This window comes from Cervus elaphus, chromosome 3 (assembly GCF_910594005.1).
Source record: "Cervus elaphus chromosome 3, mCerEla1.1, whole genome shotgun sequence".
Classification (NCBI taxonomy): Eukaryota; Metazoa; Chordata; class Mammalia; order Artiodactyla; family Cervidae; genus Cervus; species Cervus elaphus.
Window position 1 is genome coordinate 38,227,852 of NC_057817.1, and position 576,716 is coordinate 38,804,567.

Below are 576,716 nucleotides of genomic sequence, written 5' to 3' on the forward strand. Positions count from 1 at the left end.
TTTGGGATGGATTTTCTTATGTTTACAGCCCAAAGCACTGTAAGTGATAAAGGAATTCAGCAAGTCCAAAATAATATTCAATACAAAAACTCAAGGGCAAACATGAAAGTATAAGCTCCTCTCCTGGGGCTGACAGACTTCCTAAAATGAGAATATTTAGGTTGAGTTTGAGACAACTGAAATATGTGTAGAGCCAGAAGAGATTCTTGCTCAGGAAAAATATATGGCAATTTACAAATCACTTGCATAATCATTTGCACCCAACTTCTTGAAATAAGCAAAAGAAGAAAATATCCATAAAACAGGTTGAATTCCCAGTTCTATGTAATTATATACCCCAGATGGCACAAGCCAGTGCCCTGAATAGACTCTCAGCATATACTTGGTGATGATTGATTTCTCACTTCAAAATCTCCTTTGTTTTTTGAAGTGAGGTTAAAAATATTTTTGCTATCTATATATGATAAAAAGAAATATTCACTTTTATGTTATTGGATATAAAGAAAGCAAAGCAAGCATTCTCACCCAAGATAAATCATAGGGCAGAGAGAATACTTTGCTTTTTAAGATTATTCCCAGCGTACAGCAGAATTTTAAGAGTATAAAAGAAAAGTGTGGATAAAATAGCCAATTTGATGTTTGAAAGAAAAAGGAACTTTAAACATAAAAAATAATGAATCTTTTTGCATAATCTCAAGGTGCATCACTTTACCAACAAAGGTCCATAGGGCTTTCCTCATAGCTCAGTCGGTAAAGAATCTGTCTGCAATGCAGAAGAACCCAGTTTGATTCCTGGGTTGGGAAGATCCACTGGAGAAGGGATAGGCTACACACTCCAGTACTCTTAGGCTTTCCTTGTGACTCAGCTGGTAAAGAATCTGCCTGCAGTGCAGGAGACCTGGGTTTGATCCCTCAGTTGGGAAGATCCCCCAGAGAAGGGAAAGGCTGCCCACTCCAGTATTCTGACCTGGAGAATTCCAAGGACTGTATGTCCATGAGGTTGCAAAGAGTAGGACATGACTGAGCGACTTTCACTTTCACTTTTGGTTTTTCTAATAGTCGTGTATGGATGTGAAAGTTGGACCATAAAGAAGGCTGAACACCAAAGAATTGATGCTTTGGAACTCTGGTCCTGGAGAACACTCTTGAGAGTCTCTTGGACAGCCAGGAGATCAAACTAGTCAATCCTGACAGATATCAACACTGAATATTCATTGGAAAGACTGATGCTGAAGCTGAAGTTCCAATACTTTGGCCACCTGATGTGAGGAGCCAAGTCATTGGAAAGGACTCTGATGCTGTGAAACATTGCAGGCAAGAAAAGGGGCGGGCAAGAGGAGAAGAGGACAACAGAGAATGAGATGGTTGGATGGCATCACTGACTCAATGGACATGAGTTTGAGCAAACTCCAGGAGATAGTGATGGACAGGGAAGCCTGGAATGCTGCAGTTATAAGGGGTTGCAGAGGGTTGGATATGACTTGGTGACTGAACAACAACCACGAGGTGTTATATGGGGCTTCCCAGGTGAGGCTAGTGGTAAAGAATCCACCTGCCAGTGTAGCAGACATAAGAGACTGGAATCAGATCCCTGGGTTGGGAAGATCCCCTGGAGGAGGGCATGGCAACCCACTCCAGTGTTCTTGTCTGGAGAATCCCATGGACAGAGTAACCTGGTGGACTACAGCCCACAGAGTCTCAACGAGTCAGACATGGCTGAAGCGACCCTACATGTACGCACACAAAGTGCTACAGTCTGAAAGGTGTGGTGAGGACAATTAGATGAACTTTTCCTTAAAATATAAAGAGAAATACAGACCTAAGTCTCCTGGACAGGCATATTCTCAGGGCTCAAAATGAAGAAAAGCATTTAGCTGGAAGTTACTCAAAGCACACACATCATAAAAAGAGATATCACTCCCAACAACAAAGAAAAGCATCTTACAAATGAATGAAGTCGAACTGTAGCAGTTTTATCTTTAGACTTCATAAAATCAATGAAGAAGGGCTTTGAAATTTCATAAGGATGTCACTGATCCTGGGGGGAAGAAAAGCTGACTTTAAGAAATGATTGCAATGCAAAGATCAAAACAGGAGGTTTCATAGGTTTTGAGGAATAAATAGTGGTAAGTTACCTGTAAACTGATGTTTTTAGGGAGGGAGCTGCTTGCCAATATCAAGGTCTGGCCACCAAGGTGGCCTCATCATCCACTTCATATCATGATCTTTGCATGGCTCCTTACTGCTCAGGAGCAACATCCTCTAATGATGCATAAATGGTAAGTTTTGGAAAATCTTGCTGTATACATGAGCACCAGAAGACATGACTTTACTACTCTGGTTTTTAGACTGAACAGAATTATTAATCAAAGAAATTAAACATGCTATAAGACAAAGCGTATTCATGGCTTGAAGGACCCAGGCTTTAGCCCTCACATTTGCTAGAATTAAGCCCACTGATGAAAATGTTTCAGTGGTGTACCTGTTGGGCACTGCTCCTCTCCATTTCCCCCGTTTCTTGCCAAAGGAAAATGCCCAAATACTGCTACCTCTCATTTGGACAATAAAGGGAAATGTCCATGTACCTAATCGATTTGTATTTTGCACGTGCATCAGTTGCGGGCCCATGGAAAACATCTGTTCTATTGGAAAGTATGAGTGGTGTCCTCCTAGAAATTGTGAACTGGGCAAGACTAGGAAATTGTATAATGACTCTGAAAACACAGGGTGCCCATAATGCACTTGTAAAATAATGGTTTTCCTCATTATTCTTCCCAGTTCCCCTTCCCTCCCTACTTACCATTGTTTTCCTCTCCTCCCCCGCCTTCTCTTTTCTTCCTAAAACAGCAGTGTTGCTGAATACTAATGAGGCAATTCTTGGCCCTACCCTGTTCATTTATTTTCAGGCAATTAATTCAACTTTCTAACATACAGCCAGAATGTTATGCAGGCAATTTGAGGGTCTGCTTAATTTCTCAGGACCCTGTGGTTACCAGCCAGCAAAGCTCATTGTGAAGATGACTAATCCAGCTGGTAGGCGACTTTGATTTCCATTGGTAATACCATCCCTTCATTAAAGCCACTGAGTCCTTGAGCTTGGCAAGCTTCCCTAGTTGCATCCTTCATTTTCTGATTACAAATGGTTTGCAGCTTCTATGTTTGCCTCAAGAGCTCATTTTCCTCCCTGAAGGACGCTGGGCCCGATGGCATCATTAGCAGATTTTCAATATAAAATTTCACACAGCTGTGATAGCCCTGCCTGGTTCTCTGATGTTACGTATTTGTGACTACAGCAAACCAATGCATTCACTCATCTACCCTGAAAGTGTAAAGAACACAGCATAATAGGTATTTGGGGAGGCTGAAAGAAGGCAGAAATGTAAAAGGGAAAAGACACGATTCCAGCTCTCAAGAATTTGCTGTGAACTTCTTGAATCAGTGACCTATCCTGCCCATTACTAGGCATACAATAGGTGCTCATTAAATGTGTTACTTTCCCTTGGGAATGAATGAATAAGATTGTGAGATGGGAGAAAATAGAACACATACCTGTGAAATATCTTAGAGAGTAATTATGCAATAATGTATGATTTGTGGCAAGAATATATATCTTTAAAACTTTTGCTGAGGGCAATTAAATGGTTGTATGGGGTAGTCAGGAACTCTTAAAGAATTTGGCAAAGATCAGCTGGGAAGAAAAGAATCTTTAAGGAGAAGAAATAAGTTGAGAAGATATAGTTGAGAATCAAATGAAGTAAAATTTGAAGGACTTTAAAGACTTTAGAAGCTAAAAAAACAGGGCTTGGAGACTACGTTTGGATCCCATTTTAGCCTTGACTTGATGTTAGATCTCAGGAAACAATTACTTCTTTGGGCCACAGTTTTCTCATTTGTAAAGTGGGAGTAAATCTACATCAGAGAATTGCTGTCAGGAGTAAATACAGTATGAGGTATAGAATATGATAAATAATAAAGAGTAAATACCAGGCTTATTAGTTTTGAATGAAAGGAGAGTTCCAAGGCATGAGGATGGAAAAATTGTATGTAGGATAGTCAATGATTTTAAGGCACTGGGAACAGATATAATAAAAAATGGGAAACCATGAAAGATTTCTTATCAGAGGAAATATAATATTTAAAGATGATATTACCAAAAAAAAAAAACAAACTACTTGCTATAGGCAAGCAAACTAGCTAGTAGGACATAGTGATTAATTGGTGAAAAGGGGAAAGCGTGGTGGCTAAAAATATAAGAGAAGGTAAATATAAAAGATATTACATAGGAAAAATTGGCAGAACTTTGTCCTTGATTAGAAATGTGATGCTATAGAATGTAAGCAGAAGATAAGTCAAAGATAGGGAGATAATGATAGTCAAGGATCAGAAGAAAGGTGATTCCACTGATGTTAATGGATTAGTAAATAGTTTTTATTTAGGGGCAAAATAAGACAAATGGAAGGAATGTCTGACTCTTTGTGACCCTATGGACTGTACCCCGCCAGGCTTCTCTGTCCATGGGATTTTCCATGCAACGATCCTGGAGTGGATTGCCGTTTACTTCTCCACGGGATCTTCCTGACCCAGGGATCTAACCCACATCTTTTTCATCTCCTGCATTTGACTGCTGGGTTGGGTACTTTACCACTAGTGCCACCTGGGAAGCACAAGGATATATGAGATAAGGTGAAATTCAGCTGCCTATATCTCTATGGATTTATTTTCCTTTTAAATTTGCACATTATGCAATTCACTCTTTTTGGTATACAGATCTATGAGTTTGGACAAGTACACAGAGTCATGTATATACAACCACCTCAGCCTCACCCTTCAAAATGTTCTCATCCTGCCTCATGCAGTCAACACCTCTAACCAGTGCTAACCTTTGGAAAAAATTGATTGATTCTTTGTCCATATAGTTGTGACTTTTCAAAATGGCAATATACAGTAGATAGTGCTTTGAATCTGTCTTTTACTCTCATGTATGAGGCATTTGAGATTCACCCATCTTGTCATAACATCAGTTCATTCCTTAATATTAGTGAATAGTTTGTTTATCCATTTGAATTGAGAGATTTAGGGGTTGTTTCCAGGTTTACATTTTTGTAAATGAAGTATTATAAATATATGCATATAAGTTTTACTGTATGACCATAGTATTCTTTTTTCCTGGGTAAATATCTAGGAATGGAATTTCTGGGTCATATTGTAAGTGAATGTTTAACTTTATACGAAAACATCAAACTGTAAAACAGCTATCTCATTTTGCATTTCCTCCAGCAATATATGAGACTTTCAATTGCTTTTCAACTTGGCAGCATTTGGAATTGTCTGTTTCATTTCTGTTAGTCATTCAAATAGACATGTGGTAGTATCTATTTAACTGTGGTTTTAATTTGTATGTTGAACATCTTTTCATGAGCTTAATTACCATCCTTGTATCTTCTTTAGTAAAGTGTCTTTAAATCTTTTCCATTTTTCTATAAGATTGTTTTCTTAATGCTGAGTTTTGAGAGTTCTTTATATAATCTGCCAATAAATCAATTGTCAGATACATGAATTGCTAAGTCAGCCTGTGGCTTGTCTTTTCATTCCCACAACAGTGTCTTTCTCAGAACCAGAGTTTTAAATTTGATGATGGCCAGTTTATTATTATTTTTTCCTTTGTGGATCATGACTTAGAGTCATATCTAAAAGCTCTTTGCATATTTGTTTAATATTTTTATTGGACATATTGAGATGATCATGTGGCTTTTCTTTACACTATAGCCTGCCTATAGGACTGTAGCCTACCATGCTCCTCCATCCGTGGGGTTTTCCAGGCAAGGGTACTGGAGTGGTTGCCATTTCCTTCTCTAAGGGATCTTCCCCACCCAGGGATCGAACCTGAGTCTTCCACATTGTAGGCAGCCGCTTTACCTTCTGAGCCACCAGGGAAGCCCTTTAAACTATTAATATCCTAAATTTCATTGATTTTTGAATGTAGAATCAGGCTTGCATTCTTAGCATAAACCCTAAATTGCTGTCACATATTACCCTTTTTACATATTGGTGGATTCAAGTTTTATAGCATTTTGATAAAGATTTTTGCCTGTTTTCATGAGAAATATTGATTGGTAATATTCTTACTTTTTATGTTTTTGTCTTTTTTTTTTTAATCAGAGTAATGCTGGTCTCGTGAGATTAATAAGTATTTCCTTCTCTCCTATTTTCTGGGAAAGAGTGTGTAAAATTTACATGAATTCTTGTTTAAATGTTCAGTAAAAGTTTCCAGTAAAACCATCTGGGCATGGGGTTTTCTTTGTTGTAAAGCTTTTTACTACAAAATCAATTGCTTTAATAAATTGAGGACTATTCAAGGTACCTATTACTTCTTGGGTGAGTTTTGATAGTTTTCAAGTAGTTCATCCACTATAAGTTGTTGAATTTATGGGCATAGAGTTATTCATAATATTCCCAGCTTATCCTTTTCTATTGTTTTATTTGTAAAGATATATTCTCTTTAATTCCTGATATTGGTAGTTTATGTATTGTCTTTTTCTTCACCATTTCAGGTAGGAGTTAATGAATTTTGTTTTTCTTTTCAAAGAACCACTCTTTTTGTTTTCATTCATCTCTTTATTGTTTTTCTGTTTTTAGTTTTCTTTTTCCCCCTTTTAAGTTTATTATTTCCTTTTTCTTGTTGACTTTTGGTTGACTCTTGTTCTTTTTCTAATTTATTAAGAAATAAGTTTAGATGGTTGATTTGGGAACTTTCTTTTTTCAGTATAAGCCTTTTATGTTCTATGAAAGTGCAGCAGAGAATATCTGAGTTTTCACTGGTAGTATCTAGTAAAAACTAAGCATTTGGATATGTATTTCATTTAATTTGAATAGAGTTTCTTTCAGTCAATGGGTAACAGTGTTACCCATAGCTTCAGTTACACACAGCAGCAAAGAGCCATGTAAATGCTGCTAATAAAATTTTTGAGTATTGAATAAAAAAAAGAAAGAGACAAGTGAAATGAATCTCAGCCACCCAAGGTCTGTCCACTAGGCACGAAAGCAGGTACCTAAGGGCGTTTTCAGAATCAATGAAACTTCAGGTTGAAAAACTTAAAAGTGCATACATGAAACATAAAAAATGATACACTTCATCCTGACTCTAGAATCAACAAGAATTTAATAAAGTTAATCAAATAATTGTAGTTCAATTGCACATAAATTTGAATTGTTTTCCCATTAAAGAGTTCCTGTCTGTAAATTATTGCAGAGAGAGCCATTTTCAAGTTAATGTTTCAACCGCTAGAAAATACAAAGGGCATTTTCATTAATTAGACGCAGCTCTCTTTCCTTCTAGTTTATCATTACCTTTGCTGGATGGAATCAGTTTAGTAGTTAAATTTATTGACATGTGTGATTCAATGACACTATTTGTTTAGAGTTCATCATATACCTGGTGGAATAAACTCATTAAGTATAAATGAATAGTTATGTAGTCATCATCTAAAATGAGTCAGTGCTGTTCTCTAGAGTCATTATAATGAATGGAACACAGCTGGAATAAATGTCTCTGTGAAGGTTACAGGATTTATTCTGAAATATTTAAGGCTCTAATTTCTTCCTATTTTTTGAAAATCTCTTGTTTAGGAAAAATGACATGATCTTCCTTTGAGGAAGATTGTTACATGCATTTACTTGCTATTTTATCAAAGCTATATACATTCTATTGTGGCATCTTAGGAGCTATGGGAATATGGAAAAGCCAGGATTATGCTGGCTGTTTTGGTTTGTAAGTTTTCTGTATTCAGGAAAGGATCTGGAGAAGAATGACCATTGTAGGTTCTGATGGCTGCTAAGTAGTTCACCTTGTTAAGATACAAGATCCTCCAATCTCATCCTCTCCGTGATTTCTCAATGTTTCCTTAAGAATGGGGAATGGAATGCCACATAGAAGAGTGAATCTCACCATTTTGGTTTTGAGATTTACTTTCCAGATTGGAACTTGGTGCTACAATTCCTTTTAGTGTTTAAGGGAAAAAGTAAGTATGATCTGAAAATGTAACCATGGGTGAAGAGATTCACTAGAATAGTGTTACAAAGCAGTGCTTTAGAATTATGCAAATGCATACAGTATTCCAGAAACTTGCTTTTAATCAATAGTACCCAATATGTCATTATGACATGCATACTATATACCAACTAATGTTCAAAATCAGAGAATACAATCAGTAATTAAAGGAATTATATTTCATCAATGCACAAAACAATTCCATTTTCTATGGTATGATAGCAGATTAGCCTATTTCACTGTTATCACCACCATGGAAATGTCAGGAGAGAGACAAGAGTGAAACAACTGATTTAACATTACTTTGTTATGTTATGAAGCTCAACCTTGCAGGTTAAGCTGCTGGGTGTGAGTGATGAAATGATGTGGCTTGAAGGAACTCCTGGGATGCAAGATCACTTTTCATCACTGTCCCCTTCCCCATCTTTCAAACTATCTGACAAGTTTGCTAGGACATTCTTTTTAGAATACAGTGATAATCAGATATATTGGGTATGATGGGTAAATGGTCACAGTGTGAAACTTCTTTTAGGTAATGTTTCTCTTCATATTATGAAAAAACATGGATATTGTATAAGACAAGTGAATGGCTTCTGCTTTTTGAATCCTTGTTAATAAATATTAAATATTATTTATTCAAGTGGTAATATTTTATTAGGCATAAAAATTAAGCATTAAACTTTCAGGAAATTAAATGTAAAAGATTATGTGTGTCAATGAAAAAAGATCAGAGGAAGGGGGGGAGGCAAGGTGTATATTCTATAAAAAGTATTTTCTTTTATAAAAACACCACTGTGTACTGTTGCATGTATTCACTCTCACTGGTGCCTATATCATTTGTCCTTCCCTCTTTCCATACTCTTCTTCTGTATGGTTTTCCCCCTCCTTGCATAGGTGCCCCATCACCTGGCCTGCTTCCTGTTGTCAAATATAGCTGCAGATACAAATATAGCTGCCTCTGTCCTCTCCTGGGACTTCCATGGTGCTCTAGTCTTCCCTGCAGGGATGGAAACTGCACCAGTTATCACTCTAAGTATTCATGTATTTGATAAGACGTGGTCTTAGTGAGTTGAGTACTGAGTTTATTGCCTAAAACATCAAACCAGAAAATAAGAGAAGTTCTTTACACATAGTCAGGTACACAGAGGAGAGAACAATTCATTACTCCTCATTCATTCATTCATTCATTTGTTCATTCAATAAATGTGTTTTTTAGTGTGCTTAGCAAATGAAGGTACTGGGGGTATAAAGGAGAATAAGGTTATACAGGAGATTAGATAAGTTTTGCATTTCATTTTTCTTTGAGTAATTAGCAGAAACTTACAAACAAACAAATTGAAGGTGGAATGAATGAATAACCTGGATTAGTAAGTGTGGCTTTCAAAATGACATGTAAATCCATGGCTGATTCATGTCAATGTATGGCAAAAACCACTACAATATTGTAATGTAATTAGCCTCCAACTAATAACAATAAATGAAAAAAAAAATGAAATGTCTGCTACAGTCTCTTCACAGCATTCCTTCAGAAAGTGCAGGGGAAGAGTGTGGAGCAGGGCCCAAGCCCTCAAGCTCCTGAGTCGCGGCAGCCTCCACACCCTCACAGGTCATTCACTATCTGTGGGAAGGCACCATTCCAGAGTGGTTTTCTCTGTTTCATTCACTTAGGTTGCCTAAGTGCCTGAAACAGTGGGTGTTTCATGAAATGTGCAAGGAACATTGGAAGAATGCACTGAATTTTGGTTGTAAATTCACCCCTCTTCCTCCACGTCTTCATCTATAAAAGAAGGTTCCACCTAATAGAGTCTGAGCTTTAAATGAGAATGTAAAACTTAGAAAAGTGTCTGGCACAGAGTAAGAGCTCAATAACTGTTAACCCTCAGCTCTTCAATAACTCTTCAATAGCCTCTTCACTATGTTCATGCACATACTTCCTGCTAAGCACCGCGTTGATGAGTGAATACATGTAAGTGAAACAAATGAGTGTGCACAGTCCTTGTCTTACAGGAGTGAGGGGCACAGACAGCAAACACACTGTGCACACCTATAGTGTCAAACTGAGATGAGTGCCAGGAAGGGAAAGAACATTGGGCTAATAGGAATGATGATGTAACTCGGATTATGAGTTGAGGGAGATGTCCCTGAAGACTGACATTTTAATTGCTACCTGATGGTTGAGAAGAAATAACCCAGAGTAGCTGAGAGGCAGGCTCCACAGAAAAAAAGGAATAAGAATGTAGGGGTGCAGAACCCAAAGCAGCAAAGTGATCTGTGCATTTAAGAAGAAATGGTGCTGAGCATCTGGACTGCCTGTCTCCAGACTTCTCTATGATAAAGAGAAAGACTCGTTTATTATTAAGATCACTGCTGTTTTTGTTTTATTGTTCTTATAAGCTGCCAAACTATAATCATATTTCCTCTAGATGCCTTTCTCCCTACACTATCAGTTTTTTAATATCTCTAAATTCTGAATTCCTCTTACAATTAATGACATCTTACAATAATTATTTTTTGTTAGTGTTATTTTTCTTAGTGGAGTATATCATTATGTAACATATTTTAATTGATAGCAGCTTATATTTAATGAAATAAGGTGACATGTTGTAACTTATAATACCAAACATTGTAAAACATGCGAAGATAAAAATAACTTTTATATAAAGAAAGTAAATATTTAAATAAGCTTAATTAAAAATGTATTAGTGGCATAAAACTTCTTAGCTCTTATTATATATTTAGAGGAAACAATGGTTGGATGTCTCATTATTTAAAAATTTTGGTTTATTTATAAGTTATTATCATTTCTAAATTCAGTTTATTTAAGTACTTGGTATTATGTCATAATTGAGAAAGATACTTCAGAAAGATATGTACATCTAAACTAAAGAAATTCAAGAAAAGCTACACTTACTAAATCACAATATTCATTATTTAATCCCAACCAACAGTAAAGCCAACATTTTTGCTTAAACCCAACTCATAAATTTTCATCTTCCCTTATGTCAATCAGTTGTTTTTGCAAACTAAACAGAAGATGCTGAATTTTTACATTGGCCTAAACTCAATGTAATTCATTCTATTTAGAAGATTTTTAATCTTAAAAATTTGTTTGCAAGAGTTTTAAATATGCATATGTGCAAATTTTCATAGAAGACACACTTACATCATTATTGTCAACAAAAACACAATTTATATTTCCTAATATCTATTTTCAACATGCCAGCTTCATATGTCTTTTTTGAAAAGCAGTTATATTTCTAATTTGTTCATTGCCTTCTCGTCAGATTTGGTGAGATTGTCATAGTTTTCCCCTTATAATATGGCTAAGAGTTTTTATCAGATGCTAAGGGGAGGATTGGATTAGCTCTGCTCTTTTCTTGTTCATTTGTGCCGCATTTTTAATCCTTTATCCAATATGAGTGTATACATGTGTACCTGTGTGTGCACAGGTACCTGCCCAATTCTTGTTCAGGAATCCCTTAAAACCACTTGTCCACTTTGTGAAGTTAATTTCAATTTGTTGTTCAGTTGCTAAGTTGTGTCTGACTCTTTTCAGCCCCATGGACCGCATCACTAGGCTTCCCTGTCCTTCATTTTCTCTCAGAGTTCCCTCAAATTCATGTCCACTGAGTTGGTGATGCTATCCAAATATCTCATCCTCTGCTTCCCCCTTCTCCTTTTGCCTTCAGCCTTTCCCAGCATCAGGGTCTTTTTCAATGAGTCAGCTCTTCTCATCAAATGGCCAAAGTATTGGAATTTCAGCTTCAGCTTCAGTCCTTCCAGTGAATACTCAGGGTTGATTTCCTTTAGTATTGACTGGATTGATCTCCTTGCTGTTCAAGGGACTCTCAAGAGTCTTCTCCAACACCACAATTCCAAAGCATCAATTCTTCAGTGCTCAGTCTTCTTTATGGTCCAACTCTTATATCCATACATGACTACTGGAGAAACAACAATAGCCATGACTATATGGATGTTTGTTGGCAAAGTGATATGTCTACTTTTTAATACTCCATCTAGACTTGTCATAGCTTTCCTTCCAAGGAGCAAGCATCTTTTAATTTCAAGACTGCAGTTACCGTCTACAGTGATTTTGGAGCCCAAGAAAATAAAATCCGCCACTACTTCCACTTTTCACCCTTCTATTTGCCATGAAGTGATGGGACCAGCTACAATGATCTTAGGTTTTTAAATGTTGAATATCAAGCCCACTTTTTCACTCTCCTCTTTCACCCTCATCCAGAGGCTCTTTAGTTCCTCTACACTTTCTGCCACTGGAGTGCATGAGTAAACTCTGGGAAATAGTGAAGGAAAGGGAAACCTGGCATGCCACAATCCATGGGGTTGCAGAGTCTGACATGACTTAGTGAGTGAATAACAATGATCTACATATCTGAGGCTTCTGAAATTTCTCCTGGCAATCTTGATTCCAGCTTGTGATTCATCCAGCCCAGCATTTCACATGATGTACTCCTCATTTAATTTAAATAAGCAGGGAGACAATATACAGTCTTGATGCATTCCTACTCAATTTTGAACTAGTCAGTTGTTTCATGTCCAGTTCTAACTGTTGTTTCTTGACCTGCATACAAGTTTCTCAGGAGACAGGTAAGGTGGTATGGTACTCTCATCTCTTTAAAAAATTTTCCACAGTTTGTTGTGCTCCACACAGTCAAAGGCTTTAGTGTAGTCAATGAAGCAGAAGTGGATGTTTTTCTGGAATTTCCTTGCTTTTTCTATGATCCAAAGGATGTTGGCAATTTGATCTCTGGTTTCTCTGGTCTTTCTAAATCCAGTTTGTACATCTGAACGTTCTCGGTTCAAGTACTGTTGAAGCCTAGCTTGAAGAATTTTGAGCATTACCTTGCTAGAATGTGAAATGAGCACAATTTTGCAGTAATTTGAACATTCTGTGACATTGCCCTTTTTTGGGATTGGAATGAAAACTGAGCTTTTCCAATCCTGTCTGCAGAGTTTTCCAAATTTGCTGGCATATTGAGTGCAGCACTTTAACAGTATGATTTTTTAGGATTTGAAATAGCTCAACTGGAATTCTCTCACCTCCATTAGCTTTGTTCATAGTAATGCTTTCTAAGGCCCACTTGACTTCACACAGGATGTCTGACTCTAGGAGAGTAACCACACCATTATGGTTATCTGCTTCATTTAGACCTTATTTGTATAAATCTTCTGTGTATTCTTGCCACCTCTTAATCTCTTCTGCTTCTGTTAGGTCCCTACAGTTTCTGTCCTTTATTGTGCCCATCCTTATGTGGAAATTTCCCTTGATACCTCCAATTTTCTGGACAAGATCTCTAGTCTTTCCCATTCTATGGTTTTCCTCTATTTCTTTGCACTGTTCATTTAAGAAGGCCTTCTTATCCCTCCTTGCTATTCTCTGGGACTTTGCATTTAGTTGGGTATATCTTTCCCTTTCTTCCTTGCCTTTTGCTCCTCTTCTTTCCTCAGCTATTTATAAAGCCTCCTCAGACAACCACTTTGCCTTCTTGTATTTCTTTTTCTTGGGGATGGTTTTGGTCACTGCCTCCTATATAATGTTATGAACCTCTGCCCATAATTCTTCAGGTACTATATCTACTAGATCTAAATCCCTTGAATCTATTCACCTCCACTGTATAACCATAAAGAGTTTGATTTAGATCATACCTGAAGGGTCTAGTTTTTTCCCTACTTACTTCAACTTAAGCCTGAATTTTGCAATAAGGGGCTAATGATCTGAGCCACAGTCTTCTCCAGGTCTTGTTTTTGCTGAGTGTACAAAGCTTATCCATCTTCGGCTGCAAAGAACATAATTGATCTGATTTCGCTATTGACCATCTGGTGATGTCCATGTGTAGAGCCATGTCTGAGGCTGTTGGAAATGCATGGTCGCTATGACCAGCGTGTTCTCTTGACAAAACTCTGTTAGACTTTGTCCTACTTCATTTTGTACTTCAAGTCCAAACTTGTCTGTTACTCTATGTATCTCTTGACTTCCTACTTTTGCATTTCAATCCCCTATGATGGAAAGGGAATCTTTTTTTTTTTTTTTTTTGGTGTTAGTTCTAGAAGGTGTTGTATAGAACCGGTCAACTTTAGCTTCTTTGGCATTAATGGTTGGGGCATAGACTTGAGTTACTCTGAAGTTCAGTGATTTGCCTTGGAAACAAACTGAGATCATTCTGTCATTTTTGAAGTTACACCCAAGTACTGCATTTCAGGCTCTTTTGCTGACCATGAGGGCTAGTCCATTTCTTCTAAGGAATTCTTGTTGACAGTAGTAGATATAATGGTCATCTTTTAAAATTTGCCTATTCCTGTCTGTTTTAGTTCACTGATTCCTAAGATGTCAATGTTCACTCTTGCCATCTCCTGCTTGACCATGTCCAATTTACCTTGATTCAGGGACCTAACATTCCAAATTCCTTTGCAATATTGTTCTTACAACGTAGGACTTTACTTTCACCACAGACATCCACAACTGAGTGTCTTTTCCACTTTTCCCCAGTCCTCCACTCTTCCTTAATAGTGCATTGGACACCTTCCAACCTGAGGGGCTCATCTTCTGAGGTCATATCTTTTTGTCTTTTCATAGTGTTCATGGGGTTCTTGTATCAAGAATATTGGAGTGGGTTTCCATTTCCTCCTCTGGTGGACCACAATTTGTCAGAACTCTTCTCTATGTCCCATCCATCTTGGCACAACCTGGCTCATAGCTTCATTGAGTTATGCAAGGTTATGCATAACTGTCCAAGTTATGCAACCTTCATCATGACAAGGCTGTGACATGAGGGGGATGAGCAATTTCACAACACTTGTTGAAAGATGAATATTAAAGGTTAACTTTTCTGATAATGCAAGTTTTTCATTATTATACTCAACCATATGGTAGAAAAAAAGAAACAAAACAGAAAAAAAAAGTAACAGGAAATCTTTCTTGCATTTTATCATTTAAAAATGTACAATAGATTTTATGTTCTGTTCCTTTACTACTTAAATATTTTTAATTAAAATTTTTAAATGTTTTCTTTTTTGTTTATTGGCATATGATTACAATGTTGTGTTAATTTCTGCTATACAACCGTCAATCAGGTATGTGTATACATACATCACCTTCCTCCCACCCCCCCATCCCACCCATCTAGATAATCACAGAGCACTAAGCTGAGCTCCCTGGGCTCTACAGAAACTTCCTACTAGCTATCTATTTTACACATCATAGTGTACATGTTTCAATACTAGTCTCTCAATTCATCTCACCCTCTCCTTCCTCCCTTGTGCCCACCTGTCCATTCGCTACATCTATGTTTCTATTCTTGTCCTGCAGAAAGGTTCATCTGTACAATTTTTCTAGATTCCATATTTATGCATTAATGCTTAATATTTGTCTTTCTATTTCTGACTGACTTCACTCTGTATGACAAACTCTATGTCCGTCCACATTACTGTTATAAATGACCCAATTCTGTTCCTTTTTATGGCTGATTAATATTTCACTGTATATCCATTTATCTGTTGATGGACTTTTAGGTTGCTTCCATATCCTGGTTATTGTAAATAGTACTTGAGGGACTAACACACACACATACCATCATATATACTTATGTATACATATACACATCACATCTTCTGCATCCATTGATAGACACTTAGGTTGCTTCCATATCTTAGCAATTGTAAATAACACTATGAACTTGGGGTGCATGTATCTTTTTGAATTAGTTTTTTTGTTTGTTTTTTTTCAGATATATACTCAGAAGTGAAATTGCTGGGTCATGTGGTAGTTCTGGTTTTAGTTTTTAAAGAAACCTCTGTACTATTTTCCACAGTGACTGCACCGATATACATTCCCACCAAGACTGTACAAGGATTCCTTGTATACAAATACAAGGTTTTCTTCGTATCCTTATCAACATTTATTGTAGACTTTTTTTTATAACAGCCATTCTGATAGGTATGAGGTCATATCTCATTGTGATTTTGATTTGCATTTCCCCAGTGATTAGTGATATTGATCATTTTTCCATGTGCCTGTTGGCTATCTGCAATGGTTGTGAAAAAATGTCCATTGAGTTCTTCTGCCTGTTTTTTATTGAATTGTTTCATTGCTTGTTTGCATTTTTTTGATGTTGAATTGTATAAGCTATTTATATATGTTGGATATTAAACCTTTATCAGTCACACTATTTGCAAATATTTTCTCCCATTCAATAGAATATCTTTTTGTTTTGCCTTTGGTTTCCTTGGCTGTGAAAATGCTTCTAAGTTTATTTAGATCCCATTTGCTTATTTTGGCTTCTATTTCTTTTGCTTTTCAAGAAGAACCCAGAAAAATGATTTCTGAGATTTATGTGAAAGAGTGTTCTGCCTATGTTTTCCTCTAGGGTTTTATAGCATCTAGTATTACATTTAGATTTTTAATCCATTTTGAGTTTACTTTTGAATATGGTGTTAGAGAATTTTCTAATTTTATTCCTTTATATTCAAGAAGTCATAAGATCTCTTAATCTATGCCACTTCAAGGTATCTTTCATAAATCATCTGTATGGTTGCAGTGGAATTTAAGCCGTTGTGACATACACTTAATACTACAAGGCCATCTTAAAATTCCATATCATCTTTATTGATTCAGAATCGCATCAAATATCTAATTTAGATTTAGTTGTCTTCTAATTTGTGAATTAGTGTGTGCATGGTTCATTCTCTTAAAAAATAATGATACTTAAAAATTGGTGATATCTGTATATCATTAAAAAGTCTAAAAAAAGTTTCTACAGAGAATTCTCATCCACCCTGATTCCTATGAACCAAAATTCATACCCCAAGGTAACCCTTGCTGCCAACGGGCATGTATTCTGTATCAGCTAGCTGAGAAGGGAATGGCAAACCACGTCAGCATTCTTGCCTAGAGAACCCCATGAACAATATGAAAAGGCAAAAAGACGTGACATTGAAAGATGAACTCCCTAGGTTAGCAGGTGTCCAATATCCTACTGAGGAAGAATGGAGAAATAGATCCAGAAAGAATGAACAGGCTGATAGAAAGCAGAAATGTTGCCCAGTTGTGGATGTGACTGGTGATGAAAATAAGTCCGATGCTGTAAAGAACAGTATTGCATAGGAACCTGGAATGTTAGGTCCATGAATCAAGGTAAACTAGATGTGATCAAACAGGAGATGGCAAGAGTGAACATCAATATTTTAGGAATCAGAACTAAAATGAAATGTTCAAAATACGGCACAATTGCACTCACCTCACACACTAGTGAAGTAATGCTTGAAATTCTCCAAGCTAGGCTTCAACAGTACATGAACCGAGAACTTCCAGATGTACAAGCTGGATTTAGAAAAGCCAGAGGAACAAGAGACCAAATTGCTGACATCCACTGGATCATAGAAAAACAAGAGAAATCCAGAAAGATATCTACTTCTGCTTCATTAACTACACTAAATCCTTTGACTATGTGGGTAACAACAAACTGTGAAAAATTCTTAAAGAGATGCAAATACCAGACCACCTTAACTGCTTCCTGAGAAATCTTTATTCAGGTCAAGAAGCAACAGTTAGAACTGGACATAGAACAAAGGACTGGTTCCAAATTGGAAAAGGAGTATGTCATGGCTGTATATTGTCACCTTGCTTATTTAACCTATATCCAGAGTACATCATGCAAAATGCAGGACTAGATGAAGCATAAGCTGAAATCAAGATTACTGGGAGAAAAATCAGTAACCTCAGATATGCAGATGATACCACCCTTATGGCAGAAAGTGAAGAGGAACTAAAGAGTCTCTTGATGAAAGTGAAAAAGCAGAGTGAAAAAGCTGGCTTAAAACTCAACATTCAGAAAACTAAGATCATGACATCTGGTCTCATCACTTCATGGCAAATAGATGGGGAAACAATGGAAACAGTGAGAGACTTTATTTTCTTGGGTTCCAAAATCACTGCAAAGACTGCAGCCATGAAATTAAAAGATGCTTGCTCCTTGGAAGAAAAGCTATGACCAACCTAGACAGCATATTGAAAAGCAGAGGCATTACTTTGTCGACAAAAATCCATACGGTCAAAGGTATGGTTTTTCCAGTAGTTATGTATGGATGTGAGAGTTGGACAATAAAGAAAACAGCACCAAAGAATTGGTGCTTTTGAACTGTGGTGTTGGAGAAGACTCTTGAGAGTCCCTTGGACTGCAAGGAGATCAAATCAGTTAATCCCAAAGGAGATCAGTCCTGAATATCATTGGAAGGACTGATGCTGAAGCTGAAGCTCCAATACTTCAGCCACCTGATGCAGAGAACTGACTCATTGGGAAAGACCCTGATGCTGGGAAATATTGAAGGCAGGAGAAGGGGATGACAGAGGATGAGATGGTTGGATGGCATCCCTGACTCGATGGACATGAGTTTGAGTAATCTCCAGGAGTTGTTGATGGACAGGGAACCCTTGTGTGCTGCAGTCCATGGGTTCGCAGAGTCAGAGACGACTGAGCAACTGAGCTGACTGAACTAAAATGGATGGGAATGGGCAAATTTAATTCAGATGACCATTATATCTACTACTGTGGGCAAGAATCCCTTAGAAGAAATGGAATAGTCCTTATAGTCAACAAAAGAGACCAAAATGCAGTACTTGGGTACAATCTCAAAAACAACAGAATGACCCCAGTTTGTTCCAAACCCAGTCACTTAGAATAATATTTATCGTTTGGTGAGCCAGTTGGTCAGTTTTGCGGTCTAAGATGGTCTCGGTCATGCATCTGTGGTTGGGGTTGGGCATGGTCAGGCCATGACTGTGCTTTGATGACCATGGCTGGGACCAGTAAGATGATGCAAACCCCAGGGTAGCCTTTCCCTACTCAGCAGGCTAACCCAGGCTCGTTCTCATGGTGGCCGTGCAAGGGTCAGAGAAAGGGCAGAAAAACAAACGGCATCATGAGGCCTAGGTTCTAAACTGACAAAGCACCACTCCTGCCACATTCTAACATTTAGGGCTAGCCCAGAATCGAGGGTTGAGGAAACAGATTCCACCTCTTGATGGGAGGAGTTGTAAATAGCCTGTATAGGCACAGATAGAGGGAAGGGAAAGGATTAGAGGCACTTTAGCTGTCAATACACGGCACCTTCAAACTATATGTTATGATACATATATATATATACACACACATATTTATGTATGTGAGAATTTTCTTTTTGTCTTTTTTTTTTTGCTTTAAATATTAACAAATAAGCATTTATAAGCACCTGATACTAGGCAGTATTTTAGGCATTTAGCATATTTAGTATTTTAGTCATTCATCTAACCCTTCTGAAAACTGGGAGATAGTACTTAATTCTTGTTCCCATTTGCCAATTGAAGATACAGAAACATTAAGTAACTTAACTTGGGGTCATCCAATTAGTAGGAGTTGGAGTCAGAATTCATTCAAGCAGACTAGCATGAGAACTTGCATTCTTACCACTGTGGTACTCTGCTTTCCATGGACCTGATAACATATATTCTATTCATTACCTTGCTTTATTCATTTAGAACTAGATTTTTAAGATTGTTACTTAAAAAATAGTACATATAGGATTTTCTCATTATTTTCAGTGAGTATACATGTTTGATTGTATAGGTGTACATAAATTATATAACTAAGCCCTTACTTCAGTTTGCCCCAAATCTTTTCTGTTACAAGCAATATCTCATTAAATATCTCAGTATATTGGTTTATTAGATGAATCTGGAGGGTCAATTTTACTGCTGAAGACACAATAATCTGAATATTTACATCTTGAATACCACAGTTTATAATTTAAAAGCAAAACTACTGCAACTATAAAAGAAAAATTAACAGAAATATGATGACAATAGAAGATCTTACACAGTGTTCTCAGTGGTTTTCAGATAAAATGCTCAGTGGATAACTAGGGCATGGATGAGCTGAATAATAACTAAACTTGATACTCATCAAACTTAAATTGATACTCATCAAGCTTTATACTACACAGGCAGAAAAAGCATTTTTTTTCAAGTACCTATGTGATGAAATACTAGACAACATTCTGAGCTGTATTCTATTAAAACTGGAAAAGAATACTGAAAGCATAAACAGAGAAAAACCCAAATCACTTGGGAAATATTATTCTAAAAAATTCTTGGGTAAAGAAGGATCCCCAAACTGCTAAAATACAGAATATCTGGGGAAATAATCATGAGATACATCCAAGGAAGAAAATTTACAGCATTTAAAGAGGAAAAATTGCAATGACAAGTTACTGCTTAACTCAAGAAATTATAAAAAGAAAAATATACCTATGTAGAACAAGTAGACAGAGAAGGCAATGGCACCCCACTCCAGTACTCTCGCCTGGAAAATCCCATGGACGGAGGAGCCCGGTGGGCTGCAGTCCATGGGGTCGCTAAGAGTCGGACACGACTGAGCAACTTCACTTTCACTTTTCACTTTCATGCATTGGAGAAGGAAATGGCAACCCACTCCAGCGTTCTTGCCTGGAGAATCCCAGGGACGGGGGACCCTGGTGGGCTGCCATTTATGGGGTTGCACAGGGTCGGACATGACTGGAGTGACTTAGCAGCAGAACAAGTAGAATAATCAATGAGCATAAAAGCATAAATGAATGAATTAATAAATAAAGAGCCCTAGTACTGAAAAACAAATGTAAGAATCAGCTGTTTGAATAAAATGGTTCTTTGGAGAACCATAAAGAGGATAACCATAAAACAATAAGGGAGATAAGATACTAACAAATCCACCCAAGTGAAAAGAGAAAAAGCAAATAAAAAAGTAAACATTAGAAATTAGAAATAATTGCAGATATCAGTATTAAATTTGTTATAAAGATATATTTTGATTGCATTTATGATAATATATTTTGAAAACTTAGAGGAAATATCTAGGAAGATATAAACAGCAGAATTTAACAATACCACAAGACAGCTTACTAGAGTGATTCAGAAGATCCTTGTGTAAAATGTGCTGGGTACAGTTTCAAAGTGAAGTCTTTTCAAGGTACAGATTATTCTTATGTTGTTGTATATCCTCCACTCTAAGAATCAAGCTTCTCACAATTTCATGGAATTGAAATCATGCAAATAGTATAGCATATAACTGCTACATTTGATGCTGTATTATTTCAATTCTTTAAAAACTTCTACTAAATTAATAATATACTCTACAATGGGTAAATTCATAGAAGTTGAATATGCTAAACAGAGACAAATGTCTTCAAATAATCCTGTCCCCTTCCCCCCTCAATATGCACTATAAAGTTAGCTGTCCAAAAAAAATTTACAAATAGTTGTTTCATAAGTATGCATAAGTTTCAAACTTATGCATAAGTTTCATAAGTATTCATAAGTATGCAACTTTCTTCCAATAGACTGGAAATCTTAGGTGAAGGATGTGCCTTCTGCTCCTATTTTCATGCACCCTAGTGTTAAAAACTAAAATTTGAACCAATACAAGATGATATGTGCTTGTGAGATAATGAGCATCAAAAACAGTGTAGCACAGGAATTTTAGTCCAAAAAAACTTAGTTTTGAATTCTATCTCTGCCACTTTTTATATCTGTGGGGTTAGGACAAATTACTTAACCTCTAAGCTTTAGTTATTCTGTCAGCCTCAAAGCCCATTAACAATTCCTGGGGAATAAAAACAGAATCTGGGTAGCAAATTGATATCTAAACGTTTATTCTTTTTGTGCTTAGTCTAGTTTCATTTATTCTAAAGGGAACACATGTAGAGGACTCATGCTGGGTGCATCACACCTGACCTGAGTTCCTAGTGCAAAGTTGATGTACCCACACCCCTTCTCAGCAGCCGGCAAGCAGACTCTGCACCCTAGCCCTGGGAGGCTCAGCACAGCTGCGCATGCCCAGAGAGAACTCCACCTCTTCTCCCACTAATGAGATCCTTATAAAGCAGCCCTGCCCACCTCCTGGACCCAAATGTGTGAGCTTGTGTCTCTTCATTCTCTGATCAAAGAATACATTTTTCTTTTGCTTCAGAATCCTAAAAAGGATTTTTGTTGGGGACCAACTGGGGAGGATTGGTAACAAATTTATCTATAAAATGTGTATGATAATAAGCTAGAGAGAAAATGGGGACTGAATTATATAAATGAAAAATAGCACAGTATTGAGCACATAGTAATAGCTCAATAAATGATCAGGAGGATGGTGACAGGCTGTATTTATGATGTCGAGTTTGTATCCCCCTCAATGGGAGTAGTTTATCAGTTGTACTTTAAGTAGTGGTTTAGCACATAGCAGGTATGAAATAAATACCTGTTGAATGAATGAAAAATAAACTTATAGTATTTGCCAGACATGATTTGTTTAGTCTGTCTTAAAATAACTCAATGGTATTTTCATTATTGCAACACAAAGCAAGATTTTATTTCTTCTATTGTTAATAAAAGATTGGTTTAAAGGACTTGATAAGTACACATTTATTTCTTATATGTGCCATACCTTTAGTTCTTCTGGCAGTTTTTCTCATTTGCTGTCAAAAAACATATGTGTTGGGGAAATTTTTCTATCAGCATTTTGTAGTAAAAAAAGAAGCTGAATGAAATACAATGGAGACTGACAGAAGAAAAAGTATAGCCCAGCATCTGGGTAGCGTGATTAATTTTTTTAACACAAATTTGTTCATTTAGTGTGTGCCTACATTTGTCTTTCATCATTCCATTCTAATAATGAGTTTCAAAGATGAAAATAATTATCTCACAAAAAATATACTTCAGTGCTGGGGCTACATTAGTTTAAAGAGGCATGAGCCATCATTTGCTTGCACTTGTCATCAAATTCCTTCAATTTAATGGTCATTTAAGAAGTCATCCCCCCTCCTTCATTTGGGATGGATGTGAATGTGCCTATCCAGGGAGAGCACCAATCAATTTAGTAGTTAATGATTATTGTTTCCATTTCAGAGTATTTACATTTTCCTCCAGCTTCTCCTAGTGTAGTATTGTACGATTTATGGGGGAAGTCATTACTCTCTCTGCATCTGTGAGCATTTCTTTGCTTATTCTTCATGAAAACATTTAGTTAGAATTTAACAGAGAAACAACAACAACAACGAGAAATGTCTTTCCCCACCTCAGTGAACACAAAAAATTAATCATCTCAGAGAGTCTGCATTAGACCCAACACTGCATAATGCAAATATGACACAACGTCTATCTTTACATTTATTTGCAAATGTGTACAGATATGCTTCATATAAATTAATCCTCCATTTCATTATAGGAAAAGAATTACGTCTGTGGTCAAAAAGAGTGGTGGGGGGGAGAGTTAATCTGATTTAGCACAGCATGTGAAAAATTAATTGAAAGTCAGAACTCCATAGTGTTTATTATAAAGTAATTTCACACCAGCTCAGGATTAGCATGGTAACGGGTGACAATAGGTCATGACTGCATTAATTGAAAGCACACTTTATGAAGGGGAGGAAGAAAGAGAAGGAGAGAAGAAGAAAGAGAAAAAGAATATTAATTTAGTGGCACAGGATGAATTACATGTAGGTGGTGGTATGGGATGAAGGGCTAGGGATGGAACCTCACTGAAAAAGATAGCCTTTTGCAAAATCAGATGTCTCTTTGGGTAGCCCATGAAACTTTGAGACATTTGAGATCCCCAAAGACTGAAATGCTTTCCAGTTACAGCACCTTTTAACTGCTGTCTTCTAACTGGAAACACTGGTGTACACTCTGGTAGTGATGCTGAAACCAGTGGAGAAGGGAAAACCCCAGCAGGTGGTTTAAGTTCTCCTCAACTTTTGTTCTTTGAGAACTCAGCTTGACTCAGAAACTCGTCTCTCACCTGGACAGATTAGTGCAATAGTATTAGTGGTAAAGTGAAGGCATCTTTGGTTCACCAACCGTAATAAAGCCAAAGGTTAATTAAGCCAATACTGGAGGACAGGCAACAGAAAAGTAACCTGTCATTTTGCCATTATGCTGATTGAGTGGCCAAGTCAGGCTCAGCCTTCTAGATGAGAGCAGGAGTCGCCGCCTCCATCTCCAGCACACTTTGCCAGCCCCACTGATGGGCTGGGGTGGGCAACCTGGACTGCAGCCCGCATTTCAGGGGCTGAAATGGGGAGCTTTGGTATTGGTGGAATGGGGTGAGGTATTAAAGAAGTTTCAAGACTAGGAGAATAGGCACAGACACAGGTCACACGTGGCATATATTGTAATTGAGAACTCTGCATTATTAACTGTAGCCATTGTCCAGGGCTGGGCTCATTAACTATTCAAATAAGCATTTCCATTAGAGCAAACAAACAGGAGAGGTGGAACAGTGTGACACCTGTGTAATCAGCCAGGAACTGACTCAAAGCCATTAAGTTCACAGAAATGGATGGGAAAGAATCTAGCTTGCTCTGTAGCTGCATGGTAGGGTGAGTGGTGTGTATGGAAGCCCAGTGTATGGACAGAAGGTGGTGGCGGGAGCAAGAGGAAATCAGTGACTTTTATTTATAAAGAGAAGAAATCATTTTCTAGATTTATGCAATTCTATGGTATGAGCTGATGAGTGTGACCTTTCTGCCTGCCCTTTCTTGTGGAAAGTTTGCAACCCAGGCTGACACAAGCTGTTGTAATATGTTAATTTTGACCCAGGACTGCTACAAATACTAAGCATGATCTCTTAGACATTTTTACTAAAAAATATAGTCATTTTAGAGATAGCTTTAAACACGAAGTATCCCCATGAAATGTACTAACCTTTCTAATGAAGGTCAAAGTTAACTAAAAACAAAAAGCAAAATGAGGGGGGAAAAGTGGTGTAAAGACATGGGAACACTATGAAGGTTGTTAACTGGGAGGTTAGCTTTCAAGCATAGTCCTTTTTCCTTCATTCTTTCACAAAGGAAGCTTTGATCCTTGGATGATCATGGTGGGAGATCAGCTGGAAATCATCTGAAAAAATTGAGTGGAGATAAATTCAGAGAGGTGGGATGAGCTTGAAATCTCCTGTCAAGGACTAACGTGTAATATTAGAGGCTGGAAGGAAATGGGAAAGCAAAGAGTGTTCTGTGATGCTGGGCCAATATCCACTTATTCCAGGGCTGCCCACACATCCAAGGGCTGACCACTATGGGTCAAAACACCAATGCCAACTCCATCAACTAACAATAAGAGACAGTGACATAGGTGCTCCTGGGGCAATACTGCAGTGATCTGGGAAAACAGGTCATGGCTACTCAGCTCCTATGAATTATTGCTACACAGAAGTATGAGCCAACTGTGCCTGTATCTTCTGACTTTTCAAGAAGAGACAAGAAAAGAAATTTTATATGAAAATTTCCAAGTGTGTACAACTACTTAAAATGTTTGAAATTACTGTGTGGACCTAACAAAGACTGTCAGCAAGACACAGCTTTAAGCTCACAGTTGGCCACTCTGGGGCAGAGAGTTTGCTACCAACCCTCCTATTCTTTGAAATCTATTTGCTGGAAGACAGATGTCTCTCCTTAAGTGTGTGTGCTTATAGAAATACTGTTTATTGTTATATATCATTATGTTTTTAAATATAAGGTTAAATGAGTTTTTCCTTTTCCAATCATTGACTCTCAAGGTTCAGTGACTCTCAATTTTTCTCAGGTAAAATAAAAGGCAAAATGTGGAATATGGGTTCTGTGACACACAAAATTGAAATGTTGAGGTTCACTTCATGAAACTCTGGTGTTGTATCTTTTGTTCATTCTTAAAGACAAAGAGCAACTCTTTTTGTGGTAGAGAAGGAATCTTAACATGGGCTCAGCTGGGCTCTAAGCTAACACAGCACACATCATGTTGAATGTAAATATGGATTGTGTACTTCTTTTTTTGGAGGGAGAGTCCATAGCTTTCACTGGATCTCAAAGTAAAGTAAAAGTGTTAGCCACTCAGTAGTGTCTGACTCTTTGTGACCCCATGAACTGTAGACCACCAGGTTTCTCAAAATGAAAGCATGTGCCCTTATAAGTATTTTTACACAACCCAATTTTTCAAAGCATTCTTACTTTTATTGGCCTTAAACTGGAAATAGCCCAAGTGTCCATTAAAAATAAATGGATAGATACTTTGTGATATATCCATTCAATGAAATACTACTCAGCAACTTAAAGTAATGAATTAATGGACTTCCCTGCTGGTCCAGTGGTTGGAAGTCTGCCTGCCAAGGCAGAGGATATCAGTTCAACCCCTGACTGGGAAGGATTCCATATGCCTTGGGGCAACTAAGCCAGCATGCTAAAATTCCTGAGCCTGAGTGCCTAGAGCCCGTCCTCCGCAACGAGAGGTCACCGCAGTAAGAAGTCCGTACACCACAACCAAGAGTGGCCCCAGCCTGCTGCAACTGGAGAAAGTCCATGCACAGCAATGAAGACCCAGCACAGCTCTCCCCCCAAAATAATAACAAAATAAAGAATTAAAATCATGAACTAGTGAAACATGTAACAAAATAGTTCATCTCAGGATAATTATGCTGAATGAAAGAGACTAGACCAAAAGGAATACATACTTGCATAATTCTTTATACCTAGAAAATGCAAGCTAATGTGACAAAGAGCAGATTAGTGATCGTTGGGGAAGGAGGGCAGTTCTGGGAAGGAGGGAACTAATACAAGGGCCATATGAAAACTTGTGGAATTTATGAGTCTGTTTACTCTCTTGATTGTGGTACGGTTTCATGGGTGCATATATATGTCAAAACTTGACAAATTACATACTATAAACTGAATATCTTCAGATTTTTGTCAATTATACTTCAATTAAGATGTTAAAAAAATAAAGGAAAATGGAAATATATTACAAAGCAATAATGACACAGTTCTTCTTGAATATACCTGAACTAAAGAAAATACAATAGGAATTTATTCAGGTAGAAGGAAAGTATCCTAGATGGAACAGACAGATATAAGAAAGAACAAAGAATGATAAAAAGTTTAAGTATGTCAATAAGTCTAAATGCATAATGATAGGTTGAAACAGTGAAAAACAATGGCTATTAAAATGTATATGATAATACCTATAAACTAATAACTATGAAAGATGTGTAAATGGAGTTAAACTGTTCTAATTTCCTCCCATGTTTTGGAAGTGATAAGTTATATTAGACTTTAATAAGTTAATATGCTCATGTAATCTCCAGGATCACATGGAATAAAATAGTAAACATAATATTCCAATGAAAAAAAATTATTCCAATGAGGACAAGAAAAAAGAGAAAATGGGACATAACACAAGTGGAACAAATAGAAAACAAGTAACAAGATGATAGATTTAATACAATATATTAATAGTTCAGTTCAGTTCAGTTGCTCAGTCATGTCCAGCTCTTTTGACCCCATAGACTGCAACGTGCCAGGCTTCCCTGTCCATCACCAACTCCTGGAGCTTATTCAAACTCAAATCCATCCAACCATCTCATTCTCTGTCGTCCCCTTCTCCTCCTGCCTTCAATCTTTCCCAGCATCAGGGTCTTTTGCAATGAGTCAGTTTGCTTCACATTAGGTGCCTAAACTATTGGAGTTTCAGCCTCAGCATCAATCCTTCCAATGAATATTCAGGACTGATTTCCTTTGGGATGGACTGGTTGGATCTCCTTGCAGTCCAAGAGATTCTCAAGCATCTTCTCCAACACCACAGTTTAAAGCATCAGTTCTTCAGCACTCAGCTTTCTTTATAGTCCATCTCTCACATCCATACATGATTACCGGAAAAACCATAGCTTTGACTAGACGCACCTCTGTTGGCAAAGTAGTGTCTTTACTTTTTAATATGCCGTCTAGGTTGGTCATAGCTTTTCTTCCAAGGAGCAAGCATTTTTTAATTTCATGGCTGCACTCATCATCTGCAGTGATTTTGGAGCGCAAGAAAATAAGGTCTCTCACTATTTCCATTGTTTCCCCATCTATTTGCCATAAAGTGTTGGGACCGGATGCCATGATCTTAGTTTTCTGAATGTTGAGTTTTAAGCCAACTTTTTCACTCTCCTCTTAATATATCAGTAATTATATTTAATTACTAGGGCTAAATATTTTTATTAAAAATAAAGATAACAGTTGATATTATAGACTAGATAAGCTAATAGTCTTCCCTGGATAAACAAATGGCTCAGTGGTAAAGAATCTGCCTGCAAAGCAAGAGGCCCCGGTTTGATCCCTGGTTCTGGAAGGTCCCCTGGAGGAGGGCATGACAATCCACTCCAGTATTCTTGCCTGGAGAATTCCATGGACAGAGGAGCCTGGCAGGCTGTAGTCCATAGGGTTGCACAGAGTTGGGCATGGCTGAAGCGATAAGCAACAGATAAACAAAATCAAGCTATAGGCTGTTTGGTGTAGATTAGGTAAAGACTGAAAGTAAAGAAATGAAAAACTAGAAGTTTACATACACTAACCAAAGCAGACTAGTATCATTATAGTGATAACAGATAAATTAAACTTTAAGGTAGGATGAAATATTAAAGAGGGAAAAAAAAGTGTCATTTTACCCCAAAATATCACAATTCTAAATAATATAATAATATAGCCTCAAGATTTATGAAACAAGAATTAATAAAACTAGAAATAGAAAAAGCTGCAGGAACCATCATGGAGGGAAATTTTAGCATACTTCTCTCTCTCTTAGTTATTAATAGAATACACAGCAAAATTATTAATAAAGACAAGAAACAGCAAGAATGTGGAGAAATTTTAACCTTTATACACTGCTGGTTGAAATGTAAAATTGTGAAAACACTTTAAGAAACAACCTGAAAAAAAAAAAAAAGAAAGAAAACACTTGCAATTCCTCAAAAGTTTATGTGTAGACTACCAAATGTCCCAGCAATTTTATTCCTAGGTATATGATCAAAAGAAACAAAAATATACTCACAGAAAACTTGTATATGATTGTTCATACCAGCATTAATCACAATGGCCCTAAATTGGAAACAACTCAAATGTCCATCAAATGATGAAAGGGTGCATAAAATGTGATATATCACACATGAGGTGTTATTTGGCCATAAAAAAGGAATGAAGTTTTAATACATTCTACAAGAAGAAATAATCCTTTATTTGTTAAATAAACTGAATCTATAAATAAAGCCTTCCCATGATGAGAACTCCAAGCCAAAATTCATTAGTTGTTGAATTCTGTCAAACGTTTGAAAAAGAGATACTGTCAGTTTTAGAGAAATATTCCAGGAAACAAAAAAGTGGCAACCTTTAACTCTTTTTATCAAGGCAACATAACTTTCATACCAAATTCTCTAAATAACATTGTTACCCTTAAATAACTTTAAGAAGGGTCAATAATAGAACAATTTTTTAAATGTATATAGATATTAAAAAGTTGTAAAATATTACAAAACCAAGTCTAGAAATGCTGATATTCAAGACCAAGTTGAGATTATTTCAGAAATGAAAGTTTCCTTTGATGTTTGAAACTTATTTTATATAACATGTTAATATAACAAAGAGAAAGAACACACTATTTCAATATATGCAGAAAATGCATTTGATAAAATTGAACATCTATCTATAAAAACTGTTAATAGAGAGTACTGTTCAAGATGGTACTGTAGGAAGATCCTGAACTCACTTTCTCCCATAGACACCTCAAATCTATAGTTACATACAGAACAATTCCTCTGAAAAGACCTGAAAGCTAGCTAACAGCTTCTCCACAACAAAGGATAGAAGGGTTATGCTGAGATGAGTAGGAGAATCAGAGTCGTGGTCTTACCAAAAACCCCACTCCTGAAACTGTGAAATCCAGTTGTGAAAAATCTCACAAATATTGAACTTCTCCCTGAGAAATAAGGGGTTTGAGCTTCACATTAGGCATCTCGACACTTGGAACTTGGTTCAGAGAGATGAATCCCCACAATGTCTCACGGTTTTGCTAAAGCTAGAAGGTACACTTCAGTCTTGTGGTCTCCTGGTGTCTCTCTAAACCACGCAGCCCACGGGGGAGATGCCCTTTGAGTGCCTGTCTCTCATGGTCCGAGGGGCCCCATGGGACTGAGACAATTGGACAGTTTTTGGAAGGTCACCATCCCCCGGGAACTGCACAAATAAAAGACTAAAAGACACTCGGACTTCCTGGGAAAACAGTCTGTTTATTTGTACTGGAGCTTCAGCTTGAAGGGCAAACTTCGCATTTGCCATACCTCTAGAGGTTATGGAGGTGCTCAGAGGGAATGTAGGCTGAGGACATTGTCTTTGCACTCTCCCTTAGCCTCAAAGCTCACCGGTATCTCCCAGAAAGGAGTTTCTACACTTCTGGAGGGCCAATTCTTGCAATTGCCACCAACAGGTCACCTCCAGATTTATCTGGAAGCCAGCAGGATTTATGATTGCAGTCACACAGCACTGTGTATATTTGCACACTTTAAAAGAAGCTGCCTGAGGTTCTGGCTTTCAATTAGCCTGAATATAAGTGCTGACTGAGATTCCTCCTTTTGGAACATTGACAGGTCTTAGCACACCGTCAACAATGGGGAGCTCTCAATGCTTAGAGAGCTTAGACAATGACAAAAGTTTGAGAATCAGCAAGGAGCTAGGGTGAGGTTGAAAAATAAGATGGATCTCCTACACAAGGCCACAAGGTCTGGGAAAGGTAGCTGCTTCACTTAGTACATGGAAACAAACACAGAGTTTCAAGGTAATGGAAGAAACAGAGGAGTGTTTTCCAAACAAAAGAACAAGAAAAACATTTAACGAAATGGAGATAAACAATATACCTGATAAAGAGTTCAAAGCAGTAGGTATAAAGGCACTTCCTGAACTCAGGAGAAAAATGGATGAACAAAGAACTTTGACAAAGACATAGAAAATATAGGAGAGTATCAAATAGAAGTTATAGTGTTGAAGAATGAAATAACTGAACTGCAAAAGACCCTAAGTGGGTTTAACAGAAGACTAGATGAAGTAAGAAAATGGATGAGTGATATGGAGGACAGGGCAGTGGAACTCATTCAAACAAAACAGCAAAAAGAATTTTAAAAATTCTTTAAAATTTTAAAAATTTTTAAAAATTCTAAAATTTCCCATAGGTCCCTTAAGATTAGCTTAAAGTCCCTAGCTTAAGGGATCTATGAGGAAGCAAGTAAAATAATAATCATATCATAGGGGATTTAGAAGTAGAAGAGAGAGAAAAGGGCAAAAAAATTATTTGAAAAAAAATAATGGAAAGTTATTCCACATTCATTGATCAGAAGAATTAATTCTGTTAAAATGCTTGTATTTTACAACTTACAGATTTAATGCAGATCCTATCAAAATTCCAATGCCATTTTTCACAGAAATAGGAAAAGCAACGAAATTCCAGAAAAACATCTACTTCTGCTGCATTGGCTACACTAAAGCCTTTGACTCTGTGGATCACAACAAACTAGAAAATTCTTAGAGATGGTAAGACCAAACCACCTTACCTGCCTCCTGAAAAACCTGTGTGCAGGTCAAGAAGCAAGAGTTAGAACCAGACATGAAACAACAGACTGGTTCTAAATTGAGAAAGAAGTACATCAAGGCTGTATATTGTCACGCTGCTTATTTAACTTATATGCAGAGTACATCATGTGAAATGCTGGGCTGGATGAAGCACAAACTGGAATCAAGATTGCTGGGAGGAATATCAATAACCTCAAATACTCAGATGATGACTGCCTTAATGGTAGAAGGCAAAGAGGAACTAAAAATCCTCCTGATGAAGGTGAAAGAAGACAGTGAAAAAGCTGGCTTAAAGCTCAACATTCAAAAAACCAAGATCATGGCATCTGGTCCCATTACTTCATGGGGAAACAATCGAAACAGTGCCAGATTTTATTTTCTTGTGCTCCAAAATCACTATACACTCTCTCAGTTCAGTTATGTCTGACTCCTTGTGACCTTATGGACTGTAGCCCACCAGATTCCTCTGTCCACAGGATATTTCAGACAAGAATACTGGAGTGGGTTGCCATTTCCTCCTCCAGGGGATCTTCTCAACACAAAGATCAAGCCTCCATCTCTGACCTCTCCAACATTGCAGGCAAATTATTTACTGCTGAGCCATCAGGTAAGCCCCAACTGACTATGCATGAATTTATTTCTGGGCTTTCTATTTTGTTCCATTGATCTATGTGCCTTTTTGTTACAATAACATACTATTTTGATTACTGCAGTTTTGTAATATAGTTTAAAATCATGGAGCATGATGCCTCCAGCTTGTTCTTTCTCAAGATTATTTTGGATATTATGGATATTCTATGTTGCTCAGTCTCTCAGTCATGTCCAACTCTTTCCGACTCCATGGACTGCAGCACGCAAGGCTTCCCTGTCCTTCACCATCTCCCAGAGCTTTCTCAAACTCATGTCCATTGAATCGGTGATGGCATCCAACTATTTCAACCTCTGTCATCCCCTTCTCCTCCTGCCTTCAATCTTTACTAGCATAAGGATCTTTTCTAGTTAGTCAGTTCTTCACATCAGGTGGCCAAAGTATTGGAGCTTCAGCTTCAGCATCAGTCCTTCCAATGAACACTCAGGATTGGTTTCCTTTAGGATTGACTGGTTAGATCTCCTTGCAGTCCAAGAGACTCTCAAGAGTCTTCTCCAACACCACAGTTCAAAAGTATCAGTTCTTCAGTGCTCAGCCTTCTTTATGGTCCAACTCTCACATCCATCCATGAGTACTGGAAAAACCATAGCTTCGACTAGATGGACATTTGTTGCCAAAGTAATGTCTGCTTTTGAATACGCTGTCTAGGTGTGTCATAGCTTTTCTTCCAAGGAGCAGCCATATTTTAATTTTGTAGCTGCAGTCATTGTCCATAGGGATTTTGGAGCCCAAGATAATACAGCCTATTACAGTTTCCATTTTTCTGCATCTCTTTGCTGTGAGGTAGGAGATGGGACCACGTGCCATAATCTTAGTTTTTTGAATGTTAGTTTTAAAGCCTCTTTTTCACTCTCCTCTTTCAACTTCATCAAGAGGCTCTTTAGTTTCTGTTCACCTTCTGCCATTAGCTTGTTGTCATCTGCTATTTGAGGTTATTGATATTTTCCCCACCAATCTTGATTCCAGCTTGAGCCTTATCCAGCCCAGCATTTCACATGATGTACTCTGTACAGAAGTTAAATAAGCAAAAGTGGACACTTACAAATCTTTTTCATAGAACACAGCACTTTTACTTGTGTTTTAACTAAAACACATATCACAAGGTGGAAAAAAATATATACAGTCGTGATATTCTCTGTGTATGTGTGCTAAGTTGCTTTAGTCGTGTCCAACTCTGTGACCCCATGGATTGTAGCCTGCCAGGCTCCCCTGTCCTTGGGATTCTCCAGGCAAGAATACTGGAGTGAGTTGCCATTTTCTCCTCCAGTGGATCTTCCCAACCCAGGGATCAAACCCATGTCTCATTCCCTGTGTATAATAGTAAATCTTTCTTTAAAATGCAATAGCTCAAGTGTTTTAATTTAACCATTTCTTATTTGTTATTGTTTGGCTTGTGGACATAGTAACTTTTTCTTGGCTATAAGACTGATAAAAGTGTTTTATATTTATTATTTTATCCAGTCTTCAATACCATGCACTCAAGTAGAAAGAAAAGGAAGACAAATTACTTCTTTCCATCACCCATCCTTCTCACCTCTAAAAATAAATAATCACAAAGCTGTCTTTTCACTATGGCCAATTTCATTTTGTGATTTAGAAATTATCTTCCTGAGGATGTGTGTGAGATTCATTCACTAACTCATGCATTCATTTTTTAACTCATCAAGCATACACTGAGTACTTCCAGAAGCTATGTGAGACAATAGATCATAAAATCAGTCAGTGATGGTTCGTGGGATGGTGCCTTCACTAGTTATGGGTAATCTTTTGTTACTGAAACAAAAGACAAAGCTCATAGCTAATAATATATCTAGGAATTTGATTGGTAACAATAGCTTCAGCTCTGAGAAAAATTTCAATTATGAGATTGATGTGTCTACAACTAGAGCAGGCTTTTCCACATAACTCTCTGACATGTTATTATTTTTCATTTCAAAATTCCCTGAAAAACCTGACAGAAGTGAAGACCACTGAGTTAGATTGAGCTTGACTTCATGGGAAGGGAGCATCTGTGAGCTGAATTCTCTTCTGGGATAATGAAATTTCATGTGAGGCATTTGGGGTTCTGGGATTCAAAAAGGTTATCAGCCAAGCATTTATAATAAAAGTCCTCCTGCTCTTCTCTTACATGCACTGGGAAGATGGGAGTGTTATCAGTTTGACATTTCTGTCAGAACTGGTATTTGAACCACGGGATGATTCTGACAAATGCCACTGATGTCATTGGCTCAGTTTTAATTATACCTGAGTGAAGTTTTCAATGGCAGCAAGCAGAAAACTTAATTAGTTGGAGTCAGAGAATGAGCTGGATGGAGGATTCCCAAACAACGTATGGCTTTTGGTGGAGAAAGGACCATGTTGAAAACCACCACCCTGGGCAGGGAGCTGTTCTGGCTGGAAAGTTTTCAAAGATTCTAAAGATTATAGACCCATCTAAACTGCTTTTGAGAGCGCTTATGCTTATTACATTTATATATTTGTTTCTCAAGTTATTCAGTAGTATATGACAATATGTGAAATAAACAAATCCAAAAAGAAAAAAATTCAGGCTTGTTTAAGAAATAACTCTATAATTTATTTCCATGAGGGATGGTAAAAGGAATGCTAAGTCGCTTCAGTCATGTCTGACTTTTTGTGACCCCATGGACTGTAGCCCCTCAGGCCTCTCTGTCCATAGCATTCTCCAAGCAAAAATACTGGAGTGGGTTGTCGTTTCCTCCTCCACGGGATCTTCCTGACCCAGGGACTGAACCCCTGCATCTCCTGCGACCCCTGCATTGCAGGCAGATTCTTTACCACTGAGCCACTGGGGGAAGCCCAGGAAAAGCAATATCGATAGATAGATAGATGCTCTGTTCAAGAATGGAATTAATCCCTCTATCACATCTCATATGCTCAATGTTTGCTTTCAACCTGTAAATGTTTCTATACTTTTTATTTTACAATCTTACGGAACTATGCAGAAATAACCTGTGATGTCAAACTGCTAATATGCAGCAATTAAATATTAACATAATTCTTACTTGCTGATTGGAGAAAAGTTTCCTTTCATTTAAGGAGTAATTTCAGAATTGCTGTTCTGTACAGTATTACCGAGATCCCACTTGAGGCTACCACAACTTCTCATAACTCAGAACCAGCTTACTCTACTTTTTAAATTAATTGTGGTTTTGAGATGAATCATTTGTCTTCACTTACACAGGCTAAGCAGGCAGAAGGAGTTATGCTGAATATTGAGTTTTGTCAAACATTAAGGATGTTATTGTGCTTCATTTTATAAATAAAATATGGCAATGCTAGAAGAGACTGACTGCACTTTTGTCTTGATGACTCAGCCAAGACTCAGGCCCTTCTACTCTTCTCAGCTGTCTAGTTTGATTTCTCTGCCTCATTGCTGCCTGTAAATCCAGTGACATCTCAGGAAGAGAACGTTACTGGACATGGATTGAATACTTGGGTGAAAATAACCACCTATGGGGAATTTGACTTTTGAAGGAAGGCAGGACAGTGTTGGGATTTGGAGTTTTTCAAGAGGGTTCCTGTGGGAATAGCTGTAATTTCTCTCTTTCAGGAATACTAAAATGCTAGTACTTGGCCTAAGTTAGCTTTATGACGCAATGGAGTTATTCGCTTAAGAACAATATCTGAGTGGATCCTGACCTCCACATTCTTAGCAACTTTGAAAAAGAACAAATCTTAGGTTTGGTTATTTAGTCAAGAAATATTAATTTCCAGGAGTAAAATTACTGCTGAGTTACATCTCTTAATACTTTGCAACTTCTGAATTAATTTTAAGCATCATGGTTTTTTCATGTGCATGCTGTGTTGGAATGCAGCAGTCTATTTGAAGGCTGATCTGGTTAGGAGGTACTTAATTCTGATTATCTTTTGAGTTTTCAAGGAACATGCTCCTATACCTTGACTTTCTGGAGTCTGATGATCCAAAGTATGAAATAAAGTTGATGGAGTCCTTTTTCATTGTCCCTCTGAAAATGGAATGGAATTAAAATTGGTACTTAAAATTAAATGAGGTGAGGTTTCACGTATCAAGTAAATATAAAGTATTTAAAAGAAAATGCTACAGATGACAGAAAAGCACAAAAATTGTTCCTGACATGAATAATTCACCAATTCTTGGCTGGTATAAGTCACCTACTAATGTGCATTACTTGCCATTTAATAGTGGCTGTATCTGAAGAAATATGGAAATTGGAATATTTTAATAACTTTCTATATGAAAGATGATGAGACTGCCTAAATGATTAAGAGGAAGATATGTTATAATGAACTAAAGCCACTCGAGTGTAAGGTAATTTTAATTCAAATCTCCATCTGCTTATGTATAATTAAGACTCATTTAACAAGTTAATGCCTAACAGAGAGAACTGATAAGTTTGGTATTAAAGATCTTAAAAGAAGTAAATTAAACTGTCGGGTTGAACTGGTCTTTAGTTTTAATTTCTTACACCTTGATATGAATTTCAGGGTCCATTTCTTTATCTTCACTGTTCATTTAAGTATGAAGTCAAAGACAAAAGGGGAGGGGAAATGGAATTATCCCTTTTATATTTTAATTTTGAAGATCCTATCCTGTCTAAGGTGTGACAGCATCTTGACTGATATGAATATTTATACACTTCATATTGCTCATTGTATAGCATCCATATGCCATTAAGATGGTGATTTCAAAGCAACAAAAATATTTATGCACAGTTGAGATTGGCAGCAAGGTTAAATAACCTCAGAAAATAAGAGGAAAAAAGTGCCAAAGGGACTATTTTGATCTCTAGTGAATTTCATGAGGTTGCTGACTGCTCACTTCCAACTTGAATATTTTCTACAGTTACTGCCAAAGAAGGTCCAGGCATCATAAATATGGTGTCAACCTTTTTGTCTTCTAGCATAAAAATTTAATTCCAGGTATATGACTTCTCATTTAGGAGGAAGATGAACGGATCTCCTATTTACATGCTTCTTAACACTTTCAGGACTAAATTCAAACAGTGGACTCAAGGATTCACGCAGTCTTCTTAGCAGGCTCCTCACCGAGAAGTCATGGGTTTTTAACAATGCCTGTGTAATGCCGGTGCCGCTAGGGACTATAGAGTGAAATCTCAGTCTTCTGACTTATTGTCAGTCATCACATATGGCTCTTGTCAGATCACCTAGATTGACAATTTAAGTCATGAAAGTGAAGTGTTGGTCTCTCACTCTTTGTGGACCTATGGGCTGCAGCCTGCCAGTCTCCTCTATCCTCGCGATTCTCCAGGCAAGAATGCTGGAGTGGGTTGCCATTTCATCCTCCAAGGGATCTTCCCAATTCAGGGACTGAACCCAGGTCTCCTGCATTGCTGACAGATTCTTTACCATCTGAGCCACCAGGGAAGCCATAAGTTCCACAAATTAAATCACCGAAGATTTTTTGAGTCCTCTTAAGAAATTTATAGCTCTAATTACCTCCAAATATGCATTACTAATTCATTTCTTATAACTTAAAGCTAGAAAGTATTCTATTGTTTGGTTCTTTTATTTTATTGATGCTATGAGGTCAAGCAATTTGCTCAAGTTCACAAAGTGTGTAGGAAGCTAGGTCTAGAATTCTGAGTAATAGTTTAACACTCTTTGTATCATATCACTCTGTCTCTTAGATATATAAAATATACAGTTTTTCACACACAATTTATACAAACATGTATCTTTCCATATTTATTTATTTACACAATTTAAATATCCATATATGAACAATGACTCATTATGTCTTCTACCACTTAGAAATATATCTCAGAAGGAAAGTAAGTACTTGCTGGAACTTTCAACATTTCCTATGTAAGGAAAGCAAGACCCATATTTGAAAGAATCTGGTTGCTCCCAGGAAGTGCACACTATTTCTCCCAAAGAGTGTTTACAAAGCAGTGTCTTCAGCAAGTTTTCATCCACCAAATTGTTAATAATTTGATTAGCCACTTAACGTGTTTATGTTCAATACACCTGTTCACCTCTGAACCCCTCGGCAGTAGTAGGCCTCCCTTGGCGTGTGTCGTCACTGCAACTGGGGATATTCCTTAGAGGCAGTGAGGTCCCAAGCTGAATATTTCTTTTCCTGCAAGTAGTTATTCTCATGCATCATTTTTGAGAATAAAATTGTTAAAAACACTCCACAGGTCATTTTAAGAATTTGATTCAAAAGTATTTTAAATAATTGTATTCTTTAATCCAGCAGGCTTACTCCTGATTATTTATCCCAAAGAAATAACCCGATATGTACATAGACTACATACATAAAATATACAGAGTACAGACATGCATGGAATACATACATTGATGTATGAACAAGTGTGCTTACTGCATCATTATTTATTATACCAGCAGCAAATAGTAAGAGAAAGGGAGAAAGCAATTGTTAAATATGTTATGGTTTAGTCATATAACGGATACTCTAAACACTGAAAGTGCTGCATATAAACATTATTATTATAGGTGGTTATTTTAAATATGAGCTTACCAGGTGGTGCTAGTGATAAATAACCTCCCTGCCAATATAAGAGACTAAAATGACACGGGTTCAATCCCTGGGTCAGGAAAATCCCCTGGAGGAGGGCATGCAACCCACTCCAGAATTTTTGCCTGGACAATTCCATGGACAGAAGAAGCTGGTGGGATACAGTCCATAGGCTACAAAGAGTTGGACACAACTGAAGCGACTTAATAAACACGCACATTTTAAACATATTGTTAAATCAAACAATCAGGGCATGAACATTTGCATCACCTGATCTGATTTTGTAAAAAATAATTATATATATTTATGTAGAGAGGTTTAGAAGGGCATTGTTTTTGGTGGGTTCTTTTGTTTGCAGTGACAGCAAACTTCTTTAGGTTAACATAATGATGACCCATCACATCACATGCACCCATCATGTGTATGATCACACATGAAAATAGGATATATAGGAATCTCAATCACATAGTCAGACTTCATGTTAAACAGAAGAAATTTTATTACCACTTATTACTAAAAAGCATAAACTGCAATAGTCAAGCTTTATGGAAACAGAAACTGGATAGCCACTCATAAGATTGTCCTACTTTGAGAATGCATGCCTCCTTACTCTAGTTCTTCACCATTATGGAGACTCTGTTTCTCTCTGAGCGTCTATTTTCTTGAGAATCAGTTAGTAAGTAACCAGTGACCTCCCTAAGCTCCAGTTGAAATTTGATTGATCCACTTGATCAATACTACTATTTTGAAAATGTTTATAATCTAAGTCACTTCTTAGATAACTGCCTCAAATTTGGATATTTTGGGTTAGATGTCCACCTACTATTCCAATCGGCAGTGGTTAGGAGTGGGTTTTCATGGTACCAGGAGGGGACCTATAAAGGACTATTATAACTCAATGGTGAAAAATAATTTAAATGGGCAAAGAACTTTAATAAGCACTTTTCTAGAAGAAGTTATAGGAAGGACTGACAAGTACATGATAAAGTGATCAACATAACTAATCATGAGATAAATGCAAATCAAAATCACAATGAGATATCACCTCACATATGTTAGAATGGCTAATTATAAAAAAAAGTGCTGGCAAAGAATGTGGGCAAATGGAATCCTCCTACTGTTGGTGGGAACAGAAATTGTTGCAGCCACTATGCAAAGCAGTAGAGGTTCTTAAAAAATTAAAAAATATGACTACCACATGATACTGCAATCTCATTTTTGAGTATATAGCTGAAGGAAACAAAAATCACTATCCCAAAGAGATATCTTCACACCATGTTTATTGCAGTATTAGTCATAGTAGCCAAAACACGGAAATGACCTAAGGATCCATTGACATATGAATGGGTGAAGAGTTGGCATGAATAATTAATACTGTAATGAAATAAATTCTGCCCCATTTTAAAAATTATCAAGTATTAGTAATTATGAGGAATACTGAGAATTCTTACATACTGCTAGTGGTAATATAAACTTATAAAACACTTGGATTGAATTTGCATCTTTTACATCTCCTGCATTGGCAGGTGGGTTCTTTATCACTAGCGTCACCTGGGAAGACCCATGCATAATCTAAGACCCAGTAATTCAGCTTCTAGGTATATGCCCAATGAAAATGTGTGCACCACATATAGAAGAATGTTTAAAGTATGAAATGTAATAATCAATCATTGAAAACAACCCAAATGCTCATCAGCTATACAATAGATGTATAAATTGTGGTCATCTCACAACAATACTGCACAGTGATAAAAATAAACAAACTACATGTACATGTAACACCTCAAGAAAAAAAAATCATTAAATAAAAGAAGTCAGACCCAAAGAATATATACGGTAGAATCCCATTTTTACAAACTTTAAAATAGGCAAATTTTATGTCATGTTAGAAGTCTGAATAGGGTTTACAATTGGAAAGGATGTAGGGGTAATACTTAGGAGGTGGATTATGTAAGGTAAAAAATGTTTTATTTCAAGACCTGGATACTGGTTATACAATGTCCATTTTGTGAAAATTTAGACTTTTTTGTGTTTCTCTACTTTGATACAAAATTTAAAATATAAACCTTTAGTAAATAATTTTTAAAATTATTTAATATGGTCAACAAAAAGTCAGAATGCAGTGCAATCTAAAAAATGACACAACGATCTCTGTGCATTTCCAAGGCAAACCATTCGATATCACAGTAAAACAAGTCTATGCCCCAAACACTAATGTTGAAAAATTTGAAGTTGAATGGTTCTATAATGACCTACAAGATCTTCCAGAACTAATACCAAAAAAATTATGTCCTTATCATCAAAGGGGACTGGAATGCAAAAGTAGGAAGTCAAGAGATACCTGAAGTAACAGGCAAATTTGGGGCTGGAGTACAAAATGAGGCAGGGCAAAGGTTAACAGAGTTTTGCCAAAAGAACACACTGGTTAGAGCAAACAGTCTCTTCCAACAACACAGGAGAAGACTCTACACATGGACATCACCAAAAATATAAAAATCAGATTGGTTATATTCATTGCAGCCAAAGATGGAGAAGCTCTATACAGTCAGCAAACACAAGACCAGGAGCTGATTGTTGCTCAGATCATGAACTCCTTATTGCAAAATTCAGACTTAAATTGAAGAAAGTATGGAAAACCACTAGACCATTTAGGTCTAATGAATGGTAAACTAGACCTAAATCAAATCCCTTATGATTATATAGTGGAAGCAAACAAATAGATCAAGGGAATAGAGAGACAGAGTGCCTAAAGAATTATGGACAGAGGCTCATGACATTGGACAGGAGGTGGTGATCAAGACCATCCCCAAGAAAAAAGAATTGCAAAAAGGCAAAATGGTTGTCTGAGGAGGCTTTACAAACAGCTGATAAAAGAAAAGAAGCTAAAGGCAAAGGAGAAAAGGAAAGATATATATTCATATGAATGCAGAGTTCCAAAGAATAACATGGGGAGAAGAAGTCTTTCTAAGTGGTCAGTGAAAAGAAATGGGGGAAAATAATAGAATGGGAAAGACTAGATAAGTCTTCAAGAAAATTAGAGATACCAAGGGAACATTTCATGCAAAGATGGGCACAGTAAAGGACAGAAACAGTATGGACCTAACAGATGCAGGAGACATTAAGAAGAGGTGGCAAGAATACACAGAAGAACTATACAAAAAAGATCTTAATGACCCAGATAACCATGATGGTGTAATCACTCACCTAGAGCCAGACATTCTGGAATGTGAAATCAAGTGGGTCTTAGAAAGCATCATCATGAACAAAGCTAGTGGAGGTAATGGTATTCCAGTTGAGCTATTTCAAATCCTAAAAGATGATGCTGTTAAAGTGCTGCACTCAATATGTCAGCAAATTTGGAAAACTCAGCAGTGACCATAGGACTGGAAAAGGTCAGTTTTCATTCCAATCCCAAAGAAAGGCAATGCCAACGAAAGTTCAAACTATTGCACAATTGCACTCATCTCACACGCTAGCAAAGGAATGCTCAAAATTCTCCAAACTAGGCTTCAACAGTACATGAACTGAGAACTTTCAGATATACAAGTTGAATTTAGAAAAGCCAGAGGAACTAGGGATCAAATTGCCAACATCCATTGGATCATAGAAAAAACAAGAGAGTTCTAGTAAGACATCTACTTCTGCTTTATTGACTATGCCAAAGTATAGTCATTTGACTGTGTGGGTCACAACAAACTGTTGAAAATTCTTGAAGAGTCGGGAATACCAGACCACCTTACTTGTTCCCTGAGAAATCTGTATGCAGGTCAAGAAGCAACAGTTAGAACTGGACATGGAACAACTGACTGGTTCAAAAATGGGAAAGGAGTACATTAAGGCTGTACATTGTCACCTTGCTTATTTAACTTCTATGTAGACTACATCAGGTGAAATGCTGGGCTGGATGAAGCACAAGCTGGAATCAAGAATGCAGGTAGAAATAGTAATAATTTCAGATATGCAGATGACACCACCGTTATGACAGAAAGTGAAGGGGAACTAAAAAGCCTCTTGATGAAAGTGAAAGAGGAAGGTGAAAAAGCTGGCTTAAAACTCAACATTCAAAAAACTAAGATTATGGGATCTGGCCCCATCATTTCATGGCAAATAGTTGGAGAAACAATGGACTCAGTGCCAGACTTTACTTTCCTGGGCTTCAAAATCACTGCAGATGGTGACTGCAGCCATGAAATTAAAAGATGCTTGCTGCTTGGAAGAAAAGCTATGAAAAAACCTAGACAACATATTAAAAAGCAGAGACATTACTTTGCCAACAAAGGTCTGTATAGTCAAAGCTAGAGTTTTCCAGTAGTCCTGTATGGATGTGAGAGTTGGACCATAAAGAAAGCTGAGCACTGAAGAATTGATGCTTTTGAACTGTCATGTTGGAGAAGACTCTTGAGAGTCCCTTGGGCTGCAAGGAGATCCAACCAGTCCATCCTAAAGGAAATCAACCCTGAAAATTCTTTGGAAGGACTGATGCTGAAGCTGAATCTCCAATATTTTAGCCACCTAATGTGAAGAACTGACTCATTGAAAAATACCCTGATGCTGGGAAAGATTGAAGGCAGGTGAAAGGGATGACAGAGGATGAAACGGTTGGATGGCATTACCGACTGAATGGACATGAGTTTGAGTAAGCTCCAGCATTTGGTGATGGGTAGAGAAGCCTGGTGTGCTGTAGTCCATGGGGTCACAAAGAGTTGGACACAAGTGAGTGACTGAACTGAACTGAACTGAATTTTTAAAAACTTACTTAGATGGGAACAATGGATGCTCTAAGTATTCTGAAGCTTAGCTTATCCAGTATAAATGCATTGTAAGACTGACAGTGATTATTTTTGATAGCCCATTGATGAGTACTTTGTGAAAATGGGCCTTTCTCTAGTGTTTTTCCTTTTATAATTTCTGTAGTGCTGTCAACAGCAGTTACCTCTTGCCATATACTTCATATGGGATACTACTAAGCAATTATCAATTAATTCCTTAATGTGGGATAATAATAAGCAATTATCAATTACTTACTTATTAATGATAAGTAATCATATTTCCTTATTGGACAAGTATAGTAATCTAGCAATTAATCTGGTTTCAGTTGAAACCAAATAATGATTTTTAACAAGCACTTAATGCTAAGAAACTATAGGTGACATATTGCATGTCATTACCAAGGTCTCATTTTCCATTTTCAAGGAGGCTATGACTTTGTTCACACACAGAGGAGAGTAACTCTATTCTAGAATATTATTTGGGGTTTGTTTACTGGAACAATATCTGGTAGCAAAAACAGTATTAGTTAGTTAAAGTAGGAGAATAGAAATTACCTAAAATAAGAGAGCTTAATAAAAAGAATTAATCAAGGGATATGAAAATATATGAATGAGACAACTCATAAATTAGAAACAGTGGATAGCCATGACTATTTCTGGGCAAGTGTTCCATGACATTCAGGGTCCAGGGTCGCTTGGAATCTGGAATCTTGATTGGCCTTGTCTGGTGGGAGACGTGGCCATGGAGGAGATGCAATTTCCGCCAGAGATGTTGTCTGAGCGGAGAAGGAGGAGCCAGAGGAGGTGGAGGGTGGGGCTGGTGAGGGTTGAATTTCAGCGCCCTCCATTTGTTCTGTAAGCTTCTGGGAGGGATTTAGCTAATGTGTTCACGTGTTTGTGTAAAACTTGTAAAATTAAAATTACAACTGTAATCAGTTAAGACTGGTGCTTTTTTTCTTTTTTTTTCCACTCAGCTTCTCCTGTCATATTTCCCTTCCTGTCAGGTGGTGATGCAATAGCCACGGACATTTCGGGGCTCAGGCGGGAGAGAAGATGAGTTGACAATATGCCGATTTTTGGCTTACTGGGATATGTTTTTGTGTTTCACAGTTACTTATGTGTATAATTAGGTTATTTTTAGCCATCTTGGCATAGGAATACTTTGTCGAAATACCCTCTATCCTGTGACTCACTGTGAGACATTATAGGAAAGTGAAGGGTCAGAACGCTACTGTGCTATGTGTGTCCTTACTGCCTAGCAGCGAAAATATGTAAGTGCTGAGTGAGAAACAAGCTTTAGAATATATAGTTAGAAGCGAATCTAGGTTCAAATTGTAAAAATATTTTTCAGCTTATATAAAAAAGAAAAGAAGCTTTCCTTAAATTCACAACAATCCTTAAAGTTTAGATGACATTAGCAATAATGAGTTAAGAAAATGAAATATATTAAACTATCAGTAATAAAGTAATTTTGACCAACTATGATAAAGGAAAAGTTATCTTTTTATTCTTATTGTACAGATAATCACAAAATAAACTGTCATACAAAGAGGAAATTGAAAAGTAGGCAGCCAAAAACATAGGAGGAATAGATATTAAACCTGTTTGATAGATAGCAATTAATTAAAAATTTTGTGATATGATATTTAAATTTTTCAAATTTGTACTTATTTGCATTTTCTTTTCATATTCTGAAAATATATTCATTGTGTGTCTAATTTTGAGTTCATAATTTAAAAATTTATTTTTCCAATTAGAACGTTTGAGTGTTTAAACCACAGGCCCCACAAAACCTGGAATATTCCCTTAAAGGAGGAAAATGCTGCATCTTTTCCTTCCTCTTGTGCTTTATTCTCTGTCATTGCCTCTACTGATTGAGACCGGTTGACATGAGAGCTTCAGGACATACAGCCCATGAGAAAGTGAAGAGGAGGGGAAGGAAAACAGGGCCAAAATGTCACAATAAGAAAGTGGGGGGGGGGAAGGGGTCTTTCATACTCTGCTAATAGCAGTTAAAATAAAAATTGTGCCACCTTTGTAGAGAGGTAGTATTTATAATTGCAGTCTTAGTAATTCCACTTCTAGAAAGTTATCATGAAATGATATATTTATGTTTATTAATTAAGGAATTGATTGCAATAGTTAAAATTAGAGATAATCAAAGAACATAAATGGGTGACAGATTAATCTATTTGTGGTACATCAATACAATGCAATATTTTTCTCTTTAAAAAGAAGGATAATCAAGAGGAGACTCTTTATAGACCAATAGGGAATGATACTAAGTGAAAAAGACCTGTTCAGGTATGCTGTCATTGATGTAAACAATCCTCATGGTTCAGACGGTAAAGAATCTGCCTACAATGCAAGAGACCCCAGTTCTGTCCCTGGGTCAGAAAGGTACCCTGGAGAAGGGAATGGCTACCCACTCCAGTCTTCTTGCCTGGAGAATTCTATGGATATGTGAGCCTGGCGGGCTACAGTTAATGGGGTCTTGAAGATTAAGGCACAAATGAGCAACTAACACTTTTATTTTTCACAGTCCTTCAACTGAAATTCTAAAATTCATAAATTCCTGAAAACAGAACTTTTTTTCCATAAATAATTGCATTGCAACATTGAACTGAACTTGAGATGAGAAAATGGAGGTTAAAGAAGATACATAACTTGCTCATCATAATCGATGAGCATTATCCTTAGGGTGAACTGTTACTTGAGTCTCAAGGCTATGAGACCAGGGAAGACTTCTCAAAGGTGGCATTAACCCTTAACTTTCCAGTCCCTTAACTTTCCTGTATTTCTCACTCTACACTGACTGCTCTATAAAGTTAGATTACTTTTCACATGCTCACATTTCATCTTCTTAAGTCAAGAAGTTTACTAATGATCCATGTAAAGTATTTAACACAGTGAACATCGTAGGCTCCAAATATGTTTCCTTCTCTTGACTGTTTTGTTCCATTTCTATTGTTTTGTGTTCTCCATCTGATTGATTTTCTGATTAACATTCTGTTTCAATAATGAAATAGGGCTAAATTAAGTGGTTAAAAGTAGAAATCTATACTGTACTCACTGATCCTACCATAATGGGAACATCAGGGTAGGGCTAGTTTCTGGGAATATTTGGTTACACTTTGCTTCACAGAGTATTTCACAGATTTTCCAAGACGTGTTGAGAAGTTGCATCTCATCTAATCTATTCTTATCACCATCAAAGAGGTAAAGTTGAGTAAATGTATGGCTTATTAAATTGCTTATTCAAACATATTTGAGGATTGAATATCTCACTGAAAATCATTTGTATCAAAATACCAGGCTTTTAAGTATCTGTGACAGTTCTATAAATGGATATTCAAGAGGTTCTTTACAAGTGTCACTTTTTTGATCATGAACATGGCAGGCAGCACAATGGAAAAAGGTGATAATAAATCTGAGGCAAGATGTAGTTATATACTGGCTCTAGAGAAACAATCATAGGCTCATTGATTAAAATCAAAATCTACTACTGTACTCCTCCCCCTAGACAGTGTGTGTGTGTGTGTGTAAGAGAGAGAGAGAGAGAGAGTTGCTCAGTCATATCCAACTCTTGGTGATCCCATGGACAGTAGCTCACCAGACTCCTTTGACCATAGAATTCTCCAGGCAAGAATACTGGAGTGGATTGACTTTACAGTCTGAGCCACCAGAGAATCCCTAGGCAACATATAATTCAAAAAATAGAACAAAATGAAGAAAGTCAATGAAACCATGTAGCTTAGATTGGGACTTGAATCCAGTCTTTTAATTGAGATCACACATCTGGTCCCAGGACATAGTGAAGCTTGGGTTCTTTATGTCTTCTTAATGCAGAAAGAAGTCAGTGTGAGACAAAGTGATATGTAAGAAGTAGATTTATTTAGAAAGATACACATTCTATAGGCAGAATGTGTTTGGCTCAAAAGTTGAGAATGGCCTTGGAGAAACACACTACACAAAGTGTGGACCATCTGAGAAGGTGAGAGGTCCTGAAATATGGGGTGGTTAGTTTTTATGGACTGGATAATTTCATAGGCTAACAAGTTGGAGGATTATTCCAACCATTTCAGGAAAGGGGCAAGGATTTCCAAGAATTGGTCCACTGCCCATTTCTTGACCTCTGATAGTCAGTCTCAGAACTGTTTTGGCATGGTGTGTGTTTCATTTATCATGGTCTAATATATTACAATGAGCATTTAATGAGGCTCAAGGTCTACTGGAAGTCAAATCTTCCATCATCTTGAACCTAGTTGGTTCTAGTCAATTAATGATGTATACTCAAGGGCTGTGTCATTCTTTTAGAGGCTGTGTCCTGCCTCTTCCCTCCTGTTTCTTCAGCATGTTTGATGACAGAGAAAATGGTGGCAGAGTCTGCACTTCTGTTTAAAACAGAAGAAGGAGCTTAGTGAACAATTTGCTGTTAACTCTCATGCCCATTCTTAATCAACTTGGATGCTGTAAGTAGTAGAAGGATGTGAAATTGGGGGGCAGACCATCATGAGTCTAAATACAGAATCTATGGCCTAGTAGCTCTGGAACTTATGGCAGATGACTAAAATTATAAAAAGAAGAACTGGAGCTCAGATCATCAGCTCCTTATTGCAAAATTCAGGCTCAAATTGAAGAAAGTAGGGAAAACCAATAGGCCATTCAAATATGACCTAAATCAAATACCTTATGATAATACAGTGGAAATGATGAATAGATTCAAGGGATTATAGCTGGCAGACAGAATGCCTGAAAAACTATGGATGGAGGTTCATAACATTGTACAGGAGGTGGTGACCAAAATTTTTCCCAAGAAAAAGAAATGTAAGAAGACAAAGTGGTTTTCTAAGGAGGGCTTACAAAGAGCTGAGAAAAAAAGATAAGTGAAAGGCAAAGGAGAAAGGGAAAGGTACACTCAACTGAATACAGAGGTTCAGAGAATAGCAAGGAGAGATAAGAAAGCCTTCCTCAGTGATCAATGCAAAGAAATAAAGGAAAACAAGAGGATGGAAAGACTAGAGATCTCTTCAGCAAAATTGGAGATGCCAAGGGAATATTTCATGCAATGATGGGCACAATAAAGAAGAGAAATGGTAAGGACCTAACAGAAGCAGAAGATATTAAAAGAGGCGGCAAGAATACACAAGAACTGTACTAAATGAACTTAATGACCTAGGTAACTATAATGGTGTGGTCACTCACCTAGATCCAAATATCTTACAGTGTGAAGGCAAGTGGCCCTTAGGAAGCATCACTATGAACAAAGCTAGTGGCTGTGACAGAATTCCTGTTGAGCTATTTCAAATTCTAAAAAAAATGATGCTGTTAAAGTGCTGCACTCAATATGCCAGAAAATTTGGTAAACCCATCAGTGGCCACAGGACTGGAAAAGTTCAGTTTTCATTCTAATTCCAAAGATAGACTTCAAATTACAGAACAATTGAACTTGTTTCATATGCTAGGAAGATTAAACTCAAAATCCTTCAAGCTAAGCTTCAGCAGTACATGAATGGAGAAATTCCAGACGTACAAGCTGGATTTAGAAAAGGCAGAGGAACCAGAGATCAAATTGCCAACATCAGCTGGATCATAGAAAAAGAAAAAAAAAATCTGCTTCATCAACTATGCTATAGCCTTTGACTGTGTGGATCATAATAAACTGTGGAAAATTCTTAAAGAGATGGGAATATCTGACCTCCTAACCTGTCTCCTAAGAAATCTGTATGCAGGACAAGAAGCAACAGTTAGAACAAGATGTGGAACAATGGACTGGTTTAAAACTGGAAAAGGAGTACATCAAGATTGTATATCATCACCCTGCTTATTTAACTTATTTGCGGAATACATCATGCAAAATGCCAGGCTGGATGACTCACAAACTGGTATCAAGATTCCCAGGAGAAATAGCAACAATGTCAAATATGCAGATAATACCACTTTAATGACAGAAAGTGAAGAGGAATTAAGAGCCTCTTGATGAAAGTGAAATAGGAGAGTGTAAAAAGCTGGTTTAAGCTACAACATTCAAACAACAAAGATCATGGCAGCTGGTCCAATCATTTTGTGGCAAAAAAATGGGGAAAAAGTGGAAAGAGTGGCACATCTTATTTTCTTAGGCTCCAAAGTCACTGAAGGTGGTGACTGCAGCCACGAAATTAAAAGATGGTTGCTCCTTGGCATAAAAGCTATGACAAAGCTAGACAGCATATTAAAAAGCAAAGTTATCACTTTTTCCAGTGATCATGTACAGATGTGAGAGTGAAAACATAAAGAAGGTTCAGCGCTGAAGAATTGATGCTTTTGAATTGTTGTACTGGAGAAGACTCTTGAAAGTCCCTTGGACTGCAAGGAGATCAAACCAGTCTATCCTAAAGGAAGTCAGTCCTGAATATTCACTGGAAGGACTGATGCTGAAGCTGAAGATTCAATACTTTGGCCACCTGATATGAAGAGCCAACTCTTTGGAGAAGACCCTGGTGTGGGGAAAGATTAAGGGCAAGAGGAGAAAGAGGTGACAGAGGATGAGATGGTTGGATGGCATCACCTACTCAGTGGACATGAGTTTGAGCAAACTCAGGGAGATAATGTAGGACAGAGCCTGGTCTGTTGCAATTCATGGGGTCACAAAGAGTCGGACTCGACTAAAATACTGAACAACAAAAACTCATCAGAAAATAAAAATAAGCTCTAATATCTATTGAGTGCCCACTCTGTGCCAATACTCATCTAGCTTCTTTATATGTATTAGCTCAATTGATTCCCAATTTATGAAAAAGGCTATAATTGTCTCCCTCTCATGAGCAGCAGCAAGCATAACCAACTTTCTTAAGAATACAAACCTAGCAAATGGCAGAGCTGGGAGGTTGGATACTAGATAATAAGTGGGACCCTAATTTATAATTAGCCAGTGAACTCAGGAGCAGTACTTGTTGAACACAACACAGTTGACTAGGGCATGTAAAACGTACAAGACACTCAAAATCCTGAGCAGCTGTTTTTTGGTAAAACAGAAGAAATTCCAGAAGGATATACATGGCAATGATTACTAACTGCACAACAAACCTGAATCATGAGAAAGACATTATGGAAAAAATATTAGACACTATTGGGTGGAAAGCCAAGGGAGTGATAAGACGGTACCTTCTATGAGTGTTCAGAAATGAGTGGCTGTTAGCAAGATTAGGGAAAATCCCCTGGAGAGATGGGAAAATGTTGATAAAGAGAAAGGAGAGGGTTTATTTGACATGCAGAACACCACATGCAGAGTGGCCTTGAAAAATGACAGTGGCATGTTAGACAAACTGTGGGAGTCCTGTCTGACTAAAGCAGAAGCAGAGTGGGACATTAGAAGTAACACAAAAATCCCCAAATAATCAGATTTATGGGACCATTAACTCAGTTCTACAAGGAGACTCCTTATAAACCTGTTTCAGCATTAACCAGTCCTGTTGAAAAAGGTAGCATACTTGAGTAGAAATGGAAAAAAAAAAAGAATAAAAAAAAAATCTCGAAATATTCACTTATTAATAAGAACTGTCTTGGTCAATTGTTTTGTCAGTGGTTTCCTGTTGTCACTATTCATTGAAATTCTGAAGCCATTTCATGCATATTTACAGAAGCAAATGGTTTGTTTTATCTACTAGATTTTAAATCTTTTTAATATAGTTCCAAATATTTACATTTTGGAAAATAATGATGAGAAACTGGAAAGAGAACATAGACTTCAGGTAAGTGGAAAATAATTTTCTGGGATTTTTTTTTTTATGTTATTTTTTAAGAAGTGAATTTGTCAGTGAACCTATTTCAGTATTCAATTCATTGAAAATTAATAGAAATTAATAATTATTATGGTGTTATTATGAATTATATCGTATCAAAATTCTCCAAGTCAGGCTGCAGCAATATGTGAACCATGAACTTCCGTGTTTAACCTGGTTTTAGAAAAGGCAGAGGAACCAGAGATCAAATTGCCAACATCCACTGGATCATCGAAAAAGCAAGAGAGTTCCAGAAAAACACCTACCTCTGCTTTATTGACTATGCCAAAGCCTTTGACTGTGTGGATCACAATAAACTGTGGAAAATTCTGAAAGAGATGGGAATACCAGACCACCTGTCCTGCCTCTTGAGAAACCTGTATGCAGATCAGGAAGTGACAGTTAGAATTGGACATGGAACAACAGATTGGTTCCAAATAAGAAAAGGAGTATGTCAAGGCTGTATATTGTCACCCTGTTTATTTAACTTATATGCAGAGTACATCATGAGAAACTCTGGGCTGGATGAAGTACAGGCTGGAATCAAGATTGCTGGGAGAAATATCAATAACCTCAGATATGCAGATGACACCACCCTTATGGCAGAAAGTGAAGAAGAACTAAAGAGCCTCTTGATGAAAGTGAAAGAGGAGAGTGAAAAAGTTGGCTTAAAGCTCAACATCCAGAAAACTAAGATCATGGCATCAGGACCCACCACTTCATGGCAAATAGATGGGGAAACAATGGAAACAGTGGCTGACTTTATTTTTCTGGGCTCCAAAATCACTGCAGATGGTGATTGCAGCCATGAAATTAAAAGACGCTTACTCCTTGGAAGGAAAGTTATGACCAACCTAGACAGAATATTAAAAAGCAGAGACATTACTTTGCCAACAAAGGTCCATGTTTGACTATGTCAAACATAGTCAAGACTATGATTTTTCCAGTAGTCATGTATGAATGTGAGAGTTGGACTATAAAGAAAGCTGAGCACCAAAGAATTGATGCTTTTGAACTGTGGTGTTGGAGAAGACTCTTGAGAGTCCCTTGGACTGCAAGGAGATCCAACCAGTCCATCCTAAAGGAGATCAGTCCTGAGTGCTCTTTGGAAGGACTGATATTGAAGCTGAAACTCCAATACTTTGGCCACCTGATGTGAAGAGCTGACTCATTTGAAAAGACCCTGCTACTGGGAAAGATTGAAGGCAGGAGGAGAAGGGGATGACAGAGGATGAGACGGTTGGATGGCATCATCAACTCAATGGACATGGGTCTGGTGGACTCTGGGAGTTGGTGATGGACAGGGAGGCCTGGCCTGCTGTGGTTCATGGGGTCACAAAGAGTCGGACACGACTGAGTGACTGAACTGAACTGAAACTGAAACCCATGATTATTCATACAAATAACAATAATGGAAATCAACTAAATAGTAGAGTACAAATCAATAGAAAATAAAATTTCATTAAACTTTAATTAAAGTTGAAAGAATACTTATATGAAGGTGCATCTTCCCAAGTGGTGCAGTTGGTAAAGAATCCGCTTGCCAATTCAGGGGACATAAGTGATGTAAGTTTGATCCCTGAGTTGGGAAGATCCCCTGGAGTAGGAAATGGCAACCCACTCTAGTATTCTTTCCTGGAAAATTCCATGTACAGAGGAGCCTGACAGGCTACAGTCCATGGGGTTGCAAAAGTTGGACACAACTTAGTGACTAAACGACCACCACTCCGTAAGACACAGATTTTTTGAGGTCTGAGTTAGAAATTCTTTCTGGAGAGAAGTGTGAGATCAGATAGAAAAAAAGTTGAGGTTAAATTATAAAGTCCTTGATGAATATCTCAGGCATTCAGATTTTATCCTTTGCTCAGGAAAAGGTTTCTGAAGGTATTCGAGCAAAGTGAGGAAAGTAATATTTAGGAGGCCCAGTGTTGCTGCCTCAAGTTAGGGAGGCTGGGAAAGGTGTCCAGGGAGAACAAATCCAGATCTGTCGAGGTAATTAGGCAGGAGATGGAGACAGTGTATACCAAAAGATGACTGGGTAAGGGTATGGAAGACAACCTGACATATTTTGAAAAGAAAAGTCACACTGCTTTGTCACTTACCAGATAAAAGAGAAATTCGAGAAGACTCAGGTGATAAGTCTGTCAGAGCAGCAAATAGTGGCACCATCACAAAATAATTTGAAGTAGAGAGTAACAACTCATTGGAGGCATAAAAATATGTTTAGATGGAAGATTTAGACACAGTAGCAAGACATGGATTAAATCAGTATGTAGTTGTGGAAAGGTTATGTTAGAGGAAGCCATGTTGGGTGCTCCTAAAGGGACAGTCTGCACAAAATAACGTGGCAACAATAGCCTTCTTCATGACACACGGTGAAGGAACGCCATTATTTCCCCCTCCTTAGGTCATTCACATATGGATCCTAACACCAATTTCTGTCAATAAAAAATATGGAATTTCAAAGGTAAGCCCAAGTAAAGTATTTTTTCCTCGTCACAGTCACATACGTCTTTTGAACTAAAATAAAATATTTCACATATAGTCAATTGTTTTTCTTTGTTGAGCAGCAGGTTTATTATTTTATTCATTTACTAGAAAAAAAACATGCTTAGCACAAAGATATGTTATGTAGAAAGATAAAACATAACACTTCTCAGATTTTCACTGATTTTTTAAAAAGACATTTCTCAATTTGTAGAATTGTATAAACACAGACATGAAAAACACTAACATCACAGTTTTAAAAAATTGGCAAGCACACTTGGCCTTAATAAAAATAAAATTAAGCTGGTAACTTTGGATTGGAAACACTGCATTCTGTTAGATGTGTACATATTTCTTCTGGAAAATATCTACATGTTGGTTCCAAATGCATTTATCTATAGGAGTAATTTGAATTCAATGAATATTTAAACCCAGGTGTATCAAGAGGATAAACAGTAACCATAGGCATTAGATCAGGAAAAAACTGAGTTTTTAAGATAGAGAGGCATTCTTATTTAAAACCATCTGATCAAAATTTAGCTCTAGGTGCACTCATAGTAGTTCTATTGATTGGATTAAAGTTAGCAGTGATGAAATTTTCAGTTGACTTAAGTTGCTATTACTATCACTATCTTAAAATTTTTGAGACCAGCTTTTTATTATATGTAAATAAGATTTATTTCTTTTCATCTATGTAATAGCCCTTTAAAAGGTAAGAACTTAGACTGGTAGATGAGTAAGGAAAACACTAACAAAAGGACCAATAAGTGAGATAAGTGAATAAAATAATTTAACTCAACTAACATTCATTATTGTTTAAATGACATCCTATGAGAGATTTACAAAGAAGGTGACTCAAGGGCCAGACTCCATGAACTTTATATTTCTGTGCAGGGAGACAATAAGTTCTGTGTATGTGATCCAAATAATGGAAGGATAAAATCTTCAAGGTAAAATAAACTGCAGGTACATCAGAGTGTATGTGAAAATGCAGAGAAAACCCAGTGTCATCCAAACAGGCTCCAAAGAGAAAATGTACATGTGATTACTCTCCAAGAGAGGTGTAGGATTTGGCACAGAAACTCCAGATGGGTAAATAACATTAGATAACTTCAGCGAAAATGGACAGGTTGCTCAGAAGCCAGAAAAACTCAGAGAAAACCTAGAGGAGGCACCGGAGGCAAGGTGGGCAAGTTAGTGGAGAACCTTGAAAATAAGGCTGGGGCATCAGAGTTTGATTTAAGAGCTAGTAAGGAGCCATTATGGGTTTTTAAACAGGAAAGTAGCTTCAAAGATGTTTAGATGTTGTGTCTCTGTTATGTTAAAACAATCTCTTGGGTTGAATGAAAATTTGATCAAATTCACACACACATTGATCTGGTCTTTCACTTTGAAGCCATTGTGATTGATATATGATATAGTTGATGTTTATATGATGAAAAGCTAGACTCAAATATCCTATCTGATAATCTAATAATCTCACTTTTTAATAAGGCATGTGTAATTGAGTAGGCTGAAAATTATTGAAAAGAGAGTTCCCAAGAATTTCTTTCCAAAGGATGAACTAAACAAATGCCCATGGTGCTGTGGGCTGAACTGCCTCTCCCCCTGACAAATCCATATGTTGAAGCTCTAAGTCCTAATGTGATGGTAGCTGAAAATGGGGCTTTTGGGAGGTAATTAGGTTTAAATGAGGTCATGAGGAGGAGACCCTCATGACGGGATTAGTGTCCTTAAAAGAAGTTACACCAAACAGCTTCCTCTCTTTCTCTACCCTGTGAGGACAAAGCAAGGAGGCCATTTACAAAACAGGAAGAGAGCCCTCATCAGGAGCTGAATTGGTTGGTGCCTTGATGTTGGACTTCCAGCCTCAAGAACTGTGAGAAATTCCTGTTGTTTAAGCCACACAGCCTATATGTTATGGCAGTTTGGGCTGACTAACAGTGTCCTTACAAACAGTCTCAGCTATTTACTGATCCTCTGTCTCCATATCATCCCTTAAATTGCTCTTGGCTTTTCTTTATGTGGGTAGCAGTCAAGGAGAGCATGAACTCATGATTATTGAATGCTTAGACAGCAACTCTTAGATGCTCTACATAACTTAATCTTGGTAAGAATATGTGACACAATGATCTATGGGAAGTATTTCAGGACAATTTATTGGAAAATGGGATAGAAAATGTACACATTTTATAATTCACAATTAGGAGTCTTCTAAAGAGTATACATATATAACTAATGTATATCTGGTAACCACAGGGAACAATGGAAATAAAGCACTCCTTGATAGCTTTTCTCAGGGATAATCAATAATTTATTTCTCTTTTATTGTCACAATTACCACAACTATCTAACTACATAAACAGTGTCACTACATACCACAGGAAGATTGTCCACCTACACTTTACTGAGACAAAGATAATGGCCATTTATGTGTTAAATGTACAACAGGATGTTAAAAAGAGGTGATTTTTATGTGTAAAACAAGATGTGGCACATGATTTATCATCAGGTTTGATTTCATATGTATTAGGTCAAGAAGCAAGCATAGAAATGTTTTGGCATTGAGTTGTTATTAAAGTTGAAAATAAGTAAACTAGAGAAATAAATCCAGATCTATAGTAGGTACATTAAAATAGGAAGTTAATTGGCTCCTCAGTATTTTTGTGCAAGTTTTTTTGTTTTCTTTCCTTTTGCTTGTTTTTATATATAAATGAGTAATATGAATATATCACAAGTCAAAGAAAAAAATCTCAGCCAAAAAGAAGTACCGATATATGAAAAACAAATGAAAAATTAGCAGGTATTTTTGCTTACAAAAAATTTAAACTATAAAGAGTCACAAAATATATATAAAAATGCCACATTGAACGAGGCAAGCATCGTCTACCCAAACTGGTAGCACCCTCTGAAAATCAGCTGCATTCCATCCATTGGGTCATACTGTGGTGACAGACAAAAAGGCATTAGGAACTTGTGTACCATCAGGGGACTTGGCCCCATGGGTCATCAATTCTTGGATTGTCATCCAGTTGTCCAAAATTTTCTTGTTTCTCTTCTTCATCATCTTTTTGTGACTCAGTTCAATGATGTTGACCTCCTTCTTGCCCTCACTGCCGCTCTGGGGACTCTCCTTGAGACACTCCAGCCGGCTCCGCATCATGAACTCTCGGCGGCGCCGCTGCTCCTTGGCCCGGACCAGGTGTTGCTTCCTCTCCTCTTTGCTCCAGTAGCGCCCCATCTTCATCTCGCTCATGGTGTCATCGTCCGTGGTCATGCCACTCCGTTCCTCCTTGATCTTTAAGGCACGCTCCTTTAGAATGCGGTCCCGCACGGGTCTCTTGGTGATGTACCGCGTCCCGTCGCTCCTGATTTTCACCTTCCATTCCATCTTGGGTTCTGAGCACTTCTGAGACTCCTTGCACACGCTCACCAAGCTGAGCTGACTCTGGGCGTACTCGACTGCGGACTTCTGTTGAATTAACTGCATGTAGCTTTGATAATGCCTGGCGTGTGCTGGGATGTTTGCATATCTATAGGAGGAGCTGTGGTAAGGGGAGAGATAAGGGATGTGTTCACTGCTGGTTTTCTCTGGATCAGAAAGCTTGCTGCTTTCTGAAGTCTTCTCTTTGCCTTCAATGACACAGCCTTGTTCAGAGGTTTTGGCTTTGGTGCAGGTTGACTCTTTAGTGCTCTGTCCGGAAGAGGACTGGTTGGCTGCCATTGTGCTTCTCAGGTTTTTCTTATTGGTGAGGCTGATCACTCTTGGAAGGGAACTGTCAGGGGAACGGTCCACAGTGAGTGGAGTGCTTCTGCAACTTTCAGCTGTGTTGTAAGCACTGGAACTGTCTTTGTCTGACTTTTCTGGGTGCTCAAGGATGTCATCTAGTTTTCCCCTCTGGGTGTCTATGCTGGTGTTATAACTTCGGAATCCTCCATCATGCAATGCCCAGATATCTCCATACTGGTCTGTCACTTTCTGGAGCCTGTGAGCCTGCATGATAGTTTGGCACTCAAGTTCAATGTTTCTCAGTTCTTCATTAAGCAACTGCAGTTCGTGCTCCACTCCCTCTCGTCCTCCCTGATTACATTCTATTGTGCTGCTTGAGTAATACAGGTCATACTCCCCATGCTTCCTTATCTTGCATTTGAGCTCCAAGAGTTGCCGAAATCTTTCACACTCCTCATCTTGGTTGCCAATACAGTCTGAGTCAATGTATTCACCAGACACAAAACTCTCATTGCACTGAAGTTCAACGCTTCCCAGAGTGTCTTGGCTCTGCCCCAGCTCTCTTTTGCTTTTCAGAGATGTGCCATTGGGATCCTCGGTTGCATTCTCCTGCTCTGAGCTCTCGTCATTCCGCAAGCTTTCATCTGTGCGCCCCACTCCACTGTCCTTCTCATGGTTGTTGGATGAGGATGTTGCCGTATCTGTTGTGCCTTCTTCTTCTTCTTGTTTTTTTGGCTAGGAAAATAAAGTTAAGAGAAGAAAGAAAGTTAATTGTTTTGAAAATCAGTCATTGAAAACTTGTTTGAAAAATCAATGCTTCTTGGCAAAAGTTCAGCTCCTAGAAAGCTATCCTAATTTTAGTATCCATAACAGTTTTACAAATAAAGGCAATTGGCTGATGGCAGTGGGTTTTTTTTTTTTTTGGCTCTAAAATAAAGAAAACAAAAGCTGCTTGAATATGGCTATGCTACTCTCTTGAAGATAAATAAAACAGAACACATTAAAATAATTAAATTAAAATTCAATGAGTGATTTAAAATAAGTGATTCTTGTCTTAGGCTCTCTTTTAGTTGAGAAACTGGAGTGAAGTTGTATAAATGAGGTGACTTTATGAGTTTCTGAGGTGATAACATACAAAAGGATGATTCAGACAGAATCCCAAAAGTCTTCAGCAATGAAGGTCTGGAGTTCAGAAGCCACATCACTTGTTACTATTTCTTTTTTTCATGAACTTTTCTCAAGTTCAAAAGAAACTTCATTGGATCTAGTAATACACTGATGATAATAAATGAAATATCACAAAATTTCAGGAGTAAGTACAGGAGCCCAAGACCTTTTGTCCATAGATAAGGAAACAGTCCCAGATCGATGTAACTTCTTAGGCAGGAAGTCTAGGAGGCCAGTGCCATCCTCCATAGACAGGATTTCTTTACATCCAAGGTGCTATATTCTTGCATACATGTACTTTGACTTCAAGGCATCTCCATATCATGTTGCTCAAAAGCAACAGTAATGTCTTAGGACTCATTGGGTTACTTTAAAAGATTTTTCTACTCTTAGCCAGTGATATCCTTCAGAAGTGAGTTTTATATTACTGAGAGTAAAATGATGGTTCCCCTCAAATCTGAGCAGCACTGATTTCCAGACAAGGGCATAATGCCAAACAACAGATATGTATGTAAATATATATGTGAATTTCACTCCCTGGTAATTTTTGGCTTTTCGTGCAGAACAATTAACTGTCACTGTCCTAGGAAGATGCATATCTAGTTGTTTCTCTGTGAACAGCGTAAAGTTACTCTTTATTCTATCACTTCTCTTATAAAAGTCTACAAATACAATTTCTAGATTGCTTTCTCCTTGTGTCTAAGTTTACTCACTTTTATACATATATACATTTTCCCCTTTAGCAGGAATTATATAATTAGATATAATTAAGCCTGTTAGTGTCAAAGAAAGAAAGGATAGGTGATAAAAACTAAAACAGGTTTGAAAGTGTCAGATCATTGTTGTTTTCGTCCAATCAAGTAATGGCAAAAAAAATATAATGAACTGGAGGGAGAACATGACCATGTATCATGTTAATTTTAGGATTCTCAATCTTTCCATAAAATATTTTTCCTCATTTGTTGAGAACATACTATGATTGATTTAAAATGTCTTATTGATAAAAAAGAATGTTATACATAAGGCAGTAGTGGTAAAGAACCCGCTTGCCAGTGCAGGTAGATGTAAGAGATGTGGGTTCGATCCATGGGTCAGGAAGTTTCCCTGGAGGAGGGCACGTCCATCCACTTCAGTATTCTTGTCTGGAGAATCCCAGGGACAGAGGAGCCTGGCAGGCTTCAGTCCATAGGGTTGCACAGAGTAAGATACAACTGAAATGACTTAGTGAGCTACATAAGTGCATACATAAGTACATACATTAGTTACATAAGTAATTGTAACCAATAATGGAAAACTTGATACATCTCTATATTCCTTGCTATAAGGTGACACTGACATCAAATGTGGTGTCACTTGCACGCTGCGCCGTAAAACCCCCAGGCAAAAATATTGGCGTGCTTTGCCATTTCTTTCTCTAGTGAATCTTCCCGACCCAGGGATCGACCCTGGGTCTCCCACATTGCAGGCAGACTCTTTACCATCTGAACCACCAGGGAATCCCTATAAAATCCCCAGAGGGTATTACTGATATTGGACAGTGTTGTTTGTATACCACAATACTTATATTTATATTTTCTCCTGTCTAAGAGTAAGCTGAAAAATACAAGAAGGTGATATTTTCTTATGGAGTATAAATGATAGACAAATTTGTTGACAAAATGTGTGCCAGCAGCAGTCACAGGACCAAGGAAAGCATGTAAGGTGAAACTTTCAGATGGATGTATATTTTAGCTTTTATATATGGATATGCAATTTTTAATCGCATTTCTCTTTCTTTTATTACTGGTTTACAAGGACATGTGAAAATAAAAAGAGTTTTCTATTCTGAAAACTAAAATTCCTGGTTTCTGATATAATGCTACTCTATAATTTATCATTTCCCTATGGAATCATCATAGTGACAGGCAATGTTTCTACCAAGACATTTCTAATGTAGTATTATTGTTTATAAGGGCAAAAGACTTTTAAAGGTTTCTGTATTTCTCATCATTTTTCAGTCTCATGGTGAAGAAAAATTTCTACACAGTAAAAATCTAACCTCAGGGACATCTTGTGTTACCTCAGAAGACCTAGCATTTGTATTACGTCTGATGAGTAGGCAGCATCTGACACCGTATCACTTCACCTGGACAGGATTTCTCCCTTCTTTCTTTATTCCAACATCCTCCTGTCAATTCTGTATCAGGTCACATTTTGTATCTAAGAGAGAAAAAGCCTGGAGCAAGGACTTTCTTGCTCATAACCAGCAGCTGCCACCAAAAAAATATCTTTATTTGTGGCCAGTGTTGAAGTCACACAGAAAAATTTCAATCTGTCCTCCTTATATTGAAAAGCAGTCACTACAGTAGCGGCATTGCTTTTGAGCATGAACTACTGTTTGTGAAGTGGCCACTGAACACCCATGGTGAGCACATATGGTTCTGTCAACTGTAGTTTGCAACCTAATTATTAATATATGCACTGATATTAGTGATTGTGCACACACGCACACACACACACACACACACACACCTCTGTTATGGGATGCCAGCATGTCACTGTATCTCATCATTCAGCTTGGTAAAGTGATAGGATGTTTGTGTTTTATGTTCTAAGCCTAACTGTCAGGACTTTTAAAAATAATTATCTTTTAGGGTTAGTTAACAATTAATGTTGAGAACAGGATGATAATTAAACAATCAGAAAGTTGAGAGCAGAGTGTTAATACAGTTATATCAGGGAAATGAATGACATGAATCTGACAAAAAATCTAGGCTATATTGATCTTAATTTTATCTAGTAAAAAATAATGACAACAAAAATGAAAAGATTCCTAAGGCTCAGTTTGCCACAAACCACACTTTGATCATTCATCAGTTGTGAATTACTTAAAGGAAGGGATTTTGCTCATTTTGTTTGTATTCTCAGGATCAAATGTGGTACTTGAAATATATCAGGGGCTCAGAATTTTTTGTTGAATGAATATGTGACCTTAAGACAAAATTATGTCAATAATCTCAAGTCTAACTACTCGTAATTCAGTGTAATCATGATACCAAATACCCAAATAAGATCAATGGCTTAATCATATCATCTTCCTCAAGTAGATATTCAAATATCTACACTGATATTTCAAAACTAAAAAAAAAATACTTTTCGGGGAGGAGGGGTTACCTCATGAGATATAGTTTATCTCCGGCTGGTGTACTGAGAGGCAAAATATACTTTTACTATTAAATTTCTGAATTACATTGAACGGTACCTGAGTCAGCACCTGAATACTACTGTGCCCTCCATAATGGTCCCTAAGCTTCCCAAACTAAAAATATTCTTAATAGAAAAAATTGTATTTATTTCCTCTGCTTCATTTGAGATGATCTTTTGCCTTCAGAAATTACCATCACAGAGATATTCACTAAAACTCTTTGATTTTTTAAAAAAATTTCATTTAAGATTATGCATTTAAGGAAGAATAGCATCCTTTCCAATGATGGAGTTCAGATCGCGGTCCTACCTGCTCCACCTCATCGGCAGTGCGCTGCATTGCTTCATTATGCTGTTCTTCCAACATCGCCAAGTTTAACTCCTCTAAGAATTCATTCCTTTCATCTTCCAGCCAGCCTTCATCCACCTACATAAGAATACATTAGTACATTTTATTCTGTTAGTGAGGACTCATGCTAAAATAGGGTAAACTTAAATGGTGACGCCTGACTAGTTCCTTTTATCATAATGATTCTCTTCAAAATACCAGCCTCCTATAGTTCACCTCTCAGAAGGAAGAAAAGGTGATAAAAAAAAAAAATTGGGCTCATATGCTTTTTATCTTTTCCTAAAACAGAACTACAGATTTTCTCTCATAACTGAGTAGATCTCACAGCACAGAACATTACCGTCTTTCAAAATGTATGAAAAGCATGCTGCATAATCCACATCTGTCACGCTCATTACCTCCGACAGTCCCCGTGCTAAAGAACTGCAGTGGTACTAATAGGGCTGAGACAATAGGGCCTTTTTCCTTAACAACAACCCCAAAGCAACTCCATACCAAATGCACCTCTCAATACACACACACACACACACACACACACACTTGCTACCCTCACTCTGTTTTTGATTTTGAGGTGGATGACTTTCAAGTTAACAAGATGACTCCTTGCCACAAATACACACATTTATTTTATCTGAAAAAAAGGAAAATTCCAAGGTATTCTCAAAAACAAAGTGGTTCTATGGTATAACTATTGTGATTCATTTCTCAGACCCAATTTCAGGGAAAAAGACCTTAAATGTTGCACATAAGGGTGAGGGAGCAGTGGAAGCATGCAGGGTTTTGTCTGTGGGTGCTGAAGGCAGATATTCTTGTGGGAGTCTTACACAAACTAAACCAAGCAAATCCTTTTGGCTTCTTAATACAAAGGGAAGTGGAAAACTCATGGTTATCTTGTTAATATGATAAGTGTTGACAGTCAATACAGATAATTTGCCTCAAAGTGGGGTTTTGGAGCTGGATTACATAAATTAGCTGTCTGTACTGATTGAATTAACTGGATAATTGTCAAAGTTCTTCTTTACTCTGTGTTACAGTGGAACAGCAGTTTTCTAGTGAGTCAAAATCAACAAGAGTGGGAGATGCTTTCACTATCAGACTAATGCTTAAGCACCAAACAAACACATAAAACAAACTTGTCTTTAAGAGAGCTGAACTTCTAAAACTTAAACACAAATAAACCTGTGTGCATGCTCAGTCGTGTCCAGCTCTTTGTGACCCCCACAGACTGTAGCCTGCCAGGCTTCTCTACCCATGGGATTTTCCAGGCAAGAATACTGGAGTGGGTTGCCATGCCCTCCTGCAAGGGATCTCCCTGACCCAAGGATCGAGCCCATGTCTCCTGCATTGGTAGGTGGATTTTTTAATTTATCACTGAGTCACCTGGGAATCCCTGAGAAAACATTAAATTGTATCAGAAGAGGCATTAGTGTATATGCATCATAGTCATTAAAAGAAGGCAATCATAGGTTTCTTTTTTATTTACTGAAGGCTACCTAGACCTTAAATTATCTCAAACTTGACTGGGCCAAAAGCATCAATGCATTTATTCATCCTCATTTATTTCAACTTGGCCTGAATAACTTGACCAAGTTCCACCCCAGTGACTTTGATATGCAGATGAGCTATGAAAATTAAGCTGACTAAAAATTTAAATTCAGTCCAATTCATAATTGTTCAAGTTTCATATTTTTAATCCCTTTTAAGTTTCATGAAGTTGCAAATGCCAGACTCCAAAAGAAATTACTTAAAGCTAGAACTGTTTATTTTTTATAAGCATACCAAGGAATGTTTCTTTAATCAGGTCAAAATAAAATATTTGCCTACATTGATACCGTGAATGATAGAACAGAATCTTTTGAAATTGAAATGAAGGGGTGGGGAAGACAAAGAGAACAAATGATAGAAATTAACAGTTCCCTATAAGCCTTTTCTTGTTAGCTAACCCCACAGATCCCTGAGTTGCCATGGGTGGTAAGTGTCCGTCTGCTTTGATAAGGCGTCCCTTTAGGCTGGAGGAATACACAACACACTAAGTCAGGAGAGATTCTTCTGGCTCATCTCCCTTCCCTGTCACATTGACAGACTGACATAAATACGGCAGTCTGAGTCCAGTGCTCTGGCAGACTGACTTTTCCCTGGAGCTGAGCATAGTCATGATTATACAGGGGGATCTGTCTGCACTCGTGGTATCTCAAAGAAAGGAACAACCTGCACTATCTCAAAAGTTCTCTATAGTTCTTACAAGAGCCTATTCTCACCCAGTGTCCCAAGGGGAATAGGACAAAATAGCAATATCTTTAATGGTCTAAGGAAGAAAATGGGCAGAAAATGAAAGTAAGTTGACAGGGAATGAAAGAAATGAGTTATTTAAAAATATTGCATGGTTGCACAATACTGCCCCCAGCAACTCTGTAGATCATTTCTGAGAGTATTTGAAACATTTTTTTTTTAAGGGTAGAAAAACGACACATAAACTTCCATACTCTCTCTAAATAAAACTTACCCACAAAAATGCAATAATGAAATACATTGAAACTGACGGGAAAATATGGTGATGTAAATACAAGTTTTGTTTTGTGTTGCTTTTGCTACTTTATAGCATGTAATGCTTAAATTACATTTTAAAGTATAGTGTTACAATGCATTTTCTTTCCTTATTTTACTAGAAATCTGGTTTTCTAAAGGCAATCAGTTCATTCCAATGTCATTATCTTTAGGATCAGTGGCATTATCTTCAGGATCAAAGGGCTAAGGAAGATCCTACTTTTGTCAGACAGGATGGTATCCTTCAGAGTCAGATGACCATCTTTTATCAATTGTGGAAAGTATTGTTTGAAAATTCATCCTCCAACATTAACTCTTGGGTTAGGAGTGTAGTCAGTTATTCAAAACCACCACTGGTTCTACTGAGAATATTTAAGCTATCGAAGATGAACAGGATCTGGTCTTCTGCTACTAACTTCTCTTCTTTCCACAGTACATTATAACAGTTATATGGCATAGTAAAGGAAATGCTTTAATTCTAAATTAATGAGGTTGTCTAGCAGTTACATGGAAAAGGCAGGGAAACCACATGATAAAGTCAAAATTTCTTTTCTACAAAGGGTGACTATTGAGCTCTTTTCAATTTACCATTAATTTCACTAATATGTATTTAGCCTCTCTATTCTTTTTCGAGAAAATGGGGTCATTGAGATTAACTGGTTTGCCAAATTTCCAAGTAATTAGTGCAATTTCATATGTATTTTAATAATTCACTCTCACATAGGCAGCCCAGCCAGTTGCAGCCTGTCCAACCCCACTCCCAAGACCTCAGGTGTGCAACTTCAGTCTGCCCTGGGCTATGGCAGGCTTTATGGGAACCATTTAGAATGGTCAAGGGCATAAAGGAAATATATGCGGAAAGGGTGATCTTTTATAACCACTATATTCGAGTCAGGATTCAGTCTGACACTGAAATACACTTACTCAATATAATTTATAGATAGGATGTAGTTACTGAGTCTGAAAAATATCAGATCAATAACCTAAAAGACAAATGGTGATATAACCAACTTCACTCAAACTACTGACAGAAAGATAGAATGGTGACAATGTAAGGTCCTTCCTGCATTGTGGTGGGGGATAAAAGGACATAAAAAGAAGTACCCATAGTACTTTTCGTCCACCATTGCCTCTCCTTTACTTTCATGACATCTCCCTCTGTAAAGATATAAAAAAAATTCCTTAGAAGCTCTCAGTTTTTGGTTTTGTCCAGACAGATGAGTCTGTCATGCTAAACTTGGAAAAAATTCATCTACTATACATGGAACCACATCGTGCTACCTAAGGTATTTTATTTGATAAAGGCACTCTAAAAAGATTTGAGTTGATAGCTAGATATGCTAATGTTTCTCTCATTAGAGATTCTTTTAAGATACCTTAATATGCCAATTAAGTATTTTTAGATGACAACCTAAAGCAGGGATGCACACAGAATTAAATATCATGTAAGGTCAATCATTTTTCATTTATGAATTAATTTTAAATAAGTGGCAAGTGGAAGGAGAGAGTAATTATACAATTTCGTGTTTCTTTTAAAAAATAAGTTGTTTAGCTGCCTTTATGTGGAGCAATATTAAGGAGTCTTTACTTATAATTGTTTTGATAAGGTTGGCAAATTGGAAATGACTGGATTCTGTTTTGTATGCCTGGTTTTACAAATAACTGTGGCACTGATCTGATGTGGAATAGCAGACGATGAACCTAAGGTTCAGCCCAAGGCTTTTGCTCTGTGTTCTGACCTGACTCTCTGGCCTGGCAACCAGCAGCAGGATTCTCCGGCACTCATCGCTAGACAGCTGGGCCACCGCCGCCTCGCGATCCTGGACGTCTTCCCCATTTATCTAGAAAACAAATGAAAGTGGCGCATTAGTTTCCATTTCCACAATGCTGCACACAATAAATGGCAAATATCAGCTCATTTATGGTAAATGTATGGACAATGAAGCTCACACAATGGGCTCGTCTTCAGCCCCTCGGTGGTAAGTGCCTTCACTCAATTGCGCGCTTACTGTAAGAGGCATATCGATCCCTGAAGGATGGCGGACATCAGAGGAAGCAGTTATGTTCATAAATGTCCAACCTGCGCCCTGGCAACATACATCTAGCAACACAATTAACCAGCCCCTGACAGGTGACGTTCATCTTTCTCCGCTCAGAGTAATGGAAGTGTCACTCTGAGATAATGGTGCTGGGGAAAGCAGGCCCAGCAATACCACAACTGAAATCCGTCATCCTGCGCGCTCGCTGTGAGCCAATTAGAGAGCCGCCGTGTTATCTCTCACCGGGTGATGCTCCCGGGCCGCTGCTGCTTGCATTTTCATTTAATCATCTCATATTTGCATGTGGGTCTGACTCAGTTGCCCCAAATCACTCTCTGGATATCTTTTGATGCTTAACGAATCAAACGAGAACAAGCTCATCGGTAATATCCTCGTCTACTCCAGCGTCTTTCTCAGAATTATCTGCTTCGCTAAAACAACAAAGCTAATGAAATAAGGTTCAGCTCTTAAATATACTTAAATTTAGAAAAAAGTAAATGTTTTGTTTAATAGGAATGCTTATGAAAGAAGCCAAGCTTGAGTAAATTTTTTTATTAAAAACAATAGATTCTAGTAGTGTTTGAAATGTACCATTTTTTTCCTAAGTGCTACAGAGAAAATAAGGTTCCTAAAATTTGCATTTTAAACTACATTTTCATGTTCAAAGGTATTTAGCTCTTATTGATGTATTTTTTCTTTGCCCTTTATAAATTTATTTTACTTTATAATCATTCCATTCCATAGAGACAATGAGATTTTTGACCCATAACACATAATCAAAGAAAGTGGAAAGAAATTTCAATTGAAGAGGTCACGTAATTCTGTCTAAAATAAGTATTAATTATGTCAATAAATTAAACAAAATGTGGCTGCACTGACCACTATTTTCAATAATTAATCTAACATCTTTCATTGAGAATTTCTTCTTAAAAGCATGAAGTGGACTCCTGAGGTTTTCTCCTTGTGGGTCTCTGGGATTCTGGCTGACTCATGAAGACAGACATAATTATTTGAAGACAAGCTCAGGAATCTCATCTGTGCACCACAATCAATGATCCTTATAGACTCATATTTAGTATGAAGGAAGCAGACAATAATAGTCAAAGAAGGGAAAAATCACACAACCACATGCTATATTTTCTTACTGTAATCAAATGAATAGCTCCTCAGTTTTTCACTTGTGTGTGTGGACAGGAAATTCAGCTTTTATAATTTTCAAATCTATTTTCTTTTCTTTTTTCAATTTCCAAATAAAATTTATCAAATTAGAAAAAACAAAAACAAAACTTTGATTCCAAACTGGGGACTAATGACCCAGAGGATATGTTGTAGTTTTCTTTTTTCTTGTAAATATATATATGAAAAGCTATTTCTGTATTGGGTCCAAGGCCTTTTTTCCTTTAAATAAACATAAATTGGTAATGGAGGATTACTACCCCCCATTCCTCGTGTGTAGTTTAAAAATAATAATATGAAAAGTTTTACTTTCTTTGAGTTTTGAGGACTTGCACCCCTTTTATAGTAATTCTTATAGTGTATCTGTGATGCATCTATGTGTCTATCTTTCTTCTTTTGCATCTAGTCTTCTTCTTCCCTCCTTTGTAAGCGCATTGATCCTAAGGAGAATGAGTTGGATGATCTCACACAATTTATCTTAAACTTTTATTAAAAATTTGAAATGCAGTTCTCACTTTTTCTCACTTCCAAATTCTTCATGTAAATTTTACTTACCATTAATCTAAATACTCTTCATTCATGTTAATGTTGCTATTATGTTTTTCTCTATTAAACTGCAGATAATAGTGTCTCTTTCAGAGGGATGTTACAGGATTAAATGGGTTAATATATGTAAAAGGTTTAAATAAGTGCTGTATACAGAAAATGTACAACGTTGGTATATATTACTATTAATGCTATTGTTGCTATTATTATTACTATGATTATTTATATTTTAGTCCCTCAGAAATATTCTTTTCTTCTAAATAAAGCAAATATATTAAAACTCATGCATAACAATGAAATCCACAATAGTGAACATGGTTCTAGCTTAAGAGATATCTATCTCATATGTATTTTTAATTCTTAGAGGGTCATCAAGAAACACTATGGCTGAGTTTGATTTCCTTTATAGTTGGTATTCTTCTATCTCCTCTGTGAACTCATAACGACCAGAGCTATGATCTTCAGTTTGGGCATTGTGTCCTTATTTTGGGAGGACAGATCATATGTTGTAGAAACAGTTTATATCCAGAATCATAGGTGGAGTGAAATAAGTTTGCCACAGAAAACCAGCATTAACAGGCAATTTTTATTTCTTTTTTAAAATAAAGGTCACCTTAGCCACCTGGTTAGTAGATTCCATTGTACTTGGAACATTAGTTTGATACTCAGATATTGAGACAAAAAATGCAGCCATAGGTTTCATCAAAGATTCTTCTCATGGAATGAAAAGACTTGAGGAATGGAAACAGAGCTTTCCACCTTCATTTGCTTTGTTTCATGAATGATGGCTCATAGCTGAAGGATTGCTTGTGGGAAAACATCTTCCTATGCCTGAAAACACCACACAGAAAGGGTGAAGGGGCCAGAAACGAAGGGAGGACATAGATGAGGAGTGGAGTCACCACAATTTACTGAAAGACTTCCATTTCAAGACAATAGAGGGGAAAAGAGAGAGGAAGAAGGCAATATGTGACTTTGTTATAAATTTTTTTAAAAACCTGCTAGATAATACATCTGTCTCATTTTCTGTGCATGGGCATATGTAAACATTAGTTTCAAAATGGATATTATCTTGGCTTAGAAGAGATTTGTGGCAATTACAAAGAGAAATCAGCCGAAATCCCACTTTAGGCTGATCTCCTGTACATGCCTACGAGTGTGTGTGTGTGTGTGTATGTGTGGCCTCTCAGGTTGCACTAGTAGTAAAGAACCTCCCTACCAGTGCAGGAGATGTAAGAGATGAGTGTTCAATCCCTGGGTCAGGAAGATCCCCTGGAGGAGGATGTGGCAACCCACTCCACTATTCTTGCCTGTTGAACCCCATGGACAAAGGAGCCTGACAGGCTATAGTCTATAGGGCAGCAAAGAGTCAGACATGACTGAAGTGACTTAGTATGTGAATATGTGTAAAAACTTAGAAGTCTAGAAGTGCCTCAATATAGCTTCTTTTTTGTTTAAATATGACAATTTTTAGGTTTTTCGTGTCAGTGTACCATGGGCAGGTAGGCAGCTAAAGCTCTTGACATTCAACCAACTATAGGTGGTAGAATTTCTTATTTGAAAACCCAAAAAATCTTAGGCAAAAAGGAAAGATTTATGTCGAATGTATTGATATTTTACTGTGAAAAAGAAGGCAAAGGAAGCATAGAGATACAGAAGTGAAACAAAGAGAAATAGAAGGAAAATAGTTATCCAAAAAGAGCAAGTAAGAGTAGGAAGACATGCTAAGGACCAGTTTAGGGCAGAGAAAGAAAGACCTGATTAGAGGTTCTAATTAGAGGAACTAATCAGGTTCCACTGTTTTGAGCTTTTGCAGGGTTTTGTCAGGGAATAATCCTTACAAACATGACTGGCTTTTCTGGCCAAGATTAGAATGATATATACTTACAAGGAATTCTATATGCTTACTATGCCAAAGAGAACGTGAGACGAGAGCACCCTTTCCTTTAGATAGCCAATCATGTATGTGTCTTTAGTTTTTCTCTGTGGCTCAACACTACAATTTTGTTAAAGGACTTCCCCATATTAATTCCTGGGAACACATCTAATACAACCAGTTTGTAGCAATAGCACAGCAAATAGACTGTCAAGCACTTAAAAAAACACACACACAAGAGAGCTAGAATGTGTCCTCATGAAGCTGGGTCATAGTTTCTCTTCTGTATGATCCCTACCTTCTGTCAAGATTGTGTGAATACCCATGTGTGTGTGTGATGCCACTGAGGAAGGTCCTCTAACACATCCACGGAGCACTACAGTTAGAAAATTTTAGCTACACAATGAGGGCAGAGCCATAGAAGTACTATACTTAGGTCATTGTGAACAGGAAATTAAAATCACAATTGCTTTAACAAAACTCATTCAAATCAAAGCCAGCCAGGAAAGCTAAAGGATGAGAAGATATCCTCTCTTTCTCCTCCTCTCATCTCCCTGGGAAAGGAGTCATTAATTGTTCATTACAATGTATCCCATAATCTCCTTACCAGCCACACAGGAGCTATTTGTCTATGAGTACAATTTTGTCACGGTTTTCTTTAATATAATTTTACTATCACTCTTAAGACTCTTTGTTTCCTGTGTGTGCAGATAGAATTGAATTCTAGGCTTTTTAATGTGACAGGTATTTATTCATTAGATGTGACATATTTGTCACTGAATATAAACTAATCAGGCAAACCACAGCACTTTATCAATCCTGCTGCTGTTTCAATGAACCAGCTCCATTACAGAATGCCTTATTATCCAGAAAATTTTTTATCTGATAACTTTAACTGCCCACAACATAGCCAAAAATAAGGAAGTGTTGGAACATATGGTATGCAACTATGGAAACACATGTACTCTACATCTGTTGAACTCTACCTGCAGAACTAACAGATGCCATTTTACTAATTATATTTGTGTACTGTGTATCTAACTGTATTTTACTAACTGCATTTGGGATGTGGTGAGCTAGAAACTAGCAAGGGACTCAGTGGGGCTGCAGTATTGAATATGGGGTGTGATGAGTAGAAGGTGAGAGGAAAAAGTGACAGCTGGAAACAGCATGAGGAAAATGAAAAAACACAGACCCAACACAACAGAAAAAGTAGCCAACTAGGGTCATTTAATATCAGGGCACACAATCTTCCAGACCTTTCAGTCACCGAGCATTTTACTCCATTATAGCATTGGGTGGTGACTGCTGGGTATGATGTGACCCTCAGCATCAAAGGAAGGTTACGTTCTTTTCAGTTTACTTAATTGAAGATATTAACAAGGTAAACAACACATTTAAAATGATTCATAAGTCATATACTAATGAAATATTTTTTGAAGCTTCGTTATCCGGATGACACAGTAAAATAATGTGCTTTTTATTTACGAGGATACATAATTAAAACTTTACTCCTCCATCTATCCTGTCACTCTCTCTACTGAATATCTGTGTTTCATCCCCTGATTTATTTGTATGTGTGAAAGAGATACTGAAAATAGAGTAGCAGACAAGGCTAAATCTTAACTTCTTGATTAACTTCTCCTGCCCCTGAATTATCCAGTGATAGACGTATCCCATTTTGTTTAACCAGAAAGGCGCTCACTAGAGTTGAAGTTTCCTGAGAACTAGTGGGATGATGAATATTCCCCAGTTCTTTCCTAATTGGAGCTTTAGTAGAGGGTCCCTGATGAAAAAGGAGTTCTGTGGCCTCTCACTTGAGAAGGGAAGGAGTATGGAGAAGCGGTGTGATTTGGTGAGTGTCCCCCTGAAGAAAGGAAAGGAAACAGCCGAAGGCTGAGTAGGACAGCCCTCTGGTGTGGCACAACTTTCTCACAACGATGTCACATTGTACTACCATCATCTGTGTATGCAGCTGTCTTCCTAATGACCCAGGGAGTGCCCCAAAGGCTGCCATGACAGCTTGTTTAGTTTAAAGCCCTGGTTCCAGGTAGAGTGTTGAATCCAAATGCATTGAATCAAAAGAAATATTTTTCAGGGGTTCATATCTAAGAAGGAGAAATGGGAATGATAGAGATAACAACTAAAAGTTTTACAGAATATATCAACAGGTTGTAACTTCTTCAATGTGTCATTTGAGTTCTCGTTTTACAGGTGTGATCGGCTTCCCTCGTTGCTCAGATGATGAAGAATCTACCTGCAATGCAGGAGACCAGGGTTCTATCCCTGGGTCAGGAAGATCTCCTGGAGAAAGAAATGGTTACCTACTCGTCCCTAGAGGAGGAAATGGCAACTCACTCCAGTATTCTTGCCTGAAAAATTCCATGGACAGAGGAGCCTGACAGGCTGCAGTCCACAGGGTCGCAAAGAGTGAGACACAACTGTGTAACCGAACTGAACAGGAACCCACTGCAGTATTCTTGCCTGGAGAATTCTATGGACAGAGGAGCCTGGTGGGCTACTGTCCATGGGGTTGCAGTATCGAACATGATGGAGCAACTAACACTTTCATTTTTTTTCTTTCTTCTGCAGCGAAATTCAAAGCCCTCTGTTCTTATTTTTTGGGTTAAATTGGATACAAGAGCTGGGTTGCTGTGTGTCTTCCTGCAGTCACTCTTTATGGGAAAGGACTCAGAAGTGACAAAGTGGGTCAAGGAAGATTTATGATAGAAACTTTGGCTTTCAGGGTTTTTCCTGATTTGGCTTGGAACTCTTTCCAGTCTACACACCTCCCATAAGATGCTTACCATCTCTGATGTTAAACTGAAATTCAGTCCATCTCTATGTTTTCACATGTCCATCCTCCACATGTCCTCAGCAACTCATTTGTGAATAATTAAGACTTCATATTTCTAAACTTTCATCATAATGGAACACTGGGATCACTGTTTACCTAATTTATTGTGGAAAAGGCAGCAATAAATGCTGCTGATGCCAGTAACAACAGCAGTTCATGCTTATTACACAGCATACACTTATTTCTGGCCATGCACTTATTACTCACTAGGCACATCATATGCTTAATCACATCTAACCTTTGCCACAATATATTTTACTGTTATCATCCTTTAAGAGGAGGAAACAGTCTTACAATGAGAAATTAAGTAAAGCGTCTAAGTAAGTGATGGAGCTGGAAGCTGAAGTTGAGGTATCTGAGTCCAGAGATTATGTCTTACTAATTATTAGCTAATAATTCTTAATAAATGGCACTATCCATTTTTTTCAAAAAAAGGTTTGAATGATAGCTTTTAGTTTTGTAGATGTTACTAACCAGAAACAAAGGGAAATTATTTTCTCTAACATTTTTCAAGGTGTGAAATAAAATGAAAGCTGTTGGACAGATAGAAGGAAACTAGAGAAAATAACTGCACCACGTACTTGCAAAATACGATCCCCTTCTCGAATTCGGCCGTCTTTGGCAGCAATGCTGTTTGGATCTACCTGTAAGGGCGAGGACACAGTGTCAGCTGGATATGCAATACCGTCCCCAGAAACTTAAAATTTTTTAAAAATATAGTTCATGTTTTTCTATTGAGTGATAGAGGGCATGCCAGATTTCTCTCTGTCAACTGATTCTAAAAATGTTAATGAGCTATTTTAGAATTAATCATAATAAAATTAAGGAGAACAAAGTCCAATTTGATCTGTAGACCACTTTTCTCTCCCTCCCTCTCTTTCTTTCTTTCTTCCTTTTATCCTTTCTCCCTTTTTAATTTAATTTTATTTTTTTACATCTGTTCACTCATTTCTGTATCCCAACTGTCAGATGTTGTTTTCAGCTGACATGATCCTCAGATGAGGTTAATACCAGAATTCTCTGGACCCAGGAAATGTACTTTCTGCTAGGGTGATTTTTAAATCCTGCCTTAGCTGTCTGAGAAAACCTGATAGCTATATTCTTAAGCCCATACTTATTAAAGGGATTTCTGTGTTATGATCACATTAATTTATAAAGGGATTTATAATCTATGTAGCTCAAAAAGTGAAAAAAAAATCCTACCCATGCAGATTATTACTAGACACTACTTTACACGTAGGGTGAAGTATATTAACTATCACTTATTTTAGAATAAATAGATATTTAAAGCTCTTTTAAGAGCTTATCAACACTTTAATTGGCCAAACTTGAGTGATGACTTACTGTTCACTTTAGGTAATTTCATCTAGCACACACTTCACATGAAGGCTTCCAACCATTTATTGGAGCTTATTCCAGCAAAGCCTGTTTTTTTTTTTTTTTCCTTTAAGCAAAGTATTTCAAGTGTAACATAAGGTTGATCCATCCTACCCAGATGTTAGATATTACTTTCTAATTAGGTAGTGCCACCCAATAAATGAGTTTTAAGTGATCAGTCAAGAACAAAAGACACTACAATTACATGTTTGATGTACAGGGAAACATTTTTTCCAAGTACATATGTTCTGTTCCTGTGGCTTTTCTTACTATTCCCGAAACAAAAAGTTCCAAAGCTGACATGTTTAAATAGTAAACAGAGACTTACCTGAAGGAAATGATGGTTAATTAATTAATTGTATCCTGTTTAGAAACCATTCACAATCTAAAACCTTGTCTTTAGAACTATAATCAAACTAATATTAAAATTCTGCATTTGTACTTCCATACATACTACAAAAGATAATTCTGCACATGTTGCCTTATACTTCCTTACCATAATCAGAGGGTTTTCATAGTCGTTTATTTAAAAGAGGTATATATGCAAGTCAAATATTCTCTGGAGATTTTTTTCATGGTAAGAACCAGTCAGTAGATTTTTCGGTAAAGTGATAAAGATTAACATTTATATTTATAGAGTTTCATAATTTTCTAAGTGCATTATCTTTTCCTAGTCTAAAAACCTCTATAAAAGCAATACTAAAAGCATTGTACTGAACTTCTAGTTAAAGAAGCTGAAGCTTAGTAAGTTATGTAATGTTTTCAAGGTCATGGCCAAGAAAATTTGAAATAGCACAGGAGAGCAATTAGTATTTAGTTTGTCTAACCTCTGGGTTCATGCACATACATATAACATGCATGATTTCACATACATATGTGTGTACACACACATATATATGCAGGAATTAGATAACATATATACATATATACACATATGTGCTCACATGTACATATGTAATTTTAAATCATATGTACATACCTTACTACTTCTCATAAAATGATTCTTTTGGGAGTTTCAAAAATCATCTATAATAATAAACTCTGCTTCACTTTTTTTCAAAATAATTAACACTTAAGGTATTTCACATTTAAGTACCTCACTTTTTCAATTGAGGTATAGTTCATTTTATTCTTTTTCATATTCTTTTCCATTGTAACTTATTATAGGATATTGAATATAGTTCCCTGAGTCAATACCTCACTTTTTGAAAGTGATTATGTGGTTGAATAAAAGAAACTAATGGATGCACTTCTTGGATATGATATGCAAATTTATCAATCTTCAGCAGAGTAAAATATTAGAGTTTTAGTAAATATTTAGATTTTAGATTTAAAATATTAGATGTGAATATTAGATTTAAAACAATTAGTTAATGCGATTGCTAACAAGTCAGATAAAAGACACAGCAGGAATGGAAGGACAAATGTTTGCTAATCAAAAACTTTGCCTGACTTCCTGCATACTTATGGGACTTTATTCAATTTAGACAATGTTACCATTTTTGCACTCTTTCTTACTGGAATTCTGCGGTGAAAGCACCCACATTAAATAAGCTGATAATAACTGCATTACTTGGGCAACATAATTTACTTCTTTAATTGAAAATGACAAGTATTGGAACATGGCCAGTTCTTCACATTTAAGCCTCCCAAGGATTTTCTCATCGTGAGTCATTTCACTCCATTGCTCGCCGTCTGCCTCCCCTAATCTCTCTTCCATGGCATTTCTTACCTCGCTGACATAAATGCCGGTGTCTTCTTCATCATCCGTTCGGTAACAGACTGTCAGACCCAGCTTCTCTTGACTGCTAACACGACACAACTCGACCTCCTGGGAGAAAAACACAGAGCCCGACATTTATCTCAGGGAGAAATCCCACAGCAGGATGCAGAAATCCCTGATATTCTCTGGGTCATCCTGGGATGTTTTCATAACTGTTACCTAACATTTGAATTAACCTATGTTACCAAAATCCTCAAAATTCACTCCCAACATATACATTTGTATGATCAGGTCAACATTTTAAATTTTCATTATAAAGGTGGAGATGTGCATTTTTTGCATTAAATCATAAAATTTAAAAAACTCACAAATGATGTTCAAATAAAATATGTATAAATCAATAATGTGGAATCAAGAAAATACTTGAGAATGTCAATACAGGTAGCAAAATGTTTATAAAACTATTCAGAGTTCCTGTTTTTATTTTAATAAAACAAAATAAAATTAAAATAAAAAAGATGAACTGGACTCTGCATCAATTCTTCTTTTGAGTTCTATATATGATGATAATCAGAGTTTTGTGTAGCTAGGCCAAGGTTTTCTATTATCTTGTAGCAACTCTCAGCCTTGGAAAGAAATGGGTTCATCCAGGCTGCAGCAAGAGACATCAACAGTCATATGGGCAGAGGCAATGATTCAAAATGCAGCAGTAAATGAACAAGGAATCACATTTACTGAAACACATGGCTAAGGGGCTTGAAATGTCAGTCCTTAGGTAATGTATATTGAATCTATTTCCTGATTTATGTTCGGTAAAATAATAATAAATTTCAGTGTATTTCATTTTTATATAATGAAATAGACTTGTACTGCCCTCAGAAGCAGATGACTTTAGAATAAATTGCATAATTCCAAACAGTAAAACACCAATTGGTGCTCTTATCATGGAGAATGTGTTCCTATTGGATGGAGCATATAATGCCCTTTAGTAAAGGGCCTTTCAGATGAGGAAGGGCTAATCAGATGAGGAAGATCAGAATAAATTTAAACTGGAAATGACCAAATGACCAAATCTAGACCAAGTTTCTAAAACTCAGGTTTTGTGGGAGTTATGAATTTGTCTGTCTTGCTTAATACTCTTTTTCTCTAGGGCCTAGAACAGGTACAGTCTTAGTGTGGGAACTCAGTCCATGCTGGTTGACAGATAATGGCTTTTATTTCAAAACATGTCTGAGTGTTTGTTGTTTTTTGTAAATCAATAATCAATATTTCCTCTTTAATTGGAGATAGATTTTGTGTGCATGGAGTGTGTGTATGTGTGTATGTGAATGAAGGGAATAAAGTTTAATATAGTATCCATCATCTCAAGTAGTTACCAGGACTAAATGAAGAGATACTCACTCAATTTCAAACTAGAGGATATTTCCAGTACACTCTGCTACATTTGAAGAAGTTTCTTCCATTTTAACTTTGTATTTCAGCAAAGGACTTGTCATTGGAAAATAACCATTTATTTTAATGACTTACTACAAACCATATGTTTATACTTGCCATAGGTAAATCCTTAACAAGGACAGACTGTCATAAGCTCCAGTGACCAACAATTTCACAGCTAACAGCAAATAAAAGAAAATTGAAACCTTGCATCTTGAGACATGTACTGCAAATTGGTAAAGTACATGAAACCATGACCAATGCTGACTTTCCAGCTGGTGGACAAAGATACTCTAAATTACACTACAGGGCTTAGAAAGGGCATGGCATATGCTGAACAGCAACAACAAAAAACTCTTTTCACCTAGAGGAAAAATAGGAAACAGTGACATGTTTTATCACCAGAAGCAAAAAGTATACACTCATGAAGGGCATTTTCAAAACTGGCAACAATTAATGCCTCCAGAGGGAAAGAATACCTGACTAAAACTGTAACATTATGAAGGAATTACAGCAACAAAAGAGCTCCAATTACAGCAATGAAGTATATTCAGTTAAGGAGTAAAGAAGTTTGTGATTCCTAAGAGGCCTACAAGGAAATCTAAACATCCCATAAAGAACTTATGGGATGAGAGTGGGAACTTAAAATTAAAGCAAACGAGGAGCTGAAATCCATTGACTTTCCATGTCCTTCCAATAGCACGAAAGAAACACTCCACATTGCGGGAAGTCATCTCCAGAGGGAAGTGTTCCTTTCCTGAGTGTTTTCTTTGCACTCTCAATGGTGTATATTGCTTTGTAAAATCAATCGTTTTGATTGCTTGGTGTAAATTGTTTTGGTGTTTGTTTAAAAGATGCATATCTAAATATCCTATAATAAATGAAACAAATCTATTAAAACAAAAAGGGCAGAATCACCAATAAATTATCAATATTGCGAACTGTTTAATAAGAATCACAAGGAAACGGAGATCTGAGAACCTGAGGTCATATTGAACCTAAGCAAAATTGTGAAGCCGGTCTCAAAGCTACCCACAGCACCTTTGTTTTCAATAGCATCTCCTCCCCTGCCCTTTTAAGATACTGGACACCCTGCATCTATTTCTTTAGCTTCCTGGAGTTCCTAAGGTCTGCCTACCTAGAAAGCCATTGGTGTTCAGGTCTGTCATCCTAATTATCTCCTAGCAAAATCTGGCCCTTGGTATCATCTTCCATTATCTCACAAGTAGCTCTCGAGAGATAAAGAAAACTGATAATAAATATTTCCTAAGGGGATAATTATTTATAATTTTTTAAAATGTTGTCCCATCCAGTGTTTGGTTCACACCAATAAAAACAACATACAATTCTTATTACAAGCCTTAATTCAAAGGACTGAACTTATGGAAGTAAGATTCCAGGCTCTGAAGAAGACTCAAGTGAGATTTCCTGCAGCCCACAAACCACCTAACACCAGCTTCAAGAGTAGACTTGCAATTCTTTCTTTGGTTGAGAATGTTTTGGGTATTACATATTTCATATTGGTATACAGAAGCATACACTTTAGAATCAAAGTTTCTTTAAGTCTATGACCAAATAATTTATAAGCAGCTACCTGTAGACCATTTTGTTTGTATGAGGCAAAGGTGGCTTTGTAAAGGCTGCTTATCTGAAAGGAATCCTCCAGCCCAGGGTTCATTTAGTATTCTCTTCACAGTGCGCACAAGCCTCTGACTTCTGAAAAAACAACCTCCTGGTAATAGAGCATGTTTTCCCTAACAACTTTCATATCTTTCCCTCTGTCACAAGGAAGCTGTTTGATGAAAAACATAAAAGTGAAATGCTCTCTCTGTACATTTTCTCTGCAAAGACAGTTCTTGGGCATCTACAAATCAAAGCCAAGCCCTCCTGGATGGCACTGCTAACCATCCATAAGGCATTTGTGACTAGAGTGGAAGAATCTCTTCACACACCTGGTGAAACCACATTAATTTTGGCTTAAATGTGCTTTAAGATCTTAGGTTCCGGGAATATGTATAATCCCTTAAGAAATCATGCCATAATATCTAATCCTGTGAGAAACTGATTATGGAGGTTGAGGGTGGAGTAAGAGATCAAAGTTAGTAGAGTGTACTGTGAAACATCCTTCGAATCGTAGAAAGAATGGGATTTTTACATACATTGGTTGCACTACAGTGCTGTGAAAATTTTATATTTTAATGATTCAGTCTCAGGTGGAACAAGGAAGTTAAAAAATATAAACACGCTTTTGCTTTTCAGGTGGAATTCTCTTGTTGGAAGATCTGAGGCTTCAGGCTGCCTGCAATGTCCGTTTATTGGAGTGTAATTGCCTTACAATGTTGTGTTAGTTTCTGCTATACAACAATGTGAATTTAAGCAAATTGTTTCTACACTCCAGAGAGCCTGAGGCCCATGGCATGAGTGAGAAAATTCAAAGGCAATCCGTACTACAGGGCTTCCTCTGAGGCTCAGCGGTAAAGAATCCACCTACAGTGCTGGAGCTGCATGAGACATGGGTTCGATCCCTGGGTCAGGAAGATCGCCTGGAGGAGGGCACAGCTACCCTCTCTAGTCTTCTTGCCTGGAGAACCCCGCGGACAGAGGAGTCTGGCAGGCTGCAGCCCATAGGCTCACAGAGTTGGACATGACTGAAACGACTTAGCACATCATGGCAATCAGTACTACACAAGCCAGAATGAAAACCAGGGCTAGACAGGATGGTCACCGATACCTACTGACAATCCAGAGATGAGGTCTAGGGTGTCCATATTTGTATTTTAATTTTATTTCCTTTTTATTTATAAGACAACATGTGCTGTGTTGTGTTTAGTCGCTCAGTCATGTCCAACTCTTTCCGACCCCATGGACTGTAGCCCGCAAGGCTCCTCTGTCCATGGGGCATTCTCCAGGCAAGAACACTGGAGTGGGTTGCCATGCCCTCCTCCAGGTGATCTTCCCAACCCAGGGATAGAACCCAGGTCTCCCTCAATGCAGGCAGATTCTTTACCATCTGAACCACCAGGGAAGCCCAAGAATACTGGAGTGGGTAGCCTATCCCTTCTTCAGGGGAACATCCTGACCAACGAATTGAACCAGGGCCTCCTGCATTGCTGGCAGATTTTTTACCAGCTGAGTCACTTGGGAAGCCCCATAAGAAAACATATCCACTATTTTATCAGCTTAGCTTTAATCATATATAGCTATCTTAAATTTTGCAATGTTGATTACTAACTAGTGAAGTACCACACTTAGTTGTCCCAACAAGATCTTTATTGAAAATGAATTAAGTGGGAAATATGAAAACTTTAACCTCTACATCCATGAGAAGCTTAGATACTCTACTATGGAAAAATCATTTCGATTCACTATCTCCTGGATAGTGAAAATCAGGTATAGAGTTCAAAAAGAAACAAACAAAAAACTTCTTGAAATACTTAAAATTGCTGTCACATTTCAGGTTCGGACACCTCAACTCCAAACATTCATAACAAATTACTGCAACTAGTAACTAAATCACATTTTGTAGAGACATTAAGATAAAAGTGAAACACATGGTCTTGTCTTTACATTGACACTTCTTATCTCACCACTGAGATGAAGTGAATGGTTGGTGAGGACTCAACCACTTTCCCTTCTTAAAGATATCGTTGCAAAATAGGTAGTATTTAGCCCCCAGTTTCCTGTTCTTAGAGACTTTCTCTTTCTGGATCTTTTGAGAAATAAAGGTGCCACATTTTCCTTGATCCAGACTATCTCCTTCTCGTGGTCTCTGAATCACCTTGTTAACTGCTAAGTCACCTCAGTCGTGTCCGACTCCGTGTGACCCCATAGATGGCAGCCCACCAGGGTCTCCCGTCCCCGGGATTCTCCAGGTAAGAATATTGCAGTGGGTTGCCATTTTCTTCTCCAATGCATGAAAGTGAAAAGTGAAAGTGAAGTTGCTCAGTTGTGTCCAACTCTTAGCGACCCCATGGACTGCAGCCTACCAGGCTCCTCCGTCCATGGGATTCTCCAGGCAAGAGTACTGGGAGTGGGGTGCCATTGCCTTCTCCACTGAATCACCTTAGGAAGTCTTAAATTACCCATTTGGAATAAATTTTACACCTTAACAAAGAAAAAGATGTTAATTTTGTTTATACTTTTAACTGAAGGAGGGAATGGATTCATGAGGCTAGTAATTGAGCCCATGTCATGAAATCTGGACCAGGAATAGAAATGAGAAAGTTAACATCAAGGTGAGTGTGAGAAGTGGCTTGTATCATTCTGCTGTGTCAGTTATAGAGTCAGGCCAGCTTCAGGCACACCTGCCCTTTAATGGGCTTTCACTCAGCCCTGCTCTGTCTACATCAAAGAACAAAGACAGGGGAGGAAATCACAGAAACATGCTGGTCACATCAGACATGTTTTTTCCCTTATTTTGAGCTTGTGTCTTTTGAGAAAGCTGCACTTGTTTTTAGATATTAGGATCATATAGTCTACCTTTGTAACCCTGGGATTTTCAGAATTGACACTTGAGATTTGAACAAAACATTAAATGATCATTTATTAGCTTATAAATGGCAGCAATGCTAAATATCCATAGTCATTTTTTGTCTATGTTTTGTGATTTGTATGTTAGCTCTTGGTGGGTCTTCATCAAAATAATTCAACATATCATAGCAATCTATGGAAAAAACTACTGCAAAATGTTATCTCCATAGTTGCTTTACTTCTAAAATATCTACTTTAGCATTTCATGCTCTGATCAACTCAGATACTCTTCCATTCCCATTCCAGCATTTGTGCTCTATCAGGGGATCTTGAACTAGTTGACTTTTCACTATCAATAATTCCCTTATGCCCTCTCCTCTCTCCTTGTCCAGCTTGAAACTGCAGCTAGTAATGATACTCTTTTAAAATTCCACATCCCCCTCTTTGTTCTCTGCCTTCACCGTATCACCCAGCAAAGGCCAATCACTGTTAAGCCCAACTATTCACTCCCTTGGGTTTTCACCTAAATGGTTGCAGTATGGTCCTGGAGGAAAAGGCACAGTCATGCAGGCCACGTGGACAGCTTTCACTGTAAATTCATTCCCACAAACCTCAAATGGACCATCAACACTGGTCGACAATCCCACATGCTTCCCTTGTGAAGCTGCTCTTCTTTCTTCATAAATTTTCTAATAAAATATGCCCACTCTCAGCTGATGGCTTCCCCTCATACTTCACAGGATACTAAGAGATTCTTATTACTTCAACTTTGCACTCTCCCAGATGAGTATTTTGCATCCCCTTTCTCTACAACTCTGCCATGGTGTCTTCTCTCTCTCAACGCATAGTTAATCACTCGATTTCACACATTATGGGGAAAAAAATAAGCCATGAGATGGAAACTGCTACATCTTCTCTCCACTCAGCATATTAATCTAAATTCATCTGTATCCACCCTGTAGAGTAGAAACTCCACAACAATGGTGATCCACTCTAGGTTGAGGGCTGCTGACAGAATCAAATAAAAAAACACGGAAGACATAATAGAATAGACTTGGTGTTCACTAAGCCTGAATTACCAGGCAGAGAACTTTGACTATGTAAAGGCACAGAGATAGGGAAAGCATGACATGTGAGATGAGCTTTAAGTAGCTAATGTGTGTGAAGCTAAGGGTTGAAGATTGGAGTGGGTGAGAGTTCATGGTGAAAAATAAAACTGGAAAAGCAGCAAGATCATGGAAAAATGACTACACTATATTAAGTAACTAGATCTGCAAAAAAGTAAAGAAGACTAACTGAAAAGGAACATAGTCTGATAGGCAGTTTAGAAAATGGCATCAGCAGTAGCATGGCCCATGAGTTGTATGGGTTAAGAGACGAGAATGCAAGTGGGGAATTGTTATCAACAATTGATGTTGATCAACACATGAAGGAGAAGGTAAGGGTTTGAATGTATCAGTCCTTAAACACTGTTATTATTATTGTTATTTTATTGATAAGGAAAATGAAGCATCAGTTCAGTTCAGTTGCTCAGTCATGTCTGACTCTTTGCGACCCCATGAATCGCAGCACGCCAGGCCTCCCTGTCCATCACCAACTTCTGGAGTTTACTCAAACCCATGTCCATTGAGTCGGTGATGCCATCCAACCATCTCATCCTCTGTCATCGCCTTCTCCTGCCCTCAATCTTTCCCAGCATCAGGGTCTTTCAAATGAGTCAGCTCTCCACATCAGGTAGCCAAAGTATTGGAGTTTCAGCTTCAGCATCAGTCCTTCCAATGAACACCCAGGACTGATCTCCTTTAGGATGGACTTGTTGGATCTCCTTGCAGTCCAAGGGACTCTCAAGAGTCTTGTCCAACACCATGGTTCAAAAGCATCAATTCTTCTGTGCTCAGTTTTCTTCACAGTCCAACTCTCACATCCGTACAAGACCACTGGAAAAACCACAGCCTTGACCAGACAGAACTTTGTTGGCAAAGAAATGTCTCTGCTTTTCAATATGCTATCTAGGTTGGTTCTAACTTTCCTTCCAAGGAGTAAGCGTCTTTAAATTTCATGGCTGCAATCACCATCTGCAGTGATTTTGGAGCCCCCCAAAATAAAGTGAGCCACTGTCTCCCCATCTATTTGCCATGAAGTGATGGGACTGGATGCCATGATCTTAGTTTTCTGAATGTTGAGTTTAAGTCAACTTTTTCACTCTCCTCTTTCACTTTCATCAAGAGGCTCTTTAGTTCCTCTTCACTTTCTGCCATAAGGGTGGTGTCACCTACATAACTGAGGTTATTGATATTTCTCTCAGCAATCTTGATTCCAGCTTGTGCTTCAAGCAGTCCAGCGTTTCTCATGATGTACTCTGCATATAAGTTAAATAAGCAGGGTGAAAATGTATAGCCTTGAAGTACCCCTTTTCCTATTTGGAACCAGTCTATTGTTCCATGTCCAGTTCTAACTGTTGCTTCCTGACCTGCCTACAGGTTTCTTAAGAGGCAGGTCAGGTGGTCTGGTATATCCATCTCTTTCAGAATTTTCCACAGTTTATTGTGATCCACACAGTCAAAAGCTTTGGCATAGTCATTAAAGCAGAAATTGATGTTTTTTTGGAACTCTCTTGCTTTTTCGATGATCCAGTGGATGTTGGCAATTTGATCTCTGGTTCCTCTGCCTTTTCTAAAACCAGCTTGAACATCTGGAAGTTCACAGGTCACATATTGCTGAAGCCTGGCTTGGAGAAATTTGAGCATTACTTTACTAACGTGTGAGATGAGTGCAATTGTGTGGTAGTTTGAGCATTTTGGGGATTGCCTTTCTTTGGGATTGGAATGAAAACTGACCTTTTCCAGTACTGTGGCCACTGCTGAGTTTTCCACATTTGCTGACATATTGAGTGCAGCACTTTCACAGCATCATCTTTCAGGATTTGAAATAGCTCAACTGGAATTCCATCACCTCCACTAGCTTTGTTCGTAGTGACGCTTTCTAAGGCCCACTTGACTTCACATTCCAGGATGTCTGGCTCTAGGTGAGTGATCACACTATCGTGTAAATGAAGCATAGAGATAAGTAACCTGCCCAGAGACACATAGTTAAGTCAGAGGCAGAGCTGAAATTCATCCTTACTGAAGGAGTCATCTTCAGGTTTCAACAGCTCCTTCTTCTGTTTCCATATATAACTCTTTCTCATTTTTCTGTTTTCAGCTTCAATAATATCCTGGGTAGTGTCCCTCTTCATCACTCTTTCTAAAGCAGGGTCTTTCAAATTCTCTACAGAAATTTCACCGATGCTTAGAAACTTCTTGACAACTATGATTATTTATTCCTTTTTATTAGCAAATTTGTATTTTATTACATTTCTTACTTTTTATTGTCTGTTCCCTTTACTATCGTATAAGCAGGTATTTTATATAGTGTTTTTCATATCCCACAAGCCTTAGATACGAATCAAACTCTTGAGGACGGTGCCATGCCATCTTCTTTGCAATCCTAATGCCAGCAAAATCTGGAGACTTATGAGAAGTCCCATAAAGAAGGCATCTTTTGGATGAGGTAACTACTATAGTGAAGTTGGATATAGACCGTAATTGCTTTGGCATATTTGTATCTCAGTATAATTATATTTGATTAAGTAGAGTATATTCAAAAAGCTGTTCAAACAATAAATGTGACTTATTCTGTTATAATCTCTGCCAACAAAATAATCAGAGTGAGCTGGGAAAATAAAGCAAAATTAACTATAAAGTACTAATTCTAAGAATTTCTCTAGCACACTTAGTGTGTATTCACTTTATTCACCTGATATTTTTTTAACACCTGCTATATACCAATGCCCTCATTTAGGACTGGAAACTTTTATATATCAAACATTGTGATAAATGTTTTGGGAATAATGTCACATTTAGTTTTATAAAACTATGACAGGCTAATATGGTGCATCATAGTTATTTATGATCCAACCAGCATTCAATTACTTTCTTTTTGGAAACATTAACCTATATTTCTTGTGCAGAATTGCACCTTCTTCTTTCTTTGTCTACTTGTTTGTTCGATGCTGATTTCAGCTTTGGGAGCAGTCATGTGATCCAGATATCAGTCAATGAGTGTATTTTATTCATTAACTGTAATGATCATTTTAAGAATGGATATTTGATAGAGTTTAATTAAGGCCATCAATATCAGGCCTGAGACTTTTGCTGAAACTGTTGAGAAAAGAACATTTGTCTTTCCTGTTGTACTTGAGCCTGTAGGACTATAGGAGTAGCTCAGATCTTCGTTTTCCCACAATATGTAGACCCTAGGAATAAATTCAGCAAAGAGGAGGTAAAAGCCAAAAGATAGGGAAAGAGTGAAATTTAGTGACATAATTCGAGCCCCTGGATCAGGTTATGCTTGAAACAGGATCTTCTGGAATTTTCAACTCAAAAAGTTAATACATCTCTTTTTTTCCCCTTAAGTATCTGTTTTGGGTCATCTGTTTTTTGGATCAGAGTCCCAGTTAATATTAGAAGATGTTACAAATTTCATTTTACATATAAAATGATTCAGGATCAGTATTTAGTAACTTACCTAAGGTTACTTAGTAGCTATTTATCTGAATCAGAAATTGAACATAGGTTTTTTTCCTTTTACTCTGAAGCTTGTTTTTTCATTCAATACACTCTTCTAGTTCAATGATGATTTAAAAGCTCATTGTCTAGACTGAGGTTTAAATACATAACTCACAAAAGTGCAAAGACATACATGGTAAAAGATAGATGAGATGAGGCAAGGGTCAAGAGATGAACCAAAAGAGGGAAAGTTCCAGAGAGAAGCTACCTTCATGCAGAGGGTGAGAAGTTCAGTGCAGCTATTGCAAAGGGTGCTGAGGGGAATATGAAGAGAAGATGCCACAGAGTTAAGTTAGGGCCAAATTCTAAAAGGTCTCATGACAAAAGTACTGGGAAGAAAAGGGGGAGGGAGGCCAATATGCAAAATTTAGGGTGTTTCATCTTCTATAAACTACAAAGAATTATGAAACTAAGACTATTGAAACAAAGGATTTGGTTTTTTAGCATTCAGCTGAGGCAGATGCATAAATTTCTTCTATTTTATTTTCAAAACAGATTAAGTTTTGAGAAAATTAATATAATCATAATTTATTTCACAGGATTATTTGGAAGGAAATTGTAGACACAACTTAACTTATCCTCCAACTTTTATTAATAGAAATGACTTCCCCACATTCACCAGATAATTTAGTTGCAGAGCTAAGATAGAAGCCAAGTCTCCTAACTTTTATTCAATCACTCTTAATAACTGTTATCATGTTGGTTCTTATATTATTTGTCAAGTAATTCTCATCTGGGATGGTAAGTTGGGGTGTGCATGGAGGAGAGTGTGCTGGGATGGGAAAATCATTGCAAGAAATGAGAGAAGCTGATGGAAGTGGGTTATGAAGGTTAAATTTGTGGAAGCAGGAACAAGATTGACCTTGTGATGTTAGCTGTAAGGTAAACTGAATCATTGCTGGGCTAGATGAATCACTAGTTGGAATCAAGTTTGTTGAGAGAAATTTCAACAACCTCAGATATGCTGATGATACCATTCAAATGACAGAAAGTAAAGAGGAACTAAAGGGTTTCTTGATGAGGGTGAAAGAGAAGAGTGAAAAAGCTGCCTTGAAACAACATGAAAAAAGGATCATGGCAGCTGGTCCCATCACTTAATGGCAAATCGAAGGGGAAAATTGAAAACAGTGACAGATTTTATTTTCTTGGGCTCCAAGATCACTGTGAACTGTGACTGCAGCCAAGAAATTGAAAAGACGCTTGCTCCTTGGAAGGAAAGCTATGACAAACCTAGACAGTGTATTAAAATACAGAGACATCACTTTGCTGACAAAGATCCATATAGTCAAAGCTATGGTTTTTCCAGCGGTCATGTATGGATGCGAGTTGGACCATAAAGAAGGCTGAGCGCTGAAAAACTGATGCGTTCGAATCGTGTTGTTGGAGAAGACTTGTGAGAGTCCCTTGGACTGCAAGGAGATCAAACCAGTCAGACCTAAAGGAGATCAACCTTGAATGTTCATTTAGGGTTGGAAAAGGACTGATGCTGAAACTAAAGCTCCAATACTTTGGCTATCTTACGCGAAGAGCTGCTTCATTGAAAAGACCCTGACACCAGGAAAGATAGAAGACAAAAAGAGAAGGGGGCAGCAGAAGACAAGATGGTTAGACAGTATCACTGACTCAATGGACACAAATTTGAACAAACTCTGGGAAATAATGGATGACAGAGAAGCCTGGTGTGCTGCAGTCCATGAGGCTGCAAAGAGTCAGAGATGGCTTAGTGACTAAACAACAACAACAAACTGGATCAGTGTGCTAGCAGAGAAGGGCTTGAGTTGACTGTTTTTTTAGAAGTATTCTTTCAACCCTTTGTGTCTACAGCAGATTTAAAAAGAAGAAATAGCACACTAAAATTTCATACACAAGGGTTGCTCATTCTCTGAAAGCCTCAAAATACCTATTGCCATTTTCATAGTATGTGTTTCACCTGGCCCTGCTGTCTTAAGTGTATCTCTACTCTTGGCAATCGTAAACTATCTTCTCTTTGAATTGCTGAAACTAGCTTTTTCAAAAGGAAGTGTTAACAGCATTTCTTTGATATTAACCATGTGCATTCTGAAAACTAAATAGTTGAAAAGGTCAGGATGACCCTTTGTGTCATGATAGTCCCTCATTCAATGACTGTGCTTCTTGGTAACATTTACCATCATGCTTTCAATCTGTCTGTGTTTTAAGTAAAGGAGATCTGAGATGCTGTTTTAGGGTAAAAAAGAAATCATTTTGAAGAGGTAGGCATTTACTTGAGAAAGACAAAATATCTTTTACCTAAATATAAGACAACTATAGCTGTTTCTGGGTAGTAAGGTGAGCATATTAAAGGAATAAAAGTATAATCTACACATTCACAAAATGATCCTAAGGAGAACCGAAAAATGAACTGAGTAAACAGGGACTGAAATAGGTTATAAATTCAACATTGGATGACTAACAGGTATCAGTGCTTTGTCTAAGAGAAAACAGTGTCATTTGCGAGCCAAAGTATTGGAAGCCCTGTTGAATATTTAGTACAAGAATTGAGATATTGCCTATCCCTTGACAAGTATATATGGCTAAGAACAAAGTGGCAGAATGAAGAACTAGAGGGCTATGGTCTAAGAAAACCCAAGAAGGCATACATTTGGCTTTGGTGAGTAGGGCTAAAATGCCATTCCAAACGGCACAGGGTTTAGTAGTGGCAGTAGATTTATTGTGAGCTTGACTGCATGTGTGCTAAGTCACTTGAGTCGTGTCCAACTCTTTGCGACATTATGGACTGTAGCCCTCCAAGTTCCTCTGTCTGTGGGATTCTCCAGGCAAAATACTTGAGTGGGTTGCCAACCCTCCTCCAAGGGATGCTCCCATCCCAGGGATTGAACCCACAACTCTTGTGTCTCCTGCATTGGCAGGGGAGTTCTTTACCACTGGTGACACCTGGGAAGCTCCATTGTGAACTTGAGCTTAAAGGAAATAATCCGGGGCATGATGGCAAAAACTACTTTTTTGAACTTGAATGGAGATATTAATCTAAATTTATCAGATAATATTCCATTTTTCATTCTCCATTTTGGGACAATATGCTGATATGCAATATAACTTTTTTTTACTAGCAATAGTGCAAACCCACTATTTTCTTCAAGGTAGGGAAATAAATTGCAAAACTTATAAAAAAATGATGAATATTTTACATTGTAAAACATAGAATAAATTTGTGTTCCTGGAAGTGGATCAAAGGAAAAAGTCTTTTATATTGTTATATTTTTATATCTAATGTTTGAGACCTTGATTGAAAATATGATAAAATAATTAATTAAATTCTCTTCTAACTAAGAAAATCCAAAATATCCTTTGCCTTATGATCACTCAAGAATATGGTACTTTATTCAAACATCTGATGATCAGTAAGCAGCTTGTTCCACAAGATTAATTACAAAAAGATGTTTGGTGTCCCACATCTCCAGATTAGCATAACAGTGTATAATAATAAAAAATTTCTGTTTAAATATATAGTGATTAATTGTAGATAATAGGTTGATCCTGATTTTAGCATTTATTTCATATTTGATAGGTTCTATGGTTTGCCATTGGCCATTATCCCAAAGTGTTCAAAGAATTTATCTGTTAGCACAGATTCTAGATTTTTCCTTTCCTATCCCTTCTTTTTGGAACCAGATCTCCTAGTGATTTTTTTAAGGCCAGTCTGTTATGATACATGAAATGCACTGTATCTTTATTGTCCTGGCAATAAAACTCTAATAACATGCATTAAAACCAATTAGTAGACCCGAATATCTTCTGATTTAATGAATGAGAAAGGGAGAATGTACATTTATCTATTGAGGATATTATACATTGAGTTCCAGACTGGGAGACGCCCGTGTCTATGTTGACACAACAGAAATTCATCAGTCCTTCTCAGAATTTCTCTTTATTTGAAAAGCATTCAGGAACTTTTCTAGCATATGTTATTAAGGAAACATAAAAGGAAGATTAACAAAGCAGATGAAGAGGGGAAATAAATAAAGACAAGATGAACTTTATTTCCATCAACTGGTTATTGGAGCAGGAAATACAGGCTTTTCTAATGAGGCACTGGGCTATGACAGTGAATTTTTGTCTAAGCTATTTTATAGTGGGTGTGAGGGAGCTTTTCTTGTGGTCATCAAAACAGGAAAATACACAAGACTTTTAAACCCGTCAAGATACCATGAAAGTTATAATGATTGTTCCCGAATTATTTTTTCCTGTTTGGTAAAGTAGAACTTTCATATAATCAAATGTGTTTACATTACCTCCATAGATATTTCTGATCTAACTGAGGAAATTAAACCCTAAAAAGAGATCTGTTACAAAATATAACAAAAGGTTTAAAATGTAGAAGTTAAAGCTTTGCATTTTTACTCAACATTTTTACTTTTTCTCCAAAAGCTCAAGATAACTCGGTGAGTTTTTTAAAAAATATTTTTCTTAAATCAAGAGGTAAGGTATGCATTCTGAAACACCCATTCTTAGAAAGAACTTCCCTGGTGGCTCATATTGTAAAGAATATGCCTGTAATGTGAGAGTCCTGGGTTCAATTCCTGGGTCAGGAAGATACCCTGGAGAAGGGAATGGCAACCCACTCCAGTATTCTGGCCTAGAGAATTCCATGAACACAGGCTACAGTTTGTGGAGTCGCAAAGACTCAGACATGATTGAATGACTAACACTTTCATTCTTGGAAAGGAGAAAGTTCATTTGGGAGGGATGTACATTTTAAACATTAGAGAAGCTTTCCCAAAATGTACATAACATTATTTGCAGGTATAATTTCATGTATACATATTTTCTAAGTTTGGTCATTCTATGCCTGTATGATTCATGTTAACAATGAACTGTAATGTTTATCACATATTATCCTATGATCTATTTTTTAGATGCAAAATAAATAATGGTATGGACTTTTCTGAGCTTATAAAGTTTCATAAGAATGCATATAGTCTCACACATATGTATCAATTTTTATTGTGGACGGTATAATTTCCCCCAATGACTCATACATAGTGTATACTTATATATTTATGTAACCATGATGCCAGTTTGTGGAATTTAGAGCAGTAGTATTTTATCATATTGGATAGACATTTAAATAAATAATGATGAGATCAATTTAAATTATTTATTTATTTTACATATTTATTTATTAAAATATTTTACATTATTTGACCAAATGCTTTACGAATTTCTTTTCCTTTGGGATTCTGAAAATAGACATGTTCTCTGTTGTTAATGAGATCAGTCTGGATATGTTGACCACTTGAAAATTAATTTGCATCATTGCATTATGTATTCTGCAGCCTGATTTGATAACTACATAAAAAAACATGAGTCATCAACATTAATCTGAAGTGTATCAGCATCTGTTCACTATCACATAATTTACAACAGTAAAGTATCATAAATGTCCTCTATGTATGCAATATGATACTTCTTAAATAAGTAAGGGCATATCTGAATAATAGGATAGTAAGACTCTGGAGAACTTTTGTAACATGGGAAATGATCATTACAAACACTAAATAATAAAGCAGGACACAAATTTACATAACACATAATCATCCCCCTTCTGTTTTTCGTTTTTTAGTCTTGTAGTCAAAGAAAAATTTCTGGAAGAAATGTGAGTAGTTAACTCTAGTTACTATTATTATGATCATGATTCTTTTATTTTTAATATATCCTTGCATTTCCAACTATATTTTCTATGAATATGCACTTAGAAAAATAAACACTATTTTAAAAAACTAATATTAATCATTGAAAACAAATGGGTGCTCAGTACATCACAGAAGCCCACAGATCTCTATTCTTTCCCTTCTATACAACTGTTATTTACTAGAAAACACTAAATTAAAAAGCAAGGAAAAAAATGGATTTTGATCAATTCAGTGGAGTAAGAAGAAACTAAACACAAACAACAAAAAAATACTTCCTGTGGGTAAGAAGCTCAAATGGCTTATCTCCATCAAAAGAAGACACAGACACTAAACCTTGGTTGTTTTTTTAACGCCGTGAATTCAGTTAAGCTTTTCAATTATGGAGTGTTAGATCCTGAAGTTGTGTTCCTCATAGGGCCAAATCCACATAAATATGTCAGATTTACTGACTCTCCACAATTCTGATCTTCTTCCCAGCTTGCTTAATGGCATTATCATTGTGCCAATCAGCCCGGTTTAGGTCTTCAGAGTAATATTGTATTCTCCAACTTTGCTCTTTTACAGACAATTGACCATTGCCTATAAAATGATTCTCCTTTTCTTTCTATTCCTTCTGTTGTTACTCTAGTTCAGTCTTGTATTTTTTTATTCTTTGCCTCTTCTATCCCCTTGAATCCATCTGGAAGATTACAGCTTGATTAATCTTACTAACATGTCCTTAATACATTATTTCATGCTCAAAAGTATTAATGGCTCCCCCTAATTACTGAATTAAGTCCAAAGTCCTCAGAATGACTCTCCAGACCTTCTGTAATCTGATACCAAACAACATTTCCCCCAATATCTCTTATTCTTCTGCTCAAAGATCTGATAACCTGGCCAAACTGCAGTAGGAATAATTTCCCAGATCTGTCAGACTCCTTAGCAAAATGTATGCCACTTCATTCAGTAGCCGGATTAAAATTCTGCCTATATTTAAGATCTAGTAAACTATGAACTCTAAAGGGTGGCTGTGCTGTGCTTATTCGCTCAGTCATGTCGAAATCTGTGATCCCATGGACTGCAGCCCGCCAGGCTCCTCTGTCCTTGGGGATTTTCCAGGCATGAATACTGGAGTGGGTTGTATGCCCTCCTTCAGGGGATTTTCCCAACCTAGGGGTAGAACCCAGGTCTCCCACATTGCAGGTGGATTCTTTACCATCTGAGCCACCAGGGAAATCTTTGAGGGTGGAGGAAATGTATTCAGCTTTGTATCTCAGTGTTGATAGTAGGAACTTGCAAGTATTAAGTGATTGTGCTTGTTTGCTAAATAAATGCGTCCATTTCAAACCAAACCTCTATCACAGTCTCTTTATCACCCAGAAGTACTCTTTATCCCTCTGAGTACACAGAGGTTTCTGCAGTTCTGTTTAAATATAAATCACACTCCACCTTACGTGTTGTCATGGAAGACTGGAACATTTCCAGTTTATAGGCCTATAATGTTTTCACATTAGGATTTGCTTGCATCTGGCCATGTCTAGAAGACTGGTATAGATGGACTGCTGGGATCTATTTATAAGAGGGCTTAAGAATCCTCCTGTGAAAAAGAATATAAAGAGTCAAAAGAAGAGGACTTGAAAAATAGGACTTTTATGTTTGGTAGTTATGTTGTGCTAGGTACTTTGAAGAGCCTTCCTGCTGAAAACAACTAATGATGCTGACATACTTATTTTATTTATTTTTAATGTATTACTAGGATGACAAAATAACAGTAAATATTCAGAGGACAAAACAAGTGAGTGAAGCTGAGAATTTGGAAAAGAATAATCAGGAAGCTGATTTTATCCTTCAGAGTATGTACTGATTTAAGTGAACCTAGGACTCAAAGTCCACCATTTTACAGAGCACAAAGACTAACAGACAATGCCCAGAGCCTATCCAAGACAAAGAGTCTAACAGGAAGCTGGGAGGCCCAAGAGCTATTGACTGAGTTTAATGGTGAACAAGAAACACAATACCTCTCTCCCAGGGCATTGCACAGAAAATTGTCTATCATGAATTTTGGCCTTGAGTGAAAGGGAGAAAAGTCTCACCTGAGAATAAGCAATAGCAAACTGGTCCCCACAGTATCTTTATTGTGCACTGCATTTGTATTCTCTCTATTGTGTATCAGTAAAAATATGGTGGAATGGTACTCTTGTGCCAAACAAAACATCTGCTGACCTAGAGTTCTATACCCAGGGAATATGTTTTTTACAAGGGTAAAATAAAACAATTTTGCAAGTAGCAGACTCTCACTAAGGGAAGCTAAAAGATATAAACACTTTACGTTTAGAAGGAAAACTCAGACAGTCTGAGATGTAAAAAGAAATGAAGAATAAAGAAATCTAAACAAATATAAAGTGTATATAACAACCTATTCTATACAATGGTTTAAGGGGTTAAATAAAGGCCAGGAAAAATTAAAATGCTTATAAAGGTAGCATGTAAGTCAGAAAGGGTGTGGTCTGTTTAAGTGTTCTTGAGTCCTTATATTCCTGTTAAGGATGAAAGTAATTATATTGTTTAATACACTAAGTTTTATAAGATAAGCACTTAAAAAATAGAAATAGTTTCTGTCACCATATTGTAACCCAGCAGAGTAAAAAAAATGGAATTAAAAAATAGACAATTTACTTAAAAGAAAGGCTAGGAAAAGAAACAGAAAAGAGAAAACAAAGTACAACATAAGATAATATAATTATGCCCAAATTTATAAATAATTATGTGTAAGCAGACAAAATCATGTAGTTAAAAGGCAAAAAATAACAAAATATAAGTGCAAACACACCACTGTTACTTTTGTTAGCACAAAAGAACAACAATCCAGCTATATACAGCGATCTTGCCGTTTGTCTGGGCCAGTCAGAAATGGATGGAGGGAAAGAAAACAGCCCCAGAACTTTAGGTCCAGCAGTGGATACGATCCTCACAGCTGAAGAAGAAGAAAGGAAAACACCAGATCCGATGGGACAGTTACTCGGCAGTTTGAGAGAGCATCTATGACATACTGTAAGAATTCCCAGAAGCTTCTGGAAGGATTTTGATGTGTGACTTGAAGAACCCAAAAAACTAGAGGAAAGAGTATAGCCAGAAAAATACTGTTTTATTAGTTTTTTTCCTACACACAGGCATTTTCTAAAGAAAGTAGACTTAAGATGAGTAATAGATATTAATGTTCAATTAAAATGAATAGTAGTTACTAATTTACTGAGGGCAGAGATTATATATTTTATCATATTATTTTCCATGACATAAAAAATTCACGAAGGAATGCAAAAAATCCAACAGTACTCCTAATAAAACAACTTTTAAGTGTATATGATACTAGGTATTAGGGATGCCTTATTAAGGGATACCAGCTTCCCAGGTTGCACTAGTGGTAAATAACCCATCTGCCAATGCATGAGACATAAGAGATATAGGTTCGATCCCTGGGTTGGGAAGATCCTCTGGAGGAGGGCATGGCAACCCACTCCAGTATTCTTGCCTGGAGAATTCCATGGACAGAGGAGCCTTGCAGGCTACAGTCTATAGGGTCGCAGAGTCGGACACGACGGAAGTGGCTTCACACGCACACATTAAGGATACCGTTTTTAAAAACAAAAGAAGGCACAAGACTATTTTCAGAAGAAAGTGCCATTCTATTAGTCTCCAAATACCCTGTTGCTGCTGCTGCTGCTGCTAAGTCGCTTCAGCCGTGTCCGACTCTGTGCGACCCCATAGACGGCAGCCCACCAGGTTCCCCCGTCCCTGGGATTCTCCAGGCAAGAACACTGGAGTGGGTTGCCATAGGTGTATCCAAATTTAACTTAGAATCTAATCTAGGAGAAGCAAGCGGGTCTGGGAAGGAGCCTGTGCAAGTGTGTCCATGAATCTATAAAGAGAATAAGAAACGCGTAATATTAACATATAGAGACAATAAATTATGTACAGATGGAAATCCAGACACACACTCTCTTTCTCTCTCTCTCTCTCTCTCTCACACACGCACACATCCCTCTGGAATCTATAGTAGCCCTAAAAGGCTCTGTCTTTTCCAGCTTGGTGATGCCAGTAGATCCAGTGCCCCAGGTAGTCACTCCTTTGAATGTTCCTGGCTAAAATGCAGGAATTCTGCAAATTACTTCTATAATGGGCAATGGAGAGGAAAAACTATGAAATTCAACATAGTAAAAGCCAATTCGAATACTGTAAAATGTTTTCTAATAATGGAGTCTGTTAGGTCTTGGAGTAATCTCAGCAGAAAATATAAAGCCTGTATCATAGGAAGGACTTAAAAGTATCAAGGAAAATTTTGATTTCAACTGTTTAAACTGGGCAAACATCTGCAGCAGAGGAAAGAGAACCTTCAGAACAGTATCAGGGTTATGACAATTGTTGAAAACTCACCTGTGAAAGAGAAAACTTTGCAATTCACCACTGAGTATTGGAAGGACAAGGGCATTACAGTTTCAAAAAATCATTATTTGCTTTCTTGGGAAAAAAGTCAGTTTAATCTTCACATATGGTTTCCGGAAGTAAACAATGTGAAATAGGATGATCTGGTAAGTGGGAAACAGTGGGCACTTACATAGTTAGAGTTTTCCTAACTGTTGCTAGCATCCCATTTAAAGAAAAAGTTCACTTTAAGAATTTCGACTTCGACTGTGTACTTCGACTGTGAATGCAAGTTTTATTAATGACCACACCATGGGTAAACCAAAGTCTTGCTCTTGCTCTATTCCAATTCTGGCTCTTTCCTTCCTAGATTTTGGAGCCATGTGTTCATGTACATAGATAATCACAATCCCATTAGCAAAGAGGAAAGAAAGAAAAAGTTTATTGTACGGAATGGACTTCTCATCAGCTGGGGTGGTCCTCTGAGACTTTCATTTCTTTTCTTCGTAAAGGCAGAAAATGAAGTTTAAGTGCCTTCCTGTGTATTTAATTTAAAAATGCCAGCCACTCTATTGTTCAGACCTAAGTCCTTTTAATCAAAAAACCGCTTCTTATTCCTTAGATACATTCCATGCATGAGGTAATGAGTGTTTCAGGATCATAGAAAGACGCTTCATTGTAATCCCCTGGGCTTTTCTATTTCACAGAATTTACTAAGTATTTTGCCATATACCTACAGAGAATTGGTCAGGTTCATGCTTTCCCTTTGAAAGCTATTGAAACTCTTCAGTTGTGAAAACAGCCTAATGAAAGTGGCCTCTTTATCCTCCTCCCGCACTTGCAGACTACTCTGGAATGAATATCTCACATAGGTAGGCATGGCCTCATTTTGGCCATGCGTTTGGCAGGTATTTGGGTGGAAATAGAAAAGTCTTGGAGCGAGACAGACCAGTCTAGAGGTAAACAGGCTGCTAGTGCTGGCGGCTGTGCTGTGACAGAGAAGACTGCGTTCCCCGCCGTGGTCTCACTTATCAGTTTTGACAGGTGACTGTCTTGACTTCCCGGGACATTTATCAAAAAGGACAAATCATGCTGAATGTCAGGTTTTCTACAATGACTTTAGTTAGCAGTTGACTCTAAAGAAAATAAGGCTCATAACCAACTTTCACACAGGGAAAAGAGGAGTCTAAATAATTTTGTTTAATTTTAAAAAGGCCAACTCTTGGTTTCTTTGAATTTATACGCTACCATTCTCACCACTTTAGTTCAAGTCCTTTTCTTTTCACACCTGGACTATAAACATTTGCCTCTCTTATTTGGGTTTTGTTCCTTCAAATCTGTCCTCCACACTCCTACAAAAATGGATCAATCTGGGAAACCAATCTGACTCCCTCAGGCCTCTTGTAACATGGAAGTGTCTTCCCATTGCCCGTAGTATAAAGTCCAATTTCCCAGTTATGACATAAGGGGTGCTTCCTTATCTGGCCTCTGCATAACTGTCCAGGCTTATGCTGTGTCTTTCTTCACTTCTCAAAACTTACTCTCCAGTTAGACTGAATGATGTGCAGTCCCTTGAACCTGCTGTGTTTGTTGCCCTTACATGTTCGTACTTGCTCTTGCCTTAAACACTGGCTTGTTCAAAACTCTTCTCAGGTACCGTTTCCTCTGTGACCAAATAGTCACTGGTTTCTCTGCACCACTTCTGTATTTTATTGTTATGCATGTATCACTGTGCTATAATTATATATATATATATAATATATATATATCTTCCTATATATGCTTCCAATATATGCTATATATACGCTTATATATGTGCTATAATTATATATATATATTTATATATATATATATCTTCCTATTTCTGTAATATATATATTTCTGTAATATATATATATTTATATATATATTTCTGTAATATATATAATTATATATATAAATATTTCTGTAATATGTATATATAATTATATACATATGTAATATATATATATCTTCCTATTTCTGTAAGCAGCTTTTGGCAGGAAAGAACTCTCTGCAGGAAGCCCCTTGTCTTGTCACTAACCTCAAACTAGGCACCCCCTGGCCCTACTCATCCCTGGCCAATCACACCTTTCAAATCTTTTAGGGCTGGTGCACTAGGATGACCCAGAGGGATGGGATGGGGAGGGGGGTTCAGGATGGGGAACACATGTAAATCCATGACTGATTCATATCAATGTATGGCACAACCCACTATAATACTGTATAGTAATTAGCCTCCAACTAATATAAATAAATGAAAAAAAATCTTTTGATCACACAATACTTTGCTGAATTTGTTGGTTTATCCATAGATCAAGGAGTAGAAATGAAGAATAAGTAACTAATAGATGGTCAGATCTCTTCCCAAGCTTCCCCTTCAGTAATCTTGAGAACAAGCTGTGAATAAGATAGAATCTAAAGAAAAATCACAAGAAGTCAACAAGCCTGCACCAAGGTTTGCACACAGCAGGGGATGGTGATGTCTTTGATCCCCCCATCTCAGTGATTAACTGAGATTAGTTCCTTTTTTCCCTTTAAACATTTTCATGGCTGAGCAGGACCTTCAGAAGTTGTTTTTGGGAGGCACTGAGTCAATCACCTCCCCAGATTGCTAACATTCTGATTAAAAGTAACTTTCTATCAGCATTTGTCTCTCCCTCATGTATTGGTTTTTGAGTGTTGAGTGGCTGAATCTGGTTTCTAAACTGTGAGCTTCTTGATGGAAGACAATATCTCATTTCTTTTTGGCTTACCAATGCTCAGCATGGAATCTGAGATATCACATTGATCAAAAATATTGATTTACTTCTGAACTTATCTGAGTCACCATATTTATCAGAAGCTTAAAGGAAAACATCTTTATATCACAGAAGTGAAAGTCAGTATAAAATCCTTGGATCTAAAAGCAAAATTTAATGGCATATGAAAAATAAAATGTAAAAACCCCATGTTTAATCATGTATTATGGGAATACCATGACCTGTGTTTGCATGCAGAAGGACTGAGGCCATACGGTGCAATTTTATTTTATTTCCTGATTTTTCCAGGTTTACCGGGATATTGTGCCACTAAGTCACTTTAGTTGTGTCTGACTGTTTGCGACACTATGGTTTGTAGCCTGTTGGGCTTCTCTGTGCATGGGAATTCTTCAGGTAAGAGTATTGGAATGGGCTGCCATGCCCTCCTCTAGGAGAGTTTCCCGACCCAGGGATCAGACCCAGGTTTCCTGCAGCTCCTGCACTGTAGGTGGACTCTTTACTGCTTACTGAGATATTGTTGACATATAACTTGTATAAATTTAAGGTGTACAATGTGATGATTTGATATATGTATATATTATGAGATAACTACCACTATAAAGATACTTAACACCATCATTCCTCCGCATAATTTACCTTTTTTGTGGGGAGAACATATAATATCTACTCTCTTAACAACTAACAATGGTTGTAGATAATTATCAACACATTAGATTCCCAGAACTTCATTTTATAGCTGGAAGTTTCTACCCCTTGACCAACATCTCCTTTTATCCCCCACCTCCCAGCTGCTGGCAGCTACCATTCTACTCTATTTCTTTGAGTTTGGCTTATTTAGATTACACACATAAGTGAGAACACAATGTTTGACTTTCTCTGTCTGACTTATTTCACTTTGCATAATACCATTACGGTCGGAGCTTCCTAGGTGACAATAGCGGTAATGAATCCACCTGCCAATGCAGAAGGCCTAAGAGATGGCAAAATTTCCTTATTTTTGTGGCTGAAAAATATTTCCTTGTATGTATACACATTTCCTCAATCCATTCATTATTTGATGGGCACTTAGTTTATCTTCATGTTTGGCTATTGTAAATAATGGTGCAATGAACATGAGGCTGTATACATATATATATATATGTATATATACTTTACACGTATATATATATATACACATATCTTTGGATATATATTCAAAAATAGAATTGCTGGATCATACGGCAGTTAAATTTAAACTTTCTGAGGAACCTCCATACTGTTTTCAAGGCTGCTAACCAATTTACGTTACTACCAACAGTTATTAAGGTGCAATTTCAAATCATTGACTACAATGTGTATGAAGTTGAAAACTAAGGACTGAGATGAGCTTCTGATGTTGGACTTTTGTGAATTTTTTAAAAACCAAGGGAACACTTAAGTAATTTAGTAAATGCAGACAAAATTCTCTTTAATTTGCAGTAATTTGTTTACTAACAATATCTAACATTGTGCTAGGCCTTTCCATATTATACCACATTGTAATAATTACCAAGTCTTCAAATTTGTTTCTGGTATATATGTTTCAGATCTATCCCTGACTTTCACTTCCCACTGCTACTGTTACTACTAGTGCTACCCTTGGGCCTGCATGCATGCTAAATTGCTCAGTCATGTCTGACTCTTTGAAACCCTATGGCCTGTAGCCCACCAGGCTCCTCTGTCCATGGGATTCTCCAGGCAAAAATACTGGAGTGCATTGCCACGCCCTTCTCCAGGGGATATTCCCAACCCAGAGACAGAACCCACATCTCTTATGTCTCCCGCATTGGCAGGCGGGTTCTTTACAACTAGTGCCACCTGGGAAGCCCAGTGTTGTCCTTATTCTAGTCTAAAAAGAAAACTAATACTTCATTTATTTTACTTTTAAAATACACACACACACACAAAAATCATCTGACAGATACCTATTGAACAGATAACTGATTATGAGAGACATACAGCACAATTTATAATAGCCAGGATATGAAAACAAGCTAAATGTCCAGCAACAAAGGAATGTAAATAAAGAAGATGTGGCAGATATAAACAGTAGAATATTATTCAGCCATAAAATGGAATGGAATCCTGCTACTTTCAGAGACATGGATAGACCTAAAGGCTGTCATACAGAGAGAAGTGAGAAAGATGAAAACAAATATATAATTTGTTTATATATGTTATCTAGAAAAATGGTACAGATGAACTTATATGCAAAGCAGAAATAGACATAGATGTAGAGAACAAACATGGATGCCAAGCAAGGAAGGAGCTGGGGGGATGAGTTGGGAGACTGGGTTTGACACATATACACCACTATGTATAAAAAAAGATAACTAATGGGAACCTGTTGAATAGCACAGAGAACTCCACTCAATAGTCTACCATACACTGATGCTAGCATAGCCTAGCATCTCCTTTCCTGCTGCAAGACCACAGAATATATAAGAAAAGTATATATTGAAAAGATTCACAATAATGCTTTAAAACAAGAAAGGCATTTTGGAAACTGTGAGAACTCTCTAAAAGAGGAAAACCAGAAGGGTTCACCTTAAAGCCTAAAGCTCAAAAACGAGAGAATGAGTGCCAAGGGTGTGATTTTTAAAGCAGTCCTGAACCAGCTAGACAAGGCAGGGAGCCTCCAGACACACAGGAGGGTGGTGGTGCACTGCACACAGCAGGTTCCTCCAGCCCCACTCTCCCTGCCAGCTTAGAACACCAAAAGCCACAGGGCAGCTTGCTTAACCCTCCCCAGATCCCCAAGCAGTAAGGTTGGTGTAGCTCCAAACCTAGATATATAAACCCAGTTAAGTCCAGGTGGAACTGTTCTTGGTTTAGGAGGAAAGGCAGTGTGGTATTATGGAAACAAAGGAAGAAGAACATCTCAAGAAGATGCACATGGCCAGTAGCACTAAATTTGCAGCTGAAAGATTAGGGAAGTAGAAGGTATACCTGGATTTGGTCATTCTGCTATTACTAGTCATCTTCAAATCACATTTAATGGAATGATAAATAAGTGACTTTTGGATGTGTTTGGGCCTGCTATGACATTCAGAACAGTTCTCCTTGTGTGCAGTTTACAACTCATGTTTCAAGGGCTTGTACACAGATCCTATCCTCCATAAGATGTGGAGTTTCTTTTCTTATTGTTCATTTTCTCCTCCTTTCTTAAATATTCTCCACTCAAGGTGATGAAATTGAGACTTGCAATGGTTAAATGATAGAAAATATATATAAATATACACAAACAAAATATTTAAATATATACTCCAGTCATTGTACTATGAGTTCTCATACATTATCCCATTTAATATTAAGAAATATTTACTACTAATATTCTCTTCTTTGCAAAGATAAGGAACCTAAAGCATCAAGAGGTCACACAAGTACTAAGCAGTGGAGTTTGACTTGAATATACTTCAAGTTGATTCCTAATGTATCCAAATATAATTTTTCCTCCAGTCAGAATGATACAATTAGATCTTCACTTTGTGGATAATAACATTTTGAAGAATTTTCTTGCAAATGAAAGCATAGGTTATTTATAGGGGACAAAAATGATGATTTAATGAAGGTAATTTATTTTATATAGTTGGAATATAAGCAAAATAAATTGGGTGTCAAAAATCTAGAATCTTTTTTATGTGATTCATCTGATATTTTTAAGATACTGATCACCTTCATTATTATATTACATGCTTACTATAGTTCTGCACGTGTTCAAGACCGATAAGAAAAGTGACAAGAAATGACCATAAAAATAACTTCTCCATACCTGAGAGAACTCCCTAAGAGAACGTTTGGGTTTCTCTGCTTTTGACAGACATAAAGAATAGAACCTACATATGGAATGATCAGTCTGGTATTGAGTTGTAATAATGTTAACATATTTCCTCCTCTGAGAATCAGAGCATAAAACTAAACTAACTCAATATACACATGTACTGCCACCTCTATGAATTACTATGGATCTTACAGTTTATTTATCCTATATTTGGTATTATTGCATGAGACTGCATTACTAAAAATATTTAAAGTGGATAAATCCCAAAGTACATCACTGGAAATTTTTGGACCTGTAAATTAGTATAGACCTGGAGTAATGAGATTGCATTATGAAAAATATTTAATTTTTAATATTTAAAATTATTTAATTAAATTATATAAAATAATATTTATTTTAATTATATTATATTCAATATTTGGAGAGGTAAATTAATATAGATTGGGAGTAATGAGATTGCATTACTAAAAATATTTAAACAGGATAAATCCCAAAGTACATCACTGGAAATTTTTGGACCTGTAAATTAATATAAGACCAGGAGCTGACTGTGGCTCAGCTTATGAACTCCTTATTGCCAAATTCAGACTTAAATTGAAGAAAGTAGGGAAAACCACTAGACCACTCAGCTATGACTTATCAAATCCCTTATGATTGTACAGTGTAAGTGATAAATAGATTCAAGGGATTAGATCTGATAGAGTGCCAGAAGAACTGTGAACAGACATTCATGACATTGTACAAGAGGCAGTGATCAAGACCATCTCCAAGAAAAAGAAATGCAAAAAGGCAAAATGGTTGTCTGAGAAGGCCTTACAAATAGCTGACAAAAGAAGAGACGCGAAAGGCAAAGGAAAGATATACCCATTTGAATGCAGAGTTTTAAAGAATAGCAAGGAGAGATAAGAAAGCCTTCCTCATGATCAATGCAAAGAAATAGAGAAAAACAATAGAATGGGAAAGACTAGAGATCTCTTCAAGAAAATGAGAGATACCAAAGGAAAGTTTCATGCAAAGATGGGCACAATAAAGGACAGAAGTGGTATGGACCTAACAGAAGCAGAAGATATTAAGAAGAGGTGGCAAGAATACACAGAAGAACTGTACAAAAATGATCTTCACGACCCAGATAATCATGATGGTGTGATCACTCACCTAGAGCCAGACATCCTGGAATGTCAAGTGGGCCTTAGAAATAATCATTAAGAACAAAACTAGTGGAGGTGATGGAATTCCAGGAGAGCTATTGCAAATCAAAAAAGATGATGCTGTGAAAATGCTACACTTAATGTGGGAGCAAATTTGGAAAACTCAGCAGTGGCCACAGGACTGGAAAAGGTCAGTTTTCATTCCAATCCCAAAGAAAGGCAATGCCAAAGAATGTTCAGTTGTACAATTGCCCTTATCTCACACACTAGCAACATAATGCTCAAAATTCTCCAAGCCAGACTTCAACAGTATGTGAAACGGGAACTTCCAAACGTTTGAGCTGGATTTAGAAAAGGCAGAGGAACCAGAGATCAAATTGCCAACATCTGCTGGATCATCAAAAAAGCAAGAGGGTTCCAGAAAAACATCTACTTCTGCTGTATTGACTATGCCAAAGTCTTTGACTGTGTGGATCACAACAAACTGTGGAAAATTCTTCAAGAGATCGGAATACCAGACCACCTGATCTGCCTCTTGAGAAATCTGTATGCAGGTCAAGAAGCAACAGTTAGAACTGGATGTGGAACAACAGACTGGTTCCAAATTGGGAAAGGAGTACGTCAAGGCTGTATATTGTCACCCTGCTTATTTAACTTATATGCAGAGTACATCATGCAAAATGCTGAGCTGGATGAAGCACAAGCTGGAATCAACATTGTTGGGAGAAATATCAATAACCTCAGATATGCAGATGACACCACCCTGATGGCAGAAAGCGAAGAAGAACTAAAGAGCCTCTTGATGAAGGTGAAAGAGGAGAGTGAAAAAGTTGGCTTAAAACTCAAGAAAACTAAGATCATGACATCCAGTCCCATCACTTCATGGCAAATAGATGGGGAAACAATGGAAACAGTGAGAGACTTTTTTTGGGGGGGGGGGGGTGTTTCAAAATCACTGCAGATAGTGACTGCAGCCATGGAATTAAAAGATGCTTGCTCCATGGAAGAAAAGCTATGACCAACCTAGACAGCATATTAAACAGCAGAGACATTACTTTGCCAACAAAGGTCTGTCTAGTAAAAGCTATGGGGTTTTCCAGTAGTCATGTATGGATGTGAGAGTTGGACTATAAAGAAAGCTGAGTGCCAAAGAATTGATGCTTTTCAACTGTGGTGTTGGAAGACTCTTGAGAGTCCATTGGATGGCAAGGAGATCGAACCAGTCCATCCTAAAGGAAATCAGTCCTGAATATTCATTGGAAGGACTGATGCTGAAGCTGAAACTCCAATACTTTGGCCACCTGATGCAAATAACTGACTCATTGGAAAAGACCCTGATGCTGGGAAAGATTGAAGGGAAGAAAAGGGGACGACACAGGATGAGATATTTGGGTGGCATCACCGTTGGGTTGGACATAAGTTTGAGTAAGCTCCAGGAGTTGGTGATTGACAGGAAAGTCTGGCTTGCTGCAGTCCATGTGGTCACAAAGAGTCAGACATGACTGAGTGACTGAAATGAATGAATGAAATTAATATAGAAGAAAGTCAGTTATAGGAACTCTGATGGTCATCTGGGATATCTGAAGAAGAAAAACGAAAGTTTTGAGCCCCTTTCACTTTCATTTTGGAGGAGAAGGTTTTATTACTTTCTGTGCATATCAGATGGAAGTGATTAAATCATTTCTAAAACTACAATAGTAGTGTATTCACTTAGAGAATCACAGCTTTCTTATTATCTCCCAGCTAAATTCTCTTGTGTTCTTTTTGTTAAAGAACTCAATGAAGAGCTATAAAACTTTGAAAGAATTCAAAACTTCTGAACTTTAGAAGAATTTAAAGCTTTCACTTGAAGGGATCCACAATTGCCTTTATTTGGTAGGTGCATGCATGCATGCTTAGTCACTTCAGTCATGTCCAGCTCTTTGAGACCTTATTGACTGTAGCCTTTCAGGCTCTTCTGTCCATGGGATTCTCCAGGCAAGAATACTGGAGTGGGTCGCCATGCCCTCCTCCAGGGTATCTTCCTGACCCAGGGGTCGAACTCACGTCTCTTATGTCTCCTGCATTGGGAGGTGTGTTCTTTACCACTAGTGCCACCTGGGAAGCACTATTTTAGTAGATATTCATGTACAAATGAATGGAAGAAAACATTCTTTAAGGATTATGAACTCCATGGCTGCAAAAATGTGTAACAGCTGTTTGTGGCTCCTCTAGTTACTTATTCCTTCCCTGGTGGCTCAGACAGTAAATAAAATGCCTACAATGCAAAAGACTTGGGTTTGATCCCTGGGTTGGGAAGATTCCCTGGAGAAGGGAATGGCAATCCACTCCAGTATTCTTGCCTGGAGAATTCCGTGGACAAGGGACTGCCCTTGCAGTCACAAAGAACTGGACACAACAGAGTGACTAACACCTTCTCTTTCACTAGTCACTTATAAACATCCCCTCAAAACATACTATCCTTCCAACAGTTATTTAGGAGCTTTAGCACTCTCTCAGAAGATAAATTACAGGTGATCACCTTTTAGGATGAGTTAGTTTTGGTTTGTTTATAAAAGGAAAGTGAAATGTTATATAGTCTTGAAAATTACACACTCCAGAAAAGAATACATACTCAATTACATGCCAAAGGGAATATGAATAGTGAAACACAACAATTAATATCTATTGCTTTCATTATAATATTTTTTTCAAAGGAATCCAGATTGGAAAAGAAGAAGCAAGCTCTCACTGTGTGCAGATGACATGAGCCTCTACATAGAAAATCCTAAACAGGCCATCAGAAAATTACTAGAGCTAATCAATGAATATAGTAAAGTTGCAGGATATAAAATTAATAGAAAGAAATCCCTTGCATTCCTATAAACTAACAATGAAAAATCAGAAAGAGAATTTAAGGAAATAATCCCATTCACCATTGCAATGGAAAGAATACAATACTTAGGAATAAATTTACCTAAATAAACAAAAGACCTATATACAGAAAATTGCAAAACACTGATGAAAGAAATCAAAGATGACATAAATAGATGAAGAAATAGTGAAAATGAGTATACTAACCAAGGCAATCTATAGATTCAGTGCAATTCCTATAAAACTACCAATGATATTTTTCACAAAACTAGAACAAATAGTTTCACAATTTGTATGGAAATAAAAAAGACCCTGAATAGTCAAGACAATCTTGAGAAAGAAGAATGGAACTGGAAAAATCAACCCTTCCTGACTTCAGACTATACTACAAAAGCTACAGTCATCAAGACAATATGGTACCAGCACAAAGACAGAAATATAGATCAATGAAATAAAATAGAAAGTCCAGAGATAAATCCATACCCCTATGGACACCTATCTTTGACAAAGGACACCTTATCTTTGATAAAATATTCAATGGAGAAAAGATATCTCTTCAACAATAGTGCTGGGAAAACTGGTCAACTACACGTAAAAGAACTAATCTAGAACTTTTCCTAACACCATACACAAAAATAAACTCAAAATGGATTAAAGACCTAAATATAATACCAGAAACTATAAAATTCTTAGAGAAAAACATAGGCAGAACACTCTCCAACATAAATCACAGCAAGACCCTCTATGACCCACCTGCCAGAGTAATGGAAATAAAAAGAAAAATAAACAAATGGGACCTAATTAAACTTAGAAGCTTTTGCACAATAAAGGTAACTATAAGCAAGGTGAAAAGACAGCCCTCAGAATAGGAGAAAATAATAGCAAATGAAAAACTGACAGAGAAATAATCTCCAAAATATACAAACAGCTCATGAAGCTCAATACCAGGAAAATGAACAACCCAATCAAAAAGTGGGCAAAAGGCCTAAACAGACATTTGTCCAAAGAAGACATACAGATGGTTAATAAACACACAAAAAGATGCTCAACATCACTCATTATTAGAGAAATGCAAATCAAAACCACAATGAGTATCATCTCATACTGGTCAGAATGGCCATCATCAAAAAGTCTATAAACAATAAATGCTGGAGAAAGTGTGGAAGACACTGTTGGAGGGAATGCAAACTGGTACAGCCACTATGGAGAACAGTGTGGAGATTCCCTAAAGAAATGGGAATAGAACTGCCATATGACCCAGCAATCCCACTGCTTAGCGTACACCCCAAGGAAACCAGAATTAAAAGAGACTTGTACCCCAAGGTCCATTGCAGCACTATTTTCAATAGCTAGCACATAGAAGCAACCTAGATGTCCATCAGCAGATGCATGGATAAAGAAGTTGTGGTAGATATGCACAATGGAATATTTCTCAACTATAAAAAGGAACACAATTGAGTCAGTTATAATAAGGTGGATGAACCTGGACCAATTATATAAATTGAAGTAAGTCAGAAAGTGAAAGCAAATATTATATATTAATGCATATATATGGAATTTAGAAAGACAGTAATGACAACCCTACATGCAGGGCAGCAAAGGGAACACAGATATAAAGAACAGACTTTTGGACTCAGTGGGAAAAGGCAAGGGTGGGATGATTTGAGAGAATAGTATTCAAACATGTACATTATCATATGTAAAATAAATGACTGGTGCAAGTTTGACACATGAAGCAGAGCACCCAAAGCTGGGGCTCCAAGACAACCCAGAAGGATAGGGTGGGGAGGGAGATGGGAGAGGGGTGGGAGATGCTGGGGACACATGTGTACTTGTGGCCAATTCATGTTAATGTATAGCAAAAACCATCACAATATTGTAATTATCCTCCAAATTAATAAATTAATTAATTGAAAAAAATAAAAAATATAAGAAAGAAAAAGAGGAAATTTTTTATCCAGCATCTGCTAATAACTAGCTGTGCTAGTTGAATTTTTAACCTTCAAGGCCTTTAGTTTTCTCTGTTAAGTCAGTCAGTTATGCTTCAGCAGCGTTCATAAAGTTCAAATTCCACCATGTCAAAGTTCTCTTAATTTTAATTCTCTTATATCCAAACACTATTTAACTATTCTTTATCCAAATGTGTCTACTTCTATTTTAAAGTTTTGCCTCTATCTCTTGTTATGACTTGATTACTAATGTTAGGTAGGAAGTTAGGCATGAGCAATGGAAGGGTGGCCTAGCTGAAAAGGATGCAAGCTGATCTCTAAAACCCACCCCAGACATACTCAGGAGAGGTCACAGATAGGCTACAAAAATAGCCACAGAGACTTTTCCAACTCCTGTGCATGTGGCCTAGGCACATAGTGAATGCAAATCAACTACAGGTGCTCCTCCAACTCAGGTACTTGAGCTCTTGATGCACAGCTGTGTCCTCAAGTGACCTTAGGCAGTTGGGAACCCATTAAGGGTTTGTAAATATTCTTACATTCAACATAAAGTCAGTGAATAATCAATTCACAAAGGAAGACAGTAAACAGGAAGAACACATATAATAAAATGACAGTAAGTCTTTACCTATTAATCATTATTCTAAATGTGGATGGATTAAATTCTCCAATCAAAAAGCACAGAGTGACTGGACAGATTAAAAAAAAAAAAAGAGACAAACAAGACCCAACTATATGCTGCACACTTTGAGACTCACTTTGACCTTACGACACATGTACGCTCAAAGTGAGTGGACAGAAAAGATACTTTGTGCAAGTAGAAACCAAATGAGAGCAAGGAGAGCTATATTTATACCAGAAAAAAAAATAGATTGTAAGTCAAAAGTCATAACAATATAAAAGCAGGTCATTATACAATGATAAAGGAGTCAATTTGTCAAGAGGATATAACAATTGTAAAAGTATACACATGTAGAATCAGAGTACCTATATATATTAAGCAAACACTAGAAGAAGTGAAGAGAAAAATAGAGAACAATACAACAATGATAGAGAGATTCAACACCCTACTTTCAATAACGGATAGATCATCAATAAGAAATCAATAACGAAGCACTGAAAATCAGTAAGGATATACTGAAAATCAACACAGAAATATTGGACTTGAAATACAATTGACCCTTGTACAACAGAGTTTTGAACTACACGGGTGACTTTATATGTGGATTTTAAAAAAATGAATGCATATCGCAATGCTCCACAATCCATGGTTGGTTAAATCTATGGTTGTGGAACCATGGACATAGAGGGCTAACTGTAAACTTACATACTTTTTAATATATTTGATTGCAAGGGACAGTTGCCCACCCCCCCAAACTCTCTCATTGTTCAAGGGGCAACTGTATATGTTAGACCAAATGAACCTGATGAATAAAGAACATTCAATCTAGCAGCAGCATCAGAATACATTTCTTCTAAAGCACACACAGAACATTGTCCAAAGCAGATCATATGTCAAATCACAAACCAAGCTTGGAAAATTCAGAAAACTGACATCATATCAAGTATCATTTCTGACCACATGGTGTAAAATTAGAAATCAATAATAGGAGGAAAGCTGGAAAATTTACAGATACGTGGAAACTAAAGAATACACGGGTGAACAACCAATAATAATAATAAAAAAGAGATAAATCAAAAAGTTTCTTGAAACCAAAATGGTAACATAACATGCCCAACCTTAAACGATGCAGCAAAAGCAGTCCTAAGAGGAAAGTTAGAGTGATAAATATCGACATTAAGGGGAAAAAAAAAACCACTTAAAAAACCACTTAATTTTACACTTCAAGAAACCAGCAAAAGAAGAAGAAGCTAAGCCTGAAGTTAGCAGAAGGAAGACTAGAGCTGGAATAGATAAAATACAGTCAAGAAAAATAAGAAATGATCAGTGAAAGTAGGAGATGGTCTTGGTGTTTTTTTTAAGAAGATAAAAAATGGAAAAATCTTTAGCTAGACCTAAGAATAAAAGGAAGGAAAACTCAAATCAATAAAGTCAGAAAAGAAAGAGGATACATTATAACTGAGATCACAAAAATACCAAGCACCATAAGAGACTACCATGAACAATTACACTCCACAAGCTGGATAGTCTTGAAAACATGAATAAGTTCCTAGAAACCAACCGTCTACCAAGACTTAATCATACAAACCAAAATGTAGGAGATTGAATAAGTAATCAAAAACTTCCCAATAAAGAAAAGCCCAGGACCAGACAGTTCTTCTAGTGAATTTTACCAAACATTCAAAGAAAAATTAATGTCAGTATTTCTCAAATTCTTCCAAAAAGTTGAAGAGGAGAGAACACTCATTTTACAAGGTCAGAATTACTCTGATACCAGAACCAGATAAAATCATTAAAAAACAAGAAAACTATAAGCAAATATACCTGATGAAGGTAGGCACAAAAATTTTCAACAAAATACTAGTAAACCAAATTCAACAGCACATTAAAAGAAACATATACCATGATCAAGTGGGATTTATCTTTGGGATACAAGAATGGTTCAACATACTCAAATCTGTGATATACCATATTAATAGAATGAAAGATAAAAACCATATGATCATCTCAATATATGCAGAAAAAGTATTAAACAAAATTTAACTTCCTTTCATGATTAAAAATTCTCAACCAATTGAGTTTAGAAGGAATGTACCTCAACATATGCATGCGTGTGTGCTAACTCACTTCAGTCATGTCCAACTCTTTGCAATCCTATGGACTGTAGCCCACCAGGCTCCTCTGTCCTTGGGATTTTCCTGGCAAAAATATTTTCATGAGGATTGCCATGCTCTCCTCCATGGGAGTCTTCCCGACCCAGAGATCAAACCCACGTCTCTTGTGTCCCCTGCATTGGCAGGTGGGTTCTTTACCACTAGCAACACCTGGGAAGTCTATACCTCAACATAATACAGGCCAAATATGACCAGCCGATAGCTAAAATATTTAGTGGTGAAGGGTTGAAAGTTATTCTTATAAAATCAGGAGCAAGATAAAGGTGCATTCTGTCATTCCTACTTAATATAGCCCTGGTGATCCTAGCAAGAGTAATTAGGCAAAAAGGAGAAATAAAAAGCATCTCACTCAGGAAGAAAAAGGCAAAGTTGTCTCTGTTTGTAGAAGGCATAATCTTATGTATAGAAAATCCTAAAGATCCCATATAAAACCATTAGAATTAATCAGTGAATTCAGTAAAATTGCCAGATACAAAATCAACACAGAGTAATCAGTTCCATTTCTACACGTTAACAATGAAATAACTGAAAAAGAAATAAAGCAATCTTATTCACAATAACATCAAAACAAACAAAATTCTTAGGAGTAAATTTGACCAAGAAGATGAAAAATCTTTACACTGAAAACTACAAGACTGTCATGAAGAAAACTGAAAAAGACACAAATAAGTGGAAAAATATCCCTTGACCCCAGATCACAAGAGTTAATATTGTTGCATCCATATTATCCAAAACCATATATAAATTGAATGCAATCCCTGTCAAAATTCCAATGATATTTTTCACAGAAGTAGAAAAAATTTTAAAATCTGTATGGATCTAGAAAAGACCCCAAATAGCCAAATCAATCTTGAGAAAAAAGAACAAAGCTGGAGGCATCACATTTCCTAATTTCAAATGATATTACAAAGTTATAGTCATCAGAATAGTATGGTGCTGCCATAAAAACAGACACATTGACCAGTGGAACAGAGTGAAGAGCCTAGAAATAAACCCAAGCATATATGGTCAACTATTATTTGACACGGAAGCCAAGAATAATCAATAGGAAAGAGATAGCCTCTTCAATAAGTGGTACTGGGAAAACTGGGTAGTCACATGCAAAAGAATGAAATTGGAACCCTATCTTCTACCACTTACAAAAAGTAAACTTGAAATGGATTAAAGACTTGAATATAAGACCTGAAACCATAAAACACCTAGAAGAAAACATGAAGATAAATCTCCCTGACATTGGTCTTGGCAACTATATTTTAGATACAACACCAAAAGTAAAAGCTACAGAAATAATAAGTGAGACTACACCAAACTAAAAAGCTTCAGTGCAGTAAAGAAACAATCAACAGAATAAAGAGGCAATGTACAAAAAGGGAGAAGATATCTAAAAATCACACATCATATAAAGGATTAGTATCCAAAATACATTCAAAACTCATACAATTCAACAGCAAAGACAACAACAATAAAACAACATTCAAACCCTTATTAAAAATGCGGGTAGATCTTCCCTGAATGTCCAGTGGTTAAGACTCTGTGCTTCCAGTGCAAGGAACTTGGGTTTGATTCCTGGTGGGGGAAGATACCACATGCCGTGTGGTGTGGCCAAAAAAATAATAAGGGTAGAAGACTTGAATAGACATTTTCCTGAAGAAGAGATACAAATGGCCAACAGGTACATGAAAAGATGCTCAACTTCACTAGTCATCGGGTAAACAAAATCAAAACCACAATGAAATATCACTTCATACCTGTTAGAATGACTGTCATCAAAAAGACAGATAACAAATGTGTTAGTGGGGATGTGGAGAAAAGGGAACCCTAGTGCATTGTCAATAGGAATGTAAATTGGTTAGCCACTATGAAAAACAATATGGAGTTTCTTCATAAAAATTTAAAAAAGAACAACCAATGATCCAGCAATCCTCTTTCTGGGAATATACCCAAAAGAAACAAAAATAAGATATCAAAGCAGTATCAGCACCCCATGTTCATTGCACCTTTCTTTATTCAGAATAGCTAAGACATGGAAAGTATATGTGTCCATAAATCCATAAATGAATAAATAAAATGTGGTATATATCATACGTACATATGATACACATGAAATATTATTCAGCAATTAGAAGGAAACCCTGCCTTTAGCAACTACATTGATGGACCTTGAGAATATCACGCTAAGTGAAATAAGTCAGACAGATAAGACTTAAACTGTGTTCTCATTTATGTTTGGAGTTTAAAAAGGCCAAACTCAAAACCAGAATGTAGAATGGTGGTTGCCAGGGGCTGGAGGTTGTGTGATATAAGATGTAAAATGAATACCTTCTAGAGATCTAACTTACAACATGCTGACTATAGTTAAGAGCACTGTATTATAACATAAAAGTTGCTAAGGGAGTAGATCTTAAATGCTCTTACCACACATGCAAAAATGGTAATCATGTGAGGGGATGGGTGCATTAACTAATCTTATTGTGGCAATCATTTTGCAATATATGCATGAATCAGTCATCATGTTCTTTATCTTTATACAATGTTATATATCAATTATATTTTAATTATATTTATATATATTTGATTTAAATATATAACAAACATATTTCAATAATGATATTTAAATGTTTATTTTGGACTACAAATACATAGATCAGATTTACCATAATTCTTGGTTCATGTGTATTATACATGCAAGGTTCTCCATTACCCATACTATTGAATAAGTTAGATTGCTTAATACATAGTGAATACTGATGGATGCACCATGTAACTGAACCAGAGCATCACTGATAGCTTACATCTTAGGGAAGAAAAGCAGAACAATCATGCCAATACAAAACACATTCTCTTAATGATTCCAACACTTTTTTCAGAGATGATAAATTGGTGGAAGAAAATCCAAACTACAATTACTTTCTAATTAAAATTTTTCTAAAGAATAACACTGTATTAAAAAAAAAGCCATTTGTTTCTAGTGCTGCATCTGCCACTTTGAATTGGCAAATGTACATGAGTTAACATTCTAAACCCTAAAGCCAGAGACAATATGGAGAGGTGTACTGCTTGCTACAAGTGGTACTATAGACCAGACTATTGTACAGTCTATACAGACCAGAACAACTACTCATAGAAAATGTGTAGCCTTACGTGTATGTGTTCTCTTTATAAAAACTCATAAAGTGTGGGTTGATATGTCTGAAATATTAAAATATTTATAAAATGTTTAAGGATTTGACTATGCATTTATCTCACTTTGCTTAAGTGTATTTCAAGGAAGTAGATGCTGACAATTCATTCCCTAACCAACACTGGTGGCCCCATAGATCTCACATGTGAGGATGCTATTATTGAAAAGGTAATAAGTCCCTTCAAGAGACAGACCTAGAATTGGGACCAAACTCCTAGTTTGAATTCCTTCCACTTGATTATATTGCTCTTAAAAGGAACATTAAAATCCTTTCTTTGTCCCTATGTAAACTTCTTTGAAAGCAGAAGTCATCTGAAAATATTATTTGATATGCAAATATTCACCTTAAACACAACCTTTCACAGACACCTTTCACTAATGCAAGAAAATCATCTGAATGTGTATCATTGAGCATCTTCAAACAAAAACTGAATATCAGCATTTTGATAAAATTCATACACACAGTATAAGGAATCTTCATTTTATATTTAGATTCTTATTCAAAGAAATGTGCCCTTGGTTACACTGTTTAATAACCAATTTGGAAGGTTCAATTTGCTTTTCATTGTTTTCTTAGGAAATTAGGTTTAGTGTTTTCATAATCAGTGAGGCAAAAGACAAATTTTCCTCATATTTGTTTTATGAAATTACATGACCAAATTAACAGCCCAACTAATTTCATTTCTTTCAGTAAGAAATCTAAAAGAATTACAGTAACTTTGATGACTATTTTCAACTTTGTGTCATTTTCTTTCTAGTCATTCATTAAGGAAGACTTTTTTTTTTTTAATAGAGACTTATGACTTAGGAAAATTGTTCAATTTAATAAGCATTGGTATTCAAATTGGGAAATTCTGAGTCACCTCTGCTTGTAATATTAGGACAATATAGAATGGGATTACAAAGTTTCAGCCTCCATTAAGGCTCAACAAGTATAAAAACTAGGAAAACCATACAATGTATTGTGCAACAGGACATTTCTGAAAGTGGAAGAGGATGCCATTCATAATTAAATTTGAACAGTAGTCATACATGCAGAGAGTTCAGGGCAAACCAGGACATCTGATTATCCTAATAGAAACTGAACCCTAGTCCATTCTTTACCTATGTAAATTAGCATGTCTATTTGCTAGGGTCCTCCAACTTATAAGTTTGGGGTAAAACATGCACATTTTCTTTGTTAGAAAGGCAATCAGAAAAATCCAAATTTCTTTCTTTTACAACCTCGCACAAGTGTATGTTAACTGTTTATTCTAATAACCAGATTGTTAGTTGAATTATTAAGAGGAAAAAAAGACTTTCACACTTTATTACAAAATTCTCTTCTTTGCCTTCATTTTGTTGTTGACGTTCAGTCGCTAAGTAAAAGTTGCTCAGTCATGTTCAACTCTTTGCAACCCCATGGACTATACAGTCCATGGAATTCTCCAGACTAGAATACTGGAGTGGGTAGCCTTTCCCTTCTCCAGGCAATCTTCCCAACCCAGGGATCGAGCCCAAGTTTCCCACATTGCAGGTGATTCTTTGCCAGCTGAGCCACAGGGAAGCCCGTTTCATTGCTAAGTTGTGTCCAACTCCATGGGCTGCATGAATTGGCTCAAACTCATGTCCACAAAGTCATACTATCCAACCATCTCATCATCTGTCGCCCCCTTCTCCTTCTGCCCTCAATCTTTTCCAGCATCAGGGCCTTTTCCAATGAGTCGGCCCTTTGCATCAGGTGGCAAAACTATTAGAGCTTCAGCTGTAGCATCAGTCCTTCTATTGAATATTCAGGGTAGATTTCCTTTAGGATTGACTGGTTTGATCTCTTTGCAGATCAAATCAATCCTTTAGGATTGACTGGTTTGATCTTTCCTTCATTTAACCCTTTGAATTTGTATTCAGGACTCATAGAATAACACCAGCACCAATGGTCAATACTTTGCTCACTCATCAAATGCTGCTGGGTGGCCTCCATGTACCAGGGCATGTGCTAGACCTTCCAGGTGATGTAAAGATAATTAGGAGTGGTCACTTCTATTAAAAATAAAAACCATTTAGAAGAAAAATATAAGTACAAAAATCACTAAAGCCTAGGGAATCTTGACAAAAATATTTATGGAATATCTAAGGGGAGTTCACTGATGGGAAAATGATAGTGAGAAAGGTGTTTCAGGAGTGAAAAGGCCCATAGTAAAGACACAGATAAAGAAAAGCACATTACTAGAGCCTGGAAAAATAGAGCAAGGACAGAGTACAAAGAATCTTCAATGCCACATAAGGTATGTTAGAGTTAATTCAAGGAACAAAGTCTTACAAGATGACAAACAGGGGAGTGATCCAGTAAGAAGTGCATTTAAGAAGGGCTAGTCTGGCAGTGGGGAATGGGATGGACTACAGACTATGGACTGGCCCCAGGAGATCATGAAGGAGTCTGGAGAGGAATGTCTTAGACAAAGGAGGAAGCAGTCATGCCATAGGACATATAATCCCCAATATATGACAACTGGCTGGTTTGGCAGCCACGATTAGGATTTTAATGTGTTATAACTGATATGGTGAACGGAAGTGAAAATGGTGGTGTCATTACTAGATACTTGACTGAACCAAAGCCTGACTGACAGAACAGCATTTTATCTTAAATGTTCAGATTAATAAAAATATATTCACACTTCATCTAGATTAGTTTTCAATTCAATACAATTCCCCAAAGAATGAACTTATTAACATGATTTTTAAATGGATGATTTTATTGCTCAAGAGGTAAGTGGTATGAAGTTATTTTAGATATTTTATTAATAATTTTTAAATGGAACTAACAAGTAGAAAGAAATAGATTGGTGAACTATAAAGCACCCACTGAATTTAAAAATTCTGAAGATTCTATACTTTCACACTCACACTATTTTCTCTTTTCCCCTGATGTCTACCACAACATATGGATAATATATAGTCTCTTTATGAGTTATGTTTTATACCCAAACACACTCCTGCTATCACTTGTTCAAAATTCATAATACATTTCTCAGAAACTGTAAGAGTCACAGCTGTTCACTTGGGAAGGCTAGGCTCTCAGTTCTCTGTCCACTGTGGAGTTTTACAAGCTTGCTGAAATATCCCTTGATGAAGAACTTACAAACTGGATATAGAAGTGGATTAGAGAACATGTCAAATATGAGATTCTATAAGTTTATAAGATGATGACTAGAAGAAATGCATTTTCATGGTGTCAAAAATCTGTTTCATTACATAGTTCTTTTTGTTTCTCCCTGTTTCAGCCCTTTCCTTAGAAAGGTTTAACTGAAACAAAAATGGCACTAAGATTAGAATCCCTGACATAAAGAACAAATACCTTTATTTATGATAGCCAAGATATGAAAACAAACTATTTACCAATACATGAACAGATAACGAAGGTGTAGTATATATATGTATATATGCACACACATATATATGTATATGCATACAATGAACTATCATTCAGCCATGAGAAAGATGGAAATTCTTTTATTTGTGACATAGATAGATTTGGGTATTATGCTAAGTTAAATTAACTAGATAGTGAAAAATAAATATGCATGGTATCACTCATATGGAATCGAAACAAAATAAAGTCAAACACAGAAATGGAGAGTAGAAAAAATGGTTGCCAGGGGCTAGGGGGTGAGGTCTGAGAAGGCAACGGCAACCCACTCCAGTACTCTTGCCTGGAAAATCCCAGGGACAGGGGAGCCTGGTGGGCTGCCATCTATCGGGTCGCACAGAGTCAGACACGACTGAAGCGACTTAGCAGCAGCGGCAGCAGCAGGGGGTGAGGTAAATAGGGAGAGGTCAGTAAAACAGTACAAATTTATAAAGAAAAAAGAACAAATACCTATTAAAAAGGGAGAGGATATCTGTTATAACTGCATGGTGGTCTCAAGCTCCTTTCCAATTCCCTTGTACAAAAGGTGGAAAGGGACTGCACTGCTCAAAGGTTGGTTCGTGGAGACAGCAATAAGAACCCTCATATATTCCTTTGTCAAATATTGAGTAACGAATTTGAGACAGGTGATATGATGCAATGATGAACAGGCAGATAAGGCTTCTGCCCTCACAGCCTAGAAAGGAGACATATAGCTCTTACACATGCACACTAGGGACATTTTTCTGAAAGCTGGCTCACAAATCATGAATCTGCCCAAAAAGATATGATTAAAATCTCACTAATGCTTATTCTCTTGTTAGCTATTTTTTTGAATGAACATGTCCTTGATACAAAATTCTCTTTTCTTTAACTATGTAAAAGAGAGGTTATATACTTAAATTCTCACAAATATCCCGCACATATTCACAGGGATCCAGACCTGGGAAATAAATTTTGCAAAATGACACTTCTCAGCATAGCACAAGGGTTTACTTACGCTTTGCATAAGAATTGCTAAGAGGAACTTAATTAATATGCTTAATGCTCTTTCTTGTTTATAGCCCAAGTTGGATTTTCAGTTAACATTATATAGAACTGTGACATGTACTTCTCTTCTCTCTTTACCACCTGTCCAAGCAAATTTCTAAATGCCCTTTGATAGTAATGACAATGTACACACAAGGGCAACTCTATGAGTACTTAGGCTGCTGGATATGTTTCTTCAGCTTGATTTTAGGGTGAGGAATAACAACAATTTCAAGTAGCATTTCTAAGTGATGAAAATCACCAGGCTTAGAAATGTTTCTAAAATTACCTGCTTGTTGTGTCTAACATGATCTTTTATACTTCAAAATGTTGCACTTATTAATTTTCTGACTTTCCTCTCTCAACATTGAATTTTGAGAGTTGATTGCAAATGCTGCAGAAAATTCAGCATCTTCTCTGCTCTCCTGCAATAGCAAACATATCTCTATTAGGAGTTGGACAAAAGAGCTCTATATTTCTCAAAGCCTTTCCTTTTAAATTATTTCTGGTAGAGGCTGGATGTGAGATGTGCCTGTGACTTGCTAAAGGCTATTTATGATTTATTTCAACCTTTAGCTGGCTCTATGAAAGAAAAAAAATGAACAAAGTTGAAAATACAGAAAAAGAGTGCTTAATCCTCAGTGTTATTTCAGTGGAAGTCAGCACCCTGACTCTTATGAGGGCTGCATTGTGTAAATTTTTATATTTTTATTTTTCTTTCAAAGTTAAAATTAAAATCTTTTATCATTTTTAATTAGAAAACAATACTATTGTTTTTGAAAAAGATCAGATTTCAAGCTGTGAGTCTTTTAATACAGACTGGTCTGCTGAGACTTTTCTGAAGCACTGGGGGGAAATTTAAAACCCAGTCAAATAATTTTCCTGGGCAAAGTGGTGATAGGTCATGGTGAGATATGGGTGTCATTAAAATTTCATAAGGTCCCTATCACAGCAGAGTCACTGTAGCATTGAGACATTGACTATAGTATCTCCAAAGAAGTGTTTGCTGTCTATCATGGCTCTGAGGGGAGCAGTTACCATCTTTCTATGCAGTAATCTGCATGTTCAAGAGTCCCTAAATATGTATTTACAAGATAATCAGGTCTGTTTTGGCCTATTGGGTCAAAAATTCACACACTAAAAGTCCCTAAATATGTATTCACAAGATAGATCAGCTTTGGCTCACTGAGTCGATAGTAAGTTGGCCTTTTAAAAAGGGGCCTAAATATTAAGAGTTGCATAGTTTGCTTTCAGCAAGTTCAGAAATGCAGTTCTGTATGCTTTGTCTTTTAAGAGTAGATTTATTATGCTAGTTTCAGTGGATGCCAGAAGCTGTGTTTCACTCTGGCCTATGATATTTCGCTTTTAGAAAGTCAGAAGAAGACCTGCAGAACACAGACACACAGGCAGAGCCTCAGGGCAGGATGAATCCTGCCCTTCCAGACCATATCTTACCACCGCCTCTGTCATCAGCCAGGTCCCATTCCTGCTTTATCCTCCCACTGCTAGGCTGGAGACTACTTGCCCACCTTCAAGCTCATTCTAGCAGCAGAGGGATCCTGTGAGTAGCGCAGAACCTGGCCCTGCTCTCCTCCAGCAACTTCGCATCTCATCGTAAAAGCCAAAGGTCCCTCAAGATGCGCCCCTGCTCATTCCGAGTTTGCCTCCTCCTGCTGCCTGTCTGTCCCCCTTGCCCGGTCCCCGGCGCACACGGGCCTCTGCTGTACCTGGGCACATCCCCGAGGGGTCCTGCTTTGGGCCCTTCGTATCCATGCTTGCCCTCTGCTTTACCTGGAAGGCTGCTCTCTCAGAATCCACATGGCTGGTTCTCTTCAGGTCTTTTAAGAGAGCAGCCCTACAAGTGCTCGGGCCTGGTGCACTGGGAAGACCCAGAGGAATCGGGTGGAGAGGGAGGTGGAGGGGGGATCGAGATGGGGAATACATGTAAATCCATGGCTGATTCATGTCAATGTATGACAAAACCCACTACAATATTGTAAAGTAATTAGCCTTCAACTAATAAAAATAAGTGGAAAAAAAAAAAGAGAGAGAGAGAGCAGCCCTCCCTGACCACCTGTATAAGAGAGCAACACCTCATCCCAACACCATGCATTTCCTCCCTCTGTTACACACACTGCATGGTCTCCACTAGGACTTAATCACCACCTGATACAATGCATCTTCACTTGTTTTCTGCCGTTCTCTGTCCCCTAAAGGTTAAGCTCCACTGGAGTAAAGGCTTTATCAATCTAAATAAAAACCTAGATAAAAACCTGGCAATTTTTTTAACTTCTCATTAAATATCTATGGTACAACTGAACAAAAGCAGATGAAAAGGAGTCAATTCCCCAATTGCCTATCAATGTGTTCTCATTTCTAAGCTGAAGAGGAATGCGTATCTCTTTCTGAGATGAAGTCCTCTGTTTGGCCAATCAGACCTCAGGTTCCCATAATACTCTTTGAGTGGCATAAAACTGGTCCTTCTTGAAGGCCCATGGCATTCACTGCATCCCCCCAACGTCTGGGTTATAACAGAGTTCCTGGAGGAGCTGGGGTCATCTGAGCTAGTCCCAGAAACACTTGACCAGTCTGCTTCTAAGTGTGATAGTGTGTAAAGGCAGCATTTCTAAATCTCCCCCCACTTAATGTGGTGAGCACAATCAACTCTGGTGATAGCAGTGGGCTTACTAGGTCTCCCAGTCCCATCTGATGCAATCAAGAGGGATGGTTGTGTGACACTCTGCCATGTTAGTGTAACAGACTGAGGTGTACTTAGTAGAATCACTATCTTCTAAAGTTGGTGCATTATCCTTGGGTCTTCCCCAGTGCCTCCACTCCCCCATTAGCCATGCAGATATTCTCAAATGTACCCTTCCTCATGACTGAAGCCTGTCACAGTAACTTATTCCTTATTTAAATTTCACAAGAACATTCTTTATTTCAATAACTCAGAAAGGTGCCTGCGGCAAGAGAATTACAGCTGACAGACAAGTAATGACTAGGATTCTGTGATTAGTTCAGATTACAGGCTACAGAAGACCTGTCTGAGTATTTACCACTGTCATCACACGGATGCTGGCCGCTATTAGGAGTTGACATCGGTTGGAAAAGAGGATGTGGTTCAGCTAGAGTAAGCACTAGAAAATCTGCCTGTATTGTAATAGTCAATGACATGCTAATTAATGAAAATAATTTTTACTGTGACTCTGCTTAGCGTAAGCAAGTCTCTCTCCCACACCCTTCCCTAGCACACAGATGTATTTTAATAAAGCTTTAAGGCACAAACTAAATAAAAAGTTGAAGTGATCTAGATAATTCCATTCCCCAAATCCAAAGCAATTAATTAACTGAAAAGAAGACTCGTTTAATCTTGAATTATTTGGATAAGTGACTCAACTTTGTAATTTATTTTGCATGAATAGGCAAAACTTAATGTATATTTCAGTGTATATCAGTACTTAAGAGGATTTATAAAATTTTTCAATCAAATTAATGGAGAGGAGGGGATAAGTAATTCACATGAACAAAAATGACAAAACCATTTACTCAGATATTGGATATCATTGCACACTCTTCCAAATTCTGGCTGAAAAGAAATAATGATTTCTGTAATCCCCAGCAATGACTTTTGGAGGGAGATTTCAAATAAATGTCTATTTGCTTCAGGTGAGCTTCACTGAATTGGCCTTATTTAATTTCAGATCCTCCTAAGGGAAGAGATTTCAGGATTTCCTGGTTGTAAAATGGAAGAGAACATTTTGCTGAACTTGTATGACATTATCTAAAGCATTAAAAGGGCAGATAATCATGACTTTTTTGCCTGTTTACCAAAGCTTCTTTATGTCCTCAATCTACTTTATTTCCAAATGTCAGAGTAGTCTGAAACCTTTCAAAGATTTATAGACTGCAGAAACAGAGGAAATATTAGGATGAATCCTTTAACTTTTGTGAAAACTTTTAAGTAATTAATAGACGGGCTTTTGAAATTATTTCATATCACAGTACACATACTCTAACATGTACTATATGAGGGTTAAACATGGTTTAATAACAAAGGACATGAGGTCATCTCTCTTTCTAGAAAGTCAGGGAAAATGTTCTTTAAAGTACTTGAGTCATAAATAAAAAGAATATTGAGTTTGTGAAGGGGAATATAAATAATATAAAATTTAGTTTATCAATTAAAATAAAAATACTACAGAATGAATAAAAATAGTAAACACAGTCTTGGTTTTAAACATAATTCCCTTTCCAAACTCTACTTGAAATTCTCTTATATTACATAAAGGAGAAAAAAATGTAGCTTCCACAATACTATTTATACAAAACAACAAAAATGTGAGCAAATTATTTTCAAGTTTATATTATCAAAATGTTTTCCATACACTTAAACTACTAGATACCAAATAGCTGAAACAAATATTTAAAAGCTCTTAGCTTAGATATATAATAGATAAAATATGTCTCATAGTAATAAATTAATTTTTCTTTGTTATGCAAAACCCCTCAACCATGACTTCATGGAGAAGTGTGAATTGGTGTGAAAATGCTCTTACCTCATATTCAAAGTCCTCTGTTCTGTCTGCATCAGCGGGTAAGCTGGAAAGATACTCATTGTCCTCATAAAATTCATGCTCCATTGGATGGAGAGAATGGCAGCTGTGGGGAATGTAGCAATATGATAGAAATGGATCAAAAGGGTTGTTCTCAAGATTAAAAAATGACATTAGAATTTCACTTTAGTTTTCTCTGCTCGCCAATAAGACCTATAGTGATCTAGCCTTTAAATGAACTACAGCTCAGAAAGAACAATTGCTTTTCTTCTTCCCTTATATGAAATCCATCAATTTGATTTTCTGAGAGAATACCAAGATAATGGCTCATTGTCAGAGCTTCATTTTGTGAAGGGGCAGATGTGTGCTCTATCCTGGCAGTGGTGCTATATTGATACTCTGGCTGCCTTCCATTCCATCCAGTGGACTTGATACATGCATAGGTATGTGGCTTTTGAGACTGCAGTCTACCCAAAGGTGGGTATTTTGTAGCAAAGTACTACCAATTTCATAATTACAGGCTCAAACTGTTTCTGAAATTTGATTTTCAAAGCTCATAGAGTCAGTCTTCTGAAGGTATGGGTTCTGTATTTTTATTCAATTAAACATGGATCAAAAAATCAAATCTGAAGTTGGCTGAATCCTTGGATGAAGAATCCACAGATGTGGGAATGAAGTGGGAAGTGTATTTTTCAGTCTGTAAATTGTACTCAATTGCCTCCATTTCTTGAGACTTTCTTCCTCATTCTCCCTCATAACCCACATACACAAACATTAAAGAATGTTCACGGTGATAACTCACTGGAAACTCCTATAAACCATAGAGTTTCATAATCCTTTTAGAAAACATCTGGGGACAGAGAGAACTAATAAAGTAAAGGAAATGAAGGGGTTCCAGGACACTGTGTGTGACTTTTATGTATCCATTAACTTTTGGGAAATGTTTTAAATAATTCATAGAAGTGCTTTCAAATTATTATATGCCATGATGTATGATGTATACATTATACAATATGAAAGCTGTGTGTGTGTGTGTGTGTGTGTGTGTGTGTGCTCAGTTGCTTGGTTGTGTCCTACTTTTTGTAATCGTTTGGACTTTAGCACACCAGGCTCCTCTGCCCATGGAATTTTCTAGGCAAGAATACTGGAATGAGGTGTCACTTCCTCACCCAAGGGATCTTCCAGACCCAGGGATAGAGCCCACATCTTTTGCGTCTCCCGCATTGGCAGATGTGTTCTTTACCACTAGCACCACCTGGGAAGCCCAATGTGAAAGCTAAGCACAGTTTAGCAGCAAAGGGCATGAGGTCCTCTATGAGCATTTCTAAGTCAGTGAAATTAACCAAGTGGGCTTCAGGAAAGGCCTCTAAGCCCATTTTGAACATTATAACAAAAATGAACTTAGTAGTATAAATTAGTCCCCTCTAGCTGAAAGGCCAGAGAGATCCATCCTGGTACCTCACAGGATCAGTGTAAATACTCTACCAGCCTCTTCTTACTGTTCTCTAATTTGGGCCCAAATAGCAAAAGCAGTGCAGGCAGCATCTCGCTTGCTGGTCTGAGAGCTTAAACCTGGACTGGTTTTGAGAAGCCCATTCCCGCTGCTTAAACATCATAACCTGCTGTTTGGAGCAGCTGATATGTTTTCCTGGTCCTTGAATTATCAAAAAAGGAGGCCTGCTGTGAAGGACACCTTACTGATACTTTAGTAAGCATTTACTGCGTATCTACAAGATGCCAGGCCCTATGCCAATTGCTGGAAATTGGTTGGGCACAAACTCCAATTCTTGTCCTATTAATTGGGTAGAGCAGCAAAGTGGGGATTTTAATACAGTGTGATAATTAAGGGGAAAATAGAGAAGCTATGAGAGCACCTATCAGTGGGGTCAAATGCCTTAGGTTCAGAAGCCTGACCCCATCACTTCCTTTTGTGTGATCTTGCCAAATTCCTTAACATTTTTTTCTTCATCTGTGACATGGGCATGGTAATAATATAATGTGCTCACTCAGGAGATTTTTATGAGGAATATTACCTAAAACATGTTAAGTTAGCTAATAAATGTTAACTATTAGTCATTCAAGAAAGTATTTATTGGATGGCTGCTCTGCATCAGGTTGTACAAATGAATATTATTTGTTCTTTGGTTTGTGTGTTTTTCATTTCCCTTCTAGAATATAAGCTCCAGGAGGTAGTGGCTTTGTTTTTGTTACCAGTTTTCTGCCCAGTACCGAGTTCTATGGCCTGACACAAGGGGCTGTTTAATAAGTAAGGGATACATGACTAGAATCGTAGGTCAGACAGACGGAGGCTCTGCCCACCTAGAAACATAAGGTTTCAAGGCGTGGTGCACATGGTACACATTAAAATTGCTTAGGGAGATTTCTGAAAAATTCGAATGCCTATATTTTGGCCTGAGGTAGGATTGATCCGGGCACTGCATTTATTCTGCTTTTCAAAGCTCCCAAGTGACTTTAATGCACACATGTGAATCACTAAGATGGACTTAATAGAAGACCCTAAAGGGCAGGCAGGTGTCATGACCAGGTCTACACTTTACTAAATGGAACACGGATTGCAGCAGGCAATGAAAACGCAGGCTCCAGAGACTTCTGCTCCTATATAACAAGCTCTCAATCATTTTTGACTATTTGCTTAAAAACTCACAGAACAAAATGTGTGGGGCCAAACAGACTTCCAAAACTGCACAGGTAGGATTATTTGAGTCAAATGTCTGTAACAGTCTTTAACTCAGGTAAAAACTAGGAAGAAATATTCGTTTAATAGTTCTTTATTTTGTAGCTCTATATACTTCCTCTCAGACAGCCAGGACCTTTGGTTTACATCTCAATATATTGGGTAATTGCTTCCTGCAGAGAATTGCACCTTAATAAAGTGAATTTCCTAGCTTCTCCTTTAAAGAAGAGAAACACAAAAGAGAGAAAGAGAGAGAGGCAACCCACCAAGGAGAACAGAGTGCCAACATGCCCCGTCTAGGTCTATCTTAATAAGGTTTTTGGCAACTTCAGTGAGAAAATCCATTTCCCTGACCAGTGCTTGTGAGCTGTGAGAGGTTTGTGATGACTGAAAATACGAATATGAACTAATCAGAGCCAGACTTTGTCACTGCATCTCAGCAAGTAGGATTCCGGAGCTGAAACAATCATGTGGGTCAGGAAAGAGAGGAGCAGGAAAACTGAGAACTAACTGTATGGAGACACAGTCACAGAGATTTTCCAAACAGGACTGAGAGCTTGTCTCTGTAACTGTCAACTGGCTACAGGGCCTGATTCTTTCCAACATCTACTTTCAGAGACAAATGACAACAAATGAGGCTCCAGCATAAATGACAGAAAAATACCTGTCTGAGAGCAGGAATGGACAGATGTCGGGCACTGGAGGGGTGGGTGGCCTAAGTTTGGCCAGGGCCATTATATGTTCAAAGGTGATGTCCGTCTGAGTGCTGGCATTCATGAGTCGCACTTCTGGGGCTGTCCCATAGGCTGGTTTACTGAGAGGCGTTCGCCTTAGCACCTGGACCACAATAGGTTCCTTGGCATTTCGAAAAGCTTCCACTGCCTCTTCATGGGTAGCCTTTGAGAGATCCTTCCCATTGACCTGCAAAGATAAAAGGGCATTGCTTATCTCAGAGGAAAGAACAGAGAGACTGTCATGATAGATTAATAAAAGGTGGGCAGGGGAGGTTTAAACAAGTTCTGCTATGATTTTTGTGAAGGAATATTTAATCAGACATTGACATTTATTGAACTATTCACCAACAGGAGAAAGTGATGGAAACTAGGAAAACAGTTATTTCTTATATCTTTAAAAAGCACACCATCAGAATTATTAGTAAAGATTTCAAACCTTAAGCAACACATAAGCCTCAGAAAACGATTAAAATCTTCAGCTAGGTAGAAATGGTAAGTATGTCTTTTAAAAAAATGATCTATCAATCTTTTGGTGGAATTTTCAATATTTAATTAGTCTTGTGCTTGTTTGGTCTCTAAGCCATGTCTGACTCTTGCAACCCTGTGGACTGTAGCCTGACAAGCTCTTCTGTCCATGGGATTTCCCAAGCAAGAATACTGGAGTGGGTTGCCATTTTCTTCTCCAGGGGATCATCTGACCCAGGGATCGAACCCACATCTGTTGCATTGGCAGGCAGATTCTTTACCAGTAGCCACCAGGGAAGCCCTTAATTAGTTTTACTGACTTGAAATATAATTTCTGTCAGATTTATTTTATATTCATCATTTTTATCCAAGACCATGTTATTGCTCATGTGCATGTTATCCTAAGTCCTTGACATTCACAGTATAGTCTGCGGACCAGCAGCATAAGAGATTAGAAATGCAGAATCCCTGGCTATACCCCAGACCTGCTAAATGAGAACCGGCATTTTAACAAGATTCCAGCTGACTTACATGCACAAGAAAGGAGCACCGCTCTGAAACACCTCTGAGAGAGTATGCCATGTCCCTTTGCCGCCTCACCTGTTTTCATCTATACCATTTTATGACTCTCCAATGTAGCCTGGACGTAACAGAGGAAGAGGGGATGTTTGCCTTTTCCTTCCATCACTGCTTCTCAGTTGGGCCAACCATTGGTGTTTGGATGATAAAAAATTTTCTTTTAGTGACACTCTCCCACGCCTGCTTTTTAAGGGCCAATGATGTTTCCTCACCTTTGTGGCACCCAAAACACCCACAGGCTTTTCTGATTACCCTCTTGAGAGGTAGTACAGAAACTGCTCTCAAATTGTCATCAATTTATTCCCCTAACATGGGTTCTAATAACACAGCCTCTTAGTGGAAGTTGTGTTTTCATAAACAGCTATAGAATCATAAAAGAAAGTAAAAAAACTCGCACCCCAAATGAACCAATAATGTTGGCTTTTGCAAACAGGAAGAGATACTTGGGAGTACAGTACTGTGCTCAAAACCCCTGAAATTATACCATTTCTAGACAACTAAACCACCCATCTGCTGGTGAGGCTCTAATAACTGCTATGCACCAGCAAATCTTTAGAGATCCCTGGAAGCCTTCAAAAGACACAAAAGGAATCACTGAGTTGGAGCTAGTGAGAGACTGCTGACATTCAAATGAGCACACTTTCTCCCCCTAAGTAGAGAAAGAATATGTGCATGCTCAGAGCAAATGTGGGGCATTTTGGGGTAAATGATACAGTGCCAGGTGAAAATTGTCATGTCATGTAGAGATAGGCTTAATGACCTGGCTGTGCCAATTTACTCAACTGACCCTGAAAGAGTTAATGTGCCTTCAGAAATTGAGCAATTCAACTTTCCTCACCAGCACCGTATGAAACAGTACAGTTTCTGAGTAACTAGTAAGAAACTTCAGTTGGAGATTTGGGTGTTTACCTACCAATGTGCATAGTCATTAATTTTCTCCATGAATTAGAACACTACCACTGAGTTTTCACTGGTATAACTCTGGAATGGCTTGATGACTTTGCACATATGGGGCAACGTGAACACAGTACAACTACTAGCTGGTACTCATTCTTTTAGCACCTTCAGATGACAGGCACTCTGGAGAGGCCGCTACTCCTAAAGACCTGTAGTCAGCACATGGTAAGAGAAGTTCCAGGGTGGAAAAGTACAAACTGAAATCTGGCTGCTTGTGTTGAAGAGCATCATCCTCTGTCTCTTCTTATGGTCAGTGTTTACTAACTCCAGAATTATGGAAGATGATCCAGTGGTAGATAGACTGTTCCATCATAATCTATGTGGTATGGAAGAATTCCCCTTTTATCCACACATTTCCTGCTTCATGGTGTCCCTTCAACTGAGTGAATATTCAGTTGTTCAAGATTTCATACCTTTTTACCTCTCTGAAAAGAACTCTTGGTCATAATCTATTATCAGCTATTTAAAACCTACTGGAGCAATGTCAATGATGCTATCTTTTCCTATAAGCATTGTATCTAGAGTAACTCCTAACAATGGCAGAATGAAAGTGTTCTTTTTGAAGGAACTTTTAACATTATCTGAAGGTAAATGGAAAATAATTTATGGCCCTGGTTTCTTCCAATCATACATGAAATCCTGCGTGTGTGTGTGCTAAGTCATTTCAGTCGCGTCCAACTCTTTGTGACGCTATGGACCATAGCCTGCCAAGTTCCTCTGTCCCTGGGATTCTCCAGGCAAGAATACCGGTGTGGGTTGCCATGCCCTCCTCCAGAGGACCTTCCTAACCCAGGGATTGAACCCTCATCCCTTGCGCCTCCTGCATTGGCAGTAGGTTCTTTGCCACTAGCACCACCTGGGAAGCTGACATGAAATCCTACTAACGCACAAATTGTATGTCATTAAATAGTGAAGAAATGCCATTATTCTATTTCTTCCCCAAGGTGGCTCAGTACCCTGCCTACAATCTAGTCTTGAGACTCCTTTGTTTCTTACTTGTTTTAGTGATCTTCAAAGAAAGAATAATTTTTAAAAAGTTCCTTAATGATAATGATTATTTATCTTATGCCCCTATGAGTGAAGTAAGGCCATTTTTGGAAAGTTCAGAAAAGTATAAAAAAATTTGCAGAAACAAAAAATTACTGGAGAGTATTTTAGACTGTGAAATTATTAGTTCTTATCATAATACTTAGTATATGCAGACAATATTAGCATTCATACAGCAAGATCAATACCTATTGATTCTAAGAACTGTATATTCATTCATTTACAAGCATGGCATTTATATCCAAAATTAATTTTTTGCTTTAAGGACAATTGAATACAATCTTAAAAAAGGACAGTCAATATAATCTCAAATATCTTACTTCCCTATTGGGAATGCTCTTTTCTTCTAGTTATCATGCAGCTGACCCCTATTTTCATAAGTTATTTAATATCTCTCAAAGTAAAGAAGTCTATGACCTTTAAAGGCTCAGTATACTGCCCCATGTGATCCCTTAGAAAATGTGAGCACTGATGATACAAAATGCTCTTTTTTTCACATCGCTTGAAGTTCATCAACATACTGTTAGCCTACCAAAAGGTCACCATAAGTTATGCCTTTTACAATAGAAAAAAGAAGAGTTTAATTGGGATTTTCTGGCAGTTGCTTTACTCAGTTATTAGTTACAGCTAGGGAGAAGAATAATTTTGAAACAATATCTGAAATTTTAATCCTATAGAAAGTTTTGAAGTAAATTAGCAAATAAATTAATAGCAAAACTGCGTTTTTCCATGTGGTTAGATCCTAAACCAACAAGATATTTGGTATTACCTAGTGCCATATCGTTATCCTTTTATTTCTTTTCCATCATATTCTTTCCTTCCCTCCTTCACTCCCTCCCTTCACTATTCCTTCCCTCTTCCTCTCTCTCTACTTCAATCTTGGTTTTGTATGGACAATATATGTGAAATAAAATTGAAGAAGGAAAAGTCAGCTATTAATGGCATTCCAGTTAATATAGATAGTTAAGAGTGCTGATCCAAACTGTTATAGGTGCCTAATCAATGGAAGGAAGCAAAAGTGCTAGAAGCTGATTTTCAGGGGAAAAACTGGGTGAAGAGTGTTGGGAGCAAAATTGATGGGAGGAAAGGTAAGTTGAAAATTAAGATATACACACATATTACAGGGTGTGGGTTTGAAGTGTACATGCAGAAGACTGATGATTCGATTTAAGCAAGGTGTAGATGAAGAGACCTTTTTCTAAGGTGGTTGCTAATGAAATGAATGAGAGGTTAGAGCGTCCTAATAAACATGAGAAATATATGAGGTAATTCCTTTTATTACTATGACATCTGGCTGTTTGATAACTGTGGACAAAACTGATTTGTTTCTAAAGCTACCTAGCAACTAGAGTAAAACTGAAAAGACTCATGTAACTGCTCTTTGATAAGACGCTCACAGCCCCAGCGTGGAGCAACTGGACTCTGGAATGGTGATTAAGTCACCTGATTTGAGATAAATGAGAAACCAGGCACCTTATTGATAAAGACAATTATCAGAATTGGTAACAGCATAAAAGAGGAAAGGAAGATGCTAATGATAGAAGTTTTGGGAGAAACAGAGATGTGGTTACCCTCAAGAAGAAAAATAGATTTGGGATTGGAAGCAAGTATAAAGAGGAGCCTTAATCATGCCAAACTTGCAACAGTTCTACCGGATGTTAAGTGACTAAAAGAAATCCTAACCATGGGAAACCATTTCCAGAGGTCTTTCTCTTTCCTGCACTTACTTTATCAGTTTAGTTGATACGTTGAAGATATATACACATTTTTACAGATATGAACAAATAAATGTCTTGCTTCTAAAAGATTATTTTCCATTATATTGATAGAGGGAAGTGAATAGGAGACAAGTAGTCACTTTTCAGCAAGCAATGCAAAAGAAGTGAGAATCCATTTGTTGTGGCAGATGGGCTAATTAATCCATAAGCAACTTGTGAATGTTAAGTAAAGAATATAGCTTTTCATATGTAAACCAGATCACGCTATCATTTGGTGAAGCTTCTGTTTAACTAAAAATCAATCTACTCTTTTGGATAAACTGCAAAATCTGGGCCACTTGTCAACAACCTCTCCAGAGTGACTGGTGGCCTCAGCTTGTATGTGAGCTCTTCTGCTTTGATTATTCCTCCAAATCCAGCCACATGAACAATTTTCTTGAGTGTCAGAAAACAAACAGGCTTTTCTTTTTTCTAAAGCGCAAACAAGGGCATGAGTGACCAAATCACACTGGTGTGATTTCATTTCCAACGTAGGCTGTTTGGGACGATGAGGGTTTCCAAACCTCTGTGCCTCTTTCAGAAACTAAGGGCTTTTAAGTATCTCTGCCTTTCATGAGATCATACTTATAAGAATACTCAGTAGAAGAGGTGCAGAATACCAAAGATTATGTACAATTTCAAGTGTAGAATAAGCAAGCATAAAACATTTAAATACTGTTTTTTAATGTTTATGAAATTTAATTTATTTTTTCATTTATTCATTCATTTATTTTCAGCATTATGGAGATACAGATAACAACATTATAAGATATTTAACATGTACATGGTACTAATTTGATATATATATGTATTATGAAAGGATTCCAAATAGCTAATTAACACATTTATCACTTCAATTAATTAATTGTTTTATTTAGGTGAGAACATTTATGTTCTATTTGCTTAGCAAATTTTGATTATATAATACAGTGTTATCAACTACAGTCACTATTTTTACTTTAGATCCTCAGACCTGAGTGTTGTAATTATGGATGGGCATGGCAGCTTACAAGAACTCTTACCCTCACGAATAACTATGAAATTAATTTTGATTAGAATTCCTATGTGATTGCTGATCAAATTCTCTGATAATTATGGGGGTATTATAGAAACAGAGCCTAATAACATTTTATTTAAGAAAAAAGCAATATTTAAATTGCTGCTAAAATGTTTGGTATGAAAGGAATTTAAAATAATCCGAACTCTATATTCATTAAAACACTTGTCATATACAATCTGTAAATCAGTTTTAAGGAATTTAAGCATATCACCTTTTTCTAAACTTGGTATGTTTGCTTCTAGATGGACATCTGTTATGTAAATTGAGAACAGCATAGCATAAGAAATATTTATAGCAAAAAGACCTCACAGAAAAGGAATTGTGCAACATGTTATGAAGAAAATCTTGTGAGATTGACTAAACTTAATTTTGAAACATTTAAAAAATATTGTCAATGAACAAAACATTGGTAGGCCTGTGATAATCGTATTTTAGAAAGTGAGAAGGTAAAAAATGTTATGTTGCATTAAATCAAAAGTCTGTGTAGTTCAGTGTTCTTTTGACAGTGCTGTTGTCAGATCTGGGGAAGAGAATAAGGTAATTATCACACAGGTTCTAACGAGCAGACTTATTCAGAAGTGACCCTGGGGCTCCTTGTCTTGCCTGGACTGCAGGGTGGTAGCTTCATTTTGCTGGTGTGTGAGGTCTTGCAGCTTCCCTTGAGCTCCAAAGGCTCCCCAGTGCTGAGTAGCTGGCTTTCCCAGAAAATGGAGGTAACTACTTTTAACTCAGACAGCCTAAATCTCCTGTGTTTCCCTCCTGACCATGTGACCCTAAGGAAGCCGCAGCAGGGTGGGGTCTCTCCACTGGAACACGGACCCGCTGTATGTCCAATAGTTCCAGGTCCCCGCGTGCTGCTGCCCCCTGACTTGTATGTTCCCCAGTAGAGACTGTGTTGTGCTTCCTGGGCTATGCTTGGTCGCTCAGTCGTGTCCGACTCTTTGCCACCCACGGACTGCAGTCCACCAGGCTTCTCTGTCCTTGGGGATTCTCCAGGCAGGAATATTGGAGTGGGCTGCCAGGCCCTCCTCCAGGGGATCTTCCCAACCCAGGGATCAAACCCCCCAAGTTTCCTGCATGGCAGGTGAATTCTTTACTGACTGAGCTACCAGGTAATCAATAGAGACTGCAGTCTAACCTGTAACTTGTGACAGTGTGGAATTTGCCCTATCAACCGTGTGTGACACACATTTACAACACAAAGAACTGAATTTATTCAAAATGCTTCTACATGTAACATTGTGAATTGCAGACTCCCATTAACCCAAGGAGATATTTTAGAAGCCTAATAATATATTTAGTTAACTGATTGTGACGCTGAGGTCACTACTACAGGACGCTGTTTCCCAGCTCCTTTCGTGGTACATTTTGATGACAAAGTGTTCCCAAATGCAAGCAAGACTCATCTCCAACTTTTCTTATTAAGATATTGCAGACCCAGGACTTCCCTAGTGGTGCACTGGATGGGAATCCGCCTGCCAATGCAGGGGACATGGATTAGATCCCTGGTCTGGGAATATCCCACATGCTGTGCGGTAACTAAAGCCCGTGCGCCACGACTGCTGAGCTGATGCTCTAGAGATGGTGAGCAGCAACTCTGGAGCCTTTGCGCCTGGAGTCTGTGCTCCTCAACAAGAGAAGTCACCGCAATGAAAACCACCTGCTTGCTACAACTTGAGAAAGCGCTCACGCAGCACTAAAGACCCAGAACAACTGAAAACACGTTTAAAAAATGTTATAGACCCATTATTTATGGATTTTCCAGAACTGTTCTTGAACCAATTTGTATTTTTGGTTATAGGAAATCTTGGGGATGCAATTTTAATAATTGCCTTTCTCCCTATTATCTTTTCTCTGTCGTAATTTTTGTATTCCTTCTTTGGTATTTTCTGCTTCTTTCTCTCTTTTCATTGCCACACTTTCCCATTTGGCTGGGATTTAGCAAATTTGAAGAGTGGTTATCTATGTAAATTATTCCAATTATTAAAGGAACAGGTTATGATAGTTTTGATTCTTACTGAGGGAAATACAATGTGTGCAACATAGCTTTATTTCCCTCCTTATAAATAAATTTATCTTCCCTCCCCTTAATGAAAGAAATGGAAACTCCTCCTCTTTGGCACATGAGCTGGTGTTTCTTGCTTTGTGCCTGAGATCCACAGTGTACTCTTTTCTACCCAGCTCTGTATCTGCTGGGATGCTGTCAACTGTATTCCATGTCACTGGGCTCCCTTGCTTTATGTCTTTTGCTTGCTTTGGCCAGTGGTAAGAGAGCTAATGTTCTGTCTTTATCCAGGGCCTCCCTTCCTGGCTTTCAGGATGCCAGCTCTGGCCAGGGTCGGTTCACACCCTGGCTTACCTTCCTCCTTCAGGTCTGTGAATAGTAAGGATTTCTCTTTCTATTGTGTTCATTCCCTTAACTCTGCTCATACCTCTGTGAGTGTTCCTTCATCCAACTTTCTTCAATGAAACCCTTTGAGTGTGCTCTCTGTTTCTTTCTTATTAATATAACTAGGCACAGAACTCCTTTGATTTAAAAAAAGAAAAACAATAACAAAATAATGGTTGAAGGGGTGGGGTGGGGAGGGAGACAGGAGGAAATTTCAAAAGGGAGGGGATATATGTATACTTATGGCTGATTCATGTTGAGGTTTGACAGAAAACAGCAAAATTTTGTGACACAGTTATCTTCAATAAAAATAAATTAATTTTAAAAAAGCTAAAACTTACCACCTTGGCCCACTATTGATGATATTAATCTTTATGACTTGATGAGGGAGAGAGTGAGAACACTTGAGGGATGGGGTGGGGAAGACAGGAGAGACAGAATGAATCTAAAGCACATGTAAAATGTTAATGTTAAATATGTTAAATGTTTATTAAAAATGTTAAATAAAATTCTAGATGTAGGTATTTGAGAATTCCTTGTACTATTCTTATAACTCTTTGATGAGTCTGAAATTATGTCAAAATAAAATGTCTCAAGATATTGTTATATTTGTTATTAGTTACAAATGCATTTATGCTATAATCATTTAGAGTTAGCAAATAATTATAAGCAATTGATGAATTATAAGCTCCCTACAAAGTGTTTCTGTATTTGCTTATCTTTAAGAGGAACAAATTCTTAGTCTGAACTGAATGTCTTTTTTCTTGTGCACATACCACACACACACACACACACACACACACACACACACACACATCCCTACAGCAAAAAACACAGATTGCTATCACCAACTTTATCATTGTCATAACAATTCATCTACTGAGTATCACCTGAAATCCTGTTCTCCTCCAAGCTGAGCTATTTAAAAAGATGGATGACTGCCTTCTGGCTAATTGTAGGAGTTCTTTCATTACTATAAAAGACTTTTTATATCTCAAGTGACTCTATAAGCAGTGAATAATGACTTGAAGTCTTTGGAGAAGAGTCCACTGATGAAATGGTAGGATAACAACTACTTATTGACCTTTTACTTCCTAAGATAATACTAAGCTGATGTAGTTGATTATTAATAAACCTATCCATTGAGTTTTGACACATCAGATCCAAATATGTTAAACTTAAAGAGAAATTCTGATGGAGACATAAAATTTCCTGCAGCAAGCCTAAGGGTGTAAAGACATAAGGCATACATAGGGCAAAAGCTGTTAAAATGAACTCAAACTGTTTCATTGGGAACAAACTTCATTGTAATTAAATGACCCAGATTTTCTTTAAAAATTACTATACACAGCATAAGCAACTGAGGATTCGACAGAACTATACATTTTTCATACTCACTGAGCAAGCGGAAATGTGCTCTCAGCCCTTGGACGAGATCTCGTGATACCATTTTCATGATGAGAACATATATGAATATTAAGAACATAACTTTGGGTCTCAGCCACACTAGCATAGTGTCATAGAAGTGTTAAAAATAACTTTCTGTTAAATTAAAGCAATGCTAGTGTTACACATAGTTACTAATGAGGGACAAGATAGTGACTTATTTGTAATAGGACACTGATGACAACATCAAAGATGCTGAGGACATCTTCACCAGAAGTCCACTGTCCCTTTTCTATAAGCATATCAAAATATGCTTAGCTATTTAAATGCTTCTGTGCAACAAACGCTGAATGACAAGAAGCTGATGTTTTGTCTAGTACTGTTGTTTAAGGGCCACAAACATGTTTGGTACGTACTTGACACTCAATAAATATATTAAATAATTTGTTATGTATTTATCAGGACACATGTTAAAACAACCTGGAGAAGGAAATGGCAACCCACTCCAGTATTCTTGCCTGGAGAATCCCATGGACAGAGGAGACTGGCAGGCTACAGCCACAGACACAACTGAGTGACTAAACCACCACCGCCATGTTAAAACAAATGTCACTGGGCTTGTCACTAAAGTTACCTGTGATTATGTGCAAACTGCATGCCTTTCATTGCCCAGCTCTATTTTGTAGCCCAGTTATCCATATTATTCCTTTTACTTGGGCTTCCCTGGTGGCTCAGACGGTAAAGCGTCTGCCTACAGTGCAGGAGACCCGGGTTCGATCCCTGGGTCGGGAAGATCCTCTGGAGAAGGAAATGGCAACCCACTCCAGTACTCTTGCCTGGAAAATCCCATGGATGGAGGAGCGTGGTAGGCTACAGTCCACGGGGTCGCAGAGAGTCAGACACGACTGAGCGACTTCACTTTTCACCATAAAAACGGATTTGAGTGGCAAAGAAAAGGCATTAAGTGCTCTGCTCGAGAGCCCCGCCCAGCATTCAGTGTTTCAGCAAAAAGAAGAAGGATGTGGGAATCATTCAGGACTGGGGTCTATACACAGTTCTCAATATCAGTTGTGGGGCTTTAAGCTATCTAAATTCTCTGAGCCTCAGTTAATTCGTCTGGAACAGGAGCTAGTAACACCCACTCACAGCGCTGTGGACAGGATCACAGAAATAATACAGCTCAGGCAGCTGACATGCTATGATGTTGACTCATGATTCCTTGATTCCCTCCCTTCCTTCCTGGGGAACTCCTGAGTGACAGAGACCAGGTGATTCTCTGGGGATACAAGAAAATACCTGTGCTTACACTCCTGGCAGCAACAACGACAATAGCAGTTAGCACTGAGTGAGCGTTCTTTACAAAATGCCACAAGCTGAGCCAAGCCCTTGGTCTCTGTTAGCAAAGTCACATCCAAGAACAATCAGGTGAGGTAAGAATTTTATCCCCATTTGAAAGCTGTGGAAGCCGAGGATCAGAAGGCATAAGGAAAAGCACTTGCTCTCACAATCTGCTAGGGAAAAACAACAGCTACATCTGTAATTGTAAGCGAACTTGTAAAGAGCTGAAATGAAGGTGCTAGTAGAGCTCTATGGAAGCATCAAGGGCCAACCATATCTGGCAATATTGTGATTTGACTCCAGGACTTGACATCTGAGGCGGTCTTAAAGAGGTAGTGTTTCATTAGCAGCAAAGATGGGAGTAGGAAGAGAATCCAGGGCAAAGGAATAAAAGAGCAAGATTTCTGGGAACCAGTAGGAGATCTGGTGTAACAGATTTCAAAGGGATTTGGGTAAGTACAGAAAAAAGACACTGGAAAGGAGGCTTTCACAAGATTCCTATGTTTTAAATGGGCCGTGGCAAGGTATTTGTTTTAAACACCTTGCATCTGAAATATAGCATGGTCTCATTTAGGATTTGAAGATAACTCCAAAGTCTGCCGTGAGAAATAACTAAAGCAGGGAAGGCATTTAGGAAGATCAGTTCTGTTCAGTTGCTCAGTCATGTCTGACTCTTTGTGACCCCATGGACTGCAGCATGCCAGGCCTCCCTGTCCATCATCAACTTCCAGAGTTGACTTAAACTCATGTCCATCAAGTCAGTGATGCCATCCAACCACCTCATCCTCTGTTGTCCCCTTCTCCTCCCACCTTCAATCTTTCCCAGCATCAGGGTCTTTTCAAACGACCCAGTTCTTCACATCAGGAGGCCAAATATTGGAGTTTCAGCTTCAACATCAGTCCTTCCAATGAATACTTAGGACTGATTTCCCATACTTAGGATGGACTGGTTGGATCTCCTTGCAGTCCAAGGGACTCTCAAGAGTCTTCTCCAACACCACAGTTCAAAAGCATCAATTCTTCGGTGCTCAACTTTCTTTATAGACCAACTCTCACATCCATACATGACTACTAGAAAAACCATAGCCTACTAGATGGACCTTTGTTGGCAAAGTAATGTCTTTGCTTTTTAATATGCTATCTAGGTTGGTCATAACTTTTTTCCCAAGGGGTAAGCGTCTTTTAATTTCATGGCTGCAGTCACCATCTGCAGTGATTTTGGAGCCCAAGAAAATAAAGTATATAACTGTTTCCACTGTTTCCCCATCTATTTGCCATGAAGTGACGAGACCGGATGCCATGATCTTAGTTTTCTGAATGTTGAGCTTTAAGCCAACTTTTTCACTCTCCTCTTTCACTTTCATCAAGAGGCTTTTCAGTTCCTCTTCACTCTCTGCCATAAGGGTGGTGTCATCTGCATATCTGAGGTTATTGATATTTCTCCCAGCAATCTTGATTCCAGCTTGTGCTTCATCCAGCCCAGCGTTTCTCATGATATACTCTGCATATAAGCTAAATAAGCAGGGTGACAATATACAGCTTTGACATACTCCTTTCCTGATTTGGAACCAGTCTGTTGTTCCATGTCCAGTTCTAACTGTTGCTTCCTGACCTGCATGCAGATTTCTCAAGAGGCAGGTCAGGTGGTCTGGTATTCCGATCTCGAAGAATTTTCCACAGTTTGTGGTGATCCACACAGTCAAAGGCTTTGGCATAGTCAATAAAGCAAAAATAGATGTTTTTCTGGAACTCTTGCTTTTTTGATAATCCAACAAATGTTGGCAATTTGATCTCTGGTTCCTCTGCCTTTTCTAAAACCAGCTTGAATGTCTGGAAGTTCATGGTTCATGTACTGTTGAAGACTGGCTTGGAGAATTTTGAGTATTACTTTACTAGCATGTGAGATGAGTGCAATTGTGTGGTAGTTTGAGCATTCTTTGGGATTGCCTTTCTTTGGGATTGGAATGAAAACTGACCTTTTCCAGTCCTGTGGCCACTGCTGAGTTTTCCACATTTGCTGGCATACTGAGTGCAGCACTTTCACAGCATCATCTTTCAGGATTTGAAATAGCTCAACTGGAATTCCATCACCTCCACCAGCTTTGTTCATAGAGACACTTCCTAAGGCCCACTTGACTTCGTGTTCCAGGATGTCTGGCTCTAGGTGAGTGATTATCTGGTATTGTGAAGATCTTTTTTAGGAAGATACATGGAGAGAATGACCAGTGCCTGTATCTGATGGGGACAGCAAGGATGGTCCAAATGGAGGAGGCAGGAGAGGGCTGTACAATGGCATTATGACACTCTCGTTCATACACGGTTCAATAGGACTGTCCGATTGGCAGATTTTCTACAACAGCCTAGCCACAATTTCTAGTGCAATTGATTAAATCCTCCCTGTACACAAATACAAGCTGTAGAATCTGATTTTAAGTATAAAGGCTTTCTTGACATATAAAAATAGTGATGTTATGTATAAAATAGATAACTAATGAGAACCGACTGTATAGCTCAAGGACCCTACTCAGCGTGCTCTCGTGACCTAAGTGGGGAAGTAATGTGAAAAGGGAGATGTGTGTATACATACAGCCGATTCTACTGTTTTCCTGTGCAGTAGAAATGAACAGAACATTGTAAAGTAATTTTAATTAATTTTTAAAAATATTTTTAAAAATAAAGTATAAAGGCATTCTAAGTGGATGTTGCCCATCTCCTATAGACTTATATTTTCAGTGATTATTTTAGAAATCAAAAACTACTTCTTCCAATGTTTTGAAACTGCATCTCTGGTTAGTATTCACCTAGGAAATAGGGTAACTGTCTCAACACTGTACATACTCACTTTCTCTCTCTCTCTCTCTCTCTCCCTCTTTCTCTCTCTCTCACACACGTACACAAACACTCATAAAACTCACACAAACTTGCACACACACAAATACTTTTATACCTTTCTAGGGCCCTCCACCTGAGTCATTTATAGCTTTGTGTGAGTTATAAACTTAGATATTTCACCCAAGTGGATATAGGAGTTTTAGAACATAGGGATTAACACAAGAACGTAGAACTTGTATGATATATAACTGCCTCTTCACTACCAACATCTCTAACCTAGTGCTTCGAATATGAAAGTTATTTCATATGAGTTTGAAAGGACAGGACAAAAATCTGAACAAACAGTCATCACCTTTGGAGAAGTGGAAGGTTTAAATCATTTTCAACAATCAATTCTGCCATTTGAATTCATTCTGACACTTGTTGAACTCAATCGATGACACGAAACTACAGTAAAAAGGCCAAGCCCACAGGGAAATTCACATGCTTTTATGCCCACAAGTAAAACCAACTGAATTTGTGCCCATAACCTTCTTAACACCATGCTTCCAAATTCCTCAAATTCATGAACTGTGAAAAGCATTATATTGGTCTGTATTTAATAAAAAAATAATAGCTGCCTGAGCCAAAAGATGAAGTAAATGCATTTAAAATAGCAACTGATGTACTTTTATATAAAATAGCTGAAATTTTCCTCAGTGATTTCTTAACTTGGTTGTCTCTACATGTACATTGAAATGGGTAATAAAGGTAATAACAGTAATAAAAATTGGTTGAGTGCTTACTATGTGCCACACACTCCACTCAGTACTATCTACTCCTAGAGGTGAAGGAATTATAAAACTCATCCTCTAGATAAAGAAATTAAATCTTAAGAGTTTAAGCAATTTGCTCATGATCACATAGATACTGAGTGAAAAAAAAAAAACAAAGTTTTTCTTAAAATTTCTATTATTATTACACATAAATAGAGGTATAGAGCTCTAAAAACTGAATAAGAGGATTGGTGGGTTTATGTTTTCTATTTTCTTTTAGTAAGTAATTCATCAGACTACAATTAAGTAATCAACTGTAAGTAGTAATGGCAGGAAAAGAAGGGGACAACAGAGGATGAAATGGTTGGATGGCATCACTGACTCAATAGACGTGAGGTTGAACAAGCTCTGGGAGTTGGTGATGGACAGGGAGGCCTAGCGTGCTGCAGTCCATGGGGTCGCAAAGAGTCGGACATGACTGAACAACTGAACAAAACTGAATTGAACTGTAGGTAGTCAGGGGCATGGATAATTGTCTCAATTTCTGTCCCCAGGACAAGAAAATTTCAGTTGAAAAGTGAAAAAAATGTTTCTGTAAAATGAATAAGTTAGACAAGATGATAAAGATCTTCACAGTTCTAAGAAAATCTATAAAAGTATACATAAGCATGAATATGCACTATTCTCACACAATCCTGCAGTCATTTAAAACTTTAGTAAAAAGAACCCTCCACCTCTTTGTTTTCTATAAGTGAATCAAGTAAAACTCAGACATGAAGGTGGCTCCAGGACCTGTCAATCTGCCATTGAACTTTTCCGTGAGATGCCTAGTTCAAAGTCTGGCCTTGCTCACGTGTGACCCAGTTTTGTTACCGCCTCACAGTGGTTCAGTGGCCCACAGTGGTGTGATGGATGAGGTTCCCAGAGAAGAGACCATCTGTGTTCTCTTGTGTTTTCACCTTGGTGGACACATTACAATGAGTGGTTCAAACAGAGAGAACTTCTCCAAAACAGTAGCTGGACTATATGCAAAACTGCAGCTAACTCAAGGTTTTGGCATGCTCTGTCGGCATGCATGTTAAATTAGACAACAGTACTTGGGGGCACTTTTTGAAAACTGTGTTTTACACGGCCCTGTGACTCCTTCAGGAAATGAATGAGACTGAAGACCAAAGGGAGAGTAACCACAGATGGAGTCATTATATTCTTAAATTCAACCTGCCACAAACATGTTTCTACACTAATACTGTTGATTTTATTTTGCTTTGTTTGGAAGACGGGGGGAGGGGGCATATATTTTTGTAATTTTAGTTCCTGTAAACAATTAACATATGTACAATTTTAAAATAATTTTCAGCAGATAAAACAATCCTGCCAAGGCGCTCCATTGTTCCATGTCTGCACAAATTACCTTGCATCTCTGATGATTTTATGTACGTTTAATCACAAAAGATTAATTACATGGCATACGGAAACCGGTGAAACACTGAAGAGATAACTTCAATTTAAGTGCACATGCAACCAACTTGTGGCTTTTTAAAACAATTTTAATTAAAAGTACTAGAAGAATCATCAGGCTGAAAATATTAGGAGCTCTGGGATGGATGAGCTTAGCATAGCTAATTAATTGTATATTTAATCAAAGCAGCCTTTGGCTGTAATTAATAATCTATTTTCCTCTGGTAATAAATATTGTAGTTCTATAAAAACAGAATTTATAATTTCCAGAATGCCATATGCACAGAAGAGCGGGACAGAAAACAAGTATTTCTACAGCAGCTTTCTAGCTTGATTTTGTTTATTTAGAGAGGATGCTGTCTATATCTCTTTCATTCGTTTTAAATGTCATCTCACAGTGGCAGCTTACAAATAGCTATCCCAGAGTGACTTGGACATTTCAAAGGTGTAAAGAATAATCCAAAAGGAGTGACTAGGAGAATGCTAAATGAAGTCTGATTTTTCTTGCACCACGAAGATCTCATATTTGCAAGAACTTGAAGTAGTTACCTTTAATATGACTGCTAGGATGGTGAGACTCAGCATTAAACAGCATTCCCTTCATTTCTTTTCAAATGGCAGGGTGAGATTCAGAAATTTCTACCACCTGCATCCCAGTAAAACACTCAAATCACAGAGAGAAAACACACTTTCCTTATAATATCTTTTAATCTGAGCGCCAAAGAGACACACACACACATATCCACACACACACACACACTCATGGCTCCTCTTCAATATTCCTTGCCAAGCATAGTATATTTTTTGTTCTTATGACCCTTTCATTAATTTGGGGGAGAGAAACTCTCTAATTGGAGGTAGTCACATGCTTTTTATATGATCTAAGATTCTTTTTCTTCTTCAAGCAAGATATAAATTCCAAGAGTTTTGCACAAGTAAGGAGATAACATAAAAATTAATCTTAGATGATGGGTTTTTTCTATCTTTTAAAGATGTTTTAATATGTGAAAATTAACTGTTGGTTTGCCATTATTGTTTCATATTTTTAATATTTTTATCACAGCATGTAGGAGTTGTGGGTTGTTGAATAAATAAATCTTTAACTTAAAAAGCATCTTTTAAAATCATGGAAAACACATATTTTTATATGCATCTGATACAATTGCTTGATACACTAATCAATTCATTACATAGATTTCATTTTTCTGAGGGTAATGTGGTCTTCCTATGAATATGTATGAATGAAACATATATGAGTTAGGTGACCAAAATTATATCAAGTGAAAATATTTTTAGTCAGTCTATACTGGGTAAATGTCTAGGAATCAGACAAAGAGAATAAAGCACAAAGGTAAAAATGTGCCACTCTCCTGCAGGCAGCCATTACTAACATATGATCAAAAGTGGCTCTTATTAAGTACATGAAAATGTCTTCAGGGCCTAATCAGTTTATAATATAACATGCAATTTCTAATGAGAACAAAAGTGCTAAAGACAATTTTTAAACTGCACAAGATAGCCTTTTCCTTTTAGAATTGTGACTAGTTGGTGGCTCCTAACACAGGCTCTCCCAATGTCACACTAAAATTATCTATGAAGGCACAAAGGAAGACAGTTCACTTGGACAATGAAAGGCAGAATTATTCACAAGTATTTTATTTGCCCCAGTTTTGACAGAATTCTTCACTGCTGATTAAACCAAACTAAAAATTGAGACAACCTTCTCCGAGGATTTACAGGGCATTGGGATGACTTGGGCATGTGGTATATGTATGTGTGTGCTTGTGTGTGTGTGTGTATGTGTGTGTGTGTATGTGAGTGTGGGTATGGATTATGAGTTACTCACTGGATATCAGAAAAGTAAAGTGGTGAATGTGCTGCCTGTCTGGAAGGAAATCTCAAAGACTCCAACAGCACCCATGCTCACCCTGGGATATTCTGTGCTCCTCACCATACAAAACCCTACTCTACCTTGTCCTGCTGGAACCCTCAGAAGATGATTCTGATAACTCAGACCTGAAAGTAGTACTCTTGGGGTTGAGAAGATGGATCTTGAGAAATGCGATTCCAACAAGAGGTGGTTGTTGTTTAGTTGCCGAGTCATGTCTGACTCTTGTGAGATGGTGGACTGCAGCCCACCAGGCTCTTCTGTCCACGGGACTTCCCAGGCAAGAATACTAGGTAGCCATTTCCTTCTCCATCCACCAAGAGGTAGATGGTAGGGATTTCTCGAAATGTGTGGGGAGACTTACAAAACAAAAGTTCCAAGTAGAGGGTCTCAGAGAACAGACAATCTTAAAGACAGGGTCCTCAGGTGAACACACATGATGATGCTTCTGTGGAGGATTAACATCTTTTTTTAAGACGGTGTAATGTTGCCATATTTGAAAGTATTTTTCATTTTAAGTATTTTCCTCATAAGTTATCATTTACTTTACTTTTCTTTAAACTTTCTTATATGAGAAGGGAGGATGGGAAGAGAAGAAAGGAAAGAGTGAGAGCAAGATAGAAAATGAGAGAGGCCTGAGTCATACTTATCCTTTTTTTTTTTTAAGTCCAATACTGAACATGATATCCTTGGAGACAAGAAAAAGTACCATTTCCCTAACTGTAACCCTAACCCTAACACAGAGAAAGTACTACTTTGAGGGTGTAGGATGCTTAAATAGTACATGACAAGTTATTCATGAATATGCATTATAATGCAAAAAGGCAAAGTAAAGTAAAAGGAAAAATCATGATTGTCTGGCCCTAGCTTGATCCCAAGCTTTGTCCCTTGGCAGCTGTGTGACTTCGGGTTGATCATTTGACTCTTGCACACTTTGGTTTCTTCATCTATATAACTGGGGATAATAATGCTGATCTCTAAAAGTTGTTATGACAAAATAATGAGAAAATAATAAAATATAGCCAATATGCAAGATAGAGTTAGAATTCAATAAAATATGGAAAATATTTATTATTTTGTTATTTGTATGGCATTCAAAAGGGTTCTCTATCCAGTGTTTATCAGAGAGTGATAATGATAGGAGGTTTAGACATGTTGACAAAGCATGCAAATGAGATTTTCAGATGGCAAACATTTTAAAAAGTAAAATGTTATACACAAAGAGCATTGGATTAGTGGTTAGATGACTTGAATTCTATACCATTTGCTACCAAAGTAGACTTGGAAAGTTACATAAGCCTTCAAAACCTCAGTTCATTGTTAAGTTTCAAATATATGTGAAGTCAGTACAGTTGAGGGAATTTAGGGCTTGATGTTTGCAATCTATTTAGCAGTTTATGAGTTAATTTCCTCACCAATATGCATCTCACTGTTCACAGGAGATTTAAGGATTATGTACATCTTAAGTAGGAGGTAGATATTGGTTTAGTTGATTTTTACCAAGGTCATACAACAAGTTGTAAAGCCTAGGCTGACTCTCAGCATTCTTGTTATGCCACCATCGGGTCTCTCTCTTTTGTTCTCAACCTGTTGCCTAGATTAGTTCATCAATCGCTGTGAAGGATATAGGAAATGGTTGCTAATTTAAATCTAAATATTATGTTCTCAACAAAACTGCTTATCAAAGAAGGCAATGAAAACAAGAAGAGATTACTGATTTCCTAATTCTGACAAGTATTTCTGAGTTTACTAGAAACCAAAGCACAGAACTATTGGCTGAACTGGGACCTTGCGAAATACTTAGTTTGGTAACTTTTAGAAAGCTGAAGATCACGGTCAATTGATGTCACTATGACATTTTTACCAATTTCCTAGACTTACTAAATGACAGATTCACAAAGTTAAGAGATCTGTTTAGAAGAAAAACCTCAGTAACATGGCCAAAACTTATGATGTCTACGTCTTTCAAAATAGAGTAAAAGAACAAAATTTAAAGAATGGCAAGCTGACTTGCTCTTGTTGCTTAAATCAAATAGCGTGTAAATTGCTGAGACTCCAAACATGGAGGTATGTTCCATTTACATCTACTGCCCCATTACCTTGCAATTACTCTAACACAAGAAGCATGAGGCAAGCAGCTGGTGGAAATTATTTCTGAGGTGACTGAACTGCTGAATAGCAGAATCGCCTGTAGGCTGATCTTTCTCGATGGTAGTGATGTCAGGCTTGAGAGTTCTCCACTGGGGAAGACGGTCTTGCATCTTGAAGCTGAGAAGCAGCATCCTGGCCTCTACTCACTAGATGCTAGTATTACTGCCCGCTTCACCCGCAACTCCCCCATACACACACCGCCACCTGTGACACCCGAAAATGTCTCCTAGAAGGCAAGATCATGCCCAGTTGTAAGTTCATTTTAATGGCATTTTACTCCATGAAGGTTGAAGAATGCTGGGTCTAATAGACACATTCTTATTTATTATAAGAATATTGAAACACTGCATAACACAGAAGTTGAGGAGAGAAATTAACCTCTATTTCATGGATTTTTAAAATTTTATAATTATATATAGTCATATTTTAAGGGGAAAAATTGACCTGGAAAATATCTGAGTGAAATACCGACCAATAGTACTTATAAAAAGAGCCCTGGGACTTCCATGGTGATCCAGTGATTAAGACGCTGTCCTTCCACTGCAGGGAGTGATGATTCGATCCTTGGGTCCTGAAACACCACATGCCACGCCATGTGGCCAGAAAAAGGCTCTAATTATGTTTTGTTTTGTTTTTTTCTGTCAGTCGAGAAAAGTTAAATGTGATTGTGTGATTGTCAGGGTTCTTTCATTGTGGTGTTCTTCTGGTATAGAGACCCAGAAGGTATCACTTGTCCATCAGTTACTATATATGGGATTCCTTGAGCTGTCATTAAAGTGGTAAGATCATGCTTTGTTGGTGATGGCCATATGACAAGGATGAGATGAGAAAGATCCCTGGATTCCAGGTGACCTGCAATATTTATTCCAACAAATACTGTGTTTCAGTCATTTTTCATTACAGATTTTATTTTTTATACTTTATTCAATTTAAAACTTCCTCTAAACATTTTTCCACATTCTCTTCTAGTACTGAGGCCCATATATCTTGTAATATGCACCCTAATAAGTAATAGCCTATGCATTATTAATATGAATTTAAAAATTGTTTGAGATCCCATGTACTGTTTTTAGAAATGCTCTGCTCCACGTCAATTATCTCAACATTTCATGGAATTGCTGACTTGGGACAGGACTTTGGATGCTGGATAAAGAACTGTGGAGAGGATAATGCAATGTACCTTTGCAGGACTGAAAGGCTGTGAAACACCATAAGATTAATAATAACTGGTAACAATTACTATGAAAATAGGAAAATAATAGTTAACTACTTAGAGTTCTTGACGTCACTACATACTGTTATTTAGGATTCTGATAGAAAGAAACATAGCAGACTCATTTTTTATCCATTCGTTCATTAATATATAATGCATTTCTTTCTAGATTTAAAAAGACTGCACACATATGTGTTTTCTAAAAGGCTATAAAAGTCAATGACTATGTTTACCCAACAAGGAACTACATTTTTCAACTTTAGAAGTCCAGTAGGGGAAAGCACTCACCTCTCAGCTAGTAGACATTTTCCATATTTCCTCATTAGGGTAGTTGAGCATGATATAGAAAAGGGTGATCAAGTGTGACAAAATTTGTGCTCTGTCTACATTAGTTGCTTCCACTATAATTTTAATTGCTAGATATCAGAGCTTTAAATATTTCTACCGTTGAGTAGATATCAAGAGACAAGCCTTATGAATTAAAGAATCTTGTTGGTATATAACCAAACATGTAAATGGATATTTTACATAATTAGCTAAATTTTGGAAAACAGCATATTTTTAAAGCTTACAATATTAAACATTTTAATACATACAGTTGAGCTTCCCTGCTCATATTATGTCAAGTTTTAGGCCTATTTAGAGTTGGTTACAGTGACTAGAGGGCAAATGATGTTACTAAAACTCAAAGCTAACAATTATAATTTAAAATATAATTAGATGTGTGTAATGTTATGCTCCTGTCACAGCACTGGGAATACTAATTAAAATGAAAAATTAGAAAATAATTTTCTTGAATCTAAGATTAGTTTCCTCTTCCTGTTTTTGCCTCAATTTTCATTCATGAATGGAAAAAAAAAAAGGAAAGAAATTACTGAGCACCAGCAACATGTTAGACAGATTTAGGCAGTGAGGTAATATAAATGAACAAGTCAAATGAAATCCCTGACCTCATGGAGTCGACATTTTAATGAAGCAAACATACAATAAATATATTAAATACTTAAATATATTAAGTACTATGAAAAGATAATTATCTGTTATTTGCTATGGAGAAAATAGAGCAGCATGAAGAGAACTGATAGTGCAAGAGGTGAGTTGTAATTTTTCCTTTTTGGCCCCTGTAGTTCTCATTGAGAAGGTGCAGACATTTGAGCAAAGACCTAATTAAAAGAAAAAGGAATGCTCATGTGTCTATATTATCGCCTTACTTACTTAACTTATATGCAGAGTACATTGTATGAAATGCCAAGCATGATGAAACACAAATTGGAATCAAGATTGCCGGGAGAAATATCAGTAATCTCATATACGCAGATGACACCACTCTTTAAAAAAAATAAAGGAACTAAAGAGCCTCTTTAGGCTCTTAGGTAAGTAGATAGGGAAACAATGGAGACAGTGAGAGACTTCATTTTCTTGGGCTCCAAAATCACTGTGGATGGTGACTGCAGTCATGAAATTAAAAGACGCTTGCTCCTTGGAAGAAAAGTTGTGACCAACCTAGACAGCATATTAAAAAGCACAGACATTACTTTGCCAACAAAGGTCCGTCTAATCAAAGCTATGGTTTTTCCAGTAGTCATGTATGCATGTGAGGATTGGACTATAACGAAAGCTGAGCACCGAAGAATTGATGCTTTTGTACTGTGGTGTTGGAGAAGACTCTTGAGAATTCCTTGGACTGCAAGGAGATCAAACCAGTCAGTCAATCCTAAAGGAAATCAGTCCTGCATATTCATTGGAAGGGCTGATGCTGAAGCTGAAATGCCAATACTTTGGTCACCTGATGCGAAGAACTGACTCATTTCAAAAGACCCTGATGCTGGGAAAGATTGCAGGTAGGAGGAGAAGGGGACGACAGAGGATGAGATGGTTGGATGGCATCACTGACTCAATGGACATGAGTTTGAGCAAGCTCTGGGAGTTGGTGACGGACAGGGAAGCCTGGTGTGCTGCAGTCCATGGGATCGCAAAGAGTCGGACACGACTGAGCAGCTGAACTGAACTGAACTGATGTGTCTATATGAAGGAATTCAAGGAGTAAAACAGCCATTCCAAAGGCCCAGAGGAAGCAGCATTCTGTGTATTTGTGGGCAGGAGGGAGGAAAGGAGCCTAGAGAGGATTGAGTAGGAGGAGGGTGATGGCTGAACTCACAGTAACTGGACACATTACTAGTTCACTGTACAAACTCATTTTTGACTCTTGGCTATCCTTCCCAAAAAGCTTTTCCCACTTTCCTTACTTTGGTTTCTTTTCCCTATTTTCATTCTCCACTTTCCCATCTTAGTCAATCTGCCACCTTCATTTTCTGTCATAGCCCATATTCTCCCAATTATCGCCTTTTCAGTGTGTTGCCATTTCTCTTGTAATCTCCTGGTTGACTAACCACACAAATAAGGCCTCATTTATTGATCTCCTACTCTATGTCCAGCATGATACATTAGATACAGCCTTGTTGAGTTCAATTTTTACAATTATTCTTTGAGATTACTGCACCTGATAGTTACATCCATCTGCTCAGGTTGCACAATAAAGATTCATAAGCAATGGGATTTGAACCTCAGTTGAGTTTATGCTCAACTTTCAAATTGAGATATGCAGAGTACATCATGAGAAACACTGGGCTGGAAGAAGCACAAGCTGGAATCAAGATTGCCGGGAGAAATATCAATAACCTCAGATATGCAGATGAAACCACCCTTATAGCAGAAAGTGAAGAAGAACTAAAAAGCCTCTTGATGAAAGTGAAAGAGGAGAGTGAAAAAGTTGGCTTAAAACTCAACATTCAGCAAACTAAGATCATGGCATCCAGTCCCATCACTTCATGGCATATAGATGGAGAGACAGTGGAAACAGTGTCAGACTTTATTTTTTTGGACTCCAAGATCACTGCAGATGGTGATTGCAGCCATGAAATTAAAAGACGCTTACTCCTTGGAAGGAAAGTTATGACCAACCTAGATAGCATATTAAAAAGCAAAGATGTTACTTTGTCCACAAAGGTCCATCTAGTCAAGGCTATGGTTTTTCCAGTGGTCATGTATGGATGTGAGAGTTGGACTGTGAAGCAAGTTGAGCACCAAAAAATTGATGCTTTTGAACTGTGGTGTTGGAAAAGACTCTTGAGAGTCCATTGGACTGCAAGGAGATCCAACCAGTCCATCCTAAAGGAGATCAGTCCTGGGTGTTCATTGGAAGGACTGATGCTGAAGCTGAAACTCCAGTACTTGGGCCACCTCATGCGAAGAGTTGACTCATTGGAAAAGACCCTGATGCTGGGAGGGATTGGGGATAGGAGGAAAAGGGGACGACAGAGGATGAGATGGCTGGATGGCATCACCGACTCGAAGAACATGAGTTTGAGCAAGCTCCAGGAGTTGGTGACGAACAGGGAAGCCTGGTGTGCTGCAGTCCATGGGATTGCAAAGAGTCGGACATGACTGAGCGACTGAACTGAACTGAAGTGAACTGAGTTTATGTTAAGTCTGAAATTTTCATCCACTGATAACTATGTTGTTCCCTGGTTTTTCTATCCCCAACTCAATTCAAGAAGTATTTCAAACAGTGGATTTAACAGAATAGGAGTCTTATAAAATTTATTTTTCAGTGTTACAAGTGGCCTTGGAAGTCCTACTATCTAACCTCCCTTCAGTTATTTGAATTTCTTTTACAGCATCTATGCCAAGCGGTCATCTAGGCTGCATATGAAAACTTCTGGCAACAAAGTATCCAGGTTTTTTAAAAATAGCACTATACTATAACATAGGTCCATGCTATTCCATTGCTTTGCCTATAATAAACTGGAAACTATTGGCTGTGATTTTTCACGTATTAATATCAAAGTTACTGTTACCTTTTAGTTTTCTATACTTTCTTCTAAATGGCATTTCATTTTAGTTTATCTCATTAACAGTTAAATTTGAAAAAATATTTTAGGTATATTCTGGTTAAATTTTGTTTTTGAGGGTAAGTTGTAGCAAAGGTAGACAGAGACTGTTAAACTGCCTTTCCTCTAATTCTATTTCAGAACAAACACAAATAGCAACATAGGAAACAGGTGGCAGTACAAACAGTAATACTTCCAGTGAGCCCTGGCATTCTGGGAATTTCCTGGCATGTCATTTCCGCACTGGAATTAACACACAGGAATAGTCAATCTCTAGGATCTAGTCATCTCAGGATAATAAGGAGTACAGGCTGTCTCATCCGTGTTGTGCCAAAGACAGGATAACGCAAGTGTTGCCTGCCCAGAGATGTGCTTCCTGTTTCCCCAGTAGCCTCCTCTGCTGTGATGCCTGAAATTCCTCATTTTTCCCTATCCTCCCCACCCCCAACTCCAGTTGAAAAATAACAACATGTATTTTGTCTGGGAATGGTAACAGATTAACATACACTGCAGTTTACTATAGATGAATTAAACAGGCTGACTTGTGTCAACACTAAGAAACTTAAAGAAATCTGTGTGCAGAGCAAATATATTTTTTCTAGGAAGCGGTTGGGATTGGAGAGGGGAGATAATTTTTGTGGCTTGAGATTGATGATTAAGGAGTCAGGCTAGAGAGTACTGAAGGGACCAGGTTCATAGGCCAGAAGGAGGTTGCCATCTAAAAACAAAAAAATCAACAGGTGGACTGGTATGTAGGCACACCTGATCTACTGCATGCTTTTTTTTCTGGTGTTTGTCACCCTGTGATGGATTTCAGACTGAAATGCCTATGGTTCTGCCAAAGAATATTTGGACCAGAAATTTCACCTAGTTAAGGAAACAGAATCATAAGGTTTAAGTGTGTAGTGCAAAGTCACATAGTTTGTAGCAGATCTGGAGAACTGAAATCTATCTGGTCTTTGGATTCCTTGGCTTGGTCAGGGTTATATTAGGTAAGATGAAAATAAGGCAAATAATAGTTTTAATAGCTCACATTCATTCAGCACTTACTAGTTACCAAATGCTAAATATTTTCCTCACATGCATTTAGCATATAATCTATTCAATATCAAAACTACAATGAGATATCACCTCAAACCAGTCAGAATGGACATCATCAGAAAATCTACAAACAATAAAAGTTGGAGAAGGTGTGGAGGAAAGGGACCCCTCCTACACTGTTGGTGGGATTGTAAATTGGTATAGCCACTATCGAGAATAGCATGGTTCCTTAAAAAACCAAATGTTTCTACATTTGCTTCTTTTTCTCCCCCTTCTCTATAAGGATGTTGTTTAAAAAAACTAATGCACATTTAATATAATCCTACTCCTGGGCATATGTCTAGAGAAAATCATTGTTTGAAAGTATACATGCACCCCAGTATTCATTGCTGCATTGTTTACAATAGTCAGGGTACGAAAACAACCTAAATGTCTATTGACAGATGAATGGATAAAGAAGAAGAGGAACATATACACAATGGAATATTAGCCTTTAAAAAGAATGAAATAATGCCATTTACAGCAACATGGATGTCCCTGGAGATTATCAAACTAAGCAAAGTCAGTCAGAGAGGAGCAAATACATGATATCGCTTACATGGAGAATCTAAAAAAGTGACACAAGAGAACTTACTTTGATACAAATGGACTTATTTACAAAACGGAAGCAGAATCACAGATTTACAGAATGAATTTATAGTCACCAAAGAGGAAAGGTGGCGGGGAGGCGGGCATAAATTGGGAGTCCGGAATTGATATATACACACCACCATATTTAAAATAGATAACCAACAAGGACCTACTGTATAGCACAGGGAACTCTGCTCAATATTCTGCAATAACCTAAAGGGGGAAAGAATTTGAAAAAGAATAGGTATATGCATATGGACAACTGAATCATTTTGCTATATACTGAAACTAACACAATGTTGTAAATCAACTGTCCTCTGATACAAAAGAAAAATTTAAAAAAACTCATTGTGGTAGAATGATGCCTCTATTATACTATTTGAATGGATGAGAAACAAGTGTAGTGATTTTAAGTGGCTGATCTCAGGTCACACAGCTAGTTCATGAAGAGTCAGGTTTTGAACCCAAATTCTTAATTACTGTACTGAAATGAGAAAAAAACCACTGATATTGACATTATTGAGTCAATTGGTGGTAGTGGGAAGAAGCTAGCATATAAATGACCTTTCCGGTTCTGCAATTTTGATTAAGGTGAGTTCCGGTTCAGAAGTTCATGTGGGGACTTCCCTGGGGCTCAGCAGTAAAGAAGCTGCCTGCTGATGCAGGAGACACATGCTCGATTCCTGGTCCAAGAAGATCCCACATGTCATGGAACAACTAAACCCACGCACCACAACTATTGATCCTGGGCTCTAGAGCGCCGGAGCCGCAAGTTCTGACCTCATATGCCGACAGCTACTGAATTCCTCTCACTCGAGAGCCAGTGCCCCGCAACAAGGGAAGCCACCGCCTTGAAAAGTCAGAAACCTGTGCACCACATCTAGAGAAAAGCCCCTACTCTCTACAACTAAAGGGAAGCCTGTACAGCAATGAAGATCCAGCACAGCCAAAAATAAACAAATATAAATATAAATAAATTTATTTTTTAAAAATTTCACATGGATTTGCTTTGATTTCTAAGGATTTGAGTATTTCCAAATACGTCTTCTCAATTTCACATTATGATAGAGCAAGAAAGCCCAGCTGTGAGAAATAGCACTCCCTCAATTTTGCTATAGGACAACTTATAAGTTATTTGTATACTATAGATCATTCTTCTCTTTGTTTTACAAATAAGCTTTTGAACTATTTTGATAGGCCTAACAGGAAGAGCATGATCTTACGCATAAATTGTTAATATATTTGTATTTATTTAGCTACTTAAAAAAAGTATTTTTTCAGCATGGGACACAGAATAAAACTTAACAGATAAAAAAATTGCACAAAAAAATTAGATGAAAATAATACAAGTTCAAATGACAAATGAAGAGGATTTTATTCACATAACTGGACTCTGAATAAGCCACAAAGAATTCCTACTTGATAGGTTGTTTATTTTTTTTCCTTTGAGAGGGCTTGCCAGAGCAAAGGTTAGACACTTTAATAAGCTGCCCGAGAACCTTTGAGAGAGAGAAAACAAGTAGTAGCTAGATATCGTAATTTAGGGATCTCAAAGAAAATCGTTAATTGTCACTGTGATGCTCCAACTGAACTCATAGAGTCAATTTAGTCTGAGTTCTTGCAAGATCTGGGAGGATCATTAAAGAAGCTTAAGGCTAAGCACAGATAACAGGAATATTTTAATATTCCTGGTGCTTTTACAAAAGAACAGGGTATCATACATAAATTGTACACGCAGATCTGAAGCTTTAGATGGGGTAACTCCAGCCACCCTCTCGTCTCCCCTCCCTAAATGCCTCCACCACAACAAAGAATGATATTTAGGATGCTGTTTTCCAGAAGTCCTCAGTTCAGTTCAGTTCAGTCGCTCAGTCATATCTGACTCTTTGTGATCCCATGGACTGCAGTACACCAGGCCTCCCTGTCCATCACCAACTCCCGGAGTTTACTCAAACTCATGTCCATTGAGTTGGTGATGCCATCCAACCATCTCATTCTCTGTCATCCCCTTCTCCTCCCACCTTCAATCTTTCCCAGGATCAGGGTCTTTTCAAATGAGTCACCATAAAAGTCTAAAGAAATCTCAAATGAAACATATAGTGTTTTTAACTTTTTTTTTTTGAGATTCTTCCCTTTGAAGGCTTGTTTAAGCTTATTGACAGAATGAAAATAAACTGCTACTTTTTGAAAAATTTTAAAAAAGGAAATTTTAAAATAAAGGAAAACCGTAATCCTTGGTTATGAAGGACATGTACTATCTTTTCTTTGACAAAGAGGTTAAAATACAAAATGTTGAAAATATTTAAAATCTCAGCTGAAATACAGGCTATCCTTTAGGTTCTACATATCTTGTACCTTCTGAAACATGGCACTTCATTACATGACAACTCCTCAAATGTTTAACAGTTGACCTTTGAACAACTGTATGGGTTAATCTGCATATAGCTTATAGTTGGTCTTCCATTTTTACGGTTCCTCTGACTCTGCAGATTCCATCCAGCATGGATTGTGTAGTACTGCACAATTATTTATCTATTATTGAAGAATATCTGTGTATAAGCAGATCCTTGCAGTCAAACCCTCATTGTCCAAGCGTCAACTGTATATATATGACATCGGGATTAATTTCACAAAATGTTAAATATTTTTCCATTTCTATAAACAGAAATAATTGTACAAATTTGAAAAGTTCTTAAAACTCTTAAACAGAGTTGATCCCTGTCTAAACTTTCCCCATCCCCTATATGTAGTCTCACTGCCAGAAGTCCAATTTATTTGCACTATCCCTTGTTCATCTCTTACTGTACGCTAGGTACTCTCCATTTCCTATTTTGGCTAGAATTTTTCTTCTGCATCTGTCATCAAAACTTTCTGATCTGGGACACAAAGATGCAGTAGAAAACATCCTGACCTTGGCTTTGTAAGAGGAACTTAAAAACTCACCTCTTCTACTTAGTTAATTTTGGTAATTCTCTAACCACTCTGAGACTCAGCTTCTTCATCTATAAAATGGAAAATACTATTAGTCTGACAGAACTGCTATGAGAAATAAATAACTCAACATATGTGAAAGCAATTTGACTCTGAACATTACTAGTTACCGATAGGATTGATTGCCCACCCAGAAGTCATTTCCTTCTTCCTTTTCATAGAACCCCAGGTCCCATGATGGAGGCTAAATATTTCAGATACTTATTTTCCAGCTTCTTGAAATGTTAAGAGAGAGGCATACAATCATACACTGGTCTAAATTATTTCTGGGGAATCTACTAGGGTATTTCTTGGATTTTTCTTCTTGAGAAAAGAGAAAGATGGCAAGGAAAAACATCTACCTTCCTAGCTTAAGTCTGGCTGTGTGAGGATGTGATCCTTGGAACTATAGAGCCCATTTGTGACAAAGGCTAAGATAAAGACAGGGAAGCCAATCACCGATCCTGGCTGTGAATGACTATTTCTGAAATGTTTTGATGTGATCAAATTAAGTTGAGCTCCTATGTTTAATCCACCTTTAGTGAAGTATCAAGTTACTTATAGCCAAATAATTATGAGACTAATAAAAGTTTTTAGTTTTATATCTATAGATATAAAAAATTTTTATAACGAATTCATTCTTAACCTGGTAAATTGACCCTTCTTATCCATGAACAACTAGTAAATGGCTAATCTAAGTAGGGCAATGTAGAAGGTCTAAAATATGGTTTATGCCCCAGAGAGGCTCTTAATTTGCTTGGAGAGATAGGGCATGTACATTTAAAAAGGTAAATAAAAAACTGCTACACCAGTGATGCAAACAATCAGTGCTATGGAAATTTAAGTCTCAAAAGATTACTGATGACCAGTTTGTGGAAGCCCTGGGGTAGATATATTTGGGTACATGTGCTTGGCAGCATTTTTTCAACACCACATACATCTTCATATGCTGCTCACCTTCATTCACATGGAGAACAAAATGGAGATGATTCTGAAATATGATCTATTAGAAAAATACTGTCTGTATTCTAAGATTTTGTTTTGATTTTTATATTTTATTTGCCTGACATCATGAGTCTTCTCAGTCTTTCAAACACAATAACTATTTTGTCATGTTTTGAAATCTCTTATCTTCTCTATTCTACATCCTGTTGAAATTTTATCTGGACCCCATTCTACAGCATATCAGGAGCGCCCACCTAGAGCTCTCACTAGAGATGATCAGAGTGTCTTTTCCTATTTCTTTCCTTTATCTTGCTCTACGCTAACAATCTGAAAAGAATATCTTCCAGGGGAAGAGTTCAGAAATTATAAAATGTTTATGTAACAGCTTCTATTTGTTAATTGAGCCTGACATTGGCAAACACTTAGATGCAGTGATGCTTTTTGCTAGTTTTTATTATCTTCATTAAAAACTACATTGTACAGAGGTACACAGTAGAAACCTTCCCACAGAGCATCTAGTATAAGAAATAAAACCTACTTCTAACAACTTTATATCTTCATAGCATGTTATGTTCTGATATACAATTCATTAATAAAATAAATCTCAAAAAGATCAAAATCTCAGCAAGATCTCTTACTCCACTGAAAATCTATATTCTTAGTACAATAGGCATACATAAAACAAAGGGCTGGGAGTAAATTTTACATCAGAATTCCAAATCTCAGTTCTAATGTGACTATGAAAAATATTTCCACCATCTGGAGACTTAGCTGTGAGCTAATGCCAGCCACATACCTCTTATGAACAGAATCAAAGCTGGGATGGGGTTGATAAACTAGCCTCACCTCGGAAGGACATCAAGGCCACTGAGGCAATAAATAGGCCAGCTGCTCTCTCAACAGGTGGCTGGTGAAGGAGATAGTTGTTGTGAGTGCAGAAGAAACTGCTGACATATTCAAAACCATGCCCTTGAACTTCTAATCACAATAGATAATTTAGAGAAGAAAAGTTCCTGTACCAAAATATCATGAGCATGAAACATACAGACTTGAAATACACAAAGAATTTCATGGTCCCAAGAGCTGAACCATTTTGGTTCATGGAAATTACTTTTCACTTGATCTCATTTTACAAAGTTATGGATCAGTGTGATATCCACCCACATTTAACAGAAAAGTTATTCAGAGCAGATAAACAGTCAGATGGATGAAATGAATGGTTTTAAGGATAGAAAAATTATTTTAATATGTGTGTATGTTAATTAATATCCACATTTCTCATAATTTCTCATTTTCATTCACGTAAAATTGTTATTGATATCTTGAAGAAAGGGACATATCTGTGTCTCTTTTTCTCTAAAGAGATCTATGCAAATGGGTGTTCCAGAATTTATTTTGTCAAGACTTTCTTACATTTAACTACCTTTCCAGAGAGGAAGCACTTTTGTCTGTGTCCAGCAGAAACTCACATGTAGGGAGGCTCTGGACAGACATTGATAAGATAATGTCAGTGATCATGATTCTCACACAACTTAGGGACCTGCTACTTCAATTGAAACTATTTCTTCCTGCTCATTCTTCAGTGAAAATGGTGAGCAGCTGGTTAAGCTCTTTCATAAAATAATCTCATGCACATGAAAAGTTAATCAATCTCTCAGCCATATAAGAGTTTCGAAGTGATAATGGAGCCAAGTCAAAAATGGATAGATACATATTATCATAGTACTGTCATAACTATATTCACTGATCTATGAGACTGTACAAAAAGAAAAGAAAAAAAAATATTGTGTCATCTACTTTAGTTTCCTGAGAAATCAATTTTTCCCTAATCTCAAGTGGAAGTCAGCCTTTCCTTCTGTGGGTCAGTTGAAAACATACTACGTTCAAGTAAGGACATGATCAGATTCTTTCCATCTGCCAGTGTCCTCACTGCACCTCATTAGTAAAAGTCATTTCTTATTCTAAAATCCTCCTCTCATTTGTGAAGTTAAATATTTGAGTGATTTTCATCACAGAAACAAAGCAATCTTTTTTTTTAATGACTTTCTTTTATTTGGGGAAGGGAGAAAGGGATTACTTTGGTCCTTATGTCTTAACTTATTAGAAACTTAACTCATTAGAAACTAAAAATACTAGTATTTTCCCTTAGAATTCTGACTTGGGACATCCTTACTAATAGTTAAGACTTGGCACTAAAGAGTGTTTCTGACACAATATGGTTTTAATAAAAAGTTTATCAACCTTTAGCATTGCTCCATCAGTTTTTACTAGGAGAGCTCCCTAGGATGTCATCAACAGTAAGACTGTACATGTGTGTGTTCCCTATATAAGAGACCAAACTTATTACACAACATTTTACCTTTTTTGACCCAATCATTATTGGGTCATTGTTTTTACAGTTGTACTTGTTCCTTCACATAAAAGGTTTTCAATAAGACTGTAGCAAACATGAGGGAAAGTTTGTGTCTTGTTAGACTAGTTTATGTTTTCATATAAACTCTCAACAGCTTTGAAAATGCATTAACATATCATTAAAGGAATAGTCTCTGGAGTTTTAGATATTGTAAAGAGTAAGAACCAGCAAATAACAGTATAACTGAAATAAGCTAGAGTATGTGTAGAGCTCTTTAAATTAACATACTTATTAGTGTAATATCATTCTTAAGCACCTGGGGATGAAATATGTTATTTGGGGGTATAAAACCAGAGGCCAATAAAAAAGACCAGAGCAGCCAGGTTTGTCCTCTTATTTATAATCATGTAGGTTAATTTGCTTGCTGATAAGCAAGAGAATAAAATAAAATAAACTTAATCTTATGCTCACAATGGAGGGCCAGCAAGTCACTAAGTCAAAGGTTTAGGGAAAAAGCCTCTCTTACTTGAAAAACACAGGAGAAATTCAAAGATAAGCATTTTTCAATCGAAATTATTACCATGAATATGGGAAAGTCCCTGGTGGCTTTTCATGATGTCACATTTATCTCTAATATTTTTTATTTGGCTGTTTTTTGCAGAATTGGTATATTTAGCAACTAACCATAATTTATAATTATATTCATTTTCTATATCATGCCAATTCTGAACCAGTATGAAATATGTTTACATTTATGTTGTTCTGCAGCATAAGTATCTGATGCCTAAAAACTTTTAAACAATAATTATAAATAAAAGCAATTAAAATTCAAAACAAATGCCACAACCAAGACCACTTCCATACTTTTCACCATACTCTTCAGCTATTCTTAACAGACATGTGCCAACATCTCTTCTAGACAATTTCACCTTCAATGCTGCTGAGAATCTGCCCACTAATGACCATAATGAAACATGCTTTGTGTGAGAGCCTGTTCATTTATTTTCATTCCCGTGAGTGCCTTCAGAGACCAGACTTGCAATCACGGCTACTTACTATTTAATTCCCAGCCAAATTTATGGTCAAATTGAAAAATGGAGGCAGGCAGCCTGATGCAGGATGCTTTTGTCTGAAGTGTCCTCCTGGAATCATTATACTTGCATTAATCTTTAATCTGCAATTAAACAATCAGTTCTATGTAAAAGATAGCTGCAAACAGATCTCCTGCATGTGTCCTAGACAATATATCTTAATGGGAGGTGTGGGGGTAGGGTGAGAATATGGTGCAATTAGGACTAAATTCGTCACTGATCCTGATTCAGTAGGAGGTTATTTATGGAGCTCAAAGTTCCTCATGCAAAATGACTTTTGTGTATTCAGACATTCAGCAAATAACCTCCATGTCTTGCAGTATGGAATAGGGGAGGGGGTTGCAGGGTAACAAAACACAAATGCAAGAATGAGGATGAGGGAAGGAAATTTGGCCGGAGACATATCTTAGCAGAAATTGTAATCTGCCTTGTATCTTCAGCTTCTCCATTAAGAGGCTTGCTTCCCAGCTTCCACAAAGGCTTAATTGGAGATGGAGGCTGCCAGGCAGGCCTGGGCACCATTAGCAAGCAGTTGAGGACACTAGAGCTCAGGCATGTTAATTTCTCTTTACTATCAGAGCTGTTATTAAGGTACCACCTTCTTGTAAGTGTGAAATATCCGAATAAGAGGAGCTGTTTATAAATAAAACAAATAGAACTCTCAGAGCACACAAGAGGCTTCAAGGTGTTCCTGAAGGGGAATAGTCCGAAGGGGAGGCAGTATAGATGTTTCTGCCTGGGGAAAACAAATGTTAGAAGAGGACCAAGTGGGTGACATAATAAAGTAAAAGTGTCATCTGTTTCATTTGAGTGGTCCCCTAGTTCATTTTTTATAATGAATGGTGCTTAACTACTAGTTCATTTTGGGTCTCACCTACCAAAATAAAAATGAGATTTGAACCTCCTAATTTTAATTTATAATTGTAATTCTATTCCTGGGTTGCTATGCTGTTTCTTTAGCAATGCATACATACTATAAAGGGCTTCCCAGCTCGTGCTAGTGGTAAAGAACCTGTCTACCAGTGCAGAAGTTGTAAAGAGATGTGAGTTCGATCCCTGGGTCGGGAGGATCCCCTGGAAATAGGCAGGCAACCCACTCAAGAAACCCAAATATTCTTACCTGGAGAATCCCATGGACAGAGGAGCCTGGCAGAGCTAAGGCTATTTAATACTTTAAGTCTATTTGATATGACTGAAGTGACTTAGCACGCACAAATGCACATAATATGAAAATGAATGCTTTCCATCAGTTTTGTAAAGAACAACAGCTATTACAAATTTAAAGTCAACCTTGGCTGAGTAATATTCCATGGTGTATATGTACCACAGCTTCCTTATCCATTCATCTGCTGATGGGCATCCAGGTTGCTTCCATGTCCTGGCTATTATAAACAGTGCTGCGATGAACATTGGGGTGCACGTGTCTCTTTCAGATCTGGTTTCCTTGAACCAGTCCTAATGAGATGGATGAAGCTGGAGCCCATTATACAGAGTGAAGTAAGCCAGAAAGATAAAGAACATTACAGCATACTAACACATATATATGGAATTTAGAAAGGTGATAACGATAACCCTATATGCAAAACAGAAAAAGAGACACAGAAATACAGAACAGACTTTTGAACTCTGTGGGAGAAGGTGAGGGTGGGATATTTCAAAAGAACAGCATGTATACTATCTATGGTGAAACAGATCACCAGCCCAGGTGGGATGCATGAGACAAGTGCTCCGGCCTGGTGCACTGGGAAGACCCAGAGGAATCGGGTGGAGAGGGAGGTGGGAGGGGGGATCGGGATTGGGAATACATGTAAATCCATGGCTGATTCATATCAATGTATGACAAACCCACTGGAAAAAAAAATAATAATAATAAAAAAATATATAAAAAAAAATAATAAAGTCAACCTTGGAAAGAGAAATAAATCAGGCATAGGAATTATGTTGGACCAACCCCTAAAGAGACTGACATCATTTTACAACTGCATTTCTACGGTTAATTTTTATTTCACTATCTTGTTTCCTTCCTCATGTACAATGTTTTCATGATCATAATAATCATAGAAAAATATTAGATTTATAGGGAATACTAAAGGACTATTTCTGAGGTACTTTGGAATCTCAAAAGCCTATCAACCATAATTGGTATTTGGCCAACTCTGTGCACACAGGCATGGGGGTATATGCAGGGGATTGCAGGCGCTAAGGCAAATCTTTGGAAACTTGAAACACAATATCCTCAAGGAGCTGAAATTCTCTGTGCATGAAAGTATAGCTTAAAATACCAAGTAGCATGCAGCAAATAAATAGTAGGCCTAGAGGCCAAATGAAGAAAACAGAGGGAGAAGAGAGCAAAGGAAATAAGGATAAAGGACTCTATTTGATTCAAGACAATAGGTAGGAACTCCAAGTTTCTAATGCATCTCAAACATTATAGGCATAGGAGAAGAATCATACTTTCCATGATACTGTGTTTGAAAAAAATAACCGAAATTTGAACTGTGAATACTATGCTGTCAATCTGCTTTTCAAGGTAGTTTTAGATTCAGAAGATCACAGGTCAAAATGCATTATTGTTTTTAATCAAAAGATAGAAGTTACTCTCAGTACATGAATGTTCTCATGAAAATTTCCTACAGTACCATTTAGAACTGCAAAGGATTTGCTTTTCTACACCACTTATAGCCTAGCCATCAAGTACTCTAGATAAACATAATTAAACACACAAAAGTAATAGACATGTATTGATTCCATCTAGTAAACCATTAAGAGAATCCTAAGCTAATATTCTGCTAAACATTTGGTAATTTATTTTATTCCACAATATCACAGGTTGCAAGTTCTAGGTTCTATTAGGAAAAGAGAGCTGAGACCATAATCCCCAAAAGAAAGAGAAAACTGGCATCTAGTCCTCATTTCTCTGTAATTTTTTAAAGGACACAAGAACACAGCTATTATTATTATCTGGATAATTCTGTTTCATTCGGTTGTATTCTTTGAGCATCTACTGTGTTTCCAGATTCAGTGCTGGGCACTGAGGGTTCAAAGGGATGAGAGCCTAGAAATTTCTTTTAAGCAGAAGGAGGAGATATAGAAACATGGTACTGAAGAGGATATGAGTGCATCCCATACAAAATGGGAATTCCAGGTATCTGTGTGCAATAGTTGGCTGAATATTTCCACTTGCATTTTCCAGTCTGGACACAAAATCTGTCACAAAATGTTTCTTGCAGTTTTTTCAGATCATAATTGTCACTAGTCAGGTGTACATCCTTGGATTTCATTCTGTCACACTTACCTTTCATATCTAATTAGTTCCTATACTGGCTTTATTCTTCCTTCATCATGTTTCTTACATTTTTTCTCTTTCTGTCCTCACCGATGCTGCCCTATCCAGGCCCCAATCACCTCAGTTTAGAATTACATATATAATCTTCCACCTGACATCCCAAGTGCGTGCATGCTAAGTTGCTTCTGTTGTGTCCAACTCTTTGCACCCTATGGACCTTAGTCCACCAGGCTCCTCTCTCCATGGGATTTCCCAGGCAAGAGTATTGGAGTGGGTTGCCAAGCCCAGATCTTCCCAATCTGCATCTCCTGCATTTCCAACATTGCAGGCAGATTCTTTACCTCTGAGCCACCTGGGAAGCTCGACATCCTAGGTAAATATCTAATAAAAATGTCATGCCACTTTGTTATGTGGTCATCCTGCTTAAAACTTTGAGTGCCTGCTGCCACCCAACCCCACTTTTTTTCTTTTTTAACAACTATTAGCAGAGCACATAAGAACACAGATCCTCAAACAAGGCTTCCCGTGTTTGAACCCTGGCTCCACCCTTTATAACATGTGAGACCTTGAGCAGGTTAGGTAATCCCTATGCACCTCATTTAACTCTATTAGAAGATAAGAATAAAGATAACAATTGTACTTTGCTTCATTGGGTTGGTGTATAGTTTAAATGAATTAACTTGTTAAGCACTTATATCTAGACATGTTATATAGTAATTGCTTTAAAAGTCATTAAAATATTAAAAAATTTAACCTTTCGTGAGACACCTTCTCTCGATCTCAGCTTCTTATTTGTTTGGTTGATCACTGATTTCTCTGATTTGTTAAAATAGAAGTAAGGTGTCAGCACCTGGCACATAGTAGGTGCTCAGTGAGTGGTGTCTTTTACTGGTTGTGACTCAAGGCCTTTAGCCTAGCATTGAAGACTTGACATAAACTGTTTTAATTCATCATTCTTATGTCTGCGGGCATGAAATCTCTACTTTCACCGCATGTCCCTTTCTCCCCTCCACACGCCATGGCCCCTCTGAGTTGTTTCTTTCATTCCTCTGTTTCCACAGCCTAAATAGCCTTTTCCTTTTGCATTCATCCAAATTCTACCTGTTGTTAAAATATCCCTTCAAGGCTTACTGATCACTGAAATTTTCTCTAGATGTTCTGATTCTCAAAGACTGTCTCTTCTTAAAATTACAATCCTGTTTTGGTCACTTTGAAGGACCTTATTATATTAATATATAATAGAATAATTTATAAACTTATATTGATATAATATACTATTAATATATTAATATAATTTATAATTATAACTTATAAATTTATAATTTTTTAGGTGCACTAGGTGCAATAACTAATAACTTTATAATTATAATAACTTATAAACTTTATAACATTTATAAACTTGACCATGTAGTAGGCTGAACCCTATCAAAGTATCAGCATAGATACCTGAGTTCACTCCCTTGAATACAGGAGCCAGAGACAAAGGTCAGTTGCTAGACGTGGGCACAGTGGGTCAGCTGGGGTGGGTATACAGGTGCCTGGCCTAGAGAGTGTGAGAACATACCTACAGATGTTAGCAGGAAAGCAAGCCTCAATCAAGGTGAAAGATCAGAATGTATGTGGTTTCTGCAGGGCTGACGGGCAGAGGTTGCTGAATTTGGGCAGGAACATTCAGCATGTCCTTGGGAGGTACAGTGAAGTCGCAGGGCCCTTTCTGAAAACCTGGGAGCTCATTCCTGCCGTTGTGGAGAAAACTCTCTGAGTCAACACCTAGACACAGCTCTGTAAGATCTCCCGAGTGGCATCATCTACATTTACTACACTCGCATTGTTAGCCCTTATGACGAGGACAGTGTCTTACTCCTTTTGAATTCTTCCATCTCCCCATCATAATTTCTGACCCATTCTTTAACAAATACTTGTGGTATTCAGTTATCAAAAGTTTGAATCATATAGAATTAGCAATATGTGACTTTTTTATCCCCAAAATATAGTTGGACATACAGTTGGACAAATGTCAAATATGGACATTTCATATGGTTCTATTGAATATATTTTTAGTGTTTTCCAGGTAGCTTTACTGAAAGAAAAATAAACAAACAAACCCAGAACTTTGTCATAACGTTTAAGGCTGAAAAATAATAATAAATTTTCCCCCTTTCTTCAAATATTAGCTGTTCTGAGAGTCTTCTAAAATCAGAATTTTTTTGAAATCAAAGAAGTAATGGTTAGTATAATCTCTGTCTTCTAAGTGTAGTGATGAACTATATGTGCATTCTATTCAATTATTGGTTGCTCAGTGATATCAAGCTTGCTTAGATACATTGCAAAATACTATTATGTAAAAAGTATCTTAAAATCAACTTTTTGGTTGTTCTTAGTAGAGAAGCCACTTTAGTTTGGATCAGAGCAAGTTCTCTGCTGTCAACTTCCTGGGTGCAAACCCTGCTCCTCTAGTTAGCAGTGTGATGACTATGAGCAAGTTATTTAACTAGTCTATGCTTCTGCTTCCTCACTGTTAAAATGGAAGTAATATTACTACAATCTCATACAACTGTCAGGAAGACCAAATGAATTAATACACTTAAAACTCTTAGAATGACACCAGTACTTAGTAAAAACTCAATAAATCTTAGCTAATGTTAAAAAGGGTACCTAGAGACTATCATACTAAGTGGAGTTAAGTCAGATAGAGAGAGACAAATATATGATATTGCTTATATATGCATCTAAATAATGATACAAATGATCTCCTTTATAGAACAGAAATAGACTCACAGACATAAGAAAAAAAAACCTTATGGTTACCAACGGGGAAGTGGGGGAAGGATAAATTAGGAGTTTGGGATTAAAATATACGTGCTGCTATATATAAAATAAATAACCAACAAAGACCTTCTGTATAGCAGAGGAAGCTATATTTGATATCTTGTAATAACCTGTAATGTAAAAAAAGTATATATATATATATATATATATATATATATATGTGTATAACTGAATCACTTGAGTCACTTTGCTATACACCTGAAGCTAACACAACATTGTAATTCAACCATATTTCAATAAAAAAATTTTTTAAAGGGAGACAGTGAGCTTAGAATACTTCTTTTTAAAACATTTTCAAAGAAAGTGAATTACTTTTTAATATTCCTGAGGAGATAAGATGTGTCTTAGTAAAGATATCTATCCATGAAAGTATATCTACATCCTTGTCATAGCTGATCAACAAAGAGCACTACATGATATGAAATATCTTAAAGAAAGTTGGGTCTTTTTAATAAGTTTCACAGAATAACAGTTATTAAATATGTGGGCATTTTATTACTTGAACTGACATATTGATGATATCACTTGTTATCTATCAATTATATTAACATTTATTAGAAATACAGTTAACTATGCTTAAGAAGACCTCAAGTATTAAAGTGTAGCCTTGAGAAAAAACAAATTGACCTCCATAAAGAAATTTTTATAAAAGTAGAACATTCTATGTTAAATGAAGTATTTTCTTGGTATATTTTATCAACGACTTATAATCATCACTCTCTAACAACCATAATAATATTATTATGACTGATACAGAATATCATAAGGGCTAAATCAATTTCAACCTGCATTCTTTAATCCATACAACTATCTCTGATTTCTGTATAAAAGTCATCAATTCATAATCAAGAACATCACCAAAAGCCTATTTAAATTCATCAAATATTTATTAAATACCTACTATCTACAGGGCAATGATTCAAAAGCAAACCAACAAACAAGTCCTCCTTTTTGCCAAAGTAAAGAATAAATTATTTTTTTAAAACTAAATTTAGCTACCTTAGTATATTTACAGATATGCATCAGAACTAATTTACTCTAGAAACTATTTCACAATTCTCCTTGACATCACCTGTTAGATATGACAGTAAATAGTTGAATCAAATAAAACAATGAGCATATTTAAACAGCTTCAGTAGGAGTGAGATGAAAAAGAGAATGAAATTGGTTTAAGTTACTGTTATCTTTGGCAATTTTTCACATTTTAATTACATTTAAATTGTTTAATACAGGCTGCCATGGAGTATACTTTGTCACTAAGAAAGTTTCTCTGTCACTGTAGCTCTGCATGTGTGACTATTTGGGGGAGCAGAGGGGTCATTTAAAGTCACTACTGTCACTGAAAACAGTATTCAGAGCATATGATTAGGTCAACCAGGAGTGTTGTTAAGAAGGGAATTTGCGTGTTGTTGGAGCTAGCTGAGTTAATCTCTGTGTACACGTATTCTTATATTTGTGCATTTTCCTTTATCTTCCCAGCTTCTAGCTGAGGTGGCTGGTTATCTGCCATAAAGTCATGCTGCTCCAGTGTGGGACTGTGGCTGGGGGGGCCCTGATCCAGGGGCTGTGTTCTGACTCTCCCCTGCTGCTGTCCAGGGGTGCCCACGTGGCTTGGTCTTGCCACAGCAACTGCAGAAGTGATCTGTAGCATTTCTGGTCAGGGCTTTTCAGAAGCAGGGAAGGGGTTTTCTACTCGCTGCCTTTTCCCTTTCTGCTGGCTGGGAGTGGAGGATTCTGATAACAGAGACACAGAATGGAAGGAGCCGGGGTCCCTGAATTCCAGGCAGGAAGGTCCTGTCAATATGAGAGTGTAATCAGTCCCAAGTTAACTTTCCTTCTCTCCTGCAGAGGAACCTTATCACAATAATTCTGACCTTTCTTATCACCATTATCACAAATTTATTAAGAATGAGGGTGATTTATTTATGTCACTTGAAGAAATGTTGTTGATAGAGATCTCAACTATAGCCAAAAATCTAAAAACAATTTGGAAATTTCCTAGCAAATTCATCTAAATAAAACTCAGAAATAAGTCTATAAAGGCCTTTGAGGATTTAAATAGATATTAAAATAAATATAAAAAACTCTTAGTGCCAAATGATAGGGCTTAAAACAAGGGGGAATCTATAAAATCTAATTCTGAGTCTACTCTTATTTTAACAAGTCCTTAATAGTTTAGCAAGTTTTTTTTTTTTTTTAAATCTGATTTTTCAACCTGTGGCACACAAGTATTAGCAGACACCCTAATATCAGTAAGAAATGGACCTGAATTGATTACTGTGCAAGAAAAAGGAAAAAAAAAAAAGACTCCAACTCAGGCAGAAAATTTTCAAAAACTATGACAGTATACTTAGTAAAGGGAACACAATGATACAAATCGCTATGTTTAACTTATCTGTTTATTTTCACTTATAGCCAGGTTGGAATTTAGAAAATAATTATGCACATACAGAGTAAGATGAACATATATTAAGTCAACAAGCAACAAGGTAAATTGATACTCTTTGATTTTATACATTTGGTTAATATTAAACTATCTAAGTCTTTAATTATATGTGTTTTATAAGTTACCAACTGTTTTTAGCATAACTTTCTCCAAAGGCATTAACCTTTAGCTGGCTTTTCAGGCAAAACAAGGTTACTTAAAGTCGGTTTTCTAAACCATGCCTCAAATTCTAATGAGAAATGCTTCTTCACCTAGCATCCTTTTGCTGCAACATTTGGGAAACTAGTACCACAAAGTAACTGAAGAAAGGATAGCTATGCCTGGGGGGAAATCTGGATGATTTGAATTAACAAATCTTGAAGGCAAAAACCAAAAGTTAGCAAAAAGAGGTTTACTAGGTTGTTTATGATAGAACTGATTCTGATTATTTCTAATTAACCACTGTCGATGAGTGGAAGAGATGACGGAATATATTCAGTTTGTATACTATGCATTTATGAAAAGGTTACATTCTAATAAATGTATGTTACATTTGTGTGTAGGGGGAATACCTTAAAAGTTGAAAACCTAATCATAATGCCTACAACTCAAAAGGAAGCAGCAGGAGAAGAATTTACTCCAGAAAGTGTGGCTATTATTTAAGAATATATATTTGCAGTGGATAAATAGGAGTGAGCAAAGAAGATACCTTTTCAGTAAAAGAAATTAACACTTCGTCTTTTTAGTGATTTCCCTTTTAAAGTTCAATCAAGAATGTCTGTCTTTGATGTTAAATTAGTTCGTACTCAACTGTTCCGGGCTTCATGTATAGAGGGCAACAACAGTTCAGAGTCTTTTAAACAGAAAATGTTCCCTCTTTTCCTATGGGTGAAAGTTTCCTTATGCCCACATATGTCCATGAAAAATTTTTCTGAATATTTTCTATGATTCAATCGTTCTATCCAAAGAATAGATAATTAAGTTGGGAGGTCTTTATAAATATTCTTGGACTCATTTGTACTTATCACATTTCTGGAAATGAGCTGCAATTTCCCTGAAATTGTCCCTTCCTTCTGTGTAGTCTCATGGTGTTTTGCTGGTACTTTGACTACAGCATCCCTCATATTAGGTTGCAAAAATGTATATGCCATTTCTTCCTCCATAAATGAAAACACTACTTCTATTTTTCTATCAATGAAATGCAAGGCCTGGCACTTAGATGTTTAATATATGTTTGTGAGTGAATGTTAGAATATCAAAGGTTACAGAAGCTATTGTTACTTAAGCAATTTAAAAGGGCAAAGTGAGAATAGCAACTAATTTACTGACAAAAAAGAGGACATATGATATCACTGACTTCTCATTTTATATTACTTTGATTTGGCCAGCAAGTGCTGAGTCCGTGGGGTGTTCTGCATTGTGAGTTGGAAGTCATCAGTTATCACCAGGCAGGAGATCCAATCAATGGACGAAGATATGGCTGATAAATACTCTGGGTCACAGTCTTATATTTCTGGTGTGTGGTAACCTAAGAGTAGGTACGTTCAGCCTGGAAATCTCTGCTATGTTCTGGGCAAACAATTATGTCGCCTCAAAGTGACAAATATATCCAATTACTTCTCTGAAAAAGTTTACAACCCGGAGAGCCCCTCACCTTCTACCTCATATACTCAACACCTCCTTTTCTGTTGTCCTATTAAATAGACTAAGAATAAAGTGAGTTAAAACAGCAATTTTGTAGCACTGAGGCAGACCACACAGTGAATCACCCCTTAACACCATTATATAAAGGACACATGAGATATTAATTTCAACTGTAACAGTTTTTGAAAGTGTATTTTTATTACAAATATATTCCCTTCAAACCCTAAAAAACCTCATTAGATTTGAGGTCAATAACATTAAAAAAAAAAAATGTGTTGGGTCAACTTTTCTGCGCAGTTATGAAGCAAAGAATGAAGACTTCCCACTCACCGAACTCTCATTCCAACTACTACTGCCCTTTTATGTCACTGAAGGACAAAAATAATATTTGTGGTTAGGTATGACACTCTCCCATCAGGAACAAAGCTATTTTGTGCTGTAATGCAAATGACTGCATTCATCAAAGGAGCTTTGTTAGTTATTCATTGTGTTCCTTATCATTCCTTTCCCAAACCCCAGTGATGCTGAGGCAGGCACAGAGGTACGTCAAAAGCAGCATCCGCCACTGTCAAAGGTATCCTTATCAGGCGAGGCAGGGTGCTCGGCGAATGACCTGCCAAGTCACTGCAGCCTCCTGTCTTCAGATGCCTTTGTGCATAGTGGGATTCTTTGTCCTTATTCTATGATCTGCTTTTCTTAGCATGGTTCATGGTGCGACCCCTACAAACACATCTGGAAAAACACACTGGAAAGAGAAAGGATTTGTGAAAACCCCAGGCTCTCATTCTTTTTTTCTTCTTTTTGGATGAAATGGATTACTCTGTCCAGCCTTCCCACATGGACAAGCTTAGTTGCTTTCTCTCGCTCTCTCTTTTATTTTTTAAACACAAACAATAATTTAAAGATGCCATAAGACTCAGAGAAGCCTAGGAGGAGTGGAGAGAAGGAAAGCCCAAAGGGATATTGACAAGTTGAGGAAGGGTCATCTAATGTCTCCGACAGAGGCAGGCACAGGGGGCTCTTTCTCATTACATCTAACGCAGCTTAACTGAGTTCAACACGGCCGCCTCTATCCTCTGGGGGAAGGTTTTCTTTTTGGACGGGCACTAGAGATTAATCCGTCTGTAATTTCTCCTGCTTTTCTAACTGTCAGGGGATTTGTGTTGGAGATAATGGTGGTATTAATGCCTAACCTAGGTGTAGAAATTGCCTTAATATAACAGGGATCATGAGGAGCACACCAATAATTGCCCCTGAGTGATAGCCCTTAAAGTAAATGGCAATATAGGAGGGCCCACATCCAGCGGTCTTTAATGAAGTTTGGGGCTTTTCTGATGAGATTCTCTACACAATAGGCAGAGAATCAAGGATGCCTCATGAGTTTTAACCTCTAGCCTGGATTTAATATGGCCTTATTAAAGATCCTGGCCAGGGCATTCTGGCATGAAATGTAATAAAACAAGACACAAAATGTGCTGTAATTAAAGCAGTTTGGATAGTATTATCAGATACTTAATAATTAAGGATTTTATCAGACAGTTGTGCTGGACAATGAAACAAACAATACGCTGATAATGAACTGATAAGGACATTGAAACCAGGGCTATTTTTTTAAAAGAACACTAAAACATCTGTGCATGTGTTTTTTAAAAACACTGTGGCTGCATTGAAGGATCACTGGTGAGATTCTATAAATTAACAGTTTGCAAGAAACTGAAATCGTCTTAAACACATATTTCTCACTTCCTTCTCTTCTTCATCCTCAACTCTGCAGTGAGCTGGAGGCAGGGAGAGAGATCAGTTAGTGCTACAAAGGATGTAAAGTGCGACTATGGCAGCAGGCTAAAGAGAGGGGTAGGATAGGGACTGCGTTAAGGAGAAATAGCTGCCAAAATACAAAACGAGTCTCTAAGTGATGCTATTATCATATTAATCTAAGAGTAAGCAAATGAGAGTATTTGCAATCTTCTTCAACACAGAAGCTTTCCATTTCTGTTTGTTAACATAAAATCTCTTCATAGCTTCTCTTTGGCCAACCAAATTTTTAGAAACATGCACATTTTCTTAAGTTTCTTGGTTTAGAAAAAATTAGAAAAAAAAAGAGAAAGAACTTTAGTTTTTTTAGGTGTAGTGAGATAGAAGTGGAATCTCAGTGGTTAGTCATTGATGTGCTCGGATGTCTTAACTTAACCTTCTCTCTCTCTCTCTCCTACATTGATCCATTATATGGTTCGCTCCTCACCCAAAAACACAGAAGCAAACCATGTAGGTAGATGTTTATAGGTCACTCTCAAGCCTTTAAAGAAAAGGAAGGATTAATTTGGGGGCATGACAGTTATCCATTCACACTTGCTCACTATCTTAATGGACAAGAGGTAAAAGAAATGCCATAATTTTCATTCACCCATTTAACAATGAAATTCAACTCATGTGGTTCTATATAAGCTATAGTTATCACACAATATTTTCATTATCACATGCTGTCTTTACTTTTTCAAAGAGTGATGAGTGAATTCACCAGATGAGTTAGCGAGAAAAATATGGAAGTTAGTATTTGGTTGTTCTAATTGACAAATTATCATTTGTAAACTCTACAGCAAAATATGTTTTTAATTCAGAAGAGAAAAAGTAACAATACATACCTAAAAAACCTTAGTGAAAAAAATCTCCTTGAAAATTATAATTTCAGAATGCATCTTAATTGTGTTTATGATTTTCTAAGTCTTCTGATCCCAGGTCTGGACTGGCACCTCCCCAGACACTGCTGACTGAACGAGTGACTCCAGTGAATGACAGCATGATGGGAATGGTGAGTAGGCATAGGTGACCATTCTGTCTGCTTCACTTGCACTCTTCTGTTTTATAGAATTGATCCATATATGAAAGCCAAATTCTATTTTTTCTGGAAGCCAGTGCAGTGGAAGCCCAGAACTGGGCTTATTCTCTCTCGGCCTTCAGCTGAACCTCTGGAGAGAGTCAGCTGCATTACCGTTGAATGAGTTTTGCTCTTGTGTTCATTCACGAATATGCTGACTTGACTATACTAATTGAAGTGGTTGGTGTTACGGAGTGTGGAGGACAAAGCAGCCACTTCTGAAAGTAACTGAATTCTGCTTCCACAATATCCCTGGAGATGCAAAACCGACCTCCACGATAGATTCACTATAAAAGCTCCGAGAGCCTGGGTTGTCTCTGTGCCTTCTCCAGGTTAGCTGAGCTCCCAGAATCTGCCTTAGATCTGGCCAGACTGAAGCTTTGCAAATGGCTAATGTGTATCTTGGACTTCCCTGGTGGCTCAGAGGGTAAAGCGTCTGCCCACAATGCGGGAGACCTGGGTTCGATCCCTGGGTCAGGAAGATCCCCTGGAGAAGGAAATGGCAACCCACTCCAGTACTCTTGCCTGAAAAATCCCGTGGACAGAGAAGCCTGGTAGGCTACAGTCCATGGGATCCCAAAGAGTTGGACACAACTGAGCAACTTCACTTTCAACATGTATCTTACTGACACAAGAGCTTTAAGTACTGGAGGAAAAGCATATGGCCCTCCACCTTATCAGAGATGTGTCTAAGTTCAGGAGCTTTCTGATGATCAATTCCACAGGAATAGGAAACAGAAATTTAATGTCAAATGAGTGTGACTTACCTACAATTTCTTTCTTTTTTTTTTTTAACCTACAATTTCTGTTTAAACATAAATATATCACAGTGCACCCTTCTAGCTGATTTATCAAGGGAGTCACATGTTGGATATAAATGTAGTGATGACCATATAATATTCTAATTCTATTGCTCTTTACATCTTTTGTATGGACTGTGCCTTCCAAGGTACTGTGGGTTCTCATTTGTTTATTTAAAGATAATGTGGTTTATATCCACAATGAATGAGATATTGTAGTAGGTATTGTGAAAGGAACAAAGAAACTATGACAGGTCCCTTCTTTCAAGAAAATATAAGGATGAGCCCCCCAAATCTGAGTAACTCCAAAACAGGTCAGAATGGGAAGAACATCATTATTGACCATGAAAAGTATAGTTGAGGAGCTCAAGGAAGACTTCAGAGCTGGGGAGGCAATGCTAAGGTAGAAAAATTCACCTAGCAGAGAATGTGGAATGGGAAAGGTGCAAAATAAATTCATAAGTAGGCCAGCTACCTAGTTTGGCACTGAATATTAGGGACAATTGGGAAATATTGCTTAAGAGAAGAGTGGGTTTGATCATAGCACTGAGTCTTAAAACACTTGCTGATCATACCTGGTTTTGTAATTTTATAGACAAGTGGGAGAAGCTACTAAAGATTTTTTGAGCAAGGAAATGATATAGTAAGACATTCCTTAAGCATTTGTATTTGGCAGTGGGGTGACAAAGAAACCACCAACTACACCTCTAATGCTAGAAGTGAACTCAGGAGACATGACCCCATCTTGACTGCAAGGAAACCAGAAGGTGCCCAGCCCAGGATCTGGAAGTGGACAGACACTGAAGTACCTCCATACCTAGCCAATTTCTCTTGCTAATATCACTGTTGAATTACTGTAATTCTTGTGGTTTCTTATTTTGTAAGGCCATTTTCTAAAAGAAAAATTGACAGAATTACTGACACGTAAGTGTGTTCATCACTCTATTGAAAAGAACTCCCTCAAAAATTTGCTTATTTTTACTTGATTAAGCAGAGTTTGACAATCAATACCGATGTCCTTTTCTCACAGTTGGCCTGGAATTGAGGCAGGGGTATGTATATCCTTAAATATAGTCCAAGAATCTTCTGAAGGAATAACTGATGACTTTCTTTTTTACCTGAATAGCTTCATTTGTTTTACCCAGGTAGAAAGATTAGCAGCATCTTGTGACTAATGATCAATGACTTCCAAACCATGTCAATACCTTTTTAGTGTTAAAGCATAATGAAAACTTAATGAAGTCTTCCTGGTACATTAACTTTCTATGAGAAAATATACATAAGAAATGCACGCTCAGCAGTCAAGAGACTCTATGTGAGTTTTATAGGTATTTTTGACTTAACAATTTTGTTCCACAAACACTGAGTAACTATTTTGTTAAAAGTTCTGTATTAAGCAACTCTGTGAGATACAAAAATGATATATGAGTTGGATAGTTCCCTCAAGGACCTTTCAGAATAGAAGTTAATTTACTTGCTTTTAATTCTAAACAGATTTGAAAATCTAGTAGAAGGCTGCCTACTGGCTGGCAGAAAAGACTGACATTGTATAGTCATATAAGACTGAACACAATCAGTGCCATTATCCAAATCTAACCCTTGGGAGCACAGTATGACATTTTAACGAACATCTACGATGTGCAAAGGGCTGGTGGCTCAGTGGTAAAGAATCCGCCTGACAATGCAGGAGACATGGGTTCGATCCCTGAGTCAGGAAGATCCTCTGGAGAAGGAAATGGCAACCTACTCCACTATTCTAGCCTGGGAAATCCCATGGACAGAGGAGTCTGACAGGCTGTAGTCCATGGAGTTGCAAAAGATTTGACACGACTGAGCGACTAAGTAACAACAATCTTTTCACACTGGCTGCTCACAACCTCACTAAGAGCAAAGCACTTTTCTGTGGGATTTGGAGTGGGGTATAGGAATGAAGCAAATATGAAAAAGGTTTTGCTCTGGAGAACAAAGACAGGAATTTAAAAAACTCAATTAAAATACAAAGCACCTGATGAAAGTTCCCTAAGAAAGGCTCAGGTAGTATTATGGATTTTTGGAGGAAAATCCATTGATCCTATTCAGTATTCTGAGATCTCGAAAAGCAAGTGGCATTTAAATTGAGTCTTGAGTGTGACATAGGATTTTTAAAGCTAAGGAAGTAAGGGAAGGACATTTCAGTCGCATTCCCCAATTCATTTATATGGGTAGAATCTAGCTACTATGCATCTATGTTAGATGTTCTGAGAGGTAGTTATCACCTGGGATAACACGTGAAGGCATGGTTGTCAGGAGCCTCCTGTCTTCTCTCTTTAGGGAGGTTTGCCCATGTAACTTAGTGGTTGCTTTTGCTCTCGCTTTTGTGTTTGGCATTAGTTTGGTTGACATCCACTGTCTCCCTGAAGCCATTGTTCAAATCGGGGTCTCTTCAATGCTAGGGCCCAAGAAAGGTCCCCCTTTACTACACAAGAAGCTCTGCAGAACATAACCCAGGGTAACGGAGGCTACCCAGCTGTCCTGAGGAAAGCACATGAGTTAAACATACTAGAGACCCCTGTAGATGAAGGAATCAAATGGAACAAACTGAACTCTCAAGATCTACTTTGTTGTTCCTCAGTCCAGCAGCAAGAAGGTAGTGTCTGCTCCTGACAGACAGACATATCTCCATGACTCCGTTCATCTAGGGTTATGTGTGCATTTTGCAGCAAGATGGAACTCGACTCTTCTCACTCAAAAAGGCAGAGCAGAATGCAAAGGAATAATACTGCCATTATAGGATAATACTTCTCTCCCTCTTTCCCTTTTTCTCCATCCACCCACCCACCCTCCTACATACCCACATACACACACACAAATATGGTTTGTGAACATTAAGTACCTTTATGCAATTATTAGTAACATGTTACACAGAAAATACTACACAATTTCCAAGATACATTGAATATTTCAAAAATGTATTTAAGTAGGCTCTAAGAGGGCTTCCCAGGTGGCACAGTGGGTAAAGAATCCGCCTACCAATGCAAGAGATGCAGGTATGATGCCTGGGTCAGGAAGAATCTCCTGGAGTAGGAAATGGAACCCATTCCATTACCCCTTCCTGGAAAATCCCATGGACAGAGGAGCCTGGTGGGCTACAGTCCATGGGGTCACAAAGAGTCGGGCATGACTGAGCATGCATACACAGGGGCTCTAAGAAGATTCATGCAGACAACTTGCTTAAATTTTTTCTCAATTAAAATCCAAGTGAATTCATCTGTAAACAACTTACTTTCTCCAGACTTGCCTTGTTCAAACTGAACAAGAAAAATGTTTTCACTTAGGAAATGCCTGTCCATTAAACTTCATTTCCAGTGTGTTAAAATATATGTATTAGAAAGTTTGAAGCCAGTTAAACATGTTTGTTTTCATTCACTGAAAAATTAAATTCTTGAAAGACTGCATAGTTAATGTGCAATGTTATAAAAAGTAACATGTGTATATACTTTAACCTATTTCTAATACCTATCTAAATATTTGAAAAAGAGGATACTTATTCAATTTGGGAATAAACTCTTTGTCAATGTGGCAACCAATATATAAATAAAAATGCAGCAGCAAAAACATGTGTTGTGCAGGCTATGTTTATGATATCCTGACAGAAAATGTATAAATAGGGAAAATCTACCACTTATTCACGAGAGCCTAATAAAGCAGAACTAAGATCTGGCACACACTATCTGTCAGGTTGGGAAGGCTGGCCAGCTCTCAGTTTCATGCAGAATAGCCTTGTTCAAGTCTCATCTCTTGGAACAAAGCTCCTTTTTCCCCCTTCAGTCAAAACAGTAAACCTGTAATTGTTCAAGAAGTTTTCATTTTTCTTAAGCTAATGTTAATTTAATGGGCATTCTTTTTCTACACCCCAACTGTAGGTAACGAGGGCGCTGTGCTATCTTCAGAATCAATCTGTACCATGCATTGTGGCTCGTGAAGTGCACTTGATTGATGTTTATTGCAAGGGAAAATGATTTATAATGTCTAATAAGCATTCACAATTTACAGCCTTGTTGTTCATAAGAGCTTCCTGAAATAGCAGAATCTTTGGGCACATAAGTCTGTTCATAAAGGCTATTAAACACATTGCATCTCTTTAGCCAGGGAACCTGATTCAGCTACAGACAGGATGAGGGATCCAGCACCAGCTATTTGCTTCTTTATTTAAGTCTGGTAAGGGCTATTTGAAAGGTTGCAATGTGTAGGAAGGATTAAATATGGCTCAGATTTTTAGACAGAGGCATGCTTCCAATTTCTGAATGTTCATTTCTATTTCTGCGGGCTGCATTACTGTGTTGGCCAAAAGAGGCATATGGAGTTTCAACGACTCTCTAAGATGCACATTTTAAACTTGCCTATGAAAAGACATTTTAAAATTTGTTTCATTAGCCTGAATCATATGCCAGGTGTCAAGACTCTCCTCTAGTAATTTCTCAAGTTGTTTTGAAATGTTAACATGAAAAATCAGAATAAAAAAGCTCCAGGATATACTAAAGAGAAAAAAAATAATAAATACAAACATATCATTCATTTAGACTTGGACTGTGCTGACATGATTTGGGGCAATCAGATATTTAACATATTGAAGTCAGTGAGTGAAGCTACAATATTTGTCTGAATTTTTGATACACACTATTCTATAGACTCTTTGAATGCCGGTCCCATGCCCAGTCCTCACTTATTCCAAAAGATCTGTTCTGCCTTCTATATTTCTTTTCAGGACCACTGCCCTCTTCCCAGTTCCTCCAAAGTGAAACATCAGAAACTTCTCTGTGTCCGTTTTCTCTCTAACCTCCTCCATCAGACTCAGTAACCAAATCATGAGGCTCTGGCCTGGTTGCTTCTTGCGGTCACTCTTCCCAAGTCAGCCCCTCCTCTGGGTTCTCTGGATATTTCTGTTAACCTCTGGTCTTCCTCACTTGCTTTCCTCACCATTCCCACCTGTAGTAGCCTCAGGGCCACCCTGGGGCTCACAGTGCTCAGCCCATCCTCCTCAATTTCTCAGACTCAGCCAGGCAACTCTGTTTTATATATTGAAGCTCCCTATTTCATTTGGACAACAAACAAACCAAAAGATTTGATTTCTAAAATCAAAATGAAAATCACACCCATCTTGCAAATAGTAACTTCCACTCACTTTAGCAAGCATAGATCTGATCTTTCTCAAAAAAACAACATTGTTTGAAGGTTTCCAACTGCATGTAAAAGAAAACACTCTTCTCAGCTTGGCACTCAATATCCCAACATCTGCCCCTGCCTTTTTGGGGCACTTGCTCTTCTTTCCCAAAGTCCCCAGTGTTCCACCCCAGCATAGCCTAGATTCCCCAAATCCTGATCCTTCACTCTCTTTGTCCCTGTGGCCAGAATGCTGACCTCCATCTGTCTGATGTTCCAGGAACAGCTTGAATCACATGTTCTTCATAAGGTTTCTGTGTATGGCTCCCTTAGTTACAATTCTTCTTTTCCTGGTCATCAGTTGCATTTTGTGTCACTACCACGACATCTTAAGGATGTGACGATCCTGGAAGTTTCAGATCTTATCTCATTCACCCCTGCAGCTACCACTGTGCTAGCAGCCATGCACCAAGGATGCACTTAAAGTCGGTATTGTGTCTCATCAGATGGTCAGTGTTAACCTCTAGGTTAATTTACTACTCATGTTACCAAAAAGTCACTAATGCACTTAATTATTTCTAAGCGCTAAATTTTAAAGACATAAATTAAATTATCTTAATTTAATTGAAAACAAACGCCATGTTTCTGACATCAGTACAATGAAAGTAAGCATGGATGAAAAAAGTCTTGGTTCTCTAGAAATTGTAGTCATACTCATATGATTAAAATGGGGACAATATGCAGCCATTTTGTTTTACTACAGCTAAAAAGAGGCAGGGGTGAGGGGCCAGTAAGAGACCATTCTTGGCTTCACGACGAGAACATTTCTCTCCTATAAAGCTTGAGGGAATTTAAATGTTTATTTCAGTATTCCATAGGAAGCTTGAAGAAAATAATCTTTAAAATCCAAGCACATTTTCTTGTATGGAAGTTAAGTTTGTGCATTTTACTGCACTTCTATTCCACTTCAAAAGGCATCAGTAGCAAAACACATTTGAGAAAAATTTAACCAGTATTTTATAGATAGGCTATTTTTTTCTGAAAACCATACTTTCAGCTGTACAACTTGAGCCTAAGTTAATTATAATAAAGGGTGCAGCATAATTCAATTATGTAGTGTTTATATCATATTCAAATTAATCAATTTCCACACTTCTTGGAGAGTCTATCTTTTGCCTAGCAGAGGCTTAGGTGCCACGGGAACAATAAAGTACTAAAACATACAGGAAAACAATATTTTCACATGTGAATAATTAGACATGGATCCATAAAGATTATGAGACAATATATAGTACAATCAGATGCCAAAGGGCTTAGCAGATAAAGGCTCATCTACATTCAAAGAAGACAACGACTCCTCCAGGCTGATCTCTCTCTGGAATGAGCATCACTGACAGCCACACAATGGATGAATGTTTGGCTCTGCCTTCTCCTTTGGCTGCACATTCAATTAGTATCAAGGAGTAATAATTCTTAATTCATTCTTTAAAATGTCTCTCTGTAAAGCAACTGCGTGTGTGTGTGTGTGTGTGTGTGTGTGTGTGTGTATGTGTGCTCAACCACGCAGTCGTGTCCAATTATGTTGCAGCCCCATAGACTGTGACCTGTCAGACTCCTCTGTCCATGAGATTTCCAGGCAAGAATACTGGAGTGTGTTGCCATTTCCTATTCTGAGGGATTTTCCCAACCCAGAGATCAAACCCATGTCTCTTGTCTCCTGCATTGGCAGGAGGATTCTTTACCACTGGACTACCTGGGAAACCCTATATAAAGCAATTATACTCCAATAAAAATTAATTAAAAAGTCTCTCACTCTTCCATTTTTATCTTGGTTCCCACTGTCCCACTGCATGAACCTCTTATCTCACTTCCTATCTGTCTTCTCATATTTACCTGCTCCCCTCCTGCTCAATGATCCCTGGATCACCTGCTTATTGCCTAGTTGAAAGTGAAAGTGAAGTCGCTCAGTCCTGCCTGACTCTTTGCAACCCCATGGACTGTAGCCCACCAGGCTCCTCAGTCCATGGGATTCTCCAGGCAAGAATACTGGAGTGGGTTGCCATTTCCTTCTCCAGGGGATCTTCCCAACCCAGGGATCGAACCCAGGTCTCCCGCATTGCAGGCAGACACTTTAACTTCTGAGCCACCAGGGAAGCCCTAGCTAATCCAGAGCAAAATGACAGTCACAGTATTCAAAAGGCCCTTAGCACCTTTAGCAATGTGCCCTCATTCATTCATTCTCTCATTCATTTCATCAATCAACACATTTTTTTTTTAACAGTTATTATGTACCAGGCACTATTCTAGGTGCTAAAAGAAAGTATTAGTTGCTCAGTTGTGTCCAACTCTTTGGGATCCCATGGATTGTAGCCTCCCAGGCTCCTCTGTCCTTGGGATTCTCCAGGCAAGAATAGTGGAGTGGGTTGCCATTTCCTTCTCCAGGGGATCTTCCAGACTCAGGGATCAAATGTGGGTCTCCTGCATTGCAGATGGATTCTTTACCATCTGAGCTACCAGGGGAGCCCCATGGTAGGTGCTGAGGATATTATTTTTATTAAAACATTTATTTTATTAATATAGAAAGGACCCAGAAATTGGATCTCTTACTGGGAGTGTAATCTTGATTTATTCTTTCATTTTTCCTTATCTCAGCAGGATTCCTTACTTACAGAATGGGGAAATAATCCTGCCTGCTCTACTTGGACCCCAGAATTACTTGAGAAACTTAAATATAAGATAGGGCATTGAAAATGTTTTGTAATCTCTAAAATAATAAACCTCCCTAATCCCATTAATTTCTTTATACATTTTGGAGTTATTCTGAAAAGAAATACAGTCAACTAACTGTAAGTCGATAGAAACTGGTTCCAGTTGAAGTGACTGTGGAAGGCTTTCTGGATTCAGTGTTCTCTGAGCCATGTGTAACTAGTGTGATGGGACTGTGTCCTGCGGAGAGTGGGGGATCTGTCACAAAAGACGTCTGAGCAAAGGAACCTGAAGGACAATGTATGGGCACCAGATGGACATGACTTGAAGTACAGAGACCAGGATCAAGGAGATAGATTAGGAGTGGAGAGAAGCAAGGCTTACTAAGTCCAGAAGATTGGCAGTAAAGGAAATGAGGAGTAGAGGTAACAAGTATGGTAGAGGAAGATCACGGAATTTGGCAATTTGAATATGTTGTCTGTGAGAACAGGATGAGACACGGGTAGATAATGACTTACAGCTTAGTGAGTGAAAGGCTTCTGATACCCTCACCAGGGAAAAATCATATGCATTCAAAGGAGATGGGTTTGCTACTAAGAGACAAGTCCTATTGCACAAACTTCGGAGTAAATATTGAGAATAAAACAATTCTTGCATAATAGGAAATGTTATTACAGTCAAAATGAACTGATGAGAGCCCTGAAGAAATGCTTCACAAGAATTCCTCAGATCAATGTACATGACTGATGGGCAGAATCCTACAACTGGGGAAGATTGTGAAAGGAGGCTCAGTGCACTGCATCCCTAATTATACTATTATTTATTTTGTCACTTTATCATTTTATTTTTGCTGTTACAGTTGAAAAGGAATTGTTTTTCCTAGAATGCACCAATACATGGCAATTTTTTTTTTAGGTCTAGAAATGCAGCTCTTTTCATTTGGATTAAAATGAATTTATTCTTCACTCCTACTGCTAATGTACAGTGACCCAGATTTCAGGCTTTTAAGATCTGTAAGTTATAAAATATCAAGACTGTTCATTTTTTCTGTGAAATTTTACTACTAAGAATCTGTGAGGGGTTTCTTTCAGTGTTCCAATTTCTAAGACACCTTTTTGTAGGTTATTCCATAGGATTATATTCATATTTCATATTCATATTCATGTAAAATATGACTCATATTTTACATGCTTGTTTTCAGAGCTTATATTTTACTTCAGTTTTTAAAGAAGCATTACATATTTTAACAAAATATCCCCCAAAAGAAATTGACAGATTAAAAAAAAATGCTAGGATAGGATAAAAATTGAACTGAACTTTAAAGTTATAAAACCTTAAAATCTATTGCACTGGATATGCTTACTTAAGAAGTTTTAGACCTGTACTATCCAGTGCAGTAGTCACTAACCACACGTGGCTACTGAAATTTAAATTAACTAAGATTAATAAAACTGGAAATTTATTTCCTCTGTTACACTAGCTGAGTTTTAACCAACCGATACCCACCTATAGTTAGTGGCTTCATACTACTCAACAACAAAATATAGAATACGTCCATTAGCACTGAAATTTTTACTGGACAAGGCTAACTGAGATCATTTTTTACATAAGTGAAAGGATCTGACTTCAGTCTGATTAGTTCCATTTGCCCCAAAGTTGGTCCAAGTATTTGCACAGCACATGATCAAGAGCATTGCTAAAAATGTAAACCAGTTAGACCACACTCAATTTAATAGCTGTTCACAGGTATATTCTATGAACAACAGAATAGCTCCCACCATCCCTGTGGCCAGAGTCAATATGGGAGGATGTTTTTTACTTTCCTGACTCTCCTTGGACCATATTATCCATAGTACTTAACTATATCGAGGGGGATACCTTGATCCCTGGACAGTGAGGTTCTCTTAAGGGAAATCCATAATAATTTACTTGGTTCTATTATTATTTTGTCAAATCTATTTCATTTTAATTTTATTGTAAAAATGTGAATTTCTCCTGTCACTTAAGAAATATGTTCACACTGTTTCTTCCAAGATAAACATGGGAACATGAGGAGAAACGAGGTGTAGAGGCCAAAGTCTGGTAACTTCTGGTGGGCCGCTTTCCCTCCCCTCAACACATTAGATGTTGTAATTAAACAAATGTTTTGCGAGCACTGCAGAAATACCTTGCTGTTCTGCAATTCGCTGAGAACAAAGATAACATTCAATATATCCAAAAAAACCTAGGAAGATTGAGCCTTCCAAAATTACTGTGGTTTTGGCTTAAGTTTACAGTAACGGTAAATTTAATTATTGGCTATCATAGAATGTAAAATGAGCCATTATAATAGCTTATCCGAGGGGGTAGGGGTGGGATCTGTCATGGAAGGCGTCTGATTTAATTGATTCTACTACTGTGAAGTCACCAAAATGACTCCTCACTATAAACAATGTAGCAGCTATTAATTCATCTTACAAATACCTAATATTTCAGAGGGATGTTGAATTTTAAAGCGTGCTGAGAATGTGCTCTTATAAATAGGAGACTCTGTTTAGTAAACCTAACTAATTAAAGCACTTAATAAATGGGGGGAAACCTACTACTTTAAATCTCTGGTTGGTACTAAAGAATTTTCATTTGCTCTTTCAGAGAAGTAATCAATTGAAGGGCACATTCTTCTTCTCTTTGTTCTTTCCCATCAATTTTAATGGGTACAGAACATCAGTCACACAAAATGTAATGGGACAAGAAGATGGATGAGTACATTTGAAGCCACTAGTCACAGGACAGAAAACATCCTGATGAGGTGACTGTGGCAGCCCAGAGTTCAACAATATGGGCTGGGCAATATTTAGTAAGTGAAACTACATCACTCCATGATCTGGTATTAGCACTCAGCAAAATCAATCTCCAGACACAATTTATCACATTTCTACAGGTCAGACTTTCAAAGTCACATTCTCAAAATATGACTTTGAAATGTACATTTTCAACGGCACTCTTAATTCCAGAAAATGATTTAATATAACAACAAAGTGGATAAAGAGGAGAAGGACACTCTAACCTTAAGCAACCTGACCTTGTCTTCTAAGTGATTAAAATTCCTTTGGAAGGGGGATTTTATTATAGCCTAGAAATGATGTCCATATATTACAAGATGAATTGGTATATGCAGTGGATGCTTGCTGAGCACTGAGATTCCGCCTTCAGGGCCAAGGCACTCACTTGCTTAGCCCCAGGGGCCAGTGGGTGCTACTGCCTCGTGGCTTTGTCCTGCTCCGAGCACTGAGCTCGGCCAAAGGGAATTAGTGACCTTGTGCAAAGCAAGCCTGCTCACTAGGAGCCGCCAGCCTCCAAAGAGGAGATGATGCAGGAGTGCAGAGCCAGGTTACTCTGCCTCACTTGGGAACAACTCTGAAGGGTCATCCCAGCTTCACAGTGACCACTTTCATTATCTGTGTCACAATCTCCTTTTCCTTTTGCCCGGTCCCTCTGCCTTCACTCCCACACAAGTGCTGTTCCTGGGAAAGCTCTGAAGCATCTCATGTACAACCCTTTGCCTCAGAGCCTGTTTCCCAGGCCATGTAACCTGACAGCAAATATAATCAAAGAAGTATTTTTCTTTGTAGCAAATTAAGATAATTTAAATACTGGCTGAAGGAAATAACCACAGGTGTTCATCTTCACAATTGGTAAGTACCGTATTGTTACTCTGCTAGGATTTATACAGACCAAAAGATGTTTTTTTATATAACTTAAAAAAGCTAAAGCATATGACATTTAATAATTTAAATGCAGCTTGATTCTAGCATCCTTCTCTGTATCTTTAACTAATCCAGTAACTAATCAAAGTGTATTAAAATACACTCAGGGGCTGAGGTACCATTTGCTAGTCCTGACAGCTTCCTTTCTGAGGGATTTAGGCATCATATATGTGACCACCCATTGGTTCCCACTTGCGGATACTAGGATGTTATTAATAAAATGTATGTAGATATTTCTCTAAGGTCCTGTTAGACATTTGTCTCTTAAGCACTGTCTAAAGGCAACACTTTATAACAAGGTATCTAAAATTCAAACTAAATCCATTTGAAAAATATCAACAGAAGATTCAACATCTCAAATTAATAAGTGTTTTTCCCCTCTCTCAGGATTTTCTGTGATCTATGAAACATAGATAATACTGGCTGGAAAGCTGTGAATACTTCAAAACCATCAAAGCAAACTTCAAAGTGAGAGGCCAGTTTTAAAATGATTTTCTGGTTGCTGTGGAAGGTGAGAACCAGGTATTTATGGCGAGGGGAAGAAGAGGGAAGCTCTAGGGAGCAGTCATTAGGACACTGGTAAAAGTGTTGCTGGGTAGCTCAATGATGCCAGTGGTCAGTTCAGCAGTCACAGATGAGGTGTCAGTTACTCAGCCAGAAAACGATAATTCATCAAGGAGATCATCTCATAATATGATCGCTGGGGAGGCTATTTATGTATAGCCTTTGCTTTAAATGCTTTTATCACTGTTGTTTTTAATCAGTTATGAAATCACAGTTTCACTTTCCTGAGATCTAAGACAGCTACTTTGCTTTCAAGAGACTGAAATGACAGTATGAAAAATTTGTAAGGCCATTTCTTTCTAAATTAATATTTAACTTGGTCTTAACAACTTTTTAGAATACTTAGTATCTGGATCCCACACATCTGAAAAAGAATTTGCAGTCATAGGCTCCACTGAAATATATCTGAGAATAATCTACTGTGGAGATAAGCATCATAGAAATGAATCTGTGATGTTTATGCATCTGCTAAGGTACTGGTTTTTACTGGTGATGTTTTATTTCAGAAGGTGAAAATGGAAAAGACTAAATTCAGCCATCTAATCTATGTCAGTTCAGGAAGAGATACTTTCAGACACTTTTTAGTTTAAATTTCACATCCAGTGAAATATGACTATATTGACTAGAGTATTGTCACTGACTCATTCTCTCAACTCTATCAACTGCATTAAATGTATGGTGCAATTCCAAAAAACTTAAAAATTTTTAAATCAATTTTTGAAAATTATTGAAGTTTGAGAGTGATTTATCATTCTTATATTTAGTTCTTAAAATGGTCACCATAAACAAGACAGTTAAAATCTCTTTTTTTGCCCCCCTCCTCAGATTGTCCTAGAATCTGGATAAGACTCTGGTCTGACCTAGAATATGCTGGGCATCTCTGTCATAGTTCAGAACTGATTTTGTGGCAAAAGGAAATTAATTCTGATTAAAAGCGACAATTTTTTCAAATTTGAATCTTAACTTCTGCCCTCTTCATCTATCTCAAGTTATCTGTGGGTCGCTGAGTTAGTTTCTCGCAAAGCTTCACTGATATTGGGTAAATGAAGGGCGTTATCTTTGCTCTCACTATGTTCCTCATTGCTCAGAGAATATCCTCATTTTCATAAGTAGTCATGCATAATAAGGGGCTTCCCTGGTGGCTCAGTGGTAAAGAAGCTGCCTGCCAATGTAAGAGGCACAAGAGACACAGGTTCAATCCCTGGGTCAGGAAGATCACCAGGAGTAGGAAATGGCAATCCACTCCAGTATTCTTGCCTGGAAAATTCCATGGACAGAGGAGCCTGGGAGGCTACAGTCTATGGGATTGCAGAGTGGGACATGACTGAATGACTAAACACAGGACAACACTGCTGGTGGCTCAGTGGTAAAGAATCTGCCTGCCAATGCAGGAGGCACAAGAGATGTGGGTTCAATCCCTGGGTCAGGAAGACTCCCTGGAGAAAAATGGCAAGCCACTCTGGTATTCCTACCTGGGAAATCCCATGGATAGAGGAGCCTGGTGGACTATAGTCTATGAGGTTGCAAAGAGTTGGACATGACTTAGTGACTAAACAACAACAAAATAAATAGGGTTTATATAAATATGGTTTTGATATATTGAAAAAAATCTATTTTTAGAATATTATTGAATTGGACTAGGTTTTATTTAGAGCTTAAACCTTTAAAATTTGCTTTCATGTTTTATGAGGGTCTACTCTTTGCTTTACATGACCTTAATGGGATAGTTGCACTTGGACAAATTCTCTTATTGGTGCTAGAGTAACTATGAAGCCAAAGACTACATCATAAGAAAAAATTCAGGCATTTTCCAGTGCATTTTATAATTACCACTTTGAATCCTTTTATAGTTAGGAGGGACATATAGAAAGTGAATACTGTAATAATTTAGCCACAGTTTACTATTTCAGTGATGGATATAAATCATGTAAAATAAAAAGAAGTATGTATTAAGCCATTTTACACAAAATAACATGGAAGGCAGCAGATGAAGAAATATGACAGTTACTAAATCAATAATCAATCTCATCGCACACAAACACTATTTTGCTTTATACAATGTATATGATGTATATATATATATAATATTTTAGACACTTTATTTTTTATCTATAATACAGTAAATCTTCATCACTATAACATCTCATGATACCTTGTTCCTCTCTATCTATGTCTCTCATGGAAATAATATTGTACCTTGCATTATAGTAGGCTCCTCTGTCCATGAAATTCTCTAGTCCAGAATACTGGAGTGGGTAGCCATTCCCTTCTCCAGGGGATCTTCCTCACCTAGGGATCAAACCCAGGCAGCCGCATTGCAGGTGAATTCTTCACCACCTGAACCACCAGGGAAGCCCAGTCACTGGTGAACAAGTGTGTATCACTGGAGACTGCAGGACACTAAACGTCTTGCGGGCCGGGATCCCATCTTATTCTGCTTTTTTATCGCCTTTAGCATATTGCCTTGGACACAGAATTCGTTTAGACTTTTGCCATTCATCCTTTACTCAGGAAATATGTGTGTGGGTACTGAGTTAGATTGAAAGTGAGGTTTATGCCCTCCAGAGATTTAGAGACCAGTGAAAATCATAAACAAGTAAACTGAGAAATGATAGCATTTGGTACATGTCATGACAAAGGTAAGCACTGGGTACTCTGGAAGGAGAAAAGAGGGGCCTTCTTAAGTTCAGGGACTCCAGGGAGATTTCCTGGAAAAGGTGATACCTAACCCAAGCTTTGAGGAAGCCTACAACTTAGTAAGCTGAAGGACAATGGGGAAACTCTCCAGGAAGAACAACAGTAAGGTATATTGGCCAGTTTGACAGTTGAGGAATAAAAACTATATCATTATCCATTATGACTGGCAATTTTGAGAAAAGGACGGGATATGCTGAATCCACCTTGTTAATCAGTTCCTCAGTTTGGGAAGAGGTCAGGGAGTAGGGTGCAGTGCAGGGGGAAAGAAGGGCTGATAGTGTGTTTTGTTTGTTTTGTTTTTGTTTTTTAGAAAAGCAATGACCACTTTTCCTCAGTTTTAAGATGTGAGTTCTCCCCAATATCTTCTTGTTTCTGAAATGAGGATTTAGCTTGCAATCAATATGTATATTAAAGGTGATAGCTTGTCAACCCTGCATGCCCCCAGTTCTCCTTAAATTTGATAATGAGCCTTGAGAGTAACAATATTATAAAATAGATATCTTCAAAATAAAAAAAAATACACAATTTTGTAGTTTCTTGAATCATCTTATTTTGAAAAAGACCTCAGTGAATTCTGGAGACAATAGTAAAATCAGGTTTCTTTTGTGAATGCAGTTGTAGCTATGTCCCCACTCCTGTTCTGTGACTTGACTTGTTTTAAATACGTTCTCTGAGCCAGGCACTGTGTGATACGGGAAAAATGCAGAGATGCAGAAAAACTAAACACAAATACAGAAGCATCTTTCAAATTTTGGAAGAACTTTGAGAAGAGCAATCTACCCTGTCTTGTGTTCAGAGAAGACTTCCCAAATGATAAGCCTGGAATTGAGTAACAAATGATTAGAATTTTTATGTGTACAGAGTATAGAAAACACACTAGGCAAAAAGGGACATTTCATTGAAAGGCAAACAAATGAGAAAAGCCATGTTGCTTTCAAATAGGAAATTATAGTTTGGTTCGGTGAAAATTTGGGCTGTTGGGAATGTATGAAGAAAGATAGGAGACTGTGAAGGATTGTTCATGCTTGGCACAGATTTATGGGAAAGTTCTGGAAAGGCTTTCAAGCCCTAAAAAGCGAGTGTCAAATCACTTTCCCATGCTGATGGGCTTCATAGTTGAGACAGTTTGATTTAAGCTGTTAAAACAGATGGACCTGCTTCTTTTCCTTATACTGAAAAGGGCATCTCTGTACAACTTTCTGAGGAGAAATATAAATAGCATCTATTATCTCCCTTTCTTCATCCTTTCCTCCCCCCTGCCATTTCTTCTTCTTTCTTTCTTTATCAGACATTTGTTGAGGACCTACTATGTACCAGGAGCTCAGTATTTACAGACCACTTCCGTGGATAAAGGGCTTCCCTTGTGACTCAGTTGGTAAAGAGTCCTCCTGCAATGTGGGAGACCTGGGTTCGATCCCTGGGTTGGGAAGATCCCCAGGAGAAAGGAAAGGCTACCCACTCCAGTATTTCGGCCTGACTTTCACTTTCACTTTTCAATGGATAAATATGGAAAGCTCAAAGGGTAAAGGATATTTGATATTTATAATAAAATGAACACGGACTTTGGCATTACACAAATCCTGATTTGAATTTCAGCTATTCTACTCGTTGACAATATGAATTTGTCACATGATTACGTTGGGCCTCAGCTTTCTCATTTGAAAAATGGGGACAATATTACCTAACTCACAAGGTCACTAAAACCTGGACACCAACATACTACATAGACTGACTGGATATACAATAATTATGCTGAATTTAAAAATGATCCTAGGTTCCTAATCTAAGTCATTCTAAATAAGAACCACCATTAGTTAGGCTGCTATATGAAGACCCTTTGATTATCCTTACCCGCATAGAGCTGTCTGTTTTCTGTACTGTCGCCTGTGTTAAGGTTGTACATTTCCACATTTGTCATCTAATTGCTTTGTAATAGAAAGAGAAGAGGGCAGCAGGGATGCGGTGGTTAGATAGCGTCACTGACTCAATGGACGTGAATGTGAGCAGACTCTGGGCGGTAGTGAAGGACAGAGGAGCCTGGTGTGCTGCAGTCCATGGGTCACAAAGAGTAGGACACAACTTAGTGACTGAATGACAACAATACAACAATGACAACAATACACCTTGAAGACTGGCTTCTTAGATAATGCTTATTTTGTATTCTCTGTTGCTGTCTAGCACCATACTGAGCACAAAGCAAGTACAGAGCAATTATTTGTGGTTATTCAATGAGAAACACTCTTTCCCAAGCTTTTCTTTACTTCAAAAACATTAGTATCTGAATTATACCATAATTCAATTATAGAAAAATAATAATATCACTGATTAAAAGAGTGGTCCTTAATCTGTGGATTTATTATTTTTAAAACCTACTTAGCAATTCTTTTTTTTCATATGCACTTGAAAATAATTTAAATTTTTTTAAATTTTAATTTTAAAATTAAGGTATATGGCACAGACCTTTAAGATGTTTGGAAGTAAAAGCTTAGATCAGAAAAATCTAATTTCCACTGAGATGGAACCAGAGATCAAATTGCCATCTGCTGGATCATAGAAAAAGCAGGGGAATTAAAAAGAAAAATCTACTTCTGCTTCATTGACTATACTAAAGCCTATGACTGTGTGGGTCATGACAAACTATGGAAAATTCTTAAAGATGGGAGTACCAGACCACCTTACCTGTTTCCTGAGAAACCTGTATGCAGGACAAGAAGCAACAGTTAGAACCAGATATGGAACAATAGACTGGTTCAAAATTAGGAAAGGAACCAAAGAGCCTCTTGATGAGGGTGAAAGAGGAAAGTGAAAAGGTTGGCTTAAAACTCAACATTCAGAAAACTAAGATCATGGCATCCAACATCCAGTCCCATCACTTCATGGTAAATAGATGGGGAAAAAGTGGAACCCTTGACAGATTTTATTTTCTTGGGCTCCAAAATCATTGCAGCTAGTGACTGCAGCCATGGAATTAAAAGACACTTGCTTCTTGGAAGAAAAGTTATCACAAACTTAGATAACACATTAAAAAGCAGATACATCACCTTGCCAACAAAGGTCCTTATAGCCAGAGCTATGGTTTTTCCTGTAGTCATGTACAGATATGAGAGTTGGACCATAAAGCAGGCTGAGCACTGAAGAATTGATGCTTTTGAACTGTGGTGCTGGAGAAGACTCTTGAGAGTCCCTTGGACAGCAAGGAGCTCAAACCAGACAATCCTAAAAGAAATCAACCCTGAATATTCACTAGAAGGAGTGATGCTGAATTGAATAAATCAATACTTTGAGTTACTTTCGATAATATAATACTTTGAGCACCTGATGGAAAGAGCTGACTCATTAGATGATTTCCCATCATCCTGATGCTGGGAAAGATTGAGGAGAGGAGAACTGGGCAACAGAGATGAGATGGTTGGATGACATCATCAGCTGAATGGCCATGAATTTGAGCAAGCTCTAGGAGATAGAGAAGGACAGGGAAAAGTGGCATGCTCCAGTTCATGGGGTTGCAAAGAGTCAGACACAACTTAGCGACTGAACAACAACAGAGATGAGAGCAAGTTTACAAAAATAGCCTACAGTATTTCTAAAAAGTTGCAGAAAGGAGAAATAGGTGGTGTTCTTCACTAGGACTCAAACAACCATGAAGTAAGATTTACAGCTTGTTACAAAATGGCACAAATTAGCAATTGGATGTTATATGTTGAAACACAGGAGAATATGGGGCTGCTCCCTTTTAAACTTTTTGTTGAAGGAAACAATGAACTATTTATAATAATCTTTCAAACCTGTTATTCCACATTGGGAGTGAAATAATTAGGAGAGAAGAAATGAATACAACTAGAAGTGAGGCAGAACTATGACAGGTTATATAGATGACTTCAGGAAATTTTGCATTGCATATGAAAATCACAGTTGCACTTAAATTACCTACAATTCTAAATTTGAAAACAAAATTACCACCCAATGGTACCTGAATCCTCATGAATCACAAGAATTCATCTGTTAAGAATAACACTTGGGATAAGCCTACCTAAGGAAGCAAAAGACTTGTACTCAGAAAACGAAGATACTGATAAAAGAAAGAAGACACAAACAGATGGAGAGATAAACCACATTCTTGGACTATACTACTCAAAGGAATCTACATATTCAGTGTAATCACTATCAAATTATCAATGGCATTTTTCACACAATTAGAACAAAAAATTTTACAATTTGTATGAAAACATAAAAGAACTTGACTAGCCAAAGCAGTCTTAAGAAAGAAAAAGGGAGCTGGAGGAATCAGGCTCCCTGACTTGAGACTACACTGCAAAACTACAGTAATCAAATCAGTGACACAGATCAATGGAACAGGATCGAAAGACCAGAGATGAAGCCGCACACCTATGGTCTCCTACTCTATGACAAGGGAGGCAAGAATATACAATGGAAAAAAGATAGTTCCTTCAATAACTGGTGCTAGGAAAACTGGACAGGTACATATAAAAGAATGAAATCAGAACACTCCCTAACACCACACAAAAATAAACTCAAAATGGATTAAAGACTTAAGTGCAATGCCAGCCACTATAAAACTCTTAGAGAAAAACATAGGCAGAACACTCTTTGACATAATTCACAGCAGGATCTTTTTTGATCCACCTCCTAGAGTAGTGAAAATAAAAATAAAAATAAACAAATGGAATCTAATTAAACTTGAAAGCTTTTGCAAAGCAAAGGAAACCATAAACAAAACAAAAAGGAAGCCATCAGAATATGAGAAAATATTTGCAACCAAGCAACTGGCAAGGGATTAATCTCTAAAATATACAAAGAGCTCACACAACTCAATATAAACAATAACCCCCCCCAAAAAAAATGGGGCAGAAAATCTAACTAGACATTTCTCCAAAGAAGACGTACACATGGCCAAAAAGCACACAAAAAGATATCTGCTCAACATCACTAACTGCAAATCAAAACTATGATGAGGTATCACCCTATACCAATCAGAATGGCCATCATCAAAAGATCTATAAGCAATAAATGCTTGAGTGCATGAGAGTAAAAGGGAACCCTCCTATACTATTGGTAAGAATGTAAATTGGTATGGTCACTATGGAGAACAGTATGGAGGTTCCTTAAAAATTTAAAAATAGAGCTACCATATGACTCAGCAACCTCAGTCCTGGGCATATGCCCAGAGAAAACCATAATTTGAAAAGGTACATGTACTCCAGCATTCATTGCAGCACTATTTACAATAGCCAGGACATGGAAGTAAACTAATGTCCATTGACAGAGGAATGGATACAGAAGATTTGTTATAAATATACAGTGGAATATTACTCAGCCAAAAGTGAATGAAATAATACCATTTATAGCAATATGGACGGGCCAAGAGATTATCATACTTAGTGAAATGTCAGACACAGAAAGACAAATATTGTATAATATTGCTTATATGAAGAATCTTTTAAAAGCATACAAATTAACTTATTTACAAAATAGAAATAGAGTCACAGATGTAGAAAACAAACATGATTACTGGGGATAAAATGGGAGGTGATAAATAGGGAGACTGGGATTGACGTTTACACACTACTATATATAAAATAGATAACTAACAAGAATCTGACATATAGCACAGGGAACTCTACTCAATATTCTGTAATGGCCTATGTGGGGAAAGAATATAAGAAAAGAGTGGATATATGGATATGTATAACTGAGTCACTTTGCCACACACCCAAAATTAACATAAAATTGTAAATCAACTATACTCTATAAAAATTTTAAGAAAAGAATAATACCTAAAATTCTGATGGTGTATACTCAAGATGGACTAACAGAAAACAGTGATTGAGACAGAGCCTGTTCTGGGCAAACTGCTCACCTTTCCTTCACGAATTATAAACTTTTCAAGAACAGAATCCTTCATAGATCCATAGTTTAGGGCCTCTTGTTGAGTATCTAGTGATTTAATTTTTTTTTCATCTTTCTTAATCATTTAATAAAAAATAATTGAATCACTAGGTACTCAAGAAGAGGCCCTACACTATGGATTTTTTTTCCCTTAATCATTGAATGGGTTTCCCTGGTGGCTCAATGATAAAGAATGACCTTGCAATGCAGGAGACATGGGTTTGATCCCTGAATCAGGAAGATGCCCTGGAGAAGGAAATGGCAACCTACTCCAGTATTTTTACCTGGGAAATCCCATGGATAGAGACGCTCAGTGGGCTACAGTCCATTGGCTCACAAGAGTCAGACACAACTGAGTGACTAAACCACCAACACAACCAATCATTTAATAGTATTGACTGAATACCTAATAAATGGCTTGTGAAAATTCATTATGTAAAAATCTATCCATATAAAATGAATATACAAAACAGTGATAGCCTGTTGTGCAAGGAATTTTCACTATCATTCTTCAGAAATAGTCCTCTTGAAAAATTCCAAAATCCACTTTCTGAATTTTGTCCACATTTCTGTATTAAGATGCTCTGTAATGGTCACCACTGACCTCTCTCCAGGTTAGGTTCTCCAGGAAGCTAACAAGGAACAGAATTTAGTAGGAAAGGTGCTTTCTAAGGAGCATTCCTTTTATGGAAGGGAAGAGGAGACGGAAGCAGAATTGGGCAGAAGGAGAACCAAACTAGGGTGCAGGCTCAACATCAGCTGCAGGGAGCTCTGGAACTAGAGTTGCCTTTCAGAGGGTTCCAGTTCAGGCTGAGATGCCCAGGCTCGTGTACACTTGCATCCATCTGTCATTGGATGGGTTGAGTCCTGAGAGAGGAATAACCTTGGCTGAGGGCCTCTCTGCAGATAAGATAGTCCCTGAGGGGCTGACAGCACTTTTAGCAGCTGGGACAGCAAGTCCTTCCTGAAGAGGCACCCAGGTAGCACACCAAGTATTTTCAAATCCAAAGACACTGCAGTTCTTAACCAGTTTGACAATGTTGACCGCTCTTTTTAAAATACCCTCTCTGCTTGGCTTCTCCCACAACTTTCTGCTGGTCTTCATTCTCATGCTATAGTGATTTCACTTCATCACCTTTTCTTTCTTCTCCTTTTTGTGTTCCTCAAATTTATGTTCTTGGTTCACAACTCTCCTCACTGTTCAGTTTTTCTCCTCACTTTTCACATCTTTTTGGGTGATATCATCCACCAAACACATATATACCAAGTTTTACTTTGAATATTCACTGTCTGCAAGCATTTCTTGGACGGCTCATGGTGAAATCAATGGCCTTCTCTCCTCTTCCCAGAACTTACTTACTTCTCTTATTTATTCTTTCTATAAATTTCAGAAGACTTCCCTGGTCTCACAAGCCAGAAATCTAATGAATTTACCTCCTCAGTGCCTCATTCCTGTCCTTGTTTTTTAAATGATTTCTTGCAGTATCGAACTCTTCACTGCTGCTGCTGCTAAGTCGCTTCAGTCGTGTCCGACTCTGTGCAGCCCCATAGACGGCAGCCCACCAGGCTCCCCCATCCCTGAGATTCTCCAGGCAAAAACACTGGAGTGGGTGCCCATTTCCTTCTCCAATGCATGAAAGTGAAAAGTGAAAGTGAAGTCGCCCAGTCGTGTCCGACTCCTCGCCACCCCATGGACTGCAGCCCACCAGGCTCCTCCGTCCATGGGATTTTCAAGGCAAGAGTCCTGGAGTGGGTTGCCATTGCCTTCTCCGATCGAACTCTTTGCAACAACCTCCAAATCAGTCTCAATTGTAGTCTTGCTGCAGTAGTCAAGCCCAGTGTCCCCAGATACACACCACAGCCAAGTCTACACTCTTAACTCCTATCAGGGTGAATTCTCCCTCTTTAAAAACAAACCAACAGACAAAATCCTGGGACACGGGCTACTCTCCAAAATCTGATCTGGCCCACATCTCAGGCCATGGTCTGAAGCCTGCCACTTGAGGTTTAAGTAACACTCGTCCCTTGTAGCTCCCCTCCTCCAGGTCCATTCACACCCAGCACTTGTTTGCCACCTCCATGGACTTCTTTACCCTTCCATTTCTTTGCTTTCCTCTCCCTTATCATCCCCCTCTTCCAAACCTCCAATCCTCCCTGTCGAGTCCCTGTGTACTCCTCTAGAAGTCTGCCAACATCTCTCTTAATTCAACATCTTCACTTATCACACTACGTGAAAATTCTCTGCTTATGTGTTTTTCTTCTACTACCATAGTGCATGCTTCTCAAAAGCAAGGACTGCCACATCTGTCGTTGAATCCCGACATGGAAAAGATGAGGACTAGGCACATATCAGGCAATCAAAGCTTACTGAAAATAGTTTATTGAACTGAACAGCTAGAGTTTAAGGCAGCTGCTGAGTAGTTGACAAAGGTAAGACATTATTGGGATGTGTCCTCGTTTATTCCTCTGACTGTAAAGAACAGACGCATTTGAGAAAATTAAAATAAATGGAGAATCTGTTATAGAAATGTCCTGAAACTGGGGAAATTAGGCCACTCTGAAGACCTGCTGTTTATTCTTTTCTCTTTCTCATGAGTCATGTGCTTTATTTCTCAGGTTTTTCTGATTCTGTCAGCATATTTGGTCTTTGTAGATCTGGTGAAACACAGACCCTCAAGCTCATCAATCTACTTAAGCCCTCCTCTCTTTCTATTTCTCCTTCTGCATTCTAATCCCTTTAATAATGGCCTGTTTCCCAAAATAAATTTCTGAGACTGAAAAAAGTAATTGACCTAATTGTACCCCCAAATTCATGTACTAGGTGACTGTTCCTGGCTTAGTCAGCTGCTAAGTGTGGGGCAGAGGGGAAGAAAGAGTGATGTGGTCCTTCACCAGAGGCTGTTGATGGGGAGAGGCTGAGTCATTCAGGGCAGCATGGTGGAACTCAGTGAGTGTCTGCTGGCAGCGTGGGGGTTAAAGGACAGTCAAGCCTCTAACCTGCATTCCAGGAACACACAAGTCAGTTACACACACTTGGCTATAATACCAGACAGAAGAACTTATAAAAAAGAAAGAAACTCAAAATAGTGCAAGCAAAATGCTATGAGAGTTCCAAGGTGGAAAGATATAGATTAAAATAAAAATAATAACCACAAAAAGCTCTCTGCCCAAAGAGATATTAAAGCCAAAGGGGCAGGATGTGAATAGCTAGTGATGAAAGAAGATAGATAGTGGTGGGATGGAGGGGGCATCCATCGAGGCTGAAAGAAGAGAACTCAGTTACAAGGGTCTAAGTCTGGATATCAACTTGGAGAGAAAAGTAAAATCATTGGTCTAGATAGATTATAAATTGCATTGGGGGGGAAGATCAGTGAAAGACAAAGCCAGAAAGGAACCTAGTGCCAACTTAGGAGGTCCTTGAATGTATTGGAATGAGAAGAGTTACTGCATTGTATATTAATTGGGAGCCACTGAATACTTTCTAGAAATATGGCTTTAGCAACACAATCAGAGTAGACTGACACATTGACAAATTCTAAGTGGAAAGTTGTTACCCTGACATCACAGACAGTTAACAAAAGGAACTGTGATTGTGGGAAGGCAGGGATTGATGCAGCAGAATGTGTAGAAATAAAATAAACAGAAGTTCATTGTGGATGAGGAAGTGCCTATTTTAATTCAGTATTTTTGAGTTTCACTGATAGCAAGAAGTATGGTGAGACCTTCACTAGCGCTGAGGACTATGGGGGAAAGGATGGTATTTGGGTAAAGAGGTTGACATTACAAGTTGGGTTTATATGGTATGAAACAAAATAAATTTGTGAGGAATAGGGGACAGTCACTAGAGAAGGGAGATTACACAAGATTGAAGAACTCACTGTAGAACAAATGAGACAAACATATTTAAAAATCAGGGGATGCTATCCTATAACTTCTTGTTGGGATTTTGTGAGGATTAAGTGAGACAGTGCTTAGGGAAACAGCGCCCAGCACAGTGCCTAGAATAAAGCAAGTGCCCACTGTTAGCTGCGGTCAGTACTGTAGCTGTTGTTACTATCAATGCAGGTTCTGTTTCAGCTTAGGAGCGTAATTCATGGGTGCATGGAGGAGGCCTTCTAGTTGTGCCAAACTAGTCCATATCTGCTCACATTTTCACATTATTCAATACCAATAAACATTCCATTGATCATTTGCATTATTTAATCAATCAAAAAGTTACATTCAATTTATGTATGAAAAGTTAAACTAAGAACTCAACAAAGTTAGGTATTACCATAAAATCTCCCTCAGAAATAAATCTGTTTTTAGGTCATAAATGTCTAACAAGCTACTGTAGCTCTCTTGGTCCACCTGGCCATTCAAACAGATTAATACAAAACAGGCAATTTAATCTGTGTCAATAGAATGGCATTGTGCAAATTGGCCACTTATTAATTCTTAATAGGTTAATAAATAACCTACTTTGAATAAATCACTGCAGATAACAATTGTGTCCCTGACACATATAAAGTTAATAGATGTATGAAAATTGCTTGGTGTGAAGGTTACTAGATCTACACAAACCCTAGATTCTTGCATCTGTTTTCATACTGAAGCTGGACTGGCCCAACTTCAGATGAAAATAATTTTCTTGAGGCAACATTTCCTTTCTTCCATCTGCTGAAAGTCCTAGCTCTTCTGTATGAACAAAAAACATTAACCGAATTTAAACTTGACCACACTTCACACCTATGTACATTATTCTGATTATTTCACTAGACACCTCAGTGAGAACATTTATTTTTGTTTACTGTGGTTACAAATCTGAAACTGAATTCTATGTGGCCCATGTTATCAGACAGCAAAATCTAGAATTATAGAGAGAAAATGGGAAAAAGTTCATTGTCATAATGACTCTATTACAGAGAAATAATCGTTTTGGTCATGTATGTAGTATTCATCGCTAGTCTTAAATTTTCACACCCCTGATAAACTTTAATTTGCCTTAGCTTTTAAGAAATAAAATAACAAAATGAACAACAAATCAGGTGATTTAAGAATTACAAGTCTATAAATGATTTGGACCATCAGGTGTTGATGTTTGTGTGAGCTAATTTGCTTTTAATATACCAGTTAGAAATACGCAGGTTTCCAATCCCCAGTCACTTTTGTAAATAGTATCCTCTGTTCTGGGGGCAGCCATGTGTACCCTCGTGAACACCTGGTTATGAACATATTCACTCTCACGTGTGCTCTGGGCTGCCACTACTCCAAATAAAAATAGAAACTAGTTTGCAGCACCACATGGGGCTCCAGTGTATTATATGAGCCTATCACTGGTTTCCTTTGATATCTTATCTATTCCATTAACTCAGTAAAATAGAGCACAAAGCTAGGGACAAACTGTAGGAGGGCTCCCCTTGGAAAACACACACAAGATCTTTAAGCTGGAGTTTTAACTTATTTAATAAAAGCCCGTTAAATGGAAGCTAATACTTCATTTTCACCCTCTTTATTAAAGATCGTAAGTACTGCAACTCAGGAGAAGAGAAAATAAAATAAATATATGAAGGAATACAGGTAGAGGCAATAGAAAGTATGACTTGTCTATTTTCTCAAGATTTAGGAAGCACTTAAAAGCAAAACTCACAGACAAGCACTTTAAAATCCTATAACAAAGCCTCCTTAACAAACACAGTCATCCTTTCTGGATGCAGAAATCTGGCTTGATTTCTTAGCAGAAGATAAACAGCTTAACCCAGGCATAATCAGGTAGGATGCCACCTACCTCTTCCTTCACATTATACTTTTATGTCAATATAGTAATTCAGAAAAATAATAGATTGATTAATCCACTCCCCTGCTCCTCCACCACCTAAAGAAAAACAATAGTAGAACTCAAACTCCAACAAACCAAACTAAAGGGAAGTGTTCCACCTAGAGACTGTTTTCATGAGTTGAAGCAAATGAAAGCTTATCTAGGAATGAAGATGATTTTAGCCTGGGTTTGCAAGTTTATAGTTAAAAAAAAACCAAAAACCGAAGCAAAAGGTATTGCCCCTGGTGTAATTAACAATGTTAATCTTCTTTTTCCTCTCTACGGTGATAAAGGAGTCATTTTTATATTTAATTAATGCAGAGGATCATTTTGGAAACTGGCTAATGAGCCTCTGATCACATTACCATGAAAATGTGCATTAACATTGCAACTGAGGAGGCTGTTTCATGTGTAGCAAATCCACTTTGTAATTAGCCCACTGTGAAATGAATCACGTCAGGGGCAAGTCTGAGGGAACCAGTAGGCAGTGGGCACTTGGCTACTGCTGTGCCCATAGACCGCCAACATCCCAAACATTGTCTTTCATCAGCAATATCATCTAAAAACAAAAGTAGTAGCATGTCACATCTGGGACAAACCAGAAGGGAGAAATAAACTTTATTTTGCCAGACAAGAAATTTGGACTTCATATACCCCCAGAGAATCCTGCCTAAATAAAATGGTGAATTAATAGAACTCTGTGAAAACTCTGAAGGCTTGAATATCATTTTCTTATTTTTATTCTAAAAAGCCCTCAGATATACATTAAAGAGACATCTGAAAAGGGACACAGCTTTTCCCTTTTTATTACAATACAAATATTGTAATAAGCTTTTGAAATTAATTTTCAGGGCTAAAACAGACACAAAATAATAAAAAGAATCCAAGTACAAGTGATAAGAAAATTCCTTTATCTCCTTTTTTTAAGCCAAGACAGAGCAAGTACTTTTTTCATAAAATACAAATATACCAGGTCTTCCTCTTAAACCAAAGCACAAATTCCAAATTAATCAAATAATTCCTCTGACTAACAAGATTTGGCAAGAAACTTTTCCTGTCTATTCAAAATAACTGAGCTCACAGACCTATTAAATCCCAATATTTATGCAGACAATGATACATTTGATTTTCAAATGTCAACGTTATTCCAAAATGAAAGAGGGGTTTCAAAATATTACAGACATGGATCTCAGTGTTACTCCTTTTACTTGATTGACATCTTGGCAGTAGATACAAAAAAATGTTAAAAAGAATCCCACAGGAAGTCATCTGAAGGGGGAGTGGCAAGGAAGCTGAAAACTGCCACCCCAAACCAAAATAAAAAGCCCCCAGCTCGCAAGGCTGCCCTTAATTCTGAAATCTACAGAAAGAAAAAATAAAGCTAGCCATAGTTCCTTGACCATTTTTCAGACAAACACAAAGCCTGGCTGTTTAGTTGCTGGTAACAGACCCTGCACTCACCTGGGAAACTTCATAGAGCAGTTTGTAGTGTTCCTCTCTTTTCTGAAAAGTGCACAAATTGCAGCCCATTCTAAGAAGCAGAGAGAGCGAGCAAATCTTCTAATTTCCCCAGAACTGAGAGGCAAGTGAACTGAAAGGGAATCACCCTCCAGACTTGACTACTGTGTCTCATCAGTCACTTCAGTTCAGAAACACAGACAGACCGCTGTGAGCTGGAAGCACAAGCCAGGGTGGTGTGTGGCAGCATGCTCTTCTTCGCTTGCTCTAAGTATCTTGCACTCACGGATACACACACAGAGTTTCCAGTCAGTTCATGGCAACACTCCCCCTGTCTCTGCATCACTGCACATGACTACACAGATTCCAGCTCATGAATATTAATAGTGCCTCATTGATTATTTATGACAGAACATGTTAGCAGGGAGGGGTGTCATAGCTGCTGCTGATGACAGATGAATATTCACTAATTAAGAAGCAAATGTAGTGTGGTTAAACAAAATTCACTTGTGTCAATACCACCTCTGTTTATTAAGGATAGAGGGGTTGAGCTTAGGGCATTTCAAAGAACATACACTTAATTTCTCCATTGGCGTAAGCTTTTAATATGGGAATAAGAAATTCAGAAACAGAAATATTATACTTAATTCACATCTTCACGTTTTGCCACAATTAGAAAAAATATTTTTAGCATTATTAAGTGTAAGGGAAGATGAATAGGAGCAATTATTTAAATTTATAAAATAAACATAGAGGCAAAGGAAAATTTGGGGAATGATGTGGGCGAGGAATAGAATATGGGGGTGTCATTCAGAATCTTAATTCTAATCCTACAAAAATAACTGAATAGTTCACATGTAAAGCCATTACTTAAGAGGGAGGAAATAAGGCATATTTTCTTAGTCTAAATAAAGAACATTTAAGCAAGTATTAGTAGATATACTTGTACAGATAATAAATATCCTAATTAGATATAGGGTATATCCATTGACTATAAATTTGCAGCCTTATAATACATGCAGATCTATATTTAAAAATTAGATAAATACAATGCCCTTTCTGAGAAAAATTTCAAATGCATATAGTATTTATGCTAATTTTATTAAAGTCATATATAATATTTCAGAAAGCTGACACTGGTAATATTTAAATTCTAATGTAATGCACAATGACTCCATTTATGATTCTATATTTAGAGTTCATAAAATACAAAGGTGAACACCGAAATAAAAACTAAGCTTAGATGCTTAGATAATAGAAGTAATGCATTTAATTTCACACACTCACAATATATATGTGGCATTGCAAGCTGGCCTTTTTTTTTCCCTTAAAGATATACTACAAATAGCTAAAGCAGATAATAATAATAAAAGAAAATTCCTTTTGTTTCTATACTGAGTTATCCACAACCTCTGCTAATTAAGAAGTATGTCCTTGTACCAGCACATCTTTAAACTGGACAGGATAGCAGGTGGGTTTCAAAGCAAAAATAATTACTTGGAAACTGATGACTCTGGTTAGGAATTACATTGGATCCTGAAGACTTTTAATTGCTCAACTCTTACGGATAGCTACTTTTGGGGGTCCAATTTCCTAAAAGTGCTTTGTCAAATGTTTAGAATCGATAACAGGAAATGATTCTAATGAGTACTAATTGTTAACAAATTGGCTTTGTAACTAGCAACACCTCAACACCAGCAAGGAGCCAGGAGATGAGCAATCATCTGCTGCTTATCAGTCATTTCCCTTGGGATGTAATAATCCGATTTTCTGGGCCTAATTTCACCTAACAGCCTGGATGAAAGCCAAGCTAAGAGAACCACACGAAGCAGCATCATAATTGAGGACCTGCTTGTGAACAAAGTTTACCAGGACTTCCTGTAAATTAGAAACCACTTGTAGGAAATATTAATTATTTTGATTCCTTGAAAAGGATGTATAATCAAGGAAGTATTTGAGGGAAACCTTTATGAAAGTCAACAGTGGTCACAAACACATGCAACCTCCTTAGGTGCAGTTGTAAAATATATATGTTAGATGCTTTTTAAAGTTTAATATTCTTTGAGTCTCTATACCACTTCCCATGAAGTATTCTTATTCAAGAGATTACATGCTCAAAGCAAATGTTGACTATTTTTTGAAGAATTCTATACTGCCAAGTTGAGATAAAACTAATGACTCTCAGATTTTTAAATTCCTTCCTTTGAAAAGTCAAATCAAGGAATTAGAATGCAATAAGGCAAGGATGGTTCACTCATCTATGAATGAAAATGTTTTTTTTCCTCTACTGATAAAAGTTTTTATTGTGCAAAAGGTTTTGAAAGCTAAGTAGAAAACAATTGTTGAAGCTTACTGGACCTTTCTTATAATATTTTGTAGTTGGTTTGTAAAGAAAATTGAAACAATCACAGCCTTAAAAAATATTTTCTTCATCATAGAAAAGTAAAGAATGAACAATGAAGTAAGAAATTTCAAATTAGAGTTATTCTTTCAGCAATTTTTCTTGACTGTTTTCTTTATTCATTTCTATTTCTGTTATTTAATATCTTTCTCAGGAAGCAAGTGTAGCTTCTTCCTTCACTTATCAAATAATGCTCTTGACTCTGGTACCTTCGAAGAGTCTATCTTTTGCTCCTAATAGGTTCTTCTTCCAAAATTGAAAGGCGATTTATAAAAAAGGAGAGCTATGATTCTAAAATTCTCTAAATTTCAATAGAGAATGAGTGTTAGATTTTTTTCCAATGACTGAACTGTGAAATCTCGTATTAGAGTATAAGTTTGAAGCAGACAGTGACAAGTGAGTTAATCCAAACAATGCTTTAACAAGGCGAATGGATTAGAAAGTATCTGTCTTGGACAGTAATAATATGGGATATTATGGGTTAAAATAAGCAGAGAATAGATATTTAATAACATATGGTAATATATAATATAATAATAGTATATAATACTTATTATTATTAATAATAATTTAACTTCTCAAATATTATTAAAAGATTCATCAAAGTATAAAAAATATGTTGAGTATATATTTCAAGATATAGTTATTTATTTTAATTGCCTTTAATGTATGTTAGTTTACTCCCCTCAAATGCAGTGATATTCAAAATAAGAGTCATTTTCATCAAGATCTGGGCTGATATACCAGAGGGCTAGGTGAGAAGTAACTGAAAAGAAGGAATCCAGCATTTCTCTTGCTTTTCCTATATAACCCATGTGAGTGTGTGTTAGTTGCTCAGTCGTGTCCAACTCTTTGTGACTCCATGGACTGTAGCCAGCCAGTATTCTCTGTCCATGGAATTCTCCAGGCTAGAATACCAGAGTGGGTTGCCATTCCATTCTTCAGGGGATTTTCCTGACCCAGGGATGGAACCTGGGCTTCCTCCTTTGCAGGTGGATTCTTTACCGTCTGGGTCACCAAACTGTACTACTTGACTAAATAGTACACGAAAGAAATAATTTTCATTATAGAATTATGCCAGTGAACACCAAGGAATGATAGAACATGCCCACGCCATGTAGCCCTTAATTATTTAATGGACCTAGTACTAAGAATTAATGGCTGCTGACATGACACACTCATGCATACACATAGGAAATAACTAGATATTGTATACCTAGTTAGAAAGAAGTTAGAATACCTAGAAGAAAATGACACCTTTCCAAAAGCAAGTTTTTCCCAAAGTGAGCAAATCACACGGAATGTAGAAGACCAAGAATTATGTTAAATTATGCCACAGGGATGCACTCATCCAAATTCAGATTGTGGGTAACAACGTAAATATATATTTCAGTTTCTGAGAGAGAGAGGTGGGGAGGAAGAGTAGGGAGATACGATAGCTATGAAGTTTATAAAGACACTTAAACACACTTTATAAACCGACATTACTAAACTATATTTTGTATATGCAAATAATTTGGGTGATAAAATGATAAATAGAAGTAAGAAAAGGATTACCAAAAAAAGTCAAGAGGGTGGTTACTCTTTAGGGGGAGAAAGGGGACTGTGTTTAGGAGGTGATATCAGAAAGTCTCAGCATGGCTAACAAAGTTCTAACTCCTAATCTGGGTAGTTTATTAGGTGGTTGCATTATAATTTATTTAATAGAGCTTTGTTTTATGTGCTTCCTCTATTTTTGCTACATTCACAAGAAGACATTTTTAAAACTACTTATCAAAGAGGCTGCACCTAGGTCCCATCCCTGGTGGTCAATGCAGTACACAGTTGCAGTCCCAAATAAGAGAGAAAGGGACAGTCTAAATATCACTGTTTTGAGTCACCATGTCCTTGAGTCTATGGCAGCTGCCATCAGTTGCAGATGAGTTTCTCTATTACCTTTGCAAAGACTGGTATTGTTTCTCCTATGCAGGTGTGGATGTTCAGCAGGTAAGTCCACTCTCAGACCCTCTCTCTATCCTTGCCACAGTCATGTGTGGATCTTCTAACTCTGCTGACTGTCTTGACACCTAGTGTACAAATTTCCTTCTTAGTCTCAATCTTGCATTTATTTTCGGGATATATTTGGGCACTTTTGAGTAGATATTTACCTGCATAACATTTTCTAAAGTTTAATATCTTATATTTAATCATAAAGACAAAGAATCTGAGGCTCAGGGAGACAGGGGCTTGCTCAAGGTCAAACCGAGTAAAGAGATCTGAACTCAGTTCTCCAATTACAAATTCTGTGGTTGAACTTGATACCTAATTTGCTGAGCTCTCTCTCTTGTAGAGGAAGCTAGAGCTACATCAATATGCCTTCATATGATCCTGATGACAGGAAATGAAGGTTAGCCCTTGAAAGTGCTGAAGTAAAGGTGGAAGGGAGAGACAGAAAAGGAGAGAATGAATACACCTTTAAAAGATAGATACAGCTTGAAATAATGAAAGTGAATTGCAGTTAAAAAATGTAAACTTCATCAAACAACTGAAAAAATTTTAACATGTCACAGCTAAGTACCTTCAAATAGCTAAAACTCCTCTACAACCAGTCATTGGCTGTGTTCCCTAGGTGCACAGGAGAAAGGGCAACTCATCCTGGGATTTCCCTGGCTTTTAGCTCGAGGTTCCCTATCTTATAAGGACTATAGTCCTCAGCAAATTGGTCTCTGGAGTGCACACCTCTTTTTTTTTCAGGCTTCAGCAAAGCTCAACAGCTATATATAAGTCCCCATCTCTTCCTACCATTGCCTCAGACTTTACCTCATAGTGCTTATTCTTCAGAAGCACAAATCAAGCTATTGTGGTTCAGTTTAAATGCTCTGTCCTCCCTGGACTCTTGGAATTGAAGTAGTGATCTCTTCAACTTGCGAAATCTCAGTTCATCTTATCCATAGTCATCTCAAGACACACAACACTTCCTTACAGGATTTCTGTATACATGCCTTACCCCTCCTATTGGACTATGAGATACGTGAGGGCAACAGTAACAGAAGACCTGGGCAACCTGAGATGAGTTGGTTAATTGATCTTTGACTTTCTCAAAAGATCAAGAGTAGCCTGGGTGTCTTTCACACTGCAGGTCTGCAATAGAGGCAGAGTGAATGAATGGCTGTGATTGGGATATAGGAAGAGACCTGATTCTGGCAAAGTGACATACATTTGTGTTTCTGTCTCTATACCTAATTGCCAGGTGACATTTTTCCCCATTAGGGCTTATTCAAGGACGGTAAGCCAAAGGATTGAAGAATCATAAGCATAAGATAGATTTAATCTGGTTTAATTCTATAAACATAAATTTGAGGATCCATGAAATGAAATTTTCTGTGCCAGGTACACAAATAAATAAAGTATGACCACATGTGTTTTATCAGTTACCTCATATATATATTGGAGAGGGGAAGGCCACCCACTCCAGTATTCTGGCCTGGAGAATTCCATGGACTGTATAGTCCATGATGTCTCCAAGAGTTGGACACAACTGAGCAACTTTGACTTCCACTTCATATATACATTTTTTTATATATACACATACTATGTATGCATTCCAAGTTATACTCTGTTTCACATATTATTTACATATTCATTTATTTATCCCCCAAGTATTTATTGGGTACTTATCTTACATCTGATGGTATAAGAATGCCATATGTTTAAAATCACATATCATCTCATTTGATGTTTATAATTTTTCTGAAGTAAGTGTTTCATATATTGTCCCTTATTTATTAAGAAAGAAATTATTAGATGTTGAAATTCCTAAAGCTGGGAAACCTAGAGCCTTTGTCTTTTGGCTCTGAAACAGTGTTTTTCTGCCATAACACTATACAATATTAACTAACATGAATTTACAAAAATGCTTCTGTTAAGAGAGCGTACATGACATGCATTTGCTTAGTTACACTCCCAAGGACCAACATGTAACTAAGCATACTCTTCACAATTTGTTCACTAGCTGATCATCTTCATTTTGCATCTATTGGGTTGGACAAAAAGTCTTTCTGTAATAGCATATGGAGAAACCTGAATGAACTTTTTGGCCAACCCAATACAATCATTGCTTGTGGAACTAACAGTGCTTCATCAATTTATGAACTCCTCCAAGAACTGGCAAGTTATTAGACTAGACTCCAATGGAAAGGAAGGGTGTGCGATTCCGAAGAATAGTTCCATTTGAAATTTGTTACTGTCACCTGTGTCATTTTATGCAACTTACATACTCAAATGATACTTACCTTGCAGACTGATTGTGAGGATGGAATGGGATAAAATACATGAGGAGGGATTCATAAACTGTGAAGTAGTTGGTCCTTGTTAGGGCAATGGCAGTTCTATATGAGTCTGTCCTGGGTCAAGACCCAGCTTCCCTAATTTCTATCCATGTGATGTTGGCAAGTTATCATTTTTTAACCTTCTCTGATTCTTCCATTTTCATCTCTAAAGCAAGGATAATAATAGCATCTACCAAACAATTATTGCAAGGGTTAAAGTTATCGTGATGATAATATATGTCTAATATATCTGACACCTAGGATGTAGCCCCATCCCTATTGGTTACTGGTAATCAAGTAGTGTAGTTATGAAAATAATGATCTGTTTCCAATATTCAGGTTATCTGTTTAGTTCTAACTTTTCTGTCATAATAAATCTCTATTATATTATTTCAAACTTATTTCATGGAAACATAGTCATCCTTCTGTCCACTTGTTTGCTATTGTACAGTTACAAACTGGTCATTCAACAACTTCTGAAAGGTTGTTTGTTTTTCAGCTTCTTGTGTAACAGTGGTAAAGAATCTGCCTGCCAGTGCAGGAGATGCAAGAGACTAAGGTCCCACTCTTGGGTCAGGAAGATGCCCTGGAGAAGGGCACAGCAACCCATTCCAGTATTCTTGCCTGAAGAATTCCATGGACAGATGAGCCTGGAGGGCTACAGCCCATAAGGTCACAAAGAGTCAAGACATGACTGAAGCAATTTAGCACAAAGATTTCTTTTTCTGTGTAAATAATGTAACATAATACCTTTAGAGTAATAACCCTGATGTTGTGTTTATTTCTCTTAATGCATAATGTGTAAGTAACATGGATATAAGTGTATAAGAAATGGATGATCACATCTGAAGCAAGATTCATACAACTATGAAATAGGTAGTTCTTTGAGGAATTTAACAGCTACTAATCTAGCCCAATGTAATATTGGCTTTCTTGGTTTGATCATCTATAGACCAATTGACTATGTACACTGCAGGGTATCATATCTTGGTAATGTCACACTGTCTAACAACTTCATATATAGTATGTAGGGCTTCCCAGAATACTACCATCACCATTTCTTAGTTCTACAAAAGTAACCAAGTAAATGGCCAGCAAATTCTTTTATCTTCCAGTATTTTTTGAACACCATGGAGAATGCTGATAATTCTTAAACATTTTTGAAAATAAGACAACACTTATTTAGCATTTTTGGTATACTAGTTGTCATTCTGACACAATATGTTATTGATTTGTTTTAATCCTCATATCAACTCTCATAGGTGAGTACTATGACTATCTCCTCTTGACATGGGTAGAAAATGGGTCATATTAGTAGTAAATGGAGGAGCTAGGACTCAAAGCCAAATAGTGTGGGTTCACTGCTTAACCAATATTTTATACTGCCTGTTACTCAGAAATAGTCATTATTATGCAAATTCCTAGATGGCTAGAAGAAGTCATCCTAGTGATGCTTGTAGCACATTGAGCTGTAAGAATTTCCCCAAGGACTAGGAGTATAGTCTAAAATTAACTCCTAAGTTCCAAGTTTTATGCTAAAGCATGGATGCATAAAATAGATTGAATACATCAAAGAAATTTCATAACCTTACTCCATTCCACTGTTGACGGGGGATTCCTACACTAAACATGTACCAACAAACATAGAATACTCTTTTTTCTTAATATGTATGATAGTAGGAAATACATGTATTGATAGTAGTGCAGTCATATCTCTATGTTCGAAAATAATTATCAACAGTTACTTCAAAAAATAAATAAGGTTGCAAAGAGTCAAACACGACTGAAGCAACTTATCACACACACGTATAAGCTTGTTTTCTGTGTCCATGGATCTACTGTTTCGTATGTAAGGTAATTTGCACCATCTTTTTCTTTTTAGTTCCACATATAAGCAATTGTCATTGCAGTTGTTCAGTCACTCAGTTGTGTTCGACTCTGTGACCCCGTGGACTGCAGCACACTAGGCTTCCCTGTCCTTCACCATCTACCAAAGTTTGCTCAAACTCATGTCCATTGACTCGATGATGTCATCCAACAGTTTTGTCCTCTGTCATCCCCTTCTCCTCCTGCTTTCAATCTTTCCCAGCATCAGGGTCTTTTCCAATGAGCCACCATTTTGCATCAAGTGGCCAAAGTATTGGAACTTCAGTTTCAGCATCAGTCCTTTCAATGAATAGTCAGGGTTGGTTTCATTTAGGATGGACTGGTTTGATCTCCTTGCAGTCCAAGGGACTCTCAAGAGTCTTCTCCAATACTACAGTTCAAAAGTATCAATCCTTTGGTGCTTGGCCTTCTTAATGGTCCAGCTCTCTCATCCATACATGACTACTGGAAAAACCTCTCCCAATTTGGAACCAGTCTGTTCTTCCATGTCTGGTTCTAACTGCTGTTTCCTGACCCGTGTACAGGTTTCTCAGGAGACAGGTAAGGTGGTCTGGTATTCCCATCTCTTTAAGAATTTTTGACAGTTTGTTGTGATCCACGCAGTCAAAGGCTTTAGAATTGTCAATGAAGCAGAAGTAGATATTTTTCTGGAGTTCTCTTGCTTTTTGTATGATCTAGCAGATGTTGACAATTTGATCTCTAATTCCTCTGCCTTTTCTAAATCCAGCTTCTACATCTGGAAGTCCCCAGTTCACGTAGAAGACTAGACTGAAGACTAGACTAGACCAGATTGAAGGATTTTGAGCATTTCTGTGCTAGCATGTGAAATGAGTGCAATTGTGCAGTTGTTTGAACATTCTTTGGTATAGCCCTTCTTTGGGATTGGAATGAAAACTGACCTTTTCCAGTTCTGTGGCCACTGCTGAGTTTTCCAAATTTGCTAGCATATTGACTGCAACACTTTCACAGCATCATCTTTTAAGATTTGAAATAGCTCAGCTGGAATTTCCTCATCTCCAATAGCTTTGTTCACAGTACTGTATCCTAGGGCCCACTTGACTTCGCACTCCGGGATGTCTGGCTCTAGGTGAGTGATCACACCATAATGGTTATCTGGGTCATTAAGATCTTTTCTGTATAGTTCCTCTGTGTATTCTTGCCACCTCTTCTTAATATCTTCTGCTTCTGTTAGGTGCATATCATTTCTGTCCTTTATTGTACCCATCTTTGCATGAAATGTTCCCTTGGTATTTCTAATTTTCTTGAAGAGATCTCTAGTCTTTCCTATGCTACTGTTTTCCTCTATTTCTTTGCATTGATCACTGAGGAAGGCTCTCTTATCTCTCCTTGCTATTCTTTGGAACTTGGGCTTCAGATGGGTATACTTTCCTTTTCTTCTATACTTTTCACTTCCCTCTTTTCTCAGCTATTTGTAAGGTCTCCTCAGACAACCATTTTGCCTGTTTGCATTTCTTTCCCCTATGATATTTTTGTTTCTCTGATTGAAGGACTTGTATGATAATTTCTAGGTTCATGCATGTTGCTGTAAATTGTATTATTTCATTAATTTTTATGGCTGAGTAATATTCCATTGTGTGTGTGCATATATAATATATATATGACATCTTCTTTCCATTCATCTATCAACCAACATTTAGGTTGTTTCCATGTCCTGGATATTGTAAACAGTACTGCTATGAACATTGGAGTGCATGTCTCTTTTTAATTATGGTTTTCTCTGGATATGTGCCCAGGAATGAGATTGCAGGGTCGTATGGTAACTCTACTTTTAGTTTTTTTGAGAAGTTCCCATACTGTTCTCCATAGTAGCTACACCAACTTACATTCCCACCAACAGTGTTGGAGCATTTCCTTCTCTCTGAACCCTTTGCAGCATTTATTATTTGTAGACTTTCTGATGATGGACATTCTGACTAGGATTAGATGATACCTCACTATAGTTTTGATTTGCATTTCTCTGATAATTAGTGATATTAAGGATCTTTTCATATGCCTTATGGCCATCTACATGTCTTCACTGGAAAAATGTATAAGATCTTCTGCCCATTTTTTGATTTTTTTAAAAAAATTGAGCTCTCACCAATTCCCTGGTCCCTAACCTACAGATCAGATGGGTTCCCTGATAACTCAGTTGTTAAAAAATCCACTTGCAGTTTAGGAGACCCTGTTTCAATTACTTGTTTGGGAAGATCCACTGGAGAAGGGATAGGCTACCCACTCCAGTATTGTTGGGCTTCCTTTGTGCCTCAATAAAGAATCCACCTGCAATGTGGGAGACCTGGGTTGGGAAGATCCCCTGGAGAAAGGAAAGGCTCTCCACTCAAGTATTTTGGCCTGGAGAATTTCATGGACTGTATAGTCCTTGGGGTCACAAAGAGTCTAACAGGACTGAGTGACTTTCACTTTCACTTTCAACCTACAGATCAGATGCGTTTCCCACGTGGCACAGTGGTAAAGAATCTGCCTGCCAATGTAGGAGTTGCAGGAGATTCAGATTCAATCCCTGGTTTGGGAAGATGCCTTAAAGGAAGAAATGGCAACCCACTCCAGTATTCTTGCCTGGAGAATCCCATGGACAGTGGAGTCTGGTTGGCTACAGTCCATGGGATAGCAAAAGAATCAACAGGACTGAATGACTAAGCTTGTATCCCAGCAACCTACATATCTTTCTCTCTCCCTCTTCTTACCTCCCCTTATCCAACAAGCACAGACATACACAATAGACAATATAGAACGGAATATTCCTGCTCTAGGGGCAGAGAATACAATTCTGTCAATACCACTCTATGTCTTTTTGCTATCTATCTCTTTTTTGACTTGAATCTACACTCTACTTTTCTATCTAGTACTCAAGGCTATGGTTTTTCCAGTGGTCATGTATGGATGTTAGAGTTGGACTGTGAAGAAAGCTGAGCGCTGAAAAATTGATGCTTTTGAACTGTGGTGTTGGAGAAGACTCTTGAGAGTCTCTTGGACTGCAAGGAGATCCAACCAGTCCATCCTAAAGGAGATCAGTCCTGGGTGTTCATTGGAAGGACTGGTGCTGAAGCTAAAACTCCAGCACTTTGGCCACCTCACGCGAAGAGTTGACTCACTGGAAAAGACCCTGATGCTGGGAGGGATTGGGGGCAGGAAGAGAAGGGGACGACCGAGGATGAGATGGCTGGATGGCATCACCGACTCAATGGGCATGGGTTTGGGTAGACTGCAGGAGTTGGTGATGGACAGGGAGGCCTGGCGTGCTGCGATTCATGGGGTTGCAAGGAGTCGGACACGACTGAGGGACTGAACTGAACTGAACTGAACTGAACTGTGATATGTGATCACTCCTCTCTCATCTTTGGATTCTGTCACCTCTTCAATAATAATAATATTCAAGATATACAAAGGTCCTGAATCTCATGGAACAAACTTGATAATGATAAGAAGCAATAAATAAATTAAACAGATAACTATCCTATAAAATATCCAGGCAAGTAAAGGGATTAACGCAGAGTGGTGTGATGGTGAGTAACTGGGTTCTTCTTCTTAGATACTCTGTTCTGTTGCTCAGTCATGTTCGACTCTGTGACCCCACAGACTGTAGCCCACAGGCATCTCTGTCCATGGGATTTCCCAGGCAAGAATACTGGAGCGGTTGCCATTTCCCCCTCCAGGGAGTCTCCTCAACCCAGGGATCCAACTTATATCTCACGCATTGGCAGGCAGATTCTTCACCATTAGTGCCATCTGGGAAGCCTTGGACACTCTAGAGTCTGGAATGGCTTTTTTTTATTCCCTGCCTGCTTATATATTTGCATACAGGTAATCATGTAAGGCCTTCCCAGGTGGTATTAGTGGTAAAGAACCCACCTGCTGATGCAACAGACACAAGAGATGTGGGTCGGATCCCTAGGTTGGGAAGATCCTCTAGAGTAGGAAATGGCAACTTGCTCCAATATTCTTACCTGGAAAATCCCATGGACTCAGGAGCCTGGTGGGCTACAGTCCAAGGGGTTGCAAAGAGTCAGACATGACTGAACACACAGTCCATAGTCCAGCCCAATCAAGTTAATATAAATAAGAAAAATAAGACAGATAAGGGGATAGCAAGTAAAGAGGCTGTTTTAATAGAGTTTTCAGGGTGTGAAATCATTGAGTCTTTGTTACTAATTTTAAAAAGTAACTAACATTTCCAAAGCACCTACTACAGCAAATGTGCTTTAAGTCTCATACAAATTTTATGAGATATACATGGTTATTTTTTAACATAAAAACCTCAGGCTCGAATATTATGTGATTTGATCAAAGTCACACAGCTGGTAAGTGGCAAAGCTGAGATTTAAATCCAGATGGTCTTAACTCTAAGACTCTGCCTTTTCCAATAAGATATATTACTTCCCTCAGGAAGAAAGGCAATAGAACCCACTTCATATAGCACAGCATCTTTGATGAATGTGCTATGAATGAAGGGTTGTTGGAGGGTTGGGCTTCAATCAGAGCATTGCCTCCTTTTGCAATTCACCGGACATGTCCTACCTATAGGCTATACTGACTATACTGAGGAGCAAATTCTTATTAGACTTGTGACAAGGCTGGGTTTTAGCTTCTGAAATCAGATATGTGGTTAAACATGAAGAATTTCCCAACCCCTAATGGGACAGTGAGTGACCCAAATTTTAGATATTGGTGCCAGGCAAAGGGAATTAAGTGACTATTTATTGGATTCTTTGTTAACAAGATGATTTTTCATCACGCACCATATCCATCTACTCTTCTGAAAGATATGATTCTTCTTTGATGTTCAGTATCTCTAGATACCAAGTTCAACCAATCTGAAGCTTAGTTGCTTCATATTTAAAATCTATTTCAAATAGTAAAAAGATTATTGAGGTTATAAAGCCAGTGGAATCAGAGGAGTGTTAATGAAGGTTATACCTTGGAAATTGTGGTTTTGGACTGGGATTCTTAAAAATTGTTTTTGTTCTTAATCCAGCTATGGTGAGCCTCTGTCTAGGCTGAAGCAGACCTAGAAGTCTAGTGATTAAATCCATTGGGAACGGACCACATGTATCCACCACTTGCGTGCAAGCAAAACTCACCAGTATGGTGCAGTCACAGGTGAATACAACCTAGATCCCAGAGGCATTACAACCTGGATCCCAGATTCATTACTTGAATAAAAACATTCAGATAAGCTTACAGACCCATATGCAACGCTGTTTGAAGGAGAGATGCAGCTTTACTTCACTAAACCTCTAAAGATTTGAAAACTGTTTGCTAACTCCAAATAGCTTAGCATGACTATGACTCAAAGACAACACTTCTGAGTTTATCTACTTAAACAAATGCAGTTAGCATGAAAAAGCTCAACTTATCATGACACTAAAAGTCATGATGGCTTCTAATGACCTCTTAAGCAATTTTGTGTAAAGAAATAGAACATTACCTTGAATAATTGAATGACTATTCAGAAATATCAATATAAAAGTTGTCAAGTTTTCCAATAAGTCATCAATTTTTGTCAGGTCATTTGCTTAACCATAAAGATAAGGTATACACACACACACACACACACACACACACACACACACACACATATATGTATGTATGTATATATATTTTATTGGGGGGTGGGAAGAAGAGAGAATAAATCCAAAATAAGGAGAGTTTTATATAAGCAGACTAAATACAGGCACAGTATGATTATAGAGCACTAATTACTGCTTGGAGCAAAACATTGCCCATTTTAGAAGTAGTGATGTTCAGAATGGCTTTGCATCTTAATTACATTAAGACAGCAACTTTGTACCAAAGTTTGTACAAACTTTGTACCAAAACAAACAAAGCATAAGTAGGTTGAACTCATTCCTAATCAAGTGATAAATTATTTTTTAATAAAGGAGAGTAGGGCCTGAAGGCAACCAGACACAGAATGGAATGGCTTTAGTATGGAATAGAAATGTCCATAGTATGATGGAAACAGAGTAATAGAACAATATGGGCTTCAAAAGCAAAACATCATGGGTTTAAGGCTCAGCTCTACAAATTGAGCTGCAGTACCATGCCTAACTTTCTGAATCTCAGTTTCCATTTTGGAAGCAGAGTTAATGGCTTCTGCCTCATGACAAATGCATATTGATGGTATTACATGAAAAACATGTTTCTCATGTAAGACCATCTATTCCTATCCCAACTCCTAACAGTCTTACTGCTTTCTGAATGACTTAGATGGATTATAATGACTAACTTGTTCAAAATCTTAACAACTAAGAATGTTAATATCAACTTTTTAGCTAATGGAGTTAGACAGGGTCTTATGGCAAATTAAAATGAAATCTTATGATTTGGGGAGAGACTCAGTGTTACGAAACTGATATTAGAAGTTAGGCAACTATTTCATAGCAGTATATCTCTTAAGAATACAGTACCATGTACAACAGATCAGAGGTATAGGATTATATACATTCAGTTAAATTTTGGGAACATTTTGTAGTATAGTGAAGCTTAAGGATTTATCTAATTTAAATTACCGCCACAGAGTGCCAAAAAGAAACAAACAAACAAAAAAACCCACAGTTGAGTCTATGCTGCTAAGTTTTAATGAACAAAGAGGAGTTGTTGGACAAATGAAGTCAGAAATGGTTTAGGAAAACCAGAATAAGCATACATAAAAAGAGGGAAGCTATGGCAGACAGGAGCTCAGCTACTCATGACTTGAATAAATGTCATACTGACAAAAGAAGTTCCCACACTGTGTGTACTATGTAAGCACATATGCACAGAGAATGAGATGCACATGTAGATTTTGTGTGCATGTATATGTTCATAAAACTCTGGACACTAGTAATGATTTCCAATGGAGTTTATTACTGGAAATGTATTATAATAATGATAACCAACAAAAGTTCATTATTGTGCCAGACAATCTGCTAGGTATCTGTGACACATTGCTCCTTTGACTGGGAATTTATTTCATAATTTTTGATATGTAATGGCAGATATACAATATTCTCTTCTAATATTAATCAGTAAAGTAAAAATTAGTTATATTTGTGTTGCTTTTTCTTCTTTTTTTGCTTCAATGATAAATCTGTTTAACTATTTCCATTAGTGTAAATAGTATAAATAGGTGTAAATGGTGTACATATCAGTAAGAATAAAATTACAAATAAAAGCAAAATGGATAACTTTGTCAGCCTCAAGAAAGACCAAGATAATGAGCCAAGAGATTCTAATTAAAAACCATCAGTTAAATTCATTTGTTCATTCAACAAGTATTTATTGATACACACGGGTACACTGCTAACCTTAAATAATTAAATAAATAAATCATTAAAACAGAATTCTCAGTAGAGATATAGTATACTAGTCACAGTGGGGTATTAGCTTGTTGAAAGATCTATTTTATATATCATTTACTTATAAGTATATGATGCATGTATTTGGACTTCATTGTTGGTAATATTTTTACTATTTCTCAGAAAAACTTCGTAAGGTAGGATATATTTAGCCAGGAGAGATGGAGGAGCTGGAGAAAAATTGTCAGTGAAAAGAATAGTGAACATATGAATAAGAAAGCGTAGGAATATTAAAGGAATGATGTAATTTACTCTGCAGGGTAAATTGTGGAATCAATCCTCACAGAAGAGATGAACTTGTCTATTGGGTGAAGAGTCTTGAGGGTCTGTGTTTATTCTTTCTGCAGTGGGTAATGAAGAGCTACTGAAGATTTTTGTGTAAGGGTGACAATGTATAGGCCATTATTTCAATTTCTCAAGAGTTTTGAACTGGAAGAAACAAAGAAGAATCTAATAACAGTATTAATAATAAAAATAAATCTTTTACAATAGCGTGTAAATGGTCATTAAAGGGGGAATGGAAAAGAAGTGTATACTGAGCAAATGAGAGAAATGCTAAGAAATAGGAAGAAGCTGTTTTGCCAAGTAATTGGCAAGGGATAGGAAGTGTAAGTGTTACTCAGGCATGTCCAACTCTTTGAGAGCTCATGGACTGTAGCCTGCCAGGCTCCTCTGCCCACTGATTTCCCAGGCAAGAATATGGGAGTGGGTAGCCACTCCCTTTTCCAGGGGATCTTCCCAACTCAGGGATTGAACCTGGGTCTCCTGCATTGCAAGCAGATTCTTTACTGTCTGAGTCACCATGGAAGCCCCCAAGAGATAGGAAGGAAATAATAATTAGAACATTTGTAAGACTGGCTGTCTGATTTCAAAGCTGTGTCATTAATAGAGATAAGGGCTCCAGGAAGAAGAGTTACTGTGGAAATAGATTGGGATTGGGTATGACAGTATTGAGATACTTCTTCAAATAAGATGTCCTCTATGGAGTTTGAAATTTTAGTTAGAAAGGGCAAATAGAATGATAAGGATGTGAAGGTCACCAAGATATATTTGAAAATAGTGCATTGGCAAAATATCACAGAAAAAGATACAGAAAAATAGAGTTCAGAACTGAACCTCTAGAGAAGAAAGAGTCAAGAAAGTCAAGAATCCACCCCATTTCAAAAATGAGGGGCTCATTAGCAGGGTCAAGTATGGCTGAGGATTCCAGGTAGTGGCGTGGTGTGGGGAGTGGTAGGTTGGAATGTACCAGCCATTCTTGAGAGGCTGCGTAGGGGAAGACAGCGAGGTCTACGGAGAGCTGAACGAGGGATGGGCCAAGTGACCAGGCGTTGACAGTGGATGAAGACTATTCTTTCAAGAAGTGTATAATGGAGAGAAGAGGACGCTGAAATGACATCGTAGGAGATGATAGGATCAAGAAAGGATTTGTTTGCTTGCTTGTTTTAAAAGAGGAATGCATGGAAGAAAGAAGAGACGGATGGTGCTGAAGAGAGATGGAGCAGGAAAGTAGAGGAAGTCAGAGTAAATAGGATGAGAGGCGTGGTAAAGGCAATTGGTACTGATTGGAGGGAGATTTTTTCCCTCAGGCGGAAGACAGAGATGAGTAAAGACTGGATGATTTAGAAGTGTGGGAAGGACAGAGAGCTGAATGGGCTCACAGCAGACGCCCTTGCATTTGGTGATTTGGGAAGTGAGATTACAGTTTTCTTGAGCTTAACAAATGACCATGAAGGGACTTGAACTTTCAATCTTCTGATCCAGAATCAGATGCCTTATCCATTAGGCCACACAGCCAATCAGTAACTTAAAGAATGCTACTTGACAAAATCAGGAGATGCTCCACAAATAGCAATAATTTTACCTACTTCAATGCTGAAGAAAACTGTTTCCACAGGGATGACATGGAAATTGCCCTCTTAGAAGTGAGAATTTGCTTTGCTTTTGTCATGGTAAAACTTATATCAAGCCTATGTAGAACAGCTGAGGTTCCAAGCAATGATCTAAAATTGTGATGGATGTAGAGAAACACTAAATATTACCAAGAAGGAGTCCTCATGTGGTGGATGCATCTGACAGCTTGCTAGTTTGATTTAAAATTACAATTTGAACAGATATAAACTCTTATTTCTTGATATTCATTAACCGCAAGTCATAAAAGTGCCATTAATTCTGCAGTAGTCACCAAAATGCTTTGTAATGATCTCACATTAATGCACCCCGCTCCTGTAAAACCCCCATGACAGCAAAGGTTTACTCTGTAATACTAGTTGAATTTTCAGAAGCTTAAAATTCCTGCCAATGCACCTGCTTTCCAGAAGATCATTAGGTAGAAATCCCAAGGCAGCACAATCAACCTGGCTTCAGTTACCTCACCGTCTGCTAGAGAAGAAAATTAATGTTATTCCATGAATCACCCTCCCAAGATTGGCTAGTGTATAGTTACTGAGCCAGCTGTCTGAGGGGTGCTTAGGTCTGTTCTAAGCTGACCTGGTTCATCGTCTGTGTGGATCCCAAGTCCCAGCATAGCAGACTCACATACCGACTGCAGCCTGCACCAGCTGGTCCACTATCGTACAGGTCCTAAACAGGATTACTGCACATGGAGACATTAGTTTGGCAGCGAACACTGGAGTCTAACCACAGCTTTATGGCAACTCTCACACAAGCCATCCTACTTCTTAAAAAAGCATATCACCAAAACACCAAATATAAACACCAGCGTTCAGGACAAGACAAGAAGAAAAGAAAGGCACTTATGACAGAGTTATTGCCCAAGCCCATTTAACAAAGGATTTCTTTTTTATTCTCATTTCCTATGGAAAAGAGTACAAATTAGCATAGAAAATCCTGTTTTATCTCTGAATGGAGTTACAAAGCAGCCTAATCGGAAATCTGCTTTTCTTCCGGCTACAAGAAATCAAGCAGGGCACCCCATCAAATTGCAAGGGGAGATTTGTCACATGTGACTGGTTCCCAGGCTGCGAGTTGTCAGCCAGATGCTGATCTGGGCTAGCAGTCACCCCGCCACTGACACCTACACCGGCAATGGTCACCCGTCTATTCTCCAGCCAAGCCCTTTTCCTCTGGTTGCTGCTGTATCCACTCAGGGAAGCAGCAATAGATCAATGCTTTCTTCATATATCAGAGCTGTCCTCCAAGGAGGACTGCAGTGAAATTGCTTTGTTTTACATAACAGCCAACTCTGAAATTTCATGGTGGAAAAGTAGCCACAGGCAAAATGTAGAGAATCTTTATAGAATCCTCGGTTTAACCATTTTAAATAGGACGAAGTCATGACTATTTATAGAGATGCAGCTTACTTTTGGATTTGCATGAAACATGATCACAGAATTTTTAAAAAGTCAGGGATGTTTTACTAGGAATAAAATTCCTTAAGGCCAGTTTTCAAGTCAGTCATCCATATGTAGCAACTACGGTTACTTCCTTGTTTTGATGCAAGCTACAATGCCTTTGTTAGTGTTTGACGGGATTGGGAATACATGTAAACCATGGCTGATTCATATCAATGTATGACAAAACCCACTGGAAAAAAAAATAATAATAATAATAAAAAAATAAAAAAAAAAAAGAAAGTGTATATCACAGTACCTTTCTCCCACCTACGCTTTCCTGATAATATATAAGCAGAAATGACACCAATGATTCAATTAGGACGACATTCCACTTTCATTACTGTTCCATAGAATGAAAGTAATGTTTCCAAGTTTTTCAATTTAGATTTTAAAGCATGTTTCTATTTTTAAAAAGTTAATACATGCAAATATCAATGTACTTTTATTGTTTGTCAATGTCAGTTATAAATTCAAATAAATGATAATCTGCTGCAGCATGATGCTCCCAGAAGCAGGGAAAAATAACCCTATTAGAACCGTATAAATTCTACTTTGGCATTCAATGCTTCAGTCAATTCAGTTGCTCAATCATGTCCGACTCTTTGCGACCCCATGAACCGCAGCATACCAGGCCTCCCTGTCCATCACAAAATCCCGGCATTCACCCAAATTCATGTCCATTGAGTCGGTGATGCCATCCAACCATCTCATCCTCTGTCATCCCCTTCTCCTCCTGCCCTCAATCTTTCCCAGCATCAGGGTCTTTTCAAATGAGTCAGCTTTTCACATCAGGTGGCCAAAGTATTGGAGTTGCAGCTTTAGCATCAGTCCTTCCAATGAACACTCAGGACTGATCTCCTTTAGGATGGACTGGTTGGATCTCCTTGCAGTCCAAGGGACTCTCAAGAGTCTTCTCCAACACCACAGTTCAAAAGCATCAATTCTTCGCTCAGCTTTCTTCACAGTCCAACTCTCACATCCACACATAACCACTGAAAAAACCATAGCCTTGACTAGATGGACCTTTGTTGACAAAGTAATGCCTCTGCTTTTTAATATGCTGTCTAGGTTGGTCATAACTTACCTTCCAAGGAGTAAGCATCTTTTAATTTCATGGCTGCAATCACCGTCTGCAGTGATTTGGAGCCCCAAAAAATAAAGTCAGCCATTGTTTCCCCATCTATTTGCCATGAAGTGATGGGACCAGATGCCATGATCTTAGTTTTCTGAATGTTGAGCTTTAAGCCAAACTTTTTCACTCTCCTCTTTCACTTTCATCAAGAGGCTCTTTAGTTCCTCTTCACTTTCTGCCATAAGGGTGGTGTCATCTGCATATCTGAGGTTATTGATATTTCTCCCAGCAATCTTGATTCCAGCTTGTGCTTCTTCCAGCCCAGCATTTCTCATGATGTACTCTGCATATAAGTTAAATAAGCAGGGTAACAATATACAGCCTTAACGTACTCCTTTTCCTATTTGGAACGAGCCTGTTGTTCCATGTCCAGTTCTAACTTTTGCTTCCTGACCTGCATACAGGTTTCTCAAGAGGCAGGTCAGGTGGTCTGGTATTCCCATCTCTTTCAGAATTTTCCACAGTTTATTGTGATCCACACAGTCAAAGGATTTGGCATAGTCAATAAAACAGAAATAGATTTTTTTCTGGAATTCTCTTGCTTTTTCAATGATCCAGCGGATGTTGGCAATTTGATCTCTGGTTCCTCTGCCTTTTCTAAAACCAGCTTGAACATCTGGAATTTCACAGTTCATGTATTGCTGAAGCCTGGCTTGGAGAATTTTAAGCATTACTCTACTAGCATGAGAGATGAGTGCACTTGTGCAGTAGTTTGAGCATTCTTTGGCATTGCCTTTCTTTGGGATTGGAATGAAAACTGACCTTTTCCAGTCCTGTGGCCACTGCTGTGTTTTCCAAATTTGCTGACATATTGAATGCAGCACTTTCATGGCATCATCTTTGAGGATTTGAAATAGCTCAACTGAAATTCCATCACTTCCACTAGCTTTGTTCATTGTGATGTTTCCTAAAGCCCCCTTGACTTCACATTCCAGGATGTCTGGCTATAGGTGAGTGATCATACCATCGTGATTATCTGGGTTGTGAAGATCTTTCTTGTACAGTTCTTCTGTGTATTCTTGTCACCTCTTCTTAATATCTTCTGCTTCTGTTAGGTCCATACCATTTCTGTCTTTTATTGTGCCCATCTTTGCATGAAATGTTCCCTTAGTATCTCTAATTTTCTTGAAGAGATCTCTAGTCTTTCTCATTCCATTGTTTTCCTCTATTTCTTTGCATTGATCGCTGAGGAAGGCTTTCTTATCTCTCCTTGCTATTCAATGCTTAATTTTTTAATAAAAATACACAATCTGTAATTATACAAGTTATAGGTTGCATACATAAGATAAAGGCTGCTAATTATCTGTTGCAAGATGGATAATTAGGAAATTAAACAATTAAGTTTTGTGTTACTTAGCTATCAAGGGAGTTAACATGCATGTTGGACTAAGCTTGTCATTATATATATATACTATAAACATATACACTCATATGGACTTCCTTGGTGACTCAGTGGTAAAGAATCCGCCTGCCAAAGCAAGAGATCCCTGGGTTGGGAAGATCCCCTGAAGGAGGGCATGACAACCCATTCTAGTATTCTTGCCTGGAGAATTCTATGGACAGAGGAGCCTGAAGGACTGTAGTCCATAGGGTCACAAAGAGTCAGATACAACTGAAGCAACTTAGCACATATGCATGCATACACCCATATACATATGTATATGCATTTTTATGTATTTTATGCATAAAATTTTATACACACACATATAAACGTTATCTGAAAGTGTGGCTAGTCTTAAGACTCACACAATGTGCCACTTAACTTCAGCCTTTAACTTCCTCCACTCACCCTACAAACACTGTACAGTCCTGCCATTCTACAACATTCTCCTGCAACTTTATCCCTGTGTGTGTTTGATGATGTTATTTCTTCTATGGTGAGTACAGTTACTCATCTAAGAATTCAAATTTTACCCCTTCTGTGAGTTTTTCCTTCTTTCTGAAGTTGAACACAATGCCTCTATCTCTATATCTCCACACCACGTTATAATTATCACTATTCTAGGAGTTCTAACATTGCCTCCTTACTTGCCTGCTGGGTTGTTATATTTTGGAGGACATCATCATCTCTCCTTTTCTGGCATCTTGAATACTGTCTGGCATGTAACTGATACACAGCATGTTCTAATGCATGATTGAATGAAGTGTATGAAACTAAAACAGTGACTGTATTGAAGAAGAACGTCATAACTATTAGCCTTGTCACTGGTTTGCCAGTTGCTTTCCATGAAAGTAGCTGATGTTTTTCAGTTTGTGTTGACAATGACACTTACCAAATTTCCTGTGGCTAAAATGGCATTGCCTATAAAATAACCATTAATTTAACATCAGCTTTTTAGTGCAGGGAAGAAAGGAAATACTATAATGTTCAAGGAACGTATGAATTACAAGCTTCTTTATCATTTTTAAAAATATTAAAACATTTTGAAAATATGTTTCCTTAGAATTAAGAAAATACAACAATTTCCTTTCCAAGTAAGAATATTTGGAACTTGTCCTTGGTCAGGCTACAACATTCATCTTTCATATTCTATCTCTGAAAGTGATAAAGAAGTTGCCTCCTCAGTTGTTTTTTTCAAACAACAAAACAAGTCTATCAGGCAGGAAGTCAAATTCAAGAATCTTTTGGAACATACTCTTTAGATGCTGAATGTTTGCCCTCCCCACCCCAAATTCACATGTTGAAACCTAAGCCCAGTGTGTTGGAATTTGACAATGCAGACCTTTGGGAGATGATTAGATCATAAGGCTGAACTCTCATGAGAGGGATTAGTGCCTTGTAAAAGAGATCCCAGAGACCTACTCTGCCATGTGAGGACACAGGGAGAAGACAGCTTCTATGAACCAGGAAGTGGGCTTTACCAGACACCAGATCTGTCAGGACCTTGATCTCTGACTCCCTAGCCTCTAGAACTGTGAGAAATACATTTCTGTTGTTTAAGCCACTTAGTCAGTAGTATCCTGTTACAGCATTTCAGAAAAGACTAAGAAAGATGCTTTTATCAGTAAGTTTAAATGCCAAGGCATGTGATGCTTTTAGGTAAGGGTAATATGGTAGTGTTTTGGGAAAAGTTTGCATATATTTGGACTCAACTTCTAGAGCACCCTGCTACAATATAAAAGAGCAGGCCTAATCCAACACATACATTCAGACCAACTAGAACATTTACCTAGGGAAGAATATTCATTCCAGGCATTGTAATGCTCTCTAGTTGCTAAATCTGTCCAAGTTTCTAGCTGTATATAAAAATACATGTTGATAAAAGTAAAATAAAAACAAAAAAATGCTTTTTATCAGAAAGTACCTCTTTTGCCATTCTTGTTCTTCAGAAAGAAAAAAAAAATCTTATTTTTGGCAGAAGAAAAATTCATTTCTAAAATAAAAATTTAGTTACCAAACTTTAAACTATTGAGATATGTAAGTATGTGAAGGAAATAGGAACAATTATGAAAAAATGTAGTATACTTGCTCAAATTTTTATTTTGAATCATCTTTTCCAATTTATACTATGTTTAAAGTCTCAAATTTTAATGGCTCAGTTTAGGAAAAATATATTTGTCAATCTCAGAGAAAATATTTTGGCCTTCATCATCAGTTACACAGTTTTAAAGTCTTAGCAGAAAACTGAAATATGGCTTTGCTTCTATGTCCTGTTCATGCAAGCCAGACTTCATTTCTTTCAATCTATTTAAAATTTAAAATGAATATAAAGTATACGCATTATATTTGCAAGCATGAAAGCAGACAAAACTTAGAATAATTCCATTTCAAGAGTCAAGATCTTGATTATCTAACTAAATAGGCAGATAGTAAAATGTGACATATTCAGCACATTCCTCCCATGATAAATGACCCTTTGTAAAACTGAAAGACATACTGTAACTCAACGTTAAGGTTGCTATGGTAAAGCATGCCTTCTGGACACAATTCCTCATTTCCAAATAATTGTGTTTTATCTACCACAAGGTAACCAATTTCTCCCTTTAAATACATTAAAAAAAAACATTTCTATACTTAATTATATTTTCCCAAAGTTGAAATTTCACCAGAAATGTTAGATGCTTTACAACAAAGGATGTTACCTTTTACAAATTTGATGGTGTCAATATTTTCCTATACACAGACTGAGATATTCATTTACTAAACTTTTATTTATATGTGGGCAGTTTGTACTGCTGGACTCTAGGAAGAAAAGACAAAGTTCCAAACCTGTAACTACATTTTACAGTTATATATATATATATACATAGACAGAAAGTCCCATTGACTTTTCCATCTAAATATCTCTCAGTTCTACTCTCATGTTGACATTTTTTTACAGCAATCAACTAAGGCGAAGTTATCATCTAAAGTGTACAAAAGTGGTACCAATACATACGCCTTGCCTTCTAAAATAGTTCATACAACACATTTTCCATAGTTCACCTGTGCTGTTTTGTGCTTAGTCGCTCAGTCATGTCCAGCTCTTTGTGACCCCACTGACTGTAGCCCACCAGGGTCCTCTGTCCATGGGGATTCTCCAGGCAAGGATACTGGAGTTGTTTGCCATGTCCTCCTCCAAGGGACCTTGCCAACCCAGTGATCAAACCCAGGTCTCCCACAGTGCAGGTGGATTCTTTACCATCTGAGCCAGCAGGGAAGCCTATCTGTAGTACAGATATGTTTTAAAATACAAACTGGATTAGACCACACCCTTACCTTAAGTCTTCAATAAATTCCTGGTGACTTAATGCTGAATACCTAAATCCATAGCAGTGTTTTGCAAGGCCAGATACGATTAACTCTGTGCTTTTCCAGAGTCAGTTCTTGCTACTTTCATCAGTCACAGTTTCACTCAAGTCTTCAAGTGTGCCCTTTCATATTCCTCGCTACCTCAGGACCTCTGACTATGCTAGTCCTTCTGAATGGAAACCCTTTTATCTGTCCCATAAATACCTACTCATCTCACATGACTTCTTCTGGGACACTTTTCCTTAGGTTCAGAGTGAGATTATTTGTCAGTTAGATCTCACCATAGCATTCTGTATTTTCCATCACAGAAGTGATCACAGTTTTAATTACTCTTGTGGAAATTTGATTAATACTTATCGTCTTAACTAAGCTCTTACTTATAGATTTTTAGGTTTCTGACATTATGTTTTGATATTTCATGGTAAAAAAAAGAGAATTTAGCTCTTTACTCCCCTTCTAACTTTTTAATATTGTTATACCACATTCTTTGTTTATATCAATATTCAGTCATTACATCACATATACAACACAGTCGAGCCATGTGGTATATTCTGATTACATTTATTTTATTACACAATGTCTTCTTTTTCCTCTTTTTTGTTTACTCAATATGCATCTATGTTATCTCTACAACAGAGGCTGCTAGTTGCTCACCTAAAGTAACACATTCCTTCTTCCAAAGTAAAAGAACTCCCAATTTCTAACTTGGTACATGATCCCTCAAAACTCATTTCTCAAATGTAGCCATGTTTCCCATAAATGCAATGTAAGTGATATGTCATGAGGCAACTCCCAAGAACCTTCCTAATATCACTTCTGGCTCATACCCTTCATTCATTTTTCTTCATCATCCCTTGCTCCTTTCTGTTGCCCTTCCAGCAGAAATAAACTGAACGTGATGAATGCAGATGAAGCAGTCATTTTGACCATGACATGACCTTGGGAATGAAAGCCAGGTATGCCCATATATGTGGTTCAAGGGGGCCTGATGTGACTACTACTTACACTTAAAATTGTATTTTTGTATACACAGATATGGTGGGAAATATCTATAGGAATTATTAGATTTTCAGTGAGGAAACTATAACCCTAGAGACATTAATTAAAGTTGATCTAATGCAATCTCTTTATTTTAGAGCTAACCTCTCCCCCACAAGAGAGATAACTTGTCTTAACCTAAGATTACAGAGAAATGAATAGCAGATATTGGACTACCCAGAGATCTTAAGCTCTTGGCCTTCTTCTCAACTTCTTTGTCTCCTGTTAATAAACAGAGTTCCTCTGAGCTATTATAACCTAGGAGAAAAGCTGCTGATCACATTAAAAGCTGAAATTAATAGGGAAAGAAAGTGAAACAAGAAGGACATAGCTACTCTATTTTATTTACCTATAGGGCCTTGTAAAGACTTAGCTAGGTTTAGATGAAATGTCTTTTGATGTCTTTTACTTGAAATAGCATTCCTGCTTCAATTAATCAATGCCCAATGAAGCAATAACCCAGTAGAATAAAATAAGCCAGAATCAGCTTATCCTCCAGGTTCTTTAACATGCTAAAAAGTCAACCCCAAGATGCAATGTCTCTGCTTTGGCTAATGAGTGCCCAGTAGATGAAGAATCCTGTATCAATTGATGTTTTGCTTTCAGCCAGTGAGAGAAGTCTGTCTGACCAATGCTATTTCTAACTCGCAGGTGTGAGGCTTACTGATCTAACCCATGACGAAGTGTAGAGAAACACCAGGGGAGGTACTGAATATCTAATGTGGCACATGGGGATGCTGCCTTTCTATTCCTCTTCACATTCCTGTCTTAAATGGGAAGATGAAGGAAGGCTAGAAAGGATGTGCTACAGATAGAATATCTGTACTTACATCAGGGGTAACACTGGTTTTTTTTGTTCTCATATTCTAGCCATTAGTTTGGAAGAGCCTAGGCTTACCTTGTATGACATTTCCAATCAAATGTGGTCAGCCCTTTCCCAGGTAGCTTCTATATGGGCAACAGTGAAAGAGACACTTTCTCTTGTTATCATTAAAACCTGACAACAGCCTTTTCATCTTTAAAGAGAAGGAAATAAATGCCAAGAGAGATTCAACAGTCAGAGTCATTAAACCAAACATGATTCCAAATTAAATTAGTCTTCCTTTACATCTCACAGCAGCATTCTTCCTCCTATGTAGGGTACCAAAGAGAATATACTCCCTGACATCTTAAATGCCAAAGAAAAGTCTGTATCACTAAAATTATGAACATGTCAACATTTGAGCATTTCACTTCAGGTTAGGTCAAAAATACATCAGAAGGCTCAACAGTAAAGCGGTGTAGCACTAGATATGTTAATTTTGGTACTGCCTGTGATAAAGAACTCCACGTAGTGGCTTGTATTTAAAGGCTGAGTTATTATGCAAAAGCATCAGAATAACCATTTCCATTTTTTTAATTATGTGTGTATGTATTTTCCAGCATTTGAGAATACAGAGGGTTTTTAGGAAGTCTTAGGTTTATGGTTTTCAAACGAAAACACTAAAAAAGGCTGCACATTATTCTGCCCAAAAATCATGGGAAAAAAAAGAGTTTTAATTCTTCCGAAAGAAAAAAACATTTTTACAGTGTTTCATTTTCATTAAAGTGGACAGTTTTATACTGTTAGGCGTTGAACTGTGTCCCTCCAAAAGGTATGCTGAAGTCCAGCTCCCAGTATCTCAGATCATGACCTTATTTGGACACAGTCATTGAAGATGTAACAGGGTCAGATAGAGTGGAGGGGCCAAATATAACGGATGTCCTAAGAAGAAAATGGTCATGTAAAGATACAGGGAGAAAGCTTGCGAAGAGAAGGTAGAGACTGGAATTATGTTGCTACAGCTAAGGAACTACCTGACTCTACCAGAGCTAGAAGAGGCAATGAAGTTTCCTTCTTGGGGACTTCAGTAAGAATATGGCCCAGCTGACACCCTGACTCCAGACTTCCAGCCTCCCAAACAAGGAGACAACACATTTCCATTACTTTAAACCACCTAATTTGTGGAATTTTTGAAGACAGTCCCACAAAATAATTAATAAAACATATGTTAATACTAGTTGTCTCTGAGTTTAATTGAGAATATTGAAAAATATCCTTTTAAGCATTTGAATCTTGTTGAGAATACCAAGAAATATTTTACATGTTGGTATTTCTGAATCCTTATTTATAAAGTGGTAATAAGGGTCTTGCACCAAAAAATTGATGCTTTTGAACTGTGGTGTTGGAGAAAACTCTTGAGAGTCCCTTGGACTGCAAGGAGATCCAACCAGTCCATCCTAAAGGAGATCAGTCCTGGGTGTTCATTAGAAGGACTGATGCTGAAGCTGAAACTCCAATACTTTGGCTACCTGATGCGAAGAGTTGACTCATTGGAAAAGACCCTGATGCTGGGAGGGATTGGATGTGGGAGGAGAAGGGGATGACCGAGGATGAGATGGCTGGATGGCATCACCGACTCGATGGACGTGAGTTTGAGTAAACTCCAGGAGTTGGTGATGGACAGGGAGGCCTGGCATGCTGCGATTCATGGGGTCGCAAAGAGTTGGACATGACTGAGCAATTGAACTGAACTGAATAAGGGTCTTCCCAGGTGGCTCAGTGGTAAAGAATTCACCTGCCAATGCAGTAGACCCAGGAGATGTGGGTTCAATCCCTATGTCAGGAAGATCCCCTGGAGGAAGAAATGGCAACCGACTCCAGTATTCTTGACTGAAAAAAACCATGGATAGAGAACGTGGCAGACTACAGTCCCTAAAATCAGAAATGACCTCATCTAAACAAATTTCTACAGTAAGGGGAATAAATGCCTCTAAGAATAATGGATGGAGTACTTCCTTTCAGTGCTCCCAGAGCAGCCTATGAAGCCCTGTCTACTTCTCTTTTTCCCCAATGGACTGAGAAGTACTTGAGGATAGAGTTCCTTTATTTTTGTAACTTCTGCACTCAGCAGGGTGCCTTAGGACCTATAAAGATTCAACAAATGTAGTAAATAAATGAATAAAAGAATTTAAAAGATAGCATAGATTTTAACCTTTTTTTAAAACAAATAAAAGGTATTTAAAATGTATTTCCTAAAACAAAAGCATGGTAAATCTCTTTACGTAAAGGCTATAGACAATTTATTTTAAATATTGTTAACTTTAACTTTTATTATATTTGTTTTTAGTTTTTATTAATTTACAATGTTGTGTTAGTTTCTGCCCTCCAGCAAAGTGAATCAGTTCTACATATAAATATATCTACTATTTTTAGATTCTCTTCCCACATAGGTCATTTCAGAATATTGATCAGAGTTCCCTGGGTTATACAGTGGGTCCTTGTTGTTGTTTTTTTCCCCTTTATTTTTATTTTTTTAGTTTTTAAAATGTTGTGTTGGTTTCTGCCATACAACAATGCGAATCAGCCATAATTATACATACATTCCCTCCCTCCCAAGCCTTTCTTGCATCCTCCCTATCCAATCCCTCCAGGTCATCAGAGAGTGCCGGACTGGGTTCCCTGTGCTACACAGCATCTTCTCACCAGCTATCCATTTTACACCTGATAGTGTATATATGTTGATGCTACTTTCTCCATTCATCCCAATGTCTCCCTCCCTCACTGTGTCTACAAGTCCATTCTATACATCTGTACCTTCCTCCATTCTTTGCCTGCAAATGTGTTCATCAATACCATTTTTCTAGATCCCATGTATATGTGTTAATATATTTGTTTTCCTCTTTCTGACTTACTTCAGTCTGTATAACAGACCCTAGGTTCATCTGCCTCACTATAATTGACTAAAATTTGTTCTTTTTTATGGATGAGTAAAATCCCTTTGTACATATGTATAACATCTTCTTTATCAATTTTTCTATCAATGGACATCTAGGTTACTTCGATGTCCTGGCTATTGTAAATTGTGCTTCAGTGAACATTGGGGTATATTTGTATTTTAAAATTGTGGTTTTCTTAGGGTATATGCCTAGTAGTGGAGTTGCTGGGTCACATGGTAGATTTAGTTCTAGTTCTTTAAGAAATCCCCATACTGTTCTCCATAATGGCTATATCAGTTTATATTCCTACCAACTGGTTATCTATTTTAAATACTGGAGTATGTACATATCAATCCCAAACTCCAAATCTAAGCCTCTCCACCATGTTGCCCCTTCGGTAACTGTAAGTTTGTTTTCTAAGTCTGTGAGTCAGTTTCTGTCTTCTAAATAAGTTCATTTGTATCATTTTTTTAGATTCCACATGTAAGCAATATTCTATGATATTTGTCTCTCTCTTCCTTACTTCAGTGGCAATCTCTAGGTCATCCATGTCCTTGCAAATGGCATTATTTTATTCTTTTCTATGGCTGATTAATATTCCATTGCATATATGTACCAATTCTTATCTCTGTTCTTACATCTAGAAATATAATCAACCCTCTCTTTTAAAAGAAAAACTATTTGGAGTAAAAAGTTATTCCATAATATAGTTTTACTTTTGATACCATGGATTCTATTCATATGCTTTGAATTCTATTCATATAGCTTGGACCATCTGCAGAAGTTTCTCAAATAAATATACCAGAAGTTTTCATTTTTGAATTAAGTGAGCATTAATAATAGAAATTTATATTCTTCAGTCCCCCCAAAAATATTAAGAGTGAAAAATATGGAGGGAGAGGAGGGAAGAAAGTTCAAGAGTGAGAAAGAAAGAAGAAAAAGAGACAAGCTAGCAGTAAATTTGCTCAATAGAGCTTTGAAAATTCAACAAGATGCCATATTGTTTACTGGGAAAAATGTATGAAAATATTATTTAAAAAAATCTTCAGTAAACTTCAGGTTTTCAATTAAGAGGGACCTTATAATCTTTCAGTTTCATGTGCTCATATTCAGCACAGCTCTTTAGAGAACTACTCTTTCTTAGGAAAAAATACCATTTTCACTTTCAAAGACTTCACCTCTTATGTTGACAAAGATGATGTTTTAATCAGCTTCCATACTTCCACTTTGACAAAACTTGAACGCTGTAAACTTACAGAATGATAGCAGTAATTCACTGGGAACAGCTTAAAATAAAAACCTATTGTGCTGAAAAGAAAGCAATTTACAAACATCTCTATGTTTCAGAATGCTTCTAAGTTGAAAACAATTAGCTTTTCATATGTGCAAATCTGTATCTTCCAAATGTCTTCATGAAGGTGAAATATCCCTTTCTTCATAGAATACAAAATGCTTAATTTTTCACTTCTACTCATTTCATGGTCTCAGTTCATCATACTTTCTTATTTATAATATCCATTTACTGAAATTATCCCTGGCATTTTTTCCAGTTGATAAATACTGTCAAGGTAATTATTAAGTGTATATTTCTCTACTCAGCTAACTGACCTCATTATTAAACCTCACACTCTAAAAACTAATTGTATGTAAAGTCAACGGCCTGCATGTTTAAGAATTTTAATTACTTTTCTAAGATCACTTTATATTCTACACCATAGCAGCCAGGTAACACAGCTCTACAATGATAAGCAGTTTAATTAGAAAGCTAAGATAAGAAAAATGCCTCTTACATTACCAAATTTGTTCATGCCAGTCACGTGATAACTTGCACTTGTCTTTTCTTGCAGAATTTTAAAATGTGAAATGCTAATATTAGGTGAACTTTACTTCCTAATAGTCTAGCAAAGTCTTTGTTAATATGTCATTGGTTCTTTCTCTTTTGCACATATAAACACTACAGTTGTAATTAGGTTGCAAAACTGAACCTGCCTTTAATCTCTGTGCCAGGCCAAACAAACGAGTTCTTTCTCACACTCGTAACCTGGCACAAGAATCACAAGTAGACGCAAATGTAAGCTGTGTGCTGCCAATAGCGTGCCTGCCCTTTCCACAAACTGTCTCAGGGGACAGCCATTGATTTCCTAGTTATTATGAACATGAAATTATTGAATGACAGATGATAGAGTGTTAGGTCCTACAAGTATTTTCCCAAATGGGTTATCCAGCCAGGGTTGCCATGGTAACTCTGCTGTTTGACAGACCTTCCCACAAAGAACCCTTTGCTCAGAATTCAGCATCAAATAGCTCTCTGCTTACTACAAGCTCATGTTAAATCACAGAACTTGGAAGTCTTCATATAAAGAAAAGAAGGGTTTTCTTGCTGGGTGAGTCCACTCTGGTCCAAAGCACTAACCTGAAACCACACCGAGTTATTAACTCAGGTTTGGTTTTATTTTCCCCCAAGTGAAAGACAAGTTTGCCAAGAGCTGGACCCTGTACTATTAACAAAAGCAGTGCTAATTCATAGAAGATAAATGAATAGTTCTGAGAGTTCAGGGTCCATGAGGAATATAAGTTCTGCATGGCAACACACAACTCATTAGACGGAAAGATGCTCACAAATCAGGCACTTTTGCAACATCTAAAGGCTGCAGCATTTCTTGTCAGTGCAATATTCACACTGTGAAGACAAAGTAGGGATTGCATTTTTCTTTTATTTATTTATTTTTTGCTGTCATGCATACAAAAATAATATAAAACCTTCTTCTAATAAAAATAGTCTTTCTAAATAAAATATTTTTAAAGGTAATTTTTCTAGTTGACAAGTTTCGGCTCTATACTCAGCAGATTGGCAATGAGAGGTTTATATACACCGGTGCTTTTAAGATGAGCTACCCTGGATGGGTGTAAAACCATAATTTCATATCAAAACAACAAATTGAGGACATCATAATAGCTTGGTCAAGATGAAGGGAGCGAACCGGCTGCCACAAGTAAGCTTTGATTTTTTTTTCTTTTCAACTGCTCCATTTCCTCATTTTCTTTTCTTCTTGCTAAATATAGCTTTGCTGTTGAAAGATATACTGGAAAACCAGAACTTTAGTTTTCTTACTCAGGAATACTTTGTTAGTCTTATCTAATACTTGTACTTTAGTTTTTCTGAAGAATGTATCATTGTTCAAAAGGAACAGAAGTTAGATTGAATTATGCATCCGTTCAATGTTTTATAGGTGAAATTCAACAGGAATGGACAACAAAGATCACATTCTTCATATGTAGTAACAACTCATCTTCAAGTTCCTATCCAAATTCTCCAGAGATACCTAACTCTAGTTTTTTCAGTTTATTAGCTTAATGAGATAGATCCAAGACAAAAATAATTTTAATTTATCTTAAACTAAAAATAATACCCCACATTCAACATTTTCTCTTATGTGGAAGAGGGAGTTATATGGTTCTAATCATTCTGTATCAATTAGTTTTAACCAAATTTAACTATTAGTCTACAGTAAAGATTTAAGATGAAGTAGAAGTCTAGACAAACCACAATTTAGGCAAAGTTTTTGCTAATAAAAATTTCAGCTAACTTGAATCATAGGAAATTCAGTTTTACTTTGTACATGCTGATAGCAGGCACATCTCTCTCTCTACAGATTTCTACCTAGAGCTCCAAATCTATATAGCCAATGGTTTACTGGATGTTTCTCTTGGGATTTCTATTTGGATGACCAGAAAGCTACATCAAATTTAATATGTTCCATTTTGAGCTCATTGAATTAACTGAATTTCTCCTGCTTGCCCTTACCGTTTTCCCAAACCAATAGCTGTCTTCTATATTAAAAATGGTAGGTTTATAATACAATGACTATTGTGTTTTGTTTCATTTTATTTGGTTTAGTTTATCTGAAAATTATGATAACTCTCAGAAGATGGATAAAAAGTTTTTTCTGTGTTGAGCTGGTGGGGTTTGGGCTGGTAGGGAACCAATAGATTTCCCCCAAGATTGAAAAGGGCTTCCCACGTGGCTCAGTGAGTAAAGATCTGCCTGCAATGCAGGAGACACTGGAGCTGTGGGTTCAATTCCTGGGTTGGGAAGATCCCTGGAGGAGGACACAGCAACCTACTCCAGTATTCTTGCCTGGAGAATCCCACGGACAGAGGAGCCTGGCGGGCTATAGTCCATGGGGGTCACAAAGAGTTGGACATGACTGAAGTGACTGCATACAGCACAACACAAGATTGAAAAACCAGTGTGCAGCAGTATAGGCAAAGTCTTTAGGAAATGGAGATAAATATAAGAAGAAATGTGTAGAGGTCTGCGATATAGGAATGAGATGAACAGGGATGCCTGGTTTTCACTATAAACTTTGTCATATATTTCAATATTTTGACCATAAATGTGTACTTTGAGAAAAAAATTAAAAACAGACTTTGGACAGCAAGAAGATCAAACCAGTCAATCATAAAGGAAATCAACCCAGAATATTCATTGGAAGGACTAATGCTGAAGCTGACACTCCAATACTTTGGCCACCTGATGCAGAGATGATTCATTGGAAAAGACCCTGATGCTGGGAAAGATTGAAGGCAGTAGGAGAAGGGGATGATTGAGGATGAGATGGTTGAATGGTATCACTGACTTGATGGACATGAGTTTGAGCAGACTCCCGGAGATAGTGAAGACAGGGAAGTTTGGCATGCTGCAGTTCATGGGGTCACAAAGAGTTGGACAGGACTTAGTGACTGAACAAAACAACAGCAAATCTTTTTCAAATCTAAAAAAAAAGAAGTAACACTATTCACCTAATTGCCCATCTTAAAAACTGAGGTGTTATCTCTGTTACCTCACCTTGCCTCATTCTCTACATTCAGTTACCAAGTGCTGTTCATATCACTTAATTAAAATATCAAATAATTAAAAGAATATTGCTCAATTCTTTTCTCCTAGCCCAAATCTTTCATGATCTTTCCTAGATAATGGTGGATGATGATATACTCTATCCCACTACCCAATACAGACTCTATAAGGCAACCAAGTTAATGTTTATAAAACATGAATCTGGTCAGGTCACTACTTCTCTGCTTTAAGCCCTTTAATGCTTTTCCACTGCCTTCAAGATACAGCTCAAGCATCTTAAATAGCATGTAAGGCCTTTCATAACCTAAACTTCACCAACGTTAGAGTCTTCCTCTTGGCCACTTCAAGATGCGTTTTCTCTAAACTCCAGTAAGACTGAACTACTTTTTAGGTTCCTGATTAGTGCATGGGTTCTTTTGCCTCCACGTGTTTTCATATACAGGGCTTCTCAGGTGGCTCAGCGGTTTAAAAAAAAAAAAAAAAAATCTGTCTGCCAAGCAGGAGACATGGGTTCAGTCCCTGGGTTGGGAAGATTCCCTGAGAAGGAAATGGCAACGCACCCCAGTATTCTTGCCTGGGAAATACCATGGATAGAGAAGCCTGGTGGGGCCCAGTCCATTGGGTTGCAAAGAGTTGGATATGACTTAGCGAATGAACAGCAGCAATAGTATTTTCACATATTGTACTATTTCTGGTGTAGGATATTTTAAAGTATTAATGTTGAGTTCTTTGCATACTCAACCCCTGGTACCTCTTTGTTGCCTCCAACTTTCAATTAATGTGAAGAATTTTCCTTTATTTATTCTGAGAAGGAATGATTCGATAGAGCAGAAAGTTGAAAAAAATTTAAAGGATACATTCTTGGCATTTACGTTTCAAGAGTTAAATCCTGGGGAGGTGACAGACAGTAAACAGAGGGAAAAAATCAGAAGCTAGACAATGTATTTTGAGAGAATTAATTGAAGAGTAGCAGAGAAGTAAGTGAAAGAGTTAAACCTGAAATGGCCTATCACATTGAATGAAGATGTTAACAACAGTGTCTCACCTAAACTGTCAATTGAAAACAAGGGTGGAATGAGCAGTTAGCAGATGAAAAGTGGATAGAAGAACATACAGAAGATCAGATCAGATACCATTTTCCTTTTCTTTCAGTTTAATTGACATATGATTGACAAATATAATTGTAAGATATTTAAAGTGTACATGATGATTTAAGTATGCATACATCATGAGAGGATTCCCCCATCAAGTTAATTAACACATCTATCACCTCACATATGTAACATTTAGAAATTTTAAAAGAAATTTTTAAAGCTTTATTCTCAAAACATTTCAGTTATATTACTACATTATAACCTATACTCCCATGCTATACATTAGATCCTCAGACCTTATTCATCTTAGAATACATAAGATATTGACCCTGCCTTCAAAGTGCTTAGTATTTTCTATTTGTTTTGCTTATACAAAATAGAAAATAATCTTTTCATCTCTGATTAATCACTGGTGGTCAAAATCATTGGCAATTCTAATTTTTGAGAGTATTAGTACTCAACAAATTCAAATAATTTTGATGCTCCAGGGTGAGAGGAATGGGAAGGAGTTAGGACTATAGTAGTATGCCCACTATTTATAAGCAATTAAGTCTTATGCCTACCCGCTAGGCATAAGACTTAAATGCTGACCTCAAGGAGTGTAGAGAATTTTTTACATGAGAGAGAAAGGAGACTCCGTCAGTGAAGGGCACAGAATGTGCAAGAGCCCTGAGGAATTAAAAGCTTCAAAAAGTGAAGAGTGTGAACTGTTTCTGGCTGAAGCATAGTTTGAGAAGATCTTCAGGAGATGAGATTTAAGATGAAAATCAGAGACAAAATCATTTTACGATATTGTATAGACTTTGGAGAAGTCCCTGGAAAATGAAATGGCAATCCACTTCAGAATTCTTGCCTGGAGAATTCCATGGACAGAGGAAACTTATAGTTCATGGGGTTGCAAAGAGTCGGACACAGCTGAGCGACTAACACACAGACTTTAGACTTCATCTTGCAGATAACATAGTCGGTATGAAGGCTTGGGTTTACACTGGTGAGGAGAAACCCTGGCAACACTGGAAGGATTGGAGGACATAATCCATAAGGAAGCTGTTATAAGCTAGATAAGGTAGATGAGGTATGAGGAGAGCCTGTCTAACAGTGGGGAGTGACAGTGACCAAAAGAGGATGGCTTCAAGAAACCCTGTGAAGGCAATCCTCTGTCTCAGTGAAGAAAGCTGAGGCAAAGGAGAAAGAGGGTGATGGATGGGATGGCTAATGGACAGTGAAGACATATGTATATGTGTGTGTGTGTGTGTGTGTATAAAGAGAGCATTTTGTAAGTTACACATTCATCATAAAACTATTCAGTTTAGCACATGTAAGGGCAAGTGAAAGAAACAACTGAAACATGCTTATTATAGACATTCGAGAAACTGATGCTATTACCATGAGCTACTGGAGAGAAACTTTCCATTTCAAATGGAAATTTCAAATTCCATTTCAGAACAGATTCCCTCAGTTCTCAGTAAATATACATGAAATGTTTCCTGAATGAGGGAAATTCTATATTCACTTGTTTGGCTATAGACATGCAAAGTGTTAAGTTGATGTCAGTCTATGGTTTCATCAATACTTGAAATTCACCTAGCAAGAAGATCCAAGGAATTATAAGGACAAACTTATCATTTACATAGAAACTTTGAATTGCCAGTAAGTGGTAATACACACGAAACACATTATGACTAACTATCTTTCTCAAATGTATACATTTAAGTCCTTAGGAATGATTTTTAAATGCTTATATCCTAAATAGATGCGAAAGTCAACTCTATTATACAATCCAGAATCTCAAAAAAATAAAAAATAAAATATAAAAGACTAATTACAGTAAGGCTCAGATCCATCTCAAAAATACAGAAGATATAGATGTAAGAAAATCAAAGGAGGCACAATTTTAACCAAGAAGCCATACTTCCTCAGAACTATTTTAGCTCCTTGGACACTTTTATTAAAAAATGCTTTTACACTACTTGTAAAGCAACATATGTTCCTAAAAGACACTTTTATAGAACAGGTCTTAATGAAATTATTTTTCAGTGAGACTTAGATTCTACTGTAAGAAATAGTAAAATGATGCACGAAGGCAGTTTTATGAAGTTATCTTCCCCTGGCTACATCCCTCCCTCACCCGGGACCCCTTCCTCTGGTTGAAAGCTGTAAACATTTTAGGGCTGTATGACAATCCCAAGATGAAAACAGAACATATATAGTATATTCTCAAACAAAGAAAAATAAACCACGAAGTCCTAATTTCTGAAGTATCCCTTCTGCCTAAAATGCACCCTTGACAGTCCCTGGAATGTGTTGCAAATCACTTAACACAAATTATTCAGATTCAGATAAACCTGGAGTCCCAGCAGAAGAGTATTAGTCAACCATTTCACATGGAGGCCAATTACATGTTTTCTATATCATTCCCTGACTACCCGCTAACATATTGCTAACATTAGCCTATCCAAAATGCCTTCCTGGGACTTAAGTTCCAACAGTGTCTATTACAAAATTCATCTATGGTTTCTGTCAGATTTAACTTAAATGCACAACAGGAGGGAAAAAGCTGCCAGAAAACAGCAGATTCAGGAGATACAGAAACAAAGAACATGTATTTGTGTATTGCTCCGAGGCGTGCAACCAGAACCTGTTATCTGATCACCGTTTCATAACTGAAGGCTGCTCCAATTTCCTTCAGAGAAGTTGCACAAAGCCCAAATTGACAAGAGGACACCATTTTACATATGAAGCTGGCACAGGGGGCCAGGGGCCTTCTTTCCCTCTGCCCTGCTTCACCTTTCACTTTTTGCTAAAGGAGTAGAAGCGTCTACCTAAGATGAATAACTGGATTTTACCCTAAACCTGAAAGGTCCACAGAACAATTAACAAAGAAATGCAAGAGGGAAATTATTGATTTTTTTCTGTCTTCTATTGATTTCAATATCATATATCACCATGGGTTGGAATAATTTTAAAACCCATAGATTTGTAAAAATTTAAGCATGTAGTATTGAAAAAAACAAGGACGACAACTGCCAAAAGTTGGCAAAATAGGCAAAAAAAAAAATAATAAGAAACACGATAAAGGGACTCAATTTACCATTTTAATTTTAATTTTCTTTTATCATCCTTATGTGAGACTGTATTTTTATGACATGTTATAGTCATAAAAAAATTGTTTTTTTAATGACTATTTTTTTCTTTCTTCTTTCTACATATCTTGGTATGTAAATCAAAATACGTTATTGTGTAATAAAAACAATTCATAAATTTTAATGAATCAAAATGTCAGCATTCTTGTATATACCAATATATATTATATGCTTAGTCAATTCAGTCACGTCTGACTCTTTGCAACACTTTGGACTTTAGCCCATCAAGCTCCTTTACCCATGGGATTCTCTAGGCAAGAATACTGGAGTGGGTTGCCATTTCCTACTCCAGGGGATCGTCTCAACCCAGGGATCAAACTTGTATGTCCTGTGTCTCCTGTATTGAAGGCAGATTCTTTACCTGCTGAGCTATCAGGAAAGCCCAATATGTATTAAGCATATATTATATATATTATGTAATATTACATACACTATATATATTATTTTTATACCTTTTATATGCATTTATTATATATAATGTACTATTATATACACTATATATATTATATACATATGCACATATATATTATTTTTATACCTTTTTCATTTTCTACTTTTTCCTAAGACCCAATGACCCAAATCCTTAAAAAATGCAAGTAAGGAAAAATACTGAAAGAGCCTGTCTTTGCAAGTGTTTATTTTATAGCTGAGAATGTTTTATGGATACATTTGTGCAGATGAGATGAAAATAGTCTCTTTGAGTTTAGCCTAATAAAATTACCTTAGAATTAAAAGATTAAAGGAAGATTCTCAAACTAGTTAAGTCAACTCTCGTGGAACCAAAAAATATTATTGTCAGACACGGTTGTAATTTCTGGAATAAATACTTTCATATTGTGATTTATTGATATGAAATAAATGGGGAGAAAACTCTATATCTTTGAGTTTCTGCCCCCTGGGGAATTGATTACACTCCAATTTCAATAAAAAATTAAAATAGTATATTTGTCATTGTTTAGTCGCTAAGTCACATCTGACTCTTTTGTAGCCCCATGGACTGTAGCCTGCCAGGCTCCTTTGTCCATGGGATTTCCTAGGAAATAATATTGGAGTGGGTTCCTTCTCCAGGTGATCCTCCCTAGCCAAGAATTGAATCCATGTCTCCTGCATTTGTAGGTGATTCTTTACCACTGAGCCACCAGGGAAGCCCAAAATAATATATAACATTTGATATTTGACAAAAGCACAAAAATTTACTAACTAAAGTTACACAAAAGTTACAGTGAATAGTATTTGTAAGTTAGCATAATTCTTAATTCAAATTAAAACAGCTCAAGACATTATGCATCTTTCTTTATGATTTGATCTGTTCATTTCTTCTGCACATGTTGGCATATGATTTTCTTAGAAAAAGGACAACAGATCTAGGTTCTTTCTATTTCTCTCCCTTGACTTCCTCCCCAAATTGAACTTGTTATTTTTCTCCAGTCACTGACTGCATATACCCTTTATCCCACTGTCCTACCCTTTATGACACCTTTAGCAAATCCTATAGTTTCCCAGTCATCTTCTGTTATCAAAGCATCTATATAGCCTAATTTAAAACGCTAGTCTCACGACTGCTTACCTCATTCTTTCTCAATGCCAGCCAGACACTGGACCTGGGAGGATCTGGTTTGGGAAGAGATGGGGTTTGCCAATGTGAGTGTATTTTAAAATTTAGTTTGCCAATGTTCTCCATATTAAGAACAGAGGAATAATAATAGAAATCAAAATTCACAGATCATATCTTATGTACCAGGTTCTTTGCTAGAGGCATTATATTTATACCTCCTCTCTTTATATCATCTGTGAGGCACAGACAAGGTTAATAACATGCCCAGGGTCACCCAACTACTTGGCAGCTGAGTTAGGATTTGAATTTGAGTACTTATGGCTCTAAAGTGTTTTTAACCATGTACCTCTTTTCTTTATGTGACAATTTTGTATACCTTTTACCATAAGATACAGACCAAAGGGGCAAAATGACTTATATTTATGTAAGAGAGGAGTAAATAGAGAAGGCAATGGCACCCCACTCCAGGACTCTTGCCTGGAAAATCCCACGGACGGAGGAGCCTGGTGGGCTACAGTCCATGGGGTCACTAAGAGTCGGGCACAACTGAGCGACTTCACTTTCACTTTTCACTTTCCACTTTCATGCATTGGAGAAGGAACTGGCAACCCACTCCAGTGTTCTTGCCTGGAGAATCCCAGGGACGGGGGAGCCTGGTGGGCTTCTGTCTATGGGGTCACACAGAGTTGGACACGACTGAAGCGACTTAGCAGCAGCAGCAGCAGAGGAGTAAAAAGAGAATACAAGTGGCTTATAAAATAAACTACCACTTTTTAATAATAATCTAAATTATGTAAGGACATAGAGATCAATATACTATAGAACAGCACACTTTTAAAATATTCAACAGTTAGAGTTGTTTTGATTTTTAAGAGCAGGAGTAACCTGGCAAACAAAATGTGGGTTCTTCAAGTGTCTTTGGAACTTTCTCAAAATTGAATCTAAAAAGTACTGAATTTTTTAAAAGCACTGAATTATAAAGTAATTAAATACAGAATTTTCCCCCTAGCTTGACTTGCCAATCCTATTAGACCAAAGTCTAATTAAGAGCAGAAAAGTGGTTATTTTATCTACCAAATGAAAATAATTTAGTGCAAGTTAATAGGGGCTGGCTTATTACTGATTGGCCATTTTGATTTCAGCTTGTTATAAGAGTAGAAATTGCTTTCAAAGATATACTCATTTTGCCAGTCATTTTTATAAGCATGGGACAAGGAAAGAATCCTTTGTTGTGCCTATTTGGGGACTGAAAATAGGATGTAGATATAGTAGAGTGCAGAGCTAAATGCACCCTTAGAAATCACAACTCTGTCTAAGGCAAAGGAAGAAGAAAGATTATAAAATGGCTCCGATATTTTATTAGTGTGCTATTTTAACATACAGTTATTTAATTAACAAAATCAAATATGAGAGTGACTCAACAGTAGAACTTACAACAAAAAGAAACTTTAAAACAAGCATTCATTCTTTGCTTACTGGTAGGATATATATACCTCCCAAATAACACATGTCACTTTAAAACTGCATCATGTGAGCAAAAGAATAAAACCTAATTATCATAAAACCTATATTTGTGAAGTTTTGTTTATATTACACTGTGTAATGATTTTAATTAGTATGGGTCATAAAATAACATTAGTTAAGATGGACCCTAAAATATACTCTCAAATACTTGACCTACTCACTGAGCACTCCGTTTTGTAACTTTCTTAAATTATGGCCTAGATCCTCTGGCATAGCATATAAATAGACAATGGAAAATGCCATGGACATAAAGAACTTTTTCAGTTACTTGTAAAAGCAAGCTGGGAAGTAGATCTTCCCCAGGACAGCTTTCTGATGACACTGTAGCCCTGCCAGCTCCATGACTAACCTCACAAGACACTTTGGGCCAGAAAACGGCCAGCTATGTTGTTCATGAATTCTTGACCCACGAATATTGAAAGATAATAAATGTTCGTTGTTTTTACTTGCTAAGATTTGGGGTATTTTTTTTTTTTACAAAGCAATTAAAAAAACTAATAGATTTTGATACCTGGAAGTAGAAAGCTGTGATGAACAACAACAAAACGCTCAAATGTGGAGGTGGCGCTGAGACCAGGCAGTGGGCTTTCGGGAGGGTGTGGGTAAGAGCCGGGGCTTCCCAGGTTGTTCAGTGGAAAAGACTCCACCTGCCAATGCAGGAGACTCAAGATAAATGGGTTTGATCTCTGGGTTGGGAAGATTCCCTGGAATAGGAAATGGCAACACCCTCCAGTATTCTTGCCTGGAAAATTCCATGGAAAGAGGAGCCTGGTATGCTACAGTCCATGGGGCCACAAAGAGGCCGACATGATTGAGCGACTGAGCACACGCCTGACTGAGAGTTCAAAGTGCCTTAAAGAAATTCTCTCAATGGTCTTTGATAAGACTGTATGGGAGGATTTGTAGGAAAATGAGGTAAATGTTATTGGAAATTGGAGAAAAGGAGATCCTTGTTATGTAGTGACAGAAAAGTGTAGCAATCCTACCTTCAGTAACTTGGAAATAAATGTTATCTAATAAACTCAATGGTCTAGTTAAAGGCATTTCCTAGCAAAATGGGGAAGTTGCTTTCTGGTTTCTTATCTCTGCTTACAGTAAAATGCAAGAGTATAAAGATTTACCAGAGGGTGAACTGTTAAAAGAAGGAGGGAATTGATAATTTTGAGAATTCTTATTGCAGCCTTGAAATTAAAAGACACTTGCTCCTTGGAAGAAAAACTATGACCACCCTAGACAGCATATTAAAATGCACAGACATTACTCTGCTGACAAAGGTCCATCTAGTCAAAGCTATGGTTTTTCCAGTAGTCATGTATGGATGTGAGAGTTGGACCAAAAAGAGAGCTGAACACTGAAGAACTGATGCTTTTGAGCTGTGGTACTGGAGAAGACTCTTGAGAGTCCCTTGGACTGCAAGGATATCAAATCAGTCAATCCTGAAGGAAATCAGTCCTGACTACTCATTGGAAGGACAGATGCTGAAGCTCCAGTACTTTGGTCACCTGATGTGAAGAGCTGACTCATTGGAAAAGATCCTGATGCTGGGAAAGATTGAAGGCAGGAGGAGAAGAGGATGACAGAGGATGAGATGGTTGGATGGCATCACCGACTCGATGGACATGAGCTTGAGCAAGCTCCAGGAGTTGGTGATGGACAGGGAGGCCTGGCATGCTGCAGTCCATGGGGTCGCAAAGAGTTGGACACGACTGAGCAACTGAACTGACTGACTGACCATATGGTATATGACACTAAAATTAAAAGAAGTCTACTGAGAAAAGGTGAAATCCAGGATACTGCCAAGAAAACTTGGTCCAAAGATGAAGCAAAGGGTATGCCTGTGATACATCACATCAGTGTACTATTCAGTCAAGCAAAAGGCCTCTAAAGAGAGCAGGGATGTGCCCACTCTTCCAACTGAACAATAAGGCTTCTGGAAAGATTAAGGGTTCTGTTGTTCCTCAGTGTTCACAAATTAGAGGAGAGTTTATCTCAAAGATTTTTTTGATTGTGGCCTTTGTCTAACAAAGTAGACACTAAGAAGATTCACAGAAGATATACAAAGTTTTTACATAATTATATATTTGCATATATCCTCAGGTTAGATTGAAAGGGACAGAAATAAAACAAAATGAAATATGAATTTTTGATCTCCAAAGTTCTAATTGGTGGAAGCAGGTGAAGAAAACTGTAGTATGGATGCAACTATGATCTAACTTGCATGGAAAATGATGACTCAGAGCCAGAAAGTGGAGGTGATAGCTATAAAGAATCATTCCTAGATCTTGGGACTTAATCACGGAACTTTGGAATTTGGAAGTTATGGACCAGTGACTCCTTTATGCTTCCCACTTTTCCCCATTTTTTGAACAGGAATGTCTATATCAGTTATCTAATACTTGTGATACCACTCTATGTTGGATGTGTGGGGAGCAGATAATTTGCCTTTCTAGTTTCATAGATCTACATACTAAGAGGACTTGCACTCAATAAGCTGTGTTTAAGGATTTATGGTAGAGGAGATGCATCCATATTAGACTTGATTTAGATGATGAGATTCTGAATGGCTTTGAAAGACTTGGGGACTTTGAGAGAGGTGAGTATATTTTGCTTGTGGGAGTAATGTGAATAAACTTACATCCAGAAAGTGGACTTGGGTGGTTACAAACATTCCTTGGGGGAGGTGGAATGTATTTTATCTCCGCTTGGGTGTGGGCTGGATGTACTAATTCACTTATAATGGGTAGAATATGGCAGAACTGATGCTATACCACTCAAATTAGGTCATAAAAGACTATGGATTCTGATTTGGGCGTGTCTCTCTCTGTCTCTCTCTCTTAGGTCACTTCCTCTGCGAGAAGTCAGCAGCTACATCATGAAGTCACTCAGGCAACCTGTAGTGAAGCTCACTGGTGAAGAAGTTAAATGCTTGGTCATCAGTCAGTGAGGAACTAAGGACTGCCAACAACAATGTGAGTGACACTGTAAGCAAAAATCTCTCTAGTTAAGCCTCCAGGTGAGACTATAGCCTTGGCCAACAACTTGACTGCAATCTCAAGAGACCTCAAGCCAGAATCAGTCAGCCATAATGGTGCCAGGTTCCTGACCTACAGAAACAGTGAGACAATAACGCTTGCAGTTGTAAGCTGTTACCTTTTGGATCAATTCATTATTTAATAATAATAAGCAATACACTTGCTGAGTATTGAGTGCAGCACTTTACCAGCATCATCTTTTAGGATTTGAAATAGCTCTGTTGGAATTCCATCACCTCCATTAGCTTTGTTCACAATAATGCTTCCTAAGGCCCACTTGACTTCCTACTCCAGGATGTCTAGCTCTAGACGAGAAAACACCATTGTGGTTATCTGGGTCATTAAGATCTTTTTTGTACAGTTCTGTGTATTCTTGCCACCTCTTCTTAATATACTGCTTCTGTCGTTCCTTACCAAAGTTCCTTACCTTTCTGTCCTTTATTGTGCCCATCTTTGCATGAAATGTTCCCTTGGTATCTCTAATTTTCTTGAAGAGATCTCTAGTTTTTCCCATTCTATTATTTTCCTCTATTTCTTTGCATTGTTCACTTAAGGCTTTCTTATTTCTCCTTGTTCTTCTTTGGAACTTTGCATTCAATTGGGTCTGTCTTTTCCGTTCTCCTTTTCCTTCTCTTCTTTTTTCAGCTATTTGTAAGACCTCTTCAGACAACCATTTTGCCTCATTGCATTTCTTTTTCTTGGGGATGGTTTTGGTCACTGGCTCCTGTGCAATGTTATGAACCTCCATCCATAGTTCTGGAACTCTATCAGATCTAATCCCTTGGATCTGTTTGTCACTTCTATAATTGCATGATCATAAGGGATTTGATTTAGGTCGAACCTGAATGGCCTAGTGGTTTTCCCTATATTTTTCAATTTAAGTCTGATTTCTGCAATAAAGACCTCCTGACATGAAGTGCAGTCATCTCCTGGTCTTGTTTTTGCTAATTGCATACAGCTTTTCCATTGTTGGCTGCAAAGAATATAATCAATGACCCTTGGAATCCCACTTTTCTTTTTTAAATATGAGTAGGCATACCACTATTCAATTTTCCAAATATGTACTTAATACAACTGATTGGTTTACATAGCAGCTAAAAATAGCCATGACAGTGAAGTAAGCCATTTAAATAAATCTAATATGTTCATGCACTTATCTAACAATTAATAACTTCAGACCAATTTTAGTGTTCAAAAGTAAATAACTGTTACATAACCATTACTTGGGCTTCCCAGGTGGCACAGGGGTAAAGAATCTGCCTGCCAATACAAGGAAATGCAGGAGATTTGGGTTCTATCCTTGAATTGGGAAGATCCCCTGGAGTAGGAAATGGCAACCTGCTCCAGTGTTATTGCCTGGAAAATTCCAAGGACAGAGGAGCCTGACTGGCTACCTACCACGGGGCTGCAAAGAGTCAGACATGACTGAGCATAGGAGCAACCATTACTTATGCTAGGTTCTTTATACAACTACAAGAGTCTAGCAAGATTTTAAAAAGAGGGGAAAATTCTACTTACTATGTGGTGCACGCATTCTCAGTCATGTCCAACTCTTTGCAACCCTATGGACTGTAGCCCTCTAGGCTCCCCTGTCCACAGGCTTCTCCAGTCAAGAATACTAGAGTGGGTTGTCATTTCCTCCTCCAGGGGATCTTCCCAACCGAGGGATAGAACCTGTGTCTCCTGCAAGGTCAGAAGGATTCTTTACTACTGAGTCACCTGGGAAGCCACACTTACTCTATGGTATATCCTATCAGTTAGGATAAGCACTCAGTGAAGAAATCAAAAAGCAGAGCTGAAAGGATTCAGTGATTTCATTCCCCAGTTACTTGAGGTAGTGAAACTACTATCCTAGTATTATCACAGTAAATATATGATGCCTAGGGCACTGCAGGCACTCAATACATCTTTCTGAGTGAATAAATGAATTTTGAAGGAATGCATACAGCATATGCTATTAGAATTCAATGACTAAGTGCATTGCCTTGATTTTGTTTACAGGCTAACTCTAAACTTAAAGGGATTCTTCTACACAATCTGGACTATCTTATCATGTGAATTGGTATTAAAGCCACAGCTAATAATAAAATATTCTTTGCAATTCCTGTAGCTCCATTAGGAACTTTACTGAAAGAAATGGCTGGTAAAGGATAGGGTTCCAGTGTTCCTGGATTTTCTGACCATGTACCATTACTCGTACAACTATTTAGTAGGTGATAGATCCCTTTCTTGATGATTTCTAGGATGACCAGGATTTACACAAGGGGAGAACATTCTGGAAGGAATAATGTTGTGAGCATAGATCCAATGAGAGAAACACACAGAATATTTTGGGAATAAGGAGGCTTTCAGTACAATGTATTTCAAATAGCTTTTTGCAAATCACTGGCAAGTTGTGCCATCTAGTTAGTGCCATATAATCAGTCTTTCAAATAAAATATTGAAATGGAATGGAATAAAGAATCAAAGAGCAAAGAGAAAATAGAAGTAGGTCTTGTTTGAATAATATTTAAGCTGTGGATGTATGCTGTATCTTTGTATACTGAGTCTCTTCCTTCTTTGGGTCATGATCAAAATAGTTTGAAAACCACTGTTCTAGGGGAGTGTCAGCAGAAGCCACTGGAGGATCATGAATTATGGAACCAAACCTTTTATTTTACTCTTTAATCAAAGCAAATCCTTCAGGACACATTCATGATTTAATTTATTCTCAGGTGTTAAAGTCTCTGGAATTCTGATATTAGTACATTTGTATGACCTAATTTTAACAAGAAGTACAAAATATAGCTTTCTTTATGTTAGTGGATCAATAACATACAGCTAAACTATAATTTTCCTGCTTTTTTCATTTTACATATTCTCTCTAAAGCCCTGTGCTACTAGAAAATATATAATGTGATTTGAAACAAACATCACTTCAGGGCTTCCTCATCTTCATCACTTGTTGGTTTTTGACCTTGACACTTATTCAATTAGAAATGACTGGCTCATCATGCACTCCTTTGCTAAAGTCAGACTTTTCACACCAGGGAGAAAGCTATTCAGTTAGTAAAGATTTTTCAGTGAACCAAGGGCTGAAAAGACAAAAAAAAAAATCTTATAATGTTAAGAGCTTATAAACTAGTGTTAGGGGGAGGGGTCTATTTCCCAGACTCTACCTTTTCCCCAGTATTATGACACTCAATGTGTTGACGCTATCGAGAGGGTCCACAAATAATTTGCAGTCAAATAAATTGCTTCAAAATGTCCCTGACTGTGAGGTTATTTAATCTGTTTCTTGATGTGTGCCTCTAGTACATAAGGTGGCTCAAGCTCTTCCTAGTTACCACGTCAATTCTCCCTTGGCCTTAGAATACAGGTGAGCAAAATGTCCATGTCACACATTGGCCATACAGTAAGCTGGGAAACAGAAGGACTTGCTAATATTGTCAAGTACCATTCACAAATTTATGCCTGTGGAGTTGTTCCCCCTGGAAGGGAATCAAATAACTCATGCCTTTTGAAAATTGCTTATGACAGCTTTTCAGTCTGCTTCAGGCTGGCTCTCGGTGATGATTTGTATTTTCATATACTGCTCATACATTAAAAAATTTACACCTGTCAGGTATTGACAGAGTGCCTCCATCCCTAACCATTTGGGGGGGGGGGGGGGCGGCGCGTTGCTTTGCTTCCAGACATTATCCAAATAAGTTTCTATCAAGAGTGAGGGTGACATAATAGGGAAAATCATAAGAAATATGAAGTATATAAGTATGGAATTCTAATAAGAAACCAAGTCTTTGGGCTTTTTGAAGGGATGAAAATTGCAATAGTCCTAGAACATTTGAAATTGTACATCCAGTTATGGGCTGATAGTGGGAAGTGACCATAATTTTAGCTACTACAATGTAGAATTTGAAAAGTTTGTTCCTGAGCCCAATTAGAAGGATGTGTGTGGTCTGAGCCCCTTGAACCATCACTTTGGAAATATTAAAAAAAAATTTCCCTTTTTTGGCTCAAAAATTCTTCACAATCCCCAGACTACTTCCCGGTGGCACAGATGGTAAAGAATCTGCCTACAGTACAGGAGACCCGGGTTCAATCCCTGAGTCAGGAAGATCCCCTGGAGAAGAGAATGGCAACTGACTCCAGTATTCTTGCCTGGGGAATCCCATGGATGGAGGAGCCTGGTCGGTTACAACCCGTAGGGTCACAAAGAGTCCAACATGGCTTAGCAACTAACACCTTCACTTTTACTTCACCTGGCAAAAATATGTATTTTTCTTAGACAGTGTAGGGAACAATTCTTCGAGAAAGTATCTTTTGGCTACTTCTTTCCACTTAAAGGGTCACAAGGGTTGTTTGGGAGTGAGGGAAAAAAAAACCATGATAAACAAGCAGCTCAAATAACTTGGAAAACAAAACAGTGTAGCTAAAGCATCAATGCAAATATCCCAGTCTGCATGCAATGAAGCAAAAATTAATATTCATTTTAACATAAAAAGTTACTTTTTATACTCATGAGATTATAAATAATACTACAGCATCTCTTCTGAACAGCAATACTAATTATTCCTGCCCTGAAAGTCTAATAAGTGGCCAGATTATCAGTGTAAAAATTCACAGTTTGTCCACTGTAAATTTTTTTTTGACAGTTTAAATTTTTATTTTAGTTCTTTCGTACTAATAAAGATTGACATCATTCATCATAGTATATTTTCTCATACATCCATTTTCCCCCCATCGTATTTCATTCCCCCACTTCCAAGACTGTACCACTTTCTATTGGCCATCTATTTCTTTTTCTCTACCCTCATTTCTCTCAACTCAATGTCCTCCAGGATTTTTCATCTCCCATAAAACATACTCCAGCAGAAAAGTGACTGTAATACAATAAGCATATTACCACCTCCATTCCAAAGTCATTTCACATCTCATTTTTGACTACAGAATTCCTTGAAGAAGATAAAGTTTTTGCTAAGATGCTTTGTCTACAGTGGCATCTTAAAATTGCTACCGACTGTATGAACATTTTTGGGATGCTTCGAGGAGGCCCCGCATGGCCAGCTACAGCTATCAGAAATTGGAGGCCATGGCCAATAAACACAAGAAAAAATGCTCAACATCACTCATTATTCAGTTCAGTTCAGTTGCTCAGTCATGTCTGACTCTTTGCAACCCCATGAATTGCAGCACGCCAGGCCTCCCTGTCCATCACCAGCTCCCAGAGTTTACTCAGACTCATGTCCATCGAGTCGGTGATGCCATCCAGCCATCTCATCCTCTGTCGTCCCCTTCTCCTTCTGCCCCCAATCCCTCCCAGCATCAGGGTCTTTTCCAATGAATCAACTGTTCACATGGAGTGTCCACTGTAAATTAACATTAACAATGTCACTGTCCTCAACTATAAAAAGGGCTTTAATCTCAGTCATCCAAGACTTACCACTCTTTCTTCTAACATATGAAGTGTTAAATTATTGGCTTATAGCTATTCATTTATCTTATCTGAAGAGTAATCTGTCATTTCCAGCATTATCAAACATAGGGTACTACTGAAATCTCACAGTGCATGAGACTGGATTATCTGTCCTCTCGTGTAATACCAAATATCATGATCACACACAGTGTTTTGCAGAAAGTGACAAAACCCAGAAGAACCCCGAAATAGAAATGTCTGACCCCACTTTCAGGTGGATGTCAGTTTCTGTCTGACTTCCTTGTGGCCAGCAGAGGAAGCAACGGCAAAGGAGGACCTGATGGTCAACGATTGTCAGGTAATAGTCCATATGCATGGAGTAGTGTATGGAAACTTGGCCCATGTGACATAACAGAAATAAAGTATCTCATTTGGCATTCAAATCGCTTTATTTCCAAAATAAAATGGAGAGATTGAGAGGATTATACTTAATAATCTCTAAATTTCTTACAAATTAAGAAAGTAAAGTCACTCAGTCGTGTCCGACTCTTTGCGACCCCATGGACTGTAGCCTACCAGGCTCCTCTGTCCATGGGATTTTCCAGGCAAGAGTGCTGGAGTGGGTTGCCATTTCCTTCTCCAGGGGATCTTCCCGACCCAGGGATAGAACCCGGGTCTCCAGCATTACAGACAGAGGCTTTACCATATGAGACACCAGGGAAGCTCACAAATGAAGAAAAGCTGATTAAAATAAAAAGCATAAGTGAGGTAGAGAAGACCGCTGGGCCAGGAACAGTAGATGTGGGTTTAAATCTCCCTTAGCCATTAACTAGCCATGGAGCTTGGCCAGCTCACCTTGACTCTTAGTATCTCAGATGGGAAAAATTAAGAGGTGACACTAAATATTTTCTAAGTTCCCTTTCATTTAAAAATTCTAGATTATCACAGAGGTGTTGTTGTATTTGTTTATATATTTAACCATTATCTTTTGCTCCAAATTAGGACTTAATTTTGTTACATTTAAAATCCCAGAGAAAGTCTTTAAAAGATTTCTTTAATAAAACAAGATGTATCTTCAGTCTTTTAAATTTTCATTTAGATTCTGTTTGTAATTAGATGATGCTTCACTTAGGAGTGTTTTAATTATCTCATTTATATTATTATTTATATCAAATCATAGACCCTTCAAGTACACTGCATTTTAGACTTCAGAATTTTAAAAGTGGCGAAAATTCTTAGTATAAACAAACACTTATTCTTCCTCTATTTTTCATATAATTTTAAATATCTCCAGAGATATTTAACAATCCAACCATAACTGTCTATGGCTATGAATGTGCAATTATCTCAGCCATCTTAGCCAACTTTATGACAAGTTTAATCAGTGTCACTAACAAGCTATACCAAATCAGTCCTGCTTACCACACAGATGACCATACAGAGAGAAAAGTGCAATTAGCACAAGGAGGAGAAATAATATACAAAACTGTTCTTGCCCTTTAAATGAAAGCTACACCTGTTCATCTTCTCAGGTCAAAAACTTTGTAGATACCTTGACTTTTTCCTCTCGCTCATAACAACATCCAATCTGTCTGAAATTCCATTTGCTCTGTCTCATAAATAAACCCAGCATCTGCACTTCTCACCTCCATCACTGGCAGTTGGTAAGTTCTCACCTAGACCCTTGCAACAGTTTCCTAAATGTCCTCCTGCTTCCACCTTTTCCTGGAATCCATTCTCAAAAGAGCAGAGTGGTAAAAGCTGAAGCAGATACACAGCAGGACTGCCCCAAATCTCCAATAGTTTTCATCCCTTGACAATGGCCTACCCTTCACCATTTGGTCCCTGTGACTTCTCTGTTGTTGTTGTTGTTGGTCTCTAAGTTGTGTCCAACTCTTTGCAACCCCACAGATTACACCATGCCAGGTTTCCCTGTCTGTCACTATCTTCTCTGACTTCCTTTTTAATGTATTTCCCCTGTTCAGTATGCTCTAGACCATTATTCTTTGAATATGCCAAGTCTAAGCCCAGTTTCAGAGAAGGCAATGGCACCCCACTCCAGGACTCTTGCCTGGAAAATCCCATGGATGGAGGAGCCAGTAGGCTGCGGTCCATCGGGTCGCTAAGAGTCAGACACGACTGAGTGACTTCACTTTCATTTTTCACTTTCACGCATTGGAGAAGGAAATGGCAACCCACTCCAGTGTTCTTGCCTGGAGAATCCCAGGGACGGGGGAGCCTGGTGGGCTGCCGTCTATGGGGTCGCACAGAGTCGGACACGACTGAAGCGACTTAGCAGCAGCAGCAGCATGCCCAGTTTGCTTTGCACTAATAGTTCCTCTGCATGGAATATCCTTCCCCCAGACATATGCATGGGTGGGCCACTTGCTGCCTTCACTCCTGGCTCAAATGTTACCTTCTTGTTTAATTGACCTCTCTTTTAAACATACAATCCCTCTCCAAACTTTCTATCCTTTGTTTTGACTTTTGTCATCACATTTCTTATTTTCTACTATAGAAGATTATTTTGTTCATGGTCTGTCTCCCCCTGTGAAAATATGCTTTTTATCTTTTAAATGCTGTAAGATAAATTTTATATTCTAGTCTGGCATCAAACAGGTACTACTGAATGAATCAATGTAAGATGAATAATGATGTCTAAAGCGGTCAGGTATATGTTGCATGATGAGAACAGCCCCCAGGCAGGATTTTAGGTGCTTAGATACATCACATCACCTTTAGTCTTCCTGAAACTTTTGGAGTTGAGTATTGCTATTACTTCTAGTATTGAGTTTGATATATGATTTTAATTCATATTTGACAACTTAGCAGTCCCTGTTCTCTTTACTTTTATTATAAAATATTTTAGATGCTATGGAAAAGGCCTCCCCCAAGCCAAGAAATAAGAGACAACAGTTATAATAAACAGTAGCTACTAGTAGGATGAACTGTCTTTAGAAATAGTCTACTCCAAGTGCACAGGGCAGAAAGGCCTCCTCCAAGACCAATTTTACACATTAGAAAAGATAATTTTAACAACTAAAAATTATCCAGTAGTATTAAATTCCCTCTGAAGACAGTATTAATTTCACCTACATTGAGTCTAAAAATAAGAAGTATCCAAAAGAAAGTTTTTAGTAATGTTAAATCTAGTCTCATTGAAGGGATAAAAACACTGTCAGAAGCATGTTACTTCCGGGATTAAATTGTTTATTCAGGTGTGAGTGGCACAGGAAATGCTTACCGTGTCATTCCACAGCTTGGAAAAAATATTCCTTAATACAGTCCTCAACATGAAACTGATATTAATAACTTAAAATTTGGATTCTTCCATCAGTTTGAAACACTGTTTATTAAGAGATCCTCCCAGGAAGTACTTGATAACCAGAAATTGAATACTTTATTTCATGAAAAGGTTTTTCCATGCATCTTCAATACTCTTCAGAAAATAAAGTTATACCTTGGTGTATATATCAGTTTTGTTTTTTTTTTTTTTGGTTTGTTTAAGGCTGAGCTAGCATTAATCAGCTCAAAGTATCCCAATATGTTTTAAGCAAAAGTGAAAATCTATGAGGAGATATTTACCTATTATAACATAATAAATATTATAAACATGTAAAAAGTAACAGCAAATACTGATAAAAGAACAGTTAATCTACGTGAAGAGAGAAAATTTTACAGAGAGGGATTATTTGAGCTGATCTTGAAAGAGAAGGAATTTTGCTAGATCCTTTTGGGCTCCAGTGTTTTCTTAAATATGTACCTTTGCTAATCACAAAAACTCTGTGTGACTTGATGCTTATGAATGCATTCTGAACAGTCATAAATATTTCAGTTGGTGCTTTAATCATAAAATATAAAGTGTTTATTTCTATCAGCTAACTAGTTTAAAATGCTCAACTGATCACATTGCTTTTCAGATCCCATTTTTCTGCCCTTTTCCCCCATAGTGCTTCCACAGAACAGCTTTGCTGGAGTCACTTCCTTGGCAGAAGGGGAGAAAATTTCTGGAGTATCCACATGGCAAAAGCTGAATAAACATTGTGTTCCAAATTTCCCAGCTAGGTGCCAAAAGTCCTCATTTGGTGCTCTAAAGAGCAGAAGGGCACAGAAGGTTCTGTTTGGTTGGCCTTGCACATCTGAGGACTGGAAGGCATAATCAGGTGCCTGAGGAGTCAAATTTGAGGCTAATGCATTAGACTCAATGAGTTACAATATCACAATATTAAAAAGGAATTCACTTAGGTTGCATTTAAGTGAATATATTGTGCTCTTTTATTATCTTTCTGCGGGGAACCCCAATGAGGAGCGATGTGAAGAAAAGGTTATAAATCTTTTGTGGTTGTTTACAAAATGACAACTGATAAAACAAGATGAATTTCATTCAATATCAGTACAAATGCATTTGTGAGCAAAGGAATTGTGTACTTTTAATATTCTTTAGTGTTAGCCTTTTCTAAACATGCTCTTATGACATAAAGCTATAAATGAAGATATGAATTAAAAAGCCAATTGTAGGAAACATTTGTTGTTGCTGTTGTTCAGTCACCAAATTGTTCCTGACTCTTTGTGACCCCATGGACTACAGCACTCCAGGCTTCCCTATCCTTCACCATTTCCTGGATTTCACTCAAGTTCAAGTCTATTGAATCAGTAGAAAACATTGCTTTATTTAAAAAAACAAACAAACACACACACACACACAGTATATGTGTACCTAAACTTTCCCATCTTTTGGCCCAGTCTTAAAAAACTCTGCCAAATAGTACAATAGAAAAAGTACACCTTTGTAAAATAAAGAGACCCTGATACTCTCTATATGAAGTTACCAAGTAATTTAGAGTCTCACTATTTTTTGCATAAGAGCTAAGCCTAACTTGTAAGATAGGTGCCCAAGAAGAATCAAGGTTTTGGTGGGAATATATGCCGGCCTTTAGTGACTATTTGACAAATGAATGAAAGAAACTTCTGTTTCAGCAAAACTCAATGAGCTACTCTTTCTTGAATTTGCAATTCATTATTTCAGTTGCCCACTTGCTTCTGCCATTCTTTAGTTCAGTGCAGAGTGGATTAGAGTACAGACTAGGGAGGATCTACCACTAACTAGCTGTGTGATCATGATCAGGTTGCTTAACTTTTCTGGGTCTTAAATTGTATCACTTGTGAAAAACTGATAGCTATATTCAGTGAGTGAGTACATGTAAAGCATTGAGAATTGTTTGGACATCTGGTTTATTTTTAAATGGTTTTAAAAAAAGTAAAGATAAGGATTCTGAAATTAGGTTTAAAATAAATAAGAATCCAGCTATACACTGTTTAAAAGATATACACTTAAAGACTCAATTACATAAAAGTGTGATTGAAAAGGAAATAAAGAGATATGTGTGAAATAAAAAACTGAAAGCTAACTGATATAACAATATTGATTGCAAACAAAATAGACTTTAAAGTAAAAGATAAGCAAAAAAGAGCTATCTGATGTATAAATGAAATGAACAGTGTGAGAGTAAAAGGTAACCATATTGATCACATGTGTACTTAACTGCATCTAAGGGCATTGCCAGGAAGAATGAATAAATGCACAATCATGTAAAATTTTATCATAGCATTCTAAGGAACTTTCTGTGAAAACACAAAAAGGTAGTGTGACTAATACAAAGTAGATTTATATAGTTAACAACCTTAATCTACCCTGTGTGCTGTGGGGAAAGAGCAGATTAGCCAAGATGGTGTATTCAGACTCTCTCGCCCCACACTTTGTAAATAATTATGTAACAGCTAAGATTATTTTAGCACTGCTAAATGCTAAACACATTGAGCACATGTGTGCCATGCGGTACTCACTTGGTCACAGGCGACTTTGCGCAGGAAGCCTGTAGGAGCTTCACCGTGGAAGCTCTGGCCGCTGCTGCATTGGGGCTACACTGGAGCGGCATCACGGTTACGTTACGTGAGGTTACACTATGGCTGCCGCCACAGCTGCTGCGTCAGTCAGGAGCGAGGCCGTGTTATGGCCGCCATGCCAGCCGGGAGGGAAAACGCGTCTGCAGTCCCCACAGCTCCTCGCGTCTCCTTCCAGCCTTTTCGCTCACACTTTGCCCATCCTGGGTTCAGCGAGCCGTGTGGACAGTGCGGACAGGATCAGCAAGCCATGCGCTCAACTGTTCAGTCGTGTCCGATTCTTTGTGGCCCCGTGGACCGTAGCCGGCCAGGCTCCTCTGTCCATGGGATTTCCCAGGCAAGAAGACTGGAGTGGGTTGCCACTTTCTTCTCCAGATCTACCATATGTGTTTATTAGTGCTGTGTAAGTATGTATGTGTATATGTATGAAAATACATGTGTACTATATACATATATATTATATTCACATGCATATGTTTATGCTCCCATGTACATGAGTGAGAGGGGGGAAAAGAATAAACTTGTACCACCAAATTATGGAAATGTTATTTTAAAACTTGCTAAAAAATCACAAATATTGGGTAATTAAGGAAATATCAATAAATATAGAATAATGAACAGAGCACACACCATGTTTTTTTGACAAAAATGCAAATTTGAATAGATGAGGGTACAATTCATAAATATGATATAGACATTAAAAACATACCTCTAAAAAATTCATGATGAAGAAACAATGATCTTCCCAACCCAGGGATTGAACCCAGGTCTCTCTCACTGCAGGCAGATTCTTTACCAGCTGAGCCACCAGGGAAGTCCACAAAAATTATGGATATTTGCTTGTCATAGCACTGATGATTCTGTATATTGAAACATGTGGTATGCAGATAATGTAGTAAATAAAAGAAAATATATAGTCTAAAAGGCATATGTGGAAATCAGGGAAAAAAGAAGGGAAAATTAACATGTGTAGTATTTAACTTATGAATTAAGGACAACACTAAACCTCAAAAAAGTAGAATTAGGGGAAAAAATAAGAGTAGAAATTACTGAAATAGAAAACAAAAAAAGATTACCAGTATTCAATAAAAATAATATATAGAGACTACCAAAGAAGACAAACTGTTGACAGTATTGGACTAGTAAAAAAGAAAAAAAATATATGTAGAATGGTGGAAAGGAAGATAAGGACATTTCTATATGTAGTTAATATAGTAGTTATTTTACAAATACCAGTTCAGTATAGACACTGTAAATAGTGGACGTTTTCTTGAAAAAAGGAAAATATAAGTCCCTTAGATTAGCTTAACAGCAAATAGAAATTTGACTATGACTAAAAAAATGAAAAAATCAAATCAGTAGGGAGGAAAAACCCCTCAAAAATCACCAGCCTCAGTTTTAATTAAGAATTGTTTTCTTCATCTCTAACATATTAGTACAAAAAATGGGTAAATAGTCTAGTACAACCTGATTCTAAAAATGAGTGTGGACATGCATAAAAAGCTGTACATTATGAACAAGCAATATTTACCCTTGGAATGCAAAACTGATTTGACCTTAGAATGATCTTTTAACAGAATATCCTCTATTAGTAAGTTAATATTGTAAAACCACATGCTAATTTCAATGGATAGTAAAATTCTTTAAATTTTATAAAGTCAACATTTATTTACTTTGAAAATCTTTTGATAAAGGAAAAAATATGAGTTCCTCAGCTGTGAAAATATATAGCACATCTTAGAATCAGTATTGAAAACAAAGCTTTTTCTTTAAAATCAAGAATAAGAGAGGGAAGTTTGTCATTACTTTTTGTAATTGTAATGTATTTAAGACTGCTCTAGAAGCCTTAGCCAGTACAGTAAAAAAGGAAAACAAAATACATGAAGTTAAAGAACTGGAAAGGGAGAAACAAAACCTCAACATGTGCAGACAGTATAATAATTGTATTTAAAAAAAAGTCCAAAAGAGCTTATAAATTCACAGATTATTAAAAGATTTCAGCAAATTCATTGTACATAAAATGAATTCATGAAAATTATGCAGTGACTTGTGTTTGAATTCTGGTTTCTATAGGTACATTCTAATTTACTCATGTGATTTCTGAGTATTTAACATAAACTCTTTGATCATGGATTCCTAACCTGAAATACCAATATAATTCTACTTTCCTGAAGATAAAATGAAGCACTGCTTATAGTATCTAGAAACATTATTTTTCCTTCCCTATAAAGTTCATATCATAGGCCACAATGAAGGAAGAAATTAGATTACCCTTTTCATATGACATGTTAATAATTGTCTAATTATAAAAAAATAATGTTTGCAGAAAATTTTCTCCTAATAGAAAGTGAATACAATATGGGTAATACTTTTTAGCAAGAGACATTGATCCTTAAAAATGGTTAGCTGGCTTTCTTCAAAGTCAAAAAAGAAAGTTACCTGAGAGATTGGTTCTGTAAATTGGATCTGGAGTAATCTCTCTCAGTTATACAAATATACACTGGCTGATTTCTATGTCCCAGAAAAATACTCAGAAAAATGGGGGCTTTACATTCTGGACAAGAGGAGCCTCTTGCCCTCACCTGTATTGCCAGTCACAGGAGGGAAAATGAGAAATTACAGAAGCACCTGGATGCAATAGGTGAAGATCTCACCTTCTTTTTTAAAGATTAATATTAAAATTTTTTGAATGGATTGAGATAATGCAACTGAAATCTGCAGAAAATAAAGATGCCAAAGGTCTGTAAGGAAAACTTACAGGTAATGAAAGAGAGAAGGCTGGACTGGGCCCTGGGCTCAACTTTAGGGCGGTTTTGCATTTTCTTTGAATAATAATTATAACACCCAGCAGGTGGCGCCAGTGGTAAATAACCCGCCTGCCAATGCAGGAGACACAAGAGAGGTGGGTTCCATCCCTGGGTCAGGAAGATCCCCTGAAGAAAATGGCAACCCACTCTTCTTGCCTGGAGAATCCCATGGATAGAGGAGCCTGGCGGGCTACAGGCCACAGAGTCTCAAAGAGTCAGACACGACTGAAGTGACTTAGCACACTGCCTCTTGTGTGTGTGTGTGTGTGTGAGCAATAACTCACTGTGCTCAGTCATGTCCAACTCTTTTCATCCCTATGGACTGTAGTCCACCAGGCTCCTATAAACCTCACTAAATACTTGCCCTTGAAAAATTCAATGAGGAAGGTATGATATTCTAGCAGTCTCGTGTAGCATGAGTCTGTCTCTGGGCTCTGATGGCGTGCTTGAGGGGAAATGGTTGAATTAGAAGCGGAAACTCGAGTGAAAAGTCTTGGATGGACTGGAGCTATTTTTTCAAGGGAAAACACACACACACACACACACACACACACATTTACACAGGAATGGGAACCAGTAAGAACGCATCACAGCTGTGGGCAGGCAGACATCAAAACTGCAGACTGTGCAGGTCCTGTTTTCAACAGCGACACCTTGTGTCAGACAGAAGTAAAAGCAGTCAATGGTGAGGATGGATCGGACTCTTCAGATCTCTCTTCATTCCTTCACCTTCATTTTAAAAGTAGGATTGGGTTTTTATTTTTCTTCCACAGGAGAGAGAGAAAGAGAGAAACTGTGAGACTCCTGTTTATTAGATCAGGAGGTAAATTAAGTGCTTACTGCGAATATTGGAATATTACATTAGAGTATGGGAAAAACAGGACACTATTTTTTCCCCTACACTAGACTGTGTACACCTTTCTTCTGTTGTCATAGCAAGCACAAAACCAGATTGTCGGACTCAGTGCCAATTGTGGTAAAAGCTTCTCTCTCAATGGCCTGATAGCAATCATTCCTTCTGTCTCATGAATGTGCTCTGGAAATTTTTTCTTGTTTATTTGTTTTCAATAACTAAATAAAAGATTTTGTATTATGATTTAATTTAGTTTGAAGGTTCCCCAAATATTCTTGAAAACAGACCAGACATTTACATTAAATTTACATTACATTTATTTACATTAAAAATAGTAAACTCTTTGGCTTTTTCAATAGTGATAATGAAGTGGAACACACATATTCACACAATTACATCCTTCCAAAATATTTTATATCAATAACAGCAAATTCTCATCTCTTTAGTGAAAGTGTTCATGAAAGACAAATTGGAAGCAGAAAAGGCACTGATAAGACACTATGGAGGTTTACAGAGGCTTGGTTAAAAATAAACTTTTTTTTTTTTTAACCAATAAATTCAAGATTCAGATCTTAAGCAACAATGGCCTTGAGTCTTCCTTGAGACTCATATGTAAGGGCAAAGTTGTACATAGGAACATAGAGGTGATTTGGTGTATGTACCCTTCGGCCTCCTGTAATCTTGCTGAGCTGAACTTGCATGCCCTCTAACCTGGGGAGAAATGAAGCTCAAGCATAGGTCTAAATCACCTTTCCTAGCACCGTTCATGCCCCATGTCACCCCACCTTCATCTGACTGCATTCTGACCCACTCAGACACACTTCAAATCATTCAGACTTGTGCTAGGGCAATTTGAAAAGAAATATTTAATTCAAAGCAATTTATAATTTCCTAATATCACTGTATATTGTGTAAATATGATACATATAGTAATAATTGCAATATAAAATTATAGTAAATATTAAGGTAATTCACTTATGGAAGTAAAAACTGAAAGAGCTTATTGTCTTGTGCAGATGTTTAAAATTAACCTTTCTTTGTCTATCCTTTCTTCTCTATCAAACTCAGTAATACTCATTTTATTGCTAAAGTCTTACTAAGGAAACAGGTTACCTTCAAAAGGAAACATTATCGTATATTCCATTAAACACAGCAAAACTTAAAATTTCATATAAAAATAGGTTATCCAATTACATGGTAAATGTGTCATTTGTTCATTGTCCAGTACACAATATATTTACAGGAAAATTACCAGGAACTTTTCAGCTGTATCAGATCTCAACCTTATATTTAGATGCAGTCATATATTACTGCTGATAATGTGATGTCAGTGAATAGATTGGAATTTTTCACTGTCCTTTATCAAGATAAATTGTTCTGTCAATAGCAAATGGCTGGCAAGTATTAACACTCTGCACACTATATGACTTTTCATTCCCTGCAAAAATTGTATTTAATGCTTTTGCACAAAATCTATGGCCGTGACTATCCTTATTACCTATTTAACTACCTTTTAAAAGGAGGATTTATTTCAGCAAATTAGGACCTGGGAAACAAGATGGTATCATGCATCATAAACTTTAAGTCAATACAAGGCAGGACACTTGCAGTTTGAATGGGAAAATACCTTGCTCTCATCTCTTGGTCATCCAATGGTATTAGCAATCTGCGTTGGGAGCAGCTGCTCAAAGCAGAACTTTATCTTGGCCTCCTTCCATCTACACTGCCACAGTGTCCCACAGTAGCAATTTGCTCATTGGCCTATTACTTTCAATAGGTATTCCAGTAATTGGCTATTTCACACTTGTAAGGCTTGAACCGGCAGAGAGCAAAGGCCAGGCAACCAGCCTGTCAGGGTCTAGCAAGCTGGTCGTTCATCAATTATAATCAGCTTTTACAAGAGTGAGTGAATCCTCAGAAAGCTTGTTTGCTCTGATCAGTTTTGCTACTAGTATAATTTGACCACAAACAGAGCTGCCCTTATCTGAAGAATGTAAAAGTTGTCTTACAGTGACAAGCATGTTTGTTTATTCAGACCCCTGGAAAGACTGATTTGGGCTAAAAGGGGGAAGGGGAAGTTTTGATAATTCTGGTTCCTTCTGTTTCTGCAGCCAGTTACTGAGCATCACACAATACACTTTCCTTTGCCAAAAAATAAACATTCAGGGGGTATCAACATAATTTATTTTTTAATGAGAGGTTATTCAAGAAGGCTTCATCAAGTTATGAATCTAAGAATTAGATTTCTCAAAAATGAGGTCCACTCTGGCCAAAGAGGTTGGGAGTTTTTGCAACCAGATTATTTTCAAAACACCTGTTTAAATGCTATTAAGAAACACACTGCAGTAGCAGAAATGGTGTGTGCTTATTGCATACTTAAGTTCTCAGTGACCTGATTTAACATGATCTAGGAGAAACTAGAAAAATAGTTTGCCAGAAACTTAGGGTCCATACAAATAAATCAGCATGGGTCTCACTCACAGTTAAAAATAGCAATTTTTCTCTTAGCTAATCCCAATATCTTCTGTCATTTCTTGTATCACTGAGTTCTAAGAGAATAGAATCATCTGCCACAGATCTTTTTCAAACAAAAAATATGTGAAAAAGAAACAAAATGTAGCACATTTAAAATTCTGATTGGCTTCAACTGCCCTCACAATTTTAGGGCCTAGGCATTTGTGTCATTGCTAATTTATATAATTAACCCTAGGGGGCTAGGAAAACTTCATTTGTATAAAGGGTACCATTTAAAAGTGCTTCTTAACAGCCAGGATTTATATTTTTCTCCCTACTGGTATCTCTTTTGCAAAAAGAAAAAGCCAATGCCTACTTGGAAAGCATGTGTATAATATTTCTAATGGAAAAAAACTGCTGTTTATTACCATGTCTACTATTTGCCATCGATTTAGCACCTATAATTCCTGCACAACAATCCCATGCTCTCTTTTTCCAAAGGCCCATTTGGTCTGTTGACCAGCTGCTGACAACACGATCTGTCAACAGCAACTGCCTTGAGTGCAAATAAAATATACAATCAAAAATTTGAACTAGTTTGTAAAGATTTTTAAAAATTCCAACTTAAAAAAATAAAGGGTAGGTGATTTAGAAAGCTGTTAGAGATGCTCAAAAATCAACTCTAAATTTTGAAAAGACATGACTAAAGCTCTTCATAAATCTACCTTCAAAGAGTTATGCACTCTTCCTAGTTGAATAAATGAAGTGACACTGATGCATATCTAATTGTAATACATCACAGGATAATCTGTCAAGTCCCCAGTGCTCAGGCCCTGTCACCCCTCTTCATCCATTATTTATCTACAACCTTCATTGCCAGTGAAATCCCTGTGAAGTGAGTAGCATGAAATACTACATACTTAGCAAAAACTTTTGGAAAGCATATAGCAGATAATGATCATTCAACACTGCGTAAATTGTTTCTGAGGGGAAAAAAACAAAGCATTTAAAAATAACCAGGATTTTCCCACATGAAATCAGACATTTCATTTACCCAGACAATATATTGGATTTTCCAAACTAACAAAATTCACACTTAGGTGAAACCATAAGGCCCCGAATGCCTTTTCTTTGCCATAGCGCAACCAAATCTCCATTATCTTCCTTGTACCATGACAGGGACTGGGGAGACCTTAAACAATGCAAGATTGAGATTATACAATGTCTACTTTAATAATAAGCAAGCAGATTAAGGGCACAATGTAATAATTTTTTTTTCTTTCCCCCTCTTTTTCTTTTTGTTAAATTGCCAAGAAACTGGATGAATGAGATGTACCTCCTTCCCATTTCTTGGTGTGGAATACCTGCCTCTGGCAGTTACTAGAAGCTAGTCTTGCTCTTCTGCCAGCTTTTTCTACCAGCTTGGTACACACCCCTTAGTTGGGAATGAGGACTTAGGAAAGCGTCCCAAACAAATATATCCCGGCTTTACAATCAGGATCACATGTTGCTGCTTTTGTTTTTTCTCATTTTAAGGAATCACTGTCATAATTCACAATATAACCATAATTTTTTCAAACATGCTCTTAAACAATGAAAAGAAAAATACACATTTTAAATCATTTGAAGAGTTCAGCCAGGTACTCTGATTTACTCATGAGGGGGTGATAAGACCAAAAAGTTACTTCAAGCATTTAGTAGTAGAAAATTAAGGTTCCTGTAAATTAGGTGGCTCTATTTCTCTCCCAGTCCAGTTACTAGCTTTATTATTTGTCAATAAAATACCAAATAAAAAACTAGTCTCCAGATAAGGCAGTTGTTGCCATCTGGAGCTTGTGATACTTTATATTCTCAAACTGTGATGTGGAAGTTGCTGATAATGCCTTTACATCACTAACTGGTGCCCCGAGGCCCAAATCTTATACACTTTCCTCTGGAAAGAAAAATCATAATAAAAGAACAAAACATACGCACCATATACAAGGTAAGATTAGGCAAGTTGCTGTTTTATGGCCTTGTAACATTTGAACTAGAGTTTTGAAACATCCTTTGTGATTAATAAAAGTCACAATTAATGTAGGAATATGATAGCTGGAAGCAATTCTAGTTTGATGCAACAACTAAGCTGCTTGCCACAGCCTCACACAATTCCCCTTAAGCAGAACTGGCTTGTCCTATAACAGCTGCTTCCCATCACTTCCCTGGACAGAAGGGCAGCAGATTACATGCCTTTGCTATAGAGACCCATGCATCTCCTTGACAATGTGCAGGAAATCACACCATGTGGAAAAGACAAGTTTGCTTCTTTCTTTTGAAGATGTATGCTAAACTTATGGGATCATTAGGTGATCTGTGAAATAACAGATTTTCCTTCTTTCTTTTAAAACTTTACTTGCCCTAAAGAAAAAAACAATTAGCCTTTATGTTATATAGCTGTTAGGATATAAACTCAAGTTTGAGGCTATAAATTCATGAAGGGTATAAACTCAAGTTTGTCTCATTTGGTTTGAGGTTCTCATGTTTGAAGAGGTATTATCATCATCATTATTTTAAATCAGAAGCTGCTTTCAGTCTTAGAAATCCAGACTCTCTCCTCTGAATCCAAATAAATTCTTCAAAATTGAAAAGACTAAAAACTTGCAGGTGAAGTAATTTTAAGTTTATTCTTACTTTGCAGGCACTGCAGAGAGTCTTGGTTCTATTTATTATAGCAGTACTAACAATTCATTTAGGATGATGGTGTGACAGGAAAATAAAACTTCTTCTGATTGAATTTCAAGGACTCTTCTGTTTAACTAGCTTCAAGAGTCCTTTTTTGATCATAATAAAATTATTTGCCATATGGTTCAGATGCTTGTGATCCCCTCTCAATGAGAGGATTATGCATGAGATAAAACGCGTACTGTAGATGCAGCCAAGCTCACAGCTGGCTCTGATAATGCCAACAAATGGCTTCATCCATCTCAATGTCACGTAGGAGCTGGTGCGATGCGAGTCAGCCTGGAGTACAATTAAAATCTATATCATCTGTGAGAAAGGTGATGGAGGTGCTGACATCAGAGCTGTACCAGATCCATCCTCTTTCCCAGAGCAGCAGAAGATACGTGCTGGCCCCTTCACCCTGCCACGCTAATGATGCTCCCTGTTCAGCCCTTCCTCTGCACATTAAAGGTACTAAATCAAGGGGCCTCCTATTTAAAAGCTTCACCTTTATCTGACATTCAGTAACAAGATGTACAGTTTCTAAACTAAAAGTTGTGTATTCCTTGCCTCCCTTCTTTTCCTGATGAGATAATGCCATTTATGTCCATCAGTGAAATATAAATAGAAAAGTTTATGATCCATATGGCCTCAAATTGTAGCAATATGCAGAAATTTCCCTGTTTTAGTTCCACAATGTTCAACTACACTAATAAAATCAGGTTTGAACACCCATTTGTTCCAGAAAGCCAAATTTTATCGCTAAAACATCCATAACTCATAACAAGCAAGCTCAATACCAATTCACAGACAAGTTGCCTTTTCTGCATGTTTTGAGTAAAAATGAAAAGTGAAGTTTGTGCAGAAATTTTACTGTTTTGTGCTATTATATTAGAAAGGAACCTTGTCAATATATTTTATTAGCATGTCCAATGACTTTCTATTAAAATTAAATGGAATAGCATCTAAATTTCCGAATGAGGTTACTGAAAGCGACTTATATGATTTGTTCATTATTTATACAATTTTCTTATGTACTTTCTTCCTTCTTGGATTCTTAAAAGACAAAATTAACAAACCATACAGTAGTATGTAAGTCTGTAAACTAGCATGTAAATTTTTCATGTAACTGAAAGAGGAAAGAATCCACATCTGACAAAATACCTTATACTTTATTATTATTTTTTATTTTATATTGGAGTGTAGCCGATTAGTAGTCTTGTGATAATTTCAGGTGGACGTCAAAGGGACTCAGCCAAAATACTCTATACTTTAGAGTCAAAGAAAAACCTGTATCAGATGCTTAAGTCCTTAACATATAAATATACGCAGTTGTATTATATATCTACATATCTGTAGATATATGTTATATACATAATTATGTACATAAATAAATAATTATTTGAAACAATCCACAGGTTTTCTATTTTGTTGCTTTGCTTTCCTGACCCTAAAGTTAAGTAGAAAACCTTGTGTAACACAGGGGAGATAATCATCAATGGACATGAAACACTTCAGATGTTGGTGTTCGTATACTCTCCCTATCTTTGATGGTCTAGTATATGCATAAAGATAATTTTTAGTCAAGCCTATTTCAAGCAGTCTACTAGTGTGACAATTATGCTTTTACTCTATTCAGTTTATGAAAAATATATAAAGTCAATTTTCATTAATTTTTTTAACCAAATAAGCTATATAACTATGTGATGTCTTAGGACAGTTTCTATAGAATTCTTTGTAGTCACCCTACACTAGTTTTCAATTTTTTTCAATTTGGCTGTACGTTAGTATCACTTGTGGTGTTTTTAAAAGTAAAGATGCCTACGACTTACTCCCAGTATGCTGGAATTGCATCTCAGATACTAAGGGCTCGATTTCTGCATAATAAGTTTCCACTCTAAGGTTCCTCACATGCTAACTAATGCACCAAGAAAAATGGAGGCCTGTATCTAGACATTGTCTAAAAAGTATTTTAGATGTATGATTTAGCAACTATATGAAATATATAGCAACATTAGAATAATTATTATTTACAGACTTTTCTTGCTTTAAGCAAAATACATCAATAACATTTCTAATATAAATTTATCCAATCCTGTAAATATTTATTATAATGTTATGATATGTTTAGCTCTATGCAAGGTATTGTAGGGGAATGTGAAGAAGCATAAGACATAGTTTTTATGTCCACTGAGTTAATCTCAGTAGAAAAAAGACATATATCATATTAAGTAATAATCAAATACTATAATTGTCATATTGAATGATGCTTACAATGAGTACCAAAAGGCAGCTGACCTAGAAAGTACCAGTGTGCAGGTGTGTGTTGATTATTCTTCATGGAAATTTTATCAAATATCCCTTTAGTAAAATCCACTGCTGCTTCTTAGAAATTATTATTATTTTTTAATTGTCACACTAAACTTCTTGGAGAAACCTGTCACACAAAGCAATACCTTATCTACTGTACTTTAACTGCTGGTCTTAAGTTGCAATAGGTTCCAGCCTGATAGAGCTTTGGTTTATTAACTGCAAGTGAGAGCTGCCTATAACTGATTGCCTTTTTGAAGAGAGAACTAAAAGGTTATTAATATTAGGAATGGGAGGGTATTTATTCATTTTTGATATAAATGTATTCATTTGAATATGGAAGTGTCCCACTTCTAACCTCAAGTATATATTTAATAGATTTCTAGTCTTCCAATTTCATTTCCAAACTCTTCTCCACCATAAAACAGTTAACCAGGTCCTTCCTTCAAAGACTTAAAAGAATACTAGAAACTTGGTGATTGAAAATGCCTTTGAAGAAAGTATCAGAAACATTATTCTATATAAGAAATGTAAGGCTCAAAGATATCAACAGACGCTGTCACCTAGTTATCAATAAAATATAAAAAATGATTAGAGAGGGACAGAGAGGTCTTAGGTAATATCACTGTGACCATCATTTAGTTCAATTCTCTAAACTTTTTCAGAAAAATCAATCACAGAGCCTCCATTATTAAATTCAATAATTAAAGGCATAGTTATTTGAGAAATACTTAAGTAATGAAACCCAGAAGAAAAACTCTCTAGTGAGTGACTATTTGTAAAAGAAAAAATTATAACCTCACTTTGACATGTGCTCACAATCCTTAAATTACCATAAAACTAGAAGATAAAAATATCTACACAAAATATGCTAATCTATGGATCTGTGCTTTAGAGCCAAAGAGAAACATAAAAAACATGTAACATAGAAATAAAACTTAACAAAGAAAAACTTTAGAGAGTCCATAAATAAGAACATGCAGGTTCCACATGTGGGTGACCTACAGCAGCCAGGGCAGAAGAGCCTTTCTGTGAGGAAGATTAGTTCAAGGTGGGCATCTGTGATATCAGACAGACCGGAATTCTGCCAGTCTCTGCCATACATTGTGGGGAGCGGGGCCGCTGAACAAGTCAGTCACCCTCTCCCAGTTTTAGTTTTCTCATCTGCACAATGGAGAAGATCGAGTGTGTATGAGGATGGAGTATATGGGGACTGTCTGGGATAATACCTGGCACATTGTAAAACCTAAATAAAAGAGTAATAATAATGATGTTCAATAGGAAGAATAATTAGAAAAATTATTGATTACACCCTGGAATATAGTATTTAATCAGAAGACTCTCTTCCTATGCTGAGCGACTGTATATGAGTTCCAGCAATTCTGTATATAATTCTTCTATTGAGCATATGTAACTAGATGGAAGTGGCTGCTGGTAAATAGCTAGTGTATAAATGGTGTGCAAATGGCTACAATTCAGAGGCTTCACTTTGTTCCTGTTTGTGCTATACTCTACGCTCTTCACACTTTCAACATCAAATCCTACTAATGGAGCAAGCTCCTCCAAGGCATTATGACAGATCAGTAAATTCACATTGCTCAGAACAAAAGTTTTTCAGACAGATTCCTAGTGTTTAACATCTTCCCTTCCTCCTGATTGTCCCTGAGGCATGAGTCAGGGTAAGGGCATTTATCCTTGGTGGGAACAAAAGACATCAAACACTTCTTTTTGGGTTTCATGTAGCCTGTAACTAAGGAGGAACTAGAGAGGGTATTCTCCCCTTAGAGGGTGGCTCAGTGGAATGCAGACTGTTAGAAAACTGAGGGAAATTCCAAGAGCAACTCAGAAACTGACCCCATGTCTAACGGCTGGGTCCTGCAGCATTCTATGGTTTTATGGCTGTTCAGTTCAGTTCAGTTCATTTCAATCGCTCAGTCGTGTCCAACTCTTTGCAACCCCATGAACCGCAGCACGCCAGGCCTCCCTGTCCATCACCAACTCCCGGAGTTTACCCAAACTCATGTCCATTGAGTCAGTGATGCCATCTAACCATTTCATCCTCTGTCATCACCGTCTCCTCCTGCCTTCAATCTTTCTCAACATCAGGGTCTTTTCAAATGAGTCAGCTCTTCACATGAGGTGGCCAAAAATATTGGAGTTTCAGCTTCAACATCAGTCCTTCCAATGAACACCCAAGGACTGATTTCCTTTAGGATGGACTGGTTGGATCTCCTTGCAGTCTAAGGGACTCTCAAGAGTCTTCTCCAACACCAAAACAATCAGCTAAGGCTAACACAGCCACCAAAGACTGGACTCCACATACTGTCTCACAGAATTTAGAAGATTCCCAGCATTGTTGCAGGCCTCCGCAGCATTACTAAACACCATGAGCTGAGGACTAAGGCCTATGAATGTGCTCATTGACAGTATGATCAATTTACAAGGACAACACTATTTACATACTTTCAAAACTTGAGGTTCATGTCCATTTCACTCACCTTTGTATTCCTAGATTCTAGAAAAGTTAGAGATCAGGTAAAGTAGATGCTAACTTGTCAAATTAATGATTAATGAATATAACTCCATCTTGGTAAAGAGAACAAAGAATGGGCTTTAGATTTAAGACTCGTGCAGATTTAAACTCATAGATTCAACCTTTTATGGGTTCAGTTTTCTTTTATGGATGATCTGTACAATAATATAAGCTAGCTTGTTGGGTTGTTGGGATGAATAAAATGGTTTGTTCACAGTAAGTGAACCAGAGCACACAGTAAGAGTTCTAAACACCTTGTTATTAATAAGGTGTTGTGTGTGTGTGTGTGTGTGTGTGTGTGTGAGGGAAAAGGCAATGAAAGAAAAGCTAATGTAAATCTTTCTAGATTTGAAGTCAGAATAAAGGAAATTACCTTCTAGGATTCTGTTTTTCATCTGCATAAAACATAAAAAAACTCTTCAAACAAACATTTTCCAAAGAATCCTGAACTGCTTGAGAGTTTATCTCTAACACCAATTCTCTAAGGTAACCTGTGGATTTGCCAATTAAGTATTAAATTAAATCCTGTTAAGTATTTGAGCTGAATTTTAAAATCATTCAACAACATTATTTCCTAACAAAAGAATAATGGGATATTAGTTTGGAACATTTTCCTGCATAGTCTCCCACTTGCTACTCATTCTTCTCTTTAGTTGTTCAAAGATAAAACTGACTAAATGAATGTGTCAGAGCCAACTCTCTACCAGATGAAGTCAGTTCTAAAAGGTCATAATAAAATTAGTAAAGGCAGATGGAAAATGTGCAGATAACAGCTGGTAGCCACCAAAGTGTGCACACTGGTACAATTGTGATAGTAGACACTGCTCTTTCGTCTCTTTTCTTTCTCTACATGCATTCTTTAATTCCCAGGGACACAATTATCTTGGTGGTTGAAATTCAATAGTATACATTACAGATTGAGAGGAAGACATCATTAGGTTCTTAGCCAATATAGAATTCTACTTGTCGATACAGACTATCAATGAGTAAGCATGAATGGAATCCTGGCTTGTTAAAAATAGTTTTGGGGACTTGGATATAGATCCTAAAAGCTTAACCACCCAACACTGTTATTAGCCAACAAATCTTTTAAAATCAATTCTTCCCACTAATGTTAAAGAAGAGAAAATACAAATTATATTTTAAAAAACAGAGAAAAGTTTTATGTCCTCTTATAATCAGCTTTCTGCCATTCAGTTTCCATAAACTCAAGTTTTTAAACAATTTAAAAAATATTCCTGTGATGCTTCAGTTGGATTCTGTTTAATTTAATCAGCATTTAGTGTTTCAAAATATAAAATATAAATTCTAAGCATGTTTAACATGTTTATTCTTTCACCTTGTTTTTATATACATGTTAATAGTTAAATCCATAGCTGTATCAGAGATATTGGCCAGAGCAACTCAAAGACAGTAATTATTTTAGTGAACTCAATTCTCAGGATAAAATAGAAAAAAAAGAAAAGAAATATTTGAGTTTTTACGTGTAATTTTCCCCCTCACATTTATATTTTTAAAAGTTCGTGGAGACAAGAATCCAGTTGTAAAGACATGGTGGATGGCTGTTGTTGCACTGAATAATGGGATGCATATAATGCAGGCATTCATTTATTAAGCACCAAATAACTACTCACTCCTGGTGTTTTTCTCCCCTCTTGGAGAACTATAAATTAAACAAAAATTTAATTCTATGAACAAGCTCCAGAAAACTTGGAGGCACTAATATTCTTTGATCACCTTCTTCTATTTCCGTTTTTCATTTTGTAGGACCCAGCTGTCTGCTTACAAGATGACAAAGATTTTGTTTAATACTGTATCAATGTTCTTGGTTTACCATTGACAGATTTGAAAAGGTTGTTGAAAACTGAATGCATATATGCAAATGTTTTGTTATTAAATGGAAACATTCCAAGAACTCAAATGATCCATGTGAAATTTTAATTATAACTTAACAGCTGCTTGAGCTAATTGAAGGATATCAGAAAGGTGATTTCCTTCTCATTGTAATTAAAGAGTTAAGCCTAATTTGCTGTTGTCAGAACAAGACTAAATACCAATCTGGTCTGCCTAATTATGTTAAAAGGTAAACAGATAACTGGTAGAAAAGGGTAGGGCCCACTCTAGACAAAGACAACAGGTTCAAAATGTGACATCACCACCCATTCCTATTGAAATGTGAGCAATGACCTTTAAGCAAAGTAGCAACTGTTCTCAACTTCTGCTCTGAAGGCTGCAATGTCATCCTGCAGCATCATCTGTTCATTCCCTCTCACAGCCAATTTTATTTTCCTTCAATTTCTCAATCTTTTCCGCAAGGGCCCTCAGTGATCTTGTCCCTTATAAGAGAAGAAAACGGAGGTGGAGAAAAGGCAAGAAAATCTTCCAAGCAAACAATTGGTGGCAAAACAAGACTCTTGCTATGGTGCTTTGTCCCACAACTCTGTGTTTTGCATCAATGACACGGAATTTATCTAGTTTTCAATTTACTACATTACAGTAATAAATAGGGGAATACAACTTGAAGCCTTTTAATGCTATCACTTGCCCCTTTATTCTTGAAGATCCAGAAAGCTGTTTTTGAAATATTGTGTTTAACCAGAGTGCTATGGAAGAGTGTCCTTTATGTGCAACATCATCCTTTAATATCCTAACTGAAAGGAGTTAAAGTTCTTAGTAAGTAGTGTAAGGATTTTTTGTGGTCTTGCTGTTCACTCACTAAGTCATGTCCAACTCTGTGTATCCCATTGATTGCCGCATGCCAGGCTCCTCTGTCCTCTACTATCTCCTGGACTTTAGGTGCAAAATAATCACTTTAAGCCTGATATTTTGTACTATTTATAAAACCCTGCCTCACTTTCTGAGTAGGTTTCTGGATATTAAAATACGGAGGTAGAATTCAGCTGCCAAGAGTTCTGGCAATCCTGATGCTTCCTGGATGATTCTTCTTGTTCTTTTTTTATGAATTCATTTTCTATCAGCCCATAACATAAGGGTAGCCAGTATTTGTTTCTGTTATTTTTTTTTTTTTTTTCACTTTCTTCAAAAGAAGACTCTTAGGTAAACACATTTGTAGTGGAGTAGGGGACTGCAGGAGAAGGGGCTTATTTAATCATTTTCAGATCTTTCTCGATGGGCACATGTCTCCTGTCCCCTGATTCAAATACATATTGCAAGTGAGGCAAAACTGCAAAGAGAGAACCACTGTCAGATTGAACCACTGCCCCTGTGTGTGATCCATGTGTTAGCTCTCAGGCCTGTCAGAGGAGTTTATGTAGTTTATATATAGAGGCCCAATGCTCTACAATTCTTTATCAGAGCAATAATTACTTTGCTTAGAACAGTAACACACATTATTAAAGTTTGGACTCACTTTTCTGATCTATGCTGAATCCCATAGTGTTATTATCTGATTATACATTCACTGCTCAAATTACTCAAATTCAACCTGTTTAACTTCTTCCCCTGAAAACTAGATCCCTTGCTAATATGACCCATATCTCCAATATTACCTTTCCAGCTACAGTGTCTCTATCTAAAATTATTCAACCTACATAACACTGACACTAATCTTCCATAAAGCATCGCTTAGCAGGTAATGCCATCCTACTGCTCAAAACCATTTAACACTGGGAATTTCCTATAATGCTTAAATTCCTTAGGCTGACATTAAAAGCTCTCATAATTTTACCCTAAACTCTTCCACTTGTAATAATTTTAGGCATCACAAAACGACTCTAAATAGTTGAAGCAGAAAAGGCATTTGTTAGAAGAATCATTGGGTTGCTCAAAGAATAGTTGAGCAGGTATAAGAACTTGGCTCAAAAAAATGGAAATAAAGAAGAGAGGCCAGACAGCGCAAACCAGCTCAAAATTGTGCCGTCAAACTATTCTGGTGAGGACACTGATCCACCACTGATGTCGTAGCTTGCCACTCCTGGCACCAACACTGCTGATGTCAACACGATACACTGCCATTCATGCCATGGCAAATGGATATAGCTGCGTCCAGTTCCAGAATGGATACCTCATTATGAAGACACCCTGTTTCTGATTCCATGTTCCAAACAAGCCTTCTGGCTGACCAAACCTATGTCTATGCACTATCTTTTGGTATAAGGGTGAGGAGCAAGCAGTGAGACTTCCCAAGTTATAGAGTGAGAAGTAAGTTAGCTTCCTACCAATACTCATATGGAAAGAATTATTCAACCAGGAACAAGAATTCAGATGGCAAAGAGAACAAAAAATAAACAAAGGTAAAGGCCTCAGGTGAAACAACAGGGAGGGAACACAGCCCCACTCATCAACAGAAAATTGGATTAAAGATGGCCCCAGGCATCAGAACAAGACCCAGTTTCCCCCTCAGTCAGTCTCTCCTACTAGGAAGCTTCCATAAGCTTCTTATCCTTATCCATCAGAGGGCCAACAGAATGAAAACCATAATCACAGTAAACTAATCAAACTGATCACCGGGATCACAGCCTTGTCTAACTCAGTGAAACTGAGCCACGACCTGTAGGGCCACCCGAGATGGACGGGTCATGGTGGAGAGTTCTCACAAAATGTGGTCCACTGGAGAAGGGAATGGCAAACCACTTCAGTATTCTTGCCTGAGGACCCCATGAACTGTATGAAAAGGCAAAAAGATAGGGCACTGAGAGATGAACTCGCCGGGTCGGTAGGTGCCCAATATGCTACTAGAGATGAGTGGAGAAATAACTCCAGAAAGAATGAAGAGATGGAGCCAAAGCAAAAACAACACCCAGTTGTGGATGTGACTGGTGATGGGAGTAAAGTCTGATGCTGTAAAGAATAATATTGCATAGGAACCTGGAATGTTAGGTACATGAATCAAGGCAAATTGGAAGTGGTCAAACAAGAGATGGCAAGAGTGAACATTGACATTTTAGGAAACAGTGAACTAAAATGGACTGCAATGGGTGGATTTAACAGAGATGACCATTATATCTACTACTGTGGGCAAAAATCTCTTAAAAGAAATGGAGTAGCCATCACAGTAAACAAAAGAGTCTGAAATGCAGTACTTGGATGAAATCTCAAAAACAACAGAATGACCTCTGTTCATTTTCAAGGCAAACCATTCAATATCACAGTAATCCAAGTCTGTGCCCTGGCCAGTAACGCTGAAGAAGCTGAAGTTGAACAGTTCTATGAAGACCTACAAGACCTTCTAGAACTAATACGCCAAAAAGATATCCTTTTCATTATAGGGGACTGGAACGCAAAAGTAGTGATTCAAGAGATACCTGGAGTAACAGGCGAATTTGGCCTAGGAATACAAAATGAAGCAGGTCAAAGGCCAACAAAGATTCACCAAGAGAACACACTGGTCCTAGCAAACATCCTCATCCAACAACACAAGAGAAGACTCTGCACATGGACATCACCACATGGTCAATACCAAAATCATATTGATTATATTATTTGCATCCAAAGATGAAGAAGCTCTATACAGTGAACAAAAGCAAGACCAGGAGATGACTGTGGCTCAGATCATGAACTCCTTATTGCCAAATTCAGACTGAAATGAAAGAAAGTAGGGAAAAACACTAGACCATCAGGTATGACCTAAATCAAATCCCTTATGATTATAAACTGGAAGTGACAAATAGATTCAAGGGATTAAATCTGATACACAGAGTGCCTGAAGAACTATGGACAGAAGTTTGTGATATTGGACAGGAGGCAGTGATCAAGACTATCCCCAAGAAAAAGAAATGCAAAAATGCTGTCTGAGGAGGTCTTACAATAGCTGAGAAAAGAAGAGAAGCTAAAGGCAAAGGAGAAAAGAAAAGATATACCCATCTGAATGCAGAGCTCCAAAGAATAGCAGAGAGATGATAAAGCCTTCCTCAGTGATCAATGCAAAAAAATAGAGGAAAACAATAGAATGGGAAAGATTAGCGATCTCTTAAAGAAAAATTAAAGATACCAAGGGAACATTGCATGCAAAGATGGGTACAATAAAGGACAGGAATGGTATGGATGTAACAGAAGCAGAAAATATTAAGAAGAGGTGGCAAGAATACAAAGAAGACCCATACAAAAAAAAAAAAATCATCTTGACCCAGATAACCATGATGGTGTGATCACTCACCTAGAGCCAGACATCCTAGAATATGAAGTCAAGTGGGCCTTAGGAAGCATCACTTATGAACAAAGATAGTGCAGGTGATGGAATTCCAGTTGAGCTATTTCAAATCCTAAAAGATGATGCTGTGAAAGTGCTGCACTCAATATGCCAGCAAATTTGGAAAACTCAGCAGTGGCCACAGGACTGGCAAAAGTCAGTTTTCATTCCAATCCCAAAGTAAGGCAATGCCAAAGAATGTTCAAACTACTGCACAATTGCACTCATCTCACACACTAGCAAAGTGATGTTAAAAATTCTCCAAGCCAGGTTTCATCAGCATGTGAACCATGAACTTCCAGATGTTCAAGCTGGATTTAGAAAAGGCAGAGGAACCAGAGATCAAATTGCCAACATCTATTGGATCAACAACAAAGCACGAGAGTTCTTAAAGAGATGGAAATAACAGACCACCAACCTGCCTCCTGAGATGTCTGTATGCAGGTCAAGAAACAACAGTTAGAACTGGACATGGAACAACAGACTGGTTCCAAATCAGGAAGGGAGTACGTCAAGGCTGTATATTGTCACTTGGCTTATTTAACTTATATGCAGAGTACATCATGTGAAATGCCAGGATGGATGAAGCACAAGCTGGAGTCAAGATTGCTGGGAGAAATATCAATAGTCACAGATATGAAGATGACACCACCCTTATGGCAGAAATTGAAGAAGAACTGAAGAGCCTCTTGATGAAAGTGAAAGAGGAGAGTGAAAAAGTTGGCTTAAAGCTCAACATTCAGAAAACTAAGATCATGGCATCCTGCCCCATCACTTCATGGAACATAGATTGGGAAATAATGGAAACAGTGAAAGACTATTTTGGCGGGGGGGGGCACAGATGGTGATTGCAGCCATGAAACTAAAAGACGCTTGCTCCTTGGAAGAAAAGCTATGACCAAACTAGACAGCATATTAAAAGCAGAAACATTATTTTGCCCACAAAAGTCTGTCTTCGCAAAGTTATAGTTTTTCCAGTAGTCATGTATGGATGTGAGAGTTGGACCATAAAGAAAGCTGAGTGTCGAAGAATTGATGCCTTTGAACTGTGGTGTTGGAGAAGACTCTTGAGAGTCCCTTGGACTGCAAGGAGATCCAACCAGTCCATCCTAATGGAAATCAGTCCTGAATATTCACTGGAAGGACTGATGCTGAAGCTGAAACTCCAATACTTTGGTCACCTGATGCGAAGAACTGACTCATTGGGAAAGATCCTAATGCTGGGAAAGATTGAAGGCAGGAGGAGAAGAGGATGACAGAGGATGAGATGGTTAGATGACATCACCAACTCAATGGACTTAAGTTTGAGTAAGCTCTGGGGATGGTAATGGACAGGGAACCTGGCATGCTGCAGTCCATGGGGTCACAAAGAGTCGGACATGACTTAGCGCCTGAACTGAACAGGTGCTAAGACAGAACAAGAGTTTTTTTGGGTGTCTAATGTCCTAACCAAACCATCCATTCACTAATCTATGTTAAATTAGGTCCTATTTCTCCTCACTTTCACAAATCATTGAATTAGTTATGATTCTGCATATTAAGACATCTAGCATAACACCAAAAAATAGTAGTTCCTAATTCATGAATAAATACTACTTCCAGCTGAAATGCTTTTCCTCTACCTTGACATCTACCCAACCTAAGGATACACTTGAATTCCATCTTGTCAATGGAGTTATTAGAACACTCAACTCATTGTTAGCTGTCTTCTAAATTCCTCCTCTATTTAATCTATATCATTCATTTTGGTGTTTATCATTCATATTGTCACACTGTTCACATCTGTTCACGTGTGTAGTTTTATATCCACAGATTTCAACATTCATGATGGCAAGATTGATTGTTTGAAGCAACTCTGGCACAGATCATCATATTTTGGGGATAGGAGCACATAATAAATGCCTACTGTTTGTCTATCTGCCCCTGAAGTAGGTTTTTAGTTAAATTTTTAATCACCCACCTCCACATAGTTCCTCATTCTATAACAGGGAAAATGTAGAAAAAAATTGGGTTAATAAGTCAACTGATTTTGTGTTAATTGAGGCATTATCATAATCAGCTGCTAGAATTTTTCGTTTTTATATAATTAACTCTGTACCACTTAACAAAAATTCCATAAGGCATAATGGGAAAGAATTGAGAACAATAAGTTTATCCAGGGCAGAAATGCCATGATAAATAATAAGAATTCAAGGTCTCTTATCCTGAATAGAATAGGAATTGCCAGTCATTCATATAAATCACCCACCACCCCTCTGCCACTAGCTCTTACCATTAGCTTCTGACATGACTTGTCTAAATCAACAAATGCACTTTCTTGACACTGTCCTTTTGCAGAATTTTGCTCCCCCTTATCTTCGTTCTTTTCATAGCCATGCTTCTCAGAAGTGGAGCCCATGCTCACTGTCTTTGTACCCTCAAACCTATGGACGTCAGTAACACTACTCCATTTAATCTGCTAACACTGACTTCCCCATGTATTTTTCTTTTGCTCACCTTAGTGCGCTTTTTTCAGAATTTCCCATAAGGTGACCTTTAGGCGTAATCAAATACAATGGCCATTCCCACTGTTTTGAAACAAGTCTCCTCCTTAGCTTTATATTGTTTCTTTCCCAGGTCTCTATTCAACTCTATTTCTTAAAATAAGCATTTTTTAAAGAGATTTCCTCTACTTCAATCTACCTCTAAGAAAGGATGTTCTCTACCCTGTCCATGAGCTCCTCAGAAACTATTAAGTATTATAAACAAGTTAATGTACTGTACACCTTAAACTTTCACAATGTTCTTAGCCCATTATATCTCAATAAAGCTGGAACAATGAAATACAAATATTGATGTTTCCCAAATTATTGCCCTTCACCTTAGTCCCCTCTTACTTTTCCATCTAATTATATGTCAAATCCTGCACTCAATTCCGGCTTCTTTATGAGAAGCTAGTTTACCTACAAGGCCTACTGCTACCTAACACAGAGCAAGCACTCCTTACCTGTTTTGTTTTGTTAATATGAAATTGACCACAACCATTCTCTGGAATTTCTGGTACAATGCCATGTGTTAGAGTGACTATCACGTATAGGGCAATGACTCAAAACTCTATCTTTAGCCTGGATTTCTCTCTAGAGCTCATGTCATATAATCAACTGATTTTTGGTTAAAAACTTAACATCCTTCTGACAACCAGAATCTTGTCTAAGATTCAAAACTGCAGAAGAAATGCACCTATTTCACCTCCTTTAGACTGGACTTTTGTCAAATACTGAATCCTTTCCAGAATCAGAAGGAAGCTTTGACAGTCCCCAAATCATGGTTGTGATGCACAGATGCTGCCGGTTATGTCACAAAGGAAGGGATGAAGGTGGTACCACTGTTTCTACCCAAACAATAAGGACAAATTTAGACCCAGGTTAGGGCTGGCTTCATTTCTTCTGCTCCCTCATTTGTAAAGCATATATAATAATAACATATCTAACGTGACTGGGGAAATACATTCCAAAAATGTATGCAAAGTTCTAAGCTATTAATATTGCATTTTAAAAAGGTATTACTATTTCCTACATTCTTTGTGGAAAACTATGTTTTAGATGCAGATAATCTCCTTTTAGGGGATACTTATTAAGTAAGAAATCAGGTATTTATGCTCAAATTAAACTAAAATTTAATTTGCATTTGCTCCAGAATCTTATCATTTTGTCATTGTGTAGCATTTTTTCTAATTAAATTGATCAAATGTATAAGTTTATATAAATAATAAGGTTATTTTGAACCCTTGAGAATATCTTTAATTTATTTTGAGCACTTTAAGGACTTCTTCTTTGCCTAGCTTTCCAATCAAGATACATTATGAACAATTGTTACTCTGTGCTATCTTGTCTAGGCACTAAAGTCACAGCAATTGAAGGTTTGCTGAATTGCTTCAGTTGTCCAGACTATTAGGAACTAGCAGTAATTATATCAGTAAACCTTGGAGCACTCCTGATGACCTAAATATACTGCAGAGTGCTTTCTGTGGATTTTCCATCTCATCCCATAGACTGCTAAAAAGACATGCAATTAGAGGTCAAGGTCTAATAAAATTAATAATTTTACTACTCCACAAAGGATGTTCTTAAGTGAAACTGGCATTTTATTTATTTACATACTTAGTTTTAGCTTTCACTGCAAGGCTGTGGCAGTAGGGACGCAATGACTATCGACTATTCGCACAGTTTGGTGCCACTTCCTTGACCTGTTTTAACTCACAGTGGTTTCATCCACCATTGCTTCTGCATAATCAGCACAATGTCAGTACAATTAAAAAGGTAAATCATGTCTGAATATCATTAGGGAAATGTCTGATCCTGCAGGCCACCTGTAAGGGACTCAGGGATCCTCAACGCTTGGCCAACACTTTTAGAACTACTGTTCTACGGCACAGAACAGTCAAGGTGTCAATACCATCCACTCTGTAAATCCCAAACCAGTGGGACTAAACAGTGATGTCCCTGACCTTTATTAAATCAGGAAAAATCTGCCAAAACTTTATCTTGATTTTCATTTCAAAGTTTAGGCCTATACCACAAAGTGTCTTTTATAGAGTGTTTCAAATAAAATTAGGCAATATATTTAAGAGCTAAAACTACTTAGAAGAAAACTGGAATATATCTTTGTGACCTTGAGTTAGGTAATAGTTTCTTAGAAATGAATGTACTTTCTCCAAGGAAAACATAAAAATGGCAAATAGACATATAAAAATGCTCAACATCATTGGTCAGTAGATAAATACAAATCAAAACTACGAGATACCACTTCATATTCACAAGGAAGGCAATAAGCTCAAAGACACACAAAAACAAGTATTGGCAGGATGTAGGGAAATTGAGATCCTCATACATTGTTGGTATGAATGTAAAATGGTACAGCTGCGATGGAAAACAAGTTAGCAGTTGCTCAAAAGGTTAAATATAGAGTTCCCATCTGATCCAAAATTCCACTGCTAGGTAAATACCAAAGAAAAATGAAATCAAACGTCCATATAGAACCATTTGCACAAATATTCACTGTAGCATAATTCATCATAGCCAAAAAGTAGGAACAACCCAAATGTTCATCAACTGATAAGTGGATAAAAAACATGTGCTATATTCATACAATGGAATACTATTTGGCAATTTAAAAAATAAAGTACTGATATGTGCAAGAAAATAGATGAATCTTAAAAAGTATGCCAAGTAAAGAAACCCACATGCAAACAACCACATACTGTGTGAGTTTTGTGATTCCACTGGCATGAGATGTACAGAATAGGAAAATCTATGGAGACAGAAAGTATGTTGGTAGGAGGATATTGGAGGGAAGTGGGAGTGACTGCTAACAGTGTGGGGTTTCTTTTAGGAAAACAAAAATGTTCTATAGCTAGTTTCCATAGATTATTGAACAATCCTTTCAGTCAGTTCTGTTCAGTCGCTCAGTCGTGTCCGACTCCTTGCGACCCCATGAATTGCAGCACGCCAGGCCTCCCTGTCACCACCAACTCCCAAAGTTTCCTCAAACCCATGTCCATCGAGTTGGTGATGCCATCCAGCCATCTCATCCTCTGTCATCCCCTTCTCCTCTTGCCCCCAATCCTTCCCAGCATCAGGGTCTTTTCCAATGAGTCAATTCTTCACGTGAGGTGGCACAATCCTTTACATATACCAAAAAACATTGAATTGTATGCTTAAAAAAAAATTATTCAGGCAGGAGCCATCAAGATTTTGGTTAGTGACTATGTATGTGTGTTAGTGACTCAGTCATATCTGACAATTTGTGACCTCATGGACTGTAGCCCACCTGTTTCCTCTGTCCATGGAATTCTCCAGGCCAGAATACTGGAGTGGGTTGCCATTTCCTTCTCCAGGGGATCTTCCCAACCCAGGGATCAAACCCAGGTCTCCTGCATTGCAGGTGGATACTTTACTGTCTGAGCTACTAGAGAAGCCCAGTAGACTATACCAATGTTTATCAAACTAATATAAGAATATTTATATATCAGTACTTACTGAATTAGAAACTAAAATTTGGGCTGCTAAGAAACTGTATAAACAAATCCTCAGAAGTAGCTGAACTGTAGAACTGAAAATAAATAAATTTTAATTCATTTTCATTCATAAATGACATATAGTCTTCAGATCACTTTTTCAGGAGATGGGGTCAGGATCTGCTATAACTAGGTAACGCTGGCTAAGCTAACTTTCTGTACTTGTTTCTTCATCTGTATAATTGGAAATTTTCCATATTGAAGATTTAATGTAGAAATAGTAATTTTTAGCACAATGTTTTTTTCTAATAATACACATGTAATGATATATTTTTAGAACTCTAAACGTTTGGTATCATTGGCACACCTTTTCACAACAAAATTCATATATATGACATATAATCCAATTAAAAACTATGGATCATGCCCAGAGATCTCTTTTTCAGTTTTAGTATCTGGACCGCTTTTTAAAACAATTTTAGGAAAAATTCTAATACCAACATTTTGGGCAAAAGGAAGAAAGGTATACTTATTTCCAGACTGTTTCATGGCTAAAGAAACTCTCTAAAATTCTTTTTATGACTCATATTTCCCTATCATGACAAAAGTAAATTTAAAGCAACTGAGAAGATAAACAACTCCTCAAAAAAAGTTGGGGAGGGAAAACTAATTTGGGACTATGTTAGCAAAAAATTCATTTGTCATGAATGCTTTGAGGTATCTTGGAAAATGACTAGAACCTCGTTGCATACTGTGTGTCTAGAAAGACCAACAACTGTTTTCTTCCTCTTCCTTAGTCAAACTCTGCCTCCTACTGCCTCAGTTCCTATCCACTGAAGGCTATTAGCAATATTAACTCTCCTTGGTAGCCAAGTAGGTGCCCAGCAGAAAGGCACAGGGATGGATAGGGGGCAGAGAAAGAGGAGGAAGACTCACCGACCAGGAGAGGGAGGATGGGGAGTGAATTTGTGAGAACTAATTTGTCTAGTACTCAGTAACAAAAGGACCACGTCTGTGTCGTGCATTAATGAAGCATCAATCACTGGATAACTGCTTGACTCACATAATGAGAACATTCTCTGGCCAGCCCTGTGTTCTGTAGAGACAGCTGGGGAGATAATAACCCAAATGGAATTTTTATTTTAATGCAACTCCCATCCTTTAAACACAAAAACAAAACAGATTAAAGTTGGTAAAAATGAACAGCCTTTCATAAAAGCTTAGTGTGGTAATGTGTTTATTCCAGCAGTGATGCCTGAAGAGCCTGAAATGTCTCCACTTGGTTGTTGGGATTCTCCAGTTTAATGGCCCTTTTCTTTTTAATTCATTATGAGTTGCTTTAGTCTCTCCAGTCATTGAGTCTGGTTGCATTTCAGTCAAGTTCCTCCTCCCACTCCCCACCCCTTTATAAGGAGGCTTTGAAAAATTGTACTTTATTACAGATTAAATTTATTTTAAAATCAAAATTATACCCACATTGATATTTACATGAAATACTTAAAATATATATTTATACCTACATTACATACACAATTGTTGAAAAATAGGTTAATTACTACAAAAATTCACAGAAAACAGATCAGCATCATTGGAACAGAAATTTAGGTCATATGTTGGAGGAAAAAAGTCCCCCATCTCTTATTTATTTTTCCACTCTAAAAAACAAAATCTAAGCAAAAATGTAGACTCTTTACTTGTTAGACTACAGCAACTTCTCTCCTAAGGACATTTTACAGATAAATTTGAAAATTGACATGAATAAAAAGAAAAATGGCTTCCCAGGTAGCTCAGTGGTAAAGAATCCGCCTGCCAATGCAGGAGATGCATGAGACGCACTTTCGATCTTTGGATTGGGAAGATGCCCTGGAGTAGGAAATGGTAACCCATTCCAGTATTCTTACCTGGAAAATTCCATGGACAGAGGAGCCTGGAGGGCTACAGTCTATGGGGTAGCAAAGAGTTGGACACAACTGAGCACTCACAAACAGAAAAATAGCTTTTGACATTTAATGATTTTTCTAAGAAATAATCAGCAACTAGAAAATCCACCTGAATTTTTCTAAATGTAGGTCATGAGGCACAGTGAAATCAGTGCATTAGGGCACTCGATATGTTGTCACTAGAGAAATAATGAACTCTCCATGAAAGAGATTTCTAAAGGACAATTTAAGAAGGGGCCGAGAGGAAATAGGAAAAATAGTAAGCCTAACAATGACAAACAGAAGGAAAAAAATTAATGAGGTCAAGTTGAAAATATAATTTAAGATAAAAAGCCTCATTGAACTCTTCCGGCCGTTCTACTATAACAGAATGATATAATCAGCTTCCTTGATCTCTAGGATAGATTCCAACTCACGGAAGCTGCTTTAGCATGAAGAAACCACATATAAAATGCTTCTGTTAATGAGTAGACATACACTATCTTATATTTGTGTATGTTAGAATAGAAATAATTAAATTTTACAATAATAACATTTTAAAATTTATTTTCAGATCTATATACTGTAAAGCTGCCAGAAATCCTTGATTTCTTCATGTAACTTGATTCTAATGTTTTAATTAACTTTTTTTTAAACCTGATCAAATCTTTGTTAATCAAAGAACTATGAGACTAATGATTAACTTGATTAATAAGAGTGATAGCAATTCTAATAATCGGTCTATATTTTCACCACAAGTTTCTAATTTTGCTTTGGTTTCAACACTGAAATCCCTTGCTCCTTGAAATAGAAATAAAATCCACCTCCACCCCCTCGCCCCACAAACCAAGATTCTGAGTCAACTTTTTCCATAAAAAACCACTAGCATGCAGATACTTGTGTATTTCCATAAGCAAAGAAGGATAATGGTAAATTTAATTTTCTGTAGCCCATACTGTGGTGCTGGAGAAAATGCTTGAGAGTCCCTTGAATTGCAAGGATATCAAACTAGTCAATCCTAAAGGAAATCAATCCTGAATATTCATTAGAAGGACTGATGCTGAAACTAAAGCTCCAATATTTTGGCCATCTGATGCAAAGGGCTGACTCATTGGAAAGCCACAGATGCTGGGAAAGACTAAGGGCAGAAGGAAAAGGAGTCACAAAGGATGAGATAGTTGGATGGTATCACTGACTCAATGAACATGAATTTGAGCAAACTCCGGAAGATAGTGAAGGACAAGGAAGACTGGCATGCTGTAGTCCATGGGGCTGCAAAGATCCAGACGTGACTTAGTGACTGAACACCAACAACAAGCTCGTATTGGGCTTCCCTGGTGGCTTTGTGGTAAAGAATCCACCTGCAATGCAGGAGATGCATGTTCAGTCCCTGGGTTGGGAAGATTCCCTGGAGGAGAGCATGGCAATCCACTCCAGTATTCTTGCCTGGAGAATCCCATGGACAGAGAACCCTGGCGGACTACAGTCCATAGGGTCACAAATGTCAGATGTGAGTGAAGCGACTGAGTACACACACAGCTCATATTAAAAAATGTGTTTTCTTATTTTAAAATATAAAATTACACTGTAATATTAACATGCTTTTTCCAACTCTGTACCTCTTCATCTCTTTTCAAGAATCACTTTATATAGAGGCCTAATTTGGTCAGACTTCTCCATAAAGCAGCTGGGAATTGGATCAGAAGTCTTTTAACCCAGCCTCCAGTATGGCCGCAAAGAGTTGGACACGACTGAGTGATTGAACAACAAGCAACATGGCCCCCAATGATCCCTGTCGCCAGGTATGAGTCCTATGTAACCTCCTCCTGTACTGTACCAGGGTTGTCTGTGTTAACCACAGAATATGGCAGAAGTGATGATATATGTTTTCTGAGGTGAGTTTATGAATATACCATAGCTCTTGTTTGTCTACTCTCTCTCTTTCTCTCTCTCGGATCATTTACTCTCGAAGAAGGCTGTTTCCATGTGATGAGCAGTCCTAGAGGAAAGGACCTTGAGGCCTCTGACCAACAGCCACGAAGGAACTGAAGTGAGGTAGAAAGCAGATTCTCTAGACCTAGTCAACCCTTTAGATGACCACAGCCTTGGCTGACATCATGGTGGCAACCTCATGAGAGACCCTGAATCGCAATTCCCCACCTAAACTGCTCTCAGACTCTTGATCCTAAGGAACTGTGTGAGATAAATAAGTCCTTGTTATTTTGAATTTGTTATGAAGTGACTGATAATTAACACAGTACCTACTAGTGTTCTGCAACCGAGTAGGTACAGTGATAAAGAGAGTGATACATTTCTACTGCCTATAGATATTCTCTCCGTCTAGTGTAGGAGAATTGGTCCAATGTGGTTGTAGACCCAGGATATGGATAATTCCCTGCTTTTCCTAATGCACATCTATGCCTGCATGCTTGAGTGTGTGCTAAGTTGCTTCAGTCATGTCCACTCTTTGCAACCCCATGGACTGTAGCCCATCATGCTCTTTTCTGTCCATGGAATTTCCCAGGCAAGAATACTGGAAGTGGGTTGCAATTTCTTTCTCCAGGGGATCTTCCCCATCCAGGGCTCAAACCTGCATCCTCTGAGCCTCCTGCTTTGGCAGGTGGATTCTTTACCACTGTGCCACTTGGGAAGTCCATGCCTGTATAAGTTACATAATTAAAACATGAAGTTAAAAAAAAAAAGAGACTGATTTATTGTGCACATGGCATTTTTACTGCCTATACTTTATAAATAATCCTTTGAATAATATTCAAAATGGAAAATTAAGGCTATGAGAGTTTCACTAACATTTTCATTCTGTTAAAATAAGTTCATAATGCTAACCTACATGCATTGTTTGCAGACTTCATGATTTTGAGATTTATAAGAATTTGAATAGTTGGCACTAATGAACACTAGATGCATAAGTGAGTGATCTAATTTACTGTACTACTAGGTTATATTTTAATATTAGAGAGGAATGTGAAAACAAATGATCAGAACAAATAGCTATCAGTCCTGTATAAATAACAAAATTACATGCTGTAGCCACATATCTAGACATTGGTATATTCTCTAAGAAAACAAGTTTATAGAAAACACTTCATCTCAGTCATGTTAGTAAAAAATTAAATTCATTAGAAAGAGAATGGATCCTGAGGCCTCAACTAAGTTATCTATGTTGGTAACCCAGCATCCATTATAGTCTCGATTTTGTCTATTCCAGGAGAGGACAGGGCAAAGATGATTTAATTCTATTGGATTCCAAGGGATGACTTCATTTTCATCGTGGCAGGTGACAAAGGAAGCTGAATCCTGGGATCAAGTTCATCTGATAGGTTTTCATGTAAAGACATGACTCACACAAAGAGCAGAAAGTATAAAAACTGAGGTGATATGATAATTATTGTATGATAAACTAGACAGACTACAGAAATACTCTGAGCTTCCTCTGAAGAATCCACCTAAATTATCAAATCTAAATCCAGGGGCAAAGCGCCATAGTTCCTCTAGCCTGCCCACCCTTGGAATTCTGACTGCTGCATGTCATCCCTAAATTCACAAGTTACTGCAGAGAACTAAGACAGGCCCAAATTGGAGACCCCCATAGTTCTCAGCATCAAGTAGTCCATTCACCTACCCATTGTTGGTCACATTGTCCTTCTTCTTTAAGGGACACAGCTCTGACTTGGACTGCCTCTACTTGGGGTACTGATTAAGAAACTGAAAAGACTTGGCAGGGATAGAGAAGCAGAGTAGTAATTGCATTTCTCCAGTACAGAAGTGAGTACAAGTTCTCAAATTCTCCCAGTCAGATTCACACGTATAAGAGAGAGAATGTTTGGACATATCAGTCACATGACAAATGAGTTCAGCTTCTTCTCTTGGCTGCCCCTTCCCTGTATGTAGCCTTATTTCCAGGGAAGTCATGCCAGGCTGGTCTTCATGTGAAGCTGGCCACTGACTGGACCAGGTGTAGAGTGGTGTGGTATTAGACTCATGGATAACCAATCGCTGAGCTGGCCAGTAAGCTATAATGGTCACTAGAAGAGGAGTATAAGAACACTACTTGACTTCATGCAGAATAATACCTTTTTTTTTTTTTCCACAAGTGCTGACACATGTATAAGAGTATTATTCTTTCCCAAAGCTTCTATTTTTCAACTTTCTTCCTTCTCTCTGTATCTTATATGCCAAGATGAACCAGCCTTTAGTTGACATATACATTATTCTAGGGCATAATATATAGAATCAGACATATTATTGGCCATACTTGTTGAATAACATGAGCAATAAATTTTGTTTTTCATAGACAGACAATAAATATTTCTCAGTGAGAACTGTTAACTGAGGAGAAATATCTCCTTAATTTGGATACACATATTTAAACCTTTGAAAGAACTAACCTTTTTTTCTAAAAGAATACTTTTTATATGCCTTATCCTATAACTAGTTTTGTGTAGATCAGCATGCCATTTCTGAAAAGAAAGCTTACTCCAATTAATATTTTAATAAACCATGCACTAGCTTTTTTAGTTAAAATTATCTGGATAAATGAACATAAGCATAAAACTATATTAATAGGAGCAAAAATTAGATACCCAGGAAAGCTACCACATTAGGTTGGTTAGAATATCAAGAGTCATGTTCATCTGTGTCCTGCTCCAGTAAAATTCATATATTTACACCTTGGACACATTAACTTTGTGTATTTTCCTACCACTGAACAAAGAAAGATCTAAGTAATATTAGCCTTTTCATTCTCACTATAGTCATCTAGTGAAAAAAATAATATTCTGGGCAAACATTATAAATGTGTTTTCCTGTGTACTACAGAATGTTTGCATATCTTAAAATCTTCAGCACTTTCTTTCAATAGCAAAACAAATCAGGTCAGACATCATTAATTAGCTTTTTGAAAACTCAGTAATTAATCTAGGTAAGAGTTACTGTTCCTTTTAACAGATGATTTTAATATGAGGAGAACAACATTTGGGACACACAATAACATAAAATGGTAGTGAATAGGCACAGTGATTATTATGATGGTTCTGTCTTGAACACCTTCTTTGTCAATATACAAAGTTGCTTTAGATGTGTAAATGAATCCTCTGCTGTCACCATTGAATAAACAATAGATTTTTACACAAAATACCTTTATGTTTCATACCTTTGTATTTTCATTTTTACCTAACAATTTTTTTTTTTTCAAGAATGCTCTATCAAGGTCATTAGTGCTCATTTTATCTTAAAATGTGAGGATAAGAATTCCAAAGCACATCAAAACCACGGTGCTGATTTTCCAAGGAAAGACTGTTACACTGACACAGGTTTGAAAGAGTCACATACACGGACTTTTAAATATGTGGTAGTTTGAGAAAAATCTCATTAAAATGGTGGTTTCTATTAGGGATGCTGACAAATTTAACTGATCTGGAACACAAGGTTACAGTTTCAGTGACAAGTAAATTAAAGGAAAATCAGATATTCTCTAATCAATGATTTATCTTTTTGCCTCTTTTTTAACCAAGAAATTAAATCCAGCCGCTGTTAGTCTAGTTATCTATGATGCGCAAGGCAGACATGATCCATTGTGGGCCCACTGTGAGTGACAGCGTGAACGACAGCCTTTGCCAGTCAAAGCCGTGATAAGGACTGGGTTCTGAGAGAAGCTCCTATTTGAGAGCCATCTGCATTGTCCCAGCCATCACTTCTGGCAGGAAGACTGATTCCAAGATAAGAAGGTGATGGTGCTGAGCTTATTTCAGAGAAGGATCTCAGCAAACTAGTCAATGCCATCTGCATTTAGAACAACACTCATCAATTTGGCTTCTTTCTTTCTTCCTTTCTTTCTTCACTCTTCACTGAATACTTCCAAAGCTTCATTACATTTTGTGTGCTGCCAAAGACAGACTCTCCGTATTCAAGAGCAAACAAAACCAACCCAAACAAAACCGTGGAAAAGATCTGAGAATAATGAGAAGGCAGCAGCAAGTGGGCCTGTGAAAGATTCTATTCTGATGGGCTAAGTTTGGTGAGATGCTAGCAAAGGCTGTGTTATAGCCTCCCAGAGATTCAAATGCTAATTCAGAGGCAAAGGTTTACCAGAGTCTTCCAGAGAAAAGGACGGCCTTTGCCCAAGAGGTGTGCATAAATGAAAACAATAACAAAAACACTATCGCTAGAAGGTTAGACATGAAGTTATGCAATAGGGTACTTGTCAGCAACTTAAAAGCCCAGTGGAATAGAAAGAGGAAAATTTCACTTCAGACTAGGTTGTGGAATGTTTAATTGTTCAAATTCTCAGTCAGTTTGCTAATTTCCACTTCCAGACCATTTCTTTATCTGCCTCTTACAAAACTTGCTATTCTTCCCTCACCACCTCTTTGGAGGCTTGTCACTCATTTCTTGGTCATTTCCCTTGAATTTAGCTGTGGGCCCTGTCTTCCTTGTCATACAAACTTTACCTAGTCTTGATAATGTGATCAGCAATCAGACTTATCTATCCAACTTAATAGACCCTCAAGTTCTTGGCCTCCTTATCTCAGATGATCTTGCCCTTCACAGTACCTCAGTATACTTTCTCTGGATCATACCCAAGATTTCATCAACAGAATCTGCACTGTCTCCAAATCTGAAATGCAAACATTCCACCCTGGAATCAAAGTTTCCTATCCTTCTATCTCCCCTATTCAAATAATACCCTCTTTACAACAACATTATGGTCCCCAGGGTACTAGACCCAAATTTTCATCTTCTCTCACCTTCCCCTAGTTTCATTCTCCAACTTACAGCTGGTTTATTATTATAATCATACCTTCACCTACATGTTTTCTCTCCTTGATTGTACTTTCTTTTCAAAACTCAAATTCCAGAAGCTCACAACCATCTGCTTTCTTAACATTCCTTCCTATTGAGTCACTGAATGTAGCTGAAGAAAATTATATAACCAGGACTTCTGTTTACTTTAACGTCATTGCCTCACATCTCAAATGGACTCAATACCATTCAACAGTTCGTCCATTTTTATCAATTAAGTTCACTTTCCAATATCTGAGATGACAATTTTGTATATTATCCTCTCTCTTTTCCAACTCCACTCTGATTCACAGCTAATGGCCCCACCTCTTATTTTATTGTGGGAAAAAAAAAAAAAAAAGAATTACCACAGCCAAGTTCCTGATCTGCAAACTCACTGACAAAATGTTTTCACATATTGAGATAAAGGGATACATAAGTTAACTTGAATTTGATGCTAACTAGAACAGTCTTTAGGGCCTATCAAACATACATTGTACATCTGCTTTAATTATTAAAGAAACAGGCATGCTGACCAGAGGTAAAGAAAGTCCATGTTAACAATTAAGATTAAATGCTCCCTTCGTGGGATGCAATGTTGGTTCTCCTTCGATAAGATTTCCTTCCCAGGTTCCACGGCCATAATGATTCACTATGTATGTGCTTGTATTTTTTTTTTCCCCAAACCTTGATGAACTGTGTCTCTGACTCGTTTAATGTTCTTTGTTCTGACTGTGCTGAAAACCATGCTTCTCCAGAGCAGTTCCTCAAAGTAATCTGGAAAGCTGGGCTTTGGGTTGCTGGACAATATTGTTTTGAATTTTTTTTTCCACTCCCAGATGGACCAAATACTCCTTGATTTTTCTTTTTCCAATTATAAGAATAGGAACTAAAACAAATGGACGTTTACGCCAACATATTTAACACTGTACTAAAAGCTTACATGTAAGAGATTTTAATTCTCTCATCAACTTTATAAAATAGGTACAATTAGGGCAAACCAGAGGAAATTGGCTGCTGTTATTATTTTTACCATATATGATGTATACACTTGCAATCTTATATGACTTAACATGGAACAACAGACTGGTTCAAAATTGGGAAAGGAGTATGTCAAGGCTGTATATATATTGTCACCCTGCTTATTTAACTTAAATGCAGAGTACATCATGCAAAATGCTGAGCTGGATAAATCACAGCTTGAATCAAGATTTCCTGGAGAAATATCAACAACCTCAGATAGGCAAGAATACTAGAGTGGGTAGCTGTTCCCTTCTCCAGGGGATCTTCCCAACCCAGAGACGCAACACAGTTCTCCTGCATTGCAGGAGGATTCTTTACCATCTAAACTACCAGGGAAGCCCAAGAATACCTATCCCTTCTCCAGGGAATCTTCCCAAACCAGGGATTGAACCAGGATCTCCTGCACTGCAGGTAGATTCTTTAACAGCTAAGCTACCAGGAAGGTACAAAAAGGGAGTAAAAAAGCTGGCTTAAAACTCAGCATTCAAAAAACTAAGATCATGAAACCTGGTCCCTTCATGGCAAATAGATGGGGAAAAAGGAAAGCAGTGACAGAGTTTATTTTCTTGCACTCCAAAATCACTGCAGCCATGAAATTAAAAGATGTTTGCTCCTTGGAAGAAAAGCTATGACAAACCTAGACAGGGCAGTAAAAAGCAAAGACATCTACTGACAAAGGTCTGTAGTCAAAGTTATGGTTTTTCCAGTAGTCATATATGGGTGTGAGAGTTGGACCAGAAAGAAGGCTGAGTGTGAAAGAATTGATGCTTTCGAACTGTGGTGCTGGAGAAGAGTCCTTGAGTCCTTTGGGTGACAAGGTGATCAAACCAGTCATCCCTAAAGGATATCAACCCTGACTATTCATTGGAAGGACTGATGCTGAAGTTAAAGCTCCAACAGTTTGGCCATCTGATGGGAAAAGCCAATACACTGGAAAAGACCCTGATGCTGGGAAAGATTGAGGGCAAGAGGAGAAGTGGAGCACAGAAGATGAGATAGTTGGATGGCATCACTGACTCAGTGGACATGGTGAAGGTGAAGGTGAAGTTGCTCAGTCGTGTCTGACTCTTTGCAACTCCATGGACTGTAGCCTACCAGGCTCCTCCATCCATGGAATTTTCCAGGCAAGAGTACTGGAATGGGTTGCCATTTCTTTCTCCAGGGAATCTTCCTGACCCAGGGATCAAACCCGGGTCTCCCGCATTGCAGGCAGATGCTTTACCATCTGAGCCACGAGGGAAGCCTCAATGGACATGAGTTTGAGCAAATTCAGGGAGATAGTGAAGGACAGGGAAGCTTGGTGTGCTGCAGTTCATGGGGTTGCAAAGAGTCAGACATGACTTGGTGACTAAACAACAAAAAATGATTTAAGCTAATTTTAATATCTTATTTTACAGATGAGGATACTGACGTACAGAGAAATGAAATTGATTACCAAAGGCCTGTGTCACACCCATGTCTGTATGGCTCAAGAATTGAAAAGACAGCACTAAGAATGGTATCTTGGCAACACTTGAAATGTCAAGAGAATCCTTTTTCCTTATAATAGGGAAGTTACATCAATAATAACTCTTGAGTTCTGCAAACATTAGGTTATCAATTGTTCAAGTTGTTCAGATTTTACCAGATAATATTTACTTTTTCATACTGATAATATTCACTATGCTAACTTAGAAGCATAAAAGAAAAATAGTTTTTAAAAAAATACATAATAAACTTAAATTGTTCATTTTTACTGAAAATCACATAACAAAGTATCTTTAAATGGTCTATCTTATCTCCTCAGGAAACCTGAAAAAGCACATTATTTCTCTGTATGCTATATTCTAGGATTAATCAAAGTTCTGGCCTCCAGGTAAAGATTGGCCAATTGCTATCAGGAGAGAATTGGGTATAAAAGATTATAGGGGAGTATCTTTAGGAGTCAGGTCTGAGCAATTTGAGTAAAAGTGGTATTTGACTTAAGTGATAGTTTAATCTGATAAAATATTTTCTTTGCATGATGATTTTATTTTATATTTTCTCGTAAGTTTAATGGGGTTGAATTTGTATAAGGAATGCCAGATGAAGCAACATTTCCTTAAAGAAACTAGACAAGAAATTTAATCAGCAATTAAGAATCTCATTTTGCCTGTTCTTAGTAGTCATTATTTTAACATTATTCCAAGATGATATTAGCTAACATTACATTACTACACACACTCACACCAAAAATGACAACAGATACATTTATTGTCATGAACATGATGCTGAACTGACTTTTAAAAATATGACTAGGGGATTGATTAAAAGTGACTAAGATGGCTGAATTAAGTCCACTAGCTACCATAGGATTTGTCAACACATGCTCTGACCGATATATACTCTGATGAACTTTTCTTTTTCACAACATAAAGTGGGAAAAACACGTTACTGTATTAGCATACATGAAGTACTAGCACAGAACGTGTAGGTATTAACATTGGCTTTAGCCAAGTAAGAGTGCACTGAAGACATAGTCCTCTCTTAAATACAATTCCACGTGCTTTGGAATAAATAGGCAGAACATAGGTAACTAGAATTGCTTCAAGGGAGGCTTCCTTCTCTGATTCCTCCAAAATGAATGAACATAAACCTATACTACCAAATAAGTAGCAGAGGGTGCTATCAAGAATGTGCAGTAGATTCCATATATTTACTTGAGATGAATACCTTGAAAGGTGAAATGGAGGTGAGGAGCAAGTTCAATACTTAAGAGGATAACAATTATCTCAAGTTCATCAACATGGTTCCGTTCTGCTTACTGTGTCCAAATTTGCTTGAGCTGCAACCATCAGTGAACTTTCCATGAATGTTGCTCCCTGGCATACTGTTGATAATACTCTTTACCTTCTGGTTAAACAAAGAATAAAAGCCTCACTTCCAGTGCCGAAAGAAAATTCACTTGGCTCTACCTAAATGCTCCCCATGATGGTCTCCTATCTCCCCGGGTCTCATAAAACTCAAGATTTGCTTTCAATGCCAGGCATATTTTACCCTTCCCTGAAGGGAAGATAGCTATAAGGAAATATAAGTCCATCAGTGAAAGAAGGCCCACTCTTCATGCTGGCAGGCTCTCATAAACATCTTGGACATAAGTTTTCAGAGGAGATCCAGATATAAGCAGAATTTTGAAGCTAACCTTTTAAAACAAACGAGCTATGTTATAACAAACTCCCCAATCCTTAGTTCTGTATTTTTAAATCTTGTTTGTGTCTATATCAAATAATATTTTTCTGAACACATTTCAGCTAGTATACAACCATCAAATGTCAAGTAACATAAAGCAATCTTACTCTACATTTTGTACAATACTAGTGGCTCTGATAAAAGGTTAAAAACAACCATATTTATCATTGGAAATTAGATTTTGCTTTTAGATTTACTTCCCATTGTTCTTTTTAAATGCATAGTTAATACAGTTGGATAAACCTTCTTCCTGTCCTCTGAGCCAGATTAAATTCATTTTGGATTTATAATGATATTTATTAGATTTTTTTCATATTTGCCTCATATAGTATAGTTTTTTAAATATCAGCCATGCCTCAGTATAGACAGAAAAAAATGTATTTTATTTCAGTAATCTTAAAGAAATACAACTGAATGCATAACTATGTATGAAGAAGGATATGTAAGGTAGCATAAATATACATATACATCATATATATGCATGTATTTTTATCTATTATATTCATATATATATATATATATATATATATATGAATGTGAGGGCTTTCCAGGTGACTCAGTGGTAAAGAATCCACCTGCAATGCAGGAGATGCAGGTTTGATCCCTGGGTTGGAAGATCCCCAGAGAAGGAAATGGCAACCCAATTCTGTTTTCCTTGGGAAATCCCATGGACAAAGAAGCCTGGAGGCTTATAGTCCATGGGGTTGCAAAAGAGTCAGATAGGACTGAGCGACTAAATAACAATAGCATGTATATAAAGAGAGCAGTTTAACATTATTTTATGATCCCAATTATATGCCATGTGATTTTAATTTTCAATAATGATACTTTTGAGAGGTAGTAGTTATGAAAAAATTTTGAATTGTGTACCCACAGAGAACTAAAAGACAGTGGCCATTTCAATCTTGAAACCCTGGCCTTATCCACTGGTTCACAGAAGGGCTGAGAACTTACAGGCTTTTCAGTGTTTACCTTTCTCCTTCCCAAGCTGCACAAAAGTTTTATTCAAATTGAACAGACATCTCAGTTTGATTGATATTCACAGCTACAACCACTTTCCCAAAATTAAAGCAGTGGAATTCAAGGAACACACTTTACAGTGATAAGGGTTGCCCTTTACATTTCAAAAGATGTGCTACAATTTGGGTGTCTCAGGCACAGAGGTAGAAGATTTAGCAAAGAACATCAAAAGTGCAGAGAGGAGCCTGGACTTTACACTATGGATTAACTGCAAAAGAAGAGTCCCTTAGGAAACAAGCTGCAGAATGATGTGTGCAAGCTTCTTGCCAGTCAATACCAGCTGGAGGAAAGCAGGGGTCTAAGGAACAGAGAGAAATTTAAAAATGGTCTGAACAATGCAAGAGCAATACTACACCTACCACCCCGATTTAGCAAAGTAGAATATGTACTGAATTTGGAAAGGAAAATGCCATCTCTTTAACAGAAGAAAAGCAGGAAATATAAAAATAAAATGGGATTTCATCTTCGAGAGAAATAGAAATTATAAACAACCATATTCCCTTGCAGAGAAACTGATTGAAAAGATGGGAAAATAATCAATTCAGACACTCACGACCAAATAAGACATCAGTCTTATTTGTTTCATTTACACACTTATAATCAGAATTTAATTAAAACATTAAAATTATTTGCCCATGTATTTTATGAGGGCCTGAATATCCTAAATTGTATATCATAATAGTGCAATTCATTTTAAAAATTCATAATTTATTATTTCTTTTAAAATTTCAATTACAGTCTGCTTTTGTGAGGAACTCTTTGCATTCTCGTTTCAGCTCTAGGCAGGGAGGTGTATTGCCTTGTTTGGTACATCTGGTTAGGGCTGTTTTGGTTTCATGAAAGAAAATATACTGGGTAATAGATAATTGAATCAGAATTACATTTGACTCTAATCACAGGTGATCAGAACCTTCTGATGCCCTTGCCTTGCTGAGGATCGGGTCTGCTGATCCTGGACCTACTTGCTTTTTAATCCTTTGCTGCTCAGTCTTGCAGTTTGACCTTATTTCAGCCAGTTGCCTAACTTCTGCATTGAACAATATATATATATATTTTTCAACTTGTGGAGCATTTTAAATGGGGAGTGGTGGTTGTGATGTCAATTTAGTGGATCATAACCAGAAAATGAAATTGAATAGACTAGATAGAAAATATAAAAGTTCATCAACTATAATAACAGCAAAATATGGCTAGGTAAGCTGTGTCTATGCCATGAGGTAAATGTATTACTGTTAGTCATGGTCTAAAATCTTTGAAAATCACAACTGTAGAACATTTATCCATGAAACCAGAATGTCAAAAATACCCCCAACAGAATTATCTTAGGAAGCTTTTTCAATTTATCTGATAGCATAATTATTATATTCAATTTCTCTAACACACACTTTGAAACTGCTTATTTTTTATCATACTGTATGCCCCATATTAGGAATGATTACATTTACTAAAATGCATTTTTTGGATCACTTAGACATTTTATATTCACAGTACCTAAACTCCAAAAACAACATTAACTGAGACAGATCAATCATTAGACTCTCAAGCAAATGATCTTCGGCAGAAGCTCTAACTTCGCAGTCTTGAGCATGCTCATTAGCTAACCTTAGCTAATTTCTCTAGTAAGGGACCTCTCTAGTAAGGCTCAGTACAGTAGTCAACCTTCTCCCTGTTGAAATGAGTTTGTTGAGATAATTTACTAAGTTCTGATCTCCTCTTCCTATCTCATTTCCTCAGAGACTTTATTCTTATATACCTTTAAAATCTATTATTATACTGTTCTTAATGTTTCCATTACAGAAAATACTACATATATCATAATCACTGATGCATACCAACTTATTTTGGTTCCTTTTCAGAAAAATCTCCAAACTGCGCCATGCTAAACACATTGGTACTTCATAAAAATGTTCATTTCTAACATAAGGTTTTCTAATTTATGAAAGTAAGGATTAAATGTTACTGAACCATCATATAATGATATGGTATATTTCTTTATTTTTAAGATTAGATAATAATTTTGCACTGAAATATTTAAGACTACTATATAGTAGAAAAATAAAAGTAATAATCATGCTATAGTACTTGAAATATTATTTCACAAATATTAACAAAGTACATTCAAATATCCCCACAGCTGATCCTCACCTTAAAGAGAGATACTTTCTCTACTATATTAAATTCTAAAATAGGGACACTGGAGAAGAGTATCTTGACCAGTCCAGTACAATAGAAATACCATGAACATACATGAGAACTACATTATAAAACTTTAAATGTTAAATTTTCTAGTTTCCACACTAAATAAAATATATTGCTAGATTTAACACCAACATGGAGTTAATTCTAACAATATATTTTATTTAACTCAAAAGACTCGTGTCTGACTCTGTGATCCCAAGAATTTTCTAGGCCAGAATCCTGGAGTGGGTAGCCTTTCCCTTCTCCAGGAGATCTTCCCAACCCAGGGATTGAATCCAGGTCTCCCATATTGCAGGTGGATTCTTTACCAGTTGAGCCATAAGGGAAGCTGAAGAATACTGGAGTGGGTAGCCTATCCCTTTTCCAGTGGATCTTCCCAAACCAGGAATCAAATCAGGGTCTCTTGCATTGCAGGCAGAGTCTTTACCCACTGCGCTATCAGGGAAGTCCAACAATATATTTTATTTAACTCAAAATATTGTCATATCAGCATGTAATCAGTATAAAAATTAATGAGTTTATGAAACCCAGCAAATCTCTATTCAGACATGTACTAATTTAATTAGTCTAACAGAGGGGAGAGACAAGATAGTGAAGTAGGTGGACATGGAATAGATCTCTCTCCACAGGATACACCTTCAGATGCAGAAGATCTTGCAGAGCTCCTGCTGACAGCTGGCCGGAGTTCCTGACCACTGGAGAGGAATGTACAGATTCATGCAAAACTCAGTAGAACAAAGGAAGGAAAGGAAAAAGAGGAGGAAATTTAGTGGGACCAGACCTGCACCAGGGGGCTGGGGGAGCTACGGCAGGGGTGAATCCCCACATCAGGGCAATAGATTAGGACAGAGGGGAAAGAAGAATTTGAGGCTGTTGAAGAGTGAAGCAGCTGATCAGAGACAGTCTAAATGGAGGGAAAACCACACAGACAATCTGTGTCACAGCTCTATGTACCCTGGACAGGAACGCAAGTCCATAGGAATGTGCGGCAGCTAGGAGTTGGAGCATAGGGATTGGAGAACAATCCCAGGGCGAGGACTGCTATTGACCCTGGGGAGATGGCCCATTGGGACGGGAGGGAGGCGATCACAGTGGGGAATGCCTTTAGAGGAAAGCCAGAAAGCATAGAGGCAGGGTGCTACTGCTAAGTCATGGGCAGGGGTGGCGTCGTCACTGAAGCCTCTCTCCCCCTGTATGCTGGGGCCAGCAGCTGACTAATAAAGGCCTCAGAGAGGGTGGCCCTTTGAGTGCCTGATGCACTGAGCAATAGAGAAGGATCAGAAAAGGAGATCCTTTGAACGCCAGCTGCCAGAGCCTAGAAAAAGATTCTAATAGCTCCAGATCTCCTGCGTCTGTGGCTGCCAGCTTCCCCGTGCACTTGGCGCCACGAGGGTCTCTGCGATCCAAGAACCTCTGCCACCTCCATGCGCAGTGCTCACGGGCACAGACCCCAGTCCTCCAGGGAAGCCTCGGGAAAACTCTGAGGACGACCCCTACGCAGAGGTGGGGATAAGCTACAGTTGAGCTCCATGGGTGGAGGGGCTAAGGAAGAGTTTGGAAAAACTTTCCACCATCTGTGCAAACTACAGATTAAATCCACATGATGTACCAGGTAGACTCTCTGTCTATGGGATATATAAAAGGACAATGAGAGCCCACCCCCGCCCCCCGCGCCGCCCCGATACACACACACACACACACACACACACACACACACACACACACGCACACCCCGAGCTCTGGCAACTATGGACATGGAGGCAAGAACGCACAGGAGTAGGGCCGGATTAGAGTCTGAGCAGGTCCTTTCAGCAGGTCCAAGGACCACCCTACTTCCCAGTATTAGAGGGGCTCCTAGTAAGGCGGAGGTGGGTTATGAATCACACTGGGGGAAAGGACTCTTAACAGCTGACACCAGAGAAAAACATTTACTTGTATTTTTTATATTTTGATTTGTTCTGTAAGTGATTCTAGTATTTTCTCTTTTTCTTTTTTCTCTTTCTCTGTTGCTGTGGTTGTTGCCTATATCATTGCTATATATATTTACGCCTTTGAGATTTTTTTAAATCAAACTTTTTATTTCCTTTAAATACTTCTACCTCTACATTGGATTTTTGCAGTTCTCTGGACTTTTTCTTTGCTTGTTTGTTTCCTTTTATGTTTATTTTGATTTTCTTCTTGTTCTTTTCTTGGTATGGCTATTCGTTAAGATATAAAAATCTTTTTATATACTTTTATTCAACTTTGCTTCTCTATTTTTTCTTTCATTTTTTTCACAATTTTTGTTAGTTTATTTTGTTTTCTTTGCTTGATTCCTCAATTGGCTCTCTGCTTTGGTCTTATTCTCTCTTTTGGTGTTTTTTTTTTTTTTTAATTGGTGGATATTATTTTTGGTTTCCTATACTTGCAGGGTCACTCCCTTATACCTTGTTTTCATAGGATTTTTTGGTTTTGGTTTTGTTTGTGTGTGTGTGTCTGTTCTTTTGTTTTATTTCTATTTGTCTTATTTTGCATTTAGCATTTATCTGGGGTTCATTTGTTTTTCTAATTTTTTTGTTTGTTTTTTGTATGTTCATTTTAATTCCCTTTATTGCCATAACAAATGGCTTGTGAGATTTTGATTCCCCAATGAAAGATTGGGCCTGAGTCTCTGGGGTGGGAGTACTGAGTCCAGGACACTAGACTTCCAGAGAACTCTTGAGCCCAGGGAGTGTTAATTAGTGAGAACCCCCATGAAGGCCTCTGCTTGTATCTAAGACCTGGCGCCATCCAACTTCTGACAGCATACAACATGGGATATCTCACCCAAACAACAAGCAAGCTAAGAACACAAACCAAATCATCAGCAGATGGGCTTCCCTCAGACACCCTGAAGCATCACCTCACACAGTCCTGCACATCAGAGGGAGGAAAAAAGAAAAAACCTCACCTCCTCCCACCAGCATGCAGGCACAAGTCCCTCTCAGTTTGAAGCCTACAGAAACCACTGGACCAACCTCATCCACTGAGACAAAGACCAAAACCAAAAGAAAATATGACCCTATAGCCTGGGGAAAGGAGACCTCAAACACAGTAAGATAGGTAAAATGAAAAGACAGAGAAATATTGTGCAAATGAAGGAACAAGTTGAAAACTCACAAGACCAAATAAACAAAGAGGAAATAGGCAAACTACCTGAAAAAGAACTCATAATAATGTAGCAAAGATGATCCAAAATCTTGAAAATAGAACGGAGAAAATGCAAGAATCATTCAACACATTTTAACACAGACTGAGAAGAAAAAAAGAATAAGCAAACAAATGAGCTACACAATTACTGAAATTAAAAACACTCTAGAAGGAATCAGTAGCAGAATAACTGAGGCAGAATGGATAAGTGAGCTGGATGATAGAATAGTGGGAATAACTGCTGAAGAGCAGAATAAGGACAAAAGAATGAAAAGAATTGAGGATAGTCTCAGAGACTTCTGGGACAATATTAAATGCACCAGGATTTGAATTCTAGGTGTCCCAGAAGAAGAAGAGAGAAAAAAAAAAAAAAAAGGATCTGAGAAAATCTTTGAGGAGATTATGGTCAAAAACTTCCCTAAATTGGGAAAGAAAATAGTCAAGTCCAAGAAGCACAGAGAGTCCCACACAGGATTAATCCAAGGAGAAACATAATAAGACACATATTAATCAAACTGACAAAAATCAAACACAAAGAAAAAACATTAAAAGCAGCAAGAGGAAAGCAAGTAACATACCAGGGAAACCTCATATGGTTAACAGCTTATCTTTCAACAGAAACTCTGCAGGCCAGAGGGAATGACAGGATATATTTAAAGTAATGAAAGGAAAAATCTACAACCAAGGTTAGTCTACCCAGAGAGGATCTCATTCAAAACTGATGGAGAAATCAAAAGATTTATAGACAAAAGTTAAGAGAATTTAACATCACCAAACCAGCTTTACAACAAATCCTAAAGGGGCTTCTATAGGCAAGAAACACAAAAGAAGGAAAATACCTACAAAAACAACAATTAAGAAAATGCCAATAGGAGCATATGTATCAGTAATTACTTTAAATGTAATTGGATTAAACATTTCAACCAAAAGACACAAAAAGGTTGAATGGATATGAAAACAAGACTTGTACATATGTTGGTTACAAGAGATCCACATCAGACAGAGAGACACACACAGGCTGCAAGTGAGAGGATGGAAAAAGATATTCCATGCTGATGGAAATCAAAATAAAGCAGGGGCAGCAATTCTTATATCAGACAAAACAGACCTTAAAATAAAGAACATTATAAGAGATCAGGAAAGACACTATATAATAATCAAGGGTTCAATCCAAAAAGAAAACATAGCAATTGTAAATATTCATGCACCCGACACAGGAGCACCTCAAAACATAAGGCAAACATTAACAGACATAAAAGGAGAAATTGACAGTAACATAATAATACCCCACTTAAACCAATGACCAGATCATCAAAACAGGAAATTAATAAGGACACAAGCCTTAAAAGATACATTATAATAGATGGACCTAATTGATATCTTCAGGTCATTCCATCCAAATGCAGAACAATACATTTTCTTCTCAAGTGCATATGGAACATTATCCAGGACAGATCAAATCCTGGGTCACAAATCAAGACTTGGAAAATTTAAGAGAATTGAAATCATATCCAGCATCTTTTCTGACAACAACTATATGAGAGTAGGTATCTATTACAGAAAAAAATAATCTGCTAAAACACAAACACATGGGGATTAAACAATGTTTCTAAATAACCAACAGGTTACTGAAGAAATAAAGTGGGAAATTAAAATAAAAAATACCTAAAAACCAATGACAATGAAACACAATGCAGCAAAAGCAGTTCTAAGAGGGAAGTTTATAGCAATACAATCCTACCTCAAGAAACAAACAAATAAAAATCAAATAAACAACCTAACCTTATACCTAAATCAACTGCAAAAAAGAACTAAAAAACCCCAAAGTTAGCAGAAGGAAAGAAATCATAAAGATCAGAGCAGAAACAAATGAAAAAGAAGTGAAGTGATCATTTAGCAAAGATCAATAAAACTAAAAGCTAGTTCCCTGAGTTGACAAACCATTAGCCGGACTCATATAGAAAAAAAATGAGATGTCTCAAATCAACAAAATTAGAAATGAAAAAGGAGAGGTTACAGACAGTGCCTAAATATGAAGGATCATAAGGGAATACTATGGGCACCTAAATGCCAATAAAATGGACAACCTGGAAGAAATGGACAGATTCTTAGAAAACTTTAACCTTCCAAGTCTGAGCCAGGAAGAAATGGAAGTTGTGAACTAGCCAATCATAAGCACTGAAATTGAAGCTGTAATAAAAAATCTCCCAAAATACAAAAGCCCAGGGCCAGATGGCTTCACAGGAAAATTCTATCAAATGTTCAGAGAATAGCTAATGCCCATACTTCTCAAACTCTTCCAAAAATGCAGAAGAAGGAACACTTCCCAACTCATTTTACGAGGTCACCACTACCCTAATAACCAAAATCAGACAAAGACATCACACACACACACACACACACACACACACACACACACAAGAAAATTAGGAGAAGGAAATGGCAACCCATATCAGTATTCTTGCCTGAAGAATCCCATGGACAGAGGAAGCTGGCAAGCTTACAGTCTATAGGGTCACAGAGTTGGACACAACTGAAGTGACTGAGCATGCACACAAGGAGCTCTAAGATGGTTCAGAATGTTGCATGATGACTACTTCTAGGGTCTTTTTTGTTGCTTTTTTAAAAAATTAATATTCTTCAGATTATTAACAACAAAAAAAGAAAATTAAAGGCAATATCACTGATGAATATAGATCCAAAAATCCTAAACAAAATTCTAGCAAACAGAATCCAACAACACATTAAAAGGATCATAACCCCTGACCAAGCCAGGTTTATCCAAGGGATGGAAGGATTCTCTGGGCTTCCCTGGCAGCTCAGCTGGTAAAGAATCCACCTGTAATGCATGAGATCCTGGTTTGATTCCTGGAACAGGAAGATCCCTTGGAGAAGGGATAGGCTACTCATTCCAGTATTCTTGGACTTCCTTGGTGGCTCAATGAATCTGCCTGCAATGCGGGAGACAGGGGTTTGATCCCTGGGTTGGGAAGATCCCCTGGAGGAGGGCATGGCATCTCACTCCAGTATTCTTGCCTGGAGAATCCCTATGGACAGAGGAGCCTGGTGGGCTACAGTTCATGTGGTCGCAAAAAGTTGGACATGACTGAGTGACTAAATACAGCACAGCACAAACAAGGATTCTTCAATGTATGCAAATCAATAAATGTGATAAACCATATTAACAAATTAAAGGATAAAAATCATATGATAATCTCCATAGATGCAGAAGTAGCTTTTGATAAAATTCAGCACCCATTTATGATAAAAACTCTCCAGAAAATTGGCATAGAAGGAATCTCTCTCAACACAATAAAGGCTGTATGTGATAAATCACAGCAAGCATTATTCTCAATGGTGAAAACCTGAAAGCATTTCTTCTAAGATCAGGAACAAAACAAGTGTGTGCACTCTTGCAATTATTATTCAACACATTTTGGAAGTCCTAGCCATAGCAATCAGAATAAAAAGAAATAAAAGGAATCCAGATTGGAAAAGCAGATGACATGACACTATACACAGAAAAACCTAAAGATACTATCAGAAAATTACTAGAGCTAATTAGTGAATTTACTAAATTTGCAGGATACAAAGTCAATACACAGAAATCCCATGCATTCCTATACAGTAGCAATCAATAATCAGAAAGAGAAATTAAAGAATCAATCCCATTCACCACCTAAATGAAAAGAATAAAATACCAATGAATAGACCTACTTAAGGAGACAAAAGAGCTATAATGAGAACACTACATGACACTGATGAAAGAAATCAAAGATAACATAAACCAATGGAGAGATATACCATGTTCTTGGATCAGAAGAATCTGTATTGTGAAAATGACTATACTACCCAAAGAAATCTACAGATTCAATGCAATCCCTATCAAATTACCAATGGTATTTTTCACAGAACTAGAACAAAAGTTTTCATAATTCATATGGAAACATAAAAGACCCTAAATAGCCAAAATAACCTTGAGAAAGAATAATGGAGTTCTAAGAATCAACTATCCTGACTTCAGACTATACTACAAAGCTACAGTCATCAAGACATAATGGAGTTCTAAGAATCAACTATCCTGACTTCAGACTATGCTACAAAGCTACAGTCATCAAGACAATATGGTACTGGTACATAAACAGAAATATAGACCAACAAAACAAAATAGAAAGCCCAGAGATAAACCCAGGCACAAATGGGCACCTTATCTTTGACAAGGGAGACAAGAATATACAATGGAGAAAAGACAGTCCCTTCAATAAGTGGTGCTGGGAAAATTGGACAGGTACATGTGAAAAAAATTAAATTAGAACATTTTCTAACACCATACACAAAGATAAATTCAAAATAGATAAAAGGCCTAAATGTAAGGCCAAAAACTATAAAATTCTTCGAGGAAAACATAGGTGGTACACTCTTTGACATAAATCACAGCAAGATCCTCTATGACCTTATGTCCTAGAATAAAAGAAATAAAAACAAAAATAAGCAAATTGGACCTAATAAAATTTTAAACATTTTGCACAGCAAAGGAAGCCATAAACAAGGTGAAAAGGCAATCCTCAAAATGAGAGAAAATAGTAGCAAATGAAATACTGACAAAGGATTAATCTCCAAAACATATAAGCAGCTCATGTAGCTCAATATCAGAAAAGCAAACAACTCTATCAAAAAATGGGCAGAAGATCAAACAGACATTTCTTCAAAGAAGACATGCAGATGGCTAAAAATCACATGAAAAAATGCTCAACATCACTTATTATTAGAGAAATGCAAAACTACAATGAGGAATCACACCAGTCAGAATGGCCATCATCAAAAGTTCTACAAGCAAATGCTGGAGAGGATGTGGAGAAAATGTAACCCTCTTGCACTGTTGGTGGGAATGTAAATTGATATAGCCACTATGGAGACCAGTATGGAGGTTTCTTTAAAAACTAGGGATAAAACTACCATGTGACACAGAAATCCCACTACTGGGCATATGCTCTAAGAAAACCATAACTGAAAAAGACACATGTACCCCAGTATTCATTGCAGTAATCTTTACAACAGCCAGGACATGGAAGCAACCTAGATATCCATCAACAGATGAATGGATAAAGAAGTTGTGGCACATATATACAGTGGAATATTGCTCAGCCATAAAATGAATGAATTTGAGTCAATTCTAGTGAGGCTGATAAATCTAAAGTCTTTTATACAGAGTGAAGAAAGTCAGAAAGAGAAAAACAAATATTGTGTATTAACACATATATATGGAATCTAGAAAAATGGTACTGATGAACCTATTTGCAGGGCAAGAATAGAGACTCAAACATGAATAAAAGATTTATGGACAAAGTGGGGACAGGAGAGGATGGGACGAATCGAGAGAATAGCATTGAAATATATACATTACCATATGTGAAGTAGATAGCTGATGGGAAGTTGCTATATAACACATGGAGCTCAAACTGGTGCTGTGACCACCGAGAGGGGCAGGATGCAGTGAGAGGTGGGAAGGAGGGAACATATGTATATATCCCTAGGACTGATTCTCATTGTTTTAGGGCAGAAATCAGCACAACATTATAAAGCAATTATCCTCAAATCAGAAATAAATAAATATTTAAAAGATTAGTCAAGCAACCATGCATAGCTAGTGACTACTATACTATAGAAGCTACAGATCTATAAGGTGACTATGTGTTTTGATTTACAGGAATATTTACCATAAAGTTCTTATAAACCAGTTATTCTTAATGGATGCATCTATGTAAATTGGTGGCTGGATTACAGTAATCTGTGTCTACAACAGAAACATAATAATACCTTTCTGAATCATAAGACAAACAATGTACCTGATGGATACATTATTTCTCAATTAAAATGCATTCTTCATATAATTTATAACATTTCTATTTTTTCATAATTTACAAAAAGCAAGACCATCTAGTTATTTTAGTAGCCTAGCAAGCTGAACAACTACAGAGTAAAGAGTAACCTCTTTCCTGAATTTCAAATATGGCCTAATTGTTTTAAAAAATTGTTTTACATATAAATTTGCATAGTGTTTTTGTAAAACATATGTATAAAGTGAGATATAAATAGCATGATTAAGGAAATATATAAGAATTTGCTGATACTTGCAAAATCTCATGCAGAAGAATAAAAGAAGAAAAAATTAGATCATTTTTATTTAGAGACAAATTTTATTTAAACAATCTTTCTATGTTATAGTATATTATGACAGAGTTTTATAAACAGCTGTAATGAAAAATCTTTTTTCATACATTAGTGAAAGTGTTATCGTTAAATAAATAATTCATGGAAGTTTAATTATAAGGATATGGATATCTAAAATAGCTAAATACTTAGAATTCAAAAAAATAAATCTAAGCAGCTTTGTTTGTAAACAGTCATACGGCTAAATTTTTGGACACTGTGTTAATAACATGCTTTCTGTTTGAAGTTAATAACATACTATAACAAAATAACTCAAGTTAAGCTTCATTTCCCTGGTAGCTCAGTCAGTAAAGAATCTGCCCGCAGTGCAGGAGACCGGGGTTCAATCCCTGGGTTGGGAAGATCCCCTTGAGAAGGAAATGGCAAACCACACCAGTATCCTTGCCTGGAAAATCCCATGGACACAGAAGTCTGGTGGGTTGCAGTCCAAGGGTTGCAAAGAGTCAGGCATGACTGAGTGACTAAAGTTTTAGAAAATTAATATATATCATACCTCTATGAAAAATTTTATATCTAGATTTATTAATAAAATATAACAAAGTATATCACTATAAAAATTTGCAGATAATGTTGAGGCATTTTATAATTCTTTACTAGAAAAGTGAAATTTAAATATTTAAACTATAGCACTTGTTGCTGAATTAGTGACGTTTTTGGATAGCAAGTAATTTTATGACTGATTTAAAGTATATTATCATTCCAATTTGTATGAAAATTTATCTTATTCTATCCTTGGTTATGATTACTTCTTGCTTTTATTTGCCTGAACAATATAATTAGAAGACCTATCTCTTCATCTGGCAAAAGATATTTCATCTTCTATTTACCCTAGTTGCATTCAATTTCAATAGCTTCATTACTTTCAGACTTTATTCTATTTTATTGTTCTTTTATCATATGCTTTTTTAGATGCCTATTAATCTCAACTAAAAGTCTTACATAAATTTCAAGAAAAGGATCAACATTTTCATAAAATACTAAGAAAGTTAAAATATTTGTATTTTAAAAGTTGACTTTGATTTTTCATTCCAATAATAATAAAGAATTATTTTATTTAGATGTTTCCTTTTTAAAGCATACTCTATTCATAGAAGATTGTTTCAACATCACCTAACTCCTGTCAATTTGAAGTTGCAACTAAGATGCAAACCTTGAGGGTAAAGGAGAGTGCTTTATCCTGCTGTACTTAAAAGAAATGCAATATTTTGATAAGATCTAGAAAGTCCTAAACAAAAGTAATGTAACTACCAATCTAGCCATCTTCATCACTACTCAAAAGAATGGAGAAACACATTTTTTTTTTTTTTTTTACTGCATTGGCCTTATTTGTCCTCTGCCATGTTTTTCATTATACTAGTAATGAAGTAGATAACTATTTTCAAGATTTAAAAAACAATGTTTTTTCACAATTTACAAAAAAAAAAAAGATCAGATTCCAGATTCTTTTAAATAAGAATATCTCTAACTGTAACAGACTTAACATTTCCAAAATGAATTTAACACATTTCACAAATGGATTTATTTTTAGCAAATGAGCGTCAGCTATACATTTGGAGTACTTTTCTAGTATGAATTTTAAATTGCCCAATAGGCAATCCCCAAAGTTTAGTTACAAAAGTTTTTAGTAAAAGGCAGCATTGGTGGATGAGGCATGCTATAAAGAGCCTGTTTTAAATACATAAATTTGGATTATCTTGCAGGCAGAACACAGAGGCAGTTCTATTCACTTATAACTATATCCACCTGCATGAAGATAAAACTCCAACCAGTCATTCCAATACAATTATTCAAATTAGAATATTATAATAATTCTAAAGTGTTCTTGGTAATGAGACTACATCTGTTCATAGAAATTAAAGGTTAATATGTAACATTTATATATGTGATCAGTCTTCTTATATATTTACCTTCTAAGAAAATCTAAGGCAGTCTATTATTTGTTTAAAATACGGTACTGAAGACATATTAAATTCCACCCAAAAACTAAGACCAAAACAAAGAGAGGCAAATAAAGCAAAGGAGTAGATACTACTAGGAGAATATACAGATACATAAGTGAACAGAGAATTTGACTTAGATTTTTAGGAACCAAGACAAAGCAGATTTAGATTAGGTAATTTTCATTTTGCCATAAGAAAATACATAAAATCTGTGTATAGAAATAAACTGTTTCTTGGGAATAATATCATAAGAGATTTCTCTTTACCTTAGTAGCATTTAATGTCAATAGCTTCATTACTTTTAAACTTTATTCTATTTTATTGTTCTTTTATCATATGCTTTTTTAGATGCCTATTAATTAGACGTGTGTAAATAATGGTAAGTCTGGGCAATATTTTAAGTTAGAGTATGAGGTGACCAAGCGGTACGGAATCCGCCTGCCAATGCAGGAGACACATAAGAGGTGAGTTCAATCCCTGAGTCAGGAAGATTCCCTGGAGAAGGAAATGGCAACCCACTCTAGTATTCTTGCCTGGAAAATTCCACGGTCAGAGGAGCCTGGTGGGCTACAGTCCATAGGGTTGCAGAGTCAGACATGACTGAGCGACTGAGCACACACATTAAAATCAGACCTGGAGATAATGTTGAAATAATTCTAAGGTTACAAGCAGCAAATACTCCACTAAATCATCCCTCAGTGAAGGCATTTCTGTGCTGAGGTGATATGGTCCAGGCACAAGGCTTTCTGATGACCATCCCACTTTAGTAAGACAGCAGATGAGTAACTCAAACACTGGAGGGCAATTTGCTGTTTATCTGCATAGCACAGCATTTGTGACATAAACAGCACACATTTTATGTTTAAAACATGCATGTGAGAGTTTTTTGTTTGTTTTATTTATATTAGATGTTTTAGTATGTGAGAGAAATCACAGAAATGTTGAAAAGTGAAGAACGCTTTTTATATTTAAATATTTTGGGGGAATGATTTTTAAACTTATAAAAGTTTTACTATATTGTCATTTTTATTACAAAAATTATATATATTATAGAAATGATATATATGTGTATATGTATTGTGGAAATGTTAGAAAATGCAAGCAATAAAAAGAAAATTTTAAATTACACACAGTTATATCACCTAGCAATAATCATTGCTAAGTTTTTGGTATATCTTCTTGACACTTCTATAGTTATAGGATTATTTATTCTAATGAACCTTATCATATACTCTTATGAATTTTAATTCACAGATTGCCATTCAAGTGGAGAGATGAGATTTCTCCCCTGTGTTGTCACTTCCAACTTAACAAAATTTTCACACATTCAGTCTTTCAAAGCTATACTAAATCAACCGTCTCTCTGTCGACATCTGCCTGCCTCTGACTGCAGGGAAGCCTGGAGTCAACTGAGAATAAACATTGCTCCCTTCTGAGAAGGTAGAGCATTTACTGGTCCCCACAAAGAAAGCAAGGAGTGATAAGGAGACACCTCAAGGCAGCGTCGATGACATTTTTTTGCCTAAGAGATACTCTCCACTTCCACAACATCCTAGATTAAAAAGCTTTTTCCTGAATATTTATGATATAAAGCTGATAATCATAACTAGCTTTCAGCAGCAAGAAATCTGAATATTTATTGATAGAGGTAATGAAAAATGGACTCTATTTAGTCAGCACACATCACGGGACATGAAATGACAAGGGAGTGTCAATGCTCCATCTGACACATCTAAGGAAACTGGCAACATACGACAGAGGACTGGGCATCGAGCAGCCTCCTCATAATCCCCTGTGAGCCACGGAAGTGTCAGTGGCAAGGTCACTAGTCAGCCCCTGGACCATGGCCACGGCTCTGGTGCTGAAATGATGTTGTCCCTATCTCAGGCCCCAGGTGGGAGGTGCTGAAGATGTGGAATGGCAGGCACCCGCGTGGCAGTTGTATTACAAAGAGCAGGGTGGCTGCGAGCCCAGCAGGCAAAACAAATGCCCAAGGATGTGCTGAAGCCCAGTCCAGAGCCACGCTACACAGCTGCCGACTGGAAGAACAGGAAGGGCCCATCTGAGATAAGCATCAACGATGGAGTGACTCTTTTTGCAGAAAAAGGGAGGGAGGCCATCAGATTGAAAAGCGGGGGGCAGACTCCTGCAAATGAATCATGGGCTTGCAAAGGAGACGAATTTGTTTTAACCTGTAGGCATATTTAATAATTATTTTCGGCCTCAGTTTCTTTCTCTGAATGAACCAACATGTCTTATCTGAGAGGAAAACAAAACAGGAATTTAGAGTCTAGCTGAGTGTGGAATCAATGGGCTGGTTATTTATGGGCGGCTCTGAGCAGAGGCTTCAGAGCTTTTGTCTTAGGGTGGAAGAAGGAGTAAAGAGATTTGTGACAAATACTGGTGAAAGAGAGCAGATGTTGGCATTGGTGAGGGGCGGGGGCTGGTTTTGAGAGTCTCTGGAGCAGCAGTTGTGAAAAATAATGAGGGAGGGACTATGTTCATGTGAAGTTGTGGCTACAAGCACTGGGAACCCAGGCCCTGGTAACCTAACTCATCACAGTGAGGGCAGACCATGAGACCTCTCTCTCCTCTCTGCAAACTGACCCAGCTGGCATACTGGGTATTCACCATTATAGCCTCCAGTAGCTATTGTTTTTTCAGTCACTCAATCGAGTCCAACTCTGCACTCAAATGGACTGCAGCACAATAGGCTTGCCTGTCCTTCACTGTCTCCCTGAATTTGCTCAAACTCATGTCCATTGAGTTGATGATGGCATCCAACCAACTCATCCTCTGTCGTCCCCTTCTCCTCCTGCCCTCAGTCCTTCCCAGCATCAGGGTCTTCTCCTATGAGTTGGCTCTTCGCATCAGGTGGCCAAAGTGTTGGAGCTTCAGCTTCAGCATCAGTTGTTGCAATGAATATTCAGGGTTGATCTCCTTTAGGATGGACTGGTTTGATCTCCTTGCTGCCCAAGGGACTCTCAAGAGTCTTCTCCAGCACCACAGTTTAAAAGCATCAGTTCACTCAGCCTTCTTTATGGTCTAACTCTCACATCTGTACATGACTACTGGAAAAACCATAGTAGTCAAAACCAGTTTTGACTATGGACTTTTGTTGGCAAAGTGATGTCTCTGCTTTTTAATATGCTGTCTTGTTTATCATAGCTTTTTTCCAAGAAGCAAGGATCTTAACTTCAAGGCTGCAGTTACCATCCACAGTGATTTTGGAGCCCAAAATAAAATCTGTCACTGTTTCCACTGTCTCCCCATCTATTTGCTGTGGAGTGATGGGACCGGATGCCATGATCTTCATTTTTTGAATGTTGAGTTTCAAGCCAGCTTCTTCCCTCTCTTCTTTCACCTTCATCAAGAGGCCGTTTACTTCCTCTTCACTTTCTGCCATTATAGTGGTATCATCTGCATATCTGAGGTTATTAATTCTTCTCCCAGCAACCTTGATTCCAGCTTGGAATTCATCCAGCCCAGCATTTTGCATGATGTACTCTGCATATAAGTTAAATAAGCAGGGTGATAGCATACACACTTGACATACTTCTTTCCCAATTTGGAACCAGTCTTTGTTCCATATCTGGTTCTAACTGTTGCTTCTTAACCTGCATACAGATTTCTCAGGAGGCAGGTAAGGTGGTCTGGTATTCCATTTCTTTAAGATTTTTCCACAGTTTGTTGTGATCCACACAGTCAAAGGCTTTAGCATAGTCAATGAAGCAGAAGTAGATGATTTTTTGGAATTCTCTTGATTTTTCTATAATCCAACTGTTGTTGGCAATTTGATCTCTTATTCCCCTGTCTTTTCAAAACCCAGATTGTACATCTGGAAGTTATCCATTCACATACTGTTGAAGCCTAGCTTGAAGGATTTTGAGCATTATCTTGCTAGCATGTGAAATGAGTGCAATTGTGCACTAGTTTGAACATTCTTTGGCATTGCCCTTCTTTGGGATTAGAATGAAAACTGACCTTTTCCAGTCCTGTGGCCACTGCTGAGTTTTCCAAATTTGCTGGCATATTGAGTTTAACAGTTTAACAGCATCATCTTTTAGGATTTGAAATAGCTCAGCTGGAATTCCATCATTTCCACTAGCTTTGCTCTTAGTAATGCTTCTTAAGGCCCACTTGACTTTGCATTCCAGGATGTCTGCCTCTAGGTGAGTGACCACACTGTCGTGGTTATCTGGGTCATTAAGACCTTTTTTGTACAGTTATTTTGTGTATTCTTGCTCATCTCTTCTTAAAATCTTCTGCTTCTGCCAGGTCCATACCATTTCTGTCCTTTATTGTGCCCATCTTTGCATGAAACGTCCCTTGGTATCTCTAATTTTCTTGATGAGAGCTCTAGTCTTTCCCATTCCATTGTTTTCTTCTATTTCTTTGCATTGTTCGCTTAAGAAGACTTATCTTTCCTTGCTATTCTTTGGAACTCTGCATTCAGATGGGTATATCTTTCCTTTTCTCCTTTGCCTTTTGTTTCTCTTCTTTTCTCAGCTATTTGTAAGCCTCCTCAAGCATCCATTTTGCCTTGCTGCACTTCTTTTTCTTGGGTATGGTTTTGGTCACTGCCTCTTTTACAATGTTATGAACCTCTTTCCGCTTGCAGGGGAAATAAAGATTTCCATGGAAGCATCAAAGGTGGCTTTGATGAACATGAATAACCTTCCAGACTCAGAAAAACTAGGAAGATTTTGAAGGGAGGTTGACATGCTTTGTGAACAGGGTTTGCTGGAAGAAATATCCTAATTTAGGCATTAATGTGCTGTGATCTCACTTGTCCCCTTAGAATGGTGAGGTCTAAAGCATTCAACTTACATGTAAAAATTCATATGCTTCAGGTGCTTTTAGGCCATCTGTCTGTCTTCTTTGGAGAAATGTCTGTTTAGATATTCTGCCCATTTTTTGGTTGGAATGTTTGTGTTTTTTTGGATAGTGAGCTACATAAGCTTTTTGTATATCTTGGAGATTAATCTCCTGTTGGCCCCTTACTTTGCAAACGTTTTCTCCCATTCTGTGGGTTGCCTTTTCATTTTCTTCATAGTTTCCTTTGCTGTGCAAAAGCCTTTAAGTTTAATTAGGTTCCATTTGTTTAACATTACTAATTACTGGAGAAATGCAAATCAATACTACAATGAGGTATCCCCTCACACATATCAGAATGGCCATCATGAAAAAATCTGCAAGCAATAGGACTGTAAATTGTTGCAGCCACTATGGAAATGGAATAGAAGTTCCTCAAAAAACCAACTATACAATATCATATGATCCAGCAATCCCACTCCTGGTCATATATCCAGTAAAACCATAATTCAAAAGGATAAATGCACCCTTTCAAACATGGAAGTAACCTAAATGTCCATCAACAGATGAATGAATAAAGAATACATGAATGGAATATATATATATGAAAATATATTGGAATGAAATATATAATGGAATATTACTCAGCCATAAAAAATAATGAAGTAATCCCATTTGCAACAACATGGATGGACCTGGAGATTATCACACTAAGTGCCCTAAGTCAGAAAGACAAATATTACATGACATCACTTTTATGTGGAATCTAATAAAAGTGATACAAATGAACTTTTTTATAAAACAGAAATAGACTTACAGATCACAATCAAATTTATTGTTACCAAAGGGGACATGTGAAGGAAAACGGTGAATTAGGAGTTTGGGATTAACACGTACACATCACAGGTGGCACTTGTGGTACAGAACCCGCCTGCCAATGCAGGAGAAACAAGAGACGTGGGTTCAATCCCTGGAAGAGGGAATGGCAACCCATTCCAGTATTCTTGCCTGGAGAATCCCCTGAGCAGAGGACATGGAAGTCTACAGTCCATAGAGTTGGTGAGAGTTGGACACAACTGAAGCAATTTAGCATGTCCATAAACTAGACTAACTAACAAGGACCTACTATATAGCACAGGGGACTCTATTCAGTATTCTGTAATAACCTATATGGGAAATGAATATGAAAAAGAGTGTATATATATATATATATATATATATATATACACACATAAATGTAACAACCTTCATTGTACATCTGAAACTAACACAACATTGCAAATCAACTATACTCCAATAAAATTTTTTTTAAAAATTCACCTACTTGTTCTAGGTCATAGTTGTTCTGAGTTATTAATTACACAAAATAGATGATAGGGCCCAAATCAGGTCCTGGAAAAAAAAGTTACTTAGTATTTTCCAAGAAGCACTGTGAGGAACTTCATGTGCCTTTTCCATTTTAATCTTCACAAGCCACTTTACAAATTATTAAGTACAAACTACTAATGTCTCTGACATAAATTTCAAGGAGGTAATAATCTACCGAGCATAGCACCGCATAACACAGTTGTAAGTAATGGAGTCGGAGCAATAAGAGAGTTCCCAATCAGAGGTTTTCCTGTTTTCTGGGAGGGATTTTTTGCTTAAAAAAATTATTTTTTCCTGATTAGACTTGTAATTCTCAAATGGAAGTGGGAGGAGAGGTAAGTGGGGATGTAATTAGAATCTGGGTCTACATAGCTTGAGAAAGCATAACCAACACATCTGTTGCTTTCATTATACATATTTTAGAAAATAAAGCTTTGTTCTTTTTTAAAGATGCAAACAGAAACAGACCCAGAAACACAGAAAACAAATTATGCTGCACACATAAAACTGATAGCATTGTAAGTAAACCAAAACTCAATAAAAATAAATAAATAAAATAAAACTATATTCACCCCCAAAAGTAAAGTTGGATACAAATGCTCTTGACTGGTGGGGATACTGAAGGACAGCCTGAGAATCATCACAGAGTTATACGGCCGGTGAATTCCTACATCTCCCCATGCTAACTGACCATGGGACCTGGCCTAGACAGTAATTCAATGAGAACATCAAAACGTTCATTTTTATTTCTCTTTGAGTACTGGGATAAAGGGCAATTTTTATTTTCCCAATTTTCCAGAATAAACTTGCATTTTTCCTAATCATAGAAACAGTTATTAAATGCAGATTCAACTTTTTAATTTAATACCTTTGCTATAATATGGAAATTATTTTCAATTGAGTAGTCAGAGTGAAAAGGTAGTAAACAGAAGTATATATGGGTAATTATATAAACATGTCTATAAGAAAAACAATGAAGGAAAATACAGTAAGTCCCAATTCATTTTGATTGTTCTTTAAAAACTGCCTCCATTACCCAAATCTAGGTAATAGTAAGCCATCTAAACAATGGTTTTCTTGCAGCTGTATCAACTACTTGGATGCTTTTCAATTTGATATTCAGTAAATATTTATTAAATAAGCAATGCCATGGAAAATATATTAATGAATAAACTACTTATTGCTTTAAGGGACAGAGAAAAAAGAGAAGGGTAAGGGGCTATATCTGCCTCTGAGGGGGAAATCAGTTACCTGTGGTGTATTATAAACCCATACACCTGCATGAAAGTTTTACACCATTTGCTATTAACCTTTCCTAGATTCAGATAAGCCAGTGGTTGAATCAGGAAACATGGTTGAAACTCTGTCTGATAGGGAGGCACTGTTCCTGTTCATGTGTTTGATTCTCTCAGTGTGTGGGCTTGGAGAAGAGTGGAGAAGCAGCAGCCCTGATGATGTGCAGAGCTGTCCAAAAGTGTCACCCTGAAAACATGAGACAGACAGCTTATTGGCCAACTTCTTGTTCTGTTTTGCTATGCTTTCACTTCCCAAAGGAAGCATTTCACTCTACCTTTAAGCCCCTAAACAAATACGCACAATGACCAAATGATATTGGATGCCGGAGGATAAAATTTTTCTCACTGTAATAAGATGGTGACTGCTTTGGCCTTGGCCCTTATATGCTGGAGTAGCAGAGCATCAGTTAATAGAGACCCTGAGGAGGTTTGGTGAGACAGAACTCCATGTTTCTTGCAAAGGTTAGACAATGAATGGACCTCAGTGAATGGTTAAAGCACCAGAATTTAAAATAACACTACCAAATCTGGATTCCTAAGTGCCATGTAGAATAAGATTTCAATCTCTTTTATAGGAGCCAACTGGATTCAATTGTTTAAGAATACTAACAAATTAAGATAGAGTATTAGATATCCTATGAGCCATGCAAATATAAGTGCTCTTAATCAACCACTTTCATTGAGGCGTGTAGTTGGAATACTTTTGAAATTGACATTTGCATTACTTTTCTAAGTTAAAATAAGTATTTTTTAGGTAGAGTCTATCCTTGTAGAAGATTCACTGCCCCGAATTTCAGTGTATCTCTTTCTTCCCCTTTTCCTCCAGTAATCAGAATGCCCTCAGAACTCTCATTAGAAATATTTCCTAGATTATTTCCTATGGTGGCTACTGAGTATACAATGAAAGCACCGTTCAAACTATTAAGAAGGAAAAGGCAAATTTTCTTAATCATTACTACCATATCTCACTTTCAATACACACTTCAGTCTTACCCAGGAGTATTTACTTACATTGACTTATCCTCTAACCCAGAAGAGGTCAATAAATGAAAAGCAGAAACAATTACAAACAGTAGGCATGCATAGTGGAAGGAAAAGAAAGCATTAAACAGTTTACTAGAAGAAAGAAAAGTGGGTTGCAGTTTATCTATTTAGGGTTCCAAGAAAGAAAATACATTATTTTGAGACTCATTTATAAAGGATTTGCCTCTCCCTGGACACCTCACCCTACCTCCCTTCATAAGTCACATGCTGTCTAGACCAGATTCAAGGTTCACTCTGAAAAGATTACATTCACAGGGTCACTGGGAGTGAAGACAGGGGCAGGAGCCTTCAGCCTGGAGAATAGAGCTTTGATTTATGTTGGCTTGCAAATTTAAGTTCTGACCGGGACTTTTCTACCTTTCCAATCCAAAAAGCAAGAATGACAACAAAAGAAAAACAACCTGTAGTATAATATAAATGAGTACAGTAACTTAGAATAAGGGCAACTTACCTAAATAGGACTTTATATGGTTACAGGTAATTGCTGCATTTTATAACTTTTGCATACTACTCTTATAAATCATATCATTAGATAATCCTTACTTTTCCCAGTATTACAAAATTATTCACATGAATATTTCATTTACAATGCATTAAATAAAGAAAGGCAGATAAATTAGGGCTCTTTATCAACCAAGATTAAAAGTCAAATCATAATGCTAACACATAGTAACATTGAAATGTTTATGTTCATATTTATCTCATTGTTTACATTTCACTTCGAACAAATTCACTTCAAACAAATGTTCACTTGCTCTCACACCTTTCATATACATTTTCATTTAATTCAAAGGTCACATGCCAGTGGTGTGGATCAAATGTAATAAATAAGAGTGGGAAAAAATCAAATGTCATTTGCCTTTTCACCGTCATGAGAGTAAAAAGAATAAACTAAACTGAGTTTTATATACTGGCCGGTGGAAGAGGTTTTCATTGTTATGAAGTAGGCATGCATAAGAACAAGGACACAGAGAGTTCATAAAATGTCAGTTCACAATGAAATATATGCTCTCTTGTTTCCTGTGGGTTTGGCTTCATATGCTTTCAGACTGAAAATATGGAGAATATAACAGAGTGGTGTTCAGAAAGGAGTGAAGAATTGCATGCAGAATTCTCCTGAACACTCAGGAACACAGCTTTGGCTTGGTGGGCACCACTGGGTACCAAGGAAAAGATCACTGAGAATTATCATTTATCCCTTGTGATCTCTGTCTGCATGAGCTACCATTCTAATGACTTAATTTTCAATTGTTTTTCATGGTTATCTAAGCTCTAAAATTTCCCAAGAAGCACTTTCTTTCTTTTTAGAAGACTTTGGCTCAGCAAGCACCATATGAAACTTAAAGACATGAAACAAAGACAGTAGAGAGTCTGGGTGTCTCAATATTGGAGAATCTGAATAGGGGAAACATTAAAAAAAAAATCTTACTCAAAACAAAGGAACTGAAATGAGACAGCAGAGACTAACTCACAAACAAAACCTCTATAAGGCACACCTTTTCAGCCACACCAACTTTCCAGTCTGCCCCAAATGTTTCACATTCTTTCTGAAGTCTAAATCTTTGCTCATGCATGGAATGTCCTCCTTTTTCTTTCTACTTGGAATATTCTCATTCAACGTTCAGTTAAGATGTCAGTTCTTTGGTGAAAGGCCCTCCCTGCTCAAGTAATAACCACCTCCTTGACTATGTCACCACTCACATATTCTACATCCTTAAATTGTAGTACTCGTGAAGTGAAGCGAAGTGAAATGAAGTCGCTCAGTCATGTCCGACTCTTTGCGACCCCATGGACTGTAGCCTACCAGGCTCCTCTGTCCATGGGATTCCCCAGGCAAGCATACTGGAGTGGGTTACCATTTCCTTCTCCAGGGGATCTTCCCAACTCAGGGATTGAACCCAGGTCTCCCGCATTGGAGGCAGACACTTTAACCTCTGAGACACCAGGGAAGCCCCACCTTGTAATTTGTATTGTCATTTTCCTGATTTTAAGGCCTTCAAATTATGGAGAATAGATGGCAGTTTCTGGGACAAGAAGTAATGAGTGGTCTCAGAGGATACTTTTGCTGATAAGCAAGGATAAATAAGGACAGTGAAAGAGAAAGGGCCTTCCAAGGACAGGGAAAAGAAGGTAGAGGTAGCAAAGGTAGAGATAGAATTAAGATCCCATTCAGGTCCTGGTCTCAGCCAATGGTGAGGCTCTACTGGAGATAAGTAGTCTATGAGCAAGGCCAATTGATGGGATTGAACGTTATCTAAGACAGCAGGACTCTTTAATTTAGGCAAGGAAATCACAAAAGCATATTTGCATTTTATTATAACCATTCTGGCAATAGAGGAGTGGAAAACGGGACCTGGGATGGAGAATTTTGAATCCTTTGTAATAGACAAATGCTTCTGATGGGGAGAACTAAGGTAGCAGCACAGTGGGAGCAACGAGCAAAGAACTGATTTAAGACAGGTTTGGGAGTTAGTATTGAGTATGAGTTTGGGGATACAACAGGCATTTAGTGATTGGTATCCTTAATTAGCAGGATGATTTTTATATTTCTGATTTGGAAGTAAGTGTAAGTGGTGGTCTGTTCTACCTAGATGGATAACACAAGAGGAAAGAAATGTCTGCAAACAAAGAAGTACTTTTCATTTTTAATACCCTGAATTTGTTTTGCCTATGGGGCATCCAGTTGGGAGATGTCTGGTGGGCAGTTCGAGTGTCTGGGTCTAATATGAAAGAAAGCAGTGTGGTTTGACAGTAATGGACACTGCAGTCACTTGTCTCTAGGGGCTAAAGGAGTGAATTAAATTGACCAGGAACAGAACAGAGAAGAAGAAGAAAAGTAGCCACATGCCTAGCCTCAGGGGTAGAGTATGTGCAAAGGGCAAAGTATTTACAGGTAGGTAAACAAAGATGTTACAAGACCTGAATCTGTTGGGGAGAAAAAAAAAAAAAGCCCTAACTTTGTTAAATTCAGTGGAACGACTTTAGAAGTTATTTTTTGCTACAGATAAATGTAAAATGTGCATATATTTTTCCATAAAACATTTGCATAGAAGGAATAGAAGTGGTACTCACTTCCAAATCAGAAATATAAAAATCATCCTGTTAATTAAGGATACCAATTGTTACATTCTATCCCCCAACTCACATTCAATACTAACTCCCAAATCTTTCTTAAATCTGTTCTTTCATCATCACTCTCATTGTGTTGACCATAGATATGAAAATACTCAGAAAAAGTTAAAAACAACAAATGAAGGATCATACTTATTAAGACATTTTAAATAAAATTGAATACCCTGCAAAAATGTATTTAAAGTAATACTATGTAAGTTGTTAGCATTTGGACACTGTAGAAAAAGAATCCTAATGCTGATAAAGGGAAATCTGATATTAGCACCAGGATCAACTTAAGTGTGACTCTCACCTAGCTGGCTGAGGGCTATAATAAAAAGTGCTAAGCTGATCTAGACAGTGTATTAAAAAAGCAGAGGCATCACTTTGCCAAAAAAGATCTGTATAGTCAAAGCTATGGTTTTTCCAGTGGTCATGTATGGATGTGAGAGTTGGAACATAAAGAAGACTGAGTGCTGAAGAATTGATGCTTTGGAACTGTGGTGCTGGAGAAAACTTCTGAGAGTCCCTCAGACAGCAAGGAGATCAAACCAGTCAATCCTAAAGGAAATCAACCCTGAGTATTCATTGGAAAGAATGATGCTGAAGCTGAAGCTCCAATATTTTGTCACCTGCTGCAAAGAGCCAACTCATTGGAAAAGACCCTGATGCTGGGAAAGATTGAAGGCATGAGGACAAGGGGGCATCCGAGGATGAGATGGTTGGATGGTATCACCAACTCAATGGACATGAGTTTGAGCAAGCTCTGGGAGACAGTGAAGGACAGGGAAGCCTGGCATGCTGTAGTCATGCGGTCGCAAAGAGTCAGACACGACTGAGCAAGTGACTAACAGCAATGCTGAAGCAGGGGTAGTGAATGTCTTCTTTAAATACATTCAGTAAATACTGCCATTTTTCAAACCAAATATTCTTATATATACTGTTTTTAAAGGAAACTGAAATATGTTTATAAAGCTAAGTATTCCTTTGTAATGAACACAATAATTTTCTCATATATTTTCTTTTAAAATTCACTCTATACCTTTTGAGGCCTTGTTAATGAGAAGACTGGTATAACTGATACAGATTTATTTCTCTTTCCATAGGACATCAATATCCCATACAATAAACAAATCAGGGAGTGGCTCATCCATATTCCTAAATCTGAATATTGGTTGTACAACCCTCCAGAGAATCACTGAATTTTGACATTTTTTAGGTCATCTTGTATTCTATAAGACTAGATATTATATTGGGAAGTCAAGTCCCTGAAGTACTAAAGGCTTAATGTATCATTCTAATTCCTTCACAGTGATACCTAATATTTCAGTCTTAACATGTTTCGGTGAAGTAGTCTGAACCAAAGATGAGACCCTGTGAACCTTTAAAATTACGAATATATTCAAGTCTATCTCAACTTACTGAAGCCAAACAGGTTTTCTTACTGTTCTCAAACAGATGTCCTGACAATATTAGCATACAACACTGCCCCGCCATCCATTCCGGACAACTATAATATCTGTGTGTTGCTAATTACCTTTCATAGGCAAGAGTATGATTTTCCCACAAAACAAGGGTCGGTCTTACCTTTTTAAAAAAATCCCTCCTTGACTGTAACAGAGTACATCAAACTCAGTATGTATATTTGTTAACTGATGTTATTTTTAAAGATTTACTGAAACCAAGTTAAACTATATAATGATGTGGTATTGCACAGTTAATTTTTAAATTTTAATTCATTTATTTTAATTGGAGGATAATTACTTTACAATATTGTGACAGTTTTTGCCATACATCAACATGAGTCAGCCATAGGTATACATGTGTTTCCTCCCATCCTGAATCCTCCTCCCACCTCCCTCCCCACCTTACCCCTCTAGGTTGTCCCAGAGCACCAACTCTGCATGCCTGCTTCATGCACTGAACCCTCACTAGTCATCTATTTTACATATGGTAATGCATATGTTTCAATACTATTCTCAAATTATCCCACCCTCGCCTTCTCCCACTGAGTCCAAAAGTCTGTTCTTTATGTCTGTGTCTTCTTTGCTGCCCTGCATGTAAGATCATTGGTACCATCTTTGTGAATTCCATATACATGTGTTAATCTATAGTTAGTTTTGGAGCAAAGTCATGTAATATCCTAATTTATTGACAAGAATATTCAAACTGCTCAAAGCTTTCATCTATTTTTGATGATTCAGTGCACTAAGAATTTTTGTAGTTGTATGAAAAGAATTTTTTAATAGTTTTTATGTATGCTGAAATAAATGTATTATTAGCAGGAGGCTTCATTTACTTTTACGATCAGAGGAAGTTGGTAATAGAACATTCATATGCTCATGAGATTCATTCAACATTAGATCTGTATGTTTCCCCTTAATCCTATATGAACTTTCTGAACATAAAAAAAAAAAAAAAAAAAAAAAAAAAACCTTTTATGTTTGTATAGAACCACCTGCCATAAATGTAAATGGTTTCCTAGGTAAAGTTACTAAAGAAAGTGACAAGATCTTTTTAAGAATTTACCTAATGAATAAAACATTAAAACATGGTAGTGTTTTTAGAAATAGGATATTCTGGGGAAAAGGTAGCATTTGTTTTTTCATAACACTTTCCTTTTATCTTAAGAAATATTTTATCCTTCATCCTCAAGAGCAACAATTGACATTGATTACTTAGCAACCATATAAAGCCTGGCATGGTCAACCTGTGATAATGGAACCATCAATGCAGTTATAATGTACTTAGGTCCTGAAGATGGTGGTTGCAAATGTAACTATGATCCAGACTAAATCCTCTGCAAGTCTGGAAGAGTTAAGAGCCACTGAATAGAGCTCTTTAATACAGTAAGTCATGGGGTAAGGAAAAGGAAGATGAGGTTAAGAGCATGACCTGAACTTTAAAAAATTCTAGATATACAGTTAACATGTAAATCCCATCATTCTATTATTTTCAATCTACAGGAAGACATTTATGTTGCTCAAATTTTAATAACACTTCAAACACATGCAGGAAAGTTTCTCTTAGTCTGACTGGGAATAGGGAGCTCTTACTTTTTCTTTCCAGTTTTAATAGTATATGATATTGTCATTCCTTTTCACTTTTTATCACTTTGATAACTGAAAATTTAGTTACTTGGTCACTAGAATGAGATATTTTTTAAAGCATGTTTACCAGTATGCAGTGTTACCTGATCTCAGCTTTAGCTCATCTTTCTATAAGATTGTTTTAACTTTATTTATTTGTATCAGCTCTTTGCATATTAAGGACATTAACTTTATCTGTTATTCACATACAAATACTTTCATTCAGTCATATTTTTAACTTTAATTTTGCTTATAGTTATTTTTCATTTTCAAGTGTTTAATTGGATTTTTTATGGTGCTTAAAGATTCCTATTCAAATACTATAAACCATAATGTTTTATATTCTCTTTTAGTACTTTCATAGAATTTTTTTAAGGAGATTTTTAAATTTAAATTTAGGTTTTAACCCTTCTGGAATTTATTTTTATGTGTCACTTTAAGTAAGAATATAAGATATTTTCCCTAACTAAAAGCTCAACATAAAATACCTTGAAATATTTTATTATAAATGTACTCATGGGTGTGACAAATCATATTCTGTATAACAGCATCTTTACAAAGAAAATAATGAGTGGTGTTCTCTACCTTAAATATTGTATGAAATATTAAAAAAAGAATATGAAATTAATTTCATGAGGTAAACTTTCTTTGAAATTTTCTGGAATATCTGTCACTTAAATATTCCAATATAAGCTCAAACTCTTTATAGAACAGAAATGCCTACCTAAAAGCTTTTAAAATCACATGAATAAGTGCTTGAATTATTTGCTATTTGAAATTGTCTAAATTTCTGCTTTCTCACATTTATTTAGGACAGTCAAGTTAACAATATGGGATTCACTCTTAGTTCTTAGTTTGGAATTTAAGGTTGCCTTATAATTTCATTTTTTATATTACTTTCTGGGGGCTTCCCTGGTGATTCAATGGTAAAGAATTCACCTGCCAATGCAGGAGATGTGGGTTTGAGCCCTGGTTCAGGAAGATCCCCTGGAGAAAGAAATGGCAACTCACTCCAGTATTCTTGCTTGGGAAATCCTATGGACAGAGGAGCCTGGAGGGCTACAGTCCATGGGGTTGCAAACAGGTTGGACACAACTGAGGCAGTTAAATGACCACAACAACAATTTGAGGTTTCCTGCTTCTGATACTAACATGTAATTTCCAAATGATTCCACACTTTTGACCTGTGAGTACTAAAGTCTACATGTGCATTTTTATTTTGCACATATAAACACTGTGGTATATAAGAAGTGAGACTAGTACGTCTCCAAATTTCAAGGTTCCTCATCTGATACTTGAGTATTCCAATGCTACATCACAAGTCAAGGTGGGATTGAAGTGAGAGGACATGAGAAAGGGTCCAGCATAGGGACTCGTACATCGTAGTCAAGATGACAAATATGAATGCCTTGTCTTCTCCAATTCTTGAAAACACATACATTACACATGGGCCAGGAATACCCTTTAATTATAGCTTAAAGAAAAGCAAACTGAATTAATGACCCAAGTAATTAAAAAGAATCTAGACATTTTAGCAATATTTAGGTAGAAAATTCTTTTTTTAAAAAGGGCATGAGAATTGCTATTGTTTGAATATTTATATTCCCTCAAAAATTCATATGTTGAAATCCTGGCTCCCAAGTGATAGTATTAGGAGGTGGACTGGGCCTTTTGGGATGATTAGGTCATGTGGACAGAGTTCTCGTGAATGGGATTAGTGTCATGATAAAAGAGGCCTCAGAGAGAGCTCTGAGGCCCTTCTGCCGGGTGAGGTTACACTGAAGTGAGCTGTCATTAGACACCACATTTGCTGGAGACTTGATTTTGACTTTCAAGTTTCCAGAGATGTGAGGAATACATTTACATTGTTTCTAAGCCACCAAGTCTGTGATTGTTTTGTTGCTGCAACTCAAATTGATTAAGACAAGAATGTTGTCAGAAAATAATAATATGTAAAGCAGAATAGCAGATGTTTAATAGCCAGGGTTATGGAGTCATGATCTCAAATTTAACCACTTAATAATGTCAGGTACTGGAGAAAATTACTTAAGCTGCCATAGTCCTAAGTTGTTTATTTTTTGTCTGTTGGTTTGCTTTGTTTTCATTTTGGTTTTCCATATATGGAGTGGGCATAATAACAGTGATAACCTTACAGAAATGCTGTACGGATTAAATGAAATCATGTCTCTAAAACAATTATCCCAATGTTTGACATATCATAACCTGTTAATACAAGTAAACTATTACGGTTACATATTGACAAAAGCTGTTTTAATATGTAACCAAAAGGGAATTTTTAAGATACCACGGAGAGGCTGTCATGGAAGAAACGCAATAGGAAAAACAATGAGATGAGTTCCTGGACTGTGTGAAGCTGCTATGGTGCAATGGGAGAAGTTATTTTTAAAAAGAATCCTCCCCTGGCCCATGCTCCTGCCTCAGGTAAGCATCTTATGATGTAATCATGGCCTCTTATGTTTCCATTAAAACATAATTTACAATAACTCATTGTGTGTTAGGCACCTTTTGGCTTTCCTCAGTTACCGTGAACCAGAAGTGAAACCCCCAAGAAATCCTTCTGAGACAAAACTGATCATGTCACCCTTTCACTACTTCCACAATAACGTTTAGGCTCCCAGTTTATGACACAATCCTGATACTTCTCCAGCTCTCTCCTGTAAGTTTTTTGCAGACCCCAAAGCTGGCCATGTTGTCTCACCCCTTCTGCCTTTGTGGTTCCTGTCTGACTGCAATGTCCTTCTCCTTTTTCCACCTAATAGGCACATTATCCCACTATAAGCCACAACCATGGAGTTTATGAAGTCCCTTCTAACTGCTTCCAGCCAAAGTTGCAGTCTCTTTTGTGCTTTTAATGTAGTTTGTACATTTTTCTGTTGTGGAACTCACTACTCTCTGTGGGAATTATTTGTTTGTTTTTTTCTTGTACTTCTCATCCATTAGTATTGAAGTGACACAGAGAGGAAGGGCCATATTCTACTTATTTTTATTCTTTAACATCTAGAAAAATGTCTCTAAAACATGCATTTTCAACAGGGGAGATAACATCTTCAAGGGGTCAAAAAGGGAAGGAAGATGAAAAAGTTTTTAGCTATTACAATGCTTTGTGGCCTTCTAAAGAGCTCCAATACAGAACAGATATACAGTATATCCAAGGTATTAGCATTTCTTAGCGAGAGGGCAATTAGATTTAAAAAATCTTAAAAAAGTATCCTAAGGTAGAATGAAGGAACAGTGCCTTGAAGTAAGCACTTACTTAATGTGTATTTTTATTTTTGTTAATATTCAGTAAATATTTTTAAGTAGATGAAGAAATAAATTAAAATTCCAGCTCTAGTTCTGATGCTTTTTATCTGGGTGACTTTGCATAAATCATTTAACTTCTCTTGATGTAGTACTATCATACAAGGCTGGTGAAAGATTAAAGCATATAAAATATTTGTAAACTCAAAATATGTAAATAGAATATTCTTTCATGCTTCAGAACTATGGCATCAAAATTCCTTATTTTTCTTCTCTACTAAGCAAGTTCTCAAAACAGACTTTTTCATTTTTTTGTGTGTGAAGTATGTTCTGATTTTTCAAGGGAAAACTGCTCTAATGTATATATCTTCACTCTCATAATGTCTTTATGCCTGTGTTCCTTAACTAGAGTGAAAGAAGTCTGAACACAGAGTTTATGTCTTACTCATAGTAGGTACCAAAATGAGTCCTACATGAATTCTAAAAGCTGATGAGAGAATGTGAAGTGAGGTGCTTACATGTCTGTTGTCCTGTCATTGCTACATAGAATGATAATAAAGAACCTGCCAGCTAGCTTATCTAGAACTCTGGGCTAAGAGCTGACGTGGAAAAGCAAAAGCATATTCTCTAATGAAATCTACCTTTTAGTGGATGTGTGGTATTCTAGATGTGTCATAATTTTGCAAAAATATTTTACATCAAATGCTAAAATCAAATGAATCAAATGCTCAATATCAGCATTATTTTCAAGTAAGCAGGATGATGAGAAATTAAACATGGTTCCTCTAACATTCATATAAAAAAATATTGAGTAATTAGATCAAATTCTTGTTGAAACTTAATTAAATAGGAAATTCCCAGAGGAAACAGGTGAGTTCTTTACTATTTTTATTTATAAGCAGCATTTTTATACTAAGATGTATGCAGTCTTTGTCTTATGTAGAGATGTAAAAATTTTGGAATATGGTTCGTGGATAAAGAGAACTTCCAGGAAGCCTGGAGGCATGAGAAGCATGTAGGACTGTGATCAAATTGCAGGCCAGCAGAAAAACCCCTTAGGCACTCAGCACAGAGGAGGCTGGGCAGTTTTCTCTAAAAATCTCCTTTGTAATTATGCTACATCATATTTTGCCAAAGGCATGGTCTGATTGGTGGTTTTACTGATTTACCAACCAATGCTGACAACATTATGAAAATAGGAGACTTGGGACAATAATTGTAACTGCTGTGGAGGTCTCCCTAAAGACAACCTTTATCCTGCCATAAGTTCATGTGCTTCCCACTGGATAATTCCTCAGGTGATATGTGTTATAGGTCATTGACAGTCAGTACTAAGGTTAGTGTCATGGACTAAATACTTGAAGCTTTAAAATTTTTGACAAACAAAATCATATACATAATATATTGAATCACATAATTCTACTGAGCCCCATAAAACAGCATCCTCTTGAGCAGGAACATTTATAATATATCTAAACATTTAGTTTACCCTTTAGGACACACACGAAGGTTCATTCGGATCAGCTGAACCTGATATCATACAGTATGGATAGGGGTAGGAGGGAAAATGAACAATTGATAACCTCATGGTTCAAAAAATAATCGAAACTATCTTGGTAAGCCTATGATATCTCACTGAATGCATAAAAAACTTTTAACTTTGTAAAGAAACTTTTTTCAAAAATCACTGTGTAAAAGTCAGCAGGATTGAAGAAGATTTAACTTCCTTTGGGGATTGTGAATCTGATCCTATAAAAACTCACCACCTATGGGATAATTAAGCGTCCAAAAGAGATGTATAGGGATCAAGTGGCTCTCAATAGCATCCTTACATCTCTAACCCTTACATCTTTTTAAATTGCTTTATACACAAATCATCCTCAAAACATCACCTAGTGTTGTTTTTTGAAACTGGAGTGTCTATCCTTTCTCATGGATATACACTGGTGAACAAAAGGCACAAGAAACCACAAAATCACTGTGGAGTATCTCTTGGGGACAATATTACTTTAAAATGTGATTGTGAAAGATGATATTTTAATATTTCAGCATATAATAATGTAGGGAGTACATAATTTCTATGGATTTTAAGATTAAACAAAAAACTTGAAAGGAATGTCATTCTTGAGATTAGTCCAAACATCCTGAACAATATATATTAACATATATCATATGTATATACAAAAACATACATACACATGTATAAACAAATGTACACCTGTATATGCATACACATGTATCCATATACAAGAATATATATACATATGAACACACATACATTATGTGAAACATTCTGTAAATTTTAAAATGAAATGAGAAAAAATGAAAAAAAAGATCAAAAATCATTGAGCAGATGTTCTGTTACTTCGTATGTTCTGTCTTGTGCTGTGCATTTTAAATACATTTTTTAAAGTAATGATAACAACAAACTTGAAACAGTGGTAGGCAACATTTAGAAATGAGCCATGTGAGATTTAAGTACAATAGGTTAAATAACATGCTCAAGAGCACATGGTTACTAATTATCAAGGCTTGATTTCAAATCTAATATCTCAGACTGCAAAACAAATCCTGGGCTATTTCCATCCACATTTTGGTGTTAGGACTCCTAATATCTTATTTACGTTAACCACTGTCTAACCTTGTTTTCTCTTGCTATGCTACAATGAAATAGAAAAAAAAAATGAAGTTTGGTAACTATCACTGATAGCACAGCTATAATATTATATTTAACATTATCTTTTATCTGGGCTATGGTATGCAGTATGAATGACTGCAATAAGCCCTTGGATTAGATGAGATATTTAAAACTTCTGAATTAGGTAAGGAAGGCAGAGACTCCAATAACTTGGTTTCACTTTTGTGTAAGAATGATATAAAGATCCTAGATATAAAGTTTAAATGTAGTCAGATTTTTCTTTCATCATATCTAAATAGAAACACAATCCTACTCATGGCACTAATACAGTGATTCCACTGTTGCACAGAACAAAGGGAACTCCTTAAATATTGCAGATTTGAGAACAGCTAAGTGTATTAAGTACAAAACACTAGAAATCCTGAGTGTGGGTGTCTAGAAGGCAAGGCAGTTTATTCTGATGGGTAAAATGTCTGTCTATGTTTCCTTTCTCATCATTTCAACCTCTTCGCTCCCCCTCCCTGTCTTTGAAAGCAAACACATAGCCTAACATCCTCAGTAACTTCCTGGGTGAACAAGTTTGGAAGCCATTCTGCAGCAATCATCTATAAGCTAATAACTGTCAAAGGACAGAGATTATATAAAAAATAAGGTCAATTGGCAACAAAAATCATCTCTCCTGATAAGAAATTTCTCCTCCAGATAATTCAATATTTAAAAAAAACCACCCACTTTCACCTTGGCAGCTTTCCTGCAGATAAACACAAGCCATAACACAGAACTTGTTTTGATAACCTTGATCTCTTGAGTCCACTGTCATTTCAAGTTCTGGGTCTATCAAGATGTATTTATTTTCCCTGAAGCTTTCAATAAAGCACAAGGAAGTCTTAGAAGATATAACAGCTCTGAAAGACCACAAAGTTATATTGCAAAACTACATGAAGTTTTCATAATGATCTCTCTGTACAGCTGACCAGTATGTAAAAGGCCCTAGGGATAGCTGACAAATATCTTACGGGTTTAATAGGGAAGGGACAACTCTTGAGGTTTTTATTTCCTTAGTGTACACATATCCTGGGGCCAAATGAATATCTTTATTAGAGGCCATTTCTCAAAGAAGAGATAATGATCACAAGGGAAAAAATAAAACCTACATATTATGAAATATTTCTAGTATATGTTCGATTTTAATTAGGGGCATTTCTGGGTATGCCAGGCAGTTTATTGAACCGTTTCACATAAATATATCACATGCATATATATCTTCAGATAGAATTGTTAAAGTTATTTTAATCCTTACTATTGACCATCTGTACTTGAAATATCATTGAACTGTGATTCAGAAAAACTATTAATTCTAGTATTCAGTTTATCAGGCATATCATTTCTTGCTATAGTATCACAGTTTCTTAAAAACTATATACATGATTACAAATCTATTTATTTTGAAAAATTTTTAAAAGATGAAAGATATATATTAAAACAGTTAAAAGAACTATGCAAAAGCAATGTGGCATTGATATTATTGTTATATAGTACTCTTTCTGGAATATATTTATTGGTAATGTATAAATGAAAATGATATGATAATATATAATAGATAAAATATGATACAGATAAACATAAATTAATAGATAATATATGCTTTATCTTGGAATAATACTGGCAGAGGTTACTCAGAGTTTAAAATAGATAAAACAGCTAAAATATATGCATCAACCCCATTTTTACCAGGTATGGTAATGCATACCATTTTGAAAGATACTTTTGTTTAAGAAAGCATCATAAAATAGTATTTTCTATCAAATATTATTCTTGCTTCATAAAAATGAAAGATATAAGTTGTACAAGATCTTGATATATAAAATCCTTAAACAGTTTTTAGTGGCTGAATTTGCTGACTGTTATCATAAAACACAAACATGCAGTAAAATATGCTATGAAAACAAATTCAACTCGAAAATGTAAAAGCACAGTAAGATTTATTTATAATTATTTCCCATAAGATTAAATTAATTTTATTACCTGAAAATATGCTCCAAAAAGTTTTTTACTCTTTAAGAACCAACAGGGACTTCCTTGGTGGTCCAGTGGTTAATTGTTGGAGATACGAATGAATTACACTTTTGCATTTGACAGATGCTGTATTCTCAAAGCAAGGCACCCAGGTTCAATCCCTGGTCAAAGAATTAGATCCTGTATGCCACAACTAGAGGTCACACATGCCGCAAGGAGGGCCTGCACAGCCAAATTAAACAAACAAAAAGAACCAACATATAAAAGGGTATAACAAATCTGCCACTGAATAAAAAAGCATAATACCCCATTAACAGAGATTATATCATCTAAACCTCAGAAATATGAGGATTATAAATATGTAAATGAATTCTGGGAAATTCAGTTTGAATCTGAAGTCAGAACCAATAATTAAAATAACTTCATAAGTTAAAAATGTGTCAAATAGGAATATTCTGATTTTCAAAAAATCTTGATAGTTTAATAGATTACAAAAGAGGACAAAAATATTGGCTCTCAAGCAAAGCCTTGAGAAATGAGTGTACAGGTCAAGACTTTTTAATTGCAGAAAATTTCAATCTCTCATTTAAACTTCCCACTGTGAAACCAGCTAAAAGAAAATTTCAGAGAAAGTTTCCGATTAATTATATTTAGAGGTTTAAACAACTGGAGAAGATGGCTTATCTATTTTTAATAGTCATTTGCCCCAGACTGGTATATAAAATGAAGAATTCCTCCAAAATCCCATGGCCACTGCTGTTGCTCTTATTGAAGAATGAATGGAGCATCTGGCACTAGCCTCTGAGAAAATGATACTTTGGTTACTGTCAGAAAAAAGAAGGGTGTTACAAAACAATAAGAATAAGGAAACAAGACTGAAGGGTGCGGGATGCATGACTGAAAGGACAAAGTGTGGAAGAAAAAGAAACATTTCCCCCCAAATATTCTTTTTAATTGAAAAATGATAAAAATTAAAGTGTTAATCTGTTACATTTATGTTCCTTTCTGGAAGACGGTTATACTAGTCTATTTTGCTGATTTGATTCATTTTAACACCTTTTAACCTCATTCCACTTTATCTTCCAGTTCCATTAGATGCTATTTCTTATCCAATTCTTATCAGGTAATTTGTAAAAAATAATCTACTACAAAAAGCACATCATCATTTTAAAAGGTTCATTAGAAACAGATAATATTGAGTTTAAAATATATACACTAGCATTACAAGGTATGAAGTTTGTGCAAACACCAAATTGAAAGATGAGCTGGCAATGCAGCTATGACACTGTTAAAATTTCAGATACATTAACTCAGTATTATTCAACGAGAATAGTACATTCTTAGCTAGAAAAGCAAGAATGTATAATACACAAATAGTAAGAGTCTGTGAATATACAAAAAGAATCTTTAAGCTCCTGGCCACTGGAAACAACCTTGAAATTCAATTATTAAAATTACATTTGAATACTCACATGTGTTAACAGTGCTTTTCTCTGGGGTGAAATTATTGGGAATTCTAATTTTCTACATCATTTTTATAGATAAAAATAATCATTAAAATTTAAAATATATATTTGAACTAGACAATACATACTGGGCTTCCCTGCTCTATAGGGTAAACTAGGAATATGTCTGAAAGGGATAGTGAAAAACAGTAACAAATCTACTTTGTCAATGTGCCTAGTCACTCAGACATGTCTGACTCTTTTTGACCCCCTGGACTATTTAAGCCTGCCAGGCTCCTCTGTCCATGGGATTTTCCTGGCAAGAATACTGGAGTGGATTGCTATTTCCTCCATTTTAGGAGATTGCACGGCGTCACCATCTCATTATGGCAGTAAATCTATTGCACTGGATTTTCCAGGCTGCTTAGAAACTACTACTTGGAATTTCCTCCTCATTCTGATTCCTGGGTCTCTTGAAGTTTGACTGCACTTAAATAGTCCATCTTCCTTTTTAACTTGTCAATTTAATCAACACTTTTACATTGTTTTACTTCCAATAAATGCCTGTGTTTGTGTATCACATGAACATGGCTAAGGGCACAAGTTATATGGGCAGTTTTCCACTGGGGTTGGCTTCAAAATGAGGGGGAAAGGAAGGATTCCCTCCTCCCCCTAGAAGAGGGATATTCTGTGTTCCACTAATGACTTTGGGCTCATATTGGAATATAGGAAACAAGGTAATATTTAAGTTAACCAAGTTTTGATCATCTCTATTTTAATAGAAAATTTAGTTTCAAGGTCACCCTATTTGAGATCAAATATTTTAAATAATTTTAAAGTTTAAATATTCAAATTAATTAATTCTTTTGGCATTAATAATCTTCATAAAGTCATAACAATTCTCTTACAGTTCTTATTTATATTCTCCTTTGAAATCAATTATGTTATTTGTAATTAATAGAAAGTTATTAGTGGAAATTAATCCTTTAAGTAAGAGGCAAGTCAGTATATTAAATTCAGGTTTTTGCTCACTACCACTTTGCAAAGTATACATAGAAATAGCCTGAGACATGGCAAGTTATCTACACATCAAGTGTGATAAATCCAGGACCCATGCCCAGATCTGTTTGAACCCTAAAGCTCACGCCTCTCACCGTAGCTCTATAACTGCAAAAAGAAGTAGAAATTTCAAAAGTACAAAAGAGTAAGGTGAATATTTTGCCCTAGAAACACATACTCTTGTGATGCAAACTGTAGTGGGGGGGAAAAAAAAACTATAAAACTCTAAGCATATTTATGCAAATATCTTCAAATTAATCCAAGCAACACTATTGTTTATTGCATGGCATGTCTTTGTAGAATACTTATGAAAAGAGAAGACAGATCCTTGCTTATTTGTAATGGTCATATTTTCCAGCTTCAATATTTAGCATTAGAAACTTGTTTTATTGGCTTTATTTTGCAGTACTGTATCATTCTTCATGACATCCGGAATGAATAATTAAACAGGTAACTGTGAAACACTACAGAAATTAATTTTAAGAGGACAAATGGGATCAGGGAACACAGCATACACTGCATTTTACTGAAAACACCTTCAGCCATTACACTAAATAATCCATGTCACATCCTCTGGTAATTTCCAGGGTGATTTCCTTTTGCCAGGATGAATTATTTCTGCCACTACTTGGAGTACAACATACTAGGGATATGCATTAATAGTGAGTTTACTTTTTCAAAACAGAAGGGGAACAGTTTAAAATTCTAAAGAAATTCCCCCAAATGCTGGCATCTTGCCATGACACTTATTCTGAACAGTAGTAGAGAAAGTGGGGATCAGCTTCTGGCTCCCATTGGCCTCACTGGTGATAGCTTTCAATTGCCTCGGAGCAGAAGCACAGACCTCAGAGGAGACCTGGCAGGTGACGGAGGAGGGGAGAACAAGAGATAGGTCACTTGAGTGGACACTATGGAAGAAATAACACTGCAGTGCTCTGAACCAGCTGCTTTTCCTTCATAGTACTAGGAAGACAACCTTTCCCAGGACACTTTACATCCTGATGGGACCTCATCACTGACTTCTGGGATTGAATGTGGATGAAAGTCATAAAGATTTTGGGGGCCTGGCCACAAAATGGCCAAAGTGAACCTCTATTTTCCACTGTCTCTCTCACCTCCCACTCACCACCCACCCAGATTGAGCAGCTGGAAGGAAAGGACTCCAAGATGGCAGTGGAGACACAAGATGCAAGGACCCCAGAATTCTGAGCTGTATCTTGGTAAAGAGCTACCAAGGAAAGCTGCCTGACTGCCAACATTCACCCTGGACTTTTTATGAGCAAGACATAGGCATTCACAGAGATTTGGAGGGTGCTTACTCCAACCCATAGTTGATCCTGTCAAACCACAACACTCTGGGACATTTTTTCTAAGATTGCTGAACCTGATTAAAGTCACATTTAATGTGCCACATTCTTCTTCAAATTCCTTAAGAAATAAAGGCAACAAAGAGGCAGCATGTTTCCATACCCAGAAAGTCATATTAAGAACAGAAAAGGAGTCTCATGCTTCCATTGATGGCCAAGGTGCTACCATGTATACTTAAAAAGTGAATTTCTGGACCACTTGGGGATTTCTGGCTCTAATTCCACCAAAGTAGTGGCAAAAATAAGCCCAAATACAGTCAGAAGGCATCCTGAAATGTAAGAACTGAATCAGGAAAAAAAAAAAATCCCTCATCTTGCCTCAGAAATACAATGAAATGTTGCAAGTGAACACCTCTTACTAGGCTATTTATTGCTTCTTTTCTGACCCTTGCATGCTAGTACATGCTTAGTCACTCAATCATGTCCAGCTCTATGCGACCCATGAACTGTCGTCTGCCAGGCTCCTCTGTCCATGGGATTTTCCAGGCAAGAATATTGGAATGGGTTGCCATTTCCTACTCCAGGGGATCTTGCAGACCCAGGGATTGAACCCACTTTTCTTGTGTCTCCTACATTGGCAGGAGGACTCTTTACCACTGCGCCACATGGGAAGCCCCTTTCTGACCCATGTGCACTTGCTATTCTCACTTGCTGCACACACATGCTGTCCAGCAACACAGAACCAGCTCTTGGCATATATGTCCCCAGGAAGCTCTGGAACAGTTTTTTTGCCCCTTTGGTAAGAATGTTTGATCCTTGTAGTTAGAATTGACAACTTTCTTTAGTTGGTTCCTTAAATCTGTTTTTCTGCTCAATTTTCTCTGTTCTGTTGTTCATTGCAATTCATAGCTTCATGGTCACAATTATGGATGATATCTCACTTTTGTCTAAGAACCACTATACCTGATCCACTTTTTCCTCTAACCCTGCATTTAATGTACCAGGTTTGAGGCAATGGGTGGGGGTGAGGGACGTTCTTCATGGGGAAAGAATAATCATGGTATTTGTCTACCCTGCCACAGATCATCCTCCTGATGTACACAAAGTCATCTATCTCTTTACCCCATTCACCACCACTGTTCATACAAACCAAGCTCCTACAGATCTGGTCCTACTGAAAAACTATAAACATTACATGACTACCATGTACTGAGCACCTCTTGGGTTTCAGGGCTGTCTTTTGGCTTTGGCAGAATCAGGATGAGTTATGCTTTGAATTATACAATATATAAAGGAAAGAATATTCATTGAGCATTTTAAATTTTACAAAAACTCTAAGAATTATTATTCCCAAATTACAGATGATAAAGTTGAGATTCAGAGAGTCTAAGCAACATAATCCTGGTGGCTCTGATGGTCAAGAATCTGCCTGCAATGCAGGAGACCCAGGTTCAATCTCTAGGTCGGGAAGATTACCTGGAGAAGGGAATGGCTCCCCATTCCAGTATTTTGGCCTGGAGAATTCCACAGACAGAGGAACCTGATGGGCTGAAGTCCATGGGGTCACAAGGAGTCAGACACGACTGAGCAACACAGCAACACACACACACACAGACATGAGCAACATAACTGGGTTTGTACAGCTACTAAATGAAAACAGCAAGGGTTCAACAGTACAAGAAATGTTGCTATGATCACAAAGTTTCTCACCTAGGCAAACAAATAAGGCAGGGCCATGGCTTTCTTAGTTTCTTCCATTTAAACCTTATGCTTGAGAAGCATTTATTTTTTTTTGTTATAACAAGTTATAGTGTTGTTGATCACCAATATCTCAAAAAATCAATCAATACCTTTAATGTCCATAATATTCCCAGTAACCAAGTAACATGTAACTTTTATTATCTTCAAATATATCTGCACAAAAAATGTATAATCCAATAGAGAAAAATATTTGTGTATCTTGCAAATATTCTGTAAATTCTATCTTAGAATTTACATTACCTAGAGTTAACTTAGCATTTTTTCAAAAAAGCAACTTTTGCAAAAAACAAAATGCATCTCATTTATTAAAAAAGTTTTTTATTCTCTCATTTAAATTTGTGTTTATGCTTTGTCCAATTTATAGAGAGGTAAACACAGCATTCAAAAAACTTTAAAAGTGGATTGAATCATTTAGGATTAGAAAATTATGAATTTTTTTAAATGAAGGTGAAAAATATGAAAGTACAAGAGGAGGTATCCTTGCCATAGCTAGGGAGCATAATGAATTTCTAAGATTGTGAGGAATAAAAGATAATAATTTATTTGAAAGATGTTGAATGTCTATTTTCCCAAGATTAAGGTAAACATATGAAACTATTCCTCAAAGATTTAGTCTTGTACTACTTCAGAATTGCCATTTTATGAAGGTTAATTAAATAATATCAATATGATAATTTGTATTTTTCATATCTTCCCCCCACCTCCCAGTTAAAGTACTTTTATGTATGTTGGAATGTGCATTTGTGTTCTAGAAGACGTGTGTATGAATGCATACGCCTTTCTCCCTAAAGGTGATTTACTTCATATATATGTGGAGGGATTTTCTATTTCTTTTACATTTTCCTAAATAAAATGGAAAAAAGGAATTTCACAGAAAATGTGATAAATCAGTGACGTATTTACCTTTATTTTAAAGTGTCATGACACAGAGTAAGCAGCTTCAGAATTTCTATTTTCCAAAAAGAAAAAAAAAAAAAGATGATTTTGAGTAAAAGCCTTTTAAGAAAAGCCTCCATTCATGATGTCTAAATATTCCTACTAAAGCATATTTGATATTTTGCTTTGAATTTTTTTATAAAAAAATGTCTCCCATAAATAGAAGCAATAATGCATGTTAGCCAGCCACAGCACTTAAATCATTTTTTATCTGAGCTGATGGTAGGGAAGCTAAGAGGATTCTATTCCAAAGCACAATGGATTTCAAACATCAAATAAATCTCTGGCTACATGAACCCAAAGGAAAGGCCCCTCATGAGCATTTCCTCCACACTACAGTGGCTTTTCACAAATAAATCGACATTCTTAAGCTTAATATTTGAAGGCAGGCCCTATTTGGTGTCAAAATTTTCAACTGTTTCATAACAGTCCCTGGAAATCCAGCTGCGATTATGCAGCCAGAACTCCACTTTCTTCTCTAGGGTACACTCACAAAGCAAAGGGAAGAGGTAAGTTGATGGGAAAGCACTTTACACAGTTATTTCCTTTACTATATCCTCAATCTGGTGACAGAAGTCATCTGTCTTCAGAATTGCTGTCGCCATCGTTTTCTGGCCCTTCCTAATCCTTGTATTGGACTGCAGCAATCTCTTCTGTGGGAGCCAGCTTTGAGGACCTGCTGGTGCAGAACGGAGACCACAAAAGCCATTTGAAACAGGAGAGAACCATGCCATGCCCTGTGAGCTGCACCACTTACATATTTGTTTCCAAATGAAGTCAAGTTGATGTGTTTTAAAAGACCCTAACACTGGTTTCCTTAGAAATTGGCCATCTCTCTGCAGCTCAGCTGGTGCACTGCTGCTGAACACTTCCTGCATTTTTATTTCAGGCCATGAAGGAGCAGTGGGCCTGAACTGTGATTTCTCACCTGTTTCAATCCAAATATTATTTTGAACTAGTTCATGATCTTTTACATGAAAAACATGCTCCTTCCACATTGGTTAATATGGCAGTGAAGTAAAATACACCATTATTACAGTTTTGTGACTCTAATTAGTTTGAATGTTCAAATGAGGTTAAGTTATAAACCATGATATCACACTGTAGTAAATGATGCTGTGTGGATGCATCAAATCACTGTTTCCTTAACTGTACAGAGATCAGCATGAACTTACTGTCCGGATGCTTACATCAAGAGAGCAGAGGCTTGGTAAGTAAACCTACACATCAAAAAGAGCTAAAATTCTTTTCAGAATCAATTTACTCAGTAGTAACATAAGAAAGTAATGCAAAAAGAAATATATGCCTCACCTCCTTCAGAATAGCTGTTAATTTCCATCTAGTGTTTCTTGGCAAATTTTTTTTAGATCTTGATTACTGTATAACAAAACTGTAACATGTTTTTAAAAGGGTGTATATTCTCAACCAAAAGAATAATTTTAAATGGGATCATTTGTACACATATAATAACCATCACCTCTGTTGTTATTCTAGAAGAAATTATTACATAAAGAAGGCTTGGGTATTCTAACAAAGTTTGAATAAGCATGATTCCAGAAATCATATACTATCAACTGAAATTTGCCCACCACCTGAGTTTGTCATCTCTCAAATGACATGAAGTAATCATAAATTGATGACCATTGTAGCTCCAAGGAAAACAGTTCCTATATGGGTCCCTATTTCTTTAAGAGGATAAATAAGGACAGTAAGGACTTACTAATTTCTCATCCATACAAAGATAATTGAAAGTCTGGGTGGTCCCACTTTAGAGTGGTTCTACTGTATTACAGAACAACTTTTATTATTTTAAAAAAACACTGTACCATATTGCAAATACAGACACAAAGAAGAATTCCAGTTCCAATTAGGACAAAATCAGCCACTCCAGGCAATAAAACAACAGGAGGCATCACGATATTGATACCTGAGAAATATTGCCACTTGTTATCTAACCATATCGCTCACTCAAACATTACCCAGGAGAGTCAGAGCCAGTCTAAACATTTCAGAAACCATCCAGAGCCGTATGGCACACTATTCTTTCAGACCTCAGGAGTAAAAGTTAGCCAGAGTCTCCTGACATACTAAAATGATTTATTATCACAGGGCTGAACTAATGCATTGTGCTTTACAACTCTCCTGGCAGTCAGGGGAGTGGCTGCGTTTATTACCTACAGTACATAATGCCCGCTGAAGAGCTCTGTATTATTCATAAGACTGCCTTTTTTGTGCCATCATAATGCTGATAAATTATAAAAAAATGCATATTTTATTTCAATTTATAACATATTGTTGTATACATATCAATACATCATGTTGCAGCAGGCAGAGTGGGCATCATTACTGACAGCTGTTGACATGCTTCAATAAAGCCCAAACAAAGGGGCTTCACCAATAATCTGAAGTCGCAACATGCATTCCAAATAAAAAGCCACTTCTTTCTCTCACAATATTTAGAGAGGATTTGCAGAAATGTCAGAGCTACATAAGGGAGAGACTTTGGCAAAAGCCCTGAGAAGTATTTGTCATTTTCTATCCAGATTCACTAGGGCCGTAGGGGAAGTGTCCTTCTATGTTAAGCAGTAAGGCTTCTGTAGGAAATTCAGGTCCTAAACTAAAAAAGAGAAAGTCTACTTTATGAAGATGAGCTCCTATCAGAGTGTGGTATTACTTTATTTGGTTTCTTTCTCTCTCTTTCCTTGCTTCAGATGGTGAAGTGCCTAATTCTTAATCACATTCTGAGGAGATATTTTTTAAAAAGCTGAAGATTTTCCAGTAACTCAGACTTCCTTAGCAGTTTTCAAGGTTTTTTTTTTTTTTTTTTCTTTTCTTCCCATTGGTTAGACTTCTTAGCTAAATGGTATTTGGATCTTTGTAAAGTTAGTAATTTCCTTTTTCACTCTATATATGAAGAAATAGCTTAAATGTAATGAATAAAAGTCAATTTGAGGGTGATTGATGCTTTTAATGAAGGTATTACTTTTAGACATCAAGTATTCAATTGATAGAGTTTTGAGCTGAAAATAATCTTTGAGTTTATCAGTTTAACTAGTTCACTTTACAAATAAGAAATCTGAAATTATGTCACATCAGCTTCTCTGGGTGATGCCTTTAGAAGAACTAAGACTACAACACAGGTGTATCTCTTTCTAATTTAGTCTTTCTGTTATTCCATGAGGACTTACTAGAGCTTAAAATGCTATTTTATATATTATGGTATTAAGTTATTTAAATATTTGAATGCAATTATCTATTTCTACATATCACAACATCAAAACATGTTGTTTCCTTGGATCTTCTGTAGAGGCTAACTAGAATGAAGCTATAAGTTGCTTCAGTTGTGTCCACCTCTTTGTGACCCTATGGACTGTAGCCCCCCAGGCTCCTCTGTCCATGGGGATTCTCCAGGCAAGAATACTGGAGTGAGTTGCCATGCCCTCCTCCAGGGGAACTTCCCAACCTGGGGATCAAACCTCTATCTCTTATGTCTCATGCATTGGCAGGCTGGTTCTTTACCAGTAAAGCCAGCCCTAAGTTTACCTTAGATATATTTTATGTCTGAGTAAGAAACATCCCCCAGTGACTCAGTGGTAAAGAATCTGCCTGCCAACGCAGGAGATTCAGATTCGATCCTTGGATCAGGAAGATCCCCTGGAGGAGGGCACGGCAACCCACTCCAGTATTCTTGCCTGGAGAATCCCCATGGACAGAAAGGCCTGGAGGGCTATAGTCCTTAGGGTCACAAAGAGTAACACAGGCCTGAAGCGACTTAGCACATACACAAGGAACATTAACTGATTGAAAAAGTGAAAACAAGTGACATCATTTCCAAACCTAGATAACATAAAGACCACAAAGAGCAGGTATAAAACATTAAATGATTTATATAGAACAACATGCCATATATTTCAGAAAGTAAATCGTTATTGTTTTCTGTATACGAGCTATCTCATTATACATCATCAGATTTTTTTACCATGAAATCCTAAACTGCTACAGTGAAATTTGTGCTCTCACAAGCTCCCCCACTGCCCTGTGAATCTTCTGCAAATAAGAACAACACCTCAAAGACTGCTAGTGGACACCCAAACATTTTCTCATGGACACATGTGTGCATCCAGACAGGCATTCGTGCCTGCAAGCACAGACAGCACCAGAAACTTGTTTAAACAGAGCCTGCCTTCATTTAATGAAATGGGATTGTACAACAGCCACTATATGTTAACTACCTTACAGACCTTGGAATTTGTGCTCACTTTATCATCAGACAGGTGAGAGATAAGCTGGGAAAGTTATGGAAGAAAGAGAGTCTTTAAGAGGGTTGGAGTGAGGCAAGGCAATTTTCCTATGGCTGCTGAACTTTGCAGCGAGCTCCCATCAAACAAAACATCACCTGTTAAGGAGAATTGGACCTTCTGATCTATCAGCAACCTTGTTTAGGATCTACCTTAGAATCTAAGTCAGATTTCATATTGCTGTTTTCTACCAGATAGGATGCTAGCCCTGCATGGAGATAGAGGAAAGAAATCTTCACAATTAAAAAAAAAATCTCTGTATGTGGTACTCTTTTATTAATCATTAAAACTCTTTATAGCCTCTCCTCAACACTCAGGTTATCTTCAACTTTGTTTTTTTGTTTCAACAAATATCTTTTTCTTCCATCAAAAGCATTAGTGTTCACATATCATAGCAATATGTTTGATTTCCACATTTTCAGTTTTAAAAATTCACCTTTTACACCAACTGGACCCAGGTTCAGTTATATTCTCACTTGAGGATATAGACTTCAGAAAAAAAAATTACCAGCTTTCTCCAGAGTAACAGAAATAGAAACTAATTAATTCAATAATAGTTGCTCCTACCTATTACTGGGAATTAGCCCTTATCTTTAACCACCACAGCCATCATTTGTTACACAGTGAAGACTGGCTGCTTTGCATTTAGGCTCATAAATTGTACCAAGGTTTTAGCTTTTTAGGTTTAATAACTACCTGTGTGTGTGTTAGTCACTCAGTCATGTCTGACTCTTTGTGATCCCATGAACTGTAGCCTGCCAGGCCTCTCTGTCCATGGAATTCTCCAGGCAAGAATACTGGAGTGGATTGCCATTCCCTTCTCCATTAATAACTACCTACTTTGTATGAATAAAATCAAAACTGACTGTACAGTATTTTGACAATTTTCTTTCTTTTTTATTGTTTGACTTGTCATTCTTAAATAATTTTGAGCTAAAGGAAACCTTAAAGCCCCTTCAGTTCAACATTCTTAGTTTGTAAACAAGAGAACACGTCAAGAATGTTTGATTTGCTTAAAGTTTGACAGGAAAAGTGGTTCTTAAACTTTATCAGCCCAAACACTTGAAAACCACTGTGTACCTAAACCCTGCAGGAGACTCTGATTTCTCCCCTTTAAAATTCAGTAAACAAAAATCCAAGCACATTGTGCTATTTTCACATTGCGCAGCCATAATTTTCATGTCCCGGAAATCCTCCAAAGCGACTGATAGGACAGGATATTTAAATGGGACCTGTTCTCACTCCATTTTTGACTGAAGGCCCAGCAGCTGAGATAAGAAACGATATCCCCATAACCTGAGTGAATGCCAGATCACCAGGCAGGATTTGCAAAAAATGATTTGCAGCAACAAATACTGAAGCCCTTAATTCAGCCCATAGTTTGAAGATATTTAGATATTAGAAGAGCCTAGAAATGGGATGGTCTAGAGAGAATTTTAGGCACTGCGGCGCCTCTCCCATTCATTCCCTTACTTCTAGCTGAGTGAAAGGAGTTTTAAGGGAACAACACTGGAGAAGGTTTAACTTCGAGTGAAGTAGAGAGTTCTGAATATTAAAAGACCGTTCTTGTAATTGGAAGTGCTGAAGCTGTGGGACTGCTTTGACATTTCCTGGAAATAACTGGCCTACCTAGCAGTTTTAGGGACAGCAGAAGGGAATATACTGCTTTCTATTGCACTTTATTGAGTTCTGCTCTTTCAATGTAATCGTTACACAAAGTAACCTTTTGTAAAGTCAATAAACCTGTTCATTTAACAGACTGCTAAGATTAACTAATGCCTGGATGTTAACTCCTCTCAGCGATTAACCTTCTGCACAAAAGAAATTAAAGTCTCCTTGCATTTGGTGAAAAACATCATCAGGGATAGAAAGATGACAACTTTTCACTGCATCTTGTGTCTATTTTTCCTTCCATGGCTTTCGAATATCCCATAAAACTCAGTTTGGAAGATATATCCATTGATGGCCTTATTAAAGCCTCCACTCCATTCGGTCCTATTACCCCTACAGGTCACACATATATCAAAGGGTAAAATTTATTTTAACACTGAGTACAGTCAGGGGAAGGGAGGAAAAGAATCACCCAAGTGTCCATGCAAACATACTGAGGACCAAAGGTCTTGCTGACTTATGACCACAGCTTTTACTTCTAAGAGAGCCATTAGCATAATTGGCTTTCAGATCAGATGGAGGCCATTAGCCTTAAATTCTTTGCTGAGGACTAAAATGTCTAACTAATATCCCTTTTATTCTACATTACCTTTCACTTCCTCACATAAATTATCTTCCTCTCTCTTAGACATTAGAAAAATTCATCTTTATCTATATGGAACCTCTGTATGGGAATCTTACTCATGGTCACTAACCTATTAAAGAGCAATTGGTTTCTTATAACAAACGTCGCTTTCGCTACAGAGCAAAGAGCCGCAGAATATCCTTGGTCGTTACAACCAGAGCCATTCCCCAACCTTATTTCGGCTGGAGTTTACACTTTCCTTCCAGCAGTACCTCCAGATTGGTGTTGCACTGGTGGGGATCCGTGATTAGTCCAGTTGTTCTAGTCTACTGAGTTGATTACAAACCCACCTGGACCGGGTGAGAAATCACCACAGTGAGCAGAAGGTGAAAAAGAGACTGGGATGAGAAGGCTTGCCATCTGTTTGTGGACATCACACCCCTACTGTGAATAGCACCTGAGTCCACAGTGTTCAGCATCCAAGCTGCCTCTACTTCAGCGGGAAATTCACCTCCACAGTCCGCCGAGCTAAAGCATCACCCTCCACTCACACCCATTTCAGCAACAGCCCTGTATTTTGAGGAAATAAGGTTTTCTATTTTGACATTACAAATCAACAAAAACTGTATGAAAACAAGCAAAGGCCTCATTTGATGGGAAGCAGGTTTAGGTCCAAGTTCAGACGCTTGGGTACTCTGCCATCTGCTGGCTTACATATGGAATGTTTAAAATTCCCGTGCATTGTCATTATAGGATTTTTCAGACTTTTTCATTGTTCAGTTGGACCCATGAAGTTGGAGTTTTAAAAACTGCAAGTTAAAAGAAAATGCTCTATTCATTGCTATAAATGAATACTTTTTTAAAAATAAGTTTTCATTTCCAAATAGGTTTAGAGAAAAGTTGTAAATACAGTAGAAAGGTACACCCACACCCAGTTTCTCTCTGGCACTAAATCTGTTTCTCTCTCTTTACTTTACTGTGTTTACTCTCTTTTTACATTGTAACATGCTTTTGGTTTCTGTTTTTTTGCCATCCAAGAACCAATTTCACCACTTTGAGATGGCGAATCATCCCCACTGAGAATATTTTAGACCCATCACACCATTCACCCTCTTAATAACCATGAAATCACTGCTAGTCGATTAGATTTACCAACATAGAGATATATGTAAATCTAGAACTTCCCCTATCTGTAACTTAATCTTTGTCCAACTCTTAAACCCACAGTATTTTCCATATTCCCTACTCTCACGTCCCTCAGAATCACTTTTATTCTTTATATCAAGCCTTACCTTTTCTCTAAATGATTTCCCGAGGGTCAATTGTACTTCATTTTTTGTTCAACAAAACCCCCTTTACACTGTGATCATTTTAGTCAGACATTTAAAAGGTCTCTTATATTTGTGATCAATTGTGTCTAAGTTTGAATCCTCTCTCCTTCACTTACTGTATCTCAGGTTCTCAGGTTATTTTTTTTTTTTTTTTAAGTTCTACAATACACCTTTATAAAATTCAGAGGAGAAAGTCCAGCATAGTCCTTAGCATGCACTGGATAAGAATGTGAACCAGAGGGCATCTACTTCCTGCCTCCCTTCTGTGTCACCCCATGAGTATTCTTTTTTTAGGTTTATTGTTCAGTCTACTACACAGCTCTTGCCAATGACTTGACCATTTAACAGGAAAGAACTGAATGCTTGGGTTTCTGGTAATGAAAACTAAAAAATGTTGAAATTTACATCCCAGTGGAAGAATTCCAAATAAACTGATAAAGATACAATATATCAAGTGGTAATAAGTACAATGAAGAAAATAAAGGAAGTGGAGACTTAGGAGGAGAATGCTAATTTGTATATGGTAATCAGACAGGTCCTATGGGAAAGGTGGACTTTTTTTTTTTTATCAGAGACTTCAATAAAATGAGGAGATGAGACACACAGTTCTCAGGGACAACTGTTAGTAAGCATATCACTCTCCCTCTCAGGGTTGCCTCAAAAATCTATCTGATCCTTCTATCTGATGTCAATCAAGGCCTTCAAACTTAGTCATGGATTCAAATGTTGAGTCTAAAGCACAGATTCATACAGCCTCCAAGCTCTTTAGATATTTAGCTCTTCAGATCGATACCAACCCATTCATTAGCCTCTAGTTACAAATCTAATTAACTGTACGTCACTCAATATTTTTTCTGCCTATAATAACTCGGTGAGAGATTTTGCAAATATTTGGCTGACTTTAGAGTATTTTGTCTACCATATGTTCCTGGTGACCAATCAATCTAGTGATTTAATAAAAAGAGAAAGAAATTCATTTTTAGTAGTTTGCAGATACATATAGGGCTGTATGCCCCCAGAGGACAGACTCAGGTCAGGAACTGTGGTTGCAGGGAGACAGTTTGGGAAGCACATAAGGAAGAATTTTCTAATGGAGTCACCTGAAGAGGCAGCCGACTGCTGGAGAGGTCTGCGGGCCACCACTGACTCAGGTGCTTGAATGTATCAACAGGCAGAGATGATATGAATGTCACATAGACTTCAGGTGGTGGTTTAAAAAAGGATCTTTGTGTCCCTGAAAGACTATGGTACTGTACAGTTGACCCTCAGACAACACGGGCTTGGACTATTCAGTGACACTTACATGAGAAATTTTTTTAATGGTTAATATTACAGTAATGCATGATCCATGGTTAGATGAATCCACAGATGTGAAACCTCAGATCCAGAGGAAACGCAGATTCAGAAGGCTGACTGCACATTATACATTTTTGACTGTGTGGATGGTCAGCATCTCTAACTCTCAGCTTGTTCAAAGGTCAACTATAGTTGCTTCCAAAGAATTCTCTAACTCAGAACTTTGATTAATTGAGAGCAGTCTTTCTTTCTACTTTCAACTAGAAAATATTCACAAACAGAGATACAAGCGCAACACTTAAAATGCTGTCCATTTATAGATATCAAATCTATATATTTTAATTCCAGTTTTACCTTGATGCTATGACAATTTAGTGTTTAGTGGATTGATTATTTTAAATAATATTTGACATTAAGAAAGTTTTAAGTCACTAATTTTAACTACATAATACACAGAACAGTTATTATTAATATCAATAAAATATACTGCTGTTCTGTGAAAAATAAAACCAATTTTTTCTAAAGAAAAACACCAGCTTTACCCATACTCATTAGGATGACCTATTGACATGTGATTGCAATTTATTCTACCACATATTGGTGATGTAGTTATCCCAGTTCAACATAAGAAAAAACATAATGTACTCACTTAAAAGGTTATTTGAACTTAAATGCCATTTTCACATAGAAAAAGGCAAGACCCCTTTTATGACACAGGAGGGGAAAATCAAAGTGAACTGTATTTACATGGCTGCTGACAAAGCTTGCCTTCATGGGCTTATACGTTAGATCTAGACACATTAAAAAAATGATAAATGATAATGGAATGACATTAGGAAAAATTGCTGAACTTGTTCTTTGGCATCTGCTGCAGTGAAGGTAAATTTAATGATAAATTACATGCATTTGGTGGCTTTTACTACAATTATACATGTCTTAAAATCAACCAGAGTTTTTGTTGGTGGGACTGACAAAATATTTTATGAATTAAAATATAATTCATTTTTAATATTCAGTCTTTATTTACATGTATACTCATTCTTTATTTAAGATTTTCCAAAAACTCCTAAAATGACTACTTCTGGTTCAATATACTTTTTTGCAAGTGAAATACCTCATATATTTGTTTCTGTATCACTTTTAGGATAATTTCTAAACTTTGAAGCTCCCTATTTAACATCATCCCTTATCACTTCCTCTGTCTCTGCCTTGCATCCCTTAGTTAATTTGTAGCCAAGGCTACTTGCTGTTTTCTATCAGGCCACATATTTCATTCTTCTCTGTTTTGAATTCCCTATTTCTTCTTTTCATAATACTCTTTCCTTCTTGATATGTCAGAGGAGTTGTATTTTCAGGGTTTAGTTACAGTGTCTTTTATTTTTATTTGGAGGATAATTGCTTTTTAACGTTGTGTTAGTTTCTGCTTTACAACAACAGTGAATCAGCTATAAGTATACACATATCCCCTCCATCTTGAGCCTCCCTCCCATCCCCCACCCCCACCACCCCCAAGTCCACTCCTCTTGGTCATCACAGAGCTGAGCTGAGCTCCCTGCACTGGTTTGATCATCATTCCTCTTGTTATCACTCTGTCTTAAGAATACTTACATTACCATACTTATCAAACTGGACTGCAACTCATTTTCCTACATGAATATTTCCCTTTCTAGATTAAGATACTATGAAAGCAAAAACTGAGTCTCTTTGATACTTTTATCTGCAGCACCTAACACATTGCCTCATAAAATATATATTTCTGCATGAATAAAATTAATCCAAAGGATACTCAGCACTTTAATTTCTCATGCCAATTATTATATAAATTTAACATGAAAAGACCACTTACTACTAAGCCAGATAAGCTTAAGAAAGACACCAAGTGAAAGTTGCTCAGTCTTGTCTGACTCTTTGCTACCTTCCGGACTATACAGTCCATGGAATTCTCCAGGGCAGAATACTGGAGTGGGTAGTCTTTCCCTTCTCCAGGGGATCTTCCCAGCCCAGGGATCAAACCCAGGTCTACCACATTGCAGGTGGATTCTTTACCAGCTGAGCCACAAGGGAAGCCCAAGAACAACCATAGAGGGTAGTCTATCCTTTCTCCAGTGGATCTTCCTGACCCAGGAGTCAAACCAGGGTCTCCTGCATTGCAGGAGGATTCTTTACCAACGGAGCTATCAGGGAAGCGCAAGAAAGCAAGGCTTTCAGAAACTCTCAAGACTGTGATTTTCATTGGCTGCAGAAGTTAATTTCCTCCTACATGCTTTGATTAGCAGGACTTTACTTTCGGAAATTGAAATTAACACTCAACAGCACCTATTTTGCTGTTTCCTCACATGTATAATAATTTAAGCAATTCTTCCCATGTCTACTCCAGAGGCTTTCAAGGGACAATTTGACTGCCACAAAAGGAGAATGAAAATACATTGTTTCCCACGCTGGCCTAGAAGAAGCACAAGCTGGAATCAAGATTGCTGGGAGAAATATCAATAACCTCAGTTAGGCAGACGACACCATGCTTATGGCAGAAAGTGAAGAGGAACTAAAAAGCCTCTTGATGAAAGTGAAAGAGGAGAGTGAAAAAGTTGGCTTAAAGCTCAACATTCAGAAAACTAAGATCATGGCATATGGTCCCATCACTTCATGGCAAATAGATGGGGAAACAGCAGAAGCAGTGTCAGACTTTATTTTTTGGGGGCTCCAAAATCACTGCAGATGGTGATTGCAGCCATGAAATTAAAAGACGCTCACTCCTTGGAAGGAAAGTTATGACCAACCTAGATAGCATATTAAAAAGCAGAGACATTATTTTGCCAACAAAGGTCCGTCTAGTCAAGGCTATGGTTTTTCCAGTGGTCATGTATGGATGTGAGAGTTGGACTGTGAAGAAAGCTGAGTGCCGAAAAATTGATGCTTTTGAACTGTGGTGTTGGAGAAGACTCTTGAGAGTCCCTTGGATGCAGGGAGATCCAACCAGTCCATCCTAAAGAAGATCAGTCCTGGGTATTCATTGGAGGGACTGATGCTGAAGCTGAAACTCCAGTACTTTGGCCACCTCATGGGAAGAGTTGACTCATTGGAAAAGACTCTAATGCTGGGAAGGATTGGGGGCAAGAGGAGAAGGGAATGACAGAAGATGAAGTGGCTGCGCATCACCAACTCGATGGGCATGAGTTTGAGTAAACTCCGGGAGTTGGTGATGGACAGGGAGGCCTGGCGTGCTGCGATTCATGGGGTTGCAAAGAGTCGGACACGACTGAGCAACTGAACTGAACTGAAGTCAAACTGTTATGATAAATGATGGAGACTTAATCCAAATACAGCAAATATTTTAAAAATTTCCATGGTGATGGAGTTTGTAAAAATTCAAGCTGGTACAGAAGAGTGGGTTACACTTTACTGAACATAGTAGTGCTTTCTTTCACCTTTTGAGGAGATAGGAATAATTTCAGGTATAGGTGTCCATTTGCTGAGGCAATTAGATCCATGGCCCTTTAAAACAGTGTTAAGTAGTTGTAAAGATTTAATACTCATTTAATACAATGAATGGGCCATTATAGTTATGATGCTTTAAAATTAATATGTCATTCAGGTCACTATTAGAATCAATACATATGGTCTGCAAATTACAGTCTGCTACTTATAATATCTAATGTGAAGAGTCAGATCAGCAAGTTGCAATCAGATCAGAAATTTTAACAGTCAAAGAAAACAAAGTACCTTCACCAGATAATTTTAGGTCTGTTCATATATCATTGGCACTTTGGCTTTAAACAGGATTGTTTATTACAAATTTTGTGTTTCAAAAGTTAATATTGATAGAGAAATAAAAAGAAGAAAGTAATTAAATGGATATTTATAAGTTTCTAATTTTATTGTTTATATGAATTAAGACAGCAAGTTTGAATGTCTTCCTAGCACTGTCTTTCATACCTCAAAATTATGGGCTCATTAAGTTGTAGAGAAAAACACAGCTTTTTGGAAATTTTCTATGTAATAGAGGCTTATGTAGATACAAAAAATTTTAAAGATCATTTGGTGCTTATGCCATATTGAAGTATAAAGACCTTTTATGAGATCAAAACAATGAAAACAGACTAGGTAATGTGTTTTATTTACATATTTCAGATATTCCCTAATGATAACCACAAGGTTCTCTGAGGGGCATGAATTTGTTTTCAATGCATTTGTAATAGAATGAAGGGAAGCTTTGACTAACTAACATGCTAAATTTCTAATAATTCTCTTCATCCACTTGCAAATGTGAATTGTCACCCCTGTTTTATGTTCATTAATCAAAATGGCAAATGCATGTGGAGTGCAGACCAGGGTCCAGGCTGTTGTCTGAAAATGTGATCAATCATCACTGATCGGCACTCTGAGCTAAACTATACAAGAATGTGGAAAAACAGATGCTTGATGGGAATAAGGGAAAGGAAGTTAAGACCAAGAGGCAAGCATTTTAATTGTCAAGTGCAAAATATTTACAACAGAATAGGCAGAAAAATCTGAGTCTGGGAAGAAGAGAAAACTTTATGTAAAACATGAAGAAGACTGACATAAAAGAAATATTTATGTGAAAGATATCTTTTAATCAATGTCATGGAGGCTTAAAAATGTTACTTACAGCTGTGATTTAATAAGGCCACGAAAATAGAACTTGACCCACATTTTTTGTACCTAAGGGAAAGTAGCTGAGTATAATGAGAATCAACTATTCATGAAAAAAAAAAAACCTTGAAGATATTTAAGGTATCCTGTCTTTCTTTGGTTGGGAATGGGGGAATGGATTTATGTCATTTTAAAAGAAAATCTCTAAATGTAGTCACTCAAGAACAAATAACTAAGCAGGGTGACAATATACAACCTTGATGTACTTCTTTCCTGATTTGGAACCAGTCTGTTGTTCCATGTCCAGTTCTAACTGTTGCTTCTTGACCTGCATACACATTTCTCAGGAAGCAAGTCAGGTGTTTTGGTATTCTCATCTTTTTCAGAATTTTCCACATTTTGTTGTGATCTACACAGTCAAACTCTGGCATAGTCAATAATGCAGAAGTAGATGTTTTTCTGGAACTCTCGTTTTTTTTTGATAATCCAACAGATGTTGGCAATCTGATCTCTGGTTCCTCTGCCTTTTCTAAATGCAGCTTGAACACCTGGAAGTTCATGGTTCATGTACTGAGGAAACCTGGCTTGGAGAGTTTTGAGCTTTACTTTGCTTGTGTGTGAGATGAGTGCAATTGTGTGGTAGTTTGAGCATTCTTTGGCATTGCCTTTCTTAGGGATTGGAATGAAAATGGACCTTTTCCAGTCCTGTGGCCACTGCTGAGTTTTCCAAATTTGCTGGCATATTGAGTGCAGCACTTTCACAGCATCATCTTCTAGGATTTGAAATAGCTCAACTGGAATTCCATCACCTCCACTAGCTTTGTTCGTAGTGATGCTTCCTAAGGCCCACTTGACTTCACGTTCCAGGATGTCTGGCTCTAGGTGAGTGATCACATCATCGTGATTATCTGGGTCGTGAAGATCTTTTTTGTATAGTTCTTCTGTGTATTCTTGCCACCTCTTCTTAACATCTTCTGCTTTTGTTAGGTCCATACCTTTTCTGTCCTTTATGGAGCCCATCTTTGGCAGTGTTCCCTTAGTATCACTAATTTTCTTGAAGAGTTCTCTATTCTTATCCATTCTATTGTTTTCCTCTATCTAAGTGCTAAGATAGTGCTGAGCACTTAGGAAGGCTTTCTTTTCTTTTTTTTTTTTAGGAAGGCTTTCTTATCTCTCTGTGCTATTCTTTGGAACTCTGCCTTCTAATGGGTATACCTTTCCTTTTCTCTTTTGCCTTTTGATTCTCTTCTTTTCTCAGCTATTTGTAAGGCCCCCTCAGACAACCATTTTGCCTTTTTGCATTTCTTTTTCTTGGGGATGGTCTTGATCACTTCCTCCTGTCCAATGTCATGAACCTCTGTCCATAGTTTTTCAGGAACTCTGTCTATCAGACCTAATCCCTTGAATTTATTTGTCACTTCCACTGTATAATCATAAGAAATTTGATTTAGGTCATACCTGAATGGTCTAGTGCTTTCCCCTACTTTCTTTAGTTTAAGTCTGAATTTGGCGATAAGGAGCTTATTATGGTTATCATGGTCAGCATGCTTATCATGATTCAAAACCTAGCTTTAACTGATGTTTTCTCCATTGACAACCCCTGGGTCTATGTATAGCAAGCCTTTAATATTACACCCTTAGTCTTTCTATCTTGTGCTTCATTTAAAGTTTGGCCTTGCATCTTTCTTTGCAATCATCAGTTAACAACTGTCTGAGGCAAACAGCCATTAGATTCTAAAAAAATTTCAACATAGAGCATATGAAGCCCTGAACTCTGGCACATTTGATGCAACATGGAGGGCCAGACACAAGCCTGACATGCTGCTTGTTTCGTTAATACTAAGGCTCCCAAACTAATGAAATATATTGGAAAACGCATTTTAGAAAAAGTCTATTTTGAATAATTTGTTTAATTTGGATCAGAGATGTTTTATCCCTCATCTTTTTCTTCTCTTGTGAAAAAGATTTTCATGAAACCAATCAGCTCTGTAATTGGGAATGCATCAGACACCATGTAATGCACACTCTGGTAAAAAAAGTTCTGCTGGAATCAATTATGTTGGGCTGCAAGAAGCTATCTGCTTCTTGTATGATGCATAACATCCAGCTTAAATAGTATCGACATTAATAAGCTGCTCTTAAGTTTCTATATAGCTTTCTCTGGGGAGAATTTGTTACTGTCAGTCAGCTGTCAAATGCTTATAGCATGATTAATGAATCATATTCAGATGATTGACAGTGAAAGTCTACTTTATAGAACGTGTCAATCATCTTTATAGTAGCTCTCCATTTTCGTGGACACCAGCAATACTGTTCTTCACTTTGGAACCATTATAACCCCATCTCGGTATGCTGTAGGCCACCTGCTACACAGAAATCTGGAGAAGATTTTATTCCATTTCTTTTTATGTCACTCTAGGCTAAACCCAAATATTCTTGTTTGCCCTTCTCCAAGCTCAGGGCTAGCAGTTAGATGAAGCAGAAATCCACTTAAAGTGAAAAATTAATGACTGAGGGTTTCTGTACTGAACTGTATTATCCAACTGATAGTCTATAAGGCAGAGTGTGAAGCGGAATGCCTTAGTTTCAATCATGCAGTTTCCCACATTTGTATCCTCAGTGATTCATTTATCATGTTCCTCTTATGTGCATTCCTCCAATTTAATTTGGATTTTTAAAAATAACCCAATCTCTCCAAATAAATGATAGTTTCATTAAAACATGAACTTTCTTAAAAAGTGATTTTTGATTCCAAAATTCTTTATCTTGGTAAAGAATGATGTGTTTAACTGGAAGTCACGGTGTGTGATTTCCTGATGTATTGGCTATCTTTAAATTAATAAATCTACATTTACAATAAAGTTTAATAGACAGCTATTTTTCAGGGGAAAAAGTTAAAGTTATTCAAACCTAGAAATAATTAAAGGTGACAAGTAATCAGAACAGAATAGGAAGTCAATCACTGGTAACTGATTATTTTTTCTTTTATTTTATCCTTTAGAATCTGAATGGTTTGGCCAAGGAAATGATGAAAGAGGCGAAATGGTGCTCTTTTGCTATTTCAGTGAATCCAGAGATATGTAAAAACAGTGCAACTATCTTATTGGCCATGAATGTGAAGAGACAATGAATTTTTAGGCAAGGTCTGGCCTCACTTGGCCACTGTTTTGACTCTTGGAAATTGGCTTAACTCCCCTAAAGTCTCCTCATCTTTAAAGTCAGTACAATACTACTTGAGCTCAATGGTGTTTGGAGTTTTAAATAAAATATGTTAATACCTGACATGGTGCCTTGCACATAACTATAGCTAATTTTTTTTCCCCCCTATCTACCACAGAACAAATGTAGCATAGCAGGAACATATACATAGTATATATAATGTCACTTAGCAAACATTTGTTAAATTTAACTTAATAAAGTCGGAGTGGTGGAGAGTAGACGTGCCCAGCTTCCCCCACGTCACCATGATAACTGGCTACTTTGTAGAGGCTTCTTTTTCTATGGTGAAAGGGATTAACAGACTAACTTTCTTATCCATCTCTTTTCCTTCCCTTTGCCTCAACTCCAGTTTTTATCAGCAGCACATAGAAAGGATGTTCTTAATTTGTGATTCACTGGGAAACCCTGGTTCCCTTTCCTCTTTCTTTCATTCCATATGCTTACTTTGTCTTCTTTTTCTTCCTCCAATTACAAGAATGGCAAGAAGGTTTCAAATAACCTTGAAAAGTGTCTGTTTCAATTGCCTTGAGAATCCCATGGACAGAGGAGTCTGGCGGGCTATAGTCCATGGGGTCGCAAAGAGTTGGACATGACTGAGTGGGTAACACTTTCATCTTTCAGTTGGTTGCTAATGGCTGTCTAAAGATGGATTCTTATCAGGTTTGGTAGGAATGATCAATTAGCAATATCTGTTATTGGCACAGGAAGGGGCAAATAAACTGTGTGTACTTGGGTACAAGTACTTGTCATTTCTATGCAAATCCCGCTACAGCTATATTTCTGCTTCATTATATGCTGAAAGTCAAAAGCAGTTTTTACATTGTCTACATAGGATGACAACCAAAGGCTGGATAGCTTTGTCTTAGAGAGTTCATAGACCAGCTCCAAATTATTTTTAATTAACAGCTTCTCTGGCACCTGAGCTGAAGAATGCCTTGAGCAAACGATGCTTTAATTCATGGACTCAGACTGGGTGTCTAAATGTATAGATGGACAGACTAACAATTCTGACAAATACTTAATAAAAATTTTGTGACTGTATTGGAAAGAATACTTTGAATATGGCATTATATTAAAATCTACTCTTAAACTACTAACTGATATACTATTATTAAAATAGAACAGCATTTATTAATGATACAAGATTTGAATATACTCCTCAAAACTATTTTTAATATTTTTGATTAAGGAACTTTTCTTTTCCAACAAATAAATAAGCACATTTCTGGATATTTACCCAGGAAGTACTGGTGAAAAGACCTGACCAATCTAAGGTGATTGATGAACTGATATCTACAAAACTGAAATGTCACAGGGACCACCCACTACCTACAATTCTATTCTCACCAGTATTGGTCTTTGCAAGATGCTTCTCTGACTCATAGCTTCCAAATATAAACATGTATGCCAATAAGATAATTTTAAATGGGACAGTGCTGAATATTTGTCCTTTTCCTAAGATTGCTAAGAAGGCTGGAGAGAACTTTCTTCTCCTTGGATCTCAGGTTAGTAGCCTGATTGCAGTGGGTTCACACAGCACGGTGATGGAGGCATTAAAGTGTGTATGATTTCCCGGGTCTTGGACCACGCAGAGAACAAAGGAGTAGGTGATCCCCATCCCCTTTCCCATTCAGGGACTTCTCCACTTGGGGCACAGAATGAGTACTGGCTTTGGGTAGAGTGAAACAGAAGCTGTGCAATTTGTCATTTTGAAATATCAAGATATCTATTCCTGAGATGAACATCTCACTTAGGTCAAATAGTAGCCTGAGTTCTAACTTCTTGCTTCACACTACTTCCCACTGCTCTCAGGACCTGTGATCTGCAAGTAAAAATGTAAATTGCAACCTGGCCCATTGTATCTACCTAGGAGCCCTTGTGAAATGAAATTTTCATGTATTTGCATTTAATAACAGCAAAAAGGAATTATCATGTTCTCTGGTATTTATGGCATATCATTTTGGTTTTCAATTTATGCTAATGGCAACCTTTACAATACATTACTTAAGTTTAAAAAGTGGTTCAATGAAGTAAACAGTACAAGAGGTACATGGATATGGCTAAAAGTTTGAGGGGCACTGGTCTATCTTAAGTCCCCAAAACAGTCTAATTGATCACTTAATTACCGTCCCCCTTCATCAAGTTCAGACAGTCACCGGTCTTTATACGAAAGGCTGTCTGTACCACTCAAACGCTCACCGTTGGCCCAGTCGTCGGCTACCCCTATATGCTGAGAAAAATCCAGAACTGATTCATTACAGCCTCAAAGAAAACATCAGTTCTAATATAGTTCTTTAATTAATCCTAGTGTTTTCTTCAAACGTTCCTTTTTTTTTTTTTTCCCGGTGCAGCACAAATCACTAGGATTGACGGCTGGATTTGAGATAGGTCCCTGCTGCCTGCTGTGTTCTGTCGTCACCCAGGACAGTTTCTTAACGTGAAACCAGAATCATGACACACTCATTCTTAACTATATTTCAATTAAGTAAAACAAAATCATGTTAAAATTCTGTTAAATTATGTAGACCGTTTGGTTACATCAGTTAAGATTGCATTTTCAAACTTACAAATACAACTTGGGTTCATGACTGAGCAGAAGTTTAAATTTTATTTATAAACCATATATGTAAAATATATGTTTGTTAATATAAACAATCAACCTTAAAAAGTCTAGAATTATTTCATTATTCACATATATATGAATGTGTATATGTGTGTGAGTGTGTGTGTGTGTGTGTGTATACCCAAGTTTTAAAATTGCAAGTTTTTTATTCAATTTTAAGAAACACTTTACATTATATTATGGGAAAAAAAATCTTTTAAAATAGAACTTGAGGACATTTACTGTGCTATTTATACCAAACAAGAAGCACACACAGAAATACAAATTTAGAATAATACCACTTTAAACTCTAAATTAAAAAAAAAAAAGCTTAAAGTCAGCTGAGGCTTTGTGTTTCAGATAGGCAAAACACTAATAAAGGAAGACTAAAACTAAGTAATTAATTTTGTTACTAAGAAGCCCATTTTCAAAACTGTCATGTGAGAGGCAAGCCAATTTTGTCCTTTCCTTAGTACACTTTCTCAGCTTCAGAGTAATGTTATATTGCCCTCTAATGGGCTTTTTGAAACACTACAAGCCATTATGTAGTTAAAAAGAAATGGCACATAGAATATATTTTATTGGTGATAAGCAAATTTCCAAGAGCTATAACCAATAGAAGGTTGCTTTAACCCTTGTTGGTATTAATTCGTGATAGTTTAAAACCAATTAATATAGTTACCTTGTAAATTATACATACTCAGGTTGAGGTTTACTTTGTAAGGTCATAATCAATCACTTGATCTTTGAGATTACAGATTATGATTAGTCTTGCAAATAAAATCATCTAATTATTTTATATCATGTAAAAATTTAATGTATTCATTGTACCTACAGCTTAAATAATTATATATCTCTTTCTCTAAATTGGGATATTTGCAAGTATGTACATCTATAGTTCTGTATTTTTAAATAGTTCTGAGAATTCAAAGGCTTGGGATGCTATGCCAAAGGTGTGGGTTTTATAGAGGCAGTAAGCCTCTTGGGCTATGCTTGACTTGCTATCAGGAGAAGCCTTTGATCACACATGTAAAAGCATGTTTATGACTCAATTCAACTATTACCAGTACTAGGGGAATGGAAGAGTCTCTTTCATGTATTTTAAGATATGAGATTACATATGGTAAATATTTTTTTGCATATTCAGTTAATAGTTCTAAAATTCAATATAGGCACAAAAATTAGTATGATTGCTAATTCTTCTCCATCAGTTTTGCTTTTACCTAGTTGATGAACTCTATTTTCACTTTTTAACAGTGAATGTAAGATACAACTCAATAAAGATGATTGTATTAGTACATTAAGTTGACTGAATAATTACTTTATATGTCTCATTGATATTACGTAAGTGTGCAAGCACACACACATATATATTCTTTTTTGTTTGGGGGAGTCACTTATGGAGATCAGTAATAATTTTGAGGAATAATTAAAGTGAATAAATTAGCCCTTTCCATGATTTTGTTTATCCAGTTTCACAATAAATATAGTCCCCTGTGGTTTATCATTGATAACATACAAAATGCTAAGTGTGTATGTATGTATGTGTATGTATAGAGCTTTCTTCTCTTCAAAAGACAAAGAATTTTATTTCCTCTACCCAGTATTTGAACAATCACCCTCTTGTTACTATTGACTAGAATCTTGCCTTTATCATTGTTTCACTCTCTGGCTTACAAATCAATAGCAAATTCTATTTATGATTATTCACCATATTTTTCATACAGCTACTCCTTACATCTGAGCTTAATTTTCTTCCTGTTTAAAAATACATTTTAATGAGTCTTTTAGTATGTATCTGTGGACTTTTTAATCCTGCCTCAAAAATAAGGCTAATAGCAGCAACTCAACTGACTCATTAATCTTTAAGATATGTCTTTAATTCTAAAACCCCAGGCATCTTACCTTACCTTACTGATCTACATTTACCTTCTGCCAGTTTAACCTAGAATCAATCCAAAATTTGGTTTAATTACTAAGACAATCCAGCACATGCTGGGAATGCTATGTCGAAGGAGAGCCATGAGTGCATCCTCAGTCGCTCAGTTGTGTCCGACTCTATGACCCCTAGGACTGTAGCCCGCCAGGCCCCTCTGTCCGTAAAAATTCCCAGGTGAGAATAGTGGAGTGGTTTGCCATTTTCTATTCCAGGAGATCTGCCCGACCCGGGGACTGAACCCAGGTCTCTAGTATTACAGGTGGATTCTTTACCATCTGAGCCACAAGGGAGGCCCCCAAGGGGGATCATTTTACTCTAAACCAGGGATTATACATCCATGCATGAGTGTCATTCCACCTGAGTTTCAAGCCCAAGGCATCTTTCATAAATTGGGAGCATTCCTTTCACAGGGTCTGGAGGAGGCCTGAAGGTCTGTGTGATGCTTTGAGCAGTTGCTCAGTTCAGTTCAGTCCCTCAATCATGTCCAACTCTTTGTGACCCCAAGGACTGCAGCACGCCAAGCTTCCCTGTCCATCACCTACTCCCAGAGCTTACTCAAGCTAATGGCCATCCAGTTGGTGATGCCATCCAACCATTTCATCCTCTGTCATGCCCTTCTCCTCCTGCTTTCAATCTTTCCCAGTATCAGGGTCTTTTCCAATGAGTCAGTTCTTCACATCAGGAGGCCAAAGTATTGGAGTTTCAGCTTCAGCATCAGTCCTTCCAATGACTGATTTCCTTTAGGATGGACTGGTTTGATCTCCTTGCAGTCCAAGGACTCTCAAGAGTCTCCTCCAACACCACAGTTCAAAAGCATTAATTCTTTGGTGCTCAGCTTTCTTTATAGTCCAACCCTCACATCCATACAAAACTACTGGAAAAACCCTAGCTTTGACTAAACAGACCTTTGTTGGCAAAGTAATATCTCTGCTTTTTAACATGCTATCTAGGTTGGCCATAGCTTTTCTTCCAAGGAGCAAGTGTCTTTTAATTTCATGGCTACAGTCACCATCTGCAGTGATTTTGGAGCCCAAGAAAATAAAGCCTGTCACTGTTTCCATTGTTTCCCCATCTATTTGCCATGAAGTGATGGGACCAGATGCCATGATCTTCGTTTTCTGAAAGTTGAGGTTTAACCCAACTTTTTCACTCCCCTCTTTCACTTTCATCAAGAGGCTCTTTAGTTTTACTTCGTTTTCTGCAGTAAGAGTAGTGTCATCTGTGTATCTGAGGTTATTGATATTTCTCCTGGCAATCTATTAGATCTAGCATGAAAATTAATCTCTGCTATTCCTGCTCTTCTTAGCGCTCTTATTGTTTCCTTGTTTTACTTTGTCTTAGAATATCTAAAAAATAACAAGTTTCCCCTGTGTTTCTTATGCCAGTGATCATTTCTATGGTTTTACTCAATGCTGGTTATTAAATCAACAGCAGTTTCATTTTTTCAGGATCTGACACAATCTTCAAAAACCATCTCAAAGGAAAGGTGTAGCTCCAACATGTTCTAGCTAACAATTCTTTTTTGTTTTCCAGCTTAATTGAGATATTATTGACATTAACATAAAACTTTAAGGTATACAATGTGATGATCTGATACATGTATATATTGCAAAATGATTAACACAACTAAGTTAACTAACATTTCCATCATTTCACACGATTACCATTTTCATGTGTGTGGTGATAACCACACACTATTAGGATCTACTCTATTAACAACTTTCAAGTATATAATATCATATTGTTAATCTTAGTCACCATACCGCACATTAGATCATCAGAACTTATTCATCATATGGCTGGGATTTTGTAACTTCAGATTACTCTTCAGCACTTCTACCAATCTACTGTCTATTTCTATGAGTACTAACCAGCACTACTAAGACCATTATCATGTTGTTACATAAATATTATTATAAGAATTGTGCACACTACAATATATTGAAATTGGGTTTATTTTGTTTGTTTTTGTTCATCTCTCACTAACTTAAAAATTTCTACAGATCAAAGGCCTTGTCTTATTCATTTTGTATATCCAGCCCATGGACACTGCATTTCATAGAGACACTCAATAGAATCTCCTTAAACAGAACCAAATGTATACAAAGACATCAGACAAAGACCTCAAATGGCTTTGTGTACACACAGGTGACTGCTTATTTCAAGGCTCTGCATTGGACAGAGTGTGGCTACCATCCTTAAGCAGCAGAGCTGGAATATGTTGTTACATCTTACAGTATCACCAGCGCCAACAGAAAACAGGAAGAGTTCTAGAAATCCTAATGCTGGAGAGGATACTGAGCGACCCAGACCAAACATCTAGGAGGACTGAAGGAGTGCAAATGAAATCATGGGATGGGGCAATGGGAGGATGAAGAAGGGAAAAGAAACTGTAACTGCAGGATAATTACACAGATTTTAACGAGGAGCCATTAAGTCTATCTTCATCAATGAAGTCAGTCCCTCCTTATCACTGTGCCCTATCACCCTTTCTCACTAACATAATACTGCCCTCCCCATTCTCCATGCTCTCTGCCTTGAATCTGCTAATGGAAGTATGTGCATCTTTCTCACATTACATTTCACTGTAAATTTTTGAGTTTCCCCAAATTGAGATTTCAAAACAATAAGAAAGGCAATACAACTACTCTGACTGCTTTTGTAGAAGAATTGGATCTGATTCCTTTAATTTCTAAATCTTGATTACTCAAGTCTATGACTGTTGATGTAGCATAATTAATTTATCACAAGTCATTAGATTTCCAGCAAACAATCCATGTGGAATGGGATTTGTCCATTTGCCCTTGGTTGTTTCTTAAGAAAACTATAACTGCTTCTTGCTAAGTAGTGCAATTTACATTCTTCACAAGTGTATCAAATGCGTTTTTTTCAAAAGTTAGTGATAAAAATACACATAAATTAGTGTGAAGAATTCTGGGGAATTCCAGAACCCCTAGATATTAAGTACAACTCTAATGAATCTACAATAGAATTCTTTGTTCAAACTAGGATATGCCATGGAATTCATGAAGCTACAAAATAAACATAATGCATCTTTCTGGATCATCAGTTTTATTCAATAAAGACATACTGCTTTTGTAATTAAAAAGGAGATATACCATGGGGTTTAAGTTTTAAAAAAAAAAAAACCAACAAGATTTTAAAAGTATCTTGACTGCAGGGTAAATTTACTTTGTAGCAAATTGGCAGAACCCTGGGGTTAGAGGCTCATTATTTTCTGTCCTTACAGGTATTTCAAGTGGAAAAGTATAAGAAATACTAATGCTTTTCTGTGAGTGAAACAAAGGAAATGCAGACTACAGAAGATCCAAGTTATGAATTCAATTGTTCACAAAATCCAGTAAGATTCTCTGTGCTTACTTTAATATATATATAAAATGGAATCACCTTGCCTAGTCTCATGGTGATATAACAGGCCTTCAATAAATTTTTAATGGAATTAATATACTTAACTATTCCTCCCTATTCATTGACAACACAGTAGATAGTAATTTTTAGTATCAAGGAATGTGCTTATTACCAATAATCACATGAGCTAACAATGGCTACATATGGCTACTATACAAAAATGGAAACACATAATCTCACATGAGCTTGTACACAACTGAAGTCATAACTTGGATTCTGTATTTCCTTAAGTTTGGGTTTTACCTTATTCAAACTTAAACTATGGCAATTCCACTCAATAGCACTGGCTCGTTCAATCAGAGACTAGCCAGAGTATGACACTTATGGCCTTTGTTTGAAGGGAATCAAAAGTAATTTTTTTTCATATAAATTGTACTATACTAGATAAACACACATCCCCATCTCTGTTGTCATGTTGGGAATGATACCAAATTTCTTCTAGAAAATAGGTTGTGTGGAATACACACCTCTAATATACAAGTCAAAACAAAACATGACAGGTAAATTTTTCTAAAAGTGTTATCAAGAGTTAGCCAAAAAAAAGCTGTCTAAAAAATCTCACTTTCAAAGTGCAAATTTGTTTTCCCTATTTTTGATAGAAAAATGAATGTTTTTCACTAATCAAATATTGAAATAATTTCCAAGATAATTTTCAGATATTCTAAATAAATCAGTTTACTAGCAGTATCCTGACACAGGGGAGAAAATGACCTAATGTGAATCTAAGCTATTCCTTCAAGGTCAGTCTTTTCTTATCAGAATAGACTTACTTTTATCAGAAGTGTAGATGAAAAAGACAGATATAACTGACACTTTGATTTCTGTAGATTAACTTGCAAAGTAAATAGAATTTATAATCCTAGTAAGTGAAATACCTACTGATAAGAGTGAAGACTAGCTGATTAGCTCAAAAAAGTAGCCCTCTAGACTAAATTAACTTGCAAAATATTATAATTTAATATTATAATTATGTTAATATTATTATTATTATTAAATTCATAATATTACATAGTATAATTAGTCTGGTGAATATATTCATTTTCTCAATGTTTATTTTTATCTTAAATTCTTAGTGTAAAGATTTTTAGAGTTGTGTCTATTGTGCCTTGAAGTCTTTGTCCACATATATGATTAGAGTTTATAAGAAAAAATCATCTGAGAACCAAAGTAGGAATCTAGCCCAGGTTTAATTTACGGTTTTAATTCTACTATCAGGAGTGGACTCAACATTTAGTCTAATTTTATTCAACACAAATAATAGTTTTTCAGTGTCAAATTCTCTTTTACTCTGTTCATTTATAAAAAGGATAATGATACTATCTATCCCATACTTTGTTGAAAGAATGAAATAACAAAATGCATCTAAAACACTTAGTATGGGCACATAAAAAGTGCTGAATAAATGTTAGCTTCCAATACTATTGTTAAATTTATAAACCTAGGCAGTTTCTAAGCTATTTATAATTTTTCTACTACCTGGTTCCACTCTCAGGAAGACAAATAAAATGAGTAAATAGATGAAAGGGGCTAAAGAATCAAAATTGAGACCACTGTCTCCAATTGGAACAACAGTAAAATCAGTATGAAATAAATGAAATATAATTGAAAACTCAATCTTTTGTCAAATCACTTATTAAATTACATATTGCCACACTTCTCAGGTTCTACTTCTTTCTCTTGCCCATTTTTTCCTTTGTCTCCAAAAGGTTCCTTTTTCTTCATCTGGTCATTGAATATTCATTCTCTTTTCCTTCTAATGTCTATTCCAGAGAATTCTCAGATCTATTCTCTGAGGTCACTCATACCCAAAACTTCAGCGACCTCCTCTATGCAGCTGACTTACACATTTATATTGCTAGACATAACTGTCTCCAGACTTGCATATCAACTGTCTATTTGACTATCCTCTTGTGTATCTCAAAGGCTTTCTGATGATACAGAACAATCTTCTGAATTTTTCTGCCAAATCTCTAATCTGCCTATCTCAGGTAATGGCACAACCATTCATCCATTCAAATAAAAGTAAAGTCATCTCTCAATTCCTCTCCCTTCCCTCTCATATTCTATCACTATATTTAATTGTTTTTACCCCCCCCCCCAAATGTCTTGAATCTATTCACTTTTCTCCACCACCATCAACTCAGCCTAGGCTATCAGATTTCTCACTTGGCTGATGGTTCTTGAATGGTCTACTTCCTCTCCTAACCCAACCAACCTTTTCTCCAAATTGGTTTTAGATCGAAGTGAGTCAAAGTCGCTCAGTTGTGTCTGACTCTTTGTGATTCCATGGACTGTCCATGGAATTCTCCAGGTCAGAATACTGGAGTGGGTTGCCATGCCCTTCTCCAGGGGATCTTCCCAACCCAGGGATCGAACACTGGTCTCCCAGGTTACAGGCGGATTCTTTACCAGCTGAGCTACCAGGGAAGCCCCAAAAGTGAGAATACCAGGGGGTACCCAGATATGAACAGGGGAACCTCTTGGTTGAAATATGCTCCTTAACCCCTCAATGACTTCTCTTTGCTTTTAGGGAAAAAAAGACAACTACTGAACACAACCAATGAAGCCCTCTGAGATTTAGCTGTTATTTGCCTGACTTCAGGAATGTAGGAAAGGATTCTATGTGTACATTTGTCCATAGGGAGATCAACCTGCTTCTACAGACTCTTATAACATATTTTAGGCACAGCACACCTACGTGTGGAATATTCAAATAAATGAAGACAGTCTCAGAGTATAAAATGCACTAAAGTATTCTTTTTTACTACACCTTTTATAATTTTTAAAAATCAAATAGCAATCTTAAATACTTTATACAACATCATCGAAATTTGACTTTGGGAGGGCAGGGCCTTAGAAATGCTCAAAAATTTTTTTTTTCCATTTTAAGATATCATTTGGAAAAATTGCTTTCTTTTTACTTTCACACCCTTTCATTTAGAATATTTGCTTAAAATCACTTTTGCATGACTAGGAAAAGAAAATAGTTACATAATTTTATTTTTAAATTATCTTTACACTTTTGGCTATTAATATATTTTTTGGTTCAATGTTTCTTTTTTCCTTAAACACTCCTTGAGTAACTATAATTTCCTTTGAGAATGTGAAGATTTAAAAGGCATCATACTGTATAGCACAGGGAACTCTACCCAATAATTTGTAATAACCTATATGGAAAAAGAATCTGAAAAAGAAAAAATATATATATGAATTTGTTAGCTGTACACCTGAATTGTATATCAACTACACTTCAAAACATAAAATAAAATAAAAGGCATCATACACATACTTCAGGAGGTTAAAGTGCACTTCAACCCCTTCCCCAAAGCATCACAACACACATGAGACAAGGCAGAATTTAATCTAATCATTTACCTCTCTGCTTAAAGCCCTGCATTGTGCCTACTACCCTTAAAAAAGTCAAACTTCCTTTCAAAGCATGTGGAATATCCCTCTGGCCGTGGAGAGCCCCAGTTTAGATCTATTGTCTTGGCATACTTATCAATAGTGCCCTTTTCCTCCTCAGGTATTGTGATTTGGGTCACAAATTAAGGAAATGAAATGTTCGGCCCATGTTAATTACTTCAACCCTCTCCCTCATCATTTCCTCACTTTGCACTTTACACTCTAGTCCACTAAACCTGTCTTACTGAACTTTTCTCTCCTCTAGATGTTACCATTAATCTCCTCTGGGGCAATTACTACCCTTTCCCCTTCCTACACCCAGAGAACAAACTCACAATCATCCATCAGCTCAGACATGATGACTTCCGAGGGAGTAGCTGCCTGTAAAATGTGGTCTTACAGTACTTACTCCTTCTTTAAAGAGTATTTTACTTTTTTGGTTGCTATCCTCACCTTTAAACTCACAAGGATAGGGGGTCTGTCATGCTCCTAGTACACAGCACAATTTCAGGCACATAGTAGATAGTCAAATATTTATTGAATAAATGAGTACAATGTTTTACATTTACTCTTTGTTTACAAGACGCTTATCTGAACAATTAAAATACAAGTATTTACATAATGATGAAAAGAACTATGATCCAGAAAGTTTTAGTTGAGTACGACTGTTAAATATGTATAGTTTTGAGTCAGTCTTATTGAATTTGCAAGAACAAATGAATATGTGGTAAAAGTAATTTTGTAATATAAAATGGTAGGAAATAACATCCCCAAAAGGGCACATCCCACTCATCAACCATGTGATTCTGAGCATTTACTTAGACTGCCTAGTTTGTTTTTTACAACCTACGTGGGGCCAGGGATTGGGGAAGATTAAATGATATTAAAAAGTGCTTACAAAGTGCTTAGTGTAACGTCTGCACTGTGCTAAATAATAAACATTTCCTGCTTCTGATCTCCCTGGCAGTATAAAAGAAAATGCTGATTTCTACATTCAGTGTTCAATGTTATTTTTTATCCCAATTCTACTCTAATTCAAAACAATTGCAAGTTCTTGCCCTTTTAGGGATGTTATTTCCTACCATTTTATATTACAAAATTACTTCTACCACATATTCATTTGTTCTTGCACATTCTAAGTCAATGTTACATTTTTTTTTCTTTCAAAATCAACTTTTAGATAAAATTTACATACAATAAATACACCCATTTTAAGTGTATAGCTTGATGAGTCTGTCAAATGTACACACCCCCATAACTAATTCCAGAATCAAGATCTGAAATATTTCCAGTGCCCCAAAGAGCTTCTTCATGTTCCTTTGTAATAAATCCTTCCTACCTGCTTCCCAGCTCCAGGCAATCACTGATCTGCTTTCTGTTACAGATTTGTTTTACTTGTTTCATATGACTTGCTTCATATGACTTGCTTCATATGACAACGCTTCCATGCCTGTCTTCTTTCACTCAGGTTAGTGTTTATGATTTGTCTGTGTCTCTGGTTCATTCTTTTTTATTGTTGAGTAACATTTCATTGTTTGGATGTACCAAAATGTGTTTATCCATTTACATGCTGGTGAACATCTGAAGTACTTCAAGGTCTTTGCTATTATGAAAAATGCCCCCCTTTTTTTTTTGTTTTTTCTTTTTTTCCTAGTAAGCACCTAAGGGTGAAATTATTGGTCATACAGTAAAGTATGCATAATGCTATGAGACATTGCCAAACGTTTCCAAAATGGTTGTATTACAATGTTTATCTTACATGTAAATATTTATAATTACTTTGCTTTCTAAATTTTACAATTTTGTTTAAGGGTTTGTTGATCTGTATTATATTCTGACCACACAAGACCATTTCAAATAGCTCAGGTAAGGAGGGTGGTAGGGTCCTGAGAGATTCATTGTAGAGCACTTATGTAAAAAGAAAACAATTTTTAAATTTTTTTTTAAAGAAGATTGATGGTGTAATAGTCAAGAAATTTCTTAGTATGTTCTAAGCACAGAATTTCAAACAGATCCTCGCTTTTCTGAAAAAGTTTTTGTGAGTGAACAAATGGCCAGGCTTTAACTGATAACAACTGTCTTTCCATCCCACCCAACTATTTCACTGAAAACCAGTTTTTCACCTTTGCTGGAACTTGGAATGAATCAGAAGTAGAAGCTAGTTGCAGAAAAAATGCCATGTGGGTCTTGAATAGCGAGAAGGCTGTTTTGTAATATTTCTATAAAAATCGCAATAATTGTATCAAAAGCAAATAAGTAAATGATGTACATCATGCTACCTATTTTCTCCACTGGTATCTATTCCATCTAGATTAATTTAATGAGGAATTAATCTAAGTAAAATTGTCCTTAAATGAGATATATGTCTCACAACTATGATTTCTGGGGTATACTGTGGGGAAATTTGGCTGAATCTCCACAAAACTTAAGGGGAAAATTTAAACACACACACATATGCCCGTCCTGTAAATACAGAAAAGGCTTCAGCTTTCAGATCCAAATAGTGTACCTACCTATGGGTGACCTCTGCCTCCTTCTTACCTCCCTACTATCTTGTGTCAGTATCAGCTTTTTGCAGAATAAGTCGTAGGACATATCAAAAAGTGAGGTCTTAAAAGCAAAGGAAGGCTGAATACTATTTCAGGCAGGCCATCTGCAAAGCACTCTTAGACAGTGATGAGTCCATTGCTGTAATTCGTGAATAATTAAGGCTGGAAGGAACCCGGATTAGCAAAGGAATCATATTTTCAAAGCATCGTATTTATGTTCCTGTCCCACTGTTACTGACTTCTCTCCAGCCTCAAATTACTCATTCATTTCCCTTTTAACTCAAATCCTCACAACTCAGTACTAAAGCCAGGCCACAGTTTTCATAGGAGTATCTTGCCAGGGGCATTCAGTGGGCGTATGTACAAATTTATTTTCCCCCAAACAACTTATTTTGACAAAATTATATACAATCTTGAAAAGTCACCCTTAACACATAAATGTTTCCTAATTGGTAACAAACTACTTGCTTGTGAAACATGCCGAGTACCCACCATACTGAGCTGTACTTGTTGTGGTATGACACATTTCATAGTCCCGCCTCTCATATCTATCTGCATATTCAGGCATGTAATCTTATAAAATAATTATCCTTTTTTGGAATTGATTCTGTGTGTTTCTGTGTGTGTATGCATGTATAAAATGGATTACATAATCTTTTTTGCTGGATAATAACCAAGAAGCTTTTACTTCAAAGCAATTTAAAATAAATATTGGGGAACTGGAAATGCTCACTTTTTTGCCAGAGTGCAATGCATACATGGTTCATATCATAACTCTGGTATACAAATGCTCTCTGGTTATTACCAAGCGAATATTGCTATGTAATCTATGTTGAAGTTACTGACATTATTATTTAAACTGCTCTAGGGAAAATTACTTTATGTTAAGTAAATTATCTGTGTTTCAGTTTATTTTTAAAATGATACTTTATATTACCATTATTTACACTAAAGTATGTTCCAAAGGCTTGTATGTGTTTTATATATATATATATATATATATATATTTTTTTTTAATCACTTCTGAGAATTCAGACAGACTGCTTTCCAGATGTTTGCATTTTTGGTTAAGTGTTATATACGAAAGATGTTAGGACTCATAGTAAACATCAAAAATGGCATATTGCAATTATTAACATAAATGACCTGAACTCTTTTTTGACAGTCTAACATAATGATTAATTACTGTTATTCTAAACTCACAACTTCACAGCAGAGTTCCTGAGCAGGAGGATAAAATCATGGAGATTGCTGTCTTATCTACTAACTTACCGAACTTAGCCATTGAATGTTAAGTAAAATTTTTCTTTTCAAGCAATGAAAATGTTACTTTTCCTGTCATTTGCACTAAAGCTCTATTTTCAGAATATCACGTGCAATTCATAAAACCTATGTGTATGATAATGAAATCTAAGTTAGCCAAAACATTTCTGATTCCCTTATAAAAAGCCTCGACAATGCATGATTTAGGTTTACATATTTTATCTAGCACCTGGGGTTTGGTTTCATCTGACTCATCAAAATGCCTTCGGAAGCATATCCATAATTTTCACAAACTATTATCAGCTGAAGCAAAGCAAACAAACAAAAACCCAATACAGTTGCTAACCATCTGGTTGCAACATCACTTTAAATATCATAATGAGTTGATAAAGTAAACCTGCATTTCAATTCACTGCATCCTGCTGCATGCAGTTCATTTCCTATTTCTCCCTGACTGCCTAAAACAACAGTCCAGTAAATTTCACATCTATCAACTCTCCCAGCACATGGCCCAATGCTAGAGCTTTCTGCAGCTGAAATGCCCAATGAGTGTACAAATGCACTAATCATCCTAATATAAACCTGAATCTTTCATAAAATCTTAGTTTGAGCCTAGATCTTTTAAAAATAATTTCCAATACTAGTATTTAGCCAATTTAGGCTATGCTGAGCACAAAGGGTATTTTGTTTCCTTTTTTAAAATCTTTAAAAAATATTTTTTGAAAAAGATATATATTTTTTTAAAAGGATAGAAGATGAGTGGACATTTTTTAAAAGAATCTATTACATTAGTTTACTTTCTATTTTCTATGCAAGCCTATAATGTCAAGAAATATGTAACAATCAGTATGTTAGAGATTTATCACACTGTGCAAGCTAGTCATTAACAGAGCCAAGCCCAAGGCCATAATAAGGCAAAAGGCAGTGCTTAGTGAACTCTGTTGCACAGGAGGGACATTTGCTTATTACTCACAGTACTTAAATGAAATCCCATCTGCCCCCCACCCCCATTTAGCAATTCATCTACTTACATTAAGTAACTGCCATGTCAGGGGCATGTCTTAGTGTATGTAAAAATCAGCTTATAAAACAGAGATTGCAAGGCTGCATTTCTGAAGAATGTGATTAATTCAGTGAGTCTGGTTGGGGCCCGAGAATCTGAGTATCTAGTGAGTCCTCATAGAATGTTGATTCTGCAAATCCACAAACCACGATTAGAAAAGATAGTAGGTAATAAGATTAACATCTTTCTAAAGTTCTCAGTCAGATGGGATACATCATTCCTCTGCACATCCAAAACATTGTTACTTATCATATTCTACCTCAGGTGATAATTACTTGGGTATATGTTAATCCTTTTACTAAATTTGAATTCTTTGAGTTTCCAGTTTCGCCAGCATCACATTCCTCATAGTACTTTGCACACAACATTGTATGTATTAGCTTCCAAAACATTTGTTAAAATTTTTTAAATCTAGGAAGAAGTGGATGAAGGACCTATTCATTCCAGAAGGAATGAAAACAAAATGAGGCAAAATATCTTATCTAAAGACTCCATGCAAAATTATCTACTTATGTTGCAGAGTAAAACGGGACATTGGGTAGGATCTCCCTACAGACTGATGCTTTAGTTTCTTAAGCAATTTAGAGGTCATTATCTTCACTCTATTTCACATTCAATGGCATAATTGGACCTATTATGCCAAGAAAACAATAGGGTCAAAGTCAAACTTGCTGCTTTACAACCCTCACTGAATGAAAAGATTTAGAGGATAATGAAAATAAGAAGAGAAACAACCACTATAGTGAAATTAGCTATGATTCTAATGTCTGCATCTTGCCACCAGATCTGCCACATCAGCTGACCATATACAAGTGAACCAAAAAGCTTAGATATGGTCATGAAATCATAAAATGTAGCAAGACAATATGCCCCGAACATTTAGGATGAAAACTTCCTTTGAAAATGAAACAAACAAGTGACATACAGAATATAAAGAATTTCCTCAAAAGCAGGGGTCCTCAACCCCTGGGCCATGGACCTACAGTACCTCACAGGAGGAGGTGAGTGGTGGGCCAGTGAGCAAAGTTTCATCTGTATTTACAGTCACTCCCCATCACTCACATTACCACCTGAGTTCTGCCTCCTGTTAGATCATCAGTGGCATTAGATTCTCAAAGGAGTGAGAATCCTACTGTGAACTGTGCATGTGAAGGATTTAGGTTACACATCTTTTATGAGAATCTAATATCTAATGATTTGACTCTGCATTATGATGAGTTATATAATTATTTCATTATAAAATCACAATGTAATAATAACAGAAAAAAATACACAATAAACGTAGTGCACTTGAATCATTCTATAAACCATCCCCCACATCCCCGGTCTGTGGAAAAATTGTCTTCCACAAAAGCAGTCCCTGGTGCCAAAAAGATTGGGGACTGCAGCTCAAGAGGATCAGACTTAGATTGATAGCCAAACATATCTACCCATACAACATAATCTCTTTGCAAAAACTTAGCTATGATGTCATCAAAGCTTTTCAAACTAGAGTGGATTTTGACATATACTATCAATAGTAAAATTCTTTTAAAAGTCTGATAGGTACAGTGTGACAAAGCAGTGGCTATGTTTTTAAAATTCCTCTATGGACAGAGCTATTGCAATGAGGCAGGCAAATGACACTCAAAACAAACTGTCAAAGACATTCTCTTAGCCAGAGAACTTCCTCCATAGCTAGTGAAATGTCTCATAACTGCCAATAGCAGCTCAGTGTGCATGCTATTAGAGTTACCTCCCTAAATTTTGAATTCTTATTATCTCAGCTGGCTTTTGACTCCTTACAGGATAATTCCATAACCCTTCATATTGCAAACAGGTCCTTGCCTATCTTCCCCCAGACTCTCTTTATCATCCACCTTTCTTGATTTGAGCCACCCCTAAAAATATCAAGTCCTTGTATTCTTTACTTTTGCAAAGCAGATGTTGGCAGAGGGGTGCATGGCCCTTTCAACTATCTGCTTACCACTTTCATGAGTTCTTCTTGCCTCATCTCCTTTAGAGGTCAGAGGAAATACCATTTTCCCTTTAAAGACTCCCGGTCCCCAGAGGAAAAGTTATTGTTTCACCCACCATATTACCATAGGATTAAAAATACTATTTTCTTATTGAAAATGCATTTTCTAAGTAAAGAGAATAATGTAATGAATCCACATGTATCCACTACTCACCTTTAACAATTATGAACACATTGCTCCATATATAAACCAACCCTCCACTCCATGCCATTTTGAAGCTAATCCTAGATATTCTACCGTGTCATCCATAAACATTTCATTGTGCACAAAACTCATAAGGCTCTACAACAGCAGTTATCACACCATATTCTAAGTACTTTTTTGCATGCCTCTCTTCCTCTTGAAGGTAGAGCCCATACTTCAGTCTGATTTGAACACTAAACGATGAAAATAGTACCAGGAATAGAGTCAATATGTGTTTGCTGACAAAATAATATTTGTTCATTCATTCATTCATTCAACAATTTTTTAATAAGCACCTAATAGGAGGCAACACTGTTCTGGTCCTGGAAGAAGAAGTAAACAAAACAAGCAAGTTCCTGTGCTAAGAAATCTTCTCCTCTAACCCGAGGAGATGTCCTAAACCAATAAATATATAGCAGCTAAGGTGGTGAAGATGCTATGATATAAAATAACACACCGCCACAAGGTGGGAGAGTGCCCAAGATGGAAATAAGGATGTTGCTTTATACGGGATGATCCAGGAAAACCCCTCTGATAATGAGACATTTGATTAGAGACCAATATGAGGTGTGGGTCAGGTCAAAGGTATATCTGGGGAAAAGCTCTCCAGGGGAGGGACCAGCAAAGCTCTGAGATGGCAGCTGACTTGACCTTTGAAGGAATGAGAAAAGCCTCGGTTTGCTAAAGTAAACCAAGGGGAGAGGGATAGGAGATGCGACTAGAGAGGCAACAGTAGGGATGGGGAATGTGGATCACGGAGGGCTACGGCCATGGAAAGAACTCTGGACTTCACTGGAAGGGGACTCACTGAAGAACATTGAGCAGAGGAGTATCATGGCCCTCTGACATCAGGAGGATCATTCTGGATGTGGTATGGAGAACACAGCATACTGGGGCAGGTAAGGAAGGAGAAAGACCAGTTAGAAGACTATTGCTATACTCCGGGAGAGAGATACAGTGGCTTAGTGTAGATGGTGAGACAGAATTTCAAGTAAGGTACTTGTAAAGGAGATTAGAAGGACTCCAGTGGTTTGATCTCAGCAACTAGAACAAAATTGCTATTTATAGAGCTGGCTTGGGGATCAAGAGTTGGAAATCAGAAGTTTGCTTTGAGATATGAAAAAATTGATGCCTATTAACTGTCCAATTGGAAATGCTGGGAAAGTAGATGCAGTCTAGGTTAGAGGTTGAAATTGCATATAAAATGTTAGTAGCCATTAAATCTCCTTCAGCCTTAGGTCTGGCTGAGACCATCTAAGACTAGACAGGAAATTAAAAAGGTAAAAACTAAAAAGGTCTCTTCTGGTCAGATTAATGAGTGAAATTATAGATTGAGAATATGAGAGTGGAATGGGGAAAGATTTAGTAGATATATTTTAGCTAAGTTTACAAAAATGGGAACATTACTTTCATTTTTGTTAGCTATAGGGATATATTCTCTACATGTGAAATCCTATATTATAATCTAAAATATTAAAATAAAACATATTCTATTTCTATTCTATTATCTTTTTGATCAAATATGAAGCAATGCTATCTAACACAGAAATTTAAAAAGCACTAAATCTGCAACACTTAGTAAGAAAAATCATCACCCCCAAAATTATCTGAAAGATAATTTTTACTTGATCACAGTTGTAAATATAAAGTGACTTCAATAAATCTATTCAGCTTTAAGTGTGAAATAAATCAAATATTTTTAATTATCTCACATTCTATAACACAGCTTGGCTGAAAGATGTTTTCCATTTTTCAACTAATTGCTTTGTCATTATTTTGTCATGACTCAGGAGATGTGACCATAAATTTAAACCATTTTAAGATCTTTATTTTTTTCTTGTTTTACACAAAACTGCACTTATTCAACTAAAGAAAATATCTAGAGTAATATCCATATAAATGTTTAAAATGGAAAATATTAATTGTAAAATCTGAGCACGATGTAAATCCATGGTTAAAAGTTAGTGAATGCTAGTAAATATTTATTTCATATGATTTGAGAAAAACAAGGTCATCTCACCAGTGGTTTTAAGAGTAGAAAAATTTTTTGGAACTCCTAAAAGATGTCCTGAACTAAGTGCTTTATTATTAAATCATATCATCCTCACAAAAACATTGCAATGTAATTATTTCTCCCACATTATAGTTGAGGAGACTGAGAGAGAAGATAAGTAACTTACCCATAACTACCGAGATAGCATGTGGTAGAACCAAAGGGTGAATTCAAGTCAATCTGCTACCAAAAGTCCATGCTCTTTCCACTAAGCATTGATTTTTAAGACAGTTTAATTTTAATATGTTTTAGTTGACTGTTTAACTTCTTTAAATAAATCCAAAATATAGATGCACAACAAAATCAACTGGCATAATAATAAATATATAATTGAACTTTGTCCTGGTTCCTGACACAGAGTTTCTAAAACTTTTGGAATTTTCCAGGTGATACAGGTGATAGAAGCCTTGTTTTGTTACTCATAACAAACCCCTTTTAACCATGTGAGTTCATGCTAATTAGATGACTTCCGTTTGGCCGCTAAATAGCTTCAGGATGGGAGTTGGTCACCAAAGAAATGAACAGTCTAATAGAGATTTGGAACTTTCAGTCCAACCCCCAGGATCTCTGGGGAGCGGGGAAAAAGAAACAGATGGAATTAATAACCAGTGATTTAATCAATCTTGCCTACAAAGTGAAACCTCCATTAAACAACCCTAAGGGATGGAATTGAGGAGCTTCCAGGTTGGTGAACACATCTGAGGTGCAGAAAAGGTGGCACTCCCAGGGAAGGCATGGCAAGCTCTGCTCCTGCCCCCAGTCCTTTACCTTGACAAGTGCATTTCTTCCATTTGGCTGTTTCTGAGTTGTATTCTGTGTAATAAATGAATAGTAGTAAATAAAGCACCTTCCTGAGTTCTATGAGCCATCTAGTAACTTACTGAACCTGAGGAGGGGATTCAGTCTTGGGAACCTCCCAAGACTTTATAATTGATCAGTCAGAAGTAAGGGTGACCTGGACTTGTGATCAGCATTTGAAGTGGAAGCAATTTTGAGGAACTGAGTATTCTGCCTGTGAAGGGCTGCACTAACTCCAGGAAGTTGGTGTCAGGACCAGTTTCAAATGTAGGACACTCACTTGGTGTCCAGAGAGTAGGATAGCTGGTTGATATGAGGGAAAAAAACACAAATTTGGTTTCAGAAGTGTGGTGATTAGAAGCAGGTCATAACAATCAAGCAGAATATGTGAGTTCTAGATCTCTATTTGGATATCATCTACCTGCATAATATAAAGGAGAGAGGTCAAAGAACCGGTGAGGGAGAGGAGGCATAGGCACTGAATTTCACTCATTCTGAGACTGTATAATCTATAAAGAATTGGTAGACGAGCAATTAGTTGATTCTGCAGCCAATGTTGATGCTATTACTGTCTGCACTGTGACTACAGCTTCCTGGCAGCCTAAAGCAGCTACAGTCAACATGTGAATTAGCTGGCTCTTCAGCTATTTCCAGTTAAATCACCTCTAACATTCAGACTTTAGCTTTTCACTTTTTAGGATGGTGCTGACAAACTGCAGTTCTATTATCCCTTCACTTCTGAAACAGGGCCTGGCATGGTCCTTAGATGCACATGTGAGACTCCCATCTGGATTATGTTGCTGACGGGGTAACAAGAAACAAGTATTTAGGAGTGATCATCCACAAAAATGTTCTGGCAACCATCTGCAAGGAACTGGTCAGACGCTTACAGTTAATTTGAATTCAATTATCATCACAATACTTACAAATTTTCAAAGCAGTGAGCAAGGGCAGAAAATGAAGGACAACTAGCCACACTGTCGGGAAGAGGAGATACCACCTGCTCAGTGTGCAAGGGGGCGATGTGCGCCTTTTCCCTTTTATACACATTAGAATTTTCTAAAAGGGCAAAATTAGCCCCAGAACGGATACATTGAGTAAAATGCTATTGGATGTCTTTTTCTCTAGATAATTATAAGCTCAATAATAAGCTCAATAATAAGCTTTATGACTGCTGTTTGTTTTTAAGATGTGTCCTTTTAAAAGTGTCCTTATATTCTTCAAAATTCTAAGTGATGTAATTTTTCATTTTCCCTCATCTCGCCTCTTCAGTACTCTTGCTGCCCAGTGAATCAGCAGAAAATATAAAGCTATAAGTGGAGGTAGCCTGACTGTCTAAAGTTTCAAAAAAAAAAAATCAAACTCTTAAATTCTTGAAAATTGTTTATTCCATACTTCTTTTGTCACCTTTGCAACCCCAACAGCATGTGACATGACACCTTTCATCCAAAAAGAGCTCAGTTAATTTTTGGTGTATGAGTTTAGTGTACAGTAGATAAAGAAATTAACTAATTTCCCTGTGCCATTATGCTATTTCAAAATTGGGAAACAACAGGTGATAGTTTTGTGCTCTGTTGCATTAAATTAAATCATTTTACCACACATAACAAAGCAGCAACTAATAACAGTAATAAAACTATGCAACATTTTAGTTCAGACATTTATTTGAACACCTATAGCAATTAACATAGGAGAAGGCAATGGCAACCCACTCCAGTACTCTTGCCTGGAAAATCCCATGGACGGAGGAGCCTGGTAGACTGCAGTTCACGAGGTTGCAAAGAGTCAGACTCAACTGAGAGAATTCACTTTCACTTTTCACTTTCATGCATTGAAGGAAATGGCAACCCACTCCAGTGTTCTTGCCTGGAGAATCCAAGGGACAGGGGAGCCTGGTGGGCTGCCGTCTATGGGGTCGCACAGAGTCGGACACGACTGAAGTGACTTAGCAGCAGCAGCAGCAATTAACATGGCCAAATTATAGCATGCTCCATACAGATATTCTCTCTGAATATGACTAGACTATCTTTAGAGACCTTAATTTTACCAGATGTTTTATACTTCCATTTCATAAGGAAAAGACAGGGACTAGATTTCTTTTTAAAGTGTTATAAATAATATTTTCATTTTATCAACTGTCTCTGGATTGTATACTCCATTCATGTGAAAGGTCTTGATTTCCTAAGAAATACTTACAGGGGGACACCATCACTAAGAAGGTATGGTGATTAGAAAATTATATTGCCTCACTGTGTTTTCATCTTCATGTTTCATTTTGCCATTTCAAAGTTAGCTCTGAAAATTTTAATCCTTGTCTTTGTTTTTGTAATCTATGTTATCATGAATTTTAACCTTTATCTGTGTGTGCATTTGAAATTTATCAGTTATCCAACTTTAGAGTCTATAATAAAAGTAGAACAAAATATTTCCTATCTTTTTGCTCATGCTTCTCAATAGATTTCATTCATAAAAGAATATATGCCCGGACACTGAAATAGAACTTGTTTTTGACTACGTAGGAAAATCCAAATACCCACTGTTTTACCATTTTTCCCTTATTCAGTTGGTTAGAATGAAATTCAGAAAGAATGCTGAGCAGACAAAGTGAGAAAAAAAAGAAAAACTAATATCTAGGTCCAATTATTTCACTGCCAGTGTTGTCAAGAAAGAGAAAACAGTTCCCTGAATTGTCATACAGTTTGACACCCACATCCATGGTCTCAAAGGTCCTGCTGTCTCTGCATAGCTCAAGTTCTCACTGTTTGCTGTCTACACTATTCAAATAGCCACCTAATTAATCTTTCTGTTGTCAGTCTCATTTTTTTTCCATCTCTAATCCATGTTTTACAATGTACCAACACTAACTTCTAACAAAGAGACTGCACCTATTAAAAGCCCTCGGATCTCTTCTTTCTATACAATAAAATCCCCAAAGTGCCCTCTGCAGTCCTGTTGCAAGTTAGCCTCCCACTCACCCCCTCTCTGATTCCTCTATGCTCCAGTCAGGAGAAACCATTTACTATTGTTCAGCCCAGGAATGTGAAAACTTGCAATGATTCATACTCTCAGACACACCTGAAATGGCACTTCCTTCAGGATGCTTTCCTTGATCTTTCCTGTCTGCAAAGAATTGATCTTTCCTTCCTTTGTACTATGAAGGCACAAAGGAGGTCATTTCTTCTCTCTCTCGTGACATCTGTACATTTGCTTTTATCTGTGCTATATTAAAGCTAGTCTTTCTCATCCACTGGATTAACAACTACTTTGGTTAGGAACTCCATTTCAATCACCTCTTCAATTCCTTTTAAACTGGATACTCAATAAGTGTGGCTTAACTGAATTGTGAAAAATATTTCAGATTAATTTAGCACTTATTTTCTCTAGCATTAATATTGCTTTCTGAAATAGCTAAGTTCTAGTTTGCATAGCTGAGTATGTCTAATATAGCTTTAATTTGACTTCTGAAAATTCAACAATAAAAAATGAGTGTTATACATTTGAAAACCAAAGTCTGTACCTCTGCAGATTATGTTCCACTCAGTTAAACATGCATCTCTCACATGCCTGTTACCCATAGAGTTTTATATCTGTGCATGAACTTATACATTTGATCAGAACTTGCAAGCTGGTTGCCTCAGAGCCAAATGCCTCTTGAAAACATGTGTTTGTCTGTGTGTGTGTGGTTTGTTCCATAGAGGGTTTTTTTAAAAATTCTGAACCTACATTTAGCAATTGATATCTTTTGCATACAAATTTAGATAAAAACACAGAAAATCTAGCATTCCTGGGCCCACATACTTATAAAGGAACATACATGTCCAATTTGCTATAGTCCTCACTATTGACATAGACAGTGTGTGTAAATCAACTTTCTCCCCATGTAGAATCTTCTTGGTCCTTCTAGCGTTTTAAATTTGTGGCCCCGGTTAACACAACTGTTTCTCTTATTCATTGTTTTAACACATGTTTATGAAATGCAACAGTTTATAAACTGGACTTTGAATCATACTGTTTGCAGCGTTGCTTCATTATTTGGCTGTTTTCTTATTTTCCTAGGAGGCAAATATTGTTGCAGAAGGAACAAAACGGCATATTGATACTTCAGGTGAGAAGGTGGAAGGTCTGCAATGCTACCACGGCTGTCTAGTCAGTTACTTAACATTTGATTGTACTACACTAAAAGTTTTTATCTGAATAACGTAAAATTGCAGAGATCTTCCTAAAATCAGTATTCTTTAATTCTTACTTTATAACTGATAAGACAGACCAGACATATTCAGAGATACTAAGGCCTAAAGGTGTTTCTAATAGACTTATAAAGGACTGTGTGTTTAAGTAACCTTCTAACCCCTTCCGCTGTAGGTTCGTGGGGTCATTTACAGACTGGTGATTGGCTTCAAAGCTGGAGTCTGAGGAGCGCCAGGAATGCATCCTTCCTTGGTCCTTCAGTCAGTCCACTTCAATTAGTCTCATATTTACTCACTTGTGCTCATTCACATTTCATCTTTGAAGGCTGAGACAGGTTGTCTCCATCTGTCATAGGGTTAAATAGCAATCTCCAATTTCAGGAGATTAAATAAGCTAGAAAACACAACTCTGATCCAAATCAACTTTTAAAGGACACATTTATATAAAGAGGAATCCAGAAAAGAAAATACTGTCCATTAGGGCTTTTGAGGTCTGATTATTCCATCTTGTCTAAGACACAGGTACACGTATAGAGGAGCCTAGAGGCTTCCTGTGCATACATGTGGCTACAACTCTCTCATCTCAGCAGTCCAGAAACCACCACTCATGAACTTCCTTTGCTGTAAGATGCTTAAATTTATTGGATAAAATGGAAACTTTACATTTTCTGCAAGAGTTCTTTCAAACTGTGACTATGAAAGTCCTACATCATGAATGATATTCACCCATATCCAATGGCAAGGACCTGAAATTGTCTGCTTTGAAGCTATGAAAAGTATATTTAAATTTTTTAAGATCACTTTCTGACCAAAGATTTTGAGTTTCTCTTTAATTCCTGGCTGTTCATGTTTATAATTTACCTGAGAATCCAAACTGCATGAATTTAAAGACGTTGCTCTCTTTATCATTTGAAGATAGAAAAATTCAAGGTCTCAATCTCTGCCAAAATAATTTTGAAAAAACCATGATAGTATTGGTTCCCCCTAAAAAATAAAATTGTACTAATATACATATAACATAATTTATATTGCACATTTATATGATTTCTTTAAAATATTTACTCATATTTACTCATGCTCATTCACATTGCATTTCATTCATATATTAAATTTAATATTGTTTAAAATATTTAAAAATATTTGCTTAATTATATTATGAAAATACAGGCAACTCTAGAATTCTAGAACTTTAAGAGGATATATTGCCTAAAATGCTCTCTTATAGTATTCCATATTTGGTTTCTTGAGGATTCTACTAATCAAAGAAAAACAAATTCACTAACGTGGATATTCTTCACAGGGCCACCATTGCTCTACCATGGAGTTCAGTCAAAGAGGGGTGGTCTGCTAGATCTTGAAGTAAATGTCTTAACTATGCATCTCTTTATGTGTCAAACACTTAAATACAGCAGTTCCTTTATTTAGAAGCTAAGTAAATTGCTTACAAAATTGCTAGTAAGATGTTACTAAAGTCTAGTCCTTGATAACACAGTTACTGAACACCTCCTTACATATCTAAACATGGTATATGGGAAAACAGCATAGGGATCTTTTTCACATTGAATGTTCAGGTCATAGTGTATCAAGAAGTATGTAACTATGCACTGTACCCCTCTTTCTCATCCCTATGCAGAGGAGGCAGGGGAGGCTACATGGGCATCAATTCATACCTGCTTTATTATGAAAGTAGATATTCAGCAATAGTAAAGACAGCACTTTATCAAAATCTAGGAAGTTAAATTGGAACACATGCTTCTTAAAATGCAGTTCTCGAACAGATTTGTAATCTAAGTGGGTTTGCTGCTACAGAAGGTACTGCATAACACGCTTCTGTGCTTTTCTAAAAATGGCCTCTTCACTGTCATGCAGCAAAGGTAGGTAAAAGAGCCCATATAATCATAGCTGCAGGCTTCTCCATCATATATTATCAACTAAAAAAAATATTAAAACTTTAAACAGCAACAATGACTAAGTGAATTTTTATACAGTCTAAGAAAAGATGCCATATCTTTCAGTTCATGGTCAGGAAAAACCATCACTCTGAAATAACTACATCTCCAGGGAAACCTATTTGCATGCCACCATAACTCTGACATCAGGGGAGTCAAACTAAACAGACAGCAAGTTAACTCTCTTGCCTTTTATTTATTTATTTATTTTGCTATTATATTTAGGTGAGAACAGAGCAAGAATACTTTCTGCAACAAAAGTGTCCTTAGGAAATATGGCAAGGTACATACCAACAGATGAGTTTTTAAAGGTGTTGATACAAAGGCAATTTCAACATTCATATATATTTTTCTTAATAAAAACTTTGAAAAAAGCAATTTACTAATTTACAAAACCCATTAATGATGATAGAGCAGGCTGGTTGTTCAAGGGCTTATCACATCAGGATCAGTTTCTATCTGCTCAGCTCTAGTCAGTGGTTTTCATTGAAGATGAATGTGCAGCTAATGGAAGCAACATGAGCTTATGAACCAATTTCCATTCTATTCTCTTCAATATTTCTTTTTGAAAACACACACACACACACACACACACACACACACACACTCTCTCACCTATGCACTCCATTACACCATAGGGGAGGTGTCAGAAATTACTTTAATCTTACCCAAGAAGAATTAGACAGTTCAAAGACAAAACAAAGAGTATACTGTTATCTTTTAATGCAGCTGAAACACAGATTTTCCTGTTGCCTGAGTAAAAAAAGATTAGCTGTGTGCAAAAATATTAATAAAGGGCTTACCATTGTTAATAAAAGAACTACCAAAAATATTAATAAAAGAAGTACATAACAGTATGAGAGTGTTATGAATAAAACCAGGTAGGAGAGTTAGAACTGATAAAAATCTACTTTTCTGAAAATGTCTACAATAATCAAAAGGCTGTTTAAATTACAAATAACCAAATAAGATGAAAGGTTTTCATGTCCACTGATACAAATGAAACATACTTTACTTGTACTCTACCATTTCCTGGGATGGCAGAATAGGATATTATTTCTTCCACCATATTATTACAATATGCCATCCTTATTCATAACAGCCTGCATTTATAACTTATTAGTAATGATATGGTCAATTTTTTGACTATATGACAAAGGAGGGAAGCAGAAGTAAAAATAATCCAGGGAAGTGGTAACCCAGAAAACACAAATAATTCCTTTGGAATACACTGAATGATCTTGATTTTCTATTTTAGGAGATGCATCTTCCTAATTATGTTTTATTCAGGCTTAGTAATATTCATCACAGCTCTATTGCCTGGACATAATCCAGTGCGGAGAAGAGGGTGTGAGAAGAAAGGCAGGGGTAAAAAAAATCCAGTTGATAAAATCATAGATATATGTGTTTAATACAACATAGCACGAAAATGAAAGTGTTAGTCACTCAGTCGTGTCTGACTCTTTTTGAAGCTACAGACTATGGCCCACCAGGCTCCTTTGTCTGTGGAATTCTCCAGGCAAGAATACTGCAGTGGGTAGCCACTCCCTTCTCCAAGGGATCTTACCGACCCAGGGATCAAAACCAGGTCTCCTGCACTGCAGGCAGATTTTTTATCATCTGAGCCACCAGGGAAGCCCATAAAGCTCTCTATTTATACATGGGTCACACCAGGCCTTAACCAGTACTGAAAGGGCACCTGCACTTTTCCTGGATCAAATTAAAGCAAAGGTCTTCTCACTTTAAACTGCAATACTCTCCCCAGTGAAGCTGAGCAGGACCCTGTGGGGCTCCTAGTCACAGAAGCCTTTTTGTCCCCTGTTTCTTGCTTGTAGGGAACAGAATCCTGCCTCCACTATCTTTCTTGAGTTCCAAAGGGCACATTTGAACAATTCCTAATCCAGGCAGGAGCAGGCAAGAAACCACCTGAGGCCAGGAAGCAGAGCAGCTTCTCCAGAAGATTACCATAGACCAGATCAGAGGAGGCCAGGCCCTAATGTTATCAGCAACCCCATCCTTGTACTTTTGGTGTAAAACTCCTCATCAAATCCTCCCTGATTGGGACAAAGTTTTGGAAGGCAGGAGCTTGCTGTGTCCTCATTTGCCTGTCAAAAAATTAAGCTGTTGTTTTCTGCTTTACCCAAAACTTCACCCAAATCTCTTCCGGGATTCAATTCATCACCAGCGCACACAGGCGGAGCTTTCAATATCACCGGCAGCAATGTTCACCCTGTTCAAAATATTATCAGATTTGCAGTGTCTAGCCTCCACAAGACACAGGGATGGTTTTGAAAAGTAATTATAGTTCAGTTATAGAAGACCCCTGACATAGAAATGGAAATCATGTCACAAACTGTTATAGTCAAGAACTACTTATGGAAACAGGAAAAATCACTAACTGTACCAAGTTCATGTATACCTCTCAAAATGTAAAGCTGGGTCATGCCTGAGCATCCAGTCTACAATTTAAAAAAGATTATCTTCCTAGTGAAAAATGCAAACAATGTCACTGACCTCACCTAGGACACTGAGGAAAAGAAAGGCAGTGAATAAAATGGGAAGTCTTTCAAGCCTCAAACCTGAGAGTTCCCAAGGTTTCCAAAGCCCAGGACAAGAAAGGTCACAAATGAAAATTCCCATGCAACAATGGTGCTAGTGGTCACGGGAATCTTTCAAAGAAAAAGTGAAGCTGGATGAAAATAGATACAGGCACTGCGTCTATTCCTATGCTCTGATATAGCAGATAGGATATCTGCCCTGAAAGAGTGCAGCCTAGTTCCAGCAATATAAACACAATGTTATATCTTAACAGATGCCTCACACTTATTGGAAAAGATCTGCTCTGAAACAAGAAAGCATAAAATAGAAAGAAAGCACTGGGAATTACTGATCTTGAAGCTGCTGATATTTTTGATTAGGAAACATTTGAAGAATCCTGGTTGATACTCTTTGTTTGATCTGTAATAGTGAACTCTTCAATCTTTCATTGAACAAATTTCTGAGTGTCCGCCCCAAGGTGATAATCTTCAAGTTTAGAACAATAATATACACTATCTCTCTTCATTTATCTGGGTAAATTTTAGAAGAGATAATGCAGAGAAAATGATAAAGCCCAGCATGGCACAGAAGTTGATTGAGGGAAAGGGCTTGTTTCCAATTCAAGGTAGTAAATTCTATTATTGGAAAGAAGAAGAATGCCATAATGAGAATTAGAGTGTTAAATCCCATTCCAGGCTGGTAGTCCAGCATAACCCTTCTGTTTAATTTTTTAATTCTATGAAATTATCTCCATGGGAATATTTCATTTGTTCTACATGCAAAAGCACAGATATTAAGAAAATCACCTCATCTCATTTTATATATTGACTTTTATAGAAATAGTTCAATGAAGCATTGAGAAACATTGTTTGTTGACATATGCACAGGAAGTTCAGCCTGAACTCTATTTTCCCTTTAAGAAAATTCAGGCTTATACTTGTCAACAACATTACAGTTGTCTGATTTATAAAAGTCAGAGGGTTACAGTCCCTTGAGTATGACAGAGCCTGAACAAAGGTAGCCTTTTATTTCAGGATGATGATAAAATTCTCCTGGGTTTTTTTTTTCCCCTCAATTAACACTCTAACTCACTGCACAATTCTTTTTTTTTTTTTCCTTTTCAAAATCCAAGACTAGGTCAGGTTTTTCTTTTTCTTTATTTTTCTTTTCTTTTTGACCTATTATATCCAAGTTAAACAGACTATTCATACAGTACTCATGCTGTTGTGAACTTTCTTGAATACTCACAAATTCCCAGAGTAGTACAAAAATTATTTTGTAGTCAGTAAGTCTGACTTATGCCCCAGTACTTAATTGAAATTAACCTTCAGCCTATAGAAATCCTTAAGAATTTCCCTTCTGTGCTTTAAGATAATTATGATGACATAAATGGTGAGGTACTGATGAATTCTGCTACTGTTCATCTGACTGGAGAAACTCTGGAAAGCATCTTCACTAGGCTTTGGCAGATGGTGAAGAGTGTTGTTCATAATTATTGGTAATAAGTAGGTATAGAGTTCAGTCTTTCTGGCTCCATGGTAGTTCAATCTATATGACTCTCATTCCTCCTATGCTTTTATTTATATCATGGATAGTGTCAATATCAGTAATCTAAATAGTACAAGTGAATATCTTCTCTGAAAGCCACTATATTTTTAGTGTATGATAATACACAGATCACCTTGTGATGAATACATGATATGATGTACTATACATATGTTGTATATGTATATGCTGTATAGATTTTTATTTGCTTAAGATATAATTTATTTGCTTAAGAAATAATTGTAAATTATTTCTTATTTAAGACATGACTTTTGCTTTTCCCTTTCATCTCTTTGTTTTTCATTATCATATATTGCACTGAAGAAAAGTAAGTTATAGTTCATTAAATACCACACAGCATAAATCTCATATGTTCATCTTGATGACTTTAATATACCAGTTTGTAGCTTGATAATTCCATATTGGCCCCGACAAAACACAGAGAAGCAGTGGGATTATTCAAAATCTCTAGGGATCCTAGCTCTCTGATGTAAGATGAAAAGAACAAACCTCTTACTAAATCAAAATTACTTCCACCAACACTTGACTGCACAAAAGTCTCATACTCTAAATTTCTCACAAATATCTTTTAAATCTACCATTTTGCTTATTTTATTAACCATCTATGAAAAGTAATCTGATATTACTCTAACAATAGCTACCACTCTAAACATGTAGACTGTTTTGAATCTATAAATCTGGATACAGAAAAGTTAAGATGCAATTCGAGATATTTTACACCTGTGTGATAAAAACAGGCAAGCTACTTGTATATAAAACAGCAAATACAAAGCAGTCAAAAGAAAGCTGGTTTGACTGACACAAGAAGAATGAGAAAGAATGCCATAAACAGGCGTCTAGAGGGTAAATGGTGTGACTGAAAGGCAGAACATGATTTCACCAGGGAGAGGGGCTCAGAGGATGGGTGGGGTGGGCAAAAGTCTTCCCTCTCTAATCATAGCACATATTATGGTTGTCAGCCACTCATGATTTGATATTTTCTTTGGAACTTAAAGATTTTTCTAACCCCAACATTATCAAAATACCAACATGCCTGGCAAGAGTAATACCGAAAATTACAGGTTGCAAGCTGGAATCTTATGGCCAGTATTTAAACCATGAACAAAATTTTTAGGACCTGCACTGTTCTATCCATTGAAACAGCCTTTAAAATTAGGAAGTTCTACGGGGGCGCCTGGGGGGCTGCCATCTGTGGGGTCGCACAGAGTCGGACACGACTGAAGTGACTTAGCAGCAGCAGCAGCATGCTTTACTTTACTAGCACCACTTTCTAGGTGGTGCTAGTGGTAAAGAACTTGCCTGCCAATGCCAGAGACATGAGATGTGGGTTCGATCCCTGGGTCAGGAAGATCCCCTGGAAGAGGGCATGGCAACCCACTCCAGTATTCTTGCCTGGAGAGTCCCAGGGACAGAGGAGCCTGGTGGGCTACAGTCCATAGGGTCACACAGAGTCAGACATGACTTGGCATGCATGCACATGCTTTACTTTATGAGATGACATTTTAAATCAGGGTTTCTTTACCTTTAACTTGAAGGCCCTTTCTGGAATCTAATGAAAGCTATATATTCTCATAATTATATTACTTCGACAAATTTTATTGAACAGTTACTAAGTAATAGTCTCTGGCCTAGGCTCTGAAGTTATTAGCCCTGGACAAAAAAAAGGAAAACATGGTTTCAAGGAATTTAGCAGTGGCCAAAAAGAAAAAACAAAAGAAACAAACAAAAAAAACAAAAGCAAACTTGCTTTCAAGGACCTTTTGATCCAGCAGAGAATGGACATGCGATAAATAGCTAAGCAGGTCATACAGTCCATTAGAATGTACTAGTAGTCTGAGGGGAAACAGTAAGTCAGTGGGGGAGGGAGGGCCCGGGGTAGAGAGATGCTACAATTAAAGTGGTAGTTAGACACGTGCTTACCAAGAACATACCATGTGAGCAAAGCCATGAGGTTGGTGAGAGGGTGGACCACAGAAAGGTCTTCATTTCAGAACACACGCAGCAACATACAACACATAGGATTTTTCAGAAAATGTCAAGGTTTTCATGTTAAAAACCACAATGTCAAATGATCAGCTTAGCATTTGAAGTCACCATTTAACCAGGTCTTAAGAGAAAGAGTTAACTCATTGGATAAGACCCCGATGCTGCGAGGGATTGGGGGCAGGAGGAGAAGCGGATGACAGGGGATGAGATGGCTGGATGGCATCACCAACTCGATGGACATGAGTCTGAGTAAACTCCAGGAGTTGGTGATGGACAGGGAGGCCTGGCGTGCTGCGATTCATGGGGTCACAAAGAGTTGGACACGACTGAGCGACTGAACTGACTGACTGAACTAAGAGAAAGAGATCCAGAACAGGTAAACTGAGGACCAGCAGAAATGTCTGGGAGAGGTGAAAGCAGAAGGAAAAGAAGCCAAGTGGATACATGTGTGTATTGTTGACAAGAAGCACCTGCCTCATTGGTGCCTGGCTCTGCTATAGCCCAGAGGAGAAGGAGGCATGATGCAAATAAATATGAGAAGCCAAATCCTAAAATATCTTAATAGCTGCTATACCTAACACAGAACAAGCTGAGACAACAGATCCAGTAAAATCAATAACAGGCAAGGGTTTCTGCTGACTCCTGACTCAGAGGTCAAGGGTTAAATTTCTAGGTGCTCCACTCCATACTCAGCTGTCTCTTGACATCCCACAACATGTAATCATCCATCCATGCTGATCCAGAAAGAATAGACAGGGGACTTACATTGTTAATGTGAATTGAACTAAGTCAAGAATTTTGACATCTTGTCTCATCTTTACTATTAGATATATTGCTCTAAGAAACAAATTCTCTTCACCAATAAATGTGGAATGATCTCCATAAAATATCTACAATTCTATATTTCATGGAATAGAAATTCTCTTGACTTTCTCTTTTGCTTTTTAATCCCAATAAAAGCGCTATCACTTGATCACCTCTTTATTAAAACCATCTGAGCCTATAATTTTATTCTGTGCCTACTTAGGAAGAGTTCCACTCAAGACCACACCTCAGAAAATAACTGACTCATTAATATTGGCATTCATATTTAATACAGTAAGCTTTGAAGATGGTAACAAAGTATATTGTTATGAATATGTCAATAGATGGAGTATAACCTGGCACACTTTAGCTGACAGATTCAAAGGCACAACACTGGGCAAGTAACTTAATCTTCAGAACATCAGTTTACTCAGTAGCAAGAGGTAAATAACAGCCCAAACTAAAGTGCTTTCATGGGAACGGACTGCCTCAATGTCTGGCATGCCCAAGGACCCCAGCTCTTACCCCAAACCCTCGCTACATGTGATCCTGCAGGTCCAGCCATATGTGACCTCAAAGCTTTGCCTAGCAGACCTCATGAGGGCAGACAGTCCTCACCATAAGAGAATTAGTAGTTTGCTGGCAGCAGTTACAGGGAAGGACTTAGTCTCTCTCCCACCTCCTCCCAGGCTGCCATGTTTATATAAAAGTCTGCAGTCCGAGTCCAGGCACCTCCTCACAAGCCTCCCTATTGAAGTGCCTTGCCTGCGGCACTTTCCTCCAGCTTGACTCAGTTACCTTTCCCTCCTAGCCCTTCACCCTCTCACTGCCCTGGGGACCCATAGGTGCTGAAAGGGGTAGGAGTCTTATCTGGGCTCCTCAACAGGGACATTGTTCACCTACCACTGACCCTTGCCCAGGGACATTCCATGGGAAAAATGGGACCGTGGAGGTAGGTAGCTCTTTTCACCTTTTGCTTGCACTTGTTGTAGTAAATGAATATAGATTTAATCCTTACTTTGATTCATTTTCCTGACTACCTCTTTACCTAGTTGCTCAACAGCTCCGAGCATCAATATTATTTTATTTTTAACATTTGCTTTAATAACAAAAGCATACTCTGATTTTCAGTTTGCTATATGGAATACCAAAAAGAAAAAAATCATATTTGAAAAACAGAGCACCACAAATGTATTATATTCTCTAACTAGAAGATGAACCTCTAGAGAGGAAGAGATATATGCTATCTACCTTTATCCTGTCTAACTGGTTGAATTAAACACATGTGAGAAGGGATAGGGGTTAGTGGGTGGGGTGGGGAGGAGAGAGGGAGAGAGTGACAGAACAAAGCAAGCATTGCATGGATGTTTTATGGTCAGGTCTATAAGTAGTAATACTCCCATTTGTATTCCTTTGGCTAGAACTCAGTCATATAGTTCACCCCATATGCCAGGGAAGTAGTGAAATGTAGGCATCAAGTGTGCCTACAATGAAAACAATGTGGAAATGCACGATAATGCCACAGCCATAATTAGGTTTCAGCAGAGTATAAAGGAAGATGGGCCCTCTGAACAAAAAGATGCTTTTCTCTATAGTCTTTTGCTTTCCTTCCAAATCATGGTTATAGTGGCTCAAAATACTCAAACTTAACCAGAGTCAAGACTGAGCTATCACCATATGGACTGACCTTCTTGTTTTTGCTGTTGGCATTTAGCCATTCAGTCGTGTCCAGCTCTTTGTGACCCCATGGACTGCAGCCCACCAGGCTCCAGTGTCCATGGGATTGCCCAGGCAAGAATACTGGAGTGGGCTGCCATTTCCTCTTCCAGGGGATCTTCCCAAACCAGGGATTGAACCCATTTTCCTGCAAGTCTCCTGCATTGCAAGTGGATTCTTTGCCACTGAACCATCGAGGAAGCCCTACTCTTTTCTGAACTGCCTGGTGTAGTCCACTGCCTCCTCCTCACTCCGTTCTTTGGAGACTACATCCCATACCTTTGGAGACTACAAAACTGATGACCATCATGTTATGTATTTCCTTGCCGTAGTCTAGTACACATGATCCAAGTCAGCTTCTGACATCAGCTTCTGTCTAGCTATTATTTATTCTTTCAAACACCTATTCAACACAAAGTTTGCTGAGTGCAACTATATGCCAGATATAAGTTCTAAGCACTGAGGATTCTATCACGGGTTGAACTGCTACTTCCTCTAATTCATATGTTGAAGCCTTGAACCTCAGAATGTCAATGTATTTGGAGATAACATCTTTAAAGAGATAACAGAGGTTAAATAAGGTCTTAGTCTGGGCCCTTATTCAGTATGACTGGTATCCTAAGAATAAATCAGGACACAAAAATACACACAGAAAACCACATTAAGATACAGAAAGATGGTGGCCACTTACAAGCTAAGAAGAGATCTTCAGAAAGCAAGAATGTTGTCAATACCTTGATTTTGGACTTCTGGCCTCTAGAATTGTGATGAAATTAATTTCTGCTGTAAGCACCCAGTCTGTGGTGCCTTCTTATGGAAGCCCTGGCAAACTAACTCAGATTTCACCTAGAAAAAAACATACAAAAGTCCTGTGCATTCTTGGAGCTTGGTTTCAAGACTCTCCTTTATCATTCCTCCTCTACTCAGCAGACCCCTCCTAACTAGTCCTGTTCCCTAGAATCTCAGTTTGCATTTGTAGTCTTTCTGGAAAGCACCCACCCTGGTTTATCCTCCCTCTCAGGGCAGTCAGACAGGTCTCGAGGTCAAATTGACACAGAAGAGATTCTAAAATTTCCCCAATCAATGCTGTAAGTCATATTAGCAACTAACTACAGTATCTAAAAGGGCCTCCCAGGTGGCGTTAGTGGTAAAGAATCTGCCTGCCAATGCAGGAGACATAGGAGTCTTGGGTTCGATCCCTGGATGAGGAAGATCCCCTGGAGTAGGGCCCGGCAACCCACTCCAGTATTCTTGCCTGGCGAATCCCATGGACAGAGGAGCTTGGTGGGCTATAGTCCATAGTATCACAAAGAGTTGGACACGATTGAATTGACTTAGCATGAAAATTTTGGAAGTTATTAGATAGCTTTAAAACAGTCATTAAAAGATTTTAAAAAATCCACTTTCTGAAAAAAAATAGCATATGCTTACAGCTAATTTTTAAATATCATGTGAAGGTCACCTCCAGACTAGTAAAGTGCTGAAGAATTACTGTATAACCTAGCAGTAAACTTGTCTCTCCTCAAGACAAGTTCACATTTGTCAGTTAGCAGGTTTCACATCTCATCTAATACATAAACCAACTTTTGTTAAGCATCTGTACCATTTAAAATTCAGATTACCAAGGACATAGGCAAGGTTACAATTGATTAGGAAAGAAGTTATACTCCCATTGTTAAGAGTACCACATTTTAACTTCTAGGGCATCCCGCTAGATTACTTCTTGTCCTTGATCTCTACTTTAAAAATAAAATATCTATACAAAAGATAGTATTTGGAGTAAATGTGAGGTTTGAGACTACCCAGCTTTCTTCTCCTTGCCACTCCCCTCTCTAACCTAAGTGAAAAGTGGAAGTTGCTCAGTCATGTCCAACTCTTTGCGACCCCATGGACTATACAATCCATGATATTCTCCAGGCCAGAATACTGGAGTGGGTAGCCGTTCCCTTCTCCAGGGGATCTTCCCAACCCAAGGATCAAGCCCAGGTCTCCCACATTGCAGGAGGATTCTTTACCAGCTGAACCACCAGGGAAGCCCAATCCCTACTCTAATCTAACCCCTACTCAATTATCAAAATGTAGGTCTGAGGTCACATTCTCCAGGAACATTCTTCAGTTCTTGCTCAGCTTGTTTCCACCCTCTCCAGTAGAATTAGAGCATACTTTCACCCTCTCTCAGCTCCTATCACAGCACTGAGGACCCAGTGCTATAATTCTCTGCTGACCTTGACTCCTGCAAGACATGGGCTGTATCTCTGTACACAAAGAAGCCTCTGTAATGCACACTGAATGAAGCAGCATTTATTTTCACCCATCAGAATAGTACTATTATTCCTAGATACCTGCTTAAGGTTTAAGAAAGATTTCTACAGCTAATTTAACATTTATTCACCTTTAGTCAAATGTTTGAATGTGCCATAAAGGAGTAGAAATTAAACTGTGTAAGGAGTAGTGGATGGAAGATATTTGAGCATATTTCAACCTTTATAAGTGGCATATTTGCTGGAAATGAGCTGTAGTTAATGATAAAAATAAATTTATTTTATATTATTTTGCTTTAGCAGACACAACCCAATCTCTGAGAGTGAGTGAGTCCCTGAGGAGGAACGACTTCTCACTTTGAATCCTTATTATTGGGAGAGCACAACTCTCCATATAGAGGGCATGGCAGTTTTTCCTCACTTTCTATCAGATTTTTATATTGTAAGCAGTTATCTTGCCCTTTAAAAATATTTTGAAATAAATGTGCCTGATGCAAGACAAACATTAGAAGTGAGTGTCACACCTGTGATTACAGCAGATTTATGCTGTGGATTGAACTTTTCTACATTTAACATTAGGGGCTTCCCTGGTGGCTCAGATGGTAAAGAATCGGCCTGCAACGTGGGAGACCTGGGTTCAGTTACTGGGTTGGGAAGAGCACCTGGAGAAGGAAACAGCTACCCACTCCAGTATTTTTGCCTGGAGAATTCCATGGACAGAGGAGCCTGGTGGATTCTAGTCCATGAGGTCCCAAAGAGTCAGACATGACTGAGAGATAACTTATACGCAGAGTACATCATGCAAAATGTGGGGCTGGATGAAGCACAAGCTGGAATCAAGGCTGCAGGGAGAAATATCAATAACCTCAGATATACAGATGACACCACCCTTATGGGAGAAAGATAAGAGGAACTAAAGAGCCTCTTGATGAAAGTGAAAGAGGAAAGTATAAAAGCTGGCTTAAAACTCAACATTCAACAAACAAAGATCATGGCATCTGGTCCCATCACTTCATGGCAAATAGAGGGTGAAACAATGGAAACAATGACAGACTATTTTCTTGGGCTCCAAAATCACTGCAAATGGTGACTGCAGCCATGAAATTAAAAGACGCTTTCTCTTTGGAAGATAAGCTATGACAAACTGAGATGGTGTATTAAAAGTCAGAGATATTACTTTGCCACCAAAAGTCCACCTAGTCAAAGCTATGGTTTTTCCAGAAGTCATGTATGGATATGAGAGTTGGACCATAAAGAAGGCTGAGCACCAAAGAATTGATGCTTTTGAACTATGGTGTTGGAGAAGACCTTTGAGAGCCCCTTGTACTGCAAAGAGATCAAACCAGTCAATCCTAAAGGAGATCAGTCCTGAATATTCAATGGAAGGACTGATGCTGAAGCCGAAGCTCCAATCCTTTAGCCACCTGATGCGAAGAGTTGACTCATTAGAAAATACCCTGATGCTGGGAAAGATTAAAGGCAGGAGGAGAAGGGGAAGACAGAGGATGAGATGGTTGGATGGCATCACCAACTCAATGGACATGAGTTTGAGCAACTTCTGAGAGTTGGTGATGGACACGGAAGCCAAACGTGCTGCAGTTCATGGGGTCACAAAGAGTCAGATATGACTGAGTGGCAAAACAACAACAACAACCTTTAGCAATTTACAAATCAGTGGTCAGGTCTGCTCTGATCCATTCTTCTGCCTTTGACATGTTTTAATTCTCTGTCCCATCTACTTTACCCTACCCTCCTCTGATGAAATAGAAAGCTACAAACTGAAGGGGAAATGAAATGAAATAGTGAGAGAGCAAAACAGTACAGATTCTTATAACACAAAAAGAAATTGGCCTGTGCTTTAATTATTCCTACAATTCAGACAAAAGAATGATTACTCTTTTAAAACTGACTTAACCCTTTCAATAGGTTCCTTATGCTAGAGAAGCAAACTAAATTCTGGGAAGATAAGGTAAGTGCCTTTAAGCTTGCCTCTATCAAAACAAGGTGGGGAATGAATTATTTCTCAGAGAGTGTCAGCCCTCTGAGAGCTGACTTGCCCAACTCCTTTTCCATCTGGGCTGGAAAGGCAGTGCACTGTAGGAAGTTTGTAGGAATAATGAGGTGGCCTCCATCATCATTTCTTCAAAGAAGTTGATGGGATTTAGAAGGATCTCAGGGCATAGAAATGAACTCTGAAAACTGGAAAACAGGCATTATCTTCTTGGCAGCCCACATTAGGAATGCCTAGGTTGGCTGTGGCTTGTGTAGGCCATTGAAAGTGAAAGTGCAAGTCACTCTGTCATGTCCAACTCATTGCAATTCTCTAGTCCTGAATACTGGGGTGGGTAGCCTTTCCCTTCTCCAGTGGATCTTCCCGACCCAGGAATCAAACCAGGGTCTCCCGCATTGCAGGAGGATTCTTTACCAACTGAACTACCAGTGAATACCCAATATGTGGATCATTAAAGAGAAGCAATCCCACTACTGGACATATATCTGCAGAAAACCACAATTCAAAAAGCCACATGTATCCCAATATTCATTGCAGCACTCTGTACAATTGCCAAGACATGGAAGCAATCTAAATGTCCAGCAACAAAGGAATCCATAAAGAATATGTGGTATATATATAAATGCATGCAATGGAATATTACTCAGCAATAAAAAGAAATGAATTTGAGTCAGTTGTAATGAGGTGGATAAACCTAGAGCCTATTATACAGAGTGAAGTCAAAAAGAGAAAAACAAATATATATTAATGCATATATACAGAATCTAGAAAAATAGTACTAATGAACTTATTTGCAGGGAAGGAATGGAGACACAGATGTAGAGAATGGACTTGTGGACACAGTGGGGGAAGGAGACAGAAGGACAAATTTAGAAAGTAGGGATGGGAATGGGGAGTGAGGCTCAAGAGGAAAAAAGAATATATATATATATATACACATATATATATATAAAATGATGACGGGATCCTTTTTGAAACCAACGCAACATTGTAAAGCAACTATCATCAAACTAAAAGAATAAATATTTTAAAAAGAGAAGCAAACAGATAAAACAACAAAAGAAGAAGAGATCTGGTATAGGGCTGGGAAAATGATCTTAGTTTTACACAGAGAATCATTTTCCTTCAGGCTATCAGAAGTACTTGTTGAACTGATCAAATCTGCCTGTATCTTCCTTGACTACTGCACATATAAATATTTTCTCTTAATTGGAATGTGCCAGGGAAAATTTGGCATGTCAGCTGACTGGGTCTCCAAAAATTTGTTATTTTCCTCTTCGTGCCAAAAAATGACAGTACTTTGGTACTTTCATCCAGTTTTGAAACTGCCGCCACAGTAAGGGGAGCCCAGAAAGATTTGACAATACAGGGTTCCCAGCTGAAAAGTGTTAAGAATCTCCAGCTGGTGTCAGCAGAGCCCTGAAACAAGCGTAGGGCCCTTCAAGGCACAAGGACACCGGCCCAGCCAGAGCAGTTTGCTGGTTTCTGCATAAACTTGAAATAAAGACAACATATGATTAAATGAGGGCTTCCCTGATAGCTCAGTGGTAAAAAAAACTGCCTGCCAATGCAGTGGACACACGTTTGATCCTTGGTCTGAGAAGATCCCACATGCCACAGAGCAACTAAGCCCATGTGTCAAAATTATTGAGCCTGTGCCTGGGAACCACAACCGCTGAGCCCACAGGCCGCATCTTCTGAAGCCCTCAGCCTACAGCCCTTGCTCTGCAACAAAAGTAGCCACCCTAAGGAAAAGCCCATGCCGCAGCAAAGACCCAGCACGGCTGAAGATAAAATAAATAAAGAAATAAAATTATTTTTAAAAGGTGATTAGTCGAATTGCTCTGAATTGGGTCACTGACCTGAACTCTGGGAGCCACTTGAGCTTAAACTGAAAGCCCAGGCACAGCTCTGCCTCATCTGCTACTTAAAAGAGCTTGAAAACTACAGATTTTGCCCAGGTAAATGGTAAAGAACATGCAGGGAATATTTGTGGCAAAGGGAAGAAACTGAAATTAGTCTGTTTGTTTGGAGAAGGAGAGGATGTTGAGGAGTTGATTTTCTCATGAGATAAAGATGTATTTCCATATGAACAGGGCTCCTCCATGCAAGGCATTTACCATGAATATTACTTAGGGTGGTGATCCTTTTTAAGAATAATAATAGAAGGAAAAAAAAAGAATAATAACAGGGCATTAATTTAAACTTCCATGTTGACTCAGCGATTTTTTTTTTTTAATTTCATGCTTGAGTCCATATTTCCTAAAGAAAAAAAGCAATGATAAATATCTGGTTCTGTGCTCTGAGATGAATTATAAATGAGCAGATAAGATCAGCAGGCCTAGAATAATTACTCAATTAGCACTTACTATTTAAAAATCCAATGCAAGATACAACATAAATTTAATTTTCTGATTATGAAAGTTTGAGATCTAGCAAAAAAGTATTTTTTTAAATAAAAAAACAAAAGAAATACATACTCAAAAGTTTTTCCTGGTTTCAAATCACAAAAATGTGAAGCTTAAATACACTTCAGAACTTATCTCTATCTTGTATTCAAGTCAAACACTGACAGAAGCTTCTGAAACCTCATCTTTTTAATGCTCATATGGAATCACTGTGAGTCCTTTAAACTCCATCTTTTACGTTTTTTCCTGTAAAAACTGCCATCCTCAGCACTTTCTATCTTGTTACTGGCAATGAATATATAGTGACTTTTATCATAGTTGTTTGTATTTCTTCTTATTCCTTCTTCAGACAATCTCTACAACAATATCAAGAACTGCTTTTTAATTTCTCATTATTTCTCCAACAGTGCACAGAACAAAACTTTGCATAGATGAGATGCTTAATAATTATTAGTTGTACCTAATTAATCTGGCCCATGGAAATGAATTTTAACTGATTAGTAGGAGAGATGAAATTTTTATTTATAATAACTGAATTTGTTTTAATTGATTAACCTGATTAATAAGAGTAATTGACAACAATTCTAATAATTAGTCTATATTTTCACAAGTTTCTAATTCTGCTTTAGTTTCAGCATTAAAAATACCTTGCTCCTTGAAATAAAAATAATCCACTCCCCACCACCATGATGCTGAGTCAACTTTCTCCCTAAAAAATCACTAGCATGCATGCACTTGTGTATTTGCACAAGCAAAGAATGATGGTTAAATTTCATTTTCTGTAGCCATATTCTGTTGCTGGAGAAGACTTCTGAGAGTCCCTTGGACTGCAGGAAGATCAAACAAGTCAATCCTAAAAGAAATCAACCCTGAATATTCATTGGAAGGACTGATACTGAAGCTGAAGCTCCAATACTTTGGCCACCTGATGCAAAGAGCTGACTCATTAGAAAAGATCCTGATGCTGGGAAACATTGAGGGCAAGAAGAGAAGGGGATGACAGAGGATGAGATGGTTGAATGGCATCATCAACTCAACGGACATGAGTTTGAGCAAACTCCAGGAGTTAGTGAAGGACAGGGATCTGGTGTGCTGCAGTCTATGGGGTCACAAAGAGGCAGACACAACTTAGGTACTTAACAAGAAAACCTACAACTCTGCAACCAGAATCATTTTTTAAATGCTAATCTGTCCTTTTCACTTTACTACTTAAATACTTAATGGATTCCTATTTTTCTTAGGATTAAAGGAAACATTTATAAATAGGGTAACCATATAATTTAGTATCAAATTTGGGCACTTTGGATAGTAGGGGCATCATTAATTCTTTGGCCAGATCAACAGGGCTCTACAGGGCAGCCTTGATGTATGGTCACTCTGCATGTGAGAGGCTACATGAAGTAACCCCCTCAGAATGCTTCAGCCCTCACTAAGAGCCACTATTCTCCCAAGATTTTTTTCAATTACTATAGTACACTGAGTTTTTTCCCACCTCACAACTTTTGTACATGCCCATCTGTCTGTTTAAAAAGCTCTGTCTCCAAATCTTTGCTTAACACTTATTCATGTTTCAAGCTATAAACACCACTCTTCAAAGGAGATTTCCTTGATGCTGAGAGAGTCAGTTCCTAGGCAGGTTGATAAGAAGTCCAGGGTCCCTGAGGAGGAGAGAGGGGTCTGGGGCTCTCAAAGAGGAGATAGGGGTCTGGAACTCTCAAGGAGTAGGAAAGGACAAATGTCTTTTTTTTTTTTTTTCTTTACATTCCTTAGTCTTAGTCACATAAAGGTTTTTTTCTTTAAGTTGGAAACTGATGATTACACAACAAACAACTCAGATTAAACTCTGTACTAAGGATTATATAACTACAGTGTATCCTGCTTGAGGACAGTTTCTCCTTACTAAAAACCTTCTGCTAATCCTGATATTTTAGAATGTATATTATGGGAGTGGGTCTGGTAAAATCTTTTTATTGTTAAGTTCTAATCTTGTTATTTTAAAATGTAAACTGTGGGAGTGGGTCTAGTAAGATCTTTACAACCTTGAGACATTCTTTTGATTTATTGTAATAACCAATTAAAAAAGTATATAACTCCCTTGCTTAGACTAGCGAGGGGGGCACTTTCCGTCCCCCTTCTGATGTCTATGTCAGACACTTTCTCTGTCCCTTTTTCACTTTAATAAAACTCTGCTACACAAAAGCTCTTGAGTGATCAAGGCTGGTCCCTGGTCCTGAAGCTAAATCTTCAGAGATCACGAATCCAATCCCGTTCACCGTAAGCTATCAATGCTTCAAATAAAAACCACATTCACCTCACCCTCACTATCTCCTCAGACAACATCTTGAACTTTTCTTTCATATTTTGCTACAATTTGTAATCTACTTTTAATTCTGTCTCTATCATTTTACCATAACTACATTTCCTTAGGTACAGTATAACTAGTACTCAGCATAGGGGCTGGCTTATAGGAAAAGCTAAGTAAACATTTATTGAATGAATGAGAATAAGAATATTTTAAAAAAGAAAATTATATAATAAATAGTCAAAGAAAGCATTGGTTTTGATTTCAGACAGCTATTTTTTATATAAAAACACCCAAAAAATAACGTAGGGATGTCAATCTTTCCATATTTATAGGGCATAGGTACTCAGAATGACATAAAATAAATATGAATAGTAGGAAAAATCCACCAACTAGACGACGGAGGATGAGATGGTTGGATGGCATCACCGACTTGATGGACATAGTTTGAGCAAGCTCCAGGAGTTGGTGATGGACAGGGAAGCCTGGCGTGCTGCAGTCCATGGGGTCGCAAAGAGTCAGACACAACTGAGCGACTGAACTGAAACAAAAACCTTCTTGTAAGAACTACTGTTTAGCAAAACAAAAACAATAAGAAAGAAAACCAGCAAAACACTAAAAACAGGTGGTAGAAAAATACCATTGCACTAGCATCATAATAAATCTACTTGACAGCAATATTTTGATCTGAGCAACACAAATGCTTAAATTTCTATATAGGAGTTTATGTTCTTATTATAACTATGTAACCTAGTTATACCCCACAGAGATTTTGGAACATGTACTGGCGTAAGGCAAAATCCAATTAATATCAAATGGAACTTTCCTCACAGTTAGGCTGACTGGCAGACTGCCCATTAAAGTTTTATTCTATTCTAGGGTACAGCAATATGCAAGAAAATAGAAAAATAGCAACTGATGCTTTCTTTAGACTTAGGTGTATGTACTGATTTTAAGAGTCTATATACAAATTTTTTTAAAAAGGATTAATGAAAAGTGAGACCCTAACAGAAAAGTAATTAATGTCCTTTTTGTGGGTTTCTGGTCTTATTTAAAACTACAATTCTCCCCCCAAACCTTCCTCCCACCTCCCTCTTCATCCCATCCCTCCAGGCCGTCACAGAGCACCAGTTCCCTATGTCATATATCAAACTGCCACTGGCTATCGATTTTACATATGGTCACAATACTGTAAAGTAATTATCCTCCAATTAAAATAAATTAATTAATTTAAAAACTGCATCTTAAAACTATATTTTCATTCTGATTTTGGCTGAAATAAGAGGATTGTACTCTGCCTACTTTCTTCAGTTTAAGTCTGAATTTGGCAATAAGGAGTTCATGATCTGAGCCACAGTCAGCTCCCAGTCTTGTTTTTGCTGACTGTATAGAGCTTCTCCATCTTTGGCTGCAAAGAATATAATCAATCTGATTTCGGTGTTTACCTTCTGGTGATGTCCATGTGTAGAGTTTTCTCTTGTGTTGTTGGGAGAAGGTGTTTGCTATGACCAGTGCAGTCTCTTGGCAAAACTCTATTAGCCTTTGCTATAGCTTAGTCTATGTCCTAAACCATCCAATTATCAAATCAGTGGAAAGAATCTACAGGCGGCCTTCTTTGTGTATTCCTTTTGATTTTGTTAGGGTTGCAGTTTCAGGATAATAGTTTTTTGATTAAGATTATATCTCTCTGTTCAAGTGATTAGCACTTCTCCTGCTAATGGTATTATTACATAACCACACCAGAGAAAAGATTCTTCAACAACACAGGAATGACTAGAGAGAACAGATCTACCCAGGATTTCTATAAATAATATAGATAGAAAGAAAGAAAAATAACAGACAAATACAAAACATATAACAACCTTCTCTTATATTCTACAAAAGATTTTCTCCCAAAATGAATGAAAGCAATAAAATCTAAAGTTAACTTCTAAGAACAATCTCAGAACTGGGCTGGCTCCTGAATAGTTTATGCTGCATACTAAGCTACTTCAGTTGTGTCCAACTCTTTGTGACCCTGTGGATGGTAGCCGGCCAGGCTCCTCTGTCCATGGGATTCTCCAGGCCAGAACACTGAAGTGGGTTGCCATGCCTTTCTCCAGGGGATCTTCCTGTTGAATAGTTTAAATAACAATAAACCCCAATCTGCAATCCAGGAAGCTTCCACACTCTGATTTATTTCCCCTCAAGGGCCAAAGAACTACTCTCACTTCTTTCAACAAGGTGACTATTTGTAAAGTACCCTTGTGTGAAAACCCAAGGACACTGGGACTATTGGCATAACGTTGTATGTATTTGCTTAGGGAATAAAATATTAGTTCTTATTTTTTTAATTATGAATTATTTGTACTACTTGACTTTGTATAAACATAAGTGAAGTGAAGTCGCTCAGTCGTGTCCGACTCTTTGCGACCCCGTGGACTGTAGCCTACCAGGTTCCTCCATCCATGGGATTGTCCAGGCAAGAGTACTGGAGTGGGTTGCCATTTCCTTCTCCAGGACATCTTCCCGACCCAGGGATTGAACCTGGGTCTCCCTCATTATAGGCAGACGCTTTACCGTCTGAGCCACCAGGGAAGTCCTTATGTATAAACATAAGTTATGTGTAATATTTACAATGTTTTAGAGCTTATACTTGAATAATGGGCTGCACAGAGAAAAGAACTATAAATAATTAGCAGAAATAGATTTCAGTGTTTCAGAATGAAAATGAGTTAACTAATTTTTGGACTTTAGTTTCTCCTGGAAAAAGGATTAGAAATCTTAAAATGATTTTAGTAGTTATGGGACAGTGGAAACAGTGTCAGACTTCATTTTTTGGGGCTCCAAAATCACTGCGGATGGTGACTGCAGCCATGAAACTAAAAGACGCTTACTCCTTGGAAGGAAAGTTATGACTAACCTAGATAGCATATTAAAAAGCAGAGACATTGCTTTGCCAACTAAGGTCCGTCTGGTCAAGGCTATGGTTTTTCCAGTGGTCATGTATGGATGTGAGAGTTGGACTGTGAAGAAAGCTGAGCACCGAAAAACTGATGCTTTTGAACTGTCGTGTTGGAGAAGACTCTTGAGATCCAACCAGTCCATCCTAAAGGAGATCAGTCCTGGGTATTCACTGGAAGACTGATGCTGAAGCTGAAACTTCAGTTCTTTGGCCACCTCATGTGAAGAGTCGACTCATTGGAAAAGACCCTGATGCTGGGAGGGATTAGGGGCAGGAGAAGAAGGGGACGACCGAGGATGAGATGGCTGAGTTTGGCTCAGCCAAACTCGATAGGCATGAGTTTGAGTAAACTCTGGGAGTTGGTTATGGACAGGGAGGCCTGGTGTGCTGCGATTCATGGGATCACAAAGAGTCGGACACGACTGAGCGACTGAACTGAACTGAACTGACTGGGACTTTAAACCTTAAGCAAAATCCACTATACCAATCAATACTGGAACTACACAAAAAAACATAACAAGCCTTGTATTTTGAGCACTGTGTAAATTCACATTTCTACTTGGCTTTCAGAATTCCCAAGAATACTCCTTCAAAAGAAAAAGTAATTTTAAATGGCATTTTTTTACTCTATGGTTTCATTTTTCAACAACTGCATACAAACAAAATATTTCTTACATATGATATTTTACATAATGATATTTTAAATATAGCCACCAATTGCTGGAAATGAGCAACAGATACAGAAAATTATGATGCTTCTAGTGCATTTTTAAGAATGTTGCAAGATTTTAGTATATTTTAATACTTGCCCTCCAAAACAATACAGATACTAATGTGAGACAATATTTGCATTGTTTCTGAACACTTTCAACAGAAAACACTACTAACATTGTACTTGTTGATAAAGTGATATCTAAATTTTAAGATGCATTTTATCTGTATCCAAATGATCTTTTACAACCCTAAGAAACTAACTGCTGACTTTTTTAAACTCATTTCCACTCAAAATAAACCACTTCTTTCTTATAGTTCATTAACTTAGACACTCATTTGTATCCCTGGAGTTCTTTCCAAAATAAAGATAAAAAATTATTTTTATAAAGAATCAAAGTGTTGACACGTTATTTTCAGACTTGGCAAAGAGAGAGGAAACACATGCATGCACACACACACGTGCATGCAGGCACTAATAAACTTAGGGAAATTCACAGGGTTTAGGCACCTTCTCAACCTCTTACAATTTAGCCTGCACACTTTTAAACATTTAGAGCATGAAAAAAGAAAGTGAAGGATTAATTATCTTCATGAAATCTTTCAGAAAATCTGGACATGAAAACCTTCTATAAAATCTTTGTTTTTGTAACAACATACTAAACATAAAGAATAAGAAAAAATATTTGGAAAAATTAACAATTTCTACTTCCTTTTCTTAATATGGTCTCTTTTCCAGAGAATATTGATAAGCATCTTACTATCAAACTCTTTTTAAGGAGGGAAAAGAACTACAGAACTACAGATCCAAGGCTCAAACTTTTATTAAACAACAAAAATCATATATCCTTCTTAGTTTTTTATATTACAAAACCACCTCCATGTCAAGAATTAATCTAAATATGGTAAAAGATGATAAGCAAACACCTTAGCCTATGATCACTCTTAAAGGTCAAATTTCATCACTTACTGGTCAAATAAGTGAGGATGACAAAGATAAAAGCTAATCCCTAAAAATACACAAAACAAATATTTTTGACATTTTCAGTGAAAATCTCTTGGAATGAGTAATGGCATATAGATTGGACCACATGTTTCTTCAGTTAAAAAAATTCATATGGAAAGACAGTAGAAGTATTAAACTTTGAGAATCACATTTTCAAAGCAGGAATCTCTCTTCAAATTATTTCTGGGATTTCTCTTGAGCCAAATAATCAAGTCTTTATTGTAAAGCTTATAATTAAAGACCTCTATTTTAGCAGGTCAGACACCTTTAGTACATTAGAAATTTGGAATTTAACAATTGGATCTTGGGAAGAGAGGAAATTCTGCACATCAATTCAATGCATGCAAAGTTTAAAACAAACAAAATGCAGGAAATTCCAAGCTAAGGATGAAACTATCTATAACCTGCTCCACTAAGTGTTTTGTGATCTTTTAATAACAAAAATTATTACATACTTTATATACTACAAAGAAAAAACGTGATGATAATTGTATTTCCCCGATTTTTTGTTAAGCAGTATATGTGGTTAATACCATCATTAACATGAACTTTGTTTCCTGCTTTAAAGAATTATCAGAACTATCAATTCCCCAGGTCTCCAATACATGTTAGTTTATGGTTAATAATCCTCCAAATAAACCAATCCATAATTTTTCCTTGAACATAATAAAATTGACTATGATAAAACTTAACCTCATAAAGTTTACACTGTTGTTATTCACTGGCATTCTTTAATTGTGCCAATATATTTATTTATTACATATAACTCCTAGCATAGCGTTTAGCACACAATAAGGACTCTTTTAATGTTAGGGCTATTATTAACCTTTATAATCATCATTGCCCTCATTACTATGATGGGTATAAACAGCCATCTGTTACAAAATTTATATCATGTGTTGATATATATTTTTGAGTTTTCTCTCATGAGAGAAATATTGGAAATATATGTATAAATTGTAGTCAAATACGTACATATATTATATGCATATATTGGAACTATATGTGTAAATTGTCAGAAATACATGTATAAATTCTAGTATTGGAAATATATGTATGAATTATAGTCAAATAATTTATTTGACAGCTCTTGCTTCCACCTTATAAAATATTTAGATATGTAAAATATTGCTAGAGTATTCAGCATTTTTTATTTCTAAATAAAAATCATTTTTCAATTGTTCACTTAACATAATAATCCTCAACTAATCATTTCTTTCAGCTTTAAGATTCTGTATTACCATATGTATGCCTGGGAACCTTTATCTTAGAGCTAACATAGTCTGCTTCAATGACCTAATTCTGAATCAGTAGGTTCTGACAGTCCCACGGTTCTAATTTGGATCCCACCCCCACACCCCACAAAAACAAAAATGAAACTGCTCTAGGAGGAGATGTGCTTTGTAAAGTTCTGGATTACAAAAAGAAATCTCCTCTAGGTCAAAGCTTGGGTAAGCAGAAAAACAAAGACTCTTTTCTTTGATCATTCTTATCTCTTGGAAAGAATTAGGCCTCTGAAAAAATAACACCCACACCTTCAGCAAGGTGAAAGGGTTTATAACACAGTGTATCTATGCCAAAAGTGGGATCATATTAATATTTGTGACACTGTAGTAAAGAACATAAGACTGGTTCTACAAAAAGAGTAACATTAAAACTGAACATGCCAGGATGATCAAATGAGAAAATGTCAAAAGAAATACAATATTACTTCTTCCTCTAGAGAAAACTGGGTAAAATAGGAAGGTTATAATTGCTTCGTGCTAGATAAGTTTAAAAAAAAAAACAGGAAAGCTTTTTTCATCCATTTAGTACACTTTCATTGGACACTTCACATATGTTAAGCATAAGGATTTAACAGCAACACTAGATTGGCTTTATCCTTATAATCTTGTATGTATTAATTCAGTCAATAAACAACTGAGTGCCCACTGCATGCCAGGCAGTGTGTGAGATGTTGAAGGTGTAGGAAAAGGTAGGATTTCTGAGTTCACCTTAAGATGAACAGGTGCTTCACAAAAAGGGATACTGACATGGCCCAAAACATTAAAGACATCAACCCTTGAAGTTGCTCAGTCGTGTCCAACTCTTTGCAGTCCCATGAATTGTAGCCTGCTTGGCTCCTCCATCCATGGAATTTTCCAGACAAGAGTACTGGAGTGGGTTGCCATCTCCTTCTCCAGGGGACCTTCCTGACCCAGGGATCGAACCCAGGTCTCCTGCATTGCAGGCAGACATTTTACCATCTGAGATACCAGGGAAGCCCCTTAAGACATCAAGGGACTGTGTATATACCAGTTCACTAGATGGATTAAATTTAAAAGACACATAATATTAAGTCCTAGCAAGAATGTGAAGTAATCGGCTCTGACCTTGCTGATAAGAATATAAATTGCTATAATCATTTTAACAAATATATTCAGCAGTAGTAACTATGCATATATTCTCTGACTCTGTGAAATACAAATATACTCCTGGTGTGTGTGTGTGTGTGTGTGTGTGTTCATGCTCTGACTCTGTGACATACAAATGAAACATTTATTTGTATGTCGAATGACTTCTCATACAATATCTACTTTGACTCACCTATACAAACCACATTTGTAGGTGTGTGTGTCAGAAATATAGGTATATATTCACCAAAAAATGCACAAAAGAATATTCAGAGTAAGTTATTACAATAACCCAGAATTAGTAATTCCACTAATGATACAACTGATAACTAAATTGTGGTATACTGAAATGCTAAACAGCTATGAGAATGAACAAATGACAGTTAGATGCAATAATACCAGTGAATTTCACCAGCATAATGTTACATAAAGGAGTCATAAAGAATATCTATCATGCGATTCTATTTACGCACAATTTAAAAATAGGCAAACTTGGAATTCATTTGAATCAGTCCTAATGAGATGGATGAAACTGGAGCCCATTATACAGAGTGAAGTAAGCCAGAAAGATAAAGAACATTACAGCATACTAACACATATATATGGAAGTTAGAAAGATGGTAACGATAACCCTATATGCAAAACAGAAAAAGAGACACAGAAATACAGAACAGACTTTTGAACTCTGTGGGAGAAGGGGAGGGTGGGATGTTTCAAAAGAACAGCATGTATACTATCTACGGTGAAACAGATCACCAGCCCAGGTGGGATGCATGAGACAAGTGCTCGGGCCTGGTGCACTGGGAAGACCCAGAGGAATCGGGTGGAGAGGGAGGTGGGAGGGGGGATCGGGATGGGGAATACGTGTAAATCTATGGCTGATTCATATCAATGTATGACAAAACCCACTGAAATGTTGTGAAGTAATTAGCCTCCAACTAATAAAAAAAAAATTAAAAAATTAAAAAAATAAAAATAAAAATAGGCAAACTTGGAGGAAGGCAGTGGCAGAACCCGGATGCTGGGAAAGATTGGTAGCAAAAGAAGAGGGCAGCAGAGGATGAAATGATTAAATAGCATCACTACCTCAATGGGCATGGACTTGAGCAGGCTCCAGGAGATAGTGGAGGACAGGAAGCCTGGCGTGCTGCAATCCAGGGGGGTCCCAAAGAGTCAGACACCACTTAATGATGGAACAACCACAATGGTGGAACAGAGGAATATGGGAGATTCCTGAAGTGCTTGCAATGATCTGGGTCTTGACTGGGAAGCTGGCTACATGATTGGTTTCACTTTCTGACCTTTTATTACACTAGATACTTATCATTTGTGACTCTTCTATAGCAAATTTACTTAAAAATAAGCACCAAGTACCATTCTTGATTAAAAATAGTGCTGACCATGTTGAAGACAAGGGGAAACACTAAGTATGATGAATAAAGTAACAAGGTTTTCATTTCTTTTGGCAATTTTCTACTGTATTTGCTATAGGCCCTCATTCCTCACATATGGACACCTGAGGTACTTACCCACTAGTCTGATTTGTTGTTGTTCAGTCATCAAATCATGTCTAAATCTCTTGCACCCCCTGAACTGTAGCACACCAGGTTTTCCTCTCCTTCACTGTCTCTTGGAGTTTGCCCAAACTCAAGTCCATTGAGTCAGTGTTGCCATCCAAACATCTTATCCTCTCTTGCCCCCTTCTCCTCTTGCCCTCAGTCTTTCCCAGTATCAGGATCTTTTCCAGTGAGTCAACTGTTCACATCAGGCGGCCCCCCAAGTATTCGAGCTTCAGCATCAAACCTTACAATTAATATCCAGGGTTGATTTCTTTTAGGATTGACTGGTTTGATCTCCTTGCTGTCCAAAGGACTCTCAAGAGTCTTCTCCACCACCATAATTCAAAAGCATCATTCTTGGACCCTCAGCCTTCTTTATGGTCCAACTCTCATATCTGTATGACTACTAGAAAACCAAATCTTTGACTATATGGACAGATGGGTAAACAGACTGAAAAATTAAAGTACTTAATAAGAAAGACTTCCAGATCCTTTTTGTAATCTTTCTGATTAAGTACCTTAATTTTCAATCTATTTATACATCCTTGTGAAACCAATTTTTGACTGATCTTTTAATCATTACATTACCCATGTTATCCTCCTGCTCAAAAAACGATTACTGACTCCTCATTGCTTACACTATAAAATCTAACTGTTTAGCCAAACATACAATGCCTTCCATCAACTTCATCAAAATCTGAATTCAAATAACTTTCCATACATTATCTACCTTGACTCATCTATACAACTCTTAATAAGAGCAGTCTTAAGTTATGGCTAAGAGCACAGACCCAAGAATACCTACTCTGTCACTATGGCAAAACTTTCTGTGCTTCAGTTTTCTTGTCTGCAAAATGGGGATACTACTGGTATCTATAATACCAATATCATAGAGTTTTCATGGAGATGAAATGACTTAACACCTCATATACAACTGTAAAGAATATTTGACATACAGTAATCTATTTGCATTGCCTATTATTTTTCATCATGTCAATCAGCCAAAATGGTTGTCAAGCAAGAATATAGTCAATCCTGCCTTGTCATTTGCTCATGGCATTCTTCCTAAATATGGAAAGCCCCTGCTCCATCCTCTCTTCTCTCTTAATCTCTTATCTTTTTTTCAAAATACCATTTCATTCTTAAAACTTTAGGCCAAAAAAAAAAAAAAACTTTACGCCACCATAATACCAGGGAGGTGTATTTAGAAGTCTCTCTGTGCCAGTCATTCATCATCATCTGTTCTTTTGCTTTTGTTGTTTAATATACACCATCTTCATGTGTTGATATAAGGTTGTTGTTGTTGTTTTTGTATAGCTGCTAAGTCATGCCCAATTCTTTTGTAACCCCATGGATTATAGCCCACCAGACTCCTCTGTCCATAAGATTTCCTAGGCAAGAATAATGGAATAGGTTGCCATTTCCTTCTCTAGGGGATCTTCCTGACCCAGGGATTAAACCTGCATCTCCTTCACTGGCAGGCAAATTCTTTATCACTGAGCCACCAGAGATGACCATAAAGTATTTAAGGTAATTTACTTCTAGCAACAAAAGCTTATTGAAATTCAAGTGTGTTTAATTATTTAGTAAATCATGTGTAGTAAATTTCAATGTGTAAAGTGATTATCTTTTAATCAAATTCATAAAAATAAAATTGAAAAATAAAAGTGTAAAATAGCTAAGGTGTACACTGTAATGATTTGATATACATATACATTATAAAGTGATTCTCACCCTTTAGTTAACTGACACATCCATTACTTTATTCTTTTATTTATAATGCTTAAGTTATACTGTTTTAGCAAATTTCTATTATTTAATAGTGTGGTTTCAACTGTACTCATGTTCTGGAGATCCTTAGACCTCATTTATCTTAGAAATGAAAGTTTTTTCCTTTTACCAACCTACCCCTATTACTTTCACATCTAAAATCAATATATAAAATTCAGCTATATTTCTATAAATGAAGAACTATCAGAGAAATTAAGAAATCAACTACACTAACAATTTCATCAAAAAGAATAAAATATTTAAGAATAAAGTTAATTGAACAGGTAAAAAAAATTATTGTAAAAACATTGATGAAAGAAATTGAAGAATATACAATAAATGGAAAGATATTTTGTGCTTATGGCTTGGAAAAATCCCTATTGTTAAAATGTCCATACTATCCAAAATTATCTATAGATTTAATGCAATTCCATCCTATTGAAATTCCAAAGGCATTTTTCACAGAAATAGAAAAACAAATCTTCAAATTTGTACAGAATCATAAAAGACCTTTGAATAGCAAAGCAATATTGAAAAAGAAGGATGACACTAGCAGCATCATACTTTTTGGTTACAAACTATATTACAAAGCTATAGTAATCAAAACAGCATGGTATTAACATAAAACCAGGCACATAGATCAATGAAACAGAATAGACAGTCCAGAAACAAAGTCACATTAGGAATAATTTGTGACAAAAGAGGAAAGAATATAAAATGGGGGAAAGGACAGTTTCTTCAGTATGTGTTGAGAAAACAAATAGCTGTAAACAAAATAATGAAGCTGCACTCCCATTATGCACCATCAGAAAAATCAACTCAAAATGGATTAGACTTGAAAATTAGCCCTGAAACCACAAAACTCCTAAAAAAGTAAAACTTACAGGGAAGTATTCTCCTTGACATCAGTATTAAGAATCATGTTTTTTAGTTTGACACAAAAAGCAAAGACAAGAAAAGCAAAAATAGGTAGGACTACATAAAACTGAAAAGCTTCTGACTATCAACAAAATGAAAAGGCCACCTATACAATGGAAAAAATGTTTACAATTACATATACAAAAAAAAAAAAATCAATACTCCAAATATATGAAGAACTTATATAACACTATAGCAAAAAAACTTCATACCATTTAATTAAAGAAATGGTCAGAGGAACTGAATAGACATTTTTACAAAGAAAACATCCAAACCAATATATAGAAAACTATAAAACACTGATGAAAGAAATCAAAGAGGACACAAACAGGTGGAGAAACATACCGTATTCATGGATTGGAAGAATCAATATTGCCAAAATGGCTATACTACCCAAAGCAATCTATAGATTCAATGCAATCCCTATCAAGCTACCAATGGTATTTTTCACAGAACTAGAACAAATAATTTCACAATTTGTATAGAAATACAAAAAACCTCGAATAGCCAAAGTAATCTTGAGAAAGAAGAATGGAACTGGAGGAATCAACCTGCCTGACTTCAGACTCTACTACAAAGCCACAGTCATCAAGACAGTATGGTACTGGCACAAAGACAGAAATATAGATCAATGGAACAGAATAGAAAGCCCAGAGATAAATCCATGAACCTATGGACACCTTATCTTCAACAAAGGAGGCAAGGATATACAATGGAAAAAAGACAACCTCTTTAACAAGTGGTGCTGGGAAAACTGGTCAACCACTTGTAAAATAATGAAACTAGAACACTTTCTAACACCATACACAAAAATAAACTCAAAATGGATTAAAGATCTAAATGTAAGACCAGAAACTATAAATCTCCTAGAGGAGAACATAGGCAAAACACTCTCCGACATGAATCACAGCGGGATCCTCTATGACCCACCTCCCAGAATATTGGAAATAAAAGCAAAAATAAACAAATGGGACCTAATGAAACTTAAAAGCTTTTGCACAACAAAAGAAACTACAAGTAATGTGAAAAGACAGCCCTCAGATTGGGAGAAAATAATAGCAGATGAAGAAACAAAGGATTAATCTCAAAAATATACAAGCAACTCCTGCAGCTCAATTCCAGAAAAATAAATGACCCAATCAAAAAATGGGCCAAAGAACTAAACAGACATTTCTCCAAAGAAGACATACAGATGGCTAACAAACACATCAAAAGATGCTCAACAGCACTCATTATCAGAGAAATGCAAATCAAAACCACAATGAGGTACCATTACACGCCAGTCAAGATGGCTGCTATCCAAAAGTCTACAAGCAATAAATGCCAGAGAGGGTATGGAGAAAAGGGAACCCTCTTACACTGTTGGTGGGAATGCAAACTAGTACAGCCACTGTGGAAAACAGTGTGGAGATTTCTTAAAAAACTGGAAATAGAACTGCCACATGACCCAGCAATCCCACTCCTGGGCATACACACTGAGGAAACCAGATCTGAAAGAGACACGTGCACCCCAATGTTCATCACAGCACTGTTTATAATAGCCAGGACATGGAAGCAACCTAGATGCCCATCAGCAGACGAATGGATAAGGAAGCTGTGGTACATATACACCATGGAATATTACTCAGCCATTAAAAAGAATTCATTTGAAGCAATTCTAATGAGATGGATGAAACTGGAGCCCATTATACAGAGTGAAGTAAGCCAGAAAGATAAAGAACATTACAGCATACTAACACATATATATGGAATTTAGAAAGATGGTAACGATAACCCTATATGCAAAACAGAAAAAGAGACACAGATGTACAGAACAGACTTTTGGACTCTGTGGGAGAAGGCAAGGGTGGGATGTTTCGAGAGGACAGCATGTATATTATCTATAGTGAAACAGATCACCAGCCCAGGTGGGATGCATGAGACGGGTGCTTGGGCCTGGTGCACTGGGAAGACCCAGAGGAATTGGGTGGAGAGGGAGGTGGGAGGGGGGATCGGGATGGGGAATACATGTAACTCCATGGCTGATTCATGTCAATGTATGACAAAACCCACTGCAATGCTGTGAAGTAATTAGCCTCCAACTAATAAAAATAAATGAAAAAAAAAAACCAAATGGCCAACAGGTACATGAAAAAATGCTCAAATACTAACCATAAAAGAAATACAAATCAAGTCCAAAATAAAATATCACTTCATACATGTTAGAATGACTATCACCATAAAGATAAGAGATGTTGGTAAGGATGTGGAAAGAAGGGAACCTCTGTATGAATTAAATTGGCATAGCTACTATGGAAAACAATATAGATTTTTCTAAAGAAATAAAGCAGAACTACCATATGATGCAGTAATCCCACTTCTGGATATATATCTAAAAAATGAAAATAAGATACAGAAGAGATATCTGTACCCACATATTCACTTTAGCATACTCACAATAGCCAAGATATGGAAACTTTCTAAGTATCTCCCAGCAGATGACTGGATAAAGAACATACAAACACACACACACATGCACACACACACACATAAAGGAAAATTATTCAGCCATGAGAAAGAAAAAAAACCATACTGCTTTTGACACCATGGACGAACCTTGAGGGCATCATGCTAAATGAAGTAGGCCACACAAACACTGTATGATATCACTTATATGTGAAATATTTAAAAAAAATCAAACTCGTAAAAACAGAGTAGAAAACTGGGTAGAGTAGATTACCTTTTATATGACTAACATGTTTTTATTAATTAATGATTTCTAAATATGATTTCATAAAGAAAATTTATTTTCTTCTACTTCATTATGACAGATTATGTAAGCATAATATCAAATTCATAATTTTACATAAAAATTATTTTGAAATGTAAAATTATACATATTTTCAAACTATATAGTGCTAAATTTTATCCTGATCTGTATTATGAAATATAATAATTTCCTTATAAAGTGAGCAGCACAGTCAATTGCTCTTTCAGTCTTATGAGTTGGAGATTTATTTCTACACCTTTAAAGCAACATAGAATTGTTTAAAATATTTTAAACATAATGAAAAATGTCTATTCTTTGGGACACTTTTAATTTGAAGATGATAATGAATTACCTGTGAGATGTTGATTATTAAAGGAGTGATAAACTTCTTAAGAACACTTAACTACTTAAGAAAGAGGAGGGAAGTCAATTAAAGGAACTTTCATACAGTCATTGGACTGTGATGTGGCCACAATAATTCACAGGTTAGGAGGAATAAATCCACCCGACACATACCAGCTGCCCTTTCTCTTTTGCAATGCTTTCTCAAAGCAGTGGGAAGAACAACATTTTAGAAAGGAAAAGAAAAATACGTAAAAAGTTCTGGAAAAGAATTGGAATCTACTAGAAAACAATAGCACGTATTCTACAGAAGAAAAACTTTCTTCAACTTGGCTTGTAAAGTTCCAAGCAACAAGCTTAGTGAGTTGTTTCTTAAGCTTCTCAGAACAGCTCACAGCTGGGACTACTGTTAATTATTCCAAGCAGCTCTAATCAGAACTTCAAAGAGTCTCCCCAGCCACTCCCCAGTGCTCTGCTGCTGCTGCTAAGTCACTTCAGTCGTGTCCAACTCTGTGCGACCCCATAGACGGCAGCACACCAGGCTCCCACGTCCCTGGGATTCTCAGGCAAGAACACTGGAGTGGGTTGCCATTTCCTTCTCCAATGTGTGAAAGTGAAAAGTGAAAGTGAATTTGCTCAGTCGTGTCCGACTCTTAGCGACCCCATGGACCACAGCCTACCAGGATCCTCCATCCATGGGATTTTCCAGGCAAGAGTACTGGAGTGGGGTGCCATTGCCTTCTCTGCCCCAGTGCTCTAGGAAGCTACTAAGTCTGTCTTCTAACCTAACCATTTACAAGGTTTGGAAAAATTGAAAACATCTTTCATCTTTTCAGTTCCTCTGTGGTTAATCATGGTTTTGTTGATTCCATGTTCAGTCCAGTGCTATTTTCTGCAGATCTGCTCTGCAGACAAGCATGTGAATTCAGTAATCTTTACCAGTGTTCTTCGAGTTTAATGACAAAAAATCTGAAGGCAAACATACATGTCTGCAGGTCCAAAGCAAGCATTTTCATAAACATAATTTGAAACATTATGTTGCAGACTTGAATTCTTTCTTATTTACAGGCTAGATGAAACAGTCTTGAGAAATACAATTGCTTTAATTCATTTATTCTAGATCTTAGAGATTTAAAAATTTAAAGTGAGTCTTTCAACTTTTGACTGACCTCGTGATAAAGATGTAAAGAGAAGGAATAGGATGTGTCAGGGGGCTGACTGATTGGCCGTGAAAAATTCCTGGATCTAGTCCAGATGCCTAAAATTTTGACCTTGAGGTCTATCCATTCATTTATTCCACCATTCAGAGAGAAATAACGGAGAGCTTTTGGTTTGCCAGACACAATGCTGAGAGCAAAAACAGTGCTAGAACTAGAAAGTTCAATAAAATTTGAAACTATGTTTATGAAACCATACCTTTGTTGGTGGAGAACAACAAATAATAAACAGGAAAACATAAAAAGTGCTATGAAAGTGAGAGGTGTAATAGTCTACTGACAACAGAGAGAATAAAATAATTCCCCTTGGCGAATTGTGAAGGGTTTCAGGGAGTAGAAGATTTTTGAGGATAGTCAGAGGCTTGCTAGAGAAAAAGGAATGTGGAGTTGGGGGGAATGTCAGAACACCAGGTAAAAGGGAAAGAAGGAATCAATGCAGAGAGGCCTGAAGATAAGAAAGGGGGGAAGTTTAATGCGATTGCAGTAGAGGGTCTAAAAATGAAAACTGGAAAAAAAAAAAAAGCGAAGGTTTTGAAGGTATGTTTTTGCTTCACTAATAAATTGAGATTTTTATCCTATTGACAACAGAATGGTAATGAAGGACCTTAAGCAAAGGAGAAAAAAATAATAACCCTGCCAGTAGTAGGCAAGTTGAGTTGCAAGTAGTAGAGACTGGGTAAAGGCAATGTTTACGCAAGAAGCTACTGTGCTAGTTTGGTGAAAATGATAAAAATATTTAGAATCATAAAGACATTATCTCTGGGTTAAGTTCAGATATCCTGAGTAGGGCAAACTTTATCATTCAAATATCTATTAGTATAAGTGAATTTAACAACATTATTTCCTAAAGACGGATGCTGCAAAGAAGTAAGAACATGACAAAAAAGATAGCAGATTGCTAGGATTATTGATGGAGCAAAAGAGGGCAAAAGACAGTAATATATGACATACTTCAAAATTTTACTGAGAATCATTTCTGAATCTCATTTTAGCATGAGTCCCAATGATGTTATAGGGGGTTCTGTAAAAAGATCCTGAACTCAGATCTTCCCACAGAATCTATAGATGATTATGGAACAATTTCCTCTGAACAAAACCTAAAGTGGCCACCTTAAATCAAGATAATGAGAGGGAAACCACATTGAAACAAGTAGAAAAGGCTGAGACACAAGACAGCCATAAACGGCATCCCCTAAATAGGTATGAACTAAAAACCGGCATCCCCCAAATAGGTATGAACTAAAAACCTAGACCTTTTCCCTGAGGAGTGAGGGGTTCCTGCCTCACATCAGCTGAGTTCAGTTCAGTCGCTCAGTCATGTCCTACTCTTTGTGACCCCATAGATTGCAGCACACCAGGCCTCCCTGTCCATCACCAGCTCCCAGAGTTACTCAAACTCATGTCCATTGAGTCAGTGATGCCATTCAACAATCTCATCCTCTGGCATCCCCTTCTTTTCCCACCTTCAATCTTTCCCAGCATCAGGGTCTTTTCAAATGAGTCAATTCTTCAAATCAGGTAGCCAAAGTATTGGAGTTTCAGATTCAACATCAGTCCTTCCAATGAATATTCAGGACTGATTTCCTTTAGGATGGACTGGTTGGATCTCCTTGCAGTCAAAGAGACTCTCAAGAGTCTTTTCCAACACCACAGTTCAAAAGCATCAGTTCTTTGGTGCTCAGTCGTCTTATAATCCAACTCTCACATCCATACATGACTACTGGAAAAACCACAGCCTTGACTAGATAGACCTTTGTTGGCAAGGTAATGTCTCTGCTTTTTAATATGCTGTCTAGGTTGGTCATAACTTTCCTTCCAAGGAGTAAGCGTCTTTTAATTTCATGGCTGCAGTCACCATCTGTAGTGATTTTGCAGCCCCCAAAAATAAAGTCTGCCACTCTTTCCACTGTTTCCCCACCTATTTGTCATGAAGTGTTGGGGCCAGATGCCATGATCTTAGTTTTTTTAATGTCGAGTTTTAAGCCAACATTTTCACTCTCCTCTTTCACTTTCATCAAGAGGCTCTTTAGTTTTTCTTTACTTTCTGCCATAAGGGTGGTGTCATCTGCATATCTGAGGTTATTGATATTTCTCCCAGCAATCTTGATTTCCGCTTGTGCTTCATGTAGCCCCGCTTTTCTCATGATGTACTCTGCATATAAGTTAAATAAGCCAGGTGGCAATATTCAGCCTAGATGTACTCCTTTTCCTATTTGGAACCAGTCTGTTGTTCCATGTCCAGTTCTAACTGTTGCTTCCTGACCTGCATACAGATTTCTCAAGAGGCAGGTCAGGTGGTCTGGTATTCCCTTCTCTTGAAGAATTTTCCATAGTTTGTTGTGATCCACACAGTCAAAGGTTTCGGCAGTCAATAGAGCAGAAATATATGTTTTTGTGGAACTGTCGTGGTTTATTAATGATCCAGCGGATGTTGGCAAGTTGATCTCTTGTTCCCCTGCCTTTTCTAAAACTAGCTTGAACATCTGGAGGTCCATGGTTCATGTATTGTTGAAGCCTGGCTTGGAGAATTTTGAGAATTACTTTACTAGCATGTGAGATGAGTGCAATTGTGCGATAGTTTTAGCATTCTTTGGCACTGCCTTTCTTTGGGACTGGAATGAAAACTGACCTTTTCCAGTCCTGTGGCCACTGCTGAGCCCCACATCAGGCACACCAACTATTAAGACCAGCACCTGAAAGATGATCCCCCAAACATCTGGGCTTTGAAGACCAACAAAACTTATTATAATCATGAGAACCGCAGAGCCGAGGCAAACCGAAAAGGCACTTAATGGGCTTATGTGCAGACTCACCTGCCCCAGGATGCAGTATAAAAACAGTCCTTTAAAGATGCCTGGACTTTTTTATTCTTCTTTTTTAAAAAATATTAAACTGAAGTACAGTTGATGTACAATGTTTCAGGAATAGAGCAAAGTGATTCAGTTATACACACACATATATATAATACATATATTATGTGTATATATTATATACTTTTTCAGATTCTTTTTCATTATAGACTATTATAAGATATTGAATATTGTTCCCTGTGCTACACAGTAGGTTTTTGTTGTTTATCAATCTTATATACAGTAATATGTATCTGTTAATCCCAAATTCCCAATTTACCCCACTCCCCTTTACATTTTGGTAACCATAGTTTGTTTTCAATGACTTTAAGAATATTTCTGGTTTTAAAATAAGTTCATTTGTATCATTTTTTAGGATTCCACCTATAAGTGGATATGATAGGATGTCATAGGTGATAGCATAGACTATTTGTCTTTTCTAGCCTGACCTTCAGTTTGTATGATGACCTCTAGGTCCATTCATGTTGCTGGAAATTGTATCATTTCATTCTTTTTATGACTGAATAATATTCCATTATATATACATACACACACACACACACACACACACATACCATACATGTATACATAAACCATATTGTCTTTATTCATTCATCTGCTTATGGACATTTAAGTTGCCTCCATGTCTTGACTACTGTAAAGAGTGCTGCTATGAATCTTGAGATGTAGGTATCTTTTTGAATTAGAGCTTTCATCTTTTTTGGATATAAGGCCTGGAGTGGGATAGCAGGGTCATATGGTAGTTATATTTTTAGTTTTTTTAAGGAACCTCCATACTGTTCTCCATAGTAGCTACACCAGTTTACATTCCCACCAAAGGTATAGGAGGGTTATCTTTTCATTTTGTTTATAGTTTCCTTTGCTGTGCCAAAAGTTGTCCACACTTTACATAAAAGACACTCATTTTCTAATTTTAAAATGTTGGTGTGACTCTGAGGAACCTGCTGGTATACCCTCCAGGCACGGAGTTTTTGGGTGCCATCTTCACGTTCTCTGTCTGCCTCACTAAAGCCAGCAGGTGCCATCTTTCTTTCTTTTCCTTTCTAGCGGGGCCCATGTTTACACTGAAGACAGCCAGAGCCATCTTTTTTTCTCTTTTTTCAGAGAAGGCCATCTTTGCCCTCCTCTTGTACCACACATCAGTGCGTCAGTAACTCCTGAAGGAAAGCTTCCACACATCTTTGTGCCCCAGTTTTTATAACTGCTAACTCAGTTTGTGTGGCTGCCGCCCAGAAAACACCCTTTGAATGTATGGCTGTAAAGACCAGGGAGTGGGCGGAGGCTTGTGTTCCTCAGTATCATGGGACTATAACAATTGGAGAGGCACTTCTTGACAGACTACCATTCCCACAGCACTGCATAGATAGCAGATTGAAAAACACCCAGTCCTTCTGAGACAGAGGCCTAGTTATGTGGCCAGGAGCCGAGGCCTGTGGGGCAGGCTTTCTGGTGGGGCACCTGTAAATCGGCCTACAGAGCTGCTGGCAGGGAATCGACACCACGGATGTAGTCTTTGCCCTCTCCCTCTGGCTCATCCCAGTTCATTGGTATCTTTCAGAAAGGGGATTACATCCTAGCATGATGACTTGATTTTTGCAGCTACTACCAAAGGACACCTATTCATTACTTGGATCTGGTGGCTAACAAGGCTTACATTTGTGGTTCAACAGGACTGTGTATATTTACAATCTCTAGATGCTGCTGCCGGGGGGTCTGGCTTCCGATCAGCCTGAATCTAGGGGATGACTGAGATCCTACCCTCTGGGACAATAAGTGGTATTGGCATACCCTCAACACTGGGAGCTATTAAATAAAATAGGATGCTTGGACAATCACAAAGGTTTAGGAGAGAATCAAGAGCTAGGGCAAGATTGAACACTAAGGTTTACCTACCTAAGGCCAACACTTCAAAAAATGGGAAAGGTAACTGTTTCATCTAATGAGCAGAAACCAACACAGAGAATCAAAAAAAAATGAGGGAAGACAGAAATATGTCTCAAATGAAAGAACAAGGAAAACCTCAAAAAAAAAAAAAAAAAATCTTAATGAAACATATATATGTAATTTACTCAATAAACAGTTCAAAATAATGATCATAACTATAAAACTCAAGAGAAGAATGAATGCTGTGTGAAGCTCACAGATAAAGTATAGGAAATACAAGAAAAATGAAAAAGAACTGAAGAATACCATAAGTGAACTGAAAAGTGTACTAGGAATGTTTCAACAGCAGACTAGATAAAGCAGAAGAAAGAAAAAAGTCAGTGAACTCAAAGATAGTACAATGACGTTCACACAGAGGAACAAAAAAAAAAGTAATAAAAGTGAATATAGTATAAGGGACCTGTTAAACAACAGCGAGTGAAATGACATTTGCATTATAGGAGTCCCAGAAGAAAAAAGAGAGAGAATGGGGTAGAACACTTATTGAATGAAATCATGACTGAAAACTTCCCTAAACTGGGGAAGAAGTAGACATCCAGATTCAGGAAGCCCAAACACCACCAAATAAAATGAAGTCCAACAGACATAGACTAAGCAACATTGTAAACAAAAATGCTAAAAGTAAAAGACAACCAGAGAATCTAAAAGCAGCAAGAGAAAGACAACTTGTTATACACAAGATTATCAGCAGATTTTTCTATAGAAACTTTGCAGGCCAGAAGGCAGTCATATGATATATTAAAAGTACTGAAAGGAAAAAAAAAATTCCAACCCAGAATACTCAGCCCAACAAAGTTATCATTCAACATTAAAGGAGAAATAAATAGTTTCACAGACAAGCAAAAGCAAAATGAGTTCATCAACATTAAAACAGTGATACAAGAATGCTAAAGTGACCTCTTTAAACTGAAAAAAAAGGTGTTAATTAGTAACAAGGAAAAATATGAAAATATAAAACCTCACTGGGAAACGTAAATACATAGTAAATTTTATGTGAATTAATCACTTATAAAGTTAGTATGAAGGTTAAAAGACAAAGTACTAAAACTCACTATAATTATCTATGATAATTAGGTAAGGAATTCACCAGATAAAAAGATGTATGATATGACATCACAAACATATAACATGAGTGGATACTATAAAAATGTAGAATTTTAGGATGCATTCTAACTTAAGTTTTTATCAACTTAAACTGTTATAAACATAAATTGTTATATGTAAGCTTCATGGTAATTAAAAGCAAAAAGTTATTGTAAATTCACAAAAGATAATCAGAAAGAAATCTAGTATATCACTAAAGAAAGTCATCAAACCACAAAGGAAGAAAGCAAGAAAAGAAAAAAGGAGTAGAAAACAACAAAACAGCCAGAAAGCAGTTAACAAATTGGAAAGAAGTACATAACTATTAATAACTACTTTAAATGTAAAGAAACTGGATTCCCCAATCAAAGACAAAGAGTGGTTACATGAATAAAAGAAGACTCAACCACTTGTAAAAGAATGAAACTAGAACACTTTCTAACACCATACACAAAAATAAGCTCAAAATGGATTAAAGATCTAAATGTAAGACCAGAAACTATAAAACTCCTAGAGGAGAACATAGGCAAAACACTCTCCGACATGAATCACAGCAGGATCCTCTATGACCCACCTCCCAGAATATTGAAAATAAAAGCAAAAATAAACAAATGGGACCTAATGAAACTTAAAAGCTTTTGCACAACAAAAGAAACTACAAGTAATGTGAAAAGACAGCCCTCAGATTGGGAGAAAATAATAGCAAATGAAGCAACAGACAAAGGATTAATCTCAAAAATATACAAGCAACTCCTGCAGCTCAATTCCAGAAAAATAAATGACCCAATCAAAAAATGGGCCAAAGAACTAAACAGACATTTCTCCAAAGAAGACATACAGATGGCTAACAAACACATGAAAAGATGCTCAACAGCACTCATTATCAGAGAAATGCAAATCAAAACCACAATAAGGTACCATTACACGCCAGTCAGGATGGCTGCTATCCAAAAGTCTACAAGCAATAAGTGCTGGAGAGGATGTGGAGAAAAGGAAACCCTCTTACACTGTTGGTGGGAATGCAAACTAGTACAGCCACTGTGGAAAACAGTGTGGAGATTCCTTAAAAAACTGGAAATAGAACTGCCACATGACCCAGCAATCCCACTCCTGGGCATACACACTGAGGAAACCAGATCTGAAAGAGACACGTGCACCCCAATGTTCATCGCAGCACTGTTTATAATAGCCAGGACATGGAAGCAATCTAGATGCCCATCAGCAGACGAATGGATAAGGAAGCTGTGGTACATATACACCATGGAATATTACTCAGCCATTAAAAAGAATTCATTTGAATCAATTCTAATGAGATGGATGAAACTGGAGCCCATTATACAGAGTGAAGTAAGCCAGAAAGATAAAGAACATTACAGCATACTAACACATATATATGGAATTTAGAAAGATGGTAATGATAACCCTATATGCAAAACAGAAAAAGAGACACAGATGTACAGAACAGACTTTTGGACTCTGTGGGAGAAGGCGAGGGTGGGATGTTTCGAGAGGACAGCATGTATATTATCTATAGTGAAACAGATCACCAGCCCAGGTGGGATGCATGAGACGGGTGCTTGGGCCTGGTGCACTGGGAAGACCCAGAGGAATTGGGTGGAGAGGGAGGTGGGAGGGGGGATCGGGATGGGGAATACATGTAACTCCATGGCTGATTCATGTCAATGTATGACAAAACCCACTGCAATGTTGTGAAGTAATTAGCCTCCAACTAATAAAAAATAAATGAAAAAAAAAAATAAATAAAAGAAGACTCACCCTGTGATAAACCATAATGGAAAAGAATATGAAAATGAATCTCTTTCTCTCTATCTCTCTCTCTCTATATATAGTTAAATTGTCATTCAACAAATCTTAACTAATTCAAGAAGACTTAAATCATATCAATGATCTTTTCTGACTGAAATAGTACAAAAGTAAAAAGAATTATATGAATAAACTAGAATTTCACAAATATATGGAGATTATACAACATGCTACTGAACAACCAATGATCAACAAAGAAACCAAAAGGGAAATTTAAAAATATATCTTGAGACAAATGAAAATGGAAATACAACATACCAAAATTTATGGCCTGGAGCAAAAGCAGCTTTAAAAATGAAGTTCATGGTGGGGAGGAGCCAAGATGGCGGAGGAATAGGACGGGGAGACCACTTTCTCCCCTACAAATTCATCGAAAGAACATTTCAATGCTGAGCAAACTTCATAAAACAACTTCTGATCACTAGCAGAAGACATCAGGGGCCCAGAAAAATGAAGTTCATAGCAATAAATGCCCACCTCAAGAAACAATAAATATCCCAAATAAACAACATAACTTTACAACTCAAGAAACTAGAAAAAGAACAAAGTTTAGCAGAAGGAAAGAAATAATAAAAATCAGAGCAGACTTAAATAAAATAGAAAACAAAAAGACAATATAAAATATCAATTAAACAAAGAAATGGTTCTTAAAAAGTTAAAACTGATAGGATTCAAATAAAATCAGAACTGAAAGAAGTAACATAACTGATACTACAGAAAAACAATGGATTATAAGAGACCTACCATCAACAAGTTATATACTGACCAATTGGAAAACTTAAGTCGTGGATAAATCCCTAGAAATAAAATCATCCAAGACTGAATCACAAAGAAATGGAAAATCTCAGCAGAGTGATTACCAGTAAAGAGATTGAATTGGTAATCAAAAACCTCCCAACAGCCAAACCCCGGGACTAGGTTGCTTCGCAGTGAATTCTAACGATAATTCAAAGGAAAATTGATACCAATCTTTCTGTCAAACTCTTCCAAAAAAACAAAAGTAGAGGGAACACTTCCAAACACATTTCAGGATGACAGCATTATCCTGTTACTAAAATCAGACAAAGACACCACAAGAAAGGAAACTCACAGGCTAATATCCATGATAAACACAGATCTAAAATCAACAAAATATTCACAAACTGAATTCAGCAATACATTAAAAGGATCATATACCATAAACAAGTGGAACTTAATTCCAAACGTAAAAGTATGGTTCAATATTCACAAATCAATCAATGTGATAAACCACTTTAACAAAATGAAGGAGAAAAATCATGATCAGCGCAATAAATGAAGAAAAAGCTTTTGACAAAATGTAACACCCACTTATGATAAAAGCTCTCAACCAAGTAGATACAACGGGAATCAGTACAGTTCAGTCACTCAGTCGTGTCTGACTCTTTGTGACCCCATGAACCACAGCACGCCAGGCCTCCCTGTCCATCACCAACTCCAGGATTCCACCCAGACCCATGTCCATTGAGTCGGTGATGCCATCTAGCCATCTCATCTTCTGTGGTCCCCTTCTCCTCCTGCCCTTGATCGTTCCCAGTATCAGGGTCTTTTAAAATGAGTCAGCTCTTCGCATCAGGTGGCCAAAGCTCTTCGCATCAGGTGGAGTTTCAGCTTCAGCATCAGTCCTTCCAATGAACACCCAGGACTGAACTCCTTTAGGATGGACTGGTTGAATCTCTCTGCAGTCCAAGGGACTCTCAAGAGTCTCCTCCAACACCACAGTTCAAAAGAATCAATTCTGTGCTCAGCTTTCTTTATAGTCCAACTCTCACATCCATACATGACCACTGGAAAAACCATAGCCTTGACTAGATGGACCTTTGTGTACAAAGTAATGTCTCTGCTTTTTAATATGCTGTCTAGGTTGGTCATAACCTTCCTTCCAAGGAGTAAGTGTCTTTTAATTTCATGGCTGTAGTCACCATCTGCAGTGATTTTGGAGTCCAGAAAAATAAAGTCGGCCACTGTTTCCACTGTTTCCCCATCTATTTGCCATGAAGTGATGGGACCGAATGCCATGATCTTGATTTTCTGAATGCTGAGCTTTAAGCCAACATTTTCACTCTCCTTTTTCACTTTCATCAAGAGGCTCTTTAGTTCTTCTTCACTTTCTGGACAAAGGGAATACCTCAACATAGTAAATGCTACATATGAAAATTCCACAGCTAATGGCACACTCAATTTTTAAAGAGATTAAAACTTTTCCTTATAAGATCAGGAAAAAGACAAGGATGACCACTCTCACCACTTTTACACAACATATTAATAATATTGGAAGACTTAGCAATCAGATGGGAAAATAAAATAAAAAGCTTGCAAGTTAGAAAGGGAAAAACTAAAACTTTCACTATATTTAGATGACATAATTTTATACAATCATCTTTTGGTATCCACATGGAACTGGTTCCAGGAACCAGTCCTGTCTGACACCAAAATCTGTGAATGCTCAAGTATCATATATAAAATGGCACAGTATTGGCATATAAAGTATGCATGTTCTCTCATATAATTTAAATCATCTCTAGATTACTTACAATACCTAATACAATGGAAATGCTATGTAAATAATTATAAGCACAATGTAAATGCTATGTAAATATTTGTAAGTTCATGGCAAATTTAAGTTTTGCTTTTTCGAACTTTCAGGCTTTTTTTTTTTTTTAATTCACGGTTGATTGAATTTGCAGATACAGAACTGGTAGATACAGACAGTCAGTTGTACAAAGAATTTTCTAAAGACACCACCAAAAATGGTTAGAACTAATAAATAAATTCAGTAAAGTTGAAGGATACAAAATCAATACACAGAAATCAGCTGTGTTTCTATAGAGTATTAATGAACTACCTGAAAAATAAATGAAGAAAATAATCATACTTATAATTATATCAAAAATAATAAAACACCTAGAAATAAATTTAACAGAACAAGTAGAAGACCTGTGCACTGAAAACTACTAGATGTTGGTGAAAGAAAATGAAGAACACAAATAAATGGAAAGATATTCTGTGCTCATTGATTGAGAGAGTTACTATATTTAAAGTGTCGATATTACCCAAAAGAATCTACAGGTTCAATGCAATCCTTATGAAAATCTGAATGGCATTTTTCACAGAAATAGAAAAATATCCTAAAATTTGTATGGAACCACAAAAGACCCTAAAGTAACCTTAAGAATAATGAATAATAAGAATAATGAATAAAGCTGAAGACATCACACGCCTTGATTACAAACTATATTACAAAGATATAATAATCAAAACATTATGGTACTGATATAAAAAAAAACATTGACTAATAGAATAGAGAGTCCAGAAATAAATTCAGGCATACATAGTCAATTATGTACAACAAAGGAGTCAAGACTACACAATGGGAATAGGACAGTCTCTTCAATAAAATGGGCTTCCTGGTGGCTCAGATGGTGAAGAGTGCTTGCAATGCAGGATACCTGGGTTTGATCCCTGGGTCAGGAAGTTCCCCTGGAGAAAGGAATGGCTACCAACTCCTGTATTCTTGTCTGGGGAATTCCATGGACAAAGGTGACTGGTGGACTACCATCCATGGGATTGCAAAGAGTCATACATAACTGAACACCTAACACTTTTGCTTCAGTAAATGGTGCTGGGAAAAATGGACAGCCACATGCAAAAGAAAGAAACTCGATTACTATGTTATACTCCAAACAAAAATTAACTTAAAATGAATTAAAGACTTGAACACAAAATCTTAAACCATGCAACTTCAAGAAAACATAGGCACCATGGTTCTCAATACTGGACTTGACAATAATTCTTGGATTTGACAACAGCAACAACAAAAAAAGAAAAAGAAGCAAGTGAGAATATATCAAACTAAAGACCTTCTGCACAGTAAAGGTGAAAAAAGTGAAAAGGGAGCTTACTGAATGGGAGAAAATATTTGCAAATCATATATTTGATAAGGAGTTAGTATCCAAAACATATACAGAATATATACCACTCAGCTTAAAAACAAATAATCTGATTAAAACATGGGTAGAAGAAGTAAACACTTTTTTTTCTTTTTACAGAAAAAGACATGGAGATAGCCAACAAGAACATGAAAAGATGCTCAGCATCACTAATCAACAGTGAAATGCAAAATCAGAATTAGGTATCACCTCACATCTGTTAGAAGAGGTATTATCAAAAAGATAAGAGATGACAAATGCTCGCCAAAATGTAGAGAAAAGTGAACCCCTGCATACTATTGGTGGCAATGTAAATGGTGAAAAACACTATGAAAAACATTATGAGGTTTCCTCAACAAATTAAAAATAGAACTACCATATGATCCAACAATTATACTTCTGGGTATTTTTCCAAAGAAAATAAAAACACTATTTCAAAAAGATGCATGCACCCCCATGTTCATTGTAGCATTGTTTAGAAAGACCAAGATATGTAAAAACCCTAAATATCCAGGGATGTATAAATGGATAAAGAAACTGTGAGAGAGAGAGATATATATATATATACATATATGTGTGTATATATATATACACACACACACATGCATATATACACACACATATATATGTACATATATATATCAACATATATCAGGTAAGTGAAATAAATTAGAGACAGATACAATGGGATCAAACTTATATGTAGAATTTTTTAAAAAAATCTCATAGATACAAAGAACAGATTGTTCAATGGTTCCCAGAGCTGGAGAGTTAGGGATAGAGAAACAGGAAAAGAGAATATAAAGGTAAAAACTTCCAGATATAAAATAAATACATAATGGGAATGTAATGAACAGCACGGCAAGTATAGTTAGCAAATGCTATCTTGAATATTTGAAAGCTGCTAAGAGAGTAGATCCTATAAGTTCTCATCACAGGAAAAAAATCCTATAAATGTCTATGGTGATGATTTCAGCTAGACTTAACAGTGGTGATTGTTTTTACAATATGTTCAAAATATCAAATAATCGTGTTGTATACCTGAAACTAATATAATGTTGCATGTCAATTACACCTAATAAAAATCATCTAAATAAAAGTAAATTATATAGGTGCTCTGTTGAGATTCTGTAGCTGGGAACTAAAGGGGGAATGGGAGTCACAGTTAGACTTTCTGACAGGCACACCACATGCAGTTACATAGTATGCTAACTACACAGTCATGTATGGTGGCCCTACTTTCTCAGAAGCTTAGTACTCAAAAATCAAAGTTCATATCTTATAAATTTAAAACAGATAAATCAGTGCTTAACTCACTAAAGCTCAAGGTTTTAAAGACCTTTCTAGCTTTTCTTTTGTAAGCTAAAATAAAACATTTAAAATATTTTAAACAGAACTGAATTTATTAATAATAGAAACTCAGTGGATTGGCAAAATACTATGATAAACTGGATAGAAAATCTGAAGAACTAGCTGTTGTTACCCTCGTAGCTATGGGCACAAAACTGGGAATAAGAAAAAGTTGAGAAAACTTTGTGAGATAACCCATTTCAATTTCAAGGCTGAGACCCAAGTTCAAGTTCATCTCTTCCTGAAACCAAAATGCTATGTTACATCCACTCTTTTACTAATCCCATATCACGATGTCTCAAAATGAACTGAAGTACTTCTAGAACAGGAAAACTAAAATTAATCCATAGTGTCATTCCACTAAGACAAGATGATAATGTCCATTTGTCTTCATGACAATTGAAACAGCAGCTTCACATAAAGGCCTGCCTTGCCTTGTATAGACAGAAAACAGGCCTTCTACACAAGTAGCTGCTTGAGAGCAGAGAAGGAGCCTTATTTCTCTTTATTTCCATAATACAACCATGCCACTTAACACATATAGGCAGTTAGTAAGATACTTGTTAAATGACTGAATTAAATCATAAGTCTACAATTTTCTCCTGCAGCCCTTTTTCCATCTGATGTTTATATGAGTATGTGAAATGTACAACTTAAAACTTCCTACATTTACTCATTCAAACCGTGGTGCCTATGGAAATGGGAATGACTGAACACTGGAGTGACTGAATTCTCCAAAAAAAGAAAAATACAACTGCCCTTCCCCTCCCTGCACTGTCTCTCTGCTTTTGAAAACAAACTACTTGCATAAGCTGAATGAGACACAGCAGGCTCACAACAGCAGGTTCCAGGAATCTGGCCTGTGCTTGGCACTTCAAGCACACAATAAGTATGAATGGCATAGAAACTGAGGCACAGCTGGCTTATTCAAGTGAAACTGAAAGTGTTAGTCTTTCAGTCATGTCTGACTCTTTGCAACCCCATGGACTGTAGCTTGCCAGGCTGCTCTGTCCACGGAATTTTCCAGGCAAGCACACTGGAATGGATTGCCATTCCCTTCTCCAGGGCATCTTCCTGACCAGGGATCAAACTGGGGTCTCCTACACTGCAGGCAGATTCGTTATCATCTGAGCCACCAGGGAAGCCTATTTAAGGTCATACATTTTAAAGGCAGGTCAGGAATTCCAGCTAGATCTCCCTGATTTCAGAATGCATGCTCCCATTGCACCACAGTACTTTTCCAGATATACTAAAATATACAATTATATAATGATAGTCATGTATTACAAATGGAATCATGATTTTAAAACTCATTACGATGTACTTCTTTACTTGCACTAACAAGATTGCTTTATTTCTCTCCTAATTCTTTCAGACAATCAGTCAATGTTAAAATACACTCTAAGAACGTGGGAGGATGATAATATTTTACTGATGAATTCTGTAATATGTTTGAATTAAATAGCAATTTGTCAAAAATTCTAATTCCCCACCAGTTATACAAGTGACCTACAAAACCGTAAATACTTCTTATGCATACACAAGCTAGCATGGTTGCTTTATGATGCAGTAAGTTACACTATGCCATCAGGCACATACAGGGGTACTGCACTGAAGATCTGATTCAAAAGCATTCCTGAATGTTTAGCTCTAATCTGCATTTAAATTTCCTGCATTAACAGCCACAACCAAACTATGCAGAGCCTTGGGCAAATAAACATGATAGCCACCATAGAGTTTCACTTTAGTGGAAGAGAAAGTAGTGACAGAGAATGCAGAATATCTAACACTGAAGAACTGAAACAAAGTGTAGTTGGCAGTCTGGAAAAGATAATAAGTTCTTGTAGAGTCATTGCATTTGTAAAGTTCTTTCTGCTAGTACTAAACAGAGCACTTTCTAGAAAGTGCTATACTGACATGATTCCATGCTGGAATTCTTTCTAAAGTAAATGGAGAAGTCTTGTGTGCAGCATTTCATAATGGATTCCAAACTAAATAGAAGATACTTTAATATATACACTAAAGAAAACTCTGCTTTCTGCTCCCAACTGTTCTCAAAGACTTCACAGCACTTCACCCCTGCATCCTAGTCTCCAGAAGCTGAAAGAAGGGTGGACTTTCCTGTCACAATCTCAAAGTATTGGCTGGGAGTCAGGGGAATGGGTAGGGGAGAACAAAATGTGAACAGCCATGAATGACTATCCCCTCTCTAGTCACTTTCTCACTCAGGGGTTATAGTGTTGTAACCCACCACCAGCATCACAGAAATAACAATAGGGTAGTTGCTGACAGCAGCAGTGAACTTTGACCCTCAACTCCTTCTCACATACCCTCAAGGCATCCTAAGAAGATGATAACAACTGTATTGGCATTGCCTGCATGGAAGTGTGCCAAAGCCTTTGATAGTAACAGGGATCTTCTGTGGTCCTTTGAGCCTTGAAAGGGCGAAAAACAGCATGCAAAAGATGCTTTTATTCAGACGTACACTCTGCTGAATTCCTGGTCTATGTGAATTTCTGTGATGTTTCAAAATGTCTTTAACAATATCTTCTGCCTTTCCAATCTCCAGTGATACTTTGACACCTAATATTGTAACTGACATATTACAACTGATGTCTATTCTGAATCTACACACATGAATATTTTAACAAATGTGGATTTGTAAACATCTATAAACTGGTAAACATGATTGCTCATGGTGACTAGCTTCAAAACTAAATTTGCCCTTCATTAGGTGAAAAATACAGCATGGATTTATCTCATGACTATAATTTTTCTTTTATATTTCTTGAATTCAGCTTCAGTGGAATGCACAATATTTAAAGACATACTTTTGGAGTTTTTGGCCTTTGTTAAACTTTAACAAAATTGTTATAGCTAATATTTTTATTAGCATTAGCAAAATCTCTTTATCAGTAGAACCAAACTTTTAACATATCTACTTTCTTCTTCAAATGAATGATTTAAGAAAATTTATTTTATAAATTTATTTCATAAGCCTGTCATAATGAGTGCTTTAAGTAATTAACTAGACAAAATATTTTTAGTATATTTTAAGTAAAAAATAAATTATAGAACAGTTTCTATTTTTCATTTAAGTCACATACCACTGAATTCAAAACATTTAGTAATGTGTCAGACTGTGGGAATTAAGTCACATGTACTATAACATATGAAGTATTTGGGTACTTTATAGTGTAAACAAATTTATTTTTTGCACTAGGTTTAAATCAGCATGGCTGTTTGAAATTCAAAAACTGAGGAAAAAATTTATCAAGTTAGTTCACTAAACAAATCACTGAGCACATAAACAAATGAAAATTAATCTAACATTAAATCTGCTTTTTTTTTTACAAAAAAAATCTGTTTTTTTATGTCTGCATATTTTAAATTAATTGACATATTTCTTATTAGCTTCTCATTATAAAGTTTACTGGTACTATAATGGCTAAATAATTGATAAGAGCTAAAATAATTGATAAGAATTATATCTTTCTTACGTACACATAGGGATAGTCTACACATATATATGCACAAGAACAAACAAGCTTATCAAAATATGTATATTAAGTAAGGTCACACAACTATCTTTCACTCTGAAAAAGTTGATGGCATCCCTGAGCAACCAAATACGAGATTTATTTCTAATCATCTTCTTTACAAACTATTTCATGCAATTTAACAGATAACATTCCAGAAATATATATACCACCTAACTCATTTCTTAACTGCAAATGTGCTCACATGAATTCATTATAGAACTATAATGAAAATATGCATAATACCAATGTACTCTGGCATAAAGGATTCATTGATAAATCTCTATCATTGAGGAAAATTTCAAGAGAGTTCCAGAAAAACATCTACTTCTGCTTTACTGACTATGCCAAAGCCTTTGACTGTGTGGATAACAACAAACTGTAGAAAATTCTTCAGGAGATGGGAATACCAGACCACCTGACCTGCCTCCTGAGAAATCTGTACGCAAGTCAAGAAGCAACAGTTAGAACTGGACATGGAACAACAGATTGGTTCCAAATTGGGAAAGGAGTTACGTCAAGGCTGTATATTGTTACCCTGCTTATTTAACTTATATGCAGAGTACATTATGAGAAAAGCTGGGCTGGAAGAAGCACAAGCTGGAATCAAGATCACCGGGAGAAATATCAGTAACGTCAGATACGCAGATGACACCACCCTTATGGCAGAAAGTGAAGAAGAACTAAAGAGCCTCTTGATGAAAGTGAAAGAGGAGAGTGAAAAAGTTGGCTTAAAGCTCAACATTCAGAAAACTAAGATCATGGCATCTGGTCCCATCACTTCATGGCAAATAGATGGGGAAACAGTGGCTGACTTTTTCTGGGCTCCAAAATCACTGCAGATGGTGATAGCAGCCATGAAATTAAAAGACACTTGCTCCTTGGAAGAAAAGTAATGGCCAACCTAGACAGCATATTAAAAAGCAGAGACATTACTTTGTCCACAAAGGTCCATCTAGTCAAAGCTATGGTTTTTCCAGTAGTCATGTATGGATGTGAGAATTGGACTATAAAGAAAGTTGAGTGCTGAAGAATTAATGTTGTTGAACTGTGGTGTTGGAGGAGACTCTTAAGAGTCCCTTGGACAGCAACGGTCCAACCAGTCCATCCTAAAGGAAATCAGTCCTGAATATTCATTGGAAGGACAGATGCTGAAGCTGAAACTCCAATACTTTGGCCACATTATGTGAAGAACTGACTCATTTGAAAAGACCCTGATGCTGGGAAACACTGAAGGCAGGAGAAGGGGATGACAGAGGATGAGATGGTTAGATGGCATCACCGACCCGAGGGACATGAGTCTGAATAAGCTCTGGGATTTGGTGATGGACAGGGAGGCCTGGCATGCTGCTGGCCATGGGGTCGCAGAGTTGCACACACTGAGCAACTGAACTGAACTGAGGCAAATTTCCAGCTTTTGTCATTAGCAGCTAATCCATGCACATCAAGGTGAAAAAATAATAATACTGCAGCTGGTTATAAATTATAATTTAGATCAATGGATTGTCAATATAATTGATCAATCAATCCCATGATTGATCTTTTTGCTTTTTATCTTGTATTACTTAAGTCAGGTTATTTTGAAATATATTAGTAACAATATTAAATATAGAGATGCACTGATTAATCAGCCATAGTTTTTTATAAATGTACATCTTTACATTAACAAAACCAATACATTTTTAACAAATTTGCTATATTACAATATAAAAGACAAATTCTTCTTCCTCCTTTTCCATACAACATTAACGAAGTATACGTTACATTGCTGCCTAGTTGGAATAAATCATTTTTAAATCCCGAGTATGTGTTTCTGTTATGAGTACATGTGAATGCGTGTGCTAATGGAATATACATATCCAGTTCCATCAGCACTTCTAATAGTAGCATATGTAGGCATTTGTTTTTCATTTAACTGGCAAAACTTAAATGCTTAGAGATAATGCAGAAAGTAATAAGAAAAATTTTTTGTTTGCTATCTTCCCTTTATATCATACAGGACCAACATGAGTAGAAACAGACAAATTCTAACGTTAGATACTATACCATGTAAATGTTTCCACCAGGCAAATTGTCAAGACAAACTGGATAACATCAGTGAAAGTAGCTCTATACTTTCTTGGCTACAAAACTAGAAAGAGAAAATCTTGATACAAGAGACCTCTTTAGATAAAAACCACAATTTTTTAGCCAAAGGCAACTCCTCTCCCTTCCCCAAAATGCCTAATCAGCTAATTTCTAAATGGCATAAGTCAACCATAAACTGTAGACTCTTCTCTACTCTTTACTCTCATCCTTGGTCAAATTATTTGAAATTTAACTTTTTAATGCACAAATGATGAACGAACATCTAAAACATTATTCAAAGTTTAATAAAGAAAAACAGTCTCCATCCAGATAGTTTATATAGACACTCAGAAAGATAGTGATTACATAATTTAGAAAACAAAGTTTTTCCAAAAGCACAGTGGAGTTAAATAAATGTTCCAAATTTCCATTTATGCCTTTACTAATATATTAGAAATAATTCCATTGATAGAAGTAACCTAATTTTCAGTTAAGCCAAATAATACTGTCCAACAGGAAATGGGAACCCACTCCAGTATCTTTGTCTGGAGAATCCCATGGACGGAGGAGCCTGGCGGGCTGTAGTCCAAGGGGTCACAAAGAGTGGGACAGGACTGAAGCAATTTAGCAACCCATTAACAATTCAAAAGCACTGAGTCAGTAAATGGCAGTGACCTTAAATTCCATAATCACAACTCAGATTTCACTAACTTGTAAGTGTTTACTTCATCAACCCTACATACAAATAATACAAACATAACATACAGAAGAAAAAATAGTTTCCAACAAGTTTTTGCAATAAGAAAAATAAGCTGCTTCTTTTTTTTTCATGTAAAATATGAACAAGATAACCATATTAAATTAAGAAATGGTAAAAAGGCAATTATATAAGGAATTATAAATAATTCCAAACTCTACACATAACTTACCAATTACAAGTTTAAAAATAGTAATATTTACTCATCAAAAATATTCTTCAGGAGAGATTTATCATACTTTTTGAGATGTCATAAAAAACCAACCCTTTAGATAATCACAAAATCATCTTTAAAATTCATGGGGACAGGCAATTTTTAAAATGGAGACATTCATTAACACATTTAGAAATGTTGGGTGATTCATTCTTCTAGTAAAATATCCAATAATTAAATACGTTACTTAAATACTATTGTGAGATATACACTTTAATAAGTACCACACCTAGGAAAAGCAGTACGTTTGGAAATTTAAAATGTCCAAATATTCTTTCACAAATCCTATTTGTATTTTACTATTGTCTTACCTCAATGATTTTGTCATGAACTTCCAGGCCATCTGCTCTATCAGCAGGTCCATTTTTCAAAATTTTTGAAACATAAATGCCTTCCATTGGTGTTTCTTCTTGATTATTCTATTAAAAATAAAACCGTTAGCAGTGAGAAAGATGTGAATGAAATTTTAAGCTAGATAAAAAAGCAATTTAAAAATGCAACATTGTCAAACCTCCCTAAACATGCAACTCTCTTTCTAAAATGGAGAGTTGATATTGAACTATAACTTACTTAACACCTAGTCATTAATCAAGATGGCAGCTTTAGTGAAGGAATCCCACATCTTTGACAAGATTATCTATTTACCTCTATTTTTGAGTGGAATGTGAAGTCAAGTGTGCCTTAGGAAGCATCACTACAAACAAAGCTAGTGGAGGTGATGGAATTTCAATTGAGCTATTTTAAATCCTAAAAGATGATGCTGTGAAAGTGCTGCACTCAACATGCCAGCAAATTTGGAAAACTCAGCAGTGGCCACAGGACTGGAAAAGGTCAGTTTTCATTCCAATCCCTAAGACAGGCAATCCCAAAGAATGCTCAAACTACCGCACAATTGTACTCATCTCACATGGTAGTAAAGTAATGCTCAAAATTCTCCAAGCCAGGCTTCAGCAATACGTGAACCATGAACTTCCAGATGTTCAAACTGGTTTTAGAAAAGGCAGAGGAACCAGAGATCAAATTGCCAATATCTGCTGGATCATCGAAAAAGCAAGAGAGTTCCAGAAAAACATTAATTTCTGTTTTATTGACTATGCCAAAGCCTTTGACTGTGTGGATCACAATAAACTGTGGAAAATTCTGAAAGAGATGGGAATACCAGACCACCTGACCTGCCTCTTGAGAAATCTGTATCAGATCAGGAAGCAACAGTTAGAACTGGACATGGAACAACAGACTGGTTCCAAATAGGGAAAGGAGTATGTCAAGGCTGTATATTGTCACCCTGCTTATTTAACTTATACGCAGAGTACATCATGAGAAACACTGGGCTGAAAGAAGCACAAACTGGAATCAAGATTGCCGGGAGAAATATCAGTAACCTCAGATATGCAGATGACACCCTCCTTATGGCAGAAAGTGAAGAGGAACTAAAGAGCCTCTTGATGAAAGTGAAAAAGGAGAGTGAAAAAGTTGGCTTAAAGCTCAACATTCAGAAAACTAAGATCATGGCATCCGGTCCCATCACTTCAGGGCAAATAGATGGGGAAACAGTGGAAACAGTGGCTGACTTTATCTTTCTGGGCTCCAAAATCACTGCAGATGGTGACTGCAGCCATGAAATTAAGACACTTGCTCCTTGGAAGGAAAGTTATGACCAACCTAGACAGCATATTAAAAAGCAGAGACATTACTTTGCCAACAAAGGTCCATCTGGTCAAGGCTATGGTTTTTCCAGTGGTCATGTATGGATGTGAGAGTTGGACTATAAAGAAAGCTGAGCACTGAAGAACTGATGGTTTGAACTGTGGTGTTGGAAAAGACTCTTGAGAGTCCCTTGGACTGCCAGGAGATCCAACCAGTCCATCCTAAAGGAGATCAGTCCTGAATGTTCATTGGAAGGACTAATGCTGAAGGTGAAACTCCAATACTTTGGCCCCCTGATGTGAAGAGCTGACTCATTTGAAATAACCCTGATGCTGGGAAAGATTGAGGGCAGGAGGAGAAGGGGATGACAGAGGATGAGATGGTTGGATAGTATCACCGACTCAATGGACATGGGTTTCGGTAGACTCTGGGAGTTGGTGATGGACAGGGAGGCCTGGCGTGCTACGGTTCATGGGGTTGCAAAGAGTCGGACACGACTTAGCAACTGAACTGAACTGAACTGACATGAAAACTGTGAGGAAAGCCATGTATAAAGTGATAACAGTGGGCTTCTATATATCGTTTATAAGAGGTGTAGCAATTAAAAGGACTCTAAGTTAAAGGAAATGAAAAGCATATCCAGCCTCACTATATAATTGGTTTGAGTGGTGGTCATAGTTCTAAAAATATAACTTATCCTCACAATGGGACACATTTGGAAATATAGCTCTGACTATATCTATTCACAGAGGAAACCACTTACTCAAGCATAAAATTCTAAAAGATCAACTCCAAATTTCAGTGGCTTCCTGGAATGGATTCCAGGTACAGTGAGTCTGATTATAAGTTAAACCTCAAACACATAGTCGGTATCATACATAGAAAGCATTTTAGTAAGTCACAGAAAACCAATTACATTGCAAAACTCATTTAGGGAAAATGCCCAACATCCTATAAAAATATATAATTCTAAATGTCATTTCACTTTCTGGCAGGTTAAATAAAATCATTTATCCTTTATTAGCCTTCTTTAACATGAATTTTAAGAGGCTCTTGAAAATGTCCAGTTTTATCTAAATGTCAAACACCTAACTAGCACTTAAAAAATATTACTTAGGGGAAAAAAAACAAAGTGATATCCTAAAAAGACTTTCTACCTTTTCATAATAAAAGGGAACGCTTCTAGAAACAGAAGCGTAGTGGTCATTAGTTGCTAGGTTTTCAAAATGCTAAATAAAAGGAGGAAATGTGTCATTGCCACCCTGGCCTGAACACAGCATATGGCCAACAGTGTTCAGTTTCCATGGACAACATCTGCAATGCAGGACACAAAACTTTCACGACAGCTGATTTGGGAAATTGAAAGAATATGACTTTTTCAAACCTTCGTCACCTCTCCTAGAGAGGATGAAAATTAAGCTGATATAGTATTTGAAGGATAAGAAAGAACTTTGCAGCTACAGTATTTATTATGAGTTTACAAACTCATGCATTTTGAAAACAATTGCATCAGTGTAGAAAAGAGTATTCCTTCAATTAAATAAAGGATTTGATTTGGGGAGTCAAAAATATGTCAAATCAACTATCTTTTCTAAGCATGGCATTTTCTATGAAACTGTGAAAACAACTATCCCTTATTTCAACTCATTTTAACTCTTCATTCATTCGAGATAAACTTACTGGTCTGTGTTAGCATCTGAAAATTGATCAATTTGACATAATAAATAAGAGTTTTGAGCAGGTAATACACCTAAGATTATCAAGCAGAAATTGCCTATACATTTTTGTGAAACAGACTTATTCAAGAAAGTTGCCAACAGGGCTATACAATGTAGACAAAATGTGAAATGTACTCTTTTTTTTTTTTTTTTAAGTATCAAAGTTAACTGTTGTTTTGTCTTATTTTTCTCAAAAAATTCTCACCATGTTCTGGAATATTTACACTGTAATATTTGCGATTAAGAAATCTGATACTTGATGACAAACAGTGTTTTATTTTATTTTATTTTTTATTTTTTTTAGACAAACAGTATTTTAAAGAATAAATCACCTTTTTTTTTTTTTTACTCAAAATCCACAAATGAAAGCTAAGTCTTCTATTATTTTATAAACAAGGAACGAGATATGCATTAACAAGATCAGTTACCTGATTTGGTCGACCTCCTATAATATTGAATCCCAAAGTGTCATTTTCTCTTTCTAATACAATAGTGAGTGGTTTATGTTCTCCTTCCTACAAGAAAAGGGATAAAATAACTAACTAGTTAAATATGTGAAAGAAAAAAAGCAAATGCTACAAAATTTTCTTTAAAGTAAAAAAATTAAATTTGGAAAAGAGAAAATCTTAAAGTTTTAAAGGTAAGGATGGCTGAATTCTCAAGATTAATTTCTTCCTAAATTTAAACTGAAAGTATGCATTTGAAGGAACAACCATGGATGTAAGAAAAATAACTATTTCCAAAAATGGCTAAATGGCTGTGCATTTTTACACAAGCAGCTTTTATCCTAATGTAGCATCTAATTCTGAGCCCACTGTAATTTAAAACAGATTTCTGATTCAACTCTACAGGTATCTGTGCTTTTCCTCTCCATTATAGATGAGTAAAGTAAATTGTTAAATAATCTAAGAATTATTTTATGTAAAAATTTCACTTTGGAAAGTCTTGAGGGATGTAAAGGATATTTAAAAATTTATATATATAATCTATTATTTATAAGTTTCTTTCAACAGTAATATTCAGATTGCTATTGAAATACAGGGTCTTGTAGGTTATAGTAATCCTAATTTTAAGTGGTGTTTTATTTGGTTTTGCAGAATTTTAAAAAAAGGAGAGGATGTGTGTTAACTAAAGTAGTATGCATTGCTTTCCTGATGGCCAAATAATAGTTACACAAATAGGAATTATATCTACAATATCTGGTTATCAATAAAGACCAATTTAAACATAAGATGAAATAGTACAAGCCTATGAGTTTTATTCATGGTTATGGATATTATTAACTACCCGAGGAAATTACACGTTTGGTAATTACTCTGGAATGATGAATTTCCATAAACCTCATCACCACTACTGGCATCATCACCACTTTTTCTCAGGAGCTTTTCCCAGGCAGTGTGCACAGCAGCCCCTACTGGCAGAGGCAAAATATTTCTGAGCAGCATAGAGAAGCCTTTAGGTAGTCTACAGATCTGCCTTAGTTTGGTAAGTAGATACAGATCTCGCTCAGTTCTTCCTCACTTCTCACAACCACAGCCTGACTTGTTGCATGGACTTCTCTGTCATATAATCTAGCCTTGCTCCTTTCCACCAACCATTGCTTCCCCAAGACCTTGCACCCTTAACCAGTATTACAGACCATAATTCTGTGCTTCTCTCTGGTCTTCCCATTTTACAAATTTAACTAGATGTAGATACAGTAGAGAAAGAAATGTAATAGAATTCAATCTTTTAATAAGGGTGTACTTCTGGTTATCAGACTAGAGACAGCGCAGCCCCTCATCCTTCAATTATCCTTTTTTAGGTTCAAGGACAGAAGCTTCTAAACTTGGTCCCTGAGCTGGAGGCAGTGCAAAGCAGTCCCAGATGGGCATCCTCCTGGGTTGCTCCTCCCCAGGAGGCTGGGGAATGAAAACAGCTCCTTGAACGGAGTGTAAGTTCTGCTAAATCTCTGCTCACCATGGCAGCGACCAACAATGTCAAACACTGTGCAGAAGTCGTTCAGAAAAGGAACAGCTTTATAAACAGGCCTCTTCTCACCAGCCGCTGCAAGGAGGCTTGTTTATTCGGTCGGAAAGTGGGCAGTCCAGGAACACAGTTCAAGGCCAGAAGCCTCGACAAAGAAATGAAACAGCGTAGTAGCTCATCGGGCTAGTCTGAGCGCAGATGGAAGTGAGCTCCTGACTTGGTTCCCCAAGTCTCACACTCACACGCGCAACATTCTACTAGTAATGAAATCCGGAAGCACATAAGGACTAGTTAGGGGAAGTTAGGGTGATGAAAATAACCCGGTAGGTCTAAGAAATCTCATCTCTTCATTTCTTAACTCCAAGTGGTCCTGTTTTCCCGCATCCCTCAGAGTCCCTGTGCTGAGTAGAAGGTGGCTGATAACCGGCCGTTTGGTAGAAACTAAGTCATTCAGACCTAAAGGTGTGAGGCTGACTGACGCCCTGGGATGCTCGCCAGCGCAGAGGGGAGGCAGAGTCAGAGAGGTCCTCGTTTCCTGGCTTTCCTCCTCAAACTGGCTTCAGGCAAAGGCCAAAGGTGCAAAAAAAAAAAAAAAAAAAAAAAGGCTAGGGCAGGAGAGTGAAAGATGTGGAGCAAGGATCTGGTGGGAAAATGAGTTTTATTAATTCCTCCTTCTCCACCGAAAAGTTGGAATTGAAGCTGTTTACTTTTTCCAATCCCAGTATAAGGGAAAGGGGAGAGTCTTCGTTGACTGCAGTACTAAAACACAACACCGATGAGTGTTGGATGATCAGAGCGGTGGATGCTTCCTACTGCATGCGGAAGGATGGCAACTTGCAAAGGAATCTTGAGTGCCAGAAAGCACCGTTCCCCTTTCCACCCCTATGGATCATTCCCCGGCGCCCCATCCCTCAGCGCTTACCGGGTCGTGGCCGCCACCCAGGTCCCTGACGAAGTTGCGGACGTGAGCCATGTACTGGGTCAACTTCTCCTGGTACCTGCGGGCGGTGAGCCGCACCTCGCTCCGCAGCTCCCAGAGCTGCGCTAGCAGAGCCTTCTCGCGCCGCCTCCAGACCCGAGGCCCGGGCGCCCTACAGCTCCGGCCGCTGACGCCCGGCGACCCCCCGCGTGCGCCCCCGCCCCCGCCGCGGCGGATCCCGGGCGCTGAGCGGCAGCTCCCCCGCACCGACCGGTCCCCACTGCCTGGGCCGTCTGGCCGGGAAACGCTGCCCCGGCGGCGGCGGCGGGCAGGGCCGAAGTCGCAGCGTTCGACGTGCGCCGCCAGCTCGCTCAGCGGCACGGAGCGGCCGCAGCCGCGGGGGCGGTAGTCGCACTGGATCCGCAGCTTCTGGACGAGGCTGCGCAGAGGCAGCACCCGGTACAGCTCGCCCGGCGCCAGGGGCCGGCACTGCAGCGGGCACCGGCGCCGCCGCGCCGCCCAGGGCAGCAGACAGCGGGCGCAGAAGACGTGCCCGCACGGCGTGCACAGGGGCTCCTCCAGCACCTGGCCGCACACTCTGCACTGGAAATCTGGGTCCACCGACTCGGCGAAGCGCTCCAGGGCAAAGCCCATGGTGGGGATGGGGGAGAAGGGGGCACGAACGCGGGGTCCACCTTCTCCGAGCCCCCCTGCTCCCCCGAGCTACCACAGGGACAGTGCTCTAGCTGCGACGGTTCGTCGGAGGGGAGAGGAAGGGGTGAGGGGGAGTGATCTCAGAGTTTGTTTGGCTTGAAGTTTTCTGGCTCCGACTAGGTCCCCTGATTCTGCCGTATTGACGCGAATAGACGCCACCTCCAGTGGATCCCCCTCTCCCCAGTTCCCCCAGTTCCTTCTCCCCTTCCCTCTCCCGCCTCCGCCAATCTGCGTACTCCTTCGCTGTTCGCTGCTCTGCAGTTTATATTACTTCAGATTTTGTCAGAGGAGAGCTGAGGTCGGATTACAGCGATCCGTTGGAAAGCTGTGGACCCCTTTGCCCGAATAGTGAACTTCAAGCAGTCCTTGGATAGAGCTGGTACGGCCCAGTGCGGGCGTTGAGAAGGACGGCCACCCCACCAGAATGCAAGGTCCCTCCCGGAGAGCAGGTCCGTTGTTGGGTTTTCCGCTAAGTCTTCATCGCCAGGCATTCAGTCGTTCTTCAGTAAATGTGTTCGAGGTCGATGAGCTTCTGTGCTTTCAAATCCACAACAAAATCATCCGCTAAGTGGCTGCGCCGGAAGGAAATCACTCTGAAGTATCTACAGAGCCAGGCTTCTGAAATCATGATCCAGAAATCAGGTGAGTATAAGAGAGGCGGGATGAAAAAAAAAAAAAAAAAGAGAGAGAGAGAGAGGCGGGATGTTGACTGACAACAAAGGCCGGGAAATGGCCAGGTGTTCGCCTTAGGACATCTCCCGCTTAGCGAGAATTTGAATCGCCATTCAAAATCCTCTGCAGCCGGAGGACGCTAGGATTCTGTTACCAGAGAGTCTGACTCCAAGTTCAAGCACCACGCCATCCGTCTTCTACTTCCACAAGCATTTTACCACTGGGAACGGGAATGTGATCATTTGGGCACCTGAAAAGGAGAATTAAAGGAAAGGATTATGAAAGAAAGCAGTGAAATAACAGAAATAAAATTTTAATGACCGATTTCCCCTACTTACCTTGAAAATACAGTTTAGATCCAAACTGCCCCCTTCCTCCAATTTGACTCGTCAAAGTGTGTTGCAAGCAGGCCTTAGAGGACACATGAAGTAAGGGAACCCTCCAGGCCCTCCTACCCCAGCTTCCCTCCCCATCTTCTGAACCTTAGGAATGCAAAGCAATCCAGTCGCCAGGATAACACCACTTCCTGCCATTTATCCTGAAGTTACTTCCACATAACTTAGGATGAGCTTCCCAAAGTAGTCACTGATTGACTCCTCACTGTTCCCAGAAATTTATGTACTTGATATAGTGCCAAAATGTATCAGTTGAAACACCTGAAAGAGGCTCCAGACTTTGTCTTTTAAGTCCTTGACACCAACTAAAGAATTAGCAAGGCTAATTGTAGAGGCTAATAAGAATTTTCTGAGCCGTTTTTCTGTTTGAAAGAGGAGACTTCATTAGAGTAATTCAGTAGCAAGTGAGGATCCTGGGGTGTGTTGCCAAATATCTGATATGTTTTTAAACTTGTTTCAAAACAAGATAATTTTATTTGTACAGATATGATAAGGTAACATTTGCCACAGTGCTCTACATTCCTCTCACCCTTGGCCAAGTAAGTAAACAATAAATTCCTGAATAAATAAGAAATCATTTAACATTAACAGCATGAACATATTCTTGGGAACTAGGTAAATCAGGAAAAGCAGAAAGTTATAAAATGTATTCAAATAATTCTGAGCAAGAGGCATCTATTCCATCTTTTTAAGCTATTGAAAAAGCTGTGACTTATAGATGTGACTTTATGGATAGGACTTGGCAATTATTGTTTTACAATAGAAATAATGGCAATAGGAACCTTTTAAAAAAGTGAATGTGAACAGATGGAATCTAAAAATATTCTAGAAAGATACTAGAAAATGAGACTTGCAGTTACTTGAAAAGAAAGAAATAAAACAATGGTTACATAATGCACTTGGTTCATCCATGCAATTCTTACAACAAAAGTTAGAAACATGAATAGGTTATGGTATGAGTTTTTCAGGTTATATAATGTTTTGATTGCTAAAGGGAAGATGGATGTCAAAGACCGTGTCCACAGAGAATAACAAGTCCAAAAATGAGAACATGTAAAGTGAAGCCAAGTAACAAAGTAGGCCAAAAGTGAACTAGGGAAATCTTTTAATTTTGAGAACATGCAAGCTTGAGTGTTTCCAAAAGAGTTAAGTACCAGGAGAAAAGCATTACGAGTTAAACCCTAAAGTAATGGACACACTTAACATGAACCCCATGGATTCTTCCCATCTGAAAATGTTGCAACATAATAAAGGTATGACATCAGTTGAGCCAGATAGTCTGATTTCACTTCACAGGCTGCAAAAAAATTATTCCATATATAAGAAAAATAGTCATATCTAGGAAAAGCTTGGGGGAGATAGAAACATGAAGCTGAATTAGATTGAGGTAATTAGCTGAGGTAATAAAAGGAAGCATTTGGAATAAGTTTAAAATAGAGTATGCAATAAAATAAAATAGAGTATGCACTATATTTCAGTAAAACTGATTCAGTAATATTTAAAAATCTCTTGGCAAATGAGACAAATTAGTGCCTTGCATCATTAGTTTGTGCATCCCCTTATGTTTTCACTATCATAATTTTCTTTTAAGAGTGGCTGGTTAGTGAAGTTTGCAGGCTGAGTAGCGATACTGTAGGAAAAGCTGAAAGGCAAGCCCTTGTCTTCTTTCTTGTCTAGCTATCCTGTTGATTGTAGCCAAGTCTTAAGGTTTCTTTCAGACTGAACTTGAGAATATGAATGGGCAACTGAGAGACACGGGAAAGACAAGACATAGACCTAGTTTGTCATTTAGCTAAGGGCTCTGGCTTGATTCAAAATATCTTTAAATAGTTGGTATTTGGTTGGGTATTTTCAGCTTAGGAACTAGTTTTTCCTTCAATTCGCTGTCAGGAATCATATTCGTGTAAGCAGATTAAAAAATCAACTTGCTGTATTCTTTGGGTCAATTTCTAGAGCAGTAATGAAAAATAAAGTATGCCCATAGGTGTTTTTAGTGAAAAGAGGCAGGGTTCCAACCCAGTTGTGAGTCATCCTTACTTTCAGAGATGAATAGGGAGTCAGAGAGTTACTTATTGTTAAGTCAAATGTTAAAAGACCTAATACTGAAATACTATATTCCAAGACTCGCAAATGATGAATGGAGATGTGAAAAATAAGGAAGAGATATTTTCCACTCCAAGCAAAGATAATATTTGTGCAACTCATTTGTGATTTTTGTCATGTCTTATGAATTTGATTAAGAATTGTGAAATCAGGAAACTTGAAGAAATTTTTTCAAAGAAAAAATTAAATAAGTCATGTATTTCATATGTTTATATAGCATAATTTGTACTTTTAACACAAGAGTAATTTTTTACATCTTCTATTATAAAAACTGGAAATCTCATCATTTATATTTTCTTTTCTCTGACTCTCTAGTCATTTATCATTAATTAATTTCATGGTCTATAATCAAATACATTTTCCCAAATTTATGGATAAAGGAGCCTGGCAGACTACAGCCTATGGGGCGCAAGAGTCGGACATGACTTAGTGACTAAACAACAAAATAAAACTATATAATGTTATTCTGATAGATAAGACAAAAATACCCAGCTGCTTTATATTTATCAGTATTAATGAAACAAACATTCATTTTTGTTCTTGACAGTTTTGCAGCATGACCTAGGATCAGGATTGTATCTAGTAGCATAAATAAATATGTTCATAAAGCATAAGATAATAAAAAGGTCAATGTAGGGATAGAGCAAATTAGCCAAGATGGCAGTGGTCAGGCTTTCATTCTTGCATCATGTTCCCTAGATGCATGGTTATGTAACAGCTGTGATCACTTATAGCACTGAACATGCACATCACAATGTACCTGCTTGGCCACGGGCTACTTTTGTTCTGTAAGCATATGTAAGCTCCACCTGAAAAAGCCCTTGTGACTGCATTATTGCTGTGTCCTCTGGCTCAACCACAAGAGGAGAGAATACAGTGTCTGCTGCCATGGCTGGCGCACCCACCGGTAGAGAATAAACAGTCTGCAGTTCCTATGACTCCTTTAGGTTTCTTCCAGCTTCCCCGCTCCCGTCTTGCCTGCGCTGGGTTCAGCAAACAGTGTGCACAATGAGGAACAGCAAGACTGTCAACTTGAGACTAGTTAAAAATTCCAAACTTGATAAAAGCGAGAAATGCTTTAAAGTTGAAGTTTTGAAAGTCTGTCTAAAACAAGGTAGGTATTTTTAGAAGATATGCTGATTACATACTATGCCAGATGAGAGACACTCTGTGATATATTTTACTCATCGGTAAATAGAGAATTGGTTATGCTCAGAGAACAGAGAGCTCTACAAGTCTTTACAATCCCTGTCTTTAGGAGTTATTTGCTATTATCTTGCTTTTGGGTTACCTTTGGCAAAACAAAGAGCTAGAAGCAACATCATGACAGTACAAGATGCCATTTTTAAGAGGAATAACGTGATATGAACAAAGTTATTATGCATTCCAAATACAGTAAAAGATTTACTGTAATTGTGCAGTCTCTGTGGGAATAACTTGTCAGACAAAGTGAAATGGAGATTTGAAGAAAAGCAATCAATCTAGACAGCACATTAAAAAGCAGAGACATTACTTTGCCAACAAATGTCTGGTCAAAGCTTTGATTTTTCCAGTAGTCATGTATGGATGTAAGAGTTGGACTATAAAGTAGGCTGAGTGCCCAAGAATTGATGATTTTGAACTGTGGTGTTGAAAGACACTTGAGAGTCCCTTAGAATGCAAGGAGATCCAACTAGTCCATCCTAAAGGAAATCAGTCCTGAATATTCTTTGGAAGGACTGATGCTGAAGTTGAAACTCCAATACTTTGGCTACCTGATGCAAAAAACTGACTCATTTGAAAAGACCCTGATGCTGGGAATGATCGAAGGTGGGAGGAGAAGAGGATGACAGAGGATGAGATGGTTGAATGGCCTCACCAACTCGATGGACATGAGTTTGAGTAAGCTCTGGGAGTTGGTGATAGATAGTTGGGAAGCCTGGCATGCTGCAGTCCATGGGGTCGCAAAGAATCAGACACTGACTCTGCAACTGAACTGAATCAATTAAAAAATTTGGCAACTTTCAATTCCCTTATGGTCTGACCTTCTAAAGTCACTGAGACATTACTTAAGTAATGTAACCTGTAACAGTAAAGTAACCTGTTTAAGAGAAGTCAATTGTGAGAGATCTCTCTTAAATAGGATATTAATGTTACCTTTTCATACTGTTCACGGGGTTCTCAAGGCAAGAATACTGAAGTGGTTTGCCATTCCTTTCTCCACTGGACCACGTTTTGTCAGCCATGAAATTAAAAGACATTTGCTCCTCAAAAGAAAAAGCAGAGACATTAGTTTGCCAGCAAAGGTCCATCTAGTCAAAGCTACGGTTTTCCTAGTAGTCATGTATGGATGTGAGAGTTGGACCATAAAAAAAGCTGAGTGCCAAAGAATTGATGCTTTTGAACTGTAGTGTTGGAGAAGACTCTTGAGAGTCCCTTGGACTGCAAGGAGATCAAATCAGTCCATCCTAAAGGAAATCCATCCTGAATATCCTTTGGAAGGACTGATACTGAAGTTGAAGCTCCAATATTTTGGCCACCTGATGAGAAGAACTGACTCATTGGAAAAGACCCTGATGTTGGGAAAGATTGAAGACAGGAAGAGAAGGGGATGATAGAGGATGAGATAGTTGGATGGCATCACCAACTTGATGGATATGAATTAGAGCAAGCTCCAGGAGTTTGCTCAAGGGCAAGGAGGCATGACATGCTGCAGTGCATGGGGTCAAAAAGAGTCAGACATGACTGAAAGACTGAACTGATCTGAATGTTACCCTAAGTGAGAGATGGTTTGTATAGGAAGATATATTAAATCCTTTATTTGATTTACCTTGATTTTCTTTGCTGTATCTCTGTGGGTCATAGTCGTTGATAAAGAGGGAAGTTATTAAAAACAATTATAAGAGCTAATATGCAATAACTCTACTTTGTGAAGGCAATCTTTACAGGCACACTCTCATTCAATTCTCTCAATGACCATTTTGGTTAGATACTATTATTACTCCTACAATTTACCCAAGTTTACACAAATAGAAAGTGGTAGAACCATGGATTAAACCAAGATGTGCCTCATTAAAGAACTTTCACTTTTAAACACTACACTGTAACATTGTTTTGGTTTTTTTTTTTCACCTTGACTGCTGAGTTATTTTAGAATAAAATGTGTATATCAAATCTCATTGCAAATTGAAGTGATAAATGTGTATATATGAATCCCGTTTTCCATAAGGCTACCACCTTTTTGCTGTCCTTTAAGGAGAGAACATCTAGCTTCATACTTATGAGAAGTTTTGGAGTAATTAGTGAATGAGAATATGTATGTTATTAATTGTTATGTGGAATACTAACATGGTTATATTTTAGATCACGTTGTCCCATATAGGTTCAGTTCAGTTCAGTCGCTCAGTCGTGTCCGACTCTTTGCGACCCCATGAATTGCAGCACGCCAGGCCTCACTGTCCATCACCAACTCCCGGAGTTTACTCAAACCCATGTCCATCAAGTCAGTGATGCCCCATATAACTGGTCTCAAATAGTCTCAAAGGCAAAGGAGAAAAGGAAAGATAAACTTAACTGAATGCAGAATTCCAAAGAATAGCAAGGAGAGATAAGAAAGACTTCCAATGGTTGGATGACATCACCAATTCAATGAAGATGAGTTTGAGCAAGCTCTGTGAGATGGTGAAGGACGGGTAAGTCTGGCATGCTGCAGTCCTTGGGGTCACAAATAGTCAGAGACGACTGAGCAACTGAACGACAATTCTAATGTGGTTATATTTTAAATCACTTTGTCCCATATGACTGGTCTCAAATACCTGGGAGTTTTCTATATAATAATCCAATTGTCTCAGTTCTTTAAACCCTGGCTTAATTAACCAGTCATTGTATATATTGATTGAACTGTTATTACTGTTTAGTTTTTCACTGAAAATTTTCTGTAACTTAATATCTTCTAATTGTTTCTCCACAAAGTCATAATTTTTTGAGATATGGTAAGTTCAATTATATAAATTTGTTGCTTAGTGAATGTCAGCAAATTATTTTGTTGAATTTCATCTTTGGTTTTTGCCACTTGTTATAATAAATTCCATGGACAGGGAACCTGGTGGGCTGCAGTCCATGGGATCACAAAGAGTTGGAGGCGACTGAGCATGCACACCCTCTTGTTATAATGATACAGGAGCTAGAGCTTCAAACTAATACTATTAATATAATTTGAAGACAGCACTAAGGAAATGTTAGATGTCACTAATTATATTTACCCTCAGTAACAATTGTTCCCCTTTATCAGAGATTTTGCTTTGTATGGTTTCAGTTTCCCATAATCAACTTCATTCTGAAAATATTCAATGGAAAACTCCAGAAATAAACAGTAATTCATGGATTATAAATTGCATAACATTATGAGTAGTGCCATTATACTCAATCCTACCGAGGATCCACAGCCATCAACATGACCATAGCTTGATAATTTAGAATTACTGGAAACAGATCATCCTCCATCTGAGGTACCATCAGAAGGTCAACAGCAGCCCAATGCTGTCACAGTTCCTATGTCATTCACCTCACTGCATCACATCATGTAGTCATGTAAGTATATTACATCATCACAAAAGGAAAGATGAGTGCAAGATATTTTGAGAGACAACATTCACATAACTTTCATTTTATTTTATTTATTTTTTATTTTATCATTTATTTATTTAGTTTATTTATTTTAGTATATTGTCATAGTTGTTCTACTTTAAGTTACTGTTGCTAATCTCTTACTGTATAGAAAATCAAGATTGTCGGGAGAAATATCAATAACTTCAGATATGCAGATGACACCACCTTTATGGCAGAAAGTGAAGAAGAGTTAAAGAGCCTCTTGATGAAAGTGAAAGAGGAGAGTGAAAAAGCTGGCTGAAACCTCAACATTCAGAAAACTAAGATCATGGCATCCGGTCCCATCATTTCATGACAAATAGATGGGGAAACAGTGGAAACAGTGGCTGACTTTACTTTTTGGGCTCCAAAATCACTGCAGATGGTGATAGCAGCCATGAAATTAAAAGACACTTGCTCCTTGGAAAGAAAGTTATGACCAACCTAGACAAGCATATTAAAAAGCAGAGACGTTACTTTGCCAACAAAGGTCCATCTAGTCAAGGCTATTGTTTTTCCAGTAGTCGTGTATGGATGTGAGAGTTGGACTGTAAGAAGGCTGAGTGCGGAAGAATTGATACTTTTGAACTGTGGTGTTGGAGAAGACTCTTGAGAGTCCCTTAGACTGCAAGGAGATCCAACTAGTCCATCCTAAAAGAGATCAGTCCTGAGTGTTCATTGGAAGGACTGATGTTGAAGCTGCAACTCCAATAGTTTGGCCACCTGATTTGAAGAACTGACATTTGAAAAGACCCTGCTACTGGGAAAGATTAAAGGCAGGAGAAGAAGGGGACAACAGAGGATGAGATGGTTGGATGGCATCACTGACTCAGTGGACATGAGTTTGAGTAAACTTCGGGAGTTGGTGGTGGACAGGGAGGCCTGAGTGCTGCAGTCCGTGGGGTTGCAAAGCACTGGACATGACTGAGCATCTGAACTGAACTGAACTGATGTATAGAAAAAAGCATAGAATATATAAGATTCAGAATTAACTGCATGTTTAGGCATCCACTGGGGGTTTTGAAACATTATCTCTGGATAAGAGGGAATACTGTAACTCTCCTTTGGGTTTCTGAAACCATTTGTTTGCCCATTTTGCACAATTAAAAAGTAGTCTATAAATAGTTAATATTATTTATTAATAATTTATTACATGATAACATAAATTTTCAAAGTAAGAAGAATTGGAAATTCCACATAAAAACTGTTGAATAGAATAGGATCAAAGTAGCAAAGAGATGCCATTATTTGTTCTACCACACTGGGGATTTAAGCCTAAATTATTTAACCTCAGTAGAATTTCATGTGTTAAATGAAATAATTGACATCTTCATTCTCCAGACCCCCAGAAATCTATAGTGTGTTTTGAATGTTTTAATGACCATTTGTAGTACAAAATGATCATATACTACAGTACTATATGTAAAACAAGTTTAAATTCTAAGCTTCTAAATTTAGTGTATCCTATTCTTTATTGGGTTTCTTCATAACTCAGTTGGTAAAGAATGCACCTGCAACACAGGAGACCTGGGTTCGATCCCTTGTTGGGAAGATCCCCTGGAGAAGAGAAAGGTTACCCACTCCAGTATTCTGGCCTGGAGAATTCCATGGACTGTATTGTCCATAAGGTTGCAAAGAATGGGTCAGGACTGAGCAACTTTCACTTTCACTTTCTGGCCTTCCCTGGTAGCTTAGTTGATAGAATCTGCCGGCAATGCAGGAGACCCTGGTTCGATTCTGGGTCGGGAAGATCCACTGGAGAAGGAATAGGCTACCCACTCCAGTATTCTTGGGCTTCTCTGTGGTTCAGCTGGTAAAGAATCCACCTGCAATGAGGAAGAACTGGGTTTGATCCCTGGGTTGGGAAGATCCCCTGGAGAAGGGAAAGGCTACGCACTACAGTGTTCTGGCCTGGAAAATCCCATAGACTATATAGTCCATGTTTTCACAAAGAGCTGGGCATACTGATCAACTTTCACACTGTCACTTTCGTTCTCTATTAATGTAAAGAAAATTCCAGCATTGTTTTTTTTTTTTTTTTTTTAATTTTATTTTATTTTATTTTTTTTCCAGTGGGTTTTGTCATACATTGATATGAATCAGCCATGGATTTACATGTATTCCCCATCCCGGTCCCCCCTCCCACCTCCCTCTCCACCCGATTCCTCTGGGTCTTCCCAGTGCACCAGGCCGGAGCACTTGTCTCATGCATCCCACCTGGGCTGGTGATCTGTTTCACCATAGATAGTATACATGCTGCTCTTTTAAAATATCCCACCCTCACATTCTCCCACAAAGTTCAAAAGTCTGTTCTGTATTTCTGTGTCGCTTTTTCTGTTTTGCATATAGGGTTATCGTTATCACCTTTCTAAATTCCATATATATGTGTTAGTATGCTGTAATGTTCTTTATCTTTCTGGCTTACTTCACTCTGTATAATGGGCTCCAGCTTCATCCATCTCATTAGGACTGGTTCAAATGAATTCTTTTTAATGGCTGAGTAATATTCCATGGTGTATATGTACCACAGCTTCCTTATCCATTCATCTGCTGATGGGCATCTAGGTTGCTTCCATGTCCTGGCTATTATAAACAGTGCTGCGATGAACATTGGGGTGCACGTGTCTCTTTCAGATCTGGTTTCCTCAGTGTGTATGCCCAGAAGTGGGATTGCTGGGTCATATGGCAGTTCTATTTCCAGTTTTTTAAGAAATCTCCACACTGTTCTCCATAGCAGCTGTACTAGTTTGCATTCCCACCAACAGTGTAAGAGGGTTCCCTTTTCTCCACACCCTCTCCAGCATTTATTGCTTGTAGACTTTTGGATAGCAGCCATCCTGACTGGCGTGTAATGGTACCTCATTGTGGTTTTGATTTGCATTTCTCTAATAATGAGTGATGTTGAGCATCTTTTCATGTGTTTGTTAGCCATCTGTATGTCTTCTTTGGAGAAATGTCTGTTTAGTTCTTTGGCCCATTTTTTGATTGGGTCATTTATTTTTCTGGAATTGAGCTGCAGGAGTTGCTTGTATATTTTTGAGATTAATCCTTTGTCTGTTGCTTCATTTGCTATTATTTTCTACCAATCTGAGGGCTGTCTTTACACCTTGCTTATAGTTTCCTTTGTAGTGCAAAAGCTTTTAAGTTTCATTAGGTCCCATTTGTTTAGTTTTGCTTTTATTTCCAATATTCTGGGAGGTGGGTCATAGAGGATCTTGCTGTGATTTATGTCGGAGAGTGTTTTGCCTATGTTCTCCTCTAGGAGTTTTATAGTTTCTGGTCTTACATTTAGATCTTTAATCCATTTTGAGTTTATTTTTGTGTATGGTGTTAGAAAGTGTTCTAGTTTCATTCTTTTACAAGTGGTTGACCAGTTTTCCCAGCACCACTTGTTAAAGAGGTTGTCTTTCTTCCATTGTATATCCTTGCCTCCTTTGTCAAAGATGAGGTGCCCATAGGTTCGTGGATTTATCTCTGGGCTTTCTATTCTGTTCCATTGATCTATATTTCTGTCTTTGTGCCAGTACCATACTGTCTTGATGACTGTGGCTTTGTAGTAGAGTCTGAAGTCAGGCAGGTTGATTCCTCCAGTTCCATTCTTCTTTCTCAAGGTTATTTTGGCTATTCGAGGTTTTTTGTATTTCCATACAAATTGTGAAATTCTTTGGTCTAGTTCTGTGAAAAATACCGTTGGTAGCTTGATAGGGATTGCATTGAATCTATAGACTGCTTTGGGTAGAATAGCCATTTTGACAATATTGATTCTTCCAATCCATGAACACGGTATGTTTCTCCATCTGTTTGTGTCCTCTTTGATTTCTTTCATCAGTGTTTTATAGTTTTCTATGTATAGGTCCTTTGTTTCTTTAGGTAGATATACTCCTAAGTATTTTATTCTTTTTGTTGCAGTGGTGAATGGTATTGTTTCCTTAATTTCTCTTTCTGTTTTTTCATTGTTAGTATATAGGAATGCAAGGGATTTCTGTGTGTTAATTTTATATCCTGCAACTTTACTATATTCGTTGATTAGCTCTAGTAATTTTCTGGTAGAGTCTTTAGGGTTTTCTATATAGAGGATCATGTCATCTGCAAACAGTGAGAGTTTTACTTCTTCTTTTCCTATCTGGATTCCTTTTACTTCTTTTTCTGCTCTGATTGCTGTGGCCAGAACTTCCAACACTATGTTGAATAGTAGTGGTGAGAGTGGGCACCCTTGTCTTGTTCCTGATTTCAGGGGAAATGCCTTCAATTTTTCACCATTGAGGGTGATGCTTGCTGTGGGTTTGTCATATATAGCTTTTATTATTATGTTGAGGTATGTTCCTTCTATTCCTGCTTTTTGGAGAGTTTTAATCATAAATGAGTGTTGAATTTTGTCAAAGGCTTTCTCTGCATCTATTGAGATAATCATATGGTTTTTATCTTTCAATTTGTTAATGTGGTGTATTACATTGATTGATTTGTGGATATTAAAGAATCCTTGCATTCCTGGGATAAAGCCCACTTGGTCATGGTGTAACTGACTGTGTAGTCTTGCCCAATTTAGTTAACCTTTTCCTGTCTTAGTTTTTTGTGATCCGCAAAATGAGGATAATAATTACAGCTGCCTCATTTAGTTGTTGTGAGACAAAGTGGGTTAGCAAATGAAACTAAGAACCTTAAAAATTAGTTTGTATTATATAAGTACATATTCCCTCATTTTGCCCTCCAAAAAATTACATTTGCCCTTCATCAAATTACATGTAATGAGCAGTGTATACAATCTTATAACACTGAGTTTTGAGAATTCTCTCCCTCCAAAAAATGTCTCATCATGTCATTTTAACTTGCACTACTTTTTTTAACCTGTGGAATTGAATATTTTTAAAGTTTGTCAACCACAGTTATTTATTTTTTTCTTAATGTTTTATTTTATATTGGAATACAGCCAATTAGCAATGTTGTGATAATTTCAGGTGGACAGCAAAGGAACTCAGCCATATATATATACATGTATCCATTCTCCCTCAAACTTCCCTCCCATCCAGACTGACATAACAGTGACATTAGCAGAGTTCCCTGTGTTATACAGTAGGACCTTGTTGGTTATCCAATTTAAAAATAGTCATGTGTACATGTTGATCCCAAACTTCCTAACTATGCCTTCCCCTGATTTTTCTGCTCTGGCAACCATAAGTTTGTTCTCTGGGTCTCTCTGTTTTGAATGAGTTTATTTGTATCATTTCCTCTTAGATTCTGCATAGAAGAGATGTCATACGGTATTTCTCCTCACTCAGTATGACATTCTCTAGGTCCATTCATCTTGCTGCAAATGGCGTGATTTCATTCTTTTTAATGGCTGGGTAACATTCCATTGTCTGTATGTACAAAATTTTCTTTATCCATTCCTCTGTCGATGGGCACTTAGGCTGCTCCCATGTCTTGGCTATTGTAAATAGTGCTGCAATGAACACTGAAATGCATGTATCCTTTCAGATCATGTTTTTTCCAGATATATGCCCAGGGGTGGGATTGCAGGGTCATTTGGTAACTCTAATTTTAGCTTTTTTAAAGGAATGTTCAATGTTCATTTTTAATAGGGATGCAACAGATTTCTGTGTATTAATTTTGTAGCCAGCAACTTTAGCAGATTCATTGATGAGCCCTGGCAGTTTTCTGGTAGCGTCTTTAGGATCTTCTATGTATAACATCATGTTCTCTGCAAACAATGACAGTTTTACTTCTTTTTTTCCAATTTGAATTCATTTTATTTCCTTTTCTTCTCTGATTGCTGTAGCTAGGACTTGCATAACTACATTGAATAAAAGTGGCAAAAGTGGACATCTTTGTTTTGTTCCTGATTTAGATGAAACACTTTCAGCTTTTCACTGTTCAGTATGATGTTACCTATAGGTTTGTCATGTATGGACTTGAAATATGTTGAAATACGCTCCCTCTATGTGCACTTTCAGGAGATTTTTCATCATACATTAGTATTGAATTTTGTCAAAATATTTTACTGTGTTTACTGGAATGGTCATATGATCTTTACTCTTCAGTTTGTTTATGTGATATAACACAGTGATTGATTTGTGGACATTGAAAACTCCTTGCATCCCTTGAATGAATCCCACTTGATCATGGTCTAAGATCCTTTTAATGTATTGCTTGATTTGGATTGCTAATATTTTTTTGAAGATTTTTGCATCTATGTTCATCAGTGATATTGGCCTGTAATTTTCCTTCTTTGTGTGTGTGATATCTTTGTCTACTTTTGGTATTAAGGTGATGGTAGCCTCATAGAATGAGTTTGGGAGTGTTCTTCCCTCTACAGTTTTTTGGACAAGTTTGAGAAGGATAGATATTAGCTCTTCTCTAAATGTTTGATATAATTTGATAGAATTTGTGAAGCCATCCAGTCCTGGGCTTTTGTTTGTTGGAAGACTTTTGATCACAGTTTTTATTTCAGTGTTTGTGATTAATCTGTTCATAATTTCTTCTTCTTCCTGCTTCAGTCTTTGAAGGTTGTACTTTTTTAAGAATTTGTCCATGTTTTCCAGGTTTTCCATGTTATTGGCATGCAGTTGCATATAGTAGTCTCTTATGATCCTTTCTAGTTCTGTGATGTCAGTTGTAACTTCTTTTTCATTTCTATTTTTATTGACTTGAGTCCTCCCGCCCCCCCCCCCCTTTTTTTCTGGATGAGTTTGGCTAAAGTTCTATCAATTTTGTTTATCTTTTCAAAGAGCCAGTTTTTAGTTTAACTGATCGTTGCTATTATTTTATTTGCCTCTATTTCATTTTTTTCTGTTCTGATCTTTATGATATCTTTCCATCTACTAATTTTAGATTTTGTTTGTTCTTCTTTCTCTAGTTGTTGTAGGTGTGAGATTAAGTTGTTTATTTGAGAATTTTCTTGAGGTAAATTTGAATTGTTATAAACTTTCCTTTTGGGACCTAATTAAACTTAAAAGCTTTTGCACAACAAAGGAAACTATAAGCAAGGTGAAAAGACAGCCCTCAGATTGGGAGAAAATAATAGCAAATGAAGCAACAAAGAATTAATCTCAAAAATATACAAGCAACTCCTGCAGCTCAATTCCAGAAAAATAAATGACCCAATCAAAAAATGGGCCAAAGAACTAAACAGACATTTCTCCAAAGAAGACATACAGATGGCTAACAAACACATGAAAAGATGCTCAACATCACTCATTATCAGAGAAATGCAAATCAAAACCACAATGAGGTACCATTACACGCCAGTCAGAATGGTTGCTATCCAAAAGTCTACAAAGAGTAAATGCCGGAGAGGATATGGAGAAAAGGGAACCCTCTTACACTGTTGGTGGGAATGCAAACTAGTACAGCCGCTATGGAGAACAGTGTGGAGATTTCTTAAAAAACTGGAAATAGAACTGCCATATGACCCAGCAATCCCACTTCTGGGCATACACACTGAGGAAACCAGATCTGAAAGAGACATGTGTACCCCAATGTTCATCGCAGCACTGTTTATAATAGCCAGGACATGGAAGCAACCTAGGTGCCCATCAGCAGACAAATGGATAAGAAAGCTGTGGTACATATACACCATGGAATATTACTCAGCCATTAAAAAGAATTCATTTGAATCAGTTCTACTGAGGTGGATGAAACTGGAGCCCATTATACAGAGTGAGGTAAGTCGGAAAGAAAAACACCAATAGAGTATACTAACGCATGTATATGGAATTTAGAAAGATGGTAATGATAACACTATATGCAAGGCAGAAAAAGAGACACAGATGTATAGAACAGACTTTTGGACTCTGTGGGAAAAGGTGAGGGTAGGATGATCTGAGAGAATAGCATTGAAACATGCATATTATCAATTGTCAAACAGATTGCCAGTGCAGGTTTGATGCATGAGACAAGTGCTCAGGGCTGGTGCACTAGGATGACCCAGAGGGATGGGATGGGGAGGGAGTTGGGAAAGGGGTTCAGGATGGGGAACACATGTAAATCCATGGCTGATTCATATCAATGTATGGTAAAAAACCACTACAATATTGTAAAGTAATTAGCCTCCAACTAATATAAATAAATGGAAAAAAATAAATAAACAAATAAATAAATAAATAAAACAAATAAACTTTCCTCTTAGAAGTGCTTTTGCTGCATCACATAGGTTTTGGACCACTGTGCTTTCCTTTTGCTTTGTTTCTAGGTATTTTTTTGATTTCCTCTTTGATTTATTCAGTGATCCATTTGTTGCTTAGTAATTTATTGTCTAGTCATCTTGTGTTTATGATAGTATGTAGTTGATTTCTAATATTGTAGTGCTGTAATCAGAAAACATGCTTGATACGATTTCAGCTTTCTTAAATTGACCAAGGCTCACCTGGTGGCCCAGCACATGGTCAGTCCTGGAAAATGTTCCTTGTGCGCTTGTGTATTCTGCTGCTTTCGGATGGAATGCTCTGTAAATATCAGTTAAGTCCATTTTGTGTAATGTGTCATTTAAGGCACCTGTCTCCTTGTTAATTTTCTCTCTGAATGATTTATCCATCGACAAAAGTGGATGTTGAAGTTTCTCACTATTACTATGTTACTGCTGATTTCTCCTTTTATGGTTATTAGCATTTGCCTTACATATTGAGGTGTTCCTATATTGGGTGCATATATATTCACAATCATTATGTCTTCTTGGATCAATCCCTTGATCATTACATAGTGTCTTTGTCTCTTTGTTTTAAATTCTCTTTTGTTTAATATGTGTGTTGCTTCTCCAGCTTTCTTTTGGTTTCTATTTACAAAGAATAGCTTCTCTCATCCCCTTACTTTAAGTTTGTATGTTTTCCTAGATATGAGGTGGATCTCTGGTAGACAACATTTATATGGGTCTTGTTTTGTATATCGAGCCAGTCTATGTCTTTGGTGTATGTAATCCATTTACATTTAAGGTAATTATCAATGTGTATGTTCCTATTACCATTTTTCTCTTTTTTAAGTCTCTAATAGTTTGTTTTTTTAATATTTACTTAATTTTAAGTGATTGATGATTGATTTGCAATATTCTTTTGATTTCTATCATATATCAGGATGAATTAACTGTTGGTGTACATATATCCCTGCCCTCTTAAATCTCCCTACCACCTCCTGCATTGTTTTTGTTTGTTTATCTAGGTTTTTTTCCTCCTCTTGTGTTTCCTGTCTAGAGAAGTTCCTTCAGCATTTGTTGTAAAGCCTGTTTGGTGGTTGGTGCTAAATTCTTTTACATTTGCTTGTCTGTAAAGCTTTTGACTTCTTGATCAAATCTAAATGAGAGCCTCAGTGGATAGAGTGTTCTTGGTTGTAGTTCCTTAGCTTTCATCACTTTAAATATATCATACCACTGCTTTCTGGCTTTCTGTTGAGAAATCAGTTGAAAATCTTATAAGAATTCCCTTGAAAACCTTATAGGCAAAATTTCCCTTTTTAAAAAAATATTTTATTTTTGTCGTTAATTTTTGCCAGTTTTATTGCATTTATTGCATGTGTCTTGGTGTTTTCCTCCTTGGGTTTATCCTGCCTGGGAATCTCTGTGCTTTGTGGACTTGGGTACCTGTTTCCTTTGTGGGGAAAGAAAGATTTCAGCTATTATCTCTTTATTTTCTAAGATCCTTTCACACTTCTCTTTCTGGGACCCATAAAATGTGAATGTTGGTGCATTTAATGTCTGACAGGTCTCTTAGCCTGTCTTCATTTCTTTTCATTCTTTTCTCTACATTCTGTTCCACAACAGTGATTTCCACCATTTTGTCTTCCAGGTCACTTATCCATTCTTCTGCCTCAGTTATTGATTCTTTCTAGTGTATTTTTCATTACGGTTATTGTATTGTTTATCTCTGTTTGTTCTTTAATTCTTCTAGGTCTTGGTTAAACATTTCTTGCATCTTCTCCATTCTTTTTCTGAGATGCTGGATCAACTTTACTGTCATTACTCTGAATTCTTTTTTCTAGAAGGTTGCCTATCTCCATTTATTTAGTCGTTTTTCTGGAGTTTTATCTTGTTCCTTCATCTGGTACACCATTCTCTGCATTTTCATTTTGTTTACTTTCTGTGATTGTGATTTTCATTCTGAAGGCTGCAGGATTGTATCTTCTTCTTGCTTTTGCTGTCTTACTATAGTTATGTCTTCATGAAAGTTGCTCTTCACATTTCTCTATCATAATATTTGATATGAGTTCTTTATATATTGACTACTATTTTTATCAGTCTATGTGACATTGTTAAATTCTGTTTATGATTATCTATCTTTGAAAGTTAGGGAAAGAAGAGCATCTTCTTTTTGGTAAGAATCTTAAAATATAGACTATCAATTGTCACTAAATTTTTTTGAGAAGCAAAGAAATTATAGTCTTTTTTATGTATGTATCTCACCATATCCATTGAACTGATAAGTCCACCTTATTATATAACTAGAGAGAGGAGTGTGTCATTCAATGCAGTTTTTTATATGAGTTAGGGAAACCACTTCCTTCCTGGATCCTTCCAAAGAGATTATTGAAACCTCGGCAAGAAACTTTCATTTATGTTGCAAATCCAATTTTGTGATATTTACCTTTATATGATTTATGCTATGCTAAAACAGTACTTTTTATGAAAAACCATTTTATGCAACTTTGTATCAAAAAGTTGTCAGTAAATGTTTAATGTTAAATAAATATGATAGCTTAAATTTTGTGAAATTTTGGTTGATAATTAAGGTTATAATTACAGTAGTCCTGTATCCTAAAACTGGATACCAAATTTTTGATTGTAATAGAGAGACTAAGTAATTCTATTCATGTGCTTCTTGCTTGCCTTAGCACCATGCTGCTGACTCCTATCAGATCTGTAGTCACCATATAAGTTACAAGCCTTTTGGATTAACTGTATTTACCCAACTCTTTCAGACTCAGTTTCTTTTATTTATGTATTTATTTATTTACTCATTCATTTATTTATTTAAATTGAAATATATTTGTTACAATATAGTATATTAGTTTCTGTGTACAGCATAGTGATGCAATAATTTTACAGATTATATTCCGTTAAAAGTTTTGACAAGATAATGGCTCTAATTCCCTGTACTTTACAATATATCCATGTTGGTTATCTATTTTATACATAGCAGCTTGTATCTGTTAATCCCATAGCCCTAATATGCCCCTCCACAATTTCCTCTCTCGACTGGTAACCACTAGCTTGTTTTCTTTATTTGAAACTTTAAACTTTTATTTTGTATTGGGGTATAGCTGATAATTTCAGGTAAATATGAGGGGACTCAGTTGTACATTTACATATATCCATTTCCCCCCAAACCTTTTCCCATACAGGCTGGCACACAACATTGAACAGAGTTCCATGTGCTATACAATAGGTCCTTGTGGGTTATCCACTTTGAACATAGCAGTGTGTACATAATCCTCCCAAACCCCTAACTATTCCCTCCCCTAGCACCCATAAGTTCATTTTCTAAGTCTGTGAGTCTCTTTCTGTTTTATAAGTTCATTTATATCATTTCTTTTTAGATTCCACATGTAAGGGATGTCATACGATATTTCTCCTCTGTCTTACTTCACTCATTATGACACTCTCTAGGTTCATCCACGTTGCTGGAAATGACAATATTTCATTCTTTTTAATGGCTGGGTAAAATTCCATTGTATATATGTACCACATCTTCTTTATCCATTCCTCGGTCAATGGACATTTAGATTGCGTCCATGTCTTAACTACTGTAAACAGTGCTACGATGAACATTGGAGTGCATGTGTCCTTTCAGATCATGTTTTTCTCTGGATATATATCCAGGAGTAGGATTGCAGGATCATATGCTAGTTCTATTTTTAGTTTTTTTAAGGAACCTCCATACTGCTCTCCATAGTGGCTGTATCAATTTACATTCCAACAAATACAATGGGAGGGGTCCCTTCTCTGTACACCCTCTCCGACACTTGTTGTTTGTGGATTTTTTTAAAGATAGCCATTCTGACTGGTGTGAGGTGATATCTCATTGTAGTTTTGATTTGCATTTCTCTAATAACTTTCAATGTTGAACATCATTTCATGTGCCTGTTGGTCATCTGTGTGTTCTCTTTGGAGAAAAGTTCAGGTCTTTTGCCCATTCTTGGAGTGGGCTTTTTATTTTTATTTTTGATGCTGTTAAGTGTCATAAGGTGTTTATAAGTTTTGGAGACTAATTCCTTATAAGTCACATCTCTTACAAATATTTTATCTCAATCTGTATGTTATTTTTCCATTTTGTTTACTGTTTTCTTTACTATGTAAAAGCTTTTGGTTTAAGTAAATCCCATTTGTTTATTTTTGTTTTTATTTTTGTTATTCTGAGAGATGGATCAAAAAAGATGTTGGTGTGATTTATTCCAGAGAGTGTTCTGCCTATGCTTTCCTCTAGGAGTTTTACAGTGTCCAGTATCACATTTAAGTTTTTTAACCCATTTTGAGCTTTTTCTTGTGTTTGGAGTGAAAGAATGATCTAGTTTCCATTTTTTACATGTAGCTGCCCAGTTCTCAACAGCACTAGTTGTTGAAGAGACTGTCTTTCCAACATTGTGGTCTTGCTTCCTTTGTCATACCTTAATTGACCATAGGTGCATGAGCTATTTCTGGGTTTTCTTTTCTGATCCATTGATCTATATTTCTACTTTTGTGCCAGTACCATACTGTTTTGATGACTTTAGCTTTGTAGTATAGTCTGAAGACAGGGAGCCTGATTTCTCCAACTCCGTTTTTCCTTCTCAAAATTGCTCTGCTTATTCAGAGTCTTTTGTGTCTCTATATAAATTTTGAGTACTTTTGTTCTAGGTCTGTGAAAAATGCCATTGGTAACTTGATAGAGATTGCATTGAATCTGTAGATTGCCTTGAGTAGTATAGTCAGTTTGAGAATATTAATTCTTCCAATCCATGAGCATGGTATATCTTTCCATATGTTTATGTCTTCTTCGATTTCTTTCATCAGTATCATTCTTTCAGTTCTCGTTAGCCTTCAATTTTCTGTTTTCCTTCTTTGGAAATATGTTTATTGAGGTCTTCTGCCTATTTTTTATTGGATTCTTTTTTTGATACTGAGTTATATGAGCTGCTTTTATATTTTGGATATTATCCTTTTGTCAGTCATATCATTTGCAAATATTTTCTCCCATTCCATAGGTCATCTTCACATATTGTTGGTCTTTTCTTTTGTTGTGCAAAAGATTTTAAGTTTAGTTAGGTCCTGTTTGTTTATTTTTTGCTTTTATATCTTTTGCCTTAGGAGGCAGATAAAAATTATTGATACAATTTACATCAAAGAGTGTTCTACTTGTGTTCTTTTTCAGGAATTTTAGGATTTCTAGTCTTAGGTCTTTAAGCCATTTTGAATTTATTGTGTATGGTGTGAAAAAATGTTCTAATCTCATTGTTTTGCCCAGCATCACTTGTTTTTCCTTGATTTTTCACCACTATCTTTTCTCCAGTATATATTCTTGGCCCCTTTGTTGCAGTTTAATTGATCATAGTTGTGTCAGTTTATTTATGGGCTTTCTATTCTGTTATATAGATCCAGACTACTATATAGTCTGATTTTGTGCCAGTACCTTGCTGTTTTGATTACTGTAGCTTTTAGTATGTTCTGAAGTCTAGGCAAGGAGATCCAACCAATCCATCCTAAAGGAGATCAGTCCTGGGTGTTCATTGGAAGGACTGATGCTGAAGCTGAAACTCCAGTACTTTGGCCACCTGATGCGAAGAGTTGACTCATTGGAAAACACTCTGATGCTGGGAGGGATTGGGGGCAGGAGGAGAAGGGAATGACGGAAGATGAGATGGCTGGATGGTATCACCGACTCGATGGGCATGAGTTTGAGTAAACTCCAGGAGTTGGTTATAGACAGGGAGGCCTGGTGTGCTGCAATTCAAGGGTTCGCAAAGAGTGGGACATGACTGAGCGACTGAACTGAACTGAAGTCTCGGCAGATGATAACTTCTGCTTTCTTCTCTTTTTTTCCCTCAAGATTGCTTTGGCAATTCAGAGTTTCTCATGGCTCTGTATGAATTCTAGGATTATTTGCTCTAGTTGTGTAAAAAAATATATCATGAGCATTTGATAGGGATTGTATTATATTTATTGCTTTGAGTATGCTCATTTTAAACATATCAATTCTTCCAATCCAATGGGATATCTTCCCATTTCTTTTTATCATGTTCAATTTCTTTTGGCAATGTTTTCTAGTTTTCAGGGTATAGTTTTTTCTTCTCTTTGAATAAGTTTATTGCTCTATAGTTTATTTTATTCTTTCTGATGTTACTTAAGTAGGATTCTTTTTAATTTCTGTTAGTTAGTGTATACAAAAGCAAGGGATTTCTATATATTAAGCTTGTATCCTACAACTTTTCTGAATTCACTTGTTAGTTCTAGTAGTTTTAGAATGGAAACTTTAGGGTTTTCTATATAAAGTATGTCATCTGCAAATAGTGACAGCTTTCCCATTTCTTTTCCAACTTGGGTGTCTTTCTTTTTCTTATTTGAGTGCTGTGGTTAAGACTCCCAACACCTTGCTAAATAAGAGTGGCAAGAGTGAGCATCCTTGTCCTATTCCTGAATTCAGAAGAAGGGCTTTTAGCTTTTCATCATGGAGTATGATGTTAGTTATGGGTTTGTCATAAATTGTCTTTGTTGTGTTGAGATATACTCCCTGTATACCCACTTTGATTAGAATTTTTATCATGAATGTGTGTTGAATTTTGTCAAATACTTTTGTGTGTCTATTGGGATGATTGTGTGACTTTATATCCTTAATTTTGATAATGTAGTGTATCACATCCTTGTTAACCTGGAATAAATCCAACTTGATCATAATGTATGATCCTTTTTATACATTCTTGTATTTGTCTTGCTAATATTGTGTTGAGGGTTTTTGCATCTGTATTCTCTCTATATATTGCCTCTGTGTTCCATAATGGAGTCTCTTCCTTGTCCATGGCCACCCTAGATCTAGTGCCACATTGTAAGATGGAGTGAGCAGGGTTCAGGCTGGGGTGAGTAGTGGTGGGAAACCCAACAGCTGCAGAGCAGACCTCTCTCCTCCCTGCCTTTGGGACAACTAGCTAGCACACATGCATGAATGCTTCTTTTTAGAGTCCACAGCCTTTCTCTTAGTCTCAGCAGTCCTCCAGCAGCCAAGATAGCTTGTCTTCCCTGCATAGCACCCCAGGACTAGGCACCCAATCTCTGGCTCAAAGAGCTTACTCTGGGTATCTGCCTGTGTAAGCTCATTTTTCCTCTGAGTCTCTTCCCAGGGGTATGGGTAAATGATCACTTTTCTTCCCTTCTTACATAATTTGTGTATCTTTCTTATAGTCTTGGTAGTACAGGAGTCCTTCTGTCAGTTTCAAGGTAGTTTTCAGTAAGGATTGCTCCACATGTGGATGTAGTTTGACATGTTCATTGATGGGAAGTGAACTCCACATTGTCTCCCTTCTCCTGCTTGATCTGAATCCCCTTTTTTATTAAAAAAAAATTAATCATACTTGCTTTTCTTCACAATGCCTTCTGTGTAATCCATCTTCTATTTCCAATAATTTTTCTCATATATTCAAATTTTTCAAATAAAATTATTTTAGTACCTACCATTTCAACTTAACCTAATTTTCCTCTGGAAACTGAATTCTCTGTCAAGAAACTCTGAAAAAATCAGCTAGTTTATTCTCCTGATCACTGAAATCTCTGAGCTAGAGGAAAAAAAATCCTTTATTCATGGATTCATGGTCTATTACAGACATGAATATAACTTTCACTCAGCAACCCATCACACTAAAAATTTAATTCAGGCTGGCCTGAACAATAGGTTGGAATCTGAAGCTAGAATTGGCTTTGGTTCATCCAATATCTCCAGGATTCCCTCAGTGGCTCAGGTTCTGTCCTTTTATAGCCCTGGCTGGCTTCTAAGGCAGGTTCTCCTCATGGCTGAAGAATGAGTGTTAGTTATTTTCAGTGTTCCATACTTCCTTATACATGGAAAATGGTCAGGAAAGTAGTTCTTCCATGGAGAAACAAAGAGTTTTTCAAGGTCAGTCCCCTCTAAAAGTCAAAAACAAAAAATCTCCTAGAGTCTCATTGACTATAATCGCAAGTTAGAACACTCCAGAACAAGTCACCAACAAGGGTCGTGGAACGATGTTGACTGATTCAAACTTACCTGGAGCCAGGGATGAGATCAGCTTCCCTAGGGTGAATAAGGTTCTGAGGTAGAGAAACAATATATGAACAAAAACACAGTTTTTGTTGGAAAAAGTAAGTAAGTAAGTGTTAGCCACTCAGTCGTGCCTGACTCTTTGCGACCCCATGGACTGTAGCCTACCAGGATCCTCTGTCCATGAGATTTTCCAGGCAAGGATACTGAAGTGGGTTGCAATTTTCTTCTCCAGGGGATCTTCCCAACCCAGGGATTGAATCCAGGTCTCCTGCACTGCAGGCAGATTCTTTACCAACTGAGCTACAAGGGAAGCCCTTGGAAAAAGAGTAGGTAACAACTGAATGCTTACTATGTTCCAGAAACTGTCCTAAGCTTTAAATGTATTTTAGTTATTCACAAGTCAAAACAACTCCAGGAGGTAGGTATTATTATTTTTATTATTCTTTCCTGAAAGATAAGGAAACAGGCATAGAGAGTTTGAGTGATATGCTCAAAGTTTCAGAGTTCATAAGTGGCAAAACTGGGATTCATATTTAGACCTCTAACTTCAGAGATTCTGCTGTTAACCACTAAACCAAACTGTGTTTATGCTACCCACTACCCAGCTTCATTTTTTGGAATCAGTGGTGAAGACTCAGACCTTGCAGTTAATGTAATTCTTGAATTGAATCCTAGCTCTTCTATGTACCAGATATGCAATCTTGTGGGCAAAGACTTTTCTCCATATTAATTTATTTACCTGTAAAATGAGCAATATAATGACTACTACACAGTTATTGGGGCTTCCCTGGTGGCTCAGGTGGTAAAGAATCTGCCTGCAATGAAGGAGACCTGGGTTCTATCCCTGGGTCAAGGAGATCCCCTAGAAAAGGGAATGGCTATACACTCCAGTATTTTTGCTTGGAGAAGCCTATGAACAGAGAAGCCTACCGGGCTACACTCCATAGAGTTGCAAAGAGTCAGACACAGCTAAGCAATTAAGCATGCATGCACATAGTCATTGTGTGATGAATAATAAAATATTTCCTATTTCTCTAATACATAAGAGGTATTTAATAAATGGCAGTTCCTGTTATTTTCTCTGTACAAATCTAACTCATATTAGGGCATTTGTAAATATAAACTGCACATGATGACCATAAAACATTTGGTTATTCTGTAAAATCATATTGCACAATATATTCTATTTCAAATAATATAAAATATAATTTCCTTCCAAAGGTTTTTTATAAAATCAGACTCACCTTAGTAAATATAGGTAAAAATATACTTCATGCACCATTTCTCAAAAGTTCTGTTTTTCAGTTAAATAATCTAAATAAGAGTTATATATAAAACTACCATAAGCATTAGATTTTTTTTTTTACTTTTCATATGGTTATAAAATTCAAGCGTTGGCACAAAACCAGGTTTTAACTTAGTGTAAATCTAGTAAAAATATTTAAGAAATACAAGCCAACAAATCTGGAGAACAATCTGTCAGCACTTAGTAATGTCAAGAATGTGTACCCCTGACTCAGGAATTCTCTCCTTGGAGCCTCTTCTACAGGTTGATCCTGGAGGTGTATGTTAGTTTTTTCTGGGGATGAGGGAATTGTAGAAAACCAAGGTAGACATATGGTAGACACAACCTATGGGCTAAGTGCTATGGTCAAAATTGATGATCTACATAGACAAAGAGCACACAGCTAAACCCAAAGCCATAATATTGAGATTGGAATAGCCATAAGCACATCTGTAGCAGAATGCCAATTCTGTAAATTAAAAACACATGCATTTACAAAACAATGCACACTTTTCAAGGATGCATACACATCAAAGGACACATATTAAGTGCATTAGAGTAGGTGAATATGGAAGGAAGAAATTTGTAGTGGCAAGTGGGAATAAGTGCAAAGAATAAAAGAAAAGGGAAGCAAGAAACAGAATTGTGCAAATTAATAATGATTTAGCATGAACTGAGGATTGTAACCAACTCCATTCTGTTTCTGAGGCCCAATAAAAACAAGAGAGAAAAAGTAAAGAAAAACAGAAAAGCAGAGAGTGAGAGAGAAGAAATAAAGGGAAAGAGGGAGGAGATGGAAGAAAAGCAGAACCACAGGCAGACCTAAATTCATGCACATCCATTTAACATCATTTTTAATCTTTTCATATTAGTTCAAATTTGATTTGCATATCACCAAAGCGTATTTCCTAAAGATGACTACATGCATTGTGCCTACTTATAGTAGGTTCATACAATGACTGCAGACGTTTAGAAATTAAATTGATTGATTTAATCCATACTTTAATTAAAACTGAAAAAAGCAAATTATCTCTCTACCTGGTTTTGTCCTCTACTAATTCTGCTGAAATTAGCTATAAGGGGATAGTTCCTATAGTATTTATCAGTCCTAATTTTCATCAGTCCTAGGTTTCATAGCCAGAGAGAGCTCCTGAATAATAAAAGGGTAGAATATGCTCATGTCTGCATACTTGTATTGGTGCACAAAGATTATATAAATTCTATTTTTCTTAGTTAATTTTTCTACTATGGGTAGTATGGCTAAGTTAAAGGCATATATAAAGCATTAAGTGACGCTGAAAAGGACAGATGCTGGAGGGTTTTGGGGGAGAGTGAAGGAAGAGGATTGGCAAGGTAGAGAACTGGCTTCCACATAAACACTATAAGAGTTAACCCTGACTCAAGGCTTCTTAAAGTATCTACTGTTAATATCCAGAACAGAAATTGGAAAAGTAGATTCTTCAGTCAACAACCTTAGGAAAATAACCTACAGAATAAAATCCATTCCAATTTTGACCAATTTCCATTTGCCCAGATAAGTCCCATGTGTATTCATAATTAAATATTAAAATTTCTGAAAATCAAGGAAGGAAAAGTAGATTTGAATACATTGCATTTAAAACTTCTGAGTATTAACAATAAAATAAAAACTGAATGAGTAATAAACATGTAGGCTATACCTCTATGAAAAATATTAAAATCTTAATATAAAAATAAACAAAGCAAGTTCATAAGAAAGAAAAATAAATAAATAGGAAATAAACAAAAGCTTAATTTCATTATGTTGAAGACATACTAAATAAAGAAGCAATAAGAGAACATTATTTTTTAATGATTTAGTAAATGTTAATTTGTGGTTGAGAGAATGAAGCTGTCTGGATACCTTTGTGTATATGTGAAAGCTTATGTCTGTGTTCATTAGTGAGTCTTAATGCATTGGACATCCTCTGCTGTGGGAAAATATAATCTTCTTTGAAGATATAAAAATCACCTTCATAACTAGCTTTTAGCCACAACTTTATTTAGACTGCACAGTAAAAAAGAATCTAATCTAATCAACCTAGACTATATGGTCACATGGTTTGTGACAATGATTACACTACAATAGAATGGTGATCTTTTTATTAGTTCACTCTGGATCATTTCAATAACATGGGAAAACATCATAATTCTTAGCTCATACCATATACAATGTTTTAAGAAAGTTAAGTATTCTACACATAAAAGATAAAAAAATAAAGATTTTGGAAAAAAGCATAGAAGAACATCTCATTCTAATGAGATAGGCTAACATTTCCTAAATAAGATGTAAAAAGAGCTAAATATAAAATTCCAAAGTAATAAGGGTACATGGATTTGTAAACTTTGCTTCAAAATTAGCCAAACTAAAGCAAGTTTGTGGGTTCCAATATGATGATCTATTAGAGATGGAGTATGTGATGATGTAGGAAGAATGCATTGAAGGAATATTCATCCCCTTCTCTTGAATGTTGACTAGACTAACAAATTGAGTCTAAACAATGAAATGTGGCAAGGGTGCTGGGTTGTCACCTACGGGATTAGGTTACATAACATTGTGACTTCTATTTTACTAGCAGATTCTCTCTCTCTGGCTTTGTAAAGCAAGTTGCCATATGGGGAGACCCATGTGGCAAGGATCTGAGGATGGATTCTGTCCAGTAGCCAGAATAGAACTGAGTCTTATAGTCTAATAGCGTTAGAGAAACCAAATTCTGGCAACAGCTACAAAAGTAACCCCAGAACACACATTCTTCCCTAGTTAAGTTTTCAGATGAGACCCCAACCTTAGCTGTCACCTTAATGACAACATTTTGAAAGATTCTGGAGAACCCACTTGGAACATGCAGATATCGGATACATAGAAACTGTGGGATAATAAATGTATGTACTTTAAGCTGTTAAGTTTTGTCGTTATTTATTACACATGAATAGAGAACTAATACAAGAGTAAACGATTTAGGAAGACAAATGAGAAGATCAAGAGCACAAATGTGTAATGCTTGGATAGAAGTAAGGGATGTGGCTATAATACACATAGACAAAGTTGAAAATGAAGCAATAGAGAAGCTCCTATTTCATTTCATATGCTTCCTGAGTGAAATATTCAATAATGACATCAAATGAGTAAAAGAAGAGGGCAGGGATTTACTAGCTGAGGAAAATGTGTGTTTGCAATGGTGCTTTTGGAGAATGGAGAAACAAGTATCCTGGGAAAGAACAGTAGTAGTTTCAAACACTGGGGGCTGCCTGACTGAGAGAATGGCTCAGAGATTGAGATGACTGATGGCAGAGCCAGAGCATTTATACAGTTTCCTAAGGCTGTCCTAGTAAACTACCTAGTTTCCTAAGGCTGTCCTAGTAAACTACCTAGTTTCCTAAGGCTGTCCTAGTAAACTACCTAGTTTCCTAAGGCTGTCCTAGTAAACTACCTAGTTTCCTAAGGCTGTCCTAGTAAACTACCTAGTTTCCTAAGGCTGTCCTAGTAAACTACCTAGTTTCCTAAGGCTGTCCTAGTAAACTACCACACACTGGGTGACTCATGAGAGCAGAAATTTATTCTTTCACAATTCTGGAGACCTAATATCAGAAATCAAGGAGTTTGGAGGGCCATGCTCCCTCTGAAGTCTTTAAGAGAGAGTTATTTCTTGCTTTTTCAAGCATTTGATGATTCCGGACATTCCTAGACATGCGGTTGCATCACTCCAGTCTCTGCCTCTATGGCACCTCACTCCTCTCCTCTGTCTTTCCTCATGTATCTCTTATAAGGCCACTTGGAATTGTAATTAGGGCCAGTCCAGGCATTCTAGATGACCTTAAATGACCTTACCTTAAAATCTTTCATTCAGTTTCATTTGCAAAGACTCTTTCCAAATCAGATCATATTCACAGGCTCTGGGCGATAGGATGTGGACACAATTTTTTTGTGAGCCACTATTCAATCCACCACGCCACCTATTTTCAAAGCATGCTTCTTCCGTTTCCTGTGAGTGCCTGCAGCCATGTTATTTAATTTCCCTGTGCTGTAGTATATTCATCTGTAATGGTGGGAGGGATATGAGGTGAATGAGTACGCATGTAAAGTGAAGTATTGTTCTTTTTATGTAAACATTCATTATAACTGAGTTATGAGAAGAGATGCAGACATGTTTCTAAAGGAATTAAGTGACTTATAAGGGCCAGATATTTCTAAAATACACTTCTCTTTTTTGCAATAGTTTATTTGGGTCTCTTATATTATCTCTGATTGTGCCCAGACTCTGTGATTGACCACAGTAAAACATTCCAAGGGCAGTATGGTTATATGCTAGTAAAAGTATGTATTTTTTTTTGTAGCTTTTGTGATTTGAAAAACATTATTATGAAAGCCTCTCCTCTCAAAAAGTGTTCCCTGACAGATAATTCAAGAATTATGATTCATTTTTTTTTATTTTTAAAAAATCAGAGCACCAACAACAGGATTATCCAGTAAAAATTCCCAGGAGAAGAAAAGACCATAGGCAAAACCTATTCATAAAGAGACATAATATTTATAAACATTAAATTATTTGTATCCTAATCTAAATCTGACTTCTACCATTTAATATATACTATATGGTTTATTATCTAAGGAAAGGCAAGAGAAGATTATACCTAGAAAAGAGATTCAAGGCTGACTTTCCTGTAACCTTAAAAAGGTAATACTCTTAAAAAAACAGAATTTATGTAGAAAGAAAAATTCTTTCTTAAAATTCTTAAATTTTTTGTATTAGGAGAAACACTGAAGGATGTGGGCCGTAAAGGTATATCCATCACATGTACGGAAAACTCAGGATATGACATGAGCTCAGTGCTCACATAATATTTTCATAGAGAAAAGAAAGGAAAAAGAGACAGAAGAGGGTGATGTGGTCACCATATGGACCCTTTAAAACTCAGCAGGACTCTGTAGGGCTCTTGAGCATGAAGGCCTTCCTGTGTCCGCTATTTCTTGTTTGTAGAGAATTGGCTTCAGCCTCCATGACCTTTCCTGAGTACCAAAGGGCAGGTTCAAACTATCATTGATGAGGGAAGAAAGGGTATGCAGAGATAAGTGAGGAGCAGGCAAGAAGCCTTAATGCAGCCTTGGAACAAAATAGTGGTGCCTCCTCAAGGGATACATATAAAAATATTTTTGTGCTTTTCTGCAGAATTAAACCCCCAGCAAATGGTAGATGTTAACTACTTGATGAAACATTCTTTATTTCAGAGAGAAGGTCACAGTTTGATAACCTCCAGAACAACAGAAACTCATCAGGAGACCACCAGTGGGAGATGGCTCAAAATGGCAGAGTAAAAGGACACGAGCTAAGCCCTTCTTACAAAAAAACACAAAAAACAAAACAACACCAAAATCACAACTAACCATTGAACCATTGAACAATGATCATCAAAAAAAACAAAAAAGCAAAAAATTTCTGGAACCTACAGAAAAAGATGATACCCTATATCTAAAGACAAAGAAGAAACCACAAAAAGATGGTAGGTGGGGCACACTCACAATAAAATCAAATCCCATACCTACAAGGTGGGTGGCCTAGAAACTGGAAAATAATTATACCCTAGGAGTGAAAATCTTGAGGCACACATCAGACTTCCCAACCTGGAAGTTTGGCGATGGGAGGAGGAATTGCCAGAGAATCTGGCTTTGTAGGTCAGAGAGATTTGATCATGGGAATTCCACAGTGCTGAGGGAAACAGAAACCCTACTTTGGGGGATGCTCACAATTTCTTGGGCACACCAGGAGCCAGTGAAAAACAAATAAACAAACAAACAAAATACTGACCTCATAAGGGATTGGGCCAGACCTACCTGCTAGTATAGAGGGTCTGCTGCAGAGGTGGAGGGTGGCTGTGATTCACAGGGACAATGACACTGGTAGAGGCAGTTCTGGGAAATGCTGCTTGGTGTGAACATTCCTGAAAGCTGCAGTTTCCTCTCTAACAGCCTGTAGGCTCCAGGGCTAGGTCACCCTAGGCAAAACAACCAAAAGAGTGGGAACACATGACCACTGATCGGCAGATAGCCTGCTTAAAGTCTTTCTGAGCATGGCCCTGCCCATCTGAGGGAAAAGACCCACCTCTACCCACCAGCAGTCAGGAACCAGTCCCTCCAACCAGGAAGCCTGCACAAACCTCTTAAATGGTCTAATTCACCAGAGGGCAGAGAGCAGAAGCAAGATGAGCTACAATTCTACAGCCAGTGGAGTGGAAACTGCAGTTATAGAAAGTCAGAAAAATGGGATGGCAGGGGCATATGTCCCAGAAGAAGGAACAAGCTAAAATCTCAGAAGAACAACCTAGTGAAATGGATATAGGTAATGTAGTGGAAAGATAATTCAAAGTAAAGATAGTGAAGATGATCCAAGATCTCAGAAAAAAGAATGAAGGCAAATATCCAGAAGATACAAAAAATGCTTTAACAAGACCTAGAAGAACTAAAGAACAAGTAATGAGAGATGAACAATATAATAATTGAAGTGAAAAAAACACTAGAAACAATCAATAGCAGAATAACTGAGGCAGAAGAATGGGTAAGTGAGCTGGAAGACAGAATAGTCTTGTGTCAGAAATCACTGACACAAAAGAGAATAAAGGAAAAAGAATAAAAAGAAAAGATGACAGTCTAAGAAATTTCATGTGTGGGACAATGTCACACACAGCAGCATTTGTATTGGAGGGGTATCAGAAGGAAAAGAAACAGGTCATAAAGCAACAGTTAGAACTGGACATGGAACCATGGACTGGTTCAAAATTGGGTAAGGAGTATGTCAAGGCTGTATACAGTCACCCTGCTTATTTAACTTATATGCAGAGTACATCATGTAAAATGCAAGGGTGGACGAAACACAAGCTGGAATCAAGAGTGCTGGGAGAAATATCAATAACCTCAGATATGCAGATGTCACCACCCTCATGGCAGAAAGTAAAGAAGAACTAAAGAGCCTCTTGATGAAAGTGAAAGAGGAGAGTGGAAAAGTTGGCGTAAAACTCAACATTCAGAAATCTAAGATCACTGCATCTGTTCCCATCACTTCATAGCAAATAGATGGGAAAACAATGAAAACAGAGACAGACTTTATTTTCTTGGGCTCTAAAATCACTGCAGATGGTGACTGCAGTCATGAAATTAAAAGATGCCTTCTCCTTGGAAGAAAAGTTATGACAAACCTAAACAGAACTTTAAAAACCTGAGACATTACTTTGCCAACAAAGGTCCATATAGTCAAAGCTATGGTTTTTCCAATAGTCATGTTTGGATGTGAGAGCTGAACCATAAAGAAGGCTGGGCACCAAAGAACTGATACTCTTGATCTGTGGTGTTGGAGAAAACTCTTGGGAGTCCCTTAGACTGCAAGGAGATCAATCCAGTCAATCCTAAAGGAAATCAATCCTGAATATTCATTGGAGGGTCTGATGCTGAGGCTGAAGCTCCAGTACTTTGGCTACCTGATGCAAAGAACCGATTCATTAAAAAACACCCTGATGCTGGGAAAGATTGAAGGTAGGAGAAGAAGGGGGTGACATAGGATGGTTGAATGGCATCACCAATTCAATGGACATGAGTTTGAGCAAGCTCCAGGGGACGGTGAAGGATAGGGAAGCTTGATGTGCTACAGTTCATGGAATTGCAAAGAGTTGGATGTGCTTGAGTAACTGAACAACAACAGAAGGAGAAGAGACAGAGAAATGACCTGAGAAAATATTGGAAGAGATAACAGCTGCAACTTCCCTAACATGGGAAAGGAAACAATCACCCAAGTCCAGGAAGCACAGAGTCACAGGCAGAATAAACCAAAGCAGGGGCACACTGAGACACGTAGTAATCAAATTGACAAAAAGTAAAGACAAAGAAAAAATATGAAAAACAATGAAGGAAAAGCAAAAAATAACATACAGGGCAACTCATATAAGGAAACTCATATAAGCTGATTTCTCTGCAGAAACACTGTAGGTCAGAAGAGAGTGATGCAATATACTTAAAGTGATGAAAGGGAAGAACCTACAATCAAGAATACTCTAATGTGCAAGACTCTCAAACAGATTTGACAGAGAAATCAAGAATTTTACAGAGAAGCAAAGGAAAAGTGAATTCAGTACCACTGGACCAGCTTTGTAACAAATGTTAAAGGAACCTCTCTAAGTGGAAAAGAAAAGGACAAAACTGGAAATGAGAAAATTGGAAAAGCTCACCAGTGAAGGCAAAAATATAGCAAACAAAGGAAATCATTTGCAGACAAATATATAAAAAAATAGGAATTGTGAGATGAGAAAACAAATACAGGATATTGAAAATACATTTGAAAGTATAGACCAAAAAGTTGAAACAATCTTATTTATATACACACGGAAATATAAAAAACTCATGGTAGCTGCAAACCAAAAATCTACAATAGATACATACACAAAGGAGAAAAAGGAATTCGAACACAACATTAAAGTTATTCATCAATTCATAAGAAAATAAAAGAGAAAAGAAAGCAAAGTAAAAGGACCTACAAAAGCAAATCCAAATTAACAATAAGAACATATGTGTCAATAATTGCTTTAAATGTAAAAAGTTTAAATGTTCCAAACAAAAGATAGCCTGGCTGAATGGACACAAAAACAAGACACGTACATATCCTGTCTACAAGAGACCCACTTCAGATCTAGGGATACATAGCCTGAAAGTGAGGGGATGGAAAAAACCTATTCCATTCAAAAAGAATAGTTGGAGTTCAAAAGAAAGCTGGAGTAACATCATTCATATCAGAAAAAAAAAAAAAAGACTTTAAAACAAAGATTATTTTACAAGGAACAAAGTAGGACACTACATGCTGATCAATGGATCAATCCAAAAAGAAGGTATAACAATTGTAAATATATGTACATCTAACATAAGAGCACCACAATATATAAGGAAAATACTAAAAGCCTTAAAAGGAGGAAACAGTAACACAATAAGAGCGGGGATTTTAACACCATACTTTCATCAATGGATAAATCATCCAGGCAGAATATCAATAAGGACACACAGGCCTTAAATGACACATTAAACCAGATGGATTTCATTGATATTATGAGAATTCTATCCAAAAACAGCTGAATACACATTCTTCTCATTTGCAAATGGAACATTCTCCTGGACTCATCTGATGCTGTACATGTTGAACCCCAGCAAATTTAAGAAAATTGAAACCATATCGAGTATAATTTTCAAGCACAACCCTATCAGATTAGAAATCAACTACATAAAAAAAATTAAATGCAAACACAAGGAAGCTAAATAATATGCTTAAACAACCAATGGATCACTTAAGAAATATAAAAGGAAATAAAAAAGCACCTAGAGACAAGTGAAATCATGATGATCCAAAATCTATGGGATGTGACAAAAGCAGTTCTAAGAGGGAAGTTTATAGCAATAAAATCTTACCTTAGGAAAGAAGAAAAATCACAAATAAACAATCTAATCTTATTCCTAAAGCAATAAGAGAAAGAAGAATAAGCAAAACCTAAAGTGAAGATAAGGCAAGAAATAATAAAGAACAAAGTAGGTATAAATGAAATAGAAATGAAGAAAACAATAGAAAAATCAGTGATACTAGAAGCTAGTTCTTTGAAAAGATAAGCAAAGTTGATCAACCTTTAGCCAGACTCACCAAGAAAAAAGAGAGAGAGAGAGAGAGAGATCAAATTAATAAAATTAGAAATGAAAAAGGAGAAGTTACAATGTAAATTCAAGAAATGCAAAGGACTGCAGTTGTTGCTTTTCAGCCACTAAGTCATGTCTGAAACTTTCCAGCCCCAAGGACTGCAGCGTGACAGGTTTCCCTGTTCTTCACTATCTCCCAGAATTTGATAAATTTGTATCTGACCATGATGCCTTGCAGCCATCTCATTCTCTGTCGCTCCCTTCTCCTCATGCCATCAATCTTTCCCAGCACCAGGGTCTTTTCAATGAGCCAGTTCTTTGCATTATGTGGCCAAAGTATTGGAGCTTCAGCTTCAGCATCAGTCCTTCCAATCCAGGGTTGATTTCCCTTAGGATTGACAGGTTTGATCTCTTGGCTGTCCAATGGACTCTCAAGAGTCTTCTCTAGCACCACAATTTGAAAACATCAGTTCTTCAGTGCTCAGCCTTTTTTATGGTCCAAATCTCACATACATACTAGACTATTGGAAAAATCATAGCTTTGTCTATACAGACCTTTGTTGATAAAATGATGTCTCTGCTTTTTAATATGCTGTCTATGTTTGTTATTGCTTGCCTTACAAGGAGTACGCATCTTAATTTCATGGCTGCAATCATTGTCTGCAGTGATTTTGGAGTCCAGGAAAACAACCTCTGTCAGTTTCCACTTTCTCTCTACATATTTGCCATGAAGTGATGGGATTGTATACCATCATCTTAGTTTTTTGAATGCTGAGTTTTAAGCCCACTTTTTTGCTTTCTTCTTTCACCCTCATCAAGAGGCTCTGTAGTTCTTTTTCACTTTCTGACATTAGATTTATATCATCTACATATCTGAAGTTGTTGGTATTTCTCCTGGCAATCTTGATTCCAGCTTGCAATTCATCCAGTCCCTCATTTTGCATGATATATCTGCACTGAATTTAAATAAGCAAAGTGAAAATTATAACCTTGATGTAGTCCTTTCCCAATTTTGAGCCAGTCATTGTTCCATGTCTGGTTCTGTTTTTTCTTGCTGCATACAGATTTCTCAAGAGGCTGGTAAGGTGGTCTGATATTCCCATCTCTTTAAGAATTTTCCACAGTTTGTTGTGATCCACACAGTCAAAGGCTTTAGCATAGTCAATGAAGCCAAACTAGATGTTTTTCTGGAATTCCTTTGTTTTTTCTATGATCCAAAGGATGTTGGCAATTTGTTCTCTGGTTCTTCTGCATTTTCCAAATCCAGATTCTACCTCTGGAAGTTCTCAGTTCATGTGTTGTTGAAGTCTTGCTTGAAGGATTTTAAGCATTACCTTGCTAGCATGTAAAATGAACTCAGTTGTACGGTAGTTTGAATATTGTTTGGCATTGCCTTTCTTTGGAATTGGAATGAAAACTGACCTTCCCAAAGGATTAAAAGATACGGTTGCAAACAATACTTGCCAATAAAATGGACAAACTAGGAGAAATAGAAAAACTCATAGAAAGAAATAGCCTTCAAAGACTGAACCTGAAAGAAATAGAAAATATGAGCATGCTAGTCACAAGTAATCAAATTGACCCAGTGATAAAAAAACTTCCAACAAACAAAATTCCAGGATGAGATGGCTTCACAGATGATTTCTAAGAAGCATTTATAGAAGAGTTAACACCTATTCTTCTGAAATTATTCTCAAAATTTACAGAGAAAAGAATATACCCATATACCCATCACCCTGATACCAAAAGCAGACAAAGATACCACACAGACAACAAAAAGAAAATTACAGGTCAATATCACTGATGAACATAGATGCAAAATCTCTAAACAAAATACTAGCAGTCCAAATTCATCAACACATTACAAGAATAATATACCATAATTAGGAGAAGTTTATCAGTAGGAAGTCAATAAATACTTGTAGTAACAGGCAAATTTGGCCGTAGAGTACAAAATGAAGCAGGGCAAAGGCTAATAGAGTTTCGCCAAGAGAATGCACTTGTCATAGCAAAATTGCTCTTCCAACAACATAAGAGAAGACTCTACACATGGACATACCAGATGGTCAATACAGAAATCAGATTATTATATTTTTGCAGCCAAAGATAGAGAGGCTCTATACAGTCAGTAAAAACAAGACCAGGAGCTGATTGTGGCTCAGATCATGAATTGCCTATTGCCAAATTCAGACTTAAATTGAAGAAAGTAGGGAACACCACTAGACCATTCAGGTATGACCTAAATCAAATCCCTTATGATTATACAGTAGAAATGACAAATAGATTCAAGGGATTAGATAAGGTAGACAGAGTGCCGGATGAACTATGGATAGAGGTTCGTGACATTGTTCAGGAGACAGGGATAAAGACCATCTCCAAGAATTACATATGCAAGAAAACAAAATGGCTGTCTGAGGAGGGCTTACAAATAGCTGTGAAAAGAAGAGAAGTGAAAGGCAAAGGAGAAAAGGAAAGATACACCCATTTGAGTGCAGAGTTCCAAAAAATAGCAAGGAGAGGTAAAAAAGCCCTCCTCAGTGATCAGTGCAAAGAATAAGAGGAAAACAATGTAATGGGAAAGACTAGAGATCTCTTCAAGAAAATTAGAGATACCAGGGGAACATTTCATAAAAAGATGGGCTCAATAAAGGACAGAAATGGTATGGACCTAACAGAAGCAGAAGATATTAAGAACAGGTGGCAAGAATACACAGAAGAACTGTACAAAAAAGATCTTCATGACACAGATAATCACAATGTCATGATCACTCACCTAGAGACAGACATCCTGGAATATAAAGTCAAGTAGGCCTTAGGAAGCATCGCTACTAACAAAGCTAGTTCAGTTCAGTCGCTCAGTCGTGTCCAACTCTTTGCGACCCCATGAATCGCAGCACGCCAAGCCTCCCTGTCCATCACCAACTCCTGGAGTTTACTCAAACCCATGTCAATCGAGTCGGTGATGCCATCCAACCATCTCATTCTCTGTCGTCCCCTTCTCCTCCTGCCTACAATCCCTCCCGGCATCAGGGTCTTTTCCAATGAGTCAACTCGTCGCATGAGGTGACCAAAGTAAAAAGTCTCTGCTTTTTAATATGCTATCTAGGTTGATCATAACTTTCCTTCCAAGGAGGAAGTGTCTTTTAATTTCATGGCTGCAATCACCATCTGCAGTGATTTCGGAGCCCCCAAAATTAAAGTCTGACACTGTTTCCACTGTCTCTCCATCTATTTCCCATGAAGTGATGGGACCAGATGCCATGATCTTAGTTATCTGAATGTTATGCTTTAAGCCAACTTTTTCACTCTCCTCTTTCACTTTCATCAAGAGGCTTTTTAGTTCCTCTTCACTTTCTGCCATAAGGGTGGTGTCATCTGCATATCTGAGGTTATTGATATTTCTCCCAGCAATCTTGATTCCAGCTTGTGCTTCTTCCAGCCCAAGCTAGTAGAGGTGATGGAATTCCAGTTGAGCTGTTTCAAATCCTGAAAGATGATTCTGTGAAAGTGCTGTACTCAGTATGCCAGCAAATTTGGAAAACTCAGCAGTGGCCACAGGACTGGAAAAGGTGAGTTTTCATTCCAATCCCAATGAAAGGCAATGCCAAATAATGCTCAAACTATCACACAATTGCACTCATCTCACACACTAGTAAAGTAATGCTCAAAATTTTCCAAGCCAGGCTTCAACAGTATGTGAACCATGAATTTCCGGATGTTCAAGCTGGTTTTTGAAAAGGCAGAGGAACCAGAGATCAAATTGCCAACATCTGTTGGATTATCAAAAAAGCAAAAGAGTTCTAGAAAAACATCTATTTCTGCTTTATTGCTTTGACTATATGGATCACCACAAACTGTCGCAAGTTCTTCAAGAGATGGGAATACCTGACCACCTGACCTGCCTCTTGAGAAATCTGTATGCAAGTCAGGAAGCAACAGTTAGAACTGGACATGGAACAACAGACTGGTTCCAAATAGGAAAAGGAGTATGTATATTGTCATCCTGCTTATTTAACTTATATGCAGTGTACATCATGAGAAACATTGGGCTGGTTGAAGCACAAACTGGACTCAAGATTGCTGGGAGAAATATCAATAACCTCAGATACACAGATGACACCACTCTTATGGCAGAAAGTGAAGAAGAACTGAAGAGCCTCTTGATGAAAGTGAAAGAGGAGATGAAAAAGTTGACTTAAAGCTCAACATTCAGAAAACTGAGATCATGGTATCTGGCCCCATCACTTCATGTCAAATAGATGGGAAATAGTGGAAACAGTGACAGACTTTAATTTGTTGGGCTCCAAAATCACTGCAGATGGTGACTGCAGCCATGAAATTAAAAGACACTTACTCCTTGGAAGAAAAGTTATGACCAACCTAGACAGCATATTAAAAAGCAGAGACATTACTTGCCAACAAAGGTCCATCTAGTCAAGGCTATGGTTTTTCCAGTGGTCATGTATGGATGTGAGAGTTGGACTATAAAGAAAGCTGAGTGCCAAAGAATTGATGCTTTTGAACTGTGGTGTTGGAGAAGACTCTTGAGAGTCCCTTGAACTGCAAGGAGATCCAACCAGTCCATCCTAAAGGAAATCAGTCCTGAATATTCACTGGAAGGACTGATGCTGAAGCTGAAACCCCAATATTTTGGCCACCTGATGCAAAGAACTGACTCATTTGAAAAGACCTTGATTTTGGGAATGATTGAAGGCAGGAGGAGAAAGGGGAAACAGAGGATGAGATGGTTGGATGGCATCACTGACTCAATGGACATGAATTTGAGTAGACTCCGGGAGTTGGTAATGGACAGGGAGCCCTGGCATGCTGCAGTCCATAGGGTTGCAAGGAGTCAGACATGACTAAGAGATTGAACTGAACTGAACTATCCTAGTATTACCATTATGTTTCAATATCAGCAAATCAATCATTGTGTTATACCACATTAACAAATTGAAGATTAAAAATCATTGATCATTTCAACATATGCTGGAAAGCTTTTTAAAGAATTCAATACCCAATTAGATAAACATTCTGCAGAAAGTATGCATAGAGGGAGCATAATTCAAGCTATTAAAATCCATTTATGACAAAAAAGGCTACAGTCCTTGGAATCACAGAGAGTTGGATACGACTTAATGACTAAACAGTAACAAGCGACAAACCAACAGCTAATACCATATTCAGAGGTGAAAAGCTGAAAGCTTTTCCTCTAAGATCAGGAGTAAGACAATGATGCAACTCTCATCATTTTTATTCAGCATATTTTTGGAAGTCCTAGCCCTGGCACTCACAGAAGAAAAACAAATAAAAATAATTGAAATTGAAAAAGAAGTAAGACTGTCACTGTTTGCACATGACATGATACTATCCATAAAATATCCTGAAGATGCTATCAGAAAACTATTAGAGCTTATCAATGAATTTGGTAAAGCTTCAGGTTACAAAATTAATCCACAGAAATCTTTTGCACTAACCACAAAAAACCAGAAATGAAAATTAGAGAAATGACCCCACTTACCATTGCATTATAAAGAATAAAATACCTAGGAATAAAAGCTTAAGGAAGTAAGGTACCTTAAGGAGACAAAGGCTTGTGCTCAGAAGACTATAGTACACTGAAAGAAATAAAATATGACACAATCAGTGGAGAGATATATAATGATCTTTGATTGGAAGAGTCAATATTGAGAAAATGACTATACTACATAAAGTGATCTATAGATTCAATGCAATCTCTACCAAATTACCAATGGTGCTTTTCACAGAATTTAAAAAAAAAAAAATGTGTGTGGAGACACAAATGATCCTGAATAGCCAAAGCAATCTTGAGGGAAAAAAAAAATGTGGAGGAAGTCAGGCTGACTTCAGACTATACTACAAAGCTACAGTTATCAAAATAGTTTGGTACTGGTACAAAACCAGAAATGCATATGATTGAATCAGGATAGAAATAAACCCATGCTCCTCTGGTCAATTAATCAAATGATTAATTGACAAATTAATTAAACAATTAAATTGACAATTAATTAAACAAATGATTCAAGACTATACAATGGAAGAAAGACAGTCTCTTCCATAAATGATGCTGGGAAAATTAAACAGCTACATTAAAAAAATGACGAACATTATTTAACAGATAAACAAAAAATGATTTCAGTATCTATTAAAGACATAAATGTAAGGCTGGATACTACAAAACTGTTAGAGGAAAACTTAGGCAGATCATTCTTTGATGTAAATCACAGCAATATTTTTTTTCAATCTATTTTCTGGTGCAATAGAAATAAAAACAAAACTTTAAAAAAAAAAAAGGACCAAATTAAACTGAAAAGCTTTTGCACAGCAAAGAAAATCACACAAAAAATGAAAAGACAACTCACAGAATAGGAGAAATATTTGCAAACAAATTGACCCTTAAGGGATTAGTTTCCAAAATTTACAAACAGCTCATGTGGCTCAACATCTAAAACACAAGCCGAGCAATCAAAATAGACATTTCTCCAAAGAAGACATGCAGATGGCCAAGAAATACATGAAAAGATGCTCAACATCACTAATTATTAGATAAATGCAAATCAAAACTACAAAGAGGTATCACCTCACACCAGTTAGAATGGCCATCATCAAAAAGTCTACAAACAATCCATGCTGGAGAAGGTTTGTATAAAGGGAAACCCTCCTACACTGTTGGGAATGTAAATTGGTGCAACCAGTATGGAGATTCCTTAAAAAACTAAAAATAGAGTAACTAAATATATCTGGCAAAAACCATAATTTGAAAAGAGACATGCACCCCAGTGTGCATAGCAGCACTGTTTATAATCACTACGACATGGAAGCAACCTGTTCATTGACAGGTGAATGGATAAAGAAGATGTGGTACATATATAATAGGACATTAGCCATAAAAATAATGAAATATGCCATTTGCAGCAACATGGATGGGCCTGGAGATTATCATACTAAGCAAAGTAGTTAGACAGAGAAAGATAAATATCATATGTTGCTGCTTTGGTATCTAAAAATGAAACAAACGAACTTATTTACAAAAAACAGAAGTAGGCTCACAGACTTGGAGAATGAACTTACGGTTACCAGGAGAAAGGTGGGTGGGAGAGATAGTTAGGGAGTATGGAACTGATTTGTACACTCTACTATATTTAAAACATTTAACCAATAATGTACTGTCTAGCACAGGAAACTCTGCTCAATATTCTCTGGGAAAATAATTTGAAAAAGAATAGATCCATATACATGCATAACAATCAGTTTGCTGTATACCTGAAACTAACACTCCGGGATAGAATAAATTAAAAAAAAAAAAAAAATTGGAGTTTAAAAAGCAGGAGACCATCTGAAGCCAGACTAAAGGAATGCAGGTCCTATACACACCCTGATCCTTATCAGCAAACCTGTCCTTGAATTTTTGCTATGAAATTCCTCCCCAAATTCCCCCAAGTTGGGATACATAGTTTCAAGGTCATGAGCCTGCTCTGCCCTGCTTTGCTTTGCAAAGAAATAAAGCTTTTCTTTCCTGCTTCACCCAAAACTCTGTCTCAACTTGGCTCTGATGAACAGAAGCTGAGTTTACCCATCACCTTCCCTACTTATTCCTAGGACTAAACCCAATGTGAATATTGTTAGAAAAGTGTGTTCCTCTCTCTCAGGTTGGGAACATTTCAAACTCCCTTGGAAATGATCAAGGCTTGAGGCAGCAACCTCATCTCCCTATTTTTTCTTCTGTTCTAATGCAGTATGGAATGGATTTAGGAGCTGCTAGCTGCTCCAAACAGGAGTTTACAGAACATTACATGAGTAAAGACATACAGCTAATAGAGGTTGTCACAAAGTGACAGATGATAGGTGACCCTAGAACAGAGATTTCAGGGCATACAGCCAAATTTGGGATTAGTTGGAACAAGAAAGAACAGTTCTGAATATTTGTAGTCCTAAAAATAGCTGAGCAAGGATAGAGTCATCAGAGGGAGGAACAGCAAACCCCAGGGTGACCAATCAGTCAGGTTTGTCTGGGACTGACATGGGCTCCAGGACATAGCTCTTTCGATTTTAAAGTTGAGAAGGCATCAGGAAAACCAGAATGAGTTGGTAGTTTGCAGCCCTATCAGGCTTTAACTATGCCAAAAAATTAGGCCTCAACTTCCACAGAGTTAGACTTCACTCTCAGGTACCATGAAGATACCCAGTGGGTCCCTGAGACCTATACCTACTCTATCTTCACATGGTCTTATAAACTCAATCCTGTATGGAGATGCCATCTTAACTAGAAATAAGGGGTGGAGGTACAAGTCCAGGTTGAAGGAACCCTTAAACCCTACACATTTACCTGGAAGAGACTGATTTTACCAAAAATAAGTTTAAATCAAAAAAAGATTCTTATAATTGACAAGTTTGTGTCCTTCCTCTTTTCAGCATTGTGAGATCTAGACTAAGGAGCAGTAAGAGGTATGTCATAGAACATGAAGGAGCTATAATTTTATGGACCTGTAGGATGGAGTAAATACGTTTTGATATCGCTACGCTTGTGTGGTGGTTTTATAGTATGGCAACTTAGCCAAGCTGAATTGATGTCTTGAGAATTCTTTTCCCTGCTTGCCTCGGATTAGGATAGATCAACAGGGCAATCTGTGCAAGATTTGTAAGGCAAAGTGGCACAGAAGCCATATTTATGCTAGGGAGTTTGGTTTGGAATTGGGTGCTGTTGTGGCTTATAGCCATCGTCCTGTATGTACTGGCTTGTCTGAGGACATGTATCCTTGTAGTGCTTCTTGGATCATCCTGCAGATTCTTCTAACTCTGGGTCTTTTTCTTTTGCTTCTCCATGGCACTACGGCTCTTCGACCTTCAATGTTGGAGGCTTAGAGGCAGTGAGACACAGATACAAACGCCAGTGAAAGATGGAGGCGGGGCCCAGTATGTGCTCCTGAACTCCACCATATCCTACCAGGCTCTGGTTTGTTCCTGCTCCCCCTACTTCTCATCCACTTTCCTTTCCTCATGCTGGCACCTGTAAACGTCAAGCACAACTTCAGATAGAAGAGCAAAAGGCCTAGGCTGACTGTCTAACTAGCTCCCACAATCCACAAGGTCTACACCCTAAAATATTTCTATTATGTTTCTCAGAATGGTTCATTTTCTGTGTTGGGGTCTATAGAATTCCTAACAGGTATTAACAATGCTATTATTATCTTAATTTTTCAGATGAAGCCACTGTAGCTGAAAGAGGTTTAATAATTGACCTCACATCTCACAGTCCATAAATAGCAGCCTGAGATTTTAACCCAGGGTTCTCAGACTTAATTTCCATAGTCATTATCATCCCTGGGAGGTTACTCTATCATGCTAGCCACTGACCATTAAAACTCTGGCAGAATAAAACAAAGAGCAGGTAATTCAGGAGAGTAGGGAATTGGTTCTTCTAGAAAACCATGAAGGATAAGTTCTGATTTCCTGAGCTTGAAAGATCCTGATACCAACACTGGCAATAATAATGACACCTATCCTGTGTTAGGCTTTTCTTAAGTGCTTTACACTTTAAGCATTTAATCCTTAAGGCAACTATAAGAGGTAGGGTTTATTAGTGATTGCATTTTATAGATGGGCAAGATTACTCAGTTGGTTGGCATAGAGCCAGGATTCCGATTCAGAAAGTTGGCCTACCATGATGAATTTTCTGAACAAAACAGATAGCACAAGGAGGGCTGATGTTCATGAGAGTTAGAACTGCACTGAAGACTAATTTTACCCACCTCACAAATTTTTTGAGGTAACAGCACAACCCAGGAAAATAAAGGCCTCTCACTTAAAAAAACACAGAAAATAGACAACAAAATAAAACTTAAGGATTTTCCTCAGCCAACTTATGTCTTACACTTTTACAAGATATTAAACTGTTAGCAAAAAACAAAGCTTTGGGCAACTGAATACTGAAACCACCATTATTACTAAGTACTAAAATAAATTTTATTAAAGTGAAATTTCAGAACACAGCTAAATATAAGTCCACTTACCTGTGCACAGTACAGCCAATCTATTGACACTGGGTTGTGGTGAAGGAAAGTATGTTTGTTTCGAGGTGCCCAACATGGGGCCAAACAAGGAGCACAGGCAGCTCATGTTAAAAAACCTGAACAAAAGACCAATAGATTTCAGGGAAGGGCTTTTCAAGGCAAGGTGAGGGAGATGGTCATTGGTGCATGATAAGCTCATGTCCACTCTCCTGATTTGTTGGTGTTGAGATAACAGTATAACATTTTGGGAGTCAATATCATCAAATTTCTACTTGTAACTGGTCTGGGTTCTATGTGCCGGGGGTTGGCAGTTACTTGCTATCGGTCTGGTGAGAAGGATTTTAATATCTGTAGAACAACCAAGGATATAGCTCAGGATATTATCTATAACCCTTGAGGAGAAACTAAATGTCTTCACTTTGTGTTGTGGCCAAATTATTATTATTTTGTCTTGCTTGACTTTTTCATTTGTTTCTGCATTTTTTCATTAATCTGTTTTAATTTGTTCTTTGGAATTCAGGGAAAGACTAAGAGGTTAAAGTTTCCCTACAAATAAGTGGGAGGGGACACAGGAGGTCCCCAGGAAAGCCTGACAGGATCCTAATCAGTTTAAAGAATCATCAGTTTGCTTGACCTGTGGATTGTCAGATTCCTCAAGTGTCCATAGGAAAAAAAATTAGCTACACTATGATTTTTGTTTAGTGGTATTCTGTTATAAATAACTGATTCTCATACTATCTAGGAAATCTGTTTAATTGCATTTAATTTTGATAAATTATATTTATAAAAATAAAAGATAGCCTTAGTATTCATCTAAATTATTCACAGAATGGAAATTGAAAGATGAGGTATAGAGAGGACACTGGCTCTAAATCCAATGAAGGAAAAATGAAGAGGAAAAAAAAGAATGCAAGCACATTGGAGAGTTTCCAGAGTGTTTACTTTAATTCTTGAAATTAAGATTTTCAAATTAAGTATCACTCCATTGGCATGTAACTGGCTCATCCAATGCTAAGCCAAACATCCTAAAGAATCTGCAAAGAGGGATTGGATCAAGATGGCAGAGTAAGAGGATGTGGAAGTTACCTCCCCTCACAAACACATCAAAAATATATCTGCATGTAGAACAATCCTCATGGAAAACTAACTGGAAAGTAGAGGAAAAACTCTTAGACAATGAAAGCTGTTAGAAAGATTTCCACATAACCAGGTAAGACGGATAAAAGGCCTGGAGTCAAGACCTCCATCTCTGGGAGATATTTGAAAGAAAGAAAATGCTTATATGGGGGACTGCCATGCTAGGGAGCAAGCAGGTGAAGCCACAGACTGGGAGTACCAATACTGGATTCTTAGGCAGAAGAGACAAGCCCCGTTGGCTGCTAGGAGCAGTGATGGGACAGATAGAAAGGCTGGAGAAGTCTAAACTCCACTCACAAAGACTGCATGGGTGCTGGCTAGCCAAAAATCAGGGCTCTCCTGCCTTGCCACACTTCCCAGTTTGAGAGAGGTGAATGCTTTATCTCTTTTTATTCCATACCACAGCTTTGCCTGGGATCTGGGCCAGCAGGGTCCTGGGAAAAGATTTGGACCAGCTACACAGAGACAGGACCTGGGGTGTGGTTCGGGTGGAGCTGCAGTGGCTATTGTTTGTGTTTACTTAAGCAGCACATCAGGAAGGACCACAACCAGCATATCTGGGTTCCTGCGACTAGTTAAGCCAATGCTTCAGCCCCACCTATTTCAGCCACAGCAGACAGGTCCTGGGAGAAGACTCAGTCTGGATACACAGAGGTGGCTTAGGGGTTTGGGGTGTGGCCGAGGTGTTGTGGCAGTAGCCAGTGCTGGCAATTGTAAAGGCAGTGTCTCAGAGTAGACCAGACCTCCAAGGGCAGGACTGCTGCTTTGATTCCTGTAGCTACAATGCCCTGACCTCAGCTTCATCCTAGTGAGCACCCCAGCCTAGCCCACCCTACGCCACAACCTTGTACTAGATCTGGATAACCAAATAGGGGAAGGAATGCAACCCTGGGCTGCATCTGTGTGGAGTGTCTGGGTGGAGCTGCAGATGCCTACACAGGCAGTGTTTTAAATCCCTGTGAGCACTTGAGACTCACTTATTTCAGCACTCCCCTCCTTTGGGACAAAACATGCAATCAAAGGGAACAAAGCCTGCTCAGTCTTGACACTCAGGGCTTTTTTCTGGCAACTGGGGAGCAGACTCCACTCCTGACAAGACACCAACAGTGCAGAGCAGAAAGTCCCTCTTAACACCCTGTGCAGGCTTTAGATCCTCCAACAACAACCACCCCCCCAACACTGTGATAGCAGCCCGCGTACACTGAGGAAATATGTGACTTGAATCCACATGAAAATCAGTCCTTGTACGAAAGACATTGGGGACACACAATCTACATAGGGATATTCCCACGTAAACATATCCCTTTAAGGCCACAATGGATAACTTTTGCTCCTAAATTCATAGAGACAGAGAAAGTTAAGTACAATGAAAAGGCAGAGCAATTACTTACAATTCAAAGGGCAAGAGAAAACCCCCAAATAAAAAATAAATGCTGAAACAGAGATTGTTAGTCTACCAGACACTGAGTTTAAAAGGTGGCAATAAAAATGCTAACTGAATTAAGAAAAATTATCAATATAAATGCAGATTAATTTTACAAGGAGTGAGAAACTGTGAAGATTACCCAATCAAAAATAGATTATTTATTTATGATGTGAAAAACAATCTAGAACTAATGAGTAGCCAACTTACTTATACAAAAGAATGAATAAGTGATCTGGAAGACAGAATAATAATCACCCAAGCAGCATAGCAGTCAGAAAAACAAATAAAAAAAAAAAAATGAAACCAACATACAAATCTGTGGGATATTATAAAATGTGCCAACTTACCCAAGAAGTTCCAGAAGAAGAGAGATAAGAAGATCAAAAATGTATTTGAAGAAATTATGGCTGAAAATTTTCCAGAAGTAAAGAGGGAAACATACCCAGGTACAGGAAGCACAGAGCGTTCCAAGAAAGGTGAATCCAAACAGACTCACATCAAGGCACATCATAATAAAAATGGCAAAAGCTTAAGCTAGAGAGAGAATTCTAAAGACAGCAAGAGAAAGAGTCACATACAAGGGAACCTCCTTATATATCCCATAAGGATATCAGGTGTTTTCTCTGTAGAATCTTTGTAGGTCAGAAGGGAATGGCATGATATATTCCAGCTGAAAAAAGGATAAAAAACCCTGCAACCTGAGAATACTCTATCCAGCAAATTATCATTCAAATGGAATGAGAGATAAAGACTTTCTTATGAAAGCAATAACCTAAAGAATTCAGCAATACTAAGTCCACCCTAAATGAAATGTTGAAATATCTTCTCTAAATGGAAAAGTAACAAGAATCTATAGGAAAGGGAAAACAGCAACGAAACTGAAAGTGAAAGTCACTCAGGCATGTCCAACTCTTTGCAATCCCATGGACTATACAGTCCCCTATTTGCAACCCAGGGATCAAACCCAGGTGTCCTGAAAGAAATGCTGAAATGTCTTCTGTAAACGGAAAAGTAACAAAAATCTATAGGGAAGGGAAAATAGCAATAGGAAAGGCAAATATATAGTAGGTAAGGACTGAGGGTCACTTAAATAAGACGATTTGTTGTTCACTTGCTAAGTCATGTCCAACTCTTTGTGACTCCAGGCTTCCCTGCCCTTCATTATCTCCCAGAGCTTGCTCAAACTCATGTCCACTGAGTCGGTGATGCTATCCAACCATCTCATTCTCTGTTGCCCCCTTCTCCTCTTGCTCCCAATCTTTCCCAGTATCAGGATCTTTTCCAATGAGTTGGCTCTCCACATCAGGTGGTCAAAGTATTAGAGCTTCAGCTTCAGCATCAGTCTTTCCAATGAATATTCAGGACTGATTTCCTTAGGATGGACTGGTTGGATCTCCTTGTAGTCCAAGGGACTCTCAAGAGTTTTCTCCAACACCACAGTTCAAAAGCATCAATTCTTCGGCACTCAGCTTTCTTTATAGTCCAACTCTCACGTCCATATATGACTACTGGAAAAAAATCATAGCTTTGGCTACATGGATCTTTGTTAGCAAAGTAATGTCTCTGCTTTTTAACACACTGACTAATATTTAGACTAAAAAAGAAAAACATTATAAAAGTGAGCATAACTAGAAGAGTAAAAGTGTAAACTTGAAGATATAATACAGGACATCAAAAGCACAAAATTTCAGGAGGGAAATTAAGAATGTAGATCTTTAGACTGTGTTTAAACTTAAATGATTATCAGTTTAAACAAGTAGATATTATTATGAGTAAACATACATTAATCCCAGGGTAACCACAAATCAAAAACCTAAAATAGAATCTTTAAAAAAAAACCAAAAAACTCAAGCAACCACAAAAGGAAATCATCAAACCATAACAGGAAAAACAAAAGAAGAAATGAACAAAGAAGAACTAAGAAAACAACTGGAAAACAAGGAAGAATGGCGATAAGTATGCATCTATCAAAAACTGCTTTAAATGTCAATGAACTAAATGCTGTAATCAAAAGGGTGGCTCATTATATATATGAAACAAGATTCTTCAATATATTGCCTACATGAGATTCACTTCAGGACAAAAGACACAAGCAAACTGAAAGTGAAGGAATGGAATAAGATATTTCATGCAAATGAAAATTGCAAGAAAGCAGTAGTAATATTCGTATCAGAGAAAATAGACTATAAACAAAGTCTTTAAATAAAGACTATAACAGAAGACAAAGATGGCATTGTATAGTGATAAAGAGATCAATACAAGAAGAGGATATTATACCCATTAACACATTCACACTCAGTATAGGAACACTTAAATATATAAAGTAAATACTAGATATAAATAGAGAGATTGACAATAATACAATATTAGTTGGAGATATGCTTTTGGCTATTAAAGGAGGGAAGAGGGACAAATTAGGGATGTGAGATTAATAGATATAAACTACTATCTGTAAAATTGATAAGCCAAAGTGATTTCCTATGTAACACAAAGAATTATACGTAATATCTTCCAAAAAACTATAATGGAATATGATCTATAAAAATACTGAATCACCATCCTATATACTTGAAACAAGAATAATATTGTAAGTCAACTATACTTCAATTTACACAAAAAAGAATCTGTGAGGAGAGTCAAAGTAAGTGATACTGCTTGACATAGATACAAGATGTATCTCTAAAAATCAGGAAAAATAAACCAACATGTCTTCTTAAAAGAAAATACAAGAAAGTTAAAAATCAAAAATGCTTGATAGAAGAAATGTTAATTTGACCTGATTTTATTTTTCTATTCTATTTATATTATATATAAGAAATAAGTGATAAAAATTAATACTTTACTATCTGACTCTTAAAATGAATAAATTAAAATTAGTCTCATTACATTACTATCAATAGTATTTTATAGATTAGCAACAATGATTGTTCTAATTTCTGTAGGATTTGAGCTTTTACAAAATACATTTACATTCAATATCTTTGATTTTCTCTAACATCATCTGTACAAGGAAAGACAGTCATTATTATCACTGTTATAAAGATGAGAAAACTGAGTGTCAGAACTTTAAATACATTGTCCAAAGTTGAAGGCTAGAATTTGAACTTTGGTCAACTAATTTTAGAATTTGACTGATGCCTTTTATCCACATTTAAATTATTTAGCTCTCCCTTCCTTAGTTTTAAAAAGGTTGGCACCAAAAACTATTGCCTCTTTGCTTCTTAAATACTTTGTCAAAGTTGAGGTTATACACAATACAGTTATTTTTAAATTAAATTTAACAATACCTATTAACCCTATTTTTTCACAAAGCCTATTTTTATACAATGGCAATTGGACTATTAAAACACATTCCCTCCACCATGATATTAAAAATAAGTCAACCAAAATCCTCACTCTTAGTAATGTATGTTTGACCTGACTTTTAGTCTCTTTTTAATATCAGTGCTGTGTAGAAAAATTGTCAACTCAATAAGACAGAACATTTCAGTCAGATCAATAAATTGAACCATTGAGCTTAATTAAAAAACAAGTCTGCAATTCCCCTACCAACCTTTCTTAGACTGAGAAATTCACCTTCAGTTAGGAAGTAAAGAAGAAGCATAGCTTTCCATTTAATAAAATACCTGTGTTCTGACATGTGAGACTCTTGACCTCTAAAAACTCTTTTGTTTCGTAAAATATGTATTTCATAAAATAACCCATTCTATAAAAGCCTGCATGATGGTGGAAATTTTTGTCTTGCTTCATTGACTGTTGTAACTCTGATGTCCAAAATTATGCCTGACACATTGTTGATACTCTACAGATATTTACTTGAATGAATGAAGAAAATGTACAAGCAAAGACTTAGGAAAGAAATTGGTTTCCTATCTACATTTCACTAATATGGATATGTTGGCAGGATTTGGGCCATCGATACAATTTTAACATCTATTCCTCCTCTATTCTTTACCCGATTCTCAACTCTTATGACCCCACTTATTTGGTATAATCTCTACTGCCTGCATTCTTGGTGATGTAAGCAGGTAGGAACAAAAGGTTGAAGACAGTGAAGTGGTCTGGGATGGAGCAGGGTGAAGGATGGAATCCTATCTTTTCCATAGTCTTTCATCTTTTAATTAACCTCTGATAATGTCTATTTCTGTCACCAGCTTTAACTGCCCTCCATAATCTGATAAACATTAACACTGACATCTTGTCAGCTGCAAGCTTACTGCATTACCTCCTCTAAACAGCTGGACCCCTGACAGGCATATTTCTCTAGAACAGCTGCTAATACAGTTAGCAGCAGTCTTGTGAAAATTGCAAGTAAATTATCTAAATATTAAATTAATATACATGGTCTAAAAATGAAAAATAATATGCAATAAAATATCAATCACAACAAAATACTTATAGCTAAATTTCAGGTTAACATTCTTTACTAGTTATTAGTTATTCTACTTTATTTAATTATAGCAAGTGAATTATCAAAGGAACATTAACTCTTTTTTTCCTGCAAAATTCTGTTCTCATTTGTACCTAAACTTAGGCTGCTATCTAATGAATTCTGGTGCCTAAGTCTCCATAGATGTCTGTCTACTGATAAATTGTAGATACACACTTTCCAAAATTAATGTTCTTTAGTTGGGACTTTTTTCAATGTCTAAATGAACTGTATAATTTATCAAAAAGAAAAAAAGTGGTTAGTCATATAAAAATATGCATTTTATACTTTTATGGATAAACATACTTAAATTATTTAATATTCAGAAAAATAATTCACCAGAATGATTTTAATTGTGTAGCCTTTTTGTCCACTGACTTACAAATTCTCTCAAATTTAATTGTTGGCAGTGTTCAGCTTGAGTTGAGAGCTTAATCTAATAACCATGTCTGAACAGATATACAACAGAGAATGTTTCAGAAGGAAATCTTACTACCTCCTTTTTCTCAAATAGATTATTTTGATGTGCACATCAGTCGATTGTATATTCTTTCTGTGTTGGCATTAAATTGCACTTAAATTTTGTATAACTGATAATAATGAAAACAAAATATCATTATTATTGTGTTGGCTAAAAAGTTCATTTGGGTTTTTCTGTAACATCTTGTGGGAAGACCTGAACAAACTTCTTGGCCAACCCAATACTTATTTGAGAATATATTCCACTGCTTTATGCCCCAAATCCAACACTAAACATTTTATCTGTCTTCAAGACTTAGAGACTTAGTATCATTTTTCATGAATCTGTACACACACAGTCCCTTTACTTTTTTTTTTAAAAAAAAAGAGTCATTAGTTACTACATTTTAGCAGAATATTTTTAAACATATATTCACTACTCTATTTCTAAAATTCCATTTTAAAATTGTGTTTTTAAACAACCTTACAAACACTCCTGAATAAGTCATATCTCAGCAACTTCAAAATTCTGCATGTAACCTTTCCTTCCCTATATAACCCTTGAATTGAACAATATCACCAGTATTTCCTTTTAACATTAAAATAAGATACTAATGTATGAGGATGTGAATCTAAACTTACCTGACAGATAGTGAAGTGAAACTTTAAATTTTGCTCCCCACAGAATTCTTTATATTCAAACATTTCTTGAATTACATTCAAATCAGTTTAGTTTTTAAGAATCTAAAATGTTTTAATAAAATAGTTTTACACTCATGAGGTAATCTGCCACATGAATTTTGAGGATAAGTTTGAATATACTTCCTGTGTACTTCTAGTTCAGAACACGTTAATGTTAAAAGAGCATGTGACATTAAAATAGCCCTGTCTAAAGTGAAGGTCAGAGAATCACTAAAAATCTGATTTTCTAGAGAAGTTTTGACAAATTAAGGCCTAAGGTCCAACTTGACCTGCCACCAATTTTGTAAATACAGTTTTATTAAAATAAAGCTGCACCCATTTGTGTATATATCATCTATGCTTTCACACAATGATGGCAACAGAGAATGTCTGGCCTCCAAAACATAGAATACTTACCACCTATAGGCCCTTCCTTCATCAAAAATTCTCTAGAACATCATATAACTACATCAAATCTGCCATATACCTCATTATCCCTATCAGAAGATTATTTCCATTTTCAAGTTCCTATATAACCCATTGGTACTTTCCAAACAACTACTTGTATTATTTTTGTCAGCTTCACAGCTTAAAAAAGTTAATAGTGCATATTAAAAAAGATGTAAACATGTTTTAAGAAGGAAGCAATAGTGTTTCTTAAAGCAAACAAATGAATCAACCCAGGTTTCATGATATATCATACAGCAGAAAATAGAATTTTAAATATCTATCAGATGTAAAAGGTAGAATGAAGAAAATCACAGAGGAATATGTATTTGAGTCTAATTGAAGAAATTATACAATGAGAAAAGCTAGCCCTGAAAGTAGGGGTTTTTATTTTTTTACTAAATAGCTTAAAATATATTTCTGAAGTAAAGCTAAATAGACATGATTTCAAATTTTAATTTTAAATTTGTAAAGTATCAGTCATGACAAATAACTTGGTAAAATATTTTAATAAATTCATTATCTAACATTATTTACATGTGTATCTCATTTAATTTTTATGTTAAAAATGAATAATTTATAGAGGAGATGCACAATAGCTGAAATAGGGAAAAGAATTTGTAGTTAAATATTTGGAATAAAGTAGTAAAATTCAATATCTCAAGTTATTTTTTTTTTATTTTCATTTTATTTATTTATTTATTTTTTGTATGTACTGGGTCTTTGTTTCTGTATGTGGGCTTTCTCTAGTTGCAGCAAGCAGGGGCCTCTCTTCTTTTGGCACAGGCTTCTCATTATGCTGACTTATTTTATTACGAAGCACAAACTAGGTGTGTAGGCTTCAGTAGTTGTGGCAAAAGGGTTCAGTAGCCGCAGCTCGTGGCTCTAGAATGCGGGCTCAGTAGATATGGAACCGGAGAAGGCAATGGCACCTCATTCCAGTATTCTTGCCTGGAAAATCCCATGGACGGAGGAGCCTGGGGGGCTGCAGTCCATGGGGTCGCTGAGAGTCGGACACGACTGAGCGATTTCACTTCCACTTCTCACTCTCATGCATTGGAGAAGGAAATGGCAACCCACTCCAGTGTTCTTGCCTGGAGAATCCCAGGGACGGGGGAGCCTGGGGGGCTGCCGTCTATGGGGTCGCACAGAGTCGGACATGACTGAAGCGACTTAGCAGCAGCAGCAGCAGCTGTGGAACACAGGCTGAGTTGCTCCACAGCATGTGGAAGCTTCCTGGGCCAAAGACTGAACTCACGTCACCTACATTAGTAGGTGGAATCCTAGCTGCTGTTCCACCTAGGAAGTCCTCAAGTAATTTTTTAATAAGGATCTTGCTAATTTTTGTTGAAATAGTTAACCTAAGTCATTATACTCCAGAAGAACAATTTGGACTCATCACAAATAAATTAATAAAAAGTTAATGGTGCTAGTGGTAAAGAACCCTCCTGCCAATGGAGGAGACGTAAGAGACGCAGGTTTGATTCTTGGGTCGGGAAGGTTCCCTGGAGGAGGGCACACCACGGCCCACTCCAGTATTCTTGCCTCGAGAATCCCACGACAGAAGGAGCCTGATGGGCTACAGTCCATAGGGTCACAAAGAGTCAGACACAACTGAAGTGACTTAGCATGCATGCATACACTCTGCATATAAGTTAAAAAAGCAAGGTGACGATATACAGCCTTGACGTAAGAGTGAAGGCTAGTGGAAATAATGCCTAGATTTTTCTTCAACATGTGTTAACTTGTATGTTGTTGTTTGTTTTTAGTCACTAAGTTTTGTCTGACTTTTTGCAAATCCATGGACTGTAGCCCACCAGGCTCATTTGTCCATGGGATTTCTCAGACAAGAATACTGGAGTGGGTTGGCATCTCCTCTTCCCAACCCAGGAATCGAACCCACATCTCCTGCATTGCACGCATATCCTTTACTGCCGTCACTAAGGAAGCTCACAATGAGAAATATACTACAAAAAAAAAAAAATAGATGACTCATGGGAACCTACTGTATGGCACAGAGAACTCTACTCACTGCCCTGCGGTGACCTAAATGGGAAGGAAATTTTAAAAAGAGGGGATACGTGTATATGCCTAGCAGATTCACTTTGCTGTGCAACAGAAACTAACACATTATGAAGCAAGTTTACTCCAATAAAAATTAATAAAAAAAAGATTAATGGGAAAAAGAATACATTGCGTAGAAATAATTGACTTAAAGTCAACAAAAGTCTCTACAACAAAAAGTGCATAATTTTTTTTTTTTTGGCAGAGGGAAGATGGGTCAAAATAGATATGAAAACACTTTCACTTTAATTGCTTTTTTCTTATACTTCAAGTTTGTACTTAATGACTTTCTCCTCCTGGACAGAAGGAACACCTGGATATTCCGGGAGAAGTTTATAATTTTCCAAATCATTTTCTGGAAAAAATGTATCACTTTCAAATTCTTGCATGATTTTTAGCCACAAATAATCTAAAATGGCCTGGCTTGTTCATGGCTTCCTTATATATAGAACTGCTTCCTGCTTTCAAACCATGTCTAGTTTATTTGTTAATGCTGGTTGCTTGATAAGTTCTAAGGCATCATCCAGACTTTTGGCAAGAAAATGAGCTCCTTGTGGCGGTTCCTTGAGTTCTCTATTGAGAACTCAATAATATAATTATATTAATTTTGTCTTTGAAAGTTCAATTCTTCTCTGGAATGATGAACCACATCTTCCTACCCATAATCACCAAATTCTGTTTATCTTCTACTGAAGAGGAATGCTTGAATTCATACCTGAGCAAGGGCTAGGGCAAGTTCCCATTCTTGCTGATGTCCCATGCTTTGGGACAGGGTGATGATGCAGTTTAGCAGATGAACCATCTTTATCTTTAAAATATGTTAACTTGTATGTAGAAAGCATTAAATCAATTAAAATGTTAGATTTTCTAAATCTGTCTTTAAGACATTAATCATTATTTTCTTTCCATTTAGTTTGAAATTTTAAAAATAATGAATCCTTAGATAAAAACTATTGGTGTTTGCTACTTACAAGAAGTGTTGTTCAAATTTCCATCAGAAATGTTCTTTATCTTCCTGCCTACATATAAAAAAAGGTGTGTGTGTGTGTGTGTGTGTGTGTGTGTGTGTGCGTGCGTGCGTGTATTTGAAGCTTGGAATGAATTCTTTTTACTTATTTTTGAAATCAGGACTGTATTTATATTTGCCTACACCAAATGATAGTCTGGGTAAATATGAAAAAAAGAGGTTGAATTAATGTAAAAAAAACTCTAAAATTCTTATTTTTAGGGGAAAAGGTAAACGAAATTCATACTACAAATACAGATGATTTAATAGTCTAATTTCAAACTAGATGATTCTTCTTACTGGTTGCATGTTAATTATAAAGTACTTAAAGTACTAAAAATTAATTTTTCCCTTTGAGACTTTTAAAGTTATCTTTGTCAATATCGAGATAACTTAAAAAGTCTCAAAGGAAAAAAGGCTCCAAAATCACTGCTGATGGTGACTGCAGCCATGAAATTAAAAGACGCTTGCTCCTTGGAAGAAAATCTATGACAAACCTAGATAGCATATTAAAAAGCAGAGACATTACTTTGTCGACAAAGGTCCATATAGTCAAAGCTATGGTTTTTCCAGTAGCCATGTATGGGTGTGAGAGTTGGACTATAAAGCTTAGAGCTGAAGAATTGATGATTTTGAATTGTGGTGTTAGAGAAGACTCTTGAGAGTCCCTTAAGATCAAACCAGTCAATCTTAAAGGAAATCAACCCTGAATATTCATTGGAAGGACTGAAGCTGAAGCTCCAATATTTTGGTATCTAAAGAGATTGGTATCTAAAGAACTATGCTTGCTTTATTTTGGTCTAAATTATTTAAAACTTATTATTTTCTCATTTATAAACTTATGAGGAATGCCCACCACATTGTTTGGCACATAGTAGACATTAAATAAATGCTTAACTCCTTTTTAAGAAGTGGATTAAAAGCATTGAGATATGAGTTTGCTTAATTAGAATGCATTTCAGAAAAGGGGAAAAATAAGCCAAGTTAGCAACTCTTTGGTTTGGCATTGTAAATGCTCTTGGAACCTTGGTATGGAGACTTGGATTATTTCACTCATCCAAAAATCTAGGTAAGAAATGAAGCATCAAAGACCCAGATTAAAAGTGGGCAATAAAAATAAATTGATACTTAATGGTAGACAGAAATCATCCAAAGATGACCATGCATGCATGGGTATATGTACTTAACAACATAGATTTTTACAAAAGTTAAAAAAAATTTCTTTATTTTTCTTACTGCAAATGACTGTAGCAATGAGCAACTATCATTTCCTTCTCCCCTTCTTTCAGCTCATATGGAAAAACAAATTACTTGGTATATAAATAGAGGTTATCAGCAGTAATGCTAATTGATGGTATAACTGCCAAATACCAAGTTATATTCTGACAAAGAATATGACTAATGTTACTCAATAACATTTCATCAATCACGGGTCAGAAAATTACCAACAGTCAGTATTTTCTTTGGATCAGTAATGCAACTTAAAAGTTGCAGTTAGTATAATTAAAGGCCAGTCACCAGATAAAAAGTCTTAGTTTGTAATTTTTTTTCTTTTTTTTACTAAGAAAGGCTATGTATTAAGTGATGTTTGAGCTCAATCCAAAGTATGGGGAAAAAACTCAACAATATGATTAAAAACTTTCAATCAGTATTTAATGAGTACCTACCCAGTGCCCAAAAAGGACACTCTAGGAGATATAATGGTAGAGGATATAAAATCTCTATTCCCCTTGAATTTATAGTATGATTGAGTAAAGAGAATGAACAGATTTAAATCACAAAGCAAAAACTCAATGGCTGAAAATGAAGTGCTATAGGATGTTTAAAGATAAGCAGAATTATGTGAGCTGGAATTATCAGAAAATAGCATTGCATGGATGGTAAATTTCAAGAAGATGTGGAAATGGGAGGCATTTCAGGGGTCCATTTTGTCCCTACCAGCTGAGTTCCTAAATGAGCATATAAAAATTTAGTTAATGAAACACATAAAAAGGCAGTTATGTATCCTACCAATGGTTTAAGACAAAAAAGTTTAATGCAGCGAAAAATTGTTTAGGAAGTCACACACTTTGTGGCCATTAAATTACATGGCAACTGATCTAATTGATAATTATGAAATTGTCAAAGCAAACTTGAGCGATAGGACTCAGAAGTAGGAATAAAGAGCCAAAAGTGGAGTCAAGTGTAAAATACAATGATAGATTTTGAAAGATACAGGTAAATTATTCATCTTAGGTGCCAAGGGTAGTGAGCAGTTAACAATATCAAGGCACTTTGAGCAAGATAGGAAATAATATTGGATCAGCAAACAGTAAGTTATTGGTATTGTTTCACAAAAGGAAACAAAGACCAGAATGAGTGAAATATGAAAGGAGAGTTTGCATATTATTTAGAACATTCTGGAAGCATTCAGATAGCAATCAGATTCTTTCAACAACAAAGATGACCATTACAGAAATCTTTGTTTTGGTGACCATTTTGGTATATCATAATAGAGAAAAAACTCTTAAGAGTCCTTTGGACAACAAGGAGATCAAGCCAGTCAACCCTAAAGGAAATCAACCCTGAATATTCAGTGGAAGGACTAATGCTGAAGTTGAGGTTCCAATACTTTGGCAACCTGGTGTGAAGAGCTGACTCATTGGAAAAGACTGATGCTGGGAAAGATCGAGGGCAGGAGGAGAAGAGGGCAACAGAGAATGAGATGGTTGGATGGCATCACTGACTCAATGGACATGAGTTTGAGCAAACTCCAGGAGATGGTGAAGGACAGGGAATCCTGGCATGCTGCAGTCCGTAGAGTTGTAAAGAGTTGGACATGACTGAGAGACTGAACAACAATAGAGAAAAATACCTTCAAAAATAAAATTTTGTTTCTCTCATGAAAAGGTAGAGTGCTAAATGTGAACACAGTAAACTGCCGCTTCAGCATTACATAGGATAACAACACAGATTCTAATGCTGTGCTTTCATACCATCAAGTGGTGTGATGGAAGACTAATCCACTTTGTGAGATTAGAGCAGCTTGTTAATGTCAAAAAGAATTTAGGATATCAGAGGTTTGTCTTGCTCTGAAATCTATATAGGCAGCAAACTTTCATTCCTCCTTGCTAATCTCTGTTCGGTTTGTTCTTGGTGTTCATCACTAACGCAGATATACACACTTGAAAGGTTAGAAAAGAAACAGAAAAATATATAAGATATTTAAAGGAACACTAAAACTTAATGTCTGTAAAATACACAAAGCTATGTAATGGCCAAGAATAAATATTAGAATTGGAGTCAGTCTATCTTCTTCCTTCCAGGAAGCTAGTTATAACATCATCATGAGCATATCTCTGGAAACAAGAGTGCCTGCATTTGCCACTTTAGTAAGTTGTGAGTCCTCAAGCTAAATTAATTACATAACTTTTTGTGCCTTAGTTTTCTCATCTTTAAACTAATAAAAGTACCTATCTCTTAGAGTTGTTGTGAGGACTAACTGATTTACGTTTTCAGATAAGTTACTGGAGCCAACTGAAAGTTGAAAGTATTTGCCATTCTACTTATTTGTTTATTTTTATTGAGTGCGAGTTTCCCAAATGATTTTGCAAAGCTGTGATTTCATTTCTGAGAGTTGTTAGTATACAACTGTGTTAAATTTATTTGGGGCTGCTATGTGCTTAGTATGACAACCCACTCCAGTATTCTTGCCTGGAGAATCCCGTGGACAGAGGAGCCTGGCAGTTTACACTCCATCAGGTCACAAAGTGCTGGGCATGACTGAAGTGACTTAGCCCATGTGCTTGTTTCACATATTGCTATCTTTCAGTGTTCGCATTACATGGCTGTGTTGTCTTACCTGCAACCAAGAGCATGTGCATTACATCATCATGTAATAGAAGGCCAGTAGAGTATTTTTTACTGAATTTTCATGTCTTGCCCTAGCAAGATTAGTGTGTCTCAAAATGTAGTCTGCTAGCCACCTGCTGTACATATAGTGTGCTTATTAACTATAAGTATTTCTGGGTTCTCCCACAGGACTACCAAATCATAACTTATTGGAGTTGGATGAAGGAAAATAAATTGCTTTTAAAAACTAGTATACTGTATTTAAGTTGAACAAATGTGACTAAAATTTGAGAACCACTGATTATTTGGTATACTCTCTCATAGTTGCTCTTAACTTTTTTGGTCATGTTTTCTTTCATATATTCTTTTATCTTTTATCTCTTTGGAGTAAAGTTTACAGATAGAAAGAAAGCAGTGTTTTACTTAACTGAACAATAATTCTACATATTACTAAACATAAAATTAGCTGTTTGTTCTAAATTGTCAGCTACATTAGCCTGTCTGACATTTTCCTAAGTTAAACAGTATAACATGCCCAAAAGAACATAAGTCAAATAGCAACTAATCTGGTAAAAGATATAGCATGAAGCAATGCAAAGCCACTAGCATGCTGGAACTTATCAAGTACTATGCTATCAAGCATTGTGCTAAGCATATTACATACATTACACTATTCAGTTGTCATTACATTCTTAAAGAGTGAGAACTAATAATTACAGATGAAGAGACTGAGGTTTAGAGATTTGAAGCAACCTTCCTAGAATCACTCACAAAGAAAATGTCTGGAATGCAAAATAAGCTGTATGATTTCTAATAATGATCTTGATACAATGTGCATTAGAAGGAGTGAGAATGTATATCAAAAAACCAGTAATTTTGAAAGGATTAAATGAGTGACTCGAGAAGAAAAAGAAAATCCAACCGTCTTTAATAGGAGGGTTGTGGAAGCTTTTAGAAAATATACTAACATTGATCCCTTCACTTGGGAAGATCAATCCCTGCCAGGACAATATTTTATCAGCCACTGTGACCCTGATATTAGGTGGAAACTCCAAAAGTTACAATTAAAGCCATAGACCCCCTTGCCCAAACTCATAGAGGTGACATTTGGGATATTTAGTAATTAGATCAAGCTAAGGAGGAAGAGAGAATCCAATATGAGAAAAGGAGGCCAGGGCTCATGCAAAACTGATAACTGTTGCTGTCAGCCATGCTTTGTGACTTCAGGACAACCAAGAGGGCCAAGGAAGTTCAACTATCCATCTGTAGGTAAGACCAACAAGGGTGAATGCTTCAAATGCAAGTCAGCTGGCCACTGGGCCTGAGAATGCCAGTAAGAGCCCCCTGGAGCAGCCCGGCCTGCACACAAACGTATCATTGGAAGACAGACTGCCCTGGGTCCCAAAGGGGAAGAGGGGCTCCTGCTCCTGAGATGGACATGCTGGATGACTGAGACTGCCCGGGAATTCTGGTGGCTCCCCCAGTGAGATGTCTATCTTCATCCAGGAGTCCCACATAGTCCTTGACATGGTAGGTACAAGATTGATTCTTAATTGATATACAGCCACTTACTCTGTCTTGATTTCTCAAGCTTTCCTCCAAAAATTGTACTGTGACTGGTACCAATGAAAGGCCTCACACCTGTTACTATACTGGCCCCTCATTTGCCAGTTTGAACAGTGGTTGATTTCACCTGTCTTTTTATTAATAGTTGTGCATGACTGTACCACCTTCCTTCCAGAAAGAGACCTTCTGGGCTCCCTTGGGTCCATACTATGGTTAGGAGGCCCCAAACAGCTCTTTATCTTGACTCTGACCAAGACAGCCTAGCCATCAGAGCAAGGTCTTATTCTCAGCCATATTCTACAAGCCTTGAACCCTTCAATATGTGATAAAGAAATCCCATGAGGGGCCTTAAAGCCTAATTTGTAAGAATTAGCCTTAGGCCAGAAGCCATCTGTCCTAACAAGAGACAATATCCCATAAAGTTGAAAACAATCTCTCATAGATAAATTCTTAGAACATGGCTTCTTGATGCCCTGCCAGTTTCTGTGCAATATCCCTATTTTGCATGTCATTAAGCCAAATGGGGAAATAGGATGGTATAAGACCTTAGTGTAGTAACTGATGCAATGGTCCATATACATCCCCTTGTGGCCAGTCCTTATATATTAGCCCAAATCCCTGAGGACAATGGATGGTTTACTATACTCCATCTCAAGGATGCCTCTTTTTGTATCCCAGTTCATCCCTCATTGCAATATCTGTTTGCCCTCAAGTGAATTATCCCCAACTCAGGCCAAATGCAACAACATATCTGGACAGTATTGCCTTAGGGACAGCTCATACTTGTTTCTTCTGCTTCAGTTATGTCCAACTCTTTGTGACTCTATGGACTGTAACCCACCAGGGTCCTCTGCCCATGGGATTCTCTAGGTAAGGATACTGGAGTGGGTTGCCATGCTCTTCCCCAGAGGATTTTCCCAATCCAGGGATCAAACCCATGTCTCATTATATCTCCTGAACTGGCAGATGGGTTCTTTACCACTAGTGCCAGCTGGGAAGCACCTTGGGCTTCCTTGGTGGCTCAGACAGTAAAGAATCTGCCTGCAATGCAGAAGACCTGGGTTCGATCCCTGGGTTGGGAAGATCCCCTGGAGAAGGGAGTGACTACAAACTCCAGTATTCTTGCCAGGAGAATTCCATGGACAGAGCAGCCTGGTGAGTTATATTGTTTGGGCTTCCCTGGTAGCCCAGGTGGTAAAGAATTGGCTAGCAATGTGGGAGCCCCAGGTTCAATCCCTGGGTTGGGAAGATCCCCCAGTGAAGGAAATGGCAAGCCACTCCAGTATTCTTGCCTGGAGAATTCCATGGACAGAGGAGTTTGGTGGGCTACAGTCCAAGGGTCCGGACCTGACTGAATGACTAACACTTTCACTTTCACATTTCATGCTTGTTAACCCAGGTCCTAGGAAAAGAACTGAGGGAAATAAATTTAAAAGAAGAGGCAATTCTACAGTGTGTAGATGATATATTTATATGTAGCCCCTCCATGGAGGTCTCATTCAAAATACCATTGCAGTCCTTAATTTCCTTGGGGCCCAGGGTTACAGAGTCTTTCAGACAAACACACAAATCTCAAATGCCCAAATCACAAAGCAACAAATTAACGATCTGAGATATATAATACACCCTGAAAATAGACAGTTATCTCCATATAGAAAACAAACTATAGTAGGTCCAAAAACAAAGAAACATCTTTGTATCTATCTTTTGGGGCACGGGAGGATTTTCTAAAATTTGGACTCTAGCATTTGGGCTAATAACTAAACTTCTATATAAAGCCACTAAAGGCCCAGATACAGAACCATTATTTTGGAATGGAGAACAGAAAAAGCTTTCAAATCTATCGAGCAAACCCTCACCAGAGTCCCTGCTCTGGGTCTCCCCAGCTTGAAAAAGTCATTCATCTTGCATGTGGCTGAAAAGCAGGGGGTGGTTCTGGGAATCCTTATACAGAAGCTAGGGGAAGTTCCCCATTCTATAGTCCATTTTTCCAAACAACTAGTTTCTGTGACCTGAGGTTTATCTGGCTCCCTCTGGACAGTAGCTGCCACCGTTTTATTAGTGGAAGAAGCTAACAAGCTTAACTTCCACCAATCACTAGAAGTCCAGACTCTCATCAAGAATAAAGGAGTCTAGAGAATGTACAAATATAACAATGCATATGGCCCTTAGGGTGGTTGGCAAATATCTACATGAGTCTGGTGAAACATTCAAGAATGTTTACTTGTATAATAAAAAAATAAACTTTTAGGGAAAACATTAAATTTATATAAAGATTTCATAGAAAAATCTTAACTTTAATAAGAATGAGTTGTCACTCTAAATTACTATTTTGTATCAGTTTTTTTTAACTATAATGACTTCATGAAATGCCTGATTAAAAATGGAAAGTGTTGGGAAAATACCAAATAGTAATTTATCATCCAAACCAGGAGACATTTAAGAGTAGAAGGGGGTGCTGTTTAATTATACTGGGGCAATGATTGTGAATCAAGGCTGTTGACTCTAATGGGAAATATGATTGCCTTAACATGGCCCCACCCACACTCCAACTGGCTATTTAAAAAGCTTAGGAAATCAATATCTCAGGGAACATGTGAAATTCACTTGCAGTACTTAATTGTGGAGACCAAGTCTCGTGCTGAAATAGGAAAGTTGTGTAAAAGTGAACAAATAATGGTGAGGCTTCAAGAAGAGTGCCGGTAGGCATACACATCACTGCCCCTGCTTATCTGTACATTTTCCCAACATTGAAATACCCCTCAGCTGATAAGCTTTACCTCCATGCACACAGAATTTTCAATTACCTTTTTAGTGCCCACACTTAAATATTTTAAATGGCAAGGCAATAATTTCTACACATTTGTGGAGAGATTTTCATGTGAAACACAAAGAGCAAAGCAAGCTTTCTGAGAATACTAGAGAAAGTGAGATATTAAAGAAACAGAGACAATGCAGGCAGTAAAAAACCCCCACTATATATAATACTCTCAGAAAAATAAGACAACGCCTGAAAAAAGAGCATGATACCTGAAAAAAGGAACTTTAAGGGAGAAAGGGGATATGTGGAAACAACCAAAAACCTTGTTAAAACTATGAGAGCAGACACGAGAGAACTGAAGCTAGATAATGAGATAAAGAAAACAATGAAATCAGCCTATGAGAGGAGCCCTGGGAGATCTCAGGGAAGCAGCTATGTTGCAGGTCTAGAGGATAGAAGTGTGTTTGGAACTTCGGAAGAAATGCCGTCTTCCTCCCCTTGCTATCTCTGGGAATTGGTTCCAGAACCTCTTTTGCATACCAAAATCCACAGATGCTCAAGTTCTTTATATAAAATGGAGTAGTATTTGCATGCAATATTAATATATCCTCCCCTATACTTCAAATTATCTCTAGATCATTTATCGTGACTGATACAATGCAGATATTATATAAATAGTTGTAAATATAATGTAAATGCTTTGTAAATAGTTGCTTGTGTGCTGCAAATTCAAGTATTTTTTTTTTAATTTCTGAAAATTTCTTTCAAATATTTTTGATCTGCCATAAGGGGTTTCCAGGTGGCTCAGTGGTAGAGTCCTCTTGCTAATGCAGGAGACACGGGTTTGATCTCTGGATCAGGAAGATCCCTTGGGGAAGGAAATGGCTACACACTCCAGTATTCTTGCCTGGGAAATCCGTGGACAGAAGAGCCTGGCTGCCTACAGTCCATGGGGTTGCAAGAGTCCTACACAACTTAGTGACTAAACAACAACACAGTACATTAACTAAAAAAAAAGAAGCGACATAAATGCATATGTGTGGAAAGATCTCTGCAGAATATATAAATATTTGTAATTAACAATGGCTAACTTTAGATGGTTGAATTTTTAGTGATCTAAAAAAGGAATTAATTGTATTTAAATTTTGCCTATAACTAATTTGTATTATGTGTCTAATTACCTGGAAGAAAATGCTGAAAGTCAGAGATACCCAGACAAGAGCTGACAAAATGAGTTTAAGCTCCAAGGCCCCTCGCTTGCCCTAGGGAGGCATTTTGTATTCATAAATATTGTTTTCTTTTGCTTAAATAACAGCTACCCCCACATATTGTATAAGCTTTAGGCCCTACAAAACCTAAATCTGACCTTAGATGTAGGTTCAAACTCCAGTCCCACAGCTTACTAGTGTGTGATCATAGACAACTCACTTTTTTTCTGCATAAAAGTTATATTTTATTACCATGTTAAAAAATGTGTGAATTTGTCATGGACAGACAAAGTGAGAACAAAGGTGGGGAGAGATAGAAGGCAAAATAAGGCAAAATCCTGTTCCATATGCAACAGGGTTTAGTCAATGTACTAACTTGAAAATGCTGATATGAAGCAGCATTAAAATAAAATTATGTATAGTACAGTATCACATGTCTTTCATTAGGCAAATATAGAATGTTTATAAAATAATCATAAGGGGTGAAATTCATTTTTCATATATGATTGGCAATGGTTGTCCCACTATTAGATAATTTTTTATAAAAGGAAAAATTAAAAATTAATAAACTATGCAAAGTTGCCATATTTATACTTTTAAGTAGTAAAAATTATAATGCAAATTAGGACATACAATAATCTTACAATATTATACAAGGCAATGAAAATAAAAATAGAACATAAAATTTGTCCTTTATAAAATGTGTATTTTGCATTTTCTGATGCAAATATAGCACAATAGGGATTATTACACTATTAATACCAGTTTGTTTCCATGCTTTTATATTGTCCATTTATCACAAACTTGCAATTATAATGCTGCTAAAAAGAATTGTGCTATACCAAAAAAATATATAAGGCAGAAAGTGTGGACAATAGGAATATATAGAATAGAAATGATAGATAAGGTGCTGGTTTGGGCAGAGTAGTTGTGGTATATCATACAATATTTGTGGATTTTTCAAGCCCAAAGCATTTTCTATGTGGCAACTAAAATTTGTCACTTGCCATCTGCCTCTGCAAGGATTAGGTCAATAGCCATAGTGGTTGCCAACCTTCAATGCACCCTGATAGGAGTTCAGTGAGGAGATCAGGAATGAGGCAGTCTGTGTTCCTGGAAAAACTGGCAAAACAGACTTTCAGATAGATATTTTTGTGAAACTTTATGAGCTCAATTTCTTATTTCTCCTCATATCTAAAAAGCACTAAAATCATTAACAGAGAATATGCTCCTCGTGACTAGCAGCAACCTCCTGCCAAAATCTGTTCTTGATTGCACGTATCCCTCTTCACTAATATCACATCTATACCGACTTCTGCCTCCACCACTTCAGAGCAGCTCTCAGAGCAGCCCTTTGAGAGACTCTTTCCTGGGCTATAGTTCTCATTCGGCCCCAAATAAAACCTAACTCACCACTTTCACATTGTGCTTTTTTGTTTTCAATTGACATACATTCTGTGATTTCATATCAATGCCTTTTTTCAAGTTTGGCAAACATCAGGGAAAATTTAATTAGTTCCATATATCTCACGTATCAGAAATATAAGATGTCAATACACTAGTTACTTCTTAATGTCGTATCTGATGATATGTTTATTTCAAGGATATGTGTGTGTGTGTATATCTTTAATATATATATGGAGAAGAGAAATATATATCAATAGATATAAGTAAATGCACATACATTCTATTCATTGCACAAAACACTTAAGCATTCTGGGTTAGGAACAGCAGCACTCAGGATAGTGGGAAGTACTTTTACCTTGGGCATTATCACTACTATAACGTAGGCAAATTCTTTATGATTTCCTTATTTGGAAAAGGAAGATGCTATCATTTCCATCTCAGAGTCACTGTAATGATTAGTTTCCATACTAGAAAAAGAATGTCTTTTACTGGATCTGGTAAATATTAAGGACTATACATATTGATTCTTTTCTTTTTAACATCTTTTGAAGTAATAAAATTTTAAGAGGAGTTGTGTGTTTCTTATCATTCTAGAACCAGACTTAAATCACTGCTGAATGTGAAATAAAAGTTCTACCTTGGAATTTCCAGAAGCCTAAGAAGTGTAGCTACTTAGGTTTCATGTTTTGTTTGTGGTTTTCTCATAATTAGTTATATTTTGCTTTCTTGTTTCAACAATGTGTATTTGGCTTTAGCTATGAGTGAGAAAGATCTAGCCATCTCTGAAAATCTTGGTGTTAGTTTCCTAAGGCAGCCATAAACAAGTACCACAAACTGGGTGGCTTAAGATGATAGAAATGTATTGTATGTGCCTGTGCCCAAACTTATCTTTTCATATAAAGTAACTAGTCATTGGACTTAGAACTTAACCTGATTCAGGATGACCTCATCTTAACTTGAGTATAGCCGCAAAGGCCCCATGTAGACAAATAATGTCACATTCACGGGTACCTTGTGTTGGGACTTCAGCATACCTTTGTTGTTACTGCTGTTTAGTCGCCCCGTCATGTTCGATTCTTTGCAATCCGTTGGGCTGCAGCACACTGGCCTCCCTGTCCCTCACCATCTCCAGGAGTTTGCCCAAGTTCCTATTCATTGCATTGGTGATGCTGTCCAGTCATCTCATCCTCTGATGCCTTCTCCTTTTGCCCTCAATCTTTCCTGGCATCAGGGACTTTTCTAATGAGTTGTCTGTTTGCATCAGATGCTTCAGCTTCAGCATTGATCCTTCCAGTGAATATTCAGGGTTTATCTCCCTTAAAATTGACTGGTTTGATCTCCTTGCTGTCCAAGGGACTTCCAGAAGTCTTCTCCAGCACCACAGTTCAAAGGCATTCTTTGGCATTCTGCCTTCTTTACGGTCCAGCTCTCACAACCCTACATAACCACTAGGAAGGCTATAGCCTTGACTATATGGACCTGTGTTGGCAGGGTAATGTCTCTGCTTTTCAACGCAGTGTCTAGACTTGTCATTGCTTTCCTGCTCAGAAGCAATTGTCTTCTGATTTCATGGCTGCAGTCACTGCCCATAGTGATTTTGGAGCCCAAGAAGAGGAAATCTGTCACTACTTCCACATTTCCCCCTGCTATTTGCCTTGCAGTAATGGGGCCAGATGCCTTGATCTTAGTTTTGTTTTGTTTTTTTTTTTAATATTTGGTCTTAAGCCAGCTCTTTACTCTCCTCCTTCACCCTCATCAAGAGGCTCTTTAGTTCCTCTTCACTTTCTGCCATTAGAGTGGTATCATCCGCGTATCTGAGGTTGTTGATGTTTCTCCCACATATCTTGATTCCAGGTTTTAACTCATCCAAACCAGCATTTCTCATGATGTGCTCAGCGTACAGGTTAAACAAACAAGGTGACAGCAGACAGCCCTGTCCATACTCCTTTCTCAATCCTGAACCAATCAGTTGTTCCAAACAGAGTTCTAGCTCTTGCTTCTTGACCCGCATGTGGGTTCCTCAGGAGACATCTTGTATTCCCATCTCTCTAAGAGCTTACCACAGTTTGTCATGATCCACACAGTCAAAGGCTTTAGCATAATCGATATAACAGAGGTAGATGCTTTTCTGAAATTTCCTTGCCTTCTCTATAATCCAGCCAATGCTGGCAATTTGATTTCTAGTTCCTCTTCCTTTTCTAAATCCAGCTTGGACATCTTGGTTCTCATAATGCTGAGAGATAATTACATAATTACATAATCCTACCATGTAAGATTTTAAGCATGACCTTACTAGCATGGGAGAGGAGTGCAATTGTCTGAAGTTTTTAGCACATTCTTTGGTACTAGCTTTCTTGGGAATTGGGATGAGGATTGTCCTTTTCCAGTCCTGTGGCCACTTCTGGGTCTTCCAAACTTACTGACATAAAGAATGCAAAACCTTGATGGCATCATCCTTTAGGAATTTAAATAGTTCTGCTGGAATTTCACTGCATCCATTAGTTTTATTAACATCAGTGCTTCTTAAGGATCACTTGCCTTCACACTCCAGAATGTCTGGCTCTGGATGACTAACCACACCATCATAGTAATCCAGTTCAATAAGATATTTTTTGTACAGGTCTTCCATGTATTCTTTCCATCTCTCTGTGATCTCTTCAGCATCTATTAGGTCTCTACCATTTTTATCCTTTATTGTGCCCATCTTTGGGTAAAGTGCTCCCTTGATGTTTCCAAATATCTTGAAGAGATTGCTAGTCTTTCCCCTTTTGTTGTTTTCTTCTATTATTAAGCATTGTTCATTGAAGATCTTCTTGTCTCTTCTAGCTATTTTTTGGAACTCGGCATTTAATTGGATGTACCTTTCCCTCTCTCCCTTGCTTTTCACTTCTGTTCATTCTTCTGTTATTTGTAAAGTCTCCTCAGCTACGCATTTTCCCTTCTTGCTTTTCTTTTTCTTTGGGATGATTTTGTTCACCGCTTCCTGTACTATATTACAGACCTCTGTCCATAGTTCTTCAGGCACACTGTTAGCTAGATCTAGTTCCTTAAATCTATTCATTATCTCTATTGCAAATTGTACAGGATTTTATTTAAGTCATACCTGGCTGGCCTATTGTTTTTCCCAGTTTTCTTTAGTTTAAGTCTGAATTTTGCTATGATAAGCATACCTTTACAGGTAAACAATTTTACCCACGTCTTATAGCAAGCATACTAGCCACACAGAGGTATGATCAACTTTAAGCTCCTTATTTTACTTTAATTGATATGATTTTCTAACTTCTAGCAAAGAAAGGAAAAGAAAAGGTTTTGTGAAGCTTCAACAGAAATTTAATAAATCAAACATCACTGTCGTGAGTTTTAAAGGAGGTTTCTGTTTTCCTTATATTGAATATTACCTAATTTTCATGAGATCTTTTCAATTTTGCCAATTAATTTATGTAAATTTAGCAATTTATGAACAAGTATCAAAGGATCAATCTTGGCTTCTCCTCACTTTACAGAAAAGAAATATGGAGAAAACATTTAGCATATTTTAGAGAACACTAAATTATAAATCTACTTCCTTACTCATGATGAAAAGTAAGCTAGCTGCTAAGCCAGAATATAAGGTTTACTTTGGAAACTTCCACTAATATCTTTTTATCTGAAAACCCAATTCATGAGCCACGTTAGTATTCCTTTGAGGCAGAATGAAAATGTTTATTACAGCTATAAGTGGTTCAGGCCAAAATGACGTGTATACCACTAAATAAACTCAAGGGACCCTAATAAAAATCTCTTTGTGTAACAGATCTTAAAAGTGCAAATGCTTCCTATTTTGAATGTTACCCAGAAGATAGTTCCTTACTAACCCAAACAAATTAGTATCAAATTAGCTAACTCATTCCTCTTTATATCTGTTTTATTCTTTAGTTCTTCAAAGAAAGAAATATACCTTTGCATACATTCTTCCTGATTTTTTAAAATTCTGTATCAAACAATGTCTAATTTTGTGCCTCAAAAAGACCTAGCATTTTTGCTTCTTATATGTAAAAACACTAAATATCTAATTATCAAATTAAGATGTTTCAGTATTGATATATTTAGTTGCTCTTTCCTGAGTGTTCACATTGAATATTTCTATATCTCATAATATTGTTCTTAAAGCTTGCTCTCAACCCTCATTTTGCTTTGAATTCCAGGCACAAGTTAGGATTTCCACAAGAACATTTTAAGTTCCTTAAACAGGCACTGTGACCCGTTTGACTTTGTGTCAATAGACTGGCACATAGTAGATGCTGGTAAATGTTCTCTTGACTGGAGGAATGACACTGCCATGGTAATAGAATAATTGCCTGTAGCTACAAAACACCCTCTTAATTCTTTGAGTTTAGAGATGGGGTGTGCAGAGTGTATCTTCTTACACATTTACAGACTTGTTCAGAAATGCCTTTGGCATGACTTTTAAACTCAGAGGCACCTAGAGTGGTTCATATTTTACATAAAATATAGTTCTGTTTCACTCAGGATCCAGGCAGGAGACAAACGGTGCACTCAAATGAGATGACTGGAGAGAGTTTAAGGAAGATAACGTTTAGAGAGGCTTGGGCAGAGGTAAGAGAATGAAACAAGGTCTTGTGGCTGAGGCTGGGGAGAGGGCAGGTGTCACCTCTGGGCCTCAACAGGCAGAAGAAGGAGCAGTGGCAGAAACCTGAGGAAGCTTCCCAGGAAGGAACACGTACGATCTGAGTCCACAATGGGAGAGTCGGAGAGCTGGCGAATAAACACCCACCTTCCCGCTCCCCCACTTCTTGGTCTCTTGCTGGGACCTTTACAGGCAAGACCTAGCTGGAAGCCAGAGGACATGCAGTCTATAGATGGTCACAAAATACAGTGGAAAGAGGGGAAAAATGCAACTATGAAGGGACAGATTGTCAATACATAGTAGAGTTTCTTTCTTTTTTTATTTTATTTATTTTTTTCTTTTTTTTTTAATTTTTAATTTTTTTATGTATAGCCTAAGCAAAAGGATGTTAAGAAAATCTTTTTAGACTTCTCTAGAGGATATTTTTTTAGTGAACATAGTAAAGGTCTAGAATTTAAGCTAGGGACAGTTTAGGTATTTTCTAGGCCAGAACATATAAAATTAGTATTTTTGATAATTGATCCATTCAATGTTTATGTAGAATGTGTTCGGCCTTGAAGTACAAAATGAAGCAGGGCAAAGGTTAACAGAGCTTTGCCGAGAGAATGTGCTGGTCAGAGAAAACACTGTCTTCCAGCAACACAAGAGACAACTCTACACATGGACATCACCAGATGGTCAACACTGAAATCAGACTGATTATATTCTTTTTAGCCAAAGATGGATAAGCTCTATACAGTCAGCAAAAAAAAAAAAAAGACCAGGCCTGACTGTGGCTCCAATCATGAACTCCTTATGGCAAAATTCAGACTTAAATTGAAGAAAGCAGGGAAAACCACTAGACCATTCAAGTATGACCTAAATCAAATACCTTATGATTATACAGTGGAAGTGAGAAATATTCAATGGATTAGATCTGACAGAGTGCCTGTATGAATGGAAGTTCATAACATTGTACAGGAGGTGATGACCAAAACCATGTCCAAGAAAAAGAAATGCAAAAAGGCAAAATGGTTGTCTGAGGAGGGCTTACAAATAGCTGAGGAAAGAAGAGAAGCGAAAGGCAAGAGAAAAAGAAAGATATATCCATCTGAATGCTATCCCAGAGAATAGCAAGGAGAGAGAGACAAGAAAGCCTTTTTAAGTGAACAATGCAAAAAAAAAAAAAAAAAAGAGGAAAACAATAGGATGGGAAAGACTAGAGATCTCTTTAAGAAAATTAGAGGTATCAAGGGAACATTTTATGCAAAGATGGGCACAATAAAGGACAGAAACAGTATAGACCTAACAAGCAGAAAATATTAAGAAGAGGTAGCAAGAATACACAGAAGAACTACACAAAAGAGATCTTAATATCCAAATAACCACGATGGTGTGATCACTCACCTAGAGTCAGATATCCAGGAGTACAAATTCAAGTGGGCCTTAAGAAGCATCACTACAGACAAACTAGTGGAGATGATGGAATTCCAGCTGACCTATTTCAAATCCTAATAGATGATGCTGTGAAAGTGCTACATTCAATGCCAGCGAATTTGGAAAACAGCAGCAGTCTTGGGACTGAAAAAGGTCAGTTTTCATTCCAATCCCAAAGAAAGGCAAAGCCAAAGCATCTTCAAAATATGGCACAATGGCACTCATTTCACATGCTAGCAAGGTAATGCTCAAAATTCTTCAAGTTAGGCTTCAACAGTATTTGAACCAAGAACTTCCAGGTGTGCAAACTGGATTTAGAAATGGCAGAGGAACCAAAAATCAAATTGCCAACATCTGTTGAATCATGGAAAAAACTAGAGAATCCAGGGGAAAAAATCTGTTTTATTGACTATTCCAAAGCCTTTGATGGTGTGGATCACAACAAACTGTGGAAAATTCTTAAGGAGGTGGGAATACCAAACCACCTTACCTGCCTACTGAGAAACCTACATGCAAGTCAAAAAACAACAGTTAGAAACAGGCATGGAACGATGGACTGGTTCCAAATTGGGAAAGGACTACGACAAGGATGTATATTGTCACCCTGTTTATTTAACTTATATGCAGAGTACATCATGTGAAATGCCAGACTGGATGAAGCACAAACTGTAATCCAGACTGCAGGGAGAAATACCAGTAACCTCAGATATGCAGATGACACCGCCATTATGGCAGAAAGAGAAGAGGAATTAAAGAGCCTCTTGATGAAGGTGAAAGAGGAGAGTGAAACAGCTGGCTTAAAACTCAGCGTTCAAAAAATGAAGATCATGACATCCAGTCCCATCACTTTATGGCAAATAGATGGGGAAACAATGGAAACAGTGACAGACTATCTTCTTGGGCTCCAAAATCACTGTAGATTGTGACTGCAGCCATGAAATTAAAAGATACTTGCTCCTTAGAAGAAAAGGAATGACAAACCAGCTGTGTATTGAAAAGCAGAGACATCACTTTGCCTACAAAGGTCTGTATTGTCAAAGCTATTGTTTTTCCAGTAGTCATGTATGGACATGAGAGCTAGATAATACAAAAGGCTGAGCACTAAAGAACTGATGCCTTTGAACTGTGATGCTGGAGAAGATTTGAGAGTCTCTTTGACTGTAAGGAGATCAAGCCAGTCAATCCTAAAGGAAATCAATCCTGAATATTCATTGGAAGTACTGGTGCTGAAGCTGAAACTTTGGCCACCTAGTGCGAAGAGCTGACTCATTGGAAAAGACCCTGATGCTGGGAAAGATTGAAGGCAGAAGGAGTAGGGGACAACAGAGGATGAGATAGTTGGATGGCATTACCAACTCAATGGACATGGGTTTGAGCATGCTCCAGGAGCTGGTGAAGGATAGGGAAGGCTGGCGTGCTGCAGTCCATGGGGTTGCAAAGAGTCGGATACCACTGAGTGAACAACAACATCAAGAGTGTGTTACCTAGGTGCTGTGCTGGTGGTGAAAAGACAGACAAGACAGATAGGCCCCTCCCTGCTCCACAGAGTTCACCTTTTAGAGACTGTGGACAATAATAGTTAGATAAACAGGGGAACTAGAAACATCACAAAGCAAATAAACAAGGAAATAAGATGAATAATTGAGCCACTTTAGTAACCCACAGGGCAACGTCTCAGAGAACCTGAAGGAAAAGCAGAACCGAATGCAGTGTTTTCCAGTCCTGGGTTTCTATAAGCAATCAGCCACTTGTGAATATTAGTTAGTGGATTCGAAATGACATTATCTTTGTTTACAAATGATTGCAACTGGTCAGAACACATCACACATGTTAAATAGGAAATTGTTGTTTTGTGAAACTGCTTTTAGTTATGTAAGTGCATGTCTGTGTGTGGGCTGGGTCTTTAATGAAATACTCTCCCTGTGTGGATTACAAACTAATGATGCAGAGCCTAATGTGACCCAGTCTGTCACCAGCCTCCACCCTCCAATGCCTTTCCATTGTACCGTTTGGAACATGTGGTTGATCAGTAGCCAACCCCTCTTTTTCAGTAACTTCTTTTCTGAACATTGGTTCTCTTTTCTTGTCCTAAATGAAACTGGCCATTTCTTACTGATGCTGCACTCCAAGCAGAACTCAAGAGTGGAGAATTTATTTGCTTGTGTTTTCCCTCCACTTACCTCAGGGCTCAGAGAAGAGGAAGGTGTGCATCTTATTTGCCTCCTCCATGCTGCTTCCAAATTGCCTCCATCCTTCCCTTTCAAATGCACAGATTCTTTGAAGTTTATGCCAAAAAACTTTATCAACTGCACCCTCCTCAGAGTATCACCAGCCAACCTCCAGCCACTCCCCTTTCATTCAGGTTGACTGGAGTCTTTGCTCCCTTTCTTCTTCACTACATTTACTCTGGGGTAGTTCTTGCTGATTCAGTATTTACTTAGATAATCTGTCTAATCCCTTGGCTTCTTAATTGTTTGGCCTCACTTGCATTTTTTTTTCTTTAGCTTTATCTCATTTATCAAGACCCACAGTTTTAACTTGATATTTATAACTTTCAAAAGCTCAAACTCTGCCAGAATTTCTATTTCAATCCCTAGACTCCTACCCGTTTAACTTACTTATTCTAGTTCTCCTACTTCAGTGACTCTTTGTCCTTCCTGAGACTTTTAATTCTTTACTTCTTTTTCTTATGTCAACCATATCCCTCTAATTCTCATTGCTATGGTTACACAGCTTAGATTTCATGGCCAATAATTAAAATTACTTAATTGAAAAAACCCATGACTATCAAGAATCTCTCTCCTTCCTTCAATTCATGTGTGGAAAAGCTCCACCTCTGGTAAATCCCAGCTATTCCTCTATGAATACTTGAACAAATAAATGTTACTGGAAAAAACACAACTGAGCTCACCATATATTCATGACCATAGATCTCAAGGGAGGACTCAACTTTGATCAGGAATCATACATTCCATCCTGGGATGTTTGTTTTCTTATTCTCTAAAATAAATATTTCACACTACCTTCTTTTCCTCAAGCTCCAACACTCCACCTTCTTTCTTACTCTTAGCTAATGCCCTCAAGAAGAAAACAGGATGAGGCAGGAACACCTCCACCTTCGTAGCCCCAAATCTATCATTTTCATCATTTTCCTAGCATTGACAGCAGCATCCTGTGCCTATTTCCCACCTCTACTCAACAAAGGTTTCTTCACTCATTCCCTTGTCTCATCCCCTACCAATGTCTTAAGATCCTTACTCCTGCAACTATCTCCCCTGCCTTATGCATCATATGTTTCACTGTCTTTATTGTTCAATGGGTTCATTTTCATCAATACAGTCACATTGTGGGAATTTACTCCTTAAGTCCCTCCTACCTATTTCTGGTCTCCTTAACAACAGAATTTTGAAAGAGTTGTGTCAATTCAGTTCCTCCAGTAAATCATTTCCTATTCTTTCCTCAGCTTGCTCCAGTAGGGCCTCTGTCTTCATCACTGTCCTGACACTGATACTATTAATAAATTAGTCTTCAACATTTCAAAACTTAGTTTTATGCATGTCCTCATCTTACTCAACTTCCCTGACTATTCAACATAGAGAAATACTCCCTCCTTCTTGAAACCCTTTCTTCTCTTGACTTCTGAAATATCACACTCTAGTGTTTTCATTCTAGAATACTGGCAACCTTTCTCAGTTTTCTTTGAAGACTTTTTTCTCCTTGTCTTAATCTATAACAGGCTGGGCTTTTGCTTCTATCTATACTTTTTTTTTAGGTGATATCTTCCAGCTCAGGACTTTAAATACTATGGATGTGATGATTAACACTTAGTTTATATCTTTTCTGCAGACTGTTCTCTGGGACTGCAGACTCAGTTTTCTAATTGCTCATTGACTTACCCACCTGGATGTCTCATATACATCTCAAATTCGGAGGAGTCAAAACAGAACTCTTAATTCACCCCACTAAACTCCCAATCTGTTTTTTTTTCACAGTCATATGCATCTCAAAAAAACTGCATCTTCAATTACTTAAATATTTAATCCAAAAGCCAAGGAATTGTTCTTGCTTTCTCTTTTTTCATCATCTTTTATCTCTAATCTATTAGCAAGTTTTTTTTTTTTTAATTTCCCTATCCTTTCTTTCTAACATCTACATTAGTATTAGCCTGGTGAGAAGAGTTTTCATTTTCTTTAACTTGAGCTATTTTAGGTTATCTGTGACCTGATTTCCTTGCTTCCCTCTTTCCTTACTAGAATCCACTTTGCAAGTTAAAGCAATATTTTTTAGAACTTAAGTCAGCATATTATTGGCCTACTTACTATGCTTTAATGGTTTATGATTGAATTTAAAATAGAATTCCAAATCCTTAACCTGGCACAAAGATCCTACCTCATCTGGTCCTGTTTCTTCTCTATCTTACTCTTAATCTTCTTGACTTCAGTCTTTAAGCTCCAATCACTCTGACCTTCTTTCTGTGCCTTTATGTGCTAAATTTACTCCCTCCTGTATTCTCAGCTTCAGAAGTTCCTCCCCACAGTTTCATGAGTTTTTCTTGTCACTAAATCTTAGTTTAGATGAAACTTCCTTATAGATATCTTCTCTGAACCCCTAATCCAAATTAATCCCAAACACATTTTTTTCCCACATTCCCTTGATTTACTGCACTGAAGCTTTAATCACTGTCTGATGTCTTCTTGTTTGTCAACTATTTTTGCATTAGGCTTTGGTTTCATGAAAGCAGGGCCTGCATTTTATTCTTTACCCTCTTGCTCTCTGAATTTCACGATGCTTCCCATATCATAATTCTGCAACACATTTTGTTGTATGAATAAATGAATCGGGGCTTTCTCTTCATGTTCTCTTCACAGTTTCATGTTTTTCTTTGTCTGTCTCCTCCACATAGCAGATCTAGTAGAGAAACTCATAAGGTTTAGATTTAATAACTTAAACTATCTCTTTCTAGCCCACTCTCTAAGCCAAATTCTAAATTCTAGTGGAAAGGATGCTTATGTATTCAGCTTGGATCAGGCAGCACTCTGGTCTAATGAGTTATAATCAGGAGTGCATAGTTATAGACATGGAGTATAAATATAGCTGCTGGAGGACCAACTGCTATGGATGAGAAGTGTCAGTGGAGAGAGTCATTTATAAAAGGATTCATTATACATAGGGTAGACATACTCCAAATGTCTTTGTGACCCAAGCAAAGTTTCTTTATGGCTCATGTCTCCATTCCTGTTGTCTCATCTGTCTGGCATGCCTCTGTTTGACACAACTGCTCCTTCTCCAACTATATCTCTACAGCCTTGTCGGACCCTAATGACTGAGATCTAACATTCTCAATGGGTCTTGTTTGTGTTAGCTGGTCCAATATCTGGCCTGCCTTTGAAGCTTATACCCATACCATAAGACTAATGGCTTCTCTATAGAATTTTATTAACATGTCTATCTTCCTAACTGAACATATTGCTTCTAAGGCTATGGATCATATCATAATTTTTGCATATTCATGACTGAGCAGAGTGGAAGTCCCTAATTAATATTAGTTTTTCACATGTGGCAGAACAAGTAGGCAGGTAGAAAATTAATTACATATAAGTGTGGTAGCAGTGAATGGAACATAGGATCAGTGAAGAAGAATAAGAGATCTAGGAAAAGGAAGTTTTTGATTTATGTATGCAAAGCTTTAGTTTCTATCACACTGGAACAAAGGCTGAATGAGTGAAGCAGAAAAAGAATAAGCTAGATTTAGTGACAGAAGGAAGGGGCGTGTAGGAGACATGACAATCTTTTGCTTCCTAGCAATTGTCTCTTAACATCTACCCTAAACATTTTAGAAAAAAATACCAGAAGTGAGGTTGATCTATAAAATGTGTACAAAATCAGTAATATAAAGTGAAAATCATAAGCCATTGTTTCATTTTTTCTTCATTGGTGCAAGTTATTCTAAATTATCATGGTATATATGCAACACACTCTCATATTTGCTGAAGGTGAGTTTTCTCTACTGACAGGGGACAAACTGCTGAAAAAAGTTGAATATCTATGAAATATATATTAGAATATACAGGAAGATAAGTTAATTAAAGTAAATAATATAATAAATGAAAAATAAAAAACAAAGAAAAATGAAAAAGTATGTCTCTCATGAATGTCAGATCCACAAGGTCCAGCCTTTTATTAGCATTGGCACTGTGTTCAAGAAAAATCTGATCAGACCACACAGTTTTGAATTTAGATGAGACATTTCTTATTGTGAATTTGGATAGTTTATTTAACCTCACTAAGTCTCTCATCTGTAAAATTAATTTTTGAGAGGATTAATTGAGAAAAATTTATGTAAAGGCTGTATTTGTCAAATTTGGGAGGTTGTAATAAACTCACTTAAATTAACCCAATTAAAAAAGAAAAGAACAGTAAAGAAAAGAACATATTGACTCATGTTACTGGAAAGTCTAGGCAGAGTTAGAACAAGAGACTTGAAAAATATTCCCTAGGTTTGTCTGTGGACTAAATCTCAGGCAGTCTCTTTCTGTGTGGATGAAAAGAGGGATGCTAGCAGACTTCAACTTGTATTCTTATATCTCATAGTCCAAAGGGAGTTAGTCACTCAGTCGTGTCGGACTTTTTGCGATCCTATGGACTATTGCTCACCGGGCTCCTATGTCCATGGAATTCTCCAGGCAAGAATACTAGAGGGGGTAGACTTTCCCTTCTCCAGGGGATCTTCCCGACCCAGGGATCACTGGGTCTCTTGTATGGTAGGCAGATTTTTTTTTACCATCTGAGCCACCAGGGAAGCCCAAAGGGAGTTGAGATTTTTTTCTATTCCTTTTTAGAAAGACTCTGATGAGCTTAGGTCTCATGACTCATCGTATGTGTCCTTGGTGGTTCAGTCGTGTCTGATTCTTTGCAACCTTAAGGACTGTAGCCCCAGGCTCTTCTGTCATGGGGTTCTCCAGGCAAGAACACCAGAGTGAATTACCATTCCCTTCTCCAGGGGATCTTCCCAACCCAGGGATTGAACCTGGGTCTCCTGTATCACAGGCAGACTTTTTTTAGCATCTGAGTCACCGGGGAAGCCCCAGGAATGGAGAACAACTAAATAGTCTTAATTAGTCTTAATAGAAGAGTTAAATAGTCTTCAGGGATGGGTGGCACATAATTGTCAGTCTCACCAGGAAAATGTGGAGGGAGAAAGGGTGGTTTCCTGAAGGAAGAGATAAAAATAGACAATCATAATGTTCACCATATAACAAATTGCCTTATCTATGAGAGACGGGGCTTGTAAGGTAAGATGTACATCAAGTAAGGAGAAAATGTTACCATTCTTCCTCTGTCCCCTCTTTCCCTCTTTCTCCTCTCTTTTCTTCCCTGCAACTACTCTCCAAAGTTTTCTCTTGGGTAATTTTAGTTAAACTGTTTTTAATTGAAAAATCATTTTACTTCTGTATCTTTCTATGGAAAATTTTGATAAATGAAATCCTGATTGAATCCTTATGGTGAGTCTAGTTGTGGAGTAGAATGATGTGGCAAATCTCTGTGGTGCATTATCATCCTTCTATCTGGCAAACTGAAATTGAGTTACAGAAGCCAAATAACTCAAGTTTAATAAATATAATTCCTTCTCACACTAGTCTTAGTGTTAACCTTTACAAATATCCCTGTTATAAGGCAGCAGCTAAATGGGAAATCATAACAATAATTTATTGCTTTAAAATATTTAGAGATTATTGTCTCTAAAAGGCAATATTAAGCAAAGTAGAAGCAGAGATTTTGTTCTTTTCTGACTAATCTCAGCACATGCTGTCTGAATTGAACTTGGCATCTTGAGATTGACCTAACTGAAAGAATATTATTTGAGAACTCTATAAACTGAGCAGTAATCTTTCCATTGAGTGGTCTTAAACCTATAATTTTAAATCTTTGTAATATGGGGATATGTGATAACATTATTCAAGCTTTTTGTTTGCAATGTACTTTTTAATACAGAGTCTCCTCAATAATTAATTATAAACTTTATCTTGTTAACTGTCACAAAAGCCCTTTGAAGAAATGTTATTTTTTTTCTTTCTTGTTTTCCATCTTCTATAAAGTTTACATTTCCCCCAAAATATGAAGTGCATTGTTTTCCATTGTCTGTGGATATTTTCTGGATGCAATACTAGTAAAATAAATCTTTTAATAATATATTAGATATGGAATTACATCTGCTGAATAATCAGCAAGGACTTTTTTCAGATAGTTAAAGATAAAATACTGGTAGCTAATAAACAGAAGAAATGCTATTCTTAGATTTCTGTGTGTGGTTGGATGGGATTAGGTTTGGCAACAGTACAAATATGTTTGTATAAAACCAGGGGAGTATGTTGATTCCTTTCTCTGTACTTTCTCCTTAATAAGGCAATTACTAGCAGTCACAGGAAAGGCCCCCAAACTGTGGTCATGCCAGTAAGAAGGACATGTGAAGTCACTCAGTCATGTCCGACTCTTTGCGACCCCATGGACTGTAGGCTACCAGGCTCCTCTGTCCATGGGATTTTCCAGGCAATAGTACTGGAGTGGATTGCCATTTCCTTCTCCAGTGGATCTTCCAGACCCAGGGATCGAACCCGGGTATCCAGCATTGTAGACAGACGCTTTACCATCTGAGCCAGACATATTACATGCTTTATTATTACTGTTATTATTTTTGGAAATCCTTACCCATTGTCTACATACAACTAAGAAACCAACAAAGAATAGGATCACCTCACTTTCTATGTAGACCATATTCACAAAACCATACCTGTCAGTATTTCTCCAGATAAAGCTGCCTTGGGGCAAAGTCATGAAGTGCAATCTTTTAATACAGGGATGTTATCAGTCTCAAATGTAACATAAAGATAAGTGAATATTTCTGAAAATTTAAAAGCATGTGATACAGACAATGATAAAGAAGCAATTTTGATAAATCAAAAATACACTTGCCTTGGAGGTAGGAGATAGGCAAGCCTACCTACCACCTCTTTACCCTGCAACTGGTCCAGGCATGTACCTTAGGATAGTCATTATCTGCAAAATAAAGGGCGGGTTGCCATGATCTGCAAATCTACTCTGGCTCCTTCATGGACTTGCAAGTACTGTTGGGCAAATGATTTGACCTATTCACTGCTTCCTCATTTGTTAAAAGAAAATAATAACTGCTTTGAGTGCCCACATAATTATTGTACAATTAAATGGGATTATGGGTAGGAAAGCACTTTATGAAATACAAATCCATTCAAATATAAGTTATCATTATTATTATTATTATTAAAGAAGAGCAAAACAGGAAATTATTCAAAAGAGCTGGATATTGTATTATGCTGCCTAAGAAATGTATCACTGGGAGTTTTCATTTGGACATTCGTACATGCAGAATCAGCAATATTTTATCATTATGACTTTACCCATTCACTCTTCAATTTATCCACAGTATTTCTAACTTTCTATTCAGTCTACTGTTTATCCCTTCAGTCTTCCTCCAGTTACCTGATAAATAATTAACTGTTTATTTTCTGCTTTGTCACTTTATTAATTGAAGGATAATTGCTTTACAGAATTTTGTGGTTTTCTGTCAAACATCAACAAGAATCAGCCATAAGTACACCCATATCCCTTCACTCCTGAACCTCTCTCCCATCTCCTTGCCCATCCCCCCCTTCTAGATTGTCACAGAGCCCCTGTTTGAGTTCCCTGAGTCATAGAGCAAATTCCCATTGGCAATCTCTTTTACATATGGTTTTATAAGTTTCCATGTTACTCTCTCCATACATCTCACCCTCTCCCTCTTCCTCTCCCACCATGTCCATAGGTCTGTTTTCTACGTCTGTTTCTCCACTGTTGCCCTGGAAATAAATTCATGAGTACCATCTTTCTAGATTCCATGTATGCTAAGTCACTTCAGTCGTGTCCGACTCTGTGTGACCCCATGAATCGCAGCACTCCAGGCCTCCCTGTCCATCACCTGGAGTTTACTCAAACTCATGTCAATCAAGTCAGTGAGGCCATCCAGTCATCTCATCCTCTGTCATCCCCTTCTCCTCCTGCCCTCAATCCCTCCCAGCATCAGGGTCTTTTCAAATGAGTCAACTCTTCACATGAGGTGGCCAAAGTACTGGAGTTTCAGCTTCAGCATCACTCCTTCCAATGAACACCCAGGAGTGATCTCCTTTAGGATGGACTGGTTGGATCTCCTTGCAGTCCAAGGGACTCTCAAGAGTCTTCTCCAACACCACACTTCCAAAGCATCAATTTTTCGGTGATCAGCTTTCTTCACAGCCCAACTCTCACATCCATACATGACCACTGGAAAAACCATAGCCTTGACTAGACGAAACTTTGTTGGCAAAATAATGTCTCTGCTTTTTAATATGCTGTCTAGGTTGGTCATAACTTTCCTTCCAAGGAGGAAGTGTCTTTTAATTTCATGGCTGCAATCACCTTCTGCAGTGATTTTGGAGCCCCCAAAAATAAAGTCTGACACTGTTTCCACTGTCTCCCCATCTATTTCCCATGAAGTGATGGGACCAGATGCCATAATCTTAGTTTTCTGAATGTTGAGCTTTAAGCCAACTTTTTCACTCTCCTCTTTCACTTTCATCAAGAGGCTCTTTAGTTCTTCTTCACTTTCTGCCATAAGGGTGGTGTCATCTGCATATCTGAGGTTATTGATATTTCTCCCGGCAATCTTGATCCCAGCTTGTGCTTCTTCCACCCAGCGTTTCTCATGATGTACTCTGCATATAAGTTAAATAAGCAGGGTGACAATATACAGCCTTGACGTACTCCTTTTCCTATTGGGAACCAGTCTGTTGGGACACCTCCTCATTAAGAAAAGCAGTTATGAAACTGTTATGTGTGGGCTGAGTAAAGGATTGTGCCTTTTATCAGAATGTGAACTATGCTCAGAAAGAAAATCACATGCCTCTGAGAGGACATGCAGACCTTCTATTGTTTGTCTTTTCTCATTCTGGTTCATAAAATTGAAATTGTTGCTCTCAGTGGTGAACAGTATCTTCAGCATTGTTGAAATCTCAGTTTTGTCAATATGGCAAAACTTTAATGCACTTTGTAATAATTCATCATATGATTGTAATGGTGTAATAGTTTTTTTAAAACAAATTTTAGTATTTTACTCTTAAAGAGTATTTGTTAAAAAATTAATACTATAAACCAAAGGTCAGGTTGGAAACTGAATATACTTGAGACCCTATTCACTCAAGGCAATTTAAAATATTCACTCATATATTATGTGCAGTCAGAGTGAACCAATCCCATCACAATTCACTCAATATCAGTCTTTGATGACTCTGTTCTACTTGGAAGTATTATTAGGCAAACACTTTGAGTTAATATCCCATCTTGAGAAAAGACAACCCAAACACAATATTACACCCAAAATACATGAACTAATTTTTGCACATTTAGAAGATATTAGAAAAAATCCTAAAATTAAAGAAATACTTCTAAATTATTTGTAGCTGAGATAAATTTGACTATAGTGTACAAAAAAAAAAAAAATCAGTCTCTTGGCCTGTTTTAAATAAATTCCCATCCTATTAAAACTGAGAATAATGGATACTTAGTCATTATTGTAAGGAACATCTAAGAAATTTTCATGTCTTCCCTGTCAAGGAAAGGGTCCCTAACTATGCTCTCATATGTAATAATTTTCCAAGCAAGGAAACAGCCCCTGACCTGAGGTGACTGACATTTAAGACTCAGTGTGGGCTCTGGATGAACCAGCCTGGCTGAAGGCTCAGTGTCCTGAAGGTCAGTTGAGTACTGTAGGGTTTAGGTTAGTATTTCAAAGTCAAAGTGGGATCTGGGAAATATGTTCGGCTTTACAATATTTCTTTGGAAATGAAAATCTTACCCTGGAGTCTTCTCTGTATTTTCAGGCACTCCTATAGGAGATAGAGGAGGGACTGAATGATCTAGACTCTTAACTGTCCAATCTTACTTCAATCTGAGTGACTCCACTTTTATATTGAATTCCAGGTAAATTGTTTTATGAAGAAAGGATTCTCTAAACAAAAGAGAAAAGAAGTGTATAAAAAACTACTACAGAGTATTGTTATGATACGGTAAAAGATGTTACCACATATATTTTAAAAAATCTTCAAAGCCCCCAAATCCTTCATCATATGAAACAAATAAAACAAAATTATTAAAATTAGCAATCAAGCAACCTTATTCACTCTTAAAAGAATCTATATTTGTGATGCTTACAGCATAACATTTCATGGTGAAGAATTTTTTCCCCTAAATTTTAAACTTTTTATTTTATATTGGGCTATAGCCAATTAAAAATGTTGTGGCAGTTTCGGGTGAACAGTGAAAGGACTCAGCGATACATATACATGTATAAATTCTCCCCCGAAGCCCCTCCCATCCAGACTGGATGTAACATTGAGCAGAGTTCCATGTGCTATACAGTAGATCCTCATTCGTCATTCATTTTTTTTTTTTTTAAATTTTTTTATTAGTTGAAGGCTAATTACTTCACAATATGACTTTCCCAAAGTCCCTTACTATCCCTTCCCCTTGGCAACCATAAGTTCATTTTCTAAGTCTGTGAGTCTCTTCCTGTTCTGTAATTACATTAATTTGTATCATTTTTTTTCAGATCCCACATATATGGGATGCCATATGATATTTCTCCTTCTCTGTCTAGCTTACTTCACTCAGCATATGACACTCTCTAGGTCCATCTGTGTTGCTGAAAATGGCATAATTTCATTATTTTTAATTGCTGGATAATATTCCATTGTATATATATGTACCACTTCTTTATCTATTCCTTTGTCAGTGGACATTTAGGTTACTTCCATGTCTCGGCTACTGAAAACAGTGCTGCCATGTACACTGGGGCATTCTTTTGAAGGATTTTTAAATAAGCAATTCAAAGCTATCTCTGTAGGTAAATAATTTAATATTCAAAGATTTTAGAGAAAAATGAGACTATGAATTATTATTCCTCATATATTCAAGTCATTTTTCTCACCCTATTTTCTTTTTCCATGATTATTTCCTTAAAGAGAGAACACTTTATTACAGCATACAATTTATGGCATCAGAAAAAGTTCTGCTTGAAATCCTATTTTCCCACCTATATGTAGCATCTACATGTATCACCTATATGTAGCATCACTTCTCTGAGTCTCTGTTTCTTGATCTGTGAACTGAACTCAATGATAACTTTTTACATGGAACATCGGATACTGTCCTAACTACACTGTGTTCATCAATACAATTCTCACATAACGCTATGAGGTGGTTGCTATTGTGAACACCATCTTTCAGATGAGGAACCTTGAAACCAGTGTAGTGAAGAACCTCATCCAAGGTCACATATCAAATGAATGGTAAAGTGAATGGTAAAACTGGGCTTCCAACCCAAGGGACTGACTCCAAGGCTACATAATTTAACAGCTAACCTGCCTTGACTCTATGCGGAGCTGAGCCCAGACATTAAGACTACAGTCTTTGCTCTTGATGGAATGGTGGTCACGTAGCACTGGAGTGACTGTGAGGATATACCCTGTGCCCAAGGGCAGAGGAGCCCCACCAAGGCATTAAACACAGGAGCAGTGGCTGTGTGGCTCCAGAGTGACATTGAGGAGATACACCACGTCCAAGGGCAAAGAAGAAGCCCTAGCATGATGGTAGGAGGGGTGAAATCGTGTTTATAATGAAACTCCATACCTGCCACAGACACTCAGAAGGCTCAAACATACCTTGTGAACACCAGGACCCAGAGACCCCACAGAGACTGAGACAGAACTGTGTTTGAAGGTCTCCTGAGGAGATACAGGTCAGCAGTGGACTGCTGCATGGGCAGGGACTCTAGGTGCAGTAGACCTAGGTGTGGCATAAGCCCTCTTAGAGGAGGTTGCCATTAACCCCACCGCAGAGCTGCCAGAGCTTACACAGGACTTGGGAAACAGTCTCATGGAGGGTACAAACAAAACCCTGTGTGCACCAGGGCCCAGGAGAAAGGAGTAGTGACCCCATAAGAGACTGAGCCAGACTCGCCCATGAGGGTCCAGGAGTCTCCCATGGAGGCAGGGGTCAGCAGTGGCCTGCTGCAGGGTTGGGGGTACTGAGTGTACCAATACCTGCGTGGGACCTATTGAAGGAGGTCACTGTTATCTTCATCACCTCCACCATAGTTTGGCCTCAGGTCACATAACAGGGAGGGAACACAGACCCTCATCAACACATCAACAAAAACTTGGATTAAAGATTTACTGAGCATGGCCCTGCTCATCAGAACAAGACCCAGTTTCCCCCTCAGTCAGTCTCTCCCACCAGGGAACTTCCATAAGCCTCTTATCTTTCTCCATCAGAGGGCAGACAGACTGAAAACCACAATCACAGAAAACTAATCAATCTGATCACATGGACCACAGCCTTGTCTAACTCAGTGAAACTATGAGCCATACCTTGTAGGGCCACCCAAGACAGACAGGTCACGGTGGAGAGTTCTGACAAAATGAGGTTCACTGGAGAAGGGAATGGCAAACCACTTCAGTATTCTTGCTTTGAGAACCCCATGAACTGTATGGGGCAAAAGATAGGCAAAAAGATAGGACACTGAAAGATGAACTCCACAGGTCAGTTGGTGCCCATTATGCTACTGGAGATCAGTGGAGAAATAACTCCAGAAAGAATGGAGAGACAGAGCCAAAGCAAAAACAACACACAGTTGTGGATGTGACTGGTGATGGAAGCAAAGTCCAATGCTGTAAAGAGCAATACTGCATAGGAACCTGGAATGTTATGTCCATGAATCAAGGCAAATTGGAAGTGGTCAAACAGGAGATGGTAAGAATGAATATTGACACTTTAGAAATCAGTGAACTAAAATGGAGTGGAATGGGTGAATTTAGCTCAGATGACCATTCTACCATATGGTAGATAACCATATCTACCACTGTGGGCAAGAATCCCTTAGAAGAAATGGAGTAGCCACCATAGTCAACAAGAGTCTGAAATGCAGTACTTGGGTACTGCAAAAATGACAAAATGACCTCTATCAAAAATGACAGAATGACCTCTGTTCATTTCCAAGGCAAACCATTCAATATTACAGTAATCCAAGTCTATACCCCAACCGGTAATGTTGAAGAAGGTGAAGTTGAATGATTTTATGAAGATCTACAAGACCTTCTAAAACTAACACCCCAAAAAGATGTCCTTTTCATTATAGGGGACTGAAGAGCAAAACTAGGAAGTCAAGAAATACCTAGAGTAATAGGAAAATTTAGCCTGGAGTACAGAATGAAGAAGGGCAAAGGCTAACAGAATTTTGCCAAGAGAAAACACTGGTCATAGAAAACACCCTTTTGCAACAACACAAGAGAAGACTACACATGGACATGACCAGATGGTCAATACTGAAATCAGATTGATTATATTCTTTGTAGCCAAAGATGGAGAAGTTCTATACAATCAGCAAAAACAAGACTGGGAGCTGACTGTGGCACAGACCATTACTCCTTATTGCCAAATTCAGACTTAAATTGAAGAAAGTAGGGAAAACCACTAGACCATTCAGGTATGACCTAAATCAAATCCCTTACGATTATACAGTGGAACTGAGAAATAGATTCAAGGGATTAGGTCTGATAGACAGAGTGCTTGAAGAACTATAGATGGAGGTTTGTGACATTGTACAGGAGGCAGGGATCAAGACTATCCCCAAGGAAAAGAAATTCAAAAAGGCAAAATGGTTGTCTGAGGAGGCCTTACAAATAGCTGTGAAAAGAAGAGAAACAAAAGGCAAAGGAGAAAAGGAAAGATATACCCATTTGAGTGCAGAGTTCCAAAGAATAGCAAGGAGAGATAAGAAATCCTTCCTCAGTGATCATTGCAAAGAAATAAGAAGAAAACAGTAGAATGGGAAAGATTAGAGATCTCTTCAAGAAAATTAGAGATACAAGGGAATATTTCATAAAAAGATGGTCTCAATAAAGGACAGAAATGGTATGGACCTAACAGAAGCAGAAGATATTAAGAAGAGGTGGCAAGAATACACAGAAGACCTAAACAAAAAAAGATCTTCATGACCCGGATAATCATGATGGTGTGGTCGCTCACCTAGAGCCAGACATCCTGGAAAGCAAAGTCAGTAGGCCTTAGGAAGCATCACTATGAACAAAGCTAGTGGAGGTGATGGAATTCCAGTTGAGCTACTTCAAATCCTAAAAGATGATACTGTGAAAGTGCTGCACTCAACATGTCAGCAAATTTGGAAAACTCAGCAGTGGCCACAGGACTGGAAAAGGTCAGTTTTCATTCTAGTTCCAAAGAAAGGCAATACCAAAGAGTGCTCAAATTACTGCACAGTAGCACTCATCTCACAGACTAGCAAAGTAATGCTCAGAATTCTCCAAGCCAGGCTTCAAGGGTATGTGAACCATGAAGTTCTAGGTGTTCAAGCTGGATTTAGAAAAGGCAGTGGAACCAGAGATCAAATTGCCAACATCCAATGGATTATCAATAAAGCAAGGGAGTTCTAGAAAAACATCTACTTCTGTTTTATTGACTATGCCAAAGTCTTTGACTGTGTGGATCACAAAACACTACGGAAAATTCTTCACAAGATGGTAATACCAGATGACCTGACCTGTCTCCTGAGGTCAAGAAGCAACAGTTAGAACTGGACATGGAACAACAGACTGGTTCCAAATGGGGAAAGGAGTATGTCAAGGCTTTACGTTGTCACCATGCTTATTTAACTTACATGCAGAGTACATCATGAGAAATGCTGGACTGGATGAAGCACAAGCTGGAATGAAGATTGCCAGGAGAAATATCAATAACCTCAGATATACAGATGACCCCACCCAGAAAGTGAAGAAGAACTAAAGAGCCTCTTGATGAAAGTGAAAGAGGAGAGTGAAGAATTTGGCTTAAAGCTCAACATTCAGAAAACTAAGATCATGGCATCATGGCAAATAGATGGGGAAACAATGGAAACAGGGACAAACTTTACTTTTTTGGGCTACAAAATCACAGCAGATAGTGACTGCAGCCTTGAAATTAACAGATGCTTGCCCATTGGAAGAAAAGTTATGACCAACCTATTGACCTATATGACTTATATGACCTATATGACCAACAGCATATCAAAAAGCAGAAACATTATTTTGCCAACAAAGGTCTGTTTAGTCAAAGTTATGGTTTTTCCAGTAGTCATGTATGGATGTGAGTGTTCTTATAAAGAAAGCTGACCACAAAGGAATTGATGCTTTTGAACTGTGTTGTTGGAGGATACTCTTGAATATCCCTGGACTGCAAGGTGATCCAACCAGTCCATCCTAAAGGAAATTAGTCCTGAATACTCATTGGATTGACTGATGTTGAAGCTGAAACTCCAATACTTTGGCCACCTGATGAGAACTGAATCATTTGACAAGACCGTGGTGCTGGGAAATATGAAGGTGAGAGGATAAGGGGACAACAGTGGATGAGACGGTTGGATGGCATCACCGACTGAATGGACATGAATTTGAGTAAACTCTGGGAGTTGGTGATGGACAGGGAGGCCTGACATGCTGTTGTCCATGGGGTCACAGTCTGACATGACTGAGTGACTGAACTCAACTCAACTTTGTTCTTTACCTTAGGTCAATCACTTATCTAATCGTTCATTCAGCATATATTTATTTGCATGTATTATGTGTTGGCTATAATGAAGATACAGCTCTGAATGAAAGCAAGAAAAATGGTCACTCTCATGATAGTTTTGATATAGTTAGGGGAAAACAATAAACAAGCAAAAACTATATAATCTATCAGGTGAAGATAGGTACCTAAAAAGAAAAGTAACAGGTAAAAGCAACTGAGATGATAGTAGGACTTTCTATTTAGATAGATTTATGAAGATAAAGACTTTATCTAAAGGTCTTCCTGACAGAGTGATGTTTGAACATAAATGGAAATAAAATGAGTGAATCTTTCAGAGCAGGTATGAGGACTACATGAGATAAATACAGCAGGTACCTACAATGATGCCTGTTTCATCACAGGGACTGGCCAAAAGTTTCTTTCTTCTCCCCTTAGAGTTAAGGGGAAATTGAACTTTATGAAAAATAAAGTCTTGATAGGAAGCTGATTCAAAACTTTTTGAATCAAAAAAGTTGATTCAAACTTTTTTTTTTTTTTTTACAAAATAGTCAAAAGTGACAATGGGTCTCCTGCATTGCAAGTGGATTTTTTTTTACCATCGGAGCCACCAGGGAAGCCCAAATATGAACAACAGTCCCCCAGTTCCCTTGAGAGTTCAAATGTACAAAAGTAAACACATCACAAACTGACATAGGAAGTCTAAACTGTGATGTGTGTATGCATGTTGTGTGTAGGAGAGAGAGGGAGAAAGAGAAATAGGGTAAAAGAGGAAAAGTAGATAGGGACATTCAGAGGGTTTAAGCAGAATGTGCTGACAGACTTGTGAGCATTTCAGAGAATGAAGCTAATAAATAATATTTCTGGCAGATGAGAATTTAAACTATTTGTGTAGTGATGGGAAGATGAGTATTTGTTTCTGGATTTCATCCAGATCAATTAATATCATATACATATGACTATATATGACTCACCTAAATCCATAAATCACAAATATAACTATCATTATTTTTTAATAGTGCCATGACTATCATAATGCCATGCCTAGAATTTGAAGTTTCCTTTGGGAAAATTATGTGAACACTAAAATTTTATATGACTAACTGGAGAATAAACATGGAAATATAATAGCTTTAAAATTCTTTTTATAATGTATAACTGTAGCTATTATATCAAAGCATCTAACTTGATATATTACACTGGTGCATTTAAGGTGATTTCATTTCATGGTTTTGGCATTAAATTAATGCTATATTTATATAAAAATCCACCTGAAATTTAATACAGAATCCAGGTGCAGGGACTGTTAAATGGTGATTACTCTGGTGTTCTTGGCATGGACAGGCGGAGTAGATGAAGTTAGTGTTATCTTACATCACATTGCTGCTATCATTTCAACCACTTACTGATATTCACACCCATCATATTTAATCTGTAAATATGTAGTCAATAGATAAATTGCAAGGAAGTTTGAATATTGGAAGTTGCTTGATATAAACGTGTTTTCATTTCTCTAATGTAACAAAGGTTCTTTGTAGGAGGAAAAAAGCAAGGAAACTAACTTAAACCCAGGGGACAGCTCACTGTTGGGTTTGTTTCAGGACTTGATGAAACTTCTGGCTTCCCCAGGGGAGCTCCTGTAAGGGAGGGGAGGCAGAGTCGCAGGAAGAACTTGCCCACCCAGCCCCCTTCCCTCAGCTCTCTGTCTTGTCCTTTCCTTCACCAGACACTTGTCCCTTCACTTTTGCAAACCTCTGCACATCCTGTGCTCTTGCTCAAGCTGTTGCATTCCTCCATACTGAGACCCAGCTTATTTTACTTGAGGAAGGAATTGTCCAAACTTAAAGGCATAAGGCATGCGATATTTAGTTACATGATACATTTTTTTTCAGTTTGACTTTAGGCCACAGTTCTTTCAGTTCAGTTCAGTTCAGGCGCTCAGTCGTGTCCGACTCTTTGCAACCCCATGAACCACAGTATGCCAGGCCTCCCTGTCCGTCACCAACTCCCAGAGTCCACCTAAACCCATGTCCATTGAGTCAGTGATGCCATCCAACCATCTCATCCTCTGTCGTCCCCTTCTCCTCCTGCCCTCAATCGTTCCCAGCATCAGGGTCTTTTCCAATGAGTCAGCTCTTCACATCACGTGGCCGAAGTATTAGAGTTCTTTAAGATAGATCAAATTAGCGTCATAAAACTAGAAACTGTCATAAGGAACAGTGTGACACTCCTTTCAGAGGCTGAAGGAATTCTGAATTTCTCCATAAAAACCAGACCTAAACCTGTTTTTGAAAGAGATTATTCTCTGCATATTCAGAGAATAGATTTTTTTTTTTTGAATCACAGTATTATTTTACTTAGACCAGTAGCAAAATCAAATCCTAATAATAAACATAGTCCCTCAAATCAAGCTGTTTAGAAAGGATAATTTTTCTGAGACTGCTGCTGCTGCTGCTAAGTCGCTTCAGTCGTGTCCGACTCTGTGTGACCCCAGAGACGGCAGCCCACCAGGCTCCCTCTTCTCTGGGATTCTCCAGGCAAGGACACTGGAGTGGGTTGCCATTTCCTTCTCCAGATCTAGCCATATCTATCTCCAAAAGACTAAAGTACATGAAACTTTAAAACAAAATATCTTCCTCATTAATACAAAAAAAGCATAGATGATTTTGCTGCCTTATTTTGAAATATATATTCAATATAAATGTTAAACAATCATTTAAGTTGAATTTCATATTTTAGTAACCAAACAGCAGTAGAAAATTACAGTGGCTTATCACACCATGCATGATCTGGTTAATAATATTGTAACTGCGGAAACAACTTTGATTAAAAATGTTATCAAGACACAGACCTTTCCATGAGTGTAGCAATCAATGTTTACACCCTTTCTAGGTGTAGTATGGCTTTTTCTCATTCCTTGTAAAATTTAAATACTAAACATAAATAATGCAGACCACACAGTTTACACTGAAACAGAAAGTTTCCATCTCAGAAAGCTACATTTCTGATTTTAGAATGGTATGGACCACTGATACATTTAAATCATATTTTCACCGTCAGAGGAAACTTATTGCAGATCCTGCCTCAGAGGAGAGGTGGATCTGATTGAGAAACCCTCCAGGAATGGAAGGAATTGCTCTGACTCAGACCTGGAGAGAAAATGATACAAGACTGTTTGAGAGGGGGTAGGTAATAAAGGACTTTGAAATCAGGAAGTAAATATAACTAAAATACCAAGCTTTTTAGAGTGATTTTTCGGTAGAATTTTCAGCAGATATTTCAGTACATGAAAACTATATGTGAGGACTTTTAACATGGCTTGAAATGGAGAGAAATGAGATCATAGGATCTCAAATCGGGTAGAAGGTTTTTTTTTTTTTTTTTCTTTCTAATTTCTGGATAATAATTATAGAAAGGAATTAACTGACTGTGGAGAGATAAGGGGAAAAGCTATCAAAATTAAAGGAAGGGATGGTTATTCTCAACTAATAGTTACAGGCTAGTGGAAAGCTTCAAAAATATTTGTGGAGTTTATTAGGCCAACCAGAGAGGTATACTACTCGTTTCCCAGCTGTGGCCTGGCTACTTCCTACTTCCATGTTTAGGATCTTCAAACTAATTGAGTACTATTTTCTCTGGAATGCTCCTACTATTCCTTGCTGTCTATAACAATAATAGCACCTGATATTTACAGAGTGTTTTATACTTATGACTTTGGAAAATGGTTTACTTTGTTTTAAAGATGGGACTGGAAGGAAGAGATTTGTCCAGTCATATAACCTGAGATAAGGTGCAAGCCACTTGATACTAATTTTAGCCTTTGAGGTCTCTAATAATATTGTGAAAAATGTAGCCTTTGATGAGTCAAAATAAATTTTAAGACATGGAGCTCAACTATGAAGAGAGTCCTAGGACTTTCTGTGGTTGATGGTAGCTATTTCTACGTGACATGTCAACCTGTCAAATTGGGGATGAATTAGTTGAATTTTTATCCTTTTGTTCAGCCTTTCCTAGAGTAGATTTATGATCTTTACACCTTATAGCTCCCCACTGTGTATTGATGGAAAATTCACCTATTTCCACTTTGGTGCTATGCTTAGAGAGAACATAATTGAGTGGCTTCTCAAAGGGTCTAAAATTTGGCATTGAATACTGTTGTTTGCACACAGATTCTGTTTTCTAGGCAGAGTGCCCAGTTTCATTTACATTTTTGTTTATTTTTTGTTCAGCATTCCACATGCTCTTCAGCCTGCCACTTTGTGAGTTAGCTTACACTTGTCTCACTGTTCTGTAAAAGGAGTAATGTCATTGGATGACAGGGAATGAATCTACACCTGAAATGGGATAAAATTTGTAATTCTGAGACTTTATGCTGGGCTATTCATACAAGAATATTCCCTGCCTTCTGTGGGACTACCCTGAAGAAAACCCTTTCTGAGGTTCACACAAGCTTCATGGAAGTACTTGGCATAACAAAAACATAGGAAAAATAAGAAACACTGGATGATTGTCTAGCAAAAATATATCAGTTTTTAGCCAGATTTTCAAGTGCTTTTTCAATAATTTGTAAGTAGTAGAACAACTTGGGGCATGCTGTTTACATTTAGTTAACATGCTTCATGTAATAAGGTTGTAAAGTATTATTTGTGTGTTTGTGTATGTGGGGGAGGGGGGAAGAGAGAGGAGAAAGAGAGAGAGATTTTTCCCTTATTACTCTTATTCTTGTTGTGGTTAGATATACATTGCCTAAACAAAAGCATGTATTCAGTCCTAACTTAATAGGAGAACTGTAATGAGACAGTCCCATTTAGATGAAGGTGTTCCCTCTACTATTATGAATCATTAGAAGAATATACATATTTTGGTGATTTGTATCCAGTACATCTTATAAATTTTATTTCTCTGTTTATGGTACTATGAGAGGTACTACTATGGATGCCAAGATTAGTAAAAGTTTAACCAGTGGAAAGGGATAAAAAGGATTGGTGGTCATAGTGAACTATTTTTAAAAATAAATGGGCTTTCAATAAAGTGAGAAACATTGGGAAATAGAAAGTGTCTTGCACTTGGTGCAATGGTTCAACATGATTAGGTAGGGGAGGGCAAGTAACATATTGTATGTTATTCAAAAGAATTCGTAATTTATTATAAACAGTTCCATGTAAGAGTGCAATGGATTAAATATTTGTGTCTCTCCCAAAGTTGTATATTGAAATTCTACGCTTCAAAGTGGAGGTATTAGAAGGTGAGATTTTGGGGAAGTGATTAGGATTAGATGAAGTCATGAGGGTAGCGCCCTGATGAATGGAATGAATGCCTTTATAGAGGAGACTCACCAGAAACTGACCATGTGAGTAACCTCATTTTAGACTTCCATCCTCCAGAATTGTGAGAAATAATTTTTTTCTGTTTATAAGCTACCTAGTCTATGGTACATTGTACTAACAGTCTGAAACAGGACAGAAACTGATACCAAAATGAAGGGATGCTGCTGTGACAAATATCTAAAAATGTAGAAGCAGCTTTGGAAATGTGTAATGAGTAGGGGCTGGGAAAATTATTTTTTTAATTGAGGCATAGTTATTTTACAATATATTCATTTCATGCATGTGTATAGCATGGAGATTCAAATTTTCATAAATTATACTGTAAAATTATCTTAAAATATTGGCTATATTCCCTGTGTTATATATCCTTATAGATTTTTTTAATAGAAAGTAGTTGGTGCCAATTAATTCTCTACTCCTATCTTTCCCCTCCTCTCTTCCCACTAATAAACACCAGTTTGCACTCTCTATCTAGGTATCTTCTGTTTTGTTGTATTTATTTCTTTGTTTTATTTTTTAGATTCCAGATGTAAGTAATAACATACAGTGTTTATCTTTCTGTCTTACTTAATTCACTAATCATAATACCCTCCAGGTCTATCCATGTAGTTTCAAATGGCATAATTTCATTCCTTTATATAACTGAGTAGCATTACATTGTATGTGTGTGTGCATGTGTGTGTGTGCATGTGTGTGTAACATCTTCCTTAACCATTCATTGTTTATGGATTCTTAGGTTGCTTTCAAATCTTGGCTGTTGTAAATAATGCTGCTATGAACATCAGGGTGGATGTATACTTTCAAATTAGTGTTTTCTTTGGAAAACACCCAGGAGTGGAATTTCTGGATCCTTGCTAGATGATATGACATCTATTTTTATTCTTTTGAGGAAATGCCATACTGTTTTTCCTATAATGGCTGTGCTAATTTACATTCCAATTAACAGTGTACAAGGTTTCCCTTTTCTCCACATCCTCATCAATATTTGGTTATCTGTAGACTTTTTTGATGATAACCATTTCAACAGGTGTGAAGTGATTCCTCATTCTGTTTGATTTGCATTTGTCTAATAATTAGTGGTATTGAGCATTGAAAAGATATCTCTTTGTGCCTGTTGGCCATCTGTAGGTCTTCCTTGGGAAAATGTCTATTCAGAATTTATGCCTATTTTTAATCTTATTTTTTGATATGCAAATGTATGAGCTGTTTATATATTTTATTAACCCCTAATAGGTCATATTAATTACAAATATTTTCTCCCATTCCTTAAGTTGTCTTTTTGGTTTGTCAGTAGTTTCTGACTTTTTGCTCTGCAAAAGCATTTAAGTTTTATGAGTTTCCATTTTAAAACCTTTGCTTTTGTTTTCTTTGCATTAGAACACAGATCCAAAGACACACTACTACTATTTATGTCAAAGAGTATTCTGCCTGTGTTTACTCATAGGAGCTTTATGGTTCTGGCCTTACATTTAGGTCTTTAATTTATTCTGCATTTATTTTTGTATATAGTGTTAGAGAATTTCTAATTTCATTCTTTTACAAGTAACTGTCTAATTTTTTCCAGCAGCATGTATAGAAGAGACTATATTTTCTGTATTATGTATGTTCTCCCTCTTTTATAATAGGCTGACTGTAAATGCATGGGTTTATTTCTGGGCTCTCTATTTTTCCAACAATCTATGTGTCTGTTTTTGTGCAAGTACCAAACTGTTTTGATGACTGTAGCTTTGTAGAATAGTCTGAAATCAGGGAGTGTATATGTCTGGCTCTGTTCTTTTTCAAGGTTGCTTTGACTATTTGGGATCTTTTGTGTTTATATTACAAGTCTTATAGTTATTTGTTCTAGTTATGTGGAAAATGCTATTGTTATTTTGATAGGTGTTATAGTGAAACTGTAGATTGCCTTGAGGAGTATGATCCTTTTTAAAAATATTAGTTCTTCTAATCCATGAAACATGGTATATATTTTCATCTATTTATGTTGTCTTTCTTTCATGAGTATCTCATACTTTTGGAGTATAGGTCTTTTGCCTCCTTAGGTGGGTTTACTCTTGGCAAATAGAAAGAGAAAAAAGTGGAAGCAGTCACAGATTTATTTTTCTTGGCTCCAAAATCACTGCAGACAGTGACTGCAGCCAAGAAATTAAAAGACGCTTTCTCCTTGGAAGGAAAGCTATAACAAACCTAGACAGCATATTGAAAAGCAGAAATATCATTTGCCAACAAACGTCTTTATAGCCAAAGCTATGATTCCTCTAGTAGTCATGTACAGATGTGAGAGTTGGGCCATGAAGAAGGGTGAGTGCAGAAGAAGTGATGCTTTTGTGATGCAGGAGAACACTCTTGAGAATTACTTGGTCAGCAAGGATATCACACCAGTCCATTCTAAAGGAAATCAACCCTGAATATTCATTGGACGGACTGATGCTGCAGATGAAGCTCCAAAACTTAGATCACCTGATGCAAAGCCTGGGAAAGATTGAAGGCAAAACGAGAAGAGGGTGGCAGAGGATAAAATCGTTAGATAGCATTGGTGACTCAATGGACATGAATGTGAGCAAACTCTGGGAAATAATGGAGGACAGAGAAACCTGGTGTCCTGCAATCCATGGAGTCACAGAGTCAGACACAGCTTAGCGACTGAACAATAATTTTGTTCTTTTTGATGTGATGATATATATGATCATTTTCTTAACTTCTCTTCTTGATAGCTCATTGTTAGTGTATGGAAATGCAATATCTTCCTCTGTATTAATTTTGTATCTGGCAACTTAACCAAATTCATTGATGATCTATAGTAGTTTTTGTGTCTGTGTGTTGTGTTTTTAGGATTTTCTATGTTTTTTCATATCATTTGAAATAGTGACAGTTTTATTTCTTCCTTTCCAATTTGGATTCTTTTTCTTTCTTTTTCTTGTCTGATTTCTGTGGCTAAGACCTGCTATACAATGTTGAACAAAATTTGCAAGTGTGGGCATCCTTTTCTTGTTCCTTACCTAAGAGGAAATGCTTTCACCTTTTCACTATTCAATATGATTTTAGCTGTGACTTCTCATATATGTCTTTTATAATGTTGAGGTATATTCCCTCAATACCCAATTTCTGGGAGGTGTTTTCCTTAAAAGTATGTTGAATTTTGTCAAAAACTTTTTTTGCATCTATGCAGATGATCATATGATTTTATTCTTCAATTTGTTAATGTGGTATATCACACTGATTTGCAGAAGTTAAGCTATTCCTCTATCCCTAGAGTAAATTCCGCTTGATAATCGTGTGTGATGTTTTTAATGTATGATTGAATTTGGCTTGCTACTATTTTGTTGAGGATTTTTGCATATATGTTCATCAGAGATATTGACCTATAAATTTATTTCTGCTATCTTTCTCCAGTTTTAGTATCAGGATGATAGTGGCTTATACAGTTAGTTAAAAACATTTTTTCCTCTAGTTTTTTGTAATAGTTCAGGATGGATAGGTGGTAACTGTTCTCTACATTTGTGATAGAATTCATGTGTCCTGCCCTTTCTTTGGGTGATTTTTAAATTTTTAATTACTGATTCAATATCATTGCTTTTACTTAGTCTGTTCATATTTTCTATTTCTTTCTGGTTCAGTCTTTGGAGGTTTTACAATCCCAGGATTGTCCGTTTTATTGGGGTATGATTTTTTTGTAGTAATCTCCTGTGATTCTTTGCATTTCTGTGGTATTACTTATAACTTCTCCTTTTCCATTTCTGATTTTATTGATTTGAGCTCTGTCTCTTTTTTTCTTGATAATCTTGGCTAATGGTTTACCAATTTTGTTTGCTTTTTTCAAAGGACCAGCTCCCAGTTTAATTGATTTCTTCTATTGTTTTCTAATCATATTTCATTTATTCTTGCTCTGATCTTTATAATTTCTCTCTTTCTACTAAATTTGCTCCTTTTTCCTTTTTCTAGTTTCTTTAGGTGTAAGGATAGGTTGTTTACTTGAGATTTTTCTTATTTCCCAAAGTGGGCTATAGACTTCCTTTTTAGAGCTAGTTTTACTGCATTCCATAGAATTTGGATCATTGTATTTTCATTTTCAGTTGTCGCCAGGTATTTTTTAAAATATCTTATTTGATTTCTTCATTGATTGTTTAGTACATATTTTTAAACCTCCATGTGTTTGTAGTTTCTGCAGTATTTCCCTTGCAATTAGTTTATTGTCTTATAGCATTATGGCTGAAAAGATCCTAGATATTCCAGTTTTCTTAAATTTATTGAGACATATTGTGGCCTAAAGTATGATCCATCCTGAAGAACGTCCACTTACATTTAAAATGGTTATCAGTAGGTCTGTACTTATTGCAATTTGAAAAATTGTTTTGGGGTTGTCTTGAAAAGAATGTGCATTCTACTGCATTTGGATGTAACGACATATTTATAGATATATGTTATATAAATATAAAATATGTCATTATATATGTATAATGTATGGATGATATGTTAGACCACACTCACACACACACACACATATATCCATTTGGTCTAATGTTTCATTCTTGTTCATAGTTTTCTTATTGAATAATCTGTCCATTGGTACAAGTGGATTTAAAAAACTCTCCTACTATTATTGTGTTGCTATCAATTTCTTTCATTATGACTGCTACTATTTGCTTTATGTACTTAGAGTCTCTGGTGTTGGGTGCATATATATTTACAATTGTTATATCTTTCTCATGAATTTATTCTTTATCATTATATAATGTTTTTGTCTCTTATGAGAATTTTTGTTTTAAAGTATTTTTTTTTCTGAAGTAAGTATTGCTGTCCTAGCTTTCTTTTGATTTCCCATTTACATGGAATACCGTTTTCTATCTTCTCACTTTCATTTATGTGTGTTTTTATACCTGAAGTGAATCTCTTGTAGGCAGCATATATATGTATCTTATTTTTGTAGCCAGTGATCCACTTTAATGTTTTTTCATTGGAGCATTTAGTCCATTTACATTTAAAGTTATTATTGATGGGCATGTGTTTATTGCTATTTAAAAAATTGTTTTGGAGTTGCTTTCATAGTTTCTTTTTTGTTTCTTCTTTGTTCCCTTCTGTTATTACTTGGTGACTACATTTTATGTTATGGTTGAATTTGTGTGTGTGTGTGTGTATATGTATCTATTATAGAATACATTATTGTGACTACCATGAGGTTTATACACAGCAGTCTCTCTCAATTCCTCCATCTTTCTCCCTTTCTTCCTGTGTATGTGTGTGTGCATGTATAATCATACATATGTAATTATTTCATTTGGTGATCTCTTAATTTCAAGAAAATTTTAACAGTCTTGCATTTTCACTCCCCTCACTATGACTACTGTTTTTGACATCATATTTTATATCTTTTTGTTTTGTGTGTCCATTAACTACTTATTGTGGAAATAAATGATTTTACTACTTTGCCTTTTAACCTTCCTTACTAGTTTTGTAGATGGTTAATTTATCACTATTACTGTGTGTTTATCTTGATCAGTGAGCCTTTTTCTTTTGTAATTTTTAAGTTTCTAGTTGTGACTTTTTTTTTTTTTTTTTTTGTATAGAGAAGTCCCTTTAACAGCTCTGGTAAAGTTAGTTTGGTGGAACTGACCTCTTTTAGCTTTTGTTTAGCTTTTGTCTGTAAAGTTGTAGTTCTTCCCATCAAATTGAAATAAAGGCCTTGCTGGGTAATGGTAAAGAATCTGCCTGCAATGCAGGAGACCTGGGTTTGATTCCTGGGTCTGGCAGATCCCTTGGAGAATGGAATGGCCACCCACTGTAGTATTCTTGCCTTTAAAATCCCATGGACAGAAGAGCCTGGTGGGCTACAGTCGATGTAGTCACAGAGTCGGACATGACTGAGCAACTAACCCAACACTGGATAGAATATTCTTGGTTGTAAGGTTTTCCCTATAATCACTTTAAATATATTGTATAACTCCCTCTTGCCTGTAGTTTTTGTTGAAAAGTCAACTGGTAGCCTTATGTGAGTTCCCTTATATGTAGTTTACTGTTTTTCTCTTGCTGCTTTTAATGGTCTCTTTTTATCTTTAATTTTTGCCATTTAAATTGTAATGTGTCTTGGATTGGTCCCCTTTGAATCTATCCAGTTTTGCACTCTCTGAGCTCCCTGGACCTAGATATCTTTTCCAGGGAAGTTTTCAGCTATCCTGTCTTCAAATATATTTTCTATCATTTTCTCTTTCTTTGTCCTCTGGGTCCCTATAACGCAGGTGTTACTATGCATGGTCTTGTCACAGAAGTCTCCTAAACTGTCTTCATTTATTTACCTATTTGTTTATTTTCTGTTCAGCTTCACTAATTTCCATTACTTTATTTTCCAGCTTATGTCTGCCAGGTGGAGTTAGTGGTAAAGAATCTGCTTGCCAATGCAGGAGATGCATGAGATGTGGGTTCGAATTCTGAATCGGGAAGATGACCTGGAGTAGGAAATGGCATCCCACTCCAGTATTCTTGCCTGGAAAATTCAATGGACAAAGGATCCTGGTGGGTTACAGTCCACGAGGCTGCAAAGAGTTGGACACAATGAGTGACTGAGCACACATCAACTCTCTTTAGTTCTTTTGTATTTTCTAATCTACTGTTGATTCCTTCTATTGTATTTTTTATTTCAAGTATTATTTTTTCCAGCTCTGTTGGCTTCTTCTAATTCTTTCTTAAGGTTCTCCCTTTGTTCATCCATTCTTCTCTGAGTTATTAGATCATCTTTAAATCTTTTTTTTTTGTCAAGTAGATTGCCTGTCTCCACTTCATTTAGTTCTTCTGGAGCTTTATCCTTCATTTGGAACATGAATTGGTAATTCTTTATTACCTCATTTTGCCTCAGTTCAGTTCAGCTTCTCAGTCGTGTCCGACTCTTTGTGACCCCATGGACTGCAGCACACCAGTCCTCTCTGTCCATCACCAACTCCTGGAGTCCACCCAAACTCATGTCCTTTGAGTCGGTGATGCCATCCAACCATCTCATCCTCTGTCATCTCCTTCTGCTCCTGCCCTCAATCTTTCCCAGCATCAGGGTCTTTTCAAATGAGTCAGCTCTTCACCATCAGGTGGCCAAAGTATTGGAGTTTCAGCTTCAACATCAGTCCTTGCTGTTTTTCTTGTGATGTATCTGCTAAGTTGGTTGTGCTTCCCAATTTTGAAGTAGCAGCCTTCTGTAGGAGATATCTTATGAGTCCCAGCAGTGCCCTCCCCTCTGGTCACCTGAGCTACATGCTCCAGGGTCCCCTTATGTGGACTGCGTGTCTCTCCATTGTGGCAGACTCACGGTATAGGCTATCTAGTAAATGGAGCTGGTTACTGGTCTTGTTGTTTTCCGCTCCTTGCCTTGTGCAGAGGCAGCTGGCTGTCAGTGGTTGGGGCCAGGTGACAAGGCCCCTGGGTGAGAAATCCTGGGTGCCTGAGTAGTCCCTGGCCTAGTGCTGGCTCAGTTACAGTCAGAGCAGGGTTCTGGAGTGGGTGGTTGCACTGCCAGAGTTCTCAGATCTATTGTCAGCCTGCTGATCAGAGGGTCACTTCCTGACATGGCTGGCTGCAGATTCCAAGCCTGCTGGTCGGTGCTCTCAGCCCAGGGGGTCCTGTGACTTGGTGGCTGCCAACTGGTGGACAGAGCTATGCGCTGGGGTCTCTCACAGCAGTGTCCTGGGAATTGCAGGGCTAGTGCTCATATACTGGTGTGTGGACCTGGTTCCTCTGGTAGACACAGCCATGTCCTGGGTAGCTGTGAGCTCAGGATCTTAAGACGGCCTGGCTTTTGGTGGGTGGGACTGTTTCCCTTCCTGGCTAGCTGCTTGACTTAAAGTGTTCCACTAATGCTAAAAGCTGGTGGGTAGGAGGGGACCCAGTCAGTGCTAATAAATGAGAGGAAGGATTCCAAACTGACATTTGCCAGTACCATTGTCCAGGTGGTAGAAAAAGCTCCCCCAAATGGCTGCTGCCTGTGTATTTGTGTATTTGTCCCCATAAGTTCAGCTCTCTTCTGCTCTTCTGGGAGATTCTCTGGGATCAAGATGTGGGTCTGAATCCCCTTTCAAGTTACTGCATCTGCCCTTGGTCCTGGAGCATCTAAAATTTTGTGTGTGTCCTTTAAGGAGGCGTCCTTTCCCACAACCCTCTGGATCTTCTGAAATTAAGCCCCACTGACCTTCAAAGCTGAATGCTCTGGACTCATCTTCCTAGAGTAAGACTCTCAGACTGGGTAGCCACAGTGGGCAAGACTCACTGCTCTTTGGAGAGAACCTCTGCAGCTATCCTCCCATTCATGTGTCACCTACCCAAGGCTATGGGTCTACTGTGACTTTGCCCCACCCAACTCACTGTGATTTCTTCTTTATACCTTTAGTCATAGAAAACAGTTTGTGCTAGATTCCTTTTTCATCATTATTTACTCTGTAAATGTAATTTTGGTGTGGCTATCAGAAATGATGAGTTCAGGATCTTCCTACTCTGCCATCTTGGCCTGAAATATGAGGAGCTGGAACAGTTTTGAAGGGTTTGCTACAAAAAGCCTACATTGCTGTGAATGGTTTAAAGGTAATTCTGGTGAGAACTCAGGAATAAAAGAGAAGAGCCAAAGACAAAGACATAATTTTTTCAAAGACTCCATAAGCAATCCTTAATAGAATGTGGGTGGAAATATGGACAGTAAGGCTATTTTTATAAGATCTCAAGCACAAATGTGAAATACGTTATTGGAAACTGGAGGAAAGGTGATTTTTATTACAAAGTGGCAAAGAACTTGGCTGGTTATGTTTGCGTTCCATTATTTTGGAGGAAGTGGAACTTGCAAGTGATGAAATTGGATATTAACCTGGAGAGATTTCCATGCGAAGTGTTGAAGGTGCAGCATGGCTTTGGAATGCTGTAGTAAAATGCAAGAAGAAAGAGATGACTTAAAGATGGAATTTTTAAACAAAGTGAAAGAAGAACTAAAAGATTTGGAAAATTCTCAGTATCCATTCTTTGAAAAAGGAGAAAGCACATTCAGAAGAGGATATAAAGGTGTGATCAGGCTCTGTTTGACATGACTAGTATATATGTGAGCCATTGACTCAATTAGCCACACAAACAGGAAACTGACAGTTTGAAATGAAGAAGAAGACAAGAAGGAATGAAAGAAGACTTTCAGACACCTTGGGTTTTATTGAAAAAGATCATGCTGCTGCTAAGTCCCTTCAGTCGTGACCAACTCTGTGCGACCCCTTAGATGGCAGCCCACCAGGCTCTGCCGTCCCTGGGATTCTCCAGGCAAGAACACTGGAGTGGCTTGCCATTTCCTTCTCCAATGCAGGAAAGTGAAAAGTGAAAGTGACGTCGTTCAGTCGTGTCCGACTCTTCACGACCCCATGGACTGCAGCCCACCAGGTTCCTCCGCCCATGGGATTTTCCAGGCAAGAGTACTGGAGTGGGGTGCCATTGCCTTCTCTGATAGAAAAAGAGCATAGAGATATTCAACTCTGAACTTGCACTGGTCTTAAAGACAGGGAAAAGCAACTCTGAAGATGATTCAGAGCCTCCGGCTGTGCTCTTTTTTTAGAAAGGGGGACCATCACCTTTCTTTTGACAGATCAGATGGCCTCTGTCCAAAGCCCTGGGTGCTGAGCCGCCTGGCAGAGCTCTGGGGGCTGCAGAGCTTCTGTTGCAGGACTCCCACCACAGAGGGCCTGGAAAGCAGAGCTTCAAGCCAAAAAAAGCTTATTCTCAAGATTTAAAGCCTCATGATGTTTGTTCTGCTAGATTTTAGGCTTGCTTGGGATCTGTCACTCATTCTTTTTGTTTGTTTTCTTTTTCTGTTTATCCTTTTTGGAATAGTAATATCTATTCTAGGTCTGTTCTAAGACTACATTTTGAAAGATTATAACTTGTTTGGCTTCATTGGTTCTCAGCTGGAGAAGAATTTTGCCTCAGGATGAATAGTACCTCCAGTCTCACCCAAATCAGATTTAAATGATATTTATATGAAAATCTGGACTTCAGAATTTCGAATTGATGTTATAATGAGTTAAGAGTTTTTGAGGTCATTAGAATAGAATGAATATATTTACTTGTGAGAAGCAATTGGACTTTTAGGGGCTGGGAACAGAATATCATGCACTAAACATGTGTGTCTCCCCAAAATTCATAGGTTGAAACTCTAATGTGATGAAGTACTATGAGGTGGGGCTTCGGGGAAGTAACTAGGATTATGTTAGGTCATGAGGATGCAGCCCTCAGGAGTCATATTAGTGCCCTTATAAACATCATGTAAGGGCTTGATTCCTCTCTCTGCTTTTACCATCTAAGAATGCAGTGAAAAGTTGGCAGTCTACTACTAGAAAGAGGGTTCTCACCAGAAGGTGACCATGCTGGACCCTGATTATGGACATCCATCTTCCACAACTGTGAGAAAGAAATTATTTTTTTTGAATCCTGTCTACAACACTTTGTCATAGGAGCCTGAACTCAGATGGGGAAATCACTGTCAAACTTTTCATTTAGACATAGTCCATGGTATTTTGAATCCTGATCTCTCTTCTTTTGCCCATACCCCAATATCTGTGAAATAAAAGGTGAAAATAGTAAGGCAACTCCCTTAATCTTATCTTTATCAGCAATTTCACAACGTTTGTAGATACTAGTCTCCAATGGCTTCAATTTGGATATAGGTATTATTGGGAAGCTCATGCACCAAGATTTCAAATTCTTGGATTCTCAATTTTGACTGTAGGCTAGAGGCAGTATCTTTCTTAACAAAGCTTTATTATCATTTGTCTCTGCTTGCCAAATAGTTCACCCTAATGAGAATTCATTGCAGAAATTTTTTTGATAAATTTATTTACTGAAAGTGTCAATAAGCTGCCAGTACACAGCTACGTTCTTTTTTCACTAGTTGTTTATATAAGGTTACACTCTTGGTTGGCACTTGACCTGCCTTCCAAAGTACTGTAGGTGACATTTCAAACAAATGCTTTGCCATTTCATAACACGAGTTACCAGATTTCCAACCTCCAATATCTACCTCCTTTCTGTATCCACTAAGTTGATGGGTTGGGTTACTGGTTGCATTCTATTTCTAGATATTAAATTTTCATAGCCAATACAACTAATATATGAACAATTTTGCTACTTTTCAAAGATATTTTTCACATAAATAAATAAAATAATAAATAATAAAACACACAACCTTTCAAATGAGGAAATGTTTTTTAAATTTAGTGATAAGTGATAAAATATGCAGGAAAACTGATACTTTCATACATGCATTTTGACAAAACCATGCTTTAGTTTATTTGGCTGATATAAATCAACTATTGTATATTTTGATAATAAAATAAGATTCATGAAAGCCATTTAAAGAAATAATAAAAATGATGTGCATTACTTGTTACCTATTGTCAAAAATAAGAAAAAGTTAAAATTAAAATGAAAAATGGATGAGAAAATTATGATACATCTATTCAATGGAACAGTATATAATTGTTAAAATAATCATAAAGAGTATTTTGCTACATGACAAAGTAAATGTAAATTCTACAATGTAAAAAATCAGGATATATTACTATGCAAGCAAGCAAAGTAATATGCAAAAAATTATTGGATAAGATGCAATAGTTAGGACTGGTTCAAAATTGAGAAAGGGCTGAATATTGTCACCTTGCTTATTTAACTTACATGCAGAGTACATCATGTGAAATGTCTGGCTGAATCAAACACAAGCTGGAATCAAGATTTCCAGGAGAAATATCAACAACCTTTAGATACTCAGATGATACCACTCTAATGGCAGAATGTGAAGAGTAATGAAAGAGCCTCTGATGAAGGTGAAAGAGAGGAGTGAAAAAGCTGGCTTAAAACTCAACATTCAAAAAAATAAGAGCATGGTCTACAGCCCCACCACTTCATGGCAAATAGACAGGATAAAAAATGGAAACAGTGGCAAAGTTTATTTTCTTGGGCACCAAAATCACTACGGACAGTGACTGAAGCCATGACGTTAAATCTGCTTGCTCCTTGTTAAGAAAAGCTATGAAAAACCCTAGACAGCATATTAAAAAGTAGAGACATCACTTTGTTGACAAATGTCCACAGTCAAAACTATGGTTTTTCCAGTAGTCATGTATGGATTTAAGAGTTGGACTAAAAGTAGGCTGAGCACCAAAGGATTGATGCTTTTGAAATGTGGTACTGGATAAGAATCTTGAAAGTCCCTTGAACAGCAAGGAGATTAAGCCAGCCAATCCTAAAGGAAATCAACCCTGAATATGCATTAGCGAGACTGATGCTGAAGCTGAAGCTCCAATAATTTGGCCACCTGATGTGAAGAGTCGACTCACTGGAAAAGACCCTGATGCTATGAAAGACTGAGGGCAGGAGGAGAAGGGGGCGACAGAGAATGAGATGGTTGGATGGCATCACTGAATCAATGGACGTGAGTATGAGCAAACTCCAGAAGATAATGAAGGACAGGGAAGCCTGGAATGCTGTAGTCCATGGGGTCGCAAAGAGTCAGACATGACTTAGCGACTGAACAACAATAACAAAATGATTGTAGTTGCTCTGTCAATGGTGAGATCATGTTGTTCTAAAATTTCCAACTTTCTTTCTAGAAAAACCTAAAGATGTATGACATATGAACTCATATAACTTACCTTTAAAACATGAAAAAATTAGCCTATATTATTGAATAGATTAAGAGCGACATCACTGTAATCTGGTAGGTAAAGTTAGATGTGACATACTATTCTGTTTGTGTTGGACTTTGTACTACTCACAGAACAGCTGTCTTCATCCTTTCTTATTTCTTCAGCTATTTTCTACAATATATTTACTTAAATGCTTACACAAACTGCCATTAATTGATTATCAAATTAATTCTTAGCACTTCTGAAAGTGTTCAGAGCACAGTTTGAAATTATGCTCAATTTCAGATACACACAAACATTCCACAATATTTCTGTAATGTCTTATAAAATTATTTTGCATATTCTATTCTTATTGTTTTTCTTATTTCGAGCTGCTTCCATTTCCATAATTCTGCCAAACTATATATTTAAAACATTTCTTTTAACATGTTCACAAATGATTTTTTTAGGTAGTGGAGGAGAATGTTAATATAAATTTTATAGACAGAAGATGTTTTAAAAGGCATGTTTTATATATACATATTATTAAATTCCCCCCATTTGGGATCCTGTTACCCAAATTGGATAGGTCCACAGTCTTTTTGGTTTTTTTTTTCCCATGGACTACAGATATTCACTAGTGGAGGTGATGGAATTCCAGTTGAGCTATATTAAATCCTAAAAGATGATGCTGTTAAAGTGTTGCACTCAATATGCCAGCAAATTTGGAAAACTCAGCAGTGGCCACAGGACTAGAAAAGGTCAGTTTTCATTCCAGTTCCAAAGAAAGGCAATACCAAAGAATGCTCAAACTGCCGCACAGTTGCACTCATCTCACACGCTAGTAAAGTAATGCTCAAAATTCTCCAAGCCAGGCTTCAGTAATATATGAACCATAAACTTCCAGATGTTCAAGCTGGATTTAGAAAAGGTAGAGGAACCTGAGATCAAATTGCCAGTATCCACTGGATCATCAAAAAAGCAAGAGAGTTCCAGAAAAACATCTACTATCTACTTCTGCTTTATTGACTATGCCAAAGCCTTTGACTATGTGGATCACAAAAAACTGGAAAATTCTTCAAGAGATGGGAATACCAGACCACCTTACCTGCCTCTTGAGAAATCTGTATGCAGGTCAAGAAGCAACAGTAAGAACTGGACATGGAACGACAGACTGTTTCCAAATTGGGAAAGGAGTATGTCAAGGCTGTATATTGTCACCCTGCTTATTTAACTTATATGCAGAGCACATTATGCAAAATGCCAGGCTGGATAAAGCACAAGCTGGAATCAAGCTTGCTGGGAGAAATATCAATAACCTCAGATATGCAGATGATACCACCCTTATGGCATAAAGCAAAGAGAAACTAAAGAGCCTCTGGATGAAAGTGAAAGAGGAGAGTGAAAAAGTTGGCTTAAAGCTCCACATTCAGAAAACTAAGATCATGGCATCCGGTCCTGTCACTTCATGGCAAATAGATGGGGAAACAATGGAAACAGTAACAGACTTTAGTTTGGGGGGCTCCAAAATTACTGCAGATGGTGACTGCAGCCATGAAATTAAAAGACACTTGCTCCTTGGGAGAAAAGCTATGATCAACCTAGACAGTATATTCAAAAGCAGAGACATCACTTTGCCAACAAAGGTCCATCTAGTCAAGGCTATGGTTTTTTCCATTAATCATGTATGGATGTGAGAGTTGGACTATAAAGAAAGCTGAGTGCTGAATAATTGATGCTGTTGAACTGTGGTTTTGGAGAAGACTCTTGAGAATCCCTTGGACTGTAAGGAGAGAGAAACCAGTCAATCCTAAATAAAATCAGTCCTGAATATTCATTGGAAGGACTGATGCTGAGGCTGAAATTCCAATATTTGGCCACCTGATGAGAAGAACTGACTCATTTGAAAAGACCCTGATGCACATAGGGTTATCATTACCATCTTTCTAAATTCTATGTATATGTGTTAGTATGCTGTAATGTTATTTATCTTTCTGGCTTACTTCACTCTGTATAATGGGCTCCAGTTTCATCCATCTCATTAGAACAATTCAAATGACTTCTTTTAACGGCTGAGTAATATTCCATTGTGTATATGTACCACAGCTTCCTTATCCATTCGTCTGCTGATGGGCATCTAGGTTGCTTCCATGTCCTGGCGATTATAAACAGTGCTGCAATGAACATTGGAGTGCATGTGTCTCTTTCAGATCTGGTTTCCTCAGTGTATATGCCCAGAAGTGGGATTGCTGGGTCATATGGCAGTTCTATTTCCAGTTTTAAGAAATCTCCACACTGTTCTCCATAGCGGCTGCACTAGTTTGCATTCCCACCAACAGTGTAAGAGGGTTCCCTTTTCTCCACACCCTCTCCAGCAGAGGAATCGGGTGGAGAGGGAGGTGGGAGGGGGGATTGGAATGGGGAATACATGTAACTCCATGGCTGATTCATGTCAATGTATGACAAAACCCACTACAATATTGTAAAGTAATTAGCCTCCAACTAACAAAAATAAATGAAAAATAAATAAATAAATAGGAGAAAAAAAGAAAGAAAAGACCCTGATACTGGGAAAGATTGAAGACAGGAGGTGAAAGAGATGACAGAAGATTAGATGGTTGGATGGCATCACTGACTCGATGGAGTTGAGTTTGAGCAAGCTTTGGAAGATGGTGATGATGGACAGGAAAGCCGGGCATACTGCAATCCATGGGGTCACAAAGAGTCGGACACGACTGTGCAACTGAACTGAACTGAACCTGATACACATAGGCCACCATTCTTTTTACTATTGCTTTATTTTGTGACTTCTATTTCAACAGGTAGATTATAAATTCTATTGAGTGTTGTCATGAATTTTCACTCTTTAAGAGCATATTTATAAATACTATCATTGATGGTTGGCAAAATTTGCTAACTATTAATAGCTGGCATTTTATTTTATTTTATTTTATTTATTTTTTTTATTTTTTTAAATTTTTTTATTAGTTGGAGGCTAATTACTTCACAACATTTCAGTGGGTTTTGTCATACATTGATATGAATCAGCCATAGATTTACACTTATTCCCCATCCCGATCCCCCCTCCCACCTCCCTCTTCACCCGACTCCTCTGGGTCTTCCCAGTGCACCAGGCCCGAGCACTTGTCTCATGCATCCCACCTGGGCTGGTGATCTGTTTCACCATAGATAGTATACATGCTGTTCTTTTGAAACATCCCACCCTCACATTCTCCCACAGAGTTCAAAAGTCTGTTCTGTATTTCTGTGTCTCTTTTTCTGTTTTGCATATAGGGTTATCATTACCATCTTTCTAAATTCCATATATATGTGTTAGTATGCTGTAATGTTCTTTATCTTTCTGGCTTACTTCACTCTGTATATTGGGCTCCAGTTTCATCCATCTCATTAGGACTGATTCAAATGAATTCTTTTTGACAGCTGAGTAATATTCCATGGTGTATATGTACCACAGCTTCCTACACCATACACAAAAATAAACTCAAAATGGATTAAAGATCTAAATGTAAGACCAGAAACTATAAAACTCCTAGAGGAGAACATAGGCAAAACACTCTCTGACATAAATCACAGCAAGATCCTCTATGACCCACCTCCCAGAATATTGGAAATAAAAGCAAAACTAAACAAATGGGATCTAATGAAACTTAAAAGCTTTTGCACTACAAAGGAAACTATAAGTAAGGTGAAAAGACAGCCGTCAGATTGGGAGAAAATAATAGCAAATGAAGAAACAGACAAAGGATTAATCTCAAAAATATACAAGCAACTCCTGAAGCTCAGTTCCAGAAAAATAAATGACCCAATCAAAAAATGGGCCAAAGAACTAAACAGACATTTCTCCAAAGAAGACATACAGATGGCTAACAAACACATGAAAAGGTGCTCAACATCACTCATTATTAGAGAAATGCAAATCAAAACCACAATGAGGTACCATTACACGCCAGTCAGGATGGCTGCTATCCAAAAGACTACAAGCAATAAATGCTGGAGAGGGTGTGGAGAAAAGGGAACCCTCTTACACTGTTGGTGGGAATGCAAACTAGTACAGCCACTATGGAAAACAGTGTGGAGATTCCTTAAAAAACTGGAAATAGAACTGCCATATGACCCAGCAATCCCACTTTTGGGCATACACACTGAGGAAACCAGATCTGAAAGAGACACGTGCACCCCAATGTTCATCGCAGCACTGTTTATAATAGCCAGGACATGGAAGCAACCTAGATGCCCATCAGCAGATGAATGGATAAGGAAGCTGTGGTACAATAGCTGGCATTTTAAAAAGTTGTCAGATATTCCAAAACCAGTATAGTAACAGGGTGACAGTAGGTCTTTTTTTATCACTGTACCATAAATTTGGCCAGGGCAGAGTCAGTGGCCCCAAATAGACTCTTTATTACTTATGCCAAAGGAAAGTAAGATCAGCATAGTAGCAGTTCACCATATTCCCATTTCACATTATGAATCTAAATCACAAATGTCCGATGACAGACAACACAGGTGATGGGTCACTCTGCCATTGGGGAGCAGTTTCTAAACCAAAACCAAGCAGTTTTATAAACTTCCACAGAACCTGAATCTGTACTCCATGGGATGCGGTACAGTGGAAAATCTGAGCTCAGCTGAAACTAGAGATATATGCAGGAATTAGCTCTATGTCAGTCTTTCACAAGATGAGGAGAGAAACTGCCTTGCAGCAACTTCTCAGGAGGCTTATCTCTGCTTGCTTCAAACCGAGTCACAGGGCTCCAGGCCAACACGGGTTAGACTCCGGTGGCCACATGGACTGTGTGCAGGCAAAATCATTAGGATACCACTGTAGGGCCATTGTCCTATCGAATCTCCAATCTGCTTTTAATGCTGACTCTGTGTTGTTCTGTCCTTTATAATCATCAAAAAATCTATAGAAGTGACTTACAGACAAATAGTGTAAACTAGTATGGTACTAGACTAAAATGCCAACTATTTATCTCTAAATATCTATTTGTGTATCCATTTATGTTTCTAAAGTAGAGATGTTTATTCATTTAATCTCTACTACAAGATTCAAGATGGTTATATTGGATCTCTGTGTTCTTATTAGGGAGATTTGAAAAATGCCTAAATAATTTTAAGGCAACAGATGAATATATATTACATATAGAGGTTTATACAAAAGAAGAGAGTTATTATCCTTGCTTTATGAGCTCAAGAAAGACTTCTGGGAAAACATGACAGCCAGGTTAATACCTAAAGAAAGAAGTTGAATCTAATATATAGCTCTCAAGCTCTATTCCTGGCATATACTGTGGCTGGAAATAAAGGCAAGAATAAGTCAGTATAGGGTATTGCACAATAGTCTAACAATCTAAAAAGATTTTATCTAGAGTGAGTGTGACTTTTAGAATTAAAACTGAGGAGCTGAGATTATATTTGTGTATCAGATAGCTCTGGGAGCAGGGAGTATAGATTTAAGTACCACACCTTCTCCCTTCAAAAAACTAAATCAAACAAAATGGAACAGATAAAGCAAATAAATTCACAGTTTTCCAAAATGGAAATTGATAATCTTATTCAAAAATTTATTTAGAATTACAAAAGACCAAGAATAATTGAGACAGTTTAAAAGATGAAAAAAGGGTAGGAAGGCTTTCTTTAAGGAATATCGGTGTTTGCTATGAAGATAATTAAGACAGTGTGGGGTTGACTGAAGAATAGACAAATAGCTCAAAGAGACAGACTAGAAAACCCAGAAAGAAATCTCCATAGATATAGATAGTTTATCTATGTAAAAATTGGCACCCAAGAAATGGGAGAAAAAATGGTCTATTTGATAAAGTGTTGATCAATTGGATAGCTATGTGGGGGGAGAGCAATGAACTCTCCTCATGCCTTACTGAAAAAATTATTTCCAAGCAGATTTTAAATTTTAAATATGGATGTGAAAAGGAAAACCAAAGATAAAAATAGCATAAGATCATATCTTCATGACTATTGTTAGGAAATAGTTTTTAAAGTTAAAACATAAAATCATTATTCATGAATTTGTTAAACTATTTCAAAATTGTTAATCTTATCAAAATACACCACTTGAGAGAGTGGAAAAAAACAGTCTATGGAGTGGGAGAAATACTTATATCATCTATAACTAAACTCTAAAATAATATTAAATATTCCTACCAATCAATGAGAGAAAGACAACCCAGAATGGTAAAAAGGCAGGTGGCTTGAACAAACCCTTCACAAAATTTCTGAAGAGCCAATAAGTATGTGAACAGGTATTAATACCATCAGAATTTTGGATAGTAAAGCGGAAGACACGTTACGTATTTGGATGTCTAAAGAGTTTTAGTATCATGAATTAGAAGCTTACATAGCTTTATAAAGAGCCTGGGTAGTAAAGCTCGGAGATGCTCTTACCGTCTCCCTCTGCTTCAGTGAAGTGCCAGTGCTCAGGAGCTCATCAGAAGCTGCTCAGACTCTCAAGTCTGCCAGTTAGTCTGGCTATAATTTTCTCTGGAGAATATGACCTTTCCTTCCCTTCTCAGAATTCTCTCAAGGTCAGACTTCAATTCAGAATCAAGCAGACAGGAAGTTCTTGGAACTGCAATGTCTGGTTTCTCCTTTATAACAAGAAAACATCTTCATTAGTGATGCCAAGTTGAGAACAGATAATTCAGAATGATGTCCAACCTCATTGGTAATAGAGGAAATGAGTAAACCTGAAAATAGGTTCACTATGCCCTCACCAGATGGCTAGAAATAAAGACTAACAATTTGAAGTTTTCAAATATGTGGAGTGATAAGAATTCTCCCCATATTCCATGAGCATTCCATTCCATTCCATTCTCACGGAATGGAGTATAAATGGGTAGGAGAAGTATAAACTGGGAAAACCACGTTGGAAAACCATTTGACATTGTATATGAAATTGTGTATATGCATGTCATTTGACTCATTGCATTCTCATCATGTATCCAACAGAATGTATGAAACGCATAGCAAGGACCATCCAATAGTGTCCACAGTTACCTATCAAATCTGAGGCGGCCAGTGTGGCTGGAGTGGGGTCGTAAGACCCCAGGTGACATGGGGAGCAGGGTGTGATTATTCAGGGACTTGTTGGCCAATGTTAAAACTTTGAAGGGTTTCCCTCAAAAGGTTGACATAATTGTATGGTTTTTTAAAAAGGATCATTCTGTGTTGAGAAGTGACTGAAGGGGCATAGGGCAAAGCAGGGAGACCAGGTGGGAAGCTGTTGCTTAGATTCAGGTAGATTGTTGGTGATTTCTACCAGTGTGATGGGGCTGAAGTCCAGTGCTGAGAAGATGGGCAGATTCTCAGTATACTTAGAAGGTAGAACTGGCAGGATTTTTTAAAATTAATTAATTTATTTATTTTGCTTTACAATATTGTATTGGTTTTGCCATACATTGACTTGAATCCACCATGAGTGTACATGTATTCCCCATCCTGAGCCCCCCTCCCACCGCCCTCCCCATCCCATGTGGTTTGGATGCGGGGTGAGAAAGGAGAGGCTCAAGAATGACTCCAGGTTTCATGTACTGGGCAACTGGAGACTAAATTTGCTAATAACCAAGATGTGACAAGACTGTGGAAGAACAGGCTTTAATCTTCTGCTGAGCTGGGTCTTGGGCATAACAAAGTTTGAGAGGCTTGCTAGGAGGCCAAAAAGTCACAGAATAGGGTGCAAGTGATGTAAAACATTCATAGGTAATAAAACTAAAATTCCAACTGAACAAACAAAAGTCATAGATAGTATAACAAGTGTTTAGCTATGTGGAAGAACAGGAAGTAATTGGTAGGAGAATGAATTTGAGGGTTCATGTACTCACCTTCATAATAGACAGTCAATCACTATTGCCTGAACCTGAGATATTTAGTTGAAATAGTGATATAAATTCTTTAGGCTTTTATGAACACTTAAAATTTAATTTGAAAAGATGCTTTAAGTTAAGGTATTTTTTTGATCAAGAAGCAATTGCCAAAATGATAGTAATTGATTTCACTTCAATTCAGCTCTTTTTGTTTTAAATTAAAATAATATGGCATTGATTTTTAAAAGAAAAGAAGCAAGTATAGTTTCATTTTAATAGTGATAGTTTGCTCTCTCAGTCTAGATATCTGTATCTCTATGCTAAGGTAGGAATAAATGATTGGAATTAAGACCACTAAAATTTAGCAATGATTATATCTAAAAGACAGAATAGTTTGACTTTTTAAAACTAAATGGCTTGGATATTTTTTAAACAGGCAAATTTTATCATTAAATGAATGTACAGTTTCTATATTTAAGGATAATAAAGTGCAAATTATATGAGTTGTTTATACTTCATATTCTTAAAAATTTGCAAAATTACTAAGCAAATGATATTTCTTCTGGGAAACCCATCTCCAGGCCAAACTCATGCCTAGGTGTGTCTATATTTGCCATGTCAATGGTGTTAATCTTATAAATAAAACACCTCAGCCTAAGGTGATTAATGTATTTCATTTGGGAAAGTGAGAAGTGAATAAAATCACTTTTGTGAACCAATAATTTATCATATTAAATAATGATAATGAGTATTGATTATTCACTAGTAGAATGTTTCACAACAAACAATATCCAGAGGTAAGATGTAAAATGATCAGTTGGTTTATCCATTTGGGGGAAGCTTAAGCCAGTGTCTATCCATTTCTACATTTCTACCTGGAGGAACTGAGTTGCTTCAATTAGTTTCACTGTTTCTTTTTTCTTTTATTTATTTATTTTAATTGGAGGCTAATTACTTTACAATATTGTAGTGGTTTTCAAATGCCTTTTGGTTATTTGAGTAGGTAGTCTATAGTGTATAGCCGCAATGTCTAACATAGCAGTCACTATTCATATGAAGAAATTTAAATTTGTTAAAATTAAATAAAACTTAAAATTCAATTTCTGCTACTATTAGCCATATTCCAGGTGGCCAGTGACAAGTGGGTACCATGCTGAACATTGCAGACATAGAAAATTTTCATTATTTTGAAAAGTTTTAAAGGACAGTGATTGGCTCCATGAAGAAAGCTTTTTAAAATGCTTCTCTAAAGTATGTTAACTCTTTTAATTCTCTAGGTGATGAATGGATAAGGAAGCTGTGGTACATATACACCATGGAATATTACTCAGCCATTAAAAAGAATTCATTTGAATCAGTTCTAATGAGATGGATGAAACTGGAGCCCATTATACAGAGTGAAGTAAGCCAGAAAGATAAAGAACATTACAGCATACTAACACATATATATGGAATTTAGAAAGATGGTAACGATAACCCTATATGCAAAACAGAAAAAGAGACACAGAAGTACAGAACAGACTTTTGAACTCTGTGGGAGAAGGCGAGTGTGGGATGTTTCGAAAGAACAGCATGTATATTATCTATGGTGAAACAGATCACCAGCCCAGGTGGGATGCATGAGACAAGTGCTCCGGCCTGGTGCACTGGGAAGACCCAGAGGAATCGGGTGGAGAGGGAGGTGGGAGGAGGTATCGGGATGGGGAATACGTGTAACTCTATGGCTGATTCATATCAATGTATGACAAAACCCACTGAAATGTGAAGTGATTAGCCTCCAACTAATTAAAAAAAAAAAATTCTCTAGGTGACTTTTTGAAAATTATCTTTAAAAAAAAATCAAAATATATTGTGAATTTTCCAGTGATTTAACTATTTTAAGAATTTTTTTTCCATTTATTTTTATTAGTTGGAGGCTAATTACTTTACAATATTGTAGCGGTTTTTGTCATACATTGACATGAATCAGCCATGGGTTTACATGTGTTCCCCATCCTGATTCCCCTTCCCACCTCCCTCTCCACCTGATCCCTCTGGGTCTTCCCAGTGCACCAGCCCCGAGCACTTGTCTCATGCATCCAGCCTGGGCTGGTGATCTGTTTCACCCTAGATAATATACATGTTTCGATGCTGTTCTCTCGAAACATCCCACCCTCGCCTTCTCCCACAGAGTTCAAAAGTCTGTTCTGTACTTCTGTGTCTCTTTTTCTGTTTTGCATATAGGGTTATCATTACCATCTTTCTAAATTCCATATATATGTGTTAGTATGCTGTTATGTTCTTTATCTTTCTGGCTTACTTCACTCTGTATAATGGGCTCCAGTTTCATCCATCTCATTAGAACTGATTCAAATGAGTTCTTTTTAATGGTTGAGCAATATTCCATGGTGTATATGTACCACAGCTTCCTTATCCATTCGTCTGCTGATGGGCATCTAGGTTGCTTCCATGTCCTGGCTATTATAAACAGTGCTGAGATGAACATTGGGGTGCACGTGTCTCTTTCAGATCTGGTTTCCTCAGTGTGTATGCCTAGAAATGGGATTGCTGGGTCATATGGCAGTTCTATTTCCAGTTTTTTAAGAAATCTCCACACTGTTCTCCATAACGGCTGTACTAATTTTTTAACAAAATATAAAAAATAACTTCTTGTGAGTAGGGTTTAAAGTTGACTTTCAACTGATAATGTCACTGTAGACAGAGCTCTGATCTCAGGGCTATCAAGAATCTAAAATACATTGACATGAATCAGCCATGGATTTACATGTATTCCCCATCCCGATCCCCCCTCCCACCTCCCTCTCCACCTGATTCCCCTGGGTCTTCCCAGTGCACCAGCCCCGAGCACTTGTCTCATGCATCCAACCACTACATATTGTAAAGTAATTAGCCTCCAACTAATAAAAATAAATGAAAAAAAAAAGAATCTGAAATAATCTTTAAATATTAGTCTTTTAATAAAGACACATATTGTCCTTGGAGTTTATTTATAGGGTTAATCTAACAACAAAGGATTATGACAGGTATAATTCAGGATAAAAGGAAAAACTTTTTCATTAATTTAGATTTGTCTTTGAGATGTTTCAAAAAGATTTATTGAACACAATGAAAGTTCTTTCTTAGATGTACTGGCTTAATTTTTCTATTTCTGGGAATTTAAATAGTGACTGCATCAAGTATGTTACTTTGGAAAAAGACTTTTTATTAGGACAAACTTTTCCCTTTAACAACCCAAGATCTGAGCTAATAATGGTAGTCAGCCAACCAATTTCATGGATTAGTTTAAAATATCTCTTGCTTACTAGCAAAATGTCAAGAAGCTAGATTTTAGAGTTTACTTAATTTAATTTCCTCTGCCTAACAGTAATCAACACTTCTCTCCATAACTTAGTAAAAGCATTTATATTAATGAGTTACTCTACTGACACTCATTTAACACAAATCATTTTGTATTAATTGCTTTTAAAAAAAATTGTGTTCATGGTTTGCAGTACCACACACATATCATCAGCATTTAAAATACATTATTGTGTGAACTTGGAGTTGCTTTCTGTAAATGTTCCAAGAACTTGTGATGAGATTGATGTTGCAAGCAGCTATGCTTACACATTTTGGTTCTGAAAGAGCTACTCTTCTGCAACATTTCAGGTATTTGATTTCATAACATTTTTCAAGTTTTAAAATATGTGCTTGCAAATAGATTCTCATTTTTTGCATGAAAGATTAACACATAATTTAGTTTCATGGTGTATAATTGAAAATGTAGTCTTCCTAGTTGCATTTCTGGAATTAAGAATTTTCTTATCTGTCTTAATATGGTTTATAGAGTAAAACAAACCAATTATAAAACATAAAAAATAAAATCATGGTGTATTACAAAAAACACTGACTCAAGATATTTGACTGACAATTATTGATCTTATTTTCTAAATTGCAGAAGTTTATGTATACATTTTCCATTTTCTGTTAGCATTTTTGAATACTTAATAAATGCTACTTGGGACAAATACTACATTTACATAATTATCACTTTACTGTTGGGGTAGCAGTTTAGCTCAGACATAAAAAAATCTTGATGTCTTAAAAGCTAAATTTCTGCATGCTTGTGATGCTCTCTTTCCAAAGATGTGATATAAATGATGGAATAATGTCAGTGCTGAACAAGGGTATTTGGGAATGTATATGGATTCTTTAATCTAATACTAGAGGCTTGATAGGGTTCACACATTCCTGGAATTTGGGGATCCTCAAGGATCAAGACTGACCTAGTGAAAGATGTCTTTTGTGTATTTCTATTTATGACAAGGTGTAATGGAGGAAAGAGCTAAAGACCAGTGACCTAGAAGGGATCTTCCCCTCTATTGAAACTCTGAGTGAAGTCCTTGACCCTTAGTTATTTTGGATAAATCATTTAGTTATCATCTCAGCACATTGAAGGCTTTCCCTCCATTTGCAAGCTGCACTGAAGACAGTTATACTCGCTGCTTTCAAGAGAACATATTCTACTGAGGTTAACTGTCTTTGCTCTGTGAATTGGGAAATCTATATGCTTGACAATACCAAAATAACAATTATCTGTTTGAAAAAGCACTATGTAAACAAAGTTAAAAGTAAAACAATTGACTGAAAGAGTATGCAACAATATATTACAGAAAATAAATATCCAGAATATTCCATAACGACTATCAGTTCAGTTCAGTCACTCAGTCGTGTACAAATCTGCAACCTCATGGACTGCAGCATGCCAGGCTTCCCTGTCCATCACCAGCTCCCAAAGCTTGCTCAGACTCATGTCCATTGAGTCAGTGATGCCATCCAACCATCTCATCCTCTGTCATCCCCTTCTCCTTCTGCCTTCAATCTTTCCCAGCATCAGGGTCTTTTCAAATGAGTCAGTTCTTCGCATCAGGTAGCCAAGGTATTGGAGTCTCAGTTTCAGCATCAATCCTTCCAATGAATATTCAGAACTGATTTCCTTTAGGATTGACTGATTGGATCTCTTTGCAGTCCAAGAGTCTCAAGAGTCTTCTCCAATACCACAGTTCAAAAGCATTAATTCTTCAGTGCTCAGCTTTCTTTATAGTCCAACCCTCACATCCATACATGACTACTGGAAAAACCATAGCTTTGACTAGATGGACCTTTGTTGGCAAAGTAATGTCTCTGCTTTTGAACATGCTGTCTAGGTTGGTTATAGCTTTTCTTCCAAGGAGCAAGTGTTTTTTTAATTTCATGGCTGCAGTCACCATCTACAGTGATTTTGGAGCCCCCCAAAATAAAGTCTCTCACTGTTTTTATTGTTTCCTCTTCTATTTTTCCTGAAGTGATGGGACCAGATGACATGATCTTAGTTTTCTGAATGTTGAATAAGAAAAGACAAAAATACAGTTAAAAAAAAAAAAAGGGCAAAATTTTGAGCAAATCATCTGCAGAAGAGGAAATACAAATGACCAAACACATACAAAGGATATTTGCCTTAAATAGGAAGGAAGGAAATGCAAATTGACATAATTGTGAAATATTCTGTCATCAGATTGAGAAAAAAATTGTAATATCAAGAGTAGATGAACTTTCTGGGATATTAATAGTCTCATATCTGTTGATTAGTTATTTTTTAATCTTAAGAATATCCTAGTTATAAATAATGATATGAACATTTTGTTATCCAACTGCCTTGATTACTTAATATCCATGTGTCATTGTTTTTGTAATAAAATTCAGATATTCCTTTGGGAATCCAACTGGTCTTCACTGGAGTAAATTTTGTTGGCATTACCAATCAAGGTACTCACCCTTTTAAGGAAAAGGGATTATCATATTTTTTTAAGTAAGGCTACTAAGTGCCCTTTCCTTGGGTTCTGAATCTCTATCAAAATTACACGAATATAAAAACATAGTAGTGTTAAGGACATTTCAGATTTCATCAATTTTTAAGATGTCATACACGCAAAATGCCACATTACTATATGTATCCCCCCAAAAAATGATCACCAATTACAAAGAAATGCTTTCTTTTCCCTTAGAATTTTTATATTTAGTAAAGAAACTCCTTTAGCTATACCCACAAATTTATTCTTGTCATATTTCACTATTGCACATAAAAAGAAAAATATAAGTGAAATAAATTGACTAAGGATTACCTAAGTCCTCTTCATTCTGTGAATTGCTTTTTATTCTCTGAGTCCTCAGTGTCCTTGATTTTCTAAGCTATAGAAGAGAGTAATTGATGAAGCATGTTTTAGTCCCAGATATATTTTTCTGAACAACTTACACCATTCAGCAAATTTGGTTACTTGTAGTCATTTCTTCAAAGATGAGTAACAATTTCACTAACACAATGTTTTTGCACTATGTTCCTTTTATATCTTTTTTTATACAATCATTTAAAAATAAGTACCAATTCATAGTATAATATTTTATATGGATATTTTAAATGTAATTAAACAAAATATATATGGTGCCAACTATAGCTATTTTTTAACTGTAGTGAGAACAATATTAACATTATAACCAAGTTCTCACATGCTCAGACAAGATCATCTTCTTTAAAATGCTTGTATCCAACCAGAATTGTGAGACATCATTTAAGACATGTTAAATTATGAAAAAATACACAGCTAGGAAATGATTAAATATGATGATTTCTTAATGGTGTCTATATGGCTACCTACAAGAGACACACTTTAAATATACATACAAACTGATAGTAACAGGAGAGAAAAAGATATCCATGCAACTGAAAATTAAAAGATAGCAGGGTCTTATGGTATGTGTATCAGACAAAATTGGACCCCAACATAGGAGTACCTGAGATTTCCTGGTGGCTCAGATGGTAAAGAATCTGCCACAATGCGGGACACCTGGGTTTGATCCCTGGGTTGAGAAGATCCACTGAAGGAGGGCTTGGCAACCCACTCCAGTATTCTTGCCTGGAGAACCCCTGTGACAGAGGAGCCTCGCAGGCTATAGTCCATGGATTGCAAAGAGTCAGACATGACTGAGCGACTAAACACAGCACACCATGGAAGTACTTAAAAACATGGAGCAAGAGTATTGTTTTTCAGTTGCTCAGTTGTGCCCGGCTCTTTGCAACCCCATGGATTGCAGCTGGCCAAGCTTACCTGTCCTTCACCATCTTCTGGAGCTTGCCCAAGCTCATGCTCATCGACTCAGTGATGCCATCCAACCATCTTGTCCTCTTTTCTCCACTGCTCCTCCTGCCTTCAATCTTCCCAAGCATCAGGGTCTTTTCTAATGAGTCGGCTCTTCGTATGAGGTAGCCAAAGTACTGGAGCTTCAGCTTCAGCACCAGTCTTTCCTGTGAATATTCAGGGTTGATTTCCTTTAGGATTTGACTGGTTTTTCTCTCCTTGCAGCCAAGGTACTCCTAAGAGTCTTCTCCAACACCACAGTCCAAAGGCACCAATTCTTCAGCATTCAGGACCTTCTTTGAGGTCCACTGTTCACATCCATACATGACTACTGGAAAAACCAGAGTTTAACTCTACAGACTTTTGTCAACAAAGTAATGTCTCTGCTTGTAAATATACTGTCTAGCTTTGTCATAGATTTTCTTCCAAGGAGCAATCTGTAGTGATTCCAGTCTGTAGTGATTCTGGAGCTCAAGAAAATAAAGTCTTTCACTTTACCCATTTTTTCCGCATATATTTGCCATGAAGTGATGGGACTGGATGTCATGATCTTTGTATTTTGAATGTTGAGTTTTAAGCCAAATTTTTCACTCTCTTCTTTCAATTTCATCAAGAGGCTCTTTAGTTCCTCTTTGTTTTATACCGTAAGGGTGGTGTTATCTGTATATCTGAGGTTATTAATATCTCTCCCTGCAGACTTGATTCCAGCTTGTGCTTCCTCCAGCCCAGCATTCCATATGAAGTACTCTGCGTATTAAGTTAAATAAGCACAGTGACAATATACAGACTTGACGTACTCCTTTCCCAATTTGGAATCAGTCTGTTGTTTCATATCTGGTTCTAACTGTTACTTCTTGACCTTTATACAGATTCCTCAGGAGGCAGGTAAGGTGGTTTGGTATTTCCATCTCTTTAAGAGTTTTCCACAGTTTGTTCTGACCCACACAGTAAAGGCTTTAGCGTAGTCAATGAAGCAGAAGTATATATTTTTCTGGCATTCTCTTGCTTTTTCTCTGACCCAATGGATGCAGTAATTTGCTTTCTGGTTCCTCTTGCCTTTTCTAAATCCAGCATGTTCATCTGGAAGTTCTTGGTTCACATTCTGTTGACCCTGACATGGAGAATTTTGTGCATTGCTTTGCTAGCATGTGAAATGAGCACAAGTGTGCAGTAGTTTGAACATTCCTTGGCACTGTCTTTCTTTATGATTGGAATGAAAACTGACCTTTTCAAGTCCTATGTCCACTGTTGATGTTTTCCGGATGTGCTGGCATATTGAGTGCAGTACTTTAACTGCATCATCTCTTAGGATTTGAAATAGCTCAGCTGGAATTCCATAACCTCCACTAGCTTTATTCATAGTTTTGCTTCCTAAGGCCCACTTGACTTTCCCACTCCAGGATGTCTGGCTCCAGGTGAGTGATCACACCATCGTGGTTATCTGGGTCATTAAGGTCTTTTTTGTATGAATCTTCTCTGTATTCTTGCCACCTCTTCCTAATATCTTCTGCTTCTGTCAGTTCCATACCATTTCTGTCCTTTATTGTGCTCATCTTTGCATGAAATGTTCCCTTGGTATCTCTAATTTTCTTGAAGGGATCTCTAGTCCTTCCCATTCTACTATTTTCCTCTATTTCTTTTCACTGATCAGTTAGGAAGGCTTTCTTATCTCTCCTTGCTATTCTTTGGATTTCTGAATTCACATGTGTGTATCTTTCCTTTTCTCCTTTGCCTTTTGCTTCTCTTCTTTTCTCATCTATTTGTAAGCCTCCTCAGACAATCATTTTGCCTTTTTTGCATTTCTTTTTCTTAGGGATTATTTTGATCACCACCTCCTGTACAATGTTACGAACCACCATTCATAACTCTTCAGGCATTCTGTTTATCAGATCTAATCCCTTGAATCTATTTGTTACTTCCACTGTATAGTCATAAGGGATTTGATCTAGGTCACACCTGAATGGTCTAGTGGCTTTCCCTACTTTCTTCAATTTAGTTTTGAGTTTTGCAATAAGTTCATTTTCTGAGCCACAGTAACCTCCTGGTCTTGTTTTTGCTGACTGTATAGAACCTCTCCATCAGAAAAGAGACAGAATGAAAACCACAGTCACAGAACAGTAACCAAGCTGATCACATGGATCACAGCCTTGTCTCACTCAATGAAACTATGAGGCCACCCAAGATGGGCCACCCAAGATGTATGGGTCATGGTGTAGAGTTCTGACAAAATGTGGTCCACTGGAGAAGGGATTGGCAAACCACTTCAGTATTTTTCCTTGAGACCCCCAAGAACAGTATGAAAACACAAAAGATATGACACTGAAAGATGAACTCCCCATGTCAGTAGGTGCCCAATATGCTACTGGAGATGAGTGGAGAAAAAGCTCTAGAAAAAAAGCTCCAGAAAGAATGAAGAGTCTGAGCCAAAGCAAAAACAACACCCAGTTGTGGATATGACTGGTGATGGAAGTAAAGTCTGATGCTGTTAGAACAATACTTCCTAAGAACATGGGGTGTTAGGTTCGTGAATCAAAGCAAATTGGGAGTGGTCAAACAAGAGATGGCAAGAGTGAACATCAACATTTTAGGATTTGGTGAACTAAAATGGACCAGAATGGGCAAATTTAATTCAGATGACCATTATATCTACTACTGTGGGCAAGAATCATTTAGAGGAAACAGAGTAGCCCTTATAGTCAACAAAAGAGCATGAAATGCAGTACTTGGGTGGAATCCCCAAAACAGCGGAATGATCTCTGTTCATTTCCAGAGCAAACCATTCAATATCACAGTAATCCAAGCCCATGCTTCAACCACTAATGCCGAAGAAATTGAATGGTTTTATGAAGACCTACAAGACCCTCTAGAACTAACACCAAAAAAGATGTCCTTTTCATCATAGGGGACTGGAATGCAAAAATAAGAAGTCAAGAGATATCTGGGGTAACTGGCCAGTACTCCAAGGTAAGTTTAGCCTTGGAGTACAAAATGAAGCAGGGCAAAGACTAACAGAGTTTTGCCAGGAGAACATACTGATCATAGAAAATACCTTCCTCAACAACACAAGAAATGGTTCTACACATGGACATCACCAGCTGGTCAATACAGAAATCAGATTGATTACATTCTTTCGTTCACTAAACCATTCTGTATTGCGTATGGGTGTTTGTGTTAGCTGTTCAGTCGTCTTACTGTTTGCGACCCTATGGACTGCAGTCTGCCACGCTCCTGTGTCCATGGGATTCTCCAGGCAAGAATACTTGAGTTGTTGCCATTTCCTTCTCCAGGGGATCTTCCCGACCCAGGATCAAACCTGGGTCTGCTGCACTGCAGGTGGATTCTTTTCCATTTGAACCACCAGGGAAGTATATAAATATAAATATATAAATACGTATATATACACACACATACAAGCACACATGTGTTTGTGTTTGTGTCTTATTACATACAAGATATTGTGCTGTTCTGTGAAAAGAAACATAGTTTAGCCTGCTGGGACACTTTGAACTGTTGTCTTTATGATAAATGTAAATGTAGAGAGATTATTACTCTTGGCAGCTGTGCTCATTTCAAATCACCACGGGGATTATAGCTACTTATGCTGCACATTTTCCTTCCTCAATGAACTGAAAAAATAATGTTCAGCATCCTAAATATAACTCTTGCCTTCTTTAACTCAAAATTTGGCCCAGAAGCTTCAGTTATTTAAAACTGTAAATATTCATATTTCATTATTTCTAATACACTCAATGTTTTTTACATGTTAATATATGAGAATTGATGATGAGTGCCAAAGAATTGATGCTTTTGAACTGTGGTGTTGGAGAAGACTCTTGAGAGTCCCTTGGACTGCAAGGAGATCAAACCAATCCATCCTAAAGGAAATCAGTCCTGAATATTCATTGGAAGGACTGATTGTTGAAGCTGAAACTCCAATGCTTTGGCCACCTGATGTGAAGAACTGGCTCATTTGAAAAGACCCTGATGCTGGGAAAGATTGAAGGAAGGAGGAGAAGGGGACAATAGAGGATGAGGTGGCTGGATGGCATCACCGACTCGATGAACATGAGTTTGGGTAAACTCTGGGAGTTGGTCATGGACAGGGAGGCCTAGCTTGCTGTGGTCCATGGATTCGCAAAGAGTTGGACATGACTGAGTGACTGAATTGAAGTGAAAAGCACTGCAGATGGTGACTGCAGCCATAAAATTAAAAGACGCTTGACCCTTGAAAGAAAAGCTATGATCAAGCTAGACAGCATATTAAAAAGCAGAGACATTACTTTGCCAACAAAGGTCCGTCTAGTCAAAGCTCTGGTTTTTCCAGTAGTCATGTATGGATGTGAGAGTTGGACTATAAAGAAACCTGAGCATCAAAGAATTGTCATCGTGCTTTTGAACTGTGGTTTTGGAGAAGACTCTTGAGAATCCCTTGGACTGCAAGGAGATCCAACCAGTCCATCCTAAAGGAGATCAGTCCTGAATATACATTGGAAGGACTGATGTTGAAGCTGAAACTCCAATACCTTGGCCATCTGATGCAAAGAACTGACTCATTTGCAAAGACCCTGATGTTGGAAAAGATTGAAGGCAGGAGGAGACGGGAAGACAGAGGATGAGGTGATTGGATGGTATCACTGACTCAATGGACATGAGTTTGAGTAAACTCTGGAAGTTGGTGATGGACAGGGAGGCTTGGTGTGCTGCAGTCCATGGGGTTACAAAGAGTTGGACATGACTGAACTGAACTGAACTGGACATATAGGGATAACATTTCTTCTTCCTGTTGGCCAGGTCAGACAATTTCATTTGCTTAAAATGAGTCTTTATTTTATTCTGTGTGTAACATAATTTCCTCAGATCTTTTGGGCTTAAAACCTCAAGTATTTGTTATCTAATGCAGTTTCCAGGAGTCATGAACATGGAAGCATTTTGGTTGTGTAGTTCTTGTTCAATGTCTTTCCAAGCCTGCAGTTTTGCTTTTAGCCAGGGCTGCAGTCATCTGAAGGCTTGACTGGGGCTGGGATGTGCTTGCAAAATGCCTCATTCACATGACTGTTGGCAGGGCCCACAGTTTCTCACTGTGAGGGCATCTCCACAGGGCTGCTTGTGTACTTCTACAACAATTGATCTGAGAGAGAAAGACCAAAATGAAAACCATGGAAACTGCATTGGCTTTTTATGACTTAGTTTCCAAAATTCTGCACTGTCATTTCTGTTTTTTATCCTATTCACTTGAAACGAGTCACTAATTCAGTACAACCTCAAGGGGAGGGGAATTAGAATTAGATTACACCTCCTGAAAGGGGGGATATCAAAGAATTTGTGGACTTTTTTTTAATGTCCCTAATAGCTATCTATTAGTGCTTAATATTAATGCCTATTAATACTCATTCATGGATCACAGCCTTGTCATGGTGAAGGGGCTTGGGTAACTCAATGAAGCTATAAATCATGCCCCCATGTAGGAGCTAAGATGGATGGGTAATAGTGGAGAGTTCTGACAAAATGGAGAAGAGAATGGCAAACCATTCCAGTATTCTTACTGCAAGAAACCCATGAACAATATGAAAAGTCAAAAAGATATGATACTGGAAGATGAACCCCCCAGGTTACAAGGGTAGAAGGCTACTGGGGAAGAGTGGAGGACAATTATTGATAGCTCCAGAAAGAATGAAGTGTCTGGGTCAAAGTGGAAACAATGCTCAGTTGTGGATGTTTCTGGATGTTTCTGTGGGTGTTAAAGCCCAATGCTGTAAGAACAATTTTGCATAGGAACCTGGAAAGTTAGGTCCACGAATCAAGGTAAATTGGATGTAGTCAAG

The 576,716-nt window shown here is 37.2% G+C and overlaps 1 protein-coding gene, 1 long non-coding RNA gene and 1 pseudogene across 5 annotated transcripts; all 3 read right to left on the reverse strand.

Annotated features, from left to right (window-relative positions):
* Positions 1-54,221: 54,221 nt before the first annotated feature.
* On the reverse strand, positions 54,222-447,012 carry PDZRN4 (PDZ domain containing ring finger 4). Of its 4 annotated transcripts, XM_043886846.1 has the most exons (10): positions 446,153-447,012; positions 443,691-443,777; positions 440,209-440,316; positions 127,631-127,887; positions 124,275-124,377; positions 76,224-76,322; positions 73,696-73,758; positions 66,360-66,461; positions 62,038-62,154; positions 54,222-58,112 (listed from the first exon to the last, which is right to left on the reverse strand). In XM_043886846.1, the coding sequence occupies exons 1-10, from the start codon at positions 446,801-446,803 to the stop codon at positions 56,586-56,588; spliced, it is 3,114 nt and encodes a 1,037-aa protein (XP_043742781.1). In that variant the 5' UTR covers positions 446,804-447,012; the 3' UTR covers positions 54,222-56,585. The 4 variants fall into 4 exon arrangements, with proteins under 4 accessions (XP_043742781.1, XP_043742789.1, XP_043742807.1 ...); XM_043886854.1 differs by lacking the exon at positions 443,691-443,777 and having other exon boundaries at positions 446,153-446,810; XM_043886872.1 differs by lacking the exons at positions 440,209-440,316; positions 443,691-443,777; positions 446,153-447,012 and adding an exon at positions 260,932-260,961.
* On the reverse strand, positions 382,823-403,263 carry LOC122683242. The gene is made up of 3 exons (XR_006337658.1): positions 400,920-403,263; positions 394,238-394,242; positions 382,823-387,707 (listed from the first exon to the last, which is right to left on the reverse strand). It is a non-coding gene; the product is annotated as an uncharacterized LOC122683242 (long non-coding RNA).
* Positions 447,013-502,720: 55,708 nt separating the features above from the next.
* On the reverse strand, positions 502,721-503,277 carry LOC122678153 (annotated as a pseudogene).
* Positions 503,278-576,716: the final 73,439 nt, after the last annotated feature.

Bases quoted from the DNA above. Each gene is read 5' to 3' on its own strand.
- PDZRN4 (XM_043886846.1), bottom strand. From the start codon at position 446,803: ATGGGCTTTGCCCTGGAGCGCTTCGCCGAGTCGGTGGACCCAGATTTC. The intron at 443,778-446,152 runs GTAAGCGCTGAG...CTTTTCTTGTAG, and splicing joins TGGGTGGCGGCCACGACCCG to GAAGGAGAACATAAACCACT. The intron at 58,113-62,037 runs GTAGGACCGCGA...TTATTTTCCTAG, and splicing joins CTGCCGATGAGGTGGAGCAG to CCAAAAAAACAAGAAGAAGA.